At 43.2% G+C, this 576,716-nt stretch overlaps 8 protein-coding genes and 1 non-coding gene across 17 annotated transcripts; 4 read left to right on the top strand and 5 right to left on the bottom strand.

The window, feature by feature from the left end:
* Positions 1-10,679: 10,679 nt before the first annotated feature.
* ZMYM1 (zinc finger MYM-type containing 1) lies at positions 10,680-35,456 on the top strand. Of its 2 annotated transcripts, XM_056123431.1 has the most exons (9): positions 10,680-10,779; positions 14,627-14,792; positions 17,438-17,510; positions 17,898-18,147; positions 25,734-25,905; positions 29,296-29,449; positions 30,469-30,606; positions 30,763-30,803; positions 32,695-35,456. In XM_056123431.1, exons 2-9 carry the CDS (start codon positions 14,700-14,702, stop codon positions 34,996-34,998), a joined length of 3,225 nt encoding a protein of 1,074 aa, XP_055979406.1. In that variant the 5' UTR covers positions 10,680-10,779; positions 14,627-14,699; the 3' UTR covers positions 34,999-35,456. The 2 variants fall into 2 exon arrangements, with proteins under 2 accessions (XP_055979406.1, XP_055979405.1); XM_056123430.1 differs by lacking the exon at positions 10,680-10,779 and having other exon boundaries at positions 14,325-14,792.
* An 11,965-nt stretch (positions 35,457-47,421) lies between these two features.
* On the bottom strand, positions 47,422-63,529 carry SFPQ (splicing factor proline and glutamine rich). 2 transcript variants are annotated; one of them, XM_056123645.1, is made up of 12 exons: positions 62,606-63,529; positions 61,845-62,033; positions 61,256-61,557; positions 61,069-61,164; positions 60,192-60,388; positions 59,971-60,055; positions 59,621-59,738; positions 58,769-58,817; positions 58,566-58,687; positions 49,858-49,903; positions 49,669-49,752; positions 47,422-47,513 (listed from the first exon to the last, which is right to left on the bottom strand). In XM_056123645.1, exons 1-10 carry the CDS (start codon positions 63,422-63,424, stop codon positions 49,880-49,882), a joined length of 2,001 nt encoding a protein of 666 aa, XP_055979620.1. In that variant the 5' UTR covers positions 63,425-63,529; the 3' UTR covers positions 47,422-47,513; positions 49,669-49,752; positions 49,858-49,879. The 2 variants fall into 2 exon arrangements, with proteins under 2 accessions (XP_055979620.1, XP_055979619.1); XM_056123644.1 differs by lacking the exons at positions 47,422-47,513; positions 49,669-49,752; positions 49,858-49,903 and adding an exon at positions 55,184-56,185 and having other exon boundaries at positions 62,606-63,528.
* Positions 63,530-118,063: 54,534 nt separating this feature from the next.
* LOC130031931 (small integral membrane protein 8-like) lies at positions 118,064-118,411 on the bottom strand. Its single transcript, XM_056123492.1, has one exon. It carries the CDS (start codon positions 118,358-118,360, stop codon positions 118,064-118,066), a length of 297 nt encoding a protein of 98 aa, XP_055979467.1. The 5' UTR covers positions 118,361-118,411.
* Positions 118,412-136,195: 17,784 nt separating this feature from the next.
* On the bottom strand, positions 136,196-136,302 carry LOC130032283 (U6 spliceosomal RNA). The gene has a single exon (XR_008793820.1). It is a non-coding gene; the product is annotated as a U6 spliceosomal RNA (small nuclear RNA).
* Positions 136,303-179,421: 43,119 nt separating this feature from the next.
* ZMYM4 (zinc finger MYM-type containing 4) lies at positions 179,422-281,014 on the top strand. Of its 4 annotated transcripts, XM_056123031.1 has the most exons (29): positions 179,422-179,467; positions 212,380-212,901; positions 214,713-214,774; positions 215,129-215,299; positions 222,741-222,825; positions 223,058-223,313; positions 226,836-227,010; positions 227,121-227,333; positions 231,407-231,557; positions 232,067-232,182; positions 232,589-232,864; positions 233,007-233,157; positions 233,352-233,524; positions 235,620-235,770; positions 236,964-237,104; positions 237,432-237,469; positions 238,815-238,959; positions 245,097-245,215; positions 246,560-246,731; positions 251,400-251,453; positions 253,316-253,495; positions 259,071-259,165; positions 262,047-262,218; positions 262,400-262,495; positions 266,554-266,705; positions 271,230-271,341; positions 273,627-273,875; positions 277,151-277,280; positions 278,474-281,014. In XM_056123031.1, the coding sequence occupies exons 2-29, from the start codon at positions 212,391-212,393 to the stop codon at positions 278,679-278,681; spliced, it is 4,554 nt and encodes a 1,517-aa protein (XP_055979006.1). In that variant the 5' UTR covers positions 179,422-179,467; positions 212,380-212,390; the 3' UTR covers positions 278,682-281,014. The 4 variants fall into 4 exon arrangements, with proteins under 4 accessions (XP_055979006.1, XP_055979007.1, XP_055979008.1 ...); XM_056123032.1 differs by lacking the exon at positions 215,129-215,299; XM_056123033.1 differs by lacking the exons at positions 179,422-179,467; positions 212,380-212,901; positions 214,713-214,774; positions 215,129-215,299 and adding an exon at positions 219,514-219,739.
* A 20,223-nt stretch (positions 281,015-301,237) lies between these two features.
* Positions 301,238-421,432, bottom strand: KIAA0319L (KIAA0319 like). 3 transcript variants are annotated; one of them, XM_056123035.1, is made up of 21 exons: positions 421,300-421,432; positions 416,585-416,754; positions 374,664-375,190; positions 347,964-348,198; positions 341,100-341,201; positions 336,579-336,676; positions 334,140-334,227; positions 331,751-331,843; positions 329,226-329,358; positions 324,465-324,693; positions 320,003-320,126; positions 319,160-319,292; positions 316,681-316,829; positions 315,115-315,266; positions 314,648-314,786; positions 312,417-312,576; positions 306,797-306,939; positions 306,056-306,178; positions 305,317-305,407; positions 303,249-303,340; positions 301,238-302,419 (listed from the first exon to the last, which is right to left on the bottom strand). In XM_056123035.1, exons 1-21 carry the CDS (start codon positions 421,323-421,325, stop codon positions 302,232-302,234), a joined length of 3,195 nt encoding a protein of 1,064 aa, XP_055979010.1. In that variant the 5' UTR covers positions 421,326-421,432; the 3' UTR covers positions 301,238-302,231. The 3 variants fall into 3 exon arrangements, with proteins under 3 accessions (XP_055979010.1, XP_055979011.1, XP_055979012.1); XM_056123036.1 differs by lacking the exon at positions 421,300-421,432 and adding an exon at positions 421,051-421,268; XM_056123037.1 differs by lacking the exons at positions 336,579-336,676; positions 374,664-375,190; positions 416,585-416,754; positions 421,300-421,432 and having other exon boundaries at positions 347,964-348,100.
* A 146-nt stretch (positions 421,433-421,578) lies between these two features.
* On the top strand, positions 421,579-430,238 carry NCDN (neurochondrin). Of its 2 annotated transcripts, none has more exons than XM_056123040.1 (7): positions 421,579-421,720; positions 423,005-423,145; positions 424,255-425,223; positions 426,388-426,629; positions 427,159-427,383; positions 427,688-427,830; positions 428,762-430,238. In XM_056123040.1, exons 2-7 carry the CDS (start codon positions 423,023-423,025, stop codon positions 429,196-429,198), a joined length of 2,139 nt encoding a protein of 712 aa, XP_055979015.1. In that variant the 5' UTR covers positions 421,579-421,720; positions 423,005-423,022; the 3' UTR covers positions 429,199-430,238. The 2 variants fall into 2 exon arrangements, with proteins under 2 accessions (XP_055979015.1, XP_055979014.1); XM_056123039.1 differs by having other exon boundaries at positions 421,681-422,058.
* A 12,099-nt stretch (positions 430,239-442,337) lies between these two features.
* TFAP2E (transcription factor AP-2 epsilon) lies at positions 442,338-462,777 on the top strand. The gene is made up of 7 exons (XM_056123041.1): positions 442,338-442,390; positions 442,696-443,181; positions 443,659-443,710; positions 457,279-457,501; positions 459,048-459,166; positions 459,734-459,875; positions 462,377-462,777. Exons 1-7 carry the CDS (start codon positions 442,364-442,366, stop codon positions 462,657-462,659), a joined length of 1,332 nt encoding a protein of 443 aa, XP_055979016.1. The 5' UTR covers positions 442,338-442,363; the 3' UTR covers positions 462,660-462,777.
* A 3,333-nt stretch (positions 462,778-466,110) lies between these two features.
* On the bottom strand, positions 466,111-512,107 carry PSMB2 (proteasome 20S subunit beta 2). Its single transcript, XM_056123042.1, has 6 exons — positions 511,875-512,107; positions 505,615-505,737; positions 502,750-502,820; positions 470,712-470,874; positions 469,029-469,078; positions 466,111-466,346 (listed from the first exon to the last, which is right to left on the bottom strand). Exons 1-6 carry the CDS (start codon positions 511,963-511,965, stop codon positions 466,239-466,241), a joined length of 606 nt encoding a protein of 201 aa, XP_055979017.1. The 5' UTR covers positions 511,966-512,107; the 3' UTR covers positions 466,111-466,238.
* Positions 512,108-576,716: the final 64,609 nt, after the last annotated feature.

A 576,716-nucleotide genomic window follows, 5' to 3' on the forward strand; every position in this document is an offset into this window, starting at 1 on the left:
GTGGTTGACCTAGTTCTAATCCTGGGGCAGTAACTTTAAATACAGTGATTAAGAAAAGGAAGAGGGGCACCCTAGAGTCACTTTTGTGAATGGGGGTGAGAATATAAGAGGGAGGATGGGAAGATGCTCTCGTGCACAGCCAGAACCTCTTGAAGGCAAAATGTGGAACTTGGCAGTAGGTAACTCTATTGAAATTTGTACTAATAGAGCCTAGAGAGTCCTTCTAAAGCAGCGGTAGGGAATCAAGCACTTCAAGAGCCTCAGACCATTTTACCAACAAAGTATCTTCTGACTTCAACTTTTTGTTGTTGTTGTTGCTCTTTTGGGGGCCACACCTTGTGGTGCTCAGGGCTTAATCATGGTTTGGCACTTGGGGTCATTCCTGGCATGGCTTGGGGACCGTATGGAGTACAGGGGATTGAATCCAGGTCAGTCATGTCCACGGCAAATACCTTCCCACTTTATTACCTCTCAGTCCCCAATTCCTACTCTGAAGCTTGTAAAAGGACAAGAAGAAGATCCCAGAGATGTACATCATTAAAGTTAAGGTCAAGGGTGCCGAAAGATCACATAGGATAAAGTCACAGATTTATTAACCCTCCATTCCTTCTACTTATTCCTTTTACAATTATATTCACAATAACTTAAATTATATACAACTTATACAGACACCTGCCTGAATATATAGGATGCCTTCAAAGTCCTTGCATTCTTCACAGGCATATCTATGCTAAGCATCAATCAACACTTACTGGCCCAAGTGTTTACTTACTTCACTCTAACTGAAATAATTTTGTCTATTGCTTTCAGACCCAGGTAGGTTTTGGAACTCCTACCTGTGATTGGTTAGTCAGTTCTGTGAGTCCAGAGAGATGGAAAAGTCGTGACTGGCTTGTGATGGATGGGATTAATATACTGAGACAGAGAAACAAAATCACTAAATTCTTTATCAGCCCCCCAAGTCAGTCCAGGGAAACAGAGCTGAGTTTGTATATTGAGACCCAGAACAATAAATTAGAGTCAGGTGTGGTAGCACTGTTAGGGACAAAAGGGAAATAGGCAGGGAAAGATTAGGAATATGGTCCTTAGAAAGGAATTGTTGGCATCACAGACCCCAGAGCCACAGGGACTGTGCTTAGTGATTGGATTGGTACTGAGAGTCAAGAGCACAGCCTTATAGCACAGCCTTATACTTACTAACAGGTGCTCTAAGCCAGAATTCCTGAATTGTTGGGTGCTGGAGCAAGAGTACAGTGGGAAGAGTGTTTGCCTTGCATGTGGCCTACTTGGGTTCAGTCCCTGACATCCCTCCCTCCCCCCATGTGGTTGACCTAGTTCTAATCCTGGGGCCACATATGGTATTCCCAAGCACAAGTGATCCTTACCAGAGAGTAAGGAGCAAGCCCTGAATACCTCTGGGTGTGATCCCCCCTAAAAAAATAAACGCAACTTTAATTATTCCTCCTTAGGCACAAAGGAAATAAAATAATCTATCAAAATATTGATTTATAGGTCACAAAGTACATAATGAGCTTTTACTATCCTTTAGGAAAAAGGAAAAGTAATAACTAGGGGGCGATGATAAATTGTTTGAAAACAATGTGGAAAACTGTGACACTTAGACTTTCTGAGAACAGACAACCAAATAGATAGTGTACATTGTGATTAGTGCAGAAGGAATGCTCTGGGAGCACAGAGAAAAGAAAAATCAACCCAACCTGTGTGCCTGTCAGATAGGAAGTAGGTTGCTGTGTAATTGACGAGATGTCTGTAGTCAAGTATGATGGAAATCTCACATTCATTGCAATTCCAAAGATTTTTCACAATCTAGAGGAACAAGATGATGATCACCCTTCTCAGATATATCCACCAGTTTTTACTAAAATACCTAACATATTAACATTACCTGGAATTTCTTTAATATAGTGTCATACAAAACTGGAAAGAGATTTGTTGACTCTTTTCATTATGCATATCAAGAAGTCCACACTGTATCACTGTATCACTGTCATCCTGTTGTTCATCGATTGCCTCGAGTAGGCACCAGTAACGTCTCCTTTGTCCTAGCCCTGAGATTTTAGAAAGTGCCACATTCGAGGCTCTTTCAGGATCAGGAGAATGAGACCCATCATTGTTACTGGGTTTTGGCATATTGAATATGCCATGGGGAGTTTGCCAGACTCTGCTGTGTGGGCAGGATACTTTTGGTAGCCTGCCAGGTTCTCCGGAGTGAGAACTAGCTAATAAGATGTCTCCTGCCTCCGCGCCTGGCTGTCCTCACTGTCCCTTGAAGGAGGGTGGGTTCAGTTTCCCTCCCCACCCCGAGCAGAGCCCCGGCAGCTGAAGACCGCTGGTTCCAGCCACAGCCATTCTCCACACATCCTGATGAGCCTCACGTTTGAAGGAACGAGCAGAGGAACCCAGGTGTGCGGGACTCGGGGAATAGATCTCCAAGCCTGCTCGGATTGGCACTGCGCCTCCTCCACACAGATCCCCCTCCCCATCTTCCAGTATGTAGGTGTTACACCCACCAACTGCCCCCGGCGCCTTGTAATCCAATCAACGGCCAAGACCCAGAGACTATAAAACCCAGCTCCCGGAAGAGAACGGTTCAGAGTCTCCTGCCTCTGCGCCTGGCTGTCCTCACCGGGGCCCCTTGGAGGAGGGTGGGTTGAGTTTCCCTCCCCACCCCTTGCAGAGCTCCAGCAGCAGAAGACCTCCGGTTCCAGCCACAACCGTGCTTAAAACCACTCTCCACACATTCGGACAAGTCTCACGCATGAAGGTACGGGCAGAGGAACACAGGTGTGTGGGACCCAGGGCATAGATCTCCAAGCCTGTTCGAATTGGGACTGGGCCTCCTCCACTCAGATCCCCCCGCCCCCATCTTCCAGTATGTAGGCATTACACCCACCAACTGCCCCCGCTGTGTAATCCCATCAATGGCCAAGTCCACTCTACTGGGGATAAAGCTAAGGAGATGCTGATTACAAACAGTTTAGGGGGTTCATAGAGTAATTAAGCAACTTACCAAGTTCTGTCAGGTTGTAAGTGACAGAATTTGGGTCCAGATTTTCTCTAGATCCAGTTTTTCAGCTTCTCATTTCATGTTCCTCTATGCTGTCCTGAATGTTGTTTGCTTCTAGTGATAACTACTTGTAGCTCTCTCAAGGAAAAATGTATAGTCTCCTACTTGCTTTAATATCCGATAGCACAGCGGGTAGGGCGTTCGCCTTACACGCGGCCAACATGGCCGACCCGAGTTCGATTCCTCCGCCCCTCTCGGAGAGCCCGGCAAGCTACCGAGAGTATTCGATATGCCAGACACAGTAACAACAAAGTCTCCAATGGAGACGTTACTGGGCCCGCTCGAGCAAATCGACGATCAACGGGAGGGCCTTTACTTACTTTACTTTACTATTATCTAAAATCTGCCTGTGGCAGGCAGGCTTGAACAGTGGTGGGGAAATTTGAAATAATGGTGTTGGGAAGGTGTAATAGTGGTGATAAGATGTAATCATGGTGGGGTTGGTGTTGATATATTGAATATAATCAATGTGAACAACCTTTTTATAAAATAAATTTTTTAAAAAAGATCTGAATTGATGTCTTTATTCCCCTCTGCTCCTCTTGGTTGCTCTTATGTAAAAATCCCACGTGGGGCTGGAGCTATAGTACAGTGTACCCACTGGACATTTGCCTTGCACGCAGCTGACCCAGGTTCAATTCCCAGCATCCCATATGGTCCCCTGAGCACCGCCATGAGTAATTCCTGAGTGCAAAGCCAGAAGTAACCCTTGTTGCATCGCCAGTTGTGACCCAATAAGCTGAAAAATAAATAAATAAATAAAATCCCATGTTCTGTTAACAATTATACCATCAAACATTTATTTTTCACTTTTTGGCTTTTGGGCCTTGGTTTTGAGCCATCAGAGCCCTCAGAGATGCTCAGAGTTTACTCATGAATCTGTGCTCTGGGAATCATAGTGTCAGGGACTGAACTAGGGTTTGCTGTGTGAAAGATAAGCACCTTAATCCTGTACTATCTCTCTAGCATCATCAGACATTTTTATATTCTAATCCTTCATATTACTGGTATTTATTTGTTTCCTAGTCATTTTATAATATTCAATGGATAATTTAGTGATTAACTCATCATTTGGGGGAGGGGGGAGGGGAGAACTTCCATAGCTCCTGGGCATTTCCTGGCCATAATCTGTCTGGTGCTATTCGGGTCCAGCAGTGCCTGGGCTTCCAAGACCATCCTGATGGTGCTTAGATGACCATGTGGTGCTGAGATTGAATCTGGGGTCCTGTGCATGCCAATCATGCTCTCCACTCCTTTACGCTATCTTCTTAGCTCTGGTAACTCACTTTTTTCTCATTATTTGCCTCCTAATATTTTAATTTTTGTTTATATTGCTTCTCACTTTAAATTGTTTTCTTATTTCATTTGTGCTTTCCCCATTCCAAGTTTGAATTCCAGCTTGAATCCTTTTATCACCTAAAATTATTCCACCACTCAAATAATATAATCAGATATCCCACTCTTATTATAGCCTCCTATCTTTTGGGGGTTGCAGATGGAGTTGGGTGTTTGTGCCACATCCAGCTGTGCTCAGAGCTTACTCCTGGTTCTGAGTTCAGGCATCACTCCTGGAGGTGCTCAACAATCATACACAGTGCCAAGAATCAAACTCAGGTTGGCGGTGTGTGAAGCAAGCACCTTATTCCTTATACTATCTCTCAGGGCCCTAAAGCTAAACTTTATAAACTAATTTTATAAACTAATTTATAAACTTTTATAAACGAATTTATAAAGACCTCTGGTTCCTCGATTAATTAGTTAATTCTTATATCCTATGCATTAACCTTGTGCTCTTTTATCTTGTTTATATATTAGATTGGGCTGGAGCAATAGCACAGCGGGTAGGGCATTTGCCTTGCATGCAGCCAACATGGCCAACCCGAGTTTGATTCCTTCGCCCCTCTCGGAGAGCCCGGCAAGCTACCAAGAGTATCTCGCCCGCACAGCAAAGCCTGGCAAGCTACCCGTGACGTATTCGATATGCCAAACACAGTAACAACAAAGTCTCAAAAAATGGAGACATTACTGGGCCTGCTCGAGAAAATCGATGAACAATGGGAGGACAGTGACAGTGACAATATATTAGATTATAGGCCATGTTGCACCATTTCTATTGGTCCTTGCCAATATCTCAACTCTCCTATGTACCTTCTGTTGTACCACCCTGAGAATCATGGTTATGGTCCTGCTTCTCCATTCTCATCCCTCTACTGGTTACTATTGGTGGAAAACATACAGCCTCCTAACTGGCACAAATTCAAGATCCTCAATGTCAGCTGGATTTGTCCAGAACACCTCTCTTTTCTCTTTTTGCCAGTTCTCTACTCCTTTCTTCACAATCACTGAGTTTCTCCTTTCTCTTAAATCTCTGAAAATGACCTGACCCTTTATTTCACAAAGACACATTGTTGAAACCATTAAAGACTAGAGAGATAGTACAGTAGTTAAAGCATTTGGCAGCCAACTCATATTCACTCCCCAGCAACCCATATGGTTTCCTAAACCCTGCCAGCAATGTTCCCTGAGCATAGAGCCAGGAGTAAGCTGAGCACTGCTGGATGGAGACCAAAACAAACAAACAATAACAATAAAAAAAAAAACTATGATGCAGATGGAAGCTACCAACATTAGATCTTCAACCCTTTATCTTTTCTGAAATCTTTTCTTTCTTGGTTTTCTCTATGGCAGTTTTCTGATTACACACACACACACACACACACACACACACACACACACACTCAGTACTTTAACCTTTTCAGTCAGATTGTATCTTTCAAAACATTAAATACAACTTTTAATTTCCAATAGCTTGTGCTTTTAGTCCTACTCAAATCCCAGAAACAAGGCAATGCAAGGGAAGGAAAGAACACAACAAACAATAATTACTAATAGCTCAAAAATAAGAGATGGATGAGGCTATGGCTCAGTGGTAGAATACATGCCTCACATACCTGAGTCCCCAGTATCACACACACAATTTAGATAATTGCCCAGGAACAAGCATTTGTGTACCCCAATGGAAATTCTCACCTGGGAAACCTGATTAAATCTTTTTGGGGAGATTGGGGAATTAAAGCCATAATCAGCAGTGCTCAGGGCTTATTCCCAGCTCTATGCTCAGAAATCACTTCTGGCGGTGCATAGGGTATCAATATGAGATGCCGGGGACCTAACAAGGGGCAACAGTACCACAGGCAAGGCAAATGACTTACCTCCTTAATATCTTTGCTGCCCAAATATTACATTGCATTTCCACCCTCATTCCTGTTATCAGAAGCAAGGAAATACACAAAGTAATCCAGTTTCACTAAATTTGTTGCACGAAAGCTAGTATTTATCTCTTATTGACTTTTTTGTTTGATTTTTTGAGCCACATTCAATGATGCTTCGGGGTTACTCCTGTCTCTGTACTCAGGAATCACTCCTGGCAGTACTCAGGGACCATATGGGATGCCGGGAAACAAACTTGAGGAGTTAGCTGCATGCATGGCTAGAGCCTTACCCACTATACTATTGCACCAGCCCTTCTTGTTGACTTTTTTTTTTTTTTTTTGCAAGCCACACATTAGAAACTGGAATAATCTTTTTGTTGTTGTTTTTATTTATGGGCCATACCTGGTGGTACTCAAACCTCACTTCTGACTCTGCACTCAGGGATCATTCCTGGTGGGGGTCAAGGGACCATATTAGGTACCAGGGATTGATCCCAGGTGAGTGACCTTACTCTCTCCTGCCCCTGGAACATCTTCTGATTGGTTCAATTGGTGCTAGGGAATCATGCAGTATCATGAATTGAACCTGGACCTCTTTTTTTTTCTGTTTGGGTCACACCCAGCAATGCTCAGGAGTTACTCCTGGTTCTGCACTCAGGAATTACTCCTGGCGGTGCTCGGGAGACCACATGCGATGCTGGGAATTGAACCCGGGTCAGCCGCATGCAAGGCAAACACCCTACCTGCTGTGCTATCACTCCAGCCCCCTGGACCTCTTGAGTACAAAGCATACACTCAGTCCATTGAAGTTTCTCTCCAACGACTTGACTGCTTAATTTATTAACCTAAAAACTAATTCATATTTATTTTCAGGCATTTCTCAGGACTACTTTTTTAAAATAGGACTCTTGGCTGCAAATGACAGAAAACCACATCAAAGCAGGTTAAGTGTAACAATTAATTACTTAATCTGAAAGTTTCAGATTTGTACTTGAAACAAATACCTGGATTGGGGAGGGGAGAGACATCAAAACTGTCATTCTAACAGCTTTGCAAAGGTCTGTCTCACAGAGATTCAATAAAAAATAAATTTTTTAATTGTCACTCAATGCCACTGGTGTTTGCCATTGATCAGAAACCACAAAAATATTTTATTTCACTGAAGAAAAATATGTAAACATCAAAAGCTTAAATATTATGAAAAATTGCAAAGTATAAATTAAAATAGGAAAGGAAACTTTGAACAGTATGCACTGAGCAGATGTTAGGTCTAGCAAACTGCTAGGCCTAGATTATTTATGATTTTAAAACAATAAAAATCAAAAATAGTAAAATATAAAAACAAACTAACGTTTTACATACTCTAGGAAAAAGAATTTTCAGCAAAGTACAAAAAATTTAAGCATTTCTTTTGTTAAGGTCTACAATTCGAACACAAGGCACCCGTGAGGAGTTCAAAGATTTTATTAAAGAGAGTTGTTGCAGACTCACCGGCCAGGGCCGCAACCCCCAAAAAATACAGAAAGGGTACAACTCCCACCAACTGGGAAGGGTTTAAAACCTAAAACCACGTTGTTCTTTATTCCACCTGTGAGCTGATGGTTGTGCCACCTGTAGGTGCCACTTTGTTCTATGCTTTCCATGCCTGACAGAGCTCTAGATTCCCTCTTTCTACTGATTGGCCTGCACTATCTGCAAGCATTGCACATTTTGTTTGTTCCCTTCCATTTCCCAAAATGTGATCTCGGGTTCATGCCCAGTTCAGCTGTCAGTTACATAACCATACAGAATAGCAAAATGGCTACTAACAACTAAAATGGCTATACTTTGGTTCTACCACTTCCTTTAATTTTGTAAATCTATACTGTGGAATAGTTCAGAATGTCAGTTCTGTTTCAAATAACAGAATTGGTTACTGATCAAGAAAACGTAATTTGTATTATAAAATTCTTTAATAAAAATTCCTTAAGCAGTACAAAAAAATTGTACATAAGGTAGATTGGTATCTGAGTACTCCAACTCCTTGTACCATAATTAATGATGATTATTCGATGACATCAGTGCCTTACTAGGATTACTTCATCAAAAAAAAAAAAAGCTTAAGAAAATCATTGTGCTGGAGTGATAGCACAGCGGTAGGGCGTTTGCCTGGCACGCAGCCAACATGGCCGACCTGAGTTCGATTCCTCCGCCCCTCTCGGAGAGCCTGGCAAGCTACCGAGAGGATCTCGCCCACACGGTAGAACCTGGTAAGCTCCCCGTGACGTATTCGATATGCCAAACACAGTAACAACAAAGTCTCCGATGGAGATGTTACTGGGCCCGCTCGAGCAAATCGATGATCAACGGGAGGGCCTTTACTTTACTTTTACTTTTTAAGAAAATCACTAACATTGGGTCCAGAGAGATAGTACAGGGGTAGGATGCTTGCCTTGTGTGTGGCTGACCTGGGTTTGATCCCTGGCCTCCCTTATGGTTCTCTGAGCCTGCTGGGAGTGATCCCTGAGCACATGGCCAGAAGTAACACAGAGAACTGCTAGTTATGGTCAAAAACAAAAAAAAGAAAAAATGAAAATATAAAACTAGTGGTCAGAGAGGTAGTACAGCAGATAGGGCACTTGTCTTACACTGAGTCAACACAGATTTGATCCCATCATCACAAACGGTCTCTGCAGTTAATGTGAAAACCTGACACTTTGGTTCACTCAGGCTCAGACATTACATTTCAAAGGGCCTCATATCTCATATTTTAAAACACTTGTTAAGTGGAGTTCATGCCCAATTCAACCAGCCTAATCAGTGGCTGAATAATTAGCAATACTTCTACATTAAAATAAATACATAAATCACTGTCACTGTCCTCCTGTTGTTCATCGATTTGCTCCAGCGGGCCCAGTAACGTCTCCATTGGGCGACTTGTTTTTACTGTGTTTGGCATATCGAATATGTGAGGGGTAGCTTGCCAGGCTTTGTCCTGCCGGGCGCGATACTCTCGGTAGGTTGCCAGGCTCTCCAAGAGGGGCAAACGAATTGAACCCGCCTTTGCCGGGCCAGCTGGGTGCAAGGCAAACACCCCACCACTGTGCTATCGCTCCGCCCAAATACATAAATAAGTAAAATTTAAAAGGCCCTCCCGTTGATCATCGATTTGCTCGAGCGGGCCCAGTAACGTCTCCATTGGAGACTTTGTTGTTACTGTGTCTGGCATATCGAATACGTCACGGGGAGCTTGCCAGGCTCTGCCGTGCGGGCGAGATACTCTCGGTAGCTTGCCGGGCTCTCCAAGAGGGGCGGAGGAATCGAACTCGGGTCAGCCATGTTGGCTGCGTGCAAGGCAAACGCCCTACCACTGTGCTATCGCTCCAGCCCTGAGTAAAATTTAAAAAATAAAAAACTTGTTAAATTTTTCAAAGAACTGTAAGTGGCTGGCATCTTAGTAAACGGGTAGGGTGTTTGCCTTGCACATGGCCAACCCCGGGTTAGATCACCGGCACCAGTTTGGTCCCCAGAGTCCCAACAGGAATGATCCTTAAGTGCAGAGCCAGGAGTCAGCCCTGAGCACACTGGGTAGACACTAATCCCACGCCCCAATAAAATACAATACACCGTAGTGGTTTCTTTGCCACAAACGTTTTTGTCACGTTTTGTTGTTGTTTTTGTTGTTGGGCCACATCCAACAGTGCTCCGGGCTGACTTCTGGCTCTGCGCTCCGGTATCACTCCTGACAAGGATCTGGATACCTCACTAGAGAGTGAACCCATGCCTACCGCGTGCAAGGCAAACCCTCTACCACTGTACTCTCTCCAGCTCCATATTTTGGAAACTCAGTTAGGGCCTCCGCAAAATGGAAGAAGTCTGAATCCTATATTTGCACATAATACCATTTACTGAGAAACTGCTCTTTCCCAGCACTTTACACATTGCATTTCTCATCATTTCAAGCCTATGTCGTAGGCAGCAGACAGTAATTATATTCCCATTTCAAGGATAGAGAAAGTAGCCAACAGAGCCAATTCCAGAGTCCAGGCACCCCAAAGGCCCTCCACTTCTCTAGCCTTTAGGACCCAATCTGGTACCCAACAGGCAGACCTCCAGAAGGTAGGACTCGCAGCATCCTGAAAGGCTCACGTGCAGAAGAGGAAAGGGGGCGGGGCCAGCCGCGCCGGCTCTCTGCGCGTGCTCGGGCGCGAAGCACGCCGGGAAAAGGGCGGCGCCAGCGGGGCCGTTTCGCCTGGAACTTCCGTCGTGCGAGCTCGCTCCGCTAGCGTCCGTGAGAGAAAGTAGTAAGACTCCGTAAGCGGCGCTGGTTTCGGGCTTTCCCCCGGGGCCCCTGTTCCATTTTTACCGGAGAGTGGCGGAGTTTCGTCTGTCCTCGAGAGGAAGAAGGGTCCGGTTGTGCCTGGCGTCTCCAGCCGGGGCGCTCTGCTTGCGGATTCCGCCCTGTTGAGGGGTCGGGAATCTAGCGTCTGGCCCCCCCGGGTTGGTGTCCGTTGCGTCCGTGACCTTTTCCCAGGAGTGGGGAGTGGGAAGGGAGGGCGTTCAGTGCCCCTCTTTCCCCGAGTTTCCTTCCTCCTGCCCGCCCCCGGCCGCGGTCTCTTGCGCTCCCTCAGTTTCCGAAACGTGGTTCTCCTAATGTGGTGGAAGGAGGGTTAAAAAAAAAAAAAAAAGGTTACTGGCTTGGTGCAAGTAGAACTGGGCACGGGATTCTCACCCGACAGATCACATGCTTCCAGAAAGTTGGTGTTTTTGTGCTCGGGCCGCATCCGGCGGCGCGGCGTGCGGAGCCGGGAACTCCCTGGGCTTGGCGCGGGTCCTGGGAGCGCCGCCTCCCGCCCGGAGTTTGATGGCTTGAAATTGGGAGGCAGTGGGAGCGCAGCCTTTCAAGCTTTTACAAAGTGCAGCCTTTACATTTTGAAATGTAAAACTCCTGAGTCCAGTTTTATTTGATTTCGCGCGCAGGATTGAGAATATCTTGGTTTGCCAGGAGGGCTGGCGTTTGCCGAGGGTTCAGGTGTTGGAGCTTTTTCAGATGTGCCACTCCAAAAAAAGTTTAGGCCTTGCAAAGCAGCCTGAACCCAGAGCTCTGAAATGATCTTGTTTGTTTCTGGGCCACACTCGGCCGTGCCCAGGTTACTCCTGGCGCTGCCGGCCGGACTGTAAGGGTTGCCGGGGATCGAACCCGGGTCGGCTGTGTACAAGGCAAAAACCCACCGTATGATCGCTCCAGCCCAGTTATCCTTTTTTGAGATAGCTCTAATGTAGCTCGACAACTGGTGTTTCTCCTCGATTATATGTTCTTAAAATGTGTAAGAAGAACAGTTACATGTAGCCCTGACTCGAGACTTAACTCATTTGTACTTTGCGAACATTAGTGATGTGAGTCGTAAAACTGGTCCTAGGTTTTTCTGTGAGTGAAAACCGTTAAAACCCGAAATAGGTGCGGCAATTCAATCAGCTTATCAGTGGCTGAATAAATAGCAGTACTCCTACATTAAAAATAGGTGCGGGTCCCAGACGATAGTACAGCAAGGTAGAGCCTTGCACATGGCCGGCGCGGGTTCGATCTCCGGCATCCCATATGGCCCCTGCAAGCCCACCAGGAATAATTCCTGAATGCAGAGCCAGGAGTAACCCCTTAGCATCCCCGGGTGACCCCGTCAGAAAAAAATTCGAACTTAACATGGGCAGCCAGATGGCAGAAAAGCTATTTTCTGAAATTCTTTGTCTTGTACAAATTAAAGGTTCAAAAAAAAATACTATTTGATATATAACACATCTAGTTGTCTTATGATTTTACAAACTTATTTAAAGCTATCTACACAATATACAAGTATGTGCTAAGTCCCTAAAAGCTGCTGATTTACATGATGAATTCAAGATGTTTAGCTTTCTAGACCTTCCAACCATTATGCTTATCTGCTTTTCCAATTTCCTCCCCTCCCACTTCACTGTCACTGTCTCTCTCCTCCTGTTCATCGATTTGCTGGAGCGGGCCCAGTAACGTCTCCATTGGAGACTTTTTTTGTTGTTACTGTGTTTGGCATATCGAATACATCATGGGCAGCTTGGCAGGCTCTGCCAGGCGAGATACTCTCAGTAGCTTGCTGGGCTCTCTGAGAGGGGCGGAGGAATCGAACTCGGGTCGGCCATGTTGGCTGCGTGCAAGGCAAACGCCCTACCGCTGTGCTATCGCTCCTCCCACTTCATTGTTTCATAATAACTTAAAATAGCACTGTAGCACTGTCCTCCCAATCCCAGGATTAGTAACGGCTCCATTGTGAGACTTGTTACCGTTTTTTGGCATATCGAATATGCCACGGGGAGCTTGCCAGGCTCTGCCGTGCTGGTGGAATACTCTCTGTAACTTGCCAAGCTCTCTGAGAGGGATGAAGGAATCGAACCTGGGTTGGCTGCATGCAAGGCAAACGCCCCACCCGCTGTGCAATATCACCCAAAATATATGCTTTTTGCTTATGCTCTTCCTCTATCTGGATTTTCTCCTGTCTGTTGTATATAAATCTCCATAAAACCTAATATGAATTTCACTTTCTAGGAGGTTACTTTGGCCATCTTCCCTAATTTATGCTTTGTTTGCAGTTACCTTACTATGTTGAGCAGAATTTTCTAAGTGCAAGAACATCCTACTCTGTAACAGTAATACCCAGACATCTCATAAGAAATTGTGAAAATGTAATGGGGCAGGCTGGATAGTCAAGTGGATAGGGCACTTGCCTTACACGTGCCCGGGTTCCATCCCAGGCATTCCATTTTATTCCCCCTGAGCAGTACCAGCGTGATCCCTGAACACCTGTGAGAGTGGCCCCAAAAAAATCTATTTTCAGAGGGGGCTGGAGCGATAGCACAGCGGGTAGGGCGTTTGCCTTGCACGCAGCCAACATGGCCGACCCGAGTTCGATTCCTCTGCCCCTCTCGGAGAGCCCGGCAAGCTACCGAGAGTATTCGATATGCCAGACACAGTAACAACAAAGTCTCCAGTGGAGACGTTACTGGGCCCACTCGAGCAAATCGATGATCAACGGGAGGGCCTTGAAAATAGAAATCAAGAATTTCTTGATGGGACCTTTGGAATATCCAAGTGGAGATACTTACTTAGTAGGCAATCAGGTAGTAAATAGACGAGCTGAAGATTGTAACCTAGAAGTGATAATTAAATTTGAGGTAATGCACAAGTGAGAAGCGTTCCAGGAAATTGTGTTTTGGAGTAATATATTTTAAAAGCAGGTAAAATATGTGAGAAGACTGAAAAAGAGGTAGATGAGAAATAGGTCTTAGAGTCATTCCAAGAAAATTATCAAGGAGGGAGACAACAGAAAAAAATAGCTTTAGGTGCTGGAGCAATAGCGTAGCGGGTAGGGCATTTGCCTTGCACGCGGCCAACCCGGGTTCAATTCCCAGCATCCCATATGGTCCCCTGAGCACCACCAGAAGTGATTCCTGAGTGCCGAGGCAAGAGTAACCCCTATGCATCGCTGGGTGTGACCCAAAAAGAAAAAAAAAAGCTTTATAATGTATTTTAGGGGCTGAACAGCTATTAAAGTGTATGGGGGCGTTTGCCTTGCATGTGCCTGACCTGGGTTCAATCTCTGGCTTCCCACTGGTCCCCCGAGCACTTCCAGGAGTAATTCCTGAGTGCAAAGCCAGAAGTAACCCTTGAGCATTGCCAGGTGTGGATACCCCAGGACCCAAAATAAAGTTTTTTGTGTTTTTGGTTTGATTTTTGAGATACATCCCACAGTGCTCAAAGCTTGCTCCTAGCTCTGTGATCAGAGATCATTCTAGGCAGTGCTCAGGGGATTGTTTGTGGTACTAGGGATTGAACTAGGGATGGCCATATGCAAGGTAAGCACCTTAACCTCTATTATTTCTCCAGTCCTCTTTTAATATTTATGTGAGAAGCCAAAAGAAGAGCAGTTGAATTATATAGATGATAACTTGTTCTATATGAGGGCAGTATGGCTAGTGAGTATTGCGAACTACATAAGCAGTGTTCACTTCAGATACATTTACACTGCTGATATTTGTAAGTTAAAATTTTATGGGTTTGGTGGTTTTATACTATAGTCAGGCCTGGGAAAATAGAAATAAAGGCTAATACCATAAGAAATCATACAGTTGTATGTACCAAAGTCAAGCAAACTATATTGAGGAATAATGGTTAAATGGAAGAAAACCAGTGTTTGCCAAGCTACCTAAAGTCTTTTGTGCTATTTACCTTACAACAAATTTCCACCAGCAGTAAATTGCCTTATTTATATAGATACAGTTTTTACATCATACTCTTTACTAATCCATATTTTATTTTAAGAATCTGCAAGTGTTTTCCGAGAAAAAAAGGCATTCATTTGGAACTGGAGAACAAGTTAGCATAAGATACTAAAATGAAAGAATCAATAGCTGGTGAATGTGATAAGGCAGTTGCACCACATCTAGAACACCTGAAAGAAATTAAGATGGAACCTGACAATACTCAGGTAAAACTCTACCTTGTTTTCTATTGTTTTCCTTTTCTTTCTTTCTTTTTTCTTTTTTATTGAATCACAGTGATATACACAGTTACAAAGTTGTTCATGTTTGGAGTTCAGTCATATTATGTTCCAACACTCATCCCTTTACCAGTGTACTTTTCCCACCACCGGTGGTCCCAGTTTGTATACCTCCACCCACCACCTGCCACTATAGCAGGCACTTCTCTCTCCCTCCTCCCTCTCCCACTCTCTTCCCACCCACCCTCACTTCCTCTCTCCTTTTGGGCTTTATGGTTTGCAATGCAGATAATGAACGGTTATTACGTATCAGGTATATCCCTTTACCTGCTTTCAACACTCAGTTCCTGTCCCAAAATGAGCATTTCTAACTATTTTGTCACGTTGGTCCTTTATCCTAACTGCCCTTCAACCCCCACATACTCTTACGTCAAGTTTCCAACCATTCACCGGTCCTCCTTGCTCCTGTTTACCCTGTCCTTGAGTATTAGTCTCATACTACATGTTTTGTTTTGTTTTTTAATCCCACAAATGAATGTAGTCATTCTATACCAGTCCCTCTCCTTCTGACTTGTTTCACTCAGCATGATACTCTCCATGTCCATCCAAGCAAATTTCATGACTTCATTTTTCCTGGTGGCTGTGTAGTATTCAGTTGTGTAGATGTATCATAGTTTCTTTATCCAGTCGTCTGTTCTCTGGCACACAGGTTGTTTCCAGATTCTGACTATTGTGAATAGTGCCACAATGAACATTGAAATGCAGATGGCTTTTCTCAGTGTTTTTTTGATCCTCAGGGTATATTCCCAGAAGTGGTATTGCTGGGAAGTTCAATTTCAATTCCTCAAGTTCTTTGAGGAATGTCCGTATTGTTTTCAAAAAGGTTGGGCCAGTCTGCATTCCCACCAACAATGAAGGAAAGTCCCTTCCACATACACACACCCCATCATCCACATTTGCACCAGCACTAGTTGGTCTTTTTCTTTTGGATGTATGCCAGTCTCTGTGGTTTGAGTTGATAATCTCATTTTGATTTGCATCACCCTGATGATTAGTGGCGTGAAGCATTTTTTCATGTGCCTTTTGGCCATTTGAATTTCTTCTTTGAGTAAGTTTCTGTTCATTTCCTCTCTTCATTTTGTAATTTGGTTGGATTTTTTTTTTAAAGTTTAACAGTGTCTTATGTAGCTTTGGTATTAACCATTTATCAGATGGATATTGAACACATAATTTTTTCCATTTCGTGGGCTGTCTTTGTATCTTAGACACCGTTTCTTTTGAAGCTTCTTAGTTTCATGTAGTACTATTTGCTTATCTGTGCTTCCGCTTGCTTGTTCAGTGAAGTTTCATCTTTGAAGATGCCTTTAACTTCAATGTCGTGGAGGGTTTTGCCTACTTTTTCTTACATGTATCTTATGGATTCAGGTCTGATATTGAGATCTTTTAATCTATTTTGATCTAACTTTTGTGCATAGAGTTAAAAAGAGGTCTAAATTTTTTTTTTTTTTTTTACATGTAGCTGCCTAGTTTTCACAGCACTACTTTTTGAAGAGGCTTTCCTTTTTTTTTTTTACAACTGGCATTGCTCAGGGCTTATTTCTGGCTCTGTTCTCAGGGATCACTCCTGGTGGACATTAGGGACCATATTAGGGTACTGGGGATTGAACTGGGTTGACTACATGCAAGTGTACCTGCTGTACTGTCACTCTGGCCCCCTCAATTCAGTTTTAATTTTCTTCTAGTATTCTTTTTTATTTTTATTTTAATGTAGTATTGCTATCTATTCAGCCATTGATTAGGCTGATTGAATTGGGCATGAACTCCACTCTAGTATTCTGTTTAGAAATCACCTAAAATTGGGGACATTCAAACACATAAATCAAGTTCAGATAGATTGCCTGCCACTCTTAAAAAAAAAATCTTCCTATGTAAGATTCATTTAGCCTATGTAACAATTTTTTGTGTGTTAAAGTTTTTATGAAGATTCACCATTAATGATTAGAACAAGGAAGGAAGGAGGGCCAACAAAATAATAGGGATTAGCATGCATCCAACCCTAGTTTAATCCCCAGCACCACATCCCTGGCTTCCCCCCAGCATTGCTGAGTATAGCTGGAAGTCCCTAGGCACTCACAGATATGACCCGGTTGATGCTCTGCACCAAAGGGCCTTAGCAGTGCCTTATCCTTGTGCCCTCAACAGTGATTGGGCACATGATTGGCCAAGAATCCCTGGGAGTGGCCCCTAGACCCCCCTGAGCATCGCTTAGGAAGCCCCCAATTAGATGATAGATAGATAGATAGATAGATAGATAGATAGATAGATAGATAGAAAGATAGAAAGAACAAAGGAAGGATATTAGATGCCATCATTATGTTACTTGTTAGTAGGGCAACTAAATGACTATGGTAACAGAAATGTCTGGAATCATATCTAGGTCAATAGAAAAGGCAGTGCTTGATGTTACTAGCCAAACCAGGACTAAAAGGGGAATTTTTACCCGTATACCATGGCCTGATTCTATTATATAACTTATTTAACAGACTTTTAGCATAACTTATCATTTTTTTGTTGGTCATCATAAATACATTATATTTATTCTTTTCTTTCTTTTTTCTTCCTTTTTTTTTAAGGAGTATTGTCAAGCCCAGCAATCCAAAATTCAGGAGAATGAACTGAAAATAAACACTACATTTTCAAATGATGGTAATAGAATAATTTTGATTATTTATTCTGACATGATAGTTAATGTAGTCTTTTTTAGAATATCTTTGGGGTTTTTATTGAGTTTGTTTTGGGTTTTTTGAGGGGGTTCTGGAGGATCATACCAACTTCGTGCTTGAGGATTGCTCCTGGAGGTGCTGTGGGGACCATGCAGTGCTGGGGCAGAAGACAAATTCAAGACTCCCTTACACAAAACATGCTCTCCAGCCCTTTGAGCCATTATCATGGCTCCTAGAAGTCCTTTAGATTATTGCATTGTTTGTTTGTATTTTAAGATAGGGAGAAGTAACTTTGAAATTAGTTGAAAGAATGCATATTTGATTTCATGTAGATTCTAATTTTTCTCTGTCCTGTTTTTTGTGTTTATAGCCTCACAATTGACGGCAGGCATTCAGCTTTCTCTGGCATCATCAGGCATGAGTAAAATGCTCCCTTCAGATTCATCCACAGCTATTCAGGTTTCCTGTTCTGGTTGTAAAAAAATTCTTCAGAAGGGGCAAACTGCTTATCAGAGGAAAGGATCTACTCAGCTTTTCTGCTCCACTCCATGTATCACTGAATACATTTCATCTACCAGTTCACCAGCTCTTCCCAAGAGAACTTGTTCAAACTGCTCAAAGTATATAATTCTAAATATTCCTCTTCTTATTTCCAGCACAGATGTAGGATGGAGGCCTGGTTTAAGTTTTCAACATTGTCACTTTTTTCCTAAAGTTGTACTGTCTTAAGAAAGTATCAGGGATGGAGCAGTAGTAGGTAGAGTGCTTGTCTTGCGCTGGCCAACCTCATACGGTCCCACCTCATATGGTCCCATGCACCCACCCAGAATGCATAGACATTAAAATGTTTTTAAAAAATACATTAAGGGGCTGGACCGATAGCACAGCGGGTAGGGCGTTTGCCTTGCACGCAGCCAACATGACCGACACAGGTTCGATTCCCAGCACCCCATATGGTCCCCCGAGCACCGCCAGGAGCAATTCCTGAGTGCATGAGCCAAGAGTAACCCCTGAGCATCGCTGGGTGTGACTCAAAAACCAAAAAAAAAAAAAAAAAAAAAAAAATTAAAATACTAGAAATACATTAAAATACTAGAAAAAAATTAAAACTGAGTTGAGGGGACCAGAGTGACAGTACAGCAGGTATAGCTTGCATGTAGTCAACCCAGTTCAATCCCAGTACCCTAATATGATCCCTAGTGTCCACCAGGAGTGATCCCTGAGAACAGAGCCAGAAGTCCTGAGCACCACTAGATGTGGTCCAAAAATGAACAAAAAGTATAATTCTGGTCTAGTGAAAACAAACCACTTTTGCTTGAATTTCTCTTGTAGATTTTCAAAACTAGGTTTATTAAGAGATTTGTGTGTAAACACACAAAAAACGGCAGGCAAAAGAGCATAGAAGTAGTTACAGACAAACAAAGTAATGGGAGTGACTCGGGAGCACTGTGATAGCTGCAGCCTGATAAACCTAAGCTCCTTGTACTCCCAACAGATTTGCAAAATTAAGATATAAGGAATTCTAATTCTCTTTAGCTTCAAATTACTTCCAAAACTTTCTTACTTTTGTAAGTATCATTAAAAACCCATTCTATATTTGGAGAAGTAGAGGGGGTAATGTGCTAACCTTGTACACGTCTGTCCCAGCTTCAGTTCCCAGTACTGCTGGTGGTGACCTCTTAACACAGAACCAGGAGTAATCTCTGAGTAAACCTAGGTTTGGTGCACACACCAAAAAATCTTTTTAAAACCTTAGGGGCCAGAGAGTATAGTCGGTAAGGTGCTTGCCTTACAGATGCCTGCCCCAAGTTTGATCCCTGGCATCCCCAGTTGATTCCCCATCCCCCACCAAAGTGATCCCTGAATGCAGAGCCAAATATAGTCCAACCCTAGCCCCATGTCCCCTCAGAAAAATATTCTATTGTAAAATTGTGTAGGAAGCAACCTACTAAATATCAGTCATTATGTTTTTGGATTTTCTAAAGTGTAACTTATCTAACATTTTTCTTGTAATGGTAAAAGTTAATTTTCTGAAAAGTTGAGTATCCATCAAATATTTATAATGTTTAATCTTCAAGATTTTTATAAGCTGTTAAATGGAACTTACATAGATATATGGAAAGAATTTTAAAATAGAATAGCAAAAAATGTGCAGAACTTGGAGATTTGTTACGGATTAATGCTTTGAGAATCCTTTATCATATATAATACTGTTTCCTTAGCTATTCTTAAATGCTAATGCTGTTTTAAATATCTTTGTTTTAGAACAAGAAAATAGATCACTAATTTGTTTCTGAATTAATGAATTTCCTTGTTATAATGTCTTATTTGGGGATCAGATTACCATTATTTGAATCTTGCTTGTGTCCGTTTACAGTTAACATTTTACTATTCAAAACGTGTTCTTTAACATTATTGATATACATACTTTGGAAACTTGTTAGAAATGCAGAACCTCAGGTCTTATTCAGAACTACTGAATTAGATCTGCATTTATCACCAGATGATTTATATTCATGGAAAAGTTTGAAAAGTATTGAAAAAGTGTTTTTTAATATTCCTGTTTGTTTTACTAGATGCACGTAAGATGTATGGGTTTGAATATAAGATAAGTAATCAGAATAATACTGGCATATATAGTAAGAACCCAGTAAATGTAAACTACACTGTTACTACTCTGAGCAAACTCACAAATTCTTACTGGTTGCTTCAGCTCCTTATTTGGCTGCTGCTTTGAGTGTTATTTGTTGCTTCAAGTCTTCTCAGAACTCTACTTACCTTTCTTATGTTTTTTTTCAACTCTTCAATGCTTTTATTTATTTTTCTTTTTTGCTATGGGCTGTTTGGTTCTTTCTGTGTCCTGCCTTCTTTCTCTACAGAATCATAAAACTGGAAGGGACCTTAGAAATCATCCAGTCCATTTTCTTTTGCTTTTGAGGAAACTGAGGCCCTGAGACTTTAAGGTACCATGTTGCTGTATTTGGAGTTTACCCATTTTACATCTTCAGCAGATCTCTCACATATTGAAAGAGTTTTGAAACACACTGGAGCAAGGCTGGATAGAACTCAAGTAGTATAACATGTCTTAACATATACAAACCCTGGGTTCTATCCATGGCCCACCCCAGCATTGCCTGGTGTGACTGGTACACAGGTAACTGTTGGATTCAGTAATTAAAATTTGTAAAAGGTTGAAGTAGGAAAAATTATTGTGACAGTTGGTTTCTAAGGCAAAGAATTCATATCTGAGCAAAACTATGACACAAGTTTTACTTCTTTCAGAATAAAAAGTTTTAGGGAGCCAGATAGTACAAAGCTTCAGGTATTTGCAATGTAACTGTGACAGTAGTTTGAATTTTGGCATCACATATGATCCCCAGAGCACTGCCTGGTGTGACTGCTGACCACAGAGCCAGGAGTGGCCCTTAAGCACAGAGCTGTATGTGGCCTCAAAACAAATATTTGAGTTCAATCCCCAGCATTAGTCCCCAAGCACCATCAGGAGTAACCCCTGAGTATCATCAGATTGCCCCAAAACCCAAAAGAAAAAAACAAATTGGTGCAGAAGAGTATTTTATTTGTTGGTGGAAAGGTGATAATAACATTAATTGGATGAAATCATCCCATTGTTCAGTATAGTAATCTCTTCCTTTATCGAACCTTCTTTTAAAATTCCACATTGGCTAGTCTCAATGTAGTCTCAGGACTTTCGCTAATTATCGGCTATTGATGTAGTTTGGGATGGTCCACACCTGGCTATAATAAAAGGTGCTTGGGACTTAGCCCTGATTTTGTTCTCAGGGGTCACTCTGCCAGGGTTTAGGGAACCATATAAGGATTGATGAGAAAGGCAAGCAAGCTCCTTTAATAAACCTCTATAGCCCAGCAAAATTTATTTTTTGTTTATAAGGTTTTAGTAGAGTAGGAGCCAGCTGATACCAGGAAGTATTACACTAATATATTACTTGGGTAGTATGCTGGTAACAGGAAGGAAAAACAAAATATTATCAGACTTTCCTGCTTCTCCTGTTGCAGTTTTCTCCTGCCTACTTCTCATCCAGCTAATTTGTCTTCCTCAAGCTTTACCTCTTGGCTATTTTCATATCATTCCTTTATCCCTTCTTACACCATCTTCCTTTTAGCCAGGTAATTGTTCCATCCATCGTTTTTGTCTTCATAATTTTCATAATTCCCAAAACATTGATCATAAATTTTTGGTTTTGGGCCATACAGGGCAATGCTCAGGGATTAGTCCTGCTTGGGGAATACATTACATATGGGATGTCAGCTGCGTGCAAGGTGAACAAGTGCCCTACTCACTGTACTATATCTCTCTGGACCTGATCATAGAATTGATACTTTTCCTTGTTAGATTATGAACCTGGGCAGTAGGAACTATAGTAAATTATATCGCCAAGGCATTAACTGCCTAGAACCACAGTATGTCTGGTAAAGTACCAGGATTACGTATACATTCAGACATTGAGTATATAGTGTTGAGAGCTCTATTTCACACAAGGAAAGTGATTGATGTTATGTTAAGGAACCTGTTATTTCTGGTGCCATCTGTTTAAAAAGGCAGATCAGGGCCAGAGAGTAAGGAGATTAAGGTGCTTGCCTTGTATGTGGCTGACCTTGGGGTCCCTTGAACATCACCAGGAGTGATCTCTGAGCACAAAGCCAGGAGTAAACCCTGAAAATATCTGGATGTGGCTCAAATCCACTTACCCCACTCACAAAACAGATCATAACACATAAAATATTTTTAATCTTCTGGGGGGCCCACATCCAGTGATGTTCAGGTGTCACTCCTAGTTCTGCACTCAGAAATTACTCCTGGCAGTGCTTGGGGAACCATATGGGATGCCAAGAATCAACCCAGATCGGCTGTGTGCAATGCAAACACCCTATCCACTGTACTGTCTCTCCAGCCCCAATATTTTTAATTTTTAAAGAGTTAAAGATGTGTTGGTTTAAGATTTTTTCATCTGGAAAACTTTCTTATCCTTTTTTAATTGAATCATTTTGAGATATAGTTACAAAGTTTTAAAGTTGTTTATTTTGTATTTGGATTTCAGTCATACGATGTTCCAACACCCAGCCCTTCACCAGTGTACATTTCCCCTACCAGTGTACCTTATTTCATTCCTGACACATCTCCCTCATGTGGAAAACTATTCTCTTAAAAACTGATATCCTGGGGGTACTATATTACCAGTTACTTTAGTGTTTCTCTAGCAAAGCTCTCAAATATTTTGTTCTCCTGAACTTTTTTACTCTTGTGAAAAACTAGGTAAACTCAAAGAATTATACTTTGGGTTGTATCTTTAAATATATGCTATTAGAAATTAAAGCTAATGTTTTTTTAAAAATTTTCTCTCATTTAAAACTAGTGAACTCAGTGCATGGGGGGTAGTTTTGTTTTAGTTTTTTTGGTTTTTGTTTGCTTGGGTTTTGGACCATACGCAGCAGAGCCCGGGCCTTAATCTTGGCTCTGCACTCAGGAATCACTTGTGGTGGGACTCAGGGGACGATATGAGGTGCCATGGATCTCACCTGGCTTGGCAGTGTGCAAGGAAAATACCCTACCCACTGGCTATCAAGGGCAACTCCCAGCTTGGCATTCCAGGAGCCAGACCCAGCAATTTTTGGCCAGTCAGACTGTGGTTGAATGTTAGGGCCAAAGGAAGTGGTGCTGCTTGGGCCCTGCAGTGTTTGAAATTATCTTGGCCACCAGGCTCAGGGGACTCCAGGGCTGTTCAAAGAACCATGTGTACCAGTAATCAAACCAGGGTCCATCACATACAAGGTTTGTGTCTTAATCCCTATAGTTCTCTGACCCTAAGAGGAATAATTTTTACAACAAATGCACAGCAGTGTATAACGAATTATAGTACTTTTCTGTTTTTACTGCCTTGATAAATGTTAAAGCTTTACATTTTTTAAATTTTTATTCATTGATTTTGTGGATATTTCTTTTGTTATTTTCTGGTGATAGCACAGTGCGTAATGTGTTTGCCTTGCATGCAGCCGACCCAGTTGGACCAGGTTCGATTCCTCTGCCCCTCTTGGAGAGCCTGGCTAGCTACCGAGAGTATCTCGCCCGCATGGCAAAACCTGGCAAGCTACCCATGACACAAAGCCTGGCAAGCTACCTGTGACATACTCGATATGCCAAACACAGTAACAACTCACACAATGGAGACGTTACTGGGCGCACTCGCGCAAATCAATGAACAACGGGAGGACGGTGCTATATTGGTTTTTGAGCTACACCACATAGTGCTCAGGCTCCTCACTAATCAGTGAACACTCCTGGAGGTGTTCAGGGGAGCATATGCAGTGCCAGGATCAAACCCAGGTTGACCACATGCAAGGCAAATTCCTTAACTCTGTAGTATCTCTCCAGCTGAGCTTTGACAGTTTTACCCTTCATTCCATCTCCACCTTTGCCTCTTTTTCGGGGGGGGGGGGGCGGGGTTATGGGGGAAAGCGGTGCCACACCCTACTGTGCTCAGAATTTTTCCTGGCTCTGTGCTCAGGCATCACTCCTGATGGTACAGGGATTGAACTCAGGTCATCTTCATGCAATGCAAGAACCTTGCCCTTTCCATCCATTCCTGTCTCTCTTTTTTTTCCAATTTAATGATGTAAAATTCATATAGCAAAAACAATTGTTCATTCAAAATAATGTGCAGCAACTTCTATTTTCAAAACATTCCTATCCTATATCACTCTAAAGCAAAAGCTTTATCCATTAAGACAGTATCTGTCATTTCCTGTTTCTTTTCTTTACTCTTGACAACCATCATTAGTACTCTTACTAGAAATACCAGACAATGTCTCTGACTTCTTTTCCTTAGCTTATTTTTTTTTTTCTTTTTGGGTCACACCTGGCGATGCACAGGGGTTACTCCTGGCTCATGCTACTCAGGAATTACTCCTGATGGTGCTCGGGGGACCATATGGGATGCTGGGAATTGAACCCAGGTCAGCCGCGTGCAAGGCCCTACCCGCTGGGCTATCGCTCCAGCCCCTAGTTAATATTTTTTAAGTTCATGTTATAGCTTGTTTATCAGTACTTACTTTTTTGACAAATATTTCACTGTTTGGGATGTTTCCTCTTAGCTGTTGTGAATAGTGCTATTATGAACATGCATATATATGTACTTTTTGGAGTACCTTTTCTCAATTCTTTAAGGCATTGGGCTTAGCAGTAGTGCAGTAGGCTGAGTGTTTGCCTTCCACATGGATGGCCCGGGTTCAATCTCCAGGATCATTTATGGTCCCCCCAGCACCACCAGGAGTAATTCCTGAGCACAGAGCCAGGAGTAACCCCTGAGCATCACCAGGTGTGGCCCTAAAACAAAAAAGGTGTATGCCAAAGAATTGAACTGTAGGATTGGTCCGTTGCTTTGCACTATGAGTTCAAATAACACACACACACACACACACACACACACACACAATAATATCCTAAAATTATGAAAGGGGTCTGAGCAGTAGTACAGTAGGTAGGATGTTTGCCTTGCATGCATCTGATCCAGGTTTGACCCCCGGCATCCTATATGGTCTCCCGAGCACCACGGAGTATCACTCCCCCCAAAAAAAAATTATTATGAAAGTACTGATCTCATGAATTAACACATGCACACATTCGAATATACCTGAGAGAATGCCCCAGGAATTTTGGAATCTTATTTCAAAGTTGTTCAGGTAGGAATATGTTATTTTTTCCAGGTGAGGGGGCAACACCTGGTGATGCTCAGGGGTTTTTCTTGGCTGTGCACTCAGGAGTTAGTCCTGGTGGGGCTTGAAAGACCACATGGATTGCTGGGGATCATACCTACCCATTGTACTATCTCTCTGGCCCCTGAATATGTGATTTCTCATCATTCTGTTGTCACTAGGCTAAGTAATCCTCAAAACAATACTTAAGTATTTTATAATCCCAACTCTGTAGATGAGGAAACAGTATTTAGAGAACATAAATGACCAACCTATAGTTACTTAATGTTAAATGATAGAACCACCCAAATTCAGATTTTGTCATTTGTCAGTGATTTCAAAATCACTGTTGGTATTACTATTACAAAGTTCTTCATAATACGTGAAGCAGTAACAGTTGTGAAATTATAATGAGTACTTACTGATGCCTTCATTAATTTGTTTTTAGGGATATTTTATTTTATTTTTATTGTTTTAGGGATATTTTAAATCTAAAGGATGTAATCAGAATCCAGCCGGAAGATACCTCAAGCAAAAATTTTTGCAGCCAAGCTTGTCTTTCATCTTATGAAGAAAAAAGAAAACCTTTTGTTGCTCTATGTAACAATAACATTTTAACCAAATGCAGCATGTGTCAGAAGACTACTATTGTAAGTTGCTATTCTTCTTTAAAACTGTTAGCAAGGGACTGGAGTACAGCAGGTAGTGTGTTTGCCTTACCTGAGGCCGACCTGGGTTCAAGCCCTGACAACCCCTTATGATCCCCCAAGCACTGCTGGGTATGGCCCAAACTCAAATATTTTTTTTTTTAATTCCTGGCATCCTTATGGTCCACAAGCCCTGCCAGGAGCAGTCACTGAGCACTGCCACAGTTGTCCACCCCCCCCCAAAAAAAAAAAAATTAAAGACTCTACCAAAGAAACAGTACAGTGGACAGGGTGTTTGCCTAGCATGCAGCTCATCTGATTTTGATCCGTGGCATCCCATATCGTCCCCCAGCACTGCCAAGAATAATTCCTGAATCAAGACTAACCGCTGAGCGGGTATAGGACAGACGGAGGACACACACTCGTGCTCTCTCTCTTTCAAAAGTATTTTGTTTTTTCATTGAATTTCTTTTGAATTCTAGATTGAGTTTGAAGTAAAATACCAGAATATGAAACATAAACTTTGCAGTAATATATCTGCTTTTTCTTTTTTTTTTCTTTTTTTTTGGCTTTTTGGGTCATACTCGGGTTATTTCTGGCTCTGAACTCAGGAATTACTCCTGGTGAGCTTGGGGAACGATATGGTATGCAGGGGATTAAACCCAGGTTTGCTGTGTGCAAGGCTACCCACTGTACTATTGTTCCAACCACCTATACTTTTCAAAGTTTCACTAAGCTAACAGTCTCTTCGTGAACTATTTTGAGAACTGTGGAGCTTTCTGTTATACTAGTTCGAGTCTGTTCTGTATACTTCCGGTAAAAGGACAGTTTCATTACTTTAGTAGTTCAAAGAATATTTCCGTATATATGCAAGTAGGAATAAAGATCTGTTCTGTAAAGTGAGGACCGTTAAGTTTAAATTTAACTGCCAAAAAACGTTGTCCTGTGAGTGATCCTTTTGTTCTTTAATGTGGGGATTTCTTTTGTGGTGAGTGATCCTTTTGTTCTTTAATGTGGGGATTTCTTTTGTGGTGAGTGATCCTTTTGTTCTTTAATGTGGGGATTTCTTTTGGGGTGGGGTAACACCCAACAATGCTCGGGTTACTCCTGACTCTGCACTCAGGAATTACTCCTGGTGGTGCTTGGGGGACCACATGGGATGCCAGGAATTTAACCTGGGTTGGCCACATGCAAGGCAAACACCCTACCTGCTGTACTATTCCTCCAACCCCAAATGTTAGGGTTTCTTTTTTTTCTTTTTTTTGCCCTTGGGGTCATACCCAAATATGCACAGGGGTTACTCCTGGCTCATGCACACAGGAATTACTCCTGGCGGTGCTCGGGGACCATATGGGATGCTGAGAATCAAACCCAGGTCGGCCGCATACAAGGCAAACGCCCTACCTGATGTGCTGTCGCTCCAGCTCCCAAATGTTGGGGTTTCTTAAAGTAGAATTGGGAAGAAATTCAATAATTAAGATGGTGGCAAAGCTCTCAGTTTCTTGCAGGACAGTTTATGATGAGTGTAGTATGGAGGTTTTCCTAAAGAATTTTATGGTTAGTGACCGTGAAACAGTGACAACTCAGCATATGGAATGGGAATGCCAGGGTTTGATCCCAGGCATCCCAAATGGTCCCCTGAGCACCACCTGGGTAATTCCTGAGTGCAGTCAGGAGTAACTTTTGAGTATCACTAGGTATGGGCTCCCCTCAAGCCCCCAAAAAACCCAAGGAACACAAGCCAGATATTAGCTTGTTTATAAATGACAAATATGGTAGCAAACATAATCTACTCATCAGCAAAAAACATACTCTTAATTCCATGTACAGAATTGATTGGTTTTTGTGCTACCACTCAGTGCTCAGTCTACTCACAGTTTGATGCTTTTGGATCAGTCAGGTAACTATTGGTGCTAGAGATTGAATTTGGGCCTTCCTCATGCAAAGCACGTACTCCACCCCATTGAGTCATCCCTCTGAAATATGTATAAGTTTTAAGAATCCTTAAACTTATGCAAAGTTAAGATGAATCAAGAATGTCACGTGTTTTTTTTTTTCATAATCATAGAAGTAAAGTCATAAAAGTAAAAAAACCATGAGGGAGAATCCTCTATAGGTTTTTTTTTTTTCTTTTTTTCTTTCGATTTTGGGCTACAGCTGGTGGAGCTCAGAGTTTACTCCTGGCTCTGAGCTCAGAGATCACACCTGACGGGCTCAGGGGACCATATGGGATGCGAGGATCAAACCAGGGTTGGCCATTGTAAGGCAAATGCCCTGCCCACTGTACTATCACTCTGGCCCTAAGGGCTTTTTATTTTTTTATGTTTTTTGTTGTTGCATAATTATTTGAAGTAATTATTTAGGTGATATCTTAAATTTAGTATTTTTAGTATTTTAAGTATTAGCTTTTCTATATGAATAGTAAACTAAATGATACCACTTTTATTGCTTAATATTGTTGAATTATTTCTCAATTTAAAATTTTGTACTGATAATAGATAGAAATAGAAATTTTTGAATTTATGCCTTTATTTTCATTATTCCTTAGCCAATATCCTTTTCTTTGCAGAAGAAAATTATACTGTCTTTCATTATTGTACTGTGTCCCCAAAAGCAATTCTGTTGCTTTATTGTCATCATTGTTTGCTTCTTATATCCAGAAATTCTTATACTTTTTCACTTAAAAAAAGTTATTTTTATATTTTAGTCTTTTCTTTTACCCACTGTAAATGAACCATATTCCTATGTACTGTCATGCTTTCTTGCAAAATCCTGCAATTACCTTATATAACTTGCTGTTACCACATCTTTTTAAGTACACTTCTCTGTCTCCTTTGTGCTGGTAGATTTTCCTGAATTAATGCCCAGTAGATATGGAGGAATGACTGTTACTTGTTTGTGGGGGATGGAGGGGGGTGGGGGTAGTTGGGGAGCACAACTGCAGTGCTCAGGGATTACTCCTGGTTCTGCACTCAGGGATTTCTCCTGGTGTTGCTCGGGTATCATATGGGATGCCGGGTATCGAACCCAGGCTGGGTACTTCAAGGCAAGTGCCCTACCCACTGTACTATTACTCAGACCCAAGGAAAGACTTTACTTGTTTTAATAAAACTTATTTATCTAGTTGATTTTATTGAGATGATGAGTATCTATGATCACTTTCTTCATTTCTTGCATTTGTATCATTATTGCTAGTGATATATCCCCCAAATAATACAAGTAGTTCCCTATTAAATCAGTTCCTTTTAGTCATTGCCATCTAGTCTTTTTTCTGTTCGTTTTTTTTCCTAGATAAAATAATTTTTAAAAATGTAAAAGTGACTTGTTATTGTTTTTGATTAATAATATGCATCATGTATCAGGAATATAAACATTACTCTGTTCTCTTAACAGAAGCCAGCCAAAACACTTCCATCTGGTCTTTGCAAATCATTGAGACCCTCAGATGAAATAGTTGAGATAACCAATGAATTGGGGAAGACAGAACTTTTCTGCTCTATTAATTGTTTCTCTGCTCACAGTAAAGCTAAAGTGGAATCTTCTACAGGTAATGTTTGTTTGGCAATTGTCAAAGGTTTAGTAACTCTTAAAGTTAATTTATAACTTGGTTCATTTCCAAATTAACTTAAAAGTCAAAGCAATGTAAAACTTGCTGCAATGAAAATTTTTCCAGTATTTTTGTATATGAAGAGGATTACTTCACCACCGGATAAAAAATACTTATTTTTACAGATTGTTGCATTTGAATATATATATAACATGTCTACTTAACTCTGCTTTATAAAAACAAGTTGTCACAGGATGTAGAGGTAGTTGAAAACACTATTACAAAAAGTTCACTAATAAGTTGTTCAGGATCAAATATGTATTTGATCAGAGCAACATATAGAATAGTGCCATTTATGTATATAGTAAAATGAATGCTAATGGGGCTCATGCATACAGACTTTATATAGAGATCTTTGCATACTAGCTTAGACACCAACTTAGTTCCATTTATGTTGAAGTTTTGAATCTGGAAGAGTTAGAAATGATACTTATTTGGCAATTCTATAAGAATCTCTTCTGGTTTTTTTTTTTCTTTTTTCCCTTTTTGGTTCGGACCCGGCGATGCACAGGGTCACTCCTGGCTCTGCACTCAGGAATTGCTCCTGGCCATGCTCAGGGGACCACATGAGATGCTGGGAATCAAACTCAGGTTGACTGCATGCAAGGCAAATGCCCTATCCGCTATGCTATGGCTCCAGCCCCGAATCTCTTCTGTTCTTGATCAGTGAAAATTTGCTCAACATTTCAAGCAAATAATAGAAAAGGACTGAAAAATTGTGTGCAAAAGTAGAAGTTGGAAAACAAAAATTATGTTATGTTCTCCTACAGAACCTGGCTATCCTTCAGTGATAAGAAAAATCACTCCAAAAAAAAGAAAGAAAAAAAACACTCCAGTATCCAGCAACACCTAAAGCTATTGGCTATTGTATTGTTCAGTGAAGTTCTTATTAAACCGTGCCTTCTGATTGATTGGTTCTGCCTAGATTTTAAGAAACCTTTCTTGTTTATTTTTATCAGTAAATGTTCCCATGGTGCACAGTGCTTCAGTGGAGCTCCCTTCTCCAAAGAAAGATACAACTCCAGTTATAAGCAATATAGTATCATTGGCAGACACTCAGGTTGCCGTGCCCATCATGAACTCTGGTATCTTACAAGGTAAAACTGATAGGAAGATATTTGCCATAATAATACTTTTGCCATATATAATCTATCTGTATTCTGTTCTCAAAGGAAACGAGTTAATAGTTTAGGATGCTGTTTTATAGAAATTATTTTCAAATCTTGATTGTATGCTCTAATTTATTTTAACAGACCCAGTTCATTCAGAAAGAGCCCACAGTGACGTGACAGATGTAAGTTTTATTATGTGAGAGAGAGAGAGGGAGAGGGAGAGAGAGAGAGTGCATTGGGGAATTGAACAAAGAGCCTTTTGTATGTGAACCATGACTTCTATTAATTTGATCCTAGAACTCAAAAAAAAGGGCAACAAATACCACGAGGTTCACATTCAATTTCTTTTTTCTAATTTTAATCTATTTTTATAAAGTTGTTCACAATACTGTTTTACATTTAATATTCCAACACCAGTCCCACTACCATTACACCTTCCCACCACCATTTTTCAAATGTTTCCACTGTGTGACCCCTAGAGCCTGCCCCCAAAGCAGGACCTAAATAATTTATTTTGTATTGCTTATTAAGAATAATATACTAAAAATGATCCAGAAAGTTTTCCTTAGGGGAAAGCGTGTGAAGATTATTGTATTTCACTCTGGAGCCATTAAACTCTTGTCTTACTTATAGGTGGGAGTATGGGATGTCATGCGGCCACAAATGTAGCACAGAGTCCAGGAATTCTAAAATTTTTATTAAGGTTATCACTGTCACTCTTCTATTGTTCATCGATTTGCTCAAACGGGCCAAGTAACATCTCCATTGTGAGACTTGTTGTTACTGTGTTTGGCATATCGAATACATCACGGGTAGCATGCCAGGCTCTCCGAGAGAGGCAGAGGAATCAAACCTGGGTTGCCCGGGTCGGCCTCATGCAAGGCAAACGCCATACCCACTGTGCTACCACTCCAGTCCAGTAAGGTAATATAACTGGTTAATTTTTTTTTACCCTCCTAAACTGGATGTGACTTCAGGTTCCAGAGCCATCTCTGTGGCATGTTGCTTGTGTTGCTCTCTTCCAAGAGACTTATTTCTGAGCCTCTGGACCATGGCCATTAATGAGCTTATATGGCACCAGAGGCAATTCATAGGCATGACTGCCAGGCTACCAGAAGCACAGGAAAATGGGGGTGGGGGGTTCGCACATTCCTGACTCCATGCGAGCCTGGATCTGTCACAACTTGGGTTTTTCAACAGATTCACTCATGGATGAGACACATCCAAGCCTGTGGAAGTTGGCAGTTGACTTCTGGAGGTTTTCAGTTGTGGGGCTCTACTGGGGCAGGTGGGGGTACTCATCCGTCCCCCTCTGGATTGCCCCAGATGAAAAAGCTGTTAATTCACATTCAGTTTCTTAAATCTCAAATTTCACGATGTTAATAGACCTCTTATTGTCTAGTTCTCCCTCTTGGAGAACCTAACAAGCTACCAAGTATATCCTGCCCGCACGACAGTGTCTGGCAAGTTCCCCGTGGCGTATTCGATATGCCAGAACCCAGTAACAATGATGGATCTCGTTCCCCTGACTCTGAAGGAGCCTCCAATGTGGCACTTGCTAAAATCTCAGGACTAGGACGAATGGAGACATTACTGTTGCCTGCTCTTGCCTGCTTGAGGAGGAAATCGATGAACAAAAGGATGACAGTGATAGAATCCATAAGCATCCTTAGTTTTTCCTCCCGGTTATTTTTTGTTTCTGTTTTTAGGCCACATCCAGTGGTACAGGGGTTACTTCTTACTCTACACTCGGGGATCACTCCTGACAAGCTCAGGGGACAAATGGGGTGCCAGGATTGTATAAATAAGTAAATTATACATACCTGTTGGGCTTGAGAAACAAATTGAGGTGCTTGACTTGCATGTGGCCTGATCCAAATACAATCCAAGGATGCCAGAAGGGAACCTTGAGCACCACTGGGTATAGCCAGAAAAAATGTAGTTTAAATAATCGTGGTTTTTTTTCCTAGTGCTTCTGTAGCACATTCATTTTATTGTTGCTTTAGAAGAGATGTGTTTGAATGTTATTTAAAAACTAGTAAAACAAATGTATCATATCATTTTTTTCTAAAGATTCCTAAGAGTTCACCCTGTGAATCAAGTACTGATGTTACTAATAGTACTGTGGAGCAACCAAGCCTTTCACCATCTTCATCAGTACCCAGTCAGCATACAGTTGACTCTAGTATAGAAGTACAAGAAGATCAAGGATCAAACCAAAATCCTACATGCAGTATGAAATCTGTGAAAATAACTGATGGACTCTGTCACCCAAAATTTACATCCAAATTACGAAAAGGTAAATTACGAAGCATTAAAAAATGTTGCTGTTCTAGATTTCATCATTTGGGAAACAGTATTAAAAAGGACATGACATTCTGTTACTCATGCCAGTTGTTCTGCCAAAAAAATTTCAGTTATCGAGGAGAATCATTCACACTCCAAGAAATTTCTAATTGGAAAAAAACCCTGGAAAAATTTAGAAAGCATGAAAAAAGTGAAATGCATTTGAAGTCGTTGCAGTTTTGGAGGGAATACCAGTTTTGTGGTGGAACAGCCAGTAATAATATACCTATTAGTTCTAAACAGGTAGAAGAAAATAAAAAGTACCTAAAACTTGTCATTGAAAATATTTTATTTTTGGGGAAGCAGTGTTTACCCCTGAGAGGAGGTGAAAAGTCTGTTTCATCTATTAATAAAGGCAATTTTTTAGAATTGTTAGAAATCAGAGCAAAAGATAAAGGAGAAGAAATATTCCAACTTATGACTTCCCAAATTGACTTTTATAATAGTACACAAATTCAGAATGATATTATCGAAGTAATCAAGACTGAAATGTTGGAAGATATTGTAAATGAGATCAATGTCTCCTCAGCTTTTTCAATAATATGTGATGAAATAAGTGATAAAGGTATTAAGAATCAGATTTCAATTTGTGTAAGATACCCACATAAAACATCAAAGGCTATCTTAATTAAAGAAAGATTCTTGGGTTTTATAGATATTGAAGAGATGACTGGGAGCAACTTACATAGGACTATCAGAACTTACCTTCAGCAAATTGGAGTTGATTTGAGTAAAATACGTGGCCAGGCCTATAACAGTGCTACTAATTTGAGGGGAAAATTTAATGAAAGTGCAGAAGAATTCAAGAAGGAAGAGCCACGAGCATTATATACACATTGTCATGCACATTTTTTGGATTTGGAAGTGATTAGGTATTGTAAAGAAATAAAAGAACTCCGAAGTGCTCTAACTACTCTCACTTCTTTGTTTAACATTATTCATATGTCTGGGGAAATGTCAGCAAAATTTCAAAACATTTGTAAATTAAGTAAAAACAAAATATGCAAGAAACATGTATCACAGACATGTTGGACAGTCCATGATCAAATATTGTTATCTGTGATTGAGGGTCTCCCAGAAATTATTGAAACACTAGAAGTTGCATCAAGTCATTCTTCGGACACAAGTTTAGGTGATGAATTGAATGATTTATTGACATTAGTTTCTAAATTTGAATTTATCTTTTGTTTGAAATTTCTTTATCGAGTACTAAGTGTTACAGGAATTCTTTCTAAAGAACTTCAAAGTGAAACCTTAGATATTTTTTCTTTGTCTTCAAAAATAAAAGCAATTTTGGAATGTCTATCAACTGAAAGAAATGATGTGGATTTCAAAACGCTGTGGGATGAAACAGAGGAAATATGTCAAAAAATAACCTGTAAAGGTTTTGAAGTTGAAAGCCCCTCTTTTCAGAAAAGAAGAAAAATTCAGAAAACAGAACATGGTGGTTTAAATAGCATGTTTTCTCCAATCTCAACCGAAGAACAATATAAAATTAATATTTATTACCAAGGATTAGATAGTATATTACTGAATTTAAAATTACGTTTTTCAGAGTTTGATTATTTAAAAATTAAGCAAGTTTCAGAACTATTACTAAAATGGAATGAACCATTAAGTGAATCAACAGCCAAACATATCCAAGAATTTTATAAGCTTGATGCAGACATCATCCCAGAACTTCGATTTTATCGACAATATGCAAAGCTTAACTTTGTCACAGATTACACTCATATTAATTTCATCAATCTTGGCTATTTATTTATTCAGCATGGTCTTCACAGTAATATTCCTTGTATATCAAAGTTATTATATACTGCATTGTCTTGGCCAGTTTCTTCGGCAAGTGCTGAAAACTCATTTTCTACACTGTTTCGTCTTAAAACATATTTATGTCATACCATAGGACAAGAGAAGCTTAGTGGCCTGGGTCTAATGGTTGTTGAGCAAGAATTGGTAAATAAACTGATGGAACCTGAAAGACTGAATAGAATTGTGGAAAAGTTTCTCCATCAGATGAAAGAAATATAATACTTTCCAATTTGAACATACCTGAAAGAATTTTTGTTAGAATATTGCAGGTTTTACTTCAACTTTTTTGTTTCGTTTGGAGCCAAACCTAGCAGTACTCAGGGCTTAATCCTGGCTCTGCATTCAGGGATCATGCCTGGTGGGCCTCGAGGGACCATATTGGATGTCAGGGATTGAAGATGAGTCAGTGCCCTACCCACTATACTATTGCGCTGGACCTTTCAAATTTCTGTCTTTTAAGGAAAAAACCTTGAAAGTTTTATGAAAAAAAAAAACTTGAAGAAAGCCTACAACATGCATTTGGCTCAAATTTCAGAAGACACCAAATGCTAAAATGTTTTCCTTTTCTCGTATCTGGTTCCCCTTCCCTTAAGTGTTAACTGTTTCCAGAGATTGACAATATGTAACTGAATACAATAGATTTTATATTCCTGTTTTAAAAATAAAGACTTTGGATATCTGAACTTTTGTTACTTTTCTGTGAACCTTCACTTTTAGATACTATAATAAGCATTGCATAATGCTGCATATTTTTATGCTTTTTTTTAAAAAAATAAAAGTAAAACAAGTTCATTTGGTAAATAAAGGAAGGGAAGAAAAAGGTAAACATATGTGCTCAAAAAAGAACATGGATTTCTTCAAAATTGAAAAACCAAGTACATATCCCTAGCACACACGTGTGGGCCAGAAAGTGAAAATGTGCCCTAAAGTACAAAAGTCCACATCTCAGGCAGATGTGAGCTACAGAGGAGAGGCAAGCAAGGCTAAGAAAGCACACATCTCAAAAGGATATACAGAGCCAAGTATGAAGTGTTACATTTGTTTTTGAGCCACATCTTGTGGTGCTCAGGGTTTCATTCTGTGTTTAGAATCACACCTGGCAGAATCAGGACCATACGGGGTGCCTGAGCTGGGACCTGGGTTGGTTGCATACAAGGCAAGTGCCCTACCCACTAGACTATAGCTCTAATTTTGTAACTATAAATACAACCCCAGACCTGAAAATGGCTCAGCTAGTAGAATGCCTTGTAAACATGCAGCTGAGTTGCTCAGCATTGCTTCGCAGGCCAAATGTGACCCATGTAGGTGTAGCACTGCCACATGGTAGCACTGTAGCACCTCCCATTGTTCATCGATTAACATCTCCATTGTGAGACTTGTTACTGTATTTGGCATATGAATGCATCACAGGTAGCTTTCCAGGCTTTGCCGTGTGGGCAAGATACTCTTGGTAGCTTGCCAAGCTCTCCAAGAGGGAGCTGAAGAATCAAACCTGGGTTGGCCGGGCCGGCCGCATGCAAGGCAAACACTTTACCCACTGTGCTATCACTCCAGCCACCACATGCTATCCCTAGCTATATACAATAAAAAAAATTTTAAAAATATACAATCTCCCTAGTACTACTACAACCAAGTACATGACAATGTGACTAGTGTACCCAAGTACTACAATTAAAATTGAAAGTATACGGGCAAGACGATGGTGAAACGGTAAGGTGCTTGCACACAGCAGACCCAGGTTTATACCTAGCATTCTATATGGCCCCTGAGCCATTAACTGGGCATGGCCCCAAAACAAAAATTTGAATTTAATTCAGTGACGTTATTTACTTTTTTAAGTTTTCTGTTTTGTTTTTTGCTTTTTGGGTCACACCCAGCGGTGCTCAGGTGTTATTCCTGGCTCTGCACTCAGATACTACTACTGGCAGTGCTTGGGGGACCATATGGGATGCCGGGGATTGAACTCAGGTTGGCTACATGCAAGGCAAATGCCCTACCCGCTGTACTATCACTCCAGCCCCTAATTTTTTTAAATACATTTTATTTACTTTTCAATCAGTTTAAATCCTTGAGGGCTTCAGCATTATGTAGATTCTGTGTCCAGTGGTATAAGCAGGAAGGTTATTTTGGAATGTGGCTTGAACTCCAAGTAGGCACAAGAAACGTGTCCCCAAATAACTGTTTTGTTAGGTTTGCCACCAGGAGTCACTTGGGTTCTTTGTTTTGTATATATAAACACTCCTTTTGTCTTTGGATCACGCCTGGCTCTAAACTCAATAAGCGTTCCTGGCAGTGTTCAGGGGATCATATGGGGTGCCAGGGATTGAACCTGGGTTGGCTGTAAGGCAAGCACCATACCTGCTGGACTATCTCTTGACCAGACAATTCAGTTTCATTTAAAGCATAAATACCTTCCATTTTAGAAGAGCTGTGTGCTCCTTCAGGTTAAGAACCCCACAAGCCACTGCAAAAATGGCTTTGGACTAGAGCCTTCAAGCTGTACCTGTTCATTAGAATTCCAGCCCTCCATAGGCTCCAAGATGGTAGAAAGATAAGTTTATTTTATTCAGAAAATTCTATTCTGCTTTTTATTTCATTTCCAGGTATTTGAATTTTTCCATTTGTGATTTCCATTTTCAAAACATTAGATAATACAATTTCTGTCTTGAGTCAGTGAAAAAAAATTTCAGGGTGGGCTCAGTTGATCTTGGGCCAACAGGGAACAAGCTACCCCCAACTTCTCCCGAGTCAACATTACCTCAGGTTACTATGTATCCAAAGAAGAAACCATAGATGTGTTTTAAAAGTATCTTCTTAGGTGTATATTTTTTTAAATGGAGATCAGAGCAATAGTACAGCGGATACAATGCCTGCCTTGCATGCGGCCAACCCCAGTTTGATCTCTGGCACCCCACAGGGTCCCCCAAGTCCCACCAAGAATGGTCCCCGAGGGCAGAGTCAGGAGTAAACTCTAAGAAAGAAAGGGTCTGAAGCACAATCGCATGTGGAAGTCCCAAGTTCCATCCCTGATGCCACACGTTCCTCCAACTAGCAGTACTGCATCTAATAGCATAGGCACTCCCGTCAGGCCCGTAGTGAGTCTGAGGATAATCAGAGTGACGCCAGGGCTCCCTGAACAGTTTACAGCACTCGCACACGCACGCATGCGCACACGCACACACACACCAATTTAAATAGTAGCTAAGATTTCAATTGTGAGCTAGAAAATTCAGATCATCACTCCACTGAGCACAACTAAAAAGACTAAATATATTTTGACATTTTGGGTTTTGGTGTATGGACCACACCCAGCTATGCTCAGGGTTTATAGTTCTGTCTGTGCTTAGTCCTGGCAGACTCAGGGTATTATTCATCCAGGACCTTGGGGATAGGGATGAACCATATGTAACCCAAGTCTTGCATTGGAAGCCAAGCATCAAGTCAAACCTTGAATCTTGACTGAGTAATAAATACCAGGGGCAGAGCGATAGTACAGCAGGGTAGAGTGTTTGCTTTGCATACAGTCCACCTGGGTTTGATTCTAGCAAGCCATATGGTCTGAGCACAGCCAGTGATTCCTGAGTGCTGAGCAAGGAGAAAGCCCCGAGTACTGCCTGGTGTGGCCTGAAAACAAAACTTGGTGCCTAGCAAAAGCTAAAATTTCAGGGTTTGGACAGATAATACAGGGATTAAGGTGTTTGCACACAGCTGACCCTAGTTCAATTCCAGGCACCTGATACAGTCCCCTAGCACTACTAGGAGTGCTCCCTGAACCCCTCCAGGTATCGCTGAAATAGTTTTTAAAAAAATTCTGCTTAAGAAAGATTGTTGAGGTGGGGTGATAGCACAGCAGGTAGGGCGTTTGCCTCACATGCGGCGCCGACCCGAGTTCTATTTCCAGCATCCCATATGGTCCCCCGAGCACTGCCAGGAGTAACCCCTGTGCATCGCCGGGTGTGACCCAAAAAGAAAAAAAATGTCTAAAAAACAATTTGTTTTGTTTTGGGGGGGGGTCACACGCAGCTATATTCAGTACTCCTGACTACTGAGCGATCACTCCTGGTGGGGCTAAGACCATCTGCTGTGTCAGATTGAAGCTATGACTTGCATGAGTCAAGTGCATATAAGGCAGACACCTAATCTGCCCTACTATCTTTTGACCCCTAATTTATTTTTCAAAAATTTTTAAAAACAATTTTTAGCATACTAGGATTCTAGGCACAAAAATACATCACAGGTGACCAGAGAGATATGTATAGGCATTTTCGTCTTCCATCCTGCCAACTCGGTTCAATCCCTAGAACCACATATGTTTCCCCAAGCACTCAAGCACATACCCAGAAACAGCCCTGGAACACTGATGGGTGTGGCACAAAAAATTAGCTACACAAAAATGATGTAGAATACTGTAAAACCCTATCTAGAAATATTAGACTGAAAGAGGATGTTAGCATCATAAAAGTGGCAGACTCCTGCCAAGAACTCTAACAAAAAAATAATTGTGAGGCTGGAGCCATAGTGCAGCAGGTAGGGTGTTTGCCTTGCACAAGGCTAACCTGGGTTCGATTCCCAGCATTCCATGTGGTTCCCCCAGGGTCCTGTATGAGCTCACATTTACCCTGCCAGTCCCATAAGATGACTGGTCACACTTTGGTCACTTGATTCTGTTTGGTTTCTGCACTCAGGAATTATTCCTGGTGGTGCTCAGGGGACCGTATGAAGTGCTGGGGATTGAACAGGGTCTGCTACATGCTACATGCAAGACAAGTGTCTTACCCTCTGCACTACTGCTCTGGCACCTGCATGAATTCTGAATCAAACTTTGATATCCTGAACTTCAGGGTAGCCAAGGAACCTAGGCTGGGATAATATTTAACTATGGGGGGGGGGGGGGGCAAGGAGATAGCTCAGAGAACTGGAACACGCACTCTGCATATGGGAGCCCTGATTCCGTCTATGGCACCACATGGTCCCCCAAGCAGAGTTGAATGTGTCCTCCCCATCCCACCCCCCAAAAAACATTTTATGGGGCTGGAGTGATAGTACAGCACGTAGGGTGCTCGGCTTATACATAGCTGACCCAGGTTCAGCCCCCACAAATCCCTATAGTTCCGAGCACTGCCAGAAGTAACCCCTAAGAATTTCAGGGAGGGGTTGGAGCAATAGCGCAACAGGTAGGGCATTTGCCTTCATGCAGCCAACCCAGGTTCTAATCCCAGCATCGCATATGGTCCCCTGAGCACTGCCAGGATTAATTCCTGAGTGCAGAGCTAGGAGTAACCCCTGAGCATCGCCAGGTGTGACCCAAAAAGCCAAAAAAATAATAATTTCTGGGTGCGGCCCCAAAACAAAAAGCAAAATATTACGTCCCAAAAAAATATTTGAGTAGCCTGCACCCAAATACTACATTTTCATCATAAAAATAAAGACAAAACAGTAGGTAAAAGCAGAAAGATTTATTAAAATAAAAGCCCAGAAGGCGGTTAACTGAGACAGATGAGCACACATGGAGAGTAGCATCTGGGTGGTATGACTTGGGCATTACTAAAGCTGCACCTGGGTACAGGTTTTATCTACTTGTTCATCTGATAGTGTCATTAGCATCTCATTACGCAGCTAAGAGGTATGTGAGTTAATATGTACTTAGGGCTTAATGTGGAGAAAAATTAAAAAAAATGCTGGGGTTTCTTTCCCTGAGCAAGGCTTGAACTGGGTTTTCAAGGCCCTCTCTGGATCAGGTTGAATGGCTCAGGGTCTCAAGGGTTTTGTCGCCACATAAGTGAACCCTTTCTATGTTTCAGAGCACCTCTACCTCATAACTACAGCCCTCCCAGTTTGAACCAGTAGTTTCTCTTCCTGAGCAAGTATGTAAATGTTGGAGGAAGATGAAGAGGGCCTTTTCTTAAAAGCAGGCAAAGTAACTTCAATTTGCTTGAGAGTGAATATTCAGTCCTCCAAGAAAACTGTAAAGCAGGTTTGTCTTTCACCGTCCTTTGTTTCATTCTAATCCCTTTAAGGATAAAAATATTAAAGGGTGGAGGGAGACAGGGGGCATAACCCAGTTGTGCTCAGGGATTACTCCCGGATCAGGGATCACTCCTGATGGCTCAGGGAACCATATGGGGTTCCAGGGATCAAACCTTGGTCAGTCATGTGCAAGGCAAGTGCCTGACCTGCTATACCAGGCTGCGCAGGCTTGATGGTGCTCAAAAACTTGACTCACCAGGATTCACGCTTGTTGCCTTAGGGTGTTCAAGCACCTTCTGGTTTTACTGCTCGCGTAGTAGGGTCTCTGTGATGCTCACTCAGAGCACATTCACACCAACGTGCTTGCACACACATCTTTAACTGAATTGGTCAATGGCAGCTGGCTGAGAGCCAGAGATTACACCCTGGTAGAGCCCAAGGGTCCTAGACAGTAGATCACTGGGAAATTTGGCAAATGTGGGCCACAACAGAAATCAAACACAGCCTGTGATTGCAAAATAGGAACTTGGTAGGGTGGGGAGGAGAGGGCACAGTATCCTGGGGACCACTCCTGGAAATGATTGAGGTACCATGTAGCATGATAAATAAAATCTGGGTTACCAGGGACCAGAGATAATACAGAAGGTAAGACGCTTACCTGGCATGCAGCTGACCAGGGTTCAATCCATGGTACCACATATGGTCCTTCTAACCCCATCAGGAGTGATCCCTGAGCACAGAGCCCAGGAGTAGCCCTGAGCACAGCCAGATGTGGAAAAAAAATTGGAGACTCCAGTATGCATAACATTTGTTCCAGTCCTTTAAACTATCCAGATCCAAGGCAGCTGCTTTTTTGACCACTAAGCTAAACCCTTGGCTCCTGATTTCTTGTTGCTTTTAATAGGGGCAACACCCACTGATTCTTGGTCTTGTATTACAGAATTGGGGGCCAGTAGTGCTAGAAACCACCAAAGATATACCTGGTGGTACTCAGGGGACCATGCAATGTCAAGGGTCCAACCCAGGGACTATCACATGCTGGCCATGTGACCTACCACATCCAGCCCTGGGTCCTTGTTTTTAAATCTTTTGAATAGATTGTCTCCATCTGTCTTCATTATTCTTGTATTGCCAGGAGCTGGGGGGAGAATGGAATGGGAAGTTAGTGGGGTTTTGTGGGATTTGTTTTGTAGTACAAAAGGTCAAGGCCTCTCACTGAGCTGCATTTCCAACCCCTTGTCTGCTAATGCTGGGCTGGAGTGATAGCACAGCGGTAGGGCATTTGCCTTGCACGCAGCCAACATGGCTGAACCGAGTTCAATTCCTCCGCCCCTCTGGGAGAGCCCGGCAAGCTTCTGAGAGTATCTCGCCCGCATGGCAAAGCCTAGCAAGCTACCCGTGATGTATTCGATATGCCCAACACAGTAACAAGTTTCACGATGGAGACGTTACTGGGCCCGCTCGAGAAAATCGATGAACAACGGGAGGACTGTGACTGTCTGCTAATGCTAACATCTGTATCAGTTTAGAATTATTTTTGTTTGAAGGCCAAAACCAATGGTGCTCAGGGCTTACTCCTGGCTCCATGTTCAGGAATCACTCCGAGCAGTGCTCAGGGGACTGAAGAGGATGCCAGGGATGCATGCAAGGCGAATACTCTATCTGCTATACTATTGCTCCGGCCCCTATAATTAGTTTTAATTAACTTTTTTCAACATGAGTCGTCATTTCTTCCTTCACATACCTAATCATTAATCGAATGGTAAAAATTATGAACTTTACTTTCTCAATACTGGATAATTTTTGTTTAGTTTGATTTGGGGGCCACACACACTGTACTCAGGGCTTACCTCTTCTGGCTCTGTGCTCAGGGATCGTGGGGCTCAAAGGACCATCTGTGGTGCCAGGGAGCAAATCCAGATTGGCTACATGCAAGGCAAGCACCTTATCCATTTACCATCTCTCCAACCCTTATGAAACTTCTTGGGCTTTGTTTGCTGAATCAGTTAAGTTACTTGGACGTACTTTGATTTTGTTTTCATAATTTGGCATGTTAGTGCTCACTCTAAAACTATTTAGATTGAGGTAGGACCCTAAACCCACTGGGAATCATCCCTGAACATAATCCCCGAGTGCAGAGCCAGGAGTAAACCCTGAGTACTGCAGGGTGTGGCCAAAAAACAAACAAAAAAACTTGGCTGAGTTATCTCTCACTGCCTAGTGAATAATCAGGGTTTTCTACTCTGGCCACTGTCTACAAGTTCTACTCCCAGCTCAGCTCTGATCTATTCCCAGCACTATTTTATCCCTGCTCCAGATTTTATCTTGGCCTCAGGGAGTTTCCTAATTCAAGGGCTGATCAGTCAGTTGGAAAGACAGACATCAACAGGCATCCAGGGTTTTCAGTCTGATGTTCTCACAAGCAGAGGCTGAGCTAAGAGGAAAGCAGCAACTCCTCTTACGTCTTCCCAGAAATTTCAGGTCACAGGGCAAACTTCCAAAACAGAATAGGAGAGGTCACTACAGGAAATCAATTTTGTTCTGGGGTCAAACCTCACAGTGCTCGAGGCTTACTCCTGGAAGGGCTGGGGAACCATAACAAATGCTGGGGACTGAACAAAGGTCAGACACCTGCAACGCAATGCCCTACCCATTGTACAATCTCCTGGGCCCCAGGGCTTACTCCTGGCTGTGATCAGGGTCACTCCTGGTGGAGCAGAGGAGACAAGTTTCAGAGTTAGAAACCCCAGGGACCACTGACCCATGTGGGCAGGGCCCACACTTCCATCTTGACTTCAGAATTCTTACTAGGCTCTCACAGTTGTGGCTTAGAGAAAAAAAAAACTTTCTGGGAAAGCATCTATTTAAATTTTAAAATATTGGTGCCACACACCTGATGATGCACAGTCCTTGCTCCTGGTTGTGTTCAGGTATCACTCCTGAAAAGGCTCCAGGGACCATACGGTGCCAGAGAGATTGAACATGGATTACTGGGTACAAGGTTAAGTACCTTATCAGCTACACTTCTTTCCTCCAGCCTAAGACTTTTTTTTTAGGCCATATCCAGCGATTACTCCTGGTAGCACTCAGGGATCATATGGGATGCTACGGATTGAGCCCAACTTGGCTTTGTGCAGTCTGGCCCCCAAGAGACCTTTTTTAAATATCTAAAGATCATTCCTTTTTTCCTTATAATGCCTGCCCTCCACGGAAGTCATTTTACCTGCGTTTTAAGCATACAGGGAAATTTTGTAGCCACATGTCCGGCTGTGCTCATCCCCAACAGTACTCCTGGTGTACTAATTAACCTGGTCCAGGTGTACTCAAGGCAAGTGCTCTAACCACTGCACTCACAGGCCCAGAGCACAGAAATCCTTAACTCAAACTTAAGAGACACTGGGAACTATTTCCTCCCCCATAGCCTATCACCACCCCAGCTGGGCTCCTATATGACAATGGAGTTTTACAGCAAAAGGACCAAAGTCTCAAAGCCAATTTAAAGAGTCTCCAGGGATAGCCAGCACAACAGTGAGCTAAAATGAGGCCACTAGAGGGACTTTTAAAGCTTCTGACACCAAAGAAAGTAAACAGAGAGGAGAGCCTCATTCACCCAGGAACACGTAGATTACCACTTTACTATATCCAGGATCTGGAATTCTCGTCGTGTGCTTTACCAGGATAGATGCTCAGCTCATCTCCACTCAGAACCCGCTGAACTGGGCTGGCTCCCTCCCCTTCCTCGTAAAACTCTCCACATGGTGCACTGGGACAGAGAGGTTCCTTGTGTTCCAGCATATATTTATTTTGCCTGTTTTGCTGGTTACTCATTTGTAATTTTTAAAAGTACTTTTGGTTTTGAGGCTACACCTGGCTGTAAGTACTTACTCCTGGCTCCACATTCCCGAATCACTTCTGGCAGTGCTCAGAGGACCATGAAGTGCATTACTTGTTTCAGCAAAGGGTTAAATCGAATTCCTGTTACTCCACCTTGGGCAAACAAGGCAGCTTTCACTGTTGTTGCTGTTGCTTTGTTTTTTTTGGGGGGGCATCCCCACACAGTACTTAGGTGCTTTTCCCTGCCCAATATTCACAGACCACTCAGCAGTGCTCAGGAGACGAGATGCTGGAGAGCAAACCCAGGTCCCTCACAAAGCATGCACTCCAGACTCCAGCCACCACTATTTATTTTTGTGGCAAGTTTCCCCTGAATTATCCAGGGACTCAAGGTGTATCCCAGACGTAGTTAGGCCGGGTGTGTAGGTCTCATAGTTCAGTGTGTCTGGTGATGTGGTACTAGTCAGGTCCAGCAATCCTAGAGGCGACCAGTCACCCCAGTATTCCAGGGACACCAAAATACTGGTGCTGTACAGGGTAGAAAGTTGTGGCTTTATAAAAGCAAGACATAATCTGGTCCACTGAGCTATCTTCCTGGCCCCTATTTTGCTACTGGAAATAGACACTTCCGGAAGCTTTTCAACCTATTTAATGGTAGAAAGCAGTGTTCTTTTCTCAAGTACCATGAGGACAATCTGCCCCAACAAAAAATTATTCTAAAACATGACTCTTTGTTGATCTTCCTTCTGGTTTTGTACCCTTCAACTGCATTTCATTTCAGTATAATTTACGGTTAACAAGTTTAACAAGTTTAATGTTAACAAGTTAACAAGGTTAACTCTAACAGGTCCACTAGAATGAGGTATAGTGGCTCAATAACAGTTCATGCCTAGCAGGTCTGAGATTCATCTGGGAGGGATCAACGCGGTGGGAAAAGCAAAATCTGGCCACTGGCTCAAATTGTTTTATGTATTTTATTTAGAGGGTGGGTGCTACACCCAGCAGAGCTTAGGACCAAACCCTGGCATTGGTCACCTACTGCACCTCTCCACCACTTTCTGTTTAGGGATCACATCTGGCAATGCTCAGGGGGACTAAACGTGGTGCAGAGAACCAAACCGGCATCTGCCACATTTAAGGCCAAGTGCCTTAATTTGGAGAAGGCATGCAAAATAATGATTAGGCAAGCTTCTGTAAGAGAATGTTACCCTAGAAACTAGGGTCAAAGTGAATAGAGCAGGTAGGGTGCTTGTCTTGCACACAGCGAACCATGGTTCAATCCTTAGCATCCGTATGGTCCCTCAAGCAGGGCCAGATTTCTTCTAAATGTAGTCAGGAGTAACAACCCTGAGCATCACAAAGGTAAGGCCCCAAAATAAGACTATTCTAGAAGAGAATTAAAAATAAAAATCTTAACATGCCACGCTCACCTTTTACACTAAAGGAAAAAGTTCATTGTAACTGGAAATTTGTCAGCTAGGCAAAACTGCTTAACTCCCAAGTTGTAAGATGGATAACCAGTAATACTGCACATTTTGTACTGATAGTAAATAGATTAGAACAAAACACCCTAAGAGTTTTGAGTTTGGGACTTGGGATAAGTCATTTTTATCTCCAGATTTGAATTTGAGACAAGTAATCACTTTGGGGGAAAAAATGACCATTAACAAAGGAAAATGGGAAAACAGTAACTTGGTGTTTTCATCCATGGTGTTAAAACAGCTTCAAGGCAACTTTCATAAAACTTCCCACTACTGGGGCTGGAGCCATAGCACAGCGGGTAAGGTGTTTGCCTTGCACGAGGCCGACCCCGGTTCGATTCCCAGCATCCCCCATGGTCCCCTAGGCACTGCCAGGAGTAATTCCTGACTGCAGAGCCAGGAGTGCATTGCCAGGTGTGACCCAAAAAATAAAACTTCCCACTATTCCTGTCAAATTACCTACCTCCAGTAAACTGTGAATGTCTCATTACCTTTTCTGCTTGATCACACAGCCAAGTTGGTCTGACAGAACTTGTGCCAACTTCAAAGGAGTTATCTGCCTGTTCCTTAGAGTCTAACAATTTAGAGAGGTTGGAGATAGTAGCTAAGGAACTTGCCTTGCACAGCTGGGTCTGATTTGATCTTGAGCAGCACATGCCCTCCAAAAGAACAGAAATCACTGATGAAGGAGATTGCCCAGTCACCTACTTGACAAGCATGAGCCAGAATCAAACCATTGCAGAACCCAGTCGGAGTATCTCTGCTGTCAAAAATGGTTTTGCTTATGTTCAGGGGTTACTCCTGAACTCAGAAATTACTCCTGGTAGTGCTCAGGGTAACATATGGGATGCTGGGAATTGAACCCGGATTTGCTGCGTGCAAGGTAAACATCCTACCCACTGTACTAGCATCACTCCAGCCCCAAGAATATGTTTTTGACTTTAGGCTACACCCGGCAATACTCAAGGGCTTACGCCTGGCTCTGCACTCCAGAATCATTCCTGGCAACATTAAGGGACCAGCTGGTAATGCCACGGATAAACCTGGGTAGGCCATGTGCAAGGGGAGTGTCGTACTCGCTATTCTTTAACTCTGCCCCCTCTTGTCAAGAAATTTCCTACCATCCTGTATATAGGCAGTGAGACTACATTCAGAAAGTGTACCTCCTAGTTAGTTTGTGTGAATTACCAGTGATCCCCAGTGAGCATTACAACAAATGTTAAGAGCACCAAAATGGCTGCACAAGCATCTCACAGCCGCCTGCTCTGTCACCTAAAACAGGATTGTGGGGGCATACAGAGAAAAATTTCTATGTAATTATGGATTCCTACATAGAAGTAAAACCAAAACAAAATATCCATCTGGTTTTAAAATGTCTTTATTAAAGACAAATAAGTTGTTCATTCCTCTTTATCCTCTTCCTCACTGGTTTGCTGGAGAGTTGACCTTATCCTGCCAATTAAAAGACATAATTACTCCAAAAACAGAAAACTTGAATCATATTCTGTTTTCAAACAACATCAATCAGGGGCAGAGAACCCAAAGAGCTGGAGGCACATGCTTTTTATGCACGAAGTACAAATTTAATCCCTAATCCCTAGTGAAGGTGCTCAAGAACGACTCTAGGCTGCACATCAAGGCCATTGAGCTTTCTCACTAGCCCAACATTTTTATTTACCAAATAAGTTATAGTTGAATAGCTATGTAGTCATTGGTAATAGTAGATTGTTAAGTGCATGCAAGGAAATAAAACTGGAGTACTAGATCTCTTATAAGAAATAATATAGGAAAAACAAAACTAAATGCTGGAACCAGAGAGAGTACAGCAGATAAGACACTTTGCTTGTAGGCAGCGGACCTGTTCAATCCCTGACACCTAAATGGTTCCCTGAACCTGCCTGGCCACAAATCCAGAGCACAACCAGATATGGCCAAATTAATCAAAAACCCCCAACTCCACAAAATGGTGATACCTTCCTAAACTAATTTAATTAGCACCAAACTTATGCCCAAAAATGCACCTTTTGTTAACTTTACAGATGTTTTTATTGAGACAGAGACTGTCAAAAGTACAACAAGTAGGACACCTGTCATACAAACAAGTCAACCTGTCCACTGAGCCACATCCCTGGCCCTAAAAACATTATACTGAGCTCAGTTACAAAGCCAAGACAGTTGCGGCTGATTGCATACTGATCCCCAGATTCCAGCAATGCATATATTGGCTTCCACTTAAACACTGCCAGGAGGTAACCCCTGGACACAAAGTCAGGAGTAAGTCCCGAGCACAACTGAACGTGACTCAAAAAAAGAAAAAAAATTATGAAGGTAAATATTTTCAAGTAATCAGCATCAAGATGTTTAACAAAATACTCCAGGAGCAAAGGAGACACCCAGTGTTGATTCTATTCCTGGCAACTGCTCAATTTCTGCAGAACAGTGCCAGAAGTAGCTGTACAAGAACTTCCACTTGTACCCGAACATGAAATAGAAAACTAGCACTTTCTCCTTAAATATAAGCTAGTCCTATTGTGTACTATTCCTATTTTGTTTTTAAGAATGATTTTCTCTCAGAGGATGTAATTTAAATCATGAGAATAATACCAGGTAAGACTACTCGGTGACCAAGGAATGCTCAGAACTAGAACTCCTTGCCTGACTCAAAGCACATGTTCCATCCTTTAACCAACGCTGGCCCTTACAAGTTTCACTGGAACTCAACTACATTCCGACAAAAATAGCAGCTGAACTGTCTCTTAAAATGGCCAAAACAGGGTAAAGAGATAGGCTGTATAAGACTAGAGTGTATTACCTTCCATGTAAAAGGCTGAGTTGGACCTACATTTCAACATGTAGGTATGTTACCTTCCAAACCACAGGACCGAGCAATACCCAATCATGAGCCCAAGGACTAAACTACTTGGCCCACACAGCTAAATATTTCAGAAGCGGTACCTAAGGCCACTGAGCCTGCTGAGAACTGTCAAACTATTTTACATACAAACTTTAAGTTAGGATCAGAGATGTAGCTTAGCCAGAGAAACATTAAGGGCTCACTGGCAAAAAAAGGGGGGGGAAGGGGAAATGCCAATCCTTCACATAGATGATTTATATATTTTTAAAGCTACTTTTAATGACTCCACCATTCAACAGAAAACTTTGAAATGGCTGGACCAAATGAACAATGTCCGAGTGCTGGACCAGAGAGAGAATACAGCAGGTCAAGCACTTGGCTTTGCACGTGGCTGACTCAAGGCACCCCATATGGTCCAAGTCCTGCCAGGAGTGATCCATGAGCACAGAAGCAGGAGTTAAACCCTAAGCCTTGCCAAGTGTGGCCCCGAAACAGACTATGAAAAGCCCCGTTTCCTGTATCAGAAAAAACTGGGGCTAGAACCACAGCACATCAGGTAGGGCGCTTGCCTTTCCTGCTGCCAGGTTCACCGGAGGCTGCCAGTAATAAACCCTGAGTACAGCTGGGTGGGCCGCTCCAAAAACCTTTTAAGTAACAAAATAAAAATTATCTTAGATAGTCTCATAAGTAGTTGTTTTTGTAGTACCCAAGAATCCTCTGAAGGAAGTTAACAGACTAAATCACTTTACTTACCTAGACACTCCCATAATCTAACAAGTTGTGGCTTTCATTCTTGGTTGGCTCACGCTGTATGATGTCTTGAGAATAGATATCCACCTATCATTGAAAACCAGAAGATAGTTAAGGCCTTTGGCACTGCATATGGCTCCTGAGACAGGAGTGATACCCCTCCTCACCAAAACATCACTGAAGGGAACTTACTTCAAGTGAAATGAGTACTCCATCAGCCAACATCAATTATTCTCACCTAAAGAATAATAAGAAAAAGTTAATATAAAAGACAAGGGCATGAAGGTTTGAAAATGCTAATTACAAAACTTAAAAGAGTAAAGCCCCAGAGACAAGATTAGGGGCAAGTTACAGCATTAAAAAAAAAAAAAAAAAAAGAAGAAACTTCATGGGGAGGTGGGTGCGGGGAGAATCTAAAATTACACTTGCATAAGACACCTGAATTAAAATGAAGCTTTTTAGATACAAAAGCCTAACTGATATTTGCACCAGTCTGAGCACAATAAAAGTTTGACTGCAATCCAAAATATACTATCCCTTATGTGAAGGTATGTGACAACGTTCACCTCCCCCGGTGAGTTTTAACATAGCTTCTTTTCATGTAAAAGCACATACCCTGCTCCCCATTCAAGTATATATATCTTCCATTCCAGGCAGACTGACCATCTTTTGTAGGAGTCCTCCAAGAGTGCCCTCCCCACTCCACAGTACACAACACTGCAGTTGTTATTATCCTATTTGTCTCATTCACTCCCTCCTAAGTTTTTTAATTAGGGCAGAGAAGCTATGCCTTATCAGGAACAGCAAGGAAGCCAAGTTTTTCTGAGGGAGAAAACATCCACCTTCACTATTTTATGCCTGGCAGGGCCACAGTGCACAAACACAAAAAGATCAAGTACTCTTCCCTAAGTATGAGTTAGTGCCAAGGGTGTATGCTTAGTGTTTCCTGTTGCACGTGTACCATCCATAAGGGATACTATATCGTTTTGCATTCTTCACCCATCCTCCAGATTATCCTAAACTGTATCCAATCCCACTTTTGCCCTCCTAAGGAAATCTTTTCAGCACTGGTGTTCAAAAGCAACATTTTCATGATTGATGATTTACCAACAACTGTGGGATTCCACAGTTGAATCTTTAAAATTGCCAATCATTATCTAGCAGCAATGACAGATGATAGCAGCAGTCAAATCCTCTGAATTCTATTAGGCAGCCGTTTGAGAACTGCCAGAGCTTAAAGATCACTGAAACATTATCAGCTAAAGCCAAAACCAAGTAAAGGCCCAGAACAAACATCTCAGCTTTCTAATACCTGTCTAAAATCATGGGAAGGCAATATATGCAGGACTGTGGATCTTGTCACTGCAGCTGACAATGATTAACAATAGGAGACATGCAACCCCCATTAAGGTAAAAAGTCCAAAACTAGTCACACACATCTCTGTTGGGGAAGTGAGACTATCACGCATTCTTGTAGATTTGCAGCATTATTTTGAATAGCACCCATTGCATTCATCTTTCAGAAAGCACCGGTGGTATCTGTTCCCAAGGGCCTAACAGTACGAAAATGCATTCTGGCATCACATCTCTGAACCTCAGACAAGTCTCTTTAAAAAAGAGTAAGTGGGCTTTTAAGTGCAAAGACTATGAAATACAATGCAAGCACCTCAGTATAGTGTTACTACTGAAACCCATTTTTTCCCAGCTTTTTGACTGAATGCTTTAAAAGAAAAACCCTTCACTAATATCAGAAATTGTAGCTATATACAAATTAAAACTAGTAGGAACTGACTTACGTCACAGGCTTCTCATTTGAAAGTGCAAATGTCTACTCATCTTGAAGCAGAATAAAGCAAAATTACCCCCACCCCAATGATGTCCCTGAAGTCCGTATTTTGAGAAGATGCTCAAAATTATTGCCCAAAGACATTAACCTGAATTTTTATTTCTAAGCACATCAATAAATTACGGAAGCACAGCTGGCCACCGATTTAATAAATTATGCACAGGAAAAACCCATCAGGGTTAAAGGTCATATGCCAATTTAGTGACACTCATGTCACCAAGAATTGTTTCATTTTCATCATGTTAAGAACCTAAACTAGTAACCAATTGCTCTTTCACTATTCAGAAGAATAAGACTTGCTAAAATGGACTATATCTTTAAATATGAATCTGTCCCCAACACTTCTGAGAACTGCTTGCCAAAGAACAAGCTATGTGTTTTGATGCAATGAAGAAAATTCTCAGTCATGAAGCATTTTCACCGGCATTTATGCAAAGTAAACCAAAATTTCCAGTTATAGAGCAGAGGGGATTCATACATGAAAGCTGTTCATGCATGCTAGCTACAATTCAGTTCAGAGACAAAGTTAGCTTGAATTGGGGTCTGGAACAACAGTTGATGCAAAGCTTTAAGTCCTTAGCAACAAAAGGTGCTGTAGAAGACCTACACATGTCTTAGAAATTAAGTCATATCCCTGAAGCTAATGTAACTAATACCAAAAGGCTACTCTGAACATCTGTAATTATCTTTTAAAAAAAAAAAAAGAAAGAAAAAGAAAAAAAGTGGAAAAAAAACCCAAAACGACGAAGTCTTATGATTGGGAAATTGATTCCCAATATATACGGTCAGGAAATTAAGACTCCCAATAGACTCCCAATACGTACGGTTGGGAAGTTGACTCCCAATACCTAGTCAGCTGTAGGCAAGGTAAACATGCCACACTACTTTCCCCAGGTTTAGAATATAGACATATTGAGACAAATCACAGAACTTGAACTACTCACATTAGATTCCCACCTAAGCCCAAGGTAGTAAACAAAGGTGTTCCCATGGAGTCCATTTTTTAAACCACATTACCAAAAACTTGCACTTTAGTCACTCAACCTACAGGGAAGAAAAATTACAACATTTGCATTCTGAAATTACTGATAAATTGCTGACCTGTGCGCAGATCAGTTTGCTGCAAGAGACTAATTATCGCATGCTATACAGTCCAGTGTCAAAGACACTAAAAGCACTGATTCCAATTATGGTTTGGTTCCCTCCCCCCACACCACTGGTATGTTCCATGTTATCTGCCATTATAATACAACTACTGAAAACCACACAACTGAGTCAAATATACCAAAGAATCAAGTTTGCACTTTTTAGCTGAGAACTGCAACAGTACTGAATTCTGCCTGACAAATTACAGGTCTAAACCCAAACCCACACAGTTCTGATAAGCTAACTTTACCATAGAAGTGTTAGGTGCTGCACTGTAATTTCATTGTCAGAAGTGTGATGTCAGAATGCCCACGGAATAAAAGTACATAGCAAGTCACCAAGTTAGATTATATTGCTTGTTACCTACCTGTATGCAGTCGGCAATGAGAATCTTGGAGCAAGCAGGAATACTACATCCGGGTCCTAATGTCCATTGCCATTTGCGGTACTACGTTCCTCACAGTTACGCACTGCAGAAATGCTGGCTAAACGCAGTTATGTAGCAGGCCACTACTTTTTATAGTGCATAATTGCAGTCCACGAACACCAGAAAATATTCTGCCACAAATCAGTGGCTTGCCCAAGAAAAGCCAAGTATATCTGAATTTTATCTGCCATTATATGCCACTTATTAAAATTGCACAGGCGTAACATTACAATTTCCCAATTCTGTTTATATTAGTGGTATACAACATCTAAAGAGTGGTGGGTTTGTATATACTTGTATGAGTTTAATGTACTAAGCAGAGGATTATGGTTTTCACTAAATACTGTGAGCCATGGAGTTAAGAGCTTGTAAGATACATCATTAAATACAGTGGGGTCTCCTAAGAGAAGGCAATTTTAAAAGATTAGGAGGAATACATTTTAAAACATCTGCTTTCCTCTTAAATTTATGAGAGAAAGTGAAGAGGGAGGAAATGGGGTCAGGTGGTTTCTTTCAATGAGAAAAATGACTGAAATGCTTCAAAGGTATTACCTTCCCCTTCCCACCCAAAGTTCCTTAGCAGCTTCAGGAAACTACTTTTAAAGATGATTTCAATTCACAATAGACTGAAACTATCATGTACATTCCAAGACTTATTGAAAGTCTATTTAAGCTTACAAATCCTCAATGCATTGCTGGTTTTCAGTAAGTCAAAAATTAGTTAAAACTAACCATTATGTTTGCTAAACATACATTTAGCAGTTCTACAGCCCACAGAGAAGGCTATCAAAAAGCCACAACTTTCAGAAAATTATCCATTAAAATCCTTCACCACTCTTCAATGGTACATTACTACCAAAAGCTCATTTTAGGGGCCTGTGCCAGCATCCCTTACATAGAAAGGCATGTAATCTGAAAAATAAACTGAAACATTAATTTTATAGGCAGATTTCCCCATTTCCCCACCAGCCCCCCCACCCACACATTCACATTCACCCTCTGTGGGTGTCCCATGAACACCCTTTACTGTTTGTGGAGTCCCTACCATACAATTCAAATTGCAATGGACTCCCTTTTATAAAGACCCTTGTTTCCATGAAGAAAACCTCGTATCACCAATTAGGACCAAACTTCCTCATAGATATATTATGGTAGAACTACCCCGTATTTCCAAGTGTCTTGGTTAAGAGAAATTATGAATATTTTCTAAATAGATTCTCTCCCCCTTAATCAGCACACCATGTACCTGTCACACCACCAAAAGTTTGGTGACATGCCATATGCTCCACTCCACTAGTATTTTACTTATTGTATTACTCAGTCTGCTATGCAGTAAGTGCTCAATTGTCTTCCACAATAGGTCTCCCTTTTTACTCAGGCACCAAACTAAAACTTCAGCATTTTAGCAAAGATTTGAAATTTGCTTTTGCCAATTGGCACCAAGAATAGCGGTGAAAAGAGGAAAGACACATTCCTTATATGCACAAATTTGGAGATCTACCTAAGAACAAAGCCAAGCCATTCGCTTTACTTATTTTTAAGGAATTTGTTCCTCCGCTAGCATATTTACACTAGGAAAGCAAGTTCCCACTCTGTACTCAGACGACAAGTAACAATCTTCTTAAGTCAAAATGTCTCATTCTAATGGAGATTCAATGACATTGACAAACTGACAACACCATTTGGTGTGGGAAAACAGGATACTTGTACTGTGTATCATCAAAATACTCCAAATCTTGATGGTGGGTACAATGGGGAGAACAGAATACTTGTACTGTGTACACAGTACAAGCGTAATCTCTTCTTAGATTAACTCCTCAAGATTTAGTAGTGCTACATCAAAGTGTAGCTGTGGAAAATGATCTTACCAAATTTCTATCAAAAATGGTTATGTAGTAACCATATTTGTTGTAATTACTAGCTCCTAGCAAAGTAGGTTTCTGTAGTCCTACAAACTTATCTAATATAACAGTACAAGGCAACATAAAAATTACTAAGTGCAATTGTTACACTTAATGCTAATCTATTTTAAGTTTACTAATCTTTTACTTTCAGACTGAACTCTATAACAAATCACTAGAAGTAATACATGAAAAGACTTCATGTTTAACAATCTTTAATTCAAATGTGAAAGTTCAATACAAGCCATTGGTAGGGCTTGGAGACTTGTTCTTTAAAAAAATAATAAAACAAAAGAAAACAACGGAGGAATGCAACAAAATCTTTCCATTTTTTTCTTCAAAAACTTCCAAGAAAAGGACAGATTGTAGTAGTGCCATCAAAGATTCATTTAGTCATACCCACTCTCTCCCCCTACCAAATAGTCTTACAGCCAATTCCATCATCTTAATACACATTCCTAAATGAAGAGTTACAGTTCAGCTTTGCTTACATAACCATTTAAAAATAGCACCAGCTTGCTTCCTAAATGCCAAACAAATCAAATCAAACTACTTCAATATGCGTTGCTTCTTTTTAAAACAAGGGCTACTTATTTGTAGAAAGCAATACTTAGCCTACAAATACATTTCCCGGAAATGGCAAATGCCATTTAAAGGCCTAGACACTCTCATGCTTTCAAGTGAAATACCTATAGCCTAATGTGCATAGAAGCATGAATGGCAAAGTTGAAGATCAATATTATAACTATTTTTCTATTTATTTGAAGCACAGTAAAAAAAAATCGGTACACTTTGGAAATTCGGTGGCACAAGGTACACTGCCATAACTTGAGGGACATTATACAGTTTAAAAAAAAAAAGGAAATAAAAAGGAAAAAATTCCTGTTTCAAACACTGCATTACATAATTTTACCTGCCCAAACAGACCATTTACAAATATTAGGTCGATAAACTAACATCCATAAAAAGGTAGCTTTCTTACTAAAATGCAAGAATTTAAAAGATTGGTATCTAAACAAGAAAAGACAAAAACAAACTGGAATGAAAGCCTAGGCATCACATCTAAAATCGGGGTTTTTTGTTTGGGCCTTCATACTCTTCTCTCCCTCTACCATATCCTGCTGGAGTTCCAGGCCCCATTCCTCTAGGACCCTGTCCACCCACAGGTCCCGCACCTCCCTGCCCAAAGCGCTCAGTACGCTATTGGAACAGTAATTTAACAGTTCATTATATGTAGTTGATGTCCATGTGTGTTAAGTAAATATTTTAGAAGGTTCCGTAGTCAACGTTCGTCGATACAATCACCAATGAGTCGATCCACAGGTACCGGGAACATAGAAAGGAAAAAAGGGTAATTTGAAAATTAGTTTACGATAATACATGCCTTGTGGTATGTTCCCACTTGAGCCATTCTCATACACCTGTTTCAAAGAACAGATCTTCCCTGTAGTGCTAGAAAATTTAAGAATTAGTACAGATGTGAAAACCCATTCCAAAATGAGTTTTAAGAAATTTCACATCAGATTAACCCACTGAAAGGCTTAGAATCTTCTCACTTTCAAGGACTGAACAGGAAATTAATTTCCAAGTAAGCCTAACAAGCCCAACCGACAGATCCAATTCACTCAATGAAGTGACAAAGACCTACTCACCAGTTAGTGGCATGTGCTGCATAAGAAACCTTGTGCTTTTCAAGATCATAAGACACATCTGCTAAAGTTGCAGAAATCTTAAAAGGGTCAAAGTTTTAATAAAATGCTACCAAACTACAAAAAGAAAAAGCGTAAGACTAACACATTTAGTCACTTAACCGGCACAGTAACTCATTTAAAGTGTTGCCACATTCTCACATGTACCACCTTCAAAGCCACCACTATATAACCAGAGACAGTTCACAGTACTAGTCTGTGTTCTAACTGAATATACAACCCACCCAAGAAACAGTCCAACTCTCCCCCCACCTCACTCCCCAATAAGGTCTTTGAAAAGTTCACTTAACTAGGACTCGGTTTTGGGTCTTTCCCAAACAACATTACACCACGCCTAAGTTACTGCAATAAAGCAGTGACTTCATTATTTCACCTAGTTTTTGGTAATCCTAATCTGAGCAATCTATTCAAAACAGAAGGCCCCTCTGTAAGAAGATATGCAAGCACAGCAGCCTCAACTATCAAATTCCATATAAAGAGAAGTTACTAAATTACTCCAAAAAAATTAAAATAAAAAAATGGCATCAGGATTTAAATGTTCCTATATACAATTTATCACGTGTTCTACAAAATACGAGATTCCAAAGACTAAACTCTCAAGCCTTTATAAACTCGTTTCCTAAATCCTAAAAATTTTTAGTAGTGTTGAGTGCACTGGTTCTTTATGTCATCTCAAAAAGCTCAAAAGGGGAAATTTATGAATTTCACAACCCTGTATCATCTTAGAATCCAGGAACTACCTATTATATGAAATACATACTCTCTACTGTGGGAACATCTGTCAAGTTATGAGTTTATAAATCTGCTCAAATGCCTAAAATGTTGCGTCTTAAACCAAACCAAAATGTTTCCCACATATTTTTAAAATCAACTTTGAAGAAATCTATAAACCCCAGCTATTTTAATTCTCAATAGATTCAAATAGATTTTAAGTAGGTGAGGCCCCATACACTAAGTCCTTCTATTTGTAAAAATGAACCTACTGAACCCACTACAGCTTTCCTCTTGCCGAAAGACTGCATTAAGGGTGTACCAATCAATTTCAATTCAGTTGTGACATTGTACCATTCTCTAAACCCACCTCAAACCATTAACATTCCATTCTCCTAAGGATTTTTAAAGTCCTAAGAGTAACTTAGACCAATCTCTTAATTGTTCTAAAGCATTCTGGCAGATTATATAGCTAAAACGTGATAGCATCAAGAAGATTCAGATCAAATGCACACAAAGGGTATGCTTAAAATTGATTCTTGCTACCCTGTAGCAAAAATAGATGTCAGTTTACTTTATAAAGTATACCTATAGATAGGCCCAACAGATGGAAACAGGCCCAACAGATGTGGGAAACGACGAGTCAAAAGACTAAACAATTCCTTTTGTGTATAGTCACACCAAATATTTATATACACATCACTAGAACATGCCTAAAACTAAGAACTACATACAAGTTTGATTCTGACTTATGGCAACTACCAGATTAAAGATTTGAGTTTGCCATTTGATTACTCTACCTTGATGTAGAATAATGAGATTCATTATGTCTACATTATCTAGTATTTGGATTGCCATGCACTAGAGTGGAAAAGTACACAAGCAATATAATGAAAGCAGCACCTAAATCTACTTATTGCCAAGGAAAACTCCACATACCGCTAAAGCATTAACATTGACTTCTCAGTGGCAACCGCATCTTTTAGGTTACCACGGAGTTCTTCTATGTTGCCAAAGTATTTCTCAATATTACAATTTACATGATGGGGAACTAAAAGAAGTCCAGTCACCTCCTTTGAAAAACAAAACAAAACAAAAACACACACACAAGTGGTGAAAGTAAGAATTTCCTTTGTACTAGGTCCCATAGGATACATTACCATGTCACTTCCCATCATGGAACCACTCATTGTTGCTGGTGGAACGCCAGGATTAGCTTCATAACCTATGCCACCACCACCACCTAGAGGTGGAAATTTCTGGCCTCCTGAACCATAAGGATCTAGGAAATAAAAATGCTCATTACAACACAGTCACAACACTGTTTTCTAATGGTATTGCTAACGTAAATGTTCATGCTTACCTCCCATGTTCATTGCTCCTCCACCACCCATTCTCATGTCTCTCTCTCTCTGCAAGAAATATATGTCTTTAATGCACCTGTACCAAGTCCATACCAGGTGTTTTTCAGGGGAAAGGGGGACTTTGGCTTTTAGGCCACATCTGGCTGTGGCTAGGCACTTACTGCTGCCTGTGTTTGGGAGACCCGATCAGCTGCATGTGAGAAAAGCGCGCCTAAGGCACAAACTTCCCAGAAACAAACGTGTAGACATACACACACACCTGGCCCTAAAGGGCTGGAGCAATAGTACAACTGGTAGGGCACTTACTTGCCTTGCATGCAGCTGACCCAGATTCAATTCCCAACATCTCATAAGGTCGTGGTGTCTCCCCCCCGCCACCCCCCCAGCTCTGCCACATAGTAATTCCTGATTGATAAACTAGAAATAAGCCCTTAACATCACAGGAGGTGGCCCCCAAACAGCAACAAAAGCCCCAATGGGAAACCGAAATAGCAGAATAGTTAAGGTGCTGGGCCTTGAATTTGACCAACCCAAGTAACATTATATTAAGATCCCTTTGCTGAGGATTCAGTGCCAAGACTGTACTGCCTGTTGTGGCCCAAATTCCTCTCCCCCATTAAAATAACAGCCTGGGGAATGTAGGTCAATGGGCAGAAAGTCTTAAGAGATATAGCTTAGCAGTAAGCCATTTGCTCCACATAGTGAGAGGCCCTAGGTTCAAGCCCTACCACTGACACCTCTTCTGAAATATGGACCTTGCACTGTACCAAAACAAGGCTAAAGGAACTGAAATTTCATTTTTATGTACCTTCAAGTTTTGTAATTCAAACTAGATTTCAAAGCTTACTTACTGGATCCATGTAGCCCATACGGCTGTAACTTTCCTCTCTTTGGCGTCTCATTTGTTCTTCCATCTCACGTTGTCGTATCATCATTTCCTCTTCTCTTCTACGCCGTTCCTCTTCTTGCCTGGAAACGTTAAAATATGTAAAACAAAGTCCTTCACAAGAAAACCTGGTGATTTCAGCACCTAAACATAAAGGTCTAGAAAATGAAGCATAAGAGGATGACCATATGAGCCACTGTCAAAAGTAAAACCCTCAGTATTAATTTCAACTTCTCTGTACTTCATCTTGCTAGACTAAATGAAACTGCATCCGTTCAATGTCAGTGTAAATACAAAGGCTTAACAGAATATTACCTCAATTGCATTTCTTTACGCTTCTGCATTTCTTGATTGTGAAGCTCCTCCATGCGTCTTAATTCTTCCTGGCGTCTCATCAGATCTGTATATGGGAAATTCATATTGCATTCAGTACCACTAGGCATTCCTCCCTCCAATTATTTAAAACAAAAGAACTCACAAGTCTCCAAGTTTGAAACAGCTCAATCCTAACAGAAAAACGCAGAACGCCTTTTTACCTTGCCGCAGAAGATTTGCTTGATGCTCATGGTAAGCATCTTCCATTTCACTTTCCAATTTATCTTTTGCATCCTTCATGTTTTTTTCAACTTGCTCCCTTTGCTGCTTTTCCATTTCATCCAAGGACTTCCACCGCTGTGAATATTCGTACTCAAATGTGCCATGCTGGGCGAAACGAGGTGGTGTTTCTCTCTCCCTGACAATAAACATAAACCAATTTGTGGATGCACAAAAAACCCTAGTTATACTCTATTTCCTGGTTAACACTTGGAGGTAATAAAAGAAAAAGCACAACCACGCTGGTTTTTATGTAATTATCTTATGTTAACTATTTTAAGTCAGACCACTAGTTTAGCAAGGTGGGGCATTTGTCTTGCACACGAACAACCCACCTTTGATGCCAGCATCCCATAGAGTCCCCCAAGCATCCTCAGGAGCAATTGCCAAGCACAGAGCCAGCAGTAACCCAGGGCACCAGTGGGTATAGCCCAAGTCGAAAAAAGTTAACTAATCTTTATTACAATCTATTTGTTTCCTACAGTCAAATTCTTATTCAGGGAACAAGTTTTCCATTAGAAAATTTGCTTCCATGTGGTAAAAAAAGTAAAGAGTAACCACTGGGTGTGCACCCCTCCCCAAAATGAACAAAATAAAATGATTCCCACCCATCATGCAGCTATTATAAGCAAACAACTATATAATGAAACAGAACTATTTCAGAAACAAACTTTAGAACTTGAGTAAAGGTTTTACATCCTGAGTCTTAATGTTTTTTCTGGCATAATATTTGCAAAAAATTTACAATAGTCACACTCTATCACAACAAATTTTCATTTACACTATAATTAGAAGCTGCCAAAGCATACTCAATCTTACTTTTGATACATTGGATTCTTCTGTGCAAGTTTTTCAGGAAGACCGTCTTCATCATCTAATTGTTCAAGAGGTTCCACGATAACTGGCCGAGGAGTTCTATTAACAAAAAATGGTTCCAGTTGAACTCTGACCCAATTTTATTCTCCTTGAGCTAACAAAACTCATTAAAATAAAGGCCAAAACTTACGTGGTCAGTAAGAAAACCCCTTCACTGCATCTTTCAAAAGCTTTTCTTGCTGCCGGTTTAGAAGCAAATTCCACAATGCCTTTGCCGGTAGATCTTCCGCGATCATCCACAATTACAACTGCCCTTTCAATGGGACCAAACTGGCTAAAGGCTTCTTCCAACAGTTCATTGGAAACATAGGGTGATAGATTTCGAACAGAAAGGGCGGCAGCATGTGTGGCAAAACGAACTCGTAGCTGTCTACCTCGCATGGGGGTATCATCCAGTTCAGCTTTAGCGATTTCAGCTAAAGCTCTGGATTCCTGAAACCAGACACAAGCAATGTTTCATAATCTCAAAATCGGCTCACGTCCATCTGAAATTGCAAGCCTACTCCCCCTGTTACTCCCTACCGAGTTCCAGCACCTTCTCCCTGACACCATTCAAGACAGGTAATTAACCCCCCTCACCCCCCCTTTCCTCTATACCAACAATTAAAAGCACTCTGCACTTCTGGCCTTGTTCAAAAGGGGGAAAGAGACCAATTTTTCTGTTTTTTAAAAAAATAGAAAGAAACATAACTTTAAGTAAAACCCAGACGGCAACTCACAAGCTTAATAAATCCGAAGCCTTTGCCTTTGTTGATAAAAACTTCTCCGGGTTCTCCGTATTTAGCGAATAGTCTTTTGAATTCATCCTCTGTGATATCAGCCGGTAGATTGCCAACAAACAACCGGCAACGCTGCGTGTAAGTTTTTTCTCCAGGCCTCCGCAAGAGGGACAAGTTGGCTTTGAACCCCTAGATGGGAGGAAAAAGTCGTTTTCAAAGACGAGGCGAGGCGGAAGCCCACCGGCACTACGCTTCCCCCACGCGTGGCCGTTACGGACCCTGGGCTGCTCCTCCGCCACGCTCGCAGCCAAGAACCGCCTCTGGCACTCGCCAAGGTTCCCACAGCACCGCCAGCCGAACCGGGCAGCCCCGAGAGCACAATACTCGGGGGGCGGGCGTGCGGGCACTCCAGAACCGGCCGTCACTCACGGCGCCCCACCCCCGGCACCGCGTGCCCCCCCGAAACAAAGCGGAACGTGCCCCGGAAACGCGAGCAAACGACCCGCCCCCACCGCCGGGCCGTTGAACGCCCCGCGGCTGCCCCGCGGCTCCCCGCGGCTGCCCCGCGGCCGGCTGGCGCGAAGCCGGGGTGCCCGGGCCGCTTCCGCTCCCCCGCCAGCCCCGGCCCCCCGCCCCGCCCCGCCCGCGCGCAGGCGCCCTTTCCGGCCTCCGACAAAATGGACGCCCCGGAGGGGGAGGGGGCGGGAGAGGGGGCCGCCGCCATCTTAGGGAAACGGATGCGCCGCGGCGGGCGCGCTCACCTCGGAATCCGAGATCTTCTCCTCGCTGCGGCCGCCCGGGCCCCCGGGCGGGGGCCCCTGGTGGTGCTGCTGGTGGTAGGGCGGGTGGTGCTGCCGGCCCCCGCGTGGCTCGCCGCCGCCACGGTGCGGAGGCTTCGGGTGGCCGCCCGGCCCGCCCAGGCCCGGGCCGCCGCCGGGCTTCGGCCCACCCGGCATCTTGCCGCCTTTGGGGCCGCCGGGGCCCGGGCCCTGCTTAGGCCCGGGCCCGGGCCCGGGGCCCCCCGCGGGCGGAGGCGGCGGGCCCGCGGTCTGCGGGGGAGTGGTGGGGACCCCGCCGCTGGGAGGCGCCGGCGGGGGCGCCCCCGGGGGCGCCGCGGAGACGGCGGGCGGTGGGGTCGGGGTGGGGCCAGGCCCAGTCGGGGCCCCCGACGTCGGCGGGGTGGCGGGGGGCGCCGATCCCGAGGCCGGTGGGGCGCTGCCGACTCCGGGCGCCGAGCCGGGTCCCGGCGGGACGACGGGCTTGGATGAGTCCTGGGGCGGCGGCGGCGGCTGCGGGTGCGGCGGCTGCTGGTGCGGCGGCGGCTGGAGTGGCGGCGGCTGCTGCGGCGGCGGCTGCTGCGGCGGTGGTTGCTGCTGCTGCTGGTGTGGCGGCGGCGGCGGGATCGGGGGCTTGGGGCCGCCTCCGACCGGCCCGGGGCCCATGGGTCCACGGTTCTGATTGAGGCCCATGCCGGGAGGCGGGGAGCGGAAGTCGTGGAGACCTCCGCGGCCGCCGCCGCCTCCTCGCCGGTGGAAGCCGCCACCGCCACCGCCGCGGCTCCGGAACCGATCCCGAGACATGTCTGTGGTCAAGGGGCGGTCAAGGCAGAAGCGGAGAAGTCGCTCGGGGAACGTGGAGGCCACCTTGCTTCGCACAAGATGGCGGATGACACAGGCGGTCCGCCGCCTTTGTCCTCCCCTTATATAGGCCTGCCGGGGTGGCTCCGCCTACTTTTCGATCGGTAGCTCCAAGAGCCAATTGCAAGTGCCGTACTTGATGACGCTAAATTACGAAGAATTGGCCATTCCTATTGGTGCTCGGTGAGAGGCGGGAGGCTTAGTGGGTGACGTTTCTTTCGGACCAATGACTGTAAAGGAAGTTGGCTGTAAGCCACTGTGATTGGCTAGGAGATATTTGAATGGGTACGCCAGTACAATTTTCCCTTGGAAGCCGATAGCCAAGGTCCTATCAGCTGCCGGGGAGAGCAGTTAGAGGGCCTTCTTTTTAAATTTCCTCTATGGTCAGTATGCTGGTATTCTTTACTGAAAAGAACAGATTGCCTTTTATCTACCATGCCAGAGCCTATGAAATTAAAGGAAATCTTAGTCAAACACACACCATCATCGCTTTGGAAAATCATAGAAGTATGGATTTGTTCAAGTAGTATAAACTCAGCAAGCTTATATGTATTAACCCCCTGAAAAGTGCCTCGTTCTGCGGTCTGTTCAGAAAGAAAAGATGTCTTGGACTTGGTGGGGGTGAGCGGGAGAAGAAAAGATGTCTTTGTCTTTTTTCGTGTGAGTAGACTACTAATTCGTAGACGCAAATCACAGCTGAAATAAAATTCTTAATTCCACTACCACTCAATATTTTTGTTTGTTTTTTGTTTGGGGACCACACCCTACTGTACTCAGGATTTACTCCTGTCTTTGTGCCCAGGGATCACTCATGGTAGGGCTCCAAATGGGGTGCCCAGGATCAAACCCAGGTTGCCTCTGTGCAAGGCAAACGGCCTACCCATTGTATCAATCGATCCTTCTGGTCCTTCAACCATTTATTTAATGAACAGATTAAGAGAGTGTTACTGTTTTCTGGGTTTTTTTTCCCCCCAGGGGGTAGTGGGAATCTAATCTTAGCTCAGTGCTGGGTGACCACATGGTGCCTAGGATCAACCCAAAGTCTTAACAAATGCAAAGCAAATGCTTAACAATTTAGGCACATCCCTCTACCCTAAAAGGGCCGGCCTGAGAGATAGCTAAACTAGCTAAAATGCATGCTTTTTTTTTTTAATGCATGAGGCCCAGGTTCAAAGGACAGTGGCACACCCCCCCCCAAACTGTGTCTGATGCCCAAACAAATAAAAATAATCCTCTTGATTACTTTTATTTATAGACCTTTAGTAGTCATTAACATTAGCTCATGGGGGCCTGGAAAGATAATACAGCAGGTAGGGCACTTGCCCTGCACAATCAGAAGTAAGCCTTGAGTACCTCCAAGTGTGGTCCAAAAACCGTGTGTGTGTGCGCCCGCGCACGCTCCTCGGAGCTGTAGAGATACGCAGAGGTACCTCGGGATTGAACTGGATCCAACGCATGCAGAGCAAACACCTTATCTGCTGTACTATCTCCAACCCCTGCGTTTTCATTTTCTTTTCCACTGTTAATTTTTTTTCAATCCCATATTGGATGATCACCCAGTAGCCTGTCAAATTTTGTGGGGTGCCCACACCCAGTAATGTTCAGGGGTTACTCCTGACTCTGCACTCTGGGATCAGTCTTGGCTGGCTCAAAGTACCATATGAGGTGCCGGGAATTAAACCCAGGCAAACCTACCGGCAAACCATCTACCCATTATATTTTCTGGCCTGTTGTTTGATTAAGTTTTTTGGTTTTGGTTTTGATGCCACACCTGGTTCAGGAATCACTCCAGGTGGTGCTCAGGGAACCACATAAGATGCTGGAGATCAAACCTGGGTCGACCACACGCAATGCAAACACCCTATGTGCGGTACTATTGCTCCAGCTCTGGTTTTGTTTTCCTTCATCATTATACTCACCTGATAAAATCCCAGCTGTAGTTAACCCTATCAATTTACCTTTAATGAGGACTAAGACTTTCACTTAAAGTCTTTTCTTTCTTTCTTCTTTTTGGGCCACACCTGATTGTGCTCAGGGCTTACACCTGACTCTTTGCTCAGAAGTCACTCCTGGGGCTGGAGAGATAGCACAGCGGGTAGGGCGTTTGCCTTGCACGCGGCCGACCAGGGTTCGATTCCCAGCATCCCATATAGTCCCCTGAGCACCGCCAGGAATAACTCCTGAGTGCAGAGCCAGGAGTAATCCCCGTGCATCGCCAGGTGTGACCCAAAAAGCAAAAAAAAAAGAAATCACTCCTGGCAGTCCTTAGGGGACCAAATGGGATGCCAGGGATCAAACTGTACTAGTGCTCCGCTTCCCCACCCCTTTTTTAGCCCCACCCAGCAATGCTCAGGGGTTTCTCCTGACTCTGCTCACGGGGATTACTCTTGGCAGTGCTTGGGGAACCACATGGGATGCTGGAGATTGAACCTGGGTCAGCGGCGTACAAAGCAAATGCTCCAGGCCCTCTCCCTTCTTTCTTTCTTTTCTTTTTATTATCACTTAAAATTGTTTTGTTTTGTCACACCCAGTGGTGCTCAGGGCTTATTCCTGACCTGTGCTCAGGAATCACTCTTGGCAGGCTCAGGGGATATCACTTTAAAGTTCTCGGGCTGGAGCAATAGCACAGCGGGTAGGGCGTCTGCCTTGCACGCGGCCAACCCGGATTCGATTCCCCGCATCCCATATGGTCCCCTGAGCACCGCCAGGGATAATTCCTGAGTGCAGAGCCAGGAGTAACCCCTGCGCATCGCCAGGTGTGACCCAAAAAGCAAAAAATAAATAAAGTTCTTTACCTTAAGTTTTAAAATGATAGACTTTCTCTGGTAGGCTTAGTTCAAGTTAATTTTTTCACTTTCAGAGGTATTGTATTTTATGCTTTCTCTGTTTTAATTTCGACAGTTTCTCATCCACCATAATTCTAATTATATTTTCAGAACATTTTTTTAAAAAATTATTAAAGAGGAAAAGTCTAATCCAAATGGAAAGTCACAAACCTACTTGCACTTATACTGTCTTCTTTATCTTCATTCCAGACACCATGAAAGATGAGCCTTTGCCCCTATCACTCTGTCAAAGCAAGTCCTCTGTTAATTCTTTGGGAGTTCTATACTGCCTTCTCAATAATTTTTTTCTTTGCTGTACCACCAATTATATATGCTGCATCATTATCATCTTAAAATCAGGTAAAACAAATGGGCTGGAATGATAGTACAGCAGGTAGGGTATTTGCCTTGCATACAGCCAATGGGATTCTCTCCCTGGCACTAACGTATGGTCCCGAGTACTGCCGGGAGGCTCCTTGAGAACAGAGCCAGGAGTAAGTCCTATCTCTCGCCAGTTGTGCACCCCCCAAAAAAGTGAAACTAGGTAAAACCATCGCTTTCTCCTAGCAACCTATTTCTTCACTTTGTGACAAAGCTAAAACAAGGAATGGCCAAGAAATAGTTCCAAGGGTTAAGGTACCTTACGTGGGTGACCCCAGCACTACATACAGTCCCCCTAAGCATCACCAGTAGTGACCACTGAACACAGAGCCAAAAATAAACCCTTGCACAGTTGGATGTGGCCTCCCCCCTTAAAAAAAAAAAACCTAAAAACTAAAACTCATTCTTTTTTTTTTTTTATTTTTATTAGTGAAACACCATGAGGTACAGTTACAGACTTACAAATTTTTGTGCTTGGGCTTCAGTTATACAATGATCAAGTACCCATCCCTCCACCAGTGCCCATTTTCCACCACCACGGGTCCCAGTATCCCTCCCACCCCCCATCCCCCCATCTCACCCTGCCTCTGTGGCAGGGCATTCCCTTTTGTGAAACTCGTTCTTAACACTTGAAGTTTACATTTTCTCACCTCTATTTCTTCTTCAATTTACCCCAATATGTCCACTCTTGTGCTCTTAAACTAGACAAGAGCTCTTTGGTCTTTGAAGTTAAACTGTGTGAGAAAATGGTGGTGTGAGGGTGCAAGTCTCTGTGGACAAGATGCCCCAGCTTAACCTTCCCTTTGAGGAACCCCAATCTTTTTTCCTCTCTTTTGGTTTTTTTGTTTGTTTGTTTGTTTGTTTGGGGGGACCACACTCAACAATGCTCAGGACTTACTCCTGACTCTGCATTCAGGGATCATTCCTAGTAGTGCTCAGGGGACCATATGGGATGCTGTGGACTGAGTCTGGTCAAGGCAGATGCCCTACCCGTTTTACCCTGGCCCCAAGAACCCCAATTTTCTGACAGGGCCAGCTGGAAGACAACATGCCTGGAAGAAAGTATCTAGAGTCCTTTTTGTACAAAAGCAATGACAACTTCTAGGTTGATGAACTGTGCTCACGTTTAAAAAGATCATAAACCAGAGAGTTCAGCTGACTGAGCACACGCTTTTCATGCAGGAGACCCAGGTTTGATCCCAGACACCGAATGGTCACATGAGTACCCCCAGGAGTGATACCTCCTCCCTCAAGCACAGGGTCACTAGAAGTAGTCCTTGAGTATTGCCCATTATTGCCCAAAGACAAATAAAAAAAAGGGGGCATATATTTTGCCTTTGCATTGCAAAGTTGAATTCAGAAATAAAAACATCTCACGTCTAATCTTTTCAAGATTTTAGACCCGATCTAAATGTAAATTATCTTAAAATTTGTGTTTCCAGGGTAGATATCTCCTCTGAGATTCCAGCTCAAATATCTAACAACTTATTATCTATCTCCTCTGGTATAATAGATTTAATATGTCCAAGATAGAATTCTTGATTTTATATGCCTAAATAGTTCCTGTCTCCAATCGTATAGGTCACGGTCACGGTCACAGTCCTCCCGTTGTTCATCGATTTGCTCGAGCGGGCCCAGTAACGTCTCCATTGGAGACTTTCTTGTTACTGTGTTTGGCATATCGAATACATCACAGGTAGCTTGCCGGGCTCTCCGAGAGGGGCAGAGGAATCGAACTCGGGTCGGCCATGTTGGCTGCGTGCAAGGCAAACGCCCTACCGCTGAGCTATCACATAGATATTAAAAAAAATTTTTTTTGCTTCTCTTTGGTTTCGGGGCTGCACCCAGCAGTGTTTATGGCCTATTTCTACCTCTGAACTCAAGGATCACTCCTGGTGAGGCTCAGGAGACCATGTAGGGTGCTGGGGGTTGAATTCGGGTTGGCCTTGTGTAAGGCAAACCTCCTATAAAGTATATTGTATTTTAATTTGCGGTCACACCCAGCAGTGTGCAGGACAAACTTCTGTCTCTGCATTCAGGGATCACTTCTGGCAGGGCTGGGGGTACCATTTGGGATGCCAGAGATCGAACCCAGTTCACTGTGTGTAAGGCAAGCGCCTTACCTGGGGCACTATCACTCTAGGGCCCAAAGTATATTTTAAACTTTCCCCCCCTATCTCTCACTTAAATTACTGCAACCACTTTTTTTTTTCTTAACAAACTCTAATCTCTTTGCAGGCCAAAGGGTGACTCAATGGATTGAGTGCAGGCTTTCCAGGCACTAGGCCCAGATTCACTCCCTGTTACTGCATGGTCCCCCAAGCCTCGAACTGGGAATAGTTCCTGTAGGATAACGCTGTTTTGACCTTCCTCAGGTAGCTTACGTTTATCGGGTCACACCCATCCCAGGGCACTGAACTTGTATTATAAGTTAATATTGCCTATCTCTTCTCTTTATGTCTTTTGAGTAGTTTACCTTAAAGCAATGTCCTTTCTGTATGGACACAGGAAGACAGTTAATATTATGCTTTGTAACTTGGGAGTTGATTGACTCCAAATAATATTTACTCCTGGGCATCTGCTTTCTTGACTCAGTTGCCCTTAGTTCCTAACACCCCAAAAGCAGGGTCCCGACGAGGGACTGAATGGATCCAGGGCAAGCTGTGAGCTACCCTGGCATCGAAATGGGCCAGGCCAAAGCACCATAATACTCAACTATAAGTTGAAGGCATGATCATGGACAAATGCTGTCATGATCCAAAAGTAATGGCGAGACTGCTGGGGCTAGGAAGACTAACCTGGCCTGAGGACTGCAGAATGTACAGTGAGATGTTTGTATCTCTCACTGTGCTCACACAGAATGACATTGCTTTCTTGACTCAGTTGCCCTTAGTTCCTAGCACCCCAAAAGCAGGGTCCCAACGAGGGACCGAATGGACATATTAGAAGTAGATTTACTACAACTATTTAAGTAGATTACTAGCTGAGGAAAGAACACACCCTTGTTAGGATCCCACCCTTGAGTGGATCTCCTAGTAATCTGGAGTAATCTCTTTAGATGGGATTTTATCCTTGAGTTAATCTCCTGGAGGAGTGGTCTTACCTCTCTTTGTTGATTTGTTAATGTTCAACCCACCTTTGTGTCACCACCCTATGTGATTGCTATATAAACTAAGAATGTTAACTCAGAGAGAGGAGAGTGAGAAGTGAGAGGGCTGAGGCTCCAGAGATCCAGAGTCAGAGCGAGAGGGGCTCAAGCTTGAGAGAGAGAACAGCCGTCCTGATCCAGGCCACACACAGTGGCTCAAGAGCACAGAACACGGGTGGTGAGACAGAGCTGTTCAGAAAGCACGTGAACACACAACCTTCAGCGTGCTAAGATTTTACAGTTCCTCAGCATCAAGTATGTCTCCAAAGGAAAAAATACTATGATAATTTTTCTCCCTTCCCTTTTCTTTTGCATTATCGTTGCCTTGTTTGTCGGTCACACACTTGGTTGTAGAGCAGGGACTAGCAATAACAGTAAAAGGCCCTCCCTTGATCATCGATTTGCTCGAGCGGGCCCAGTAACGTCTCCATTGGAGACTTTGTTGTTACTGTGTCAACTGGGATCAAAACTCAAGACCGGGGCTGGAACTTTAACACAGTGAGTAGGACTTTTGCCTGGTTTCAATCCCCAGCATTACATATGGTCCCCTGAGCACCGTCAGGAGTGATTCCTGAGTGCATGAGCCAGGAGTAACCCCTGTGGATCGCCGGGTGTGACCCAAAAAGCAAAAAAACAAAAACAAAAACAAACCAACCTCATGGCCTCAGGCATGCATGCTAGGCTTTCTACCACTGAGTACCATCCTCTACCCCCACTTTCACCCAACCCATAACCACTTTTTTTTTTTTTTTGGTGAGGGGGAGACACTGGGTCATCTCCTGCCATTGGTGTTTTGACTATAACTGGCTCTCTGCTCAGAAGTCATTTCTGGCAGTGCTCAGGAGACCATATATAGTGCCCTGACTGGAACCAAGATTGGCCACAGGCAAGACAAACCTTACCAACCTGTATTATCTTCCTGGCCCTTATTTACTTAGTTTTGGACGCCACCCCAGGGTCTGCTCTGAACCTTCTCCTCAGCCCTGATTATGACCCCTACCTGGTTTCTCCAGTTTTTTCTTATTCCCTGACTCCATCCCTAGGAATTCCCTCTATGTTCTAAAGATTCATGACATGACCATTTGCATATGTTTCACCCGGAGGTGTTTGGACATGCTGTATTTCATTCCAAAGTGCTACTCCCCCTGGGGCTAGAGTAATAGTGCAGCAAGTAGGGTGCTTGTGTTTCATGTGGCTGATCCAAGTTCAATCCCTGGCACTTCATATGGTCTGCAGAGCCCACCATATGAAGTGCAGAACCAAGAGTAAGCCCTCAGTACCACCCGTTCCTCCAGACAGCAGAATGTCTGAGCAGAATGCCTTGGGAGCTATCTCCCGGACTAACTTTCACCTGATTTTGTCTGTTTGGAGAGGGCTGAAACATACCCAGCAGTGATCAGTGCCTATTCCTGGTTCTTTACTCTTAGAGGTGCTCTGGGGCCTAACTGCAGTGCTGGGGATCCAACCAGGGTCCACCACATTCACAGCAAGTGCTTTAACCCCTCTGCTATCTCTCCAGTCCTTTTCCTATTTTTTTGAGGGGGGGGGGGTTGTTGTTTTGTTTTTGTTTTTTGTTTTTTGTTTTTGTTTGGGAATCACACATGGCTGTACTCAGGGCTTATTTCTGGTTCTGTGCCTAGAGATCACACTTGGTAGTAGGGCTCAAGAAACCACACAGGGTTCCAGGGCTCAAACCTGATAGGGGGTTGCTTCTGTCAGTGTTCAGTATGTGGTGCCAAGATTCAAACCAAGGCAAGCACCCAACTACTGTCCTATCTCTACAGTTCCACTGCTCTTTTGTTTGTATGTTTTTGTTTTTTGATCCATACTCAGCAGCACTCAGAGCTCACTTTAGTCTCTGCACTCAGGAATTACTTCTGGTGGTGTGCAGGGCACCAGGGATTGAGCTTGCCTCTTCGGCATGCAAGGAAGTGCCCTACACTCTATACTATCTCTCCAGTTCTTCCACTGCTTTTTGTAAAAATTTGATTTATTTTTGGTTTCAGGCCACTCCTGAGAGTACTCAAGGATCTCTTCGGGTGGGACCAGGAATCAGACCAGGGTCGGGTGCACGTAATGCAAGTAACTTACTCCTGGATAACCTTTCTGACTCCTAAAAATTTCATTTATTTTTTTCACTTTTTTAATTGTCTCTCCTCTGTAAGACTAGGATTCTGTCTGAGTTACTTAAGGGCTGTATTACTATCACCTAATATATGTGAGCACAGAGCTTAATAAATCCGTGTTGAAGAAATAAATAATGAAAGAAAAAAGAAAAAGAAGAAATACAGGTTGGTAAGGTTTGTCTTGCCTGTGGCCAATCTTGGTCCAGCCAGGGCACGGTATATGGTCTCCTGAGCACTGCCAGAAATGATTCCTGGTCCAAAGACAGGTTCTAATTCTGTCTCAAGCCTTTATCCCAAGACCCTTCACTTTTTTTTACTTACACCCTAAGGGTACAACTACTTAGGGAATTGTTAGGACTAATTAAAGTACTTAGCACCTTCTAAATGCTCAGTAAATTTAGCTGTTGTTATTTTAAAAAACAAAGCTCTCTAAATACACTGGAGTATAACAAATTGAAATCTGTAATAAAAATCCATTTAGTGTATTCTTAAGAGACATGAAAGTTAGTAATGCATTTTAGAAGAAAGTTTAGAATTGCATAGTATATTGAAAGAATGACCCATCACAAAGAAAGATTTTTCTTAGGAATACTGGGATGTCACGATCAAAGAGGTAGTAAGGTGGGAAAGGAGTCATCTTGCTCCTGATTTGGCTCCTGATGTAGCCAAATCAGATTTGATCCCTGGAACCACATTTGGTTCCCTGATTACCCCCAGGAGTGATCCCAGAATGTAGTCAAAAGTAAACCAGAATACTGGGATCCGTGGTGGTGGGAAATGGGCACTGGTGGAGGGATGGGTATTTGATCATTGTATAATTGAAACCCAGCCACAAAATTTTGTAAGTCTACAACTGTACCTCATGGTGTCTCACTAATAAAAATTAAAAATAAGAAGTAAACCAGAAGTGGGGCTGGAGCACAGTGGGTAAGGTGTTTGCCTTGCATGCCGCCAACCCGGGTTCGATTCCCAGCATCCTATATGGTCCCCCGAGCACCGCCAGGGGTAGTTCCTGAGTGCAGAGCCCGAAGGAACCCCTGAGCATTGTCGAGTGTGACCCAAAAAAACGCAAAAAAAAAACCCAAAAACTTTGGAATGGTTCATTCCCAGGTTTCTGCACCAAAAAGAAAAAAAAAACTACTTTGTGGGGGGTTGGCGGAGTGATAGTACAGCGAGGAGGGCGTTTACTGTGCACGCAGCAGACGCAGGTTCCTTTCCTGCCATCCCATTTCATCCTCCGAGAACCATCAGGAGTAATTCCAGAGTGCAGAGCCAGGAATAATCCCTGAACATTCCTGGGTATGACCAAAAAAAGCCAATTAAAAAAAAGAAAAAAGAATCTTTAAGGGCTGAAAAGATAGGTAGGGTGTTTTCCTTGCACGAGGACACTCCAGGTTCAATCTCTGGCATCCAATATGGCGCCCTAGTGCGTGATAGTTCAATCACCCAGGAGTGATCAATGAGCACAGAATCACAAGTAAGCTGTGAGCACAAAAGGGTGTGGCCCTCAAACAAAAATTATTGTATTTATAGAGGGTTCGGCACTTGCCTTGCATACTGCCAACCTGGGTTGGATCTCCAGCATATGGTCCCCTAAGCCCTGCCAGGAGAGATCCCTTAGCACAGAGACAGGAGTAAGCCCTGAACACAATCAGGTGTGGCCCCCAAACCACATAGATATATATTGTGTTTGTGAAAAATGTTGAGATTTTTCTGGCAATGGAAAATGTTTATTTCCTCCTTTCTACACAATGGAAATAACTCCCACATTGTGACCATTTACTTTGTACCAGACATCCAGTACCTCATTTGATTTTCACAACATTGTTATGAGCAGGACACTGTGGATTTTCCCATTTTACAGATGTGGAAACTAGGACATACGAAAGTGAAATTAATTTCCTGGGACTGTCACAGAACTAGTGAATGACAGATCTGGAACCTGAAACGATATCTGACTCAACATTTCAAACTCGAAGCCCTTCTAGCTCTTTTATTGTCACTTATCACTTGTCATCCTGTGGATTTGCTCGAGCGGGCTCCAGTAATGACTTCATTCGTACCAATGTTAGCTTAGCCCAAATGCGTATAGGGGGCTCTTTCAGGGTCAGGGGAGTGAGGCCTGTTGTTGTTACTCTTTTTGGCGTATTGAATATGCCACGGATAGCTTGCCAGGCTCTGCCTTGTGGGAAGGATACCCTCGGTAGCTTGCCAGGCTCTCTGAGAGGGACGGAGGCTTTTGAGGCGGCCTCTAATCGCTTTTACAGGTGTTGCTCTCTTCAGGGAGTTTTGTTTTATAGACTCTGGATTTTGGCCATTGATGAGATTACGTGATGTGGGGGCAGTTTGTGGGTGTGACTGCCAATCTACTGGAAAACTGGGGATCTGGGTGGAAGAGGCCCAGTCCCAATCCGAGCAGGCTTGGAGATCTCATCCACGGGTCCCACATACCTGGGTTCCTCTGTCAGTTCCTTCATGCAGATGAGGCTCGTCCAAGCGTGTGGAGAGTGGCCTTGAGTATGGCTGCGGCTGGGTTCTGGAGGTTTTCGGCTGCTGGGGCTCTGCTTGGGGCAGGGAGGGAAACTCAAACCACCCCCCTCCGAGGGGGCCCCGGTGATGACAGCCTGGCATGGGGGCAGGAGATTCTGCCACCTCTTTTATTAGGAGTGTCAATAATAGGATTCGTTACTGGTTTAGTCATTCAGGTTTAAATATTACACAAATAGTACGTGAACTGCATGTTAACTATAAAAGATTTTATGACAAAGTTTTTTTTTTTTAAAGTTGAATCCTCCTTTCACTCACTCCCTCTGCTATCTTTAAAAGTTTGACATGGGGCCAGAGCAATAGTACAGCAGGTAGGGCGTTTTCCTTGCATGTGGCTGACCCAGATTTGATCGTTGGCATCCCTTTATAGTCCCCATCAGGAGTAATTCCTGAGCGCAGAGCCAGGAGTAACCCCTGAGCATTAGTTAGTGTGACCCAAAAAGCCAAAAAAAAAAATTTGATATGTGGCCAGAGAGATAGTAAGGTGGGTACTTGCCTTGCTCTTACCAACCTGGGATTCTTTTCCTGGCACCACATATATTCTCTGACCCCTGCCAACTGCTAGGTATGGCCCCAAAAAACAAAAACCAAACCAAAACAACAGAAAAACCAAAAGAAAAATTTTAAATAACTCTCTCGAATAACAGCGTAACACAACAATACTTTATCATTTCCCATTTATCTTTACTTTATCATTTCCCATATACTTGACACTGTGCTAACTACTTAATGTTGAATTCTCTTTACAGCTCAGGTTATCATTGTTTTTCCCACTTAATAGATTAAAAAAAAAACCAACACTATTTGTAACACCTTACATGATAGTATCATTTAGTAGAGGAGGGGATAGGGGAAGGGGGTGAGGGCTTAGGTCACACCCAGCGATACTCAGGAGTTACTCCTGGCTTTGTACTCAGAATCGATCCTAGCAATGTATGGGGGACCATAATGGGATGCCAGGGATTAAATCCAGGTTGACTGCATGTAACGCAAATGCCCTTCCCAAACAACATGATTTCTTACCTGAATTTCTGCAATAGATTCCTAAGTGGTGTCATAATTGTCCTCCACCCATAGAAAGCTTGCTCCTGGGGGTTGGGAGCAGGGAATGAGGAAAAGGAACTTTAGGATATTGGTGGAGGGGAAAAGTTCCACTACAGAGGCAGACTGGGGCGGGATGGAGACATTGGTGGAGGGTCGTGGACACTGGTGTCAAAAGATAGGTGTTGGAACACTGTACACCTGATACTCAGTCATAACTCAATCTTTGTAACTTAGTAATCTACAGTGATTCAATAAATTTTTCTTTTAAATTGTCCTTCCTTCTGTTTTCCTTGCAGAAACAAAAATTGCCCTTTCAGGGGTGGGGTCACACTTTGTGATCAGGAGCTGTTCCCAGCTCTGTGCTCCAGAGACGTATGTGGTGACAGGACTATTGAACCAGGACTATTGCCATAACAACCACACACAAGGCAGGCACACTTTTTCTCCTGCACCCAATTTATCTCTAGAAACCCATTTTTTTTAAAAGAAAAAAGATAATAAGACTGAGGGAGATAACACAGTGGGTAGGGTGCTTGCCTTGCTGCTGACCAGGGTTCAATCTCCAGAACCCTATATGGTCTCCTTGAGACCCACCAGAAAAGATCCCTGAGCATCACTGAGAGTGGCCCAACAAACAAAGAAACAAACAAAAAGCAGCTCTGATATTACTTATTCTTCACTTTATTTATTTTGGAGGGCCTCCCAAACATTGCTCAGGGAACAAACCGTGGCCATGTACCTATCCCTACCTCTATGTTCCTTTCCCCTTGCTGCCCACTTCAGAAACCCTCATTAGGCTGGAGAGAGAGTACTGCAGATAAGGCGCTTGCCTTGCACGAGTCTGACCTAGGTTCTATTCCTAGCACTACATACAGCCCCTTGAGAACTGCTAGGAATGATCCCTGAGCACAGAGCCAGTAGTAAGTCCTGAGTTGAGCTAGGTATGACCCAAACTGCCCCCCCTCCAATAAATAATTAAATAAATATCCTTATCGGAGGATATGGCTCAATGGAGCACACATCTGTCTCACATGCACAAGGCCTTGAGATCACATGGGCACTCATGATACCTAGAACCTGCAGAGCCCCCATAAGAACACCACTGGGTGAGACTCTGATAACCCCAGGACTGGGTGTAGCCCCTATAGAATAAAACAACTCTGATTGTGTTGTCCTTCACAGATCACAGATCACAGATCATCCTGTTTTTCGTCGATTGCCTCGAGCAGGCCCCAGTAACGTCTCCTTCATCCTAGCCCTGAGATTATATTCAAGGCTCTTTAGGAGAATGAGACCCATCATTGTTACTGGTATTTGGCATATTACGAATACTTTTCCCGGCTTCTGCCGCATCTACCAGTACTTCTGCTCTTCTCTCTTTGAGGTCTTCCTTGATCGCATCTCTGCACTGCTTTGCAAGCTCGGACGTTAGCTTGCGGTTGCCTGAGGCATGCGCCAAACCTCGCTGGCGAATTAGCTCAAGAGTTTTCGAAGATAGGCGACTTTTTGTGGCTATCTCTCTCTTGGCGTTCCTCGCACATTCATGGAGGTGCTGAACCAGTCGATCGTATTCCTCGTCAATGTTGTCAACAATGGCATCTTCCCATGTTGCCGCAATAGTACCAAAGAGTTCCCAGTTGGTGGTCGTTCTGGGAGTTCTCTTTTTGAACTTTGCAGCCCTTTCTCCCCGCTCTGTGAAGTAGAATTTTGCACGAAGGAGACGGTGGTCCGATCCCGTTCGAAATTTTGGGACAACAGCGACATCAGTCAGGCAAAACCGTCGATTGAATATGATGTGGTCTATTTCGTTGTGGAATCGTCCACCGGGAGACTCCCATGTCCATCGTTTAGATTCTGCCTTCTGGAACTGTGAGTTACCATGAATGGTCTTGGTCGACATGATGAACTCAGACAGTCTCTCACCCTGTTCGTTCCATTCTAGGCCATGGGTTCCGATGTGAAGTTCTTCAGCTGATCTTCTCGGTCCTATCTTGGCATTAAAATCACCCACAATGATCTTGTAGAAGGTGTGGTCTTCTTTATAGAACTTCTCTAGCTCCATGTAGAACTTCTCGATTTCTCTTTCATCATAATGAGATGTTGGTGCGTAGACAACGAAGATAGAAACTGCAGGCAGTGAGCCACATCTATTCAAATGTAAACGTCCGATTCGGGTTGTTAGGCATTCGAATGAATCAATGCTCTTGGCCAAGTTTGTGTTGATAAGGACACCGACGCCTCCAACACCTCTTTTATCGCATGTTCCGAGGAACAATTCTTCTCCAGTGTCGAAAACGGCATGGTGAGATTCATGTCTTCTTGTCTCGGTCAGACCAATGATGTCGTACTTGATCATTCGCGCTTGTACCATCAGGTCCTCGATGGATGCATCTGATGCTAGCGTACGTGCATTGAAAGTACAGACGATCATTTTTGTCTTCCTTCGTTGTGGCAGCCTAGGTCGGCCTTGAGATTTTGTCGGCCTCTCCTTTCTCATCCTTCTCAGTGCTACCATGTCGGTGAAGCCTTCAGGGTCAGGTGAATGAGACCAGTTGTAGTTACTGGTTTTGGCATATCGAATACACAGCGGATAGCTTGCCAGGCTCTTCCGTGCGGGCGGAATACTCTCGGTAGCTTGCCAGTCTTTCCGAGAGGTATAGAGGCTTTTGGGGTGACCTCTAATCACCCTTGTAGGTGTTACCATATTTGAACCCTATCAAATATGGTACAACAATTCCAGAGGACGGGTATTTAGTGTGTTATGATGTGTCGCGCGGCTGCTTGCGGCCGCGCGGGTCCGGAAAGCGTCCTGGAGTGTGGCGACGGCTGGGTAGTGGAAGTAGTGTCGAGAGTAGAAGTCTGCCAGTGGGGTATTTATCTGGGTAGGGTGGGTCTCCTGTGCACAATTCGATCCCTGGGTGGTTGATGGAAGCAGACAGGGCAGGGTAGGGTGGGGCTCCTGATTAGAATCCCTTTGTCACCTGTGGTGGTGGGAGCAAGCAGAGAAGCTCTGTCCCTGGGTCCGCCGAGCCTGGAGTCCAAGGTCTCAGAGAGTTCCGCTTACCTTGTTCTGTGGGTCTTCAGTTGTGCGTGGGTCTCGGCCGGAGATGCCGCGCGGGTCCGGAAAGCGTCCTGGAGTGTGGCGACGGCTGGGTAGTGGAAGTAGTGTCCCGCCTGTCCTTCGCCAACTATAAGACCAAGATGACTGCCCTCCGACGTCCTGATGGATCCATCACATCCTCCAGAACGGCAATGGAGAAGATTATCCATGACTTCTACTCAAATCTCTTCGATAGCCATGTCCACTTGCCGACATACCAAATTCCACAGGATGGGTATGTCGTTCCCAACGTTCTCCCTTCCGAAATCCGACACGCCATTTCCTTGGTAAAGAAGCAAACAGCACCCGGCCCAGACAAGGTCAGACCTGAACACCTGAAGAACCTGCCGTCAGTACTCATCAATACATTGGCTCGGCTCTTCACTCGCTACCTGTCTGAATGCAAGGTTCCATCTCAATGGAAAACCAGCAGGACCGTACTACTGTTCAAGAAGGGAGACATCCATGACATTGGCAACTATCGCCCGATCTGCCTATTGTCTGTCATCTACAAGTTGTTCACTCGAGTCATCCTGAATAGGATTGGCAGAACACTAGATGAAGGACAACCATGTGAGCAAGCAGGGTTCCGCAAAGGATTCAGCACCATCGACCATATCCACACGATAACCAAACTCATTGAGGTTTCTCGGGAGTTCAAGATGCCGCTCTGTTTAACGTTCATTGATTTAAAGAAGGCCTTTGATTCTGTTGAGACGGAAGCGGTCATTGAAGCCCTAGCCAATCAGGGCATTCAAGCCCAATACATCAGGATCCTCCGTGAGCTGTATTGCGGATTCACTACCAGGATCTCACCATTCTACAAAGAAGTGATCGTTGATGTCAAGAGAGGGGTGCGGCAGGGTGATACCATTTCACCAAAACTCTTCAGTGCCACCCTCGAGAACATCATGCGACGACTGGAATGGGAAGGAATGGGAGTGAAGATAGATGGTCGGCAACTACACCACCTCCGCTTTGCTGATGACATTGTTTTAATAACACCAAACATCAGCCAAGCGGCACAAATGCTGGCCGACTTTGACCGTGAGTGTGGAAAGGTAGGACTACAGCTGAATCTTACGAAGACAATGTTTATGAGAAACAGCCTTGTTCCTGACGCCCCATTCGCTCTCAATGGAACGACCCTCTCCGAATGCAACAGCTATGTGTACCTAGGTCGAGAGGTCAACATGACAAATGACCTGGCACCCGAGCTGCGCAGGAGGAAGAGAGCGGCTTGGAACGCCTTCAAGAACGTCGAAGAAATAGCTAAGAGGACGAAGAACCTCCGGCTCCGGGCACATCTCTTTGATTCCACTGTTCTTCCTGCATTAACATATGCCTCAGAGACCTGGGCCCTACGCAAACAAGATGAGAACGCTATTCAGGTCTCCCAAAGAAGAATAGAAAGAGCTATGCTTGGAATATCACGTTTCACTCAAATGAGAGAACGAATCCGGAGTTCTGACATCCGTCGACGATCAAGGATCAGGGACGCTGTCTCATTTGCCAAGTTGTCAAAAATCAGATGGGCTGGTCACGTAATGAGATTTAAAGACGACCGTTGGACTAGAGCTGTTACTGATTGGATTCCACGGGATGTCAAGAGACCGCGTGGCCGCCCACCTACCAGATGGTCAGACTTCTTTGTCAAGGTCATGAACGATCGGTTTGAGGCCCTCCATGTTCCCGGAGCGAAGAGATGCCATTGGGCTACACTAGCACGCGACAGGGACAAATGGAGACGTTACTGGCGCCCGCTCGAGCAAATCGACGACTAACGGGAAGTTAAGTGATTAAGTGATTAAGTGATTTGGCATATTGGGTACGCCACGGGGAGTTTGCCAGACTCTGCCGTGTGGGCAGGCTACATTCGGTAGCCTGCCAGTTTGTCAAAGTAGGAATGAGGTGTCATAATAAGATGTCGTGTTGTCCTTAGAAGAAAAATAACAACTTATCAGATCCTAGCTTGGTCTCCTATTTCCCAGACATCTCAGTTTGCTTTTAATCTCTCCCTATCGCGTTTTATGCCTTGATCACACTGGCTGCCTTTTAGTGCTCTGAACTTGGCTCTCACCTGAAATAATTTCTCCCTAGCTGACTGCTATCTACCTTTGAGTTATCTTTCAGAACTTGATTTACACTTGTTCTTCTCTACAGACTTTCTGTGACGTCAAAAACTGAGTTGCTACATTTGAGTGCTACCCTGTACTTTTTGTTTTGTTTTGTTTTGTTTATGAGTCACTCCCGGTGGTGCTCAGAACTTATCGCTGGTTCTACACTCAGAAATCACTCCTGGCAGGATACAGGGGATGGTATGGGACCAGGGATCAAGCTCAAGTTGGCTGAAGGCAAGGCAAGCACCTTATTGCGCTTTCTCTTCAGCTCTGTTGTTTCATTTACAACAGTCATCCCATGTTATTGTAGAGACTTTCTAAATTGTATCCTCTAAACAGTAAGATCATGAGAACAATAACAAAGTCTCTATAACCAAATTATTTTTTGTGGGTTTTTTTTTGGGGGGGGGGCGTGGTCACACCTGGCGGTGCTCAGGGCTTACTCCTGCTCTACACTCAGGGATCACTTCTGAATGATTGAAGAACAGTCCTTCCTTGAGAACACTCTAGGTAGGACAACTTGGAAAAACCCCTCTGAGATCAGCTTTGAAACATACCTTGTCGGGGCCAGAGCAATAGTACAGTGAGTGGGTAGGGTGTTTGCACTGCATGCGGCCAACTGAGGTTCAATTCCTGGCATCCCATACAGTGCTCGCTGCCACGAGTAATTCCTGAGTGCAGAGCCAGGAGTAACCCCTGAGCATCGCTGGGTGTGACACAAAAAGAAAAAAAATAAACACACCTTGTCTCCTTAATGCGTAATTTGTGCACTTTGGGTGTGCAGCTTCTTCCCTTTAACTTGACGGTGCCCATCCCTAACTCTGGGAATCATCTGGACCCCAACTTGGGGTACGTGATTTCTTTACCTTATGCTGAGCTCTTCTCTTACTCTGGAGAAACCCATGCTCACTCTGGAACATGTTCCCTCCTTTCTTTCTCCTCCCTCATATTTCCTATATAAAATTTCCTTGCTTCAGGGACTAGAAAGATAGCCGATAAGGGGCTCACCTTGCATGTGGTGAAACTGAGTGCAGAGCCAGGAGTAAACCTAGGTATGACCCCCCCTCAAGCCCCAAAATAAATAAATAAATGCGTGGTAAATGATGCTGGATAGCATGTCAAACAATCTCAGCCTTTGTAATCTTCTGAATATGGGTGACCTTATAATACAAACAGTATAAGTAAGTAAGTAGAAATTGTGACTAGCTTTTTAATTTGAGTTTTTGTGAGACCTAAAACATAGAAGATGAGAATGATTTGCTTGATGAAAAACACACTGTTCCATAATAAATAATAATTAAATGAACTAAATTTACATTTTAGCTCTATCTCAAAGCCTGAGAAACCATTGTTAGGCAACAAAATTTGTGTTCATTTAACTCCATAATTCCAACTTTGCAGAGGCAAACTTTTTGAATCTATCAGCACTGTAACTTCAGGCTTGCCACTACAATCTCAAATTGGTTTGTTGGGGTACAAAAATGGTTCCAAGATGGGCCCGGCTGGCAAACGCTAAAGATGCAGTAAAGATCCTCACCACTAGGGGTCTCAGTGTCAATGTCACTGCCAACATCCAGTCCCTGTGCAGATAACCACACACACACACACACACACACACACACACACACACACACACACTCCATTATTCTGTTGTTTTTGAGCCTCCAAGCAAATAACCTTGATGAAGGATTGATTTCAACACCTGAGTAAAAGTTCCAGTATATTATATTATGGTCAGCATTGCCTTGCTCAAAAACAGAAGCGTTAAACTAAATTTATGCACTGTTACTCTTCTTTCTTGTGTATAGGGAAAACACACTGTTTGTAATGGATTTATTTATTTCTCTGTTTCTGGGGAAGGAGTCTTTCCCAAAAGTGATTATGTTGTGTATCTGGCCTTGGTTACCTCTCACCCACACAGTAAACTGAATGTGTTTCCAGGCTTTCTCAATGTAGGTACTAGAATATTGAGGCATTCATCATCACCTTTAGACTCATGAAATTGGGGCTGGAGCAATAGCACAGCGGGTAGGGCATTTGCCTTGCACGCGGCTGACCCGGGTTCGATTCCCAGCATCCCATGTGGTCCCCCGAGCACCGCCAGGAGTGATTCCTGAGTGCAAAGCCAGGAGTAACCCCTGAGCATCGCTGGGTGTGACCCAAAAAGCAAAAAAAAAAGAAAGAAAGAAAGATAGACTCATGAAATTCATGATTATGAAGATACAAAAACCAGAAGTAATACCTGAGCATCATTGGTTGTGTCCCCCAAAACAAAAACAAACAAAAAAATCAAGGGTGCCCGAGAGACAGTACTGTGGATAGGGCACTTGCCTTGCATGTGGTCAGCACAAATTCATTACCTGGTTCTTCTTATGGTCCCCCAAGCCCCACCAAAAGTGATACTGGAGCAGAGAGCCAAGAGTTAGCTGTGTGCACTGCTAGGCATGCCTGGAGACAAAAAAACAAAACCCCTGGAGTTGGATATGTGTTTTAGTGCTGGACTACACAACTCACATGTATGAAACCCTGGGTTTAATCCCAGGGAAGGGAAGGGAAGGAAGGGAGGGAGGGAGGAAAGGGGAGGGTGAAAAGAGAGGGAGAAGGAGGAGGAGGAGGGAAGGGGGGAGGGTGGAGTTGGGATCAAACCTGGGTCAGCTGTGCACAAGGCAAGGGCCCTAGTCACTGTACTATATGTTGACCCCAAATTTCTGATGGGAAGGCCTAGATTTGATCCCAGCACCACACACACACACACACACACACTAATTTTTTTTGGTGGTGGGGTGGGGAAGTACACCTAGCGGTGCTCAGGTCTTACTCCTGGCAAGGCTTGGAGGGCTGACAATATGTGGTACCCAAGATCAATCCCAGGTTGACTGAGTGCAAGGCCGATGCCCTACCAACTGTATCACTCCAGACCATTTTTTTTTCTTTTTGGGTCACACCCGGCGATGCACAAGGATTACTCCTGGCTTTGCACTCAGGGATTACTCTTGGTGGTGCTCAGGGGACCATATGGGATACTGGGAATCAAACCCAGGTTGGCTGCATGCAAGGCAAATGCCCTAACCGCTGTATTATCGCTCCAGCCCCTCCAGACTAATTTTTTTTTCTTTTTGGGTCACACCTGACAAGGTTCAGGGGTTACTCCTGGCTTTGCACTCAAGGAATTACTCCTGGCGGTGCTCAGGAGACTATATGGGATGCTGGGAATCGAACCCGGGTCGGCCACATGCAAGGCAAACACCCTACCCGCTGTGCTATCACTCAAGCCCCCTCCAGACCAAATTTTAAAAATTAATTTCCCACATGAAAATTATTACCCAACAAAAAGGACAATAATAGAAAATTGCATTAACAGTGTTGGTGGGATGTGTTGAAAAAGAAACTCCGATTCAAAGTTGGTTGGATTATATTGTTCAGTAAACAGTATAGCACTGCACTCTAGCACTGTCCTCCTGTTGTTCATCGATTTGCTCGAGCGGGCCCAGTAATGTTTTCATTGTGAGACTTGTTACTGTGTTAGGCATCTCGAATACGTCACAGGTAGCTTGCCAGGTTTTGCCGTGTGGGCGAGATACTCTCACTAGCTTGCCAGGCTCTATGAGAAGGGTGGGGGAATCAAACCTGGGTCAGCCAGGTCGGCCGCATGTAAGGCAAACGCCCTACCCACTGTGCTATCGCTTCAGCCCAAACAGTACAGAGATTTCTCAATTTGAAAAGATACATACATCCCTATGTTCACAGCAGCACTTATCACAATAGCCAGGACATGGAAGAAATCCAAATGGCAAGAACTGCATCTTCCTCTGTGAATCCATATATCAAGTGCTTAATGGATGTTTCATTATTGTTAAACTATGTTGGGAAAAGTGTTCATTTTAGAATATTTATAGGCCTAGCTTAGGATCCTAACCTTACAGAACTGTGAGTCTCTAAGTTATTTTACTCAGTAAAAATCATTTTGTAACTGAGTGTTTCAGTTTCCTTGCCTAAACTAAACTCTAACATAATTGGGAAAACTAAACAGGAAAATGCAGAAAAAAGAAGTACACAGGGTTTTGGCCAATAATTTTTTTTTTATTTAATCATTGTGAAATACACAGTTACAAGGTTGTCCATGATTAAGTTTTAGTCAGATAATGTTCCAACACCCATCCCTTCACCAGAGTACATTTCCCATCACCAATGTCCCGTTTCCTCCCCACCCCCAAGCCTACCTCTATGGCAGACACTTTTCTTCTCTCTCTTTTTTTCTATTCTCTTTTTCCTTTTTGGCACTGTGGTTTGTAATACCATTACTGAAAAGGTATCATGCATATCACTCTTCCTCCTTTCAGCACCCAGTTCTTTTCCAGAGTGATCATTTCCAACTCTCATTGTCATGGTAGTCCCTTCTCTGTCCTAAATGCACTTCTCCCCACCCCGCTTGTGGCAAGCTTCCTACTATGGACCAAACCCCCTGGCCCTCATTTCTATTGTCTTTGGACATTATTCTCATGCTCTGTTTTTTATTATCCCGCAAATGAGTGCGATCACTCTATGTTTGTCTCTTTCCCTCTGACTGATTTCACACAGCATGATACTCTCCATGTCCATCCATGTATAAGCAAATTTCATGACTTCATTTTTCCTAAAAGCTGCGTAGTAATCGATTGTGTCGATGTACTATTGTTTCTTTCTCCACTCATCTGTTCTCAGGCCCTTGGGCTGGTTATCGTGAATAATCCTGCAATGAACGTAGAAGTGCTGTTTCCATTTCTGTATTGTTATGAGGCCTCTAATATATATTCCCAGAAGCAGAATTGCTGGGTTGTATGAAGTTCAATTTCTAGCTTTTTGAGGAATGTCCACGTTGTTTTCCAAAAATGCTGGACCAGTCAACATTCCCACCAGCAGTGAATGAGAGTTCCTTTCTTCCTGCATTTAATTCAACCTTTCTTCCAGCACTGGTTATTCTAGTTCTTTTTGATATGCACCAGTCTCTGTGATATGAAATGATATCTCATTGTTGTTTCAACTTGCATCTCCCTGATGATTAGTGATGCAGATCATTTTTGTATGTGCCTTTTGGCTATTTGTATTTCTTCTTTGAGGAAGTTTCTATTCATCTTCTCCCCATTTTTTGATGGAGTTGAATTTTTTTTTTTCCCTTGTAAAATTCTACCAGTGTCTTATGTCTTGAGTATTAACTCCTTATCAAATGAGCTCGAGCTCGAGCGGGCTGGAGCAATAGCACAGCGGGTAGGGCATTCGCCTTACAAGCGGCCAACATGGCCGACCCGAGTTCGATTTCTCCGCCCCTCTCGGAGAGCCCGGCAAGCTACCGAGAGTATTCGATATGCCAGACACAGTAACAACAAAGTCTCCAATGGAGACGTTACTGGGCCCGCTCGAGCAAATCGACGATCAACGGGAGGGCCTTTACCTTTTTTACCTTTAATCAAATGAGCATTGGGTAAGTAATTTCTCCCATTCTGTGGGCTGTCTTTGTTTCCTGGTCATTGTTTCCTTTGAGGTGCAGAAGCTTCTTAGTTTAATGTAGTTCCATTTGTTTAACTTCCAACTTACCTCCTCAGTGGTATCTCATTGAAGATACCTTTAGCTTCAATGCCATGGAGAGTTTGGCCTGTTTTTCTTTATGGACTCTCTGGATTCAGATTTGATTTCAAGGTCTTTAATCCATTTTGATTGTACTTTTGTGCACGGTGATAGAAGGAGGTCTGAGTTCATTTTTGTGCATGTAGTTCACCAGTTTTCCTAGCACCACTTGTTGATGTCGGGCCTTTCTCCAGCTCATATTTCTTTGCTTATTTATCGAAGATTTACGGCCAACATGGCCGACCCGAGTTCGATTCCTCCGCCCCTCTCGGAGAGCCCGGCAAGCTACCGAGAGTATTCGATATGCCAGACACAGTAACAACAAAGTCTCCAATGGAGACGTTACTGGGCCCGCTCGAGCAAATCGACGATCAACGGGAGGGCCTTTACTGATCATATACCTGAAGGTCTGTCTAGGGATATTCAACTCTATCCACTGACCTGGGGGTCTGCCTTTATTGCAATACCATGCTGTTTTAATCACTGCTGTTTTGTAGTGATTAAGTTGTAGCTTGAAGTTGGGGAAGGTGATGCCTCCCATCTTCTTTTTCCCAAGGATTGCTTTAGCTTTTTGCCAATAATTTTAGGTGCTTCCTCTAGAAGATTATGCTAATAATGAAAATAAAGTCATGAGTTTCCTAAAATGTAAGTTTTCTTCATTTGTAAAATTCCCATAAAACAAGAATGCATGAGGGGGCTGGAGTGATAGCATTTCAAGTAAGGCACGTGCAGTCAATCCTTCAATCCCTGGCACCCCATATAGTTCCCCAAACCTACCAGGAGTGATTCTAGAATGCAGAGCCAGGAGTATGCCATGAGCTTCACTGGGTGTGCCCCCCCTAAAGATAACAAGCAAACAAAAACCCATTAGATAAATGAAAACTTATTGGTGTCTTTTGCTACACAATAACTATTTGCTTAAGAAAAAGTCTAATGCACTACTACTGGACTTATTTCGGTTCTCTTTGATATGTTACCCTAAAGGATGAAAATAAATCCTCCCGAAGGCTAATTCAAGGTACAGGCTCAAGGGAGGGAAAGTCTGGGATAGGAGTCATCAGGGCAGCGGACTCCAACCTAACCTCAGGCAACAACATTTCTTCTCAGCCCTTTCACAGAGACTAATAGACTCCTAAGTGCCTCCTCCTCCTCCCCTGGGGCTTCTTTGTGAATCATGCAGACCAGATCTAGGTTGGAAACAGGATTCAGGATTCAGCAGGCCTGAATGGCTGAGTCTGACAAAAGGGATTGGATTTTAAATACACACAAATCTGGCCAAAGATGATGACAAGGGGAGGCGAACCAAAGGGGAAGGGGGAGAAGGTCTCCTTAAAAATACTCATGTAACAAGATTTTGAGGTTCCACAAGGGCTCCTCCTCCTGATGCTGAACTGAGCACCTCCCCCACCCCCGCACCCTCCTCCCCCACTTCCTGGGTCCTGCATTGCTGAATTTAGCCTCAGAACCACGTGTGTGCCTCTCCCCAGCCCTCCCAGGGATGAGATTCTAAAGCTTCTCCAGCAGCTGGGGTGATCCAACACACTCAGTGCTCCTTTTGTTTCCCCACAGTTGGCCCCAGTGATTGGGAAGGAAAAGATGCAGTTGCAAAGAGAGATGACGCTGGGAGTCAATGGCCTCAAATTCTGAAGCGCATATTCACAAACCTGGATAGAATCCATGACTTCCAGCCAGCCCGATGCAGTCTCAGCTCTCTTTCCTCAGCCCCTTGCTTCCTCTCCCCCTGCTGCTGCCACTTAGTGAAGAAGGACCTTGCCTGCTCCCCATCGTCCCTGAGTTAGACTTTTTTTTCAAAAAAAAAAATTACAAGACTTTGCAAGTCTGAAGTCATAAATTTGTAAAGCAACCCCCACCCCACCCCCAGTCCTTAATTTTATAGCATGAGGGCCTCTGCAGTGTCTTTGGGGGGAATATGTTTCTCAACTGCATAAAAAAGTTGTGCTGAGACTGGAAAAATAGTACAGGGGTCAGCATTGTATATGGTCCCCTGAGAACCACCAGGAGTGATCCCCACGAAAGTTGCCCCCAAATCACCCCCTGTGAAAATCCCTCTGTGTTGTACTTGTCAAAATTCTCCAGGAACTGTGTAAGACCGAGATGTTTTTGCTTTTTTCCCTTCATTTCGGGGCTTCACACAGCCACGCTTGCACACTGCCTTTGAGCTTCATCCTCAGACTGAAAGTAGAAAGAGCATATGTGTGTTTCAGTGCTGGGGATTGAGTCCAGGGCTACTGAACTGCATTCCCAGGTCCTACATGTTTTAATCAAACAGCCTGCAATGCTCGGGGCTTACTCCTGGCTCTGTGCTCAGGAATAACTTCTGATGGGATTTGGGTAACCATTTGTGATGCTGAGGGTTGGACACAGTTTGCTGTTCTATGTCTCTGGCTCCATGGATGTCTTATTTTTAATTATAATCAATTTTTAAAATCTATTTATTTAGGTTTTCTTGGGCCATACCCAGCAGTGCTGAGAGATTTCTCCTGGCTTCATACTCAGGAATCACTTCTGGAGGAGCTCAGGCAACCATATGGGATGTCGATGATCGAACCCAGGTGAGCTGTGTACAAGGTAAGCACCCGACATGCTATACTATCTTTCTGGCACCTAATTATTATTATTTTTGTTTTTGTTTTTGGGCTCACATCATCAGAGCCCAGGAGTTATTTCTGACTCTGCACTCAGGAGTTACTCCTGGCAGTGCTTGGGATGCCAGATTGGAAAAATAGTACAGGGGTCAGCACTATATATGGTCCCCTGTATATGGGATGCCGGAAATGGAACCTGGGTCAGCCACATGCAAGGCATAAGTCCTACCTACTGTGCTATTGCTCTGGCCCTTGGAAGTGTTATTTTTTGTTTTTTTTTTCTTTTTTAAAATTTTATTTTCATAAGGTTGTTCACATTAATTGATTACATTTAATATTTCAACACCAATCCCACCACCATTACACCTTCCCACCACCACTATTTCAAATTTTCCCACCACCATTCAAGCCTGCCTGCCAGGGGCAGATTCCAGATCATTTATGTTCTATTGCTTATTATGAATATCATGAGAGATCGAGCGGCCACAAAAGCAGCTGCCTGCTTCTGTAATTCTAAAATTGTAAAATGGTTAGGGTTGAGAGACATTTCTGTAGGGATCTAATCCATTTTGAGATTCATCTCGGAGTCTCTGGATCAAGGCCGTTGATGCGTTGAGATGGTGCCCGGAGGCAGATAGTGGGTGTGACAGTCAAGACACAAGCAGGTGGGGAGATAGGAAGGGATGGCCCGTCTCCACTGCCACCATGTTGCCTGGAGTCTTAGTCCTGGAACCTGAGAACTTGGGTTTTGCTTCTGGAAGCTCATGGCCATGGGGGTGTCTTCCGGAGTGGGCAGAGAGAGTACACCAGCTCCATCTGAGGTGCCCCGGTGGAACTGGCTTGGCACAGGGTCCGAGAGATCTCTGACGAGCTGCTGTCTTCTGGGATTCATTGCTGTATCTCTGGATCAAGGTCGTTGATACGCCGAGATCTATGTTTTTCTTTGGCTTTTTGGGCCAACCTGGTCATGCTCAGGGCTTATTCCTGGCTCTGCACTCAGGAATCACTCCTGGCAGTGCCCAGCAAACCACATGGGATGCCGGGGATCAAATTCCGTCAGTCACTCCAGAGCCATGGAAGTCTTGTTTATTTATTATTTATTTTTTTGGAAGTCTTGTTTTTTAAAAGAATCTTAAAAAACATATAGGTTTTGGGATGGGGGTGGGGATGGCGGGAGGGATACTGGGAACATTGGTGGTGGAGAATGAGCACTGGTGGAGGGATGAGTACTCTATGATTTTATGACTGAAATGTAATCACAAAAGTTTGTAAATCTGTAACTGTATCTCATGGTGATTCGTTAAAAAAATTACAGTCACGGTTCTTCCGTTGTTTATCAATTTGTTCGAGTGGGCCCAGTAACATCTCCATCGTGAGACTTGTTGTTACTGTGTTTGGCATATTGAATACGTCACGGGTAGCTTCCCAGGCTTTGCCACAGGGACGAGATACTCTCGGTAGCTTGCTGGGCTCTCTGAAAGGGGCGGAGGAATCGAACCTGGCTCTTCCGAGCCGGCTGCATGAAAGGCAAATGCCCTACTGCTGTGCTATCACTCCAGCCCAAGAGGTTGCTCCTGTCAGTGCTTGGGCGAATGTACAGCAGTGCCAGCGAATGAAGCTGGGGCTCCCACAAGCAGAGCATATTTCCCAGCGTTTTATATATATATATATATATATATATATATATATATTTGCTTTTTGGGTCACACCTGGCGATGCTCAGGGGTTACTCCTGGCTTATGCACTCAGGAATTGCTCCTGGCGGTGCTCAGGGGACCATATGGGGTGCTGGGAATCGAACCTGTGTCAGTCATGTTGGCTGTGTGCAAGGCAAACGCCCTACCCGCTGTGCTGTCGCTCCAGCCCCTCTCCAGCGTTTTGAGTGACCTCGCTGGCCCCTGAATTTCTGTTCTTCTTTTCTCCCCTGATTTTAGGGCCACACCCTGCAAAGCTCAGGAGTACTCCTGTTTCTCCCAAAGGTACTTCGTTAATTATGTGGTACTGGGAATGGAACCCAGGACTCTTGTATGCAAAACATGCGCTCGGCTCATTGAGCAATTTCCCCAGCCCCTGAATGTCTATTCTTTTGTTGTCATTGTTGTCGTTGGGGCCATACCCAGCTGTGCTCAGAGCTTACTTTTGGCTCTGCATTCAGGGATCACTCCCTGGTGCACCAACCTGGGTTTGTTCTCCGGCATCCCATATGGTCCCTTGAGCCCACCAGGTTGAGTGCAGAACCAGGAGTAATCCCTGAGTACCGCCAGGTGTGGCCCAGAAACCACTGTAGCACTGTAGCATTGTCCTCCCATTGTTCATCGATTTGTTCGAATAGACACCAGTAATGTCTCACAGCAAATTGTTAGACTTGTTGTTACTGTTTTTGGCATATCGAATAAGTCACAGGGAGCCTGACAGGGTTTGCAGTGCGGGCGAGATACTCTTGGTAGCTTGCTGGGCTCTCTGAGAGGGGTGGAGGAATCGAATCTGGATCGGCCGCGTGCAAAGCAAACGCCTTACCTGCTGTGCTATCGTATCGCTCTAGCCCAGCCCAGAAACCAAAAAGAAAAATAATTGTGTTTGTTAGCAGTGCTCGGGAGTCATGTGGTGTGTGGGAATCAAGCTCTTGGCCTCCAGCATGCAAAGGCATTCTCACCCTTTGTGCTGTCTCCCTTCTTAGGTCACTTAATCACTTAATCACTTAACTTCCCGTTAGTCGTTGATTTGCTCAAGCGGGCGCCAGTAACATCTCCATTTGCCCCTGTTGCGTGCTAGTGTAGCCCAATGGCATCTGTTCGCTCTGGGAACATGAAGAGCCTCAAACCGATCATTCATGATCTTGATGAAAAAGTCTGACCATCTGGTAGGTGGGCGGCCACGCGGTCTTTTGACATCCCTAAACAGGGTCAGGTGAATGAGACCCATGGTAGTTACTGGTTTTGGCATATCGAATACACAACGGATAGCTTGCCAGGCTCTTCCGTGCGGGCGGAATACTCTCGGTAGCTTGCCAGTCTTTCCGAGGGGGATAGAGGCTTTTGGGGCGACCTCTAATCGCCCTCGTAGGTGTTACCATATTTGAACCCTATCAAATATGGTACGGCAATTCCGGAAGATGGGTATTTATGTCTTATGATGTGTCGCGCGGGGGTCCGGAACGCGTCCTGGAGTGTGGTGGCGGCTGGGTAGTGGAGGTAGTGTCAGTAGTGGAGGTCTGCCAGTGGGGTATTTATCTGGTCCCGGTAGGGGTAAAGGTAAAGTAAAGTAAAGGCCCTCCAGTTGATCATCGATTTGCTCGAGCGGGCCCAGTAACTTCTCCATTGGAGACTTTGTTGTTACTGTGTCTGGCATATCAAATACGTCACGGGGAGCTTGCCAGGCTCTGCTGTGTGGGCAAGATACTCTCGGTAGCTTGCCGGGCTCTCCGAGAGGGGTGGAGGAATCGAACTCGGGTCGGCCATGTTGGCTGCGTGCATGTCAAATGCCCTACGGTGGCGCAATGGATAACGCATCTGACTACGGATCAGAAGATTCTAGGTTCAACTCCTGGCTGGCTCGTTAAGACACCCGGTAGGGGTAGGGTGGGTCTTCTGGGTCTCTGGTGGTTGGTGGAAGCAGACAGGCAGGGTAGGATGGGGCTCCTGATTAGAATCCCTTTGTCACCTGTGGTTGGTGGGAGCAAGCAGAGAATCTCTTCTTAGGTCAATGAAAAATAATTATGACCGTTTTTTCTTTTAAGGTGCTGGGAATTGAACCCAGGACCTCACACATACAATGTATGCTCTCTGTCACTGAGCCTCATCCCCAATGAACTATGCTTTTTACAGTTCTACTTAAGTACAAATGTAACACATTTTCTGCATTTTTTAATAGTTTAGCTTGTGATGTACATATGACTGCTATAGCAAAATTAATAATATTTGGGCTGGGGTTTGGAGAAATGTTACATTGGATAAAGTAGTTGCTTTATTGGAGTGACCAAGGTTTGATCTCTAGTACTACATATGGTCCCCCAAGCCCTGTAAGGGGTGATTTCTGAGCATAGAGCCAAAAGTAACTCCTGAGCACAGTCACCAAACTGTGGCCCCAAACGAAACACTGCATTTGGTCGCAAGAGCATCACCTGGAGTGGTCCCTGAATTCAGAGTCATGAGTAAGCCCTGAGCCCTGACACCTTTGGCACTAAAATCAAACAAATGGAGAAAAACTTTTCTGGGACTGATTGATAGTGTAACAGATAGGGTGCTCACCTTGCATGAACCTACCAGGGTTTGATCCCTGGCATTCCATATGATCCTCGTAATTCTTGAGTGCGGAGCCAGTAATAACAACTGAGCACCATCAGTTGTGAACCAAAGACCAAAAATAAATAAAATAAAAACTTTATTTTGGGGGGGGCTGGAGCAATAGCACAGCAGGTAGGGTGTTTGCCTTGCATGCAGCCGACCTGGGTTCGATTCCCAGCATCCCATATGGTCCCCTGAGCACGCCAGGGGTGATTCCTGAGCGCAGAACCAGGAGTAACCCCTGTGCATCACCAGGTGTGACCCAAAAAGCAAAAAAAAAAAAAAAACACTTTTATTTTTAAGGCTGGAGATATAGTACAGCAGGAAGGGTGTTTGCCTTGCTCATGGACACCAAGATGCAATTCTCAGCAGCCCTTAAGGTCCCTTGAGCACCACCAGGAGTGATTCCTGAGTGCAGATCCAAGAGTAACCCCTCAGCATTGCGGAGTATGGCCCAAAAAACATTTTCCTAAACGGCTAGACATTGTATGTCCTAGGCATTTTATACAATACTTAATGTCAGTCACTGAATTTAATCTTCACAATAATTATAAGTGGCATTAATAGCCTAATTTTTTTGGGGGGGTGGCTTTTGGGCCACACCCGGCTATGCTCAGGGCTCACTCTTGGAGGGGTTCAAAGGACCATATGGATGCCAGGGATTGGTCACATACAAGTAAGTACTTATCTGCTATACTATCTCTCCAGCCCCAATATCTAAATCTTTTCCTTAATTTCAGTCCAAGGAAACAATATTTTATTTACTTTCTTTGAGTGGGGAGGTTGTCTCCCAAGCAGAGGGGGCCTGTAGATGGGTCAAAGGGCAGAGTGCATTCTTTGAATGCAGGAGTCCTGGGTTTAATCTCTAATACTGCACTGTCTCCACCCCCTTCCCCCGCCCTGCTCCTGAGCACCTGAAAAAAAATAAATAAATAAACAAACCAAGTGATGTTTAAGAAGGTGAGGGGCTACTCTTAGCAATATTCGGCTAACCTGGCTGGTGATTCAATGTTAGGCTGAGGATGCGATGCTGCCTATAGTGTTGGGGAAACACCAGAGCCCAGAGGCTCCAGGGCTACATCTGGGGATGCTCGGACTATGTGGTACTGGAAATAAAACTGGGGTTGGGGGGCCAGAGAGATAGTTCAGTAGGTAGGTAGGGCACTAGCCTTGCACGCCCAGGTGTGATTCCTGACATTTCGTATAGTTCCCCAAGCACCGTGAGAAGTGATTCTTTCCTTTTTTTTTTTTTCTTTTTGGATCACACCCAGCAATGCTCAGGGGTTATTCCTGACTCTGCTCTCAGGAATTACTCCTGGCAGTGCTTGGGGGACCATATGGGACGCCGGGGATCGAACCCAGGTCGGCCGTGTGCAAGGCAAACGCCCTACCCGCTGTGCTATTGCTCCAGCCCCGAGAAGTGATTCTTGAATGCAGAGTCAGGAGTAACCCCTGAGTATTGCAAGTATGGCCTGAGAACTGAAAAACAAAACAAAAACAACAAAGAATAACCCAAAAAACTTCTTGGGGCACATGGAAGCTGTGGTCCCTATAACCTATACTATCTCCCTATCCTAAATCTGCATTAAATCAATCAATCAATCAATCAATTAATTTGGGGGGCCCATATCTGGTGATGCTCAGTGGTTATTCCTGGCTCTGCACTTCTGGCCGTGCTCGGGAGACCTTCTGGGGTGCTGGAGATCCAACTTAGGTCTGCCGCATGCAAGGCAAGCGCCCTATCCACTATCCCATCTTCCAGCCCATAAGCAATGAATAGTTTGGAGGTCATGCCCTGTGGTGCTCAGGGGCTACTCTTGGCTTGGTATTCAGCAGTCACACTTCTGGCAGTGCTCTAGGAATTGAACTAGAGCGTCCTATATGCAAAGCACACACCCCTAGAGCTATCTTTTGGCCCTGACAATTGCATCTTGAATACTTTATTTTAAAGATTCCCCAAAGGACACTCAGTTTGCAAGTTACTGGTTTAATAAACAGACAGAAAGAAGGAGGAGCTCTTTCCTACGATTACCCATATTTTTGTAATTTTCTAGCTTGTTAGCACTCTTGTCAGATGGGGACCAGACAGGCTAGGATTCAGCCATCTAAATTATTTACTTAACAATTATTTATTGCATGCCTTCAAATGTACCAGGCATAAGAAAGTAAACATACTGACTTGAAATTTATCAGAAGGGAAAGGGAAAACTAGTTTGAAGGTAATGTCATAAGAATTATATGAAGAGGGGCTGGACCAATAGCACAGTGGGTAGGGTGTTTGCCTTGCACACGGCCGACCTGGGTTCAATTCTCAGCATCCCATATGGTCCCTTGAGCACCGCCAGGGGTAATTCCTGAGCACAGAGCTAGGAGTAGCCCCTGTGCATCGCAGGGTGTGACCCAAAAAGCAAAAAAAAAAATTATATGAAGAATTATGTAAATGGTCCACAATCATTCACTCTGGACCCCGAGCAGTGGAAGTAAAAATCTTGAATAAAACATGAGTTGGTTACCTATGTGCGTGTATGTTATGAAATTGAAGTTGCCAATCAGATTTGCTGGTCAAATATAGGGACACAGAGAATCATTTCTTGCCCATTACCAGTGGAAGGGCTGGAGCGATAGCACAGCGGGTAGGGCGTTCGCCTTACAAGCGGCCAACATGGCCGACCCGAGTTCGATTCCTCCGCCCCTCTCGGAGAGCCCGGCAAGCTGCCAAGAGTATTGGATATGCCAGACACAGTAACAACAAAGTCTCCAATGGAGACGTTACTGGGCCCGCTCGAGCAAATCGACGATCAACGGGAGGGCCTTTACCTTTTACCTTTTACCAGTGGAAAAGTCACATAACTAGCTTTTTTTTCTTTTAAGTACCCAGACTCCTCACATTTATTTATTTATTTTGACTTTTTGGGTCACACCTGGCGATGCTCAGGGGTAACTCCTGTCTGCACTCGGGAATTACTCCTGGAGGTGCTCTGAATGCCAGGGATCAAACCCAGGTTGGCTGTGTGCAAGGCAGATGCCTTACCTGCTGTCTTAATCGCTCTAGCCCCACATCACCAGCTTTTATCCTGCTAGGCAGGGATGCATTTCTAAATATCTAGAAAATGCAGGTTTTGTAGGATCCTGGTTTTGAGCTTTTGCAATTCTGGAGAACTCTTTTAAAAAGAACACAAAGTTAGGGACACAGAGAGAAAGTAAAGCACTTACCTTTAATGAATCGATCCCAGTTGATCATATCACAGATGATACTCTGAATAGCACCAGGAGTGATCCCTCGGCACAGAGCCAGAAGTAAGCCCTGAGCACTGCTGGGTATATAAAAAAACAAAGAAAGCAACTATAACAAAAAATACCCACCAAACTTATAAGTAAATATCTGGGGTGATAGCTCAAAGGATTTGAGCACATGTCTTGTGGATGGAGGTCCCAACACCATCTGCCCTGCACAGATATCCCTGGCAGTGTGGCCCTTAATCAAGACAGATTAAGGCCTGGAATTCAAAGCCCTCTTTTCTGAGATCTTTTATTCCAGAAATGCTTACACAAAAATGTTTGCTCTCAGGTTGTAACTTCCACCTCTAACTGGGACCACAGCGAGAGGCCCTGAAACTTAAGTGTCATTAGATCACTTGATCACTTGACTTCCCGTTAATAGTCGATTTGCTCGAGCAGGCGCCAGTAACATCTCCATTTGTCCCTGTCACGTGCTAGTATAGCCCCATGGCGACCGCTGGACTAGAGCTGTCACTGAATGGATTCCATGGGATGTCAAAAGACCACTTGGCTGCCCACCTACCAGATGGTCAGACTTCTTCATCAAGATCATGAACGATCGGTTTGAGGCTCTTCATGTTCCTAGAGCGAACAGACGCCATTGGGCTACACTAGCATGTGACAGGGACAAATGGAGACGTTACTGGCGCCCGCTCAAGCAAATCGACTATTAACGGGAAGTCAAATGATCAAGTGATTTACCTCTCCTACTTCCTCTTTTTGCAATCAGTAATTTATTATTATTTTTTGGGGGGGGAGGAGCGGGTCCCGGGGCTGAGATCTCCAAGCCTACTCGGGTCGGGGCTGAGCATCCTCCACCCAGATCCTCCGAATTCCAGTAGGCGGGGGTCACACCCACCAACTGGCCCCCTGGCGCCGTGTAATCCCATCAACGGCCAAGACTCAGAGACTATAAAAACCAGCTCCTGGAACCTTTTATGACACCTTTTTTTATTATACTGGAATCTTTTTATGACATCTTATTGTCTCATTCCTACTTTGGACAAACTGGCAGGCTACCGAATGTAACCTGCCCACACGGCAGAGTCTGGCAAACTTCCCGTGGCGTACCCAATATGCCAAATACCAGTAACAATGATGGGTCTCATTCTCCTAAAGAGCCTCGAATATGGCACTTTCTTAAAAATCTCAGGGCTAGGATGAAGGAGACGTTACTGGGGTCTGCTCGAGGCAATCGACAAATAACAGGATGGTCGTGATTCATGATTCGTGGGGGGAGAGCTACACTTGTTTCTGTGTTCAGGTCCCATGCATGGAGGTACTGAAGGAACCATATGTGATGCTGGGATTTTGAACCATTGTCACAGCCACAGGGGGATGAAAGGCAAGTGTCTTAACCTCTATACCCAGTTATTTGGTATCTCTGGCCCAGTATTTCTTTTTTCTTTATTTTTATTATTATTATTATTATTATTATTTTTGCTTTTTGGGTCACACCCAGCGATGCACAGGGGTTGCTCCTGGCTCATGCACTCAGAAATTACTCCTGGCAGTGCTTGGGGGACCATATGGGATGCTGGGAATTGAACCAGGCTTGGCCGCGTGCAAAGCAAACACCCTACCCGCTGTGCTATGGCTCCAGCCCCTCTGGCCCAGTTTTTGCAGTATTAGTATTCCAAATGTATTTATCATAAGCATAGGCTCCAGACCTTTGAGTCATCTCCCCAGACTGAAAAATCTCCTTTATCTTTAAATTAAATTTAAAGTTGATTTATTTTGTGGGCTAGAGTGATAGCACAGCAGAAGGGCGTTTGCCTTGCACGCAGCCAACATGGCCGACCCAAGTTCGATTCCTCCGCCCCTCTCGGAGAGCCTAGCAAGCTACCGAGAGTATCTTGCCCGCACTGCAGAGCCTGGCAAGCTCCCCGTGACGTATTCGATATGCCAAACACAGTAACAACAAAATCTCCAATGGAGACATTACTGGGCCCGCTCGAGCAAATCGATGATCAAAGGGAGGGCCTTATTTTGTGGGGTGCTTTGGACCACTGCTAGTGGTTCTCAGGGGCTACTTACTCAAACCTTTGTGCTAGGGGACCATGTAGTGCCAGGGATTGAACCTGGGTGTTGTGATGGTTGCATATTGGTTGTGGAACTCTCAAACACTTGGCTGTAGGGCACAGAGACAGCACACTTCCTGTGGCCTGGGTATCAGTGAGTGCCCTGGGTATGTGGGCAGTGCTGGTGATTGCACTCACGGCCTCATATATTTAAAACAAGCACGCAAGGGAGCCGGAGAAATAGTACAGCAGGTAGGGCATTTGCCTTGCATGGGTTCGATCCCCAGAATCTATATGGTCCACCAATCACTGCCAGGAGTAATTCCTGAGTGCAAAGCCAGGAGTAACCCCTGAGCATCGCTGGGTGTGACCCAAAAAAGAAAATAAATAAATAAATAAAATGAGGACTCAAGGGCTGGAGAGATAGCACAGTAGATAGGTCGCTTGCCTTGCACACTGCCTAACTAGGTTTGCTCCCTGGCACCCGTGTGGTCCCCTGAGCATTGCTAGGAATGAATGACTGAGCACAGAGCCAGAAACAAGCCCTGAGCACAGTCAGGGGTGCCTCCCCTCTAAATGGGCATTCTAGCACTGAACTCTATCCCCAAGCCTTTGGAAATTTATCTTAGTAAGTGTAAACTCAAAAGAAGACAGCAGCAGCAGCAGCAGTAGCTCTATCTCGCCCGCTGCCTGCCTTCAGTGGTCTCACGCTGCTTCCCCCACCCGGGGAGGTCGATGGCAATGGGCCGGGGAAGGAAGGAATGAGGGCCAGGCTGGCTGGTCTTAGTTGCAGTTTATTCCAATCCTTTCTCCATTCATTCCTGTCTCTCTCCTCTACCTCCCCCTCCCCCATGCTACTTTCTCCTTCTCCGTCCCCCTTCATCCTCCTTCTGACTCTGGAATCTGGATACTGATCCCCTTTCTTCTCCTCTGGAGTCTCGATTCTGATCCCCCAGCCCTCTCTTACAGTACAGTTAAATCCCAAAGCATGAGGGGTAGGGGTAACAATTACACATAGGTATGGTCACAACCAATAGGGGTAAAGTTCTTTCCCTTGGGAAAAGCCACTTCTCAGACAGATACTCTCTCAGCAGGACGACCCACCCTAGAGGGGAATCCCCTGGGTATGTTTCTCCTCTCCTTGTCCAACAAACATATAAACATACATAATATAAATCATTTTGTATGGATACAGTAAGAAATACCTTAAACGTATAGAATTGCTCTCCTAGGGTCATCTCAATCTCAGACTATAGTGCTCAGGCCAGATAGTCTTTTCTATCCCTAGCAGGGTCCTAGTCTTGTCATTACCTTTGGATCATGACAGCATTTGTCTATGATCAAACTCTTAATTTATAGTTAAGAATCATGGCACTTTGTCCTGGCCCATTTCGATGCCAGGGTAGCTCACCGCTTGCCCTGGGTCCATTCAGTCCCTCGTCGGGACCCTGCTTTTGGGGTGCTAGGAACCAAGAGAAACTGAAGCTTACGTCGAGAAAGCAGATGCCCGAGAGTGAATAATATTCAGAGCCAATTAAATCCTATGTTACAAAGCATAATGTTAACGGTCTTCTTGTATCTATACAAAAGGGGCATTGCTTTAATGTAAACTATTCATAAGACATAAGGAGAGGAGAAAGGCAATATTAACTTACAATACAATTTCAGTATCCTAGAAGGATCTGACCTTACAAATTAACAGAGTCTGATTAGGGGGAAAAGCTGATAAACCGGTTGGGGAAGAGAGTGTAGAGAAGTGGTTACAGATAAACGAAGGAATGGGAGTGACTCAGGAGCACTGTGATGGGTGTAACCTGATAAACCTAAGCTCCTCTGGCAAGGGAGAAAGGACAAAGCAATGTTATCTTACAAATAAGCTTGAATTGATACAAGTTTTGCCTTATTTTTAAAGTTTTGAATAAGATCATTTTCATATTTTGCTAATGTCTTTCTTTTCCTTTTTTTCTTCCTTCCTTCTTTCCTTCCTTTCTCCCTTCCCTTCCTTCCTTCCTTCCTTCCTTCCTTCCTTCCTTCCTTCCTTCTTCCTTCTCTCCCTCCCCTACTTCTCTCTCTCTCTCTCTCTCTCTCTCTCTCTCTCTCTCTCTCTCTTTCTTTCTTTTGGGTAACTTCTGCCTGGGTCCCTGTCTTTGTTTTCGGGCCACACCTGGCAGAACTCAGGGCTTACTCCTGGCTCTGCTGTTAGGAATCACTCCTGGAGGGCTCAGATGAACGCATACCAGGAATCAAATCAGGTAGACCTGTGCAAGGCAAGTGCCTTACACACTGCACTATTGTTCTGGCTCCACACTACATTCATTCATTTTTGTTTTGTTTTGGACCCACATCCAGAGGTGCTCAGGGGCTACTCCTGTCTCAGTGCTCATTTTTCATTTCCTGTCAATACCCAGGGGAACATGCATGCAAAACAGGTGTTCCAAGTCTTTGAGCTATCTCTTTGTTCCTTCATTGCATTCTCTTTCTTTTTGGAGGAGGTTGGCAGCATATCTGACAGTGCTCAGGGCTTACTCCTGGCTCTGTTTTCAGGAATCATTCCTGGTGGGGCTTGGGGTGCCAGGGATTGGCTATGAGCAAGGCAAGCGCCTACTCACTGTGCTATCATTCCAGCCCCCTTCATTGCATTCTTTTTTTGTCTGGTTTGTTTTGTTTTAGAGCCACAGCCAGCAATTCTCAGGGATTTCTCCTGGCTCTGCACTCAGGATGGTACTCAGGGGACCATATGGGGTGTTGAGGATTGAACTTGGGTTGGCTGTGTGTAAAGCAAGCACTCGACCTATTTATCTCTCCAGCCTCTCATTGTATTTTATACCATCGCACAAACACATAATATAAATGTTTTTGACGAAGCAATAAAAATTATTAAGTCTAATTTTGTTAAATATCAGTTGAGTAAATATCTTCTTAATATCCTATGTGACAAAGTTGGATGACGGCACGAAGGACAGCCACTGCATATCAATGTGTGAAATTTATTTCCAGGAAATGTACTTGGATTGTTTGAATTGGGAACAGATCTAGTTCTTTATTTCCGTGGAACACCAGTTTTGCATGAAAGAATGATTGACAGACTGTGGTTATTGAAACTTGGTTATTTGGCAAATCATATATCAAAATTGTTTAAAATAAAGCTATAACTTCATGGAATACACTTGGCAGTATATGATGCCAATAATAAAATTCAAGCTTCCACATACAGTTAGAATTTTAGAAAACTTATGCTTGCAGTCATGACCTTGAGAGCTTTGCAATTCTTGAAGACTTTTCTGATTAGAGTGGTGGTGACATTAATGTATTAGATTTTTGATATTTATTTATTTATTTATTTGTTGGCTTTTTGGGGTCACACCCGGCAATACTCAGGGCTGACTCCTGCCTCTGCACTCAGGAATCACTCCTGGTGGTGCTCGGGGAACCATATGGGATGTTGGGAATCGAACCTGGGTCGGCTGCATGCAAGGCAAACACCCTATCCACTGTACTATTGCTCCAGCTCCGATTTTTGATAATTTTTAACAAATTGTTTCAGAATTTGAAAGATCAGCATAATACAGTGAGTCAGTAATTTCTAAAGGATTAATGTATGGTATAAAATTATTCATGGTAGAACAGTTATTTAAGATACAGGAATCAATAGTTCAACAGTTTTTTTTTAAATAACAGAATACAGAGTTCATTGATATTTTTTCAGCTTCCACATTAAAACCAATCTTTATGGGTCTTCAGAGAGAGTATAAGCGGTAAAGAGCTTGCCTTGCGTGGCGTCAATGCTGATTCAAACCTCTAGGATTGTATATGGTCCCTTGAGCACTGCCAGTTGTTACTCCTGAGCACAGAGACAGGGACAATCCCTGAGCACCATGGGGTGTGCCCCCCCCCGCCAAAAAAAAGAAAATACACACAAAAAAACCTAAGGGCTGGAGATTTAGCTCAGTAGTTTGATTCCTGGCACTAAAACAATAAAAACACAAACAAATCTTCAAGAAATAACAGTCCATAATTATTGGTGTAATACCAAAAAGGAATAGCCACATCCAAAAAGGCTTTTTAAATCCTTCTCCCTTTTCCAAGAATATATCAGCGTGATGCCAGATTTTCTTCTTAGGTTTCAACCAAGTATTCCACACACTACAATAGATGAAATGTGGACGCTATGAAAATCCAGCTGTTTTCAATTAAGTCAGACATGAAAAAGGCTTGAAAAATGTAAAACATTCCACTTTTCTCAGAAATTTGTGTAGGGGGAAGGCAGTGCCGGGAATTGAACCCATGGTCTCACACATGTGAGCTATGTTACCAGTCAACTACATTCCTGACCCCATTATAGATTCCTGAATTTTTGTTTTTGTTTTTGAATCACACCTCACAGTGCTCAGTGCTCAAAAGCAACTCCCAGTACTGTGCTCAGAAATTGTTCCCTGTACTAAAGGTGCCATATTCAGTGGTGGGGACTGGACCTAGGACTTAAGCACTGAACCTATTGGGTTATCTCTCCAGCCTGTAATATTTTTGCTTAATATCTGTCAATATTTATTTATTTTGTTTTGTTCTTGTGTTTTTGATCATACCCAGTGTTGATCAGGGTTTATTCCTGACTCTGCACTCAGGAATTACTCCTGGAGGTGCTTGGGAATCATATGGGATGCTGGAGATCAAACCTGGTTCAGCCGTGTGCAAGAAAAATGCCCTACTGGTTATAATATGCTCCAATCTCTTAATATTTATCAATATTTAATACACACATACATTACCTGGAAATTTCACTTATGTGAACTATATGACGAATATAAGTACATTTAGTTTGGGGACCATACTTGGCAGTGCTCAGGAACTGTTCCCGGCTCTCTGCTTAGGAGTGACCCCTGACAGTGCTCAGAGGACCAGGTGTGGTGGCACATATTCGAACCAGGGTCAGCTGAAAGTAATGCAAGTTCCTTATCTGCTGTACTGTCCCTTTGGTCCCATACCTTTCAAAAAACAATAGTAATTGTGGGTATGGTCAATTGTACCTGTGGAGCAAGTGCATCAGCAGCCTGATGGTGCCTTCAGGCTTCCTGACACCCCAAAATTGCCGCTGTGCCTTTGGCCATACCCCAAAACTTGGGACCAAGTTTACATTAAACAGCCAAAAGTTAGTTAAGTGGGAGCCACGCCCACAAACCACCTCTGACTCATTTATTGGCCTTATTTCAGAGACCCATAGATAAATCTCAAAAGAAATTAAAAAAACACAGTTCATCTCGGACCCACGCATGGCTGAACAGACTGGGGTAAACCAGAATAGGGCAGGTTGGCCTATGCCTGCAAAAGCAGAGCCCCCAGCAGCCGCTTGCTTCCGCAATCCAAAATCGCCGCCATACCCCCAGCCTGACTCCACTGTCTCAAGACGAACCTCACCAAGGTATAATCTGCTGAAAATTCGGGTATGCGGGTTTTATGACTGAAATCTCCAGGCTTTCATGGAGCTGAGGTGGGCTACCTCCTCCCACTTCCCAATACACATGGAAGCATTGGCAGTCACCCTCACAAAACAACTCCAGCACCACCCTGTAAACTCTTATTACTGGCCTTGCTTCACAGACGCATAAATAAATCTCAAAAGAGATCAAAAGTCAGAGACACAGCGAGTCCCAGAAGATACCACAGAGCCGGAGATCTCTCTGGGCCCCATACCGAGCCAATTTCACCAGGGCACCCCAGATGGAGCAGGTTCACTCTCCCTGCTTACTCCAGATGGAAACCAGGTGACCAAGAGCTTCCATAAGCAAGGATCCACAAGCACAGTATGCGGGTTCCAGGACTAAATTTCCACGCTGCATGGCGGCCGAGGTTCCAGGTTGTCCCTCCCTGGTTCCCTGCCCACTCATTGTCCTGGCTGTCACACTCACAATGTGCCTCCAGGCGCCATCTTAGCACACCAACAGCCCTGATCCAGAGACACACGATTGAATCCCCAAATGGATTAGTGCCCTACAGAAATGTCTCTGGAACTCAACGATCTATAATCTAGGATTCCAGAAGCACACGGCCAAGGCACCCATGATATTCAAAATGAGCAAGGGACAATAAATGATCTAGTATCTGCCCCTGGCAGGCAGGCTTGACGATGGTGCGAAAATTTGAGCAAAACATAATGCCCAAAAGTAGAGAGAGAATATTGGGGAAATTGTCTGCCATGAAGGCAGGGTGAGGACTGTGATGGGAGCGGAATATACTGGGGACACTGGTGGTGGAAACTGTGCACTGGTGGAGGGTTAGATGTTTGATCATTGTACAGCTGAATGTCGAACATGAAAGCTTTGTAACTGTATTTCATGATGATTCATTCAAAAAAAAAAGTAATGTGGAGTTTATGCCCAATTCAATCAGCTTAATCAATCGCTGTCACCGTCATTTTGTTGTTCATCGATTTCCTCGAGCAGGCACCAGTAACGTCTCCTTCGTCCTAGCCCTGAGATTTTAGAAAGTGCCACATTCGAGGCTCTTTCAGGGTCAGAAGAATGAGACCCATCATTGTTACTGGTTTTTGGCATATTGAATACACCACAGGGAGTTTGCCAGATTCTGCCATGTGGGAAGGATACTTTTGGTAGTCTGCCAGGTTCTCCAGAGTAAGAACTAGATAATAAGATGTTGCCTGGCGTGAATGCAGCCACAGGCTTCTGGAAAGTGGGTTTTATAGTCTCTGGTTCTTGGCCATTGATTGGATTACAAGGCGCCAGGGGCAGTTGGCGGGTGTAACACCTACCTACTGGAAGATAGGAGATCTGGGTGGAGGAGGCCCTAGTCCCAATCCGAGGAGGTTTGGAGATCTGCGCCCCAGGTTGTGCACACTTGGGTTCCTCTGCCGGTTCCTTCATGCGTGAGGCTCACTCAACCCAACCTCCTCCCAGGGGCCCACCCACCTACCGGAAGAGAACAGCACAGAGCCTCCTGCCTCAGTGCCTGGCTGTCCTCACTGAGGCCCCTTGGAGGAGGATGGGTTGAGTTTCCCTCCCCACCCCGAGCAGAGCCCCAGCAGCTGAAGACCTCCAGTTCCAGCCACAGCCATGCTTAAGACCACTCTCCACACGTTCAGACGAGCCTCACGCATGAAGGAACCGGCAGAGGAACCCAGGTGTGCGGGACCCAGGGTGTAGATCTCCACGCCTGCTCGAATTGGGATTGGGCCTCCTCCACCCAGATCCTCCATCTTCCAATAGGTAGGTGTTACACCCACCAAATGCCCCCGGCATCCGTGTAATCCCATCAACAGTCAAGACCCAGAGACTATAACACCCAATGTCTGAATAAATAGCAGTACTTCTACATTTAAAAAAAAATAATAAGGGGCTGGAATGACAGCACAGCGGGTAGGGCGTTTGCCTTGCACGCGGCCGACCCAGGTTCGATCCCCAGTATCCCATATGGTCCCCTGGGCACCACCAGGAGTCATTCCTGAGTGCACAGCCAGGAGTAACCCCTGAGCATCACCAGGTGTGACCCAAAAAGCAAATAATAATAATAATAATAGTAATGCTCTAGGCTCAATGGTAAAACTCTTGATTAGTGTATATGAGGACCATTTCTGCCTGCAGAATTGCTGGGTATAACCCTGGTGACCCCCACTATCTTCACCCCACCATCTCAAGACTAATTCCAGACAGAACCATCAGGTCGGCATTGCCTGACAAAGTATTGTTGAGAGTGGGCCTCAAGTGTGAAAACACTGAGGAGGTCCTTGTGAAGAAAAATAATAGTGCTGGGACTGCAGAGATAGTAAAGTGATAAGGCACTTTCCTTGCATACTATCAACCTGGGTTTGATCTCCAGCACTGCTTATGGTCCCTTGAGCACTGCCAGGAGTGATCCCTGAGCATAGTAGATCCAGGAGTAATCCCTGAGAAAAGCTGGTTCTGGCATATAAACCAAAGGAAATGAACAAACAAAAAATGAAAAGGAGACTTACTTTTCCACTCTATAACCCTTCATATCTCTTAAATTTTTCATGTCTTTTACTTTTACTCCACGAGCTAATCATGAATAAATAATAAATAGCTAACAAGAATAAAATAATAAATAAATAATAAATAGTTGGAAAAATAGCTCCAACAAGAGTTGATGAGGGTTTTACTTATGGCCGATAAAGACAAATGCAATTGTCAGGACCAGAACCACAGTACATTGGGTCTGGCATTAGCCTTGCATATGATTGACCTGGGTCCAATTCCCAGCACCCCAGGTAGTTCCCCAAGCTCAGGAGTGATCTCTGAGCTCGGTGCCAGGAGTAAGTCCTGAGCAATGCTAGTGTAGACCCAAAACAAAAGAACAAAATAAAAAGCCAGAGACAGATAGGATAAACATTGCAATAGTGTAATTGGTTGGCTTTGATATTTGACTTGGGTTTTGAAAGTGTGGGTGGTAATGGAACGAAAGGGAAAGACAAAGAGAAATTAAAGATGATTTGATTTCCTGCACAGAGTGGCTAACAGTTCCAAAACCCTGAAAGAAACAAAACGAGGAACAGTTTTTGGGTGGTGAAGGAGAGAAATGAGCACTTATGGGTTCAGAGATATTAATGCTCTGATCATTAATGGCAGATGCTACATAGTTAGATGCTAATCTCTTTATAGAAAACAAAACCAAAACTAGAACCATACGAATCACGAATCACGATCACAATCACGCCCATCCTGTTATTCGTCAATTGCCTCGAGCAGGCCCCAGTAACATCTCTTTCATCCTAGCCCTGAGATTTTTAAGAAAGTGCCATATTCGAGGCTCTTTAGGAGAATGAGACCCATCATTGTTACTGGTATTTGGCATATTGGGTATGCCATGGGAAGTTTGCCAGACTCTGCTGTGTGGGCAGGTTACATTCGGTAGCTTGACAGTTTGTCCAAAGTAGGAATGAGATAATAAGATGTCATAATAAGATGTCAAATGCGGCTGTGCGGTTCCAGTCGCTGGTTTTTATTGTCTCTGAGTCTTGGCCGTTGATGGGATTACAGGCGCCAGGGGGCCAGTTGGTGGGTGTGACCCCCGCCTACTAGAATTCGGAGGATCTGGGTGGAGGATGCTCAGCCCTGATCCGAGTAGGCTTGGAGATCTCAGCCCTGGGAACCTGCTTGCCTTCGTTCCTCTGCCAGTACCTTCATGTGTGCGGAGAGTGGTCTCAGCATGGTGGTGGCTGGTCCTGGAGGTCTTTGGCTGCCAGAGCCCTGGTCGGGGTAGGGAGGAAAGTTCATACAGGTAGGAATTATTTGACAGGTGAGGGACTGGGATTCAAATCAGGATGGGTTTCTCTCCTTCCTCTGACAAGGTCTGCACTCATCTCCTGAGTTACCGCTTTTCCCCCTTTTAATAAAATTTCTTTATTTCAAAAAAGAAAACGGTTTAAAAGTTGTTAAGAATCTTTTTTTTTTCCTGATTTTTGGGTCACACCCAGTGATACTCAGGGGTTACTCCTGGCTCTGCACTCAGGAATTACTCCTGGCGGTGCTTGGGGGCCCAAAAAGTTGTCAAGAATCTTGCATAATAATATTGTCAAGATGACAGTCTTGCCCAAAGTACTATACAGATTCAATGAAGTCCCTATAAAAACCATGACATTTTGGGGGCTGGAGCAATAGCACAGCAGGTAGAGCATTTGCCTTGTATGCTGCCGACCCAGGTTCGATTCTAGCATCCCATATGGTCCCCTGAGCACCGCCATGGGTAATTCCTGAGTGCAGAGCCAGGAGTAAACCCTGTGCATTGCTGGGTATGACAAAAAAAAAAAAGACTTTTTTAAAGACAGATGAAATGCTGTTGAATTTTATATGGAGTAATAAAAGCTCCAGAATAGCCAAAGCAATTCTAGGGGAAAAGAAGATGGGAAGCTTCTCCTTCCCCAATTAAATTAAAACATAAAATTATAATAGTCAAAACAGTGTGGTACTAGAATAAGAGCAGACTCTCAAATCAATGGGATAGAACTGAGAGTTCAGATCCTCAGCTATATAATCAGCTAATATTTGACAAAGGAGCTAAAAATATTAAGGAAATACTTAGCAAATGGTATTGGGAAAACTGGTCAATCACATGTTAAAAAATGAACACAGACCCCTTTTTAATACCATGCTCAAAGTCAAATCAAAATTAATTACACGGCAAGCTACCGAGAGTATTCGATATGCCAGACACAGTAACAACAAAGTCTCCAATGGAGACGTTACTGGGCCCGCTCGAGCAAATCGACGATCAACGGGAGGGCCTTTTTACCTTTAGAGAGATAGTACAATAGCTGAAGTGCTAATCTTGCATGTGTCTCAATCCCTGGCAGCACATATGATACCCCAAGCCCTCCAGGAGTGATCCCTGAGTACAGAGCCAGGAATAAAACCTGAACCTGCCAGATGTGGCCAAAAACAAACAACAGCAACACAAAGTATAATAAAGACCTCGACATCAGACCTGAATCCATAAATTATACTGAGGAAAACATGGGTACAACACTTCTTTTTTTTTTTTGCTTTTTGGGTCACACCCGGCGGTGCTCAGGGGTTACTCCTGGCTCATGCACTCAGGAATTACTCCTGGTGGTGCTCGGGGGACCACATGGGATGCTGGGAATCGAACCTGGGTCAGCCATGTTAGTTGCGTGCAAGACAAACCCCCTACCTGCTGTGCTATCGCTCCAGCCCCAAGGTACAACACTTCTTGACATGAATCTAGAAGCTTTGTTTTGTTTTGTTTTATTTTATGGATCACATTCAGCGAAGCTCAGGGTTACTCCTGGTGGTGCTTGGGGGACCATATGGGTGCTGGGGGATTGAACTCGGGTCGGCCGCATGCAAAGAAAACACCCTACCCTCTGTACTATCACTCTGGCCCAAATCTAGAGGCTTTTTCAGTGATGCACTGTTATTGGCCAAGCAAATGGCAGCAAAGACAAACAAAAGGGACTACATCAAACTAAGAAGCTTCTGCTCTGCAAAAGAAACAGATCAGAATTTAAAAAAAAAACCCACCCCACACACTGGGAGAAAATATTTGCCCACCACTCATCTGACAAAGGGTTAGTATCTAAGACATGAAAAGTTTACAGGAAAAAAAAAAGCCAAGCAAACAGCTATCCAAAAATGAGGGGAAAAGATGAACAGAAACCAGAAACTTTCCCAAAGAAGACACATAGATGGCCAAAAAAGTATGTTTCAAATGCTCTACATCATTTATCACCAGGGAAATGCAAATCAAAACAACAATGAGATATCATCTCAAACGAGTGATATTGGCACACATCACAAAGAACAAAAACAACCAATGTTGGTGTGTATGTGGGAAACCCTCATCTCTGCTGATGATCCCTGGTTTAATCTTTTCAGAAAACAATATGGATGGACACTTCCCCAAAACTAGGAACTGAGCTTCCATAGGACCCATCAATTCCCTTGGGCATCACCCCAAGGGCCCAAGAGCTCTATTCAGAAAAGACATTTGCATTCCTACTAAAGACTGAGAACTGGTCTTTGGTCAGAAGCATACCACTGAAGGGTTTGGGGGAATTGATGGCAGGGGTCAAAACTGGGACAGTGGTGGAGGAGAGCTGACACTCTGGTGGAGGTTGTAGTTTGAAATTTTTCTAGGCATAAAATCCTGCTATTTTGAATACTGTAAATCACAGTGCCTAAAAACAAACAAAAAGTATCTTGCTTAAGGATGAACAATTCTTAGGTAACAGAAGTGAAACTTGAATGAAAGCTACAAAGAACTCTCCCCTTTGCTCTATTTATACCAGGTGCCCGCTTATACCCAATGCCCACAGGCAGAATAGGCTGCAGCACTGCACTGTGGCACTGTCCTCCCGTTCATCGATTTACTCGAGCGGGCCCAGTAACATCTCCATTGTGAGACTTGCTACTGTGTTTGACAAATGCCCTACCCGCTGTGCTATTGTTCCAGCCCGGGCAGAATAGACTAAGAAAGGAAAAGGATTCGGATTTATTTATTTGGTTTTTGGGCCACACCTAGTGGTGTTCTGGAGACTTCCTGGCTCTGTGCTTATGGGGGTTGCTCTTGTGGTGCTGGGTGTGATACTGTCCGGCAGTATCCCGTGACTGGATACACAGAGCCAATTCTGATGCAGTCTGTGACCGATGGTGGAGGACTATACCCTGATGGCGCTGTGGACAATTTTATTCAGGATCGAAAGTGATTAGATAAGGGCAAACAGAATGTAATACATGCAGGACGAGGATAGGTGGTAAGTGGGAAATGAAAGGTTAGATCAATGATTACATGGGGAAGTTTGGTATAAACAGAAAAAAATTTACTTATCTACATTCCATCACTATTGCCAATCAATTATTTGTCTAGATTCCATTACTACCAATCAACTATTTGTCCAGATTCCATAGGTGTCAACATCCCACGTTTCAAACCTGGCCACCCATGATTTCTAATCATTAATCTAGCTGGGAAATGTCAGCCTCCCACCCCCACCCCCACCCCCACCCCAAACCCCCAACTTCACTCTATCACCCCTGTCTGTGTTCTGGAAGCATTCCTGCATCCAGTTGGTTTCAGAGCTTTGCTAGCAGGAACTCCAGCACTGGGGGACCATGAGAGGCTTGTGATGAAACCAAGTCTCCTAACTACAAATCACTCTCCAGCCCTAGGATTTGGATCTGACTTGGATTCAAATGCTACCTCTGTTGTATGACTGACATTGAGCAGTTACTTCACCTTTTTATAAATCTTACTTTCATCCTCAGTATCCAGTAAAAAGATTTATTTTTATTTTGTTTTGTTGTGGGGGGGTCCACTCATGGTTGTGCTCCTGACTTACTCTGGGCAGGGCTCAGAAGACCCATATGGGGTGTGGGGAATTGAACCCAGTTCAGCTGCTTGCAAGGTAAGCGCCATATACCCTGTACTAGCCTTCCAGCCCCACCAGTAATAAGATTTAAATTAGATGATGCATCCAAAGTCTTTGGAAGACATACACAATTAGAAATAACAGCTCAATGTTCATATTGACTAAACATGATATGAGTGAATTCTGTAGCACTGTAGCACTGTCCTCCCATTGTTCATTGACTTGCTCAAGCAGGCGCAGTAACGTCTCCATTGTGAGACTTGTTACTGTGTTTGGCATATCGAATACGTCACGGGGAGCTTGCCAGGATTTGCGGTGCGGGCAAGATACCCTCGGTAGCTTGCCGGGCTCTCTGAGAGGGGCGGAGGAATCAAGAACCTGGGTCGGCCAGGTTGGCTGTGTGCAAGGCAAACGTCCTACCGCTATGCTATCGCTCCAGCACTCCAGTCAGGTGTGTGCCTTACCCTATACTCCTCTTCAGCCAGTATTTTGTTTTGGAACCACACCAGGCTATGCTCAGAGCTCACTTTTTCTGACTCTGCTCAGGGATCACTCCTGGCTGACTGGGGGCTATCTGGGATGCTGGGGATTGAACCGGGTCAGCTGCATGTGAGTGAATTCAGTAAACTGACAATATGAACTTAATATCTGAAGTTAAAGAAATACAGATTTACCTCACACGATGATTAACATGTCTTATCATGATGGTTTCTGAATAAACTATTTCACTTTCAGCCAATGACTAATTCTTCCCTTAACAACATGTTAAATGTGGGTTCAACAGCCAGAGAAATAGTACAGTGAGTAAGGCCTCGCAAAACCATGACCCTGGTTCAACCGCTGCACGTTTCCTGGAGTTCTACCAGGAGTAAATCCAGAACAACCACTGTTGTAGCCCCAAAATGCAAAAAAAAAAAAAAAAGAAGTGGTAGAGGACTCACCTTAAATGTGAGAGATGCTGGGTTACAATCCCAGGCACCATACACACAAAATTCTAAAAATGTATAATTTTATTGTATTATTTTGTTTTATTTATTAGGGGTTTTAGAAACTTCTTTCTTTTTTCTTTTTTTCTTCCTTCCTTCCTTCCTTTCTTTCTTTCTTTCTTTCTTCTTTTTGGGCAACATCTGGCTTGCTCAGGGGTTACTCAAGAATAACTACGGGCAGAATCAGGAGAATATACAGGATGCTGTGTATCGAATCTGGGTCAGTCACATGCAAGGCAAACGCCCTACCTGCTGTGCTGCCCCTTCAACCCTGTTGTACTATTTTAATACCATGGGTTTAGCCAAAGACACACTCCATTTTTCTTAGTATGACAATTTAGTCAGGAAAATAATACATAGAAGCTTACACTGTTTTTGAGATATTTTATTTTGCCAATGTATGCAAAATGAAAAAAATGATGAGTCCTTTCTGCCCTTCAGTTAGTTGTATGTCAGTTATATGTGTTTCTTTTCCATGATTTCCCTTCCTTTCCCATGATGGTGGTATTTGCCACCTGGCCTTGGTGCTTACAGAGGGAGAATCACACTCTTGATCTTGATGCTAGCAAACCTTCTTCATACCTCTTGGGGTGCTCCAGAGGTGGTACGTTCTGTTATGGTACTGGAGGGTCCCAAAGACAGGACCTTGTCACAAACTGTCTCTGGGGTTTTTTATTTCTGTTTTCCAAAGCATATTTTGTTTTGGGCTGGAGCGATAGCACAGCGGGTAGGGCGTTCGCCTTACAAGCGGCCAACATGGCCGACCCGAGTTCGATTCCTCCGCCCCTCTCGGAGAGCCCGGCAAGCTACCGAGAGTATTCGATATGCCAGACACAGTAACAACAAAGTCTCCAATGGAGACGTTACTGGGCCCGCTCGAGCAAATCGACGATCAACGGGAGGGCCTTTACCTTTACCTTTACCTTATTTTGTTTTGGGCATGCTTTTTTTTTTTTTTTTTAAGGTCCACACCTCGTGGTGCTCAGGAGTATTCAGAGCTTACTCCTGGCTCTGTGTCAGGAATAACTACTGGTAGATTTTGCTTTTTTTTTTTTGTCATATCTGGTGATGCTCAGGGGTTACTTCTGGCTCTGCACTCAGGAATCACTACTAGCAGTGCATGGGTAGAGCATATGGGATGCCAGGGATCGAACCCGGGTCGACCACATACAAGGCAAAAGCCCTACCCACTGTGCTATCACTCTGGCCTCTCCTGGTAGACTTTGGAGACCATATGGGGGTGCCAAGGGTTGAACCTGAGTTGGCTATGTTCAAGGCAAGCACCCTACCCACGGCTGTATTATCTCTCTGGTATCTCCAAAGTGTATCACTTGAGGGGCTGGAGCAATAGCACAGCAGATAGGGCGTTTGCCTTGCATGCAGCGGACCCAGGTTTGATTCCTAGCATCCCATATGGTCCCCAGAGAACTGCCAGGAGTAATTCCTGAGTGCATGAGCCAGGAGTAACCCTGTGCATCACCAGGTGTGACCCAAAAAGAAAAAAATGTGTATCACTTCATCACGTGACATCCCGTTACTCATCAAGTTGCTCGAGTGGGCGCCAGTAATGTCTCCAGTAACGTCCCTGTCGCGTGCTAGTGTAGTGCTAGTCTGCTCATTCTAGGAACACGAAGAGCCTCAAACCGATCATTCAGGCCCTTGACGAAGAAGTCTGAAGATCTCGTAGATGGGCAACCATGCAGTCTTTTGGAATCTAGTCAGTAATAGTTCTAGTCCAGCAGTCATCTCCAAATCTCATTACGTGCCAAGCCGTGGCAAACGAGACAGCGTTTCTGATTCTTGACCATCGACGGAGGTCGGAACTTCAGATTCTTTCTCTCATTTGAGTGAAGCATGATACTCCAAGCATAGCTCTTTTGATTCCTCTTTGGGAGACCCGAATAGCGTTCTCATCCTGTTTTCGTAGGTCCCAGGTCTCTGAGGCATATGTTAATGCAGGAAAAACTGTGGAATCGAAGAGATGTGCCCAGCGCCGGAGGTTCTTCGTCCTCTTAGCTATTTCTTGAAGGCGTTCTTGAAGGCATTCCAAGCCACTCTCTTCCTCCTGCGCAACTCAGGTGCCAGGTCATTCGTCATGTTGACTTCTCGACCTAGGTACACATAACTGTTGCATTTGGAAATGTTCATTTCGTTGAGAGTGAATGGAACGTCAGGAACGAGACCGTTTCTCATAAACATTGTCTTCGTGAGATTCAGCTGTAGTCTGACCTTTCCACACTCATGGTCAAAGTCGGCCAGCATTTGTGCTGCTTGGCTAATGTTTGATGTTATTAGAACAATGTCATCAGCAAAGCGGAGGTGCTGTAGTTGCCAACCATCTATCTTCACTCCCATTCCTTCCCATTCCAGTCGTTGCATGACGTTCTCGAGGGTGGCACTGAAGAGTTTTGGTGAAATGGTATCACCCTGCTGAACCCCTCTCTTGACATGGATGATCACTTCTTTGTTGAATGGTGAGATCCTGGTAGTGAATCCGTAATACAGCTCACGGAGGATCCTGATGTATTGACTTTGAACGCCCTGATTGGCTAGGGCTTCGATGACTGCTTCGGTCTCAACAGAATCAAAGGCCTTCTTTAAATCAATGAGTGTTAGGCAGAGCGACATCTTGAATTCCCAAGAAACCTCAATGAACTTGGTTATCGAGTGGATATGGTTGATCGTGCTGAATCCTTTGCGGAACCCGGCTTGCTTGCTTGGTTGTCCTTCATCTAGTATTCTGCCAATCCTGTTCAGAATGACTCGAGTGAACAGCTTGTAGATGACAGACAATAGGCAGATCGCACGATACTTGCCAATGTCATGGATGTCTCCCTTTTTGTACAGTAGTACAGTCCTGCTGGTTTTCCACTGGGTTGGAACCTTGGATTTAGACAGGTAACGTGTGAAGAGCCAGCCAGCATATTGATGAGTACTGATGGTAGATTCTTCAGGTGTTCAGGTCTGACCTTGTCTGGGCCGGGTGCTGTTCGCTTCTTTACCAACAAAATGGCGTGTCGGATTTTGGAAGGTAAAATGTTGGGAACAACATATCCATCCTGCGGAATTTGGTATGAGGGCAAGTAGAGGTTGCTATCAAAGAGATCCGAGTAGAAGACATGGATAATCTTCTCCATTGCCCTTCTGGAAGATGTGATAGATCCATCAGGATGTCAGAGGGCAGTAATCTTGGTCTTGTAATTGGCGAAGGACAGGCGGACGTTGCGAATCTTTTCTCGGCTTCTGCCGCATCTACCAGCACTGCTGCTCTTCTCTCTTTGAGGTCTTCCTTTATCACTTCTCTGCATTGCTTTGCGAGCTCAGATGTTGGCTTGCGGTTGCCTGAGGCTTGCGCCAAGCCATGTTGGTGAATAAGCTCAAGAGTTTTCGAAGACAGGTGTTTTTTTGTGGCTATCTCTCTCTTGGCATCCCTCGCACAATCATGGAGGTGCTGAACCAGTCAATTGTATTCCTCGTCAATGTTGTCAACAATGGCATCTTCTCATGTTGCCGCAATAGTGCCAAAGAGCTCCCAGCTGGTGGTCATTCTGGGAGTTCTCTTCTTAAACTTTGCAGCACTTTCTCCCCGCTCTGTGAAGTAGAATTTTGCATGAAGGAGACGATGCTCCGATCCCGTTTGAAATTTTGGGACAATGGCGACATCAGTCAGGCAAAACTGTTGATTGAATATGATGTGGTCAATTTCATTGTGGAACCGTCCACCGGGAGACTCCCATGTCCAACGTTTAGATTCAGCCTTCTGGAACTGTGAGTTACCATGGATGGTCTTGGTCAATATGATGAACAGTCTCTCACCCTGTTCATTCTATTCTAGGCCATGGATCCCGATGTGGAGTTCTTCAGCTGATCTTCTCGGTCCCATCTTGGCATTAAAATCACCAACAATGATCTTGTGGAAGGTGTGGTCTTCTTTATAGAACTTCTCCAGCTCCATGTAGAACTTCTCAATTTCTCCCTCCTCATAATTGGATGTTGGTGTGTAGACAACGAAGATAGAAACTGCCAGCAGTGAGCCACATCTATTCAAACTGTATATGTATTAATTTTTCTCTGGAGGCGCTATTATGTGATAAATGTATGTATGTATGTATGTATATGTGCATTTATTGTATGGTACATGCAAAACATTTGCGATTCCATGATTGACAGTTTTAACCTCCAATACATTCAGTATTACAGTTTATTTACAGAAATTATAAGGCTCCAAAATTCGACTGAAGGACAAGAGAGACAATACAAGGGTAAAGGCACTTACCTTGCATCCTGGCAACCATGGCTGGAATCCACCCTGTTTAGCTCCCTGAGCACCACCAGGGGCCACTCCTGAGCACACAGCTGGGAATAGCTCCTGAACACCTCCAGGTGGGGCATGCCTCCCTTCCAGTCACAGTCACAGTCCTCCCATTGTTCATCGATTTGCTCGAGCGGGCACAGTAACGTCTCCATCATGATACTTGTTGTTACTGTGTTTGGCATATCGAATACGTCACGGGTAGCTTGCCAGGCTCTGCCGTGCGGGCAAGATACTCTCGGTAGCTTGCCGGGCTCTCTGAGAGGGGCGGAGGAATCGAACTCGGGTCGGCCATGTTGGCCGCTTGTAAGGCAAACGCCCTACCGCTGTGCTATCGCTCCAGCCCGCCTCCCTTCCAATGATTAAAAAAAATAAATGAATAAATAAAGTTAAGTTGAAAATTGAAGTAAACCCTGAGCACAACTGGGTGTTGCCCCCTATCCCCACTAAAAAAAGAAAAAAAAAAGAAAATTGGTGAAAATAGCCAGTAAAAGAATGCAATTCCTTCCATGTAAAGAACAACTCCTTTGCACGTCTTCCACCAACAACCTTCCTAAAACAAATATTCACCATTTATGAGTTTAATAAACCTAATTAGATCATATTTTATGTTCAAATATATTTAATATTTTAATATGATTGCTCTTTTGTTTTTGTTTATGGGACCACACCTGGTGGTGCTCAGGAACTATTCCTGGCTCTGTGCTCAGAGATCACTCCTAGCAGGGATGGGGGGACCATATGAAATACCAGGGACTGGACACTGACTGACTGTGTGCAAGGCAACTCCAGTCCGAAATAAATCAATTTTAATTGCTTGATTTTCATTGTATGCTTATTAGATGTGGGTTCTTTTTTTGTTCACTAGGTTGGTTTTAGAGCTGCATCCAGAGATGCTAGGGGGTTATTCCTGGATCAGTGCTCAGGAGTCATTCATGGAGTGCTCAATCATGCAGAGCACAGAGACCAACTTGAGTCTCCTGCGTGTAAAGCAAGTTACTCCAACCAATGGAGCTAGATCCCTAGCTTCCTAAGTGTATTTTTTTTACGCTCTAAACTTTTATCATAAAGAACTTACTAATTAACAACCAAAAAAAGATCCATTCACCTGACACTCTTACAAGAGAATCTCACAGAAAATAAATATCGAGGAGCTCTTTCAGTGGGAAAAGAACAAGAGCATTGCTGCAGCTATGAAAGGGACAAAATTCAGTGCAGAGGCCTAGATGCAGCAATTTCCTTTTTCCCTTCCCTCGGCAAGACTTTCCAGAACCAGAAACACGCCACTGCACTCTTGGGAAGGCAGAGATTCCAGAGCTCTTCATCAAGTTCCATCTGCAGCAAGCAACACTATTGATCCCAGTTAGATGTTCTCCTCCTCATAGAACTGTTCCCCTTGCTATCAATATCTTCATAGAGGTCCTTTTTATTCTCTTGTGTTGCATGCAGATAGCCAATATAAGCCACACAGAGTGAGAGAGTTATCAATCCGAAAGCCATTACAGGTTTGTTAGGCTTAATGAAGAGCTCTGGATTCACAGCTCGAAACAAAGTGGTTGTGTGGACTCCTCTGAGGCCTGGGTTTGGAAAGTCTTTCTCTTTGGGTGGTTCCTTTTTAAAGGGTGGTGGTTCCGGTACTGAAGACATCTTGTTGTTTAATGATTTATTACCTGATGCCAGGTCACCTCCGCCTGGTACCGGACCCACTTGGTACCCCTAAGTGTATTTCTTAAATTTTTGTTTTCCTTGATTTACAAGATTGTTAAAGATAGGGCTTTTGATAGATGATGGACTGTTGATAGACACAACATTCTGACACCACACCTTCCACTCCTGAGTTTTTCTCAACCACTGTCTCAGGTCCCCCTCTTTAAATCACACTCTCACCATCTCCCTGCCATGGTAAGACCAGCTCTCAGATTCTGCTGATGTTGGCCATTGATTTTTCCCTTATTTTTATTGCTTCTTCATATTGTTTCTTCATATTACGCATAAGATGCATGATACTCTCCAGTTTGTCTTATATGGCAAATATGAGGATGTTGTGGGGATTTAATAAGATCTCTCTGGTGGTTGGAGTGATAGTACAGAGGATGGGGTGCCTGTTTTGCGAGTGACTGACCCAGGTTCCATCCCCAGCACCCCATAAGGGTCCCAGAGCCCACCAGGAGTAATCCCACAGAGCAGAGCCAGGAGTAAGTTCTTTGCACCACCAGGTATGTCCCTCCCACCCCCCAAAAAAAGGTTTCCCTGGTAGTTTGGGTTTTTTTTTTTTTCAGATGTTGGGTACCAAACCCAGACCTCATGCATGCAAGGTATGCACAGCCAATGAACCATATCCTGGGCTACTTTAGTCAGTTTCAGGAAATTAAAGAAACAATCTTGGATGAGTCTAAGCTAATCAGCTGGACTTGTTAAAAAAAAAAAAGTCTTGGAGATCAGAAACCAGAGAAATTGGAGATCTGAAGCACTAGATATACTAATCTGTTGATCCTGAAGAAGCAAACAGCAAGTTTTGGAAGGACACCTGTTCAGGAAGTGGTAGATAACTTCTCAGAGCTGAGTCTCAGTCATATGACTGGATGGAATTGTGTTTAGCTAATAGTGAGCTTGGAAGAGGCCCCGGAGCCTCTGATGAGATCAAAGTTATCGCTGATTCGAAGGAGCACATGCTTTCCGTGCTGGAGCACCAGGTTCTTTTCCTGGCACCACTGGTCCTCTGAACATGGCCTGGAGTTTTCTACAGCATCAAGTGTGGCACCATAGTACCCCCCCCTCAAAGTTCTGGATGATGTCTTCATTCCAGCTTGATAAGAACTAGGATACAGCTAATCCATGTCCAGTTTTCTACTCACGGAAACTATGAGATAATACAATTGTGTTGTTTTAATTCATTACAGTTCTGATAATTTGTTATGCAGCCACAAAAGTTCTATATAACAAACCATCTCCCAAACTCAGTAATTCAGAGGAATCAACTTTTTTTTTGTTTGCTTTTTGGGTCACACCTGGCAATGCACAGGGGTTATTCCTGGCTCATGCACTCAGGAATTACTCCTGGTAGTGCTCAGGGGACCATATGGGATGCTGGGAATCGAACCTGAGTCGGCCGCATGCAAGGCAAACCACCTACCCGCTGTGTGCTGTGCTATTGCTCCAGCCCCGGAATCAAGTTTTGTTGTTGTTTTTGTTGTTTGTTTTTAGGTCACACCTGGAACTGCTCAGGGGTTACTCCTGGCTCTACACTCAGGAATCACTCCTGGCAGTCTCAGGTGACCACATAGGTTGCTGGGGATTGAAGTTGGGTCAGTCGCCTACAAGGCAAGCACCTTACCTGCTGTACTATCTCTCCATCCCCTATTTTTTTTTAATCCGCTACTTTTTGTTTGTTTGTTTTTGGGCAATGTCTGTTGGTATGGCCACATGCAAGGCAAATCCTACCCCGTACCATCTCTCTGGTGCCTCCTTAAAAAAAAGAAATCTGGTCATTACTTCAAGAGCACCTGGGCAATTTTATTCACCTGGGCAGGGCTAATTTAATTTATTTGAACTTCATAAATCTGTTCTTCATGAACTCATGAACCTGTAAAGTTGGCTAGGGATTGACTACTTCAGAACTGGCTAGCAGATGTTACGTGTATCCATTCCACCTGTAGTCTCCTGTTTTTTTTTTCTTTCTTTTGTTTTCTTTTTGTTTTTCTTTCTTTCCTTTGGTGTTTGGTTTTTAGTCCACACCCACTGTGCTGAGGAGTTACTTCTGGCGTTGAGCTCAGGGATCACTCCTGGCAGTGCTAAGGAGGCCATGTGGGGTGCTGGAATCAAAAGCAGGTCAGCCTCATTCAAAGCAAGTACCATGCCTACCGTTCTACCTTCTGACTCTTGGAGACTGACTTTCTAGCCAGCTGGTATGTATTGTTCTCATGGTAGTGACAAGATTAAACAAGGGAGAAAACATATCATTGTTTTTTCAGTTGTTGCATCAAATTTACTACTATCTCATTTAAGCAAGTCAAATGGGAATGGAAATCAAAATATAGGTCCATATAAAAATTAGACTTAAATATTTATAGCAGCTTTAGAAATAAGAGCTAACAAGTACAAACAGTCCAAATACATGGGTCTGGAGAGTACAATGGGTAGGGTGCCAACCTGAGTTTGATCCCTGGTGCCACATATGTTCTGAGCCCCATCAGGAGCACAGAGCCAGGAGTAAGTTCTGTGCATTGCAGGATGTGACAAAATCCCCAACCCCTAAACAAAAACAAAAACAAAATATCTATCAATAAAAGAAAGAATAAGCAAACTGGGGGTCGGAGAGATAGTACAGGGATTAAGGCACTTACCTGTACATAGCCAACACAGTTCAAAACTCAGTTACACATATCCCCAGCACTGTCAGGAGTTAATCCTGATCACCATCAGGTGTGGCCCCCGATAATGATCCCCCCCACTCCACCCCCCCCAACAAAAAAAACTCCAAATATAAAAAAACTGTGTAATACACATGCAAGAAAAAGAAAAAGAAAGAATTACAAACAACTATTTATATCACTGTATCACTGTATCGCTGTCATCCTGTTGATCGTGGAATTACTCGAGCGGTTGCCAGTAACGTCTCTATTTCTCCCAGCACTGAGATTTTAGCAGCCGCTCCTTACTCGTCTTTTCCCAATGATTGGAGGCTCTTTCAGGGTCAGGGGAATGAGATCTGTTGTTGCTACTGTATTTGGCATATCAAATATGCCATGGGGAGCTTGCCAGGCTCTGCCCGTGGGGGTGGGATACTCTCAGTAGCTTGCCAGGCTCTCTGAGAGGCACATATTTATATATTTATTTCTATGATTTGTTGCCTACTGTCTGAACCCCGTCAGATATGGTATCGTAATTGTGGAAAATGGGTAGGAAATGTCTTATAAAGTGTCACGCAGCTGCAAAGTGGCCGCTGGTCCAGAAAGCAGCCTAGAGCGTGACGGTGGTAGGATAGTGGAGATCGACTGCTGGGGCTGGGTCCCCTGGGGTGGGGAGGGCTCTCACCCACCCCACAGCCTGGCGTGGAGTCCAACTATTTATATAAAGGTAAAGGTAAAGGCCCTCCCGTTGATCGTCGATTTGCTCGAGCGGGCCCAGTAACGTCTCCATTGGAGACTTTGTTGTTACTGTGTCTGGCATATCGAATACTCTCGGTAGCTTGCCCGGCTCTCCGAGAGGGGCGGAGGAATCGAACTCGGGTCGGCCATGTTGGCCGCGTGTAAGGCGAATGCCCTACCGCTGTGCTATTTATATGACTATCTAAAATATTACACTGAGCCAAAAAGGTCAGACAAAAATGTACATATGAATGAATTCATTGAGATGAAGTTGAAAACCAGGTAAAAAAAAAACTAATCTATGGTAACAGAAATCAAAGGGTATTGACTGGAAAAGGGTAAAAGGGTACTCTCCTAGTTCATAGAAACATATGCTAGCTTAGTGGGGTGATAAACACCCACCCGTAGGTTTGTATATTTATTAAAACTCATTAAATTGTGCAGTTTAGACAAATGCATTTCAAAATCACTACATTTTATCGTAAAAAAAATAAGGTTGGAGAGATAAATGGGAGGGTAGGCACTTGCCTTGCATGTGATCAAGCTGATTTAATCCTTGGCAACATATATGTGGTCTCTTACTACTACAAGTGACCCAAGAGCACAGGGCCAGGAATGACTCCTAAACACTGGTGGGTGTAGCCCAGCACCTGCCCTCTAAAGTACAGTGATGGGAGCCAGATAGTACAGAAGGTAGGGTACTTGCCTTGAAACTGACCCATGTGTGATCCCCAGCATCCATTTGTTCCCCAAGCACTGCCAGGATGCCAGGAGTGATCACTGAGTGCAGAGCAGAAGTAAGCCCTGTGCATCACGAGGTGACCCAAAACTTAAAAAAAAAAATACACTGATGTAGAGAAAGAACTGATGTGTTGGCATTTAAAACATCTTGCTTGAGGGCCAGAAGATAATGCAGAGGGTAGGGCACTTGCCTTGCACACAGCAGACTTGGGTTCGATACCCAGCATCTTATATGGTCCCCTGAGCATCACCAGGGATTATTTCTGAGTGCAGAAATAACCCATGATGTGACCCCAAAACCAAAAATAAGTAAATAATTGTTTACTTATTTATTTATTAAAAAAAGCATCTTGTTCGAGAAACCAGGGGTGCAGGGGTAGGATGTCAGGAGTCATCCCTGAGTGCAGAGCCAGGAGTAAGCCTTGAGAATAGCTGGTTGCTGCTCCAGAACAAACCAAACCAAACAGCAAATTAAAAAAATTATTTTGGGGTATTCCCAAGCTGCTGTGCTCAGGGAGCTAGGGAGTGGGTCACTTCTGATAATACAATTGGTTACTTTCGGCCAGCCTTGCCAGACAGTTAAATGTGAGAGTCAGAGGACTTGGTTCTGTTCATGCCCTGCTGTACAGGGAACCACCAGGGTCACACCTGGTGGTGCTTGGGGCCTCCAGAATTATACCCAGTGGTGCCAGGAATTAAAATAGACCCACACACTCCCCATTGTGGATACCGTCTATAAATGGAATCATACACATTTGTCCTTTTGTGATTGGTTTAATTAAGGCTCGTCTATGATTTATTGTCAAAATTTTCTTTCTCTTAAAGGATGAATAGTAGTCTATCATATGATATCTTACATCTTATCCATTACCTTATCCATTCTGCTATCAATGAGCTCTTGAGTCACTTCCAGCTTTTGGCAATTATGAATAATGCTGCTATGAATTAGGTAGACAGATAACTGTTCAAGTAACTGATTTTCTACTTTCACAGATATAACCCAAAGTAGACATGGTAGGTCACATAACTATTCAATTTTTAGAGAAATTTTCATACCTTTTTCTGCAATAATTATGTCATTTTCATTCTTACCAGTAATGCACATGAGTTCTGATTTCTTCAAACCCATACCAACAATTACTATTTTTTTGTGTTTTTTTTTGTTTTGTTTTACTTTTTTTGGGTCACATCCCGCGATGCACAGGGATTACTCCTATCTCTGTATTCAGGAATTACTCCTGCGGTTCTCAGGGATGCTGGGAATCAAACCCAGGTTGGCCATGTGCAAGACAAACCCCTACCTGCTGTGCTATTGCTCCAGCCCCCAACTACTATTTTTTAACAGCAGATACTGTAATGTATGTAAAATGGCATTTTGGTGGCTTTTAAGGGCTGGAGTGATAGCACAGCGGGTAGGGCATTTGCCTTGCACGCGGTCGACCTGGCCGACCCGAGTTTGATTCCTCCGCCCCTCTCAGAGAGTCTGGCAACCTTCTGAGAGTATCTCGCCCACACGTCAAAGCCTGGCAAGCTACTCATGACATATACGATATTCCAAACACAGTGACAAGTCTCACAATGAAGACATTACTGGGTCTGCTAGAGCAAATGGATGAACAATGGGAGGACAGGGCTACAGTGCTTAAAAAGTAATCTATTTGTTAATAATTTTAGTATTAAAAATAAGTATTTGGGTTTGGAGCCATACCCAGCAATGTTAGGGCTTAGTTCTAGTAGTGACATGGAGACTGTGGCACTGGGGATTGAACCAGGGTTGGCCATGTGCAAAGCAAGGCTTTAACCTTTGTCATATTTCTCTGTACAAATATATTTTCCCCCTAAAATTGGTTGCCTTCTACTTTAAACCCCATCAAATGTGCTATGCTTCTCTTGGAATATTAGTGGTGTAAAGTATAAGATGTCCAGGAATAGATTCACTCAGGGTGAAGTTCAGCCCTCTTCTGAGAGATTGAGTCTCTGGATCATGGGTGTTAATAACATATGGCACCAGCAGTTGCTTGTTGGTGTGACTGCTAAGCTACCAAAAATAGGGGGAAATGGGGGAGGCTACCCATTCCTGGTTCTATTGAACCTAGAGTTTTCAGTCACAGGTCCTGTATCTGGGTTTTTCTGCAGATTCAGTTATGAGTGAGGCTCCTCCAAGCATGTGGAGAGTGGCTGTGAGCATTGCAGCGGTAGAGTTCTGGGGGTTTTTGGCTGCTGGGGCTGGCTCCATTCGGGCGGGGAGGTGCTTCACCTGCCTCCCTCTGGGTCTCCCCCCCCAATTTTTTAATTGATTATATATTTGGGCTGGGGGGAGTGATGATACAGTAAGTAGATTGCTTGTCTTGCATGTGGTGGACCTGGGTTTGATCCGGGGCACCACAGAGCCCCACCAGGAGTGATCCCTGGGCACAGAGCCAGGAGTATGCCCTGAGCATGTCTTACTCCTGACTCAAAAAAAATTTTTTTTTGATCACATGTTGAAATGATAACATTTTAGCCCACTATGTTATAGGGCTCCTTCTTGAAGAGTTCAGGACTGGGCCTCCTCCATCCAGATCCCCCATCTTCCAGTAGCTAGACAGTTACACCCACCAACTGCCGTGTAACCCCATCAATGGCCAAGATGATAAAATCAAGCTCCCAGAAGTGTGCGGCCACAAATGCGGCCACACGACCTCTTATTGTCTAGTTCTCACTCTCAGAGAACCCAGCAGGCTACCAAGAGTCTCCTACCCACATATATGCCTAACTGGGAACACCTGTAAAGGTGATTAGAGTCTGCCCCAAAAGCCTCTATTGCTCTCTGAGAGCCCAGCAAGCTACCGAAAGTATCCTGCCCACACGGCAGAGCCTGGCAAGCTACCTGTGGCATACTCAATATGCCAAAAACAGTAACAATGATGATCCTCATTCCCTGACCCTGAAAGAGCCCCCAACATGCCATCGGGCTATACTAGCACGTGACAGGGATGAATGGAGACATTACTGGTGCCCGCTTGAGCAAATCTATAAACGGGGACAACGGGGGTAATAGTGATAGTGATAGTAATATTATAGGTGGGTGCTTTTATTTTTTGGTAGTGGGGGTGCTTTAATTTTTTGGTAGTGGGGGTGCACTTAGGCAAAACCCAGCAGTGCTCAGGGGCTCCTCCTTGCTCTGTGGTCAGAAGTCATTCTTTGAGATTCTCAAAAGGCCATATGTAGTGCCCAGTTGACTGGATGTAAGATAAGCACCACAATCCTTATACTGTCTCTACATCTCCATGGCCTCTTCAAATTTAGCACCACACCCAGCTGTGCTCAGGAGTGATTTCTAGCTCTGAGATCAGAGACCAATCCTGATTGGTTCAGAGGACCACACTTAGTGCCACGGATTGAACCTGGGTTGGCTGCATACAAGGTAAGCACCCTACCAATTGTGCTATCACTCTGGCCTTCCAAGTCATGTTTTAAAGAGCTCAGCTTTAAATAAATAAAATAATTGAAGTGAGCAGTAAGAAGTTATTTTGTCCAACAGACTTTTTTAGCAATAAAACTCAGCTAGAAGTCAGTCCTTATGTGGGGCTTTATAATCTATAAGGAAATACTCATGGGTCTTCAGGAGGTAGGCAATGTACTATTTACTGGCCTGGGAAGTGGTTTGAGGCTTTAAAAACTGACTGTGGGGGGATGGGGGTGGGAGGGATACTGGGACCCGTGGTGGTGGAAAATGAGCACTGGTGGAGGGATAGGTGTTTTATCATTGTACAATTGAAACCCAAGCACAAAAAGTTGTAAATCTACAATTGTACCTCATGGTGTTTCACTAACAAAAAATTTTTTAAAACATGTAAATGATGGAGAATGGGCACTAGTGGAGGGATGGGTACTGGATCATTGTATAACTGAAACCCAAGCACAAAATTTGTAAGTCTACAACTGTACCTCATGGTGTTTCACTAATAAAAATTTTTAAAAAATGACTGAACAATGTGGTGTTATCATTTGCTAAGTAAAGAGTTTGTTTGGGGGGGCAGAACATTAGTACAGCCAGCAGGACATTTTCCTTTCATGCAGCCATCCCGCGGTTAGATCCTCAGCATTTCATATGGTCCCCCGAGCCTTCCAGGAGTAAACTCTAATGATCAATCACCAGGTGTGGCCCAAAACTTCCACCCCCAATATTTTTTGTTTGTTTTAGTAAGTTCCTTTGAACCATCAACCTGGATATATATTTATGTGTATATATGTATAAAGGTAAAGGTAAAGGCCCTCCCGTTGATTGTCGATTTGCTCGAGCGGGCCCAGTAACGTCTCCATTGGAGACTTTGTTGTTACTGTGTCTGGCATATCGAATACTCTCGGTAGCTTGCCGGGCTCTCCGAGAGGGGCGGAGGAGTCGAACTCGGGTCGGCCATGTTGGCCGCTTGTAAGGCGAACGCCCTACCGCTGTGCTATCGCTCCGGCCCAAAGGTAAAGGCCCTCCCGTTGTTTGTCGATTTGCTCGAGCGGGGCCCAGTAACGTCTCCATTGGAGACTTTGTTGTTACTGTGTCTGGCATATCGAATACGTCACGGGGAGCTTGCCAGGCTCTGCCCTGCGGGCGAGATACTCTCGGTAGCTTGCCGGGCTCTCCGAGAGGGGCGGAGGAATCGAACTCGGGTCGGCCATGTGGACTGCGTGCAAGGCAAACACCCTACCCGCTGTATATATGTATATATATGTATATATGTATATATATCAACCTGGATATATATATATAGATATATATGTATATATATATATCAACCTGGATATATATATATATATATATGTTTTAGTAAGTCCCTTTGAACCATCGAACTCGGGTCGGCCATGTTGGCTGCATGCAAGGCAAACGCCCTACCGCTGTGCTATCGCTCCATTGAGGGATGGAGCGATAGCACAGCGGTAGGGCGTTTGCCTCACACGCAGCCAACATGGCTGACCCGAGTTTGATTCCTCTGCCCCTCTCGGAGAGCCCGGCAAGCTACCGAGAGTATTTGATATGCCAAACACAGTAACAACAAAGTCTCCAATGGAGATGTTACTGGGCCCGCTCAAGCAAATCGATGATCAACGGGAGGGCCTTTACCTTTTACCTTTGAACCATCAACCTGGATATATATATATAGATTATACCTAGTGAGATATATATATTATATATATTATATATAATATATATTATACCTAGTGAGACGGTTAGTGAAAATGTAAGCTGATATCTTTCTGGAAAATTATATGGCATTATGTATCAAAAATCTTTTTCAGGGGCTAGAGCGATAGCACAGCGGGTAGGGTGTTTGCCTTGCACGCAGTCCACATGGCCGACCTGAGTTCGATTCCTCCGCCCCTCTCGGAGAGCCCGGCAAGCTACCGAGAGTATCTCGCCCGCACGGCAGAGCCTGGCAAGCTCCCCGTGACGTATTCGATATGCCAGACACAGTAACAACAAAGTCTCCAATGGAGACGTTACTGGGCCCGCTCGAGCAAATCGACGAACAACGGGAGGGCCTTTACCTTTTTATATAAAGGTAAAGGTAAAGGCCCTCCCGTTGATCGTCGATTTGCTCGAGCGGGCCCAGTAACGTCTCCATTGGAGACTTTGTTGTTACTGTGTCTGGCATATCGAATACTCTCGGTAGCTTGCCGGGCTCTCATATTATATATAATATATATATTATACCTAGTGAGACGGTTAGTGAAAATGTAAGCTGATATCTTTCTGGAAAACTATATGGCATCATGTATCAAAAATCTTTTTCAGGGGCTGGAGAGAGAGCACAGCGGGTAGGGCGTTTGCCTTGCACACGGTTGACCGGGTTCGATTCCCAGCATCCCATATCCCATATACCCCTGAGCACTGCCAGGAGTAACTTCTGAGCACAGAGCCAGGAGTAACCCTTGTGCATCTCCAGGTGTGACCCAAAAAGCAAAAAAAAAAAATCTTTTTCAACAATTTTACATCTAAGAATTTAATCTAAGGAAATATTTAAGATGTTTGCAAAGATGTGTGTACAAGGACAGTTACTGTAATATTGCTTATAATAGCTAGAACTGGAAATCACCTAAATGTCCCATAAAAGGGGCCTGGTTGAAAAACATGGAATACAGCATAGAGGACCAAAGAGAAAGTACAGCAGTTGGTTGCAATCAGCCAACCCAGATCCCCTAAGCACAGTCAGGAATGATTCCTGAGTATTGAGTCAGGACTAAGTCCTGAACACCACTAGGTATGCTCCCTCCCCACCCCCATACATCCACCCTCCTACTCTTTCTCTCTCTCTCTCTCTCTCTCTCTCTCTCTCTCTCACACACACACACACACACACACACACAGAGCATAATCAATACCATGGAATATATAAAATAAATAAGTCAAAAAACAATGAGAGAGGTTGGAGTGATAGCACAATGGGTAGGGCATTTGTCTTGCACACAGCTGACCCAGGTTCAATCCCTGGCATCTCCTATAGTCCCCCTGAGCACTGCCAGGAGTAATTTATGAATGTAGAGCCAGAAGATCTCTGAGCATCGCAGGGTGTGACCCAAAAAATCAAAACCCCCAAACCAAAACACAAGAAGATGCAGAAAATTAATATGGCCTGTTCTTCCTTTGGACAATCATCACTGGCTACTTGTTACTTGTATTATTGAGGTTCTTGAGGGAGAGAGGCAGAGAGCCAGAGCCAGGAAAAAAGTGAGACAGATAGATTTTAAGGAATTGGCTCCCACAATTTTGGAGACTAGCAAATCCCAAATCTGCAGGCTGGGTTGGCCAAATACAAACCCAAGGCACAGCCAATTTCAGTTTAAGTACTAAGAAGTTGTTGTTGACTGTCAGAATTCCTTCTTTCTTGGATAGTGTCAGTCTTTTCCCACTAATTGAATGAAGCCCACATTTTGGAGCGCAATCTGCTTACTCATAGTCCACTGATTTAAGTGTTACTCTCATCCAAAAGAAACCACAAATTATCCAGCACAGGAGCAGGAGTGATAGCAGGGCTTTTGTTATGCATGCGGCTGACCTGGGTTCGAGCCCTAGCATCCCATATGGTCCCCAGAGCACTGCCAGGAGTGATTCCTCAGTGCAGAGCCAGGAGTAACCCCTGAATATGTGACCCAAAAAGCCAAAAAAAAAAAAAATCCAGTACAGTATTTGGACAAACATTTGGGTATCATGGTGAAGACAAGTTCACACAAATAATATTATCTCATGACATCGAGAACTTGACTGTAAGGGGGCTGGAGAACTGGTACAGAGGGTAGGGTGTTTGCCTTGCATGCGGCTGACCCGGGTCAATTCCCAGCATCCCATTTGGTCTCCCAAGCACCACCAGGAGTAATTCCTGAGTGCAGAGTCAGGAGTAACTCCTGTGCATTGCCAAGTGTGACCCAAAAAGAAAAAAAAAAAAAGAACTTGACTATAGGGACCTGGTAACAGTGGCAAAAAAAGACAGAAGAATCAATTTTATGGACCAATTGAGTGTTTCTGGATGACATAGATTTCCCTTGTGGAAGCCAATATGCCCATAAAATTTTTAATCTGCTTTGTTAAGACTTTGTTATGTTTTTTTGAACAAACTATACAAAATTTGACTATTTACTTTGTTCCTAAAAGCACCAATTTTAGATTTATCACACACGCAGATAACCAAGATCAGAGCAATAGAAAATGAAGAGGATGTGGACTGGAGAGATAGTACAGGGGTAGGGAACTTGCCTTCCACGGGACCGGCCTGATTTCAATGCCCATATTGATTTCAATATGGTTTCCTGAGCACTACCAGGAATGTCATGAGCACAAAGCCAGGAATACGCCCAGAGCAGTGTCAAGTGCAGCCCATAAACCAAAAAAGGAAAAGAGGAAAATGAAGAAGATAACCAACAAATGTCTAGCAGAAAATATGAGGTTCCAAATTTTGGGGCCACCCCGCCTACTGTGCTCAGGAATCACTCCTAGAGGTACTAGGAATCAAATCTGGGTTTGCTGTGTGCAAGATAAGCATTTTAACCCGTATATCTCTCTACCTGGATTCTTTTCATTTTTTAATTTTTTAAAAATTCATTATGTTTGCATTTCGAACCACACCCAGAGATGCTCACGGGTTAATTTTGACTCAGCACTCTGGAATCACTCCTGGCAAAGATCAGGGAACCAAATGGGATGCCTGGAATTGAATCGGGGTTGATAGTGTGAGAGGCAAACAAGGTCCTACCAGGTGTATTATCTTTTTAATCCCAGGAGTTCTCGGGAGGGTGCCTGCTGTGTCTTCAGACTGCTTCGCTATTCAGGTCAGGATACAAAAGGAGTGTTTTGACTTGTCAGGTCTGTGACTCTCATTGTTCTCAATGTTTTTCTCTCTGCCAAAGTTTGCCTGCATGACTTACCTCCTTGATGTTATTCTTCTCTGCAATTCTGTTAACTAATATCTATTTGAAGTTTATGGAGAAATAATAAATTGGGGGTTTTGCAAATGTTTACTGTTCAGTTTATGTGGAAAGTGTAACATTATTTGATTTAACTCAAAGCAGTAAGAATATAGCTATCTCCTGGTATATTGATGCAAAAGAAAATTATTCAGTCATAAAAAGTAATGAAACGGGGCCAGAGAGATAGTACAGCCAGTAGGGTGCTTGTCTTTCACTTCCCCACCATCCCATATGGTTCCCCAAACATTGCCAGGAGTGATTCTTGAGTGCAGAACCAGGAGTAACCCCTAAGACTCAACAGGTGTGACCCAAAAAAACACCAAAAACTAATGAAGTATTGATCCAAGTTATAATGAGGTTGAACCTGAAATGAGTATGGTAAGTGAAGGAAGACATTCACATAGAACACATTGTATGATTACAATGATGTGAAATTTCAAGAATTGGGAAATCTAGAAAGATAGAAATTTGAGGGGCTGGAGCAATAGCACAGAAGGTAGGGGGTTTGCCTTGGATGTGGCCAACCTGAGTTCGATTCCCAGCATGCCATACTGTCCCCTAAACACAGCCAGTAATTCCTGAGTGCAGAGCCAGGAGTAACCCCTGAGCATCACTGGGTGTGACCCAAAAAGCAAAAAAAAAAAAAAAAATTGATTAGTGGTTGCTTAAGGCTGAGGTCCGGACTGATAGGAGAATGATAGTTAATGTTCTAAAAATATGAAACAAATGTTCTAAAAATGAATATATTGGTTATACATATCTATGTCACTGTAACTGTCCTCCCGTTGTTCATCGATTTGCTCAAGCGGGCCCAGTAACGTCTCCATTGGAGACTTTGGAGACTTTGTTGTTACTGTGTTTGGCATATCGAATACATCACGGGTAGCTTGCCAGGCTCTGCCGTGCGGGCGAGATACTCTCGGTAGCTGGCCTGGTTTTCCGAGAGGGGCGGAGGAATCGAACTGGGGTTGGCCATGTTGGCTGCGTTCAAGGCAAATGCCCTACCGCTGTGCTATCGCTCCAGCCCCATATCCATGTAAATAGTAAAAAACATTGAATAGCATACTATACTTGGGGATTTGGGGCCACAACCTGCAGTGCTTATATCTTACTCCTGAGCTGTGCTACTCATAATGTAGGAGGAACAATGAGGTATAAGAGACCAAATCTGGGTCAGCTGCAATCAAGACAAGCACCAGAACTCTTGTACTATCTCTCCAGTCTCTTGAAGACATTATGCTGAGTAAAAATGAACCAGTCACAAAAGTATAAACATAATCAGTTCACTTTATAAGGCATCTAACATAATCAGTGGTAGAGAAGTGTGAATGCCAGGGAGGAAGAAAAGCAGAACTATTGTTTAAAGAGCTAGCTACAACTTTGCATATGAAAAGTTCTGGAGATTGCTTTCCAGTAAAGGTTCAAGTATTTAACACCACCAAACTGGAAGCTAACCAGTTCAGATCTGCCTGAGGGAGGGCTCTGTAGGCTGGGTGCCTGCTTTGCATTTCCTGACTAGGTCTTGCCCACCAAGCACTGCAGGGAATGACTCCTGAGCACAGAACCAGGTGTATTCCCTGAGTATTATGGTGTAATGCTCAGGGTCACGGTAGTAATATTTTGTTATGTGCATTTTACCACAATTTTAAAATTTAAACTTGATCCACTTCACTCAAAAATGTACTTTCCGGGCTGAAGAGAGTAGAGCGGGTAGGATATTTGCCTTGTAGGCAACCAGCCGGGGTTCAATTCCCTCCATCACATATACTCAGGAGCAACTCCAGAGGAGCTGAGTCAGGAGTAAAGCCTGAATATGGCTGAGTGTGACTCTAAAAGCAAAAACAAACAAAAACCAAACCCCAAACCAAAACCTTTCTCGGTTACTTTAGACAACAAAATGCACGAAATCAGTCATTAAAAGGTTCTTAGGTTCCTCCTTTTATTAGCAATAGGACCTTAGGCTGATCACTTATATTCCAAGAGTGCTGCCAATGTTATTTTGTTTCGTTTTTCGTCCACACCCTGAGTCAGGCTGTGCTCAAATTTACTCCTGGCCCTGCGGGAGACCACAGGTGTTGTTTGGGGATCCAATCCAGTACTCTTTGTTCCTGCTCTCTTTAAAACACTGTAGCATTTCCTTCCGTCTAGTCAGTTTCAGTCAGTTTCAGTCAGTTGCAGCCTCCACCTGGGGGTTTTCTGAAAAGGTGCAATTCTATGGCTGCAGGGTTCAATGAACTGGGGCTGCTGCAGTGATGATACAATCTATGAGGATCACCATAAAGAAGCCAAAAGTGGCTTCCCAAAGACCCATCTGTAAGGACAGGATCTTTCTCTTTAGGAGAGCTGGGACCTGACCCTGAGGGTACAGATCTTGCCCAAGGAACGGTGGACAAAATATACCAGGAAGATAAATTTTACCTTGAGCCATATCTAAAGAGGTTAGATGGGAAAGAGAAGAGAGAGAAGAATCAGAAAAGAATCATAGATTTGAAATGGATGCAGCTGTCCTCCAAAATATTTTTACAAGGTTGGTTAATATTGAAATGAACAATTTTGAATGTATTTGAGCTGCAAACATTTTATTTAAATATATATCTATTGCAACCGAGAATTTAAAAAACCACTAATGTGGACAAATATTCTCTAAAATATTTAAAGATAAATGAGTGACAGTATCTTGTTTATTGGGAAAGTATGATAATTATTATTCTAAATCTATTGCTTAACTGTTGAATTGTTTGTTTTGTTTTCTTTATCATAACATTGTCTCATTTGTTCCATTTTCTTATTAGAATTCTAAGGAAGTTTAAAATTATATAATTTAAAAATAATAGAGCTGGACACACGTGGCTGGCCCCTGTTAGAATCCCTGGCAGCACATATGGTCTCTGAGTACTACCAGTGGTCAGTCCTGAGCACAGAGTCAAGAGTAGGTCCTGAGAACTGCAGGGAGTCAACCCCCAAAACAAACAAACATGTAAGAGGGAACTAGAGTGATTGACACACACTGTGGGATAACAATTGATTTGTCCTTTCTCCCTTGCCACAAGGAGCTTAGGTTTATCAGGTTACACCCCCACCCATCACAGTGCTCCTGAGTCACTCCCATTCCTTTGTTTATCTGTAACCACTTCTCTATACTCTCTTTCCCAATCAGTTAATCAGCTTTTCCTCCTAATCAGACTCTGTTAATTTGTATGGTCAGATCCTTCTAGGACACTGAACTTGTATCCTAAGCTAATATTACCTTTCTCCTCTCCTTATATCTTTTGAATATTTTACTTTAAAGCATTGTCCTTTTTGTATAGAGACAGGAAGACAGTTATGCTTTTGTAACTTAGGATTTAATTGACTTTGAATATCATTCACTCCCGGGCATCTGCTTTCTTGACTTAAGTCTCAGTTGCCCTTAGTTCCTAGCACCCCAAAAGCAGGGTCCCCACGAGGGACTGAATGGACCCAGGGCAAGCTATGAACTACCCTGGCATCAAAATGGGCCAGGCCAAAGCGCCACGATTCTTAACTATAAGTTAAGAGCTTGATCATGGACAGATGCTATCATGATCCAAAAGTAACTACAAGACTAGGACCCTGCTAGCGATAGGAAAAACTAAATCTGGCCTGAGCACTGTAGTCTGAGATTGAGATGACCCCAGGAGAGCAATTCTATAAGCTTAATGTATCTCATACTGTGTCCATATAAAATGATTAATATTATGAATACTTATATGTTTGTTGGACAAGGAAAAGAGAAACACACCAATGGGATTACGCTCTAGGGTGGCTTGACTTGCTAAATGAGAATCTGTCCTAGAAGCGGCTTTCTCCAAGGGAAAGAACTTTAACCCTATTGATTGTGACCATACCTATGTGTAAACCCCAACCCCCTCATGGTTTTGGGATTTAACTAGACTGTAAGAGTGGGCTGGGGGATCCAGATTCCAGAGCCAGAAGGAGAATGAAGGGGGATCGAGGAGGAGAATGAAGTAGCATGGGGAAGGAAGAAGCAGGAGGAGAATCAGAGGAGAATGGAGAGAGGAATAAACTGCAACTGACACCAACCAACTTGGCCTCTGATCCTTCCTTCCCTTGCCCGTCCGTCATGGGTGGGGGAAGCGGCCCAAGAATACCGAACGCGGGTGGCGGGAGAGATAGAGTGCTCTTGCCCCCTTTTTTGTGTTTACATGCACACACACACACACACGGAGATGCTCAGGGGTTACTCCTGGTTCTGCTCTTGGGACTCACTCCTGGTAGTGCCAAGGAGATGGGCAGGAACCATATGGGATGCTGGAGATTCAAACCGGGTCAGCTGTGTGCAAGGCAAGGTCTTACCTGCTGTACTATCTCTCCGACCCCTTGATTTGAGTTTTGGGCCACACCAGCTGCTATCAGAGGTTATGTTTGATGATGCACGACCCACCATATATTTCTCCAGCCCCTCTACTTAGTTTTTATTTTATTTTTTAAAATTTATTTTAAAATTAGTCTCCATGGATTATAAAGTTATTCATGACTGGGTTTCAGGCATTCCAGTATCTTCACCGAGTCCACTTCTCTCCACTCATGTCCCCAAGTTTTTTACTTGTTTTTTGAGATCTCACTCTCTTCTGGTTTCTCTATTACTTTACTGGTCCTCTTAACTTATAAATGTTAAATTACCTCAGGACTCAGTTTAATTTATATTCTTTAGATAATCCTATTAGTATTGTGGATTTTAATGATGTCACCCACATTTCTCTCACCAGTTCTGTTGTGTGTCAAGTGCTTCAAATTTGGAAGTCTAACTGCTCATCTGATATTTCCACCTGGATGTCAAAGAGACATTTTTATGTCCAAAATAATGTTTTTGTCTTCTTTGCTTTATTATGTATGTTTCATTGCTATCCATCTGAAAGTACATCACCATTACTTTAATTGTTCAGACTAAAAGCTACAAGTCACCTTCATTTTATCTACTTATTTATTTTTATGTAAGAGTACTGCTATTTATTCAGCCACCGATTAGCTGATTGAATTGGGCAAGAACTCCACCTTACTTTTTTTTTTCCATAATTTTATTTATTTTTTCTTCTTATATTTATTTATCAGAGCCTGGCAAGCTACCCGTGACGTATTCAATATGCCAAACACAGTAACAACAAGTCTCACGATGGAGATGTTACTGGGCCTGCTCGAGCAAATCGATGAACAATGGGAGGACTGTATATTTATTTATAAAAATATGGAACGCTTCATGAATTTGCGTGTCATCCTTGTGCAGGAGCCATGCTAATCTTCTCTGTATCGTTCCAATTTTAGTATATGTGCTGCCAAAGTGAGCACTACAAATCAGCTTTTTTTTTTTCCTGGGGGCCACATATGACAGTGCTCAGGGGTTACTCATGGCTTTGCGCTTAGGGATCTTTCTTGGTGGGACTTGAGGGACTATATAGGTCCCCTGGATCAAACCCTAGTTGACTGCGTGCAAGGTGAGTACCTATCCGCTGAACTATTATTCAGGCCTCAGTTTATTATTTTTCTTTTAAGTTGTCAACCTGTTTTTTTTTTAATCTATAGAATAAAATTTAAAAAATCCCTTACCATGACCTCTACTTCTGGATCTCATTTCCTCTATCATTGACTCTCTCTGTCTCTGTCTCTGTCTCTGTCTCTGTCTCTCTCATTGGCACCTTGCTATTCTTGAACTCTTCAGGTTTCTTCCTGCTGAGGGGCTTTATATTTGCTAATCCGATAGCTAGGAGTGCTTTGCCAGGCATTTGCACACAGCTGGCTCTTCCTTATTATTAAGTCTTAGCTCAAATGTCACCTCCTCAAAAGAATACTCTGATTACAATAATAAAAGTAGCTCTACTGTCTTGCCATTGTAGCCTAGCTTCCTATCTTAATTCTTTACATTCTCATAATTTATTATCTCTAAATGTCCAGATTTAATGAAAGCATATTTGAATCTACTGATCAGAATTCCTTTATCTGATAGTCCCTAAAGGGAGCAAGAAAGAAACTCTAAATTTTTTTTCTTCTCCCCGTTTTTTGGACCACACCTGGTGGTGCTCAGGGGTTATTTCTGGTCTTAAACTCAGGAATCAGACCTTATGGGTTCTAGAGACCATGTGGGATGCCAGATATAGAACGAGGTGGTCTGCATGCAAGGCAAGTGCACCACCCAATGTACTTGAAAACTTGAAAACTCCCTGACTTGAAACTCTCTGACTTGAAAACTCCCAAGTCTTTTGGGTAACTACTCCCACCCCATCTAAGATGTGGTTTGTCTATAAGGCATTATGATATTGGCAAAGCTTGAGTGAGACTTTGGGTCTATTTATTGTTGTTGTTATTGGGAGGTCAGTGCTCTGGGTTTAATCCTGGCTCTGTCCTCAAGGAGCACTCATGCTGGAGTTTAGGTAAGCATACATGGTGCCAGGGATTGAGCTCCAGTCGGGTATATGCAAGGCAAACTCCTTAACCTAAATCTCTGGCCCCGTTTGGTGTTCTTGTTTTAGTTTTCTGACCTCTCTGGATGTTCAATAACCTATTGATCAGCCAGTGGTATATCATGAGGCTTGACCTAAGTCCGTTAAGAACTAGGAAGTAAACTAAAGCCTTTCCTGAAGTCCAGCTGTTACTACTCTTTGTTCCCTGCCCAGTGAGGTCTACAAAGCTGCCACTGTGTGTGCCAGGAGATATTTGTGTTTCACAGGGTACTTGTGGTATTATACAAGACCTTAAAGGCCACTTACTTATATTTTAAGACCCTATATCCAAGTCTATACTTATAATTTTCTTTTTCTTTAGAAAGCTCTTTCCAGCCTCCATCACATAAATTTCAAGACCCTCAAAATCTGGATTTACTCCTGGCTAAAAGACACTCTAAGATACTGCATACATATTTTTATTTTCATTACCTTTACCAATTTATCGCTGGAGCGATAGCACAGCGGGTAGGGCGTCTGCCTTGCACGCAGCCAACATGGCTGACCCGAGTTCGATTCCTCCGCCCCTCTCGGAGAGCCCGGCAAGCTCCCGAGAGTATTCGATATGCCAGACACAGTAACAACAAAGTCTCCAATGGAGACGTTACTGGGCCCGCTCGAGCAAATCGATGATCAACGGGAGGGTCTTTACTTTACTTTACTTACCAATTTATGACTGTTGACTGGTATGGGCACACACTGTAGGGCATAGGTACTTGGAATGCCAAATAGAATTAAAGCAAGAATGCTTTCCAGTTTAAAGAGCTGGGGTGGAAATGTTAAGTGCATGTGTCTTTCAATTGGTGTCTTTCTTATCACTCTCTTATTTATGAGTCAGACTTATCTTTTATTTTGCATGTCATAGCCTCGTTCCAATCCCCATCCTGCTCCCCAATGGCAATACAGTACAGAATAATACCAACAATGGTTTGCACAATCAGACACTGAAAATGAGTCAGAGCTCCGGCAGCCGAAGACCTCTAGAACCAGCCACAACCATGCTGAGACCACTCTCCAGACACATGAAGGTACCGGCAGAGGAACAAAGGCATGCGGGTCCCGGGGCTGAGATCTCCAAGCCTGCTCGGAATGGGGCTGAGCATCCTTCACCCAGATCATCCATCTTCCAGTAAGCAGGGGTCACACCCACCAATTGGCCCTCTGGTGCCATGTAATCCCATTAACCGCCAAGACCCAGAGATTATAAAACCCAGTTGCCAGAAGACATCTTATTATCTCATTCTTACTTTGGACAATCTGGCAGGCTACCAAATGTAACCTGCCCACATGGCAGAGTCTGGCAAACTCCCCGTGGCATACCCAATATGCCAAATACCAGTAACAATGATGGGTCTCATTCTCCTAACCCTGAAAGAGCCTTGAATATGGCACTTTTTAAAATCTCAGGGCTAGGACAAAGGAGACGTTACTGGAGCCTGCTCGAGGCAATCGACGAACAACAGGATGATCGTGATTGTGATCGTCATAGCCTCATGGCTTAGCTGTTTAAGATGGAAGGAGGATCTACTCTGGGTGGTGGGAACTCCTTGTAGGATTATTTTTTTTCTTTTTGGGGGGTGGGGTATGTGGGACACACCTGACAATACTCAGATCTCACTCCTGGAGAGGCTTGGGGGACTTAAGTGCCAGGGTTTGAATCTGGGATGACAAGTGCCCTATCTATTTCACTATCTTTCCAGCCCCTGTAGGGGATTTTTACTAAGTGCTGACTTCATCAATTAAAATTAACTTAGAAAATTTGTGGCTGGAGACAATGTTCAGAAGATAGGGCACTTGTCTTGCACGCAGCAGACCCAGGTTCCATCCCTGGGACCCAACATGGTCTGACCTTCCTAGGAGTGATCCTTGAGTACAGAACCAGAATAAGCTGGATCCCCCCCATAAATTAGTAGGGGTTTAGGGTGTGTGTGCAATAGCATAGGGGTCATAAGCACATACTTTGCATATTCCAGGACCAGAGTTCAATCCCTAGTAGTGAATGGGCACTGAGAACTACTAGATGCGGCCCTAGAGGCCCCCAATACCACTGGACCTAAGCAGCACCACAAAACTTGGACCAAGAATTGAACCATCCCATTGACTGAGCATCACTGGGAGTGTACCCTGAGCTCCGCTTGGCAGCCCCTCTCTCCAATGAAGCCCAAAAGAAAATTTAGCAAGTTTTTTTTTTTTTTTTACGTAGGAGTACTGCTATTTATTCAGCCACCGATTAGCTGATTGAATTGGGCATGAACACCACCTTACTTTTTTTTTTAATAATTTTATTTATTTTTCTTCTTATATTTATTTATTGAATGACTGTATCACTGTGTGTAAGGGGGCTGGAGCGATAGCACAGCGGTAGGGCGTTCGCCTTACAAGCGGCCAACATGGCCGACCCGAGTTCGATTCCTCCGCCCCTCTCGGAGAGCCCGGCAAGCTACCGAGAGTATTCGATATGCCAAACACAGTAACAACAAAGTCTCCAATGGAGACGTTACTGGGCCCGCTCGAGCAAATCGACGATCAACGGGAGGGCCTTTACCTTTACCTTACTGTATCACTGTGAGGAAAGTTACTAAGCTTTCAGGTTTAAGTCTCGGTCATACAATGATCAAACACCTCTCCCTTCACCAGTACTCATTTTTCACCACCAAGAACTCCAATATACCCCCCTCCCACCCCTCCCAATGCCCATGAAGCAGATGATTTCCACTTAACTCTTCTCTGCATTGATTACATTCATTGTTTCGACAAAAGATGCACCATTATTGTTTAGAATTTTGCCCCCAACAATCAGAATTGCTGAAAAGGTATTATGAAATACTTTGTTTTCTATAGCTGGTTATGAGAATCATATAATGTCATCATATAATGATTTTGGATTTCTGCAAAGAGCCAGATAATTATGAGATTGGTTTCTGTGCATCTGGTGTTATGGCTGTGCTGGAGAGCCGCTCGTGGGGGGCAGCTCGTGACCTCGGTAGGTTGTGAAGGACTAGCTGATACCGCCCCCCTTCCAAAGAGACTGCAGTTGCTTCGTCACCGCCAGCTCATACCTGGCTTTCCTATAAACTCTGAAGTGGAGCAAGTTCTTTTTCTCTCCGTGAAAGCTATTCCATTCTGTTCCAATATGGGAAATAAATCTTAGAGATTGCTATATTTTAGGCAAGAATCTACAAAGGAAAATGCTTTTATTATTATTTTTTGACCGCATTCAATGATGCTCAGGCATTACTCCTGCTGGTAGTTTGGCGGACCACAAGGGATGCCAGGGATCAAACCTCACTTGGCCACATGCGTGACAAATGCCCTGCTCTCTGTATTATTGCTCCAGCCTCAGGAACGTGCTTTTAAAAAAATTAAATAGACGATGTTTGATATTTGTAAAATATTACCCCACTATATTGTAATGCTTTTAAAGAAGTCAGAAATTGCCAGAGCTATAGTACAGTGGGTAGGGCATTTGCCTTGCAAATATCCAGCTTGGGTTAGATCCCTAACATCCCATATGATCCCCTAAATACTATCAGGAATAATACTTGAGTGCAGAGCCAGGAATAACCCCTGTGCATTGCCAGGGGTGGCCTCCAAACAAAAACAAACAAAAAAGTAATTTAGAAATTGAATATGAATGAGGAGTGTCCCATTTAAAGTCATCTTTAAATATAAAAATATATTAAAATATAGATTATATATTTTATAAACATAGTATATACATAATTCAGAAGATATGTCTACATGTGATTACAGAGTAGCACTAGGAACCAAAAATGTTGTAAAAGAGAAAGATATCATCTAATTCATCTAATGGGAAAACTGAAGCACTAGAGTAACTTGATGAAGAACACATAGCAATATATGGTGCAAACCAATATGCTTGCAGGAAATATTTGTCTACCAGGCCACCAATTTGCAATCTCCATTTTAATGATACAGTTAACTGTGTGAGGAAGGAAAAGCCCTTTGAGATTACAATATCATTAAACATCGGCACTGCAATTTGTGTTAATTAAATTACATTTAAAGTGTGAGCCACCGGTGGTATGCGCAGGTGCCAATGTATTAAACTTGCAATGCTCAATATAATTTTCTCTTTTCTCCTTCCCTCATATTAGATGATTATCCTGAATGAACATTCATGGTATCCTAGTATATTATTTAAAATGCACTCCTGCCTGTTCAAGACCTGATCTTTCTAACACCTCTGGAAACAATCTTATATAGGTGATAAATTAGGCCGGGGGTCAGAATGCCTACTCTACTCCAGTTCTGATCCTATTACCTTTCCTTTGTGTACTTTCCTGTAAATCTCTCTAGGCCTCTATGATTAGCTTTATTTATTTATTATTTTTGGCTTTTTGGGTCACACCTGGCGATGCACAGAGGTTACTCCTGGCTCTGCACTCAGGAATTAACCCTGGTGGTGCTTCGGGGACCATATGGGATGCTGGGAATCGAACCCGGTTGGCCGCGAGCAAGGCAAACGCCCTACCCGCTGTGCTATTGCTCCAGCCCCTATGATTAGCTTTAAAATGTGGAGTTGGACTGCTTTTAAACTGTATAAGCTTTCACTGTGCTTGGAGACATGCAACCTCTTTTTTCTAATGGAGGGAATGGGTATGCAAATGTAATGGTGAAGTTGGTTGAGAAAGCTCAGGGGTTTCCTATATCCACTTTAAATTTAACAACTTTTTTTTTTCCTTTTGGGTCACACCTGGTGATGCTCAGTGGCTACTCCAGGCTTTGCACTCAGGAATCACTCCTGGCGGAGCTCGGGGGACCATATGGGATGCTAGAAATCGTACCCAGGTCAGCCACGTGCAAGGCAAAAGCCCTACCTGCTGTGCTGTTGCTCCAGCCCCTAACAACTGTGTTTTAAACTATGGATTTTATTAGAAGAGATAAATAGTACATCAATAAATAAGATGGAAACTGCAGACATTGCTATATCCAAATTCCCTGGGGATTTCTTCTTTCCCTGCATAGTTCTTCTTGCCTTCTCCATGTTTTCTTTTTAAAAACATGAAACAGAGGTCTAAAATGTTTAAATTTTTGCCTGTAATATAAATTTTTTTACCCGTAAGTCATAGTTAAATAGGTCTAAACAAGGACTGACATGGAAACCTCCAGCAACTTCACAGATAGTTTTCAGCAATAAATATACGGTAGGAAAAATTATTTCAAAACAGCTACCAAGTGGTACACAAAAGTTAAGTGTCACACAGAAGTAATCTCTTTATACTGTGATTTTATTTTTATCTTATTATTATCATTTTAGCTTTTTGGGTCACCCCCAGCGTTGTTCAGGGGTTACTCCAGGCTCTGCGCTCAGGAATTCTCCTGGCAATGCATGGGGGACCATGTGGGGTGCCGGAGATTTAACTCTGGTCAGCAGCGTGCAAGGCAAACGCCCTACCCACTGTACTATCACTATGGCCCCTATACTGTGATTCTAGGTGCTGCTCATTTCCATTCAAATGTGTCTTGTCATAGGGAACGCCCTTCAGGAGATAACTATTTTGTACTTCTCATTATGTCTTATGTAATTATCATAATTACCATTATGAACATCATTAGGGCAATTTTTGGGGCAATTTTTTTCCATTACTCGAGGGTGAGGGACTATGATGAACCAAACCTCCATTTTCTTTGTCATCCTCGGGTTAGGTTTTAGGGAGAGACCTACATTTACTTTGTAATTTCCTCCTTAGAGGTTAAGGTGCTCAGCTTTTCAACCAGATCCACCCAGCTCGTTCAATGAAGGTGAATTAGCACATATATCGGCAAATCATCATGTCGTCAGATTTACAGGATGACAGTATCTTTGAAATATCATGAAAAATTCGTTTTTACTTCTCTGGAGCAAATCGAGTTTCTCTCATTTTGAAGATCGACACAAATTGTAGACCAGCCTCTAGGCGCCTTTGGGCAAATGAGGTCCCTTGGCTAGGGTGCAATTTTGCCACTGGGAATGCTGGAGTTGATAGTTGTGAGTTCTCATAGTCTAAAGACATGTCCCTATCAAGGAAATTCTCTTCAGCTGTTGGTTCAGTCTTGGAAGTCACCAAAGGATGTGCAAAGAGGTTGGTTAGGCTAGTGGAGATAGTTCTTAATCGTCTACTGCCCTTAGCTTCAGATTGGGCTGTCTGGAGGCAGGAAAACCGTCTTCTTGAGTTGATGGGCACGGTTGCCATTCTAAGTCCACTGGGAACTTCAGCTCCCCATCATGTTCTCTTAACAGAGGTCTCTCTGGAGCCAGGTGTCAGATGATGGTCTAGACCCCCTGGCTGATGTTTGACCCAGGGCCCCAGGTGACCATTTCACCCATCTCTTTCTTTTCTCCTTCATCACTGCCTCATGGTCCCTTTAAGGCAGCGGCCATAGTTGAGTGGTGGGAGCAGCTGCTGGCAGCAAAGAGACTTGCAGGATTTGGCCTACCCCGGGCCACTCACCGCGCACGCTCACGACCGGGGGCTTGGTGGGAAAGGGAGGAGGGGCTTCGGGCGCGCCTGCGCGTCAGGGGCGCGCGCAAGGGGCTGGTTTGGTGATCCCTTTAAGAAACCGCAGGCGGAGGAATTTCTCTGAGAGAAAATAATCCTACTCACGGGGCCCCTCGGAGGCCATTAACCCCCCGAGTCCCGGTCCCCCCCTCCGCGTCTGGCCCGGCCGGCCCCGCCGCCCACGCAGGCACCCGTGGGATCGCCAGCTCGTCAGCCGGGCGCGCGGCATCCGCGCCGGGCCCGGCCGCGTTCGGGGCAGCTGCCGCAAGGCGGCCGTGTCTGCAGTGTGGGCGGGGGCCGGGGGCCCGAGCGGGTCCGCCGCTCCAGCGCCGGCCGGGAGCCGCAGCGGTTCCGAGTGGGGCCCAACATGGCGGAGAGAGAGGTGGAGTCCGGCCCCCGAAAGAGGGTAGGTGAGGTGAGGCCGAAGTCGGGCGGCGGGCGGCGGGCGGCGGGGGGCGGGGCGGGCACCGCGTCCTGGCGCCGGGAGCGGGCCGCGCGCGGCGGCTCGTGGCGGGGTCGCCGAGGCCCGGCGGGGGCGAGGCTGCGGGCGCGAGCCGGGGTAACCTTGGGTCCGGCGCGCGCCGGCGCGGGGGTCCGTGGGCAGGTGGGACAAAGATTGGCGCGGGGCCGGGAGGGGGAGGGGCGGGGGCTGTTGTTCACCGCTGCAGTTGCGCCAGCACCTGGGGGTGTGTTAATCGGGCGGGGGGAGGGAAGGTGTCAGGCTTTGCCGCGCGCCTTTGGGAAACCCGAGCCTGGAAGTTGAACTGGGGAGAGGTCAGGTGGCGGTGGCGGGAATGAGTCGAGGCGGGGGAGACGGACCCGGAGGCTTCTCCCGAGGAGCAGCGGTGCGAATTCCCATTCCTGCCTGCCCGCCCTCCCCCCGTAACCGTTATCGAGCCCGCGAGGGAGGTGGTGCGCGTACCTGCGGCGGAGCGGGGGTCGCCGGCCTGCCCCGACGGAGGAGATTTTGGCCCACGTGAGTTGTCAGGTACCAGCCGAGCCTCTCCCCCGGCGGTTCCGAGCGTGCGTGCGAGAGAGTGGCAAGTTTTGTCACGGCGAGGTTTTTTTCACTCCGCTTACCTGCAGAGATTCACGCAGCCCCGCATCGCGGGTGGTTGTCTGTTCAGAGAGTTTGGCGTGAAACTTTTCTCGATTCGGCATGGATTTTTCTCATGTTTTTTTTTTTTTTTCCAGCCGAGCGCAATATTTTTTTTTTTCAGACTGTCGCCCCCGCCCCCTTCAACGTGGTGAGCGGTGAGTTTTTTTGATCAGGAATCTTTCTGTTGGGAATGGTGCCAAAATGATCACCGTGGTGTTAACCGCACAAAAATGACTGCTCAGTCTTTATTGAGAGGAGTTTCCGATCGAGCGTAAATCTAGCAATCTCAGTTGGTACTACGGCTAACGTTTTGAGCGCTTGAGTGTGTGCCTGGCACTAAGCTTTTAAAGGAAGAATGGGGTCACATGGTGACGACGAAGTCCATTTTGCATGTGGGGAAATGTAGGTGTGCGGGATAGGTGGACAGAGATGAAGTAATCTCCGTTAAAAGCTTTATTCAGGGGAAATAGTGAATTGTTAGGATAGGGCTCATTTTAAAGTTTTATTTATTTTTAAGGGTGGGGGGCATCTCTGCCTCCCATAACCACCTTGTAATAGGCATTCAAATGACATAGTGACTATCCAGTGAATATTGTGCTGGCATTCGATTCAATCCTTGTTCCAACTAGAGTGCTTGTGTTTAGAACCGACAAAGGAGTTCAGGTTTCTTTTCCTTAAAATCTTTAAGTTAGCCAAAGAAGTGTCAGATAGCTTCGACCCTCCCTCCCGCCTCCAACAATTAAATTTTTTTTTCAGTCTGCTCAGTGAAATGGAAAAAAAACCACATCCAGAGTGTGCTTATGCCCACTTCATAGATTTTACCATTAACTCTGTAAGCTTTTGTTTTTATCACTCACCTGTTAATCGATCTAACCTTTTATCCATTTATCAAATATCTTTACTCCATTTCATTATATTTTGAGCAATTAAAATTCATGTTCACAGTTTCCAGTTTATAAAATTTTAGATCCTTCTCTTGTAATTTGTCTTTATTGTAAAACAAACTCTAGGATAGTTCAAATAGATAATCTCATATGCATATTGGATATAGATTGCGTGTGTTTTGAAATTTTAAATTATTTTTTATTCTCTAAATTAGTTTGCACTAGATTTTCATGTTTTTGTAAAGGCATATGACTTGTCCACCAACTGAAATGTATAGGTTTAATTACTTTAGATATCTAATACTCATTCAAAAAGATCTTTTTTGTTTGTTTTTTGGGCCACACCTAGTGATCTGCAGGGGTTAGTCAGGAATAAACTCCTAGTGATGCTGGAGACCAAACCCAGCTGGCAGCCACTTGTGAGTCAAGCTTGCTTCTCTCTCTTTTTTTTTTTTTTTTTGTTGTTTTTGGGTCACATCCAGGGATGCTCAGGGGTTACTCCTGCCTCTGCATTGAGAAATCACTTCTGGTGGTGTTAGGGGGACTATATGGGATGCCAGGGATCAAGCCTGGGTGGACTGTATGCAAGGCAAATGCCCTACCCGTTGGACTATCTCTCCAGCCCCACTTTCTCTGGTTTTATCTGTACTGTCTATACTATCTCTCTGGTCCCTGAATACAGTTATTCTAATGTTATTCAGCTTTAAAAAATATTCTAGAAAACAGTGAAGTTTGGTAACATTCATTTTGATATTAAATATTTCTTCTAATATAATTAAAGATGCTAAATTGATAGCGTCTTTGAATATTAATGTAAATTTAATATTGCTTTCTATTAAAAGTAATTTATTTTTGTTTTTTGGACCACACATGATAATGCCCAGGGGTCACTTCTGGGGGTTTTCTGGAGACCATATGGGCTGCCAATATACGTATCTGGTAGGCCATGAGCAAGGCAAACATCCTACCTGCTGTACTATTGCTCTGGCCCCTAATTTGTCTTTTAATTGCATGTAGTACTGGTATAGGTTTTCCATGATTACATTCAACATCTTTTTGACTACTTAATATTGTTTTTATGTTTGGATAAATATGTTAACTAGTGTTGTTTTAAATGATAAAGTACGCTGTGTGTGTTTGCATGTGTGTATTTTGATACTTGGTTAGTAAGTCCAGTAGGGTTGTTCTAAATTGTACACGAAGTTCTTTGCTTTCTCTCTCTTGTGTCTCTGTGTGTGTGTGTGTGTGTGTGTGTATGGTGCCTGTCCTGTCTTGCATGTGTGAGCTGTTGGTTTTGATGGAGGCGTGTATGTGTCCTGCTTTGCATGTATGAAGCCCTGGGTTCAATCTCCAATCACTTGAAAAACAAAGAACTGACTTTGGGCTGCAGAGGATTCAACAGGCTGGAACACATGCTTTGCATGCAGGAAGCCCTTTCAAAAAGTTGTTGAGGGACTTGGATACCACCCCGCCGTGCTCACAGAGCTATTCTGGCTCTGTGCTCAGTAGTGATGTCTGGCAATGTGTGGGGGGCCTTATGTCATCCAAGATAAATGCATTAATCTCTGTATTGTCTCTCCATCCCAGGGACATGGATTTTATTCCTGGCACCACATGGTTGTAGGTCCCCCCTCCCCCCACCCAGCCCCCCCAGGCTTACTTCTGGCTTTTTGTTTCGGAATCACTTTTTTTTTTCCCCTTTATTTTATTTTATTTTTTTTAAAGTTGTAGATTTACAATTTTTTGTGCTTTGGTTTCAATTATACAATGATCAGATACCCATCCCTCCACCAGTGCCCATTTTCCACCACCATAGATAATATCCCTCCCACCCCCATCCCCCCATCCCCCCATCCCCCCTGTCTCTGTGGCAGGGCAATCCCCTGTGTTCTCTCTCTCCTTTTGGGTGTTGTGGTCTGCAAAAGAGGCATTGAGTGGCAAACATGTTCAGTCCATAGTCTACTTTCGACATGCATCTCCCCTCCTGGGAGGATCCTAGGAATCACTCTTGGCTGTCTTTGGGGGAATCATACAGAGTGCCCGGAATTGAACTAAGTTTTAGGGTTAGCTGCTTTGTAAGGCAAGCCCCTAGTTTCTGTCCTATCTTTAAAGCCCATAAAATGTCTTTTAAAATAATTCAGTTTCCTTGAGGCTTTTCAGCTACCAAGGCCTAGACAATAACCGTAGGTCATTTAATTGAAAATTATGCCTGTGACATGGTATTGTAAATTTGATGTTTAGTTCCTTTGACCTTTATAATTAGAAGTTAAATTAAGTTGAGACCTTAGGCTAGTTGATGAGCTATATGGTAGACATTGTGCTATTGTAACGAGGATGATTTAGATTAAATCATGACTTGCTAAACTGGGAACTCCCTTAAGAAAAGGCATATTTAATTCAATTTTATTTGCTTTTTGGGTCACACCTAGCGATGGTTAGGGGTTACTCCTGGCTCATGCACTCAGGAATTACTTCTGGCAGTCCTCGGGGGACCATATGGGATGCTGGGAATTGAAGCCAGGTGGGCCGCGTGCAAGGCAAACGCCTTACCCGCTGTACTATCACTCCAGCCCTGAAAGGGCACGTTTTAACCTCTTTTTGCATCTCTAGTACCTATGACCTCTACTGAATAGGTACTCAAAAACTTTATATTGTTTTTTTGTAAGAAAAATTTACCTATGCAGTGGAGAGCATATCTGTTGCTTGGGTCACTAATGATCTGCTTTGTAATTTTGGGAGTTTTTGTAAATAATAATACTCCTTTATACCTCAGATTTTCTCCTATAGATCCAGATTTAGTTCCATCTGATTGCTCTGACTAATGTTTAAATGGGAGTATATTTTAGGTGAATTATTGTTTTTTTTCTTTTGGACCACAATCAGCTCTCTATTCAGGAGTTACTCCTGGAGGTGCTTGGAGACCATATGGGATGCTGGGGATCTAACCTGGGTCAGCCATGTATAAGACAAACACCCTGTCCTCTGTGCTATTGCTCTGGCCTTTTTACAGTTTTATTTATTTTGATGAGCAGGCGGCCATGTGCAAGGCAAGTGCCTTGACCTCTGTACTATCCTGCCCCAAAAGTGTATTTTAAAAACACCGAGTTATTTATGTAGTTCTGTCTGTGTCTTTTTGTGCTTTGTGAGCAATTAGAATAGGTAATAATTGACAAGATTGATTTGATTATTGTCAGGCTATGTCTGAGTCAATCTCAGTTTATGAACTTAGGGAAACTGAGTTTGGTGGTATCAGCACTCTTATGTCCATCTCTCATCTTTCTCCTAGAGAAAGAGCCAAGTTCATGTGACAACCAGAATTTCACATACACACATTTCTTCCCCATTCACTCACACATACTCTGTTTAGTTGAAATATATTTGTTTTTCAAATACATTTCTATATATAGTGATGTATACATATATTGTTTGGGGGCACACCTGGTGTTGCTCAGGGCTTACCCCTGGCTCTATTTTCAGAGATTACTCCTGGCAGGGGTTGGAGGCTTAGTGCCAGGGATCAAACCTGGACTGGCCATCTGCAAAGCAAGCATCCTGATGCTCCAGCCCAGAGTTGTGATATTTTCAAGAAACGATAAAAAAATTTTTGGGGTTTTGACCTCTCCCAGTGATGCTCAGGTCTTACTCCTGACTGTTCAGAGATACTCATGCAAGGGCTTGGGGACCATGTGTGGTGCCATGGAGGACTGACCATGCTCAAGGGAAATGTCTTACTGTATTATATCTCTGGCTCCTACTTATAAATATTTTTAGAACAAAAAAATTTTTATGAAATGTACTTATCTCGGCTATTCTTGAGTATTAATCTCCTATTTTGTTACTTTATGCCTCCCAGATGAATGCAATCTTTTTATGTCTGCCCCTCTCTTACTGACTCATTTCTCTTAGCATGATACTTTCCATGTAGTACCACTTGTATGTAAATTTCATGACTTCATCTTTTCTAACAGCTACATAGTACTCCATTGTGTTGATGTACCTAAGTTTCTTTACCCAGTCATCTGTTCTAAGGCACTCAGGTTTTTTCTAGAATCTGGCTATTGTAAAGAGTGCTGCAATGAACAAACAAGTGCAGATGTCACCTCGACTATACTTTTTGCCTCTCTGGGATATATTGGGTCAAATGGGAGCTCAATTTCTAATTTTTGAGAATCGTCCATACTGTTTTCTAAAAGCTGAACCAGTTGGCATTCCCACCAGCAGTGAAGGAGGGTCCCCTTCTCGGTACATCTGCGCCAACACCGGTTGCTTTTGTTCTTTTGGATGTGGACCAGTCTCTGTGGTGTGAGATTATATCTCATTGTTTTGATCTGCATCTCCCTGATAATTAATGGTGTAGAGCATTTTCTCATGTGCCTTTTTGCCATTCGGATTTCTTCTTTGAGAACATTTCTGTTCATTTCGTCTCCCCGTTTTTTGATGGGGTTGGATGTTTTCTTCTTGTGGAGTTCAACCAGTACTTTGTATATCCTTGATACCAATCCCTTGTCGGATGAGTATTGGGCGAATATCCTTTTCCATTCTGTAGACTGTCTTTGTATTTTGGTCACTTTCTTTTGAGGTACAGAAGCTTCTTGGTTTAAGATAGTCCCATTTGTCTATCTCTGTTTTCACTTGGACAGTGGCGTGATATCTTTGAAGATACTGTTAGCTTCAGTGTTGTGGAGGGTTTTGCCAATCTCGTCTCCAATGTACCTTATGGATTCCAGTCTGATGTTGAGATCTTTAATCCATTTTGATCTTACTTTTGTACATGGTGTTAGGCAGAGATCTGAGCCCATTTTTTTGCATGTAGCTGCCCAGTTTTGCCAGCACAATTTGTTGAAGAGGCTTTCCTTGCTCCACTTCACATTTCTTGCTACCTTTTCAAAGATTAGATGCTCATATGTTTGTGGGGGAGATGTCAGTATATTTAACCCCGTTCTGCCTCTTTTTCCAGTACCATGCTGTTTTAATTATTACTGCTTTGTAGTAGAGTTTGAAGTTAGGGAGGTTGATTCCTCCCATTTTCTTTTTCCCAAGAATTGCTTGAGCTATTTGTGGGGGCTTATCGTTCATATGAATTTCAGGAGTGTTTGCTTCATTTCTTTGAAGAATGTCATGCGTATCGTTATAGGGATCACATTGAATTTGTACAATGAATGCTTTGGGAAATATTGCCTTTTTGACAATGTTAATTCTCCTGATCCATGAGCAGGGGATATCTTTCCATTTTCTCATGTCTTCTTTTGTTTCCTGAAGTAGCGTTTTGTAGTTTTCTTTGTAGAGGTCTTGTCTTTTACTTCTTTAGTTAAGCTGATTCCTAGGTACTTGATTTTCTGCAGCACAATTGTGAACTGTATTGTTTTTTTCATGTCATTTTCTTCTCTCTCACTATTTGCGTATAGGAAAGCCAGGGACTTTTGGGTATTGATTTTATAGCCTGCAACTTTACTATAGAAGTCTGTTGTTTCTAGGAATTTCTTGGTAGAGGTTTTAGGGTTCTCTAAGTATAGTATCATATCATCTGCGAATAGTGAGAGCTTGATTTCTTCCTTTTCTACCTGAATGACCTTAATATCTTTTTCTTGCCTAACAGCTATTGCAAATACTTCTAGTACTATAATTGAACAGCAGTGGAGAGAGTGGGCATCCTTGTCTTGTCCCTAATCTTAGAGGGAAGGCTCTCAGCTTTTCCCCATTGAGGATGATGCTTGCTGTAGGCTTATGGTAGATGGCTTTAACTATATTGAGGAAAGTCCCCTCTATACCCATCTTGGCGAAGGTTTTCATCATAAACGGGTGCAGGATTTTATCAAATGCTTTCTCTGCATCTATTGATATGATCATGTGGTTTTCATCTTTTCTTTTGTTGATATGATGGATTATGTTGATTGGTTTCCAAATGTTAAACCGTCCTTGCATCTCCGGGATGAATCCCGCTTGGTCATCGTGTATGATCTTTTTGATGAGTTGTTGAATTCTATTTGCTAGTATTTTGTTGAGAATCTTCGCATCCATGTTCCACAGGGATATCGGCATGTAGTTTTCTTGTGGTGTCTTTGTTTCCTTTGGTATTAGGGAGATAGGGCTTCATAGACACTGTTTGGGAGAGTTTCTGTTTTTTCAATTTCCTGGAAAAGCTTGAGAAGGACTGGCAATAGGTCCTCTTTAAATGGTTTGAAAAATTTGCTAGTGAAGCCATCTGAAACTGGGCTTTTGTTTTTGGGAAGACTTTTGATTACAGTTTCAATTTCCTTGATATTAATAAGTCTATTCAGGTACTCTAGATCGTCTTGATTGAGCCTTAGGAGATGATAGGAATCCAGGAATTTATCCATTTCTTCTAGGTTCCCTTGTTTCATGGCATACAGACTTTCAAAGTAGTCTCTGATGATCTTTTGAATTTTTTTGGTTTCTGATGTGATAGCCCCCCTCTCATTTCTGATTCAGTTTATTAGGGTTCTCTCTCTCTCTTTGTGAGTCTTGCTAGTGGTTTATCTATCTTGTTTATTTTCTCAAAGAACCAGCTCTTGGTTTCATGGATCTTTCATTTTTTTTTTTTTTTTTGGTTTTCATGTCGTTAATTTCTGCTCTAAGTTTTATGATCTCTTTCCTTCTGCCTGTTTTGGGCTCCTTTTGTTGATCCTTTTCTAAGATCTTGAGCTGTGAAGTTGTTTATGTGGGCCTTTTCTTCCTTCCTGAGAAATGCTTGCAGAGATATAAATTTTCCCCTTAACACGGCTTTAGCTGCATCCCATAGTTTCTGGTAGCTCGCGTCTTCATTCTTATTTGTTTCCAGGTATCTTTTGATTTCGTCCTTGACTTCCTTCCTGACCCACTTGTTCAACATTGAATTGTTGAATTTCCAGGTGTTTGATTTGGTTCTCTGTGTCAGTGTGTGATTTACTTCTATTCTCAGTGCCTCGTGGTCTGAAAAGATTGTTGATACTATTTCTCTCTTCCTGAGATTCTATTGAGGTATGTTTTGTGGCCTAGCACATGGTTTATTTTGGAAAATGTTCCGTGTGCATTGGAGAAGAATGTGTATTCTTTCTTTTGGGGGTGTAAAGCCCTGTATAGGTGTATAAGCCCTCTCCTGTTTCTTCCTTCAAAGCCAATGTTTCCTTGCTGAGTTTTGTTGATCTATCCAGAGGTGATAAGGCCATGTTGAAGTCTCCAGCTACTATTGTGTTGCTATCAATGTCCTCCTTAAAATCTGTTAGCAGTTGTTTAAAATATTTAGCTGTTCCCTCATTAGGTGTGTATACATTTAAGAGTGTGATTTTTCCTGTTGCAGGTATCCCTTGATGAATAGAAAATGGCCTCCGCTGTCCCTTCTAATCTTTTTCAACCTGAAATTTACGTTGTCGGATGCCACCCCAGCTTTTTTGAGGGAGCTGTTTGCTTGCAGGATTGTTTTCCATCCTTTCACTTTGAGTCTGTGTTTGCTTTGACTGTTGAGATGAGTTTCTTGTAGGCAGCAGAATGTTGGGTTTTGTCTCTGAATCCACTCTGTCTCTTAATTGGTGAATTTAGACCATTGACGTTGAGAGAGATTATTGTTATGGGGTTTTATGTCATCTTTCTGTAAGGGTCTGTTGTGCTTGTAGGGTTTGTCTTTTATTATAGATCCCCTTTAGCCCTTCTTTTAGGTTTGGTTTTGAGTCTATGAAGTTCCTGAGCTGCTGTTTATCCACAAAATAGTTTGAGAGTTTGGCTGGATAGAGAATTCTTGGTGAAATGTTCATTTCACCAAGTGAGTTTTTTCACTATATCCCACCATTGCCTTCGGGCTTGGAGGGTTTCCTCTGATAGGTCTGATGTGAATCTAAGGAGTGTTCTTTTGTATGTGATTTCCTTTTTTGACCTTGCTGCTTGCAGTATTGTGTCTCTATCTTCGGCATCCATCTTCTTACTATGCTATGTCTTGGAGTGTTTTTATTAGGGTCTTTTTAGCTGGCACCCTTCGGGCTCCTGGAATCTAAATGGCTGCATTGTCCAGCTCTGGGAATTTTTCAGCAATGATTTGCTTAATTGTGCTTTTTCAATGAGATTGTTTCTCTGACCTTCTGGTACTCCAATGATTCTAATGTTGTTCCTCTTGGAATCATCTCCTAGGACTCTGATTCGCTCTAGAGCTATTTTGAGGTCTCTTGCCATTGTTGTTGTTGCCTGTTGACTTCGCGCAGTTAATCTTCCAGCTCACTGATTCTGTCTTCAGCTATGGCCATTCTACTGTTGCGGGCACAGACTGAGTTTCTTATTTCATCTACGGAATCTTTTATTCGTGACATTTCTGTGCATAGCTTTCCAATTTCTGCTCTCATTTCTTCCCATAATTTCTCAGTTGTTTCTTTCATGTCCTTTAATTTTACTGGATATCTGTTTCACTGTTTCATTGAGTTCATCAAACATCTTCATTACTTCATATCTGAATTCTTTCTCAGAGAGGTCCCTTAGGTGAGTAGCACCTACTGAGGCTTCTGGGCTCATTTCATCGTCCTCCCCACGTGGTGGGGATTTGTGTTGTGTCTTCATGTTGGTGTGGAGGTAGGAGACTGAGATGTTACTTGAGTTTGCTGGGTCTGAGTGAATTACCTGCAGCCGCATGGGCATTGCCGGCCTAAAATTAGGCCATGCCCACTCCTGCGGAAGCCACGCCCACTTCAGAAGAGGCCACACCCCTGGTGTGTGTGTGTGGGGTTCAACCTGGGGGAGGAAGAAGACCGGGCAGTTTGGGTACGAACAGGAAGAGGTTCAGGGATGGTGAGCGTCCAAGGGTCCTAGAGGACGCCTGGGGCGTGTGCGAGGAGAAAGCCAAGTCCCGGGTTTGAATACTGACGGACTGACTGACCTGGGGGAGGAAGAAGACCGGCACAGTGTTCCTCTTAGGTGTATTATTAAGAAAATATGCACATTTTTTTTACTGCTGTTGCTTAAAAAATAAAGGTTGTGCTTCCTTTGAAAATAGAATTCTTACTAAAGATAATACAAGATCATAGGACTGGAGCAATAGTACAGTTGGTAGGGTGCTTGTGTTGCATGTGGCTGACCTGGATTTGTAGTATTACTACAAATCCCCTGTATCTCATATGGCCCCCTGAGCATCTTCAGGAGTGATCCCCTGAGTGCAGAGCCAGGACTGTACCCTGAACACCGGGTATGGCTCTAAACCTCATAACAAAAATAAATGGAAATAAAAATATAACGTGCTTCACTGGGTCTAGTATCACCCAGCACTGCTAGAGAAGGGTTCCTCATAAAAAAATGTATGAGGGGCTGGAGCAATAGCACAGCGGGTAGGCCGTTTGCCTTGCATGTAGCCAACCCGGGTTCGAGTCCCAGCATCCCATATGGTCCCCTGAGCACCGACAGGAGTAATTCCTGAGTGCACAGCCTAACCCCTGTGCATCGCCAGGTGTGGCCCAAAAATTTAAAAAAAAAAATGAGAAGATAAATGTAAAATTGCAGCCATTGGATAATTATAAGATACTTGAATACTATAATAGATTAGCTACCATTTAAACAAGACTGACATTTCCTTTAAATATTCAATGATTTTATTATGAGCTTATTAAATGTAATTATTTTAGCCAAGGAAATAGAAAAGAATGCATTTTAGGAATAATTTTATATTATATTAAACCATATAAAATTGATATTTGACCATTTGGCCTACTAAAATGTGATTTTCGTAAGATTGAACTAACAGCATGGACTTTTCAAGCTTAATATTGTACAATCTTTGGTATTTAGCAATATTGGGGCAGTAACACATCTTTCTTTTAGGAAATACTTTCAGTGTTATTTTAATACCATTTTAGTAATCTTCTGTTCTCCCAGAAACTTGAACTAATTATTTTTCTGCATTTGACCAAGGATAATACCTACCCAAACTTTTTTTTTCAACACTCATGCTTTTTTGCCAGGGAGAGGGCTATTGCCCATACTTGGCTCTGCTGGAAAGGTATTCCTGTCTCTGTTCAGAAGGGTCTCCTGGTGGTACTTGGGCAACCATGTGCAGTGCTGAAAATTGAACTGGGTTACTTGCATGCAAGGGAAGTGACTGCCTTATGTCCTATACTATTTCTCTGGTTCCCAGAATGCAAATTTTTAACCCCTCCCAACTTTGCTATTGATGGTCTTGTGGTGACTTGGGGCCACACGCTCCTGGCTTTGATGCCTGCCCATTTTTTCCTTTTGGGTCACACCATTAACTTCTGGCTCTGCACTCAAGAATCACTCCTGGTGTGCTTGGAAAACCATATAGGATGCCAGGGATCGAGCCCTGACTGCTGTGCAAGGCAAACACCTTACTTGTGTCGCTCTGATCCCCAGGTTTACTTTTTTTTTTTTTTTGTGGTGCTTAAACATGCCAGGATGTGATGTGACAGAGGTCTCTTATAATGCTTGGGCTCACAGACAGAGCTGCTGTGCTCCAAAAGTAGAGCCACAGTGCACTTGGTGCATGTGGCTTGGGACTGAACTCATGACCTTATGATTACAAGGTAGGTGTTCGAAGCCACCAAGATGTTCCTTTAACGCCCTTGAACAAACATTTTCTCTTTAGCATATAGAATACTCTAGCATATAGAATACATGCTCTTTCAAGTTCTAGATGTGCGTTCATCTTTATTTATCCCAACCTTTAGTTTTACAATGTTAAATGCAGTAGTACGGTAGCACGGTCCTCCCGTTGTTCATCAGTTCGCTTGAGTGGACCCAGTAATGTCTCCATTGTGAGACTTGTTACTGTGTTTAGCATATCGAATATGTCACAGGTAGCTTGCCAGGCTTTGCTGTGCGTGTGAGATACTCTCATAGCTTGCTGGGCTGTTGGAGAGGGGGCGAAGGAATCAAACCTGGGTCGGCCAAGTTGCCTGCATGCAAGGCAGTATATATACTTAAATGCATACCAAAATTAAAACTAATATATTTCATTATTTTTTCTTTTTGAAATAATTTCATTATTTACTTTTTGTTTGGGTTGGAGCTATAGCATAGTGGGTAGGACATTGCCTTGCACGTGGCTGACCTGGGTTCTATTTGTCGGTCCCTCTTAGAGAGCCTGGCAAGCTACTAAGAGTATCTCGCCTGCACGACAGAGCCTGGCAAGCTCCCCGTGATGTATTCAATATGCCAAAACCAGTAACAACAAGTCTCACAATGGAAATGTTACTGGTGCCTGCTTGAGCAAGTTGACGAACAATGGGAAGACAGTGCTACAGTGCTTGCCTTTTGCTTACTTTGTTTTGTTTTGTTTTTGGACCACACCTGGTAGTGCTTAGAGTTTACTCAGACATCACTCCCTGTTGCACTTGGAGTACTATGCAGTTGGGATGAAATCTTGAGTTATGCTATGTGAAAAACACCTTAACCACAGTAATTTCTCCTTGGCCTGTAATTCCTGATTGGTGTTGCTATATTAAATTAAATCTGTGGTACCATGAAATTTGATGTTCCTATCACCTATATTTGGTAACTAAACAGTTACCAGCATTTTGCCCTTACTGTCTAACTCCCTCCATTCCTCCCTTCCTCTCTTTCTTTTGATTTTCTTTCTTTTTTCCTTTTTTTGGGGGCTGACACACACACCAGCGCTCAGAGCCTTACGCTCTTTACTCTGCTCAGTGATCACTTCTGGCAAGGCTTAGAGGACTACATAGGGCACCAGGGATTGAGCCTTGGTTATGCTAAACACAGTAACAAGTCTCACAATGGAGACGTTACTGGGTCCACTCAAGCGAACTGATGAACAACGGGAGGACCGTGCTACCGTACTACTGCATTTAACATTGTAAAACTATAGGTTGGGATAAATAAAGATGAACGCACATCTAGAACCTGAAAGAGCAATGCATTCTATATGCTAGAGTATTCTATATGCTAAAGAGAAAATGTTTGTTCAAGGGCGTTAAAGGAACATCTTGGTGGCTTCGAACACCTAACTTGTAATCATAAGGTCATGAGTTCAGTCCCAAGCCACATGCACCAAGTGCACTGTGGCTCTACTTTTGGAGCACAGTCTTGGTTAGCCATGTACTATCTTTCTAGCTCTCTTTTGATTTTTTTTTTAAGTAAAACTAGTTTTATTTGGAGGTTTTTAGCAAGGAGAAGGAAGGAGAGAAAGTGAGAATTAACGCGCTCGAGAGAGAACCCAGGCTTCTCCAAGGATGGAGGGAGCCCCTATACACATCCCAGCGTTAGATAGGAAAGTATGAAAGTACACATCTCAGGAGAGATGTGGGTGACCATGTGCTTGGGTGCCACATGTACTCGGCCATGTGAGCACAAGCTGCACATGGGCTTGGGCAGCATATGCGCCTCTTATGATTTTTTTCTTTTTGAAATAATTTCAAAGAAAACTCAGACATAGTATCACCTCTCTATAAAATCTACATGTATAAATGTATGTGGTGAGGAGTCATTTCTGGGGAGAGAACTGGTGTCAGCCACATTCCAGGCAGGTGCTTTAACCAACTGAACTGTCGTCCCAATCTTTCTTTATTTAATTTATATTTTTGCTTTTTGGGCCACACCCGGCAGTGTTCAGGAATTAATCTTGGTGATATTTGGAGGACCATATGGGATGCCAAGGATCCAACTTGGGTTAGCCATGTGCAAGGCAAATGCTCTACCTGCTGAACCCTCTCCAGCCCTGAACTCTATATAATTTTTTTTAAAGCAGAATTCATAGATTTTTTTGATTCTTTAAGTGTCCTTAGATGATTAAAAAATACATAAATTTACTATTGCATGTTAAATATGTCCTAAGTTTCTCTTAACCTATCCCATTTCTTTATACTATGCCAGTCTGCATTTTTCTATGTTATTTGTCAGGAAACTAGGTCATCTAGGAGTATTTTTCACATACTAAATTTGGTTGGTGAAATCTTTACGGTTTTTTACATGGCTGGAGCGATAGCACAGCGGTAGGGCATTCGCCTTACAAGCGGCCAACATGGCCGACCCGAGTTCGATTCTTCCGCCCCTCTCGGAGAGCCCGGCAAGCTACCGAGAGTATTCGATATGCCAGACACAGTAACAACAAAGTCTCCAATGGAGACGTTACTGGGCCCGCTCGAGCAAATCGACGATCAACGGGAGGGCCTTTACCTTACCTTTACCTATATTTCCCACCACCCCTTCATTGTATTTTTCTACATGAAAGTTTCAAGTCAGTTGCTGCCCTGTCACATGTTTTTGTTAAGAGTTGAAATTTTGGGGAGGAATAATTGAGTAATAAATTTCAATTGGTATTTTAAATTAGTAGAATTTGAGATTTGGTTCAGTTTGTGTGAAAAGGGAAATTAGTAGTGTGTAATTTACTTTTTTTTGTTTGCTTTTTGGGTCACACTTGGGCGATGCACAGGGGTTACTCCTGGCTCTGCACTCAGGAGTTACTCCTGGCGGTGGTGCTTAGGGGACCATATGGGATGTTGGGAATTGAACCCGGGTTGGCTGCGTGCAAGGTAAACGCCCTACCCGCTGTGCTATCTCTCCAGCCCTTTTTCTTTTTAATTTTTTAATTTTTGGGTCACATCTGGCTGTGCTCAGCGCGTACTCCTGGCTTTGTGCTTAGGGATCACTCCTCTTAGGTATTGGGGGACTATATGTAGTGTGTAATCTGTGTTGGCTGCATGCAAAGCAAGTGCCTTATAGACTATCTTTCTCACCTTGTGTATAATTAACTTCCATTAAGTTTTGATCATTTAAAAATATTTTTATTGAATCACCATGAATTACAAAGTTGTACAAATATTTGTGATTCATTTTAGATGTATAGTGTTCTGACATAAATCCCTTTACTAGAGTTCAATACCCTCCACCAGTCTTCTAAGTTTACCTCCTACCCCGTAATCTGCCTCTGTGGCAGGCACATTAACCCTCTGCGATTATTCTAGTGTTCCCTTCCTTAAGATATTCCACCCCCCGCCCCCCAAGCTTCCTACTGAATACTAGTTCTCTTGTGCTCATTTCTATTATCTTTGGGCATTTGATATTCCTCTAGGAAGTTTCTTTATATCCCACATATGAGAGATCATTTTGAGTCTGTTCCTCTCTAACAGATTGCACTTAACATAATGCTCTCTAGGTCCAAGTAGCAACAATTGCATGATTTTTTTTCTTAAGGCCAAGAATATTTCATTGTGTATGTGTTGGTGATAGTTTTAAGAATGAAAGTGGATGCTATTTACTCACTAATAGTAATTTGGAAACCATAAATTATTAATGTCTTGTACAAATTAAATGGTGGTGCAAAATTTTTTTTTTTTTTTTTTTTTTGCGGAGGGTTCGGGGGGAGTCATACCCAACTTTGCTCTGTGCTAATTCCTGGATCTGGTTTCAGGGATCACTCCTGGTCGGACTTGGGGAACCATACATGGTACTAGGGATTGAACCCGGGACAGCTGTGTGCAAGGCAAGCACCTTATCTGGTGTACTGTTGCTTTGATCCCCAGCATATCTGGTCCTCTGAGCATCTGATTCTCTAAGCATCATTAGGAATGATACTTGAGCTGAGAGCCAGGCGTTAGCTCTGAGCACCACATCCCCAAACTTGTCCCCCTTCAAAAGATTCCTTCATCACTTCTTTGGTCTGTTGTACTACAATTTGTACATAAAAGAGGCAAACGTGCTTATTTATTTTCTTAGCTTATTTTCAGAAGAGTGCCTCAACAAATCCTCAAGATGAGGCTCGGGAAGAGATATTATAAATTCATTGATTTGAATTTCAGTTTATTGCAAGTATTCTGTAGTTTTTCTTTATTCAAACACTGATTTACAGAGTTATTCAGGCATTCAGTGTTCCAGCACCAATCCCACTACCAATCAACCTTCTTTCCACCAGTGTCCCCAGATTCCTACATACCCACATACCCTCAAGCTTGCTTCCTTACTAGGCTTCCTTACTAGGCATAAATTTACTTCATATTATTTGTTTGAACACTCTAATTTTTCAAAGTGCTGGAGGGGCTGGAGCGATAGCACAGCGGTAGGGCGTTTGCCGTGCACGCAGCCAACATGGCCGACCCGAGTTCGATTCCTCTGCCCCTCTCGGAGAGCCCGGCAAGCTACCGAGAGTATTCGATATGCCAGACACAGTAACAACAAAGTCTCCAATGGAGACGTTACTGGGCCCGCTCGAGCAAATCGCTGAACAACGGGAGGGCCTTTACCTTACCTTTACCTTATTATTTGTTTGACCAAAATGGCAAATGGAAAATAAATCAGTAGAAGTCAGTTTGTGACAATTGTCATATCTCACGTTGGTGTAACTAAAGTCATTGTCAGAGCATTTACTGAGCCAGTTGGTAAATGCTAGTTGAGCCTTTAGTGTTAACTGTTTTTGCTCTGAGAGCTTGGTGGGTTTCTGTGCAACTTTCCCTTCATATTTGTTGTACTCCTACAAAGATGTTAGTACTGTGAAATTTGGAGGAGGTGTTGCATGGCCTTGTATCCAGAAGCTGTGGAGGTGGGCCACTTATTGTCGGATCTTGGGTGTGGCAGCTGCTGGGCCTATTCCACCACATAGGATAGGAAGGGAGGGAATCTGCCCACCTCCATTCCGAGAAGGTCATAGAGTTCAGCCCGGAGAATTGGGATGATTTGGTGGCCTGGTGTATTGCAAATAATCTTTTTTTTATATTTGGCATAATTTATTTAAAATAGAAAGTAGAAATGCATCATTGGTATGTTACTGGATGAAGTTACTGAAGTTCTAAGGGCAAGACTGAAATTAAAGGAGAATATTATCTAAAGTACTTATTTTGGTGAAGGAAAAGGGTGTAAGAACATAAAGGCAAAAATAGGGGAGAAAACATACACACAGAAATAATTGAGGGACTAACTATTGGGCCTTTCCCAAAATTAATAGATTTAATCAAGAGACTGACATTGAATTACAGCAAAGTTTTTAAGTTAAATATTGAAGCGTAAGAGAAATAAGAAAATTACCATTTATTCTGAAATGTTTAAACCTGACTATTATAATCTTAAAAATTGCAATTGAATTGTTTTTTCCTTGCGGTAGTGAATCATATGAAATTCCAAAGGTTTTCAGGACCAGTGACAAAGATAAACAATATAATTCAAAGCAACAAAGAAGTTATCATCCTACTTGTTTGTGAATTATATATAATCTGATAGCTGGTATGACTTTGGAAATCATCCTTCACAACTCCTTTACCTTACAGATAAGAAAACTGTCACAGTGATCAATAATAAAGAGCAGAAAAAAACAACACTGACACATGGGAATTTCATCAGCTTCTGCAATCACTCTGTTAATAAAGGCCAAAGCTCTTCTTAAATATGAGTCATTAAATATAATTACATCTACAGAAATTTTTTAGTGATTGTTTTCACATAAAGGAAGTACGGTAATTTGTCTACTTGTATATGCATATCTCTAGGTATATTGGGTATTGTGTAGCAAAGGATCTAAATGAACAGAAATCTTTTATCATGGATCATGGATCATAGTCCTCCCGTTGTTCATCGATTTGCTCGAGCGGGCCCAGTAACGTCTCCATTGGAGACTTTGTTGTTACTGTGTCTGGCATATCGAATACTCTCGGTAGCTTGCCGGGCTCTCCGAGAGGGGCGAAGGAATCGAACTCGGGTCGGCCATGTTGGCCGCTTGTAAGCGAAACGCCCTACCGCTGTGCTATCGCTTATTCTTAAGTTCGTAAAATTTTTAATTGAATCACCACAAATTATAAAGTTACAAAGATACTATTATTTAGTTTCAGGTGTACATTTTAAATTAAAAGTGTCCTTTTAAATTAAAAGGGTGGAAGGGAAAGAAACTGGGGATATTGGTGGTAGGAAATGTACACTGCTGAAGGGATGGGTGTTGGAATATTATGTGACTGAAACCTAATCATGAACAACTTTGTAACTCTCTTAATGTGATTCAACTAAAAAATAAATAAATGAAATAAACAAATGTACCGGTCTGGAGATATACTACTGAGGTGTGCTTGTCCTGCGTGCTGGTGAGCTTGGATCAGTCCTTGGCATCTCATAAAGTTTCTGAGCACTGCCAGGAGGAATCCTGGAAAGTAGAGACAGGCAAGTAATCAATCTTTTTTTGTGTTTATATATGCCCTTTTTGTTTGTTTTGATAGGCCACACCTAGCAATGCTTAGGGGTTCCTCCTTTTGGTGCTTGGGGCACCTTTTGGGATTCCAGAGATGAACCCAGGTTGATCAATGTGCCAAGAGAATGCCCTATCTGCTATACTATCACTCTGGCCCCTTGTCACTGTGTTTTTTTTGATAGTTTATTTTTGTTTATTACTTATTTATTCATTTTTTATATTTTTATTTATTGAAAGGTAAAGGCCCTCCCGTTGATCATCGATTTGCTCGAGCGGGCCCAGTAACGTCTCCAATGGAGACTTTGTTGTTACTGTGTCTGGCATATCGAATACTCTCGGTAGCTTGCCGGGCTCTCCGAGAGGGGCGGAGGAATCGAACTCGGGTGAAAGCAGTTACAAAGCTTAGGGTTTGTCTCGGTTGTACAGTGAAACATCTGTACTTCACCAGTGCCCATTCTCCACCACCGAAAACCCCAGTATGCCCCCATCCCACACCCTCCCCCTACCTGTGGGGCAGATGATTTCGACATTACTCTCTACTTTGATTACATTCAATACATTCTTTTTAAATCAATGCCAATCTATTTCTTAAAGCTACCATTGATAAATTATTACGGACTTGATGGCTTGAAATGACAATTTATGGGCCCGAATGGTAACTTAATTGTAGAGCACTTAGATTGCAAGTGTGGGGCGCTGTTCTAGATTACCACCATTGCATGGTTCCTTGAACACTGCTGGCAGCTGCCTCTGAGCAGTGAGTCTGGAGTAGCCATGAACATTGCTTGCTGTGGCACATTAAACAGATAAATTTATTTTCTCAGAGTTCTGGAGACTAGGCACTGAAGAACAAGATGCTTGCAAGTCTGTGATGTTTCAAAGGGTATAGGGAAGAATCTCTACTTACCTCTTTTCAGCTAATGGTATATTGATATGTGTTCCTTGATTTGTGGCCATATGATTCCAGTCCCTCCTCTATTTTCACTTCACCTTTGTTTTTTCTGTCTTAGCTAAGGAAACTCTTCATTGTAGGTAGAGCCTGTTGTAATCCACGAAGTTTTGGGTGGGGGAACCACATGTGGTGCTGGATATACAAACCAAGTTGACCCTAACTGCTGTACCCCTTTAACTTATTTATATTCAAATAATTGTTCTTGTTCTCACCTCTTTAAATTATTTTTACTTAAAATTCTCCATTGGTATTGCTTCCAGCTATGCCAAAAAGTTTTTTTGTTTTATGGCACATAGACCCTTGGGAACTTTTTGCTAGGGAATGAACTCAGGACTCTTGCATCTAAAGTATTTGCTCTGGTCTTTTGAGCTACATCCCAGTTTTGTCTTGGTAAAATTTTTTTCTTGTTTTTGGGTCATCCTGGCAGTACTCAGGGGTTACTCCTGGTTCTGCACTCAGGAATCACTCCTGGTGAGCTCAGGGGACTATTTGGGATGCTGGGGATTAAAACCGGGTAGACTGTATGCAAATTAAACACCTTATCCACTGTATTGTCTCTGGCTCCCTATCCTTGGTTATTCGTCGATTGCCTCGAGCAGGCCCCAGTAACGTCTCTTTCATCCTAGCCCTGAGATTATATTTAAGGCTCTTTAGGAGAATGAGACCCATCATTGTTACTGGTATTTGGCATATTTGGTACGCCACGGGGAGTTTGCCAGACTCTGCCCTGTGGGCAGGCTACATTCGATAGTCTGCAAGTTTGTCCAAAGTAGGAATGAGATAATAAGATGTCATAAAAAGATGTCCTGATAAGATGTCATGCGGCCGCAAATGTAGCCGCGCGGTTCCAGGAGCTGAATCCGGGAGCTGAATCCTTGGTAAATTTTATTTTATTTTTTCATTTAAATTTAATTCTTACTAAAAGCACTCATTTACAAAGTTCTTCATTATACATTTCAAATATTTAGTGTTCCAGCATTACCGATGTTGTTGGTAAATTTTAAACTACTTTTTGTCTCAAAGAATTTTACATAGAAATTATATAATATTTGTCCTTGGTTTTTGCCTTTTTCTTTAAATTAAAAAAAATATATATATTTCACTGTTCACTGTCATTGTTCTCCCGTTGTTCATCGATTTGCTCGAGCGGGCCCAATAATGTCTCCATTGGAGATTTTGTTGTTACTGTGTTTGGCATATCGAATACATCACGGGTAGCTTGCCAGGCTCTGCCGTGCGGGCGAGATACTCTTGGTAGCTTGCCGGGCTCTCTGAGAGGGGTGGAGGAATCGAACTCGGGTCAGCCACGTTAGCTGCGTGCAAGGCAAACGCCCTACCGCTGTGCTATCGCTCCGGGCATATATATATATAGTTATACCTGATAATGTTCAGGGCTTATTCCAGACTCTGCACTCAGAGAAATTAATCGTGGCTTAGGGGACCACATGGGCTGCCAGATAGAACCTTGGTTGTCTGCGTGCAAGGCCTTCCATGGTGTACCATTGCTCCGGATCCTCAACTAACATTTTCAAGGTTCATTCATACTGTGGTTTTATCAGAATTTAAGTTCTTTAAAAATGGCTCATGGGGCTAAAGTAATAGTACAGTTAACCACTGAGCATTGCCAGGTATGGCCTCCAAACACAAGCTGGCTCAATTTTAGCATTGGAGAGGTAATACAGATTATGGTTCTTACCTCGCTTTCTCACTCACTTTCTTGATCCCCACACTGCATATGGTTCCCTAGCCTTGCCAGATCAGATTCTGTGATCCTTTGGTATCACCAGTGTGGGCCCTTCTCCAAAAATCTCATTATTATTCCATTGTGTATATATAACACAGTTAACACATTATCCAGTTAATATATTGGAGGCTGTTTCTTCCTTTAGAAAAATTACTGCTATAAATACTGCAATATCTGTTTAGTTTTTGATTTTATTGTTTTGTTTTTGGGCCACAACTGGCAGTGCCTGGGCTTAACTTCTGACTCTACTTCTGAGGGCTCTGGGAGCCATATTGGATACAGGGAATTGAACTTGGGTTGGGCATGTGAAAGGCAAGTGCCTTACCCACTCTACTATTGCTTGGAGCCTCTTCAACTTTTATTTTATTTTTTGGACCATACTTGCAAAGCTCAAGCTCAAGGGCTATTTTTTTTTTTTGAAGAAATTTAATTGAAAGAGTAGGTGCATTTTAACAACATTTTATTTGTTTTGTTTTTTTCTTTTTTGGTCACACCCGGCGATGCACAGGGGTTACTCCTGGCTCTGCACTCAGGAATTACCCCTGGCAGTGCTCAGGGGACCATATGGGATGCTGGGAATCGAACCCGGGTTGGCCACGTGCAAGGGAAATGCCCTACCTTCTGTGCTATGGCTCCAGCCCCTCAAGGACTATTCTTGACCTGGTGCTTGGGGGTCACTCTTGGCATTGCTTGGGGGAACATATAATGATGGGGATCTAAATGAAGCCTTTTTATGTTTTATTTTTATTACACTTGGCTCTGAGTTCCTGGATCCCTCCTGGTGGTGCTTGGGAGATGCAGGAAATGAACCCAGATTGGCCATGTGCAAGACGGTTGCCCTATCTGCTGTACTATTGCTTTGACTCCAGATGGGTTTTTTTTTACTTGCACAGCATGTGTTTCAGCCTTTTGAGCTATATTTTTGGCCCTCTTCACATACTTTTAAATTTTGGGGTGGAGGGGCACATCTCGCAGTGCTCAGGGGCTATTCCTGGCTCTGTGCTTAGGAGTGACCTCTGCTGGTGCACAGTTAGACATATGTGGTACCAGGATTTGAAGCAGGGTCAGCAAGTATATTTTGGATTTTATGAGGAGAATTCAGATTTTTTTTTTAATGTAGGAGTATTGCTATTTATTTAGCCATTGATTAGGATGATTAAATTGGGCATTAACCCCACCTTTTCCGCCCCCTTTTTTTATAATTTTATTTATTAAATCACCGTGAGAGCAGTTACAAAGCTTTTGGATTGAAGTCTTGGACATACAATGAAACACCCGTACCTTCACCTGTTCCCATTTTATACCACCAAAAACCCCAGTATAACCCCCATCACACACCATCCTCCTACCTCTGGTGCAGATGATTTCCACATTACTCTCAATCTGCTTGGATTACATTCAATATTTTGACACCAGACCCACTATTATTTGGGATTTTACCCCAACATTCAGCTCTGCCGAAAAGGCAACAGTAGAGAATTTGTTTTATATTGCTGATTATGAATAACATATGATGTTGTGCAAATGCAGTAGTGGTCATGTGATTTTGGAATTTCGAAATTTTAACAATTAAATCTGGAGGGATTTCTGCCAAAAGCTGCTGGGTTCTGAGATTTATTTCTGAGTTTCTTGGATCATGGCTGTTAAGCAGCTTGATCAGGATTCAGAGAGGCCGTTCGCGGGTGGCGACTCGGGGTCTCGTTGGGGCAGAGAGGGAAGGGCCGGCTCCACCCCCATGCTGTGAGGCGCCGCATATCTGATCATGCAGGCCCAAACTTGACTGTCCAGTGGCTCTGGAGATGGCAGCCACCGAGCTGCCAAAGGGGAGCAGGCAGAGGGACAGCACCCTTTTTCCCCCTGGGGTGTCCTGGCGACAGTAACCTACTGTGGGGTCAGGATAAATTTCTCCCAAAAGCCACTGGGTTTCAGGATTTGTTTCTGAGTTTCTGGGATCATGGCCGTTAAGCAGCTTGATCATGAGCCAGAGAGGCCTTTCGTGGGGGCGACTTGGGGTCTCATTGGGGTGGGGAGGAACGGTCTGGCTCCACCCCTATCCCGTGAGGCTCCATCTGTCTTGTTACTGAGGGCCCAAACCTGACTGTCCAGTGGCCTCTGGAGGATGACAGCTACCAGGCCACAGGTAGGGGGAACAGGCTAAGGCACGAAACTTATTCCCACCTGGGGTCGACTGGTGTCGGTAACCTACTGCAGGGACTGGACACATTTCTTCCAGAAGCCGCTGGGTTCCAAGATTTGTTTCTGAATCTCTGGGATCATGGTCATTAAGCAGTTCTATCAGGAACCAGAGAGGCCATGCCTCCAATTATATAGCTGAGCCAGAGGTGATTTGTGGGTGTGTCTCCCACATACCTAACTTTTGGCCGTTTACTTTCTTGGTAAACTTTGCTCCAAGTTATTGGGGTCTGGCCAAAGCACAGTAGCAATTTTGGGGTATCTGAAAGTCTGAAGGCTCCATGAGGTTGTTGATGCGCTTGCCTCACAGGTACAGATTGACCATATTCCCTGTTTGTTCTTGAAATTGACTTGATAATTTATGATGATAGGACTTGATGCAGGTCATTGGATGAAAAAAAAATGGGTATTCTTTGTTTCTTGTACATCTATGGTTTGTTCTTTATTTAGGTTTGAGATGGTCCCAGCTATTATGTCTTGGAACATCATTTTTGCCTTCTCCTCTTCACTGTATTGCATTTCCATGACTCTTGTGTTTACCCTTCTAACCTTGTCTTACTACGTTAGACTCTAGTTTTTCTAAGTCTTGCTTTTCCTTCTCAGTTTGAATCATTACTGTGATTTTATTTTCAATTTCTGGTATTCTTTCCTCTGTGAGACTGTTTCTTTTTGCTTTCTGCATTAAATTGAATTTTCTTCAGAGTGCTCTTCACAGCATTTCTGTTTGCGGGGGAGAGGGGTGGCACACTGGCAGTGCTGGGGCTTACTCCTGGCTTTGTGCACAGTGAGCACTCCTGACAATATTTGGTGTTAGTAGTCGACCTGGGGTCATTTGCATGCAAGCCAAGTGCCTTAACCTTTGTAGTATCGCCTACCCTAAGATGATTATTTTTTTTCAATACTGGGGGTTTAACTCAGGGTCTTATGCATGCAGGGTATGAGCTCTACCACTCAGTCAGTCTACGAGGGAGCTTTAGGGAAAAAGTATTTAATTCTCTTCTTCCTTAAAAAAGTAACATCTAAGAAAGAAGAAACTCAATTTTTGCTTTTGACTTTTGCTTCTTGGGCCACGCCTGGCAGTTTTCAGTGATCACTCCTGGTTCTGCACTCTTGGATAATTCCTGTGGTGGTGTTTGGGAGGCCATATGGGATTCCAGGAATCAAACCCTGGTGAGGTTTGTGCAAGGTATGTGCTCTGCTGTATGGTTTCTTCAACCCCAGAAAGAAGTAACTCGATATGTATGTTGCTTGAGCTAAAAGGTATAGGAAAGCAATGCATATTAAATTTCTAAGAAAAATGAATCAATATATGTTTCGAAATGCTTCTAGAAGTTAAATTTACAAAGTATGTGAGTTTATGTGATTTTACTATATCAATTGCATTTCAATATTTTTTTTTGTTTTTGTTTTTGGGTCACACCTGGCGATGCACAGAGGTTACTCCTGGTTCATGCACTCAGGACTTACTCCTGGCGGTGCTCAGGGGACCATATGGGATGCTGGGAATTGAACCCAGGTTGGTCGCGTGCAAGGCAAATGCCCTACCCGCTGAGCTGTCACTCCAGCCCCTCAAAAATTTTTTTTTTACTGAAACATTTTTAATGTATATACAAATTGTGGAAGTTCAAAATAGTGTTTCTGCTTATCAGAGTGATGGAAAAGTATTAAAATTTATATTATGGAACTGGGGCTGGAGTGATAGCACAGCGGGTAGGGCATTTGCCTTGCACACGGCTGACCCGGGTTCGATTCCTCTGTCTCTCTCAGAGACCCCGGCAAGCTACCGAGAGTATATCGCCTGCATGGCAGAGCCTGGCAAACTTCCCGTGGTGTATTAAGTATGCCAAAAACAGTAAAAAGAAGTCTCACAATGGAGACAAAGTTTAATTGAGTACAACATCATTGGTCTGACCAAGACAAGAAGGCGTCAATCACATCATGCTCTTTTTGACACTGGAGAAGAATTGTTCCTCAGAATATGCGACAAAAGAGGTGTCGGAGGTGTCCAGTGTCCTTGTCAATACGATCTTGGCCATGAGCGTTGATTGATTAGAATGCCTAACACCCGAATTGGACGTTTGCACTTGAATAAATGTGGCTTACTGCCAGCAGTTTCTATCTTCATTGTGTACACACCATCATCTAATTACGATGAAGGAGAAATTGAGAATTTCTACATGGAGCTGGAGAAGTTCTATAAAGAAGACCACATCTTCTACAAGATCATTGTTGGTGATTTTAATGCCAAGATAGGACTGAGAAGATCAGCCGAAGAACTCCACATCGGGACCCATGGCCTAGAATGGAACGAACATGATGAGAGACTGTCTGAATTCATCATGTTGACCAAAACCATCCATGGTAATTCACAGTTCCAGAAGGCCGAATCTAAACATTGGACATGGGAGTCTCCTGGTGGACGGTTCTATAATGAAATTGACCACAGCATATTCAATCGACAGTTTTGCCTGACTGATGTCGCTGTTGCCCCAAAATTCCAAACAAGATCGGACCACTGTCTCTTTCATGCAAAATTCTACTTCATGGAGTAGGGAGAAAAAGTTGCAAAGTTTAAGAAGAGAACTCCCAGAACGACCACCAACTGGGAGCTCTTTGGCACTATTTCTGCAACATGGGAAGATGCGGTCGTTGACAGCATTGTCGAGGAATGTGATCGACTGGTTCAGCATCTCCATGATTGTGCAGGGGACGCTAAGAGAGAGATGGCCACAAAAAAACGCCTGTCTTCAAAAACTCTTGAGTTTATTCGCCAAAGTGGCTTGGCGCAAGCCTCAGGCAACCACAAGCAAACATCGAGCTTGCAAAGCAGTGCAGAGAAGTAATAAAGGAAGACCTCAAAGAGAGAAGATCAACAGTGCTGGTAGATGCGGCAGAAGCCGGGAAAAGCATTTGCAATGCCTCCCTATCCTTCGCCAACTACAAGACCAAGATTACTGCCCTCTGACATCCTGATGGATCTATCACGTCTTCCAGAAGGGCAGTGGAGAAGATTATTCATGGCTCTACTCAAATCTCTTCGATAGCAACCTCCACTTGCCCACATACCAAATTCCGCAGGATGGATATGTCGTTCCCAACATTTATCCCTTCCAAAATCCGACACGCCATTTTGTCGGTAAAGAAGCGAATAGCACCTGGCCCAGACAAGGTCAGACCCCAACACCTGAAGAATTTGCAGTCGGTACACATCAATACACTGGCTCGGCTCTTCACACGCTACCTGTCTGAATGCAAGGTCCCATCCCAAAGGAAAACCAGCAGGAATGTACTGCTGTACAAGAAGAGAGACATCTACGATATTGACAAGTATCGCCCAATCTGCCTATTGTCTGTCATCTACGAGCTGTTCACTCGAGTCATCCTGAATAGGATTGGCAGAATACTAGATGAAGGATAACCATGCGAGCAAGCTGGGTTCTGCAAAGGATTCAGCACGATCAACCATATCCATACAATAACCAAGCTTATTGAGGTTTCTCGGGATTTCAAGATGCCACTCTGTCTAGGAAGCAGTCATTGAAGCCCTAGCCAATCAGGGAGTTCAAACTCAGTACATCAGGATCCTCTGTGAGCTGTATTATGGATTCACTACCAGGATCTTACCATTCGACAAAGAAGTGATCATCCATGTCAAGAGAGGGGGTCGGCAGGGTGATACCATTTCACCGAAAGTCTTCAGTGCCTCCTTCGAGAATGTCATGTGACGACTGGAATGGGAAGGAATGGCAGTGAAGATAGACAGTTGGCACTGCACCACCTCTTCTTTGCTGGTGACATTGTTCTAATAACACCAAACATTAGCCAAGTGGCACAAATGGTGGCTGACTTTGATCGTGAGTGTGGAAAGGTTGGACTGGAGCTGAATCTCACAAAGACAATGTTTATGAGAAACAGTCTCGTTCCTGACATTCCATTCGCTCTCAACAGAACGACAGGCTCCGAATGCAACAGTTATGTATACCTAGGTAGAGAAGTCAACATGATGAATGACCTGGCACCTGAGTTGCGCAGGAGGAAGAGAGTGGCTTGGAACGCCTTCAAGAACATTGAAGAAATAGCTAAGAGGACGAAGAACCTCCAGCTCCGGGCACATCTCTTCGATTCCACCGTTCTGCATTAGCATACGTCTCAGACACCTGGGCCCTACGAAAACAGGATGAGAACGCTATTCTGGTCTTCCAAAGAGGAATTGAAATAGCTATGCTTGGAGCATCATGCTTCACTCAAATGAGAGAAAGAATCCAGAGTTCTCACCTCTGTCAACGGTCAGGTGTCGAAAATCAGATGGGCTGGACACGTAATGAGAATTGGAGACGACTGCTGGACTAGACACGTTACTGACTGGATTCTCTGGGACGTCAAATATTGTATGGCCGCCCCCCATGACATGGTCTGAGTTGTTCGTCAATTTGAGGCTCTTCTAGTTCCTAGAACGAGTAGACGCCTTTGGGCTACACTCGCAAGTGACAGTGACGAATGGAGATGTTACTTGTGCCCGCTTGAGCAAATTGATGAGCAACGGGATTTTAAGTGATCAAGTGATCACAGTCGAGATGTTACTTCTGCCCACTTGAGCAAATCAATGAGCAATTGGAGGACAGTGCTGCAGTGCTATTATGGAATTTTTGTGTATCATATAAATTTTGTATTATATACAACCAGTCGTTATGTTTCAAGTCAGAGATCTCAATGTGTTGAGCTTATCCCTTTTCCTAAAGGAGGCCTGATTCGTTCCGTGGCACTGTCATGATCCCCTGAGCACTGATCTGGGAGCAAACCTTGAGCACCAAGTCAGGAATAGCCTGTGAACACTGCTCTTGGTGGCCTCCTTCCCCCAATCAAAAAAAAAGTGTATTTCAGTTTTCATGTTATATAACATGCTTATAGCTAACTCTGTGTAGCTAATACGCCTTTTTGGGGATAGAGGGCCACACCCATCAGTCCTTAGGGATTATTTTTAGTCTTTGCCTAGTGGTGCTTTGGGGTCTGATTACTGGGATTGAATCTGAGTCTCATGAATGCAAAAGCATGCACTAAGCTCTTTATTAAAATTTATTTTGAACTTTTTTAGAACTTTTCTTTGTTTTTGTTTTTGGTTTTTGGGTCACACCTGGTGATGCACAGGGGTTACTCCTGGCTCTGCACCCAGGAATCTCTCCTGGCGGTGCTCAGGGGACCATATGGGATGCTGGGAATCGAACCTGGGTCGGCCATGTTAGTTGCGTGCAAGGCAAACGCCCTACCTGCTGTGCTATCGCTCCAGCCCCAGAAAAAATTTTTAAATGCTTTTTTTTTTTGAGGCCACACCTGTCAGGGTTACTTTTGAGGTTACTCTAGGGGTAACTCAGGAATTAATCCTAGTAGTTCACTGGGAACCATATGGGATGCTGGGGATCTAACCCAGATCCGCCACATGCAAGGCAAGTACCCTGCCCGCTGTAGTATCAATCCAGCCCACACTTAAGCACTTTAGCACCTAGATATGTCGATTTTACTTAGAGAAAAATAAAGTCTGTATGCAGTCATTTCAGTTTCATTCAAAAAGGTATAACTTGGGCCAGGATGTGGTTCAGTGGTAGAGAACCTGTCTTCAACGTGTGAATCCTTGAGTTCAATTCCTGACATCTCAAAAACAAAAAGCAAGAAGATAAGTCATTCTTCTGTAAGGGTATTACAGAAAAGTTTAGTTTTCATTCTTGTTCCGTATCTTTTTTATTTTGGTTCTAGGTGTTACTTGTCAGTGTTCAGGGCCCACTGCTGCCTCTGCCTTGAGGGATTACTCCTGGTCATGTTCATGAGACCACATGGAGTGCTAGGCAAGTGCCTTATCCACCTTATGTGCTGGTGCTATCTTTCTGACTCCTTGTTAATGTCTTGACTAATTCCCTCTTTGTTGATTTGTTACGTTATGTCATTAATGTAATATGCTATAACCTTTAAAACTAAGAGCTATTAAATTTTCGTTGCATTTACTTACTGTTCCCTCCTCTCTTTGCCTTCTCTGCATTATTTTGAGGACAGGAGGCTGGCAAACCCTTGCTTGTGGTATTCTCTGGGGGTTGCATTTCTTTTAGTTGTGTGTGTTCAAGTGCTTGTGGTGGGGGTGGGATAACACTTTTTAGTTGAAGCATGCCAGTTATGCTTGTAAACGCTCACCAGAAGTTGCTACAGTGCTCACGCTCTTGACCACCTATGGTTGGACTTCCTGCTATGACTCTTGCATCTCCCTTCAGTTGTGATGATTTCTAGGACCTCTTCCCTTTCTCTTTGTACTTACATTTTGCTGCATAACAGCTGTAAGTTGCTGGAATGCTTGGCAGTATAGACAGTAAAGCTGTTTGGCTCAATCAGCACTGCTGCCAGGATTGCACTGTACAGATGTGACAACATTGGGCATTTGAACTTTGATCATATGATTGCAAGGCAGGTGTTTGGTGAGGGCCAAGGGTTCAGGCTAGAGCAAGGAATTGCTCTTTGCAGGAAAAAGTCAGTCCTAATCACAGCACATGAGTTTTAGGACTGCTGTCTTCCCTTGTAGAAAAGAACTTTCAGAAGGTGAGATAAAGAAGTAAAACAGGCTTCTTTTTTTTTGTTTTTGTTTTTGTTTTTGGACCAGCGTTGCTCAAGACTTACACATGGCTCCGCACTCAGGGAACATTCCTGGTGGGCTGGTGGGTGGGGGGAACCATATGGGGTGCTAGGGAACAAATCTAAGCCAGCCACATGCAAGGCAAATACCCTATCCTCTGCACTTTTGCTTAAGTCCCAGTTTTATTTAAAGAAATTTACTTAGAGAAAAGGGTGTAGCGAGAAAGAGAGATGCATGTTTGAGAGAGAATATGAGCATCTCTAGAGGGAGCGGTGGATGGCTTTTGGGAGAATGTTATGTATAAATCTTCAAATTATCTTGGCCTGGAGTTGTCCACATACATATAAGTTAATTTGGGTGTTGTCACAGGGCAGAATGCCTTGGACTCTCTGATGGAACTTTCATTCTCTTTTTTTTTTCCTTAATTTTGTTTTTACCATTTTCATTGAAGTACTGGTATTTATAATACTGTTAATTATATGTTTTATGCACACTGTATTCTAACACCAGATCCATCAGTAGAGAGCACACTTCCCCCCATCTGTGTCTTAAGGGGCCCACCAGACTATGCCAGCCCTCATCCTCAAGTTCTGTAGACAAAATTTCTAGTTTGATAACTTTGCCAATTTGTTGTTTTCTTACTATGTGTCTTTATGGCTCACTTCTGAGTGAGATTTCAAAAAATAATTTATTGTGGAGAAGCCGGAGTGATAGTACAGGTAGGGCATCTGCGTTGCACGTGGCTGACCCAGGTTTGATTTCCGGCATCCTATTATTATTTCTTTTTGGTTTTGGTTTGTTTTGGGGCCACACCTGGCGATACTCAGGGTTTACTCCTGGCACTGCACTCAGGTGGTGCTCACGGAACCATATGGGATGCTGGGGTGCTATCCTTGGTTGGCTGCATGCAAGGCAACTGTCCTACCCACTGTGCTATCTCTCCAACTTCTTCTGCATCTATTCTTGTAGCACCTTGATTTTTCTGGTGCTCAGACTGTGTATTATTATTTTATATTATTTACCGTATTTATTTCTGACACTTCTGATTGATGTTTCTCTCATAGTTCTTGTGCTTTGTTTACTACTTAAAACAATGCCATTGTTTTGAAATCACAAAACATCTTCAACATGGAACCATCACTGAAGTCATTCTCTGAGGGTTTCCGAAGCTAGTTGATACCGTTGATATTATTTCTCTCTCTGAGTTTGATGGGCTTGCCCTTTGTGTTTATTGTGCTCCCACTATGAATGTTTGTAGTTAGCACTCCCTCCCCCCAACTTTCTGAGAGATGTAGACTGGATGCCTGTCTTTTCCTTCCTTGTCTTCACCCTTGTGACAGGAGGTATGTGCGAGCAGAGTATATTGTGATGAGTATGCATAGCTTCATGGTTCAGGAGCTGGACCTACTGAAATAGTGAAGGGCAATGCGAAGACTGTCAGGACCCAGCTTGAAGGGAATTGAATCTGCTTCCAAAGGAATGTCAGTCTGAAGGTTGCCTGGAAGATTGAAGGGAGCAAGAAAATGAGCGGATCTTAGTGTATATGTGGGCTGGAGCACAGTACGTAGGGCGTTTGCCTTGCACGCAGCTAACATGGCCGACCCGAGTTCGATTCCTCCGCCCCTCTCGGAGAGCCCGGCAAGCTACCGAGAGTATCTCGCCCGCACGGCAGAGCCTGGCAAGCTCCCTGTGACGTATTCGATATGCCAGACACAATAACAACAAGTCTCAAAAAATGGAGATGTTACTGGGCCCACTCCAGCAAATCGATGAACAACAGGAGGACTGTGACTGTGAGTGTGTATGTGCTCAAGCTCAGTGTTTTTTTTTTTGGGGGGGGGGCTTGGGGGTGTCACACCTGGCTATATTAGAGCATATATTTTTTTTTCCTTAAATTTTTATTATTCCCACCAGCAGTGAAGGAGGGTCCCTTTCTCGCCACATCCGCACCAACACCGGTTGCTTCGCACCAACACCGGTTGATTTTGGTCTTTTGGATGTGGGCCAGTCTCTGTGGTGTGAAATGATATCACATTGCTGTTTTGATCTGCATCTCCCTGATGATTAATGATGTAGAGCATTTTCTCATGTGCCTTTTAGCCATTCAGATTTCTTCTTTGACAAAATTTTTGTTCATTTCGTCGCTCCATTTTTTGATGGGGTTGTTTTCTTCTTGTGGACTTCAACCAGTTTTGTATATCCTTGATATCAACCCCTTGTCATTTGTCTATTGGGCGAATATCCTTTTCCATTCTGTAGACTGTCTTTGTATTTTGGTCAGTGTTTCTTTTGAGGTGCAGAAGTTTCTTAGTTTAAGATAGTCCCATTTGTCTATCTCTGTTTCCACTTGCTTGGCCAGTGGTGTGACATCTTTGAAGATACCATTAGCTTCAGTGTCACGGAGGGTTTTGCCGATTCTGTCTTCAATGTACCTTATGGATCCAGTCTGATGTTGAGGTCTTTAATCCATTTCAATCTTACTTTTGTACTTGGTGTTAGGGACAGATCTGAGCCCGCTTTTTTGCATGTAGCTGTCCAGTTTTGCAGCACAATTTGTTAAAAAGGCTTTCCTTGCTCCACTTCACATTTCTTGCTCCCTTATCAAAGATTAGATGATCATGTGCTTGGGGGGAGATGTCAGTATATTCGACCCTGTTCCATTGGTATGCAGCTCTGCCTTTGTTCCAGTACCAAGTAGAGCATATTTTTGACTCTGCTCAGGGATCACTCACTCTTTACTTGGGGACCATACATGTATGCCGGGGATTGAACTTGGATTTCCTGCAAGGCAGATTTCTTACTTGCTGTACTATATCTCAATCTTCTTTTTATCCTTCTTTTTATCATAACCTTTAGATTGTAGGGTGTTTGCCTTGCACGCAGCCAACATGGCCGACCCGAGTTCGATTCCTCCGCCCCTCTCTGAGAGCCCGGCAAGCTACTGAGAGTATTCGATATGCCAGACACAGTAACAACAAAGTCTCCAATGGAGACGTTACTGGGCCCGCTCGAGCAAATCGACGAACAACGGGAGGGCCTTTACCTACCTTTACCTTTACCTTTACCTTTCTCTTTTTCTGAGGGGTCTACCCTTCTTTGGGTTTTGCTTCAGTTTGTGTCTTGTGGTGCCTCAGTTTCTCCAAAGAGCTAAATATTTGCATCCTAAAGGGGTATGATCTTCATGCCTTTGTAGTTTTAGTCTTTTCTTTTTTTTTTGTTGGGGGGAGGTTGGGTCACACCAAGTGATGCTCAGGGTTCACCCCTGGCTCTGCACTCAGGGATCACTCCTGGCAGTACTTGGGGAACCGTATGGAATGCAAGGGATTGAACCTGGGTCTGATGTGTGTGATAAGACAACCTTATCCTCCTTACTATATGCTACCTCTTTGGTCTTGTTTTAGTTTTGATTAGTAAATATATTTTGTTACAGATACACATGATTCTCTATTAAGGAAGAATGATATTTAAGATACATGCATATTTTGGGAATCAGAGCGATAGTACAGGGGTTAAGACACTTACCTTAGCAGGTGGCCCATCCTTGTTTAATCAGCGGCACCACATATGGTGCTGAGCACTGCCGAGAGTGATCCCTGAGCATGGTAAGCCAATAGTGAGCCTAGAACCAGTAATAAATATGTGTATATTTAAAAATTTGTGAAAACTAATTTTTTGCTTTTGGTCTGCCATTTTTGGTGAAAAAAACTTGATCATTTAAATTTTATCTTATACATTTTTGGCAATGTTTCTTTTTTAGTATTTGAAACTTCATCTAAATGATTTACAAAGTGATTTACAAAGTTTACAGTCGTTTCAGGTATTCAGTGTTTCAACATCAATCCCATCACCAGTGTCAACTTCGAACAATGTCCCCAGTTACCTGCCTCCCCTACTTTTCCCCTTATCAGGAACAAAGTAATTCACTTCATATCACTTGTTAAAAATATATGTCACGATGGTAATACTAAAGTAATTATCAGAGAATTTAGTGAGTAACATGTTAGGTACTAGTTGAGCTTTCTGTGCTATTGTTTTTCTTTTGAGGTTTGTGGGATGCTGTGAAAATTTCTCATCTAATTTTCTGTACTCCTACTGGGCTATCAGTAATGTGAAGTTTGGAGGTGGTGACCTATGGGCCTCGTGTGTCTGCTTGCTACAAGAGCTGGAACGAGGATGTTTCAGCTAAATGGTGTCTCAGCTGGGCTGTTCATATTCAGGGGAAAATCTGGTGTGGGTGGAGTGCTGGGTCTTCCAAAAGAGTGGGAACTTAGTCTTTCCGTATGCTGAGAAAGTTCTAGAGATCTGGGCTCGGAGTCTGGGCCTGCTTGGGTTGACTCAGTCTCTCCTTGGCATTGTTCCTGATTATTTTTAAACTTTGGGTAGTAAAAATATAGCATTTTGGGGTCAGGGAGAGAGCACAGTAGGCACTTGCTTTGCAAGCAGCTGGATTGGGGTAGATCTCTGGTACTACATATGGTCCCCTAAACACCACCACAAGTGATCCCTGAGCACAGAGACAGGAGTAAATCTGGAGCACTGCCAGGTTGGTCCCAGAATAAAACAAAACAAACAGCGGCAGCAACAAAAATGTAGAGCATTTTATGGCTCTTGGGGAAATGGGGTGACTATCAAGAGTATTGTAGAGGAGGCTGAAGAGATAATACAGAACGTAGGGGGTTTGTTTGCCTTGCGTGGAACCACTCTAGGTCAATTTCCTGCACCATGTATGTTCCCCTGATATGTTCGTTATCAGGAATGAACCCTGAGGTCAGAGCCACAAGTAATTCCTGAGCATCACCAGGTGTTGCCCCCAAACATACAAGAGTATGATAAAAAATTATGAAATTAATACTTATATTCACTTAAATTTTTCTTTTTTCAGTTTGAACAGAAAGCCGGTGCGGTGTTTGATGAAATAGTAGAGAACTGTAAGTACCATTTAAGAAGAAAATTGTCATGTCTTTGTTGATAATAAAGTCTAATAGAACATTCATAATGTGATGTTTAATTAATACTAATCAATGTCCTGGTCAAGTTTGAGTTAATTTAGATCTTGTTATATTTTGTTAACATTTTTTGCAAGTTTATCTGAACTGCAATAATTTCTTTAAAAAATTAATTTGTGGGCCGGAGCAATAGTATAGTGGGTAAGGTGTTTGCCTTGCATGCGGCCAACCCGGCTTCAATTCTCGGAATCCCATATGGTCCCCCAAGTGCCGCCAGGAATAATTCCTGAGTACAGAGTCAGGAATAATCCCTGAGCATGACTGGGTGTGACCCAAAAAAAGTGAAGGAAAAAAAGTTATTTTATTCCGAGAATTATATTGAGATATAGCATAGCTTGTGTTTGTATGAATCTTAGTGAAGTTTGTACTGACCAGTTGATAAGAATTTTGTATATAGGATCTCGTAATTTTATATTATTTTTATTTCTTACAATTATAAAAGTAATACATTCTGCTTTGTAGTACGGAAGTAAATAAAGTAGGAAATAAAAGACCATGCCTTTATTGTTCTCCAATAATACCCAGTCTTAAAAGTTTCTGTATCTTTCCAGACTTTTTTTTCTCTGAATAACGTATCTCCATGTGGTGGTGGTGATCTTGTATGAGTGAAGATTCCGTACGAGTATTATGCTTTTTTCACTCAACTGCTTATATCTGTATTTGTGTAGGCCTATTATATCCCTTCTAATGGCTACTCTTTATTTTATTGGATGGTTTTACTATATTTTAAACAAGTTGTTTCATATATGTATAAATTATTTTCAGCTTTTAATTGTGTGAGCAATATTGAGTATATGTCTCATATTTGATGAATTGTTAAAGTGTTTCAGAAATTTTAATAATAGAATTGGTGTTTCATCATAGGATGTTTGTGTATTTATCAAAGATGTATTTTGTCATCTAGAATTCCTGAGTAAAAATACATTTATTTTTATTTTTAATTTTAGCTTCCATTGATTGGAACTGTCAGTACTACCTTTCTTTTTGGAATTAGTTTATTAATATTTGAGAGGAGTTATCCTATCGAGAGGTTATTGCAAGCAATAAAAATTGCTTGTCCGTAACAAACTTTAGAAGGTGGCTCTACAGTAAAGTGCATGCCTTGTATAAATACACCTGCGTTTGATCCCTGGCACCAATAAGAAAAATGTCTCAAGAAATTCTTGGAAGTATTTTGGGATATTTTACAGTTTTCTGGAAAAAGAATACATTTACATTAGTATACTGTTGCCAAAAAACAGTTATGTTCAATGACTTTAAATTTTTCAGTGTAATCCACCTTAAATTGAATTTTTCTAGAAAATTTTTGTTTTGGTCATCTTCTGTCTGATGTTTTATCTTTGATCCAATTATTGGTGGTCAGGCAAAATAGGATGAGACAGTCAAACATGGCTACTGAACATGTTCTTCAGCTGCTGCTTTCCAGTTTCATCAAATAATATTTCTATTATCATGCTCCTTTTTTACTATTATATGCCTTCGTTCAAGAATGTATACTGGTAATAGAAATAATGAAATAGCTTTCCAGTGAAGGTTTTACTATGGTAATTTATTTGTGAAAGATACTGCAATAACAATGACCTTAATGCAGTAGTAGGAACGGTAAAGTAGTACCCAACTTTTTCTTCTTTATCAAAAAGTGAGGTTTACATTTCTGGTGTCTGATTCTTGTCTGCTCCATAGCTTCAGATATTTTTCAGATTGTGAGTTTACAAATAGCTGATTTTAGAATAGATGTTGAATACCAAAGGTGTGTAATACAGAATACTCTTCTTTCTCTTTCTTTTAATTTATCAATGAGTGATAATTGTAGGCTCTGGAGGTAGACTAGTAGACTGAAAGAGTAGACCGATTTTATTCTTGAAGTGAAGAATCTAATATCTAACTGGGAGAGCAACAAGGGCTTTCTGATTCTAATTTGTATTTATAGGATCCCTCCCTCCCTCCCTCTCTCCCTCCATCCCTGTGAGATAGACCCTACAAAGCATGATTAGGTTTTAGTCATCAACTCCAGTTCTAATACCCATCCCTCCACCTGTGTCCCAGAATCTGTGTGTCGTCCCCCCCCCCCCCCCCCCCCCCCCCGCCTACTTGCCTCTATGGCAGGTGCCTCCCTCTCTCCCCTTCCCTCCCTCCCTCCCTCTCTCCCCTTCTCTCTCTCCCTCCCCTCCCCTACTTTCAGATTTTCTATCCCCCAAGTGAGCTTGGCCTTTGATACTTGCCAGTTTTAAGTTATGCAAATAAAGGAGGTTCACTATCTTTGGCAAGTAAATGAAATCTCTACTGCTAGATTTAAGCTGTGTGCATTGCCCAAGGCCACTAGGGTATGGGACTACAAATGTTTTTTTTTTTATAAATGAAATTCCATTCCCTTAGGCTATAGCCTTACTGACAATTTAAGCAGATATCTGCTATTTTGTGGCTTGTATATAAACTTAAAATCTAATCCCATCTTTGAGAAATTTGGGAAATTTGATTTAAAGGTGAGTTGACTTTCCAGATTGACTTAAGTGAAAGGATTTAAAAGAAAAAATGATCTAACATTCTACGCAAGAAAAAGTAGGGTTGTTCAAACGTCTAATTTATATTTTATCTTTTGTCAGTGGGTCGGCATGGGTTGGCACTATAAACTTTGTAAGTTAAATGGTTATAAAGAGTGATATTCGATTGTTTTAAGTTCACTGTATCACTGTCATCCCGTTGTTCATCTGTTTACTCAAGTGGGTGCCAGTAACGTCTCCATTCGTCCCAGCCCAGAGATTTTAGCAGCCTCTCCTAACTCGTCTTTCCCAGTGCTGCCATATTGGAGGCTCTTTCAGGGTCAGGGGAATGAGATCGATTATTGCTACTGTTTTTGGCATATCGAATATGACACAGGTAGCTTGGGGTAGCTTGCCAGGCTCTGCCTTGCTGTTTTAAGTTATGTTCCATTATTTTTGACTTTCTGAGTCACACCCTGAAGTGGTCAGGGTTTACTTCTGGCTCTACACACAGAAATTACTCCTGGGACTGGAGCTATAGTACAACGGGAGGGGGTTTGCCTTGGATGCGGCTCACCCGGGTTTGATTCTTGGCATTCATTGATTGTGGTCCCCCGAGCACTGTCAGGAGTAATTCCTGTGTGTAGAACCCAGAGTAAGCCCTGAGCATCGCCTGGTGTTAAAAAGCCAAAAAAACCCCCAAAAAACAACAACAAAATTACTCCTGGTGGTGATTGGGGGGAAGGGAGTGGGGAAGGGGAAAGGGCAGGGGAAGGATGACAGGACCAGATTTGGGACTTGGGATTGGGATTTGGGATTCGAACTTGGGTCAGCTCTGTGCAAAGCTCTATGCCCTACCCTCTGTACTATTGCTCTGGCGTTTAAGTTATGTTCCTTTAAAGATTATCAGCTTATATTAAGTCCTGCCTCCTCCCAGCACTACTAGGTGTAAGTAGATTTTTATTTAAAGTGTTCACATATGTAATTCCTTAACAATAACTTACATTGAACATAAATTTAATGACTTCAAAAGAAAAGTAAGATTTGTTCATGAAATATTGATTTGAATGAAAAAATACATTATTTTGATTATTTGCAGTATACCAGTTCTGAAAAATGTTACAGAATGACCTTTTCAGTTGCTCTGATAGTATTACCTAGACAAGATTCAACTATGTATGTATAGTGTAAGTTATATTTAGAATTAAGTTTTTATCTAGAAACTTAGATGATGAAGATCACTTAGATTATTAAAAATTCAGGGACCAAGTTTGTTGTTTTTGGACCATTCCTGGCAGTTCTCCAGGATTACTCCTTGCTTTGTGCTCAGGGGAACCGTATGGAGATGCTGGGGATTGAACTGGCCTGTTCTATCTCTCTGTTCTGGACTTCTGCCTTTTTTGTCATAGCTTTAGCACTTAGTCACCCCTTGAGCTCTAAGGTGACTACAGTGTTCAGTCTACAGTGGGGCAGAAAGGAAGGGAATAAAAACCATAGAATTAGACCTGTAAAAGTTTTACCTTATGTTCATTGGATTATCTCTTCTTGGACACCTTGACTTAAAAAAAATTGGGAATTGTAGTCCTTCAACTGAGCCAATTGTTCTCAGCAATATATTTGAGGTTGTCTCAGAAACCAGAGGGAGAATGGTTAATAAGTTTTCAGACTATTGTTAATGGTTTGTTAATAGTTTTCTAGCCTAAGATACTATGACTGTTTTACTAAGGAGAAAGTTGGGGTTTCTTGATACCATCATTTAGCTTAAGTGATCAATACTTGATGCAGGGTTACCTCCTAACTTCAAAGGTTTTTCTTGTAAATTTTCTGTTTCACATTTCTACACTGCCCACAGTTCACTGGAATCAAAGTTTTTAAGGATTCCAGTTTGGGAGAAGCAAAATTGTTGTCCTTTTAAAATAAAAAACATGAATGCTTAACTGTAGCAATTCAAAGCCTTTTAATATTCTTCCTTCGCCACTGTGTATGTATGTGCAGACATCAAGTCATCATCTGTCTCCCCCACCCTTGCGCCTCACTCAGCTGTTCCCCCTCCCCACCCCGCCATCACCTCTCTGACTTGGACATCTTACCTCCTGTACTATCTCTCTGGCCCCACGAATATACATTTTTATTTATTTTTTTAATCGAATCGTTGTGAGATAGAACATCACAAAGCTGTTCATGATCAGGTTTCAGTCATACAATGTTCCAACACCAATTTCTTCTCTCTCTCCTTTTGTGCATTATGGCTTGCAATACAGGTACTAAGAGGTCCTTATGTTTGTTCAGGATGTTCAGTATTTTTACGAAGAAGGCAAAGCTGGACTAGTTTTTTTCCACTGGATGGTGACTTTGGGGTGTAGACATGATTGCTGTCGCTTCCGGAGAAACTGGGAGGTATTGGGGAGGTAACCTATCCCGACTCCAAGAAAGCCTGGTGGTTTCAGTCACAAAACTTGCATAACCTGAATCTTCAGCGGATTAATATCTCCATGAGGTCTGTCCAGAGATGGTAGAGTCTGGCTGGGAATATGGCAGGAATTTTGGATTGTGGAGCAAGCAGCTTCAGGGGGCTCTGTTTGGGCAGGCCATGGACTCACCCGCCCCTCTGACTTACCCTGGTCTGTTCAACCTTGTATGGTCCGAGCTTAACTGTGACTCTTCATCTTTTGATATTTATTTATGTTTTTCTGAAGCAAGGCAGATAAATGAGCTTGTATGGCTGAGATGGTTTGTGGGTGTGGCTCCCACATATCTAACTTTTGGCAGTTTAATTTGTTGGGAAACTTGGTCCTGAGTTTTGGAATCTGGCCAGAGGCACAGTGGCGATTTTGGGGTATCAGGAAACCTGAAGGCACCATCAGGCTGCTCATGCACTCAGGCCGCTGGTGGAGGTAAAACATCGGGGCCCAATGGTGGGAACCTGGGGTGTGTCCTCAACTCCTTTACACCTGCTCTGTGGTCTGCCGGGCTGGACCCAAAGAACCCTAGTTAGACACTGCTGCTGCCCGTAGCACCGAGAGCTCTATTAGCTCTTCTCGCTGGCAAGCTTCGCAGCTGCCACACTCAAGAGGCGCACTTGGGGCTGGTGCTCTGCGGCGGACGACTGGCCGGTTCCCTTTAATGGCGCTCTCCCTGAGACAAAATATTAAAGGGACACCCACATTTACTCACGCAGAAATTTTGTAACCTCATCGGCTGTTCAGAGAACTGAGAGCTGCTGTCCTTCTGCCAGCTCTGGTGCTTGCTGCTGTGCTGCTGCCATCTTCAACATAAATTTTTTTATATTAAGCACAAACAAATGAAGCTTCATAAACTAAAGTATTTGAGAAATTATTAGCCATGTTTATGCTTTAAGATAAAGTATTTTTCAGTTATAGGTAGTTAAATGTATTCAGAAGAGGGAAAAGTACTGATGACTGGGATTAGAGTACAATAGTTAAGGAGCATGACTTGCATGCTGTCAACCTCCGTTCCATCCCCAGTACTACATGGTCCCACGTAAACTCCTGAGCAGTGCAGGCTTGCATTTCTGGAGACCCTGAGACATAGAACCCTCCATACCACAGCATACTTCCCCCTAAAAAGAAAATACTGATGATAATGCAGCAGTCTTTGTTACCAGTTTTAATTCACCTAAATTGGTAGGAGAGAACGTTGAATCATTCTTCCAATATGAATTTACATCATTAAGTAATGATGATGGTGTGGAATAATCTCTTTTCTTGACCTACAATAAAGATTTGGTTGTGGAGAATGTGGAAACAGCTCAACTAAAACTAAATCTTAGTACCAAGTATGCAATGGACCTATTGCAATAAAAGAAAAAAAAAATGACAATAGACCTACTGCAATAGACCAAAGAAATATTTGACTGATTTTTATAATCTTCAAATAAAAAAATTTGTGAAATTCATTACTATAATGAAAAGTATTTACTTGCATTTTGCAAAACTTAGTTGCATAACCTAAAAAGCCATATGCAATAGCGAAATATGTTGTGAAACATTCTGCTATTAAAGTGTCAGAAATAATTTATGGGAAATGTTTGGGGATGAAATCTCCAAACTTCCTTTATTAAATGAGACAAGTTCCCAAAAGAATTTCTGAAGTTAGTTAATGACCAATTCTAGCAATAAGGGGCACCACACGAAGTTTGCCATTCACTTGGATGGAACAACTGATATTTCTAACATGTCACCATTTTTTATATAAGATGTGCTTATGAATGAAGACTCGTACATGAACATATATGTGAAGACTTGTATGGGAACATATATGGGAAGACTTGGGATGATATACATGAAGACTTAGTTTCATTAAAAGTCATGCCCTTGGGGCTGGAGTGATAGCACAGTTTGCCTTGGACTCGCAGAGTTCGATCCCCAGCATCCCATACGGTCCCCCGAGCACCGCCTGGAGTGATTCCTGAGTGCATGAGCCAGGAGTAACTCCAAAATGCAAAAAAAAATAAATAAAAGTCATGCCCTTAGTGTTTGCTTTCACTTATTAGCAAAGGCTTCTCTTATAGATCATCTTACCCTATTTTCTGTACTACAGACCTCAGGCCAGTCTGTTTTAGTTTGCTTAACTCCAGAATATTTTACTTTATTTTTGAGAAGGCTCACACTGGCAGTGAACTCAGGGTTCACTTCTTGCTCTGCATTCAGGGATCACTCTTGATGGGACTGGGGGTCCTTACAGGGTGTCAGGAGTCCAGGATTGAACCTTGGGTCTACTGCATGCAAGGCAAGTGACTTATCCTTGCCTATTGCTTCTGCCCTTAATTCTAGAATTTTTTGGAGGAAACTAGAGCATACTTTTGAAATGTTAGGCTCTTGGATGTCTTAGCTACAGTGGCTTAACAATCTGCTTGTGATCCTTCTAGGCCGATGGTGGGACTCATTCGAGTATTAAGTGGTAGGACAGTTTTAGTGCAGTTGAGGGGCTAATATGGGCCTAATTTCAGCTAATAAAACAAATGCCTAAATGTTCTTGTTCTCGCCCCCAACTCCCCCACCCCCACCCCACCCTATATCTGGTGTTACTCAGGGACTATTCCTAACCCTTTACTCAGGACAACCCCTGTTAGCGTTTAGAGGAGTATACATGGTGCTGGTGGTAGAACCAGAAATCAACTTCATACAATGCTCTTTAGCTCCTGTACTATTCGTTGGTCCCTGCACAAATCAAAACAATAAGAAAACATTACCATCAGAATTCACTTGCAGCACTTGTATTTGGGGTTAGTTGCTCTCTCCTTGAGGGTCCACAGATTACAAGGAGTTTCTGAATCATGCTAGTTGACTGAAACCTTTTAAATTACATAAAAATTTTAATAGCACTTGATCCATGTCTTTAAAAAATGTGTGTACTCAATGTCTCTTTTGCAAACCACAACACCCAAAAGGAGAGAGAGAACAGAGGGGAATGCCCTGCCACAGAGACAGGGTAGGATGGGGGGGATGGGGGGTGGGAGGGATACTGGGATCCATGGTGGTGGGAAATGGGCACTGGTGGAGGGATGGGTGTTTGATCATTGTGTAATTGAAACCCAAGCACAAAAATGTGTAAGTCTGCAACTGTACCTCATGATGTCTCACTATTAAAAAAATTTAATAAAAAAACCCATGTATTTTACAACCCCTCTCTCTATATCTCAAGATACAATATAATCTTAGATGATAGAATGCGAGCTATATAAATGAAGAATACTGAATAAATTTATGTGGTTTTTATGCATAAAAATGTGTGTATTTTATGGAGACTGCATCGATTCATGTAAAATTTAGGGCAAGATTGTCATTTTGAGGCTATTAATCTGACCAATTCACAAATAGGGCATGTGTTTCCATTTCCTTGTGCCCTCTTTCTTTTAGCAGTGTTTTATAGTTTTCTTTGTATGTCTTTCACCTTTTTGTTGTTGTTTGTTTGTTTTTGGGCCACAGTGGTGGAGTTTCTCCTGTCTTTGCACTCAGGAATTATTCCTGACAGTGCTTGAGGGATATTATGGGAGGCTGAGGATTTAACTGTCAGCTGTGCACAAAGCAAGTGCCCCCTTCCCCTCTCCCTCCCTCCCTCCCTCCCTCCCTCCCTCCCTCCCTCCCTCCCTCCTTTCATCTTTTTTTTTTTTTTCTTTTTTTGGTGAAGCAAGGTAGTTTGCTCAGAAAGATGTCATGGGAGAGAGAGTAAGGGAGAAATACGTACTTGAGACAGAACATAGACTACCAGAGTGGAAAAAAGCAAAGAAAGAGACAAGCAATAAGATACGCATTCAAGGGAGAACATGGGCTTTAAGAGCCACTGATACTTGATTTTTCTGAGACACAATTATGAATTGTATTTTTTCCTTAAATTTCTTTCTCTGCTATTTCAGTGTTTGTATATAGAAAAGCCATGAATTTCTGAGCATCAGTTTCTGTAGCTTGCCATTTTAATGAACAACTCTAGTTTTCAGGAGCTTTTTTGTGGTGTCATAGGATTTTCTGAGTATAGTATGCCATCTGCATATAATGTGAGTTTAATTTTTTTTTCGATACAGATGCCCTTAGTATACTTTCTGGCCTCATTGCTGTGGCAAAGACTTCCAGTACTATGTAGTAAATAATAGTTGTGAGACTGGACAACCTTATTGTGCTCCTGATTATAAAAAGAAGGTTTATAGTTTTTTCACAATTGAGTATGGTATTTGCTGTGGATTTGTAAATATATTTTTAATTTTTAAGAATTTTTTATTTTTTGGTTTTGGCATTTCAAATACGCCACGGGTAGCTTGCCAGGCTCTGCTGTGCGGGCGGAATACTCTGGATAGCTTGCCGGGCTCTTAGAGAGGGACGGAGGCTTTTTGGGCAGCCTCTAAAAGCCCTTACAGGTGCTCCCAGTCTACCTAATGCAAGCTTTTGGTTGACTGGCATGTTGTAACGAACTGCAGCACCTGTTGATTCACTCCTCGCAGGTCGGCACTGTTAACGCCCCCTGCCATGATGAAGCGGTGAACCATATGACTCACACCATAGTTGAATCCCATCAAATATGGTGTGGTAATTATGGAAAATGGATAGGAAGTGTTGGGGAAGACAGCCTTGAGTGTGGCTACAGTTTAGGTGGTGGAGGTTGGCCGATAGATTATCTGCCGCCAGCAGGGAGTGGCTTATGGATGTGACCCCTGGTCGCTGGAGATTGGGGGAAGCAGGAAGAGGATCTCTGCTCCCAGGTTTCATAGAGCCCAGAGTCCAAGGTCGCAAAGTTCCGCATTACCTGGGTTCCATGGGACTTCGCTCATGCGTGAACCTCCACCCAAGCGTCTGGAAAGCGGCCTTGAGCGTGGTGTATTTGAAATGCCCAAACCAGTAACAATAATGAGCCTCTTTCTCCTGACCCTGAAATACAGCAGTGTCAAGAAGAACGAGCAAGGAGAGGCTGATAAAATCTCAGGGCTGAACTAGGCTGCCAAAATGAAGAGGGACTAAAATGACTGTATTTTCAATGCACGTATGCTGGCTACGGAAGCATTCATTGAGGACCTGATGTTTCAAGTGCAGAAGATCAAGTATGACGTCATTGGTCTGACTGAGACAAGGAGGCATCAATCACATCACGCCATTTTTGACACTGGAGAAGAACTGTTCCTCGGAACATGCGACAGCAGAGGTATCGGTGTCCTCATCAACACGAACTTGGCCACAAGCATTGATTCGTTTGAATGCTTAACAACCCAAATCGGACATTACACTTGAATAGATGTGGTCATTGCCGGAAGTTTCTATCTTCGTTGTTTGTGCACCAATATCCAACTACAATGAAGAAGAAATTGAGAAGTCCTACGTGGAACTGGAGAAGTTCTATAAAGAAGACCACATCTTCTACAAGATCATTGTTGGTGATTTTTTTTTTTTGCTTTTTAGGTCACACCCAGCGATGCACAGAGGTTATTCCTGGCTCTGCATTCAGGAATCACCCCTGGCTGTGCTCAGGGGACCATATGGGATGCTGGGAATCGAACCCAGGTTGACTGCATGCAAGGCAAATGCCCTCCCCGCTGTGCTATTGCTCCAGCCCCTGTTGTTGGTGATTTTAATGCCAAGATCGGACCGAGAAGATCAGCCGAAGAACTGCACATCGGGACCCGTGGCCTAGAATGGAATGAGCAGGGTGAGACACTGTTCATTATGTCAACCAAGACCATCCATGGTCACTCAGTTCCAGAAAGCTGAATCTAAACATTGGACATGGGAGTCTCCATGGACAATTCCACAGCAAAATTGACCACATCATATTCAGTTGACAGCTTTGCCTGACTGATGTCACTGTTGTCCCAAACGAGATCGTACCACTGTCTCCTTCATGCAAAATTCTACTTCACGGAGTGGGGAGAAGGGGTCGCAAAGTTTAAGAAAACTCCCAGAACGACCACCAGTTGGGAGCTCTTTGGCACTATTGCAGCAATATGGAAAGATGCCCCCATTGATAACATCAACAAAGAATATGATTGACTGGTTCAGCACCTCCATGACTGTGCTAGGAATACTGAGAGTGGGAAAGCCACAAACAGACGCCTGTCTTCGGAAACTCTCGAGCTCATTCACCAACGTGGTTTGGTGCGAACCTCAGGCAATCACAAAGTAACTTCCGAGCTCATAAAGTTGTGCAGAGAAGTGATGAAGGAAAACTTCAAAGAGAGAAGAGCAGCAGTGTTAGCTGATGTGACAGAAGCGGGGAAAAGTATTCATAGCGCTTGCCTGTCCTTCGCCAACTACAAGATCAAGATGACTGCCCTCCAACGTCCTGATGAATCTGTCGCATCTTCCAGAAGGGCAGTGGAGAAGATTATCCAAGACTTAACTCAGATCTCTTCGATAGCCATGTCCACCTGCCCACATACCAAATTCTGCAGGATGGATATGTTGTTCCCAACATTCTCCCTTCCGAAATCTGGCACGCCATTTCGTTGGTAAAGAAGTGTACAACACCCAGTCCAGACAAGGTTAGACCTGAATACCTGAAGAATCTGCAGTTGGTACTCATCAAATCACTGGCTTGGCTCTTCACATGCTACCTGTCTGATTGTATGGTTCCATCCCAGTGGAAAACCAGCAGGACTGTACTACTGTACAAGAAGGGAGACATCCACGACATTGGCAACTATTGCCCGATCTACCTATTGTCTGTCATCTACAAGCGTGAGTCATCCTGAATAGGATTGGCAGAACACTAGACGAATGACAATTACGCAAGTAAGCATTTTAGGGGTTCCTAAAATGATTCAGCTCGATCGACCATATCAACATGGTGATCAAGCTCATTGAGATTTTGCAAGAGTTCAAGATACTGCTCTGTCTAACGTTCATTGATTTAAAGAAGGCCTTTGATTCTGTTGAGACTGAAGTGGTCATTGAAGCCCTAGCCAAACAGGATATTCAAAGTACATCAGGATCCTCTGTGAGCTGTATTACAGATTTACCACCAGGATCTCACCATTCTACAAAGAAGTGATCATCCATGTTAAGAGAGGGGTTCGGCAGGATGATGCCATTTCACTGAAACTCTTCAGTGCCATCCTCGAGGACGTTGTGACGACTAGAATGGGAAGAAATGGGAGTTGAAGATAGATGGTCGGCAACTACACCACCTCCGCAACAGGGATGAACGGAGCCATTACTGGCGCCCACTTGAGCAAATATTGAACAACGGCATGATAAGTGATTACAAGTGATTTTTATTTCTTTATTAATTCATCGTGAATATCCCACCCACATGGCAGAGCCTGGCAAGCTATCTGTGGTATATTTTGTATGCCAAATCCAGTAAAAAAATAAAATGAATCTCATTTCCTGATCCTGAATAGGGCAGAGTCGAGAAGGATGTAGAAGGAGAGGCTGATAAAATCTTAAGGCTGAACTAGGCTGCCAAAGTGAAGAAAGACAAAAATGATTGTCTGTACTTTCAATGCACGTACACTGGCATCTGATGCATCCATCGAGGACCTGATGGTACAAGCGCTAATGATCAAGTACGACATCATTGGTCTGACCGAAACGAGAAGACATCAATCACATCACGCCGTTTTCGACACTGGAGAAGAACTGTTTCTTGGAACATGTGACAAAAGAGGCGTTGGTGTCAGTATCCTTGTCAACACGAACTTAGCCATGAGCATTGATTCATTCGAATGCCTAACAACCCGAATCGGACGATTACACTTGAGTAGATATGGCTCACTGCCGGCAGTTTCTATCTTTGTTGTCTATGCACCAACATCCAATTGTGGTGAAGGAGAAATTGAGAAGTTCTACATGGAGCCGGAAAAGTTCTATAATGAAGACCACACCTTCTACAAGATCATTGTTGGTGATTTTAATGCCAAGATAGGACCAAGAAGATCAGCCGATGAACTTGACATCAGGACCCATGGCCTAGAATGGAACGAACAAGGTGACAGACTGTCTGAGTTCATCATGTCTACCAAGACCATCTATGGTAACTCACAGTTCCAAAAGGCTGAATCTAAACGTTGGACATGGGAGTCTCCTGGTGGATGGTTCCACAATGAAATAGACCACATTATGTTCAATTGGCGGTTTTGCCTAACCGATGTTGCTGTTGTCCCAAAATTCCAAACGGGATCAGACCACCGTCTCTGCAAAATTCTACCTCACAGAATGGGGAGAAAAGAATGCAAAGTTTAAGAAGAGAACTCCAAGAATGACCACCAACTGGGAGCTCTTTGACTCTTTTGCAGCAACATGGGAAGATGCTGTCATTGACAACATTGATGAGGAATACGATCGAATGATTCAACACCTCCATGATTGTGCAAGGAATGTCAAGAGAGAGATAACCACAAAAAAAACGCCTTTCTTCGAACCCTCTTGAACTTACTTGCCAACGTGGCTTTGCACATGCCTCAGGCAACCGCAAGCGAATGTCCGAGCTGGCAAAACAGTGCAGAAAAGTGATCAAGGATGACCTCAAAGACAGGAGAGCAGCAGTGCTGGTAGATGCGGCAGAAGCCTGGAAAAGCATTTGTAATGCCCGCCTGTCCTTCAACTACAAGACCAAGATGACTGCCCTTCAATATCCTGATGGATCTATCACATCTTCCAGAAGGGCAATGGAGAAGATTATTCATGACTTCTACTCAGATCTCTTTAATAGCTGTGTCCACTTGCCCTCATACCAAATTTCACAGGATGGATATGTCGTTCCCAATGTTCTCCCTTCCGAAATCCAACACGCCATCTCGTTGGTAAAGAAACAAAGAGCACCTGGCCCAGACAAGGTCAGACCTGAACACCTGAAGAACTTACCATCAGTACTCATCAATATATTGGCTCGGCTCTTCACATGCTACCTGTCTGAATGCAAGGTTCCATCCCAGTGGAAAACCAGCAAGACTGTACTACTATATAAGAAGGGAGACATCCAGGACATTGGCAACTATCGCCCAATCTGCTTTTTGTCTGTCATCTACAAGTTGTTCACTCGAGTTATCCTGAATAGGATTGGCAGCACACTAGATGAAGGACAACCATGTGAACAAGCCGGGTTCCGAAAAGGGTTCGGCACCATCGACCATATCCACACGATAACCAAGCTCATTGAGGTTTCTCAGGGGTTCAAGATGCTGCTCTGTCTAACGTTGATTGGTTTAAAGAAGGCCTTTGATTCTGTTGACAGAAGCAGTCATCGAAGCCCTAGCCAATCAGGGCTTAGAAACTCAATACATCAGGATCCTTCGTGAACTCTGTTACGAATTCACTACCAGGATCTCACCATTCTACAAAGAAGTAATCATTGATGTCAAGAGAGGGGTTCGGCAGGGTGATACCATTTCACCAAAACTCTTCAGTGCCACTCTCGAGAACATCATGTGACGACTGGAACGTGAAGGATTGGGAGTGAAGATAGATGGTCGGCAAGTACATCACCTCCGCTTTGCTGATGACATTGTTCTAATAACACTCAAACATAGCCAAGTGGCACAGATGCTAACCGGCTTTGACCGTGAGTGTGGAAAGGTCGGATTACAGCTGAATCTCACACAGACAATGTTCATGAGAAACAGTCTTGTTCCTGATATTCCATTCACTCTCAACGGAACCACCATCTCCGAATGCAACAGTTATATATACCTAGGTCAAAAAATCAACATGATGTATTACCTGGCACCTGAGTTATGCAGGAAGAAGAGAGCGGCTTGGAATGCCTTCAAGAGTGTTGGAGAAATAACTAAGAGGACAAAGAAGCTCCAGCTCCGAGCACATCTCTTCGATTCCACTGTCCTTCCTGCATTACCATATGCCTCAGAGACCTGGGCTCTACGAAAACAGGATGAGAACGCTATTTGGGTCTCTCAAAGAGGAATCGAAAGAGCTATGCTTGGAGTATCACGCTTCACTCAAATGAGAGATAGAATCCGGAGTTCCAATCTCTGTCAATGCTCAAGAATCAGGGACGCTGTCTCATTTGCCAAGGCATCAAAAATCAGATGGGCTAGACACGTAATGAGGTTTAAAAGACGACAGCTGTACTAGAGCCATTACTGGCTGGATTCCATGGGACGTCAAAAGATCGCATGGACGCCCACATACAAGATGGTCAGACTTCTTCGTCAAGACCCTGAATGATTGGTTTGAGGCACTGCATGTTCCTAGAACGAGCAGATGCCATTGGGCTACGCTAGCATGCAACAGGGATGAATGGAGACATTACTGGCACCCGCTTGAGTAAATCGATAAGTAATGGGGTATCAAGTAATCAATGATTAATTCATCGTGAGGTACAATAACAAAAATTTTATGTTTGAACTTCAATCATATGGTCATCAGACACGCATCTCTTCACCAGTGCACATTTTCTACCACCAAAATCCCCAGTATTCCCCCCATCCCTTTATTCCAAACCTCTCCCTGCCTGTGTGGCAGACAATTTGCAAAATATTCTTTCTTTACTTTAGTTACCTTCGATACATTTTTTTAAGTTTTTTAAATTTTTGGGTCTCACCTGGCAGTGTATAGGGGTTACTCCTGACTCTGCAATAATTAATTACTCCTGGCGGTGCTCAGGGAACCATATGGGATCCTGGGAATGGATCCCGGGTCAGCCACGTGCTAGGCAATGCCCTACCCACTGTGCTGTTGCTCCAGCCCCACCTTCAATATTTTAAAGACTAGTCCTACCACCCCTCATACCTGCCTAAAATGCAATTTCTAGACAATGTGTTTTAAATTGCTTGTAATGTATATAATATTATGCGGTTGTGAGAGAGGCCACGTGCTGTAAGAATTCTAAGATTTTAATAATTAGGGTCTGAAGAAATTGCTGCCCCAAGTTGCTCGGGTCTGAGATTCGTTTGTGTGTCTCTCGATCTTGGCTATGTGGGAGCTTAAGTAGATGATGGGCGGATGTGGCATCATCTCTGCGTCCCATTGAGGTGGGGGGAAGGAGGACCCATTCCTCCCCTGTCCTGCGAGACTCGAGATTTACCGTTACCGTGACTTGTACCTGGTGCTTCTTGCTAGCTTCTAGAGAATGGCGACTGCTTGAGCTCTTAAAGGGCAGTTGGAGGGTCAACACTTGCCCCCGTCTGGAGGAGCCCAGTGGAAAAGACCTGTTGCAAAGTCCTGGGCCATCTCTGCTGAAAGTTGCTTGGGTCTGAGATTTGTTTTTCTTTGTCTCTGGATCGTGGCCACGTGGGAGCTTTAAGTATATTTTTTGATGAAAGTTTCTGTAACCTGAATCTTATTGAGCACTTTTTATCATGAGTAGTTGTTGGATCTTGTCAAATGCTTTTTCTGTATTTACTGATGCATGAATTTTACCTTTTCTTGTATTCATATAATACATTATGTTGATTGACTTGCATATGTTAAAACCATCCTTATATCTCAGGTAAATCCTAAGATTAATTTTTTTTGTTTCGTTTGCTTCAGTTTTTGTGCTACATCTGGTTGACTCTTGGCTCTATGCTCAGGAATCACTCCTAACAGACTCAGGAGACCATATGGGATACCAGGAATTGAATGTGGAAGGGCTCCATGAAAGTCAGTTTCCTTGCCTGCTGTGAGCTCTAGGTTCCTAATCTTAATTTCTAAAGTTGTATAGTCAAGGGGCCAGAGTGATAGTCCTCATGGGTAGGTCACTTGCCTTGCACAAGGTCAACCAGGTTTTATCTTTGGCATCCTGTCTGGTCTCCTGAGCTCTCTAGGAGTGATGATTCCTGAGCACAGAGCCAGGAATAACCCCTGAACATTGCCAGGTATTACCCGCAAAACATCACTTAATCACTTAACTTCCCGTTAGTCGTCGATTTGCTCGAGGGGGCGCCAGTTACGTCTCCATTTGTCCCTGTCGCGTGCTAGTGTAGCCCAATGGCATCTCTTCGCTCCGGGAACATGGAGGGCCTCAAACCGATCGTTCATGACCTTGACAAAGAAGTCTGACCATCTGGTAGGTGGGCGGCCACGCGGTCTCTTGACATCCCGTGGAATCCAATCAGTAACAGCTCTAGTCCAACGGTCGTCTTTAAATCTCATTACGTGACCAGCCCATCTGATTTTCGACACCTTGGCAAATGAGACAGCGTCCCTGATCCTTGATCGTCGACGGATGTCAGAACTCCGGATTCTTTCTCTCATTTGAGTGAAACGTGATATTCCAAGCATAGCTCTTTCTATTCTTCTTTGGGAGACCTGAATGGCGTTCTCATCTTGTTTGCATAGGGCCCAGGTCTCTGAGGCATATGTTAATGCAGGAAGAACAGTGGAATCAAAGAGATGTGCCCGGAGCCGGAGGTTCTTCGTCCTCTTAGCTATTTCTTCGACGTTCTTGAAGGCGTTCCAAGCCGCTCTCTTCCTCCTGCGCAGCTCGGGTGCCAGGTCATTTGTCATGTTGACCTCTCGACCTAGGTACACATAGCTGTTGCATTCGGAGATGGTCGTTCCATTGAGAGCGAATGGGGCGTCAGGAACAAGGCTGTTTCTCATAAACATTGTCTTCGTAAGATTCAGCTGTAGTCCTACCTTTCCACACTCACGGTCAAAGTCGGCCAGCATTTGTGCCGCTTGGCTGATGTTTGGTGTTATTAAAACAATGTCATCAGCAAAGCGGAGGTGTTGTAGTTGCCGACCATCTATCTTCACTCCCATTCCTTCCCATTCCAGTCGTCGCATGATGTTCTCGAGGGTGGCACTGAAGAGTTTTGGTGAAATGGTATCACCCTGCCGCACCCCTCTCTTGACATCAACGATCACTTCTTTGTAGAATGGTGAGATCCTGGTAGTGAATCCGCAATACAGCTCACGGAGGATCCTGATGTATTGGGCTTGAATGTCCTGATTGGCTAGGGCTTCAATGACCGCTTCCGTCTCAACAGAATCAAAGGCCTTCTTTAAATCAATGAACGTTAAGCAGAGCGGCATCTTGAACTCCCGAGAAACCTCAATGAGTTTGGTTATCGTGTGGATATGGTCGATGGTGCTGAATCCTTTGCGGAACCCTGCTTGCTCACATGGTTGTCCTTCATCTAGTGTTCTGCCAATCCTATTCAGGATGACTCGAGTGAACAACTTGTAGATGACAGACAATAGGCAGATCGGGCGATAGTTGCCAATGTCATGGATGTCTCCCTTCTTGAACAGTAGTACGGTCCTGCTGGTTTTCCATTGAGATGGAACCTTGCATTCAGACAGGTAGCGAGTGAAGAGCCGAGCCAGTGTATTGATGAGTACTGACGGCAGGTTCTTCAGGTATTCAGGTCTGACCTTGTCTGGGCCGGGTGCTGTTTGCTTCTTTACTGACGAAATGGCGTGTCAGATTTCGGAAGGGAGAACGTTGGGAACGACATACCCATCCTGTGGAATTTGGTATGTCGGCAAGTGGACATGGCTATCGAAGAGATTTGAGTAGAAGTCATGGATAATCTTCTCCATTGCCGTTCTGGAGGATGTGATGGATCCATCAGGACGTCGGAGGGCAGTCACCTTGGTCTTATAGTTGGCGAAGGACAGGCGGGCCTTACGAATACTTTTCCCGGCTTCTGCCGCATCTACCAGTACTTCTGCTCTTCTCTCTTTGAGGTCTTCCTTGATCGCATCTCTGCACTGCTTTGCAAGCTCGGACGTTAGCTTGCGGTTGCCTGAGGCATGCGCCAAACCACGCTGGCGAATTAGCTCAAGAGTTTTCGAAGATAGGCGATTTTTTGTGGCTATCTCTCTCTTGGCGTTCCTCGCACATTCATGGAGGTGCTGAACCAGTCGATCGTATTCCTCGTCAATGTTGTCTACAATGGCATCTTCCCATGTTCCCGCAATAGTACCAAAGAGTTCCCAGTTGGTGGTCGTTCTGGGAGTTCTCTTTTTGAACTTTGCAGCCCTTTCTCCCCGCTCTGTGAAGTAGAATTTTGCACGAAGGAGACGGTGGTCCGATCCCGTTCGAAATTTTGGGACAACAGCGACATCAGTCAGGCAAAACCGTCGATTGAATATGATGTGGTCTATTTCGTTGTGGAATCGTCCACCGGGAGACTCCCATGTCCATCGTTTAGATTCTGCCTTCTGGAACTGTGAGTTACCATGAATGGTCTTGGTCGACATGATGAACTCAGACAGTCTCTCACCCTGTTCGTTCCATTCTAGGCCATGGGTTCCGATGTGAAGTTCTTCAGCTGATCTTCTCGGTCCTATCTTGGCATTAAAATCACCCACAATGATCTTGTAGAAGGTGTGGTCTTCTTTATAGAACTTCTCTAGCTCCATGTAGAACTTCTCGATTTCTCTTTCATCATAATGAGATGTTGGTGCGTAGACAACGAAGATAGAAACTGCAGGCAGTGAGCCACATCTATTCAAATGTAAACGTCCGATTCGGGTTGTTAGGCATTCGAATGAATCAATGCTCTTGGCCAAGTTTGTGTTGACAAGGACACCGACGCCTCCAACACCTCTTTTATCGCATGTTCCGAGGAACAATTCTTCTCCAGTGTCGAAAACGGCATGGTGAGATTCATGTCTTCTTGTCTCGGTCAGACCAATGATGTCGTACTTGATCATTCGCGCTTGTACCATCAGGTCCTCGATGGATGCATCTGATGCTAGCGTACGTGCATTGAAAGTACAGACGATCATTTTTGTCTTCCTTCGTTGTGGCAGTCTAGGTCGGCCTTGAGATTTTGTCGGCCTCTCCTTTCTCATCCTTCTCAGTGCTGCCATGTCGGTGAAGCCTTCAGGGTCAGGTGAATGAGACCAGTTGTAGTTACTGGTTTTGGCATATCGAATACACAGCGGATAGCTTGCCAGGCTCTTCCGTGCGGGCGGAATACTCTCGGTAGCTTGCCAGTCTTTCCGAGAGGTATAGAGGCTTTTGGGGTGACCTCTAATCACCCTTGTAGGTGTTACCATATTTGAACCCTATCAAATATGGTACGACAATTCCAGAAGACGGGTATTTAGTGTCTTATGATGTGTCTTGCGGCCGCGCGGGTCCGGAAAGCGTCCTGGAGTGTGGCGACGGCTGGGTAGTGGAAGTAGTGTCGAGAGTGGAAGTCTGCCAGTGGGGTATTTATCTGGGTAGGGTGGGTCTCCTGTGCACAATTCGATCCCTGGGTGGTTGATGGAAGCAGACAGGGCAGGGTAGGGTGGGGCTCCTGATTAGAATCCCTTTGTCACCTGTGGTGGTGGGAGCAAGCAGAGAAGCTCTGTCCCTGGGTCCGCCGAGCCTGGAGTCCAAGGTCTCAGAGAGTTCCGCTTACCTTGTTCTGTGGGTCTTCAGTTGTGCGTGGGTCTCGGCCGGAGCTGCCGCGCGGGTCCGGAAAGCGTCCTGGAGTGTGGCGACGGCTGGGTAGTGGAAGTCGTGAATAGGATTGGCAGAACACTAGATGAAGGACAACCATGCGAGCAAGCAGGGTTCCGCAAAGGATTCAGCACCATCGACCATATCCACACGGTTTTGGGTTTTGAGAAACCCAAAAATGAGAAAAAGAATCATCAGATTATGGTTGACCTGCTTGCTGCTCCACCATCCCAGGTGAGGCTTGCCTCTGGCTGGTTTCAGTGGGCCTATTCCAAACCAGAGCAGAGCTCTAAGGGGAGATAGAAGCCCTTCCTCCCAGATGGGGCCCAGAGCCTCCACACCTGATTTGTGCCATATTAAGGGCCCACATTGACTTTTGTGATTTATTTTCTAAATATAAATGATAATAATGAAATGATAATTTTATTTGCCATTTCATTAATTTTTGTTGGAGCAAGCAATGTGAAATAAATTTGTTAGGTGACTGCTAAGGGGCAGGCTGGGGGATACTTGTTGGGGGACATTGGTGTTGGGATTGATGATGGAGGAAAAAGAGAAGAATCAGATTGCAGATCAGACAGATAAAAAGAAGCATGAAGATTATACAGGAAAAACTGAAGGGTAGTGCTTTAACAAATAGAATGGAATAAGACATATGAAATAGAAATCAGATTCTGAGAGTCCACATATGTTAGATAAAAGGAATTACTTTCTGGGAGTGTTAGTTTTGTCTGGAAATAGTTCAAATTATATTGGCTGTCTTGGAGACACTGTAATCTGTGCAGTGTATAATAAACTAAGTAACATTTATGCTATCCAAAGTTACTGAAGTGTACAGAAATGTTGATAGATTTCGGAGGGATATCAAGACTTAGAAGAGAAAGTATATAATCTGCTTTCCTTTTGCTTTTTTTCATCTGAGGACATAGTGTATGTATTCAGTACTAATAGTGACAGGCTAGGGAGATGGCCCAGTGAGCTCTGTACATGATTTGAATGTGGGAAGTTCAGGTTTGATTGCCTGTACCACAATGGTCCTTTCTTTGAGCTCTACTAGAAGAGACCTCTGAATTGGGAGTAGCCCTCAAGCACCATGTGTGTGGTCCCAAAACAAACAAGTTGCATTCTAACACTGTCCTCCAGTTGTTCATGGATTTCCTTGAGCAGGCACCAGTAACATCTCCATTGTGAGACTTGTTACTGTTTTTTGGCATACCAAATACACCACGGGGAGCTTGCCAGGCTCTGCCATGCGGGCGGGATACTCTCGGTAGCTTGCCAGGCTCTCCGAGAGGGATAGAGGAATCGAACCTGGGTCGGCCGCATGCAAGGCAGATGCCCTACCCGCTCTGCTGCCGCTCCAGCCCCATACAAACAAATATATAGAGTTAATCATATTTAAGAAAATTAAAAACAATCTGACATCTTGGGAATGGGAGATTGACAGGAGTTACAGGTTCAGTCCCTGGCAGTGCATGGGTCCCTAACCATTACATGTGGTGATACTGAACTGTCACTGTCATCCTGTTCATCAATTTCCTCGAGCAGGCACTAGTATAATCTCCATTCGTCTTAGCCCTGTGGTTTTAGCAAGTGCCACATTGGAGGCTCCTTCAGGGGCCAGGGGAATGAGACCCATCATTGTTACTGGGCTTTGGCGTATCAAATACACCACGGGGAGCTTGCCAGACTGCCACGCAGGCAGAATACACTTGGTCGCCTGTCGGGTTCTCCAAGAGTGAGGACTAGACAATAAGAGGTCGTGGGGCTGCATTAGCAGCCACGCACTTCTGGGAGCTGGGTCGTTGTCCCTGAGTCTTGGCCGTTGATGGGATAACACGGCGCTCGGGGCAGTTGGTGGTTGTAACGCAGCTGAAGACCTCTGGAACCAGCCACAGCCATGCTTAAAACCACTCTCCACACGTTCAGACGAGGCTCATGCATGAAGGAACCGGCAAAGGAATCCAGGGGCAAAGGAAAGGAATCCAGGGGCTGAGATCTCCAAGCCTGCTCAGATTGGGACTGGGCCTCCTCCACCCAGATCCCCCATCTTCCATCTTCCAGTAGATACTGAATTAATTTTTTTTAGTTTTTTTGTTTGTTTTTTGCTTTTCGGGTCACACCTGGTGATGCACAGGGTTACTCCTGGCTCATGCACTCAGGAATTAACTCCTGGTGGTGCTCAGGAGACCATATGGGATGCTGGGAATCGAACCCGGGTCAGCTGAGGCCTTAGTTTTATTGAGAAAAGGGAGAAATAATTTTATTGAGAAAAGGATAGTCAAGACTTCTGGTCAGACTGGTATTTGTGTGTGTGTGTGTGCTTTGGGGGGCCGGGGGGGGGGGTGAGATGCAAGGCCTGGGCCATACCTGGTGATACTCAGAGCTTGCTTCTGGCTCAGCCCTCAGGCATTGCTCCGGAGGGGCTCAGGAGACCATTATAGGATGCTGGGGATCAAATCACGTAAGACACCTATCTTTACATGTGCTATTTTGATAGTTATTATATAGTTCATTATTTTCTTTAGGATATATCCAGCTTTGATTGGTCAGTTGCATAGACCTCATTTATATACGGGGTAACCAAGGGGGTTATGCAGGGGGGTATGCAATGCAAAGGGGGTATGCAAACTATACTGTGGGGTATTTGGGGCTTCTGGGATTTTTTCAGTTTAGAGTCTTCTAGCATATTTTACTGGGCTTCTGGGGAGGGAGGGAGGGAGGGAGAGAGAGAGGTGTGTGGAGAATTGTGTGATTGTTGAGGCTACTGTCTGCCATGCAGATATTGCTGTTAGTGCTGCTACATGAGTTATAAAGAACGCTGACACTAAAGACCTCTGGTGGTTGGCCTGCTCCTCTTGTTATTCAGAGAACTCTCAAGTGAATCAGCATCAGCTGTAATATATTTGAACTCCCTTGATAGGCTGGCAACAGTTCTATGCTAAGCTACCTCTTCAGCAACATTAAAATACCGAGAATTTAAGGTAACTATTACAATTGAAAATTAAATGCTTTTGGAAAGCTAGGAATCAAAGATAGTGGGAATAGTATAAAAATTTTGTTTATCCTTTCAGCATCAATATTGCAAGCCACAGTGCCCGGGGCAGTGGGGACGTGAGAGGCAGGGGGAGGGAGAGTAGGGGTGCGCCAGCACTTGCCATAGAGTTAGGCAGGGGCAAGGGGTGGGGGGATGATTGAAGGGAACCAGGGGACATTGGTGCTGGGAAATGTACCCAGATATAAACTGGTGGAGGGATGGGTGTTGGAATACTGTATGGTTATTCCAGTCATGAACATCCGCCCAATCACGAACTGAAATCTAACCATGAACATCTTAGTAATGGTCTGTCTCAGTGATTCAATAAAAAAGGTCAAAAATACTTTGTTTATAAGCTGTTGAATATCTTATTGGCTCTTAAATTATGCATGCACCGGTTGGAGTCAAAATGTCTGAGGGAAGTCCCAGAGTGATAGTAGGTGGGTAGGGAACTTGCCCTGCATGTGGCAGGACCTGATTTGATCGCTAGTTCCCCATATGGTCCCTGAAGCCTGCCAGGAGTGAGTCCTGAGTGTGGAGTCAGGAATAAGCCCTGAGCACTGCTGGGTTTGCTCTCACCTCCACCTGCCATTTTCCTCCCTGCTTCCCCCCAAATCCTGAGCTGCTGCGTAGGAGACAGCAGTGTGAGTTCAGCTAAGTTAAAATCTGAAAATAAAGAAAAACCTTTGTAGAAGAATAAAATAAAATTCAGAGACTCAGAATAAAATATATAAACTATCTGGAATAGTCCAGAAATATTGAACGAATGAGTTGCTTTGTGACCCTGTCACCAACAAAAGGAGAATCATTATAGACATCCTAATTTGAGTCAAATGCTCAGTTGAGCAATATATCAAACTGTTTTTATAACTTCAGTAATGGAATAGAAAATATGCTTATAAGTGAGTATCTATAAAATGCTAATAGAGAAATAAGATCTATAGCAAAAAGTAACCTGGGAGTAAAGAGTTGTAGTGCATACATGCTGGAGGGATAGCACAATGGGTAGGGTTTTCTTGCATGTGCCTGACCCAGGTTTGATTCCTCCTCTCCTCTCGGAGAGCCTGGCAAGTTACTGAGAGTATCCTGCCTGCCTGGAAGAGCCTGGCAAGCTCTCCATGGAGTATTCGATATGCCAAAAACAGTAACAACAAGTCTCACAATGGAGACGTTACTGGTGCCTGCTCGAGCAAATCGATGAACAATGGGAGGACAGTGCTACAGTGCGTACTTTGCATTCTAGAGCTATGACTTTGATCCTCAGCATTGCATCTTGACCACTGTTTGGAGCTAATCCTGATGAATGAGTAGCCCCAGGGTACTGCCAGGTGTGGCACCAAAACAAAACAACTGTAGCACTGTCCTCCCTTGTTCATTGATTTGTTCCAGCAGACACCATTAACATCTCACAACAAATGGTGAGACTTGTTAATGTTTTTGGCATATTGAATATGCCACGGGGAGCTTGCCAGGCTTTGCCGTGTGGACGAGATAACTCTTGGTAGCTTGCCGGGCTCTCCTAGAGAGACAGAGGAATTGAACCCGGGTCAGCCATGTCATCTGCATGAAAGTCAGACATATTACCCGCTGTGCTATTGCTCCAGCCCTGTGACATTCTTTTCTTTTTTGGGGGGGGCGGGTCACACCTGGCGATGCACAGGGGTTACTCCTGGCTCATGCACTTAGGGAATACTCCTGGTGGTGCTCGGGGCACCATATGGGGTGCTAGGAATCGAACCGGAAGGCAGACACCCTACTCACTGTGCTATCGCTCCAGCCCCAAAACAAAACAACACACTACATAAATTTAAAAAAAAAGTGAAAAAGAAGAAAAGTATTTTAAAGATCCAACTAATAGTACAGAGGTTAAAACACGTGCTTTTCTTGTCACAGTTCTCAGTTCGCTCTGTGGCACCACATGATTCCTTAAATATAATACGATGCTGCCCTGGAATGCCACGTGAGTACTACCAGTTGAGCCAGGAGGCCCCAAGTACTTCCTGGGGCGGCTGGATAATCTTGCAGTACTGCATCCTTGGACCCTTGCATTGAACCACTCACACCACTCACCCTTTTAGCCTGAAATTGCTGGAATGGATACCTAGTTCTCCTTCCTGAGCATCACTTTGGAGCCCACAAAATGAATAAATAAAAATAACCAAGTGAGGGGCTGGAGTGGTAGCATAGCGCATAGGGCGTTTGCCTTGCCTGCAGCCAACCCGGGTTTGATTCCCAGCAAGCATATGGTCCCCAGAGCACTGCCAGGAGTAATTCCTGAGTGCAGAGCCAGGAGTAACCCCTGTGCATCGCTGGGTGTGACCCAAAAAGAAAAAAAAATAGCCAAGTGAAAAATTGTTACTGAAAAATACAGGATCTTAAATTCAAAATTCTCTCAGCACAACTGACTGAGTTTAATAAATTAAATTTGAAAATAGTTGTCACTACTACACTCTTATCACACACTTAATATTTTTTAGGTATTTGCTACACAGGGATTTATAAAACTTTTTTATGAAGGATTGATTTAGTAGTGTGAAATTTCTATAACAGTAAAGGTAAAGGTAAAGGCCCTCCCGTTGATCGTCGATTTTGCTCGAGCGGGCCCAGTAACGTCTCCATTGGAGACTATTGTTGTTACTGTGTCTGGCATATGAATACTCTCGGTAGCTTGCCGGGCTCTCCGAGAGGGGCGGAGGAATCGAACTTGGGTCGGCCATGTTGGCCGCTTGTAAGGCGAACGCCCTACCCGCTGTGCTATCGCTCCAGCCCTGACAAACCACTGTTCTATAACAGTGGTTTGTCAAAATATTCTTTATTTCTCCTTGAAATGGTGAGTGCTAGCCAGGGTAGGTAGAGTATTTTGACTGGGCATCTTACCCATTCAGCATATGTCCCTCTTATTTATTCTATTTAGTTTTTTTCCTTTTTTTGGTGTTACTGGGATTCCAAGTTGGTCTCAGGCATATAAGGCATGCACTTCACCTCTTAGCCACATCCTCATTCCCTTGACATGGAGAATTTGTTGAGAAATCTGCTGATAGTCTTGTGGCACTTTTCTTGTTTATAAGATTTATAAGCCAAAGATTACTTATCTTTGGCTTTTGCTGTCTTAATTACTATGTATACATATATATTATATTGTTTTGGAGTAATTACCACTAGTGTGTAGGAACTACTCCCAGCTCTGTGCTTGAGGGTTGCTCCCAAAAGTGCTCTGGTGTCTAACTGGACCTGGGGATGGAGCTATTCCTCAGAGAGCATATGCTTTTCGTACAGAAGGAGCTGATTCTATACTTCCGGTCTCCTGAACACCACCAGGAGTAACTCCTGGGAAAAAAGTCAAGTGTTGCTCCTTAGCTCTGCTCTGGGTATCACAAACCAACCCAAAAGAAATGGGTAACAAACCCTGGTCATCTGAGCATAGAAAGCATGTGCTCCGTACACAGAGCCATTTTCCCTGCCCTACAATATGTTTTGTTCTGCATCTGATTAGTTTATTTTGTTTGGAGCTCTTTATGTTTTCTGGATCTTTCTTAACATGGGGAATTTCTTGGCTCTCTTAACCCCCCTTTTTTAAATTAAAGAACTGTCAATCTCACCCCTGGTATCAACTTCCTCCACCAGTGTTCCATATTCCCACATCTTACCTTCCCCTGTCCCCCTCCAGCCCCCCCAAATTTGACAGGCACATTACAGAATTTCAGTGGTTGCAGCTTTGATTTCATGTTTTCAGTTTGGTTGAGTATGTGTTTTTCATATATTGGTAGGTCACCCAGTGTAACTGAAGTATGACTAAATCCCTGATGGCTGTTCACATATTACTTCTGTTCTTGCCTCCCCGCCCCCTGTGTTGCTTTCCTTTTCTGTCCTCTCCTTTAAATGTGGGGGTCAAGTGTGATCTAGGCATGATCTAGCAGGTCCGTGCTGTGACTAGGAACATCGCTATAGTACGTTTCCTCATTCATCCAGTATTTATATACCACGGATACGTGAGATCATTCTTTGTCTGTTTCTCTCTCTTCTTCTGGCTTCCAACCATGTTGCAGCAGATCACATGATTCTTGACTGTTTCTTCAAATATAAAATTTGTGTTTTGTTTAGGGGCCACACCTGGCGCTGCTCAGGGGTTACTCCTGGTTCTACACTGTGGAATCACTCCTGGTGGTGCTCAGGAGAACCAGGTGGGATGCCGAGGATAGACCCTGGACCTGTGCGCAAGGAATGCCTTACCTACTTGTACGATCCCTCTGTCCCCAATTGAAATATAAATTTGGCCCTTTTTGCTTTCTTGTCTTTCTCGAATTTTTTTTTCTTTCACAGACAGTTTTTCTGTTAATCACTTTTAATCTTTAATCTTCATTTTTGATCACTTTTAATCTTTATTTTTGCTGGTCTTTTTTTTTTTTTTTAGTTTCTATTATTATTCATTCTGGCTCATTGATCTTGAAGTTTCTCCCAATCTGTGTTGACACTCTCTCATATAATTTTTGTTGTTCTGTTTTTGGGCCACACCTGATGGTTTTCAGGCTTACTCCTAGCTCTGCACTCAGGAATCACTCTTGGTGTTGCTCAGTGGATCCTAAGGGGTGCTGGGGATTGAATCTAGGTCAGTCATGTACAAGACAAGTACCCTATCCTCTGTGCTATTGCTCTGGCTCCACTCTCATACTTTATTGAAGTAGTTTTCAATTGATGATATAACTTCAGTGAGCTTTATTAGTACTGTTGTATTGATGTCGTTTTTAGATTGCTTTCATCATTCCTTGTAGGTTTTGTCTTAAATCTTTGGTGCAGGTGAGTTCCTTCATATTTTCGTAGAGATGTGGTGAGGAACTTGGGAATTTGCTATCACAGGTGTGCTTAATTCTGGTTGTGACACCTAGTTTTAGCAGGTCCAGGCTGTGACTAGGGATTCAGAAAAGTAACCAGGATCACATTTGCACTAAATTTGAGAAAGACTAGGTATTGATCAGGAGTTGTAGTTGATTAGTATTCAACTATTCCTAGGCTGCATTCTTTTATGCACACATGTGGAGCTATAGCACCCTTACTGGATGAGTTTACAGGGAAGTTTAAGTTCCATATCTGGACACGCACAGTAGTCTTGGGGCCTTCTTGCTGACTGTACTTTAGAGATCTGCTTGCTACTTTATATCTGTAGGTGTACATCTTGCTTGCTTAACTATAGGATGCGACTTTATAGCGTCTAGATCTTTATGCCTGCAAGGAGTCACAGTCACGGTCCTCCCGTTGTTCATTGATTTGCTCGGGCGGGCCCAGTAACGTCTCCATTGGAGACTTTGTTGTTACTGTGTTTGGCATATCGAATACATCATGGGTAGCTTGCCAGGCTCTGCCGTGCGGGCAAGATACTCTTGGTAGCTTGCCGGGCTCTCCCAAGAGGGGTGGAGGAATCGAACTTGGGTCGGCCATGTTGGCTGTGTGCAAGGCAAACGCCCTACCGCTGTGCTATCGCTCCAGCTTGCAAGTAGTAAACACTATTATTTTTCAGCTCCCAAATAGTTTAGCTATTTACTAGGAGTGGATCTAAGGATTTGTTTTTAGGGTTTGATAACTGTGGACAGTGAGGTCCAGTATGGTGTCTTAGCAGTAAGGTTGTGAGAGGTTGTCAAGATAGCTTTGTCCTAGAACCCTGATCCCTCCTTTCTCAGCATTGTAAGCAGAGGATTGTGAAATTGGGTTAACTAGCATCTAGTGCAAAACTCCTGTTGCCTTTGCTTCCCAGTACTACACTTTAGAGATACCTTTTCAGTTATAGGTTATTGCCCTGTGGTGGTGTTTTTTTCTTCCTTATGATATCTACCTCTTATTCTTTTGGGTAAAGTTCTTTTGTCTCTTAGAATCTTTGTTCATTGGGATTTGAGATATCAGTTTTTTTGGATTGATTAGTCCAAGTTTTGGTATAGATTTGCTGAGATCATGGAGTTAAACACAGATTCTATGTAATTGTAGACTATGGTTCCACTCTCAGTGTTCGAATGGTGTCAGATGGTCACTTGAACTTAGGAACTAAGCCTTCCCAAAGAGGTTAATAGATTATTTTGGAGGTCAGGGAGGTACCTCAGGGGTCAAGGGTGCATTTTTTGCATATGCATGAATCCAAGTTTGGTCTTTGAGGCTGTATAGATCCTTAAGTATCACCAACTGTGCTCCCTGGGACCTCTTGAGTATATTTTGGGAGCTGTCCCCCAAGCCCCCAATAATATAGTGCTTCTCCCATCTGTGTCCATATTTTATAGGCATTCTGACAGGTGCCATACCAACTTCATAGAACTCAGAATAAGTAGGAAGGCAGTAGTCTCGAAGGCTGGATTTGAAAATAAAGGGACAATGTGAAATTTCATTTTCCCCCTCTATGAAGTATTATGCGAGTGGACTCTGATAAAGACCCTGTAGAAAGCTGCCTCTGTCGCTTCTTCCAGGATTCCATTTGCAGGAAATTAGTGAAGTTTAACATATGTTTGGGTTAACTTGTCTACCAGAATCAGGCAGTGCTTTCTATTAATTTCACATTTAGATTTCCTTAGTTAAAGAAATTGCTGGTAGTAGCCTAATAGAAGGTTTTCAAATACTTCGGACCTTTGAGAGGCTCTACATGGGAGTGTTTATTAGGCTACTAATGTGGGTTGGGATGGGGCAGGTAGTTTTTTTTAATATGTATTTTTGCTGTTGTACCGCTCGGCAATGCTCAGGGCTTACTCTAACTCTGTGCTCAGGGATCATTCCTGGTGGGCTTGGGGAACCATATGGGGTGCCAGGAATCAAACCCAGGTAGTCCACGTGTAAAGCAAACCCCTTATGTGCTGTGTCATTCCTCCAGCCCCTTTTCTTCTTCTTTGTACACCCATCAGTTGATTAGGGATTGACCCTCGTGGTGCTCAGGGGACCATGCAGTGCCAGGGGTTAAATGTATGCCTTTTATTTGCAAAGTGTGTACTGCAAAGTGTGTACCTTGAGGTGTGTCTCATTCTACAGTATATTGTTAGTTTGTATTATTCTCTATGAAACCTTCATGTGGTCTTTCTATTCCTGATATAGGTAAATCATGTCTTTCCTCTTTGTCTCTCTTCTCTAGATTAAGTTACTTTTCTTTTTTCCTTTTTTCTTTTTTCTTTTGGGGCCATAACTCAGTGGTGCTCAGGGCTTACTCATAAGCAGGAATCACACCTGGTGGTATTTAAGGGACTATATGGGATGTTGGAGACTGAACCTGGCTTTGCCAGGTGCAGAGCAAGTGCTCTACTTGCTGTACTATCTCTCTGACTCATATTTACTATTACTTAAAATGGTTGCAAAAGTATTATAACTTAAGTATATGTACATATGTTACTGCATCCTCACTACCACCAAAGTTCATACGACCCTTACCATTGTCCTTATGTAACTTCCAGTCCACCTCTTTCTTCTTCCACACTTCTCTCTTCCCCTCAGTTCAGTAGTCTTGGTTTTGTGATCCAGGGTCAATATTTTGTCATCATCCCGTGCTGTCTGTACCCTTATTTTACCTTTGTGTACTATAGATAAGTGAGATCATCTGATATTTATTCTCCAGATATAACATGATGCCTTCCTTTTTCATCCAAGTTGCAGTACACAGCAAGAGTTCATCCTTTCTTATAGATGCATACTACTCCTGTGTGTGTGTGTGTGTGTGTGTACCACAGCTTCTTGATTCAGCCATCTGTTACTGGGTATTAGTGTTGTTTCCATATTCTGGATATTACTTGAAAACAGGCGTGTATATTATATCTATCTTTTGGTCAGCCGGCCCAGCCGAGCAGGTTCAATTCCTGCGCCCCTCTCGGAGAGCCTGGCAAGCTACCGAGAATATCTCGCCTGCATGGCAAAGCCTAGCAAGCTACTCGTGACATATTCAGTATGCCAAACACAGTAACAACAAGTCTCATGATGGAGACGTTACTGGGCCCGCTCGAGCAAATCGTTGAACAACAGGAGGACTGTGACCGTGATCTTTTTGTATTAATGTTCTTTGTCTTGGGAATGAATGCCAAGAAGTAGAATTGGGGTGGAACAGTAGTATAGTGTGTAGGGGGCTTGCATTGTACATAACTGACTAGGGTTTGATTCCTGGCACTGCATGTGGTCACCTTGGCACACTAGGAGTGATCCCTGTGCATAGAGCTAGAAGTAATCCCTGAACAGTGCTGGGTGCAGCCCCCAAACAGACAACATTGATAACATCTGTAATAATTACAGTATTTCTTTTTGTGTATTGTATTAGTAAGCCCTTATAACAATATCACTAATCCTCACCATAAATTAATTTCTTAGGTGAGTATTAATGGCTTTTTATAAAGAATCTTGAGCTTCTTATGACCACATAAATTTTCCTTTTTTAAATTTTATTTACAAATTACAACCATCCTGTTATTTGTCGATTGCCTCGAGCAGGCACCAGTAGTGTCTCCTTCATCCTACCCCTGAGATTATATTCAAGGCTCTTTAGGAGAATGAGACCCATCATTGTTACTGGTATTTGACATATTGGGTATGCCACGGGGAGTTTGCCAGACTCTGCCGGGTGGGCAGGCTACATTTGGTAGCCTGCCAGTTTGTCCAAATTTAATTTAATTTAGTTTTTTTATTTATGATGCCAGTTTCTGAAGTTTATTCTTATCATTGCTTAGGGATCATTTAATGTGCCACAAGATTATACCATTATTTGGGGAATAAAAAGGAAAAATAATGCATTTTATGGCCTTATTTTTGTGTCCTTAAGTGATATATGATTTAGTATATGCCAAACAAAATATTCCATGGAACTATGTGAACTGGCTTAAATGAAATTCTTTCATCTGATTAATATTAAACAATGATATTAAATATTAATATTATACTATATTTCCTCTAAAAAAGGACCACATAAATTTTCAGCGATCTTTTTTCTTTTTTAATTTATTTTATTCAATACGCTTAGAATCAAATAGATACTGTCTCTATCCTCACGTTGTTCATTGATTTGCTCGAGTGGGCCCAGTAACGTCTCCATTGTGACACTTGTTACTGTGTTTGGCATATTGAGTACATCATGTGTAGCTTGCCAGGCTTTGCCGTGAGGGCAAGATACTCATTAGTTTGCCAGGCTCTCTTGAGAGGAATGGAGGTATCGAACCTGGGTAGGCCAGGTCGGCTGCAAGCAAGGCAAATGCCTTACCTGCTGTGCTATCGCTCCAACCTCAAGGATCTTTTTATCATCAGAACACAGATACAACCAGTTTTGAGGTTTGTAGTTTGTCTAGTTTGTCGTTTTTAAATTTCCATATCACATTTTCTTATTTTCTAATTTCATAGTTTCTCAGATTTTAGGTCCCTGTTTTTTCGATCAGGATAATCATGTCTGTCACACCAATATTAGTGTTAATATGCTAATATTAACTATATTTTGTTTTAGAGAAAAATACATATGTTTGGTTAGATACCAGACGGACCTTATGAATGTGCTCATCTTTAGCACTATCGTTTGTCTAAACAGTATTTTACTTTTTAAGGTGGTGGTATCATGGATACAGAAATGTCTGAAGATATAGACCACAACTTAACTCCTACCCTTGACAGCATGTCTTATGGAATGACGAATCAAACAGGATCTGAAAATTCATTGCTGGATGAAGATGATTATTTTTTGAACTCTGGGGATCTTGCAGGAATTCCAGTCGTTGGTAGTGACAATGAGGATGAACAGAATTTTAGTTCAAAGGACAATCTTGTTTCTTCAATTCATACTGATGATAGCTTGGAAGTAGAGAGAAGAGTCACACAGCATGAATCAGACAATGAAACTGAAATACAAATTCAAAGTAAATTAAAAAAAGACTTTCCTAAACAGTTTGATCAGGTTTCTGTCTTTAAATCAATACGGAAAGATTTTAGTCTAGTAAGAGAAAACAGCAAAGAGACATTTTCTGGAAAGGAGAAAAATAGAGACCTAACTTATGAACGTGAAAAACGGTTGGATAAATCCCATAAAGAATTGGATTCAAGGTTGAAAAGCAGTTTTTTTGATAAAGCAGGTAATATTTGTTATAATAGAGACACAATAAATAATAAAATATTTCTTTTTTTCTGTCAATACAGCTTTTATTCTGCTATGTCAAGTATAAACAAATTTCATTTTAAGTTTGTCATTTTTCTTTTATCCTTGTTCTTTGCAGACTGACTGAATTACTCCCAGTAACTTTTGGTAATGGTATAAATGGTTGAAAAATAGCTCTAAACCTCATTTCTCCCTTCCTTGATTGCAATATTTTATTGAGAAGCCAAGATACTTGAGTCACCCGTTCATTTTCTTTGGTTGAATATTGGAGCCTGAAGTTGGATTTAGCTTCTTTGTGCTATAAGCACAAATTCAACACAAATTCAACCTGCTGTCCCACCTATTAGTCCAAATTAGGGAAGTTTTTATTTATAGATATATATATATATTTTTTTTAATTTTATACAAAATTCTTGAGACTTCTCTTGGATCCTTTTTCAGGGTAGTCTATAATTTCAGTTTTACTTTTGAGTGTGCTATATGTTCTATGCCTTCTTTTTCTCTTGTTTCATTGCCTGCATGTCATTTTCTCTTTTTTTCTAAAACCTGTAAAGTAGTTCTTATAAAACAATGTCTGACTCAAAAACCTCTTCTATTCTGTAGTCATTCCTAAACTTTCTGCATTGAAAATAAATTGTCGTCTTATCTATATTTCTATAACGTTTGTTCATGCTTCATTATTTGTAGTACTTGAGCCCCACAGTTTTATAGTTTTGTTTTAATTGCTTAGATAGGAGTTAATTATTGAGGGCCATATTGTATATTAATCAACTTTGTATTTTTGTTGGTCAAAGCTGGTGCAGTAAAATAGGCATGTTTTGATAAATGTTCAGTAGATGTGAAGGAAAGCAAGGTCATACTGTACAAGTCTTCCAACGTCTTAAGAAAAAATATGGTAGAACATCAGTATTGTTAAATGTATAAATTAGTATCCATATGTTCAAGCCTGTACACTGTAGAAGTATATGTCAAATACTTATTTTCAATATTTATTTATGGGATATTGAGCTAAAGGAGCATAATAGTTCTCCTTTTGAAACACAGTGCTTAGTAATGGACAATACAACATAAGCAGTTGTATAACAAGATAGAATTTTAGGGCTCCTGAGATAGTACAGGGGACGGGACCTTGCTTTTTCATGTAGCTGACCCGTTCGATCCCCATTACCATATATGGTCCCCTGAATACCTCTAGGAATGAATCTTGAGGACAGAGCCAAGAATAAGTCCTTAACACTACTGTGTGCCCCAAAACTCCCCACCTCCTCCCCACTTCGCACCCCAAAATTAAAAGATTTGAATTTCAGTTAAAGATGATGGTCAAAGAAGAGTAAGGCAATGCCTGAAGAGTTCTTTCACAGAACAAAACCTGTATATTAAGGATTCTTAGAAAAGACAATTTTCAGTTCTGTTCTGGTTTTATAGAGGAGAGGTATGAATTTTGAATTGAGTCTTGAGTACTGTATAAACATTATAAGAGAGAGTGTGCTTGGAATGATTTAAACAGAAAGGGGGAAGAACAAATAAGTCATTTCTAAACGTGCAGTGAAGTAATGAGTCAAATTTGAGCAAGGAACAGGAGTTTGTTAAGGGTCAAATTTAGATGGGGCTTCATATATTTGTTTTGAGTGAAACTACCTTTTGGTTATTTTTTGAATCCAGTTCACTCTAAGGAACATTCTTGTTGGAAAAGAGAAGTCATTACCAAATGATAGCTTTTTAGGTCACTCTTTATAAAATTTGTTATTCATATACATGTATTTGTTTTGTTTTTTTTTCTTTCAATAGCTAATCAAGTTGAAGAAACATTACATACCCATTTACCACAAACCCCAGAAACAAACTTTAGGGTAAGTTTTCAGTGTGTATGTAGATTGCTGTAACTGTGGCAAGTGTCAAAGTTTTCTTTATGTCACTTTCTAAACTGTGTATGTGTTAGGTGCTGATTCCCTCACCTCCCTCAACTTAATTTGTTATATAATTTGGGTAAGGACATCTCTGGAGTGATCTCATGAGCCTCAGTTCTTAGAGTCTCTATTTGTATTTGATATTTAGACATATATCACATTTGCTTTTAGGCATAGGGATTCTGATTAATGTACATACAGTTCTTCATTTCCAATTAGCTTTTCTTTGGGTGCTAAACCTGAAGAGGAATAATTTTAAAATCTGAATATTTATTAATCCTTTATATTGTGTTTTAGGACTCCAGCTATCCATTTGCCAATAAAGAATCCATTGGTTCGGAACTGGGGAATTCCTTTGCATCAAATATTAGAATTAAAGAAGAACCTTTGGATGATGAGTATGACAAAGCAATGGCACCACAGCAGGGACTACTAGACAAAATAAAAGATGAACCTGACAATGCTCAAGTAAACATTTCACCTTTTTTTTTTCCCTTTTCTTTTTGTTTCACACATAAATTATTCATTTAAGAGAGGACCTTTTTGGTTATGAAGCGAAGTAGTTTGACAGGGTGAGATGAGATGCTTAATGAAGTGGAGGCACTTTGAATTGTCTTGTAAGAAGAATGCTGAGGAATGAACAAGAATTATATGAAGCTTCCTGAGTAGTAAATAAGGATTTTAATTTACTTTTTCTTAATACCATTATTTTGTGAGTTTTTTATTTTTTGTTTTTTGTTTTTTTTAAAACAACGTGTTTTTGTTTGGGATTAGAGAAAGCGTGAGTCTCCAAGGATCTTAGATTGATAGAGAAAGCAAGACAAAGGTTTATGGTGGTCTATAAGTTTATGATATGACTATTTTATAACAAAGTAATAAATCTTTTTCATCGTTTCTTCTGATGAGATTTAGGGTATGTTACATGTTTTCAAGAGGGATTAGTAGAAGTTATCTGTGGAGAAGGGTTAGCTGATTGATGAATTAGTTCATTGGTCAGGTGATAGAAAGCAAAAGAAGCTTTGATTGGAATATGAGATTCTACAACTAAGATACGTATATAATTATGGTAAGGGTTGAGTATTGCTATTTCAGGGTTTCTCTGGAAATAAAGTAATAGAGATTCTGTAACTTCAGTCCTAGAGTTAGTGATGTTATCTATTTGTTAACAGCATTGTAATAGTTGGGATGAACGAAAGTAATTTTGTCAGCTACAGTGATTCTGTAATATAGAAAAAGGGGAGCGAGGAATGGATTCACCATAGCAGCAGTTGTTTGAGGGTGGTCTGTGTTTTATATAGATAGCATGAATTCAGGGCCTGAGAAGTAAAGATAGCATGAGTTATTTCTTTGAAATGACGTTTGTTCTAGAGAAAGATGACCTTTTTCATATCTTTTTATTATATTAAAGGGATTGACTAAGACATTGATAGAATGAGGTTTTTAATTTAGAGCTTTTACTTAGAGCAGTATTTCTCCACTTTGGTACTGACATTTTGACATTTCAAGCAGATATTTTCTGTTATGGGGACGGGGTTTGTTCTTTGTATTGTAGGAAGTTTATGCCTACTAGATTCACCCAGTTTCTCCAGATAATGTTAGTATTTGGGGGTGAAATAGCCAGCTGTTGAGAACTACTGTTTAGAGTAAAATGAAAGAATAATAGGTGATTCGGATGTTGACAGTTGATGATGAGAATTTCATGCTAATTGGTGGAAAGTGAGCTGTAGAAGATAGTGATGATAGTTTTTTAAAGAGTTGGATGGAGATCAGTGTGTTGGTTAAATATAAGAAGATGGTTGAAAAAGGGAATGTGAAAATATTTGAATAGGTGGTAGATACAAATCTTGTTAATAGAAACAATAGAAAGTTCTCTTTTACACAAACCCAGGCAAAGGTTATATAGTAGTTCGGTGTACTACAACTATGTCTGTATGGAGGTGATCTTGTCTCTGTATATGCTCATTAGGGTGGACATAGAAATTTCCTCACTGGAAAATAAGAAGTTATAATGCTGGCAAGATACTAAGGCATTTCAATATCTTGATAAATGATCAGTGATATTTTCCTTCGTACTATAAGAAAATATAGTATGAAAAGGTACTATAAGACTAGTACATTCCAGGAGGGAGGGTATCAAGAAGGGTTGTTGATATTACTGTTTTGAAAACAGTAGAGGTTGTAGTAGCTGGAGAAAATGAAATAGGGTGGAGCGTTAGGGCACAGAAAAACTGAAATTTTCACACACTGTTCAAAGTATAGTAATATGTTGTAAAACAGTGAATATGATTTTTCATCATGATTATGGGACTTTCCCAAGAGACCACCTTTATTCAGTTTTTGAGAAGCAAGCAGTGGAATATTTGTAGGTTTTGGGCATAAGGTCCAGGAATATTCTTTATCCTGATCACCAGTGTGACGGTTTTGACATATAAATGGATAGAATAGATTTTTTTTCCCTGTCAATTAGCTACTCTTATATCTGTGGGATCAGACTTTTGGTAATGAGTCTGAAATTCCCCAGGAAAACATAGTTAAACTATAGACTGCTGATTCTTCCTTTTCTTTTTCCTCTCCTCCTTTTCCCTCCCTCTCTCCTTCATCTTCTTTCCTCCTAACCCAAAATCTTCCTCCTTTCCTTCTGCTTCTTCATTGTCATGTTCTTTTAGGTATTTCTCCCACATGACTATTGGATATCTATATTCCTTGCTGTTCAATATTGCATAATGCTTTATCACTCATCCATTTCCCATGGACTGAGGAAAAGAAACTTCAGTGTAGTGTTTTCTAATTTCTAAAATAACTATCAATTTAATTCATTAAATACTGATAAATTTAACACCTGTGGTCAGCTTTTACTTTTGACCATCAATTATTAGCTGTAAATTTTCTCTAGGTTTAGTAACACAACTTTAGATCATGGCATAACACTTGGTCAAAAGTTGCTTTGGTTTTTCTCTTTGCATAACTTGTAATTTTGCTTTCAGCCCTCTTCCGACACAACTCATTTGTTTAACTTTCCCACGTAAAACCACTGTGGCAGTGAACTGCATGTGTGTGTGTGTGTGTGTGTGTGTGTGTGTGTGTGTGTGTGTGAACACAAAACTATTTCTACCAATTTGTTCCTAATTATTAAATCGCCATTTTTTGGATTTGTCAGTTACCAACTTTTTGTCTTGGTTACTGGCATACTGTTACTTGGTTTCCCTCATTTCAATTCATCATTGTAATCCCTTTGCATGTTACTGTAACATTTTCTACAGTATCCTTCTATTTACAGATGCTTTTATATTTGCTGTGTATGTTGTTTTAATTTCCTTTGTAAGACCTCATGGACAGTAACATTACTTACAGATAATGGAATTGAGGGTCTTGGAAGTTAATTTAGCAATTCACATTTCTTTGTCTGGGGAAGAGATAATCTGCGGTTATAATAATTTGTCTACTAGTGTTTCTGTAAATAAAAGATTTTTAGGAGTGGGAGATGTGACTCAGTGATAAGTGTACTTGCCTTGCATGTGTGAGTTTAATTTCTGACACTACATCCCCTGCGCAACCCCCAAGTGCCACACTAGGAGTAGCCCCCAAATGTAGCAAGGTGGACCAGAAGACAAACAGAAATGTTAATTGATTTAGAAATTTCCTAGAGATGTTTTACATCTTAAAAGGCCTCTTTTCTATAGGTTTCTAAAGGTGGCTACTATTCAGTGAATGGTGCATTAAAATCATATTCCCCCCTCCCTTGTCCCTCATAATAATACAAACGCTATTCTTTGTTTTGTTTTGTTGCCACACCCGGGACTCCTGGCTCTGTGCTCAGGGTTCACTCCTGTTTCCCGGGGACCACACAGATGCCAGGAATTGAATCTGGGTCAGCTGCAAACAAGGCAAATGCGCTACTCACTGTACTATCACTCCTGCCCCAGAAGACCTAATTTGTAATTTCTCATTGAGATAAATGGATTACAGTGGAAAAGCAAATTTTCATAGTAGTAATTAATGCAATATCGGATTGTGTAGTGAGCTAATTAAATGTTACTACTTTTTCCCCCTCCATGTCATGTTAATTTGACTATATGAACTGGGTTTTTCATTTCTAGAATACTATCTTAGAATACAGCTATGGGTCTTTCTGTGTGCTAAACAATGGGAAGGTAAAGGTACTGGTATCGTTCTATTTTTATAACTTTGTTTTTCTGCTTTGAGAACTTTTGGATCATGAGATCTTTTTTCACATCTTGATTGATTTATTAAGATCTGTTATTTAATATTGGTAACATTAATCATTTTCAGAGGGATACTAATAGAAACATGGTTCTGCCTTGAAGATGTTGTGGAGTATATAAGCATATACTGAAGATACATAGATAACTATTTCATTAATAAAATCTATTTGAGGCTTAAGTAATGTATCAGTGTGACCATAATTTTCAATGTTCAGAATGAGACAGAACTTAGTGGGACTGTTTATACTATACCAGTGGGTATTTTTATCCTGGAGTTCTCTGAACTAGGGTTTATATATTTTTGGGGGGGAGTGTCATAATACACTATTATAAGGTTTTCAGGATGAATTAATATTAGAGAAAAATTTAATACATATATTTCATCAACAGGTCAAATAAAGACTATAGATGTAGATGCCAAAAAAAAAAATCTCATGTAATTCACTATGCATTTCTTACAATAGATTCTCTCTTGATTATGGTAAGGAAATATCTACTTCAGATCAATAACAGTCATTGAATTTAAAAGTAAATGATGGAAATCTTCTGTTAATAATTACTAAAAGAACACACATTACTGATGTCAGCATTATTAGATTTTGTTGGATTTTCGACCCAATGCGTGTTAAAGAAATTAGAAGAAAAAATAATGGAAAAGGGGAGACAAAATTATCATCATTTGCTGGTAAGGATCTTTATCAGAAAATTAATGGAATTCATCAAAGTTTAGTGGGGTAGCTAGTTGAATTTTAGTTATGCAAGAGATAGTGCTATGTTTATAAATCCATTGTTTCCCAGTTGCAAAATATGATGAGAAACGCATATTGTTCCCTTAAGAAGCAAAGTACTGTGTTAGATAAAAAAATGAATGAATGGAATGTCTTCTTTTTAATGTAAGATACCGGATATTCATAACTTAAGACATAGTTCTGAGGTTGGGGGGGCGCTACCAAGCAGTGCTCAGGGTCTAGGGGCTACTCCTTACTAAACTTGGCCAATCGGACTGAGTTTCTCAGTGCTTCGGCCCAGCAATACCAAGAATCAACAGGGCCATTTCAGCAGTGCTTGATGACTACATGGTGCCAGGGATTAAACATGAGGTCTTTGATCCATAACTATCTTGCTGGTCTCCCCACCTCTATTTTTCTGATAGTCTGAATGGAAATATCTGTGGGCTCTTTAAATTTAAAGAAGAAGAAACAGTCAAGCCCATATTTAGTACACATACATTGTATAGATTATAGAGGTTGATTGTATCAAACTTAATTAAGTTAAATATTCCATAATTATCTTAATTAGGATAGTATGGTGTAAGTTTCAACTGATATTGCTACAGAATAAATTGTTTCTTAGTATTTTATTGTGAAAGTGACATTTAGGAGCTGGAATCAGTTAAGCAAATAAGGCACTTGGCTTGTATGCATGACTGGGGTTCAATCCCCAGCATCCCATATAGTCCTGCAAGCATTGTCTAGAATGATCCCTGAGCACAGTTAGAAGTCTAAACACAAGTGGGTGTGACCCCAAAACAAAATTAAAGACATTTAAAAAAAGAACTTGAGGGCTGGAGATATAGTACAACAGGTAAGGCACTTACTTGCCTTGCATGTAGCTGACCCGGGTTCAGTCCCTGGAACCCCATTTAGTCCCCTGAGCACTGCTAGGTACGGCCCAAAACAATAAAGGAATTTTCTATTTTGTTGAAGAATGGAAGAAATTCAATAGCTAATAATGTCCATTTTACATAAAAATAAATTACACATGAATTAAAACAGAAATTGGCAAATTAGCTGGTCAAATCCAGTTTGTCCTGGTTTTCTCTTGTATTTAAAAAATTTTGTACACTTTTATATCTGAAGTTTTATTGCAACATCACTACATTAATTTATTTTCATATTGTATGTGGGTGCTTTTAACTCAAGCAGAGCACAGTGTTGTAATAGTATGGTATGCAAAGTAAGACTTTTTAGTATTTACAGCTGGACCTGTGAATAGTTTGCAGATTGTTGATCTCTTGTAAAGAGAGTTACAAACAACAGACTGTTTTCTTAGTATTTTATTATGAAAGTAAAACTTTGTAAGAGAAGAAATGACAAATTTCTAATATTAAAATGTCAATATGTAAAAAATAAATAAAGTATATTTTGAGGAATTGTTAATGGAAGATTAAATTGTTAAATTATTAGGATTTTAAGAAATCCTAATAATGGTAGAAAAAATAGAAACAGTACTTGGTAAAGAGTTTCAACTGACTTTCATTTTGCTTTAAGTTTTATTTCTTTGGTACTGGGGATCATACTCAGGTCTCATGCATGCAAGGCATGTGCTTTACCTCTGAGCCACAGCTTCTGCCATAGAATATAATTTTTTAAAAAAACCATGTGTTATTGTGTTTGGAGAACCTTTTCTGTGTATCTTTTTTTACTCAGTAATTCCTCTTTAAGGATCCTTTCTTTCGGAGTTATGAGAGTAAGTATTTAGAGGAAGATACTCATCAAATACTGTTTATACCAAATCTGTGGAAAAGAGTGGACCCATATCGGCTTGTGTGTATATTCTCACTGCCCTGTCAGTGCTATTAAGTTGAAGCCTGAGGCTAAAGGAAAAATCAGTAATTCTGATACTGTGTTTTTTTTTTGTATTTTGTTCATGATGAATTTTTGCAGTTTAACTTTTAGAAATAATGCATTAAAATGTTACTTATCTTGATTACTAATATCTTCGGTGCCTTAATTTTTGTGCCTGATTCTAGTTAATTGAAAAAGGCAAATACCTCACTCGCCTCACCCCATTCATTGTTGTGTAATCTCCTATGTTTATTAAGTAATATTCTTTTTATCAGAACTTATAAACTTAAGCAGATACTTCTCTCACAAATAAAGGACTTTGTGGAGATGTCCAAGAATAGGATATCTTGTGAGATTTTCCAGATTTCATTATGATAAGAGTGAATTAAAACTGAAAAAAAATTATCAGGTGTTTAAATGCAACAACATATTTGTAAGAGCAAACAACCCTGAAAACTTGTGTGACAATTACATAATTGTTATTTATGATTTAATATATTTACATTCATTAATAATCTTTTGAAGTAAAAAAATGACTTAAATGAATACTCTTTTGGAATTTTCAGACTCTCTAGAGTACATCTGTAGGCCTCAGGAATTCTGGATGTCAAATTTTAAAAACTGATGTTTAGCCACTAGAAGTGATTTTGGAATAATATGTAATAATATGGAAATGTTAAATCAAGTGATCAAAAAAATAAGAATGGTATGTTCAGTATAATTGCAACTATGTAAATAAATAAAACTGAATACAGAAGGAAAAGACTGGAAAGAAACATATCAAAAGAATAACTGTGGTGGTTTTTGAATGATGGAAATTTTTCTTATTTTTACTTGTATGATTTTTGTACAGTGAGTGTGTATTACTTTTATAATAAACAACAATTTAAAATACTGCTTAATAAGGATTTTGAAAAGTAATTTGCAAATATCAGATATTGTTATACACTAGAAGACTTCATATTTTGCCTCTTACTCTCAGTGCATATAATCTTATCTTTATTATACTTTGCTTGTTACTAGTTTTTATAGCAATAGTAAAATTTCATCAATATCTGGATTTCTTTAGGTACATTTATATTTATTCCTTTTTCTGTGTATTTATTTTCTTTTTTAAAGGAGTATAGTCATGGCCAACAGCAAAAAACTCAAGAGGGGGAACTGAAAATTAGTGCTGTGTTTTCAGTCAGTGGCAGTCCTCTTGGTAAGAAACAGAACTGAATAAATGAATCTTGCTTGTTCATTCTTAATAGTGTGAGTGAAAGGAAGTGTATCTGTTTGTAAGTAGACAGTTCTTTGTCCATTGAGAATGCCATTAATTGTATGTTGCATAATTAGTGTTGGATCTCATGACCAGCTATGAAGAGAAAGAATACATACATAAAATTTATGGTAAAATGTAAAATACTTTTTCTTCCTCTTTTTTTTTTTTTAAGCTCCACAGTTGACTACTGGCTTTCAGCCTTCACTGGCATCATCTGGCATGAATAAAATGCTTCCTTCAGTTCCAGCCACAGCTGTTCGAGTTTCCTGTTCTGGCTGTAAAAAAATTCTTCAAAAGGGGCAAACTGCTTATCAGAGGAAAGGGTCTACTCAGCTTTTCTGCTCCACACTGTGCCTCACTGGATATACAGTTCCACCTGCCCGCCCACTGCCTCCTCCCACCAAGAAAACTTGTTCAAGCTGCTCAAAGTATAGCAGAATTCTCAGTTACTATTTTCTTTCCTTTCTTTTTAGATTAATTTTATTCTTAACTGTGTATTGTTTTATTTTATACATTTAATTTTTTTTTAAAAAAAGCTATATTAGTGCCAATATAATTTTTATAGTTTTTGAGTGTCATGAGCTCAGCCTTTTATTTTAGCTCTTAATTAACTTGCCTTTAGTATATTGAAATTTTTTGGGGGGGGTCACACCCGGCGATGCACAAGGGTACTCCTGGCTCTGCACTCAGGAATTACTCCTGGTGGTGCTTAGGGGACCATATGGGATGTTGGGAATTGAACCTGGGTCGTCTGTGTGTAAGGCAAATGCCCTACCCACCGTACTATCACTCTAGCCCCTGCAATATGTTTTTTTAAGCCAGCCTTTCATCCTTGTTGGTTGAGTTGCTTTATAAAACACAAACCACACCATTTAAAGTTATTATATGACCAAATTTTTTATGTTGTACTTAATTAATACTGGTTGTTTCCTATTATGTAACTGGAACTTAATATGCTAAATGTTTAGAGATTCCAATGTGTATAATATCTTTAAACCATCTCAGAGGTTTCATTTCAGTGCATAACAACAAAAAGTGTAATTGTAGACCACTATTAGGTCACCCTGAAATATTTTAGAAATATAAAATAATTTTGGCTAACTTTGTAAGGTGGTGGTTAGAAACTTATTTATTATTTGCTCGAGCGGGCCAGTAACATTGTGAGACTTGTTACTGTGTTTGGCATATCGAATACGTCATTATTCTTTTTTTTTGGGGGGCCACATCCAGCAATGCTCAGGAGTTCATCCTGCCTCTGCGCTCCGAAATTACTCTTGATAGTGCTTAGGGAGCAATATAGCCTGCCAGGAATTGAACGCAGCCAGGTTGACCACATGCAAAGCAAACACCCAACCTGCTGTACTACTATTACTGTGGCCAAGAAATTTCAGTTTAGATAAAGATTAATAATGGTCTTTAACAAAGCATTTACATCTCTGTTAAACTGCTCATTCAATGACTTAATGGTTTATACATTTGTGTTCATAATTTCTCACAGGAATGCTGCCCTTTCCGTCTGAAAAATCTCCCTTTTCTGGTTCAGTTGGAAAAAACATAGTTTAGGTAGCACTGTCCTCCCATTATTTATCAATTTGCTTGAGCGGGCCCAGTAACGTCTCCATTGTGAGACTTGTTACTGTGTTTGGCATATGGAATACGGTCACGGGTAGCTTCCCAGGCTTTGCTGTGTGGGCGAGATACTCTCTGTAGCTTGCCCGGCTCTCTGAGAGGGGCGGAGGAATCAAACCCAGGTTGGCCGGTCCAGCCAGGTACAAGGCAAATGCCCTACTGTTGTGCTATCGTTCCAGCCCAGTTTAGGTAGATTTTTTTTTATAAGAAATTTAGATATGTTAGAAGTTTCCTGGAAGTTAGTTATGTTGCATTTTTTAAAATGTGCTTTTTCATTTGCACTGTTTTTATTATGAAATGTGCTTAAAAAAATGGGCATATACCTCTAATGGGTATATATGTCTAATTTTAGCACAGTGGTAGGGCGTTTGCCTTGCGCGCAGCCAGCTTGGCCGAGCCAGGTTCGATTCCTCCACCCCTCTCGGACAGCCTGGTAAGCTACCGAGAGTATTCAGTATGCCAAACACAGTAACAAGAAGTCTCATAATGGAGACGTTACTGGGCCTGCTCGAGCAAATCGATGAACAACGGGAGGACATATAATATATTCATCCAATTGTTAGAGCCCGTCAATTTTACGATTTAAAAAATTTTTTAAAAAAATTTTATTTTGGGGGGGGGGCCAGGGAAGTGCTCAGGACTCACACCTGACAGTGCTCAGGGGACCCTGTGTAGTGTTGGGTGTTTAACCCGACCAAGTCCAGTGCATACAAGGCCTTATTCTCTGTGGACTGAATATTATAATTCTCTTTTTTAATATTACAGTTCTTTTAATATTATCTCAGAAGCACAGTAGTTTGCCTTGCAAGCGGCCGACCCAATTTCGATTATTGCGTCCCTCTCAGAGAGCCCGGCAAGTTACCAAGAGTATCCCACCCGCACGGCAGAGCCTGGCAAGCTCCCCATGGCATATTCAAAATGCCAAAAACAGTCAGTAAGTCTCACAATGGAGACATTACTGTTGCCCACTTGAGCAAATCAGTGAACAACGGGATAACAGTGCTACAGTGCATTATAATTCTTAATATAATTCTTTTCTTGTTTTCTATTTTGTCATGAAATAAATGATCTTTTACTTCTTCAGTGATCAGCATATAGGTAAAGATAAAGGCCCTCCCATTGATCGTCGATTTGCTCGAGCGGGCCCAGTAACGTCTCCACTGGAGACTTTGTTGTTACTGTGTCTGGCATATCGAATACTCTCGGTAGCTTGCCGGGCTCTCCGAGAGGGGCGGAGGAATCGAACTCGGGTCGGCCATGTTGGCTGCTTGTAAGGCGAACGCCCTACCCGCTGTGCTATCGCTCAGCATATAGAGTTCTAGTCATATTCCTTTTATAATAGAATCTTTTTTCAAAAATTGTCAGTTAATTTTTGAGCTGCAGAAAACACGTAAAATACACAGTTGTTGATTTGTGTTTTTTTGTTTACACATTTTTTTAAAGTTTATTATATTCTTTTGGTCTCTGGTGTTTGCCTATTACCAGGTAATTTGAAATCGTGTCATGGGCTAGGGCGGCAGCTCAAAAATTGAAGTTTTTGTTTTGCATGTGGAATTCCCAGTTTTAAAACCTCTAGCGCCACATGATCTCCAAGTATCAGTACTCTGAGTAAGGAGCTATGAGTACTGCTAGGTGTGGTCCAAACTTCCAGCAAAAAATCCCCCCAAAACAAAAAAAGACCAATAAAGAACTTGTTATGGACTGTTTTGATCTTAAGTAATTCAGTGAATTATTCTTTAAGACTTTTCTTATGTTTGATCTCATCCTCAAATTTCCTGTTTATCACCCTCTGATGCCTAAATTGTTTATCTCTTTTATTTTTTTTTATCCTTTGTTCTTTTTCATTCACCACTTTCTGTATTGCTTGATACTTCTTACTGCCTAGCCTTTCTGTTTGAGTTTACATTTTTTTATCCTACCCTTCTCATTTTATTTTCTCACTTACTTTTTTCATACTGATTAATTTTTTCTTCTTTTTTTTTGTCGAGGGCAGTGCTGGTTTTTGGGCCACACCCAGCTGTGCTCAGTCTTGTGCATGGTTCTGCACTGAGGGCTCACTCCCTGCATATATAATATGTATCACCTTTTATTCTTAAAAATGTAATGCTGTACTATCATCATTGTACTAATAGTCATGAACTATTTTGAAGTAGAAGTAGGTTATATATTCCAATTTGTGAAAATTAGGGGTCAAATCAGCTTACCATTTCATACAAGAAAACTTAAATGTCACTGCCCTTTGTTTTATAAATGTATTTGTTCTTTCTGTTTTAGTTTACAATAAAGGAAAACAATTGTGACTTTTTTCTTATCAATTTTAGAGACATTTTAAATCCAAAGGATGTGATCAGTGCCCAGTTTGAAAATGCTACTACTAGTAAAGATTTTTGCAGTCAGTCATGTTTGTCAACTTACGAACTGAAAAGAAAACCTGTTGTTACCATCAATACGAATAGCATTTCAACCAAATGTAGTATGTGTCAGAAGAATGCTGTTGTGAGTTATCTTTTTATTCTATGGGGATTTAGGAGTCTGATGCTTCTTAAAGAATTACTTAGATGGTCTTTGCTTAATTATATATGTATATATTTTTTTCCACCTCCTAGATTCGACATGAAGTCAATTATCAGAATGTTGTACATAAACTTTGCAGTGATGCCTGCTTCTCTAAGTTTCGCTCTGCTAACAACCTTACCATGAATTGTTGTGAGAACTGTGGGGGTTACTGTTACAGTGGCTCTGGACAGTGCCACATGCTTCAGATAGAGGGACAGTGGAAGAAATTTTGTAGTTCAGCATGTGTCACAGCATACAAGCAGGTACATGGCCATAGTTAATCCTGATTACTTTGTTTACTTCTGGGGAATTTAAATTTTGGGGGTGAAATCATCAAATTATCGTCACAAAATCTTATTCTTTGTTTAATGAGTACTTTTTGCATATGCACAGTTTTCAAGTGTACGTTAAGTTTTTCAAGTAGTCTGTTTCTGTTTATATGCCTTACCAACTATACTATCTCTCCTGACCCCCAGACCCTGTCTTGCTGGGGTTACTTTACAGCAATACTGTTAGAATTTTCTTAGTGCTTGCAAGAGGCACTTGGGTTTGAGTTTGTAGCCTCATGCTTGCTGGGTAAGTTCTTGAAACCATCTTTCAAGACCACCTCACCAAGACCTGTCACTAGTAGTGGGACTATCTTAATAGCCTCATTGTATATGATGGTACTAGACTTTGAACTTCTGACCTTGCAGTTGCCATTTTGAGCCATCTTCTGGAATCACTATGCTTTTTAAAGGTATATTTTATTGAACAAGTTTGCTTCTCAAGAGTGGAAATAAGCAAAGAAACTTAGAGACAAACAAGGGCTTGACGAGTGTCTTCCAGAATTATTGAATTAAATTTTTGTTAGTGTTCAAGGTCTTGAAGAGTATCTTCCAGAATTATCAAATTATCTTTTTATTAATGCAGAAAAGCATAAATAAGGACAAGAGTGTATCTCCTGGAGATAACCACTACTCTCCGTTAATCTTAAGTACTTTTTTTGGGTGGGGGGGGGAGTCTTTGTCGGGGTAGGGTGGAAATACATCCAGTCTTACTCAGGGCTTCTCCGCACTCTGTGCTTCCAGTTTGCTCCTGGTGATCCTCTTGTCATTCTGTAGTGCCAGGAATTGAACCAAGGCTTCCTGCGTACCGAACATGTGCTGAGGTGCTGGAGAGATAGCACAGCAGTGAAAGCACTCGCCTTTTATCCACCCGTGGCGTCTGTGACCCTTTGACTTGCCTATTATCCACCCGTGGTTTAGTCATTGGTGTCATCAACAGTCCCCTGAGCACTGCTGGTGGGCTCCCCAAAATTACAGTATAAATTAAAATACTAAGTCTAAAGGCATAGACTTAGCCTGTGGTGTTCTGTGTCTCTGAAGTACATTTTTATTTGCATGTATATATTTATTTTTAACAAAATAATGACCAACTTAACCATTCTTATTCTTGAAATTGGATCCATGTGGCTGAAATTGCATTCCAGAAAATAAAAGTTTTAGTATTCATTGTTTGAAAGATTCTTACCTTCCATTAATCCTTTTTTGCTTGTATTGGGGTTGGAAGCTTCCCCTCTCATTTTTTGGAAAGAGCTTTTCCAGTATGTACTACATTTTTGATATTATTATACTTTGATACTATTTTTTCTTAGATAAGTTAATTTTGATAGTCTTCCAAAACTTGAATTTTTAATGTTGATTAGGAAATTGTTTCAAATTTGAATTTTCAGTTACTTAAAAATATTCTAAATATTACAGTTTTCCGTTTAGTTTTTGGTTTTGAGACCTACCTGCCAGTTCTCAAGAGTGTTATTCCTTGTGCTCAGGAAAGGCCCTTGGCTGTGATCGGTTAACCACACACAGTGCTGGGTATCTTAACAGGGCCACCTACATGCAAATCATGTGTTCCAGTCTATTGAGTTATTTCTTTGGCTCCTGGAGTGTTTTTACTTATTTTCTCTTACTGAAAGACATCTTATGCTGGCTTATATTTACTGTTGACTTTTTTTTTTAAGAAAACCATTTGCCCTAACAAGAAGGAAAAAAAAAGAATTTCAATCTCAGTGTTCTTATTCCTTATTGTGTTGGTTGTTTCAAGCCAGAGAGATAGCTCAGTGAGCTTAAGCTCATGCTTTGCATCTTTTTGTGCAGGAAGCCCTCCTTAGATCCCTGGCATTGTTCTCCCAGAACCACTCTGAGAAACCTTAAAGCAGAGTTGGGATTCCCCAAGTGCCACCAGGTTTGGCATCAGAAGAACAAAACAAAACCTTACCTGGATTTGTTACCTTCCACAAGAGGGGAGAAATAGTTTTAAGCATCTCAAATTATAATTTTAATTTAGTCCAAATCTATTTGCTTTCTCACATTAATATGTTGTTGGTGATGGAAATATGTGGATTTAGAAGTAAAGAGATCTTGGTTTGATTCTCAACTTTCTATTTAAAAAGAATTTTAGGGGTTGGAGCAATAGTCTAGCAGGTATCCCGTATAGTTCTACGACGACCAGTAGGTGTAATTTCTGAGCATCCCGAAAAGGACACAAACACAAAATACTAACTTGTTGAAAGCAGATAAACTCTTATTCAAACATTGGTATAAACCATCATGTCACTGGGATATTTTTAGCATTATATCAAGAAAAATGAGCGGGGGTGGTGGCAGGAGGAAACCTGGGTCATTGGTGGTGGGAAATCAACACCGGCGGAGGGATGGGTGTTCGATCATTTTATGACTGACACCTGATCATGAAAGCTTTGTAACTATCTCACAGTGACTCAATTAAAATTTAAAGTAAATAAAAATGGTAAAGTACCTATTTTATACCTCCTGACACCTTAGTCATTTTTTTTGCTACTTTTAATTTTTAAAACAGTTTTATCTATTCCCAATGGAGACGTTACTGGGCCCGCTCGAGCAAATCGATGATCAACAGGAGGGTCTTTACTTTACTTTATCTATTTGTTTATTTTTATTAAATCACTCTGAATTACTCAGTTACAAAGTCTTCATCATTGGGTTTCAGTCATACAATGTTCCAACATGCATCTCTTAACCAGTATACATTTCCCACCACCAAATGTCCCCAGTTTCCCTCCTTCTAGCCCCCCAATTCCAGTCTGCAGGCATTTTTCCTCCCTCTCTCCCTTTCTTCCCCCCTTTCTTTCTCCTCCTCCCCCCCATTACAGCTCCTTCCCCCTTTGGGGCATTATAGTTTGCAATATAGGTACTCAAAGCTTATCATGTATATCCTTTCACCTACTTTAACCACTCAGTTCTTATCCAGAGTGATCCCTTCTTTATCCTTACTGCACCCCTCCCCCCCAAACACACACACACACACACACACACACACACACACACACACACGCGCGCGCGCGCGCGCAGTACACTTGTGGTAAGTTTTCACATGGAAAGCAAATGCCTATTCTCCTATACTCTTTCTCCAGCCTCTTAATTACCTACTTAAAGCAAATCATAATAAATTTATCCTTAGAGTAAGAGGAAACAGCAATCTTTAAATACTGTAGTGGGTACTAGGTATACTTTGCCGTTTTCCTGATTGATATATTCATAGCATTTAGTATTATTCGCTGTTGGATCCCTGATTGAGGGGGAAACCTTAAGTAACTGACTATATGGTTCTTTATATTTGATTGCTTGTGATATCCAGTCTTTGCTTATACTTTATTGCTGTAATCCACAGTGTGCTTTGTTATTAGTAGCAATATTTGACAGTTAATAGTTAAGAGAATGCATCGGTAAGTGCAATATTTACATGCCTGAGGTCCCAATTCTAACCCTGCCAGTGCATAGTTCTCTCAGTACCACCAAGAACAACCTCAGAGCTCAGTGGGGAACAACTCCCAAACACAGCCAGTTAAGGCCCAAAACACAAAACCGAGAAATTGTTAGTTTTCTAATAAGTTCAGTAACTTTCTTGGATTTTATTATTGTTCGTATCATTGAGATGTGTGGGTGTTTTGAGTAAACAAAGGCAGAAGCTCCTCTAATGATTTTTTTCTGTTTTAGTCATAATAATTTAATAAATAAAAGCAATGAATGAATATTAAAATTGTTAGGTTGCCTCAGTATTGTATTCTGAAATTAAATTGTAAATGTGTGTGACATGTTTACATGATACATATTTTTATGAAAAATTTTAAATTCTATATAGATAATATACAAATATAAAACTGTATTTTCAGTAGTTTTCTAAAATCACTGAAGATTCTAATTATGAACATTTGAAAATCACTAAACCAATTTATGTGTTAAGTGTAAACATTTCAAAGAAATAAATGATTTTACTTGTAAATTTTGTAAAAATAAATGTTCTTTTATTTTCTTAATAGAAATCAGCCAAAATTACACCATGTACGCTTTGCAAATCATTGAGATCCTCAGCAGAAATGATTGAGAATACCAATAGCTTGGGAAAGACAGAGCTTTTCTGTTCTGTTAACTGCTTATCTGCTTACAGAGTTAAAATGGTTACTTCTGCAGGTAATACTGGTTTAATAAATTATATAAATTTAGTAAGCATTATAGTTACTTTTTCATACTACATGTATTTGTCCGAATTTAGTTTATTTTTAAGAGAAGTTAAAAATCTTTTGAGATGAGTTGTAAAATACTACTTTGCTTATTTTATGTTTATTTACCTGCTTTCCTATGTGCATTCCTCTTTCAGTAAAGAATTCCATATGGTTTCTTTAATATATTTTCTTCATCCACACTTTATTTCAAGATTCATTTATTTTGTAGTTTTAGCAATAGACTAGTAGATTTAAATTAAAATAAAAATTTTTTAATGTTTTTTTTTAAAAAAAAACGTGATGTATTTGAGGCTAGTTTCAGTTCCTACAACTCTTGGCCCTTGAATTAGAATTAATTCAAGTATTGTTATAGTTACAGCTAATAGTAATAAGTATTTTATAATACTTACTTATTTTCTCATACATATGTGTACATTTGTATGTATTACTCATTAGTTTTTATTTTGATTTGCTAAGGTGTACAAGTTCAATGTAACAGTTGTAAAACCTCAGCAATCCCTCAGTATCACCTAGCCATGTCAGATGGAAGTATACGCAACTTCTGCAGCTACAGTTGTGTGGTAGCTTTCCAGGTATGGCTTCAGGAATCTTCATATTCTCTAGTCAGTGAGTCACCTACTTCAGTAATTATGAACTTTCTAGTTCTGTGCTAGTTGTAGGGTTGCCCAACTTTCTAAATCTAGTTCATCATATATTTGGAGGCATACCAGTTTTAATTGCCTCTATACAATTAAATGATGCTGTTACCCAGATTATCTGTTGGGAGGATACTATTTTTTAAGGTTATTTGTTAAATTATTTTTTGATATAAATGACTCCTGTTCCCCATCCAGTTAAAAGTTGCCTGAAAGCAAGAATTTTTACCTGTTGTCAAAATCATCTTAAGTGCCTAGGTCTGTGCATGGCATATTAGACACTGAGTTCTGATATGTTTGAGTAAATAGATTTATTTATTGTTCTGTTTTTTGTTTGTTTCAGAATTTGTTCAACAAACCAACAGGAATGAATTCATCGGTAGTGCCCTTGTCTCAGGGCCAAGTAATTGTAAGCGTCCCCACAGGTTCAACAGTTTCAGCAGGTGGAGGTAACACTTCAGCTGTTTCTCCCACCTCCATCAGTAGTTCTGCTGCAGCTGGTCTCCAGCGTCTTGCTGCTCAATCCCAACATGTTGGGTTTACCCGAAGTGTTGTAAAACTCAAGTGTCAGCACTGTAACCGCCTCTTTGCTACAAAACCAGAACTTCTTGACTATAAGGTAACTTACAATATCATGATAAAAGTATTTCAGTATCTAAAATTAACTTTTCATCTTGGAATGACACTTGGTTTGTAAGAGGGATTTAGATTCCATAAGAAAAAATACACAGTATTAATTTAAACAATGTTATTTTTTGCAGGGTAAAATGTTTCAGTTCTGTGGCAAGAATTGTTCTGATGAATATAAAAAAATAAATAATGTGATGGCAATGTGTGAATATTGTAAAATTGAGAAAATTGTAAAGGAGACAGTGCGATTCTCAGGTGCTGATAAGTCATTCTGTAGTGAAGGTAAAGACAGAAGATTTTCGTACTATCCAACATCTTGGTTTTTGTTATTGCTAATTTTAGTTTTTGTTTTTAGTTTTACATCTCGATGTAATAATTGGTGTGAGACCTTAAGTTAAAGCTTTGTCACAGAGACTTTAAAGATGTAGATACTTAACTCTCCTTAATGTTGATTTTTATCTTTCCTCTTTCTTTAGGTTGCAAATTGCTTTATAAACATGACTTAGCAAAACGCTGGGGAAATCACTGTAAATTGTGCAGTTACTGTTTACAGACATCTCCTAAATTGGTACAGAATAATTTTGGGGGGAAGGTAGAAGAGTTCTGTTGTGAAGATTGCATGTCCAAGTACACAGTTTTGTTCTATCAGGTAAGTGTTATATACATTCCTGGTTTGCTTTAGTTAACGTCCCCTTTATTTCTCTTTTTTCTTTCATGTGATTTGAAGAAAAATTAATAATTTAAAACTTTTTCACTGTAAAGGGACCGTGGGATAATTTTGTCGTAACATCACTACACATGCTGAGTGTGATCCCATCACTGCACATGCTATTTGGAATCTCCAAAGTGTGCAGTGTTGAGCATGCTGCACTCCACTGTGTAAGACTAAATTGTACAATTTCTGGTCTGCACAACTAAGTGTGTAAGCCACATGACTTAAGTGTGTAACCCCTGCTCATTACAGCAATGACAGTAGTAAAAAGGAAGAGAAAAGGCAAAAATAAATCATTAATGAAATAAAGGATTTTAAAAAAAAAGTTATATAAAAAGACTAAACTTTGAAGTATTAAATATATTAAATTCTCTTACAACATTAAATTTTGTTACTGATGTTATATTTCTTGTGCTATTTTTCTATAGAAGACTTAATTAGTCTTATGACATTAAAATATTTAAAGATTACGTATTTTTTTATTTTCTTTTTGGGTGCAACCACAATTGTCTGTGCTTATGATTTCCTTCTGGCTCTGTTCTGAGTAATCACTCGTAGCAGGGCTTGGGGGACCACAATTGGTGCTGGCGATTGAACCTGGGTTGGCTCTATGCAAGGCAAGCACCCTACCCTTTGTACTGTCTGTCCACCCCCCGAATTATGCCTTTTTTTCATATTTTACTCTTGGTTTTTGGGTCACTCTTGGCAGTGCTCAGCAACCACTGGAGGTTGAATTGGGGTTTGCTGTGTGGCAGGCAAGCCCCTTAGCCCCAGTACTATCTCTCTCTGGCCCTTCCTTCAATTTTCATATAAGTAAAATTAGTTTTGGGCTGGAGTGATAGCACAGTGGGCAGGGCGTTTGCCTTGCACGACCCGGGTTCGATTCCTCCGCCCCTCTCAGAGGGCCTCGCAAGCTACCAAGAGGATTTCGCCCACACGACAGTCTGGGAAGCTTGCCGTGGCATATTCGATATGCCAAAAACAGTAACAAGTCTCACAATTTGTTGTGAGATGTTACTGGTGCCTGCTCAAGCAAATCGATGAACAATGGGAGGACAGTGCAGTGCTAAAGTTAGTTTTGAAATTTTCAAAAAAAGAAAACATTTTTATTACATGATGGTTTTGACTACTATTTATTAGCATTTCTATAATACGACTTTTTGTTGCTGATTGTTCAACTCATACATTTAAAAGAATGTGCTTTACCATGAAATTATCACATAATTAAAATTTTTAATTTTTATTTTTTAAATTTTTTTATTTATTGAATCACTGTGGGAAAAGTTACCAAGCTTTCAGGTTTAAGTCTCGGTCATGCAATCATCAAACACATTTCCCTTCACCAGTACTTAATTTTTACCACCAAGAACCCCAATATACCCCCCCCCCAGCCCTCCCAATGCCTGTGAGGCAGATGCATTCTAATTAACACTCTTATCTACTTTGATTAGATTCATTGTTTCGACAAAAGATGCACCATTATTATTTAGAGTTTACACCCCCAAATCAGACCTGCTGAAAAGGCATTATGAAATAATTGTTTTCTATAGCTGGTTACAAGAACCAAATGCTGTCACGTGGCCGCATTTTACTTATTAAGCCTGGAAGTATTTATGCTGAGAGTTAGATAATTATGAGATTGGTGTCTGTGGCTCTGGAGCCTTGGCTGTGCAGGAGAGCCGCTCATGGGGGGCAACTCGTGACCTCGGTAGGGCGTGAAGGACGAGCTGGGAATGCCCCCCTTCCCGTGAGGTTTCAGTTGCCCTATCACGACCAGCTCATACTTGACTTTCCATAAAGCTCGCAGGCAGCCGCCATCTTGCTGTCCAGAGGTAAAAAGGCGGAAGGGTTAAAAGTTTTTTGTATAAAGGTATTGATAAGTAAATAATTATTTATCATTTTATGGCTGTGACACATTTGTTTTTGTGATCTGAATCCTAAGTTAATTTTAACTAAATATTAGTTTTCCTTTTATTCAGTCAGATCACAGATAATTTATTTTCATTTCTTTACTGTTCTCTTTTATTTTCAGATGGCCAAATGTGATGGTTGTAAGCGACAGGGTAAACTTAGCGAGGCCTTGAAATGGCGAGGAGAAATGAAACACTTCTGTAATCTGCTTTGTATCTTGATGTTCTGTAATCAGCAAAGTTTGTGTGACCCTCCTTCACAAAACAGTACAGGTAAAATGAAACTTAGGTCTCCAATCAGTGCCAAGAGCCACTTTTCTTCTATAGATTGGCAGTTTGTAATTTCCTAGATTAATCTAATTAATTAATGAGCCTTAAGGCTCATTCATTCATTCAGTATTGGACATATCCAGTAGTATTGGTGGAGGTGGGGATAAGCACTGCTGTGCATTAAATTCAGGGCCTGGATCATGCTTTACCACTTGAGCATCTCCCTTGAGCTATCTCCCTTGCCTCTATATAGTGAATCAAACTCTCAAACTATGGGAAAGAATGGCAGGTTTACGTTTTGTATTTGAATACTTACACATCTTCCTTTTTAAAAAGAAGATCTAAGTTGGAGAGATAGTACAGCGTTAAGTAATCTGTATATACAGATTTTACTATATACAGCTGACCAGCTGACCTGGGTTTGATACACCAGACATAGTCCTCTGCGCAAACCAGGTGTGTTCCCACCCTGTCCCTCTTCCCCTACAAAAAAGGATGTGAGGGGCCATTGGATGCAACTGACTCTAGCTATCATCTCACATGATTCCCAGAGCATCCCCAGGAGGAGCATTGTAGGCCCAGAGTACTGCCAAGTATTACTCTGGAGGCTCCTCTGATTGGGTGGCCTGGGTAATCGCTGTCCCCACAGGGCCCAAGTAATTCCACGTCTTCAAACGCTTGCATTGAACTACTGGTCCAGTTCACTGAAAATCACCAGTGGAACTCCTGGACCTTTTGAGCACTGCTTCGAATGCCGTCTGGCCCCTGAAAAAGGATGTAAGAGTATGCAAAGAACATAGAATCTAACTCACACGGCCTTTAAACATATGCATAGTTATGCAAGGTAATGAGCAGAGTTTTTAAGTTTTACAATGTAAAAATAGGGGAAACTCCATTTGATCTGGAGATATACTTCACTTTGCTCCAATAGAAAAAGCTGTAGGTTGCCCAGAGTGATAGTACAGCAGGTAGGGCCTTGCATGCAGCTGACCTGTGTTCAATCCCTGGAATTTCATAGGCTCCCCTGGGTACCACTAGGAATAATTCCTGAGTGGAGAGCCATGCAGGGTGTGGCCACAAGAAAGAGAAAAGCTGTAACCTATAAAAACATTGTTATTTTTAGGAGTTTTTAAAAAAAATTTGTTTACGTGTGTGCATATAGGTTACATGAAGTTTCTTCTCTTTTGTTTAAACAGCGAGTGTTTCCATGGTGTCAGCAGCTTCAGCTGGGCCCCCCTCTCTAAGAAAAGATTCAACTCCAGTTATAGCTAACGTAGTATCATTGGCAAGTGCTCCTGCTGCTCAACCCACTGTAAATTCTAACAGCGTTTTACAAGGTATGGCTTGGTTTGAAAGCATTTTGTTCTTTCTTTGGAGGTGAATTTAGTGGTTTTCTTACCTTTTTTCTATCAATGGTCAATTTCCTGTGTTTATTATTTGTATTAGAAACCATGGCTCACTGTAGATTGCTAGGGCATTAAATAGTATTTTCATAATTTCCATATTTTTTTTACATATTCTACTTTAGAACAACTGCTAGTCTTCCCCTGAATTAAGATAATACATACTCATTATGAGACTTGGTGTTTATTAACCAATACTCAGTTTTTAATGCTAATGTTTAATTATGTAAGATCCTGAATATATGTTTCAATTTATATCAGGTGCAGTTCCAACAGTAACAGCGAAAATCATTGGGGATGTAAGTTTCATTATTTTTATTAGTATTGCCACTGTTTATTTTCCATTCTTACTCAGTTTGAATGTCTAAACCAATTTACCCTCCTTTATTCTTTATATTATATAATGATTTTATTATGTTAAATTTCCTCATATAGAATAAATTTCATGAGCTTGTTTTATCTTTGTTCAGGAATAGAATTTTTCTATTTAATTACAGATCTTTTGCATCCTCTTTTGCATGCTTGCAATCTTTATGTAGTTAGGATTTTTAAAAATTTTCAGAATTACTAAAAATTAGTCAAAATTCAGGCATAAAAGATTTTTCGTTTTGTAAGTATAGTCAGATTGTAAATGTGTATTAAAGTTTTTTTCTTGTCTAGTACAAATCACACAAATACTTCCTTTTACTAAATACTTTTTTTGTCTTTCAAAAGAAGAAAAATAAAATTTTGACTGTAACAGTGGCATTTCTAAAGTTTTCTGAGATGACTTTTTCATCTTTTTTTTTCAAGTTAAGTGATTGTTATTTCTATTAATCTTCGAGTTATGTATCTTGTAATACTTAAAACCATTTAGAAAGTAATTTGTCCTCTTTTTAAAATAAGTACTATTAAGTTGAAATTTTAGTTCAAAACATACTCATAAAGATAAGATGTAGAAACATTAAGGAAATTTTTCTGGATTTTAGAGAAAATAGAAGTATGTTTAGCTTAGTTTTATGAGATTTAATATCAATATTTATGTAACACGCTAAGAAGTAGGGGGTGGAGAGTTAGTACACCAGGAAAGGTGCAGTACCCCTGCTAAAGCTAACTTGTATGCCGCCAACCCAGGTTCATTTCTCAGCACTATGTTTGGCATAGAGAGAAAGAGAAACCACAGAAAAGAAAAATCCTTGGTTAGTATAGATAGGTGACATAATATCAAAATTATACCTAAAATAAAACAAGTATATAAATCATAGTAAAAATAATGACATAGCCAGTCTGGAGACTATAATAGTACATGATGATTGACAGGCCATTTCAGGCAAATTTGCATGATAAAAACAGGTGAAAAACAGTTTAATTTACTCAAGCAATATAATTGAAAGAATACAATTACAGTCTTTCAAAATTTTTTTAAAAATCAGTTATTTTTTAAACTTGTGTAGTAATGTTACTGATAAGCAGTCATATTTTTCAGTAGGAGTAACATTTAGAATTAATGTAGAGTTATCAAAATACTGTATTGTTGATATTTCAGGACTTTTGTACTTACATATTTAAATACTTACGTTTTTTATCTTTTATGTAATTCTTACGGTATTTTTTGAAAATAACTTTTTTATTAATATATTTTGAAATTTTTTATTTTTAAACTAGGCAAGTACACAGACAGATGCCCTCAAACTGCCGCCTTCCCAGCCTCCAAGACTTTTGAAGAATAAAGCTTTATTATGCAAACCCATCACACAGACTAAAGCCACCTCTTGCAAACCACATAACCAAAACAAAGAATGCCAGACTGGTATGGTCCTTAAATTTTTTATTTTAGGCTTTCTTGGGGGGAAATGAATGTAGAATTTGCATAAATCACTTTTGAAATTTTGCTTTTCTCTAGATGAGCATCTCTTCTTTTCTTTCATTTTGGTTAGGGTCTCCCAAGCAGTGGTCAGGAGGCCCATGGTTGGTTGCTCCAGCAAGTCTCAGCTGGGGTACAGCTTCTCTTGATAATATTAAGTGCTGCTCAGGCCTGTGCTTGTGGGTCTCCAGTGCTGCACCTGGCCATGATTGGTGGTTCATGTAGTGCTGGTTGTTGAAGGGGGTTGACTCATGCAAGGTCTTACCTCTCTGTCTAGCCTACTTCATTGCCCAACTTAATTCTCACAGTCTTGATTTCTTTTTGAGTTATGTATTTTTATTTTCTAAATCTTAATAGGATAATTCAAAGAGAATGTAGCTGTAATACCATCCTGGAATTGCATCTTTTAATTTCTTTTTTTAATGGATTATAACATTCTCTTTTGTGGGAGAAGGGGATGATATCCAGCAATATTCAGAGACGACTCCTGGCTCTATGTTAAGGGTCAGTCTTGGCAGTTCTCAGGGACTATATGTGGTGCCAGGACTCAGATCAAGGTCAGATGCATGCAAGGCAAGCAAGTGCCTTATCCCCAGTACCATTTCTCTGTCCCCTAATTTATTAATGATCATGTCATAAGCTTAGATACTGGTTATATGAAGTGTTTCTTAAGAGAAACTATTGTTCCCCCTAGCTCCCCCCTGCCAAAAAGGTGGGGTTCAGAGAGATAGCAAGGTAGGGACACTTGCCTTGCACACAGCTGATCTTGGTCTGATTGGCACCACATATGGTCCCCTGAGCATCTACAGGAGGATTTTTAAGTGCATAGTGAGGAGTAATCCCTGACAACAGCTGGTTGTGGTCAAAAACCAAAATTAAAAAAAAAACCAACTTGTTTTTCATATTGAGTTTTTATGTATGCAGTTTGAAATGTAACTAATTTCATAGAGGGAACTTCAAAATTTCTTTTTTGGGGGTCAGGAAGGGAACCTTTCACTTTAGGTATCAGGTAGTGTAAAAGTTCCTCTTGGTGAAGTACCAGGCTCAGCAGTTAACTCAGTTGATTCAGTATGCGGGACTGAGGATGCAGGGCACCTTGGTATTTGAGGGCCGCCCTAGCATTGCTTAGGGATCTCTAGGGCTTAAACCAGATGATAACTTGCATAGGACTTATTACGTGCCTCCCCACCTCTACCCCCACACAAAATCCTGGAGCTACTTTTCTGCATATCTGGCAAAGTAGTGACCGCTTGAAAAAGTGGTGACTTCTTTTCTAGCAGGCCAGTTTGTGGGTGGACACTGGGTGGAGGAAAGGAGACCTTGGATTCTCTCAGTCACAGTTTCACCAGTAAATTTATCCTCTTCAACTTGAAGCATATGAGGATGAGGAATGATGGTGGCCTGCCTGCCTGCCTGCCCACCTGCCCTGGTAGACCTTGTTTGGGAATGGTTAAAAATGGAAACAAATTCTTCTGCCCCCAGTTGCCCCAAAATGTGGCTTCTTGGGCTGAAATGATAGTACAACAGGTAGGGCACTTGCCTTGTACATGATCTACCCTGGAGCTGCAGCATCCCATACAGTCCCCCAAGCACTGCCAGGAATTTCCAGAGCCAGGGCTTACCCCTGAGTATCACCAGGTATGGCCCCCAAACAAAAGCAAACCAAATGGGGCTTCTATCATATGAAGCTGGCTGAAGTGGAGTATTGTACAGGTAGTGGCTCATATATCACAGACTTCGACTTTTCTTCCTACAATTAAAGATTTTGTTCAAAAAAATTCTGGGCCAAAGTGATAGTGCAGTGGGTAGGGCATTTGCCTTTCATATGTCCAACCCAGGTCCTATTCCAAATATTTAGTGTGATTCCCTGAGCCCACTAGGAGTGATCCTTACACACAGTAAAGTAAGTAAAGTAAAGGCCCTCCCGTTGATCATCGATTTGCTCGAGCAGGCCCAGTAACGTCTCCATTGGAGACTTTGTTGTTACTGTGTCTGGCATATTGAATACGTCACGGGGAGCTTGCCAGGCTCTGCCGTGCGGGCGAGATACTCTCGGTAGCTTGCCGGGCTCTCCGAGAGGGGTGGAGGAATCGAACTCAGGTCTGCCATGTTGGCTGCGTGCAAGGCAAACGCCCTACCGCTGTGCTCTCGCTCCAGCCCCCTTACACACAGAGCCAAGAGTAAGCCCTGAGCACCTCTGGGAGTGGGCCAAAAAATAAAAGAGGAAGAATCAAATCCTAGGTTCTTCATCTGGAATGTTACTCTGTAGACTAGTATTTTTCAGACATTAGTATGTATGTGAATTATTTAGGAAGCCTACTAACTAATAATACAGTGAAGCATATAATACTAATAAACTCTGGATAAAATCAGTACTTCTAGTCCAGGGACTACATTGACTAGTAGGTGCAGAAGGTATAATCGTACTTCTCTCTCTCCCTTTTTTTAAATTTTTTAATTTTTATTTATTTTTTTTTTGTAGGAGTACTGCTATTTATTCAGTACTCCTGATTAGCTGATTGAATTGTGCATGAACTCCACCTTACTTTTTTTTTTCCCATTTTTTATAATTTTATTTATTGAATCACCGTGAGAGCAGTTACAAAGCTTTTGGGTCTAAGTCTCAGTCATACAATGAAACACCCATACCTTCACCAGTGCTCATTCTCCACCACCAAAAATCCCAGTATACCCCCAACCCACACCCTCCCCTTGCCTGTGGGGCAGATAATTTCCACATTACTCTCTCTCTACTTTGATTACATTCACTATTTTGACACCAGACCCACCATTATTTGAGATTTTACCCCAACACTCAGATCTGCTGAAAAGGCAACAATAGACAATTTGTGTTCTGTTGCTGGTTATGAATAACATATGATGTCGTGTGGCTGCAGTAGGGCCATGTGGTTTTGAAATTCCGAAATTTTAACACTTAAATCTGGAGGGATTTCTGCCAAAAGCCACTGGGTTTAGAGATCTGCTCCTGAGTCTCTGGGATCATGGCTGTTGAGCAGCTTGATGAGGAGCCAGAGAGGCTGCTCGTGGGCGATGACTTGGGGTCTCATTGGGGTGGGGAGGACAGGCCCGGCTCCACCCCCCCCCCAACCCCCCCATCCCGTGAGGCCCAACAAGTTTCGTCACTGTGGGCCCAAGCCTGACTGTCCAATGGCCTCTGGAGGATGACAGCCACCAAGTCGCCAAGAGGGAGCAGGCGGAGGGACAACACCCTTTCCTCCTTGGGGTGGCCCGGCGACAGTAACGTACTGTGGATCCCGGATGCATTTCTGCCAAAAGCCACTGGGTTTTGAGATTTGTTTGAGTCCCTGGGATCATGGCTGTTAAGCAGCTTGATCAGGAGCCAGAGAGGCCATTCGTGGGCAATGACTTGGGGCCTCGTTGGGGTGGGGAGGACAAGCCCGGCTCCACCCTCATCCAGTGAGGCCCTGTGTGTCTCGTCACTGGGGGCCCAAATGTGACTATCCAGTGGCCTCAGACGGATGGCGGCCATTGGGCCGCCAGGGGGAACAGGCCAAGGCACGAAACCTATTCCCACCTGGGTTGGCCCAGCACCAGTAGCCTACTGCAGAGACTGGACGCATTTCTACCTAAAGCCGCTGGGTTCCGAGATTCGTTTCTGAGTCTCTGGGATCATGGCCATTAAGCAGTTCAATCAGGAACCAAAGAGGCCTTGCCTCCAATTATATAGCTGAGCCGGAGGTGGTTTGTGGGTGTGTTTCCCACATACCTAACTTTTGGCCGTTTACTTTCTTTGTAAACTTTGCCCCAAGTTTTTGAGGTCTGGCCAAAGGCACAGCAGCAATTTTGGGGTATCTGGAAGTCAGAGGGCGCCATGAGGCTGCTGATGCATTCGCCTCACAGGTACAGATTGACGTGCTGGCGGCACCATACCCCCTCCCTTTTTTTAAAAAAGTTAGTAGTGAATTATTTAATATAATGTAGGTTGGGTACCAGCCATTTTATCATCAGATATTTCTATCTTTTTATGATACCATATTATGGTAAAACTAATATATTTTAGTTGCTGCGCTAATCCTAAATCAGATTATTAGCTTTTCAATTACCACTAGCATTATTGTTCTCTTATGTGAATAATTTTAAAGTTAATTAGTGTTTCCTTTTTTGAGGAATGATAAAGTCAATGGTGCTCAGGGCTTATTCCTATCTCTGAGCTCAGGGATCCCTCCTGGCGGGCTCAGAAAACCATATGAGTCCTGCGGATTGAACACAGGTCAAACGTGCAAGGCACATACCCTACTGCTGTACTATAGCTTTGGCCCTTATTGAGTATTATTTTCATGGCACACAGGAAAGACTAATATTTGTTAAATAATTGAATCGGTCTTCCATTCTCTTCCCATCACTATTCTCCTTTTCCTGAATTCTTTTTCTTTTGTAGGGGGGAGTCTTGGGGCCACACCCAGTGATGCCAAGGGGTTACTCCTGACTCTTTGTTCAGCAATTGGTCCAGGCGCGCTCCAGGGTCATATGGGGTGTCAAGGAGCCCTCCCTACTGTACTCTGCCTCTGGGTCCCTCTCTTTTCATGATCAATTCCTGTTCAATTTCATTTTTTTAATACCTTTAAACATGTTATTTGTTTTTCATTTTTGTTTTGTTTTGGTTTTTGGACCATACTCCACATTGCTTATCGTATACACCTCGCTGTGTGCTCGGGGATCACCCCTAGCGGTTCTGGGGAACCATACAGAGTGCCAAAGCTCAAACCCAGGTTGACATATAAGGCAAGTGCCCTGCCTTCTGTACTAGCCCTTGGTATTCGTGGTTTTTTTGGGGGGCGCGGGGGGAGATTGGGGGTGTCTATATCAGGCCTTACTCTTGGGTCTGTGTTCAGGGATCACTTCTGGGGCTAGGGGGACCATACACAGTGCTAGGATCAAATCCCGTTTGGCCATATGCAAGGAAACCATCGTACCCATTATACTATCACTCCGGTTTCTGTCACTGTATTTGTTTTGTAGGTATAATAAGTACTTGAGTACCTGAGAACTTGTCATCTTTGTTCCATGTATTGTAGTTGCTTTCTGATTCACAAATTACATACTTTTTAATCCATGCTAACACAGCAACGGCATTATTCTTTTTTTTCCTGAGATATAGTTGATATGTATATAATATGAAGTATACTAATTTCAGTTGTGCAATGTAATGATTCAGTGTTTATATTTAATTGGAAATGATAAGTTAAATGTAGTTAGTATCTAATCATATAGAACTACAAATATTTTTATGATGAGAAATTTTAAGATTTTTATATTAGGAACTTTCAGATGTGCATTTTGGTGTTTGTAACTATACTCCAGATTCTTTATCTCCTTTTGACTTGCTTGTTTTTTAATGTTGTTTTTTTGTACATACCCCATGGTGCTCACGGGTTCTCTCAGCTTTTTTGTTTATGGAGGTCACTCCTGACAGTGCTCGGGGTTTTGGGGGGGGGGGAGTGAGATCTTGTGGTGCCAGAGATAGAACCTGGGCCTCCCACATGCAGAGCATATGCTCAGCCCATTGAATTCTCTGGACTACTTAAATCATTTTTTAGTGCAGTTCCACATCACTTCCTTTTCAACAATCTGTAGTAGTTCCCCTCTATTAAAAATGATGCAAAAATGTACATTGTTACTTCATAAAAACTAGCCATTCTACAAGTTCATATTTCTCTCTCATACTATTCTACTTATTTTTATACTTTTCCATGTTTCTTTTCTAAAATCACTATTCCACGTCTATTTATCTGTCCAAGTTATACTCCACATTTATTTTATTCTTCGATACTGTTATTTTGTGTTCCCCACTTTTTTTTTCTTTTTGGGCCACACCCAGCGATGCTCAGGGGTTACTCCTGGCATGGGATTCTGGGAATCGAACCCGAGTCGGCCGCGTGCAAGGCAAGCGCCCTACCCTCTGTGCTATCCCTCCAGCCCCTGTGTTCCCCACTTTTGATGTACTTCTTTTTTTCTATGAACTCCTAGTGTCATGTTGTTATTAATCTCTGTGCTTAAAATTCAAGGTGTTTTTAACCCTTTCTTATTAATTTCTTTGTTAGAAGACACTCCGAGTCAGCCCCAGATCATTGTGGTGCCCATTCCTGTTCCAGTGTTCGTGCCATTACCTCTTCATCTTTATACTCAGTATGCGCCTGTCCCGTTTGGCATTCCAGTTCCAGTGAGTAGTTACTTAGAAGTTAAATAATTTAGCATACTTTTTTCAATTGAAAATACACAGTTCCAGCAAGTGATAGGATGTAAATTTGTTTGTGCATGCTAAGGGAAATTGGGGAAACTGGGGACATTGGTGGAAGGAAGGTCACACTGGTGGTAATTTGTTGGAGCATTGAATGCCTGATACAGCTGTATTCTGAACACGTTTGTAAGTCAGTGTTTTTTAAAAATATATTTATAGGTCCAACACAAAATACTTAACTCCATGAAAACTATTTTAATGGTTGCTGGGGGACCAAAAGAGGGGAGAAGGGAAACAAGAAATGGAGGGAGTCGTTGGTGGTGGGATGACACTGGAACATTGATAGTGCCTGCAGTGGTGACAGTTGTACACATTCAGAGGGATGATGCTAATTCTATGAATTTCCATGATACTGGAAACCAGTGATAAGTAAATAATTTTTTGGGTGATGGGATTGCCAAACCCAGCAGTTCTCTGGGAGTATTCCCATCTCAGTGTCTGTGATCATGTATTTCCAGGGATAGAACCTAGAGCTCCTGCATGCAAATACACTAGCACTCAAGTTCTTTGAGCCATTTCCTTGGCCCAAAAGTTGGGGGTGAGGGTAGGGTTTTTTCCCCCTTTCTTTCAGCACTGTGATGTATAGTCCAATTAGTAGTGGGTACTGTGTTGTAACACCACATCCACCACTTAAATTGGCAGATTACCCCCACCAGAGTCTGCAGGCCCTTTCCTATTTCCCTACCCCTTGGCAAATTTAGTTCTGTAGTCTGTTTCAGAGGCTGATACCATCGACTATTTATAATTCCCTTACAATGTACTTTTATATTCCACATACCTGAGCAGTCATAATTCTTATTTACTTTAGCATTTACAGCTTAAGAAAACTTGTTCGTAAATTGTATCAAACTCTGTTTGACTATTATCATATATATTAATACAGCATGTCAGGGACCACTTTGGTCTATACTTTGATTTTGGTTTTGTTGAGGAAAAAGGATTTTGGGCCACACCTTGAGGTTCATATCAGAATGAAAATATGTATTTCAGCAGTGGGAATGGTCACTTTAATATTTTGTAGGTTTTTGTTGTTGTTGTTACGGGGTCACACCTGGGTGTACTCAGGGCTTACTCCTGACACTGTGCTCTGGGATCATTCCTGGCGTGCTTTGGGGAACTATATGGAGTGTTGGGATTGAACCTGGGTCACTGCGTGCAAGGCAAATGCCCTACCGGCTGTACTATCTCTCTGGCCCCAAACAATTTCTTGTTTTGACAACACACCCTTTACCCAAGAAACACTTTAGTCTATCTTTGGTCTTCCAGATGCCTGTCCCTATGGTTATTCCATCCTCAATGGATAATGAAGATAAAGTACCTGAGAGTATTGAAGACATTAAGGAAAAGCTTCCCTCACATCCATTTGAAGCTGATCTCCTTGAGATGGCAGAAATGATTGCAGAAGATGAAGAAAAGGAGAAGACTCTATCTCAGGGAGGTTGGTATCATTTTAAAGTAAAGAAAGAAAAAACACACCTTCAAATTTTCAGGTAACAAGTAATTTTAAGTATCAGCCAGTCAAGATGTTACTAAAAATTTTATTATGTTTAAACACTGAATCTGTTACTGTTAAACTTGTTGAAACATTTGAAATTTTTCTTTTTGGTGCTAGGGAGGTTTTGACAACACCTGCTGCTTCAGTGAGTACCCCTGGCTCTATGTTCAGGGGTAACTTCTGCTAAGCACCGTAATCCCTGTATTATCTCTCTCCAGTCCATTATATCTAAGGATTATATCATTTTTATAAAGCATTTCTATTCAGTACAGTTTTCAGTTGTTAATGTTTTCGGGGGTGGAGGATTTGTAAATCTTAAGCTTACTGATCATTTTCAGTCCTGTGTTCAAAGCCACAGTCTCCATACAAATTCGTGTTGTATAGCAACTGTATAGACGGTAAGTGAAACTTAGGGGTGAAAAGTATAGGTGAATTGTGTTCTCTTAGTGTAGAATAGTGGTAGTAATAGTAATTAACCTATCTTTGTGTTACTGTATTAGGTATTATCTTCAAATACATTATGTATATCACTTCTTCTAACTTTGTAACAACCATTTGTGTTCGGAAGGGAGGGTGTAATCTGTTTACTGCAGATTCCTCAAAATGGTTAGTCAAGAAGTGATGGAGTGAGATCTTGAATTCCATTTTCTCTGACACCCAAATGTGTCATTATCCATATATCAGTAATGAATATTCACAAGTTTTTACTATTAGTACCACCTTTAAAATTTCTACAGCAGAGATAATCATAATGAGATAGAATAGCATTTAAGATAATTAAAATATATGTGAATTTTTATAGAAATAAGTTTTATCTGTCACTGATAAACCTAGAAGATAATCTTTCCTCAATGTTTTCTTTACTTCAGTCACAGATTTAGGTTATGATTTCACATAATAAATGCTAAATGAATTTTGAACATCACAGCATTTAAAAAAATACCATTAAATTTGCTTTTTTGTTGCCAGGATATTTTTTAATACTATATATTTTGAGAAATGGATAAAAGTTTACTCCTTACTATTCCAGTGTTTCTGATCTCCTTTTGCTACTTATAATTCCAAAATTCTACTTCACTTATATGTGGATTTGGGAAGGGGAGTTGTTTCTGTGTGTATGTGTATTTGTGAGTGTGTGTGTGTCTATGTATTTAAGATATTAATAGCCTGATGTATTAAAGTACATGTATTTGTAATAAGTGTGTATATATTTAATATCTTAGGCTGTCACTCCTATCTATAAATGTAGAATTTTGTAACTTCTGATACTATATTTGTGTATATATATGTAGTTTGGAATCTTAGCTAGTTCTTAGTGATAGTTCTCATTTTAAAATAGTTCAGTTCTCAAATCAGCACTGCAGCACTGTCCTCCCGTTGTTCATCGATTTGCTCGAGTGGGCCCAGTAACGTCTCCATCGTGGGACTTACTGTTACTGTGTTTGGCATATCGAATATGTCACGGGTAGCTTGCCAGGCTTTGCCATGCGGGCGAGATACTCTCAGTAGCTTGCCGGTCTCTCCTAGAGGGGCAGAGGAATCGAACTCTGGTCGGCAGCATGAGCTGCATGTAAGGCAAATGCCCTACCTGCTGTGCTATTGCTCCAGCCCCAGTTCTCAAATCAATAGCTAGCATTTTGTAGGTGCTTCAAAGTGGATAGTTCTAATTACAGTAGATGAAATCAGATGGTTTAGAAACACGAAGGAGAGGAAAGATTTTCAGTTAGGTGAGAACTAGCTCATTTATAATAGAAGAACTTTGTCTGAGTTTAAAACAGAGCGCTTTGGGGGGCTTGACTCTTGAAAGTCCTTGTTCTTCTTAGAACAAATATTTCTGCGTTTTTATGCTTGCTTGCTGGTTTACTCCCTCGAGCCCATGTTCTCCCTTGAATACATATTTACTCTCTCCTCACCTCTTTCGAAGTAAATTTCTTCCAATAAAAACTGTCAAGTGGGACTAGAGCAACAGTACCGAAAGTAGAGATTGCCTTGCATGTGGCTGACCCAGGTTTGACCACTGGCATTTTATATGGTTCTCCAAGCATTGCCAGGAATGCAAAACCAGGTGTAACCCCAAAGTATCCCCAGGTATGGCCCCCAAATAAAAACAAACCGCCAAAAAGTATTGAAAATAGTCACGGTCCTCTTGTTGTTCATCGATTTGCTCGAGCAGGCCCAGTAACATCTCCATCATGAGACTTGTTGTTACTGTGTCTGGCATATCGAATAACGTCATGGGGAGCTTGCCAGGCCCTGCCGTGCGGGCGAGATACTCTGGGTAGCTTGCCGGGCTCTCTGAGAGGGGTGGAGGAATCAAACTCAGGTTGGCCATATTGGCCGCCTGCAAGGCAAATGCCTTACCCACTGTGCTCCAGCCCATTGAAAATAGTATCTTTATTAAAATAAAGCCTTTAACAAATCACTTTCAGTTATTTTATTGAATCATTGTGCGATAGATCATTATAAAGCTGTTTATGATTGAGTTTCAGTCATGCAGTATTCCAACACCCATCCCTCCACCAGTGTACATTTCCCAGCACCAGTGTTCCCAGGTTGCCTGCCATCAGACCCACCTCCTTCCTGCATAACCTCAGGTAGTTTAGGTTTATTGGGTTGCTCCTATCACAGTACTCCCATTCTTCTGTTTTTATCTGTAGCTTCTTTCTTTGTGCTCTGTTGACTTGTGAATATTGTTTTTCTCTTCTCCCTAAGTCCTTTGCTTAGTTTATTCAGAGCAGTGTCCTTTTTGTATGGACACAAAAAAACAGTATATGCTATGCTTTTTTAATGTGACTCTCAGTAATATTTTCCTCCTATGCTTCTGTTCTCTCATCTAAGCCTCAGCTGCCCTTACTACTTCCTAGCACCCCCCAAAAGCAGGGTCTTGATGAGGGACTGGATGGAACCAGGGCAAGCAGTAAGGTGTGTGCTACCCTGGCATCGAGATGGGCCTGGCCAAAGTGCCATAGTGCTTAACTATAGGTTAAGAGCTTGATCATGGACCAATACTGTCATGATCCAAAAAATAATAACTAGATTCAGACCCAGCTAGGGTTAGGAATGATTAGTCTGGCCTGAGTGCTGAGTCTGAGTCTGTGGCAAGATATCCCCAGGAGAGCTGCCCTACAAGCCTCAATGTTATCTCTTACTGTGTCCATACAAAAATAAGTAGTATTAAAGGTTGATAGTTGTTATTGGACTGAGGAAAGGAGAAAAACACCTTAAGAGGTATTTTGTCCTTGGGCAGTCAGGAAGGGCTTTGGAATACCTTGGGTAGTGTTTCCTCTGAACCTGGTGGGTGCAGGAAAGGCTGGGTGCAGTGTCAGCCCAGAGTTCTGAGGAGTTGGAGAGACTAGAGGGTTGGAGAATGAGAGAGCAGGGTGGCAAGATGGACCGCGCTGAGGCTAGCAAGGGGGACAGAGAAGAATGTAGAAGAAAAATACAGGAGCAGGCACGTGGAGAGAAAGAGCCCAGGCTGCGAGATGGAGCTGAGAGATGAGTGGGAGAGACAGAAGGAGACAGGAGTAAGGTGAGTGTGAGACTAGAATGGGAGGCCCAGAGAGACTGGGGCAGGCGTGTGGGGAGAATGGAATAAATGGCAATAGGCCTGGCCCTCCTTTCTTACACCTTTGGGGCCTCCCCCGGTCGTGCCCCCCCCCCCACACACACATGTTTTATGCATAAAGTGTTTTTATTTCGCTGTCTCTGTCTCCATCCTCCTCTCCCTCCCTCCCTTCCCCTCCCCTTTTTGGGCATTAACACTTCTAATTTTTTTAATACTTTGAATTTTTCTTTTGTTTCTCAAATTTTAGTTTTTATGCCTACCCAACAATGCTCAGGCTAGTTTATATCACACCTGCTAATACCTGGGGACAGTATATGGTGCTATGAATTTCAGCCAGGGTCTGCTTCGTGTGACAACAAGCATCTTATCCTTATAATATCTTTTAGACCCAATGCTTTCAATTCTTTAAATTTTACTATTTTGTTGGCTTGTTTGGCATTTTTTTGGGGGGCCACTCTCAGGGATTGTTTCTGACTCTGTGTCAGAGATCACCCTTGGTAGGTCTCAGTGGACCAAATGGAATGGTGGGAATTAAACTCTTGTTAGCCACGTGGAAGGCAAGTGCCTTACTTACTGTACTATCACTCTAGCCGAAAACTATATTCTGTTTAGTTCCATGTGTTCGTTGCTCCATATAAATTGTTTTAAGTCTTTTAGTCATCTTTTGCTGTGATACAGCATATTACATATTTAGGAGGGAGAAATAGTAATTAAATGCAAATTTATCAATGGGAGGAAACGTTAGGGAAAAAGGGTTTCAAATGCATAAGAGATAAAATCAAAAGTAAAGGTTTTTCTTACCTATGACTTCTTTCATACCACTACGTAGAAATATAACCAGTTGCCAGTGACAATTTGTCTACCTGAAACTTGTTTACTTTTCTACCAGTGTCTAATTCTGTAATGAATTTTTTTCTGCGCATGAAACTAGAATTCCCTAGAATTCCCTAATATATTTCTTGTATATAATATAATCATTTCATTTGAGATGCAATTTCATTTTTCATATATGAATTGTCTTTTGTTTTTTTTAACCTTTTCTTTAGGATCGCAAACTTCTGAACAGGAACTCTTTCTAGACACCAAGATATTTGAGAAAGGTTTGTAATTGTAAATTTGTTTTTTTCCCTGGAGTGGGGATACTGGACCTCACTGAATAGTGCTAGCTGACCATGTGATGCCAGGAGTCAAACTGGGTCTTCTACTTGCAAATCATGCCCTCACTTTATTTCCCTGGTCCTATATATCTGTTTTGGTTCTTAAACATATTATCATCTGTTCACAATAAAGACCCAGGAGGGCCAGAGATGTAGTTCAGTGAATAGGGCATCTGCCTTGCATGTGGCTTACCCAGGTTTAATCCCTGACTTTCCACGTAGTCTCTCAAAACCGCCAGGTATGCTTCCTTAGTGGAGCTCTGAGCACTACAAGGTATGACTCCCAAACAAATGAAAAACAAGGACCCAGAGGCCAAAGGGATGTACATTTGGTAGAGTGATTACCTTGGATGAAGTTGACCCCGTTTTGATTCCCATGTGGTCACCTGAGCAGGGTTAGGAGTAAATCCTGAGCATCTCTGGGTGTGACCTTAGAGTCAAATAGTAGTAGTAGTCGTCCTAGTAGTCGTAGTCGAAGAAGAAGAAGAAGAAGAGGAGATGGTTGGCAACCACATCATCTCTGCTTTACTAATGACATTGTTCTAATAACACCAAACATTAGTGAAGCGGCACAAATGCTGGTCAACTTTTGACTGTGAGTGTGGAAAGGTCGGACTGGAACTGAATCTCACAAAGACAATGTTTATGAGAAAGGGTCTCTTTCCTGATGTTCCATTAAGTCAACATGACAAATGACCTGGCACCTGAGTTGTGCAGGAGGAAGAGAGCGGCATGGAATGCCTTCAAGAGAAATAGTTAAGAGGACAAAGAACCTTCCGCTCTGGGCATATCTCCTTGACTCCACAGTTCTTCCTGCATTAACATACGCCTCAGAGACCTGGGCCCTACGAAAACAGGATGAGAACACCATTCGGGTCTCAAAGAGGAATTGAAAGAGCTATGCTTAGAGTATCACACTTCACTCAATTGAGAGAAGGAATCCAGAGTTCCGACCTCCATCGACAATGGAGAATCAGGGGCACTGTCTTGTTTGCCAAGGCATCGAAAATCAGATGGGCTGGACATGCAATGCAATTTGTAGATGACCACTGTTACGGATTGGATTTTATGGGACGTCAAAAGATCATGTGGTCGCCCTCCTACAAGTTGGTCAAACTTCTTCGTCAAGACCCTGGATGATCGATTTGAGGCTCTTTGTGTTCCTGGAGCGAGCACACGCCATTGGGCTACACTAGCACTTGACAGGGATGAATGGAGATGTTATTGGCACCTGCTCGAGCAAATCGATGAGTAACGGGATGTCAAGCGATCAAGTGATCAAGTGAATAGTAGTATTAATACAACAAACCCATAAAGCATTCACATCATTGGATTTAGTTTGTAATTCCAGCAACTTTTTAGGGGATATCAAGTATCAAGTGCCCATTTGCAGTAAAAATAATGAAAGCTATCCGAAATACTGGTTTTAAGGATTAATTTGAGATAATGCTTTAAAATATGTACCAAGGTTATGAATATAATTCTGTGAGATTGGTCTAGCAGTCATGTCAGTTTTCCATATCAAGCATTTAGGAATTTCCTGAGCATATCAAGAGTCTTATCTTGGGATCGAGGGATTGTACAGTGGATAGAGTGCTTATCTTTGCATGTGACCAACCCGGATTTGATCCTTGGCCTCCCATAAGGTTCCTGAGCACTGGGCCTCCTCCTGTCCTCAACCCACCCAAACTCTCACTCTCTCTCCCCACCTCTGCTCCAGTGTGGTCCAAAAGGAAGAGGGGAACAGTATCATCTTGTATTTGATACGCTTCGCTAATGACTTATTTGTTTTATGTGTATTTCAGACCAAGGAAGTACTTATAGTGGTGATCTTGAATCAGAGGCAGTATCTACTCCACATAGCTGGGAGGAAGAGTTGAATCATTATGCCTTAAAGTCAAATGCTGCACAAGAGGCTGATTCAGAATTGAAGCAGTTCTCAAAAGGGGAAACAGAACAGGATCTGGAAGCAGATTTTCCATCAGGTTTGTACAGTGGTATAATCTGTCTCTCACCAACCCCCTGTTTTAGAAGGTTGATGCAACTCTGACTTGACATTTTTAAGTTTCAAAAAAAAATTTTTTTTGTTTTGTTTTTGGGTCACACCCGTGCATGCACAGGGGTTACTCCTGGCTCATGCACTCAGGAATTACTTCTGGCGGTGCTTGGAGGACCATATGGGATGCTGGGAATCGAACCCAGGCTGGCTGCATGCAAGACAAATGCCTTACCCGCCGTGGTATTACTCTAGCCCCTGGTTAAAAAAATCTTTATAATCCCTGTTGCCTTCAAAGGTGTTGTTTTTATAAGTGATCTTTCCTTTTTTTTTTCCTCAAAAATTTTTATTGGAGTTTTTAATTTTTTTTTTTAAAATAAAAACGGGTTTTACTTGGAAATTCGGAGGTGGGGGGCATCATGAGAGAGAGAATGAGCTCAAGAAAGAATGCAGGCTTCTCCACAGTGGGGGAGAGACCCCCAAAACAGATTCCAGCATTAAAGTATGAAGGTATGGAAGTACACGTCTCAGGATGGGATGTATGGATGACACATGCTCAGATACCACATGCACTAAGTTGCAACACATGTGATTGGGCAGCATATGCATGTAAGGGTTTTCTTTTCTTTTTTTTTTTTGATTGGTCATATATGTTTTATTTATTTTTTTAATCACCGTTGTGCTCTCGGGCCACTTCCCCTACCCTGGGGAGGTTGATGGTGATGGGCAGGTGAAGGAAGGAAACAAGGGTCAGGCTGGTTTTTGTCAGTTGCAGTTTATTCCATTCCCATCTCCTTTCTCCTCTTGATTCTCCTCCTGCCTCTTTCTCCCCCATACTATTTCATTCCCCTTCTAGATCCCACTTTAATCTCCTTCCTGCTCTGGAATCCCTTTCTCCTTCTTGTTCTAGAATCCCCTTCTCTTCCTTTACAGTCTAATTAAATCCCCCTAGTTAAAGCATTAGTGGTTGGGGCTTACACACAGGTGTGGTCACAGTCAATAGGTTTAAAGTTCTTTCCCTTAGGGAAAACTGCTTCTAGGACAGATTCTCATCCAGCAAGATGGCTCCCCAAGACTGAAATTCCAACTATGGGTGTGTTTCTCCTTAGTCTATCAAACATACAAACATTCATAATATTAATCATTTTGTATGGACATAGTAAGAGATACATTAAGCTTATAGAACTGCTCTCCTGGGGTCATCTCGATCTCAGACTACAGTGCTCAGGCCAGATTAGTCTTTCCTCTCCCTAGTCTTTCCTATTCTAATCTCGGCATCCTTATTTTTGTATCATGACAGCATTTGTCCATGGTCAAGTCTTAACATACAGTTAAGAATCGTGGCGCTTTGGCCTGGCCCATTTCGATTCCAGGGTAGCTCACAGCTTGCCCTGGGTCCATTCAGTCCCTCATCGGGACCCTGCTTTTGGGGTGCTAGGAACTAAGGGCAACTGAGGCTTAAGTTGAGAAAGCAGATGCCTGGGAGTGAATAATATTCAAAGCAAATTCTAAGTTACAAAAGCATAATATTAATTGTCTTCCTGTGTCTCACGGCAGAGCCTCTCAAGCTATCCGTTGTGTATTCAATATGCCAAAACCATTAATTACAATGGGTTTCATTCCCCTGACCCTGAAGGTGTCACCAATATGACAGCATTGAGAAGGATGAAAAAGGAGAGGCCAATAAAATCTCAAGGCCGAACTAGGCTGCCACAACGAAGGAAGACAAAAATGATCGTCTGTACTTTCAATGCATATATGCTAGCATCAGATGCATCCATCGAGGACCTGATGGTACAAGCGTGAATGATCAAGTACGACATCATTGGTCTGACCAAAACGAGAAGGCACCAATCTCATCACGCCGTTTTCGACACTGGAGAAGAATTATTCCTGGGAACATGTGATAAAAGAAGTGTTGGAGGGGTCAGTGTCCTTTTCAACTTGAACTTGGCCATGAGCATTGATTCATTCAAATGCTTAAGAATCGGACGTTTACATTTGAATAGATGTGGCTCACTGCCAGCAGTTTCTATCTTTGTTGTCTACCCACCAACATCCATTATGATGAAGGAGAAATTGAGAAGTTCTACATGGAGCTGGAGAAGTTCTATAAAGAAGACCACACCTTCTACAAGATCATTGTGGGTGATTTTAATTCCAAGATAGGACCGAGAAGATCAGCCGAAGAACTTCACATAGGGACCCATGGGCTAGAATGGAACAAACAGGGTTAGAGACTGTCTGAGTTCATCATGTCAACCAAGACCATCCATGGTAACTCAAGATTCCAGAAGGCAGAATCTAAACGTTGGACATGGGAGTCTCCCGGTGGACGATTCCACAATGAAATAGAGCACATCATATTCAATCGATGGTTTTGCCTGACCGATGTCGCTGTTGTCCCAAAATTCCAAATGGGATCAGACCACCATCTCCTTTGTGCAAAATTCTACTTCACAGAGCTGGGAGAAAGGGCTGCAAAGTTTAAGAAAAGAACTCCCAGAACGACCACCAACTGGGAGCTCTTTGGCACTATTGCGGCAACATGGGAAGATGCCATTGTTGACAACATTGATGAGGAATACGATCGACTGGTTCAGCACCTCCATGATTGTGCGAGGAACGCCAAGAGAGAGATAGGCACAAAAAAACACCTGTCTTCAAAAACTCTTGAGCTTATTCACCAACGTGGTTTGGCGCATGCCTCAGGCAACCACAAGCAAACGTCCAAGCTCGCAAAGCAGTGCAGAGATGCGATCAAGGTAGACCTCATAGAGAGAAGAGCAGCAGTGCTGGTAGATGCGGCAGAAGCCGGGAAAAGTATTCGTAATGCCCGCCTGTCCTTTGCCAACTACAAGACCAAGATGACTGCCCTCCGATCACATCTTCCAGAAGGGCAATGGAGAAGATTATCTATGACTTCTACTCAAATCTCTTCGATAGCCATGTCCACCTGCCAACATACCAAATTCCACAGGATGGATATGTCGTTCCCAACGTTCTCCCTTCCGAAATCCGACACGCCATTTTGTCAGTAAAGAAACGAACAGCACCCGGCCCAGACAAGGTCAGACCTGAACACCTGAAGAACCTGCTGACAGTACTCATCAATACGCTGGTTTGGCTCTTTACATGCTACCTGTCTGAATGCAAGGTTCCGTTCCAATGGAAAACCAGCAGGACTGTACTACTGTACAAGAAGGGAGACATCCACGACATTGGCAACTATCACCCAGTCTGCCTATGGTCTGTCATCTACAAGTTGTTCACTGGAGTCATCCTGAATAGGCTTGGCAGAACACTAGGTGAAGGACAACCATGCGAACAAGCTGGTTTCCGCAAAGGATTCAGCACCATCGACCATATCCGCACGATAACCAAGCTCATTGAGGTTTCTCAAGAGTTCAAGATGCCGCTCTGTCTAACGTTCATTGATTTAAAGAACGCCTTTGATTCCATTGAGATGGAAGCGGTCATTGAAGCCCTAGCCAATCAGGGAATTCAAACTCAACACATCGGGATGCTCCATGAGCTGTATTACGGATTCACTACCAGGATCTCACCATTCTACAAAGAAGTAATTATCGATGTTAAGAGAGGGGTTCGGCAGGGTGATATCATTTCATCAAAACTCTTCAGTGCCACCCTCAAGAACATCATGCGATGACTGGAATGGGAATGAATGGGAGTGAAGATAGATGGTCGGCAACTACACCACCTCTGCTTTGCTGATTACATTGTTTTAATAACACCCAATATTAGCCAAGTGGCACAAATGCTGGCCGACTTCGACTGTGAGTGTGGAATGGCCGGAGTACAGCTGAATCCTGCGAAGACAATGTTTATGAGAAACAGCCTCGTTCCTGACGCCCCATTCGCTCTCAACGGAAATGAACATCTCTGAATGCAACAGCTATGTGTACCTAGGTCGTGAAGTCAACATGACAAATGACCTGGTACCCGAGCTGTGCAGGAGGAAGAGAGCGGCCTGGAACGTCTTCAAGAGTGTCGAAGAAATAGCTAAGAGAACGAAGAACCTCCGGCGCTGGGCACATCTCTTCGATTCCACTGTTCTTCCTGCATTGACATACGCCTCAGAGACCTGGGCCCTACGCAAACACGATGAGAATGCTATTCAGGTCCCCCAAAGAGGAATCGAAAGAGCTATGCTTGGAATATCACATTTTACTCAAATGAGTGAAAGAATCCGGAGTTCCGACCTCAGTCAACGATCAAGAATCAGGGTTGCTGTCTCGTTTGCCAAGGCGTCAGAAATCAGATGGGCTGGTCACGTAATGAGATTTACAGATGACCGCTGGAATTGAGGTGTTACCGACTGGATTCCACGGGATGTCAAAAGACGGCGTGGCCGCCCACCTACCAGATGGTCAGACTTCTTCGTCAAGACCATGAATGATCGATCATTTTGAGGCTCTTCGTGTTCCTAGAACGAACAGACGCCATTGGGCTACACTAGCACGCAGCAGCAACAAATGGAGGCGTTACTGCCGCCCGCTTAACGGGAAGTCAAGTGATCAAGTAACCTGTGTCTCTACAAAAATGACATTGCTTTGAAATAAACTATTCAAAAGACATAAGGAGAGGAGAAAGGCAATATATCACTCACACATATAAAATTATAGGTTTCTGAAGAATCTGACCTTACAAGTCAACAGGGTTTGATTAGGGGTAAAAGCTGATTAACTAGTTGGGGAGGAGAGCATAGAGAAGAGTTTACAGATAAACACCATGGAATGGAAGTGCCTCAGGTGCACTGTGATAAACCTGAGCCCCTTGTGGCAAGGGAAATAGGACATACCAGTGTTCTCCTACACACCGTGCGCTACACTTACCAAGCTTTCATGTTAGAGTTTCCATCATACAATGATGGAACACCCATGCCTCCCCCTGTCTCTATGGCAGACAATTTCTCTCTTACTCTATACTTACGGGCATAATGGTTTGCAAAACAAATAATGAGAGGCCATCAGGTTTGGTCCTTTCTCTACTGTCAGCACACATTTTCCACTTCAAACGATCTCTCCAGCCACCATTGACTTAGTGACCCCTTCTCTATCCCAGCTGCCTTCTCCCCCAACTCATACCACAGGCTTCCTACTGTGAAGCAATTTTCCTGGCCCTGTCTTTACTCTCCTCGGGTGTTGACATATTAAAATATTTTATATTCCACAAATGAGTTAACTGCTATATTCTTTTCCATTTATTTATTTATTTTTGCATCACACCCAGCGATGCACGGGGTTACTCCTGGCTCTGCACTCAGGAATTACTCCTGGCAGTGCTCAGGGGATCATAAGGGATGCTGGAAACAGAACCCGAGTTGGCTGTGTGCAAAGCAAATGCCCTACCAGCTGTGCTATCGCTCCAGCCCCCAGCTGCTGTATTCTTAAACATTTATTTTTAAAGTACAGAAGTAAAAATTTTATCACAGAATTATGAGTATATTGTTGGCTACCTGATACTTCCTTCTTCTAATCTATAATCGGTATTTAAGTCTGTGGGTTATTTTTCTCACATTGTGCTTTCTGTTGTCATTTTAGAATCCTTTGACCCACTTAATAAAGGACAGGGGATCCAGGCACGTTCTCGAACAAGAAGACGACACAGGGATGGCTTCCCACAGCCCAGACGAAGAGTAAGCAGCACCTTGATTTTTCTAGAATTTTCTTTTCTTCTATTTATGTGAGTTTTTTTTAGTATCTGTTGTTTACAAAACTACAGCAACCAGGGTCAAGAATTTTATACCTTTATATATATGCATATTTTTATATATATGTACATTTTGCCCTTTGGAATCAAGAGCTTTATATGTTTTGTTTCATTGTTTTGTTGGGGGGTACACCCTACTGTGCTCAGGGCTTATTCCTGTTTCTATGCTCAGGGATCACTCCTAGTAGTGCTTATTCCATTTGTGGTCCCAGGAATCAAACCCTGGTCTACTGAGTCAATGCAAGCACCCTATCCACTATACTATATATCTCTGGCTTCAAGAAGCTTATTATTTTATTTTTTGTTATTAATTTTTTTTATATACAAAAGAGAAACTGATCTCTTGTTGACTTTGTTATCAGAGAGTGGTAACGTCATGAAGTGACTTCTGTTTTTTTTTTTTTTTTTTCTGCTTTTTGGGTTACACCCGGCGATCACAGGGGTTACTCCTGGCTCTGAACTCAGGCGTTACTCCTGGCGGTGCCCTACCCACTATACTATGTCTGGCCCCTTGTCTGTGTCTTAACAAGTTAATTTGTTTTATCTCAGTTGCATATGTATAGTGCATTATGTCTTTTTAACATCTGGAGAATCAGATATTGGTATTTTGGTATCCTCTTTACTCCAAAAAGATTTTAAAATAATCTTTTAGAAGAGTCTTATTTTGGGATTGGAGAGCTAGTATTGCTAGGACATTTGCCTTGCGTAGGGCCGACCTGGGGTCATCATTTAGAGCACCATATAGTCAGTCCCCTGATGTCTGCCAGAAGTGATCCCTGAATGCAGAGCTAGGAGTAAGGCCTGAGCACTGCTAAGGGTAGCCCAAACAACCCCTAATAATAATAATAATAAAGCCATATTTTTCTCAAATAAAAGAAGATACATTAATCATTTTTAACAAATGGCTTTTAATTTGTTTTAGTGATTTTAGATAGAAATTTTATATTACTGTTTTTATTTTTTAAGAAACTTCTTAGCAACATTTTAATACCTCAGATATCAATGTAAGCATTGCTTTGGTCTGTTAGAAAATCTGATAGGCTGTTTCTCATTGTATTTTAAATTATTTTATTAGTATTGTAGCTTAAGATTTTATTTCATCATAACACAGGCTGACACTAAAAAACAGATTCAGAAGCTCAAACTATACCAAGATAGGGAAGATACAATATCTTACTGATACCTTACCTTGCATTCTGTGTCCAGGGCATGAGCCACGCAAGAGCACAGACCAAAAGTGAGGCTTGTGCTCCGTCAGGTAACACCTGGCAGTGCCAGGAGTCACAGAACTCAGGCCTCACACTTGCTGAGCATGTGTTCACCCCTTCAAACACTATATCTGGCTTCTGTGGTTTCTTCTTCTTTTTTTAAATTATTTATTTTCTATTTTGAATACCCATCCCCCCACCAGTGTCCATTTCCCACCACCACGGATCCCAGTATCCCTCCCTATCCCCATATCCCCCATCTCACCCTACCTCTGTGGCAGGGCATTCCCATCTGTTCTCTCTCTCCTTTTGAGTGTTGTGGTTTGCGCCTGATTTTCAGGGAGACACGTTGGATGATTTACTTTCCATTGATCACTTTGTATATATAAGGAGATGTCGCACGGCCGCATAAGTGGCGTGTGGTTTGGAAAAAATGTCCTGGTTCCCACGTGCCCTCCAGCGGTGTTCTTTGTTGTTGTCTTTGTTGATGTGTGCTGTAAAGATGGTGCTGGGGGCGGGTTGTGGGCGTGACTTCCAGAATCAGAGGTTGCCTGGGAGCCTGGCAGGCCCCATTGCAGTTTGGAGGAAATGTCCTGGTTCCCACTGCCTGAGCTATGTGCTTGTAGAGACTCATGGTCACCTGGGTTCCATCTGGAGAAGGCGGGATGCACCACCTACCCCATCTGGGACCTCCCTGTGAGATCGGCTCTGTTTGGGACTTGGAGCATTCTCCGGGTTCTTTTTTGTTTTGACTGGTAGTTATTTACAAATATGTAATTTATTTTCCAGTGTTGAGAATTTTCTTTACATTGTTTCATTATTTATTTTTTTAAGTAATTTAATGGAGCCTGATTTGTTGCAGATGAAGCAGTTTATATGTAGTCCTGAGTGGCTGGTAATAACATGACTCATGCTTCATTGGGTAGATCCAGTGTCTCGAACATTGTACTCAAGTATTGATAATTGTACACTGTGATCTCCTATATTACAACTTTTGCTTTTTAAAACATAGATTATGAACCTAAAGAGATAGTGCAGAGGTTAAGTTAAGGCCCTTGGTTTGTATGTACCTGATACCATTTTGATCTTCGACACCTCACATTATACCCCAGGCACTACCCGATGTGATCCCTGGGCACAGAGCCAGGAGAAATTCTGAACATCATTGAGTGTGACCCCTAAAACAAAAAATTTAGATTTTTAGAATTAAATTATTTCTGAAGCTCCTCAGTTTTTTTTTTTTTTAAAAAAAGACCTTTAGGATATGAAATTAAATACTTTGTATCTGTTATTGGGGGGGGATGTTGGTTGGAGGGTTTCTTTTAGTGCGGTCACATCTGGTGATGCTCAGGGGTTTTTCACTCAATAATTATTCTTAGTGGTGCTCAAAAGACCCATATGGGATGCCAGGGATTGAACCTGGATCATTCTTGTGTGCAAAGCAAGCTCAAGCTCCCTACCTGCCTGCTGTCCTATCAGCCCTAAGATCCCTACTCTTAAGTATTGATACTAAGCCTGGAGAGCTACCCGTGATGTATTCGTATGTCAAACACAGTAACAACAAGTTTTATAGTCTGTAAAATTTCTAAATTTTTACAGGGACGAAAGAAGTCTATAGTGGCTGTGGAGTCCAGGAGTCTTATTCAAGGAGCCTTCCAAGGGTGCTCAGTGTCTGGGATGACGTTGAAATACATGTATGGTGTAAATGCGTGGAAGAACTGGGTTCAGTGGAAAAATGCAAAGGAAGAGCAGGGTGATCTGAAATGTGGCGGTAAATATCCAGCATGAATTTGTGTCTGGATGTGGGTTGGAGAGGCATGGAGAATAGATATAAAAATTTCAAACCTACTTATTAGGGTGTAAATACTGGTGAAAAATCCCACAATGTATTTGGTTTGGTTTTATTTAAGTTTTTCCATCTGTACTTACAGTTCTCATCTTTTTTCTATCAGGAGTTGAACATGCCTCATCAAGCCCGTGTTCTGAGCCCTTAGGAAACGCTCAAGATCACACCCATACTCAAGAATCCTCAGAGCCAGGCTGTAGAGGTAGAACTTATTTCTCTCTCTATGACTTAATTATTTTATTATATCCTTTTATATTGTTATCTATTTCAATGTATAACTGGAATTTTTTTTGTGTGTGGATATTTTGTGAGCATGTGAGTTTGTTTCGGTGCTGGTAATAGAAACCCAGAATTTTGGAGCCTATTCTGGTTCCACTGAGCTATATTCCTGGCACCCTGAAATTGGAGATTTGAGGAGCAGGAGTGTTTGGGCCACATCTGGTGTGCTCAGGGCTTATTCTAATTGCTTAGGTATCACTTCTGTGGTGCTCTTAGGATCATATATTGCGTGGGGAATTAAACCAGGGTAAGATGGGATGCAGGCCTTGGCCTCTATATGTTCTTTCCAAAAATGTGAAGTCGTCAGGTTATAAAATGAATGGGGGTTGCTCCCAGTTCAGTGAGGAGCATGAATGCTAACAGTTGAACCCAGGACTCTCCAGTTTGGGTTTTCTCCCTGTCAAGATTAAAGTTTCAACATTAGGGAATGGAGTGATAGTTGGGAGGGTGGACAGTGGGAACCTGCACTCGCCTGACCCATGTTTGGTCCCTGGCATCCCAGTTGAATCTTCACACCACTAAGACTGATTTCTGAGTGCAGAGCCAAGGGTAACCCCAGGATACCACTGGGTGTGACCCCAAAAGCAAAAAAAGAAGGTAAAGAAAAAAATCCTCCTCCTAATTTTAAAGAGCTACTATGAAGTTTGGGCTGGAGCAGTAGCACAGTGGGTAGGGCGTTTGCCTTGCACGCGGCCGACACGGCCAACTCAAGTTTGATTCTTCCTCCCCTCTTGGAGAGCCCGGCAAGCTACCGAAAGTATCTCGCCCGCACAGCAAAGCCTGGCAAGCTACCTGTGATGTATTCAATATGCCAAACACAGTAACAACAAGTCTCAAAATGGAGATGTTTCTGGGCCCGCTCGAGCAAATCGATGAACAATGGGAGGACAGTGACAGTGACTATGAAGTTTGTATTTTGAGTTTCTTATGCATGTAAAAGGAATTTATTTCTTTTTCTAACACTGTCAAAGGTGTTCAAATATGGGTGCTCAAAATTTTTTTGAGCCCTTTATGTCTTGTATCTGCTTACACTTAAGTATATAGATACCCATATAAAAATCAGTGTAGCGCCTATAATACTTTTGCTCAAGGATCTCTCCTGGCTGACTGGGGGCTATCTGAGATGCTGGAGATTGAACTGGGTCACCTGCATGTGAGGCAGCACGTTACCCTGTACTCTGGCCAGACTTTTTTTGAGAAAAATACCTGGAAAAGCCTTGCTGCTTCTATAGGAAGAAGCTTTCCCTGAGAAGCTCTTTGCCATGTTTTAGAATTTGGAATCAAACAAGCCATTTAAATAGAGGAGCTGAATATAATTGTGTTTTTTAATCTGTTGCTTACTTTGGTTTCTGGACCACAGCTGATGATGCTCAGGGCTTACCCCTGACTCTGCACTCAGGAGTTATTCCTGGTGGTGCTCAGGGGACCATATGTGATGCTGAAGATCAAACCTGGGTTGGTCAGATTCAAGGCAAGTGCCCTATCCACTGTACTGTCTCTCCAGCTCTGAATATAGTTTTAGAACTCACATTGGTTTTGACTTCCTATTGTAAATTATTGTTTTCAATTTATATTTTGGCTGTGGTGATCGGGCTGACTCCAGACTTCGTGGGGACCAGTATGATGCCAGGGATCAACCCTGATACAGTTGCAGTAGGGCAAGTTCCTTGACCATGCACTATCTCTTCGCCCCTGTATTTTGCTTCTAATAGTCTGTGTCATAGATTAGATAACTTAAATATTCATGAGTCCATAGGTAAGGTAAGGTAAAGGCCCTCACGTTGATCATCGATTTGCTCGAGCGGGCCCAGTAACGTCTCCATTGGAGACTTTGTTGTTACTGTGTCTGGCATATCGAATACGTCACGGGGAGCTTGCCAGGCTCTGCCGTGCGGGCGAGATACTCTCGGTAGCTTGCCGGGCTCTCCGAGAGGGGCGGAGGAATCGAACTCGGGTCGATCATGTTGGCTGTGTGCAAGGCAAACGCCCTACCGCTGTGCTGTATGTGGCAGAAAAGATTCAATATGTCATCAGTAAATTTACCACCTTTCAGTTATATCTCTTAATACCAAAATGCCTGCATGCTCTCTGGACTTTATTCTACCTGCTGTTTGGGGGATACATGTGTCCTTCCTGATTAAAGCAGTGGGTCCTTGCTGTACTTTTTTGATGGACCACTGGTTTCTTGCTGATCAAGTGTAATCTAACTGCTCTATAATTACATAAACATTTCCCTTATTATGCCCTTTATTTCCCTCTCACAGAGTGAACTACAGCACTCTCATTTAAACTGTTAGTGAGAATGGAGATGGCTGTGCCTGAATTCAGTAGCCATAGAGTATGGCTACTTCTGCTTCTCATTTACCCAGCAAATACTTAGTAAACATCTGTCATGGATCAGTCATTTTTCTAAGAATATAGTGAAAAGGTCACACATGATCTTTGCTGTTATATATATCACTAATAAACTTTTGCAAATGTAGTTTAGGAAAGATTGGCTTGTGTCTTTCCTGAAGGCAGAAGAGTAGTCACTCTAAAAGTATTTCGGTTAATTCTGATCCCATGGTTTGAGTCAACCAGTTACAGTATGTTCTTTTTGTTTGTTATTGTTTGTGGACTATACCCAGTGATGCTCAGGGGTTACTCTTAGCTCTACACTTAGGAATTACTCCTGACGGTTAAGGGGGACCATCTGGGGTGCAAGGAATTGAACCCAGGTCAGCCACGTTCAAGGCAAATGCCCTACCCATTTTACTATCTCTCCAGTCCCGCAATATGATCTTCTATACTTCAAATTGGGTAACTCTTTTGCCTTTTCAAAATTTATTCAGTTCATTGATGTGAGGCTTACCATGATCAGCCCCTCGCCCTTAAAGTTTTTTTTTTCTGTTCTAGCCCTCTGAACCCTTGGGCTTGTGTGGCTAAACATGTGTTGTATTCCAGCATTTCCAAGAGTATGAAGATATTACATTATTTGAAGTGTTCATTACTCAGATACATTTGAATCTAAGAAGACTATTCTTGGGAATGGAGAGGTAATACAGTGGGTAAAGCACTTGCCTTGCACATAGCTGACCTAAATTTAACCCCCAGTATCAAATATGGTCTTTTGGGACCCACTTGGGGTGATCCCTAAGTACAGAACAAGAACAAGGACAGGTGTGGTTGAAGTTCCAAACACACACTCAAAGCCACTTGGCATTCTTTTTTCCAATATCTTCAGAACATTGAGTAAATCGTAGTGATTTATTTTTATTGTTGCTGCTTTTTGGTTTTGGGCCACACTTGGTGCTCAGGGCTGACTTCTGTTTCTGCGCTCAGGGATCACTCTTAGCAGAGCTTGGGGGACCTATGGGGTGCTGGGAATCAAACCTAGGTTGGCCAAGGGCAAGGCAAGTGCCTCACCTTCAGTATCTCTCTGACTCTGAATTTTATTTTTCAAATTGGTCCTCCTACTGGTCCTCAGGAGGCCCAGAGTCTGCTGGTTCAGTGTAAGGGTCTGAGGATCTGTGCCACTCAGGTCTCCAGGATTGTATACAATAATGCTCAGATGGGCCAACCCTCACTGTGAATTCTTTAAATGTATGCTGATGTTTTCCAGATTCATCAGATATTAGAAACTCAGTTCTCTCCAGCTCTCACATAATATTTTGTGAAATAGACTTTAATATTTTTATAGCCAATTCTTTTCTTGTCCTCTCATCTTAAAAGATCTAGAGTTAATGTTATATCTTCTGGAATGTAACTTGACCTTTATATAATATTTCTTCTGCTTTTATATCATCCTGTCTAGATAAAGCTCTCATACATGCATTAATGTCTTTATTAACTCAATAGGCCTTAGGTCACCTTCTATCTTGATCTGTTCTCCAGTCTACGTCACATGGGCTAGACACAGATGAGATCAGTGTTTTTTCAGTAAACCAGGTAATGTGTTTGTATTTTGAATTAATGTTTCAGATGTCTTCTATCTTTTCACAGTTCGCTCTATCAAATTGAAGGAAGATATTCTGTCCTGCACTTTTGCTGAATTGAGTTTGGGCTTATGCCAGTTTATCCAAGAGGTGCGGAGACCAAATGGTGAAAAATACGATCCAGACAGTATCTTGTACTTGTGCCTTGGAATTCAGCAGGTATTAGATTAAATATTTGTTATCGTATCTTTTGCATTTTAAATTATCGTTGTTGGCATGGAGTTCTATACGAGGGGATTTCTCTTAGCTCTTAGTGATGGTTAGTATATTCTTTGGAAGCACTTTGAACATACATTTTAGGTATTTCGTTGTTCTTTTTCAGGGCACTAGTCCAGTGTGGTGCTCCATGATTTCTTCCACTGTTCTCAGGGAACCACACAGTGGCAGGGATCAGTCACTGGTCTCTCTCACATAAAGCCTAAGGACCATCTCTTGAGGCATCTCATTCAACCATCTCTCTAGACTCTCAGAAATATTTCTAATGTTTTATTATTAAAAAGTGATTTACTTTTCAATACATGGAATAGGTATCATTCCATGAAATTAGAAATAAACATAATGTCCACCAAATTGGACATGGCAAAGTAAATTTTTTTTTTAACTTTTTGTGTCACACCTGGCGATGCACAGGGGTTACTCCTGGCTCTGCACTCAGGAATTACTCCTGGCGGTGCTCAGGGGACCATATAGGATGCTGGGAATCGAACCTGCATCAGCCGTGTGCAAAGCAAACGCCCTACCCGCTGTGCTATCGCTCCAGCCCCGGCAAAGTAAATTTTTTAGTATATATTTATTATGTTAGTCAATAGATACTATTTATAATGTGGCTTCTAGTTAACAAAAAAGTACAGGACGGAGTTGGGGTACTTTCCTTTATGAGGCCAACTTAATTTTAAATGGCTCAATCCTTAGCACCACATATGGTACCCCAAGTGTCATCAGGAATCATTCTTGATCATTGAGCTTAGAAATAGCCCCTGAAGCACTACTAGGTTCAACCCAAATCCCCTTAGTCCCCCATCCTGACCCATCGAGAGATAAATAGAGGGGGTGGGGAGAGAGCGGGGGGGGGGGGGGGGGAGGGAGGGAGGGAGGGAGGGAGGGGATAGAGGAGAGAGAATAAAATGTAAGAAGACATTGGTGGGGGAGTGGATTTGAAACATGCCTGAAATGCTGTTGTCAACGACCATACATAGACTGAAAAACTTAAGTAAAACACAGGTTCTAAGTTAGTTTATAGTACTTTAAAAATCAGTAAAATAAATACATGATAAGATAAAATGTGTAATAAAAACATAACATGTTACAGTGAACATCAGGTCTGGGTGCTAGAGTTCTGTATGTTGAGATACTGAATTAAGTATCTTGCCCAAGATCCTAGAGGTAGGTAGCATTGGCACCAGGAGGTCCTACTTCAGAGTGTGCTTATGATCACTGTGGTGAACTGTTTCTGGTATTCACAGCAGTTCTCTGTAAGCAGGAAATATTTTCCCTATCAGCTGGATTAAAATATTGAAGATTGTGAGGTTTCATAGTACAAAATACTTAGGACAATACATGCCTTGTTCTTAGAGGTCTTATTAGAGGACAAGTTCATTGTGGCCATTGAATCTTTAAATACAAACAAATTCTTCATTCTAGTGAATCCATTTGTATAGAATAATACAAATATATGGGCTGGAGCGATAGCACAGCGGGTAGGGCGTTCGCCTTACAAGCGGCCAACATGGCCGACCCGAGTTCGATTCCTCCGCCCCTCTCGGAGAGCCCGGCAAGCTACCGAGAGTATTCGATATGCCAGACACAGTAACAACAAAGTCTCCAATGGAGGCGTTACTGGGCCCGCTCGAGCAAATCGACGATCAACGGGAGGGCCTTTACCTTTTACCTTTTAATACAAATATACTTGCACATATTTATGGCAAAATGCCTATAATCTATCATTTTTTAAGTATTCAGTTCAGTGTAAGTACATTCATAATGTTATGCAACTATCACTGCTGTCCAGTTGCAGAATATCTTCTGGGTGGAAAGCCCTGGCTCTTTAAGCAATGCGCCATATTACTTACAGTTCCCACTTGGTGTAGTCCTGAATAACAACCACAAATCTACTTTGTATCTCTAAAGATTTGTTTATTCTGGTATTTCATATAAGTTGAATTGTATGTGCCTTTTTGTGTCTCTGTCTTCTTTTAGTTGTTTTCAGGGTTCATCATTGTTGTAGTATGAATCACCCTACTCCCCCTGGCACCCCCTACTGCCCCACGCACACTTTTTTCTTTTGGTTTGGTTATTTTGGCCCCACCCGGTGGTGCTCAAGGCTTATTCCTGGCTATGCTTTCAGGATTTGCTCCGAACTCTGCCTTTGGGGGACCGTATGGGGTGCCAGGGTTCAAGACCGAGCCAACCATGTGCAAGACACATGCAAGGCCTAACTCCTATACACTCCAGCCCTGAGTCATTTCACTTTATGTTCAGATAATATTCCATTGTTTGTGGCAGTCAGTTTATTCATCCACCTAAATCATTTCTACCTTTTGGGACTCTTGGAATTATGAAAAAATATATATATATATATACAAGGTCATTGTTAGGTACATGTGTATGAGCAGTCAAAAAAAATGCTATCTCATTGTCTAGTTCTCACTCTCAGATAACCCAGCAGGCTACTGAGAGTGTCCTGCCCGCATATATGCCTGACTGGGAACATCTGTAAAGGTGATTAGAGGCTGCCCCAAAAGCCTCCATCCCTCTCGGAGAGTCTGGCAAGCTACCGAGAGTATCCTGCCTGCATGGCAGAGCCTGGCAAGCTACCCGTGGTGTTCTCGATATGCTAAAAACAGTAACAATGATGGTCCTCATTCCCCTGACCCTGAAAGAGCCCCCAATATGCCATTGGGCTACACTAGCACGTGACAGGGATGAATGGAGATGTTACTGGTGCCCACTCGAGCAAATTGATGAACAGTGGGGTGATAGTGATAGGAATAGTGTAGGAGCAGAACTGCAGTCTAATGTTTTGTGATTAACACCAAACAATTTTCTATATATATGTCCCATATTATGGTCCCAGAAGCAGTGTTTGAGGGTTTTATTGTTTCCACAGCCTTTCCAATTCTGATAATTTTTAATAACCATTCATTAGGTATAAAGTAATATTGTGTTGTGGTTTTGATTGACATTTCCTTAATAAGTAGTGAAATTGGGCATATTTTCCTATGTTCTTTTGGCTACATATTTATCCTTGGAGAAATATCTGAGTTTCTTTGCCCATTTTTAAATTTAATTCTTTGTCATTGAATTATGTCACTGAATTATTATTGTTATAGTTCATATTCTGGATATAATTCTCAGATACTTAAAAATGTTGTCTACAGTTTTCTGGATTTTTCTCTTTGCTTTCAGTGACATTCTTACATGCACCTAGGTTTTTTGATGAAGCTTAATTTTGTTCTTGCTTATTATTCTTTTGTGCTATATATGAGAATCTAATGCCTAATTCAAGGTCATCTAAATTTACCCATCTGTTACTTAGAGTAGCTCGTCTATTTAGGTCGTTGATCTATTTTTGATATTTGGGGTAGGGGTTGGGAGTTCTCCCATGCATTGCTCAGGGGTTTCAGTCATTATCTTCCCTTTATCCAGCCAAGCAGTGCTGTTGGCCACAAGAGCAACTGTGGTGGTGCTTGGGGTGGTGGTGGGGGAAGTGACAAGCTGAGTGGTGCCAGGAATTGGGTCAGAACCTCTGTGTCCTAGGAATTGGAATTCTTTCCCCCTTTGGGCTATTTTCCTAGCCCTCCAGTTGTTTTTTTTTTAAACAATATTTTACACAACTGCTGTTTCTTTCCTGTGATGTGAGTCTTGATAGTTATGATTAATATTATTTTACATCCTATAATTAGGCTTAAACATTTGGGCTTGGGGGAAATCACACCAGGTTGTGCTCAGGGCTCACTCCTGGCTGTGTTCAGGGATCTTCCTGAGGGACTTGGGTGACCTTATGTGGTATCAGGGATTAAACCAAGGTTGCTCTCATGCCAGACAAGCACCCTGCTTGGTGCACTGTCTCTCCAGCACAGATTTAAACTTTTGAAGCCTACATTGTGTGACAGAATTGAGTGCTGTGGTAGAAAAGCTCTTAAAATTTGGGTGTCATCAGTTTACTTGACAGTAATTGAATTATTCAAGGAAATATTTTGTAATTAGTCTGAAAAACTAAGATCATGCCTACAGATAAATACTGTGAATTACAAAAAGTGATTTGAGAAATATGCATTAGAAGCAGTTTTTATTAGATTTCTTAAAATTGAAATTTTAGGTTTTTGTTTCATTTTGTTGGTGCTAGAACTTGAACCCAGGGCCTTACACATGCAAGCTTGGCAAGTGCTCCGTCACTGACCCTCTATGTGAATGGGTTCTTAAATTATTTTACTATAATTCTTTTGTACAAGCTGTGCTTTCAAAAGAAAACAAATTCTTTGTAAGATCAATGTTTGAAATGCTGTGAATTCATTTGGAAGCAATCTTTATCTTGAATCCTGATACTTGAACATATATCTGTAAAATACTTAGTATTGAAGTGGTTCCAGTGTTGTATGGGGAAAAAATTAAGAGTAAACTATATTCCTTAAAACAAACATTTTCTTTATACCAACATGTATGTTTCATTTTTTTCTCTTATAGTACCTGTTTGAAAATGGTAGGATAGATAACATTTTTACTGAGCCCTATTCCAGATTTATGATCGAACTTACCAAACTCTTGAAAATATGGGAACCAACAATACTTCCTAATGGTAGGATGACTACTTTTATTTTGATTCTTTTCATTAATGCTTTCTGTATTGCTTGTTTATAATTATCTTTTTATTTATAAATTGTTTATTTTATATTTCTGTCCTGATTTATAACATCTGGACTTCGAGAGAAAACTGTTTTTTTTAAATTGTTTTAATGGACTATAACTTCTGTACAGTGCATGTACATGTATTAATTGTTGTATACAAAAAATAACTTGAGACCAAGTTGACTTTTTAGGAAGTTTTTTTGATCTAGTAGTCTTAGTAAAGTTGTACACTGTATGAGTTCCATTTCTAGTCTACTTTTAGCAGTGTACAACTTTTCCAATAGCTTACCAAAAAGTACACTTAACTGATTGTTATAACAGTTAAGTCTTGGGACCAGGCACATAGTGCAAAGGGGTTGACAATTTGAGCATATGCCTTGCATGTATGAGCCCCAAGTTCAATCTTCAGCACTGCTGGGTGTGGCCCTCTTTTACCTTGAGCAGTGCTGGTTGGCTCTGGCTCTGCACCACTGGTCCAAGCAAAAAATGGTTTAGTCTGATTGACCGAGAACCACTGGGAGTGGTCCCTACGCCTCTGAGCACTGGGAGCCACCCACCCCTAAGAAAAGAGTTAAGGTTTCTCCCAAGAATTGTTTCTGACTGTATGGCACTAAACAAGTTGATTCCCACTCTGTTTCTCTACAATGAATGGAGAGTTTGAAGATGGTGTTGAGGAATTTGTTTTGTTTTTCGTTAGGCTCCAGAGTGCCTGTGAAACATTTTGAGTGGCAGATCACTTGATGGTCTTAGCATTTTAAAAGGGTGCTAGAGACATCAAGTTGGAAGGGATTAATTCATAATTTTAGAGGGTTTTCCAAGAGTAGGATGGAAGTGTAGTAGCAAAGGAAACAGAAGTACAAGGAGAACAATAGAAAAGACCTATATTTAATGAACATCATGAAAGAACTTGGTGAAAGGTTTACTCATTTTCACTCAATGCAAGTCCTTGGGTTTTCAAAAATTATGTTATAATGAGTTGGAAGTGATGACAATGTATCATTAAGAGCTAAGAGGAAGAAGGAGGTTCCTATCTTTAGATGTCACAGCCAGGTAAAAGGAACCAGTCAGCAGTAACTGTAATGATCTCAAACAGGAGTATCTTAACCATGGTCCTGGACTAGATCTGACCTGCTTGTTTCTCTACTGCTCATGCGTTAAAAAGGGTTTGTTCTTTTAAAAAAGTAAACCACCTTCCCTCTGTTGACAGTGTTGTTACGGATGGAGGTTGCATGCACAGGCTCTTTTCCTGCCATGGTACTCACAGGTGCACATTAGGTTTGCGGTACTTGCACAGTGGACTGTGGTGCTATTCTGGGTTTCTGCTCCTTTAGTTGTGATGTGATGTTTACACTTGTGTCTAGTGGGGCACACTCACGGCATGCAAGTTGTGACTGCGGTGCTCTCCAGCATTTTGTGGTGTTTTAAAAGGACAAAGTTGGTGGTGGCACAGCCAGAAATTGTAGACAGTGACTGTGATGGCAGACAGTGTCCAGGACTGTACCTGGCACATGTGGAACACTGGGAACTGGAACTCATGACTGTTACCTGTAGGCTGGTGATCCGAGCCCCTGTGCTATTGCTCCACACCTGCTTCTTAACCTTTTTAAGTCATTGAGGGAAATGAAAAGTACTTGGTATATGAAAGTAAATTTAAAAAAAACTCAATTTCATATCTATAAATATAATTTATTGGTCTATGCAAACACCTATTTGTTTATATATTATTCATAGCTCCTTATCTTTTTAATAGCAGAATTCTTCAGAGCCTTCATGGACCTCAATGCTGAAAATACTTTTGTTTTTTCTCGTTTTGGGACCACACCCAACGATACTTAGGGGTTACTCCTGACTCTGCACTCAGGAATTACTCCTGGTGGTATACAGGGGACTGTACAGAATCCTGGGGACTGTACAGAATCCTGGGGATTAAACCTGGGTTGGCTACATGCAAAGTAAGCACCCTCCCCACTGTACCATTGCTCTAGTCCCAGCAAGTATTTTTCATCTGGACCTTTATCATCCTTGTTCTAAAGTAACAATAAGTTTAAAGAATTTTCACGATATCTACTTCAGTGGAATCATCTGCTCTTTTCTTTGTGGTGCCTTTTCTGTTTCTCTGTTAGAAAGTTAGAAAGGAATGATTGATCTTCTTTTTCTTCGTGTTCTGAGAATCTGAGGGATGACTTAATCTTTACTTAGACTAAGTACTATTTCTTTTCTCCTCCTTTTGTCCAGGTTACATGTTCTCTCGCATTGAAGAAGAGCATTTGTGGGAGTGCAAACAGTTGGGTGCTTATTCACCAATTGTCCTCTTGAACACCCTCCTTTTCTTCAATACCAAATACTTTCAGCTGAAGAATGTTACTGAGCACTTGAAGCTTTCATTTGCTCATGTGATGAGACGGACCAGGACTCTGAAGTACAGCACCAAGATGACATACCTGAGATTCTTCCCACCTTTACAGAAGCAAGAATCAGAACCAGGTAAGGATGGAGCCTCTTTTAGTGTTAAACTACAGACTTACTGGGCCTGAGAGATGGTGTGGAGGTAAGGCTCTTGCCCTGTATGTGGCTGGGCCCAGTTTGATCCCTTAACAGAGCTAGAAATAAGCCCTGAACACTACTGGGTGTGATTTTAAAAAAAAAAATTCTAAATGGACAAAAAAGTAAATATACATAAATCAAAGGGAAATTATAAATTCTGGACGTGAAAGAACTTTATCAACTCTTTTTTTAAAAAGTTGCTTAAGGGGCTGGAGCAATAGCACAGCGGGTAGGCATTTGCCTTGCACATGGCCGATCTGGAATGGATTCCCAGCATCCCATATGGCTCCCCGAGCACCACCAGGAGTAATTCCTGAGTGCAGAGCCAGAAATACCCTGTGCATCACTGGGTGTGACTGAAAAAGCAAAAAAAAAAAAAAAGTTGTGTAAGATTTTTTTTTTTAATTGTCAGGGCTAGGTTAAAGGTTTCAAAGTGAAGAATCACTTGTTTGAGTATGCTTTTTTTAAATAGGTCTTTTTTTTTTTAATTCTCAGTTTTAGTTGTTTGTGGCAGAGCCAAAATAATAGCCATTTTTCATATATATATATATATATATATATATATATATATATATATAGCCGGAGTGATAGTACAGCGGGGAGGGTGTTTGCCTTCCATATGGCCAACCCAGGTTCAATATCCAGCATCCCATATAATCCCCCAAGTACCGCGAGGAGTAATTCCTGAGTATCGCTGGGTGTGACCCTAAAAGCAAATATATACACACACATATACATACAGAGAGAGAGAGAGAAAGAGATTTTTAAACTTCCCAGTGAATTTAATATACAACAAGATTGAGAATCAATGATTTAGAGAGGCATCATATGAATCCTTTGTTAAAAGGAACCGTCTTGCGGCTGGAACTTGAATGTAGTGGGTAGGGAGTTTGCCTCACCATAGCCAAACCATATTTGATCAACAGTGCTTCATATAGATTTCTGCCAGGACTGATCCCCAAGTGCAGAACCAGGAGTAAGCCCTGAGCACTGCCCTCTGTGGCCCCAAAACAAATAGGAACCCTCCTAACTTTTGAATGGATTGTTTCTAAATCTTTTGCCCAAAGAACCTCTTACCGGTATTTAGTCAACATTGTAAAACTCTGAATTCACCTTGTTAAATTCTAAAATCTATGGTAGGGTTTATTCCTGAGTATACTTGGGGATCACTTTTACCAGTGCTCAGGAGACCCTATGAGGTGCTGGGGATTGAACTGTGGTGGGTTGTGTGCAAAGAAGTGCCCTACCTGTACTATCACTCCAGCCTCTAGGGCATATTGTTTTTATTAGCAGTGAGAATTGTAATAGGTTTATCAAACAATTTCTTTAGGCTTTTGGGTTTGGGACCACACTTGGCTGTGCTTAGTGCTTACTTCTGGTTCTAAAATTTGCCCAAATCACACTTTTAGTTCCTTGAGATGAATAAAATATTGTAGGTTTAGAATTTTTAATTTCAAAGATTAAAATCTTTGGCGGGGGGTGGGCTGGAGTAATAGCACTATGGGTAGGGCATTTGCTTTGCACACGGCCAACCTGGGTTTGATTCCACTGGGAGTAATTCCCGAGTGCATGAATCAGGAGTAATCCCTGTACATTGCTGGGTATGACCCAAACAACAACAACAACAGCAAATCTTTTGGGGGAGGTTTTTTTTAAAAAATATTTATTGTATTTATTTATTTTTTTTGCTATTTGGGTCATACCCGGTGATGCACAGGGGTTACTCCTGGCTCTGCACACAGGAATTACTTCCAGCGGTGCTCAGGGGACCTTATGGGATGCTGGGAATCGCACCTGTGTCGGCCGCATGCAAGGCAAATGCCCTACCCACTGTACTGTTGCTCCAGCCCCAGGAGGGAGGTTTTGAGCCACACCTCATTATAGTTCTCAGAACTATTGCAATCTGGGCTTAGTGATCATTCCTAGTGGTTCTCAGAAGTTACATGTGCTGCCAGGGATTGGATTAGAGTTAACCTCATGCAAGGGAACGTGCCTTAACCTATGTACTTTCTAGCCCACAGAAATGAAAATCTGTAAGAATCATTTGAGGTTCACTTTGTGTTATCTTTTTTCGTATTTGTTCCTTTATTTTAGAAAATATGAAGGTGCATTTTCTACCACAAGTTGATGCTTTTTGTTTTGGTAACATACTTCCTTGTCTAGCTAATTTTGTTAAGATCAGCTGCTTTTTTGGTCATGATTTGCTAGCAAAAATCTTTCTATTTAATAGGTAGTCTATAAATAGAAAACTGGAGTCAATTTTTAAAAATACCTAATGCATGTATGGCTCAATTCCTTATTCCTTTCCCCAAAAGAAAAAAAAATGTTGAGTAGCTATAAGAAGAAAGAACCCTTTTCCTTAGATTCTCAGGTTCATCTTGTATCAAAGTAACCCTTGGCATCTGCAAAATTCTGTGGATTAAAATGGGTGCTTTTTTTTTTTAATTGATCAACTTACAATTTTTTTCTCATCCAAGATTCCATTCTTCATAACACTATAATAAATTAAACTTGTCCAAAGTGACAGTAATGTAGGTAGGTACTTGCTTTGCATGCAGCCAAACTAGAGTCCATCTTGGGTGTCTCATATTAAAATTCTGAGCGTAGAGCTAGGAGTCACCTCCCCATCTATTCCCTCCCTTCCCCTCCTCCCGCCACCCCCGGTCCAAAGATAAACTTAAACACATGCCTATTAGACTGCTGTGACCCACAACAGAAAATCTTTTTTCTTTCCTTTTTTTGATACCACACATAGCAGTGCTCAGGGCTTATTTCTGGTTCTGTGCTCAAGAATCCATTTGGTGGGGCTTGGGATAACATATGAGGTGCCATGGATCAAACCTGGATTGACTGCAAGGCAATGAGTCCTACATGCTGTACTATCTCTCCAACACCCCACAATTATTGAATGTTACATGCAGAGGCAACTTCTATCCCAGTCTCTACTCTAGCAATAGAAATTTTTTCTCTTTAACTTGCTGTGGCTTAAAACCATCTGCATGTGGAACCCTGGGTTTGATCGTGCTACCCTCTAGTACCATCAAATGTGCACTACACGCATATACACACACTATCTTACACTTACATCAGTGCTTTGTAAGTATATATTGAATAGATAAGTGAAAGGAAGGAGGATAGTTGTATCCAGAAGCAAAGCTCATTGGGTATCTTGAATCCTAAACAAAAGACTTGAAATCTTATTATTATTTCCCAAGATAAGCCAACTGTTGGCAAGAGGAAACGAAATGAAGATGAAGAAGTTCCAATGGGTGTGGAGATGGCAGAAAATACTGATAACCCTCTAAGATGTCCAGTTCGACTTTATGAGTTTTACCTGTCAAAATGGTAAGTGATCTTTCTCTGTGAAGTAGAAGATACAATACATTCCAAAAGAAGCTAATTACTTTGGATTTCAGATGCTTGAATATCAAAAATGTTGCAGATTCTGATTTTAGACAAATATTTACAGTTACTCCATTTTAGCCCCATTCTTTTATCTGCCTGGATTTCAAATCAAGATACTTTTTATAACTTCACAAAACAGAAATCAGTGCCATTATTTGAGCTTTGCAAGTATTGCTCAACATTTTTGTGAGAACTAAACTTGCATAATTTCAATAAGAATAGCAACTTAGGGACTGGAGAGATACCCAGCAGCCTGAGCACGGGCTTTGCACATAGGAGACCCAGGTTCTATCTTGGTATCACACGATCCCCCTGAACATAGAGATGGGTGTGGTCCCTGAGCATCAATGGTGGAGCCCTAAAATCAGAAAGAAAAAAAGGGCAATTTGGAGGAAAGGTTATAGTGCTAAACCTATAAATGGAATTCCTTAATTCTTGAGGAATTAAACTATTTTAGTGGTTCTTTTCTTCAGAAACATTTTGACTTGGGATCATAAGATACATGCTAAATCAGTTTTTGTGCCGCACCCGGTGATGTGGATTTGCTCCTGGCTCTGCACTCAGGAATCACTTCTGTCTGTGCTCCAGGAACCATATGGGATGCCAGGGCTCAAACCTGAGTTTGGATTGGCCACGTATAAGACAAGCACCAAACCTGCTGAGCTATCTCTCTAGCCCCAGTTAAGCAGTTTTTTCTCAAAGAAATATAGTAACTGGGCTTGCCCATTGATAATTTTTATTGAGTGCTTTTGGGGTTCATTCCAGGATATTGGGCGCTTTAAGATATGTGGTTCTCAGCCACACTGTCACATGTGAGTTTATATTTTTTTGTTTCTAATAATGTTTTAAGTACTAAAGTTTGTAAAGGATTTATACTTTTGTCTTCTATTAACATTATACTCACTTCCAAACCAGTGTGACTTCTTGAATGTGGGAGAAAAGTGCAGATTGCTTGGATGGTGGGGGTGTGGTGGGGAGAGTTAGAGATCTGAGCTTACCTATCTTTGTAGATAGGTAAGCTTCTTTTAGCAGGGAAAAGTTAAAAAGCCATTTTATTAAATGTAATTACATTATTTCCTCTGTTTTCTGATTCCCGATTTTGTTTTTTCTCTCTCTTTTCCCACCATGGATAGTTCTGAGAGTGTGAAGCAGAGGAATGATGTGTTTTACCTTCAGCCTGAGCGCTCCTGTGTTCCGAACAGCCCCATGTGGTACTCCACATTTCCCATAGACCCTGGGACCCTGGACACCATGTTAACACGTATTCTTATGGTCAGGGAGGTACATGAAGAACTTGCCAAAGCTAAATCTGAAGACTCTGATGCTGAGTTATCAGATTAGAGCAGAAATAGGGTTCCTATTTTCATACACATTGGTATGCACCAAACTGTGAATTGCATCCAGCTTTGGAAAACGATGTATAAACCCAAGTCCTGTTGACTTGATTATAAATATTGGAAGACTCGTGAACCACAGTGTGGATGTACAAATGAAAACTGAAGGAAAGAATTTGAACTGAAGAATGTTCTTCTTTGGCAGTGCTGTAGTTCTTAGACATGTTCAGAATGACTAACCAGTTTCTCTGAGTGGTGCATAATCTTATTTTGTTTGGGAATAACAAATTGTGGAATATTTTTAAGGAAAACTGTTGTATAAAACTCTACCATAGTAACCTTAGACCTTAGAGAGGTAGTTTTGGAGTGAAACCTTGGCTGCAGTAGGCTACTTAAGCAAGTCCTGTGTAAAAGTTAGGGGAGAAACCAGAACTGAATTAAGAATGACATCAGATAAGTACTGTTGGACCTGGACTTGAAGACCCAATAAGAATATGCAGCTTGTGTTTTTGTTTGTTTTGTTTTTTGTTTTTTTCTTTTTTAAGATAGAGTGAAATGGTTTTGCTGTTGATTTCCACTGCCAAGCCAATTCTGTGAAGACCAGAAGCCCCTGGTGTTTTTGCCTTTGGCCCTTCTCATCAGGGAAAAGCCTTCTCTGCTCTTCACAAGTTGTGTTCCTCTGACTATATGGGTCTTGATTTTGCAGCCATGGGTCTGGATGTGGGTAAAGTAAGGAAAAGGGTCCGATATTCTGCAAATTGGTTATGTACACAGGAAATCTGTGAAGCCCATTGGATCCCAGCTCTCTTGAAATGTGTGTTGAAAGCCCACTAAATACCTACTTCTGGGTCTTGGCCTTTATTGCTGCTGTCTCATAGCATGGGCTGTGGTACAGAGAAATGGGGTTCTCCTTTTGTTTTCATTTTATCCCCAAAGGGCAGCTTTCCTCCCATTGTTTTATCTTCTTTCTTCCCAAATAATCCCAGTTATTTTCTGTTTTCCCAATTATTTTGTTATTTTCCCAGTTTCTGGAGGCCCTTGTCATTTCAAAACAGAATAGTCTCTTCTTATTCTGGCAACCCTGTGGGGGAATTCCACAAAGATACAGTATTACTTAGCTGTCAAACATGGTAGAAAGGTCCTAGTATGTTCCTATATAAAGCATTTGGAAAAATGACTTTGTTGCCCTATGAAACTTGAAAGTAGGAATTCTGGGGTTAGGATACAAAGGCATTGATTGTCTTGCATATCCACAAGCAGATCATCTTATTATAGCATTTATTTCAAACTTTAGCTGTTTTCGTAGTTCTATGAGGATTGCAAGTCATAGGTGTGTTTGGCATATCAATCCATGTCCCTCAACTTCATTCTCAGTTTCATTCCTGACAAATTGTGATTCAGAGCTTTTATGATGTTGACCAACACAGAACTTCCTCCTTTGACCCCTGTAATAGAAATGAGAATAATCCAAAAAGCATCCTAGAATTTTAACCTTGAAAGGCTTTTACAATATGTGCCCCTCCCCTTTTTAAAGTGGGGTTGACAGGTGTATTTTTTTTAAATAAATAAAAGTCATTTACTTACAATAAAAATTTTAAAGTAGGCCTTTTGACATTGTGTACTTGATGGTTCTCTCCCTCTCTCTTCTGCTTGTAACAAATTTTGTTTCGTTATCAAGAACTGTATGAAAGAAGTAAATCTGCCCTGATTCTGTATGATTAATTCCATCTGTGTTTGTCATTGCTGACTGGAAAACTTCTTTCTTCCAGACTGTTTTATATGGAGGAAAAACAATTGGATTGTCTGCTAAGTCTGCAAATAAACTATCCAGAAATATCAGGTGTAGTAGTCCCCACTGTACAAATTTTATGGTTTATATGAGCACTAACATTTTTCCCTTCTGTAAGTTGTATTAAAAAAAAAAAACCAAAAAACAAATGCTGTTGGCATAGTAGATAAATTGTTATAAAACACCAGAAAGAAAAATTCTGTTTCTTTTAACTGAAAACAGCCAGTACCCTGATAAATGACTATATCAAGTTTTCACTTGCATGTTAGTCCACTGAGTTGTCCAGATCCTAAATTCACCCAGAAAATAGCGATTCATTATTGGTCGTCATCATAAGTGTAGCTGTTTATGTGTATTGAGGTTATTGTTTTATGAAAATGATGTAAATTTGCATTTTCCTCCCAGGGGAGAAAAAAACAGAACATCAAACAAAATAAGCATCTAAATTATCCCTTTTTTTGTTTTGTTTTGTTTTTTTATAAACCACATTTGGGTTTTCCCCTTACAAAAACCACAGGAAACGTCCCTTAGAATAAAGCAGTATATTTGTATTTGATGGGTGAGTTATTCTTTTTATGTCTTAAAAGTATTCTTAATATTTTATTTCCTCTTTGACCCTATTGGTGTAATCCAGCAGATGGTAACATTACAAAGAAAGGTAGTAGTTTTAGAAAATAAATTATTTGGGGTTTATCCAGTCCAATAAACATTATGCAGGATCTTTCATTTCTATCAAAAAAAATTGTTCCCAGTTTTAATTTATTAACTCTAGTCAGAAATCCTGTGCTAAGAATATTATCATTTATACATTTGGTTTCAGGAAAACTTTTAAAAAAACATTCACAAAGCTTCCATCAGTTCAAATCAAACACCTTTGAAATTGTGCTATGAAATAAAGAATATGGGGGCTGGATAGAGAGCATAGTCATGGTGCTTGCCAATCCCCTGAGCACTGCCGGATATGGTCCCCCACCCACCAAAGAAAAAAATTACTATAAGTATAAATGCCTATTAGAAAATATGAGCATAAATGTGAGGAATTTTTTGTCATGTGCAAATATTTGTTCAAATTCAGTGTTTCTACCTGTGGCATTCTTAATTTTATAAAATTAGTATTCAAAAAAGTCTGAAGGAAAGTCAGTCTCTGAAAATGAATTCTGGCTGTCAATTCAAATGTTAATTTTCTACATTAATAAAAAGATTTGCTATGTAACAGATTTGAAATTTTAGTAAAGAGTTACATAACATCCCTTATTCCTCAACTAGTACTAGTCTGTTGTTATACTTTTCAACTATTGTGGGAAAATAATATTTGAAAGGTGTCATTATAAATCAGGAAGCTCCAATGCTTTTGGTATACTAATTGTATAGCTTTAGGTAAATTTCTTAACCTCTCTGTGCCTTCGTTTTCTCATAAGGTCAATAACTGACTTCTTTGTTACTGAGTCTGGGACCGATAAGCACATTTTAGTTGGTATGTATTTTTAAAAACATACCAGTTGTTAGGTATGCAGTAAGAACTTATATGAATATTAATTACCCTAAAGCAACCTGAATTCACAAATTTGCGTGCCTTTCATTCTACAAGCAATACTAAATGATCAGTTATACATATATGGGTTAGGTATTTAGAATAATGTTATTTCAGTTGTGCTGCTTGTTAGTAGTAAACAGTATAAAAATGCAATTGTATATAATCTCGAAAAGGGAAGAAATACATGATATATTTATAGATAAAACACTGCTGCAGTTCTTTCAGTTTAATTAGAGCAGAAACTCAAATCTATGAGACATCTTTTACATGGTAGTGGTTAGATGCCCTCATGTAGGAACATGACACCTGTAAACTGTATAACCCCTGAACTTGTGCATGCTCGAGCATGCACAATACATGTTTCATTAGATGAACCATTTTCTATAATTTATTCATTTTGGATGAGGTCCCACAGCCTGTCTTACTTGGGGCACAAGGCAGTGCCCAGAATTGAACTTGGAGTTCCTACAGTATGCAAAGCATGTGCTCCAGCCCTTTGAACTGTCCTGGGCCAGGTAACTAAGCAGTCTCCTGTAATATATTACAGGGTACCTTGCAACTGGTACCTTACATGGTAACATACTGCCTATTTTTTTGGGGGGGGGTCCCACCCAATGATGCTCAGGGATTACTCCTGGCTATGCATTCAAGAATTACTCCTGGTGGTGCTTGGGGGACTGTATGGAATTCTGGGGATCATATCTGGGTCAGCCACGTGGAAGGCAAATGCCCTACCCACTGTGCTATTGCTCTGGCCACCGTACTGCTAAATTTTGACCAGTTGAGTGGATACAGATACAAGGTTATTACTGTGGGTTTTTATTAAAAGGAAGTGGTTTGGTGCTAGAGAGATTGTACAGGGGTTAAGGCTCGTCTTCCAGAGGTCTGTTCGATCCCCAACACCATGACTACCTAAGGACAGCCACTAGTCACCCCTAACAATTGTGTGAAAGGAAAGAATTTGCTTTCCTCTTCTAATTTACCTTTTCCTACTAAAGGCCAGATTAGGAAATTTCTGCCAGTGCCGTCAGGGTGATCCAGTTTGTTCTGTGTGGGGAAAGGGCCAAATATTCGAGCCTGTTCATCTCATGTTCACCTCCTGGATTTCCTACGAGTTTAGAAAGAATCTGACTTGCTTGCATATGTGAGGTTCCTAATTCCATCCCTGGCTCTGGAGAAACAAAGGAAAGAAATACCCCATTTTTGGGAGGAGGTTCTCAAGTAGTACTTCGGGACCTGGGGAACCATCCTCAGAATAATACTTGGCCTGCACAGTGGTAGAGCCTTGTGATTTGGGTTTGCTTGAAATCTCTATCTCAATTAAGCCTCTTATTTTAAAACTGTTTCCTAATATCTACTCTTTGCTCGAGCACCGTAGCACTGTCATCCTGTTATTCATCGATTTGCTCGAGTGGGCACCAGTAACGTCTCCATTGTGAGACGTGTTACTGTTTTTGGCATATCGAATACGCCATGGGGAGCTTGTCATGCGGGTGGGATACTCTCTGTAGCTTGCTGGGCTTTCTGAGGACATAGAAATCGAACCCGGGTTGGCCTTGGGCAAGGCAAATGCCCTACCCACTGTGCTATTGCTCCAGTCCAATGTGCTATTTAATATAGAACTGGAAGTTCTGATCCAGACTATAAGAGTATTGGATGTGACTGATCTGCATTAGATATTTGGCATCCCATATGGTCCCCTGAACACCACCAGAGTGATTCTTGAGAAACCCCTGAGCATCTCTGGATGTGACCGAGTATGACCCCCTCCAAAAAAAAAAAGTTGCCTTTGGTGATGCTGGAGCCCAGCATATCAAATTTACCGTACATCAAACCTAGGACTTTTCTTTTCTTTTCTTTCTTTTTTTTTTTTTTTTGCATCACACCTGGTGATACACAGGGGTAACTCCTGGCTCTGCACTCAGGAGTTACTCCTGGTGGTGCTCGGGGGAACATATGGGATGCTGTGAATCAAACCTGGGTCGGCTGCATGCAAGGCAAATGCCCTACCTGCTGTGCTATCGCTCCAGCCCCCAAACCTAGGACATTTCCTTCTCTGAGTCCTTTGAGATGTTTCCCAGATCCAGGTCTTTTTTTTTCTTTAGTGCTATTGTTACATCCTCAGACAGGTCAAAATTAAAACAGTGATTTGGGGGACAATTAATTTAGTGACAATGTAAGGATATTCTTAAAACCTTTTTAAAGGAACCTTTGTGATTGTACTGCAGGTAGGGTGCTTGCCTTGCACATGACGTGGCTGACCTATACTGGTTTCCTGGCATCCCTTCCGGACCGCTGAGCACTGCCAGGAGTGATTGCAGAGTTCAGAGCCGGGAATAACCCCTGAGCTTTGCTGGGTGTGGTAAAAGGTAAAGGTAAAGGCCCTCCCGTTGATCGTCGATTTGCTCGAGCGGGCCCAGTAACGTCTCCATTGGAGACTTTGTTGTTACTGTGTCTGGCATATCGAATACTCTCGGTAGCTTTCCGGGCTCTCCGAGAGGGGCGGAGGAATCGAACTCGGGTCGGCCATGTTGGCCGCGTGTAAGGCGAACGCCATAAGGTCCTGGGGCCAGAGTGATAGAACAGTGGGTAGGGCTCTTGCCTTGCACGTCACTATCCTGGTTTGATTCCCAGGTTCTCATATGGTCCCAGGAGTACTTCCAAGAGTAATTCCTAAGTGTGGAGCCAGAGGACCTTTGAGTACTACAAGTGGGACCCCAAAAGAAAAGCCCACACGCATGCAGTAGTAAATGTGAAACCATATTTATCCTGGAGAGCAATCAAATAGCGAGTTAAAGAAGTTAAATTGTTTTAATTAAAAACCTAGGGATTGGTGTTAGAATATTTGAATACAATTATTGTGAACAATCATAAAAAGTTAAAAATAAAACAAATAAAAACTTCACCTACATTAGCATACTACTATCAAATTCTTTTGTTCTTTTTGCCTTTGAGTCACACCCAATATCCCTGTCTTATTCCTGGCTCTGCTCACATTTTTGGCAGTGTGCAGGGGACCATATGGGGTGCTGGGGATCCAACCTGAGTCAGCCATGTGCAAGGAAAACACCCTTACCCATTATACTGTTACTATTGTTCCAGCCCCCAATGCTTTCTGTTTTGTTTTGTTTAAGAGGCCAGCACTGATAGTGTTCAGTGGGTAGCACATTAGCCAGTTGATTCTCTCCAGCCCCCTGGTGTTTTGTTTTGGATTTTGGTGTTTGGGCCATACCCGGTAGTGTTGAGGGCTTCCTCTGCCTCTCACCGCAAGGGTCACTCGGGGCTCAATGCACCAGGTGGTTTAAACTTAGGTCGGGCTTGTGCAAGGTGAACGCTCTACTCCTATAGGGAATGCTATTTACAGTTCATATGCTCTCTTTTTTTAACCTTCCTAATCTAGTAATTTCAATCTTTATATTGATGGCTTTTTCATCCTTAATTTTTGCATTCTTGAAACCCCATTGATTATGACTAGCACCCATCCTTTCACCGTGTGCATTTCCCGCCACCAGTATCATTTCTCCCCCACCATCCCCCAACACCCCAGGCGCTTGTCCCAAGCCTCCCTCCATGTGAGGCATTTTCCTTCTTGCTCTCTCTCTTCCTTTTGTGTAATATGTTTTGCAATATAGGTACTAAGGGGTAACGGTGTTTGTTCAGGGCTTTCAGTATTTTTATCGGGATGGTAAAGATGGAGTAGCTTTTTAACAGGATGGCAGCTTTGGAATGTGAATATGATTACCAAGGGTTCTGGGTCCGCTCGAGCAAATCGACGATCAACGGGAGGGCCTTTACCTTTCCTAGGTAGCCCATCCTGACCCTGAGAAAGCCTGGAGATTTCAATAACAAAATACGCATAACAGAATTTTCGGCATATTATGTCTTGGTGAGGTCTGGCCTGAGATGGTGGAGACAGGCCAGGGGTATGGCAGTGATTTTGGATTGTGAAAGCAAGCACTGACCAGGCTCAGCTTGGGCTGGCACCAGTCTGATTTGCCCCCGTCCAATTTGCCTTGGTCTGTTCAGCCATTTATGGGTCCGAGATTAACTTCGGCTTTTGATCTCTTTCTTTTTTCTTTTTTTTCTTAAATTTTTATTAGTGAAACTCCATGAGGTACAGTTGTAGACTTACAAATTTTTGTGCTTGGGTTTCAGTTATATAGTGATCGAATACCCATCCCTCCACCAGTGCCCATTCTCCACCACCACCAGTCCCAGTGTCCCTCCCACCCCTCTCCTCCCCATCCCAACTTACCTCTGTGGCAGGGCATTACCTTTTGTTATCTCTCTCTTGAGTGCTGTGGTTTGCAAAAGAGACATTGAGTGGCAGTCTTGTTCGGTCTATAGTCTACTCACGCATTTCCCATCCTGAGAGGAACCTCCCAACACCCTTTATTTGGTGCTCCCTTCTCTGTCTGAGCTGCCTTTTCCCCTAGCATGTGCGGCTGTCCTCAAAGCCATGGAGTAATCCTCCTGGTAGTTATCTCGGCTATTCTTGGGTGTTGGTCTCCTACTTTGTTACTTTATGTTCCCCAGATGAATGCAATCGTTCTATGTCTGTTCCTCTCTTTCTGACTCATTTCGCTTAGCGTGATGCTTTCCATGTAGTACCAGTTATATGTAAATTTCATGACTTCATCCTTTCTGACAGCTACATAGTATTCCATTGTGTAGATGTACCAAAGCTTCTTTAACCAGTCATCTGTTCGCGGGCACTCAGGTTTTTTCCAGATTATAGCTATTGTAAACAGTGCTACAATGAACAGACAACTGCAGATGTTGCTTCGACTATACTTTTTTGCCTCTCCGGGGTATACTCCCAGAAGAGGAATTGCTGGGTCAAATGGAGCTCAATTTCTAGATTTTTGAGAATTGTCCATACTGTTTTCCAGAAGGGCTGAACCAGTTGACTTTCCCACCAGCAGTGAAGGAGGGTCCCTTTCTTGCCACATCCGTGCCAGCACAGGTTGCTTTTGTTCTTTTGGATGTGGGCCAGTTCCTGTGGTGTGAAATGATATCTCATTGTTGTTTTGATCTGCATCTCCCTGATGATTAATGATGTAGAGCATTTTCTCAAGTGTCTTTTAGCCATTCAGATTTCATCTTTGAGGAAGTTTCTGTTCATTTTGTTGCCCCATTTTCTGATAGGGTTGGATGTTTTCTTCTTGTGGAGTTCAACCAGTACTTTGTATATCCTTGATATCAACCCCTTGTCGGATGTGTAAGGTAAAGGTAAAGGCCCTCCCGTTGATCATCGATTTGCTCAAGCGGGCCCAGTAACGTCTCCATTGGAGACTTTGTTGTTACTGTGTCTGGCATATCGAATACTCTCGGTAGCTTGCCGGGCTCTCCGAGAGGGGCGGAGGAATCAAACTTGGGTCGGTCATGTTGGCTGCATGCAAGGCAAACGCCCTACCCGGTGAATATCCTTTCCCATTCTGTGGACTGTCACTGTTTCTTTTGAGGTGCAGAAGCTTCTTAGTTTAAGATAGTCCCATTTGTCTATCTCCGTTTTCCCTTGCTCGGCCAGTGGCGTGACATCTTTGAAGACACCATTAGCTTCAATATCATGGAGAGTTTTGCCAACTTTGTCTTCAATGTACCTTATGGATTCCGGTCTGATGTTGAGGTCTTTAATCCATTTTGATCTTACTTTTGTACATGGTGTTAGGCAGAGATCTGAGCCCATTTTTTTGCATGTAGCCATCCAGTTTTGCCAGCACCATTTGTTAAAAGGGCTTTCCTTACTCCACTTCACATTTCTTACTCCTTTATCAAAGATTAGGTGATCATATGTTTGGGGGGAGATGTCAGTATATTCAACTCTGTTCCATTGGTCTGCTGTTCTGCTTTTGTTCCAGTACCATGCTGTTTTAATTATTACTGCTCTGCAGTAGAGTTTGAAGTTAGGGAGGTTGATTCCTCCTATTTTCTTTTTCCCAAGAACTGCTTTAGCTATTCGTGGGGCCTTTTTGTTCCATATAAATTTCAGGAGTGTTTGCTCCAGTTCTTTGAAGAATGTCATGGGTATCCTAATAAGGATCGTGTTGAATTTGTACAGTGCTTTGGGAAGTATTGCCATTTTGACAATGTTAATTCTCCCGATCCATGAACAGGGGATATTTTTCCATTTCCTTGTGTCCTCTTTTATTTCCTGAAGCAGTGTTTTGTAGTTTTCTTTGTACAGGTCCTTTACTTCTTTAGTTAAGCTAATTCCTAGGTAGTTGAATTTCTGGGGCACCGTTGTGAACAGGATTGTTTTCTTCATGTCGTTTTCTTCTCTCTCACTATTTGCATTTAGGAAAGCCATGGACTTTTCCTTTTTGGGTCACACCCAGCGTGCACAAGGTTACTCCTGGCTCTGCACTCAGGAATCAGTCCTGGCATTGCTCAGGGGACCATATGGGATGCTGGGAATTGAACCTGCGTCAGCCGCGTGCAAAGCAAATGCTCTACCCACTGTGCTATCGCTCCAGCTCCAGGAAAGCGATGGACTTTTGGTTATTGATTTTATAGCCTGCAACTTTACTATACAGATCTATTGTTTCTAGGAGTTTCTTGGTAGAGGTTTTAGTATTCTCTAAGTATAGTATCATATCATCTGTGAATAGTGAGAGCTTGATTTCTTCCTTTCCTACTTGGATGCCCTTAATAACTTTTTTTTTTTTTTTTGTCTAATTGCTATTGCAAGTACTTCCAGTACTACATTGAACAGTAGTGGAAAGAGTGGGCATCCTTGTCTCGTCCCTGGTCTTAAGAAGACTCTTAGTTTTTCCCCATTGAGGATGATGCTTGCTGTAGGCTTGTGATAGATGGCTCTAACTATATTGAGGAAAATCCCCTCTATCCCCAATTTGGCGAGGGTTTTCATCATAAACGGGTGCTGGATCTTGTCAGATGCTTTCTCTGCATCTGTTGATATGATCATATGATTTTTGTCTTTTCTTTTGTTGATATGATGGATTATGTTGATTGATTTCCAAGTGTTAAACCATCCTTGCATCCCCAGGATGAATCCCACTTGGTGATGGTGTATGATCTTTTTGATGAGTTGTTGAATTCTGTTTGCTAGTATTTTGTTGAGAATCTTTGCATCCATGTTCATCAGGGATATAGGCCTGTAGTTTTCTTTTTTTGTAGTGTCTTTGTTTCCTTTTGGTATTAGGGAGATATGGGCTTCATAGAAACTGGGAGGATTTCTGTTTTTTCAGTTTCCTGGAAAAGCTTGAGAAGAACTGGCAATAGGTCTTCTTTAAATGTTTGGAAAAATTCGCTATCGAATCCATCTGGACCTGGGCTTTTGTTTTTGCGAAGACTTTTGATTACAGTTTCAATTTCCTTGATGTTAATAGGTCTGTCAGGTACTCTATATCTTCTTGATTCAGCTTCGGGAGATGATAGGAATCCAGAAATTTATCCATTTCGTCTAGGTTCTCTTGTTTCGTGGCATACAGACTTTCAAAGTAGCCTCTGATGATCTTTTGAATTTCTTTGGTTTCTGTTGTGATATCCCCATTCTCATTTCTTATTCGGTTTATTAGGGTTCTCTCTCTCTTTCTTTGTGAGTGTTGCTATCTTATTTATTTTCTCGAAGAACCAACTCTAAATTTCATTGATCTTTTGAATTGTTTCTTTGGTTTCCATGTCGTTGATTTCTGCTCTAAGTTTTATAAATCTCTCCTTCTGCCTACTTTGGGCTCCTTCTGTTGATCCTTTTCTAAGATCTTGAGCTGTGAAGTCAAGTTGTTTATGTGCATCCTTTCTTCCATCTTGAGATATGCTTGCAGAGCTATAAATTTTCCCCTTAATATGGCTTTTGCTGCATCCCATAAGTTCTGGTAGCTCATGTCTTCATTCTCATTTGTTTCCAGGTATCTTTTGATTTCATCCTTGACTTCCTTCCTGATCCATTCGTTGCTCAGCATTGAGATGTTCAGTTTCCAGGTGTTTGATTTGGTTCTTCATGTCTGTGTGTGATTCATTTCTATTCTTAGTGTATCGTGGTCTGGAAAGATTGTTGGTAATATTTCTATCTTCCTGATTCTACTGAGTTATGTTTTTGGCCTAGCTCATGGTCTATTTTGGAAAATGTTCATGCACGCTGGGGAAGAATGTTTATTCTTTCTTTTTGGGGTGTAAAGCCCTGTACAGGTCTATAAGTCCTTTTTCTATTTCTTCTTTCAAAGCCAATGTTTCTTTGCTGAGTTTTGTTCTTGTTAGTCTATCCAGAGGTGATAGGCGATGTTGAAGTCTCCAGCTACTATTGTGTTGCTAGCAATGTTCTCCTTAAAATCTGTTAGCAGTTGTTTTAAGTATTTAGCTGTTCCCTCATTAGGTGCGTATACATTTAAGAGCGTGATTTCTTCCTGTTGTACGTATCCCTTGATGAATAGAAAATGGCCTTTCCTGTCCCTTCTAATCTTTTTCAACCTGAAATTTATGTTGTCAGATATTAGTATTGCCACTCCAGCTTTTTTGAGGGAGCTCTTTGCTTGCAGGATTGTTTTCCATCCTTTCACTTTGAGTCTGTGTTTGCTCTGACTGTTGAGATGAGTTTCTTGTAGACAGCAGAAAGTTGGTTTCTGTTTCTGGATCCATTTTGCCACTCTGTGTCTCTTGATTGGTGCATTTAGGCCGTTGACATTAAGAGAGATTATTGTCATGGGATTTTGTGCCATGTTTCTATAGGGGTTGGTTGTGTTTCTAAGTGTTTTCCTTATCCTACAGGAGCCCCTTTAACCCTTATTTTACTTTTGGTTTTGAGTCTATGAAGTTCCTGAGCTGTTATCTACAAAATGGTGTATAGTTCCATCGAGTTTGAGTGAGAGTTTAGCTGAATAAAGTATTCTTGGTGAGGCGTTCATTTCATTGAGTTTTTTCACTATATCCCACCATTACCTTCGGGCTTGTAGGGTTTCCTCTGATAAGTCTGCTATAAATCTAAGGGGTGCTCCTTTGAATGTGATTTCCTTCTTTGTCCTTGCTGCTTGTAGTATTGTGTCTCTGTCCACAGCATCCATCGTCTGACTATGATATAGTCAGATATTGGAGAGTTTTTACTAGGGTCTCTTTTTGCTGGCACCTTTCTGGCTCCTTGGATCTGTATGTCTGCATTCTTTAACTCTGGGAACTTTTCAGCAATGATTTGACTGTGGCTTTTTCGTTGGGGTTGCCTCCCTGCCCTTCTGGTACTCCAATGATTCTAATGTTGTTCCTCTTGGCATCATCCCCTAGGTCTCTGATTCTCCTAAGAGCTACTTTGAGATCTTTTGCCATTGCTTGTTTTTCCCTATGGGATTTCTCTTGCTCATCTTCAAGCTCACTGATCCTCTCTTCAGCTGCACTTACTATTGCTAAGGGCACTTACTGAGTTTTTAATTACATCTACCGAGTACTTTAACTGTGAAACTTCTTTCTGTAGCTTTTTTGTTTCTGCTCTCATTTCTTCCTGTATCTTCTTGACTAACCTTTCTATTATTTCTTTTATTTCTTCTTTTAGTTTTCTGGATATCTCTTCCATTGATTCTTTGAATAGGTCCTTGAATATCCTCTGCATTTCGTCCTGGAGTTCTTTATCGGAGAGAGCATATTTGTAGGTGACCCCGGTTGAGGGTTCGGGAATCTTTTCTTCGTCTTCACCTTGTAGTAGAGATTTACGTTGTTTCTTCATGTTGTTTTGTCTAGTGGTAAAACCCTGAAATTCACTAGCACTGTTCACTCTTATTGTGGGAAAGGATTCTGGATAGGGCCAGTCGATGGTGGACACCCTTCTCTCTTTCTAGGGTCTGAGCATCTTTTCTGGCATTTTTTCTCTGGCTTATGACGGACATCTAGTGAAGGTTTGTAGGTGTTGTTCTTTTAATATTGGGTTTATACAGCTTCTATTGCGTATTGGTCTTTTGTTAGAATTGGAGTAGGCCAGTGGATTATTATTGTATTGTAGTGTAGGTGGCCGAAATTTTTCCCCACAGAGTTAGATGACAAAGGGTGGGGTAAGGGTCCAGAGTGCTGGGGGTGGGAAATATAACTATGGCTGCCTGCTCCGGAGGCCACGCCCACGTCATGGAGACCACGCCCCTACAGTAATGACCACGCCTCCAGCCAGCCCAGATGCTAGTCCACAGACCTGTTGGAGGGGAGGGGCAGTGATTACATGGACTGGTGCTCCCTGCGGAAGTGGCTGGAGCGGCTGGAGGGGCCCCTCCCCGGGGGCCTGGCGGTGGCAGCTGGGTTTCTGGGTCCCGAGTTGAGTTGGGGTGGGGAGCCCACTGTACCCGTTCGGCTTTTGATCTCTTTCAAGATTTATTCTGTGAAGCGAGGCTGATATGGTGGCACTGGAGTTGATTAGTGTGGGTAACTGCCAGTGCTTCAAGGAGTATTGGGAAGTGGGGCGAGGTAGCCCATCCCAACTCCAAGAAAGCCTGGAGATTTCGGTCACAAAACCTGCATCCCCAAATTTTCAGATCATATCTTGGTGAGGTCTGTCCTAAGGCACTGGAGTCAGGTCCAGGGTATGGTGGTGATTTTGGATTGTGGAAGCAAGCAGCTGCAGGGGGCTCTGCTTGTGGGTGGGCACCAAACTAACTGCCCCCCTCCAATTTACCCCGGTCTGTTCAAACATGCATGGGTCCGAGATTAACTATGGGTTTTTTTTTTATCTCTTTTGAGATTTATTTATGAATCTCTGAAAGAAGGCAGATAAATGAGCTTGTATAGCTGAGCCCAGAGGTGGTTTGTGGGCATGGGTCCCACATACCTAACTTTTTTTTCTTCTATTTTGTGTCACATCCGGCGATGCACAGGGGTTACTCCTGGCTCTGCACTTGGGAATTATTCCTGGCGGTGCTCAGGGGACCATATGGGATGCTGGAAATCGAACCCTGGTCGGCCGCATGCAAGGCAAATGCCCTACCTGCTGTGCTATTGCTCCAGCCCCACTTACATACCTAACTTTTGGCTGTTTAATTTCTTAGAAAACTTGGTTCCAAGTTGTTGAGGTCCGGCCAAAGGCACAGTGGTAATTTTGGGATATCAGGAAGCCTTAAGGCACCATCAGGCTGCTGATGCACTTGCCTCACACGTACAGGTTGACCTGCTGGTGACACCATACCCCCTGCCCTAAGCTTTTTGCTATCTCTTTGCAGCTCCTTATTATGTATTTTGGGAGTCACATCCAGTGCTGCTCAAGAATCACCCTTGACAGTGCCCCAGAAACTATATGCAGTGCCAGGGTTGAATCTGGGTTGTTTGATATGCAGTGCAAGAGCCCTACCTGCTGTTGTCTGGCCCAGTTAGCTTGTTTTTAGAGGGTGGGATGCGAGGGATTGAATCCAGAACTCCAGCATACAAAGCTTGAATTCTATCCCTTTGAGCTATCACCCTGGCCCCTATTTTAATGTTTTTTTTTGTTCCTTGTTTAATCTGTATGCCTCGTACTTTAGTTCTTTCTAGAACAGAGCTGTGTAAACACAAAAAAGGACAGGCAAGGGGGTGGCAGCAGCCTATCTCTCCCGCCACCCGCGTTCGATAGTCGCAGGCCGTTTCCCACTCCAGGGAGGTCGATGGCGATGGTCAGGCGGAGGAAGGAAACAAGGGCCAGGCTGGTTGGTCTTAGTAGCAATTTATTACATGGAAGAGATGTATGTCATGGAGGCCCCAGGATCTCTCAAGCACATGCTCCTTTGTTCTCTCAGCTTCTGTCCTCAGCCCCATCTTCCCAGGATCTCTGATGCATGTGTCCCCAGAGAGCCCTGAAATCTCCCTTATATAGATCATAGTATCTTTAAAGGGCGCAATATAGTGATGTCATCAAAAGGAGTTACAGAAAGAACATTGAAGAGGCAAACCATACATTGTTTCTTTACATCCACATTGTTTCTTTACATCTGCAGGCCAGTAATCCTGGCCTCACCTTTTACAAACTACAAGCACTTGAATTAGCACATCAGTGACCAGTCTGTTAGAGCTTGGAATCCACATCTCAAAGATCAGCCTGCCTGGAGCCAGGCATCTACATCCCCAGGATCAGAACTGGCTTAGCACCTGGGATCCGCATACCTAAGACCAGCTAGGTTCCTGTGAGATAAGGGAAACTGTCTCAATATACTGAAATCATTTACTGAAGGCAGTTTGAAGGGGAGAAAGTTCAGTCTCATCCAAGCTAGTCAGGACACACAGGAAAACTACTTCTAGGACAGATTCTCATTTAGCAGATCAACTCACACTAGAACAGAATTCCCTTGGTGTGTTTCTCCTCTCCTTGTCCGACCAACATATAAGCATACATAATATAAATAATTTTGTATGGACACAGTAAGAAATACTTTGAGCTTATAGAATTGCTCTCCTAGGGCCATCTCAATCTCAGACTGCAGTGCTTAGGCCAGATATCTTTCCTATTCCAAGCAGCAGGGTCCTAGTCTCGTCATTACTTTTGGATCGTCATTACTTTTGGATCATGACAGCATTTGCCTATGATCAAACTCTTAAACTATAGTTAAGAATCGTGGCACCTTGGCCTGGCCCATCGTGATGCCAGGGTAGCACATAACTTACTGGCTTGCCCTGGTTCCATCCAGTCCCACATCAGGACCATGCCCTTGGGGTGCTAGGAAGTGAGGGGAACTGAGGCTTAAGTTGAGAAAGCAGATGCCTGGAGTGAATAATATTCAAAGACAATCAACTCCTAAGTTACAAAGCATAATATTGTCTTCCTGTATCTATACAAAAAGGACATTGCATTAAAGTAAACCATTCAAAAGACATAAGGAGAGGAGAAAGGCAATATTAACTTACAGTACAGCTTCAGTGTCTAAGAAGGATGAGACCTTACAAATTGGTTGGGGAAGAGAGCACAAAGAAATAGTTACAGACAAGTAATGGGAATGACTCGGGAGCACTGTGATGGGTGCAACCTGATAAGCCTAAACTCCTTGTACTACAACACAGAGCTTCATGGCATTCTTATTTATGACATGGTAAATTTTCAAGTCAATTTCATTGTGCCTTATGGGATAGCCAATTGATTTTTTTTTCTTTTGGGGTCACACTCAGTGATAATCGGGTTATTCCTGGCTCTGCATGCAGGAATTACTCCTGGTGGTGCTTGGGGCCATATGGGATGCCAGGGATTGAACCCTGGTCAGCTGTGTGCGAGGCAAATGCCCTACCTGCTATACTATTGCTCCAGCCCAAGCCAATTGTTTTTTTTTTTAATTTTTATTAGTGAAACACTATGAGGTACGTTGTAGACTTACAAATTTTTGTACTTGGATTTCAGTTATACAATGATCGAGTACCCATCCCTCTCCCAGTGCCCATTCTCCACCACCACTAATCCCAGTATCCCTCCTACCCTCCCATCCCCCAATACCACCCTGCCTCTGTGGCAGGGCATTCCCTTTTGTTCTTCCTCTCCTTTTGGGTGCTGTGTTTTGCAAAAGAGGCATTGAGTGGCAATCATGTTCAGTCTATAGTCTACTTTCAGCATGCATCTCCCATCCTGGGCGGATCTTCCCAACACCCTTTATTTGGTGCTCCCTTCTCTAACTGAGCTGCCTTTACCCCTAGAGTGTGCGCCAAGCCAATTGATTTTTAACACACCAGTCCTCCATCATATATGTTATAATTCATTTAATTCTTTTTTAATTTGGAGTTTTTAACTTTTTGCCAGCTGTGCTTAGCAGTTGCTCCTGGCTCTGCTCAGGGGACCATGAGGTGTCACGGATCAAACCATGGTCAGCTTTATATGCAAAATAAGTGTTCTAACCCCCTATCTCTTCAACCTCTTTTCAGTATTTTCCTTCTGTCTTTTTACTTACCACCTAAAGTAGCACTAACTGAACTTACTTGGAGCATTTACTCCATTCAGCTGTAACTAGGTCTGTCATTTTCTTCCTCTTCAACTGGTGTTCTGAGAAGCCACCTCTCCCGTATTCCTAGGCTGAGTCAGTCTACTGTAGGTTCTGTATTCAGGCTTACTTTTTTGCTCAGGAATCCCTCCTGGCAGTTCTTAGATCACTGTGTCATACCAGGGAGAGTGTACCCCCCTCTCTGGCCCCATAAGCACACTTGAAAGTGTCTCAGCCACTGTTGTGTGACTAGGGATATGGTGAATTAAAAGACATTAGTGTTTGGACGATGCTCAAAGTGCTGATGCTTTTTAAAAATAGTGGGGACAGGAAGATAAAGATCCAGGCTTTGTTTGCAGGAGGCCCATGTTCCATCCCCAGCACCACTTGATTCCCAGGGTACCATGAGGGGTGACCCTAGCATTGAACTGGGAGTAGCCATTGTGTGTAGCCCTCCTCTCAAAACAGAACATGGGTTTGGGGAGGTAACTCAAGAGGCTAGGGGTGGCATGTGCCAAGTCCTGAATTCAGTCACTGGCACTGCATGGCCCTGCCTGCTGCAGCCGTTGTGGCCCTGGTACCACACTACCACATCTGAGCATGAAATTGTCAGGCCCACGCCAACAGGTATTGTCTGGAGTGGCCTGGGACTTCTGAGCACTACTGGGCATGGCTTTGTAAAAGTGATGCTGTGTTTAATTCCTAAAATAAGCCATGTTTAAAAATGTTCCATGCTTTTGAGGGAGTAGCTTAGGGGTTTTTGTTTTGTTTTTGTGCTGGAGGTTGAATCCAGGGCCTCATACTTGTCAGACAAGTGCTCTAATCCTGAACCACATCCTGGCCCCTAGCATAGGGTTTTTGAGATAAAGTAGTGTGTTTAGGCACTCTTTAAGACACCCATCGTAATGACTCAATTAGTGGCCGTTGTTGGGATTAATCATTGATAGGCATATAGGGGTTAAGGGACGGTATGGATGGCATAACAGAAGCCCTTTGTGCTAGAGACATGAGCTTCGTGCTTTGTTTCCACGTACAGAATTTGAGACATTTTTAGGTTTCTGGCTACTCTAGGTCATTCTGCTCTCACATATTTTAGTATCTGTGTTTTTTCAGGTGTGAGTGTTGTAAGACAATATGGCTCCAGCCTTAGGAATTTGCTGTAGAATCAACTGAGGAAAAAAGCTGAGAAGTACGCAGAGTTAAAGGTACAGGAGTCATTTGTAGCCTCAAATATATTAGCTATTTGTGCTCGAATGTACTCAGGAGACTGGAAGGCATTACCTGGGGATAAGGTTAAACTACTATAGTTGTATGCCACTTACTTTCTTTAGCCAACTAATATATGCCAAGAAATATCATGTCACTACCAGTGACATGGTAGTGAAAAATCATGTCACTCCACAGTTCCAACTGGGAGCCCAAGTCTGACTATGTTTTGATACTGTTTCCAGAAGGGCATTGGGCACCTCCTCCATCACTTCTGGGGTGATTTACCTGCAGATGACAAAAATAATCTTTGTATATCCATATTTACAATTGAATACTGAAAGCAGTAGATTTTGTTGTGATTCTTTAAACAAGATCACAGAAATCAGTATTTGGAAGGATGTTAGTTCTATAAGACAGAGCATAAGCTTTTTCCACCCAAGAAATGTAATATTAGACCAGCATTGCCAGAAAACCATGGATTCGGTGTACAGCTGATTTTTGAATTCTGTTTGGTTGTTGGGCATTGAATTCTTTACTGTGGTGGATTTTTCATGGCCCCAAATTCAGTGACCCTGTATTGCATCATGACTCACAGTTTAAGAAGCAAGACCCTAGGGTCCAAGATAGAACAGCAGTTGAGACACTTGCTCTTGACAGGTGACAGTGCCTCCACCTATTGTGCCTCCCCATTCAGCAGGGGACTGAATTCAGAAGTTAAACTGCAGATTGCTCTTGCCTGTTAATTACTCTCCAAGTCCTTAAAGCACGTAATACAGATAAAAATGCCGCCCCCAACATTGAATACCTAACATGTTGCTTTTATATGTGTGTTTAGATCACTCATGGCAATGCTCAGGGGACTGTATGTGGTGCTGGTATCAAACCTGAGCTGGCTGTAGGACAAGTGCCTTACCCACTTTACTGTATCTCTTGGTCACAAGCATGTAACTCTCAAGGGAAGATCAGAGTTATCTTTGTCAGCCCTTTAGAACACTTACATGACAACGTGATTTAGAAACTGAATGGCCAACGCTAGTGAACTTTCCCCACACCACGGAGGCTGGGATAGGGGTGTGGGGGTTATAGGCCCTCACATAGAAGAGTGCCTGCACCCACACGTGCTTTGTTTTTTGGGCCACACCTGGCTGTGCTCAGGTCTTACTCCTGTCTCCGTGCTCAGAATGGCTGGTGGGGGTGGGGACCCATACGTGGTGCTGGGGATCAGCTACATGTAAGGCCTCTTAGTCCTTGTACTATCTCTGGCCCCCTGGGCCCATGATTTAGCTATAACTATTAAAGAGGAAACTGCACTGGCTAGCACAATAAATCTTTTTTCTCGTAACAACTGAGTGACCATTCTGCTGGACAGCTCTCAACCAGTTGGTACAGGAACTAATTTCCCTCCTTGTTTCTCCACAGAGGTCCCCCAAGTGCTCCTCTGTATCTTGAGGAAGAAAGCAGGGTGAATAGAGTCGAGGCTCAAGAAAGACCACCTCTCTTTCGTCCATAACATACAGATGGCTGAAAATGTAGACTTGAGCACAAAAGAGGAACTCTAGTTTGGTGAAGAGTTGTTACACCCAACTTCAAGAATCTTTACCTAAGATGATTAAGTGTAATGGGTGTCTCTTAGCTGCCAACAGAGATTAAATTTTGGAGCTGAGCTTCTGAGGGCTGTCCCCCCACCCCCCTTGTTGAGGGCATGATGTGGCTGCACAAATTGTTCAAGAAATTAGAAAAACTTAAAAAAACATAGGGGCCGGAGTGATAGTACAGCAGGGAGGACACTTGTCTTGCACTTGGCTGACCCAGGTTTGATCTCCAGCATCTCATACAGTCCTCCCAGTACTGCCAGGAATGATTGAGTGCAGAGCCAGGAGTGACCCCTGCATTGCTGGGTGTGACCCCCCTCCCCCCCCAAAAAAAAAACCCAAAGAAAAATCAGTGAAAAAATAACCACTGGAGGTTATGGGTTCCAAGAGACGATATAGTTAAAAATTGTATAGGGGCCAGAGTGATAGTACAAAGGGTAAGGCACTTGCATGGGGCTGACCCAGGTTCTAGACCCAACACCCTAAGTGGTTACCAGGAGTGACCCCTGAGCACAAAATCAGAAATAAATCTTAAGCACCAGTAGGTGTGACCCCTTACCCCCCGGGGGGCGGGGGGGAAAGTCCAGGTAATTCTAGTGAGTATCCAGGATGACAGCAACCAATGCTAGTGCACAGGATGTGGAATAAGAAATGGGGAGTAAGGCAAGTCTCATGTAGCCCTGAAGATCTGACAGGGCACAGCAAGCCTATATCAAGCACTTGTACCTGAGAATTGGACGGGAAGCTGATAAGGCCTGTCCATCCCATACGCCATCACTCGCTCTGTTCCTTAAGACAGCTGAATATGCTCAGTACCCACCAGCTTCACACCTTAGCACTTAGAGCACCCCTCCAAGGGGAAGGGAAGCTTTACCTGTTTGGGTAGTGCTTGTCTAGGCCCCATGGGGAGCCATAGGAGTAGGTAGCCCCAGCGCAGAAATCCTGCCTAGATTAGGTAGCCGCTGCCTTCACCAAGTCTAGTTACATAGGTGTCTCCCGGTGCCCAGGCGTGACCAGAGAATATCTGAGGGCTCTCAAACAAGTTCCACACAAGCAGCAAGGCCTGTCTTGTCCGGTGGACTGTTCACACTTTTCATGCATTTTTGCAGTGTGCTTCAGTAACTTACACCTTTCAGATGAGCCAAAGAAGGCAGAAGAGCCAGGAAGGAATCAGTCGTCTTTTTCCCTCAGCATAGAAGTGCTGAGCCAACCTCAGCTCTAGGGAGTCTTCAGGTGGAAGTTCCTGGTTCCACCTAGTGAGGAAAACTTCCTAGACCACAGCACCTAGTGAGCTATGAGAGAGATGCAAGGATGCCCTCTGCTGGCCGTTCTGGTCATTCTAGGCTGAGAAACCTTCGGTAACGGTGGAGGAGTGTTTTAGCTGTGCTAAGTTTATTCAAGGAAGGGATTCCCAGGCCCTTGGGATCTGCTGTTACTTCAGAAGAGTTCTTGGGAACGAAAAATGGATATGGTGGTATAAGGGCTCTCTCATATGGCAGGATCAAGTCTTCAGAATGCAACTACACCTCGAAAGCAGCATCAGGTTCTGGGTTTGTCTCTTGGTGGGAGGAATGGGGAATGAAAAAATTCATCTCAAACTGGAGTAAGAATGAATTGAGCTGTGGCTGAGATAAAATGTAAATAGAAATGAGCTCCAGAGAATACAAGGAAAACCTTCAAAGCCAATGAGTAATCAAGTCCAGTAGCTTCTCCAGCATCCTCTAGAGCTATTCCAATATGCCAACCTAAGCCCTGCCTATGGGCCTTAGGCCCTTTCTGTGGTCTGCGTGTCCCTGGCTGGGTGGTTCTCCCTTCTCTCAAGTTCCTCCACTCTCAGGATAGGGTAGTAGCTGCCTCCTAATCACACTGGAAAGGCACTTCTAAACCAGCAGATTAGCATCACCTGGGAACCTGTTAGGAAGAAATCCTACCCAGACTTACTCAATTAGAAACTCGGTGGTGGAGCCCAGCAATTTGATGTTCAGGTCCTCTGGGTTTTTCTGATTGAGCCCAGAAGAGCCTGTTCTTGATCTCAGTCTAATTCTGCCACAATCTATGTGGACTGAGTTACTCACACACCTGGGTTTGTTTTGCTGTCAATAAAGCCATATCCCTTGCCACCACAGCTAATTATGTGACATATACCATTGGGTAGAGTGTGGGCTCCAGGCTTTCCTCTCTTTTCTAAGCAAGGCAGGCACTGAGCACCAGCGTCCTGCTTATCCCAGAGCCCTAGCTAGTGTCTCCATCGATGTGCGGTTAACAGATCTGGGTCAGGGGTTTCCTGCTGTTGAAACCCCAAAAGGAGGAGTAGGTAGAAAAGTTTGAAAGGCCCTATCAGAGGTGTTAAGACACTTCTTAGTACCCACAAGGACCATAAAAGTGTTAGTAATTTTTGTGTTAAAACTGAGAGCCCATGAAAAGCATCTGCCCAGAGTGGAGAGCCGGACGGCAGCTCAGCGGGTCAAAGCAGGCCCTTGGCACCTTTGGCCTCGTACTGATGTGAGGCTCAACTTCCTCACAAGGCCAGGGTGCCACTGGGCAAACAGCAACGCAGCACAGCGATGACAGCAGGCACACACACACACATACAATTAAATAGCATGTTTAATCATCCCACAATAGACAGAAGTGCAGTAGTATAAACTAAGTTTCTGTTTAAAAAGTCTCTACCCCATGTTCCCATTCCTCAACACCCAGATACCACGGCCGAGGAACCAGTGACAGGGCCAGAGGGATGAAGTCAGTCTCTGTTCCAAGGAGTTGAAAGTCTTTCTGAGTCAAGTATGCCTTGTGAGCAGCTGAGAGCCCTATGAGGAGTTATTTGCACGCACACACTCAGTAACACACATGCAGGGGACACAAAAAGGGGACAGACAAACCACAGTGGGACAGTCATACACACACACACACACACACTCTTGTGCCTTGACATTCCAGTTCATTTGTGGCCGCCTCCGCTGCGCAGCAGGTGTGGGCCGGACCCTGAGGCAGCCAAGGCCAGTGAGAAAGAGGAAGGGCACTGTCCAGCCCAGCAGCTCTGGCGACAGGGCAGCAGGCAGAAGGCTTCCATCCTCCACTCTGAGCAGACAGTCCTCCCATGATGGTGAGCTCGACACCTTTCTATACTACCCGCTGGACATCAGCAGTGAGGAGAGGAGGTGACACCTCCCCCTCAGCCCAGAGAAGAGAGCCAAGAACATAACAGCCTGCAGGCAGGCTCTTGGAGCCCAACGCTAGAGGTGTTGCTTCTGGACTCAGGAGAGGGGGACGCAGCCAGGACTTTTGGGAAGGAGGCAATATCTGCAAATAAGGAGGCCCTGAGGTGAGGGTGTTTTGAGGGCAGGGTGGGGGGGGCCCTACCAGACAGGTTTAAAGAGGAAGTCTCTTCATTCACAGCTTCTTTCAGGGTTCCTGGAGAACATCTCTAGAATCAAGTACCTGCAGTTCTGGTTGGGCGTGGTAGGGTGGAGTGACCAGCAAATGCTGAGACAACAGTTGCCCAAGGCCTGGGAGGTGCTGGGCCTGGCGATGAGCGGTGCCCTGACACTGCCACCCCTACCCGGAGAAACAGACCAGGCGGCTACAAGATCTCCTCCCGTGGGCTCCTGGCCTTCAGTGGAGTCTGCCCATTGGGCACAGAGCCATTCTGTCCATGCAGGAGTTTGCCCTTCTCTCGGTCTGGCCATGTGAAGATGGCATCGTCACTGTCCAGCTCAGACTCAGAATGCATCAGGCTGCTGCTCAGCACTGGGCCTTTCTGCTTGATTCCTGTGGAGGAGACGGGGTTTAGTCCTGGCTCTGTGCTCAGGGATCACTCCTGGCAGGACACTGGGGACCATATGGGCGCAGGATCAACCCAGCTCAACTGCATGCAACAAAAATGCCCTCCCCGCTGTATTATACTCGGGCCCAGTGCCTGTTTTTCTGGCTCATCTCACCTTTCTTGGCAACATGGCTCACTCAGTTCACTCTTCTTTAAGCCTAACTTCTTGAGTTCCCTACCTTACAGCATCCAACACAGAATCCCATCTCCTCATCCTACTGCTGCCTCGGCTCTGGGCACACTGCTAACCTGAAGGGCCCAGATTAAGAGCCACCAGAGCCCAGGGTCTCACATAATCCCACCAGAGAAAGGCCTGCTGGCCCTCACCCAGTCTCATCTTGATGCACCTGCCGCCCTGTGGCTTCCCACTTGCCATCTTCCCGTTCACTGGAAGCCGCTATTCTGCCAGCAACAGGCTCCCTTGTCACTTGGCCTCTTCAACCTGGAACTCCTTGTACCTGTACTCCTTCCCTCACTCCTAGAAGAGACATTCTAACCCATTTTATCCTCACTCCTTTCTCTCTGCAGGAAACTTACCCCTTCAGCTTCTCATTTGCTCATGAACTTCTATCCAATCTTTGTTGCCTTTTTATTCCATTCTACTTCTCCACTTTCCATTGTTCAACTTCTAAAAGGGCTTTTAGCTTAGCTGGAGAACTGTAGACTTTCTGACAGAAGGGACTAGAGTGCCACAGTTGGGGCAGAATGAGTCTTAATGGCCTTTTCCCAAGGATACAGTACAAATCTAGAAACCTCCACACCCAGGGCAATTACCTGCTCGAGAGGTTGGCTTTAGCTCCAGGCTCTCCTGATCAGTGGCATCCAGGATCTTGTACTTGCTTCTCCTCTTAGGTTTTCCTTTTTGCCTAAAAAAGCACAAAGGCCCCACCAATCTGCTCAGGAAATAGGGTATTCAGGCATTACCAGAGGATAAATGGGGCCGTTTTGCTGGAGCGATAGCACAGTGGGTAGGGCGTTCGCCTTACAAGCGGCCAACATGGCCGACCCGAGTTCGATTCCTCCGCCCCTCTCGGAGAGCCCGGCAAGCTACCGAGAGTATTCAATATGCCAGACACAGTAACAACAAAGTCTCCAATGGAGACGTTACTGGGCCCGCTCGAGCAAATCGACGATCAACGGGAGGGCCTTTACTTTACTTTACTTTACTTTCAGAGGGAGCAGCTGCTGCTCCTTCTCAGTCAGGCAAGATGACAACTACGATTTGTTCTTCATATAGTCCTTACTGATTCTGGGAAAAGGCAAGGGAAACATGCCACTCTAGCTTGGACTCGCCCTCCACAGCAGCAACAACAAAAAGATTGGTTTAAAATAGCAAGGGGGTTAAGGTGCTTGCCAGGCACGCAGCTGAGCCTGGTGCGATCCCTAGCACCAAATTTGGTCCCCTCATCACAGCCCTATGTGGTCCCAGCCATATGAGCTGGAAAGCTAGCACAGGGGTTGAAGCACTTGCCTGGCAAGTTCAATCCCTGGTATCAAACATGGTCTCCTTCGTACTGCCAGGTTTGATCCCTAAGCACAGAGCTAGGAGTAAGCCCTAAGAACATCTGAATGTGAATGACCTACGCCCAAGCTCCACTCCCAAATTTGGTCCCCAGTCCCCCATGCCCCCTGCAAATAAAAAACAAACAAGGGGCCAGAGAGACAGAACAGGATTTAAGGCTCTTGCCTTGTAGCCTGATGACCTCTATTCAAATTCCTAGTACCACATATGGTCTCCCAAGCATCACTAGGGGTCACTCCTGAGCACAGCCAGAAATAGCTCCTGAAAACAGCTGGATATGAGCCACACACTATCCCTTCACCCCAAATAGGTAAAAATTTAAAAGACAGAATAATAAAGAGGGTCAGGGAGATAGCTCAAATGTCTGTAACACACTCTGCACGCAAGAGCCCCAAATTCAATTCTCCTCATAGGGATGGCTTCCAGTGTTGTCTGGGGAACCTGAGTACTCAGCTTGGATTAGCCCCTAAGAACTACTGGGTGTACCCTTAAAAGCAGCAACAGCAAAAAAAAAATCAATACAGTGGCACTGTGAGTTTGTTCTTCAAGCCCCTGTTCTCATTGTACTTCCTCTCTCTCCTCACATCTTTCTAAGTAAGTTTCTTTAAAAACAACGACGAAACTATCTCGCTTCTTATTAAATTATTAAGGTAAAGGTAAAGGCCCTCCCGTTGATCGTCGATTTGCTCGAGCGGGCCCAGTAACGTCTCCATTGGAGACTTTGTTGTTACTGTGTTTGGCATATCGAATACTCTCGGTAGCTTGCCGGGCTCTCCGAGAGGGGCGGAGGAATCGAACTCGGGTCGGCCATGTTGGCCGCTTGTAAGGCGAACGCCCTACCGCTGTGCTATTGCTCCAGCCCTATTAAATTATTAATATAGTAAAACAGGTGCTAAACACCATTAAGTCCTAAAACTAGATAGAAAGACTCAAAAATCTCAAAATACTGGTAACTAAGTTCAAATTACATGAAAACATGCATCTATGGGAATCCCACCTCTGAAGAACTCATGCTCAGATGGAAAGGCTGAGGCCGAGTGGCCCAGGACATCCATGGAGACGTGCTGAAGGTACCAGGTCTTCTGCTGCTGAGTCCCCACCCCAGGCCACACCCCCCACACTGCACACATGGTAGTACAGCACCTTAACTGAGTGTGCTTCTGCTCTAAGGAGCGTGAGAGTGGGAGGAACGCCTTGCTCAAGTGTCTGGCTGAACATAGCCACCCTGAGAGTGACAGAGGAAGAAAGGAAGCCTTCTAGTGACTGGCTGCCTCTCCAGCAACTACCTGATGGGACATCCAAATGACGAACCCATCTTACCGCTTACAACAGCAGATCACAGTCCAGGACAGGATTCCCAAGGCAACGACAATGACAAAGGAAGCAATAATAACATACAAGACACTCCACTCTGCCAAGAAAAACAAAATGGTGAGGACTCTAGAAAGAGGCGCAAGGGAAGACCTGGGATCCCCTGCCTGAGGTAGGAGGTGGCTTTACTCTGTAGATAGGACTGTCCCTGTGGGCCAGAGAGATAGTTAATGGGCTATGCATGTGCTTTGCATACATAAACCCTGGATTCAATTTCTGGCACTGCATGGTTCCCCCACCCCCCCCAAACAGTACCAGAGTCCTCAATGAAAGTGTGATCTTAGAGGTGAAGGTAGCTGATGCTTTACAGCGTTCAAATTGTCCCTGCCCTGACATTCTGGAGGCACTGAGGGAGGCGATCTGTAAACAGAGGGCAAACCTAACGGCTTCCACCAGGCTTCCCGATACAGACTGTCCTCTCCCAAAGATAGAGAGCCTCCCAACTGGCTTGATTTATGCTGCAGTTTACAGCTGATCTGGTTTAAGCTGGTTACAAGACTGCTTCAGAGATTTCCTCTAACCTTGAACAAGTGTGGAGGATGGAAATAAAAACCCTCTGCAAACAAAAAATACACAAAGTTCTTCTCCTTGCCTGCTCATCTGCTTGGAAGCACCAACAACCACCCACTCAACTTAGAACCACATTCAGTGCCAAATCAGCTGGCACAGTGCCAAGATGAAAACTCACCACAGTTGCTGTCTCCATCCTTCAGCTGCACCTTAATGAAATTCTCCATCCAAAAAGGGTCACAGATACAGCGTTTGGTGAATGAATCACAGTGGCCATGGTCAGAACAATTCAGCTGGCATGCTGAAAGTAGCAGGAAATGAAAAATGTCAATGGAAATGAGAGATGAGGGACAGTGAGCCTCCAGGGCCTGTGAAGATTCTCAGGCATCTGCCTGCTCACTGGCCCATGGGGCAACTTTTTGAGACCCACCCCGAGATTGCTGCCAGCTTGGGCACACTGTCTGTCACTATTGTTATGAACGACTGGGGGTGAACTTTAGCAACAGAACTCTTGTCTTGCATGTGTAAAATCCTGGGTTCAGTCCCTGGCACCGAACAATAAATAAAAATTAAAGAATTAAAGACCAGAGAGATAGTACAGTGGGTAGGGCATTTACATTGCCTGTACCTGACCTGGATTTGATCCCCAATATCCCATCCCTGAGCACAGACAGGAGTTACCTGAGCACAGAGCCAGAAATAAGCCTTAAGCAACACCGATGTGGCCCAAAAAACAAAAACAAAAAGTTCTTCCAACTGAGCTGAGACTCACTGATGATAACAGAAGTAGAGGAAAAGGAATATCTTCTTGTCCCCAGAGAAAAAAGATGAAACCTAAGGACAGGTTAGTAGGACTAACAGAAGAGCGGTCAGCACTGGGTACAATAGGTTCTTGACCCCAACTTCCAAAATTACTCACTGACAGTATTGATCTCCAGCGCTCCAAATATCAGGAAGTCTGCCTTTTGCTTCCGCAGTTCACTCTTAAGCATTGCTGCTACCTCATGACCTTTGAAGATCTGGTGGGGAGGCTCATTTTGAACAAAAAATACCATCTTGGTGCTGCAGAGACATACAACAAAAGGAATGAGCCAAAGTTGCAAACAGCAATAGCAGTAGCTATTACTTATTAATACCTGATGTTTGTGCCAGACACTAAGTACTGTATGTATCCTCTGACAGCAAGCCTGGGAGACTGGCATTATCAGCGTCATCTCCAGAGGAAAACACTGTGTCTCAGAAGGATTAAGTAACTTGCCCAAAGTCATACAGTAATTATGGCAGAGCCAGATCTCAACCCTGATACATCTCACTACAATGCCTTTGATTTTAGAAATGCCCCAGCTAATAAGAGGACCCATTCTAAATGGTAACTGGAAGTCAGGAAAATGGGGATTTGGTTACATTCCTACTTTTTGCTTCTGGCTTTTGGGCCATACCCTGTGGTGATCAAGGCTTACTCCTGGCTCTCTTCTCAGGAATCATTCCTGGCATCATTTGGGGGAACATATATGGTGCCGAGACTGAACCTGAGCTGGCTGCTTGCAAGATAGCACTGCACTGTCACTACAGCACTATCCTCCCATTGTTCATCAATTTGCTCAAGTGGGCACCAGTAACGTCTCCATTGTGAGATGTGTTGTTACTGTCTTCGGCATATCGAATACGGCACGGGGAGCTTGCCAGGCTCTGCCTTGCGGGAGGGATACTCTCGGTAGCTTGCCGGTCTCTCCGAGAGGGACGGAGGAATTGAACCCGGGTTGGCTGGGTGCAAGGCAAATGCCCTATCCACTGTGCTATCGCTTGCAAGGTAAGTGCCTTAACCTCTGTATTATCTCGCCAGTCCTCCTGTTGTGGCGTAAACGGCTGAGATTGTGACGCTGGTGGGTTTTTTGTGCCAGGGTTACTTCAAAACAAACCTTGTAAAGTGTAAGCAGTTGGATAGGAACAGAGCATAATCCAGGTGTCAAAGCACAGTCATAATTGTTACAATTATTATTACAATGGCAGGAACAAGAAAGTCCCTATATAAATAAAAGTTGGGTAGAGTAGATTACATTGCTTCATGTTCAAAGTCTGTTTGCTTTCTGATTGTCAAGTTAGTCCAAAGCAGATCATATCTGAACTATAGTTAGGGGGCCGGAGCAATAGTACAGTGGGTAGGGTACTAGCCTTGCACGAATCTGACCTGACTTCAATCCCCAGCATTGCATATGGCACCTCAAGTACTGCCAGGAGTAGTTCCTGAGTGCAGAGCCAGGAGTAATCCCTGAACATCGCTGGGTGTGACCAAAAAATAAAAGCCTAAATAAATAAATAAATGGTGAACTATGTTTGGGTGGCACCAGTACTATTCCCTACATCTTAGCCATCATGTGGGGAGACTGCTTCTTGAGCTCCATGTCAGTGTCGCAAATCAAACCTTTCCATCACTGGGAAGGTTTATAGGTGTTCTCAAGATATTGATCTTCAGTATTCGGAGTGATTGCTGGAGTGATAGTACAGCCAGTAGGGCACTTGCCTTGTTCATGGCCCACGCGGGTTTGATCCCCAGCATTTCATGTTACCCCCTGAGCACTGCCAGGAGTGATTCCTGAGTGCAGAGCCAGGAGTAACCCCTGAATGTTGCTGAGTGTGATCAAAAAATTAAAAAAAACAACATACTGGTTCTGTTAGGCACGCACACAGCCTGGTAGATCTGGGTACTCTAACATTCTGGATCAGTTAGTTTTCAATACAAATGCCTTTGTTTACCACAAAGTAAGGTATAGACAACATCACTTTTTAAGCTGGATATGACATAAAGTTTGGGAACTTCATCTGAGGCTTTATAAAAGTCTGCTGCACAGTGAGGCTAACAATGCAGTACTATAAATCCCCAAATCAGAAATCTTACACATAAAGTATTTGTGGTCCATTTTTCATTATCTGTTTGATCTACAATCTCCTGCTTTTTCCCACTGTAACAGAGGAACCACCTCCCTCCAGTCCTTGCCTCCAGTATTTCCCAACTACATCAATCCAGGGCCAACCAGAAACCTAGGGACAACATGATGCTTCTTTCTTCCTCATGCTCAAGATACAGTGGGAACAGAGTGCAAGTCTCTGCACTGCTCTTAGAAGCACTCTTGCTACTGTCTTTCCACTGCTTCCTTCCAGCCAACTCCACCAGCTAGATCTATCTCAGCTGCCCATTTCCCTATTTCTAATCTTTTTATTTTTACACTACCAAGAACTTTTTTTTCTTTCCCTATTTCTATTCTTAAGCTGCTGAGAGAACACTAAAAAAAAATTTTCTAGGGCTCGTGAAAGAGTGCAGTGGGCAAGGCACTTGCCTTGCATGAGGTCAACCTGAGTTTGATACCTGCACTATGTGTGATGCCCTGAGCACTGCCAGAAGTGATCCCTGAGCACAAAGCCAGGAATCGCTCCTAAGCACAGTGGGGTGTGGCCCAAAACCCTAACATTTAGCTGGGGCGCTCTTAGATTTTAGGTGCCCTGACCTCTCCCAAGACCCCCTGACCCCTAATCTCTGGGGAAGGGGGGAGGCTTAGGTAACAGTATGTCATAAAAGCTCAGAGGAGTGATCTATTAGATGGTCTATTATGGCACTGGCGTTGGGACCCACAGCTCTCCTCTTGTCTCTAGCCTGGGATGAGACCCACTATTGCTCAAAGTCAGCTTTTCTGCAGCTGCATTCTTGGCCTTTCCCATGCTCCTTGTCTGCCCACCTCACTCCTACCCTCTTAAAACTGACAGCCTTGCCTTCAGTTCCTGAGACAAAACATAAGACCATAGGTATCAATGCTCTCAAATTTTATCCTCTTCACCCGAAATTCACTCATCATTGCATTGCTTTCTTTCATCTCCCAGAAAGCACGTATGTCTCTGCACTGCTGACAATCAGTTCACTAGGCCAACTTCCATCTATAATTCATCCCCCCAGTCCCTGCCATTTAGTTCTCTTTTGCACCTTTCAGACTAAAAATACCAAAGGAATTCTTCTCATTGGAAGGTGTTCTTTCAATCTTATTTCCCTTACTAATTTTCAACACTCACTTCTCCAAAGAGGGATCACACTTACCATCTATGTTTCTTCAAATCAAACCAAGAAATTGTCCTCTGCCTCCAATATCTAGTCACATGCTTAGGACAGTCCTGACCATGTGCTGACCACAAACCCAAGGGCTGTTTTGCATCTGAATCCCACGGCAGCCCCTGCTGCTGTCTTCCCTTACCTTCAGTTTGCACCTGGGTTTCCTCCCACCTCTCTGGTTTCTTACTTGCAGGCTTTTTCTCTCTTTGGCTCCTTCTTAAATATTGGCGTTTTCCAGACTTTTTTCCTCAGCTTTCTTGACACTCCCCTAATTGTGATTCGTCTGTCCCCTGGGCCTATAAGCTGGAACTTCCCGTATGTGGCTTTTCCGTACACTTAAATTTTGGCTTTTACTTGCTTTTATCTAAAGAAATATCCCACCAGTAAGCCATGATACACTGATAGTCCAACTTGAACTCATTATCTTTCCTCTAAAGCTGGTTCCTTCTCTCTATCCCTGATCTTAGTAACAGCATTCACTATCTAGCCAGAGATCTAAACAAGAGCCTCTCTGATGTGGCACAAACTTTCCTTCCCAAAACATCATCAATGGGGCCGGAGCAATAGTACTGGGTAGGGTGATTGCCTTGCATGCAGCAAACCCTGATTAGATCCCTGTCATCTCATATGATCCCCAGAGCACTGCCAGGAGTAAGTAGTGCAGAGCCAGGAATTACCCCTGAGCACCACTGGGTGTGGCAAAAAAAAAAAAAAAAGCCAGAATGTTGTCAAGTTCTACCAATTTACTACTAAATTTTTCATAATTTCTTTTCCTCTTCTGCTATTTTTAATCACTACTCCCTCAATTCAGTTCACTTTTCTACTGTTCTAGTCCAAAATCTTCCAACTGGTCTCTTGGATCACTCCACTCTTTGATTCACTTTGATTTAGTCTCCACATGATGGATCTCCATTTACTTTATTAAAAAAAAAAGATAATTTATTATTTCCTTGTTTTAAAAACAAAGGAGACTGGAGTGTTACATCAGCAGAGAGGGTGTTTGCTTTACATGCAGCCAACCTGGGTTCAATCCCTGGCACCCATATGGTTCCTTCTGAACCCACCAGGAGTGATTCCTGAGCTCAGAGCCAGGAGGAAACCCTGAACACAGCCAGATGTGGTCCAAAGGACAAAAAACCAAAAATGAATAAAAACAAACAAGGTCCATGGATGTAGCTCAGTGGTACAGTGATTTCCTTGTATGTGTGAGGCCCAGGGTTTCATCCCTGGCACCTCCTTGAATGAATACAAAAACAAATAAAAAAAATGTACACACATTGGGGGCTGAGAGATAATACAGTGGAAAAGGCACTTGCTTTGCATGTTACTGATTTGGGTTCGATCCCCAGCATTCCATATGGTTCTTTAAGCCCACCATGGTTGATCACTAAGTACAGAGCCAGGAGTAACCCCTGAATACTGTCAGATGTGGCCTCCAAAAAAAAAAACAACCCCAAACAAAACAAAAATCTTTACACACATAAAATAAGCTAATTTGAAATTTCTTCTGCCTAAACTATAAAAACTATACTCCTTACCTTGCTCTTAACATGCATAGTCAATCTTATCTTTAACAGTGTCCGAGTGCCTAGTAAACTCTGAGCCAAATGACTCAGAGCTGGGAAAATAGCTCAAAGGGCTAAAGCACAGCTTTGCATGAGGGAGACCCTGAGTTTCAATCTCTGCTCTGCATGGTCTCCAGAGCAACTTGCCAGAGTAGCTCCTGAAGACTGTTGGGTATGCACCCCTCCAAAAAAAATAAATAAATAAAAATAAAACAAATTACTTTTATTTAAAATAGGGGTCACACCCAGTGATGGTGGGGTGGGACACTCCAAATGAAGAGGGCTTGGTGGGGTGGGTTTGAGAATTCCGTGCTTAGGCCCTGCAGGGCTCAGGGCCAGGCTGTAGCAGGGACTGAACCAGGGATCTACGCATGCTAAGCACGTGCTTCATCACTGAGCTACATGATATTTTCCAAAGGAAAACCCCTTACTTTCATACCATAAGATGGCTATTCATGCTGGTTCCCTCTTTGGAACTTACAAAAAAAAGAAAAATGCAGTTTTTTTACTTCTGGAAAATCCTTGGGCTATCCCTTGCCCAATTCTTGTATAATAATTATCACTGCGTCTGTTTTCAATGTTGCAAACATTCTGTCCAATATACTATACTGATGTTAAATGTGTTCTTGATTATCTCCCCTGGTACACTAATACCTTCAAAAACAGTTGTCCTCTGCCCTGGGTCCACTACCCTGGCTACAGTGTTTAGAGCAGAGCACATTACCTATGCTAGAAAAGTTCATCAAGGAAATGATACATGAGTGGTTCCGAGTGAGAGAGCCCACCCACTATCTACCCACATTATTTCTCAGCTAAATAGAGAAGCCTAAGAGGCCTGTTGGTCTTTCCTTTACTCCCCCCATTCATTGCCCAGCTACCTCTGCTCCGTGTACGGCTGAATCTTTTGCACAATGATGTCGGAATCCAGCACCCCCAGAAGGACCCCAATCTGGCGGATGAACATCCCCTTCAGCCTCTCAGTTAGCTGGCTGACGCTGACATCCAAGATGATCTCCACCAGGTTGTTTTTCCTGGGATCTGGAAAGCATGTGTATCAGTCATGGCTTTAGAAGTAGGAGAGTTACACACCTGCCGCTGTTTACTTTGGCACAGGAGAGTAAGGAATGAGAGCATTCAGAAATGCACTGACTCCTTTCAAAAGGAAAGGGACAATACTTAACTCCTACTAATGCAATATGGAAATGGCTTGAATGCACTGGGTTTCAGTAACAACCTGAAAATTACCACACATGTTCTGGGGATTGGGTTGAAGTGGGGAAACAAGATGAATTAGGAGAAGCGAGCAGAAATGAGAAATTTCAAGGATAACTTTAAAAGCTTCTGTCTAGGTTCAACTGAGAGGAGCCTTAAAAGGCATCTAGTTATTTCACAGTCTCATGCTTCAGTCCCCTCCACTGTATCCCTGCCACATTTCTGAGACGTGGGTAACATTGGGTTGGTCAACAGCAAGAGGATAGGAACCTGAGAGATATCAGAATGTCTGCAGAGTTCCCACAGCTGCAGAGAGACCAGCATGTCAGTCTCACCTCCTGGGGCTGAGAAAAAGGAAAAAAAAAAAAGATTCTGCCTAGGAGGTCAGGGAGATAGCTCTGCAAAGCTAGTGCAGAGGCTTTGCAGATGGCAGGGCAGGCTCAAGGTGTTTTGAGTGTTGTTGTTTGATTTTTGGGCCACATACCTGGCAATGCTCAGGATTACTCCTGGCTCTGCAATCAGGAATCATTCTTGGCAGTCTTCAGGGGACCATATGGGATGCTGGGGATCCAACCTGGGTTGGCCCATGCAAAGCAAGTGCCCTGCCCGCTGTACCATCTCAGGAGGTCCAGGTATGATTCTGGCCCTGCACAGTTCCCTAAGCACTACTAGAGGACCTCTACCTCTGACCTCCAAACCATGCACTGGGAGTAGCCTCTGAACACCAATGAGTACGGTGCCCCCGCAAAAAGAAGTCTCTGTCCAACTGGATTTGTGAATGATCCAGGTCAGCTATCTGAGCCATATCTGATTTTCAACAATTTGCTATACAATAATAGGAGAGAAAATGTCTCTCTCAACAATCTTAGCAATATTAGGCACGTATCTGCCTTACAGATTTGAAAACAGTAAACATAAAAGAAAACCAGGCAGCCAGGAAACAAGGATTTCCTTAGAGCAACATCACAGCTGCATAATTACAACACTAACTCTGAGACCACTGCTTTACTTTTGAATATATCTTTCCCACACTTGAAAATTAAAAGTGATTATTCAGAATATCTAATCCACACACTTGAATGCACCATTCTCCTGGTCTGATGTATAATTTACATAATTAGCAGACTATCTGTGATCTGATTTTAAACACAGAAGAGGTTGTGGAGTGTCTTGGCTGTCGTCCTTCATAGAAGTAGGACAAGGACTGGAAGAACTGCCAAGATCTCTTCCCATCTAAGATATCCATAGGTAAGTTAGATAATAAAGAGTGGCTTAAAGTTAATTAGATGCTTAAGAATTTATAAAGATTCACCCCATACGCATACCCTTCCTCCCTAATACCAAATTAGCCTCAAAGAAAAATAAAAACAGTGCTAAATCAGAAGGAAATTTTACTTATGCAAACCTAAAAAATGTAAAGGACACCAGTTAATTTACTTTCCCTAGATTTTCAGATAAAGCCTGAGGCTCAACATATAAAAAGAAAGTGTTTGCATCTGGGTGCTGATGAGACAATGACTCAAGTTAATCCAGTGCTCAGATTCCCAAAGCACTCTTAGTCTGTCTCATTAGTCACATGGAGCAGAGAAAGTGCTGGACTAGGGCCACAAAGTCCTGGCTCTGACACAAGTGCTGTGTGACGCTGATCAAGCCTTGCCCTCAAAGCCTGCTTCTCCTTATGAAATGACCGGGGGTCTCTATTCCAGTGGGGACAGGACACGCACTGTTAAGAACAGACAGTCTCAAAGGACTTTTCAGCATAGGGTTTCGAGATTGTGTTTTAAAACTGAACATGCCATTTGGCTCTGTCTATGTGGAAGGGAAGGGAGCTGAGCACTGAGGCCCTTGCTTAGCTGCTTCAGTAATTCCTCTCAGGCTCATGCATAAATGAACTCACCAGGCTTCACCTCCACCGTGGTCCGGTCTGTGTCACTCTCACCCTTTGCATCAGTCACCTTCAGGTGAAATGTGTAGGTTCCCTCCACCAGGTTTGAAAGGAAGAGGATAGGGTGGTGATCAGAGTGATTCAGCACTTCCTGTGGGATTGAACAACATGGCTGTCGATGCTGCAGAAACAAACCACACTCCTTCCACAGTTAGTTGCTTCTTCCGTCACACTTCTGCCCCCTCTGGCTGGACAGCCTCATCTCTGGGCAGTTTGGCTGTGAAAAGTCACAGCTGCTAGGATTAGAAGAAACACTGGATTGCAGAGTGTCCTTAGCAAGACACTGAACTCATCTGAATTTTAGAGAGTAATCCAGGATACGGAACCACGAATAGAAAACAGAGTGGAATTTCTGGCTCCCCAACCAGTTCCCATCTAATCACTCTGTGTTGACTCTGTACAGCTCCTGGCACACTCACCCCTGCTGCTGGGCTCCCTTCATCTCGAGTCCAGAGGTAGCTGATGATTCCCTTGTCATCTGAGGACTTGGAGCCATCCAGTTCTGCTGTGTCCGTAGGCAAGGTAATCACCACATTCCCCGTTATCTTGGCTACAGGTGGCTTGTTTATTTCTATCCAAAGAGAAATCATTTAAATAAGGTAACATTCTGGAAAAGAAATGTTTCTTCATGACGCTTATGGGGAAATTAAATGTCAAAATCACTGTAGGGGCCATGGATGTGGCTCAGTTATGGGGTACATGCCTGGTATATGTGAATCCCTAGAGCCTGACACCATCTCCCCCACCATAAAAAAAAAAGGAGAAGAGAGTTTTAAGTGCCTATCCACACCAGCAGCTAAAAGTGCAGTGCATAGGTTCAAAGCTACTCTGTGCAGGTCCTGAGGATATGTTCTCCTGACACAATGTACAATAGAGGGAGAAGTTTTGTTTCCTTCTCTATATTCACAGCAACCTCCCAAAAGGAATCCATTTCTCTGCTTTGGAAGCATATATGATTGCAAACAAAAGCCCTAATTATATAATTGTGGAATTATAATTGTAAAATATACATATTTCAACATTTTTTGATATCCAGTATCATATACATGATATATACAAAGATGGGTAGATTTGATAGACACAAAGGTTTTCAAAACTGAAGTGTCTAAAATTTTAGCATTGGCTTCATTCATTTGATATCACAAATTCACTTTAAATATAAATTTAGGGGTCTGGGATATAACTCTGGAGCCAGAAGCATCTTGCATGTGTAAAGACTGAAGTTCAAGCCCCACCACTGCATGATCCCCAGCATAACTGGGTATTGCCCTGAATATCACAGAGAAACACCAGGTGGCGACTGGTGGCCAGTGAAACACTTAGTGGCCCCCAACCACCATTTGGCCTGAATAGCACCACATCATCAGGTCTTGGAACTGAACTATCTGGCTCAGTTATCCAAGGATTGCCAGCAATGGTTTCTGAATTCCCTGAGCACTGTCTGGAAGGCACCTCCTATTAATTAAAAAATTAGTTAACTTATTATCTGAATGACTTTTTTTTCTTCTTTACTACTTTAATAGAGAAGAGGAAGGGACCCTCTTTCATCCTGTTTACTCAGCTGTGCACCCAGAATTTACTGAATGTATGATATGTATTTGTCATCTGCAGAGTAGATGGTTTTTCCTACTATAAGGTCTCTTTCAAGTTCACACTGATCACCATGCCTACAAACCGGAGCAATGCCAATCATTTCTTGCTTCAAGTTGGCCTAGTTTGCAAGCTCTGAAGTGTAGGAAGCTATAGGCAGGACCGTCACTCTAAAATCTGGCAGCAGGTGTCGCTGTAGCTAGTGATAGAATCACAGAAACCCCAAGTCTTGGCAGTACAGAGGCAAAACTAAAATAACAACTGCCTTCAACCCCAACCTTTTCACCACCCTCGGTCTCCAATTCATTTCTGAAGCCAAAGGAGGGGTGTTCATTTCTCAGTAATCTGACCCAAACCGGCTGCTGCACCCACCCATAGCAGAAAGCCACTGGTACCTTCTTTAACAATGACATTCACAGAGCTCTGACTTTGCAGATTCCTCTCATCTCTGACAGTCAAGGTGAACACGTAGGTTCCCACTTGCAGCCCAGTCACGGTGGCAACACTGCTATTAGCATTCTTGAGTTGCACCCCATCGGGTCCTCTGGACAAAGAGAGAAACCAGAGGGTGGAGTTGTACCTGTCTGCTGCTCTCCCATCCCTGACTCAGCAGGAGAAGCAATAATTGCCTGTGCTAAGAACTATTGTTTCCCAGACCTTGAGAGGACATGTTTAAAAATATTTCGTTTATACAGTGTCATTTGGCCCGAAAATACAGGCTACCTGCTGATCAGAAAATTCCATTCACCAGCTTTCAAAAACATCTAGCCTTATCCTTTATATGAGCTTCTAGAACATTTGAACTCGTTACTGTTCCAGCTTTAAAAGGAAGCAAGTACTCGAGCAGGTCACTGATAAAAAGAGTGATTCAAGAGAGAAACTTCTGAAAAGCATTTCTGGCCCAGTAGTTGGCTCTGCTCTTGCCAACAAAGAAGAAAAATGCGGTTCTTAATCATATGCCAAAATCCTCCTGATACAAAAAAAATCAAGAAAAGGAAATAGGCCAAGTCTGCTCTCGGGATAAAACCACATGCTTCTTAGTGGTTCTAGACGCAAAATTCCCTCTTGCTTCTAAACAGGGGCCACAGAAGACCCAGGACACCTTATACTTTTGTTTATCTCCTGGGCCCCAGACAGCAGGGGAGGGACCTCTTGCACAGGCTGAACATGGGAGAGAGCCTGCTACTCCCTTAAATATACAGGATAACCAGAAAAACTGGCAAACTCCTGGGCTTTGCTTTGTTTTGTGGGTTAATCATAGTCTGAGCCTTGTAACCCTCCTTAAACAGATTCTCCTCCATAAAGCTATACGAAGCATTCATTCTGCTCTGAACATTAATAATTTTTTTTTTTTACATTTTGGGTCACACCTAGCGATGCACAGGGGTTACTCCTGGCTCATACACTCAGAAATTATTTCTGGTGGTGCTCAGGGGACCATAGGGGATGCTGGGAATTGAATCTGGGTTGACCGCATGCAAGACAAATGCCCTACCTGCTGTGCTATCACTCCAGCCCCAATATTAATAAATCTTAACCAAAATGTTTATTAGCTGTATTGTCAATCAACAGTTGTAATTAACAGACACCAAGCCAAGGAATAATGGTTCTCCAAAAGAAAGAAACAAGAACTGAAGTAAACAATGTCTAGAATCCAACTAACCAACTGTTAGTCAACGTGTTATTTATTTATTTATTTATTTATTTATTTATTTATTTATTGCTTTTTGGATCATACCCGGCAATGCACAGGGGTTACTCCTGGCTCAGGAATTACCCCTGGCGGTGCTCATATGGGATGCTGGGAATCAAACCCGGGTTGGCTGCGTGCAAGGCAAATGCCCTACACGCTGTGCTATAGCTCCAGCCACTCAAGGTGTTTTTTTAAATTCAAATTATTATCTTTCCCAACTGTCACTAATGTCTTAGTAAAGGTAAAGGTAAAGGCCCTCCTGTTGATCGTCGATTTGCTCGAGCGGGCCCAGTAACGTCTCCATTGGAGACTTTGTTGTTACTGTGTTTGGCATATCGAATACTCTCGGTAGCTTGCCGGGCTCTCCGAGAGGGGCGGAGGAATCGAACTCGGGTCGGCCATGTTGGCCGCTTGTAAGGCGAATGCCCTATCGCTGTGCTATCGCTCCAGCCCCAATGTCTTAGTAAGAAAATCAAAACCAAAACCCGCAATCTGTCATATAGCTACTACCTTAAAAGAGAGAAAAGTTTTTAACTCTTCCTTGGAATTCTTTGCTTCCTATAATATCCTGCATATAACTTAAGATCCATTTCCTATTATTTAAGGGAGCTGAAAGAAACTGTGACGACCAAGAGTGGTTTGATTAGGTAATTCCAGTTTAATCAGAGTTAACATTTCTGGTTACTACCTTTAGCCTCTGGCTAATCTAATTGGTAAATAATATCTTCAAGGACACAGTAACAGAGTAATGCTTTCATTTTGTAGATGAATTTTCAGCTCTCCTTAATAGCTGTTCTTCCCCATCCTCCCTGCCAGCTATATCCAGTTAAATTTGAGCAAAAGTATTTTTCTGCTCCATTACCCCTTCCATCTTGCCTCTCAAGTGTAATTAAACTATGCATTTTAGCGGATGGATTGTACCTATAAAAGCACCAGAACCACAAAGTACTATCTGGGGATTAGCTGATAGTGAGCATTCTTTATTCCGTACAAAATAATTATTTTATATTATTTTTTTTTGAGAGGAAGTTCGGGATTACAAATATTTCTTTCTTGGTCAATCCCTTCCCCCTGCCTTAAATAAGCCCACACAAATGAGTAAACTCTAAAAAAGCAAGTAAAACCTTGCTCGTCAAAGATCTGAGCCTTTGTATATGCGAAGGTTTTGTTTCAATACTCACTGTGTTTTTTCCCAAAGATATGAGGAAATTTTCTGATCATCTGTGCTTTTGCTGCCATCCAGGGTTGTACTGTCCACAGGAAGGGTCAGCTCCTTATCTGGCCCTGCATCTGCCTGAGGAGGCTTGTTGTTTTCTAGAAGACAGAGACTTGGAAATCAGAAGCAGGCACTTCAGATGGGAGAGGAGAGGAGTCAACTGAAACACATCTTCTAGAAACCATGAAGATTCTGCCTCTCTACACATAGAAACATCAGATGCTGTGGGAAATATGAGTATGGTGAAAAGGAACACAATGAAGAAAACAAGACTGAAACATATTAAATAATTATGCAGGGGCATGGCAGAATATACAGAGGCTATGCCATGCTAAATTTCAAATACAAAGCTACAGAAGTTCAAATGAAGGGGTTGAGTGATAAGGTAGACCTTTCCTGTGGAAGTAGACTTCAAGCTGTACTTGGGAAGGCAGGGTCCTCCTAAAGGTACAATAACTAAGCCAGAGAGATTGTACAGGAGTTAAGGAGCTGGCCTTGCAGGTGACCAGCCTGGGTTTAATCCCAAGAGTAAGCCCCCTGCACCACTAGGTTCGGTCTGAACGCCCAAAATAAATAGTAAATAAATAAATGTACGATAACTAGCCAAGGTTGAGGGCACAAATTGAAGTCCTGTCTGTATGAGAAAAGCAGGAGCACATGAACGAGAGAAATTGCCAGGATAACAGAAGCTGCCTTGGGCACCAAGGCTGGTGCCTCCTGCTCTACTCTCACACAGCTCAGAACTCAAGAGCTCACACTTTCTTCTTCAAGTGAATAAGAGAGCCAGCGCCACAAGGTTGGAACTCACCAGGCTGCACGATCACAGTCACCTGGGCGGTGTCCTGCTGTCCGATTGTGTCAGTCACTGTGAGCTGGTAAGTGTAGTCTCCTTCTTGCATGGCAGAGAGCTGTAGGGTTGGTGTCCGAACACCCTGAATATCAAAATGCAGAAAAAATGGAAAAGCAGAATCACATGGCACAACAAGTCCTATTACTGAGACCATTACCTCTCAGTTTCATAACAGCAGCAAATGCTAAATCAAACGCTGTAGAACAGCTTCACCTTCAAGGAAACAGCCCTCCTAGATAGGAGGATACACTGGTGATGGGTGTGCCATTGGGACTATATGCATGGTAAACAATCATGAACAATATTGTAAATCAGAGAACGTCAATAAAAATTTAAAAAATAAATAAGTAAGGAGGAAAACAGCCCTCATTTACACAGGAGCAGTTTCAAATAAAGTTTCTTATAAGTTTCAAATAAAGTCTCTTATAAGGGAGTGGAATATAAGAGATTCAACATCATGATGTAATCAACATTAGTATCTAAGACCCAAACCAGAAAGAGTATTAACATGTAATAATTTAATTTTTTTTTTTTTGCTTTTTGGGTCACACCTAGCGTGCTCAAGGGTTATTCCTGGCTCTGCACTCAGGAATTATTTCTGGCGGTGCTTGGGAGACCATACGGGATGCCGGGGATTGAACCCAGGTCAGCCGCAAGCAAGACAAACATGCCCTATCCGCTGTGCTATCACTACAGCCCAATAATTTAATTTTTAAAACACTGTCCTTCCTAGTAAGGTCACAAAGTGATCCTAACCAAGCCACGTGAATAAAATAGGGGAACAGTTTTATGTAACACTATGCATGCTGCTCATTTGAATAGTTTGTATGTTCTGCAACAGTAGAAAGAATGTCATGCAATACTTAAAGTGAGGTGAACGTTTGCTTTAAGTCATGCTTCCAATCTGTAAATATAGGGCTGGAGCAGCAAGTAGGGCACTTGCACATGGCCTACCCAGGTTCAATCCCTGGCACCCCAAATGGTTCCTAAGCACCACCATGATCCCTGAGTACAGTGCGAGGAGTAAGCCCTGAGCACTGCAGGTGTGTCCCCCTTCCAAAAACAAATCTGTAAATATATACTTGAGTGTCAGAAGGAATATCACAAATGAATTAGGGCAAACTTGCATTGCAGGAACTTTCCTTCGCAGAGAGGGTAAAAACTGGGAGCCTGGGTGAGGGATGTGGTTCAGTGATAGAGCATTTGCCTATGTGTGAGTGTGAGTCACTATGTGTGTGTCACTATGAGTCTATTTGTGAGTCACTAGGTTCAATTCCTGACACTGAGAGGTCCTGGATCATCAAGCCGAAAGTAGCTCCTGAGCATGGCTGGGTATACTCCCAAACAAACCACATCAAAACAGAACCAAAAACTTGGTAGTCTGTGGGCTCAACTCAGTTTGCAGATACTTTGCCAAGTAGTGCCTTAACTGAATATTGCACGTAAAGACTGGGCTATTTGTCTTCTCTTGGAAAGCTGTAAGATTTCTAGCTTTCTGGAACCATGTTGTAAGAAGTAGCTCACCTGGAGAGCAGCACTGGTCAAGACTTGAGTTCTCTAGTGTGCCACGGCCCTATTGGTTTTCTTTATTGACATATTTCATGTGCTTGGTGAAAGATCTTCTCAAATATAAGATGCTCATAGTCTACTCCAAATTGCAACTTGTAACAGCACTCACGGAAATTTGCACCATGTCCTTTTTTCTTTTTTTTTTTACTTTTTGGATCACACCTGGAGATACTCAGGTGTACTCTTGGCTCTGCACTCAGAAATTACTCCTGAAGTGCACAGGGGACCATATGGGATGCTGGGGATCGAAACTACATCGGCCGCATGAGAGGCAAATACTCTACCCACTGTACTATTTCTCCAGGCCCTGCACCATGTCTTTTGAACAGTTTGACTGTGGAATCATCTGAAATAGCTACAGTTTCTCATCTATTGCTCTCCTCCACAATAAACATTTTTATTTATTGATTGATTGATTTTTGGGTCACACCCAGCAATGCACAGAGGTTACTCCTGGCTCTGCACTCAGGAATTACTCCTGGCGGTGCTCAGGGGATCATACAGGATGATGGGAATTGAACCTGGGTCAGCCGTGTGCAAGGCAAAACCCTACCTGCTGTGCTGTCACTCTAGTCCCCACAATAAACATTTTAGATGAAAGTTTTTGCTAGTGTATTAGAGGTCCCTTAAGTTTCTATACTTTGAAAGTAAAAGTTCTATGCATAAATCTGACTTAGGTAATTAACAAAAGAAAGTCCTAAACAGACACTTTGAAGAGGAAGACATACAATTGAAAATGAAAAAAAAATGCTCAACGTTGCTTTATAACTAAGACTATGAAAATCAAAACCACAATAAGGAGCCAGAGAGTACAGAGGACAGGACACTTGCCTTGCATGCAGCCAACCCTGAGTTCAGTCCCCAGCACACTTAAGTCTCCTAAGCTCCACCAGGAGTGATCCCTGAGAGGAGGGGGAAAGCCCTGAGCATTACCAAGTATGTGGCCAAAAAACAAACAAACAAAACCCAGAATAAATACGGCATTGCCTTTATATTGGTGAGAACAGCCTATGTCAAAAAGATTACAAACATGTTTTTGCAAGATGTAGAGAAAAAAACTTGTTTCTAACCTTTGCTGAAAATATAAATTTGTGCAGTTTCTATGGAAAATGGATTGTATATTCTTTTTGTTGTTTGTTTTTTGGGCCATACCCAGAGGTGGTCAGGGCTTATTCCTGGCTCTGTGTCCAGGGATCATTCCTGGCAGGGTTCCAGGTACATATGAAGTACCAGGGATTGAATCCATGTTGGCAGCATGTAAGGCAAATACCCTATCTGCTGTACTATCTCTCCTGCCCCACATGGATATTCTTTTTAAACAATAATAATGGAAATTCCATGATTCAATTATATAACCTCTATGCATTTATATAAAGGACATGAAAATACTAATTTCAAAGGATATTTGTATCTGCTTGAACACAGTAACACTCTTCAGAATAGCCCAAATGAGTAATCAACCTAATCACTCATCAACAGATGAATGAATGAATAGAGGTTCTGATATGCAGATTCAATGAAATACTACTCTGCCACTAAAACAGATGAAATGATGCCTTTTGGGACAAAATAAACAGATCGTGAGGTGTTAAGTAAAATAAAGTAGTGAAAGACAATTACCAGATAGTTTCACTCATATGTAAAATATGATTTAAGTAGAAGCCAGAGCAATAGTACAATGGGTAAGGCATGTGGCCAATCTGGGTTAATCCCTGGTATAACACCTATAGTCCCCTGAGCCCAAGCAAGAGTGATCCCTGAGTGCAGAACCATGAGTAAGCTCTGACCACTGGGTGTGATCCAAAAACTTAAAAAATAAATAAAATTAAAATATATATAATGAATTAATTAAAGCAAACAAACTGTTGAAAAATAAAAGCAACTACTAGATTCATAAAAACAGAAAAAAAAACTATGAAGTAGGAGGAATAAATAGAGAAGTCAGGAATTTTGTTTTGTTTGTCTTTGTTCTCTTTATCTCTGTTACAATGAATGGGGTTGTATATACTTGTCAGTGTTCATACAGGTTCCAGTACTCATCAGAGATGACACTCTTGCTTGCAGTGCTCACAAACACTTGGCTACAGTGCAGTGGAGATTGTACATTTCGCAGGGAGAGGGGGTGCTCAAGGATTACTCTTGGGTCTGCTTAGGAATCACTCTTGGGGACTTGAAGAACCCATCTGGGATGCTAGGGATCGAACCTGGGTTACGGCATGCAAGGCCTTACCTGCTGCACTATCACTCCAGCCCTAAGAGACTGAACACTTTTGTTGCAGTACCAGGGAACCAATGGTAGTGCCACCATAATCAGTCTCAGCAGACAATGAACCATCCCCAGCCTACTGCTTTGCCAAGAGTTTTTGGTGGTGACACAGCCCTGGAACATGGGCAGTGTGGAGGTGTGATGCTAAACTGACATCCCACAATACTGTAAACCACTGGTAAGGCATTTTTAAAAATTAAAGTGGAAAAAAAAAAACGGCCTTCGATATGAGGTCAGATCCAGCAGCTCTAACTCCCTGGGCAATAAAGGGCAGAAACTATTCCCTCCAGTGACCAGAAGATGGCTTTGTGGCTTAATGTGCTTGTCCATTAGGTGCATGAATTCAAACCCCAGAGCTGTCCATGAACATGGAGGGGAACCCTCAAAGCTCTGCATTTGGGGGTCCCCAGTGAGAAAGGGCCCTGAAGATGGTTCAGTGGTTTAGAAAGAGTCAAATGTGAGGCCATGAGCTTGATCCTCAGTGCCAAAACTGTACAGAGGTGATTCTGGTCTGCCCACAGTCCAGTGTCCATGGTGAGGGGAAAAAAAAATTTACAAAGATAAAAGGAAACTATTCCCTCCTACCTGCATTTCCACCACTTTCCCTTTGCTGCTTGGGCTGAGTGACCACTCATAGCTGCTGATGCCATGATCATCAGTGCTCTGGTTCCCATAGAGGGTGATAGAGTTTTGGGGCAGAGTGATAACTTGAATGGGGCCAGCATTGGCCACAGGAGGGTAATCCACAGCTTTGTTCACTGTCAGGTTTGCAGTGGTGGAGTTGGTAGCTCCATTAGAGTCTGTAACAGTCAAGCTGTCAAAACAGAAGAAAGCATACAATCAGGGATGGGCTTCAGGAAAGGAATAAACATGTAACAACTGAAAATCAAGACTAAGATGAAGTACCAAGGTGGCTGGGTTACTTGGTATTACCTATTCTTCCTTTAATACTCGAAGACAACACTAAGGAGATGTTCCAAGTACTTTATATATAAATTCTCACAACGGCTATCTAAAGCACTACCCTCATTTTACTCTTTACATGTATTAGGAGATGGAGGCAGAGAGGGGGTATGAAGCCTGAACTACTTTACTCCCCCCCCCCTTTTTAACCCAATTTTTATTAAGGATGAAAGTAGTGTTGTCAGAAGGGATCTGTACTCAGCATTTTACCTCCTACAATAGTTGCTCTGCTGCCTGCTGGTAGCTATATATTAAAACCTTTACAAAAGTTGTCTGATATAGTCTTCAGAACAATCACAGAGCAGGTATCATCGATCTGCCCTTACAGGAGGCTTTGAGAGACTAAGTGGCCTGCTTGTAGCTAGAGAGTGAGACCACCTGCAAGTCTAGCTCTCTGACTCCAAAGCTCAGAAACCAACTCTTAAAAATAGATAATCTCTGGCCCCTACTCCTGGAGGGTTCAAAGATGCTGCAGTAAATAGAGCACTCTGCCTGCAGGAGGCTCTACCATGATTGTGACTCGGCTGGGCTCAGATCACACAAATGGACATCCTGGGCAGACAGCCTCTCAGATGGACAAGGAGGGCTGGCTCCAGGAAGACGAGTCTGCAATGCAAGTGAATTCTCCTACGCAACAGTTCCACAGTTTGTGCCAGTATGAAATGGGATTTGCAAAAAGGAAAAAATTGTTCATTTATAATAGCACATTTTTACCTAAATTATGCCTTCTAGCTAAACAGCCCAAAGCTTCTCTTGCCACCTCAAAATGTGAGCATAAGCAAGCAAGCTGGTTTGGGCTCCTTCCATTTTTCTGACAAGGGAAAAGCATTGAAAAGACAAGGAGTTTGTTTAAATCTCACCACAGAGCCAGGTGATCTGTGAGGTATTATCCTACAATTTTTCTTTTTTTTTTTTTTCTTTTTGGGTCACACACAGCGATGCACAGGAGTTACTCCGGGCTCTGCATTCAGGAATTACGCCCGGCGGTGCTCAGGGGGACCATATGGGATGCTGGGAATCGAACCTGGGACAGCCGCGTGCAAGGCAAATGCCCTCCCCACTGTGCTATCGCTCCAGCCTCCAATTTTGCTTTTTTACTGATGACATTTAAGGGATTTGGTTATTAGTCTTTAGAAGAACACAGAAACATCAGATATGCAGACTGCAAATAAGCAAACATTTGACAAAAGAGCAACCCACAGTACTTTCCCCTCCTTTTTTCCAGTTCCCTGTTTTCACAGGCTTTTTTTTTTTTTTTTGGTAAAACGTTTTTTGTTTGTTTGCGTTTTGTTTTTAGGCCATACCTGGTAGTGCTCAGGCCTTATTTCTGTCTCTGTACTCAGAGATAACTCCTTATCAGGTTTTGGGGATCATACAGGATGCTGGGAATCAAATCTGGGTTGGCTACATGCAAGGCAAGCACTCTACCCACTGCAGTACAACTCTGGCCCATTTTGTGGTATATTTTAATCTAGACCCTCCCTTTTCTATGTTGCTGCAATGTGGGGTGTGATGCTCTTGGGTGTTACACACCTGGTTACAATGCCTGCACATGAACTTGTCAGGGTAAGTACTCTGGTAGTTGGGCTTTGTATATTTCTGGCTGCAGAGCTCATGGGAAGTCACACACATGGCTTGCATATGCTCCTGCCAGGGATAGCATAACTGGCCACAGTGCTTACACACTTCAGTTGTAGTGCTTGCTGGAGTTACATACTTGGTTGTGGTACATGGAAATGAAACACTGTTGTGGCTATAGGGATTCCAAAAAACTTCCAGGGTCATGTGACATATGAAGCAGCAACAGAATCAAGTGCTGTAGCTCTTGAATAGCAGGGAGCTGATCCAGGGTCCCTGGTCTTTCATCATCATCATCATCATCATTATTATTTGATTTGGGGGCTATACCTGGCTATGTGGGTTTACTCTTGGCTCTGCACTCAGAGATCACTCCACGTGGTGCTCAGATAACCATAGCAGTGCCAGGGATTGAACCAGGGTTGGTGACGTGCAAGGTCAAAGCCTTAACCCCTGTACTATCTCTCCAATCTCTATTTTTGTATTTTAACGTATCCTACATGTCTCCTATTTCAGAATAAAACCAAGATCTAGAGAGAAGGTAAAAAGACAATTTTCCCATTACTCTATCATCTCAAACCATTACTGGCTTCCGGAACTAAACACAACCAACCTCACAAGGCTGGGAAAAGAGGCTACAATCACTCAAAAAACAGAAGGAATTATGAACAATTTTGTAAGTCACAGTATCTCAAGTTTTTTAAATATAGAGAGAAAAAGATGAGTGACATCACACCAGATTGGACCTCAGTGTTAATCAACCCAACCCGATTCCATCATTTTGAGGGACAGAGACTTTTAAAAAAATTGCTCACAATGCCTCCACCTACCTAAAGTACTGTAGAATAACACTAGTTAGAAATTCATACTCTGGAGTCAGACATTCTATTGACTTTGAGCAAATTATTTACCCTCTCTGTGCTTAAATTTTCTAATCTGTAAAAAAAAGAATAATAATAAGAGTAATAATAATAATTGTTATATGAGACATACATGCAATATATACATGAGGTACCACTTGCAAAGAATTTACAATAGCACTAAATACATAATAAATGTTTGAAAATAGTTACTGGGGCTGGAGAGAGAGAGTGGTTAAGGCATCTGCCTTGCCTGTGCTGACCCCAGTCTGATTTCTGGCACCCCATACAGTATCCTGAACACAGTGCAGGAGCAACTCCTGAGGACTGAGGAGGTGTGACCCACGCCCCTCCACTCAAAAATCAGCAATAAGAATTGTTTTCCTTTTTGTTTTCTGGGCCATACCTGGCAGTGCATCAATTTTCCAAAAAGGGCCCAACAGAGAAAGATCCTACAAGTTACTTTCAAATAAGTTACTAGTTAAAAGTAGAAGATTATGAGGTGTCATAAGATAAAAAAGCGTTTTCCAAAGGGAGAAAACAAAATGAGACTAGGCTCCTCTAGATTTTGAAGGATTCCCAGAAGGGCAAAGGAAATGATCCTTTCTCTTAATGACAGAAATCCTAAAATAAAACTTTTTGGAGATGTGCAAGGCAAGACTTGAGAAGAATAAACTGCTATAAACCATGATCTATCATGCAAGAACCTATGCTCTAAAATGTCATTGTTGTAATAATCACAATCACCATCAGGTCAGAGGACCAAGTGATCCAAAAGCTGTATTATGAATTGACTCAAGAGTAAATCTGACTATCTGTTAGAGTCATTCCAATGAGAATGTAAAACCAGGACTGGAGGGCTGGAGTGATAGTCCAGTGGGTAGAGTGCCTGCCTTGCATGCAGCTGACTCGGATTTGATCCCAGCTTGCCATATGATCCCCTGAGTACCATCAGGAATGATGCCTGACTGCAGAGCCAGGAGTAACCCCCAAACAAAACAAAAACAAAAACAAAACAACAGAAAAGACACTGGTATGGAAGAGATAAGTTCAATGGGCTGGAGCACATGCTTTGCATGTGGGAGGCCTGGGTTCAATCTGTGGCACCACACGGCTCCTAACACCACCAGAAATGACCTCTGAGCATCATAACAGAAGTGGCTCCTAAACACCAACGAGTTTCACCCAAAAGTCCATACAACTACCCGCCTCCCCGCGTCTAAAATAATGTAGATGTGGGGCTGGAGTGATAGCACAGTGGGTAGGGCGTTTGCCTTGCACGCGGCCGACCCGGGTTCGATTCCCAGCATCCCATATAAATAAATAAATAAATAAATAAATAAATAATGTAGGTGTAAGAGTTGGGGGAATGGCCTATGGCATATTTGTTTTTTCAGGGTTTTTTTTTTTCTTTTTGGGTCACGCCCAAAAAACGATGCACAGGGGTTACTCCTGGCTCATGAACTCAGGAATTACTCCTGGCATGCTCAGGGTACCATATGGGATGCTGGGAATCGAACCCAGGTCGGCTGCCTGCAAGACAAACGCCCTACCTGCTGTGCTATCACTCCAGCCCTTGCTGAGGGGTTACTCTTGGCTCTGCACTCAGGAATTACTCCTGATGGTACTTGGCGGACCATATGGGATGCTGGATATTGAACCCGGGTCAGCCGCATGCAATGCAAATGCTCTCCCCACTGGACTATTGCCCTGGCTCCTTTAGAGGTTTCTTTGTTTTGGTGTGTTTTGTTTTAGGGCCACACCTGGCTGTACTAAGGGCTTACTCCTGGCTCTGAGTTCAGGGATTAGTCTTCCAAGTGCCAGGAACTATGGAGGGTGCCGGGGATTGAACCTGGGTTAGCAACATGGAAGGCAAACGCCTTAACCTCTATACTATCTCTCTGGCCCTGGCCTATAGCATATAGGAAATTGGATCCTAATTTACCTGAAAGTGTAGTTCCCAGGGACGAGCTTACTCAATTTTAATATGGGTGTATCTCCAGAAATCTTCTCTTCTCTCAGAGGTCCCTTAAGTTCTTCCCAATGATACTGGACGATTTTATCATCATCGGTGCTTTCTTGACCATAAAGAAATAATAGTTAGAACACGAGATTGTTGGGTCTCAGTACATAGCCAGTTTATACAAACCAGGGCAACTATTCAAAGATTTGAGTTAGGAAAATTTCATGAAATTATACACTATTTCCCAAGAGTATTTCTTCCCTAGAAATATTGGGTTATTCTGCCTGAGAACAGACCCCTGTGTAGTTTTTCAAGGATTCTAACAAACAACCTCTGGTTAAATTGCTACTGTATAAAATGAGAAAAATTAAAAAAAAAATTGTTTGGTGGCCAAACCTGGAGGTGCTCAGGTCTCACTCCTGGCTCTATGCATAGGGATAACTCCTGGAAGTGTTCAGGGGGATGAAACCAGAATTGGCCAAGTGTAAGGCAAGAACCTTAACCTCTACTCACTCTCTGGCCCTGAGACACCATTTTTTAAACATGTTAAATGGGTTTGAGGAATTAATATGTCAAAATTTCATAACACATAATAGAGGTAAAGATATAGAAAGGGGCAAGAGTGATAATACAACAAGTAGGGCACTTGTCTTAAGTGAGGCCAATCTGGGTTCAATTCCTGGCATCTCATTTGGTCCCCCAAGTCCTACCAGGAGTGAACCCTGAATGTAGTGCCAGGAGAAAGCCCTGAGCACCACTGGGTATGACTCCAAAAACAAACAAATAAATAAATAAAGATGTAAGAAAGATGTCTTCTCAAAATTCATCCTTGGAAGCATAAACTGATATCATCTCCATAAAGAAAAACTTGCCAGAAATTTACCTTTGCACCTGCAACTTTACTTCTGGGAATTTATCTAGAGATAGACACATGTTAAATGGCATGCTTAGAAAATATGGTAGCCATTGTTTGTAATACCAAAAGGCCTCAAATAATGTAAGTGGTCATTAATATATACTAAGTAAAACATGTATGCATACAATGAAATTATGCCTCCATACAATAGAAGGATATGTATTAAATAAAAAAAAACCTATTTCATGCACTGACTCAGAAAAATTATCCAACATATAGAAGTCTCCAATAAAATAGTGTGCATAATGTGCTATCGTTTGTATAAACAAGGGGAATAAAAATTATGTGTTTCCGGGGCTGGAGAGATAGCATAGCAGGTAGGGCGCTTGCCTTGCACGCGGCCAACCTGGGTTCGATTCCCAGCATCCCATATGGTCCCCGGAGCACCACCAGGAGTAACTCCTGAGTGCAGAGCCAGGAGTAATCCCTGTGCATCGCCTGGTGTGACCCAAAGCAAAAAAAAAGATAAAAAGGTAAAGGCCCTCCCGTTGATCGTCGATTTGCTCGAGCGGGCCCAGTAACGTCTCCATTGGAGACTTTGTTGTTACTGTGTCTGGCATATTGAATACTCTTGGTAGCTTGCCGGGCTCTCCGAGAAAAAAAAAAAAATTATGTGTTTCCTTATATATCCACAAAATATCTCTGAAAAAATACTACTGGTAATCTAGAGGAAAAGTGGATAGTTGGGGGAAAAGAATAATAGTGCTTCATTTCACTATACACTTGTATATAGTATTTAATTTTAACCTATTCAAAAATATAAGATAAAATTGAACTATGTACTATAAAGTAAAATAGTACCTTTCTACCAGTCTCACAAGTGCTTCTTCCTGTTCTCTTACCATTCTACTGCTATTCTTCTAGCCTCCTCTTCATATTAGAACCATCTACAAGAAGTGCTTAACTCTGGTAGAGATTCCTTTGCTAAAGCAGTGATTGCCAAAACCCATTATTTGGTGCCAAGACTATCAATTGGGCTTTAATTGGTCTCAAAAGAAACCATACAAATACTTTTAGAAGAATAAGCCTGAACCTTCTGTTCTTCTGTAGCAGGATCAATGGTAGAGACCCTAAAATCTACTCAGGTCACCTATTGGTGCCACTACCCTGAGGGTAATGTGTTAAGAGCCCAGGCAGGGGTGTAGAGTGCATTCTGTAGTTCTCTCCAGGAGAAGGCTAACAAAATCTTGTTCGAGAACAATGGCTGGTAAGAGCTGCATGATCAAATTGCTCAGTTATTAATCTTGCCAAGATAGGCAAAAGCTTTACTTCCACAACTAAGCACTACAACTTCATCTAGGAAAATCTGACAACTAACAAGTTAAACTAAAATAATGCTAAATATATGCATAATCCAATTTAACGTTTCAGAGATGATGTATTACTTCAACAAGCCACATGGGGGATTTTAACAAGAGCCTATCAGGTTTTTTACTTTTAGTCATTTACTTCAGATAACTGGTCTTCTGATGTAACATGGTCAAGAAAATTGGCCTGAAGAGAATGTCCACACAGCTGCCTAAACCATCAGAGTTTTCTAACAGTAACAGTCGATGTTTTTCCACAATATAATGCCTTGACATGTACTCACGGCTGCCGTCAATGACTGTAGACGTGATTGGCAGAGCAATCTCCTGGAACTGTGGGGACACAATGGCTACAGGAGGCCTATTTTTACGGGGCTCTACAAGATAAAAACCCAAAAGAAATTAGAAGAAGGAATTTGTAAATTATAGGAGGAACAGGGCATATCTGTGAATTATAAATCAGTTTCCATCACATAATCTAAGGTTGGAGCATTACCACATGAGGAAGTCACAAGACAAGGTAGTCATTCTAATATAAGACATTAGTGAAAAGGCCTCTTCTAACCCATCCCTGTTCAATCTCTCAACACGTATGTGCTAGCAAGTTCATTGAAAAAACTATAGCAGCTAGTTGACTAAACACAGACATAAGATTGTAAAATAAGATTTCTTAAATCTTGCCTTGTCAAGCAAGTTGTCCCTTGGTATAAACTGTGTTAAAAAGCTAACTGTGATTTCTCAAGCATCCTGATCTGTGAGAGATGACTAGGCCTGAATGATGGAAAGTTCACAAATCACTCTGGTTCACCTGAATGACTGTGCACTCCAACCCAGGGTCTTTTCTTTGAGAAAGTCTTTAAGCTGAGCACACTTTAAGGTGAAAGGATTACCCAAAGTACAAAATTAAATGGAAGAGAAAAAAAAACCTATCAACAAAGACAAAAAACAACATTAAGAAACTGTGACAATGTATGCTAATTATCAACTCCCTCCAGTTTTCTGAATATGTACAACAAGATACTGTGCTATTTTCAATGTCATCTGCCAATGGTGGATCACTTGAAAGAAAAGTAGGACTCAAGATGAATGAGAACTCACAGGGTTTAAATGAACTCTGTGCAAAGACACGCATTTTACTAAAATAGAAAAGGCGCGTCACTTGGCTTATTTGCCTGCGTACTCTTAGTCTCCTGGCCTTCTGTCCCTTAATTACAACACTGGATTCTCTCTCTCAGCATGACCCACTTGGAATTAAGTAATTCTCAGGGGCATAATCTATTGCTAAGACCATAACATGATATGGGCCATGATATTTCCCTGCTGAGCCAAGTGTTCCAACCAAGACCAAAGTATATACTTTGCCACCTTTATCTTTCACAACACAGAACTAGTAGAGAAGGGGCTGGAGTGATAGCACAGCGCGTAGGGTGTTTGCCTTGCACATGGCCGACCCGGGTTCGATTCCCAGCATCCCATATGGTCCCCTGAGCACCGCCAGGGGCAATTCCTGAGTGCAGAGCCAGGAGTAACCCCTGTGCATCGCCGGGTATGACCCAAAAGGGAAAAAAAAAAAGAAAAAAAACTAGTAGAGAAACTAGTAGATATATTAATAATACATTAGTAAATACATTTTTTAAATGAGAATTTTATTTTGGCTTTTGGGTTTTTTTTTTTGGGGAGGGGGGCACATCCAACAGTGCTCTCAGCTCTGTGCTTGAGGATCACTCCCATTGCAGCTTAGGACACTATGTGGTGCTGTGATCCAGACTCCTGTATGTAAAGCATGTGCTCCAGTCTGTTGAGCTCTCTCTGGCCCAAAAATGGAATTTAAAAATTTATCATCTTATTATTATTTTCATTTTGGGCCACACCAGAAGTACTTAGGGCTAACTTCTGGCACTATACACAGGGGTCATTCCTGGTAGGGCTCTGGGAACCACATGTAATGCCAGAGACTGAACCCAGTCAGCTGTGTACAAGGGAAGCACCTTATCCCTGTACTGTCTCTCCACTTTTAAATTATTTAAATTTTTTTGTTTTGGGGACACGCCTGGTGATGCTCAGGACCTATACCTGATTATGGATTATGTGAATGGGGGTTGCTCTTGGTAGTGCTTGGAAACCACCTGGTGCCAGGGATTGAACCAGAGCCTCCTACATGCAATACATGTGCTCAAACTGTTGAACTAGAGGGGCTGGAGCAATAATAAGCAGGTAAGTTGTTTGCTTTGCATGTGGATGACCTGAGTTCCATCCCTGGGACCCCTTCTGGTCCCCTGAGTCTGCCAGGAGTGATCCCTGAGCACAGAGCCCGGAGTAAGCACAGAGCCCTCCTGGATATGGCTCTGAAACAAACTAACAGAAAATTCCCTTTCTGGGCCAGAGGTTCAACAGGTTTTTGTTTTGTTTTTTAGGCCATACCTAGTGATGTTCAGAGCTTACTCCTGACTCTGCAATCAGGGATCACTCCTGGTAGCCTTGGGGGGACCACATGGAATGCCAGGGCTCAAACTCAGGTCAGCCAAGTGCAAGGCAAACACTCTACCTGCTGTATCTACTATCTCTCTGGCCTGCAGAAAGGGAATTTTAAAACCCTAAAGTTACAGCTCCATCTCCCTGGGAATTTCACACAGAGAGAAATGGGAGACAAAGCTAGTTGGTGGAAATACATACCTGGTTTGACTGTTACATTTACAAAGCCCTCCCCATGGGCATTTTGACCATTTACAATCACTTTGAATTCATACAGTCCTGGAGTGAGCTGCAGAAATGAGAGAGGATGTTTTAGACAACCACAAAGATCAAACAATTATATTAAAAATAACATATCCCTGAACTTTCCTACATTGAGTCTTGTACTGACTGAAGCTTATTCTGTTTGCTAAATGGAAAAAGGTAAACTAGCAGAAGAGATGAAATAATGAAGTATACATTAAATATGTATGTGCATATAAATATAGATCTATATACATATATAGTTTTTAATGTGAATCTTATTACTGACTCCAGAACAACAGAGAGAATTTCAATCTCTCTGTACTCCCATTTTCCTTTCAGAAGAACATTAAGGCCCCAACTATCCTACTTTACAGAACATGAAATTAAAACAATCATCTCTGCAAAGAAAAACATTTTGTAAAATACCAAACAGTTCCCAAATATCTGTATATTTTTCCCTCCTGATTTCCACTAACTGTATGAACATAATATAAAAAATAATCACCCACAATGCCACTACTTAATATATCAATTAATCATATTTTTCTTATTTCTTCCAATCCTTGATAACATACCAACAATCATTTTAAACCATTCTTTTTGTTCAACAGACATTTACTGAGAAAAATCATGTACAAGTAATTGTGCTAAGATTCAACTTTAAAGATAAAGGTACTCCCTACCTTCATGGAATACCTATTTCTTCATTTTTGAGTGGGAGATGGGTGTTCTACAGATAGAATCCAGAGTCTCATACATGCAAAACATGCATCCTCATTAAGCTACAGCCCTAGTTCCAAAGAGCTCAGCTTTCAATGGTTTTCCAATTCTAGCTGAAAACAATGACTATTTCAAACTTTTCATTGTTCTGTTGATTTGCCATGAACATTTCTTCATTACAATACCTTTTTTTGGGGGGAGGGGGCACACCTGGCAGTGCTTAGGGCTTACTCCTGGCTCTTTGCTCTGAGATCACTCCTGATGGTGCTTGGGGGACTCATATGAGATGCAGAGAATCAAACCCAGGTTGGTCACCTGCAAAGTAAGTGCCCTACCCTCTGTAGTAATGCTCCAGTCCACACAATACTCTTTTTGAAAGTTATTTTTAGCAGCTGCAAAACACTATATGAACAAAAGTGCATGATTCACCTAAATATTCCACATATCAATAGGTATTATGGTTGAATTTTCCCCCCTCAGTTTTTGTGCCACAATGGGCAGTGCTTGGGTGTTTCTTCCATCAATGCTTATGGACCAAGAAGTACCAGGGTTTGAAATCCATAGCTCTGGTATGCAAACCAGGCAGTCCAGTCCTTTGAATTATCTTCCTGACATTGTCTCCAAAATTTTAATGTTCCAACTCATACTATGATGAAAAATTTTTACAGGAAAATGGTTTTATTTTGCTTGTGTGGTTTTTAATTTTCTTTTTTGAAAATGTTTTTTTAAATGGTAACTGACCACGTATAATGTTTTGCTTTGTTTTTTTGGGCCACACTTGGTGATGTTCAGGGATATTCATGGCTGTATTCAGGAATTATTTCTGGCAGTGCTTCAGGGACCATACAGGATGCCGGGTATACAAACACAGGTGGGCTGAGTGCAAGGCAAGTGTCCTACCGGATGTACTTATCTGTACAGCCTCAAACCACCTGTACTTTTTTTCTTTTTGTGTCTTTTTGGGTCACACCCAGCTATGCTCAGGCGTTACTCCTGGCTCTGCACTCAGGAATTTCTCTTGCCAGTGCTGGGGGACCATATGGGATGTTGAGGATCAAACCCGGATCGGATGTGTGCAAGGCAAACACCCTACCTTCACTCTATCACTCTGGTCCTGCCACATGTATTATTTTTTAAATATTTTTTTAATTGAGGTACTGTAATTTACAAAGTTATTCATAGTGCCCAACTTTACAATCAGCCATGATCAAATTCCATGTGTATGGTTTACCCGACCTCAGATCTCAACCCCATCACACCAGGTCTCCCGCCTGGGCTCTGAGGCCATATGGGGTGCCAGGGACCGAATCCAGATCAGCCGCATTGCTCAGCTGCATTGCAAGGCAAACGCTGTAACCGCTGTCCTATCACTCTGGCTCTGCCACATGTAGTATTTCTAACCATCAGTTCCTGCTTGCTGTTCTTTCTCTACCTTTTACTTCTCTGTTCACTCCATATTTCTCTTCCCTTCATATCTTTAATTACTATATTATCCAGAATTCCAATTACAAATCATTTATTTCTTCACTCTATACACACTGCTTGGAATATCAGATGTGTTTATTACTATGGCTTCAACTGACTGCAGCTCAGTTCCACATGGGATGCTGGGGATATACATTTTAGAAAATGATCAACATCTCTATACCAACCCCGGAAATTACAGAAATTCACCTTGGATAGTTTGAGGAACTGGGTATATTTCCCTTCCATTTCTCCACTGTAGTCTTTAGGATGCGTAATCAGCTGCCAGTTGTAGGTGTAGTTTTCTCCTATAGAAGGGCAGTTACAAAAATCATGAAAATACACACCTACACATAATGAGGGCAGCCACACAATCTACCATAACAAATATATTCTAAATCCTGACAAAGCCTTAGATTTAGTTTTATTGTGTTTTGTTTTGTACTGAGGATCGAGCTCAGGATCTGATGTATGCAAGGCATTCAGTCTTTATGATTTCATGAGAGAGAGAGAAAGAGAGAGAAAGAAAGAGAGAGAGAGAGAGGATCGAGAGGGGGAGAGTGAGGGGAGAGAGAGAGAGATGAGGGGAGGGGGGGAGAGAGAGAGAGAGAGAGAGAGAGAGAGAGAGAGAGAGAGAGAGAGATTTTTACCTCAAAGCCTAAAGGGAAAAACATTCTGTTCAAAGGATGGATTCTGTTTACTCAGTTACAGTTGGGGCTTCTTCAATTCTCTTTCAGAAATGTTCATTCCTACTCCACACACACCTACACATAATGAGGGCAGTCACAATCTACCATAACAAGTATATTCTAAATCTTGACAAAGCCTTAGATTTAGTTTTGTTGTGTTTTGTTTTGTTCTTGGGATCAAGCTCAGGATCTGATGCATGCAAGGCATTTAGTCTTTTTTTTTTTTTAAATGAATCACTGTGAGACACAGTTACAGACTTACAAATTTTCATGATTATGTTTCAGTCACACAATGATCGAGTACCCATCCCTCACCAGTGCTTATTCTCTACCACCAATGTTCCCAGTATCCCTCCCGCCACCCCACCCCATCCCCCGCACTGCCTCTGTGGCAGGCACATTCCTTTTATTCTCTCTCTCCTTTTGGGTGTTATGGTTTGCAATACAGTTAGTAAGTTGCCTTCAATCCTTAAGATTTCATCTCAACACACACACACACACACACACACACACACACACACACACACACAGACACACACATGAGATTTTTACCTCAAAGCCTAAAGGAAAAAACATTCTGTTCAAAGGATGGATTTTGTTTACTCAGCTACAGTACAGTGGGGGCTTTTTCAACTCTCTTCCAGAAATGCTCATCCCTACTCCATACACACCTTCCGCCCCGCAGGCCTCCCCCAGAAATACCTAATAGTACATTATGTGGTATCCCAGTGAAAAGTACATGCCTCACTAACCCTATAGATGAACTCATGGGGAACAAAGGGCATTTTTCTTGCAAAACTTCTTTTGCAACAAAGAACAGCAATGACTTCTAAATAACATGGTTCAAAAATAGCTTTTTAGAGAGTGCTAACAATGCTAGTTTCACTGAGGTCATCACACCCTGGTGAGTTAAAAGAGCTACTTCATTCCTGCTGAGCTAAATAACACATTGCAGAAGATGGTGGGGACGGTCCATTTAAAACAGGCCCCACTGAAATTAACTAAGATCAAATGAAGCATTTAAATGGTCTGCATTTGTAGTTCAGACTATATGACTGTATATGGCAAGTATAAAAACCCTCCTAGGTAAACGTGATCTTAAATTTGGGGATAGGGGGAATGAAAAATGTGTTTCTATGTAGAAAAAGGTTGGATCTGGTTGAAAAGCTTAGTTTAAGTTACCAATTCAAAGTCAATAGCTAAAAGGGGGAAACACCGGAAATCTCAAATATTTAGCAGAGAAAAAAAAATGGTCATCTTTTATTTCATCAGTTCTCAGCAGGTTGAGTGCATGCTTTGCATAAGGAGGCCCAGACTCCATCCTCAGCAATGTATGAGGAGGATGAAGAGCAGACAGAGCTGGTTCATATCATCCCAAGCCTTTGCAAGTTTGAAACCAACCCTCTCATGCATCTGATAAAGGGTAAAGAACTTGAGGAGACCTGAAAAGAATCTTTTTTCTGAACTGATACTGTTTGAAAAACTGATCTATAAGATGGTATTAACTCATACAGAAATGGATACATAAATATGGTTTCCTTCAAAAAATATAGTGCAATCCAGCATACTTTCACAAAAATATGAAAGTAATGGCAAATCAAAGGGCAGTTTTTTTTTTCACCTCAATCTTCAAAGGCCTCTAAATCCAGTCACCTTAACAACAGAGAAGGGGAAAAAAAAACTCCTCCAGAAAAATGTGTATAGTTGACAAAGTTTGATAAAGACACTTCAATTTCAGGGCAAAAATAAATAATGGGGGGGTGGGCATTGCATATTTCTTTCTATAGAAGTTCTTTTTGTGTGTGCGTGTGTGTCTGTGTGTGTGTGTGTGTAGTGTGTAGTGTTGTAAGTGAAGCCAGGGTCTCACCATGCAAAGCAAGTACTATAAGGTCGATCTCACTCCAACTCAAGCTAATATTTTATACATACTCCACTTGGGGGCTTGAGAAGCAGTAAAGGCGGTAGGGCACTTGCCTTGCACATGACTTGGGTTTGATCCCCTGAACTCCATACAGTTCCCTGAGCCCCACCAGGACTGATCCCTTAGTGCAGAGCCAGGAATACACCCCGAGCATCAATGGATATGGCCCAAAACAAACAAAAAATTATACTACCTGGTATCAGGTCCATTAATTACGAATATTTTTATTGGAAATGTATGTGCCCAAACGGGAAGAACCCCATCCTAAATAGAATATAGCATTCCATTTTACTAGCCTTATAATGAGAGTAACATAAACCAAATATTTTCCATCAGAGCATCCTTCATGACATAACTAGTTGTAAAAGAAAATATATGCATTTATAAGTAAAAATTTCTACAGTAACACATTCAAAGGTGAAAGGGATGCTCATATTAGAGAAGTCTTAAGTAATGAATTAATCATCAAATAATTTATAGATGGGCTGGAGCGATAGCACAGCGGTAGGGCATTTGCCATGCATGTGACCTGCCTGGCCGAGCCGGTTTGATTCCTCCGCCCCCCTCGGAGAGCCCAGCAAGCTACCGAGAGTATCTTGCCCTCACAGCAAAGCCTGGCAAGCTCCCCGTGACATACTCGATATGCCAAACACAGTATCAACAAATCTCACAGTAGAGACGTTACTGGGCCCGCTCGAACAAATCGATGAACAACAGGAGGACAGTGCTACAGTCCTACAATTTATAGATTAAAATTTTGTGTAATCTGGCTCTACACTCAGGAATTACCCCTGGCGGTGCCCAGGGGACCATACTGGACTTGTATTTTTTCTATTTTGGTTGTTTAGACCACACCTGGTGATGCTCAGGGCTTATTTCTGGCTCTGTACCAAGGGATCACTCTTGGAAGGACACAGAGGGCCATATTTGATGTGCCCAAGATAAAACACTGGTTGGCTGTAAAAAGGTAAAGGTAAAGGCCCTCCTGTTGTTCATTGATTTGCTCGAGCGGGCCCAGTAACGTCTCCATTGGAGACTTTGTTGTTACTGTGTCTGGCATATCGAATACGTCACGGGGAACTTGCCAGGCTCTGCCGTGCGGGGTGGAGGAATCGAACTCGGGTCAGCTATGTTGGCTGCATGCAAGGCAAACGCCCTACCACTGTGCTATCGCTTGTTGGCTGTATGCAAGGCAAATGCCCTAACTGCTATACTATCACTCTGGCCCCAGGCCTGTCTTTTTTTAATAAGTGACAAATATATTTGGGAGTAGTCTTTAGAAACTTCTCTCCAAGGTCTCCATCTGCTATTTAGCAATTGGTCAAAACCTGAATTACAGTTTCATCTACTTTTAAATGGGTATAATATAACTTCCATTTAATAAACATCAACTGTATCAAAGACAGTGAGGGGCTGGAGTGATAGCACAGCAGGTAGGGCGTTTGCATTGCATGCAGCTGACCCAGGTTCTATTCCCAGCATCCCATATGATTCCCTGAGCACCGCCAGGGGTAATTCCTGAGTGCAGAGCCTGGAGTAACCCCTGTGCATCGCCAGGTGTGACCCCAAAAAGCAAAAAAAAAAAAAGAAAAGAAAAAAGACAGTGAAATTATAAGGCATTTTTACATTGCTTCTCAAGTAACCATTAAGGGTAAGTAGGAATTATTATTCTCATTTTACTGGGAAAAGGAAACTCGATGATGTTAAGTAATCTGCTTTAAATTATATAACTAGGGGCTGGAGCAATAGTATAGCAGTCACGGTACTTGTCTTGCATGCAACCAACCTGTATGATTCCCATATGATCCTCACAGCCCCACCAAAACTGATCCCTGAGCACAGAACCAGGAATAACCACTGACCACCACTGGCTATGGCCCCAAAACAACAACAGTAACAATAATAACAACAGCAACAACAAATCAAGCAGTTAATGACTGACTGAACTGTGATTTGAACCTGACCTTGCATCAAACATTATTGGTAGTTCTCCTATCACACAAATAATTGTATGAAATAGTCCTATTTCGCAGGATTATTAGATCAAGTAAATGAACTACGGTTTGTACATGTTATTATAAATGAAAATATTATTCAAATATAACTGCTTTTTTTTTTTACCTTTAAGTGGTTCTTGGAGAACATATGCATTTAGTTGAACTTCATTCTTAGGCAGAGTAATCTGGACACTATCTCCAGCAGATACTATCAATTTCTTTATAACTGGTAACAAAAAAATATACAAGAGACAAGAAATTAAATTTAGAATATCTCATTTTTCTCCTTAAAACAAAATTGTGACCAAATTTCTTATATAAACAATATTTAGCTACTATCTTTTCTCGTTATTTTTTTACGCTCCCTGAAGTTTGATTCTGTTGCCACTTCTCCAATGAAAAGAACCCCCTCCCCTTTTCTTTTAAAGTCATAGAGTTTTACTTATTAGTTTGCATGCATAACAGAAAGAAGCAAAGGCTCCTGCAGAATCTATAAGCAGGAAGGGCCTTCGCTACTGATGTCACAGGATCCAGAATACACTTCAAAAAAGAACAGGTGACTAGACATGGTCCACGGAGGTAAGGAAAGCAGCACCCCTATCTTGGTCCTCATAACTTTTGCTTGGGAGATGTCTGTGACTCACTGAGCTTCTTCCCAGGTTTATCCTGCAGTTTTTGTGGTCCAGAGACTATTCACCAGCATTCTCTCCTGATTCACCATTTAAGACAGCCTGCACCCCCATTCCCTCTACTGTGAGCTTCATAGAGGGGGCCTGAACTATCACCTACTGCTGAAGGAAGACCTGTTGCCCAACTCCTAGAAGTCAGGTTACCCCACACCAGGATAATCGATTTGAAGGGTCCGAGCCCTTCTGGACAGATACAAATACCTGGCAAACTTGATGCAAATTCAGTTCACCCCATCCCCAAGGCTAAATCCCTAAGAACAGATTCCCAGCAATGACCATCAGGCCTTTGAACTCACTGGCTGGAGCTCAGACCCTGAAAAGAATCTTTTGAGAGCATCAACAAACTACTTTTAACAAACTGCTTTAGGTGAGAGTGATATTGCAACAGTAGTGTACTTGCCTTGCATGCAGCCAACTCAGGTTCAATCCCCAGCACTATTATTGGTCCCCCAAACTCCACATGGAATAACTCCTGAGCGCTGAGCCAGGAGTAAACCTGAACACCTCTGGGAGTAGCCCCAAAACAAACAAAAATATCAACAAACTGCTTGCAGGCAAATCTAATAGCTGTTTCTCAATCCTCACTCTTTACCTCTGTGTAAAATACTGTGAGCTGTATCAAATACTCTAAGGTGTCTCTCTCTTCCAGGTCATTTATCACAGTTATTATTTTACTTTCTTTCTCTCTGATTTTTCCCCATTGTATTTAACAATAACCTTTCTCTAAGTCCTCTCCATACAGCATTTTTCACAGATACTTTTAATAGTTTCTAGAATCAACTTCATGTTGGTAACTTGTCTTGGGGGACAAAAATGTGATACCAGGGATCAAATCCAGGGCCTCAAATTTGCAAAGCATGTATTCTACCACCGAGCTATATCCACCAGCACTAATGTAGCTATTTTTCTAAAATAACACATACATGAATTCCCAGGAAATTCACAAAAGGCAAGTTACATGCTGGTCAGCCTTAATTTCTTTCCATTTCAATCTATAATCAAAAACTTATTTTGTAGGGTCTTTAAAAATATTTTTTAATTATTTTGTTGAAGTATCATGGTTTATAATAGCACTGAGATCATTTTATTTTTTATTATTATTATTTTTTGCTTTTGGGGTCACACCTAGCAATGCATAGGGGTTACTCCTGGCTCTGCACTCAGGAATTACTCCTGGCAGTGCTCAGGGGAGCATATGGGATGCTGGGAATCGAACCCAGGTCAGCCGCGTGCAAGGCGCTATGCTATCACTCCAGCCCCCCCCCTTTTTTTTTGCTTGAAATCATTTTATAGTTTCAGAGCTGCTACAGCAATTACAACGCACTGTAGCACTGTCCTCCCATTGTTCATCGATTTGCTCAAGCAGGCACCAGTAACGTCTCCATTGTGAGACTTGTTACTGTTTTTGGCATATTGAATACACCACGGGGAGCTTGCCAGGCTCTGCTGTGTGAGTGGGATACTCTTGGTAGCTTGCCGGGCTCTCTGAGAGGGATGGAGCAATCAAACCCGGGTGGGCTGCATGAAATTTTAAATTACCCAATAAATCTTTTATGGGGGAAAAGCAATGTTCAGGGGTACATGCCAAGGGCCACTCCTGGGATACTCAGTCAACTGGGTCGGCAGTTCAGTGCTAGGGTCCAAGGATGTGGTGCTGCATACATCCTGCAAAGGCAGATAGCACTAAAGCCACCCAGACACTCAGGGGCCTCCAGAGCTTACACCTAGGTTGAGTACATCCACCCTAATTCCTGTATCCCTCCCTGGCTCTATTCCATTAATTTTTTTGTTTTTGTCTTGGGACCATACCCAGAGATGATCAGAATCACTCCTGGTAGTGCCCAGGGGATCATATGAAATGCTGGGGTTCAAACCCTGACCAGCTACTTGCAAGGCATGCACCTTACCTGCGATGCTATCTATCCAGCCCTCCTATTCCATGAATCCTGATTGATCATGCTGCCAAAGCCATGGTCTACTTGGAAAATTCTTTTTTTGTTTTTTGTTTTTGTTTGTTTTTTTGGACCACAGTTGGTGGTACTCAGGGCTTACTTCTGGTTCTGAACTCAGGTATCATTCCTGGTGCGTTCAGGGGACCACGTAGTGCTGGGAATCAAACAAAGGTTAGCTGCATGCAAGTCAAGCACCTTAACTCCTGTACTATCTCTCCAAGTCTGGAACACAATATTATTATTATTATTATTATTATTATTATTATTATTATTATTTGCTCGAGTGGGCCCAGTAACGTCTCCATTGGAGACTTTGTTGTTACTGTGTCTGGCATATCGAATACTCTCGGTAGCTTGCCGGGCTCTCCGAGAGGGGCGGAGGAATCGAACTCGGGTCGGCCATGTTGGCCGCTCGTAAGGCGAACGTGGAGCGATAGCACAGCGGGTAGGGTGTTCGCCTTACACGCGGCCAACATGGCCGACCCGAGTTCGATTCCTCCGCCCCTCTCGGAGAGCCCGGCAAGCTACCGAGAGTATTCGATATGCCAAACACAGTAACAACAAAGTCTCCAATGGAGACGTTACTGGGCCCGCTCGAGCAAATCGACGATCAACGGGAGGGCCTTATTATTATTATTATTATTATGAGGTGGGTGGGTCGAAATTGTTATGTGCACTGTAATCTATTTAGCAGTATCTCTGTCTCTACCAAATAGATGTCAGTGGCAATACTTCTCCATAGCTTCAACCAAAAATGTTTGTAGTTTCTTAAGATCCACTGATTATATAAATCTTATTTCTCTGACAATAACTGTTCATTTCATATGAGACTTAGGGAGTAGGAGAGCTTAAAGCTAACTGTGAGTTACTCTAGCCATTTTTCAAGACTGGATGGTGAAGAGAGCTTCCTAAACAAATATGAAATTCGAGATTTATCTGTCTGCTTGGAAACACTGCACTGAGGGAGAAATTAAACCATCCTTTATGGAAACTTCAGCAAGATAACCCAAGAGATAGAGAATAAGAATTCTCTAAAGTGACTTTTTTCTTTTTTTTTTTTCCCCTTTATTTTATTTTATTTTTTTTAAAGTTGTAGATTTACAATTTTTTGTGCTTTGGTTTCAATTATACAATGATCAGATACCCATCCCTCCACCAGTGCCCATTTTCCACCACCATGGATAATATCCCTCCCACCCCCATCCCCCCATCCCCCCGTCTCTGTGGCAGGGCAATCCCCTGTGTTCTCTCTCTCCTTTTGGGTGTTGTGGTCTGCAAAAGAGGCATTGAGTGGCAAACATGTTCAGTCCATAGTCTACTTTCGACATGCATCTCCCCTCCTGGGAGGATCCTCCAAACATCCTTTATTTGGTGCTCCCTTCTCTATCTGAATAGCCCTTTCCTCTAGGATACCCGGCTGGCCTCTAAGTTATGGAGTAATCCTCCTGGTGCTGATCTCAGCTATTCTTGGGTATTAATCTCATACTTTGTTATAAAGTGACTTTTTTTAAAAAAAAAAAAAAGAAGGAACAAACCACTATACTTAAAAGAGTACAGTGGACACATAGTGCAAGTAATACAAACCCCTCACAATCACACCATAAACTACAAGTAATTTTGCTTGACTACAAAAATTACTTTACCACCAAAAGAGACCATAGGAAATTTTAAAAAAATTGACAAAAATTTTTTTCACTGATTTTGCTTCACTTTGTTGAACTTCAGGAGTTGAAAATCAGTTTTATTTCCCTAATTAACTTCCTAATGTCTTACAATTGCACTCATGAAGTACATATTTGTTATGACAATAGTATGTAGGGGCTGGAGAAATAGTGCAGTGGATAATGTACTTGTCTTGCATGCAGTTGACCAGGGTTCGATCCCTGGAACAACATATGGTTCTCCAAGCACCACCACACCACCAGCAGTGATCCTTGAATGCAGAACCAGGAATAAGCCCTGAGTACTTTTAGACCTAGTGTGTTCCAAAACAAAAAACCAAAACAAGAACAAAAACAAATCTCACACAAGATGGAGAGGGTCAGAGAGATGGTACAGAGGGTAATACACTTGACTTGTATGTGCTGTGACCTGATTAGATCCTCACCACCACATATGATGGCCAGGAGTGTTTTCTTGAGAACACTGCACTCTCACAATATAAGCTCTTCTACTGACCTTGCTTCACAGACCCATAAATAAATCTCAAAAGAGATCAAGTCACAGTCAATCTCAAACCCACGCAAGGCTAAACAGACCAGGGTAAATCTAAGAGGGGTGGGTCAGCCTGGGGCCCACTCAAGCAGAGCGCCTGGCAGCCATTTCAGGGTCGGGATGGGCTACACCTCCCTGTATTTCCCCCTGAACACCCCAAAGCTGCCACCCACTTAAAAAGCTACTCCAGCCTTATCATCCTGATAAAGATACTGAATGCCCTGAACAAACACCATGACCTAAGCTTAGCACTTGTACTGCAAACCATAATGAACAAAAGCAAAAGAAGGAAAATGCCTCCCATAGAAGGAGGCTGGGGATAGAGGGTGGGGTGTTAGGGGATGGTGGGAGGGAAACGGGACATTGGTGATTGGAAATGTACACTGGTAGAGGGATGGGTGCTGGATCATTGTATGACTAAAACCCAATTATGAACAGCTTTGTAATGGTCTATTTCATGAATATTCAATTAAAAAAACTTAAAAAAAATAATGTGGAGTTCATGCCTGCTCCAGTCAGTTTAGTCAGTCGCAAAATAAATAGCAGTACTCATACATTAAAAAAAAAAACAACCTGAACATAGCTGGTATGACCCCCCAAATATACAACAAACATTTTTTAAATTTTTAAATAAACATAAAGGCTGGAGAAATAGTCCAATGGACTGAGCATGTGTTTTATATACAGGAGGTCTAGGTTCAATTACCAGCACTGAGATGATTGGGGAACCCCCAGAACATGACTGTGGCCCCAAAATTTACCAAAAAATTAAGATGAAAAAGTAAAGATGCTGGGCTAGGAAACAACTACGAATGTTGGGAGTGCATGCTTTTTATGCTACAGCAGTGGGTTAGATCCTCAGCAAAGCATCCAAGAAAGTACCACCAGGAGCAACCCCAAGCACCAAGCCAGGAGTTGTTCCCAAGTACCTTTGGTGTGGCCCCCAAACAAAAATAATAATAAATATGCTGAGACTGGGAATACAGCTCAGCAGTGAAGCACATGTCTTACACTATGAGACCTTGGGTTAAATACCCAGCACCACAAAAACATCCAATAAATAGATTAAAAAACAAAAAAGCAGAAAGCAAAGATGCTAGACCAGGGAGATGGCTCAAAGGTTTGGAACTCATGTAGGAGTCCTGGGTTGAATCCCTGGTACCATATGTTCCCCTGACCACCACCTGAAGCAACTCTCAAGCTGTGGTTAGTACCTGTGCACCATCAGGTGTGGTTATAAATTTTTTAAAATTTTTTTAAAAATAGTAAGGTTTAAGGGCTGGAGCAATAGTACAGCAGGTAGGGTGCTTTCCTTGCATGCAGCCAACCCGGGTTTGATTCCTGGTGTCCCAAAAGGTCACCCAAGCACCACCAGGAGTGATTCCTGAGTGGAGATTCAGGGTAAGCCCTAAACATTGCCGGGTGTGGCCCAAAACAAAAACAAAACAAACAAAACAAACCCAGAAATATTTACTGGAAAGTAGAAGAGAAAGAAAAGGAAACTCCCCAACCAAGGAAAAATTAAGTAACCTGTGTATAGAACTAAGTTAGAAGTGAAATTTTAATTTATTTTCATTAAATAAACATGCTGTCTAAACGAGAGAAATAAGTATCTGACCAACAGTCAACCTCGTAGAAGGTAACAGAGAGATACAACTCTTTCATTTTTGTGTGTTTTCGTTTTAAGGTCATACCCAGTGGAGCTCACAGCTTACTCCTAGTTCTGAGCTCAGGAATCACTCCTGGTAGATTATATTGGGTTTCATGAATCAAAGCTGGGTTAGCCATGTGCAGGGCAAATATCTGACCCACTGTATTATTGCTCCAGCCCCAGAAATATAACTCTTCCTTCTCAGGGAATCTCTGCTTGCTAGATTTCTTGAACACAACTGAATCTTGTCACTTTAAGTGCCAGGAACAGTGGAAGATTCCACTGTGGGAAAGGGAGTCTGATAATTCCCATAAGTTGGGGTATTTTGCGAAACAGATAGAGCTTTTAAGTACTAAAGCTTATAGGGATTTTGAGAGGCGGTAGTTGTTTCTAACTTCTAGTTTCAATTCATGCCTACCTAAACTTTTGATCAAGTGCTCTACTTTGCAACTATCTACAAAGGCAGAAGCAAAGAGCCTCACCTGGTGCTGAGGTGCTCTGGAAAGAAGTTTCGGGAGCGGAGGTAGCATAACTGTAGGAGGGAGCCATTGGTAGAGAAGTAGTGTTGTTCCTGGGGTTCCTCATTTGCTGAGTGCTGGGTACAGCACCAGGATCCTCTGATATGACAGGTTGGAGTGATACATTCTTTAACCAAACAGAAGTTTCTGCAGGCAGTAGTGTAGTGAAGGAACTAGAAACTGTAACTGCCTTGTGAACCTAAAAAATGTAATGTGCAAGTTCATTTGAGTAAGCAAAAGTTATAGTTTTTTTAAATTGTATATCTCATGAAATAATCACACATTGATTTTTTGAAACATGCAAAACTATCAGAAATACATATTTCACCACCCAAAACTGGAATTAAAATGTTGATATAAATCTTCCTAGTCTTTTTTCCTATGCAAAAGAACTTCACTTTAACAAAGCAGTAACAGGGGCTGGAGGAATAGCACAGCGGGTAGGGCGTCTGCCTTGCACGTGGCCGACCCGGGTTCGATTCCCAGCATCCCATATGGTCCCCTGAGCACCGCCAGGAATAATTCCTGAGTGCATGAACCAGGAGTAACTCCTGTGCATCACCAGGTGTGACCCAAAAAGCAATAAATAAATAAATAAATAAATAAATAAATGAAAAGCAGTAACAGGGACAGAGTGGATAGGATGCTTGCTTTGCACTCAGTGATCCTGGAACCCCATATGGTCCCCCTGGCACTGCCAGGAGTGATCCCTCAGTGAATATCCAGGAGTAAGCCCTGAACACAAAAAACCTAAAAAGCAGTAACAAGGGCCAGAGAGACAGAAGAGTAGGCAGAGCACTTGCCTTGCACACAGCCAACTGGGGTTTGATCCCCAGCACACTGTATGGTCTCCTGAACCCCATCAGGAGTGATCTCTGAGTATAGAGCAAGAAGTAAATCCTAAGCACTTCCAGGTGTGGCCCAAAACACAAATAAAAAACTATATGCAGAAAAAAATGAAAAGTTTGGTTTTCCAGGTGATTCTGGTTTGTTTTTAAGTTTTGGGGCTACACCTGGCAGTATGCAGAGATCACTGTGGTGTTAGAGACTGAACCCAGGACTCCCACACGCAAAGCATGTGCTCCAGCCCTTTGAGCCATCTCCCAGGCTCAGTTTTCTGTTCTAAATAGATCAGTTTATGTGCTGTGTAGTGTATGGGTTGAAGAAATAAGACAACGAGAATAGTAGTTAGGAAGATACTGCATTTTCCAAATGACAAATAATGAATTATCAAACAAGGATAGAGGAATAAATGTTTTTAAAGAATCAACTCAAAAGGTACAGTATAAACTGCATACGTTTTAAGAGTGAAGTAAAAGGACTTTTTACAAGTATATATACCATAAGGAGAGCGGAGGGAAGAACATTTCAAATATTATGCCTATTTATTATAAACTTCTGCTTCTACTTCAAGCTAGAGCAACAAATGATTTTTTTTTTTTGGTCACCACTAGTTTCAGGTTTTTTTGTATTTCATATAAAATGAATCTATTTTTTCTAAATGTTTTCATTCAACATACTTTTTGAGATTCATTAATACTATTTTTATATCAATAGTACATTTCTCTCTGCAACCAAATAGCATACCATTAAAGATAAAGAAAATTCATTATCCATTCATTGTATTGACAGAGATTTAAGTTGTTTTCAATTCTGGTTTTTATAAGTAATGAGTATCAACATGTGAATGTTTCTATAAATATGTTTTACCTTTTCTTTGGTAAACAGAAGTATAATTTCTGGTTATATATATTAGTTTAAGAAAAAATTGTAAAATTATATTATCTAACATGATTGCACCATTTTTATTCCAACCAGCAATGTATGGAAGTCACAGCTCCTCCACAATTTACCAACACTTGGTGTCCCTTGGTATTTTTACTTCTTGTCATTATAATAGTATCCCACCATGATTAAGTTTTCACTGTTTATTGGCCACACATATATACTTGGGAAATATGTATGCAAAGCAAATGTCTGAATCCCTATACTGTCTTTCTGGCCCCAAGAAATATAATTCTGTGTGTGTGTGTGTGTGTGTGTGTGTGTAATATATACCCTAAAAACATATGTTTTTAGGCAATACCCAACAGTGCTCAGGTTTACTGGCTCTGTGTTCAGGGATGATTCCTTATATGGCTCTGGGGACCATATGCAGTGCCAGGGATTAAATTCAGTCAACTGCATGCAAGTGCTTCTCCAGCCTTATAAGAAGTCTTTTAAATTTAGCTATGATAAGATATCTCATTGAGACATTAATTTCCCATTTTCCTAACAACGATGAGTACCTTTTTATGTACTTATTGTACATCTATAAAATCCAGCTCCCGGACGAGAACAGTGCAGTCTCCTGCCCCCGCGCCTGGCTGTTCCTCGCCAGGGCCCCTTGGAGGGGGGCGGGTTGAGCTTTCCTCCCCGCCCCGACCAGGGCTCCGGCAGCCGAAGACCTCCAGGACCAGCCACCACCATGCTGAGACCACTCTCCGCACACATGAAGGTACTGGCAGAGGGACAAATCCACGCGGGTTCCGGGGCCGAGATCTCCAAGCCTACTCGGATTGGAGTCGAGCATCCTCCACCCAGATCCTCCAAATTCCAGTAGGCGGGGGTCACACCCACCACCTGGCCCCCTGGCGCCATGTAATCCCATCAATGGCCAAGACTCAGAGACTATAAAATCCAGCTCCCGGAACCGCACGGCCGCATTTGCGGCCGCGCGACATCTTATCAGGGCATCTTTTTATGACATCTTATTATCTCATTCCTACTTTGGACAAACTTGCAGGCTATCGAATCTAGCCTTCCCACAGCGCAGAGTCTGGCAAACTCCCCGTGGCATACCAAATATGCCAAATACCAGTAACAATGATGGGTCTCATTCTCCTAAAGAGCCTTGAATATAATCTCAGGGCTAGGATGAAAGAGACGTTACTGGGGCCTGCTCGAGGCAATCGACGATTAACAGGATGATGAATGAATGAATGAATGAATGAATGAATGAATTGTACATCTGTATAACTTCATTGGTCCAATCCTCTGTTATTAGTTTTCTAATTTGGTTTTTGTGGGAGGGGGGTAGGTTTTGGGCCACAGCCATAGGTGCTGGGAGCTAATCTGGACTCTGTGATTAGGGAGGTTCCTGCTCTTGGCAGTGCTCAGGAATCATGTGGGATCAAAACAAAGTCAGTCACATGCAAGCATAAAGCAAACACTTTAAATCCTGTACTATCTCACCAGCTCCTAGTGGCTTTTTTCTTTTGGGGCCATAGCTGGGAGTGCTCAGGGCTTACTCCTGGCTCTGCACTCAAGAATTATTCCTGGTGATGCACAGGGGACCATATGGGATGCTGGGGATTGACTCAGATTGGCCACATGCAAGGCAAATACTCTACCCACTGTTGCACTGTACTATCGCTCTCTGGTCACCCAAGGGCATTTCTGAAATATGGTAATATAACTTCTATCTCCCATCTTCACATTATTTTCTTCTGTGTTTCTGGGTCCAAATCTTTCTCTCTCTCTCTCTCACACACACACACACACACTCTCTCTCTCCTCTCTCACTCTCTCTTTCTCTTTTTCTCCCCCCCTTCTCACATACACACCCCTCTCTTTTTTTTTTTTTATTAGTGAAACACCATGAGGTACAGTTGTAGATTTACAATTTTTTGTGCTTGGGTTTGATTATACAATGATCAGATACCCATCCCTCCACCAGTGCCCATTTTCCACCACCATGGATAATATCCCCCCCACCCTCATCCCCCCATCCCCCCCGCCTCTGTGGCAGGGCAATCCCCTGTGTTCTCTCTCTCCTTTTGGGTGTTGTGGTCTGCAAAAGAGGCATTGAGTGGCAAACATGTTCAGTCCATAGTCCACTTTCGACATGCATCTCCCCTCCTGGGAGGGTCCTCCAAACACCCTTTATTTGGTGTTCCCTTCTCTATCTGAGCTGCCCTTTCCTCTAGAATGCCCAACTGGCCACTAAGCTATGGAGTAATCCTCCTGGTGCTGATCTCAGCTATTCTTGGGTATTAATCTCATATTTTGTTACTTTATATCCCCCAGATGAATGCAATCTTTCTATGTCTATCCCTCTCTTTCTGACTCATTTCGCTTAGCATGATACTTTCCATGTTGTACCACTTGTATGTAAATTTCATGACTTCATCTTTTCTAAGAGCTACATAGTACTCCATTGTGTAGATGTACCAAAGTTTCTTTAACCAGTCATCTGTTCTTGGGCATTCAGGTTTCTTCCAGTTTCTGGCTATTGTAAAGAGTGCTGCAATGAACAAACAAGTGCAGATGTCACTTCGACTATACATTTTTGCCTCTCTGGGATATATTCCCAGGAGTGGCACTGCTGGGTCAAATGGGAGCTCAATTTCTAATTTTTTGAGAATCGTCCATACTGTTTTCCAGAAGGGCTGAACCAGTGGACATTCCCACCAACAGTGAAGGAGTGTCCCTTTCTTCGCCACATCCACGCCAGCATCGGTTGCTTTTGTTCTTTTGAATGTGGGCCAGTCTCTGAGGTGTGAGATGGTATCTCATTGTGGTTTTGATCTGCATCTCCCTGATGATTAATGATGTAGAGCATTTTCTCATGTGCTTTTTTGCCATTCGGATTTCTTCTTTGAGAAAGTTTCTGTTCATTTCATTGCCCCATTTTTGGATGGGGTTGGATGTTTTCTTCTTGTGGAGTTTAACCAGTATTTTGTATATCCTGGATATCAACCCCTTGTCAGATGTGTATTCGGCGAATATCCTTTCCCATTCTGTAGACTGTCTTTGTATTCTGGTCACTGTTTCTTTGGAGGTGCAGAAGCTTCTTAGTTTAAGATAGTCCCATTTATCTATCTCTGTTTTCACTTGCTCAGACAGTGGCGTGGCATCTTTGAAGATACCATTAGCTTCAATGTCATGGAGGGTTTTGCCAACTTTGTCTTCAATGTACCTTATGGTTTCTGGTCTGATGTTGAGGTCTTTAATCCATTTTGATCTTACTTTTGTACATGGTGTTAGGCAGAGTTCTGAGCCCATTTTTTTTGCATGTAGCCGTCCACACACCCCTCTCTTTACCCTCCTCTGCAAACTCCTGACGGTGACTCAGGGAATCATGGATTGAACTAGGCCTCCTACATGGAAAACATGCACTCAGCCCTTTGAAGTATTTCCCTGACCTCCTTCTCCTTCCTCTTATAAAGACACCATTTGGGGTCAGAGACAGAGCTCAATAGACTGGGAGTATGCTTTACACACAGGTCCCAAGGGGTACCACTAGGAGAAACTTCTGACAACTCCCTAATCTAATAATAATAATAATAGTAATAAACAATGACACCAGTTATTGGCATTAGGACCCAGTCCTAACAGGATGACACAGGTGATTTAACCTTAAGATCCTCAATTATATCTGCAAAGAGTCTATTCCCAAATGTGGTCATATCCTGATATTCTATGTATAAATTATTTGGGGAGACACTGTTTTACCTCTCATGATACTGTTTAAGTTTTGTCAAGTTTTTGTTTTATTTTTTGAACACCACACCCAGGGGTTCACAGGGCTTATTCCTGGCTCTGTGCCAAGAGGTCACTTTGGTGGGACTTGAGGGACCATATGGGTGATGGGAATTGAACCTGGGGGTTAGCCTTGTGTGCAAGCTAAGTGCCTTGCCTGCTGTACTATCTCTCTAGTCCAACAGTCCACTTATTCGTGACATTTTCCTTTAATATCCTTTAGCTCTCTGAACATACTGTTTAAGTATTCTACTAGTTTTGACATTTGAGACAGCCTGGAGTATATGTCTATCACTACTGTTTGTTTAGTTGCATATCTATATAATTCCTGCAGATGATTTATTTATTTGGGGATTTGGGGCTATACCTAGTGGTGCTCAGGGCTTACTACTGGCTTTGTGCTCAGGGATCACTCCTGGTGGGCTTAGGGGACTAAATGGGGTATCAAGAAATGAACCCAAATTGGCCACGTGCAAGACAAAAGCCCTAACAACTGTACTGTCACTCTGCCCAAAGTTCATGTGTGCAGCATCTGCATTTGTTTTAACCTGGTCCCTTCAAGTCTGCTGATTAAATCTCATGACTGGCCATGGTCTGACCAGTGAGCATTACTCATATTTAGGGTCCGCTCTTTATGTGCTTCCTTTGCTGCTGCTTTTTTTTTTTTTTTTGGCTTTTTGAGTCACACCTGGTGATGCACAGGGGTTACTCCTGGCTCTGCACTCAGGAATTACTCCTGACGTTGCTCAGGGGACCATATAGGATGCTGGGAATCGAACCCGGGTTGGCCGCGTACAAGGCAAGCTATCACTCCAGGCCCTCTTGGCTTCTTAAGATTACTCCTGGGACTGGAGAGAGAGAGTATAGTGGGTAAGGCTCCTGCCTGCACACCGTCCACCGGGGGTCAATCCTGAGCCCCATTACGAGAGATCTCTCTAGCACAGAGTAAAGTGTAAGTTCTGAGCACAGAACTGGGGGAGGCCTAGAATAAAAACAAAACAAGGATTACTCTCCAAAATTGCAGTCTTAGATTCTAACCTCTTTTACCTCAATAGAACTTCAAATTTCTGCTACACATGGTGGGGGAATGGGGTGGAGGGGGTTTCACTCCCTTAAAAAGCAGAAAATTCAAGTGGCTGACCATAAAAATCAATATACCAAAATCTGTTGTATTTCTACATCACAAAATGGAAGGAGCTTGAAGGAACTAAAAATGTCAGAAAGAAAAGGCTAAGTATTGGATGATTTCATCTATGTATGCAATGTGGGAATATAAAATTAGGGCCTAAAGAACAAGTACAGCGGGCAGGACATTTTCCTTGCACAGGGCCAACCTTGGTTCAATTCCTGGTACTCCATATGGTCCCTTCTAGTCCTCCAGAAGTGATCCCTGTGCAGAGCCAGAAGTAAGCCTGGAGTACTGCCAGACATACATATATAGGGTCTGCTCTTGATCACTTGACTTCACATTAATCATGGATTTGCTTGAGCGGGCGCCAGTAATGTCTCCATTTGTCTCCGTCGCATGCTAGTGGAGCACAATGGCATTTGTTCGTGCTAGGAACGCAAAGAGCCTCAAACCGATTGTTCAGAGTCTTGACGAAGAAGTCTGACCATCTGGTAGGTGGGCGGCCACGCAGTCTTTTAACGTCCTGTGGAATCCAGTCAGTAACAGCTATAGTCCAGCGGTCGTCTCCAAATCTCATTACATGTCCAGCCCATCTGATTTTCGACGCCTTGGCAAACGAGACAGCATCCCTGATTCTTGATAGTCGACGGAGGTTGGAACTCTGGATTCTTTCTCTCATTTGAGTGAAACATGATACTCCACGCACAGCTCTTTCAATTCCTCTTTGGGAGACCCGAATAGCGTTCTCATCCTGTTTGCATAGGGCCCAGGTCTCTGAGGCATATGTTAATGCAGGAAGAACAGTGGAATCTAAGAGATGTGCCTGGAGCTGGAGGCTCTTCATCCTCTTAGCTATTTCTTCCACGCTCTGGAAAACGTTCCAAGCTGCTCTCTTCCTCTTGCTCAACTCAGGTGCAAGGTCATTCATCATGTTGACTTCGGGACCTAACTGTTGCATTCGGAGATGGTCCTTTCATTGAGAGTGAATGAAACTAAGTTACGAGACCGTTTCTCATAAACATTATCTTTGTTTCATTGAGAGTGAATGAAACTAAGTTACGAGACTGTTTCTCATAAACATTGTCTTTGTGAGATTCAGCTGTAGTCCCACCTTTCCACACTCATGGTCAAAGTCAGCCAGCATTTGTGCCCCTTGGCCAATGTTTGGTATTATCAGAACAATGTCATCAGCAATGCGGAGGTGGTGTAGTTGCTGTCTATCTTCACTCTCATTCCTTCCCATTCCAGTCGTTGCATGACATTCTCGAGGGTGGCCCTGGAGAGTTTCGGTGAAATGGTATCACCCCGATGAACCCCTCTCTCGACCTGGATGATCACTGCTTTGTCGAATGGTGAGATACTGGTAGTGAATTCGTAATACAGCTCACGGTGGATCCTGATGTACTGAGTCTGAATACTCTGATTGGCTAGGGCTTCAATGACTGCCTCTGTCTCAACAGAACTGCTTCTGTCTCATCTGCTCTTGATGTGCTTGATATATATACATATGTTGGCCTCCTGCAAGGCAAGGACCCTAAATGCTGTACTTCCTCTCCAGCACACCTCTTATATTTACAAAAAATTGGTTGTTGTTTTGGGTAGTGTTAGGGCTTACTCCTAACTCAAGGCTCAGGAATAACTCCTGGCAGGGACCATATGAGATGCCAGAGATACAACCTGGGTTGAATATGTGCAAGACAAGTTCCTTACCCGCCGTACTATCTCTCTAGCTCCAACAGATAATTTTTTTATCCTGAATTCTGCTCTTGCTGCTTTATTCTTTTGCTTTGGTGGATGCTCTCGGGTCAAAAAAATTTTTTTAAGCTACAAACTCACATTTCTTACCACTTCCAGTTGCAGTTTTGCATAAACTCTCTTGTACCTTCTGTCTGCTTTGGATCCCTTCCAGTATCTTTAAGTACATTTTTACATTTTTTTTTTTTTACTTATTATCTGTAGGAATATTCAGGAGTCCACTTTATTTGGCCAGTCTTACTGGAAATTTTCCCTGGTACATGGATTTAAAAACATTAAGAATATTTATGAAACCAAAAAGATCTAGGGCTTAGGGAAAAGAATATAAGAAAGCCCCCGTGCTTCTAGTTTGAATGAGGGATTACTGTGGTGGCGATAAAACTAAGGAAGATTACAAAAGAGCAGCTTGAAGGAAATAAGAGGCAAATTATGTTTTAGGCATATTAAATCTGAATTTCTTCTGGATAATTAGAAAAAAGACCCAGTTTGGAATCAAGTTCCCAAATATAGTAGCTGAAGTCATGGGAGTAGATGAATTTACCCAAGAAAAGCATGTAAGTCAAGGAAGCAGAAGCTCCAAAATAGAATACTGGGGCTTGGGCTTAGTGGGGGGGAAAAAAAACAGAATTATTAGTATTTCAGATGTGAACAGATAAAATAAAACAGTCAGAGGGAATGAAAAGAAACAGGAAAAGTAACAAGGAAGAAATGATTACTGCTGGGGTTGAAAAGTACAGCAGATAGGACACTTGTTTTGCAAATGGCTGAACTAGTTCAATACCTGGCACACACATGGTCCCTTAAGCCAAGTACTGAACACTACAGTGTGTGGCCCCAAAACAAAAAACAAATCAAAAACAAACAAAACAGGATTTATTGCAACCAGTATGAAATAATGCAGAGAGCTTTTATCACGTAAGGATTTGACAAGAGCAGCTTACTCACCAAACTCACCAGGCAGATAAGTACAAGTAAATAAAAGAAAATATAGACTATCCTTTCATTGAAAAGAACAACTAGATATGTGAGGGCTCAAGAATAAAGGATACTTTTTGAGAGCTGCATTTGAATGGCAAATACCATATTCTCGGTCTAAAAAGACAATGACAGAGTTTAAACTTCTACACAAATATTTAGGAGAGCATCTGGGCCCAAAAGGGGGCAGTAAACATGAGAGAAGACTTCCTAGAAGGGGGAAAACCTAGGGTGGGTCTTGATAAACAGATCTAAAGTTCTGGGGTTGGATCTGCTTCCAATCAGAACGTGGTAGGACAACAGATTTAGCATCCCAACTGAAACAATTTAAAAACCAGCATAAGGGGCTGCATAACTCAGTGGGTAGGGTACTTGCCTTGCATGTGACCAAACTGGGTTTGATCTCTGACATCCTATATGATCTCCAAAGTCCCACCAAAAGTAATCACTGAGCACAGAGCCAGGAGTAGCCCTGAGCACTGCCAGGTATGGCCACCAAGCCCCCCCCCCCAAAACAAACAAACAAAGGAAAAACCAAAAACCCAGCATAAATTTGGATGTATATTTGAAATTATGAAATTTATTGAATAAAGCATAAGCAAACACTCCATGGTATTGGTGTCAGTGGTACTGATACAGTGGGAGTGGAAGGGTGGAGTGCCAGATGAGCTAGTTAATTTAGCTTGCCATTTTAAAGTTTAAATCTTGCCCCTTGAAAAGGTATTCAACCAAAATAGTTAACGGTGTGGCTGGTGGGGTGGGGGGATAACAGCACATAAAAGGAAGTTCCCAGCCAGCCTTGCCCTCGCCCATCATGCTCACCCTCACCTACTGCCCTTGCCAATCGCCCCCATCCTCTCTCTCTTCAAACACTCACCTATACCCTGACTGCAGAATCAGGAGGGAAAGAAGGAGAGAGAGAGGAGGAGGGGGAGGGGGATTGTTGGAATATAGCTCTAAACATTTTAGGCTTAGCATTGCTTTGTCCTTTCTCCCTTACCACAGGGAGCTTAGGTTTATCGGGTTACACCCATCACAGTGCTCCGATTCCTTTGCTTATCTGTAACCTCTTTGTGTTCTGCTTCCCCAACCAGTCTATCACTTGTATCCCCTAATCAGACTCTGTTAACTTGCAAGGTCAAATTCTTCTAGGTTAAATATTGCCTTTCTCCTCTCCTATGTCTTTTGCACAGTTACTTGAGAATAATGTCCTTTTCATATAGACACAGGAAGACAGTTAATATTATGCTTTTGTAACTTGGGAGTTAACTGACACCGAATAATATTCACTCCTGGGCATCTACTTTCTCGACTTAAGCCTCAGTTGCTCTTAGTTCCTAGCATCCCCAAAGCAGGGTACAGATGAGGGACTGGATGGACACAGGGCAAGCTGTGAGCTACCCTGGCATCAAAATTGGCCAGGTCAAAGTGCAACAATACTTAACTATAAGTTAAGAGCATGGTCATGGACAAATTCTGTCAAGATCCAAAAAGTAATGACTGAATTAGGACCCTGCTAGGGTTAGGAAAGACTAATCTGGCTTGAGCACTGTAGTCTGAGATCTATAGTGAGATGGTCCCAGGAGAGCAATCCTATGAGCTTAATGTTTCTCTTACTGTGTCCATACAAAATGACTAATATTCACCATCACCATTATCACAGTCCTCCCGTTGTTCATCAATTTGCTCGAGCAGGCCCAGTAATGTCTCCATCATGAGACTTGTTGTTACTGTGTTTGGCATATCGAGTACGTCACGGGTAGCTTGCCAGGCTCTGCTGCGCGGGCAAGATACTCTCAGTAGCTTGCCGGGCTCTCCAAGATGGGCGGAGGAATCGAACTGGAGTCGGCCATGTTGGCTGCGTGCAAGGCCTTACCCACTGTGCTAACGCTAGGACTAATATTATGAATGTTTATATGTTTGTTGGATTAAGGAAAGGAGAAACACACCTATAGGTGGAATTTCACTCTGTGTGGGTCATCTTATTGAATGAAAATTTGTCCTAGAAGCAGCTTCCCCTGAGGGAAGGACTTTACCTGTTGATTGTATGACCACACCTACATGTAATTATTACCCCAACCCCTCCTGCTTTGGGGATTTAACTAAAGCTGGAAAGTGGGCTGGGGGAGGCAGAAGCAGAAGGTAAACAAGAGGAGAATGGACATGAGATTGGAATAAACTGCAATTGATGCCAACCAGCCTGGCCCTCATTCCTTCCGTTGGCCACCCATCGTCATTGGCAAGAGACAGCCGCAGCAGGCTCATATTTATTTTTTGGATACACAGGAAAGAAGAAGGGAAATAAGACCAGTTACATTTTACATCATAGGCAAGAGGAGAGGTCTGAACACTGGGGAGGGATCTGGGCCCACCTATTTGAACTGTAATAAACGTTAACTTCCTAAGCATCTGAGGTGTTTTTTTTTTTTTTTTGAACACACTCAGCAATGCTCAGGGATTAATTCTGGCTCTGTGCTCAGGAATTATACTCCTGGAAGGCTCAGGGAATCCTAAGGGACTGGGGACTGACCCTAGGTCGGCCAGGTTCAGGGCAAGTGCCCTACCACTATACTAGGCTCTGGCCTGAAGCATCTGAGTTTTGTATTCAAATCTTTCAAATAATTCTCAAGAACCAATAGCAAGTAAAAAAACCACTTTTGCAGTAACAGTCTGTTAAGAAATTCTGCTTCACTGGCATGGAAAACAAAAGCAAAAATAAACAAATTGGGATCACCCCAATCTAAAAAAAAGCTTCACAGCAAAAGAAACTGTCTTTAAAGACATTCTACTAAATGACTGGGAGAAAATTTCCAGACATAAGATTTAATATTCATGACATATAGAAAACTCACAAAACTAAACAACAAAATTAAGAACCTTATGAAAAACAGGGGTAAGAGCTGAACAAAGGGGCCTGTAGTCATAGGGATAGTGATACAGTGGGTAGGAAGCTTGACATGTATATGGTCAGCCTAGGTTCAATACACAGCATGTCCCCCAGTCTGCCAGGAGTGATCCCTGAGTGCAGAGCCAAAAGTATGACCTAAGCACTGCCAAGTGTAGCCCCAAAACAAAATAAAATAAAACAAAGATGAACAGACATTTCACCAGAGAAGACATACAAACCGAATAGCAAGCACACGGGAAAAAAAAAAAAAAGCTCACTATCAGGGAACTGCAAATCAAAATAACAAATCTCACAACTGTCAGAATGACTTTATCAAAAAGGCAAGAAACGAATGTAAAGAAAAAAAGAATCCTCATTCACACTTAAAAAACGTGAATTGGTCCAACCCCTACAGAAAATAGTAGAGCTGATTCTCAAAACTCTACCACGTGATCCAGATTCTACCCCTGGATATCTACCCAAAGAACATAAATGAACTGATTAAAAAAGATATGAAAGATGCACAGGACAAGGGAGATAGCTCACAGGGCTGAAGCACATACTTTGCATGAGGTAATCTGGGCACCGCTCTGTCTCCTTAAACTCTGCCCTCCCCAAAAGGGGCAGACAGACTGTAGTTCTAGAAGCAGAGCACACACCTTGCCTGTTCAAGGCTCTGTGTTCAATCCCTAGCACTGTGCACACGGACATTTAGCATGTACATTTAGCAGCCATGGGAGTGGCTCCAAAGTACCGCTAGGTGTGCCTCCCACAACAATTAAAATAAAACAAAACAAAACTACAGTTATACAAAAATACCCAGTAGCCAACTTGGGAAAATTTACAATGTGTAGCATCGTAGCTCCCCCCACACCACATGACCTCTCTAGAATAGCCAGGTGTAGTCCTGATGGCAATAGCACAACTGGAGAGGCCAAACACAAACCAAAACAGAACAAAACCCAAGCCAAAACAAAAACCAAAAAAAGAGAAAGCTACACTAAACAGTAACCATCAAACTGCTTAAAATCGTGACAAAGAGAAAAATCGTGAGTAGTCAAAGAAAAAGGGTGCATTATATATAAAGGAACAAATAAAAATTACAACAGATTTCTCCATGGAAACAAAAAGCTAGAAGACAATGCCACAATATATATTTGAGTGCCAGGAACTAAACACAAAATGTTTAAAGTAGTTAAAGAAAAAACAAACACAATCCTGCCAGCTTAGATTTATTTAACTATTGAAAATGTTTTTTCAAAGATAAAGACTTCATATGCATGAAATTTGAAAGAATTCATCATCCCTAAACTCTAAGAAATGATAGCCCCTCAAGAGGATGAGTAAGCTAGATGAAATTAGAGCCTACACAAATTAATGAAGAACATTGAAAATAGTAACTAATTGGGTAATATTGGGATGTAGAGAAGGCTCACACCTAGTGGTGTACTGGGGGCCATCCAGTGTTGGATATCAAATCTGGGGCTATCTCTCAGGAGAGAGAGAGGGGAGAGAAGAGAGTGAGAGAGAGAAGCAAGAGAGGAGAGAGAGAGAGAGAACATATGTATTACATACACATGTTTTATTTTTGGGGAGGCACAGGAAGGGATGTCTGGGTCATACCCAGTGATGTTCATGGTTTACTCTTGTATCTATATTCAGGGATAACTCCTCAGGTGAAACCCAATATAGTGCCTGAATCAAAACAGGGCCAGCCATGTGCAAGGCAAGAGCCTTAATCTATGTACTCTTTCTCTAGCCCCTGATATCTGAATGTTTAAATCTATTAAAAGTTAACTGACTACTTAAAGCAAAAGTAACAATATATTGTAGGATTTATAATATGTAAAAGTAAAGTATGTGACAAGAGTAGCAGGAAGGCTGAGAAAAGAAAACAACAGCATACTGTTTTAATATCATTCACTACATATGAATTATTATGTCATATGAATGAGTCCTTTATAAGCTAGAGGTTATACTCTCGGGGCCCAGAGATGATTCAGTGGTAAATCACAAGCCTTTGTGGCAAATAACTGAATTTGATCTCCAGCATCATCCAACACACCCAGTGCACACTGCAACTGTGATTCTTAGTACTGCAACAGGCAGTGTGCCCAGGTGTGAGCACTGCAACCAAACATGCAACTATCAATGAGAACCGCAACAAATGCAAACACCATAACCAAGTATGAGACCCCTGACAAGCACCAAACCAAGTGTGCATAACAACCACAGCAACAATCACAACAAAAGGGGAGTAAATATAACACACGCGCGCACACACACACACACACACACACACACACACACACCTTTTTGTATTTAAGGATAATAAGGGTTGGGGCCAGCGTAATAGTACAGCAGGTAGGGCACTTGCATTTCACGCAGCCAACCTGGGTTGGACCCCTGGCACCCCATAGATCACCCAAGCCTGCCAAGAATGATCCCTGAGCACAAAGCCAGAAGTAATTCCTGAGCATTGCTGAGCGCAAAACCCAAAAATAAATAAATGAAAATAGAGGACAGTAGAGGAGATAGCTCAAATGGCACAGTTCATTCCTAGAATGCACATGGCTCAAGTTTGATCCCACACATCCCATGGCCCCCTAAACACAACCAGTTGTGGCCTTGGTAGTCCTTGAGCACTGCTGGGCCCAAGCACTATTCTGGGGTTGGCCTGTTTTTCAAAAATAAAATTTTCAGGGCTGGAGCGATAGAGTGGGTAGGGCATTTGCCTTGATGTGGCCAACCCAGGTTTGATTCCCAGAAAACCATATGGCCCCCTGAGCACCACCAGGAGTAATTCCTGACTGCAAAGCCAGGAGTAACCCGTGCATCGCTGGGTGTGACCCAAAAAGCCAAATAATAATAATAATAATAATAAAATAATCAAAATTTTTAAATATTGGCATCAGAAACACTACAGAAGTCAAACTACATTACAAAAAATTATCATTACTCAGTAATTTTGTTACTGTAAAAAATTTTTCACACACTTAGCAGTTATACTGCTAAATGTACAGAGTATGTGTTAATGACCTTCAGTGTAATAGAATAGGCTTCATGTAATAGAAAAATGAGTAATCTCCCCCGCATACACACACAATAGCACAAAACTGAATTACGAAGAACAGCATCATGTCTCAGTTCATTAGACTTTTCTTCAGTGTTAAAACTTTGATAAAGTTGGTTTTTCATAAAGTTTCTTTATAATCTGGGATATCAGGGGTCTTTTTTTTAAGTTTTTATTAGTGAAATACCATGAGGTACAGTTGTAGACTTACAAATTTTTGTGCTTGGGTTTCAATTATACAATGTTCAAGTACCCATCCCTCCACCAGTGCCCATTTTCCACCATCACTGATCCCAGTATCCCTCCCACCCCCCATCACCCCTATCCCACCCTGCCTCTGTGGCGGGGCATTCTCTTTTGTTCTATCTCTCCTTTTGGATGCTGTGGTTTGCAAAAGAGGCATTGAGTGGAAACTATGTTCAGTCTATAGTCTACTTTCAGCATGCATCTCCCATCCTGGGAGGATCCTTCCAACACCCTTTATTTGGTGCTCTCTTCTCTATCTGAGCTGCCTTTTCCCCTAGCATGTGCGGCTGACCTCCAAGCCATGGAGTGAACCTCCTGGTACTTATCTTGGCTATTCTTGGGTATTAGTCTTCTATTTTGTCACTTTATGTTCCCCAGATGAATGCAATCTTTCTATGTCTGTCCCTCTCTTTCTGACTCATTTCACTTAGCATGATACTTTCCATGTAATACCACTTGTATGTAAATTTCATGACTTCATCTTTTCTAAGAGCTACATAGTACTCCATTGTGTAGATGTACCAAAGTTTCTTTAACCAGTCATCTGTTCTTGGGCACTCAAGTTTTTTCCAGATTCTGGCTATTGTAAACAATGCTGCAATGAACAAACAAGTGCAGATGTCACTTCAACAATAAATTTTTGCCTCTCTGGAATATATTCCCAGGACTGGTATTGCTGGGTCAAATGGGAGCTCAATTTCTAATTTTTTGAGAATCATCCATACTGCTTCCCAAAAGGCCTGAACCAGTCAGCATTCCCACCAGCAGTGGAGGAGGGTTCCTTTCTCGCCACATCCGTGCCAACACAGGTTGCTTTTGATCTTTTGGATGTGGGCCAGTCTCTGTGGTGTGAGATGATATCTCATTGTTGTTTTAATCTGCATCTCCCTGATGATTGATGATGTAGAGCATTTTCTCATGTGCCTTTTTGCCATTCGGATTTCTTCTTTGAGAAAGTTTCTGTTTGTTTCGTCGCCTCATTTTTTGATGGGGTTGGATGTTTTCTTCTTGTGGAGTTCAACCAGTACTTTGTATATCCTTGATATCAATCCCTTGTCGGATGTGTATTGGGCGAATATCCTTTCCCATTCTGTTGACTGTGTTTGTATTTTGGTCACTGTTTCTTTTGAGGTGCAGAAGCTTCTTAGTTTAAGATAGTCCCATTTGTCTATCTCTGTTTTCACTTGCTTCGCCAGTGGCATGACATCTTTGAAGATACTATTAGCTTCAATGTCATGTAGGGTTTTGCCAACTTTGTCTTCAATGTACCTTATGGATTCCATCTGATGTTGAGGTCTTTAATCCATTTTGATCTTACTTTTGTACATGGTGTTAGGTAGAGATCTGAGCCCCCCCCTTTTTTTTCATGTAGCCGTCCAGTTTTGCCAGCACAATTTGTTAAAGAGGCTTTCTTTGCTCCACTTCACATTTCTTGCTTCCTTGTCAAAGATTAGATGCTCATATGTTTGGGGGGAGATGTCAGTATATTCAACCCTGTTCCATTGGTCTGCAACTCTGCTTTTGTTCTAGTACCATGCTGTTTTAATTATTACTGCTTTGCAGTAGAGTTTGAAGTTAGGGAGGTTGATTCCTCCCATTTTCTTTTTCCTAAGAATTGCGTTAGCTATTTGTGGGGGCTTATTGTTCCATATGAATTTCAGGAGTGCTTGCTCCATTTCTTTGAAGAATGTCATGGGTATCGTTATAGAGATCGCATTGAATTTGTACAATGCTTTGGGAAGTACTGCCATTTTTAAAATGTTAATTCTCCTGATCCATGAGCAGGGAATATCTTTTCATTTACTCATGTCCTCTTTTATTTCATCAGAGATCTTTTTAAAAAATATTTTCATTTTGTATATAAAGGTTGGGCTTAAATATTATTCTTGAAATGCTTGAGTTGATATTAACTGATCATTTTTGTTTAATTACATATCATCTATGATAATTAGTAAATGATAAAGGTCACAGGTACCCTTCTGGACAGTTTCACCATTTTTCCTAACATTTTGTTCTTTAGAGGAGTTTGTCAAATAGAGGATTTAGCCCAGCCGGAGCGATAGCATAGCAGGTAGGGTGTTTGCCTTGCACGTGGCCGACCCGGGTTCAATTTCTCCGCCCTCTCGGAGAGCCCGGCAAACTACCAAGAGTATTCTGCCCACATGACAAAGCCTAGCAAGCTATTCTGAGGTATTTGATATGCCAAAAACAGTAACAAGTCTCACAATGGAGATGTTACTGGTGCCCACTCGAGCAAATCGATCAACAACGGGAAGACAGTGCTACAGACAGTGCTACAGTGCTAGCAGTTCAAACCATGCAAATTTATTTATTTATTTAGGTTTGGGGGCCTTACCTCACAACTCAGGGCTTACTCCTGGCTCTGCATCAAGGGATCACTTCTGGCAGGCTTGGGAACCATTTGGGGTGCTGGGTATAGAACTAGGGTTAGCCATGTACAAGGCAAGTGCCCTACCTGCCGCACTATTGCTGTGGCATCACAAATTTATTGTCTTACAGTTATGTAGAACAGAAATGCAATACATAGGCCAGACAGTAGAGAAGGTAGGGCTTGCCTTGCATACAGTTGACCTGGGTGTGATCCCTGAGCACAGAGCCAGGAATAAACCCCAATCACTGCCAGTATAAATATGATTTTTTTTTTTAAAAAAGGAGGAAAATACAATACAAATCTCACTGGGTTAAAATCAAGGAGCACTGGGGCTTGAGCGATAGCACTTCGGGTAGGGCGTTTGTCGTGCACGCAGCCAACATGGCTGACCCGGGTTCGATTCCCAGCATCCCATATGGTCCCCCGAGCACTGCTAGAAGTAATTCCTGAGTGCATGAGCCAGGAGTAACCCCTGAGCATCGCTGGGTGTGACCCAAAAAGCAAAAAAAAAAAAAAATTCAAGGAGCACTGTGGGGGTCACCAGATATTGGCAGAACTTTGTTCCCTTTGGAAGAGAATCAATTTCCTGAGATTTCCAGTTTCTAGAGACCACCCACCTCCCTAGGCTCACTGGTACCCCCCTCCCTGCCCTTTCTCTATTTTTATGTGTCAATGTTATGTATTTTTGTCTCTTTCTTCCAAGGTTACATCTTCATCTTCCACTTGAAATGACTCCTATGATTATATCTGGGTTTACCCAGATAATGCAGGATAATCTATTCTAAAGTCAGTCAATTCCATCTACAACCCTGATTACCCTGTACCATGTAATATATTTATAAATTCCTGGGATTAGGAATCATCACCATACCCAGAAGAGATGACCTTATTCTGCTTACCACACGTAATAAGTCAACAAAATAAAGGAAAAGGAAATTAAAAAGTGTTCAATTAATTGGAAGGAAAGCTTAAAATAAGGATAAAATTGGGGTTGGAGAGATAGTACAGCAAGCAGGGTGCTTGCCTTGCACGTGGTTAACCGGGGTTCAATCCCCGGCATCCTTTGTGGTCCCCTAAGCAACCAGGAGTAATTTTTGAGAGAGGACTGCCAGGTGTGGCCCAGAAACAAAAACAAAAAAGGTGGGGGGGGCAGGGGGGCAATAAAATTAGCTAAGGTTGTAGAGATAGTGAGATAGCTCAGTTGGGGTTAGAGCGTACTTTACAGGCAGAAGCCAAAGTTCAATCTCCAGCACCATCTGGTCCCCTAAGTGCTGCTGAGAGTAACTCTGATATGAAAGTAGCCCCCAGACTCTGCAAACTGTGGTCCAAAACCCCAAATACACCATGTTCCTTCCGAAACAAACAACAAATACCAAAAACAGGAGCAGGGGAGATAGTATAGCAGCTGACTAGGGTTTGATCCCCATAACCCCCTACGGTTTCCTAAGCACCACCAGGAGTGATCGCTGAGTAAAAAGCCAGGAGTAAGCCCTAAGCACCACAAAACAAGCAAATGCAAGCCCACATGTATTCCTGTTTGAGGACTGCCTGTATCTCAACTTGGGATGTATAATTCCTTTCTTTTAATTTGTCTTCTTCCTCTCTGAAAAAGACTGCATCTCTCTTGAATGTTTTTTTCTCTCCTCTCATATTTTCTAAGTAAAACTATTCTACTTCACTACTGTCTCCTCCTGAAACTCTTTTCTGCAATGGTAAGAAATTCTAACCTGAGGCCTCAGTTACCCAGTTGACAGCTGCCTTATGAGGCTGGTGGGACAATAGCATCCTTACCACGCAGGTGCTGTGGCTACAGAGATGGGTTAAGCAAAAGGTAGTAGCACTCTGGTTCCCCATACCATTTGGAAAACCGTCTTGGAAAGAGACATCATTTTCCAAGTCATCAGTGGGATCATTAGCAGCCAATTACATAATTATATCTTCTCAAAATCTCTTTGGAGATATGAAGGCCATTTATGAAGGGAGAAAGGTGAGATGACTAGAGTATTAAGAGATGGCTGGTTTTGAGATTTTTTCCCCCTCAATGGCTCACATTCTACACATGAACTAGAAAATCTGGCCATGAATTCACACCAAAACCCTCATTATCACTTTCTCCAGTAGCAAACAAACACATTTTCAAGATTCATTTCACATAGTAAAAACCAGAAGCCAGAGAGACTGCTTGCCTTTGCCTTGCATACTGCCAACCATGGTTCAGTCCTGGCATTGCATATGGTCCCCCAAGCACTGAGCCAGGATTAGCCTTGAGCACTGCTGGGTTTGACCTAACTCCACAACCCACCTCCTTACCCCCCAAAAAATAGCAACTAAAAGCACATACACAAAGATAGATGAAAGTTTCAGGGTAAAAATAAGGAAAAGATACTGTAATTCAGACAGCAAATACTTTTGAAAAGGGGGAAGTACCACTGCAGGAATTTCTTCACAATCACACACAAGGAAACAGGCTATTCAGTTTTTCCTCTACACAATAAGCCATTCATTTAAGATTAGAAGTGGGGGGTGAGATATGAATTGGGGGAGCACTTAGTGATTTATGCATACAGACATTTCCTGAAGGGCCTAAATCAGGAAAGGTTGAGAAACTTACACAAATTGCCTGCTCCAAAGACCTGGAATGGGGCCTAGGGCCAAAAAATCTTGATGGTTAGCAACCTGTCTGTTGCTCAGTTAACTAAGGAGAAACTAGGCCTAGAGGGAAATCCACATCTGCTGGGAAATAATAGCCAGAAGAATAAATGAACCCCTGGCAGAAATTTCACAAGTCTACAAAGGATTAAAGAAAAGATTTTAAAACAAAAGTCAAAAGAAAACGACCAAACAAAACACCACCTAAAACAGAAAGAAAAAAGAAACAGGACTGCTAGGGTTTCTGTCCTTGATTATGCAAGGCAGTTTTTTGCTGCCCACACCTAATGCTTGTCTTCTGTTAAGAGGCAGGCTCTGTCCTTATACAAAATCAACATAAGAGTTTCTTTCTGGGTGAAAAAGGAAGCAGATAGATATCTTAGGACTTAAGTTCCTTATCTTCTCTGTCCTTTGTCCCAGAGAAAGTCACTGGCTTACAGATGTTGAAATGCTAACACTAATGACTGGAAATGAGGAAAGGGTGAACTGAGAAGAGTACTTCAGTCTCTCTAAAGTGAAAGCTTACACAGAGGAATACCTAATTGCACCTTAATTTCCTGGGATCAAAGAGAACACTCCTCCTCCAAATACAAAGCAGAACTGGCAGCAATTAATTGCCAATGGCAGAACTGTTTGTACTGTGAATGTTCCAGTACCCAATCAACAAACCTTCAAGTTCCTCCTGCCAACAACTTAGCGGTTCATGGTATAGAAAGGATGCAGTATTTAAAACAAGGAGTACAAGTTTCTCCATCTTTTAACTTAAGAAAGGGCGAATAAATTGGTGATATGCCTGTCTACTTTCGAATTGCTTCTGGCTATTAGGCATGTCTGTTCCCCAAAGAATAAAATTGCAACTGACAGCCCAAAGCCTTTGCGGCTCTGCAGGCATTTCATTCGGTTAAGACAAGAGCAATTTATGGTATAACTTCTTGTCGCTTTAGATGCAGAGTTGCTTGACTTAGCTTAATGAAAACAGTACAAACTAGAAACTAGTGCTGTTGGCCAGCCATTACTAATTAGGAGATCTGCAGAATACACACTTCTTTTTCTTTCCCTGGTTCTTAAAGCAGATTGAACTACAAATCCTCATCTGAAAGATTTGCCTACTAATAACTATTCATTATGCAGAAGAATCTTATCACCCATAGTCTTAAGGATAAGAATCAAGCTCCTATGCATGGAAAATGGTCATGATCCTCCCGTTGTTCGTCGATTTGCTCGAGCGGGCCCAGTAACGTCTCCATCATGAAACTTGTTGTTACTGTGTCTGGCATATTGAGTACGTCACGGGTAGCTTGCCAGGCTCTGCCGAGCGGGCGAGATACTCTCGGTAGCTTGCCGGGCTCTCCAAGAGGGGCGGAGGAATCGAGCTGGAGTCGGCCATGTTGGCTGCGTGCAAGGCAAACACCCTACCGCTGTGCTATCGCTCCTGGTGAAATATAGCTTGTCTGAATCTAAAGACTACACTTTGCCCCATTTTTTAGCAACACCTACATATGTTGCCAAACTATACACAGCCTCTATAACAAGGCTTCTTTAAGTTTTTCCACTTGCAATTGCTTTTTATCTAAAAAACTGTACGCAAGCCTAGTAAATAGGCACAATGGGGGTATACAAATAAAACATTTACTGATAATAAATGCTAAAGAAATTATATTTTTAAGTGTTTTCATGATACCCCACATTCAGTTATATGAACCAAAATAAGGTCATGATATAGTTTAAGAATTTCGGGCCATCTTTTGCAAACCACAACACCCAAAAGGAGAGAGAGAACAAAAGGGAATACCCTGCCACAGAGGCAGGGTGGAATGGTGGGATGGGGGGTGGGAGGGATACTGGGACTCGTGGTGGTAGAAAATGGGCACTGGTGGAGGGATGGGTGTTTGATCATTGTACCCAAGCACAAAAATTTGTAAATCTACAACTACCTCATGGTGTTTCACTAACAAAAATTAAAAAAAAAAAAAGTAAATGATAGAGAATGGGCACTGGTGGAGGGATGGGTACTGGATCATTGTATAACTGAAACCCAAGCACAAAAATTTGTAAGTCTACAACTATATCTCCTGGTGTTTCACTAAAAATTAAAAAAGAAAGAAAGAAAGAAAGAAAGAAAGCCTGTATGACTGTATCTCACGGTGACTCAATTTAAAAAAATGATAAAATTAAAAAAAAAAAAAAGAATTTCAGGCCAGAGATAATACAGTGGGTAAAGCACTTGTCTTGCATGAAGTCAGCCTGGGTTTGATCCCTAGCACCACATATGGTCTCCAGAGCCTATTCAGGATGTCCCCTGAGCACAGAGCCAGGAGTAAGCCAGGAGTACAGTCAGGTGTGGCCCCAAACTAAAACAACAAAAAGACTCATTCCCATTCTTGGGGTTCAAAATAGTTTTCAAAGGGCATTGGGAAGGGAAGCCAATAAAATAGTAAACCCACAATGGTCCTTGAACCCCAAGAATGGGAATGGGTTACTATTCCATGACCATGGTGGATTACTATTTTATTGGCTTCCCTTCCCAATGCCCTTTGCAAACTATTTTGTATTCTTTATAAAAAAAACTCTTTTGGGGGACTAAGGAGTGTACAGCTTACATGCACAGGAACTGGAGTTCAATCTCTGGCACCCACATGGGCCTCTGAACACCACCAGCAGCTATAGCCCTGGAGGGCGTATGAAAACCAGTAGGTATGATTCCCAAAAGTCCCCAAGAGCATCCAGGTTTACCCCTGCTAGCCCGAAGCACTACTAGGCACAAATACTGAAACATCCACCTAATTGGCAGAATATCACCAGAAACTGCCTCTAGTCCCCTGTCACAGTATTTCGTTGCAAAATAGGATTGAGATAGGCTGTTTCCTCACCTTTATTTCTAGGTTTGTTTTAGGTTTTGTTTTTTTGGGTCACACTCCATGATGCTCAGGACTTATTCTGGGCTCTGTGCTCAGGAATCACTCCTGGTGGTGCTCGAGATGTGTATGGGATGCCAGGGATTGAACCCTCTTCAATTACATGCAAGGGAAGAGCCCTACCCACTATGCTATCATTCTGGCCCATGTTCCTTCACTTGTTTATTTCTGGGATTTTTCATTTATAAAAGTGATGGTAACAGTACATCATAGGATTTGGTGTATGAATTAAGAGTTCAGGATGATACCTAAGCACAGAGTAAGGGATCACCTGGCAAACATTAGTGACTGCTATCTTATCATCATTATTAAAGTCTATCTCTACACAGACAACTCCACTGGACATGTTCTTGGAGCTTCATGGAGTTCTTTTGACACCTTACCTTCAATAATCTCTTCTCTACTCCACCCTAGCAACACTCTTCCACAGCTATACCCTAAAATTCTGTAACAGACTTCTCTACTTCCAAAATCTTATCTTCAAATGTCAAAAAACTATTCTGGTTTTTATTTGGGGGCCACACCCAGCTGTGCTCAGGGGCTACTCCAGGCTTGGTGCTAGAGAGGTTGCTCGTGGCAGTGCTTGGGGAACCATGCAACGCTAATGATGGAACTTGGCACTCTAACCCTCCATCTATAACCTGGCCCCTGAACATCCTATACTCTGGCTACTAGCTCCCATTATTGCAAGACTCATTTACTTTTTTCTCCTACATCTTTCTCTAAATGCCAAACACCGGGCTGGGGATGTAACTCAGTGGCAGAGCACTTGCCTCAAATATGTGAGGTGCTAGGTTTAATCCCAGAAACTCCACAAATAAATGCAGAACTCCTCTATATCTGGTCTTCTAGACCTCCTTTTCTTTGACTCTTTTCCTATATATACTTATATTCTACTATCTTCTTTTGGTACTAGTGGTGAAGCAGGGGGGGGGGGGGGGTGAGGGGAATACATGGGGGATGATTCCCAAACAGTGCTCTAAAGGCCAAGGTTCTTCTCTAGATAAATTCTAACTGGACTGGGAATTCAATGTGAGGGTTGAAGGATGCAGTGCTGCCCAGATCCTGCAGTGCAGAGGACATATAAGGCCAAGATCACAGGCTGTTCAGGCCACACCCAGTGGTCCTGGGGAGCCTTCAGAACTACACCGTCCACAATGTTCAGAGAACCCTGTAGCACCAGGGGGTCAAAGTGGAGTTAGCAGCATGCAAAGCACGAGCCTTTATTGGAAACCACTACACTAACTTAACAGCCCTCATCCACTCTCTTAAGAACCATAATTTCTATGGGCCAGAGTGATAGTACAACAGGCAGGCCATTTATCTTGCATGAGGCTGACCCAGGTTCAATCTACAGCACCCTATATGGTCCCCTGAGCACTGCCAGTAATGATTCCTGAGTACAGAGCTGGGGTAAGCCCTGAGTATTACCGGGAGTGGCCCAACACCCTCCCCCTGAAAAAGAACCATAGTTTCCAGGCCCAAATTTCCTTCTATTCTATACAAAATTGGCAAAGGTCTGAACTTTAGATAAATCAAACTACCAGTCTTTTCTCAACATGGTTGGGGAGAGCTACTGATAGAATCATACAAACTATAATGGTAAGTTTTCCTCATAAATCATGGTCTCAATCTTCAATGCTACCCAGTGTCTCTATTTCTTTATCCATCTCCTACCTTTCAAAATGGCTATAGCAGACATTTATCACTCTTTCACTCTGTGATTTTACTGCCTACTATCAACCTAAGCCCACAAAACTTACTTCTTTTTCTATCTTGAATAAGTTATATGGTCCACTTCAGAAGGAAAAAAAAAAAACAACAAAAATGAAATTAGATCTGTCACAATTTACTTCTAAGGAATCTAAAAACCCAGCAGAAGTGCACCTATATCCAACATTTCTGCCTTCCTGTCACAACAAAAGAGATGTCTTTTCTGCTGTTTCAGGCTGATCTTGTGCTCTGTGCTCTGAATTCTAACCTCATCTGCCCTATAAGGCAGTGGTTCTCAGACCGGCAGCATCAGCATTCTTCAGAAACTTATAGATGTCAATTCTCAGGCCTGAGTCTAGACCTACTGGATCTGAAATGCTGGAGCTGGAAGTGAAACAAACTGATTTTTTTGTTGACTGGTTGGGTGGGCCGGTGAGTGGGTAATTATGGATCAGACCTGGTGAAGCTCAGGGCTTACTCAGGGGTCAGACATATCTATATCTGGGTTCCCATTTGGGTTTCTGGGCCATACCCATAGATATTTAGGGTTTACTCCTGGTTCTGTGCTCAGGGGCACGGCTTCTGGTGGAACTTGGGGAACCATAAGTGGTGCTGGGGATTGAACCTGGCTCAGCTGCACACAAGACAAACACAATTTTTTTAAATAAGAAAATTAGATAAAATGATATAATACAATAATTAGCACACACACAAAGCCTGGAATGTAGTAGATTCCCCACTCTGGATTCAACTTAATAGAAACAACTAGAACAAAACAAATATAAAAATAAGGCAAAGTAATCAAAGGAGACTGAGCAAAGAATGAGTCATTCCTTTTAACCATTTGCTTATGAAAAACAACAATGAAGAAACATAATAACCAGAAAAAACTCAAGTGGTGTTATCTCTCAATATAAAAAATGTGGTGAGAATTTATGTCAGAGGTCAGGCCTTAAATCTGTGGTGCCAGGTATGGCTACTTCAGTCTGGAATTGAAACTATCTCATAAGGAATATGACTATAGTCAGATGAGGGGGGGAGAGCTTGGCTGCAGCTACATCATTCAAGTGTTTTGCAATCTGGCACAAAACACTGCAGAAACTGTTGGTGGAGCCCACCTACACAACTACACTTACCTGTAGCCAAGAATCAGCTTAGACTAGATAATGAGCAGCTTTCTGCCTTTACCAAAACAATGGTCAGACCAGCAAGACATGAACATTTCTAATGTGAAATAATTTCCCTTGTACATTGGGGGCAGCACCAAGACATCACCCCCCGCAACTTGATACAAGCATTCCTCAGCCAATGAGTGATGCCCATAGCACCAGCTTCATTGCTCATAGTTCAGATGTACCAAGTACAAACACATATTTAAGTTTCTCTTCTTATTTATAATGTGCTTACCTCTGCAGAGCCACTGGTGTTCAGTGGTTCTAATTCCTTGGAATTGTTCATTTCCGACTGCAGTGTAACTGTAGGTAAAACTACTCTCCTGGAACTCTCTCTCTTCCGAAGCTTCCTGATAAACCTCTGTTGGTCTCTCAAAGATACTGCAGGTTTGAGTGGAGCTTTGGGTGAGTCCTGTCTCCTCCAAGGTGCCCTGCTCCAATCTAGCCCCAGAATATGTGGTATATCATCTCCAGGTGGAAAGTCCAAATAGTCCGCAGTCTGGACTTTTTTAAAAAATACCAGCAGGGAATTAGAAGAGGCTGTCCTAAAAGCCTGGCAGCTCTGGGGCCTACTGCAGTCTGCCTGAATGCATATCCCTTCTAACCACCAAAAGACATGGCAGGCAGAGTTCTGGCAGCAGGCAGTCCAACACGACTGCAGAGAGGAGGTTCCTTCAAAAAGCTGGAGGTGATTTTCTCCCCCAGATCTCAGGCCAACTCCAAATTGTGTCTTCGCCTGCTGGCACCTGCTCTCACTGGCATCTAAAAACAAGAATAAAAATATTTTAAGATGAAATAAAAACAGCGACTACTGCACTGTAAAGAGCCCTGAACATCAACATCTGAGGCTATTTTGAAGACTGGTTTTTAAGAGGGTGGGAAAGCTGTCTCATAAGTGGAATAGAAGAAGCAAAAGAGTATGATTTTGGCTCAGATATTTTAGCTCATGGATGTACTACTTTACATGCATCCCTTTTCAATGAGTCCCTTCCACAAAGACGTTTACGTAGGACTCCAGTTCACAAAACTGAAAACAAAACAAAACAGAAACCAAAAAAAGTGATTCTGATGAAATTGTTTAGACCAGTGTTTCTCAGCCTTTTTTTTTTAATCACTGTAGCCCCCCTTTTAACCTTGTTTCTTTTTTATGGTTCCCCCTGTCCTACTGGCTGACCCCTAGTTCAGTGCCATTACCATACATACACTGATTCAATTTTCACTGTGCCCCTTGGAATATCCTGGGAGCCCAAAGAGGTTATATATTCCCCATTTGAGAAACACTAGTCTAGAGGGAGAGCTGAGTTCTACCATATATCCCCTCACTTAGCTCCTAGTTATTTCTAAGAAGCGATGTAAGGGCTATGGGATTTGCATATCAGATGCATATCAGTCTGAAATATTTTCCCCCACTAACTTGGAAGCAACACAAACAACTGATCTCAGGATCAGTACACTGGTCTTCTTGTAGAGTGTAGTTTGATCCATTTACTATCTGCCAAAGTGGAATGGTTTTGCTTATCACCGTATCAGCCAAAGCTGTGGTCAAGCTTATCAGAAATTTTCACAATGATGGGTCAGAAAGATAATCCAGTGGATAAGGTGCTTGCCTCGCACATAGCTGACCCAAATTCAATCTCTGGCACCCCTGTGGTCCCCAGAGCCCAGCCAATAGTGATCCCTGAGCACAAAGCCAGGAGTTAGCTCTGAGCACTGCCAGGTATAGTTCAAAAACAAAAAATTTTTCATCTTGAGATGGACTGCTAGAATAAACTTCCTAATGACAAGCTATGTCATGAAAGAAAGAAAGAAAGAAAGAAAGAAAGAAAGAAAGAAAGAAAGAAAGAAAGAAAGAAGGAAGGAAGGAAGACCGGGAAGTTATCTCAAAAGGCTGGAGCACATGCTTTGCATGTACAAGGAATCTAGAACTAAACCTCTGGCACTGAATGGTCCCTTGAGCACTGCCTGGAGCATCCCTGAAACACAGAGCACAAATTTCTGAGAAAATTTCTGAGCACAATAGGAAATAAACAGAAGTACAACAGTGACCTACTATGGTTAGCTTACATAATATTTTGTCTAAACTTATGGATAAACTTCTGGGTTTCCTTTAGGCATGGCACTGATTTTCCTGAAATATTAATTCACTTCCATTTTCACAGATAAAGTCAAAGCATTTTTAAATGAAAGTTGTAGGCCAAATAGTACAGGGGTTACAGTGTTTGCCAGCACATTGTTAACCCTATTTCAATCCCCAGTACCACATAGTCCCTCAAGTACTGCCTACAGAGGTTTGTGTACATGATAAGAAGTAGCCCTTAAGCACCACTAGGTATGGCAACCAAAAAAAAAAAAACCCGAAAAATAAAAGTTGTTTATAGAGTTCATTTGGCATGGTGGAGGTGGCGTGGGGGTAGGGGGAAGCATAGCAGGTTGTGCTCAGGGAACAAAATGTGGCCCTAGGGATCAACTTTACTAATATCTTGATTTTGACCTTCCATTCTCCAAAACTACTGTCTTACTCAAGATTCTGTCTCTGCCTAGGAAAACAGTTCAAGAAAGGGTGACTCCAAGACTACAATGGGCCTAGGTCTAGGATTAACTAACATTTGGGAATGTGACTGAGGTCTTTGCTCAGACTGGAGAGAGGCATTTGGATAACACTGAATGATATGCACAACAGTGAACCTGGAAATGTACAGGAATCTGATATTTTTGGGATTTCTCTTAACCAAATCAAAATTATTCACACAACTAGAGCAATGGACAGAGAGACCTAGCGGGAAGTGCTAGGAGATCCACTTCTATGAAGACTGACTGACTGGCTTTAAAAAGATGTCAGCTGGGGGCTGGAGCAATAGCACAGCGGGTAGGGTGTTTGCCTTGCATGCAGCTGACGTGGGTTTGATTCCCAGCATCCCATATGGTCCCCTGAGCACACCAGGGGTGATTCCTGAGTGCAGAACCAGGAGTAACCCCTGTGCATCGCCAGGTGTGAAAAAGCAAAAATAAAAAAATAAAAAGATGTCAACTGTAAAGTGAAATTCAGAGTTTTTTACAAGAGTAAATAAAAAGTGCCATGACTGATACAAATCTAGGTGGAAGGAAATAAGCTTCAAAGAGAAGGAGCACTACAATGTGGGAAAATCCTCAAATATAAATCCCCCTTTATGTATTATTTTTATTTTTTGAGTCATACCTTGCAGTACTCAGGGACCACTACTAGAAAAGCTCAGAGACCAGCTCAGGGTGCTGAGGACTGAACCAAGGCTGGCCACATGCAACGCAAGTGCCTACCTACTGTACTATTGCTCCAGCACCAAACCTTCCTTAATTATATACCATAGAAATTATACTAGTGAAAAAAATCATGTTTTTCATAAAAGTATAGGATAAACTTTATGAACATATCTGTTTTAAATCATCATAAAATTCACATAAACAAGTAACCATACAGATATATCATGTCTCACAATCATTAAATTATTAATCATCAATGAATTTACTCTAGAGATAACCCCTATAATGAATGTAAATTATTTTTAATTTTAAAATTCTTTAATTTTAAAATTCTATTCTTTCAAATAATCAGAAAAAGTCTACAAATATCAAAGATTATAGGAAAAGTCTTTGTTCAGAAGGCTGCTCTCACTTATCAGTAAGAATACATGGATGAAGAAAAATCTTTCTAAAAGTAATAAATGTGAGGCTAGAAAAATAGTACAGCAGGTAGGGCACTTTGCATATTGACAATCAGAGTTTGGTCCCTGGAACCCCGGACAGTTTCCCCCAAGTCCCATCAGGTATGATCCCTGAGCTCAGCGTCAGGAGCAAGCCTTGAGGATAGCCAGGGATGGTCCAAAACCCAAAAAATAAAATAAATGTAATGAATGTGATGAAGCTTTCAAGGATAACTCAACTGTGTGAGAACATCAGTATACTCAGACTGGTAAGAAACCTTTATATTGGTATAATGTATGTGGAAAATAATTGAGATCAATTCTTACTAATCATTAAAAAATGCATATAGGATATAACTGCTATCACCAAAGGAAATTTGGAAAATCTTTCGAAAGGTAAACATCCTCTGCTGGACATAAGAAAACTCACAGTGTAAAAAACCCACATCAATAGAATGCATGGAAGACTTTATGAAGAAATCAGTTCTATTGGGCATAAGAGAATACATAGTAAATAATAAAAAACTCTATCACTGTAAGAAATGTGGCAAGTGGGAAAGCTTTCAGGCATAGTGCAAGCCTTGTCAAACATTAGGAAATCCACACTGAATAGGCTGGAGAAATAGTACTGTGAATAAGGTGCTTGCCTTGTATGCAGCTGACGAGAGTTCAATCCATGGAATCACATATGGTTCCCTAAGTACCGTACCAAGCATGATCCCTGAGCACAAAGTCAAGAGTAAGTCCTGACTGCTACCAGCAAAACCAAAATGAAAAATCACAAAAAAGAGCCACTAGGTTGGAGCGATAGTCTAGCAGGGAGGGCATTTGCTTTCCACACCACTGACCAAGGTTTGATTCCCGGCATCCCATATGGTCCCCCGTGCACCACCAGGAGTGATTCCTGAGTGTAGAACCAGGAGTAACCCCTGAACATTGCCGGGTGTGATCCAAAAAGCCCCCCCCCAAAAAAAGAGCCACTATATGTACTATGACAGATTATACAAAAGTATTTTAGTCTTGGGGCCATACGCAGGTTCAAACCCCAGTATCCCAAATGGTTCTCTGAGCTCATCAGGACTGATCTCTGAGTGTAGAGACAGATGCCCTGAGTACTTCCATGGGTAATCCCCTCCAAAAATTGTTTAGTCCTTCTGAGCATCAAAGAAGAGGCATATTTTCTTTGAATAAGCACACTAACTCTAAGCCATATGCCTACCCAATAAATGATATTTTGTGATATTCTGGAGAACTTCTCAACTGTAAGAATTTCATATGGTAGTCTGCACTAGTGAAATATTTGAGGAACCTAAATATCTGTCTATATAGAAGGTAATTATAATACACTATGTTTCAAATGAAAACAGTGAGGCTTAGTGCTATAAAAACCACAGAAATATTCCTATGGTAAGTTAAAAAAGAAAGCTGTGGTGGGCTGGAGTGATAGTTCAGTGGGAAGGGCATTTGCCTTGCACGCAGCTGACCCCACCATCCCATATGGTCCTCCAAGTTCCACCAGGACTAATTCCTGAGTGCAGAGCCAGGCTTAGCATTGCTGGGTGTGACCCAAAAAGTAAAAAAAAAAAAAAAAAAAAAAAGAAAGAAAGCTGTGAACATTCTGCTGTGCAGAATGTTTTAGGCATGAAACTCTACCAATAACAGTTTTGTAAACCACCTACATAAAATAAAAATTAAATAAAAAATTAAAAAAGATGTAGGGATGGGGTCAGAGCGACCCCAGTGGGTACAGTGGGTAGGGCATTTGCCTTGCATGAGGCTGACCTGGGTTCGATCTCCAGTATCCCATCTGGTCTTTCAAGCACTGCCAGAAGTGATTCCTGAGTGCAGAGCCAGGAGTAACCCCTAAGCATTTTCGAGTGTGACCCAAAAAGCCAAAAAAAAAAAAAAAAGATGTATGTTCAGGAAGATAGCTCAGAAGGCATGGTCAAAGGCACATGCACAAGGCTCCAAATTCAATCCATGCACTGTATGGATGCTTTACCCCAAGTGCTACTGGGTAAAGATCTGCTCTAAAGGCCCCAGAGCACCACAGCACTGGCCCTCTGGCGCCGTGTAATCCCATCAAGGGCCAAGACTCAGAGACTATAAAACCCAGTTCCCAGAAGCGTGCGGCCATCTTATTATCTTATTCCTACTTTGGACAAACTGGCAGGCTACCAAATGTAACCTGCCCACATGGCAGAGTCTGGCAAACTCCCCGTGGCGTACCCAATATGCCAAATACCAGTAACAATGTGGGTCTCATTCTCCTAACTCTGAAAGAGCCTTGAATATGACACTTTTTTAAAATAAATCTCAGGACTAGGATGAAGGAGAGTTACTGGGGCCTGCTCGAGGCAATCGACGAATAACAGGATGGTCGTGATCTTCGTGAAATAACGAAAAAGTAAACAAGTCAGAAAAATCACCAAAACCAAAATCTATCTGAAAGATCAATTAAAATGTATAAGCAGTTTACAAAGCAAGGCAGATAACAAAAAGAAATCAGTGCCAGGGGCCGGAGTGACAGTACAGCGGGAAGGGCATTTGTCTTGCATGTGGCTGACCCAGGTTTAATCCCTGGCCACGTGGCCCCCAAAGCACTGCCTGTAATTCCTGAGCACAGAGTCAGGAGTAACTCCTGAACACCACTGAGTATGATTCCCCCCCAAGGAAAGGAGGGACCAGTGCCAAAGTAACGATAATCAGGAATGAAAGGGGGATGGCAGGAAAGGTACTGTTGGACATTAACCCCAAGTGTTTCAGGCTTCATCAGCGAATTGCCCTTTTTTCCTCCTCCCAGAGAAGCTTACAGTGCTCTTATGAGCACTCTTAATCCCCCAAGTTTATCTATAACCTCTCCTTTTTGCTTTACTTCTCATTCTGTTAGCTACTAAATTCCCTAAATCATTACTTATAAAGTCAAACCTTCCAGTGACTCTGGATTTTTCTATCTGTAATGAATTATTTGCTTTTCTCTTTTTCCTAAAACCTTTTTAGATTTTACTATAGAACAATGTTATTTTCTTAAACACAAAAAGACTGTTAATGCTATGCTCCTAATATTTGGGAGTTAATTAACTCTGAAATATATTTACTCTTGGGCATCTGTCATAATTACTTGACTCAGGTTTCTGCTGCCATTGTTCCTAATACCCCAGAAAGCTAGGTCCCACTAAGGGATCTCTGATTAGACCAGAGGCAAGCAGGCAAAGCTACCCTGGCATTCTAGAAACCATAAAGCACAGTCCTGATATAAGCCATAATGAACTAAAAGACAGGACACCATGTGGCAGGAAAAGCTAAACCAGTCTGAGGACTTAATCTGGGATTTACGGTAAAAGCCCTGCAGGCTTTTAACCTTAGCCCACAACCACCTCCATACCCACCCCCACCCCAGCCCAGAAAACTAATTTTTGGAATCTTTCTTACTGTGTTGAAGTAAACTTAATTTTTAAATTAAGTTTAGTACTTTAATGTACTAGCAGCAAGGGAAAGAAAAAAGAAATACAGATGGCATATCGCCCTGGACCTGTTTTCTCAGTATAGCCTCTAGACAGAGCATCTCCTTGAGTTAATCCCCTCAAAAGAATTGCCTCTGTCCAAACGCTTTACCTCTGTAAATGATAAATCACACTTATGTAAGGCTCTGTACCTCAGACCCCCTCTGATTCTCTATAATAACGCTGTTCAGTTCTGAAATAAATGGGCCATTGACCAAGAAGAGTCCATTGTCCCTGTCTCTCTGTCCCTTTGCCAGGGAGGCGGTTCACAAAACACATTGTACCAAAGGGGACACACACACAACACACACACACACACACACACACACACACACACACACTCATTTTCTTTCTTTCTTTTTTTTAATTTCCTTTTTACACACTCATTTTCTTAACAAGGTAAGGCACTTGCCTTACATGTTGCTAACAAGGGGTTCAATCCTTGGCCTCCCAAATGGTCCTGAGCCCCCACCAGGAGTGAACCATGTGCAGAGTCAGGAGTAAGCCCCTTGCACAGCTGGATGTGGTCTAACCAAAAAAAAAAAAAAAAAAAGAAAGAAAGAAGGGGGTCAGGAATATGGCTCAAAGTGTTGCACCTTTTCAGAAAGATTTGGATGCAGGATACTTAGAAATTAGATTCCCCATATCACACAGTTCCCCAACATCTAGAAATGGCCCTCAAACAAAAGAATGAAAGAAGGACAATCACTACTGGTTCAGTAAATCAGGAGCAGCAAACTCCAAGGGCCAACTTCAACTGCTGCCTATTCCTGTATATAAAGTTTTATTGGTCACTGTCACTGTCCTCCCGTTGTTCCTCGATTTGCTGGAGCGTCTCCCTTGTGACAATTGTTACTGTGTTTGGTATATTGAATACGTCACGGGTAGCTTGCCAGGCTTTGCCGTGAGGGCGAGATACTCTCGGTAGCTTGCCAGGCTCTCGGAGAGGAGAGGAGGAATCGAACTCGGGTTGGCCATGTTGGCCGCTTGCAAGGCAGATGCCCTACCTGCTGTGCTATCGCTCCAGCCCAGTTTTATCGGTATACGATAAATATTCATGTATTGTCTAAGTTTTGTATTACAATGGCATAGTTACATAGCTTCAAGAGTTGGTTTTGGGCTGGAACAATAGCACAATGGGTAGGGCGTCTGCCTTGCACGTGGTAGACCAGGGTTTGATTCCCAGCATCCCATATGATTCCCTAAGCACTGCCAGGAGTAATTCCTGAGTGCAGAACCAGGAGTAATCCCTGTGCATCGCTAGGTGTGACCCCAAAAAGCAAAAAAAAAAGTTGGTTCATTTGGTGTGGGAGGGAGGTGGGCTGGAGCAGTAGTATAGCCAGTAGGGCACTTGCCTTGCAAGCAACCAACCAGGTTTCGATTTCCTGGTACACAATCTGGTTCCCTGAATACTGCCAGGAGTGATTCCTGAGCATAGAGCCAAAAGTGATCACTGAGCACTGCCAGGTATAACCCCGCCAAACAAAACAAAACAAAACAAAACAAAACAAAAAACACCCACAATTCAGGGTAAAGAAAACGGCTCAAAAAGCGAGTACACGTGCTTTCTTGTGGGAGATCAGAGCTCTACCCTAGCACCACATGGCCCCCCATATCACTGGAAATGACACCTCCAAGGGAGTAGTCCCCAAGCATACCTGGATATGGCCTACAACCAAAAAGTTTCATTAAACTTGAGTATGGGGGCTAGTGGAATACTCTCGGTAGCTTGCCAGTCTTTCCGAGAGGGAATCCGGAGTTCCGACATCTGTTGACGATCAAGAATCAGGGACGCTGTCTCGTTTGCCAAGGTGTCAAAAATCAGATGGGCTGGTCACGTAATGAGATTTAGAGATGACCGCTGGACTAGAGCTGTTACCGACTAGATCCCACGGGATGTCAAAAGACTGCGTGGCCGCCCACCTACCAGATGGTCAGACTTCTTCATCAAGATCATGAACGATCAGTTTGAGGCTCTTCATGTTCCCAGAGTGAACAGATGCCATTGGGCTACACTAGCACGCAACAGGGACAAATGGAGACGTTACTGGGGCCCGCTCGAGCAAATTGACGATTAACGGGAAGTTAAGTGATTAAGTGATGGGGGCTAGAGTGATAGTGTGATAGTACAGAGGGTAGAGCACTGCCCTTTCCACATGGCTGATTCTGGTTTGATCCCTAGCATCCAGGGCTGGAGCGATAGCACAGCGGGTAGGGCGTCTGCCTTGCACGCAGCCAACATGGCTGACCCGAGTTCGATTCCTCCGCCCCTCTCAGAGAGCCCGGCAAGCTACCGAGAGTATTTGATATGCCAGACACAGTAACAACAAAGTCTCCAATGGAGACGTTACTGGGCCCGCTCGAGCAAATCGATGATCAACGGGAGGGCCTTTACCTTTACCTTTACCCTAGCATCCCATATGTTTCCTCGAGTCTACCGGACTAATCCCTGAATGCAGAGCCAAAGTAGTAAGGCCTGAGCACCAGGAGGTAACACAGCCTCTCCAAAACATAAACAAAAACTTAAATTCCTGAGTGCAGAGCAGAGCCAGGAGTATAAGACCTGTGCAGCACCGGGTGTGGCCCCAAAACCAAAAAAACAAAAACAAAATAAATAAATAAACTGAGTACAGGGCCAGGAACGTAGCTCAGTGGGGGAAAAATAGTTTCAATAAAACCAAATTAATATGGAACTGGAAAGATGACTCAAGTGGCTAAGCACTTGTTTTACTTGCAGGAGGTCTGGGTTTAATCCCAGCACTGCATGATCTCCCAACACCTCCATAGTTACCTCTCCCCACCCCCCAGAACCACGGTATGGCCACAATACAATAAAATAAAATATAATAAAATATAGGAGCTTCCCCCCTCCCCAATTCAATTTCATCTATGCAAATTTCATGTACATCCCTGATCCCATATGACCCTCAATTACTACCTACTCTACCACTATTCTCAAATGCAGATTCCTAACAGCAGCTTAGAAAGATTCTCTTTTTCTTTTTTTTTTTTTTTTTTTTGCTTTTTTGGTCACACCCAGCGATGCACAGGGGTTACCCCTGGCTCATGCACTCAGGAATTACTCCTGGCGGTGCTCGGGGGACCATATGAGATGCTGGGAAACGAAGCTGGGTCGGCGTGTGCAAAGCAAATGCCCTACCTGCTGTGCTATCGCTCCAGCCCCAGAAAACTTCTCTTATAGGCTTTTATTGACAAAACAAAAAATGAGGGGCTGGAGAGGCATAGGAGGTAGGGCGCTTGCCTTGCATGCAGCCGACCCAAGTTCAATCTATAGCATCCATATGGTCCCTCAAGCATCACCAGGAGTAATTCCTTAAGCATCATTTGGTATGGCCCCAAAACAAACCAAAACAAAACAAAAACCAAAAAAGGATAGTTCTATACCTCTCTGTTATATAAAATAAAACTAAATGTAAAATCAATTGAACAGAGTAGATCTTTGATTGAGTGGTTTTTGGGTGACCTTGAATCTAATGCAACAAAAGTCTGTGTGGCATGACCTGAATTTCTATCTTTACTCTGCAGATTTTGATCTATATGCTCAAATCATACTGACCTTCTTGCAGCTTTTGAAAAGAATTTTCTCTTCTCTCCAAAGAGAATAAAACTAAAGCCAAAAAACGGATGAGGTAATTCAGGAAGAGGGAGAGAAAAGAAGTATTTAGGATTCATCTTTCTGTCTTTTCGTATCCAGCCTAGATTTTATGAAACATCATTTCAGCATCTTCAGTACTGATATTAGCTCCAGTGTGTGTAGGAAAACAGCAGTCATGGATATATCTAACTGACCTAAGAACAAATGGAAAACAATTCCACAACTACACAGATTAGTAATGCCATAAATAAATTCTCCATTCACATCAGCATTGGGTTTCCTGACTATCCTATGAATTCCACCTCCATTTTCTCTTTCCCACTTCCCATAACTCAATCTTCTTAAAATTCAGATGCCCTTACCTTCCACCTAGCTATTAACCTTATTTCCGTATTCATTCATCCACTTTACAAATAATACCAGCACCTGTTTTTTTCTAGGCATTGCCTTAATGGATCTTATAATTTAGACAGAGGAGACAGATTAAAGACACAATTGGGACCTAGAGAGAGCTTACTGGCAAAATGCCTGCGTTGCAAGTCTGAAAATTCAGTCCCAGCACTACCCCACATGTCCTGAGCACAATCCCTGTGACGCTGTCATTTCAGATCTCTGGTGCAACAACACAGGTGATCATTTGGTCAATGTCTTCTCTCCACCACACTGAAAGTTCCAGGATAATGGGGGCATATCTAAGTTTTTATACTCGCTACTATGTCTCCAATTCTAATATAAGGAAATGTGACATTTAATTATAGGTGCTCAACAATTTTTTTGTTTTTGGACCACACCCAACAGTGCTCAGGGCTATTCCAGCTTGTTGCTTGGGTGTCACTCCTGGTGATACTCGAGTTCATGTAATGCCAGGGATGAAATCTAGGATTCTGATATGGAAAGCACATGTTCAGTTCTTTTAATTATCTCCTGGACCCCAACAACTCCCTTCACATATATGAGTACGTGGTGGAGTGGAGTATTAATAGAATGAAGAATAAATGAACTATCAAGTAGTAAAAAAAAAAAAAGAGTCCAAGTAGTTGGGGGCTGAAGTGATAGCACAGTGGGTAAGACATTTGCCTTGTATGCGGCCAACGGCCAACGTGGGTTTGATTCCCAGCATCTCATATGGTCCCCTGAGCGCTGCCAGGAATAATTCCTGAGTGTACAGCCAGGAGTAACCCCTGTGCATCGCCAGGTGTGACCTAAAATGCAAAAAAAGAAAAAAAGAAAAAGAAACCAAGTAGATTGGGGGGTTGGAGCGATAGTACATCGGGTAGGGCGTTTGTCTTGCACACGGCCAACCCAGGTTCAATTCCCAGCATCATATAGGTCCCCTGAACACCGCCAGGAGTAATTTCTGAGTGCAAAGCCAGGAGTAACCCCTGAGCATCACTGGGTGTAACCCAAAAAGCCAAAAAAAAAAAAAAAGAAACCAAGTAGTCTTGTATCAGGTGGATCATTCTGAAGACACGCAGGCTGATGACAGCAATTCAAGAAGACATGAGGCCCGTATGTCACATTAAATTATGAACAGAGTGTGCGAATGATTAATTGACAGATGAGTAATGATAAAAGGTAGGAAGTGGTACAATCCTGAAAAGGCTTAAGTATTTTACATGAAGGTGAAGAATAAATGTACAAGAAATGACAATAAAGAGTGCTAAGGACAGCAGCACCATCTCCAAGGTTTAAAGTATATGGGATATGGACAAATGAGTAGCCACTGCCTCCAGGTTAGTAGGAAAATACTATTTTCTCCAAAATATTATATTATTTTAACAAGTGTGAATACTCTCGGAGAGCCCGGCAAGCTACCGAGAGTATTCGATATGCCAGACACAGTAACAACAAAGATAGATTAACAATTAAGTAGAGGGGTTAGAGATATGGCTCTATGGGCTGAGATTTGATCCTAGGCACTGAATGTTTCCCTGAGCACCACCAGGAGCAATTCCCAAGCACTGAGATGAGAGTAGCCATCTGGATCTGGCCCCCAAACAAAGGAAGCAATCCATAACTCAGAAGATTCTTTTTACACTTGAAAAGTTGAGAAGAGGGGTCAAGAAGATAACTAAAAGGGCTGGAACACATGGCTTGCATGCTTGAGCACCAGGTTTAAACACCAGCACTGCAGTATCACCCAAGCACTGCTAAGAGTGACCTTAGCACTGACTCAGGAAAGCAACCTGGAACACACTGGGTATGGATCAAAAAGGAAAAGAAGAGTTAAGAAGAGATAGGTGTTAAGTGGAGTGAATATTTAAAAATGGAAGACAAAATGAAAAAAATAAGAGGTATAATACTTGATATAAAATGTCCAAAGCTTTAAGTCAAATCACAGAGAATTATCTTATAAACAGAATTTGGGAGAAACAGATTTAAAGTCAGGGAAAAAGATCAAGGGAATCTGGAAGGAATCACAAGATTGAAGGGAATGTAGAAAAAAAATTTTTTTAATTCTCCAATGCCCTGGCCATTGCTAGCAGTTCTGGTTAAATACAGATCTTAAAAGGAGAAATAAAAAAGGAAGAAACTCTATAAAACCAGTTTGCCCTACAAAGGTCTTCTTTTGCTTCCTTGACTCCTGAATAATGTCATGTAAGCGATACAACTATTTGGTAGTATGAAAGAGAAATGTTTCATAACCCAAACACTCTCTGTACTTTTTTTTTTCATTCCCCGTCCTTTGTGAGGTGACCTGAAAACCTCTGGTTCTATTACTCTGAACTAGAGAGAATATATTCAATGAGGGAAGAAAATAAGAAACAACCTAGAGATTCAGACAGGATATTTCAGTTCTTCCTACTTGATCGCTATTTTTTGCTTTTTTTTTTCTTTGCGGTGGGAGGAACCATACTTCATGGTACTCAAGGTCACTCATAGACGTGCTTGGAGGACCATGCAGTGCTCAGAATTGAACATACCTCCCACATGCAAAGCACCTGCTCCACTCCTTTGAGTCATCTCCCAGTCCTTAATTACTATGTTCTTAAGGGTCTGGAGAGATAGCACAGAGGGTAGGGTGTTTGCCTTGACGCAGTCGACCCGGGTTCGTTTCCCAGCATCCCAGCATATGGTCCCCTGAGCACTGCCAGGAGTAACTCCTGAGTGCAGAGCCAGGAGTAACCCCTGTGCATCACCTGGTGTGACCCAAAAAGCTAAAACAAAACAAAACAAAACAAAAAAACTATATTGGAGGGTCAGAGTGAAACAGATAGGTAGGTCTCTAGTTTTGAATGAGGCTGACCTGGCTTCACTCGCCTGCACCACATATGGTACTGAACACTACCAGAAATGATCCCTAAGCACAGAGCCAGAAGTAAACCTTGAGTACACCTGAATAACTAGTCTTGCATGAGGCGGACGGGGCTTTATTTATTTTTTGTTTTTTTTGGTCACACTGGCGTTGCACAGGGGTTACTCCTGGCTCATGCACTCAGGAATTACTCCCTGTGGTGCTTGGGGGACCATATGGGATGCTGCGAATCAAATCCAGGTTGGCCACATGCAAGGCAAATGCCCTACCCACTGTACTCCAGCCCCTGATGGGGCTTTAATCCCCAGCACCACACATGGTACTGAGCATCACCAGGAGTGATCCCTGAGCACAGAGCCAGAAGTAAACCTGTGTGTGGCCCAATATAAGTTTTTTAAAAAAACAAACTATGCTGGGTGGCTGGAGCAATAGCACAGCGGGTAGGGCACTTGCCTTACACTCAGACAACCTGGGTTCAATTCCCAGCATCCCATATGGTCCCCTTGAGTACTGCCAGGAGTAATTCCTGAGTGCAAAGCCAGGAGTAACCCCTGTGCATCTCCTGGTGTGACCCCCCCAAAAAATATATATATATAAAAAAAACCCAAAAAAACATATACTGAAGAGCTGAATAGCTCAAAAGGATGGAGCACACACTTTGCATACAGGAGCCTCAGGTTTGATGCCCAGCACTGCATGGTCACACCTACCAAGCTCTGAGTCCAGAGAAGCCACTGGGTACTGACAGGTGCTGCCCAAAAGCAAATAAATAAAAATACTATTACAGAAGTTTAATAATGGATGATATCTCTGACGCATGTCAATCTTTTTGTCAGTGATCAAGAATAAAAGAAATATGAAGTGTTAAGTTGATTAGCGTTCCAAAAAAATTAATAGATATCAATAAGGGGAAGAGGTATTCTGGTAACAATTCACATGTTTAGTTAGTGAGATTCTAAGTTTATTTATTAACTTATTTATTGGTGCTCCATTATGTGTTCAATAATAAGAACATGGAGGGGCAATTATTTTTCATCCAATCATTATATATCATAGTTAAAAGATAAATAACTATCTTAAATGGTTAAGAGATGTGGGATCTAGTTTCAGCTCAAGGTTCATCACTTACTGTAATTTAACCTTTGAAAAATAATTAACCTCTCTAAGATTTTCATTGTTGCTACTCAAGAAAAAAAGAGTTCATCGGAGGAGGAAGCAGGGAAGCAATGGTAGAGTCAATATTGGGTTCTAGAAGTAACTAGGATAAAAGGTAAGATGAAAATAAGCTCCAATTTTAGATCAGTTCCTCTCCCTGCCCACGCCACCATAGCCTGGCTCTGATCCCAGGTCCTAAGCAAAAGCAATATTAAATCCTTACAAAAAAGGGCTTACAGTTGGAAAAACCTTAGGTTCAGAAAAACCCTTTGGGGAAGTCTGGAACCCAATGTGGGTAGGAGCATATAGGAAGCTTACCTAGGATGGGAACAGGGGAGCAGAGACAATTCCTATTTTTCTAAAGTCACAGCAATGCAGACAAAACAGGGCTCCCATATGCATTACGTGAAGAATCCCCCAAATCGAAGGTTCTGAAACTAAGCAATGCTTACTTAATCGTTACCAATTTCCAAAAGACAAAATTATAATAAATCTGGCACAAATGTAAACCAAGTTTCATAATCCAAGCAGAGACTAAGAAAGTCTATGGAACATAAGAATTACTGCTAGAGGAAATTCATCAAATACGTTTAGGAAACTGAACAACTCAGTGAGACAGTGCTACTGCCTCTGGCATTCTCCTATCTCAGGTAACAAGCTTGACTTCTCCAGCTAACTTAAAAACTACATTGGCTGGCAACCAAGAGGAAAGCAGAGACAGAATGCCCACTACCCTAGCAACCGTAAGTTAAAGTGAAAGGAATTCATACTCAGCTAAATTGCAGCAAAAAGTGCCCCAATAGAAAAAGACGACAGGAATAGGAGAATATGTTCTACCAGGATGATTTTTTTTTTTTTGCTTTTTGGGTCACACTCAGTGATACTCAGGGGTACTCCTGGCTCTGCACTTAGGAATTACTCCTGATGGTGCTCAGGGGACCACATGGGATGCCAGGAATGGAACCTGTGTCAGTCACATGCAAGGCAAATACCCTACCTGCTGTACTAATGCTTCGGCTCAATCATTTTTTTAAAGAGCAACTGGGCTAGCAGACAACTGTAGAGGTGAACATGCTTACCAATGTGCAAGGCCCTGAGTTCAATCTGAGGCACTTCTTAGCCCCCACTTCCAGTACCAATGGATGCAGACATCACTATCACTGTCCCTGTCCTCCCGTTGTTCATCAATTTGCTCAAGCGGGCCCAGTAATGCCTCTATTGTGACACTTGTTACTGTGTTAGGCATATCGAATATGTTATGGGTAGCTTGCCAGGCTCTCTGAGAGGGGCGGAGAAATCGAACCTGGGTCGGCCGGGTTGGCCTCGTGCAAGGCAAACGCCCTACCTGCTGTGCTATTGCTCCAGCCCGATGCAGACATGGTTGTCCCCAAATATATCCAGGCCAAGAACCACAAGGATTGGCCTCCATGCCCCTTCAAGCATTACAGGGGTTGCACCTTTAAAATTAAAAAAAAAAATTGTTTGTTTTGTTTTGAAGCCATACCCAGAAATGCACAGGGCTTACTCCTGCCTCTGGGTTCAAGGAACACTCCTAGTGGTTCTCAGGGACCATCGGCAATTCCAGGATCAAACCAGGGTCAGCCACATGTAAGGCAAGCAGCACCTTAATCCCTGTACTATCTCTCCAGCCCTAAAGACAAATTTTTAACAGAATTTTTACTTTCTAACATTGAGGCTAAAATTCCTTCTTGAAATATTACTGTTCTACAATATAGTCAAGAATCCATTTAAAGCCTTCCTTTGATAATTATACCAGGAATGAACTATACTCAAGCAGTACAGCAGAAGCATTAAGTTTGGTAGCATGTTATCAATCCCAAAAACAACTCAGGAACTGTTCAAAAACAAACCACCACAGGGGGCACCTTCCAACCTTCCTATTACCTGTCAGCATGTTTGTCACCTCCACACCCACTAATAAACAAATATAAAAATGGTTCCACATTACTCTCCACACCAGTTCTCTCCTGAGAAGGGGTAGCATATTCAAAAAGTAAGGCAGAGGAGGTAACTAAATCCTTTGAGAGGCACAATCAGGTATTATGAAGTTTGGAAAAGACTAGGGTAATAACACTGCCCTCTCATTTTTCAAAAGAACCAACATTTTCTTCCTCAGTCACACAAAGGTTAGATTGAAAGGTGGCAGCAACTTCACAAAGCAGTCCTTAGAAAAGAAAATAATTACTATTCATTGCCTTTGGTGTGTGCCTAGCACAGTTGGTTAAATGTTATGTGGCAGGTCATTTACTAAAATTGAGTGAACTGCTAAACCAGAATCAAGAGTTCATATTCTGACTCTACCTTGGCCATAATGTTACCATCTTTCTCAAAGACCCTTCTGGTAAAAAACAAAACTGTGAGGGAAGGAGCTGACCAACAAGTAACTCTCAATCACTAGTAACATTAACTCTGCGTCTTTTGCTAAATTCCACCAACTTTATGACAAAACCCTACACCACTTTTCATAGTACTTCACTAATTATGAATAATCAAGAGTAAATTATCTCCTGTAAGACTGTCACTAAAGAAGCCTGTCACACAAAGGTTTTGAATTGTGGCAAAGTGTGTATAACAAAACAGTGCCATAACACAAAGGTAGATTCAGTTCAGATAGAACTTGCAAAAAAATGAGTTAAAAAATGTGTTTACAGGGAGATTAGAGAGATAGTACAACAGGTAGGGTACTTGCCTTGCACACAGCTGACCCAGGTTTGATCCTTAGCATCCTATAAGGTTCCCTGAGTACCATCAGGAGTGATTTCTAAGTACAGAACCAGGAGTAAGTCCTGAGCACCACTGGAGGTGCCCCCAAACCAATAAATAAATAAATAAATAAATAAGTGTTTACAAAAGAAAAACATCTCACTACGACTTCATAACCCAAGTCTGATTAAGACTTTGTTCCTGTAAGGGGAGGGGAAGTACAGTTAGGACAGAGAAGGGACTGCTCCAACAATGATAGTTGGAAATGATTACTATGGACAAGCACTGGGTATTGAAAGGAGGTAAAGTGATACACAAGGCAGCATCCCTGATCTTCAATCGTTGATGGAGGTCAGAACTCTGGATTTCTTCTCTTGCTTGAATGAAGTGTGATATTCCAAGCATAGCTCTTTTGGGTGATCCAAATAGTGTTCTCATCCTGTTTTCATAGAGCCCAGGTCTCTGAGGTGTTTGCCAAGGTGTCGAAAATCAGATGGGCCGGACACGTAATGCGATTTAGAGATGACTGCTGGACTAGTACTGTTACTGACTGGATTCCATGGGACATCAAAAGGACGCATGGCGGCCCACCTACGAGATGGTCAGACTTCTTCGTCAAAACCCTGAACAAACGGTTTGAGGCTCTTCGTGTTCCTGGAGTGAGCAGATGCAATAGGCTACTCTAGCACATGACAGGGACGAATGGAGACGTTACTGGTCCCGCTGAAGCAAATAGATGATCAACAGGATGACAAGTGACATGTGACAAAGTGATACACATGATACCCTTTCAGTAACAGTATTGCAAACCACAATGCCTAAAAAGGAAAAAGGGAGGAGGAAAGGGAGAGAGGGAGAGAGGGAAAAGGAGAGAGAGGAGAGAGAGGGAGTAAGAGAGGGGGGAGGTGTCTGCTATAGAGGCAGGTGGGAGGGAAGGAAACGAGATTATTGGTGGAGGTAAATGTACTCTAGTGAAGGGATGGGAAACTCGATCATGAACAACTTTATAACTGTGTATCTCAAGGTGATTTGATTAAAAAAAATTTTAAAGACTTTGGCCCCTGCAATAAATCTGAGTTTTACTTTCAATCTAGTCAATTTATATTGTCACTGTCACTGTCCTCCCGTTGTTCATCGATTTGCTGGAGCAGGCCCAGTAACGTCTCCATTGTGACAATTGTTACTGTGTTTGGCATATTGAATACGTCATGGGTACCTTGCCAGGCTTTGCCGTGTGGGCAAGATATTCTCGGTAGCTTGCCAGGCTCTCTGAGGGGGTGGAGGAATCGAACTCAGGTCGGACATACTGGCCGCTTGCAAGGCAAACGCCCTGCCCGCTGTGCTATTGCTCCAGCCCCAACTTATGTTATCTTGAATAAAATGTTCTTAGTTTTCTCAAAAAATATATAGTAATGGGGCTGGAGCGATAGCACAGTGGGTAGGGCATTTGCCTTGCACGCAGCCGACCCAGGTTCGATTCCCAGCATCCCATATGGTCCCCTGAACACCGCCAAGAGTGATTCCTCAGTGCAAAGCCAGGAGTAACCACTGAGCATCACTGGGTGTGACCCAAAAGGCAGAAATAGATAGATAGATAGATAGATAGATAGATAGATAGATAAAAGTAAAAGTAGAAAAGATGATAACAGTACCTAACATATAGGATTACAGATATTATGAGATAAGCTATGCAAAAGACTTAACACAGCATGCAGTAAAGTCTAGTGAAGATTAGCTGCCATTCTTTTTTGGTGTGTGTGTGTGTGCGTGTGTGGGTGGGTGGGTGGGTGTGTGTGTGTGGAGGAGGGGGGTTTGGGGCCAGACCCAGTAATGCTCAGGAGCTACTTCTGGCTCTGCAGTAAAGTATCACTCCTGGAGGGGCTTAGGGGACCATATGGGAATGCTAGGGATTGAATCTGGGTCAGTGACAAGTAAGGCAAGCGCACTATCCACTATATTATCACTCCAGTTCCTTAGCTGCCATTCTTTTATTGTATTATACTTGAGCTTAGAAACCATTTCTTAAAGAAAATCTTCATTCAATATTCCTCTGTGTATCCTAAAAATACTCTATTATAGTATTTCTCTCACGTGACCACATACTTATCTACCTTACACTCATCCTACTTAAGTGTTAGGAAGGTATTTTTGTATTTCTCTATTTGTAGGCCTAGAAAAATGCTGGGCGCGTAGAAGCAGCAAAATACATCAAACTCAAATTATAGCATAGAATTACTTGAAAAAAATGGGGTGGGGTGGGGTGGGGGCATACTCAGCAGTGTACAGAGGCCACTCCTCACTCAGTGCTTTGAGAACCATATGTGGTACCAGTAACTCAAATCTGGTTCACAGCCACAGTTGAATGCAAAGCAAGTACCTTAACCTCTGTATTATTCCCACTGGAATTACTTGAATTTTAGTCATCTGAGTTAGGTCCTTAATGTTAATTAACTTCCTAGGCTAAAAGAAGGGAAGGCGCAAAAAGAAAATTCCGGGCCAGAGAGATACTATAATAAGTAAGGCTCTTGCCTTACATGTAAGGAGGACCCCAGAGTCAGAGTATATGTAGAGCCAGGGGTTACCCTTGAGCACCGGTAGAAGTGACCCAAACACAAAAGCAAAAACAAAATGAAAACAAAGAAAGAAAAGTAATTCCCTGTTCACTAAGAAATTTAAAAGGCTCTTCATGTTAAATTGGGAAGAACACTAAAAGGGAAGTATGATGAAAGAGAAATCAATGAAACAAATTTAAGAAATTCCAAATGGATGCAGACAAAACCAAATTTACAAGGTAACCAGCTAGGGAAAAAGCCTTTCCTGCCTAGCCACTCAAGTGAAAATCCTTCCAAAGCACAAAGTAATCTTTCATCATAAAAGGACCCACCATAGTTCAGTTCCCTGAGCTATCTATTTCAGACCACTCCACTTCGCTCAAAGGCAAGACAGGTTTTTTTACCATGGAACTTTCTGAATAAACCAACAGTACAGAATACTTACCAAATCACCTAGGCAAATGGCCTTCCATCACCAATTACATCTAAATTCATTCAGTTTTCCTTTTCCTAAGTATCAATGAGAAGGAAATGCTGGGTGGTAGGTGAGCCTCAAAATTCTAATTACTTGGGCGAAATAATGAAGGCAGTTGTTAAAATTCTGACATCATTAGCTTTCAATTATCAATAAATTAAAAGTTTTTATTTATTTGAACAGAGTTACTATTAGATTTCCAAAAACCTTTACACAACCAAATTTTAGTGAGGCTATCCATTGAAATTGCTATGATTAAAAATAGCTTTCCTACCATAAAGTTATCTGTTCAGAAAAGATCCAGTCATCAAGAACTTTATAATATTAAAAGCAGATTGAAATAAAATGATTAAACCATGCACTTAAAAAAAAACTGTAACTAGGGAGTTACTTTGCTGCGTATGATATACTCAGAATCTCCTGCTTCACTTTTTCTCCCACCACCTTATGACTAAAAGACTCTGAAGAACATTGTCAGCAAAGAGAGCACGCCTCCAAGCCGCAGTGAGAAGGAGCCCACACCTTTCTATGAAATGCATGTCTTCAAAAAGTACAGGTATCAAATGAAAAAGATGATGAAAAGATAAACTTCATTCTGTACATATAAGTAGTTTTAAAGAAAAAACATTTTTTTGCTACAGAGAAAAGCATCTAGATATGTTATCTAGCAATTCCCTGTGCAGCCACTTGAGATGCTATTGTTAAGAACTTGTAGTTGACTGCTGTCTCTGTCTGCAGGGCGGATAAATTATTTGTATTCACCATAATCATACCAATCTTCTTTCAAAACCCACACAATAAACTTTGAATCAGCACACTACTTTATTTTTTGGGAAGAATTTTTTTGTATATTGGTTGGCTGGGTTTTTTTGTTTTGTTTTGTTTTGTTTTTTTTTTTTTGGTAGCTCGTTTTGTTGTTTCTAAAGAGCAAGCCAATTAGAGGGCTGCAGCAGAGAGATGTAAATTAGATTTAAAAAAAAAAGTGAGGTTGGAAGAAAATAACACAGCAAGTCATGAAGTGTTATTTCAACAGATATGGCCAATAGAGGGAACGTTTATGATAATTTGCCCATTAAAAATCTCTCTTTGGGGAGTATTATGTAAGTGTCATTAAAAAAACAACCCTGCAGTGGGCTGAACTGAGACATGTGAGGACTCAATACAACCAAGCTTCAGATACTTAAATATCTCAAACCACTTTTTGCTTATAGCAAATAAAATGCAAAGTTACAGATGCTTTCTCATCTGTGTGTAAATGAAAATGAAACTGTGAGTAGTTCGTATTCTCAGAGTTTTTGAGAGCCAATTTATTTAAATTAAATCAAAGTCAATCTGTATCTGCACAGAAATAATTTTTCTGAAGACTTTTATTCTCTAGACTTTATAAAGCTATGAATACTCTTCCTTCTACCTCTCTCTCCAAGATAAGAAAGTGGAAGGAGCTCTGTAGGTTAAAAACTACTTCAAGGTGGGGCTAGAGTGATAGCACAGAGGGTAGGGCGTTTGCCTTGCACACAGCCGACCTGGGTTTGATTCCCAGCATCCCATATGGTCCCCGGAGCACCGCCAGGAGTAATTCCTGAGTGCAGATGGGTGTGACCTAAAAAGCAAAAAAAAAAAAACCAAAAAACCAAAAAATCCTACTTCAAGGAGAGGGACAGATAGGGACTGCTTCTCTCTCATATGTGAGATATAAAGAAACAAGGAAAAAGTAAATGCCTAAAGGCAACAGAACTTGAGAACTAGTCTACAGAACTAAGCTTGGGGTGAGGGTAGGAGGTGAAGGATAGGAGGAAGGAGCTGGGACCACATTGGGGGAAAGGAAGTGGGGGGCACTCTGGTGGAGGGTGTGGTGTTGAACCTTTGTACCCATAAAATCCTGTCAGTAAAAGTATGGTAAATCACAGGAAAAAGAAGTTTAAAGGGATTACAACACCACTTTTAGCACTGGCCTGCGATATAATAGCCCTTCCCATCTTTATTCTTTGTGGTCCCACAGCACATTGAAAATATTCTCATGTTTCTTTAAAATGTCTAATAGGTATCTCTGCCTCCAGAGTATGAACTGTTTGATGACAGAAAATGGGTTTTATTTAGTCGATAGCAATGTAAACAGCACCCTGATATTAATTATCACCAGTAATTTGAATAACACATCCCAGAGAAGGTACTAAAATGCTGTAGTGGGGCTGGAAAGATAGCCAGAGATTAAAAAGCTAGTCTTGCAATGCAGCAGAGACCCTGGTTTGATCTCCAGCACCAGGCATGGTCCCCCAAGAACCTCCAGGAAGTGGTGCCTGAGTATAGAGCCAGGGGTGATTCAAAAACAAACCAAAAAAAAAACACTATAAGCATATTTTAAGCTTTGAATGTAAGAAATACATATAAAGAACTGGGATCACAAATCTCAGAAAAGTATAATCTAACATATGACATTCAGATCATTGGTATTATTTTGTTCAGTTAATGCAGATATTAGGCTTTTTAATAGACTTCATTTATATGCATGTAATTTTTTGTATCTTTTTCTTATACCTTCATTTTCAAGTTAATTGAAACTCACATTCTATTAATAAAAATTTGGGCAAAGTGATCAATACTCCTATCAAATTACCTAGTATGTAGTCTTTCAAACCATGGAGAACTCTGCTTTCTTTAACCTCATCTGCAACATGGCAATATTTCTGAGCTACTCCAGAAGTGACCTTAATTCTAGGCAGGGCAATAAGGATATCCAAATGTCAATCTCCATATCTCTCTCCCTTTTTCTTTTTCTTTCTCCTCCTCCCTTCCTTCCTTGTCTCCTCCTCTTTTGTGCCCCCCAATACGAACACAGGAAAATCACTGAAAACACATTAATACACAGAGGGCCTTCACACTACCTCTTCCTCCCCACTGACAAAGAGGCAGACATGCTGCTAAGGCAGCAACCCCCACATGAAATATAAAAGAGTGGAGGCGAAACAGCTCAATCAAAACAGCTTGGGAAAGGAAAGAAGGATGTGCTTGTCAGTGAAAGTCTCCATAGAAAGGCCAGAAAACTTCTGCTTCTGCCTTGACCATCCTGGGCAGGATGGTTATCCTTGATAGGCCTGCTCAAAGTTTTATTTATTTGAAATTAGAGCCTAAGTCTCCCTTTGACCTTGTAGATGCAGAAATATGAAAATTTCTCTCATTAATGGAGAAAGAACATTATAAGAAATGTTAGAATAGAATTGATAAACATAATCCATGGGGGGAGCCCACTGGAGCAATAGCACAGCAGATAGGGCATTTGCCTTGCACACGGCTGACCCGGGTTCGATTCCCAGAATCCCATATGGTTCCCCGAGAACCACCAGGAGTAATTCCTGAGTGCATGAGCCAGGAGTAACCCCTGTGCATTGCTGAGTGTGACCCAAAAAGCAGAAAAAAACCACCATTATCCATAGGGCTAAAGGAATAGTGTAGTAGGTTAAAGCACCTGCATTGCAATCATATCGTCATGAGTTCAAATCCCCAATGTTCTACATGTGCCAAGCATGTAGCTTTGCAATTTATGTTTTTGGTTCTTGATTTTTGGGCCACACCAGTGGTGTTCAGGGTTTGCTCTTGGCTCTATGTTCAGGAATCACTCCTGGCAGGCTTGGGGGACCATATGTGGTATCAGGGATAGAACGCAGGTCAGCCATGTGCAAGGCAAGCGCTCCACCCACTGTACTCACTCGGCCCCCAGCTCTGCATTTTAGCCTAGTATATCTAAGTCTGTCATCCTTTCTAGGCACCACCAGCAATTTCCAGGGTGTGACAGTCAAGTGAATGTAAGCATCACATATAGAAGTGTGACTCTCAGTGAGCATCACTACTTAAAAAAAAAAATCATGTGGCATGGTCAAAAAATATGATCCAGCAAGCACTCCTGAGCAGCACAGAAATCCTCAACAAGTTCCACAACCATAAACCGTGTGCATCATTTAGGAGTATGATGCTCATCAAGCGTGCAAGCACCATAACCAAAGAAGTGCAAACTTTCGTGAGGACCACATCTGAGTATACAAACACTGCAACCCAGAGAGACCATCACAGCCAAAAATGTGCAAACACCATTGTGAGGAACGAATTCAACTTAATTCCTCCTAACTCCCTCCCCAATCATAACAACAACAAAGGGAAGTGGGAGGGAATATAAAAAAAATTAAAAAGCATCCTCTAGAGAGCATAGCTGAGAGCTGAAAACCAAGTACAGACTGATGAAGTTGACTGCATAAGTAGACATGAAGTTTGGCACTCTCGGCACTTCAGAGCTTGTTCTGTTACAGGCCAAAAGTCACAGACTGACCCAGCTGGATGCAGATTACTCAGCACTCTGAAATGGAGTCTGGTTCTTGAGCTTCTCTCCAAAAGGTTACTTCATTTGTTCTGAATAAGACTCTCTCATTCTACCAGACCACTTCACTAAGTCTCCTGTTGACTTAGGTCACCCTCATTTAAGGATAATAAACAATGGAGGTGGGAAAGAGAGAGAGAGGGGAACGAGCTGAGATGTGAAATGTGGCTCAAGCAGCAGAACATTTGCCTTGTATATATAAAACCCCAGCACCAATGGTACTCTAAACATTGCTAGATATGACCTATTAATTAAAACAAACATAAAGCAGAGTTATTTATTTTAAAAAATGGCAGAAATCTGAAATTAGAAGACAGAAGTAAAACCAAATCAATATAAACTCCCCATGTCCCAGTTCTAGTAATCCCAGTCATTCTCCTTATTACCTAAAAGTGCTTAAAGAATCCATGAGCACATTTTACTTCAATCTCAAATGTGTTGCTGGATTAGAATCAAAGCAGAATGTTAAGCCATTTGGAAGAAAGAAAGCGTTCCTCAAAATCCTGTCATTTGTGAGGAGAACTGAAAAAGGGGAACTGGGGTGAGTGAGACTAGGCTCCCATCATTAGGGACATAGTCTACAGCTGGTGGAGTCTCAGGCCTTGGCCAGCATTCCTCTTTGCTTTTGTTTCTCCTAGGACAACATCTGTGATGGTTAACTCACCATTCAGTAACATTTATGATTCCTTCTTATCTTAGGGTATTTTAAAAGTTCTTTTTGTGACTGACCAGAGATGCTCAGGATTTATAGAAGTTAGTGCTTATATTGAATCCTAAACATTGGACCTGCTTACCTAAGAATCTGAGTAACTAACCTGTTGCCAAATAGGTGGGTGCACCCTCATGCAGAAAAGATCTTCAAGAGCTAACTAGCTTAATACCCATGAACTCACCAGGAAGAAAATTTTTCCACACTGGGGGCAAAGGAAATTTTTCCACACTGGGGGCTGGAATATTCCTCCCCAAATCTCCAGATCTCTCTCACTACTTATTCAGGGATGTGGGTTATTAGTAATGGCGGGGAATGGGCTGAATTGAAAGGAACACCAGAGGGTCAGAGCGATAGTACAATGGGAGGGCATTTGCCTTGCACATGACCAACCCAGGTTCAATCCCTGACATCCCATATGGTCCCCACACACTGCCAGGAGTAATTCCTAAGTGCAGAGCCAGGAGTAACCCCCTAAGCATCAATGGGTATGACCCAAAAAGCTTCACTGTCACTGTCCTCCCATTGTTCATCAATTTGCTCGAGCGGGCCCAGTAACATTGTGAGACTTGCTGTTACTGTTTTTGGCATACTGAATACATCACAGGCAGCTTGCCATGCTTTGCCGTGCAGGCAAGATACTCATGCAAAGTGCCCACCTTGAGGTCATTGCTCTATAGCTGCAGAGGAATACCTGTCCTGCATATCAGTCAACAAACCAGCAGTTATAACCAAAGCAGACTAGTGGTTTTCAACCTTTCTACACTTGCAAATCAAAAGGTGGGTGAAAAATGCTGTTCTACCTCTTTCAGCCATCTCCCCAGCCCTGCATAATGTTTCCAAAGGGTAAAAAGAACCCTACTTTTCCAAGATTGAAGGACCTATGAGAATTATCTCTCATGAAGATTATTTAGACAAGATAATTATTTAGTATCACTAGAAGAGAAGTTAACTTTAGAGGATTCTGACTGGTTTTACTTAGGTCAACTAAATTGTGGCACAAGATCCCATAAACTTGATCCATGCCAGCAGAATTTTAGAATCAAAAATCCTGTAACACCTAGAAAACTGTACCTTCCCCCAGCTGCCACATACTCATGTCATTATCCCACAATCTGAGAAGACAGATTTAGGATTAATAATTTATTACCTTCCTGTCTTGCAATGTAGTTAAGAATATAGGTCAGTTTGGTAAGGGAAAGTTTCTGCTTAAGGCTCATTGCTCTGAGATATATTCCATTAGTCATCCATCTTAAATTAGGTGCCCAGCAAATATAAGAGCAGAAATATAACATCACCTAAAAAGCCTCCTGAAAATGCTTTTCTCCTGAAGACAGGAGTCATGAATATTCAAAATATATTATTCTCCTAACTGTAAAAGATAACACTTGGACTGACTGATGTAGCAGGGACCACAGTCCTCAAATTACAAGGAAACATTCCGAGCAAAGAAGGAAAGTGATTTTAATGCCTTCAGTCTGCCAGGAGCACACACAAGCAGTTATGAAAACAGGGGGAAAAAATGGCAACTAGCAAGAGTAAGACCTACTGCTAAACCAGAACCTGACCCGGTTCTAGCTGCAGTCTTTATGGGGGGTGAAGGTGATCATTAATCTCTCCTACCTAGAGTTTAATTAAATATTAAAATGTGCAAGTATGCGGTAGATGGAGATCAAAATAGCAACTTTTGTTTGTTTGTTTTTGTTTTGGGGGCCACAACTGGCTGGGGGGGCGGGGGTGTACATCTGATAAACCTGAGTGCAAAGTCAGAGCACTGCCTGGCTTACTCCTCCTAGTGGGATGCCCGGGTTCAAATCAGAGTCAGCCATGTGCAAGGCAACCACCCTACCCACTATATATCACTCCAGTCCCTAAAATACCAACTTTATAGTAAGTAATAGGGCTGGAGCGATAGCCCAGCAGTAGGGCATTTGCCTTGCACGCGGCCGGCCCGGCCAACCCAGGTTCAATTCCTTTGCCCCTCTCAGAGAGCCCGGCAAGCTACCGAGAGTATCTCGCCTGCACAGCAAAGCCTGACAAGCTCCCCGTGAGTATTCAGTATGCCAAACACAGTAACAACAAGTCTCATAACGGAGATGTTACTGGGCCCACTCGAGCAAATCGATGAACAATGGGAGGATAGTGCTACAGCGCTACATAGTAAGTAATAAGGTGTCAGGAACATAGTTCAGCTAAAAGATCACAAATTTGCTTTCTAATACTTTCTTTGTTTTTGGGCACACCCAGTGTTACTCCTGCTCTGCACTCAGGAATCACTCCTGATGGGTTCAGAGGACCTTATGGGATGCTGGGAATTGAACCCAGGTTAGCCACAGGGAAGGCAAGCGCCCTAGCTGCTATACTATCTCTTCAGCCTCTCCAATACTTTCTTTTTTTTTTCTCTCATTTATTTTTCTTTTTGGGTCACACCCGGCGATGCACAGGGATTACTCCTGGCTCTGCACTCAGGAATTAACTCTTGGCGGTGTTCAGGGGACTGTATGGGATGCTGGGAATCGAACCCACCATGTGTAAGGCAAACGCCCTACCCACTGTGCTATCGCTCCAGCCCCTCCAATACTTTCTTAAACTGAATAAAACTTATTCCTTCAGACTAATGCGAGCTGTCCTGGCATGGGTCAGTTAAGAGCTGGTCAGAGAAAGAATACATACAAATCTTGATGACTGGCTATTCCCAACACACAGCAGCAATCCTTTCCAATACCACCTGTTTGAAAAATCACTCTTTGGTTGGAGTAAAATCCCACATAATAACAGTGGATCTGATGTCAAAATACTGAATGTAATGAAAGTATAGAGTAATGTGGAAATCATCTGCCCCACAGGTAGGGGGAGGGTGTAGGATGAGGGGTATACTAGGGTTTTTGGTGGTGGAAAGTGGGCACTGGTGAAGGGACAGGTGTTTCATCATTGTATGACCGAGATTTAAACCTGAAGGCTTTGTGACTGCTCTCATGGTGATTCAATAAATAAATTTATAAAATGGGGGGGAAAAAGTAAGGTGGAGTTCATGCCAATTCAATTAGCCTAAACAATGGCTGAATAAATAGCAATACTCATATTAAAAAAAGAAAAAAAATCACTCTTTGTTCAAGCAGAGTCAGAGAAAAGGTGAGAAAAGGGCAAAAATCATCTTCCAAATATTGTTCCCTCCTGGGCAGTGAAGTATGCACATACTAGGCCGAGACTGAAAAATATAGTAGGTTGTCTAGTTTGTGTGAGAGAAGGACCTGGGGGGGAGGGGGGGGAAGAAGAAGAACAAAAACAGAGTAGGAAAGAATGATTTCTCCTTAACAAACATATTCCAAGGCGATTCTACTTTCAACATTATCTTCAGGTTACTCCCACAAATTTACTATGGGCTAAATGCTAGGTATGTAACTGAGTAATATAGTTCTGTAAAGCAGACACATAATCACACTAGACTTCTGCTTTCAGCCATGAAGAAACTAATATAATCTATCTTGGAAATAGATTCACTATCTACCATAAATAACTATTAAATTGGTAGGAATATATTTAAGAGGCAAGAGGCAGTGCCATTCTGCCTTAGTGAGAAGATGAACATTTAGAAGACAACCCCACAGCTGTATAGTTTTCTGTTAAGGGACATCTTGACCATAAAAATCAGGGATCCAAACACAACAGTGGAATCTCACTGGACCCAACAAGAATAGTTTGGAGAGAATTTAGTAGTAAAGACACTGAAAAAGAAAAAGCTATATAAAGGGGTGGGGGTGGGGGGCTCCAGTAGTCCAAGGGAGGCTCCCCTGCCAATCTTTGGTTAAGACCTGGGATAAATGGGCCTATGAGATAATACAGCAGGTAGAGCACTTGCCTTGCACACAGCTGACCTGGGTACCATCCTCAGCACCTGCATATGGTACCCCCAGGACCACCAGAAGTGATCCCTGAGAGCATAGCCAGAAATAAGCTCTAAATATTGCTGGTGTGACTCAAAAACAAAAACAAGTTATGCAACCCCACACTGAGTGGTGAGCCACAGTTAGGTTCTAGAGCAAGAATAAGACTTACGCTGAATCTTTCTCCTCACAAAAACCACATATAGTACAGAATGATATAATAACAGATATACATGTATACAATATATACATATACAGAGAAAGACACTATGAGAACATTGAAGAGCAGGCTCAAAACAGTTATCCCCTGAGAAAGCAACAAGAACTTACATTTATCTGAATCAGAATACATCCGGCTGAATAAACTCAGCATATGCAAAAGGATTTTATGTGGAAATATGAAATAGCATTCTATAATACTCATCTAAATGTGGAATACAAGGGAAGTAGCTTAGTGGTAAGATAGTTGTATCTAGAGAGTGGTATCAAGCACATACCTTGTATGTGTGAGACCCTGGGTTCAATCCCTGAAAAAAAATTAATAAATGTGGAGGAGAAAAGGAAATCAAGAATGATACAGGAATTTCCACCTCAGAATACAAGTGAATCAAAAGAGAAAGAAGGGTAAAGGATGATAAATTCATTTTTAATAGATTAAGTTAGTGGCAGCAAGGCTGGAAAGATAGTACTACAGTAGGACACTTGTCTTATACATGGTATGCTGATTGGATTCACAGCATCCCATATGGCCCTGGTGCACTGCAAGGAGTAATTCCTAAGTGAAGAGCCAGGAGTAACCCCTGAGCATCACTGGGTGTGACCCATAAATAAACAGAAGTTAGCAATAGCTGTGTGACATCCAGTGAAAGACATGTAACAAATAGGTAGCCATGTGGTCAGAAGTGCAGAAGAGAATAGAATGAACACCTGTAGATTTAGGAGCTGGGAACATACAGATTACAATTAGGGGAATGAATAAGACTACTCAGGGAGAGCACAAAAGACTGAAATAAAAAAAGGGATTAAACAGAACCACGAAGAACAACATTTATGGGAATGAAGAAAAAAAATTAGAAAGTATTATGCATCCATCTACTAAAAAGAAAGAAATGTATGATGTAATTTAAGGCAACTAAGGAAAGGATCTTAAGAAGCATTAAGTCATTGTATGGCTTAATCTCAAACATGAAAGTTTTGTAATTCTATCTCATGGTGATACAATTAAAAACAAAAGGTAATGTGGAGTTCATGCCCAATTCAATCAGCTTAATCAATGGCTGAACAAATAACAGTACTCCTACATTATTTAAAGAAAAAGAAGCAGTATTCAAAGGAGTGAAATGAAGCAGAGACATTAAAATAAAAGTAAAGATGCCCAACTAAGAAGATCTCTGGTCACCTTAGCAAAAGTCAAGATTTAGGCAGAATGAAGATCTCACAGAATTCAGACTTGGACAGATGTGGCAGAAAAAAGACTGAGAAATGGTCTGCTCTTTCAGAAATCCTCAGTGATTGGGAGGATCAGGTCAAGGACCAGGCTAGAAATCCCTCATGAAGAACAACGTCTGTGGCTGGAGTAATAGCATAGCAGGTAGGGCTGCTGTACTTGCACAGGCCTATTTGATCTCTGGCATCTCCCAATTCCAGAAGAAGTGATCCCTGAGCACAGAGCCAGGAGCAAGCCCTGAGAACTGCTGGGTGTGGCCCAAATACAAACAAAACAAAACAAAAACAAAGAATAATGCCTAGCTCAATAAATAATTGTTGAGGGCCAAAAAGATAGCTAGACAGACTGGCATGCATGCTTTACATGTAGAAAGCTCAGGTTCAATCCATCATTGACACAACTCTCAAGCACAGAGCCAGAAACAATGCCCCCAATTCACATATGTAATTATACATATATTAATTTAATGCATTTTACAAAAAATTGAACAAATGAATTATTTATACCCATCTGATATTTCATTTATCCTTGTTTTTTAGTGTATCAGTCTGTCTATCTGAGAACTGAGTACGTATTAGGACATTGCCAATTTCCATTTCTTCTATTAAGCACTCCTCAATTTTTCTAACATTCAATAACCTCTTCTATCTGATCAATAAAACATATAACAACAAGTGCTGGCAAGGACATAGAGACACTGTAATTCATATATTGCTGGTGCAAAAATGAAATGGCACAGCTACTTTGGAAAACAAAATGTTAAAAAAAAAGGCTACCATAAAATCTGGATTCCACCCCTAAATATATATTTTTAAATATGGCAGAGCCCTATAGTATAATTCAGCCACAAGAAAGGAATGCTATAGATCAATGCTACAACATAAATGAAACTTGAAAGCATGTTAAGTGAAAAAGACAGAAAAAGACACGAAACTGGTAATACAGCAGGTAAGGCCTTGTTGTGTGGCAGATACAGGTGCTATTCTCAGCACCACATAAGGTTCCTTGAGCAGAGTTACTGCTGAATACAAGGCAGAAGTAAGCCCTGAGTATAGTGGGTAAGGCCCAAAAATCAATCAACAACACAAAAAGCCTTATACTGGGGCTGGAGAGAGAATACAAAAAATAGGATGCTTGCCTTACACACAATTGAAACACAATCTTAAACTCCCCTTATTGTCCCCTGAGCCCCACCAAGAGTAAGCCCTGGGCACTGCTGGGTGTGATTGAACAAACAACAAAAAAAAAGCTATATAATGCATGAATCTATTTATATAAAATGTCCAGAACAGGCAAATTCTAAGTTCAAAAGTAAATTACTGGTATCAAGAACTAATGTGAGGGACACATAGGAAATAAATGTTAATAGGTGTGTACTTCTTTTGGGAGTGAGGAAAATGTTCTGGAATTAAATACTAGTATTATATTAGCTTGTTATGTATTTGTTTTCAGGCCACATCTGGCAATGCTCAGGGTTTACTACTGGCTTAGTGGTCAGGGGTTAGTTCCTGGTGTGCTCAGGGGACCATGCAGTGCCAGGGACTGAACCTCAGTATCCTGCATGCAAAACCCTTTGAGACAGTCTCCTTAAGCCCCTAATAGATACTAGAACCTCTAAGTCCCTCCCTAACCATATTTCTTCCATCCTAAACATAATCATTTTATTTTTTTTTAATTTTTTATTAGTGAGACATCATGAGGTTCAGTTGTAGACTTACAAATTTTTGTGCTTGGGTTTCAATTATACAATGATCAAATACCCATCCCTCCACCAGTGCCCCCACCACCATGGATCCCAGTATCCCTCCCACCCCTCCATCTCCCCCCATCCTACCCTGCCTCTGTGGCAGGGCATTCCCTTCTGTTCTCTCTCTCTTATTGGGTTTTGTCGTTTGCAAAAGAGGCAATGGGTAATAATCACTAAACATAATCATTTTAAATTCCAGCAAAAATTATCTGAAAATTTACCAGTGTCACTCTTCTGCTTAAAATCTTCAACAGCTCCCACTTCTCTAAGGTAATGTATAAAAACTAGTGTTTGTTTACTGGAACAGACACAACAGTGGGTAGAACATTTTCACTTAAACACAGCAGACCCTGGTTCAATCCCTGGCATCCTGTATGGTGCCCCAAGCAACATCAAGAGTGATTCCAGGATGGGAGAAGCACGCTGAAAGTAGACTATAGACCAAACATGATTGTCACCCATTGCCTCTTTTGCAAACCACAACACCCAATAAGAGAGAGAGAACAAAAGGGAATGCCCTGCCACAGAGGCAGGGTGGGATGGGGGGGATGGGGGTGGGAGAGATACTGGGATCTGTGGTGGTGGGAAATGGGCACTGGTGGAGGGATGGGTATTTGATCACTGTATAATTGAAACCCAAGCACAAAAATTTGTAAGTCTACAACTGTACCTCATGATGTCTCACTAATAAAAAATAAAGTGATTCCTAAATACAGGAATAAGCCCTGAGAAGAGCTGATGTAGCAAAAAACAAACAAAACAAAACCATACACACAAAAAAATAGTGTTTCCTTACAAGAAGTGCATAATACAAATCACTGGATATGAAAGGAAATTCATATAATTATGCTTTTATCTTATTTTTGTTGATCTCTTTAAAGTTTTGTTTCTGGCATCTCACCCACATAAAATGTAACAATAAAACTTGTTATAATGTGTATAAAAAATACACTAGGGGACTGGAGAGATAGTACAGGGGTATGTGCCTTGCACAGAGATCCCAGTTCAATCCCCAGCACCACATATGGTTCCCTAATCACTGCCAGGAGTGATCCTTGAGCACAGAGTTAGGAGTAAGCCATAAACACCATAGAATGTAGCTCCAAAGCAAAAACTAAAATAGAACAACAGCAGCAGCAGCATAAACTGGTTCAAATCCCTGGAACTGCATATGGTCCTCCAAGAAGCACCAGGAGTGATCCCTTAACACAAGAATAGTTCTGAGCAATACTGGGTGTGTCCCAAAAAACAAAACCCAACAAACAAAAATTCTATTCAGAAGCTAAGAGATAGTATAGCAGGTAGGGTATTTTGTTTTACTTGCCGCTAACCTGGGTTCAATCCCCAGCATCCCATATGGTCCCCTGAACCCTGTCAGGAGTGATCCCTGAGTGCAGAGCCAGGAGTTTGCCCTGAGCACTACCAGGTGTAACAAAAACAAAAATAATCTGTTTAGACATCAGCTTCTTTGGAGAGAATTTCTGGATTCTGTCCCTTTACCTGCAAGCTAGATGTTCTCTGATCCCAAAACCACTCTAGGAATCATATTCCTCTCCCTTTTCTCTTACCACAGCATATTATTAAATCTCCCTCATTAAACTGGGAGTTCTTCCAGGGAAGGAATTATGTTGTACTCATCTTTACTGCCCTATAGTGCCTAGCCTAGGAATTAGAGTAAACTTTTAAAAATTATTCTGAATTAAATACTTTTTCTCTGCATTACAAAATACAAGTGGGAGTGGGGTGAAAACAGAGTACAGTGGGCAAGGCACTTAACTTGCATGATGCTAACCCAGGTTCGATCCCCAGCATCCCATATAGGCATAGTCCTCCCAGCACTACCAGGAGTGACTCCTGAGTGTGGAACCAGGAGTAACCCTTGAACATCACGAGGTGTGGCCCAAATACAAAGCAAAACAAACCAAATTTTAAAAAATAGACATACACGGGGGTAGGGAGGGAGATCTTTCAGTGCTCAGGTGACCAGGCAGTGCCAAGAATCAACCAAGTCTGACTGATTGAAGAGCAAGCACTGTAGTCTATTAAGATATATCCACAGCCCTTAAAAGATTTATCTGTATATGTAGAAGCAAGGGAATGTCAGTAAAGTTCATAACCAATTAGCTTTAGGTCTAACTAATAGCCTCAGATAACTCTCACTGCAGGTTTACAAGGCTCCTTAGGTCCTCTCATCTCCTGCCACCCACAATTCTCCAGATGCAGACATTCTTTCTTTACATATGTTAATATATTTGTCAAATTAGGGCAGGGGTTTGACTGGGCTACACCTGGCAGTGTTCAGGGATTACTATTTGCTCTGTGTTCAGGGATCACTCCTGGCAATTCACAGGAGCCTATATACTATACTGGGGATCCAACTGAAATCAGCCGTGTGCAAGTGACTTAGTGTACTATCTCTCAGACCCCATATTTGTTTGTATTTTAACAAATATCTGGGACAGGGATATGCTCAAAGGGCTTCTTTTTGCATGTTCTGCATGCAGGAGACACAGGTTCAATCTTGACCTCCAGGCCCTAAATCATCTCTTAAGCACTGCCAACAGTGATGCCCCACCTAGCACTGAACAGGGAGTAGCAGCCCCTGAGTACTTCTAGGTGTGGGCCAAAACCAAAAAGAAAAACATAGTATATACACACACTACTGTAAATCAGATCTTGTTGGTCTCAAAGGCATTGTAACTTTTGTTTTTACTTTCTTTGGAAGAGGCCTCCTGAGTAGTGATCAGGAACCTTGGGCTACTGTACTCCACCAATACTAGAACAACCTGGCCAGTTGGTTCAATGCTACTGTCTGGCTCAGGTCCAACAATGATGGGGCCACAAGAGTTACCCTGCTGGTGCTTAGGGACCTCTAGATCCTACTCCCAGTTCTGTGCTTAGAGATGATTCTCAGCATTGCTCAGGGGATCATGCAGAGCCAAGTGCAGGGTATGGAACCTGGACATGATATGGAACCTGGATACAAAGCATGCAATTAGCCTGCTGAGCTATCTCTTCATGCAGCCCTCCCCGCCATGTGGTTTGATTTTTTTTGGTGGAAGTGAAGGATTGGGCCACACCTGGAAGTGCTCAGGGCTTACTCTTGGCTCTGCACTCAGGAATCAGTCTTAACAGGTTTAAGATACCATACGGTGTATGGATTGAACCCGGGGGCTGCATGCCACACAACTGCCCTACCTGCTGTACTATCACTCCGGTCCCCACAACTCATGTCTTATTAAGATTTCATCTCATGTCTCTCCTTTGACGATATTCATTTTAAACTTTAACTATCAAATGCTGGATGTATTAGCCTGATTTTTTTTTTGGGGGGGGTTGGGTGTTCACTCATATAATGTTCCAACACCCATCCCTTCACCAGTGTACATTTCCCACCACCAATGTCCCCTGTTTCCCTCTCCCACCTTCCCCTACCTCTATACCAGGATTTTCTTTCCTCTCTCTCCCCTTCTCTCTCTCTCTCTTTCTCTCTCTCTCTCTCTCTCCCCCCCCTTTCCCTCTCTCCCTGCATTCTTCCCTCCCTTCCTCTCCCCCCGCCCATTATGGTATGAAATACATACACCAAAAGGTTATCAGGTATATCCCTTTACCTACTTTCAATACTCAGTTCCTGTCCACAGTGATCATTTACAACCATTGTCATACTAGTCCCTTCTCTATGGTATTAGCTTTAAAGTTTAATTCTCAAAGGACAATTCCCTTATTGCTAATTTACTAATCTATTTAGTCAACAAATGCTTGTATCTCTGATGTGCAATCCTCTGGTATTGATTAGGAATACCTAGTACTATATTGGCAAAATTTCTGTTCTCAGGAAGCAGACAATCCATTGCAGGAATTTTCAAGTTCTTAGCATTATCTCACTGTGTACAGATAGTGATAATCCCAGGTCTAAAATGCACTTGTCAAGCAATTTAACAATAACATTAGAAGAATAAAAAAGATTTAATGGCCTACAAAAAGAGCACTTTTTAATCAGATAGATTATAATCATTGTTTTCTGAAATGCGCTATAGCAATGAGTCCAAGAAGAGAAATTTCAAAAGAAGCTCACAGGACTGGAGAGATAGTGCACTTGCCTTGCACATGACTGGCCTGGGTCTGCTCTCCAGCACCACATATGGCCCTCTGAGCACCATCAGGAATAAGCCCTGAGTATCACCAGGTGTGGCCAAAAACAAAACTTAAAAGAGAAGTTCACAGGGCCAGAGATAGTACAGGGTTAAGGCACTTTCCTTATATGCAGCTGAAACATACTTGATTCCCAGCACCACATGGTCCTTGAGCACAGAGCAGGAAGCAGGCCCTAAATATTGTCTGAAGTGGCCCAAATCCTCCCAACCAGAATTTCTTTTTAAAGTTCACTATGTTTAAGTCACTGGATACCTGGGCCTCTGTCAGAGCTGGGATAGACACTAAATGGTCAGTAGGAACGGGGGACAACTGGAGGCTTGTATTATCTGGGCTTGTTTTTAGAAATAATTCATCTAATCATGAATTAAATGATAAAAGCCAACAGCCAGGAATGAATCTTATCAGGGAAAATTATCAGTGTTCAAGAACAAACTGAACAAATTCACAAGTAGATAAACACTGAGTCAGACTAGGAACAATAGGTTTTTGCTGCTACTGCTTTGTGGTTGCTTTTTCAGGTAGGTATTTTTTTTCTCTACATGTACATTGCAAAAAAAAATCTCAAAAAGGTAAGTATAAAGAGATAATAATTTTACTATTCAAAAATACACAAAAACATTTAGCTATTTATTTGTTCCAGGCTGTTCTCTATTATATAAAAGTATTTTCTTCTTTTCACAAAATTGGCACCATAGTGAATATGTGCTTCTGCATTCTGATTCTATTACTTAACATAGGCACATTTTTCCATATACTTATTCTTCCAAAATATGAATTTTGAGGTTGAATAATAGTCCATCATGTGGATATGCCATAATTTTACCACCATTCTATATTGGCAGGTTATAGCAATGTTTTGTAACAGAGAATAAATGTTATAAATGCATTCAAACACAAATATCTAAACATTTTCAACGCTTAGTTTTTTTGGCCATGATTGGGCATAATCCTGAATCTGTGCTCAAGAGTGATCCTTAGAGGTTTACAGTGCAGGCAGTTTGAACCAGTACTGGCAGCACTGTAGGGCAAGTACCATACCTCCTGTACTAGCCCCCTGGAGTCTAACTGTGACTTTTCATTATTTTATTTTATTTATTTTTGTTTTGAGGTCACACATGGCAGTGTTCCGGGCTTACTCCTGGCTCTGCAGTCAAGGATCACTCCTGGAAGACTCGGGGGACCATATGAAATGTCTGGGATTGAACCTAGGTCTGCTGCTTACAAGGCAAACGCCCTACCCACTGTACTATCACTCTGACTCCATATTTTATTTTTTGGTTTTGGGGAAACACCTAGAATTCCTCAAAGCTCAGTCCTGGTTTTGTGCTGAAGAATCACTCCTGGCAGGGTCCAGGGAACCATATGTGGTGCTGGTAATTGATTCCTCCATGTGTGCAGTATGCAAAACAAGTTCCTTACCCACTATACTTATCCCTCAAGTCCCACTGAGTGTGCTCTTGAGGCAAACTTCTATAAGGAAGTTTAAGGTTAAAGAATATGAACTTTTTGTTTTTGTCTATTTTGTTTGCTTAGGAGTCATTCTCAGTAGTGCTAGTGGACCACGTCATGTTGGAGATCAAACTCAGGGCTGTAACATATAGAGCGTATGCATGTGCTCTAGTTCTTTAACTAGGGATCACTGCCAGCTGTGTTAAGGAACAGGAGGGGGCCTGGGTCAGTCCCAGTGATGTGTTTGTCCAAGCAATGCTGGGGACTTCCAGGGCCACGCCAGTGGTGCTCAGGGGCCAATAAAGCCACATCTGGCCATGTCAGGATCTATCTCACGGCCTTGCACATGTTAGGGATGTACTCCCTGAGTTAACTCCCCGGCTCCAGGATTTTCTCATTTTAACCTTTAGTTTTTTTATTAGTAATAAGAATGAATATTTTAAAAAATTATAAAACATTTAAAATTTTTATTTTTGGTACTTTTGTCACATCATTCATTAGTGGTTTTAGGTGCTGGAGAGATGGTACAACAGTCTCCAGTTTAGGTGCTGGAGAGATGGTACAAAGCGCTTGCCTTGCATGCAATCCACCCAAATTCTATCACTGGCACTCCACGTGGTACACTGAGCACCTCAGGTGTCGCCCCAAACAAACAAAATGTTATGGTCTGGGTGACAGAGATGGCTTAAAGGGCAGAAGCAAGAGGGATAGAAACAGAATAATCTCTCTCATATGAGAAATATTAAAAAAAAACTAAGTAGGGAAATAACAAATGCTCAACGGTAACAGAAACAGAACTTATCTTCAGTACGAAGGTTACTATAGGGGAAGGTAGGGAAGGACAGGAGGAGAAACCAGGACAATGGAGGGAGGAGGACACTCATGGGGGGATGAAACCCTGTATCACTAACAGCATTACAAACCACAGTACCTAAAATAAAATTTGTTTTTAAATCTAAGGACCAGGATAATCTAGGTATCTCCCCTTTTATACCCTGCAGTCCCTTGTCCTGTTATCCACATATAACAGTTAAGTGAGAATAAAAAAATGGAGGCAGGAGCACCTGGTCTGCACATGGAAAATACAAGTTCAATCCCTAGCACCTTATAGTCCCCTTAGCAACAATGGGAGCAACCACCAAGCACCAGGCTAGGAGTTTCCCTGAGCACTACGGAGTGTGATAACCCCCACAAAATTGCTGTTTTTCTCTAATTGACATGGGAAAGCTCTAATAAACTAAAATAAGTAACACAGCTATCTGCCATTTGCTATATACATGCTTACTCAGTTTGAATACATACAGTTCTTGGTTCTTTCATGGTAAAAGTTCTAAACTCTTTTGAAAGACACTGGTGCAATCTCATCCTCACAATAACAACCCTGACAATATCACCTTCACACCGTCATATTTAATTTGTTCACTGGGGTGCTATTCTTAAATAATAAACTCAAGGGATATTAAATATTAGTTCAATAAGTCCACAATATTAACCAAGAGCTAGGTGAAAAATATGGAAACACTCAGAAATGTTTTTTTCTCACCTGTATTTAGAATATATCAAATAATAAGTGCTAATTATGGCCCAGGGTGAAAACCCTTCTTGGGTCCTCCAAAAGATCACTGGAAGGCATAGCAACAATAACAAAAAAGAACACATATTCTCAAGTAGGCAAACCTTGAGGAAGAATCCTCAATCTTATTCTTACTAGTGTGAGTGTAATCAAAACATCTTCTACCTTTTCTTACATATAAAATGAAATATAATGACATGTTTGAGGGTTTGAGTGAGGATTAAATAACATATGCAATGTTGGGCTGGGGAGAATGCTCAAAGGGCTCGTATTCATGTTTCCATGCTGGAAGCCCAGATGCAATTGCTCGCACAACGAGACCCCCTGAGTACCACCACTAGTGAGCCCTAGGTGCTGAGCCACAAGTACCCCTGAGCACTGCCAGGTGTGGCCCAAGCCTGCTCCCCTCCAAAAAAAATGTAGTGTTTATGAGTTTATAACCAGCAGCCTGGTAATGCAGAAATGCTCTTCAAGAATGTGAATTTCCTGCTCTCACAGTGTAACAACAGTTATTTAATTCAAATAATCTTACATAAAATGTTAGCTTGAAATAGTGAGCTGTCCCAGCAAAGCATCATCTGGGTAAAAATCATTTAGGTCAGCTTTCTGTTAACTACAATTTTCACTGTTATAATTATGCAATCTACAACCACCACTGCAAAACAATAAAAACTCCAAAGTTGATGTTACTGAAATTGCTAAATACAGTAATTGCTTGATTCTCAAAACCATGACCACCAATTCATTTAGGAAAGCAAAGGAAAACTTTAGAATTATAGTATCAAAAGGCTGATTAGTTATCCTAAACAGTGAGATAAGCCTTTTGGTCACTGCCCAGAATGGCATCATACTCAGAAGTCTTTCTCAAATTGCTGTTTTCTCACATACCATACTCTAAAAGAAACTATGTCAACAAAAACCACTGAAAGAAAGAAAAAAAAAAGCAGGCATTTTTTGACATTTATCCTACCTAGCTGATTCCTTACCAGTAATCTACAGGAGAAAAGTATATCTTATGAAATCAGTCCAAATTAATCCTCACCTTTCTTCTATGAAAAAAAAAAAAAAACAAGGAAACCATACTCCGTAAGAAAAGAAAGGAAAAGGAAAAGGAAAGTGAAGGGAATATGGTACCTCAACATCACGAGGAATGATGCTTGAGCACAGAGCAGGAATAAGCCTTATGCATCACTGGGTGTGATGGAAACAAAAATGGAAACAAAGTACTATTTACTAAGCACCTATGTTAAGAGTGTTGGACTACACAGGTCTGAGAGGTAATACAGCAGGTAGGGTGTTTGCCTTACATGTACCCAACCTGGGTTTGATCTCCAGCACCCAGATGGTCTCCTAAGCCCTGCTGGGAGTGACCTTGAACACAGAGCCAAGAGTAAGCTGTGAACACAGCAGATGTGGACCCAAAACAGAAACAAACAGACAAAAAAAGATGTATTGAGTGAAAACATCCAAGTCAAGGACAGCCTATCCAACTTTGAAACCTTTTCATTATATCTTCAAAAAGTATCAAAATGATGGTGCCAATTCTCCCGTATGAGAAAAAAATTAGATTTTGTTTTCCAAACAAAATAGACACATTAGCCCAAGGAACTAAAGGTTGACCAAGAGGATGACCTTTTCTGTTAATTATCAGATTGCTTTTCTATCTCCTACTAGTCTTTTAAATGAGCTGAAGAATTCAGAGTGCACCTCTTTTTTGAAAAATCTTGGGCTTTATTCCATACTGGAGATGCCCATTCTCTCTCTTGAACACGCATTTCCTCTTTTTCTCTTCCCTTATTTTTTTCTAAGATTTGGTTAATAAAAACTATCTCACTTCAAAAATAAATACATCTTAAAGAAAATGGTACCTGTTGACAACCACAGCACACTGAAGCAGAAGCAAGTATAAAACAGGTATAGGCCTCCCAAAGACTTCGTGAATGCCTGCCAACAAACTCCTGATAAAATCCAGGACGGAGGGGTTGGCTTAACTCCCAGCCTCTTCTCCATGATCTTCCAGATAGGCAGAACTAATACACTAGAAAGACAGAAAAAAAAATTATACAAAATAATTGATTCCTGGAAATGGGCAATGCTAGAGAATGTGACAAATTAGAGGGAAGAGATTTTTAAAGTTTTTCTTTCACTGCTTATCCCTGCCATAAGTTTTAAACCTGAGCTTTGACATAGTCTATAATTAACAGGATAAAAATACAGCAAGGGGAACGGAGAGATGGTACTGGGGTTAACTGCCAGCACTGCATATGGCCTCCCAAAACCCACCAGGAGAGGAGGCTCAAGAGATAGTATAATGGGTAGGGCCCTTGCCTAACAGACTGGAGTTCAATCCCCACACCCATTCCTCCAGGAGTGACCCTGAGCTTAGAGCCAGGAATAAGCCCTGAGACTGCTGGCTGTGCCTCCCATCCCCTCCCCCCACCCCCCACCCGCCACCCCCCACATACACACACGCACAAATCACCAGGAGTGATATCTGAGCACAGAGCCAGCAATAAGCACTCAGCACTGCTGGGTTTAGCCTCCAAACTCCAAAATTAAAAATCAAAGAACATAGCAAGAAAATTCATAGATAGCTTAGTGGTAGAGCACCTGCCTTGCAGGTATGAGGTCATAAATTTAACCCCCAACATTTCTCCATATGCTCAGTTTAATCCCAATAAAGGTCCAATCTTACAGACAAAAGAAAGTGCTGGGGCCAAAGTCACAAAGCTGTTAGTGGCAGAACTAGAATTAAAACTCAGATCTTTTTTTTTCCCAGATCGTATCTTCAAAGGTACTCCGAGGCGTGTGTGTGTGTGTGTGTGTGTGTGTGTGTGTGTGTGTAAATATATAAAGTCAGGGCTTACTCCTGGCTCTGTGCTCAGGAGTCACCACTAGTGGTACTCAGGGGACCATATGCAGTGCTGGGGATGAAACTCAGGATGGACATGTGCAAGCATCCTACCTGCTGTATTATCAGGCTCCAATATTTTTTAAGCCCCATTATTTAAAAAATTTTAGTGTGACTATCTTTAGGCAGAAAATGCACTCCCCAGTGTGCTGCTAACCCACCACTATTATGTTAAGTAAGTAAAGTAAAGTTTACTTACTATTATGTTAATACAGGCAAATTTACACTTTTCATTTTGAGATTTGGGCCTCATCCAGTAGTGCTCAGAAGACCATGCAGAGCTGGAGATCTCATCCAGAACTCTCACATGCAAAGCATGTACTCCAGTCCTTTGAGTTATTTCCCTACTCCCTAGGCTCCTAACTTATACTTTATGGGGTTTTGGTGTTTTTTGGTTTTTGGGTTTTTTTTTTTTTTTGGTTTTTGGGGTTACAACGCTCAAGACTTACTCCTGACTTTCACTCCTGGAAAGCTCTGGGGATCGTATAGGGTTCCAGGGATCAAATCCAAATTGGCCAGATGCAAGGCAAGTGCCCTGTTTGCTATACTATTGCTCCACTCCCACAAGTTGACATTTTAATGTCAACTCCCTGATCCCTAGAGTCAACTGCAATTCCAGGCTTGAATTCTGCACACCAACAAATATTTACACAGTTTCTAGCAAGGTATCATGATGGCTCCTCTGGAATCAAAGAGCTAGAGGATTTAGAACTCTTGAAAAAAGGGGGGAGCTGGAGCAATAGCACAGTGGGTAGGGCATTTGCCTTGCACGGGGCCAACATGGGTTCAATTCCCAACATCCCATATGGTCCCCTGAGCACCGCCAGGGGTAATTCCTCAGTGCAGAGCCAGGAGTAACGTAACCCAAAAAGCCAAAAAAAAAAAGAAAAAAGAAAGGGTAGGAGGGTAGATTTCCAGGCCAGAGACAGTATAAAAATTAAGGCACTTGCCTTGCATGTGGCTGACTCCCGTTCCATTCCCAACACCACAAGATCCCTTTAGCACCTCCAGAAAGGATCCCCAAGCACAAAACCAGCAGTAGCTCTCGAGCACTGCCAGGTGCCATTTGTGGTCTAAATCCAACCTCCCTGAACTTCAAGTGACTTGTAATCAGTTTCTTCTCTCTTACACAACTTTCCTATATTCTGTATATTTATATTCTATAATTATATAAACTTAGCAACATTTTTATGCTCTTGAGTTCCGAAGAAATGCAGAGTTGAGTTCCGAAGCAATGCAAAAATCTTCTGCCCTAAATGTGCACCTATAATCCCCATCCATCAATTAGCACAGGTTGACAGCTAGTACCCTCAGTCAGCACACAGGGAGATGGATTAGATCTCCAGCTCTGCATGGTCTTCTGAGCACTGCTGGATGAAGCTCAAATCTCAAAATGAAAAGTGTAAATTTGCCTGTATTAACATATTGCACAGGTTCAGTATCAATGCTAGCAAGAAACACACACACCTAGAGAACTGCAAAAATGAGGTATAGGCCACATAAAAGAATGCTCTTGATATTTTTCATGCAGGAAGACTGGATTCAATTCCTGGCACTGTATAACTGCTGAGCACCAAGGTGTGAGTTGCAGTTGCACTGAGCCACTTGCAATTCCCAAGCAGTAAGCTAGGAGTAGCCTCTGAACACCTCTGGGTGTGGACAAAAAAAAAAAAAAAACAACAAAGAAAAGGCTTTCACTGAGCCTTAGGTATCTGAAGGACATCTTTCTTTTACTTCCATCTATTCCTATTTCTAGTTGTTTTGAAGTTGCCTATGAGGGAGCAGGGGACAGAAAGGAGGTGTGTGGGCCAGTGACATGTTTAGGAGATTGTGAAATGGAGCCTAAGTTAGAAAGTATATCCAGCAACTGTTCTAGCCTGCCAAGATGGAATGGGTGAGTGTGCATGTGTATGTGTGTGTGTATGGATCTTACCCAATACATTTCTGCCTACCACAAAAGGATTTTAAACGCAAGGTGACTCAACAGCTGTCATCAATAGCATGACAGGTGGGCGAGAGAAGCATAAAAGAATGAATAGGTTTTGAAAACGGGAGTAATAAACACCATTGGATTAGCAAGTTGATTAGAAGTGCAAAAAAGTCTTACAAACCAAGCCTGAGAGAGGGAAAGTTAATTTCATGAACTCTCCCCACGTGTTATTCCTCTGAAACTTGCAGTTGCCTCAGGCACAAATCCCTGTTAGGGTCCAGGCAAAGGCTGGCTGACCAAAGGCAGGAACACAACACCAAGACCTAATAGGATTGTTACAGAATCAAAGGGTAACAACTCAGAAGAGAACACACACCCCCACAATACTTGACAAATGAAAATCTAGAAAAGCTCGCAATAGTTCTGGCATTTAGGGCGTTACAAGTACACCCGAAATAAAAGCACGCTCTGTTGCAGCAGCTGTTCAGACAGAGCAGGGGGTAATGTTTACTTAATACTTCAGGTTGATGGGGGATGTATCATAGTTCAGTCTGTCAGCTACATACGTAGAACTCCATTTATGTACAAAGCGATAAGATATGTTTGAACAACGAGAGAGCACGCCTGAAACAGTCTATTCAGCTGGTATGAGTAATCAAGAATAAAGCTCTTAAGGGGGGGGGGGGGGAACGGCTCAGATATTTGGGAAAGTTACAGAACAGACTGCCATGAATAGCTTTGCTTATATTTGCAGACTTTGTTTTCCAAATAGCTGGAAAAATGAACAGATTGTTCTGAGAGGTCGTCTTTCCAATTTGTCCCTAGCTTCAGTCTGTTAATCACACGAAGTTAAAGCGCTCCCGCTCTTTGCCTAACTCCATCTTTTGTGAGCCGGGAACCACCACCAAGCTTGGAGACCAGGCAAAAGCCATCCTGGAATCCCGCCGGCGGCTTTCTCCTTGGGCTTCCTTCGCGTCCCCGCAGTGCTCCCCGCTGTCACCGCGGGCTGCACTAGCCCGAGGTGGGGCACAATCTGCCCAGTCCCGAGCCGGGCTGGTTCCTCAGCCGAATTGACGCCGCCGACTCGGCCCCGCCCCCTCAATCTGCAGCCACTTTCCCTTCGGGTGTGGAAGACCCGAGGCCGGCGACAGACACGCGACGGGCGAAGCTGCGGAAGGCAAAGAAACTGGAAAAAAAAGCGCCCTGAGCCGGGTCCAGTCAGTCTGAGCGTCAGGGGTGGGAGGGAGCTGCACCGTCAGGCCCGAACCCCGAAAGAAGAGGCGGGAGGCGGGTGTTCAGTCAGAGACTCGGCTCTGCTTTTGCAGAGCCCGAAGCAGCTGGCTGCCCGAGCTCGGTCAGGAGCGCCACCGCTGGGTCCCGACACCCGGACAGCCGCCACCCCCCGGCCCCCCGCCCCCAAAGAGCCCATCCGCTCGCCCCTCCCCTGAGCTCAGGGTCCTCGGCCTGCCAGACAGCTGCCCCCGGCCACCTACCGGGGCTCAAGGCCACACAGCGGGACCCCGGCTCTCGGCGGCCTCCGCCTCCTCCCGGTCCATGGGGTCGGGGCCCCAACCTTCGCTCCCCTCACCCGGGGGAGGAAGAAGAAGGTAGTGCGGGGTCCCCACCCGGCCAGCTCCCTCTCGCCTCAGCCTCCCTGGACAGCGACGGCGACCGGAAACACCGCCTCCTCCCGCCTCACCGTCTCGACCCGGAAACACACGCCCCATGCTGGCCAAGCCCACCTTCCCCCGCCCCCCGGAAGCTCCATTCCAGCCGCGCGCCCGAGGGGGAGGCGGGCAGTGCTGCGGCGGAGAACGACGCACGAGCGCGAGATTCCGGACGCCCGGGCGGTCGCCCCTTGCTCTCCAGAGGCGCTCGGCTCCTTCGCGCGCCCCGCGGAAGCCCCCGGGCCCAGACTCGGGCGGTGCCCACAAGCAAGATGGCCGCAGCGGCGACACCCCCTACGGCTTAGCGCCCAGCCGTGCCATTGGCCAAGGCCCGGAGTGAAGCCGCCGCGGATTGGCCGAGAGCTCTGCGGGGGTGGGGGTGGAGCTGCAGCAGCCTGGAGCCCGGAGTGGGCAACGCGGCGTGAGCAGCGAGCGGCCCCAGGCTCCCGGAGCAACGAGCTTTGGAGAAGACTTCACCGCTCGGGGCCGCAGCCTGGTGAGCTCAGCCCCCTCAGGTCTCCCCTACTTCCCAGCCGGGGCCTCTCCGAGACGGTGCCGATCGATGCCGACAAACCTGGGGGACCCTATCGCGACTCCTTCGCGCCATATCGCGACATCACCGTGCCCTGTCGAGACTCCATTTTGTCACAGCCCTTTGCAATATTTATACCTATATATCTATATTTTTGCCCTGTCATCTTTGGGGGCTGTCCCATGTCGTGATCTTGCCGTGATCTCTCCGTGACATCACCGCGCCATCGTGAAGTGTGATCTCATCGCCGCCCTGTCGTGACTTCATCAATGTCGTGTTGTGACCTGGCTGCGGCGGGACAGGTGGTGACCGCCAGAAACCCTCCTCCCCTTCTCATCTCCCCATCTCAACAGCCCTGCTTCGATTATCCGGCTTTTGGATTCTCCGTTGTCCCGGGAGCTTCCCAGGACCGCTTCTTGCTTCTCCTGCCCCTGCTGGCATCCACGGGCTGACGGTGGGGTGGAGAGGGCGAGAGGAGAAAGAGTACAAGGGGTTAATTCTGCCGCCGCCGCCGCCGCCGCCGCCGCTTATGCTGCTGCTGCTGCTGTAGCTGCTGTAGCTGTGGCTGTGGCTGTAGCTGCTGCTGCTGCCGCCGCCGCCGCCGCCGCCGCCGCCGCCGCTGCTGCAGCTGCTGCCTGAGGGAGGGGAAGAAGGGAGACGAGGAGCCTGTGGGGGCGACTGAGAGCCCTGGCTAGAGGGGTGGGCTACCCAGGGGTCTCTTAGCCTTCCCTGGTCAGGCCCTTCACCCTCACTTCTGCTGAAGCTCGAGTCCTCCCAGAAGGGAGGGGAACAGAAACCTAGGATGCCCCCGTCCCTCGTGTCAGCCTGGGTCCGGATAATCGAACTTCCCTTTGCATGTCTCGGCTCCTCTGTCTGTCCTGCCTCCCTGTGTGCCTCTGTGGAAGAAGATAACCCTCCCCCCTTCCTCTGGTCCCTGGGGATCGCTGAACAGTGGGGCCAGTCCCCTCCCACCCCCAGAATCGGTTAGGAGAGCTGTCCAGCCGAGCAGCAGGATGCATGGTCCTTCCCCACTTTCTGGAGGTGACCTTGGACCAGGCTCCCTTCTTTATCCCTGAGGACTTGAGGGGCCAGCCCCTTAAAGGGGCTCTCCCGAGGGAGGCCAGTCCAGAGGTACCCCTCCCCCCATCCTCCCTGCCCTCTGCTAATCCCTCCCTCCCATCCTCCGCCTCCGCCCCCGCCCCCTCTCCTCCTCTGCAGAGGGGTGCTCAGTCACTCTTGTGTTCACAGTTGGGCAAGGCGGGCACCATGGCCTCGGATTGTGAGCCAGCTCTGAACTCATCAGAGAGCCGAAACCCCACCCTGGAGCGCTACCTTGGAGCCCTCCGTGATGCCAAGAATGACAGCGAGCAGTTTGCAGCCCTGCTGCTAGTAAGGAATTAATTGAAAATTGGGAGTTGGGAGGATTGGGTGTTGGGTGTTTCTCCTAAGAATGGGGTCAGCCAGTCCCCAGGGGGATATAGGTGTTTCTGGCAACCCTAGAGGCACCAAAGAAGCCCCTCTATGACTACCTTCAGACTCTGGCTTATTCCCTTGAGGCTCGGGACAAAGCAGAAAATGGGGGTGAATATGGCTTGTGGCCCCAAGAGCCTTGGAGGAAACTGCCTGGGTCTGCTCTCTGGGGCGTCCCGGAGCAGATGGGAGCTGACTCATATGTAACAGCAGCAGGTAGTAACTAGTGCAGAGTACTTGAGGCCTGGGGACGGTTGTTCTGGGGGTGGAAGGAGTAGCAGGACTGCAAGTAACTGCAAAAGGGTCCTGGGGAATGACTGGGAAGGCAGTAGGCAGGTGGAGGGTTAAAGGAGTTGATTTGGGGCTTTGCCCTGTTGGTGGAACCTGAGCTGGGGACAGCAGAGCAGGAGCTGCAGTGCTTGGGGGGGGGGGGGGGGGAGGTTGGTGTGTGGGGGGTGAAGGGAGGAGGGAGCAGAGCCGATGCTTGTTTGCCATGGCAACAGGGAGAAGGCTCCAGAGTCAAGGGCTCACACTGCAGAAGAGGAGGTGTTTAGGTGAAATGTAAGGGGAAATGTTTTGACAGGCAAAGCGGCGAGACACAGGAGCCATTTCCCTTGAGAAGGTGGCGGGAATGGATCAGAGACTTCTCTGGAGGGATCAGCTAGGAAGGGACCCTAAATCCTTGGAGGATTTTAAGCACTGAGTCCTAAGCCACTTCCAGCTGAGGTTGTGGGAATCTTAATTAGATGCCAGGAAGCACTTCCCAACTGACCAGGTAATGAAACAGCAGAACACAGTAGTTGAGGGGGACTAGATCTCCCATGGGGCTCATGGGAGGTGAAGCCCAGGGGTGCAAGGGTGGAGAGGGGAGTTCACCTCTCTCCTGGGAAAAGGAAAGAGCTAGTTAAGTTGACCTACGGGAGGTTTGCTGTGAGCCCCGTTATATAACCTGGCCCTGCTAATAGTGAACATTCTAAGGTTTTGCCACCTCTTCCTGCTGTCCTGCTGATAACCGATACCCCCCTTAGGTGACCAAGGCTGTCAAAGCAGGTGACATCGATGCCAAAACTCGACGGCGGATCTTTGATGCTGTTGGTTTCACCTTCCCCAATCGTCTCCTGACAACTAAGGAGGCGCCGGATGGCTGCCCTGACCATGTCCTCCGGGCCCTGGGCGTCGCCTTGCTCGCCTGCTTCTGCAGTGACCCCGAACTGGCTGCCCATACCCAGGTCCTGAACAAGATTCCCATCCTTTGCACCTTCCTCACAGCCCGGGGAGACCCCGATGATGCTGCCCGCCGTTCTATGATCGATGACACCTACCAGTGCCTGACAGCTGTGGCAGGCACACCCCGTGGCCCCCGGCACCTCATTGCTGGTGGCACTGTGTCTGCCCTGTGCCAGGCATACCTGGGGCATGGTTATGGCTTTGATCAGGCCCTGGCACTCCTGGTGGGGCTGCTGGCTGCTGCGGAGACACAGTGCTGGAAGGAGGCAGAGCCTGACCTGTTGGCAGTGTTACGTGGCCTCAGTGAAGATTTCCAGAAAGCCGAGGATGCCAGCAAGTTTGAGCTCTGCCAGCTGCTGCCCATCTTCTTGCCCCCGACTACCGTGCCCTCTGAATGCCTCCGGGATCTGCAGGCTGGGCTGGCACGCATCCTGGGCAGCAAGCTGAGCTCCTGGCAGCGCAACCCCGCTCTGAAGTTGGCAGCCCGCCTGGCGCACGCCTGTGGCTCCGACTGGATCCCAGCGGGCAACTCTGGGAGCAAGTTCCTGGCCCTCCTGGTGAATCTGGCCTGCGTGGAGGTCCGGCTGGCACTGGAGGAGACCGGCACTGAGGTGAAAGAGGATGTGGTAACCGCCTGCTATGCCCTCATGGAGCTGGGCATCCAGGAGTGCACCCGTTGTGAGCAGTCTCTGCTGAAGGAGCCCCAGAAGGTGCAGCTCGTGAGCATCATGAAGGAGGCCATTGGGGCTGTCATCCACTACCTGCTGCAGGTGAGGGCTCAGGCCCCTCCCCCCACCCCCAGGAGCCAGTGTGGGGGCAGCCCGAAGGCAAGGTAAAGGGGGCAGGACAGTTGATAAAAGCTGGTCCTGCAGCACGGCAGGGAGTAGTGTATGGCCGAGCCTCCCTCTCTCCCCCTCCCCGAGCCTCCACACAAGCACCATACCACACACCATATGTGCACTCACAGCACAGCACACACACAACACAGTAACCTCCCACTTACAACCCTCCCCCAGTACACACACACACACACACACACACACATACACACACACAGTCGGAGCAGTCTGTTCTGCTAATCTGAAGCATTGTTTTACACAGACAGAGGATCAGAACTGGTATTTCCTGGATCCCAGGTCCTGGGCTCTGGGTCCGTGGGTCCTGGGTCTCTGGGTTCTGGGTTCTGGGTCTCTAGGTCCTGGGTTTCTGCATCCTCAGTCCTGGGTCTCTGGATCTCTTGAGTCCTGGGTCCTGGGTTTCTGGGTTCTAGGTCTCTGGGTCTTTTAGTCCTGATCTCTGGATCTCTGAGTCCTGTGTCTCTGGTTCTGGATCTCTGGTTCCTGGGTCCTGGGTCTCTGGGTCCTGGGTCCTGGGCTCCCATGAGGCTATTCATGACACGTGGCTGCTTTCCCCCACATCCCCCCTCCCAATGTGAGTTAGTGTCCTGCCTGCCCCACAAGGGTTCACACACAATTCTGTTCTTTTTAGTGACCCGCCGCAGCCACTGAACTCACCCATGCATATCCCAAGCACTATGCCAGTTATGCCAAGTTCCTCATCTTTCTGAGAAGCTTGGGTCCCAAGGGGAGGGGACCATCACTCCCACTGATTGGACTATTGACATGGTAGCCAGTGAGTTATCCTCTTCTTCCTGGAAACAGCTGCTTCCTAGGTTACTTAGCTTTGGGGCTTCCTTCTTTGAGATACTCTAGAGTTTGGGAACAGAAGGATCTGGCTTGAGTCTCTGAGCTGGACTCCAGTGGGTGTGTCCCCACCTCAGACTGGATATTGGATTCACAGGGCAAAAGGAGGAGAGGCACCTGCCTTTGAAAGGCTGGTAGGCCAGGGTTGGTGTCATTGTATCATTCCTAGGCCAGGCAGAGGAGGACCTCTGGTCCTGCTCCATCTCAGGGCGAGGGTTCCTGTGATAACAGGTGGGGCAGGAGAAGCAGAAGGAGCCCTTCGTGTTTGCTTCGGTGCGGATCCTGGGCGCCTGGCTGGCGGAGGAGACCTCGTCCCTGCGTAAGGAGGTCTGCCAGCTGCTGCCCTTCCTGGTGCGCTATGCCAAGACTCTCTATGAGGAGGCTGAGGAGGCCAACGATCTCTCCCAGCAAGTGGCCACCCTTGCCATCTCCCCCACCACCCCAGGACCCTCCTGGCCGGGGGATGCTCTTCGGTGAGTTGTTGCAGCTTGTCCTGCCAGACGGTTCTAAAAAAAAAAAGTGGAAGACAGGGGCATCTCACCCTCCAGACTGGTCTGTGCCAGGAGCCTGAATGGTGTAGAGGATTGCCTTTGAGAATATTTCTTGGAGGGGGCGGAGGGGGCGAGGACTTGTTTCTACTTGCCAAACCCAGACTTTTCTATAAAAAGAACACTAGCCGAACTACCTGCCAGGCAATCCCCTTCACCAAAACAGTCTCTTTCGGTCCACCCAGCACATCTGTGACTTAAGTCTCAACCAGGTTATGGGGAGGGGGTAAGTGGGGAGCAGGGAGGTTTCAGGATCCTGTTCCCCGTCATCTCATGCCTCAGAGACCCAGATGGAGATCTGTGCAAACCAAAGCTTGTGCATTTTCTGCACTGCCTCCAGGCTGTGTCTTTCTCTCCAGCTTCTGTTTTTCTTATACGGGTTCCCCCAAGAAGGGAACCTTAGTGCCCTTGTCTTGTCCTGCCTTTCACCATTTGGTCCCTTTCACATCCCCAGACTCCTTCTACCCGGCTGGTGCCACCTGACAGTTGAGGATGGGCCCCGGGAGATCCTGATCAAGGAGGGGGCGCCCTCCCTTCTGTGCAAGTATTTCCTGCAGCAGTGGGAGCTCACGTCACCTGGCCACGACACCTCAGTGCTGCCCGACAGCGTGGAGATCGGCCTGCAAACCTGCTGCCACATCTTCCTCAACCTCGTGGTCACCGCTCCAGGGCTGATCAAGTGAGGCCGGGAAGGAGGGCCGGAGGAGCCCGGGGCCACTGCTCCCAAGTCACTATTCTGCTTCCCCGTGGCCCTGGGTTTCCATTAGTGTTAGGAGGAAAGGGTCTCACCGCAGCCCCCGCGGGAGGGTTTGGCCCACCCAGAGTGCTCCCCACCTGCCATGCATGGGCCTTACCCTGAGTTTTCATTTCTTGCCACACCCTGGTCTGGTGAAGCTGGGAGCTCCTGAGCTGTGTGTCCCAGGCTCAGAGCGGGTGGCTCTGCTCAGCACCCCGTTCCTCCTCTCTCCCCGCTGTCTCCCCAGGCGTGATGCCTGCTTCACGTCGCTCATGAACACACTGATGACGTCACTGCCCGCGCTGGTGCAGCAGCAGGGGCGGCTGCTGCTGGCCGCCAACGTGGCCACCCTGGGCCTCCTCATGGCCCGTCTCCTCAGCACCTCTCCAGGTAAGCCGGGCGGGCAGCCCTGGTGCAGGCAGTGCATCTGAATGGGTTTTCACGGTACCCTGGGCCTCGGTCTCCCCCTCGCAGAAAATGGCTTTTTTGCAGGATTTTCCAGTCAAGAGGAAGTCTCTGAAGTAGGTCTCCTTCCCTCACCCCACCCCACCCCACCCCACCTCCTTCCCAAAATGATAACATTCTCTTCCTTCTCGAGACTTTTAAGGCAAGGTGTGGTGGGTGTAAGCGCAGGCCTGCTGGAGGCACCGCGCAGGCACCTGGGGTCCCCTGCAGCCCGGAGACTGAAGCCCGGTTGTCAGGTGGGGCCGCCCCCAGCGCCCTGAGTCAGAAGCCTGACTCCCTCCATTGAGGTTTTTCCCTCCTGCCAGACCTCAGAGTGGGGCTCCTGGCATCTACCTGGTCCCCGCCCCTGCCCCACGCCAGCGGGGTGCGGGGGAGGGGCGCCCTTGCCAGCCCTCTGTGTCTCCCACTTTGGCCGTGGGTGTCTGCTTGGGTCCCTCTGTCCCCGCCTGTTCCCTGTGCCCCATCTGTCAGGTTGGAGGAGCTGAGCAGATGCCCGGGAACAGGGTGTAATGAGCCCGTACCCTCAACTGCCTCCGTGTTCCCTGTGTGGGGATCCCATCAGGGGACCCAGTCTGAGAAGGGGAGGTGTCCCAGTGGACCGTGAGTCCCGCCTTGCCCCCCAGCACTCAAGCCTTCCGGTAGAGCGCCAGCCGCGAGGGCACCCTCAGAGGTTAGACTTAACCAGCTTAGACTCTGCTGGCCTCCCCGAGAGTGCTTGCAGTGGGCAGTGGGGGCAACCCTCTGCCCTTCTCCCCGCCACTCCCACCCTGGCCGGCATCGGGGAAGAGGGCAGGGTTGGGTGCAGCAGCTGCCCCCCCAGGCTCAGGCCCCCTACTGCACCCCCCTTCCCTTGCAGCTCTCCAGGGAACACCTGCCTCCCGGGGCTTCTTCGCGGCTGCCATCCTCTTCCTGTCGCAGTCCCACGTGGCCCGGGCCACACCTGGCTCAGACCAGGCGGTGCTGGCCCTGTCCCCCGACTACGAGGGCATCTGGGCCGACCTGCAGGAGCTCTGGTTCCTGGGCATGCAGGCCTTCACGGGCTGCGTGCCGCTGCTGCCCTGGCTGGCCCCGGCCGCCCTGCGCTCCCGCTGGCCGCAGGAGCTGCTGCAGCTGCTAGGCACGGTCAGCCCCAACTCCGTCAAGCCTGAGATGGTCGCCGCCTATCAGGGTGTCCTGGTGGAGCTGGCCCGGGCCAACCGGCTGTGCCGGGAGGCCATGCGGCTGCAGGCAGGTGAGGAGACGGCCAGCCACTACCGCATGGCTGCCCTGGAGCAGTGCCTCTCTGAGCCCTGAGGGGTGACCACTGGGGACATACCTGGGGGCAGGCAGCTAGGGAAGGAGGGAGGAGGCATCTTCCCTGAAGCCCCCAAACTGGACCCCCCCTCCCTAAACTTTCCCTCCCGAAACACCCCAGCTTTCTGGCTTTTTCGAGGGCAAGGGCACAGTTGCCTACCCCTCACGTGTAAGGAACCGCGTCCCGCCCCCTGGGTCCCCACACAGGGGCAGGGATCGGCTTGGAAATCCACGTGGCTGTCCCCGGCCAGGCCAGGGGAAGGTTGGAGTAGCCCCCAGGGAGAGGGGTGCAAGGTGTTAATTGTGCCTGATGTCTGAGGCCCCAGGGGGGGACAGGGCTGGCAGGAGCTGGCTGCCTTGGCCCATGTGCCCTGCCGGCCAGGGCGTGGGCTCCCCTAGGTTGTGGTGCCCCCTCTGGCCTCATGTCCTTTAATTGGCCCCCTGGGCAGAGAGTAGGCTCAGGGCGTTGACATTGCAGTTCTTCCTGTCAGCTTCAGTAACCCAAGGTCTGAGCTGCCCCGCTTTCCAGGGAAATGGGCAGCAGGCCTAGTGGGCGTGGGGAGACCTTCCACCCGAGCTTCCCGAGGGGACCCAGGAGTCCGTGCACCCTGGTCTTGAAGCTTTTGTGTCGTGTTGCAGCAGAGTGACGCTGGGGGTTGGGGGGATATTTATTTTGCCTGTCCTTATCCCTGCTTGGACACCTGAGCATCTGATCCCTGTTCCCCTGGTTGCCACCTGGCCAGGCTGGAGCCAGGAAGTGGAGGGACACTTCCCCCAGAATCCGCATGTTTCCCTAGTGACTGCACCCCACTGCCATCGTGGTGCCTGGCTTTAATTCCACCCCTGCTTATGACTCCTGCAGAGAGACGCGACTGGCGGCTCCAGCAGGGACGCTACCTTTCTTATGAACCCCAGGGGACACCCCCCTTACCTGATCCCTTGCTTTCCTCCCCCCTTCCCTCCCCCAGTGCGTTCTGTGATCGCCAAGTTCAAAGCTGTGCACATGTGGACACTCAATAAACGTTCTACTGGTGACAAAATGGCTCCCATGTAGTCATTTCTCCCGTTGTGGCAGCAGCTAGTATATCCCAGAGCCAGGACTCCACACTGAGCACCGGACTTTTGGGCCCATTCCTCCATTGCTCGAGCAGGTTTGCTAACGCAGAGGTTGATGTACCAGGCTGGGAGCTGAGGGGAGAGAGAATATTCCTCTGTGCCAGCAAGCAGTTGCAAAAAAGTATGACCACATCCTCCCCATTTAAAAAAAAAAAAAGTCAGAATCTTCTTTTTGGGGCGGTTGAGAGGTGGATAGGGATTTTGTTTTTATTGTTCGTGAGTTCGTTCCCAATGGTATTCAGAGAACCAGGTATGAAACTTGGCCTGGGCTTGGCTACAGGCAAGGCAAATGCCTTACCCCTGTACTATCTGGCCCCGGCTGTCAAATTTTTTTGTTTGGTTTTGGCTTTGGGGCCACACCCAACAATGCTCAGGGGTTAGTTACTCGTGGCTCTGCACTCAGGGATCACTCCTAGTGGGCTCAGGGGGACATTATAAGATGCCAGGGATCGAAGCCCAGTCTGCTGCGTGCAAGGTAAGTACCTTATCCGCTGTACTATCTCTCTGGCTCCTCTGTCAATTATTTTAAATTAAATCATTACTATCTCAAATATCTATAGGCCAAATGTGGCTTTTGGGCATCCAGCTGTTCACTTCTGTTAGCACAGCGGTAGGGCATTTGCCTTGCACGCAGCCAACATGGCCGACCCGAGTTCGATTCCTCCGCCCCTCTCAGAGAGCCCGGCAAGCTACCGAGAGTATCTCGCCCGCACGGCAGAGCCTGGCAAGCTCCCCGTGACGTATTCGATATGCCAAACACAGTAACAACAAAGTCTCCGATGGAGACGTTACTGGGCCCGCTCGAGCAAATCGACGATCAACGGGAGGGCCTTTACCTTTACCTTTACCAAGTACAAAGGGGCTGAGAATTTGAGAATTGGGACCCAAGAATTCACTGCCCCACCTGAGCCAAAGCTGTCAGATCGGAACTCTTGCCCACACTCCCTGAAACCCTTTTCCATGATGTTTCCTAGATCCATGTTTCCCAAAGTAAGGAATACTGCTCCCCAGGGAAAGACTGGGATATCCAAGGCAGTAGTAACTTCAAAGTTTGTTCACTCCTGGAAGGGCGACACTGAGCGGTTTTGTTCTGTTTTTCTGAGAAGAGACTTTCAGGCCAAACAGGTCTGGAAGCCTGTGATCTAGGTCCTCAAACCTCCAAGTGTTCACTGAGTTCAGGTCCATATGGTTATGTGTCAAGAGGAAGATTCATTGGATGGTCTTAGCATAGATTACCTGGGGTAATTACGTGCCCTCAAGCAGCTTAAAATCTAGAGAGGAAACACAAGGCAAAAAACAGATCCTAGAGGTGCAAGCAGTCAGCTCTCTGGGCGTCTGTACGAAAGTGGGGCTGGAGATATAGTACAGAGCACTTGCCTGTGAGCAACTGACTGGAGTTTTCTTCCTCGGCACAATATACAGTCCCCTAAGGCCCACCAGGCGTGATCTCAGCACAGAGCCAAGAGGAAACCCTGAGCACTGCAGGTGTGGCCCAAAAGCCAAGCAAAAGTGGCTGGAGCATGAGAGCCCCTCATCTGGCTGAATGGTCCAGGAAAACCCAGAGGAAGTATTTACTCTGACACCTGAGGGTGAGGACTTGCCAGACGGGCAAGGAGGGGAAGAGCTGGGGCGAGAGGATTCCGACTTGGGACTGGACAGTATCTCAGGATCCTGAGGTGGGATGGGGAGATGCGGATATTGGGCTCAGGGGCAGCCACCAGGTCTCCAGTCACACTGTGCCGAGATGTGGGATCACACTGAGACTCAGATTTTCAGTGAGCTGACTTCAGCTGCGGGAGGGATAACTAGGCAAAGAGTCCAGAGGAAGTAAGCCATCAGAACTGAGCCAATAGGAGTGAAGGTGAAGAGAGAATCATCATAATAGGGCTCAGCACGAACTGGAAGTGAAGAGGGGTTGAAGGCCCCAGCATTCCTGATGTGGGCCACTGAGCACATATTGTGGCTTTTCACTTCACCACTGGTTTGGGCAGGTGGGATGCAGGACCAACACCAGGAAATGTAGGCTTATTTTGGTCAATGGTGAGTTTATGCTCCCCATTTTGGAATAACCAGGAGCAGTTGCTTTCTGCATTAGGGAGCTTGGAGAGAACTCTGTGTGAATGACAGATTTAGGAGTTGTCAGTAGGGAGGATCCTTAAAAGTTGACAGATCAACTGTCCAGTGGAAAAAAGGGAAGGAAGGGCCCTAAAGCAAGTTCTAACCACCCGTTGTCCTACTTCCACGTGGTGGAGAGGCTGAACCCTGAAGAAAACCTCTTTATACAAGGGAGGAATGGGCAGGATTCTGAGCTACAGAATAGGGCTTGAGGGAATTTGCATTAGATGGAGCATGCTCCTGGTAATAAAGCTGCCAGGGATGAAGGGCCTGAGCTGCAGTAATGGGACATGTCCACAAGGTGGCACCTCAGCATCTTGTGACTGATTTTCCTGCCCTGCAAAGTTAATGGCTGGAGAACAGAGTGACTGTCAGCAATGAAAGAAGTAGGCCGGCAGGCCAGTGCTTGTTTGTTTGTTTGTTTTCTTGTCCTAAGGTTTTTTCTTTCTTCACGGAAAGTTCATATGCAAAGGCCAGAGTGAGAACGCAATGGTCGAATACTATATTTTGCATCACAGCAGGGCAATTCAATTCCTGCCACTTCATGAACCCCCAGAGCACTACTGGGAGCAACCCCTGAGCACAGATTTGGGAGTCACCCCTGAGCAACACCAGCTGTGTCCCACAACAAACAGTAAAAATCCGAATCATTTTTTTAAAGAGAAGGGAAATTCTGAGCACAGGAGACAAGCGATTGACAAGTGCATCAAATGGAAATCTATGTATGTTTGAACGTATATGCCTATGTGTCGATATATGTTCTGTGTTCCATGTATATGCATCTTTCCCATGAGAGTCTCTGTTGTGTGCTCCATGAGTCTGCATATATACCCCTGAGTACATTCCAGGCCTCCATGTGAATGCATGTGCCCAGACAGTAGATAACCAGTCATACACAGCCACCTCTGTGCTTTAGAAAGTAAAAAGGTCCCCTGAAGGAGAAGGAAAATAGAGTTAATAGCCATGGGGTCTTAAGTTTTTCAGAGCCCCCAAACAGTAGCAGATTATGGGGGCGATTGATTCTTCTCCCCAGTAAGTATAAGAAAAACAGCTCATTTATCAGATGAGCTCCTTGAATCCATAAACCAAGATTCTATGTCTAGATTCTCAGAGCCTTTCTTGTTCACATGGAGCCCTTCTGCATCAGAGGTTTCCAAACTTATTTTGCCTAGCACAGTGGGTAGGGCATTTGCCTTGCACATGGCCGACCCAGGCAACCCGGGTTCGATTTCTCCGTCCCTCTCGGAGAGCCCAGCAAACTGCCGAGAGTTTCTCGCCTGCACGGCAAAGCCTGGCAAGCTACCCATGACGTATTCAATATGCCAAACACAGTAACAAGTCCCACAATGGAGACACTACTGGGCCCGCTCTAGCAAATCGATGAACACCAGGAGGACAGTGCTACAGTGCTACCCCCTCCTTTATAGAAAAAATTCAGTGTCCTCCCCCCCCCCACTAGAAATCTTTGTTTTTTAAAGTGAGCAATCAGCACCCACACATACACCAAATTGTACCTGGGGCTACTATCAGGACCTCCTTATATGGTTCCAGTGCCCCACCCCCGGGGAAGTATCTTTATTTCTGGGAAACACGGCAAGGATCCTTCAGTAGAGGGATTCACCAGCTTGTCGTCCATACACTTGTCATTTATTTAATAAGCCGTCACTCAACACTTGCTAGGCACCAAGCCCCACTTGAGTCACAGGCTCTGCTTCTTCCTTATCTCCTTGTGCTCTTGTATGTTCATGAAGCAGGGGAGGAAAGTTAGTGGCAGCTGCAAAGAGCATGAATGTTGGCTAAGAGGTTTTCCACCTGGGAGGTCAGTCAGATAGTACAGTGGGTAGGATAGTACAGTTTGCCTTGCATATAGCCGACATGGTTTCATTCCCCAGCATCCCATATGGTTCCCCCAAGCATGCCAGGAGTGATCCCTGAGCACATAGCCAGGAATAAGCCTTGAGCATCAGCGGGTGTGGCCCCAAGACAAAAACAAAGAGATTTTCCTCCTCAAGATGAGCCCTAATGAGCCCTAAGAGTCTTTAGATACCTGTCAGAGGATCTAGTTATTCTTGTTGCCATATGGAAGTGGATTTGGGTCGAAAGATGAGTAAAGGGGGTGGGAGGGATACTGGGATCCGTGGTGGTGGGAAATGGGTATTTGATCATTGTATAATTGAAACCCAAGCACGAAAATTTGTAAGTCTACAACTGTACCTCATGGTGTCTCACTAATAAAAATTAAAAATAAATAAATAAATAAAAAAGAAGATGAGTAAAGACAAATGACCAGGTAAGAGGTTGTTGCAATCACACAATGCTTCTCAAACTTGAGGGCCCTTCGGAGTCCCTTTCTAAGCTCATTATCACAGAGTTGCCCAACTAATCCAGTTAGGTCTGGGATGGAGTCCTAGAATTGGAACGTTTAGCAGGTTCACAAATATTGTAGGTAAAGCTGGTCCAGAAATCACACTTTAAGAACTACCAATGTATAAGAGTGTGGTAGTAGGGCTGGATAGCACAGCGGGTAGGATTCTTGCCTTGCATGTGGGTTTGACCAAAGTGGGTTTAATACACAGGACCAGATGTGGTGTGGCCCGATCAAAAAAAAAAAAAAAGAAAAAGAAAAAGGAGTGTAGTAGCTTAAGGTGCTCACAGAGTGGGGGAGATGGCTATTTAAGAATTAGAAATGGTGGGGCTGGAGTGATAGTACAGCGGGTAAGGTGTTTGCCTTGTACGTGTTCGACCCGGGTTCAATCTCTGGTTAACCCATATTCCCATATGGTTCCCCCAAGCAGCACCAGGAGCAATTCCTGAGCGCAGAGCCAGGAATAACTCCTGAGCATCGCTGGGTGTGACCCAAAAAGCAAAAAAAAAAAAAATAGGAAGAAATGGGGGTCAGAGTGACAGCATCGTGGGTAGGGCATTTGCCTTGCATGCAGCTGACCCTAGTTCAATTCCTATCATCCTATATTGTCCCCTGTGCACCTCCAGGAGTAATTCCTGAGTGCAAAATCAGGAGTAACCCCTAAGCATTGTCAGGTATGACCCAAAAAGTAAAAAAAAAAAAATAGAAATGACAACACTCCATGAAAATTAGTTCAAGAGGATAAGGGAAAGATCGGGCTGGAAACTGGGTTTTAGATATATGTATAGGGACTGGAGCAATAGCATAGCAATAGCCTTGCACGCTGCCAACCCGGGTTTGATTCCCAGCATCCCATATGCTCCCCTGAGCACCGCCAGGGGTAACTCCTGAGTGCAGAGCCAGGAGTAACCCCTGTGCATCGCCAGGTGTGGCCCAAAAAGCAAATAAATATATAGACATATGTGCTATATGTGTCATATATATATACATATATATATATATATATATGTTTTGGGGGGAGGACCATATCTGATAGTGCTCAGGGTTACTCCTGGCTGTGGCTCAGGGATTACTCCTAGTGGTGCTCAGGGGATCATACGCAGTGCCGGAAATCAAACCAGAGTCAGCCACATGCTCATTACTTGGGGTGCTCATTCACATTTAGTTGAGGTGCTCATTCACATTTTGGTTGCAGTACATGCCAGGGTCGCACATTTTAGGGGATGCCTCTCTCTCTCACTGGAGAGGTGGTAGCACTATTTATGCAGCTACAGAACACAGGAGGAGAAGCAGGTTGAGGTTGGTGGTGGGGGTGGAGGAGATGCTGAGTTCAGTTTTGGACTTGGGAAGTTTCAGATGGCTGTAACAAGATGCCTGGAGAAATATCCAGCTGGCACTCACATGTAGGGGTCTGGGTTTCTGGTGGGAGCTACAGTCTAGAGTTAGTAAGGTGGGAGAAGACAGCGAACAGGCAGTCATTAAAATCTTTAAAGAATACCAGAGAAGTCAGCAAAATGAAGTGAGCATATGCTTTGCATACAGTAAGCCGAATTTGTTCCCTGGCACCTCATAGTCCCCCAGGCATCACAGAGAGTAACTTCTGGTCACCTCTGGGTGTGGCCACCCTCCCCCACCCCCCAAATGATGAAGTCTTGAAAAAACATTAACTCACTTAGGAAAAGTACAGATAAGAAGAAAAGGGCAGAAGTTTTCATTCTGCGCTTGTTTGATTTTGTGAACCACATCCAGTAGTGCTCAGAGCTACTCCCGGTGGTGCTTGGGGACCTTGCAGTGCCAAGATGGAAGCTAGGCTCCGTTGAGCCATCCCTCTGGCCCTGAGTCTAATAACTGACATGAAGGATGTGGAGAGAAAGCTGTCATCAGCACATTGACTCACCCTGATTTACTGATTCACGACTAAATCCCCAAGGAGATGCATGCCAAGCATCTAAAATTCGTGGACACACCAATCTCCAAGGATGAAAACTCTAGGACGCCCTTGGGAGGCGGGAAGGCCGAGTACCTCCCCTGCTGAGGCCCCTGGCAGCCGCACCCACACCCCACCACTGCAGCCATGCCAACAGCTCAACTCCACCACTTCACAAATGTTCTCTGCAGAGACGCCAAACTGCACATAATTTCAGGTACCACGATGCCTGGACTGAGAACTCTGGGGTCTTCTCAGAATGGGGACAGACAGTCTCCCCACATGCTGGTACTTCAGGAAGCGCTGGCAGTCAACCCACCTCCCACAGCTACCACCATGTCAATTCATTGGCCCAGACCATAGACCCTTAAGTCTCTGGACCACATGGCCATGTATGCAGCTGTATGGCATCACCAAATCCCTCAACCTGAAATCCAGTAGGAGCACACCAAATTAGATGGGAAAGTCACATAGAAGTCGACTGAACTCAAAAAAACGAAGGCAATGAAGGCTCAACTAGCAACAAACAGCTTAATAAATCCACAAACAAGGACATAACAACCCCATGGTGAGATATAAGAATTTTCACATTTAAAAATTTTTTTAAATATTGGTTACATTTATTTGTTTTTGGGGGGGCACATCCAGTGAGGCACGGTGTTACTGCTGACTCTGCATTCAGGAATTATTCCTGGCATTGATCAGGAGAACATGTAGGATGCTGGGAATCGAACCTGGGTTGGCAGTGTGCAAGGCAAATGCCCTGCCCACTGTACAATTGCTCTGGCCCTTAAACTTATTGACTTTAATACTGAAACTTTTGTTATTTAATCAATTTTAACTCTACAATTGTATCAAGAGTTCTGGCTTTTGTCTACATTGAAGGAATATCTCTGTGCTTTTCTTCAAAAAAAGAAAGAAGAAAGAAGAAAGAAGGAAGAAGGAAGAAGAGGAGGAGGAGGGAGAAGGAGGAGGAGGATGAGGAGGAGGAGGAGGAGAAGAAGAAGAAGAAGAAGAAGAAGAAGAAGAAGAAGAAGAAGAAGAAGAAGAAGAAGAAGAAGAAGAAGAAAAGGTGGAGGAGGTGAAGGAGAAGAAGAAGGTGGAGGAGGTGAAGGAGAAGGAGAAGGTAGAGGAAGTGAAGGAGGAGAAGAAGGAGGGGGGAGAAGGAAGAGAAGAAGAGAAGAAGAAAAGATACTCACGCTGCAGAGATAGCACAGCAGGTAAGGTGCTTTTGCTGTGCACACAGCTGATTTGGATTCAATCCTCAGCACACTATAAGGTCCCCCGAGTACTGCCAAGAGTGATCCTTGAGTGCAGAGTCAGGAGTAAACCCAGAGTACTGCCAGATGTGGCCCAAGAAAACAAACAAACAAAAGCATGTTGTTTTTAATTTAAAAAAAAAGAAAAAAGAAAAGAGGCGATCTGGCTGGAAAGAGTACAGCGGGTAAGGCACTAACTTGCATGCAGCCAATCTGGGTTCAATCCCTGGCATTCCATGTGATCCCCTGTGCCCCACCCAGAAGTGATCCCTGAGCAGAGCCAGGAATCAGCCATGAGGACAGTCAGGTAGGGTCCAAAACAAACAAACAAACAAACAAACAATTTTTTTAAAGACAAAAGAAAAGAGCTGGGGCCAAAGAAGTGAGCAGCCCAGAAAGGATGGCTTTGAGGCAAGGGGCTGGATCTAGCTTCAGGGAAGTAAACTGAGGACCATGATGAAGTCACCAGACAGGTAGCCAGCCCTGTTCTACTCCTCCTCCCATGCCTGCTGGAGATAGCCAGAATGCCCAGAGCTGGCTGAACTCCTCCACCAATCTGCCTGCTAAGCCCTGACACTATACAATTGAGGCAAAGCTTCACTTTTTTTTTTTTTTGGTTTTTGTTTTTAGGCCTTACCTGTGATGCTCAGGAGTTACTCCTGGCTCTGCACTCAGAAATCACTCCTAGAAGTGCTCAAGGGGACCCTATGGGATGCTGGGGGTTGAAATCGGGCCTGCTGCCTGCAAGGCAAGCTCCTTACCCACAGAACAATCTCTCTGCCCTGAAAGCTTCATTTTCGATGTCCTATGGCTGAAGTGGGGGTGGGGTGGGGGGAGAGGGGTCTTGCCACTGATTCACACCTACATAAATAAACACACATAGTAACATTCCCAACTCAGACCCATCCTGGGCACTAAAGCTGCCCTATTCTGCATCATCCACCATCCTATCCAGTGGTTCCAGCCTCCAGAAATTTCTTAGTGATGAATCCTTGAATGTTGTAACTTCCTCTCCCATATGCCCCAAGTTGAAATGACCTAGACCGGAGCCTTCTGAGAGACCCTCCCACTCTCTTCCACAGACCCTTTATGAATTAATGCTGCCCTTTCCATCTTCCAATACTTTTACTTCCTTCGTCACTAGAAAGGGAACTAAGAAAACATCTGGGACCAGTGAGGTGGCTTTAAGGGTTGGAGCAAATGCTTTGCATGCAGCATTTCTGGGCTTGATTCCAGGCAGCGCATGATTCCCTGAGCACCACTGATTTGAGCCCTAAGCATCAAATACATCTAGTTCTCTCTGCCTTTCCCCTAACTGCCATTGAATTTTCAGAAATGGGTGTCAGAAGGAAAAGGGGACTTACCCAGAGTTACAGGTCAATGGCAAGCAGGACTAAAAGGCAATATGGAACAGGAATCCTGAGAAAAGACAGGGCTAGACTCAGACTTCCTGGCTCTGCCACTTAACTAGCTACAAGATATCTCTGCCACATTTCCCTTCCCTCTCCAGAGAAGAAGAATTCATGGTTCTATCTCTTAGGGCTGCTGCAAGGGTTAAACAACTCAATATTCACCAAGTGCTAAGCACAGAATCGGGCATAATCTATACCAAGTGTTTGCAGTGATTATTTCTATTCTTCCTGAGTCTGGGCATCTTCTTTTTTTTTTCTTTTTGGGTCACACCTGGTGATGCTCAGGGGTTCTCCTGGCTCTGCACTCAGGAATTACTCCTGGTAGTACTTGGGGGAACCACACAAGAGGCCAGGAATCAAACATGGGTTGGCTGCATGCAAGGCAAGCACCCTACCCATTATGCTATCACTCCGACCCCAGCATCTTCTGGTTCATGTTTTGTTGTTGTTGGTTTTTGGACCACTCTCAGCAACGCATGATACAATCTGCTTCATGGTTGGGAGCCACTTCCAGCAGTGTTCAGGGATCCATGCAGTGCTGGGGAAAGAACCTGGATCTCCCACGCACAAAGCATGAACTCTAATCCTCTCAACTGTCTATTCAGCAACCCTCTCACCCCATTTTTCTTTTCTTTTCTTTCTTTCTTTTCTTTTTTCTTTTCTTTCTTCTTTCTTTCTCTTGTTTTTGAGACATACTGGCAGTGCTCAGTGCATACTCCTGGCTCTGGACTCAGGGATCACTCTTGGCGGGCTCAGGGGACCATGTGGGAGGCCAGGGACCAAACCAGAGTTGGCCACATGCAAGGTAAGTACTACTGGTTGTGCTATTGCTCAGGTTCCTCCTTCCCTCCCTTCTTCTTCCCTCCCTCCCTTCCATCTTTCCTTCCCTTCCTTTTGGTTTTGAGCCACACCCAATCATGCTCAGACTTACTCCTGGCTCTGCATTCAACCAGAAGTCACTCCTGGTGGGCTCGGGGAACCATATAGGGTGCCAGGTCTGCTGTGTGCAAGGCAGTTGCCCTACCCACTGTACTATCTCTTGGGTCATCTTTCCTCCGTTCTTATTTTCTTCATCTGCAGTGCTAGGGCTGGAACCCAATCACAATCAATCACAAATCATCCTGTTATTCGTCGATTGCCTCGAGCAGGCCCCAGTAACGTCTCCTTCATCCTTTCATTTCATTTTTTTCATTTCATCATCCTGTTATTCGTCGATTGCCTCGAGCAGGCCCCAGTAAGGTCTCTTTCATCCTAGCCCTGAGATTATATTCAAGGCTCTTTAGGAGAATGAGACCCATCATTGTTACTGGTATTTGGCATATTTGGTACGCCACGGGGAGTTTGCCAGACTCTGCCCTGTGGGCAGGCTACATTCGATAGCCTGCAAGTTTGTCCAAAGTAGGAATGAGGCAATAAGATGTCATAAAAAAAAAAGTTCTGCGGCCGCGCGGTTCCAGGATCTGGATTTTATAGTCTCTGAGTCTTGGCCACTGATGGGATTACACGGCACCAGGGGGCCAGGTGGTGGGTGTGACCCCCGCCTACTGGAATTTGGAGGATCTGGGTGGAAGATGCTCGACTCCAATCCGAGTAGGCTTGGAGGTATCGGCCCTGGAACCCGCGTGGCTTTGTCCCTCTGCCAGTACCTTCATGTGTGCGGAGAGTGGTCTCAGCATGGTGGTGGCTGGTCCTGGAGGTCTTCGGCTGCCGGAGCCCTGGTTGGGGTCCTTCATCCTAGCCCTGAGATTATTGTACCCAATATGCCAAATACCAGTAACAATGATGGGTCTCATTCTCCTAAAGAGCCTTGAATATAATTTCAGGGCTAGGGCTGGAACCCAGGGCCTCATATATGCAAGCTGTGTGCCCCACCCGGTCTCATCCACAGGTTTGCTTCAGCGCTGCTCTTCACTCTTCGCTTGCACTGTCCTAGCATTGCTCTCACTTTCCCCTGCTTCTCAGGGGGAAGGTAGCGTTTGGGAAGAAAGAGGCTGTGAGTTGGGTGGAAGCGCAGAGAGCCAGCGAGTGAGTGCCAAGGGAACGCGCGCCACGCCTGTGCTAATTAGTATGTTTGTCCACCGAGGCTGACCCACCATTCGCTGCAGTCACCGGTGCCAAGGGCCACGCTCTTTCAGCCCAGGCTCTCCCCGCTTCAGAAACATCTGAGTGACTCTCGGGTGGAGCTCAAGCCCACCCGAGCATCAGGCAACTCTCTCTGGGGGCCAGTCCTTGCCTCCGACTTACTCAGACCCTGTCCTGGCTTTGGGATTTTTTTAAAGCCTGAGTGAAATGGTACCTTCGGAGGGACTCTGATACAGAAACATTCGGGAAAGGAGTCGTCCCACCCTACCCCCCAGAGTGCACTGGGCAGGTGGGCTCGAGTCTGTTGATCACACACATCCCTCATCCTCCTCATGCAAAGTCCGACGGGGTGCTCGGAGAAATGCCCGTTTGCCTGATACCCCCTTGACAGACGAGAATCCCCAGTGCGTACAGCGCGGCGCTTTGCTAATATCCAGTGGACGATGTGCCAGCCTCGAATCCTCGGCGTCGCCGCCGCAGGGAGCCTGCAAGGCGGCTCGGACCAGCAGTGCCAGCGGTCCCCGGGGGTCGCGCCGAAGCCACGCCTCCCCCGGAGCGCTCGCCGCGTGTCTCTTTAATGCGCGCCCCCGGAGCCCCGGCGCGCCCCCGCCACTATAACAGGAGCGCATGGAGCAGGCTGCGCTCAGAGCCGGGGCGTGCGAGCGCCGGGCACCCGCCGGCCCGACTTTTCCAAGTGCGACCGAGCGCTCGTCCTGCGCTCATGGACCCTCCCGGGGGCGCCAGCAGCTGAGCCCTGAACGCACCCGCGGGGCTCCGGGCGGCGTCGTAGCGTGACCCCCGCGGGCGGGCGCTGCGGGCTCGGCGCGTCTCTCCCCGCCGCGCGCGCCGTCGGGCGAGGGGCTTCGGCCGCCGCCACGCCTCGCGCCCCATGCTGGTGCACACGTACTCGGCCATGGTGAGTGGTCGCGAGGGGCATCGGGGCACGCCGGGCCGGCCCGGAGCTCCGGGCGCCGGGAGCCTGGACGTTCCCAGCCTCCCGCACCTCCTCCAACGAAATCTCCGAGGGAGGGGGCCGCAGGGACACGGCCGGCGTTCAGCGGGGCGCGCACGGGACACGGCCGTGCCCAGCGCGCGGTCACTCGGGTTTAGAGCCCGGACCTCGCGAAGCCCGGAGGACAGCGGCTGGCCCCGCCGGGGACGGGCGGGGGGTGCCCTCCTCGCGGCCGCGGGGTCGCCTGACGCGCCCCTCTGCTTTCCCAGGAGCGCCCCGACGGGCTGGGCGCCGCGGCCGGCGGGGCCCGCCTGTCGTCGCTGCCCCAGGCGGCCTACGGGCCGGCGCCGCCGCTCTGCCACACTCCGGCCGCCGCCGCCGCCGCCGACTTCCAGCCGCCCTACTTCCCGCCGCCCTACCCGCAGCCACCGCTGCCCTACGGCCAGGCGCCCGACGCCGCGGCCGCCGCCTTCCCGCACCTGGCCGGGGACCCGTACGGGGGCCTGGCGCCCCTGGCGCAGCCGCAGCCGCCGCAGGCCGCCTGGGCCGCGCCCCGCGCCGCCGCCCGCGCCCACGACGAGCCGCCCGGCCTGCTGGCGCCGCCCGCCCGCGCCCTGAGCCTCGACCCGCGCCGCGACTACGCCGCCGCCGTGCCCCGGCTGCTGCACGGCCTGGCCGACGGCGCGCACGGGCTCGCGGACGCGCCCCTCGGCCTCCCGGGGCTGGCCGCGCCGCCCGGCCTGGAGGACCTGCAGGTGAGCCGCGAGGGTCCGGGACCGACGGCCACGGCGATGTAGGACTCGGGCTGGTGGCAGAGTGAGCGGCGCGGGAACGCTTACCCACCCCCACCCCCACCCCGTCTGCCTTTGCTCTCACTCGGGTGCCGGGGCTGGGGTTCGACGGAACCGGGTCCTCTCCGAGGTCTGGCGCTGCATGCGCGCGGTGCCTTAGAGGCGGGAACCCTGGGCGGAGTAAGTGGGCAGAGGCCGAAGCACTTTCGTGCCTCGCGCTGGGCGTTCGGGGCATCTGTGCCCGCTGCCCGTGGGCCGGGGAAGCCCCGGCTTGGGTGAGGAAGGAGGGGACCGTCTAAGTTTCAGAATTTCCTTCTTGCACGGCGAGGTGAGGCGGATCTCGGTCTCGCCACCGATGGCGAACAGCAGGAGCAGATCAGAGTGACCCGCAGGGGCCCGGGGAGCGACTGGAGACCTTATGCCGCCCTCTCCTAATTGCAGGCCATGGATGAGCCAGGAATGAGCCTCCTGGACCAGTCCGTTATCAAGAAAGGTAAGAATGGTGTGTTTCTGCCAGGGCAGAACCGGGCGAGACGGTGCAGGTCCCGGGCACACAGACCCTTTTTCTTCCCGCTGGTGCGTGTCTCTTGTGTGTGTCGAGGGCACGGGCCCGTGGTCCTGGGGCTCTGGACAGGGCCATCAGAAGCTGGGAACCCTGCCAGAGCAAGGACAGTTGCGCCAATCGGTGAGTTGGGCCCTTGATGGAGCATTCAGCCACGAGCCCCTCCGTGCACGGGCAGAGGAGGACCTGGCCTCTCTCTGCCGCAGGGAGGGTGCTGAGTCTGGAGTTAATTTGCAGAACGAGTTAAACCACTTCCCTGTTTCTTAAGAGATGGGAATGAGGGTGCTGTTCCCACGGATTTCTTTAAATGATATTCATTTCCATACCCTTACTGTTTCCTAACCTGGAACGGACTTTCTGCCCCTTCCTTCCTGCAGGAAGGTAGTCCCCCGGTTACCCAGAGAAATTTTTCTCTCCAAACGGGAAGGACTAGGAGACTTGTTTCGCAGTTTGCTTAGGAGTGCTGGTCTCTGTGTTTGGTCGAATACAGGGACTGTCAGGGTCTATTCCCCCCCCCTCCCCCCCCCCCCCCCCCCCCGTTGGGGTCTGTGTGAGGGGGTCCTTTCAATACTCTCCTGGGGCTGTTGCTGTGTCTGTGATGTGTACATTTCTGCACATTTGGGGATCTCTGTTTCTGGGTCAGGGTCTCTGTTGCGTCCTAGAATTTGTTTTTTGGTACAGAGGATTTCTACCCAGGTGAGGGTCACTTCCTGTGGTTTTCCCTGGGGTGTTTGTATCTCTGCGCTGAGGTGGAAAACCCTCCCCTGGGTAGATTTTCAGGCCTGAGGTTCATCCTGGGGAAAGATAAAACACAGAAACGAAGAGGGGCGGGGGGGCGTTGGGTCTAGGCATTGGGAAGGCTTCTTAGCTCTGGGGCGGGTACCTGGGAGGAATTTAGAGGTTCAGACAAGCCCGGTGCTCCTAGCAGCGCCACTCCCTCAGGATTTGGGCTGAATTGTTTTTCAAAGGAGTGACCAGGCTCGGTTTTACCCTGCCAGTGTTGATGGGGAGGAGGCTGGAGCTGGGAACTGGGGAGTCGGGGGCTATGCTGGACTTCCAGAAACTGGGGCTAATTTACTTGTAGCTGGGTGTTGGCTGGATTGGGGAGGGGCAGATACAGGGGCCAGACCATTCTGCCAACCTTAGAGATGTGAGATGCAGATCCAGTTTTTGCTGGAAAGCATCTCCTTGGGGTTGTAGACTTTGGAGGTTATTTGTGAGTGCCAGAATAGAACCTGGACCTTGTGCTTTTCAAGCATACACTCTATCATTGAGCAGCATTCCTGACCCTTTAGAAGACTCTTTTGTTTTGTCTTTGGGCCACAGCCGCTGGTGTTCGGGTTTTACTCCTGGCTCTGCGTTCAGGTATCACTACTGGTGGGGTTTGGGGAACTAGGGATGGAACCCTGGTCGGCTATGTGCAAAGCTACCCCTATCTGGTGTGTTATTGTCACTGAGATCTTAGTGGACTCTATTGAACTGTGCTGGTCTGATGTTGGCAGAGCCAGCAGCTGAACTGAGTCCACCTGAAACAGGACAGTGAGATGGGTCTCCAGATACTGTCTCTACAAGGGTGACACGGTGCCAACATCTTGGGGGAGGCTAGTCCCTGCATCCTGGGAAGGAACATGGGGACCGCAGTCTTGCTGAAGAGTGCAAGGTTGGGATGGCGCTCTAGGTGAGTGCCCTTAAGTCTCATTCCCAGACAAGAGAGGGACTGGACACTAAATGGAAGAGGGACCAGAGTCCTGCTCGGTCGGATTGTCGCGGGGCAGCTATGTTAAAGCTTGCCCTAGTCAGGCGCCGCTTGAATTCCTAAAGCCACTTCCCTAATCCCAAGGGATGAGGGTCGGGGTCCTTATGTCCAGGTTGCACACTTACAGAATCATGTCAACACTTCAGTGGCTGAGTGGAGGGCCGAAGACCTTACCCCTCACCTCCCAATCCCAACTGGACATTGAGTTGGAGCGCTGCCGCTAAGCAGGGCAGGCTAGTGAGAGCCAGGCACTGGCACTCCCCACAAAAGGAAGCACTGGGTCCCCAAGCCCAGCAGCAAGCTGGCGTGTATGGGCCTTTGAGGAGGAGCGCCCGGTGCTGTTGTGCAAATGCCCAAATTTATCCGGGCTCCCCAAGGTCCAGGTGGAAGGGGATGAATGGGTAGGCAACGGAGAGAACAGCCCTCCATAAATGAAGGCTCAGACATGGAGGGGTGGGCCCTCCAGGGGCCCAGCAGGTGCCCTAACCAGCGGGTGCCGCCCCAGAGTCTCACAGATCAAAGTCCCCTTCTGACACCCTGCAGTCACTGCGGCTCTAGGCTGCTGCGCCAGTCCTGGGAGGCTGTAGCTGAGTGGCGCTCTGGGCCTTCTGACTGCACTGTGGATGCAGGATGCAGGAGCCCTAGTTTTGTCCACAGGGGATAGGGGTAGAGAGGTGGTGGGCTTTGCATTCTAGCGAGTTGCCTTGGCTAGCAGAGGCATCGAATTCCTTCCACTGTTCTGGCTCTGCATGAGGGGCAGCTGTGTCACTCAAGGGGAAGGAGAAAGGACCCAGCCTCACCCAGAAACCTGCCTTCCTATGAGCCTTCACTTTTTGGGAGCCTAGAAGCTCTCAGGGCCCATTGTTGTAAAATGGTTGTTATTCTGGCACTTGTCCCAGGGGAGCAGAGGCCATGCCTTGGCCCCACCATGTATTTGTAAGGTCATCCCTTGCAGTTCTGAGATGGCCCAGGGGGCCAACCCCCCTCAAGGAAAAGTTGGGAGCTTCTCCTTATTCTTCCCATATTATCACCTCTCCTTGGTTGTTTGTTGTTCTTGCTGTTATTTCCTTTATTTTTCATTTTATTTTATTATTTGGGCAGAGCGATAGCATAGCAGGTAGGGCATTTGCCTTGCATGCGGCCGACCAGGGTTCTATGCCTTCACCCCTCTCAGACAGCCCAGCAAGCTACCAAGAGTATCCAGCCTGCAGGACAGAGCCTGGCAAGCTCCCCGTGACATATTCGATTGCCAAAAACAATAAAAACAAGTCTCACAATGGAGACGTTACTGGTGACCGCTCAAGCAAATCAGTGAACAACGGGAGGACAGTGGACAGTAGATTTTATCATTTATTTATTGATTTATTGTCTTTGGGCCATTCCCAAAGTGGTGCTCAGGGCTTCCTCCTAACTTTGCATATAGGAATCAACTTCTGGCAGGACTCAGGGGACCATATAGGATGCTGGGGATCAAACCCAGGTTGGCAAGTGCCTTTCCCACTGTATTCTCTCTCTAGCAACCACTTCCCCACTGCCTCCACTGCTTTTTGTGGTGGTAGTGGGTGCTTTCAAACTGTTCATAGGGCCCTGTGGCCACCCTCTGCACCACTGGGCTGGTGTTCAGTGCTCCGGTCCAGTGATACTGGAGAGGCATGCACTGCCAGCTGTCATCATGGGGTCTTGAACATGGAGGACACATGCCCCTGGCCCCTCTAGGTTTTAGACCTGTCACAGGAATTCTGACCGAGGGTCTGGGTAGGCCTCAACAAACAGTGAGTGCCAGAGGTGAGGGATTTTCTAGAGGAGAGATATTGTCTGATGGGGCTCACTAGGGTGCAGGGAACAAGTGATGGATTTGGAGTCTGAGCATGTGACGTGGGGGTGGAGAAATGGCCACATTTGACTCTGGGCTTCAACAGGCACAGCATGTGCAAATACTCTGGCCTGGGACATTGCCTGACTATTAAGAAGGTTCAGTGTCTGGGTTTCAGGTCATATCTGCAGGGAGTGATTTGGGCATGAGGACTGAGGGTTCTCCTTCCCTCCCAGGAATGGGTGATTGCTGTGCACGCGCGCGTGCGTGTGTGTGTGTGTGTGTGTGTGTGTGTGTGTGTGTCTGCTGGTTCTGTTACCAGATCTTAGCAGGAGTTTCAGGTCTGTTGCTGGTGTAAATATTCACCATCTTCTCTACTCTCCTGGACTCCTGAGAAGAACTGGGGATAAGGGGAACTCTGGGCATGTTCACTCAATCAGAGGTGAGTTGAAGTACCTCTGAGGTAACACCTAAGAGGGTGCCAGAAAACATTTCACAACCAAGATTAATAATATGGTAGGGCAATATTTTATTCTTTAGTTTGTTTTTGTTTTGAGGCCATATCTAGCCACGCTGGGGACTGCTCCTGGCTCAGTGCTTTGGGATGGCTGCCAGCTCTCCAGAGAGGATCAGGTGATGCTTGAGACTTTTGAGTGATCTCCCCAGCCCCAGTGCAATATTAAAAGATTTTTAACAAATCAAAAAATCAGAGCCTGAGAGATATTACAGAGGTAAGGCGCTTACCTTGCGTGCAGCTGATCCTGGTCCAAACTCCATTACCACATACAGACCCCAGGCACCACTAGGAGTGACCCCTGAGCATAGAACAAGGTGTAAATCCTTAAGTACTGCCAGGTATGGCCCCAGGCTCCCTCCACCAAATAAAAATAAACCTTAAAAAAAAAGCAAAAAAAAAATCCATGATTAAAAAATAAAACCCAGAAATTTCCAGTTGACCCTAAATTTCCACATTTCAACCTTCCTTGTCTCCTAGACCACTGTCTGACCACCATACCCAGCATGAGTGAAAACAGTCCCACTGCAGCTAGAATGTGGGTACAGAGTAAGAACAGGGTAGTGAAGAATAGGAACCATATTGGTGGGAAGCCCCTCTGGGGGAACCACGAGCCGCAAGTAGGAGGCAAGGAGGGTCACACCACTGCCTGTCTGCCTTGCTCCTGTTGCCCCCCCACACCTAGGCTCTGGGCTAGTGGTCCCCTAGTATAATTCAAGGATCCACATTCGTGTCCCCTGGGGGTGCTGATTTAGAAATGCAGGTTTCTGGCCACTACCCCAAGTGTACTGAATGAGAACCCCTCAACATATTCATTTTTTAGCTGATTCATTAATTCTGTTTTGGGGTCAGAATGACAGTGCTTGGAGGCTACCCAGCTCAGTGCTTGGGGGTTGTGCCCAGTAGTGGTTAGAGGGGCCATGTGGTGCTGGACCTCAAATCTAGGGCTCCTGCCTGCTAAACAAGAGGTCCAGCCACTGAGCTATCCCTTACCCCTACAACTTTTCACAACTTTTTAAAGGTATGCACCTAAAATCCATCAACGGTAAGAATAGTTTGGTGATTTCTTATAAATTTATCAAGTTGTGTCACTATTACCATCCATTAATAAGACAGTTACCAGACAGTTCAGTCACACTTCACCCACCCCAGTTCCTTCGTAGCATTTCTAGTTGATGCCCATTCCCACCCCAAACCTTAGGCAGCCACTAACCTGCGTTCGTCTCTAAATAGGCATATTCTGGGGTTGTTGCATATGCAGAATGTTTGAATAGAACGTTGCTTTTGCTTGCTGCTTTTGTTTAGCTTAATGTTTTTGAAGTTCAGGGAGTCGCCATGGATCACTGACTTGTTTTGTTTTGGGGGCGTCATGTGCAGCAGTGTTCAGGGCTACTCCTGGCTCAGTGCTCAGGGGACCCTGTGTCAGGCCTCCTGTGTGCAAAACCTTGTGCTTAGCCCATTGAGCTGAGCACAGCTCTAAGGTAGGTTCTTCAGAGTGAAATTGCTGTTATGTTAACATAAATTTATGTTAAGTTTATATTAACTTTTGGGGGGTTATGCCCAGCTGTGCTCAGAGATTCCTACTGGCTCTTGAGCTCAGGGATCATTCCTGGCAGGGCTCAAGGAACTATATAAATTGCCAGGGATTGAGTCTAGGTCAGATGCACGTGAGGCAAGTGTCTTACCTGCTGTACTATCTCTCTGATCCTTGTATTTTTTTTGTTTATTTATTTTGCTTTTGAATTTGGTCACACTCAATGGTACTCAGGTCTTACATCTGGCTCTGTGCTCAGAGCTCACTCCTGATAGGCTTGGGGGACCATATGGGGAGCTGGGAACCAAACCCAGGTAGGCCGTGTGCAAGGCAAATGTCCTACCCGCTGTACTATTGCTCCAGCCCCTGTATTTAATTAAAAAAAAGTCAAATTGTTTTCTGAAATAACTATATTTACTATTTTATATTCCCACTAGCAATATGTGAGATTCCAATTTCTCCACATCCTCATTTACAGTTCATATTTGTCTTTTTTATTATAGCCACTGTAGTGTTATCTTAGACTATTTTAAATTGTTCTAACAACTAATGATTTTGAACATTTTTTCTTTTATTTTTTGGGTGTGTGTGTATGTGTCATGCTCGGCAGTACTCAGGGGCTAATTCCTAGCTTTATGCTCAGGAATGACCCCTGGCAGTGCTTGGGGAACCATATGAGGTTCTAGGAACTGAACTGGAGACTGGCATATGCAAGGCAAGTGCTTTACTTTTTCTATTGGGGCCATACCTAGCAGTCCTCAAGGTGTACTCCTGACTATGCCTGGGGACCTCTATAAGGCACCAGGGATGGAACCTGTGTTGACCCTGTGCAAGGCAAGTGCCTTTCCCTCTGTACTATCTCTGGTCCTGTTGAGCACTTTTTTGTGTGTTTGTTAGCTGTTCACTTATAATCCTAGAGGGCTCAGGCCACTCCTGGCCATACTTGACTGCACTAACATGACAGTTAAGTGCTTGGGCCGAGGGTTGCTGGGTCCACAAGGGTCACCTGGGTGATACTTGACAGGCTACCAGGGCTACACTTAGTGTTGCTCAGGGTAGGTTTGAGTGAAATGTCTACTCATATATTTTGACTATTTTCTGACTGGAGTGATTTATAAGGATTCTGAACTCACTAGTTACACATCCTTGATGAGATGTATGATTTACAAATACATTCTTCAAACCTATGGTTTGTCTTTTAATTTTCTTTTGTTTCTCTTTCAGGGGGTGTTTAGGCTACACCTGGCAATGCTCAGGGCTTACTCCTGGCAATGCGCTCAGAGGTCACTCCTGGCACTGCTCAGAAGACCATATGGGTGCTGGGTATTGAACCCAGGTCAGCTAATTGTCAGGCAGTGCCTTAACCCCTGTACTATATCTCTAGCCCTTCATTTCGTTTTCTTTCTTTTTTCTTTTAAGTTTTTGAACCACATCCAGTGGTGCTTAGAACTGACTCCTGACTCTGCATTTAGGATCACTCCTGGTGGGACTGAGGGAACCATATGTGGTGCTGGGGATCAGATGTTGGTGGGCCACCTGCAAGAGAAGTGCCCTATCCACTGTACTATTTCTCCAGTCCCATTTTATTTTCTTTCTTTTTAAGCAATTTTTAAATTTTATTTATTTATTTTTTATTGAATAAGATAGTTACAATGCTTTCATGATCGAATTTTAGTCATACAATGATTGAACGCCCATCCCTCCACCAGTGCGCATTTTTCACCACCAATGTCCTCAGCATCCCTCCCACCAACCCCACCCCATCCCACCCCCTGCCTCTGTGGCAGGCACCTTCCTTCTTACTTTCTCTCTACTTTGGGCATCATGGTTTGCAGTATAGATACTGAGAGGCCATCATTTTTGGTCCTTAGTCTACTTTCAGCACACATCTCCCATCCTGAGCGATCCCTCCAACCATTATTGATTTAGTGATCCCTTCTCCATCCCAACTGCCTTTTTCCCCAGCACTGAGGCAGGCTTCCAACCGTGAAGCAATCCTCCAGGCCCTTGTCTCTACTGTCCTTGGGTGTTAATCTCATACTATGTTATTTTATATTCCACAGATGAGTGCAATCATTCTATGTCTGTCCCTTTCTTTCTGACTCATTTCACTTAGCATGATACTTTCTGTGTCTATCCACTTACAAGCAAATTTCATGATTTCATCTTTTCTAACATCTGCATAGTAATCCACTGTGTAGATGTACCATGATTTCTTTAACCAGTCGTCTGTTCTCGGGCACTTGGGTTGTTTCCAGATTTTGCCCATTGTGAACAGTGCTGCAATAAACATTAAGTGCAGATGTCATTTCTGCTGTGCTCCCATTTCATTTTCTTAATGGTATTGTTTTGAGGCCACCTGATGGTACTTAGAGGCCACTCCTGGCTCAGGAGTCAATCCTGGTGGTGCCATGCAATCCCTTGTGCACATGCTCTAGCCCGTTGAGCTTTCTGTGGCCCACTAGAGTCTTTTGTGTTGTAAAATAAAAAAATTAGGACCAGAGAGATAGTACAGTGAGTAGGGTACTTGCCTTGCACAGAGCTGACCTGGGTTTGATCCCCAGCATCCTATATGGTCTTTCAAGTACAGCCAGGAGTAATTCCTGAGTATAGAACCAGAAGTAACCCCTGAGCATCACCGGTTGTTGCCCAGAAACCAATTTATATGTACATATATGTACGTATATTTTTAAATTAAGATATACATATATATATATAGCTTTTTGGGTCACACCCAGCGATGCACAGGGGTTACTCCTGGCTCTGCACTCAGAAATTACTCCTGGTGGTGCTCGGGGGACCATATGGGATGCTGGGAATCTAACCCAGTTCGGCTGCATGCAAGGCAAACACCCTACCTGCTGTGCTATTGCTCCAGCTCCCAGTTTATCATTTTGTATGGGTTATGATTTTCGTGTTTATGGTTGGGCAAAAGAACTCTTTGCCCAGACCAAGATCATAAAGATTTTCTCCTATATTTTCTTCTAGAAGGAACTGCAATTTTAACCAGGCATGCTGGAACAGTTGTGGGACACTCTTCAGATTCAGTGGTTGGAAACATATCTATCATTTGTGAATAGTGTATAGACTATCTATTAGAGAATCTTTTTTTTTGTATCACACCTGGCAATGCACCGGGGTTACTCCTGACTCATGCACTCAGGAATTACTCCTGGCCGTGCTTGGGGGACCAAATGGGATGTTGCGAATCGAACCTGGGTCAGCCTCATGCAAGGCAAATACCCTACCCACTGTGCTATCGCTCCAGACCTGTGTGAGAGAATTACCCGTGTGATAGGCCGAACAATTCAGAGCTCTTCCGTCTGTGGAAATCTGAGATCCACATCTTCCCATTTTTGAGACGAGAGATGCTGAGGAAAACGGGACACCATGGGGCAAGAGCATAGTCTATATATGCATATGTGTCCATATCACTCACATATACCTACCCACACATGTCTGGGTATGTTTTCATAAGCTATGTTTTCATAAGTCCAGCATACACTGTGTAAAGAGGTCAGCAGGAACAGAAGCACTTGCCGTTCTCTGGTGGCAGGCTTCCATATTCCTGCGACACTTGCGTTGGGTAGAGACTCTAGTATGAGTGAACTGGAGCTGAGTCTTCGCTGAGCAAGTTGGTGTCACCCGCACAATCTCAACCTCACTGCTCCGTGACAGTGCCGAATTTACACCATGCGGACACTTCTGTAACACTTGCTTGCTCACGTATGTCCCTCTTGCACATGCACAAATGGGCTTCCAGACTTTAATCTCTTTGCCTTTTCAGGAAGTCTGGGCTCCAGGGTCCTCAGTTTGGGTTTTGGTTCTCGGATTGCACCCAGTGGTGCTCAGAGGCTCCTTCTGGCTCTTTGTCTAGGTGCTACTCCTGGTTCTGTGCTCGGGTCTATGCGGTGCTGGGCATCACCCCTGATCTCCTGCCTGCAAAGCCTGCACTTAGCCCTTTGAGCTGTCTCCTTGCCCTGGGGGTCCTAAGTTTTAATAGAAGTTGGATGGAGGAGGCTTACCAAAGAGAGGAAAATATTCTGTTCTCTGACCACTCCCCCTCAGCGAGGGTTGGAGATGATGAGTGAGGCACCGTGGTGCCAGAACAGGGTCAGAACCAGTTGATAATTAAAAATGTTTTATCACTGGGGCTGGAGACAGAACACCTAGCATGTACCAGGCCTAGGTTCGATTGTGGGTCCCACAAGCATTGCTGGGTGCAGCCTAGGAGGCCCCGGGTACTTCCAAGTGTGGCCCCGGAGGCTCCCAGTGCTGCCAGTAGCACAGGACCCGAGCAGCACCACATCCTCAGGCCCTTGCATTGAACAACATGCCTGCATGCCCATGAATTGCCAGTGGCACCCCACAGCCTCATAAGCATTGCTTGGGAACCTCGCACCCCAAATTTGATATTACACCTTATAAAGAAATATCAGAAGAAGATCTTCAGAAGGAAAAATACAAATGTCAGAAATTCCTATCTAAGTAAAGGAATACATTAGAGAAGAAATAAAATTAGAACAAAAACATTTGATATCACAAACTGGAGAGTTGGCTCAGAGGGCTAGAATAGCATATGCTTTCATAGACAGGTGCTGGAGCGATAGCACAGCAGTAGGGCGTTCGCCTTACAAGCGGCCAACATGGCCGACCCGAGTTCGATTCCTCTGCCCCTCTCGGAGAGCCCGGCAAGCTACCGAGAGTATTGGATATGCCAGACACAGTAACAACAAAGTCTCCAATGGAGACGTTACTGGGCCCGCTCGAGCAAATCGACGATCAACGGGAGGGCCTTTACCTTACCTTACCTCTTCATAGACAGAAGACCCAGGTACAATCCCTGGTGCCACATAGTCCTCAGAGGACCCCCAGTGTGGTCCCAAACAAAAACCAGACACATTGTTGATATCTCATTACTATAGATTATGTTTACATTACTGTATTTATTTTTGTGGTACTAGAGATAGAACCCAGAGCCTCATACACACAAAGCAAGAACTCTATTATTTCTGTTCTGTTTTGTTTTGGGGTCACACCCAGCAGTGCTCAGGGCTTACTCCTCATTCTAAGCTCAGGGATCAGTCCTGGCAGGCTCAGGGTGCCAGGTTGGCTGTGTGCAAGGCAAGCACTCTACCAGCTGCACTATTTCTCCTGAGTCTCTGTGATTGAACCACCTTCCTGGCCTTCTCCAAATTTTGGCCCAGCTCTGGAGGCGGGGCATTTGCCAATAGGATGACTGCACTGTTCATTCTCTGCACAGCTCCTTTCCCCTTCTTTCTCTCACACCCACCCACGACCTTTGGTTGCCTCCCAAGGTAGGATGGGAGGCAGGGAGAAAGAGGCCTTCTCTTACCACTTGCGGACAAAGACATGAAGCTCCCTCCCACCTGGCTCCTGAGTCTGGGCTGTGGGCCATCACTCTTCTCCCCATTTCAGATTTCACAGGACTTTGCTTCACTCCTTTACCTCACAGTCACTGATACCTGGTGATGCCAAGACTGCCACAGGGTATTCCTAGTTGGTGGGGAAGACAGGGAGAGGCAGACATGAAGGTTCAATGTGACATTGGCAGGGAGAGAAGCTGAGAGGGAGCCAGTCTGGGGTTCCCATCTTGCAGACCTTTGCACATGACACAGTGGCCAAGCAAAGACTTGGGTTTAATCTTTGTTTGAGGGACATACTCCCCGGTGTTGGGAGCTACCACCAGCTTTGTCCATGGGGGTTGATCCTGTCAGTGCCGGAGGCACTGTGTAGTACTGGGGATTCGATCCAGGTCTTCTGCATGCAGACCATGCACTCAGTGCATTGAGCTCCCTCTGGCCACCCAAACAGAGGCTTGGGAAGGAGGGGGCCCTGCCTACGAGAATGAACAAGATCCCTGAAACAGTTCCGGGGAGCTCGAGAACTCACACACTGATGGTCCCCTTTCCCTGGTGTTGCATCATATGTCCTGTTTGCCTGTACTTTAAAACTTCTTTTTAAAGTAATTTCTAATGTTTAATATTCCTAAGATTTGAGCTGGAGAGATAGTACAGGGGTTACGGCACTTGTCTTGCATGCGGCTGATCTGGGTTTGATCCTTGGCATCGCCTATGGTCTCCTGAGCCCCACTGGAGTGATCCCTGGACAAACAGCAAGAAGTAAGCTCTGAGAATTGCTGGGTATGCCCCCCACCAAAAAACTATTCCCGATATTTCAGGACAAGAGACATAGCTCAATATGCTTTGTGTGTGGGAGGTCTGGGTTTGATTCCCCAGCACTGCCAAGAGTGAGCACCAAGCAGGGAATAGCCCCCAGGTGCTGTTGGGTGTGACCCAAAACAAAATAAATCCAGAGATTTCACTTAGAAGAGCAGACCCCTGGACTCACCAGCAAAATAAACCAGCCTGGAGTTCTGGCAATGCTGGTGTCCTGCTTGGTCATTCTCAACCAGGGAGTGGCTCTCTCAGTGCCCAGAGAAGACTGACTTTTGTCCCTCTCTGAAGGGGGAGCTACAAGCCTCGTGGCACTACTCAGCACCTTGAAAGGTGGTAGTCCAAATTACAGTAGGCACTGGATTTTCTTTTGGCATTTTGGCTGTGCACAAACAGTGTGCTTGTGTTTGTGACTGTAAGTGGGTACCAGGGATTGAACCAGGGTTGGTCACATGCAAGACAAACTCCTTAACCCCTGTACTATCTTGGGCCCATGCACTGCATTTTGAAGATTAAGTCAAGGAATGTAAGCTAGTGCATTAATAATCTTGAAAATAGGGGCCAGAGCAATAGTATAGTGGGTAGAGCATTTACCTTGCATGTGGTCAACTCTGGTTCAATCCCAGTACCCCAAATGCCCCTCCCCACTTCCCCAAGACCTGCCACGAGTGATTCCTGAGCACAGAGCCAGGAGTAAGCACCAGTGGATGTTGCCCAGAATAATAATAATAGTTTTGAAAATACTGATTATACATTTTAGTGACAGCCTACCTTCTCACCAGTCTTAACATTGCTGAAAGAACAGAAGGCCAAGGGCACAGAAGTGCCTCAGCTATTCTCTCTGCCCCTGAAGGCAAGCAGAGTTAGACCTTGGGGAGAACTTTTCTTTTAAAGCCAAGAGTGTCCGAGTGGGTTTGAGAAAATTAACTTTTCAGAATTCCTGCTGGCCTTTCTGAGTAGCAGATGGAGAGCACTGGGAGGAGGGCTGATAGGTGTGTGTCTTTATTCCAGGGCTGGAGGCCTAATGGGGCCATAACTTCCCTGACCCCAGGATGTGGGATTCAAAGCTCTTAGGTCCCCTCATTGATATTGGGGGGTGTCAGCAAAATATGGGTGCTGTACAGATGGGGCTGCAGTGACCTAGGAATCCTGCCTGCAGGGCAGCCTCCGCTTCCCTACTCCCTGCTCCCTCTGACTGCACACCCCCAAGACTCTGCTGAAGCAGGCTGAATTTGTTTGGGAATTTTCAGGGAGCCATGGGGCCGGGCATTGAACCTGGGCCTCCTGCACCCAGGCGTGTCCTTAGTGGGCTCCCGGGCCCTGTAGTTGTTTGAGTTTGTACAGGGAGTCAGTCTGACTTGGTGAAAAGGAACACGGGTCCGAGAGCCAGACAGTGCTCAGTTCCATTTCCACCATAGCTGAAAGGAGAATCACGTCAATCTCACTGGGCCTCAGTTTCTCTGATGCTACAGTGCAGGCTGTGGCATAGTCCTGGAAGGGTGCTGGGATCTGTGTGTGAGTGGCACCTGGTAGAGTGGCCAGCATGCAGAGGTGCTCAGGGGAAGTGCTCACCTGCCCCCAGAGGGCGTTCCCTGTGCCCCCTGCTCAGTGTTCAGTGCTCTCTCTCTCTCTTTCTCTCTCTCTCTCCTTCTCTCCCCACACCCGTTCTTGTTTCTGCTCCACAGTCCCCCTCCCCTCGAAAGCCAGCAGCCTCTCCGCCCTCTCACTGGCCAAAGACAGCCTGGTCGGTGGCATCACGAACCCCAGTGAGGTCTTCTGCTCCGTGCCAGGCCGCCTCTCACTGCTCAGCTCGACATCCAAGTACAAGGTGACCGTGGGGGAGGTCCAGCGGCGACTCTCGCCTCCTGAGTGCCTCAATGCCTCCCTCCTGGGGGGCGTTCTTCGCAGGTAGGAGGACAAGCCCACACCTCTCCGGCCAGTACCTCTCTGGTCCGGTTATCTCAGACCTTTTTCAGGGGACTCAAGGGGCCAGCCCTACCCCCAGGTCACAGGGTCATCTCCTCCTCACCATCCCTGGGACGGTAGACACTGGGGGGAGCTCCAAGTCCTGAGCAGTTCTTGATGGCCTGGGGAGAAGGGTAGAGAAAGAAGCATGGGCACAGAAAAGGGACAGGAGAGTCACCGGATTTCCAGAGTCAACAGTCTGGATGGGTCTGGGCAGGAGGAGCACCACATGTATCCCCCGCCCCAGGATAGAGTGCGGGACATGCCCCCTCCCAGGGAGGGGGCCACTGAGGGCCTCAATGTATGTGACAGAGGTGGTGGGCATACACCATGGTTGTCTTCAGAGTGTGTGTCTGTCCCTGTGCATAGTCTTGGGCCTCCAGGGGGATCTCTGTGCCAGGGTCAGGCTGTGGTGTGTGTATATGAGTGCATGTGTGTGTACATGCATGTGTATTTGTGAGAGTGTGTGAAAGTGCATGTGTGTGTGTATGCATGTGTATGCATGTGAGTATGCACATGTGAGTGCATGTGTGAGTGCACGTATGTGCATGTGTGAGTGCATTGTGTGTGAGAGCCTGCATGTGTGCAGGTAGGACAGGGTCTGCATGGTGTTTCTCCATGAGTGTGAGCCTGTGTTGCTTTTAGTGGGGTATATTGACTACAGTGTGTCCTACTCTGTATGTGCGGACAGGTGACATCTGTGACTAGACATACAACATGCCTGTAGCTCTGGGGGCACTGCACTGATGCAGGTGTGGTGACAGCTCTTCATTCCAGGTCTCTTTAAGCTTGTGGGAGTCTGTGTCTGTATTTATGTCCTTCAAATCCTGACTGAACCTGAGTCCCTGTATCTCAGTCTCTGTATGTCTCCATGGGGGTAGGTCTCTCTCTCTCTCTCTCTTTTTTTTTTGTCGTTTATTCTTGGACCACACCTGGCTGTGCTCAGGGATCACTCCTAGCTGGCTCAGGGGAGACCAGATAGGGTGCCAGTGATCAACCCAGGTCAGCCACGTGCAAGACAAGTGCCCTACCTGCTGTGTTCTCTCTGGTCCCTGTGTCTTGATCCTCAGTTTATGCCCATCTCTCTGTATACCTGTGTCCCCACATAGCCCTCTGTGTCACCACATGGAGGTCCAAGTGTCTCTGGAGAGCTTTGAATATCTTAGCTGGTACGCTGAGATGGTAAGAAAAGAAAAGACCCCAAGAGGCTGACCGACCTGCTCGAGCCTGGGCTGTACCTGCAGTTGAGAATGAGTCTTATGGAGAATGAGAGGCTCCTGGAGTTTGGGTTCTGGTCACCATCACCCACCATCTGGCTGCAACGCCAGTGAGGTTAGCAATCAGCTTCAGTCAGGCTTAAAGCAGCCCAGAGCATCCCGAAAGCCAGTCCCGAGCCTTAGGAGTTGCTGGGGGAGACAGCAGAATCCTATTGGGGTCATTTGGCTACATCTTTTCTCTTGTTTTCATATCTGCCTTTCTGCACGCCAAGGGCCAAGTCCAAGAATGGGGGCCGGTGTCTAAGGGAACGGCTGGAGAAAATTGGGCTCAACTTGCCTGCTGGCCGTCGCAAGGCTGCCAATGTGACCCTGCTGACTTCACTGGTGGAGGGTGAGTCCTGATGGCCGGCATGAGTATGGGCAGGTGCATCTGCAGTGGCGGGTGAACAAGGCTGTGCATTAGGGGCGTAATCCACGGGTCGAGGGTAGGCCGGGCCTGCCAGCACCCATGAGCGTGCATATCCAGGGAGGCTTTTACTGTGGTTGTTTCTAATACAGGAACATGTTTGATCATGTGTCATCCACTGCGGGTGTCATGTATCAGGGGTGTATATGGGACATGTGGGCATCATCTGTGTACCTAGGTGCACGCTGGCGTTCATATTCCAGGAAGTAAAGTATGTGCACATGTTTATGTGTACACGGGGGGGAAGAGCTGAGTGGGGGGGGCAGTGAGAGGCTTGTGTTTGGATGTGGAAAGGCATATGGGGAGGGGGGATGTGGATCCTTTCTCTAGAGGTGGTGACTCAGCTCAGTCATCTCAACCTCAGGCTGTGGGACACATGATGGGCTCAGTCTCAGGCCCAGAGCTCATCTCTGTGAGCCCCACAGGAAGGCAGTGGGATTGGGAGGGAGCTGGGACGCCTGGTGACAGTGCCCCTCTCTGCTCTGCCCCCAGGAGAGGCGGTGCACCTGGCCCGAGACTTCGGCTATGTGTGTGAGACGGAGTTCCCAGCCAAGGCAGCTGCTGAGTATCTGTGCCGACAGCACGCTGATCCCGGGGAACTGCACAGCCGCAAGAGCATGCTGCTGGCTGCCAAGTGAGCAAGGGTGCCGTCTGTGGGTGATCCTTTGCAGGTGCCGCACACAAGCACAGGCCAGTGCAACAAACATCAGTACTGTACTTGGGTACAACGGATGCCATGGGGTTCTAGGTGTGGCACCAGACACAGACGTACCTAGGATCCACACTGTATATGACACAGGGGCACAACTCAGGACGTGCGGACACAGCAGAGTTGTTTTGTGGGTACAGGGTGGTGGGTGAAATCTGGTGGTGCTGGGAACTGCTTCTGACTCTGTGTTGAAGGTTGCTTATAGCGATGCTTGGGGGGCCATGAGGAGCCTGGGATTGAATGGGAAAGTGCCTTACTCCCGCACTCTTGAGCACACTGCCAGGGATGGCCCCCAAAACCCAAATTAAAGTTTTTTAATATTAAAAAAGAGTGTAAAAAGTAACTGAAAACTACATATCTGTAGGGTAAAATCTAGAGTCCTTTGAAAACCAATTTGGGCACAAGCGTCACCCCTTCCAGCGGATTTGATTGCTCTCTCCTAACCTCATGTCCCTGGGCTTGCCCTCTTCCTGCTTAGAATAGCATCCAGTCCCCTTACCCCAGCTGACTCCTTCAACTCACAACTTCACCTTAGGGCTGAGCAGTAGTACAGTGGGTAGGACACTTAACCTGGGTTCAATCCCTGGCATCCCATGAGATTCTCCTTGCCCCACCAGAGTGATTCCTGAGTACAGAGCAAGGAATAAGCCCTGAGCAACTCTGGTGGGGCCTCCAACACAAATAAAACTTTATTTTCTCTGAGGCTTTTCTCAAGTCTTTGAGACAGAAGTGGAATCATAGCTCAAGGGATTGCCATGACTAGGGGAACTTTGAGGCTACTCATCGTTGTAGCTGCAGAAACAGTTGGAGGGTTGGGCTCACTTTACTAACTCATCTAACTCATCAGTTGCTTCCTGGGCCCACCAATGTGTAAGTTGGCTGACTTGCTCCCAAGATTTTACAATGAGACAGGAGTGACTGAATCTCCAGTCTGAGGCACACACAAAAAAATGAAAGGTTGCAGACTGGACCTAGATGGAGACAAACCCCAGCTTAGTCACTCAGGCACATCATCTAATCCAAACCGGTTTCACATCCTTGTGATAGGATGATAGTAACAGCACACATCTGTTATGGATTAAGTGAGATGATGCATAATTTATATTCACTATTATTTCAGTTACTCAGAGCAGATCCTGAATTGTTCAGTAGTAATTTCAAAGACAAAGATCTGTGAACAGTAGTTGAAAAGGAGTTGAGAGGGGAATGAAGGCAAATTTCCTGGATCAAGTAGGAGTTGAGCTCAATGAGATATCACCTCACACACACCACAGAGACTGGCCCACATCCAAAAGAAAAGGGGCAACTGGAGTTGGCGCAGATGTGGCGAGAAAGGGACTCTCCTTCACTGCTGGTGGGAATGCCGACTGGTCCAGTTCTTTTGGAAAACAGTATGGACAATTCTCAAAAAATTAGAAATTGAGCTCCCATTTGATCCAGCAATATCACTCCTGGGAATATATCCTGGAGAGGCAAAAAAGTATAGCCGAAGTGATATCTGCACTTCTATGTTCATTGCTGCACTGTTCACAATAGCCAAAATTTGGAAAAAACCCGAGTGCCGGAGAACAGAGGACTGGTTAAAGAAACTTTGGTACGTCTATGCAATGGAGTACTATGTAGCTGTTAGAAAAGACGAAGTCATGAAATTTACATACAAATGGTACTATGTGGAAAATATCATGCTAAGTGAAATGAGTCAGAAAGAGAGGAACAGACATAGAAAGATTGCATTCATCTGGGGAATATAAAATAGCAAAATAGGAGACCAACATCCTAGAGTAGTTGAGATAAGCTACAGGAGGTTTACTTCATGGCTTGAAGGCCAGCGGCACATGCTGTGGGAAAGGGCAGCTCAAACAGAGAAGGGAACACCAAGCAAAGGGTGTTGGGAGGATTCTCCTAGGATGGGAGACGCATGCTGAAAGTAGACTATAGACCGAACATGTTTGCCACTCAATACCTCTTGCAAACCTTAGCAACCAAAAGCAGAGAAAGAACAAAAAGAATGCCCTGCCACAGAGACAGGATGGGATGGGGGTATGGGAGGGGTAGGAGGATTACTGGGACCATTGGTGGTGGAGAAAGGGCACTGGTGGAGGGATGGTTACTCGATCATTGTAAGACCAAAACCCAAGTACAAAAACTTATAAGATAAAAAAAAATAATAAAATAAAAACAAGTAGGAGTTGAGCTGAATGTGGGTAGGATAGACACAGGAGAGACAGTGGGGTCTTGACACATAAACTTACTCTTTGTGTGGTCTCCGAACGCTAGGTTTCATTTCCTATGAAACAGGTATGATCCTTTGCAGACTATTGGGAGGGTCAGTGATCATATATCTAAGTGCCTTTCCTGTGCTATGTCCTGCTTCACTGGGCTCAGACCTTTGTCCTTCAAACCTCTGACCCTCCTTCTCCCACCAGGCAGATCTGTAAGGAGTTCGCAGACCTGATGGCTCAGGACCGCTCACCGCTGGGCAACAGCCGCCCAGCACTCATCCTGGAACCTGGGGTGCAGAGTTGCCTGACACATTTTAGCCTCATCACCCATGGCTTTGGCGGCCCTGCCATCTGTGCCGCTCTCACAGCCTTCCAGAATTACTTGCTGGAATCACTCAAGGGGCTGGATAAGATGTTCCTAAGCAGTGCAAGCAGTGGGCATGGTGATACAAAGGCTTCAGAGAAGGATGCCAAACATCGGAAGTAACTTTCTCCAGCTCCAAGCCCAAGGGGCACCCAAGGCTTAAAGTGAGGTCTGAGCTCCTGAGGCGGGCCTGAAAAGATGAAAACATGTGACTGGAGTCAGGCTGAAAAAAAAAAAAAAAAGAGAACATTCATCCAGGAACCCTAGAGTCAGGCTCTGGGTTGGAGTGTGGGGAGAGATATCTCCGTGGTGGTTTAGAGGGGGCAGGGTCTGCCATGCGTACGATTTCTGACCCTTGATTTCAGAGAAGAGCGTGAGCATGGAATTGGCTCTTGGTGCACAATCCTGCCCATTGAGGTGCCTGAGCAGCAGTCAGCATTTTTAAGGCCAAGGTTCTGATGTTTTCAGTCAGGAGAAAAATGGTTCTACTAGTCAGAGGTGTTACTGGGGATTAGTACCTTCATTCCAGAATCTTCTAGTCCCAAAAAAGGAATACTGGCAGGAGGCCCCAGTGGGCTCTTTGGACCCTTCCAATATTGGAAAGAAATGAGCAGGAGAGGCCCTCAAGGAACAAAGAAGATAAAGCACAAATTGCAGAACTTGAATCCAGGCTGTACTTCAGTCTTGTCCGTCCTATTTATTTATGTATGTTGTAATTAAAGTTTAAAAATGTCCAGTGCGACTTACTTATCCCAGTGAGTTCTGGGATCAAGAAGGAAGAGACTTTCACTGTTTTTTGTTCATGCACTGAGATGTCCCGCTGACCAGTATAGAAGGGGGAGGGGGGTTGCTCACAAAGGACTGGGAGGGAGAGGGAAGGAAAGTATCCAAAACCCTGAGGTTGTCATTGGGATTTTGTATTTGCTGTTGTTAATCTCTTGCCTCTGCAGTCAGTGTACCTCCCCGACTCTCAGACTGCTTCTCATTCTCTTAATAAAATCTTTTCACTGGACATGAAGCCCTCCTGTCCTTTCTTGAAAAAATATAGTTTTATTAAGGAATATGGAGTGGGTGCAGGGGGTCGGGTGGAAGAGAGACAGAGACAAAGCGTAATCGAGAATATGGGTTTCTCCAGAGGGGAAGAGTCAGATTGAGATGTGGGTCAAGCTCCAAGGTGAATAATACACCCTCCCTTTCCTTTTTCATCCAAGGCCTAGACTTGCCTCCAAAAAGGGCAAGGTAGGGGCCAGAGCAATAGCATAATAGGCAGGGCACTTGCCTTGCACACAGCCAACCCGAGTTCAAACCTCGGAGCCCACCAGGCATTGATTCCTGAGAGAAGAGCCAGGAGTAACCCCGCCCCAGCATCACCAGGTGTAGTCTAAAAAACCAAAAAGGCAAGATAACTAGGTCCTGGTGAGGTCCAGGAATTGGAGGAAAGGCTTTTTATTTATCTATATATTTTTTTATTAGTGAAACACCTACATGAAGTGTAGTTGTAGACTTAGAGGAAAGGCTTTTATAGCTAGAAAGGGCCTCTGAGGAAGAAACCTACGAAGAAGCTCTGAGCACCTCTGTGTGAAAGAGAAGGGAGGCCAAGTCATCATGATCCGCGGTTATGGTTCTGCTTGGGGTGAATGTGGGGAGGCTCGTGATGTGTATTATTGAGACTCTGTGAGTCTGTGCAGATGTGTCATTTTGACTGGGTCAATGTAATGTGCTACTATGACCATTTATAGTGGACTGTATGTGTTCACATGAGTGCTTGTTGCTCTGCATGTGTGCATATCCCAAGCGAATCCAGCTCTTAGATGGAGCATTTCATTCTTGTTTTCTGGGCCACAGTGGGTGATGCTCAGGGCTTATACCTGGCTCTGTGCTCAGGGATCACTCCTGCCAGTGCTTGGGGACTGTATGGGATGCCGGGGATCAAAAGTGGATCAGCCACAAACAAGGTAAGCAACCCTACCCACTGTACTATCTCTCTAGCCCTAGATTTCACTCCTTATACCCTCTTGTCATTTTGGGGTCACTCCCAGGATTATTAGAGGGACCACGTGGTGCCAGTGATTGAACCCAGGACTTTAGTCAAAGAACCAAGACCAGGAAACAGGGAAAGGAAGCCGAACTTCAGGCGGAGCAGGCTGGGGAACAGTAGCTCAGCTGGCAGCACTGAGCTGCTCCCACTATTCCAACACCTTTTCTCATCTCTCTTGGAGGTTCCTCGTCAGCTTCACTTTAGGGCTGAGTTTCCTTATCCTAAGGCAAAACAGATGCTCTCTTCTCCAACCTACCCCCAGCCCCCCAGAAAGGAATAAATTGCTTTTCTATGTATTAAACACCTTAAAGCAGATGGGAACCAATTTTAACATTCTGAGTGATGTTGGTCAGGGATATAAAATAGTTGGTGGATTTTAAGTGTTTTGCAAACTTCAGAAAATTTAAGAGCACAATGGCATAAAGAAAATTAAGTTAGCAGGGGATATGGGGAAAAAAGAAAAAAAATCTAGGGGTTGAAAGATAGTACAGTGGGTAGGGTGCTTGCCCTGCACATGGCCAACATGGATTTGAATAATCTCCAGCATCTGAGGATGGTTCCCTGGGTCCTGCAAGGAGTAACCCCTGAGCACAGAAGACACCTATAGTTTGCATCCCCAGAAAGGCAGACTAGAAAGTAAAACATCTAGTTAGGACCTGGAGCAATAGCACAGCGGGTAGGGTGTTTGCCTTGTACACGACAGACCCGGGTTCGATTCCCAGCATACCATACGGTCCCCCAAGCACCATCAGGAGTAATTTGTGAGCACATGAGCCAGGAGTAACCCCTGTGCATCGCCGGGTGTGACCCAAAAAGCAAAAACAAAACAAAACAAAACAAAAAAACATCTAGTTAACTACTACCTTAAAGAAGTAGTGTGCAGATCAATAACCGGGCAGCTATATATTAACTGATATAAAACAATATCCACTGTAGTATTAAATAAAACAATCATATGTAGAATTTCTAATTTGGTGGGGTGGGCAAGCCACCAGGACATTCTTGGTGAGCTTGGGCTAGTGGTTCAATACTAAGTTGCTTGGGCATTAGTATTAGGTGCCAAGAACTATCAGGGTCACCCCAATGGAGCTTGGGTCTAGAAATATTTTTGAAAGGGATTATCTATGTTATGCACATACAGATGCTTTATATAAGAATGATGTCACTCTTAAAAGGATAGATAAGAAATTAACAGATGATGTTTCCTCTAAAAAGTTAAACAGATGATCAAATTACAGGAAGAAACATTTGTTACTACTTGTCTTTGCACTGCTTGCATTTTTTATTAAGTGCATGTATTACCTATTCTAATTAATTTAGATTTACACTTAAAGGCAAAAGTACTACTAGGGTGAATGAGAAATAAGCAAACAAAATATTGAAGACCGAGATGGAAAGGAAGCTGAGCCACGAAGCAGCTGCTACAGGGCAACAACTGTACCACAAAGGGAAAGCGGCCGGGAAAGGCTCACCCTCCCCTCCATAGCTTCCCCGAGATGATGATAGGCAAACTAGGACTCAATTTAACTGGAAAGCTCGATTTAATCATATTCAGATTTATTCTTAATTTACCTTTTATCAAGAGTACATGTCAAAAGAGTAGAAAAAAAATAAAGGAGCCCATCAAAAATAGTTCCCTAGCAAGTGGGAGGAAGGGCTTGACGTTAGGAAGCCTGTTTAGTGAAAGAAATGTTGTCCAGGTCATGGATGCCATTTTTGTCAATGATTCGAACACTGAAGGTTGGCAGATTCAGGATGAAGCGTTTTTGGAGCTGCAGAAAGACATGAAGGAAATTGGTTAACAAACAGTTGCTGAGCACTCCCTATGCACAGGGTACAAAAGTAGGCAAAAAGCTCTGGCTATTGCAGCACCTGGTCTTTCAAAAGGAGGTAGTTCAGGACCAAGAAATAAAGGAAATCCCAAAATGCAGCTGGGAGCTTGTCTCTGCTCTGCGAGCTGATGAAAGAATGCAACAACCTACTGCCCTAGTCCCCGAAGTCTACTACCCATCAGCTTGTTAAACACTTCCTTTTGTAAAGGTTGGAGGTAATAAGCCAATAAAGGAAGCGAATCTCCTAGGACTACACTTTGAGTCAAAGCGATGTACACCGAGGGCTCAACAGTTAGCTCTAGTCACGTGACAGGGACTGTTGTTGTGAGTGAAGAGTGTGAGTGTATGTATGAGCAGCTGTACGGGTGGGGAGAAGGAAGTCAGCAGAACTGCTTTTGGACCCAGCCCTGCTCTACCTCTTCCAAGTCAAGGTGACCTGTCATTAGAATAAGAGTTCCACACTCTCAGGGCTGGGGATGCTCAGTGGCAGCGTGCATGCTTTGCATTTATGAGGTCCTGGGTTTGATACCACAAAGCATAAAAACCCAAAACCAAACAAACCATGAGATTCCCTGCTGAGAGATTCCAAGTGATATGTGGTCTACGTTCATGGTTGGAAGCGTCTACTAACCCAGCTAAAGGTAACTAAGGAACACAGCTCCTAGAAGTCTTTGCTTTTATGGCTCTCTTTCACAGACACTTTACTTAGTTTCTAGAAAGAAGGCATGATGATCTCTACCTGCTTTTCATTGCGGGGTGGGGATGGAGGGAAAGACAGGAGCCTGGGGGTGACATCCAGCAATGCTATAGGGATTATATGATACAGGGTATTGAACCAGGATTGGATGCACACCATCAAGAATCATACCTCCTGCAGTACCCTACCTGCTCTCTAGGAGCATGTCCTGGAAATATCTACTCCCCAGGCTTAAGCCCACACTCTTCTTGGTATTTTCCGTCACAGCTAATGACTATTTTGTTTTTGTCCCACACCCAGTGGTGCTCAAGACTTACTTTTGACTCTGCACTCAGAGATCACTACTGGCAGTGCTCAGGAGACTATATGGGGTGTGGGGATCAAACCTGGGTCAGCTGCATACCAGATAAAGGCACTATCTACTATACTATCTCTCTAGTTCCCTTACAGCTAAGGATTAAGTGCACCAAAATATTCCATTTCCAGGGTCCTCTCTGACTGATGATTCTAGGTCAAGAAATTAGCTCCAAAAGAAAACCTGGTTTCTAAAATAGTTATACTAAGGATCACTGGGAAATAAAGTTTCAACTTGATATTCTATGTCTTCTTGGTGGTGCTTTTCTTTTGCATGAGGGATTAGGAGCTCCTAAGCAGTGCAGTACTGGGGATACAGGCTAATGGTTCAGTGCTCCAGCACAGTGATGTGAGGTGAGGGGTCACCAGGACTATGTGCAGCAGTGCTCAGGGCCACTTGGTGCCAGAAACTGAAACTTGGCTGCTTGTACTAGGCATGCACTCCAATTCTTTGTCTCTTCCTGGCAGTTTTTGTAACACTTTGGGCTGCAAGACTAACGGTCTCGCATCCTGAATGGTTAAGAAAAGCACATGAACTTATTCTCAGCTTCAGTTCTGGAAAGGGGATTTATAAACAAGAGGGGGCACTGTAGATGGAAAACGACAGGCTCATATAAAAGGCAAACTGTTAATATTTCCAGTATTCCCACCCACTCTTCTACATATTCTCTCACTAAACCATACACTCAAGTTCAGTCTTAAGTCACAAGAACAATAAAGGAATAAAAAAGCCTAAGGGAGTTGCTTTCTTCCTCATTCACACCCCAAAGTCTTAGACTCTTAGTAGGATGGAATCGGTTGGGTCAGTGTTTCTGGCTTCATAAATGGAAGGTTTACTCTTCCACTCAGCCCAAAGTTCTCAATGGCTTTCTATGACCTTCTTATTCTCAGGAGAGGCTTTCTCTTCAGAGTTCATACCTATTAAGTAGACAGTGGGTAGGGTGCTTGCCTTGCAAATGGACAACCCGGGTCAATCCTGGGCATCCCATATGGTTCTGCGAGTTGTGCTAAGAGTGATCCCTAAGTTCAGAGCCAGGAGTAACTCCTGAGCACTGCTGGGTGTAGCCCCCAAACGAACAAAAATAAAGCAGTTTGAATAACACCTAATTCTTCAAGTATGACTCTAATTTGTCACCTGATACAGTAAAATCATCTGAAACTTTAAAAATATTCCTAGGCTCCACACTAGAATAACCTATTCAGAATCAGGGCTGGACGTGAGGAGTGGGGACAGGGACACTAATTTTTATATATTTTTTTTAAACAAACAAATCCTCAGACGTTTTTTAGATATACTAAAATTTAAGAGCCAGTAGTCTGAGAAACAAAAAATAAAAGTAATTAAATTGTAAAACTGACATCAACAAGGCAGTGACCAATGAGAAGAAAAAAACAAGCTTGTTAACCACCAAACTTTATGCCTGGTAGCAACTTCATATATGGTTAAAGATTATTTATTACACCTCTGGAAAGGATCAGAAGAAAAAGAAAATGCAACCAAGAAACTGTAATAATACTGACTGGCAAACAGAGACAAACATTTATTTCAGGATCCCACAGGGGCCACTTACCTCCTCTAGACATTTCCTAAGAAGGCCCACTGCATTCTCTCGTGTGATAGCTGAAAGAGAAGAGGTCAAAAAATGAAGGTGTTACCTTTAAGTCCAACTCCCAGCCATAACTTTTAATCAGGCTTCAGACCCCTTCAGGTCATCATCCTACACAAACACTTGGAAAAACAAACAAAAAACAAGCTGACTGGTCTTATAGCCTGCAACAAACTTAATCCACATGCAGCTGAGGATGCCCCAGACCCAATGCTCCAGCAGCCACTAGCCACTGCAAATTGATTTGCTACAGGGAAGGGTAATTAGCATGACGGAATTCGGCCTCCCACAGCCAGGGCCAGTCTCTGGAGAAGTCCAGCAGCCTGCCTCTTTTTTTAGAGCCCATCCCCCCAACTTTAGACCATGGCTTAAGTCAGTTCAGTCTGCCTGAGCCAGCTGCAAATCAGGGAAAGGGAGGGGAGGCCAGAGTTGAGCTTCACGATCCCAGCTGGGTCTCAGTGTCTAACAATCAGAGAGGATTCACAGACTACAGCTGAGACTCACAGCAAAGGGACTGTCCACAAGCATGGCAAACCGGGATGACATATTATGGATGAAGGTTGCAGGAGTGGTTGGTGGTTATTTTGGCGAGCATATCAACTGTATTACCAACAGACGTCAAAATAAAGAGTCACTAGGAGGCCAGGATAATTCTTTTCAGGATATGGCCTGGAGCATTTGGTGTGGTTGAGGTTGAGCAAGAGGGCAGCACCAAAAAAGGAATAAAAACATCAGTTTCTCACTATACTGGCAGGAAAGAATGGAATGTAAGAAGAGAAGCAGTTATCTGTGCTGCATCTATAGCCCGTAATTGTAACAGTTAAAAATTCCAAGTGTCTATTACTCATAGTGGCTAAAGCTGAGACTGGGTCTGAGGTCAGAATACAGTAAATGGCACAAAAATCATCCCTTCGTTTGAATCTCTGCTAAGCTGAGTTTCTGAAAACAGAGACAGCACTTCCCTACAGGAGAGAACAGCCATTAGGTAATAAGAACCAAGGGATCGACCAAGATTTCAGGCCTCAAAAAGCTCTGATGTATAAACTAAGAAATTTTCAGGTGTCATGCTAGTGACTTGTTCATCCTCACAAAGTCAAAACAAACATACAAGCCATTTGGTTTACTTGCTCATTCTCTGCAGCAAAGATGCTAACAAGCATCTAAGCAGGGCAAGAATGAGTTAAAAGGCTGAACTTCTGCAATGGAATTACAAAACAAAAAGCAGCTCTGGACATAGGATGTCTCTCATTATGTCTGGTAAAGTCTTTCAACAACCCTGCTGACAAAGAGAGCAGCTTCCACAGTGTATCTCTAAGGATCCGTCTCTTTTATTTTTAAAATTTAAAAAAATTGAATCACAGTGAGATACACAGTTAAAAATCTTGTTCATGATTGGGTTTCAGTCATATAATGTTCCAACACCCATCCTTCCATCAGTGTACATTTCCCACCACCAATGTCCTGAATTTTCCTTCCAGCCCCCCCCCCACCCCCCGTTTCTCATTTTCTCCCTCCCCTGCCCCTTTTGGGCATTAGATACATCCTCTTATAGTCAAGTCCTGGTCAACCAACCCCAAGGAGAAGTTCACAAAAATGAAGGCTAAGGACGAGGCTCTGCTGCTACTACTCCCTACCAAGAGAACTCACTTGGTGTATAGTACCGGTCCAGGATACTGAGAGTCAGAAAGGCACCATAGCCATGGGCTGCAAAAGGGGCCTTGGCCAAGGCTGCCAGGTAGTCCATATAGTAGAGTGCAGGGCCCTCGTGCTCATCGTAGCCAGCCAGGAGGAGGTTGACATGATATGGGGTCTGCAAAGAAAAGATATGGCAAAGTAATGGTCAAAGCAGAAATGCTGACACCTCTTTCATGATAAGCACTGTAGCACTGTCCTCCCATTGTTCATCGATTTGTTTGAGTGGGAACCAATAACGTCTCCATCGTGAGACTTGTTACTGTTTCTGGCATATCGAATACGCCAGGGGGAGCTTGCCAGGCTCTGCCGTGCGGGTGGGATACTCTTGGTAGCTTGCCGGGCTCTCTCAGAGGGACTAAGGAATTGAACCCGGGTCAGACGTGTGCAAGGCAAACACCCTACCTGCTATAGCTGCAGTCCTTTTCATGTTAAATGGGAGTAAACTTCTGAAGACTAAGAAAATAGTGGGGGCCAGGGAGATAACTCAGTGGTAGAGCACAATGTCAAGTATGTGCAAGGATGAATTTAATTCCCCCACACTGCTTGGCCCTGGTGGCCTGAGCCCTACATCAAACTGACTGAACTGCCAGGCCTGCACCACAGGGCCAGGCATGGCTGGGTGTAGCCTCTATGAAAACAGCCTGCAACACTGTAATCCAGTGTGTGTGAACACTACTACCAATACCACTCCGGACACTCCAATAAAGGAAGGGAATGGGGGAAGTACAAAAGAAAAAACAAGATTTAGGGAACTTGAAATCAACTTGTTTGCTCTGAACAGATGAGCATCTGGTGCTTTAAGGTATATGGAAGCACTTTCTTCTTGGACTGGGGAGAATTTAGGAATACATGTTTTGTATGTACCAAAGCCCCATAATCCCAGGCATCATATGGCCTCTAAATAGTACCATATCCGCAGGCCCTCATATTCACTGTACAGCTCAGTTGGCACAAGAAAGGCTCCCAAACTACCCCCAACCCCCCGCCCCCTGTCAAAAAAAGTTGCTTTCTTCTCAACGTTTATGAATCTGAATGTGTTGCAAAAGCATTTCAAGGGCCAGAGAGTTGATAACTGAGGTTAAGGCACTTGTCTTGCATGTGGCTGACTGGGATTGATCCCCCAGCACCACATATGGATCCCTGAGCACCACCAGGAAGGATCCCTGAGCAATACCAGGATTAAGCCCACACAACACTGGTTGTTATTCTCCAAACCAAAACCAAAAAGGCATTCCAAACTCAAAGCAGAGTACTCTTGTGTCTTTTCTAATTGCTGAACCCAACAATTCTCAGAGTAAGATCACAATTTAAAGAAAGCAGCAGTTCCAACACCAGGGCCAAGAATAAACAGGCTCCGTCTAGGCCTGTTTATTCTACACCAAAACCTCAAATGGTAAACTCTATGCTTCATTAGTAAAGAAACAAGTTTTGGGATAGGGAATCTCACACATTTAAGTCAAATCATTTTTTAATAGAAACAGCAATTATCCAGACCATAAAGAAATGTAGTAATCCTCTAACTGTAGACTTAGTAAAAAGCTGTATATTTTCCTAATATAAGACTCCCAATAAGATAACTAATTTTTAATGAGGATTTATAGTTCTCCATTGTATTATCAGCAAGTCTGAAAAAAGCAAGTTTCTACAGAGAACCTTAACCAGTCAGCCTCACTTATCATCTCCTAATGGATGACTGTAGGATAACAATGGGTTTGTCCTTTCAGCCTTGCCGCAGGGAACTTAATTTACCTTAAAGCTATGTCCTTTCTGTATGGACACAAGAAGACAGTTAATATTATGCTTTGTAACCTGGGACTCCAATAATATTTACTCCTGGGCATCTGCTCTCAACTCAGTTGCCCTTAGTTCCTAGCACCCCAAAAGCAGGGTCCCAACGAAGGACTGAATGGACCCCGGGCAAGCTGTGAACTACCCTGGCATAGAAATGGGTCAGGCCAAAGCGCCACAACACTCAACTATAAATTGAGAGCATGATCACAGACAAATGCTGTCATGATCCAAAAGTAACGATGAGACTAGGACCCCGCTGGGGTTAGGAAGACTAACCTGGCCTGAGGACTGTGGTAAGACATCCTCAGGAAAAAACAAACTTTATATATATCTCTTATATTTATCACAGTAATCTTACCGTGCTCTTACCGTGCTCACACAGAATGACGTTGCTAGAAATATTAGAAGTAGATTTACTATGACTATTTAGTGGATTGCTGGCTGAGGAAAGGAGAAAGTGACACACCCTGAATGGGATCCCACCCTTGAGCAGATCTAACAATCCAGAGTAATCTCTTTGGATGAGATTTTATCCTTGAGTTAATCTCCTGGAGGAGTGGTCTTACCTTTCTTTGTTGACTTGTTAATGTTCAACCCACCTCTGTGGCACCACCTTATGTGATTGCTATATAAACTAAGACTGTAAGAGCGGAGAGGGCCAGAGTCAGAATGCAGGGGCAGAGTCAGAATCCACAAGGAGCGCTCCAGAGAGAGATCGGAAGAGACCAGAGGAGAGACTACAGAGACAGTCAGAAATAGAGAGACAGACAGAAGACAGCACAGCAGCATGCACAGAAGCAAAGCACAAAGAAGGAGCCACCCCAAACCGGTCCGTACACAGCGGCTCAAGAGCACTGAACGCGGAAGAGGAGAGAGAGCTGCCCCGAGAGCCCGCCAACAACAAATCATCATCTTCGCATCCCTCCCCCACGCACGCACATAAGATATATTCTTTACGGAAGATTATTCTTTTTTTCTTTTTGGGTCACATCCGGTGATGCACAGAGGTTACTCCTGGTTCATGCACTAAGGAATTACTTCTGGGGGTGCTTGGGAGATCATATGGGATGCTGGGAATCGAACCCGGTTGACTGTGTGCAAGGCAAGCGCCCTACCCACTGTGCTATTGCTCCAGCCCCTGGATTATTCTTTTCTGAACCATTCACCATGCTAACTTCAGTCTATGTCCCCAGGCTTCTGTGCTGAGATTCCTATTTTACATGCCTTCCTTTATATCTGCAAAATGTTTTTTCCTCTATTTGCTTTTGTGGGTAGTGAGTGGTCCAGTCCTTATAGGATATGTACCCATATTAAAACCTATGCACTAAATTAAATAAACATCAAAACTGAATGTACCATATCATGAAACATAAGGTATCTTAAACTGGTGGGCTTCCCAGGCAGAGACCAGAGGGTCACAGGGTCACTCCTGGTGATACTCAGCTTGGCACTGCTCAGGTTCAGCAGAGCCAGAGGCCTCCAAGGCCACTTAGCAGTGCTCAGGAGGCCATGTTCCATGCTGTGCCAGAAATCAAAATAGGGGCCTCTACACCTCCACATGCCAAGCACATGCTCAAACTCTATCAGCTCACCTTTACTTTTTCTTTTTTTTTTAATTTTTGGGTCACACCTGGTGATACTCAGGGTTTACTGGCTCTGTGCTCAGGGATCATATGGGATGCCAGGGACTGAACCCGGGTCACCCAAGTGTAAGGCAAACACCTTACCCACTGTACTATCTCTCTGATCCCCCACCTTAGAGTTTTTAAAAGCACTGATTAACACAGGTACTTGGCAGTCTAAAGAAACTATCAGAACATATGAAAATATCATATACTTAACCTAGAAATCCAAACTAGCAGAACTAAAGCATGAAAGATACAATCTTTAAGATAATACAGTAGTCTTAATTTGCAAACAAATTTCTGCCTTGGGGGTAAAATGGCAAATAGAGAAACAAAAACTGACCAGCAGCAGTCAAGATATCTGAAAAAATAATTACCCGATTATCACATTTCCCAGTGGGTAGTGTGCACAACACTCTCCCAGGGTCTGGAATTCTCGACCACATTCTGTGACAACATTCTTAATATGTCTTACTTTAGGCAAGACACTTAACCCTTATGAACTTCTGTTTCCATAATCTTTTCAACTTCTACCTTCTAGGGAATGTGGTGAGGAAAAAAAAAATAGAAGTGAGGCATTCCAAACTTCAGAAGATGTTACCTAATTTCTTGTGTTATTAGTCACACACCTACTTGCTTTTTATAGCATGTCACTTTAAAAACAAAAATACTGGAGTTGGAGCAATAGTACAGCATGTAAAGCACTTGCCTTACACCTGGTTAACCCAGGTTTAAACCCCAGCACCACATACCATCCCCTGAGGTCCAGAAGTGAGGAGTAAAGACTGAGAACTACCAGATGTGGTCCCCCGAACCAACCAACCACCAACCAAGCCTTTAATATTAGCTAAAGATACATAAAGGCATTTTGGGGAATCACTCCTGGAAGTGCTTGGGGAAACATGCAGTGCTGGGGACAAAGCCCGGGGCTCTTACACGCAAATCATATGCTCCAGCCCTTTAAGTCACCCGTCCTCACCCCAATCCCACTATAGCATTTTTTAAAAAGTGTTAAAACAATACTGCAAAATCAGGCAAACAAAGAATACCTTTGTGTTTTTATTTTAAAAATAGAACAGAAAAAAGGGGAAAAAGAAGAGAAATATAATAAGAAAATTCTTCCGGTTTCCCTCCCCAAGATAAAACAATACAGACTGAAAACAGTCTCAAAACAAGTCCATCTTTTTACTAAGAGGATAACTCTACCATTCATTCTTTGACCAGAATACTTACTGTCTGGTTACTCAAAACAATCTTTTCAAGTCTGAATAGTATACTAAGATATTAAAGAGGTCTTAACCAGCAGAACCCAAATGTGTCCTGCCTCTAACCCAAATTAGATCCTGTCCATCTAATGAGAATGTTTTAAAAAACAATCATTGTGATTTAAATCGTCATTACTAAAAGATTTTACATGAAATTGTTTTGCAGAATTCCAGAAGCAAACTGTACTTTAATTGGTCTATAAAATTTATTTATACTAAGCATCTGACACACACTCATGAAAGTTGGTATTCAGAAGTTATAACACGTGGTATAAAAGATAACTCACAAATTATTGTGTGACTTTGAATTACCAACTTTTGCATGTGTGAGATGCTTAAGCATAAATAAATGGTGTTATCTAGACTAATTAAATCAATACATCTGTGTAACAACTTGCAGTTTCTGAAATTCTGACAATGCTGCATCAAAGATCTCTGATTCACACTAGTTTTTTAAAATTTCAGTCTTGTGTACTGTCATTCTCTTGCTCCCCTAAAAAAACAGGGGGCTGGAGTGATAGCACAGTGGGTAGGGCATTTGCCTTGCATGCGGCCCAACCCAGGTTCAATCCCCAGCATCCCATATGGTTCCCCTGAGCACGGCCAGGAGTAATTCCTGAGTGCATGAACCAGGAGCAACCCCTGTGCGTTGCTGGGTGTCACACACACACACACACACACACACACACACACACACACACACACGCACTGTATTCAAAGTGACAAAACCACAGTTACAGGCTTATTGACTGCAATATTCCCTCATTTTTAATTCATTAGTGTTAAAATTAAATGGAACAAATTGCAAGTCACTTAATTTTGTGCTATTCTTACAGTATGTGCACATGACTGCTTGCGGAATATTTAGGGAAATACTTAATATGTCTAAGATACAAACTCACCTATGCAAACATTTACATCCATTACAAGTTCTGTGAAGACAGGACTATGTTTTTTTCAGTTATATACAAGCATATGCTCAATACAGCATATGCTTAATAAACACTTGATGAATGAATAACTATCACACCTGAAGTCATTATCTATGCTTTATCACATATCACTAATGCCTAATATCATAAAAAAGACTACTAAATGTTAGTAAAAATTAGGTTGTACTTCTAAAAACTGGTTTTAATTTTCAGTCAATTGCTAGAACCTCTCGAATACACAAGTAGTTTTGTGTTTTGCTAGGTTCCTAGTTCTTTTTCTTTATCACCCTTCTGCCACAGGTTACTAAAGTAAAGCAGGGCACAGGACAGGCACTTTGAATTGAATGAAGAGAACAACAAACTGTAAGTAAGCATCTCAGGAATAGACAGGTAGGCTACATTAAAAAATTAGACCTGAGTTTGAAATCCGACTCTGTTAACATATATGTGGCTTAGAATAGTTATTCCAGCATCTAGTGTTCTCACTGAAAACCTGGTATATTGGCTTGGATAGATAGTTTAAGAGGCAAAACACAAGTTTTACCTCTCTTTCTCCCTCCCCCTCCCCACGAGCTCTCCCTCCCTCTCTCCTAAAACACTGTGAGAACACAAAGTTTTTCATGATGGGGTTTTAGTCATATAATGTTCCAACATCCATCCCTTCACTAGTGTACATTTCCCACCACTAATGTCCCCCCCATTCTTCTGTTTATCTGTAAACTCTTCTGTGCTCTCCTCCCCAGTCAGCTAATCACCTTTTCCCCCTAGTCAGATTCTGTTAACCTGTAAGATGGGATCCTTCTAAGGACACTTAACTTGTAAGTTATGTCTATTGCATAGTTTACCTTAAAGCAATGTCCTTTCTGTATTAACACAGGAAGACAGTTAATATTATGCTTTGTAACTTGGGAGTTAATTGACTCCAAATAATATTTATTCCTGGGCATCTGCTTTCTTGACTCAGTTGCCCTTAGTTCCTAGCACCCCAAAAGCAGGGTCCCAACGAGGGACTGAATGGACCAAGGGTAAGCTGTGAGCTACCAGGCATAGAAATGGGCCAGGCCAAAGCGCCACAATACTCAACTATAAGTTGAGGGCATGATCATGGACAAATGCTGTCATGAGCCAAAAGTCACGACTAGACTAGGACCCTGCTGGGGTTAGGAAGACTAACCTGGCCTAAGGACTGCGGTTTGGAATATATAGTGAGATGTCCTCAGGAAGAACCAAACCATAAGTTTCTCTCTCTTACTGCGCTCATACAGAATGATAATGCTAGAAATATTAGAAGTAGATTTACTACAACTATTTAAGTGGATTACTAGCTGAGGAAAGAAGAAAGCAACACTGTTCTTCCTTGGGATCCCACCCTTGAGTGGATCTTCTTGAGTAATGTCCTTAGATGAGATTTTGTCCTTGAGTTAATCTCCTGGAGGAGTGGTTTTACCTCTCTTTGTTGATTTGTTAATGTTCAACCCACCTTTGTATCACCACCCTTTGTGACTGCTATATAAACTAAGACTGTAAGGGGAGGGGGAAGCAAGAAGGAGAATGAAAGGGGCTCGAGGGAGAGAGAGAGAAGAAGGGGAATTGGAGGAGTCTGGAGATGGGAATGGAATAAACTGCAATTGATACCAACCAGCCTGGCCCTTGTTCCTTCCTTTGCCTACCCATCGCCATCAGCCTCCCTTGGGTAGGTGAAGTGGAGACCACCAAATGCAAGCAGCTGGAGAGACAGAACACTGTGGCCTTTAGAAACTACACAAAATGCTTCATACATGTCTTTGTGATGGTATGAAAACTAAAAACAAACAAAAAAGATGGCCAGATCTGACATATGGCAGAAAAGTTTGCGGGACCATGCAGGGCCATGTGGTATTGGGGATTAACCTGGGCTCACATTTGCCACCATGTGTTCCAGCCCTTCAACCTACCTCCTTGAACTCTTGACAGAGGCCCTAAGGTGATAGTGTTCATTATCATGAACACTCATAAGCAGTAACACTTTGAGCAGGTGTGCTTCATTGTAAACCTATCCTAACCTGAGCTATCTTGGATTGGCAAATCATGGAGAAACAGACATTTCTTAAGCACCTTCATGCAGTTTTTGCCATTATAGATATTTCTATCATGTTGATTTTAAGCCTCCATTTTCTAGCTTTCCCATCAATTCTCTACTTTCCCATAAGCAACACATGTAAGAATTTGTCAACTGTCCTGAATAGGAACACTAATCAATCCTGACAGAATTGACAAGAAAATTCTTACTTACGAAGTAATTTTTATTCTGTGAAACAATCTATTCTGTGGTTTTCAATCTTTGTAAACCCAATTATCAACAATGGTCTGAGAATCAGAGACAGACAACCACTCCCAGTAAGTGTTTTATAACTTTTCTACAGATGGGTTGATGTCCAAAGGCTATCCTTGAAGATCATCAATGGGTTACAGTGCAAATAGCAACATGCTTAGTTTCAAAGTTGTAATGTCACTTACTTCATAAAAATGAAGGCTATACCACCAAGTCTGCATAGGTCTACACTTACTCCAGGCAGTGCATGTGGGACTAACCAGGACAAGAAATCTATTCCAGAATCTAACACATGCAGTGTGGGTGCTCCACTACTTGAGCCACGGTCCCAGGCCAGGAAATAATTGAGGGAGAAGTTTTGGCCACACCAGGTGGGGTTCAGGGGCTATATGTGGTGTCAGGGGTTGAACTGGGGTAAGCTGCAAGAAAGGCAAGCACCTTCACCCTGTAATCTCTCTCCAGCATTTTTGTTTTGGGGGGGGGGGGCGTATACCCAGTGGTGCTCATGGCTGAGTTCTGCCTCTATGCTCAGGGATCACTCCTAGTGAGGATTAGGGGACCATATGTGGTGCCAGGAATAGAATCGGGGTCAGCTATGTGCAAGGAAAGCCGCTTACCTGGTGTAATATCTCTCCAGTCCAAACATTTATTTTTGGCATATACTTTTTGTTTTTTTTTTTTGTTTGTTTGTTTGGGCGCCACAACTGGAGGTGCTCAAGGCTTACTCCTATGAGTGCTTGAGGGACCAGAGACAGAATCTGGGTCAGCTACATGCAAGGCAAGTACTTTAAATCTGCATTGTATCTCCAGCTCCCTCCAAAAAATGCTCACAATCACGATCACGATCATCCTGTTGTTCGTTGATTGCCTCGAGCAGGCACCAGTAATGTCTCTTTCATCCTAGCCCTGAGATTTTAAAAAGTGCCAAAATCAAGGCTCTTTTAGGTTTAGGAGAATGCTAAATGAAACATTCTGGGATCTCAAAATAAATTTCACTTCTAAAACAAGGAGCCACCTAAATTTTGCCTCTTGTTACAAAGAGAAAATAGATAAAAAGTGGTACTATCTTTTCCTTCTTTAACAAGTACATTATGGGCTGGAGTGATAGCACTTAGGGCATTTGCCTTGCACGTGGCTGACCCGGGTTCAATTCCCAGCATCCAATATGGTCCCCTGAGCACCGCCAGGAGTAATTCCTGAATGCATGAACCCTGTGCATCGCTGGGTGTGACCAAAAAAGAAAAAAAAAACACAAACAAAAACAAACAAAAAAAACACCCCCACAAAAAACAAAAACTGGTACATTTTCCCCTAGGGACCTAAGCAGTGCTTAGGAGACCTGAGGATCACTCTCAAAAACATTTAATCAACATGTTATGCAGTCACTAGGCCAACACTTAGAAGTACCCAGGCATCACGTAGTGACAGGGACAGAACTTGGTGCCTCCATATATCAGGCATATACTCAAGTCTTTTGAGCTATCTCCCCAATCCCAATCATTTATATTTTCAAAGTGGAGAGTATTAAGTTATTTGAAACTTCTTTATTTATACAGATTTTAATAAATATAAAGTACGCAATATAATGTCTATTATACAATAACAAATTAGCTATTATCATCATTACTAAACCATCATTTTTAGGACCTTTTAAATGGATTATCAAGATGCATCACTGAGACCCAATACATTATCCACTTTTTGTTGTTGTTAAAGGGACAAAATTCAAGCCAGTGGAAATAGTCAATAAGCACATCTAATATATACTTATCACTGGAATTTAAAGAAACTTAATATGCACCTCGAAGTTCTGCAGAGTTTAGCTAGTTCCTCTTTGAAAATTTGAACTTGGTTCCCTTACATGTTTGGGAATGGAACACACACATGCAAAGCTCTAAGAGAGTTATTTCCCTCCCTCCAACTCTTGTGCATACAACTTCTCAAATATATTCCTGCTCATGAAAGAGGAATACTGTAGTGATTAAGAAGAGTGTGAAATTCCATAAATTTTACAGCTTAAGGGAACAGTTGTGATAAATACACTGAAACAACAAAATCAGTGACGAGAGTCTGGGCGGTGACAAGCAGCGGTGTGACATCTGGCGGAAGCCAAAGTCACAGCAAGGGGGAGAGAGGTGGGCGTGAGGAAGCATCCTGCCGAGCGTGGACACAGAAAAAAAGAGGAATTGACAGTCTTCCTTTGGAGCCAGGCCAGCCTTTGCCACCTCTAATTGAATAGGACGATGTTGCTACGAGTGAGGTGCCTTAGAAAAGGGTGCAATTTCTCTTGCAGTACACTGAATGCACCTTGGAATTTTAAGCAGTCTCTAAAGCATACATCCATTCCTGGTGGGTCAGTCATTTGTACAAAGATGTATAAGCACCAATGGGACAAAGGACTCTTCCATGATGACAAAGTTTTAATAATAACTCTAAATGCACTAGAGACTGTGCTTTGAAAATAATCATGCTTTAATAAGCATATTTCATTTATTCCAGTTGTCAAGCTGCCTAAAATTCCATCTTTAGCACTGAAAGTATTTCACCCCCACCCCCTTAAAGAAAAAGCAACTAGAAGAGTTAAGATTATAACTAAGAGCTCAGCTAGTTTATCCAATATCCCATTTAAAAACGTGGGGATCAAATTCAAAGAAGAGGCAATGACCTATGTTATACTACACAGCTACTTAGCATCAGTTATGATCAGAATTTAGGCTTCCAAAATCTTAAATGTGTATGCTTTTTCTAGAAAATGATGTTTCCACAAAGCGTGAATTAGTGTGAAAACAATTCAAATGTCATTTTCACACTCAAATATTTCATAAAATACTACTTTGCATACCAGCATGTACTGTTTCGTTTTCATGTATCACATCTTATACATGTTCTATGTTTTATATTTTTTGGATTTTAAATGTAGAGGCCACACCCAATGGTGTTCCAGCCAGGCAATGCTTTGGACTACCATGTGGTACTGGGGATTGAATTCAGGGTCTCACACATTCTAAGGATAAGCTTGATCACTTAAGCCATATCTTCAGCTCCCTTAAAAAAAAGCAGGCTTAATGCCAAACCATTTGATTAACTTCTCTAAATAGTTTGAAACTATATAAGAAAGTAACAGGTACTCAGTTAAATATCTGTGATAAATAGATAGCACCTTAGCTGTTTTGGCAATGCATGTTTTTATCAACTCAATACAATGGATCAATTATTTTCTTACACTAATGCTCTAAATAGAGCCTGGAGCATATTTCACTAATAAAAATTATTATCTGCTTAGGATGAGCTTGGGGGGGTATAATGTTAAATTTTCAATATGAATTTTATCATTTTAATTCAAGAAGGAATCTGTACACAGACTGAAACTGCAATGTTCCACTATTTCAATCACAGGGGGTGGCGAGGGTGGGGGGCACAAAACTTTCTATGATTTTAGCAACTTCCAACTACCCTTGTGATCTAAATACCTTTTCCAGATATGAAATATTATGATTTTATGGGTAAGGGTGGGACTAGGAAAGAAACACCTAACCCTAATATTTACACAAAATGCAACCATTTTTATCCTGTCTCTCCCCTCCTTCCTTCCCTTTTGTTGTTAGTGCAATGAGTGGGTGGTACACATTTGGCTGGTGCTAACTAGGGATTGTACAATGGCATGTAGTGCTTGCCTAAGATCACACACATTAGCTGCCAGTAAGACTGCACTCAGGCATGTAGTGTGGTGCAAGGGACTGACATGCAAACCTATCAGTTTCATATAAGGCAGGGAAGGTATGCTACTACCCTGGTCCGTATACCTTGACTTTAACACTTGTTGACATAGCACTCACTCTATCAATCAAAAGATTAGAGGTCTGGGACCCCACCCGTGATTCTTGGCCAACTGGGTCATTACTTCAAAGCAGGGGTTCTAGGATGCACTGTTGTTGGGACCCTGTAGTTCCGGGGATACCCAGGCCCTCACTGGTGGTGCTTGGAAACTTCCAGGGCTTCACTCACCAATGCTTGGGAGATCAGGAATCAAACCCAGGTTGAACACATGCAACGCATGCAACTTACCCACTGTATATCTCCCAAGTCCTGGCAAAGTCTTTTAATGAAAACCAATAGATCTCTAATCAAAACAGTGACTATGCCTGAAGTATAAAGGTACACAGCTTCTAGTAGAATTATCTTTTCTTTGCTTTTATGCCACACGTAACAATGCTTGGGGACCATGCAGTGCCAGGGACTGAACCTGGGGCATCCACATGTAAAGTATGTGCTCCAGATTTATAAGCCACCTCTCCCATCTATATAATACAGGATAATTATGAAACAAGAAGATGCCTAACCAACTTCGTTTTGTATTTGGAATGTGAATATATTATTAAGTTAATAAATAGGGGTCAAAGAATAGTACAGCAGATAGGGAGTTTGCAAGCAGCCCAACCAGGTTCAATCCCTGACATCCCCTATGGTCCTTCAAGTATCACCAGGAGTAATTCCTGAGAGCAGAGCCAGATGGAACCCCTGAGCACTGCCAAGTGTGCCTGTAAACACAAAAAATTAAAAATAAAGTTAACAAATATTACTTAATTTGAGCATTTGCCATTTGAGAAGTGTTGTGCCAGGTTATAAAGATGTGTAAGCCTGGATCTAAGGGAACTCCCAAGATAGAGAAGGGCAGAAAGGACTGCAGATAGAGCAAAGAGTGTATAAGTGAAGACAAATATAAATTGTTTCATTATTGGTGAATATAGGACATGCATACTTAGCAAGTTAGGTGATTTCAAAGGAAGGAAGGTAGTGGAATCACAGAAATGGAGACACACTGTCATACACGTCTTATTCTAAAGAATATGAACTTTAGTACAGAAACTATGGAGGAGTTAGTGAAAACTACTCACAATCTCAGATGACCCAATCTTTTTTTCTGAACTTAGACCACCACCAAACAGTAGAAATGGAGGGGAAACTAGGTCTGAAAAGCATTCTGAAGGTAGATCTGATGAGACTTATAATTACTTATAATTCTTATTTGGAGAAAAAGAAGAAAATTAAAGGGAAAATGACCAACAAAGCAGTCGAGTAGGCAGAAGACATAAAAGAACACCATGGATCAAATATGGCTTCACCAGTTGGGAATTGGTGTGTGTGTGTGTGTGTGTGTGTGTACACATGTGCCACTGGAAGTGCTCAGGGCTTAAGCCTGGCTCTGAGCTCAGAGAGGAACCATTTGGGGTGCTGGGGGTTGAATCCAGGTCAGTTGTATGCAAGTGCCCTACCTGCTGTACTATGCCCTGTCCGCTATACTATCTCTGGGCCCAGTAATTGGTACTTGTGCATTAAGTGCCCAGTTCTAATGTGAAAAATCATACTACTTCCTTGAGAATATGAGAAAGAACAAGTGTTCTTCTGTGTTAAAGTACCTGGAAGATTAAATGCTAATAAATAGCATTTAATCTAATAAATGTTAATTAAATCAGAATTTTAGGAGGAAAAAAATATTATGTATAAAAAATATTTACATATAACTCATTTTCTAACAAATGTAGTTTGGAATTCCCCCTCAATAACCTCCAAATTCCATTCTTTTGGTGGGTAATTGGGAGAATGAGGTCACACCCAGCAGTGCCTGGGATTGAACCAGGGTTGGCTGTGCACAGGGCGAGCACCTTCATCCCTGTACTATCTCTCCAAATTCCTGAATTTCTATAAATTTTACTTTGCCAATGCCATTACTAATCCCAAGTTTAAATGGTTCTCCTACTGAAGTTGCAATTTTATCGTAATTAGAAGTTTAGAAATTTAATGAGTTGAAATGCAACATGGCACAGATGCCTTATTATACCAACTAGTTAACACAGTATTTGTTTTCTACATTAATTTTACTTGCTAATCAAAAATACTGCTTTCTTCCAAATAACATCAAAATAAAATTGCTGATTGTGCAATGGTAAAACCAACAACACCATGTCTGCAACAAGGCTACCTGAATTCTATTTTTTATGGGCTGGCAGTTTTCAGCGAAAATTTAAGACTCCATTTATTTTAAATCAACTACTGAAAAATCCAAGTACACAAGCGATGCTTTACACACAAGACATATATTAAGTTATACATACTAAACATGCCCATTAATATCTAGGAAAGCAGAGTATCAAGGCAATTCATTTCCCTAAAATATAAGATGGTCTGATGGAAAAGAGTATTTAGCGCTCCATTGGATTGCATATGTTTTAGGATATCTACAACAAGAATACAAAGGAAATGGGGAAAAAAGACGACTTAGGGGCTGGAGTGATAGCACAGTGGATAGGGCGTTTCATCTTGCACACGGCCAACCCGGGTTTAATTCCTCAAGAGCCTCTGCAAGATACCTGTGACATATTTGATATGCCAGAAACAGTAACAAGTCTCACAATGGAGATGTTACTGGTGCCTGCTCAAGCGAACTGATGAACAACGGGAGGACAGTGCTACAGTGCTACAGGAGACCTTCTATTAGAATACTGTTTCGTATTAAAGCCAAGGTTCCACACAAGTTCCTTCTACATCCCTTTAATGAATCTGGAAGCTCTGTTTAGGGGGCCACACCCTGTCATGCTCAAGGGTTACTCTTGGCTCTACACACAGGAATCGGAATCATACCTGGCAGCGTTCAGGAAACCATAAGGGATGCTAGGGATTGAACCGATTATAGCCTTGTACAAAGCAAGAGCCTTACCCACTGTTCAATCTTTCCAGCCCATGGAAGCACTTCTTTGGTTTTCCTAATTCTTTTTTCTTTCCCCAAATGCTTGACACAGAAGAACCAATGGTCTAACCAAATCTCATTTTACTGTGCTAAGCTGTTCGTAGCCAACAAGCTTTAACAGAGCTTCACTGCTTTTAGCCAAGAGTGTTTTCATCAAAGTCTTCATAGCACAGATTCCTTTAGCTTCACTCTCTTACCATTTGTCTACAAGTTAAGTAGTATTTAACAAACTAGTATAGGAGTCAGAGAGATAGTGAAGCAGAGAGCTTGTCTTGCATGTAGCTGACTCAGGTTTGATTCCTGGTGCTCCATACAGTCCCCCAAGCCCCAGCAGAAGCGATACATGAGCACAGAGCCAGGAATAAGCTTTGAGCACCAATGGTATGGCCCCCCCAAAACAAACACTTTAGATTATCAGATTTTATACTTCTGTCACTGTCACTGTCCTCCCCAATGTTCATCAATTTGCTGGAAAGGGCACAGTAACATTGTGAAACTTTTTGTTACTATGTTTGGCATATCGTAACACCGTGAAACTTGTTGTTACTATGTTTGGCATATCAAATACTCACCAGCAGTTTGCCAGGCTTTGCTGTGCTGACAAGATACTCTCAGTAGCTTGCCGGACTCTCCGAGAGGGGCGGAGGACTCGAACTCTGGTTGGCCAGGTCGGCTGCATGCAAGGCAAACGCCCTACCCGCTGTGCTATTGCTCCAACCCAGATTTTATAAATAGTATAAGAAAAATTTTACAGATATTTATGTTTCTCAATCATTAGAATCCTGATTTGTATATATTACCCCATTATTTAAAACAAGTTTATTTTTATTTTGATTTCTGGGTTACAGATGGCAGTGCTCAGACCTTACTCCTGGCTCATTTTCACAGATCACTCCTGGAGGTGCTTATTGGACCAGATGGGGTCTGGGGATGGAACCCAGGTTGGCCATGTAGCACTGCATTGCACTGTCCTCCCGTTGTTCATAGATTTGCTTGAGCGGGCCCAGTAACGTCTCCATTGTGAGACTTTGTTGTTACTGTTTGGCATATTGAATATGTCACGGGTAGCTTGCTAGGCTTTGCCATGTGGGCAAGATACTCTCAGTAGCTTTCCGGGCTCTCTGAGAGGGGTGGAGGAATCAAACTCTGGGTTGGCCAGGTCAGCCACATGCAAGGCAAACGCCCTACCCGCTGTGCTATTGCTCCAGCCCATTGGACATGTGCAACTTAAAATTGACTAAGGGTAAAAAACTAAGTCTCTGTCCCAAGCATCACTAGAAAAGTGTGCTTAATCAAATACACTCTCTTGCACAGCTCCTTGGTATGCATGAATCCCAGTTTTTCTTTTTGTTTCATCTTTGCTTTCCTGAGAACTGGTCCTTTAAATCTCAGGTTAGGATCTGTTTCTAGAATACCTCAGTCTATGGCTATTGGGCAGCTGTCACTTTGGTACAAGTGACCATTTTTCTCTTTCCACATCATCTAAAAGAACACTAATATTTATCCTCAATTTGAAGAATACACTCTGTAGATTTGCTGAATAATTATTACCAACTAGATAATTTGTTGGCTATAAGAAACCAGATACTAAGGGCTACTAGGAAGGTGAATATGGAATTCTGCCAAGTTCCTTCAGTTAATAAAAGATCCAAAAATCTTAAATTCCTCTTCCTTCTCCTTTTCTAACCTATTCCCTGCACTCAAAAAGTAATGGTAGGTAAGTTCATTCACCGGCCATGATTCCAGACTCATAAATAAATCTAGAACGAGACCAACAAGTTGCAGAGATTCTTCCACATCCCACACAAGGCTGAGTTGTCCAGTGCCTCCCTCCCCTCCCGGGGGGCAGGTGAGCCTAGCATATGCCCAGAGCCCTGGCAGCCAAAAATCACACTCGTGGCCAGACTTCGATGCTCGGGATGAGCCTCATCCAGAAATTAATCTGTTGAAGAACTCAGGTATGCAGATTTTGTGTCTCCAGGCTTTCATGGAGACGGGGATGGGCTATCTCCCATCTTCCTGTACTTTCGGAAGCTCTGGCAGTCACGCACAAACCCAAATCTGCCACCAGTTAAAAATTTAACTCCAATAACTGAAACCCAAGCACAAAAATTTGTAAGTCTACAACTGTACCTCATGGTGTTTCACTAATAAAAATTTAAAAAAAAATTTTAACTCCAGCTGTATCACCCCATTTAAAAATTTTGGACTTCTTGGAGCAACACCTCAAACTCTGCAACACTGATAAAGCTGTAGTGGCACACCAGATTGGATGGGATGTAATGTAGAAGGAAACCAATCTCGATTAACAAAATATCGATACAGAAGGCTTAACTAGTAACAACATCTTAGTAAACTCTTATACGAGGGCTTTAATGGCTCTATGGTGATACACAACAATTTTCACTAACTTTCTTCTAAGGAAACATTTCTTGATCACTCTTTTAGTAAATCATAACAAGCAATATAAAATAAAATACTGAGGACTACTATGGGGCAGGCTTAAGGAGTGATCGGGGGAAGTGGAGATAATGGTGGTGGAAAGGTGCAATGGTGATGGGATTGGTGTTGGTATACTGAATGTTAACAAACCATCATGAACAACTTTGTAAGCCAGTGTTTATAAAGTATAAGGTAAAGGTAAAGGCCCTCCCGTTGATCGTCGATTTGCTCGAGTGGGCCCAGTAACGTCTCCATTGGAGACTTTTGTTGTTACTGTGTTTGGCATATCAAATACTCTCAGTAGCTTGCCAGGCTCTCCGAAAGGGGCGGAGGAATCGAACTCAGGCCGGCCATGTTGGCCACTTGTAAGGCGAACGCCCTTACCGCTGTGCTATCGCTCCATATATAAAGTATAAAGGGAAATAAAAAGTTTTCAAAGTAATGGTAACTCAATCTATCATTTTTCAATTAAAAAATATGCTACATTTTTCTCCCCCTTTTACCTTCCCTTTTTTACTTTCTTAAACCTTTTCTGTAAAATAACACACACCTAAGAGTGCACAAAATATTTTGGTGAGCTAAATAATTTTACTAAAATAACTTTACTAAATAGAGTAAAAACACGTGAAACCCCACCACAGGCCAAGAAATAAATAATAGAAAAAACAAAATTCTTTCTCCCTCTAAAGACATCTGTCTTATTTTGTGAGTAAGAATAACGAAAATCTAAGAGTTTAGGGAATCAGTTTCTGAATTAATATCCTTGCATAATCTGGGTCTAGAAAAGGTAATGACACCAAGATGCCAGGGTTATTCTCCTTCTCATTCTCTCTGTGTGTGTATATGTGTGTGTCTGTGTGTGCGTTGGTGAGTATGTGTGAGGGCAAGCCCACAGAGACCATACCACTCATCTGAAGCAATTTTTAAAGGCAGGGCAAATGTGTTTTTGGAATGGCAAATATTTTCAAAATAAAAGCAAGTCTTAGTGCCAGAGAGAAAGTTCTAGGAGTTAAGTGCATGCTTTACAAGCAGAAAGTCCAGGCTCAATCCCTGGCACCAAGTGCATGGTGCTCCAAGCACTATCAGGTGTGAGCTCCAAGCAGAGCCAGGAATAGCCGCTGAGCACTGCTACGTGTGGGCAAAACAAACAAACAAACAACAAAAAAAAGCATGTGTTATTACTAAGATACTATGATGCTTTCAGATCAAACCAAACATTAATAGGAAATCACATACGTTTCAAGATACAGCTTTCAAAACAACACAAATTTAGCCCAATTAGAAAAGATGCTTTAAGTGAAAAGTTGGCATTATATGGTTGTACAATCTCAGCCACCCAATAGGTTCATTCCATTAAACCAGAAGAGGGGTTCTCTCTGCTCACAGCAGGCATCCAACAGGATAGCACATATATGCTCTCTGAGTGAGAAAGCAACACCTTCTCACATACAACCCCCTGGAGAGAGATGGGGAGGGGGGGGGGGTAACTTTACACCTGCAAACTCCTAACTCTATCAGCACTAGGGTTGGGAAAAACAGCACATATTTTTTAAAAAGAAAAAAAAAAAAGGTTTCTTGATGAAGACAGTAACTTTCAAAAGACAGTAAGTCATTTTTTCTTGGCAAATTCGTATAGTAATTATTCAATATCCCAGTCTTCCTAGTGGACTTTAGTCTAGCCCCAATGACAGCATGATGCTGAAATGGGCAGCTGTCAGAACTATCTCTTTCAAAGAGAACAACATTATCGACTGTTGTCATATTAATTAAGGCATTTCATCTTCAAGACACATGAATGCTGGGCCTTTCAAAATCAAAATGGCCACTAAAATAGAACAGCAGTATCTCCCGTGGCGCAGACACAAGCCACTACCAATCCTAAGAGGCTTTCATGAGACGTGTCAACTGGGATGCACAAGTGTTTTATAATAAATAGCACACTGAATTTAATATATAGTCATATTATATTTCATTTTTAATCAATGCCCTATTAAAAATAGAAGAACAAACTAAGTATCAGACATGTAACTCCTGCCCTACAGTGAAAATTCAGCTACCTTACATGTCCACCAAGATTTGGTGTGGGGAAGAAAACACCTCTAAAAAGGATTGCTACTTGGACTGAAACTCCATGAGTGTCACATTGAACATCTTGTTTTTTTTCTTCCCAATTTCCCTACCACCGAAAGCAAGCCAGCTCTGTCTGTCAAGAGGCCCAGCCTGTGCGGCAGCAGTGTCAAAGGCTGCCATTTGCTTCAAGGCATTGCCATCTGCAGCAGCACAACATTTTGTCTCCGGAAAATAAACACATCTGCCTGTGCCAGTGTCCTCCCACTGTGCCGCCCATCTGGAGCAGGTGAGCTAGAAGGCAAGCCTGGGCATGGGGGAGATGGGGGCGAGCAGGGGAGACAAGGCCTCAAGGGAGATGGCACATGGAGGAAGAAGGCAGTGCTGTGTCATGTCACATCCTGCTAACCACATTTGCCAAAAAGCATGTGAAATTGCCCTTGTTAGTGATATTTTAATCACATTTAACAAATGGGTGGTCATGTTTAGAAGATAAGACCTGCAAAGTCAAGGTTTCACCTGAGCCATCTGTTCACAAAGTCACATGATCTCATTGATAGAGAAACAGATGAAGTCATTGTGCCAGCCAATCAAATTCACTGATTCAGTAACTGGTGGTGTTGGAATAGAAGGCATATCCAACAGGATTTTTCTAAGGCTGGAGCATGATATATGTGCCTATTACCCCCAAATACTCAAATTCAGGTCAGAGCACTACTGGGACAACTTCCGTTAAACATACCTGAAATCTTTCCAACATTTTTCCCTATAACTAACAAAATAAATTTAGGTCTGTTTATGGTCCTCACATCAGATCTTTAAATTATGCTACCTGGAGACTGGAAGAAGTCATGAAAATTATTCAAATTCTTTCTCCTAAGATTTTTCTAACTAGCTAATGGGCAAGTTAGCACCAAACTTTCTGAATAGGGCCCTTTCAACTACATCACTTGATTTCAGACTTTGGTGGGACAAGTTAAGTCACTTTTTCAAGTTAAATTTCTCCTGGAACCTCAAAATATATTAGAGATGAAAGTTATGCTGCTCTATATGAGCCAAAACTAGTATTTACTATGAAGGTCCTCAGTGCTAAACTTCCTAAGTTATTTTCATGGATTGAAATCTGAAAACCACTACAACAAACTGGAAGGTGTTTTCAACTGTTTTATTGTTTACTTGTTAAAGCATTTTCAGCATCATCTTAAAAACTAAAAATGACTAATGAAGCACTTCAGAAAAGGCTCGAAAGCACCAGAGAGAGAGAGAGAGAGAGAGAGAGAGAGAGAGAGAGAGAGTGTACAGGGCTTTTAAAGAACTTACCTTGTATGCAATCTACCATAGTCGTATTTTGTTTTTTATTTGGAGGGTGGATTGGGGAGGCATGCAAAAACAGGTAAGCTCAGGGCTTACTCCTGGCTCAAGGATCACTCCTGGCACAGTTTGGGGGACCTTACATGTGCCAGGGATTGAACACGGGTAAGTCATGCCCAAGTAAAGTGCCCTACTCACTGCACTATCGCTCCTACCCTCAACCCTGGTTCTATCCCTAGCACTGCATATGGTCCCCAGAGTTTCACCAGTAGTGATCCCAAAAACAACAAAAAACTAGAAAAATTCTATGAAACCATTTTGGTTAGGATGTAGCACTGCACTGTAGCACTGTTGTTCCATTGTCCATTGATTTGCTTGAGTGGGCACCAGTAACATCTCCATTAGTCTCTGTCTACTCTCTCCAGGAACACAAAGAGACTGTTTTTGGCATATCAAATATGCCACGAGTAGCTTGCAAGGGTCTACTGTGCGGGCGGGATACTCTTGGTAGCTTGCCAGGCTCTCTGAGAGGGACAGAGAAATCGAACCCAGGTCGGCTGTGTGCAAGGCAAACAACCCTACCGGCTGTGCTATTGCTCCAGCCTGGTTAGGATGTAGTAGTGATAAAGCTCTGAACATTACAGACCATGGAAGCCTGTATTTTACTCTAAGCTTTGTCTCAAACTCATTCCCCACAGCTTATCAAATGTTGCTAATCCACATATATGAAACAAAGATCTTAATGGACATAAATTTTGCATTCAGAAAGGCCTCACCAAGCAACCGATACTGGCGTGGATGTGGCGAGAAAGGGACACTCCTTCACTGTTGGTGGGAATGTCCACTGGTTCAGCCCTTCTGGAAAACAGTATGGACGATTCTCAAAAAATTAGAAATTGAGCTCCCATTTGACCCAGCAATACCACTCCTGGGAATATATCCCAGAGAGGCAAAAATGTATAGTCGAAGTGACATCTGCACTTGTTTGTTCATTGCAGCACTCTTTACAATAGCCAGAAACTGGAAGAAACCTGAATGCCCAAGAACAGATGACTGGTTAAAGAAACTTTGGTACATCTACACAATGGAGTACTATGTAGCTGTTAGAAAAGATGAAGTCATGAAATTTACATACAAGTGGTACAATATGGAAAGTATCATGCTAAGCGAAATGAGTCAGAAAGAGAGGGATAGACATAGAAAGATTGCATTCATCTGGGGGATATAAAGTAACAAAGTATGAGATTAATACCCAAGAATAGCTGAGATCAGCACCAGGAGGATTACTCCATAACTTAGAGGCCAGCCGGGTATCCTAGAGGAAAGGGCAGTTCAGATAGAGAAGGGAGCACCAAATAAAGGATGTTTGGAGGATCCTCCCAGGAGGGGAGATGCATGTCGAAAGTAGACTATGGACTGAACATGTTTGCCACTCAATGCGTCTTTTGCAGACCACAACACCCAAAAGGAGAGAGAGAACGAACACAGGGGATTGCCCTGCCACAGAGACATGGGGGTGGGAGGGATATTATCCATGGTGGTGGAAAATGGGCACTGGTGGAGGGATGGGTATCTGATCATTGTATAATTGAAACCAAAGCACAAAAAATTGTAAATCTACAACTGTAAAAATAAAATAAAATAAAATAAAGGGAAAAAAAAAAAAGAAAGGCCTCACCAAATGTGCCAATAATTCATCACAAACAATAGCACCATTACTGACTCTTCCGTTTCTACAGCCCATTAATCAAATTACATGCCTATAAATTACAAAATTTTCAATATAATCCTAATTAAAAAAAAAACCCCAAAAGCAGTTCTTTAATGATGGAGTAATGAAATACACAGGATAGTATGACAGTATAACGGGCAAGGTGCTTGCCTTGCACACTGCAAATCTGGATTGGATCCCTTGGCATCCTATATGGTCCCCAGAGCCCCGCCAAGAGTGATCTCAGTGCAGAGCCAGGCATGAGCCCTGAGTATAAATGGGTATGGCCCACAAACAAAAAATAACTGTACAGCGTATAAATTATATAAATTGCTATACATGCATATCAGTGATAAACTTTTACTTGCAAATTAGCAGTAATGAAATAGAATATTTTCTTTTTTGGGCTAGGGGTTGGTGCCCAGGGGCTATTCCTGGGTCTATGCTCTTGAGTCACTCCTGGTGGTACGTGGGGAACCATGTGCAGTGCCAGAAATTGAAATCAACTAGGGTCAGTTGCATACAAGGCACCTTAACTCCTGTACTATCTCCCCAGACCCTAAACGGAACAATTCTAATAATATGCTACAATGAAAATTACACAAAGTAAAAAAAAAAACAAAAAACACCCATTTCTAGAACCTAGATATAACATCTGTGGTATGTATCATATAGATTTGTGTATATATATATATGTGTGTGCGTGGTATGTATGTATAGATATACATATACATACATATATAAATTTTCAGTAGAAAAATAAAGTGTCAATGAAAAAGATTAAAAAAATTACACAAAGTGTATTGTATCTCTCTCAAAATATCTTATTGTACATGATGATTTTTGGAGGAACAGTATTTTTCTTAGGCAGGTGACCATGGTATACAAAACACAGATTCAAAATATACTAAACCTATTAAACCAATGGCTAATTCTAATTCTCATAATCTGCCACATTTGGTCACTCCTATCATAAGTGAGAAGCAAACGGAGACTCAGCAAACATAAATAACAATCAAGGTTACACAAACATAGCAAAGAAGAAAATGAAGTACCTAACTCCATAAACCATGCTAACAGAAACCATATATATATACACATATGTATACACACACACACATACACATATATGTGTGTGTGTATATATATATATATATATATACATATATATATTTTCCCACCCCCACCCAAATTGGGAGTCAAGTCAACAGCAAAAGCCAAATAAATCTCTCTTGTCCAGGGTCTATTCAGAAATGAACCAACTTTAAAGGACACAAGCATTTATTTTTTTCTTTAATTAATGTAGGAGTACTGCTATTTGTTCAGCCATTAATTAAGCTGAAGGACACAAGCATTTAAAAATCAAAATGAAGGCTCTTGATTCCACCCATCTCCCTTTGTCTTTCTTCATCTTCTGCTGATCTCAGTTTTTTTTTTTTTTTTTTTTTTTTTTTGCTTTTTGGGTCACACTCAATGTTGCTCAGGGGTTACTCTTGGCTCTGCACTCAGGAATTACTCCTGGCAGTACTCAAGGGATCATATGAGATGCCGGGGATTGAACCCAGATCAGTTGCGTGCAAGGCAAAAACCCTATCTGCTGTGCTATGACTCTGGCCCTCAGTTTTACTTCTTACATGGAGAAATAACAACCATTTAGTAAAATCCTTTTAATAAAAAATCTCCACCAGTGTATAAACGGACACCCGATCGGTATAAACGGAAACCAACATGTTTAGTAATTCAAGTGAATCAAACTGGAAGACTTTTATTTTATTCTGCAAATTCTTGTTTTGGGGGCACACCTGGGGGGCCTGAGGGCTTACTCCCCACTCTACACTCAGGCATCAATCATGGCAGTGCACAGACGAAATGGGGTGACAGGGAAATCAAACTTGGGCTGGACAAGTGAAAGGCACACACCCTCCCACTGTACTATCAATCTGGCCCCTATTCAGCAAAATTGTGCTGAACATCTATAACGAGCATATATTTACACCTTATCCATATAATCGTACGTGAAAATCATTTTTCTTTACTCACCACCTTACCCTCTGCCTCCACAACCCATTTGTCTCAGATGTGTACTCTTTTCTTAAGTAACCTTATCTCTGTTGACAATAGTCACTCTTGGTTCTATCTCCTCATCGATTTCATATTGTATGCATGAATAAGTGAAGTCATCCAATATTTGTCTTTTTTTCTTCAGATTTATTTTGCTTCACATAGTCCCCTCAAACACCTTTCATTTTGCCATGAATGGCAAAAAATTTCTTTCTTTTTTTTTTTTGGTATTGGGGCCACACCTGGTGGTGCTCAGGGCTCACTCCTGCCTCAGTGCTCAGTGAGCACTACTGGTGAGGCTGGGGAGAACCATAAGCAGTGCTGGGATAGAACCTGTGTCAGCTACATGCAAGGCAAGTATCTTACTGCTGTCCTATCTCTCCAGTCTTCATCCTTTTTATTTTAAGCAAAATAGTCTTTCATTGTACAAATGGACCATATCTTTATTCAATCATCTATTGATGCACACATCAGTTCCCTTTTGAAATTTAGCTATTGTAAATAACATTTTAATAAACATTGGGTAGGTAAGAACTTTGGGTGCTGATGTTCTCAGTCTTTCAACAAATACTCAAAAATGGGACTGCTGGATCATACCAAATGTATGATGTATAATTATCTTCTTCCACTCAATAAGCTTTTTCTTTGCATTGTCTTTTAGAGCATAAAAACTTTCAATTTATTGTAGTCACAAGTGTTTCTCTTAGACAAGTATTTACTTTTATTTCCCTCACTACTGAGCTGATGTTAAGTAGTTTCACTTGATATCATCTTTGTGCTCGATGGTTTAGGGTCTTTAAGTGCTTCAATCCATTTTGAATTTATGTATATATATAAAGAGTTAGTGGTCCAGTTTCACTCCTGCATGTGACTATCCAGTTTTTCCCAACATACTGCTAACGACTCTCCTTTCTTAACTGTGTCAACTTAAGACTTGTTGTCATAAATTGAATGTGGATAAATGTGTGGACTTATTTCTGGGCTTTCAATTATATTGCACTGATCTGATTATTTTTATTCTAATATCAGTTTCAATTACTGTTTTGTTCTGTAGCACAGCTTGAAGTCAGGTAACATAATGTTAACATTTTTTCCTTCCTTCTAACTATACAAGGTTTTTTATTTATTGAATCATTGAGATAGACCATTACAAAGCTGTTCATGATTGAGTTCCAGTCACACACATTCCAATAGCCATCCCTCCACCTATGTACATTTCCCATCAACAATGACCCCAGTATCTCTCCCAACACCCCCCAATACAAGGTTTTTTATGATTCCATATAAACCTCCACATTTTTCCAATTTACTTAAGAAATATAATTGGAATTCTGTTTGGAATTAACATTAGATTTATATATTGCTTTTGGTAAAACATTCTGACTATAAAATCCTCCCCATACATGAAATGTATCTTCATCTCTTAATGTTTTGTCCCTAAATGGATATACTAATATTTTAATAAAACAATAATCCATATTTCCTGAAAAGTAAAACAAATCTGTAAATTAGCCAGTAACTAAAAGACAACAAGAAAAAGTATGATATTTGAAATTAGAATCTTAGTTCAGTTGCTCATAGAGTATACACGTGTGTCTCTGGTATACATGGAAACATTAAAAAGAACCCATCCACTTCACTTCTCTATTAACCACTCTTTGCATCCTTCTAAATAAAATGGGGGTAGTACTCATTTTTTAGTGTCCTAAGCATTAAATAAAGCATCATATAAGCATCTAAAATAGCAATATCCGGGGGTATGGTGCCACCAGCAGGTCAATCTGTACCTGTGAGGCGTACAGCCTCATGGCGCCTTCAGACTTCTAGATAAACCCAAAATTGCTGCTGTGCCTTTGGCCAGACCCCAAAAACTTGGGGCAAAGTTTACCAAGAAAGTAAACAGCCAAAAGTTAGGTATGTGGGAAACACACCCACAAACCACCTCTGGCTCAGCTATATAAATGGAGGCAAGGCCTCTTTGGTTCCTGATTGAACTGCTTAATGGACATGATCCCAGAGACTCAGAAACGAATCTCAGAACCCAGTGGCTTTATATAGAAATGCGTCTGGTCTCTGCAGTAGGCTACCAGTGCTGGGCCAACGCAGGTGGGAATAGGTTTCGTGCCTTGGCCTACTCCCCCTGGCGGCCCAGTGGCTGGCTGCCATCCGTCTGAGGCCACTGGATAGTCACATTTGGGCCCCCAGTGACGAGACACACAAGGCCTCACGGGATGGGGGTGGAGCCGGGTCTGTCCTCCCCACCCCAACGAGACCCCAAGTCATTGCCCACGAACGGCCTCTCTGGCTCCTCATCAAGCTGCTCAACGGCCTTGATCCCAGAGACTCAGAAACAAATCTCAAAACCCAGCGGCTTTTGGCAGAAATGTGTCCGGACCCCGCAGTAGGTTACTGTCGCCGGGCCACCTCAGGGGGGGAATGGGTGCTGTCCCTCTGCCTGCTCCTTCTTGGCGACTTGGTGGCTGTCATCCTCCAGAGGCCATTGGACAGTCAGGTTTGGGCCTGCAGTGACGAAGCTTGTTGGGCCTCACGGGATGGGGGCGGGGGGGGGGGGGGGGAGCCGGGCCTGTCCTTCCTACCCCAACGAGACCCCAAGTCATCGCCCACGAACGGCCTCACTGGCTCATCAAGCTGCTCAACGGCCATGATCCCAGAGACTCAGGAGCAGATCTCTAAACTCAGTGGCTTTTGGCAGAAATCCCTCCAGATTTAAGTGTTAAAATTTTGGAATTTCAAAACCACATGGCCCTACTGCAGCCACACGACATCACATGTTATTCATAACCAGCAATAGAACACAAATTGTCTATTGTTGCCTTTTCAGCAGATCTGAGTGTTGGGGTAAAATCTCAAATAATGGTGGGTCTGGTGTCGAAATAGTGAATGTGATCAAAGTAGAGAGTAATATGGAAATCATCTGCCCCACAGGCAGGGGGAGGGTGTGGGATGGGGGTATACTGGGATTTTTGGTGGTGGAGAATGGGCACTGGTGAAGGTACGGGTGTTTCATTGTATGACTGAGACTTAGACCCAAAAGCTTTGTAACTGCTCTCACGGTGATTCAATAAATAAAATTATAAAAAATGGAAAAAAAAAAGTAAGGTGGAGTTCATGCACAATTCAATCAGCTAATCAGTGGCTGAATAAATAGCAGTACTCCTACAAAAAAAAAATAGCAATGTCCAAGAGAACTTTTTTACTTTGGTTTTGGGCTAAACCAAGAAGCATGCAGGTTATTCCTAGTTCTGTATTTAGAAGTGAATATGGACTCCTGGCAGTGCATTAGGGACTACATGTGGTGCCAGGGATTCGAACCAGGGTCAGCCAGATGAAAGACACACACCATAACCTCTGTACTATCCCTCTCCAATTCCTGTGTTTTTTTTAAATTGTTTCGTTTCCAAGAGAACCTTTGACGATGTTGTGAATGTTCTACATTTGAAATGTCTAAATATAATACAACATTTGCCATATGAAGTTATCGAATATTTGAAATGCAGCGAATATAAATGAAGAATCAACTCCTTTTAGCATCCAATGCTTGCACACAGTCCACTGAGCTCTCTCTAGCACTAGTTATTAACAAGCTTATTTTTTATCTAGAAATAATTTCACATTTTAATTTTCATAATTTTAAATGTAAATAGCCACACTGGTTGTAGAACATACTGAACTGTGTCAATCTAGCATAAACACAAAACAGCTTATGAATGTTAGTTTTTCCTACCAGTATCAGTCATTGTCTATATTCCCATTTTAGCAATAGGTCAATTCAACTAAAACATAGGAGACTAACATACAGCTATTACTTCTTTAATCAAGCTGCATAAGCAACATAAAACAAAAATGACTAATGTGTGTCATTACTGTGATCACAACTTCACATGATTACCTCATTCAAAAAAATTTTTAAATTCTTTCTGGTTTCTGGGCCACACCTGGCAGTGCTTAGAGCTCAGAGCTTAACTCTCGGCTCTGCATTCCATGGTCAGGCTCAAGGGAGCATGGAAGGAACCATAACTGGTGCTGGGGATCAAACCCGGCTGGCTGCATACAAAGCAAGTGCTTTACTGTGGTACTTTCTCTCCAGCACCTCATTTAATCTTTATAATTCTATGAAGTACTATTATTCTGCCAGAAGAGAAATTAAGCTTAATATTTGTTCAAAGACAGCAAATCAGTAAGCAAATATTTAAACCCAAGCAGTCTAATTCCAGAGACTGCATAACAGTAATGATTGCATCTTAAAGACCCGTTTATCTTACCCATAAATCTTAGCCATTTATGTAAGATTCATAAACTCTATATATGCTGCAATAAAAATTCTCCCAAATACTTACAGAATCAAACACATACACAGAGAGCAAACTGGAAAGCAAACACTTAACTATAGACACAAAATTATGCACAGTCAATGTCTGACCCAAAATATGCCTTAGGTGCCAACTGGCGTGGTTATATGAATATACTAAAATCTAATGCTTTTGTACTTAACTCGGAAGACTAAAAACTATCATTATCTTTCTTCCCAGAATAAAATGACTAAAATAAAATTTCAGATTACAGAACTAACAACTGCAGACAGGAAAGTAGGGGAGGTAGTTACTGAACCTAGAAGCGCAAGACAGAGGTCGTCAATATTTACTAGAGCTCCATGTCACTACAAGAGATATTTATTAAGATAACAAACACTTCTGCTACATATTAAGTAGATTTTCTGCATATGCATGAAGACTACCTCCAATCTTTTTTTTTCTACCTCCAATCTTAATTCTAAAAGAAGCTTAATTCACTTACTGTTGACAGCACACATGGCAAAATGTTTATTGTGCCTCAAGCAGGAATTCCCATTCATGATTCACCTGACGAGTCAAAATAAATTTCAGGAACATCTCAGTACCAGAAAAAATTAGTATTGTTTTGTTTTGGGACCACACCTGACAGTGCTCTGAGGCTATTTTCCAGTTTAGGAATCCTCCAGGCGGTGCTCAAGGGACTCAAGAGTTGGGATTAAGCAACCAAACCCAGGGTCTAGAATGATAGCCTTGCATGCACCCAACACAAGTTTGATCCCCAGCATCCCATATGGTCCCCTGAGCACTGCTAGGAGTCATTGCTGAGTGAAGAACCAGAATAACTTCTGAGCATCACCAGATATGGCCACTAAACAAAAACAAACAAAAACAAAATGAAAGCAAACTCAGGGCTTCTGCAAGCAACACATTTGTTCCAGTTCTTGGAGCTATCACACCAGCTCCAGAAAGGTAATATTTGATCTACTTTTGTCTCTCACAAAAACAAGTCACTGACTGACCTTTCACCCAAATCTATGTATGTGAATATTTCTAATTTCAAGACACTGCATATTGCATAAATCCTTACTTCAAAACAAACATTAAGAAAAAGAAATTCAGGGTCAGAGTAAAGGTGCATGGGTTAGGGCCCTTCTCTTGCATGCAGCTAACCCAGGTTCTATCCCTAGTACTACATATGGTCCCCTGAGCACCATGAGTGACGCCAAAGCACAAGCAGGAGTAGCCTCCCTGCTGGGGCCCCAAAACCAAAAGAAAAAAAGAAATGAAAAAGAATAAAAAAGAAAAAGAAATTCAAAGGAGTGGAGTGCATGACTGCTCTGTAACCCCACTTGCCCTGGGGACCCCTGTACACTGAGGTTGTAGCTCTGGTAGTCTACAAACCACAGGCCAAGTAGCGATCCTTCAGAAATCAGCAGGGCCACCTGATGGTCTGAGTATTGTCAGGAATGGCACCTGGACTCTCAAGCATCACTGGGGAGGTCCCTATTTGAAATAAATAAAAAGGATTCAGAGGATGGGTATTAGCTAAAATATCAGAGCATACACAGTGCTACTGTGATGCAGACACTGTAAGCACCTCCAATTCCTGCCTACCACCCTCAGGCTCACCTCATCACCACCACTGCGTGTGGTTCCCACAATTAGTTTTTAAAGAAAAAGAGTTCTACGTAGTGAGAAGTTCTCAGTCAAGTACTTTTACCTACTAGAAAACAAAATTGTTTTGAAGATTTATATAAATTAAAAAACCTCTCACTGCAAAAAAAAAAAGTAACCTGTTTCAATTTACTGTAATTCATCATAAGTACAAATTAAACTAGTATCATCGTAAAAACTGAACAGCACCAATGTTCTAGAAGTGCTACTGGAAAACCAAGGAGGTAACATACGGCAGAACAGTCAAGTGATTATGGTGCCATAGTGAAGCTCTGATCTGCTGTGTGACCGGGAGCTAGTCCCTTTGCACTTTATGCCTTTCACTCCATATTAGTGGAAGAGAATTAACTACTTTATGTCTCAGTAGAAGAGTGAGTAGATTAAATTATTAAGCAAAATGCTTTGGGCAAAAGTCCTATGAATGTTAAATATTATGATTTACAAGCATTCATTTTCCTAGCACTCCTGTGGGGTTAGGAAGTTATCTTGATTTCACAGATGAGTAAACAGGCACAGGGGGTAAGGTCACATGGCAAAGCTCCATTACAAAGTCCCCACGGGAGGGGAATAATATACATATACCTTTAGCAATCATATGAACTTTCTTAGTACATCCTGCACAATCCTTTATACATTTAATCCTTAACCTGATGTTGTATACTTTATCATAATAGTTAATGAATCAAAATGGCAAAAGAGCCAGAATAAGTTATGAGGAATTAATTTTGTGTGCTTTGGCATGAACAGTCAAAAAGATAACAGAAAACTAATCTCAGTCTGAATTCTAGACTATATGTTCAAAGTTGTGCTTGTATTTTTATATAGGGATCTTTTATCATGTAATTAAGAAATACAGCTTCTTATAATGAAAGAAAAATTTAGGGGACTGGACCGACAGTACAGAGGGTAGAGCGTTTGCCTTGCATGCGGCTGACCTGGGTTCGATTCCCAGCACCCCATATGGCACCCCCGAGCACTGCCAGGAGTGTTTCCTGAGTGCAAAGCCAGGAGTTACCCCTGCGCATCGGCGGGTGTGACCCAAAAAGCCAAAAAACAAAAAAGTTTAAAGGTCATAGGTTCTCTTTATTTTGCTTTTTTGTTTTGTTTTGTTTCTGGACAACACTGTACTCTGGGTTGTACTCAGGGTTTACTCCTGACTCTGCACTCAGGGATCCCTTATGCTGGGGTTTGGGGATCATATGGGATGCCAGGGATTGAATCCAAGTTGGCTGTGTGCAAAGCAAGCGCCCTACCTGCTGTACTATCACTCTGGCCCCCAAAGGTTGTTTATGTCTTTACATTGGTGTATTCAATCCAAATTTCCTGGAAATAAACATTTTCCCTCTAGGCTTTAATTAAAAACACACAGTAGTAAAGAAAAATCAATCCCAAAGAGATTGAAGAATGATTAAGCAACAATAGAAAGGGTTAGAAGGGGGGTAGGGAGGCAAAAATATTACACTGCAAAAGGAAAAGAGGCTATTTTTCTGTTCTTTTTTCCTCCTATTGATCTCCCAAGCATTGCTCAGGAGGTCCTGGAGTTTCTTTTGGAGACACTTGACATGGCTGTGCATGGTGATACAATGATGCAGTACTAAGTCACTCTAGAACTTAGGGAGCATGCAATGCCAGGGACCAAACTCACGGACTCCACATGCTAGGCATGCGCCCTAGTACCATAGCCACTTCCAGAATTCAAACTTTCTTTGTTGTTATCTAAAGCTACCTGCGATATTACTTACCCGACTCCGAAGACAGTCAGCTAAGTTTCGACGCGTAAAATTAGCTGCTGCTGTGGGCGACAACTCATAACCTAGCATAAGAGAGACAAACATTTTAAGTAAAGCAGAAGAAATAACAGAATCCAATTATTCCACTACTCCAGTTCTTGAAGTCTATCCATTCTTTGTGCACTAAGTATATAAAGCACAGAGAACAGAAAACTCATTTCTGGGCTAGAGAGACAGTAGGTAAGCAGGTAATGCTGGTCTGATCTCTGATACGGTAAATAGCCCCACAAGCACTATCAAGAATGATCTCTCAGCACAGAGCCAGGGAGTAAGCCCTGAATACTGCTGAGTGTAAGATAAATCCCTCACCCTCCCACTCCACACCCTGCAAGAAGGGGCACATTTCTTTTTCTTCTGCCTTTTGAGTCACACCTGGCAGTGCTTGGGGGACCATATGGGGTACAGGGAAATTGAAAAAGGGTAGCCACACGCAAGACAAACACTCTACCTACTGTTTTATCACTCCAGCCCAAAGAGGCACATTTCTATCTCTCTTTCCCCATTTAATACCTGTGATACAGCAAACTAACACTGAGAGTAATTCCTTGCCACAAAACAGATTCAAAGGCAATACGCAGTGATGTTTGAGGGGGTCACTCCTAGTGGTTTCTCGGTAGCCATGTAGTGCCAGAGATTAAACCAGAGTCAGCTGATTGCAAGGCAAGCACCTTAACCCCTGCAAGGTCTCTCCAGCCTTTCTACAAATTCTGTCTTGCTTAATCAATTCATTAACAGCTTGTGGTTTTCCACAAAAAAGAAAAGGGTAAAAATAAAACAGGTTTTTAAAAATAAGATCTTCTAGATGACTATTCTTCAGTTTATTTTGAAAATAACATTGCAAGGAGAGGTTAGAAATTAGGACGGCCTCATAAACTTACTTTATAAGGTAATTCTTTTAAAAATGGTAACAAGATTGAGGTGGAATGATAGTATGGCACTAGGGCACTTGCCTTGCACACAGCCGACCATAAGGACCCCAAGCTCTGTCAGGAATGATCCCTGAGTACAGAGTCATAAGTAATCTCTGAGAACTGCCAAATGTGGCCCCAAAACCAAAACCAAAAAATCAAAAAATAAAAAGAAAACAAAATGCAAAGATAACATTATTAAGAAATAAAATATGATTTCAAAGACAAACCACAGGAAAAAAATGTTTCCACTACTAACCAAACATTTGAAAAAATAATGAGTATTTTCAGAGAATAGACTGATAGTAAACAGAGGCAGCACTGCAGCACTGTCCTCCCGTTGTTCATTGATTTGCTCGAGCGGGCCCAGTAACGTCTCCATTGTGAGACTTGTTGTTACTGTTTTTTGGCATATCGAATACATCATGGGGAGCAGTCCCAAAATACCACTGGTGTGGCAAAAAAGAAAGACAAAAGCAAAAGAAAAAAAGTATAATTAGGCCTGGAGAGTACACAAAACCGGCAGGCTACCGAATGTAACCTGCGCACACAGCAGAGTCTGGCAAACTCCCTGTGGCGTACCCAATATGCCAAATACCAGTAACAATGATGGGTTTCATTCTCCTAACCCTGAAAGAGCCTTGAATATGGCACTTTTTAAAAATCTCAGGGCTAGGATGAAGGAGACGTTACTGGGGCCTGCTCGAGGCAATCGACGAACAACAGGATGATCGTGACTGTGAATACACAAAATATCTCACAAAAATTCTATCTACAGAGTCTGGAGAAATACTATAGTGGGTAAAGCACTTGACTTGAAAACAACTGACATGGTCTGATCCCTGATATCAAATATGATTCACAAGATCACCACCCTGAGCACAGAGAAGGAGTAAGCCCTGAGCACAGCTAGGTACAGCCCCCAAACAAACAAAAACAAAAAAAAAAACTGAAAAAAAAAAGAAAAAAGGAAGAAAGAAAAGGAAATAATCTAACTACCACCCTAGAAAAGATCCAGAGATAGGGCAGAAGCCTTTATGACACAGTAAATTTGCTATAATTACATGGCATCAAGCTTAAAAAGCATCAGTCTGTAAGTATTATTCATTACCATTCAATCTCATTTTGAAGATAAGGGAAATAAGGACCTCAAAAAGGTTATTATAGCCTTGAGAATTGCTGGGTGTGGCCCCAAAACAAAAACAAGCAAAAAAACCCCTAAAATGGTGATAGTGGCTGGTCATATAAAGAAATAAAATATTGTTTTGTTTTTTTGGGGGGCCACAGCTAGCTGTACTCAGGGCTTACTCCTGGTTCAGTGCTCAGAGATCACTGCTGACAGTGCTTGGGCAACCACATGGGGTGCCAAAGATCAAACCAGGATTGGCCACATGAAAGGCAAGCACCTTACCTACTGTACTGTCTCTCTGTCCCCCAAAATAAAAATAAAATTTAACTTAGGTATTTTAGCAGATATTCAGAAATATCCAACACTCTGCGCACAGGAGCACCAGATTCAATCCCTGGCACTGCATAATCCCTCCTTCCCCCAGCACTGCTGGAATTATCTCCCAAGCACTGATCTGAGCACAGCCCCCAAGAACTACTAGGTGTGGATCAAAAACAAAGAACCAATAAAGTGTGACATCAGCATGCCCATTTCCAAGAAAAGCTAGCTTTACCTCCCAAGAATCAATGATAAAGTTTGGTTTTTTTCTTTTTCTGCTCTATAATTCTTGGAGAAAACGTTCAGAATCAGAAGGTCTAGATTGGTTTTCTAATAGGAAGATTCAAATAAAAACATGACCACACAAGTCTGCTTTTGTGTAGAAGTGCCAGCAGAGAGTGTTCCTTTTCTGTTTAAAACCAGAAGACACGTCATTAAGCATAGCTGTATTCTATTACCTACCATTTCTCATTTTATAAAGCTGCACATTTTTCTGAATATATTCTGCAAACTGTACAGTGTCTCCAGCCTCACCAACACACAGGAGTAAAATTTTCTCACTCATCTTAAACATCTTGTCATGATCTGCTCAAAGAGAAAACAGTGTTAGAAGCTATCTTATCCAAAACTTACAATTATATATGTTACATTCGAAATATTTTATTAATGCTAATATCATTAGAATATATATGGAAGCCATCAATTAAAAATAAGGGGGCCAGAGTGATAGTACAGCAGGTAAGGCACTAGCCTTACACATGGCTGACCCTAGTTCGATTCCCAGCACTCATTATAGACTTGAGTCCTGTCAGGAGTGATCCCTACACAAGAGCCAGGAGTAAGCACTGAGCACTGTTAGATATAGCCCCGAAACAAACAAACAAAAAAATAAAAAATAAATAAAAAGCAATTAAAAATATGTAAAGGCAACAGAATAGCAAAAAAATAAAAAGAAATTGAAGCAATGTACATTAACTTTGAGCTCAAGATCATCAATGTCTACATAGTATCTACAAATACATATGTTAGTTATTACTTTTATATACAAGCATACATATATGAAAATGCTTCAATTAAAATTAAGAAGTCTTCCCCAAGAAAGAAAAAAAAACCCATCTGAATATGAATCACCTTAAAAAGTAAACCAGGGGCTGGAGTGACAGTACAGTGGGTCTGGCCAGGAACTGGGTTGGATCCCTGGCATTTTTTTTTTTGGCCTTTTGGGTCACACCCAGCAATGCTCAGGCTCTGCACTCAGGAATTACTCCTGGCGGTACTGGGGAGACCATTTGGGATGCCAGGGATTGAACCCAGGTCGGCCGCATGCAAGCCAAACACCCTACCTGCTGTACCATCGCTCTGGCCCCAGATCCCTAGCATTTCATATGGTTCCCTAAGCACTGCCAAGAATAATTTCTGAGTGCATAGTTAGTTGTAACCTCTGAGCATCCCGGGGGGGGGGGGGGAATGCCGCCCCCCCAATCAAGAAAAAGTAAACCAACTCCATTTCCAAAGCAAAGAAAACATTTATACTACTGTCCAAGCAAAAAGTTTTAATATTTTTAAACTGGGGCCAGAGTAATACAATAATGGAAGGGATTAAGATGCTTTGCCTTGCATGCAGCTGATCCCAGACTGATTCCACTAGAAGTAATCCCTGAGCACAAAGCTAGGACTAAGCTATGAGCACTGCCAGGTGGGGCCCCCCCCAAAATTGTACTACTAACCAATCTAAATATCCCTCACACATCCCTCACAAGAGGCTGCTGATGAGGCTCAGTGGCAGACTGCATCACTCCTATCTGTAAGGCCCTAAATTTAACCCTGATCTTAGGCGGAGTAAAAAGTAGAATTTAATAAAGTTAAATTAAATTAAAATGCCTCACTCCCCCCCCCCAACATTCTAATCTTATCTAGCTGAAGCAGACTCATTCAGATTAGAAAGATAAATATATGGATAGCAATTACGGCCTAAGGAAAAAAAATCTATAATTAAACTGTCCCTTCACAATAAAGCCTAAATCTCCCTTTCACTCTCACTTTCACTTTTCATTTTTCAAATAGTGCTGAATAATCTTCCCTGGGAGAAACGTTTCCTATCTGAAAGCTACTGAATCGGCTAAATCCCTTAATAGGATTTAAAGAATAAAATGTTACTGTCAGATACTTTTCAAGTATTTGAGTTACTGATACCAGTAATATGGGTTCTTAAACATTTGGGGGAAAAAAACAAATATTCCTATAAATAATCTCAAAATCCCCTGAAACTCCTAAATAAATACAAACACACACTTTGCTATGCTATAGGCTACAGAAGATTTAGAACCTGTCAGTTTGCAAACTTGCTTATAAAAAGAAATCCACTTTATAAATTAGGCTAAAAAGAACCAAGAAGAGATTAGATGCCACAGTCATATATGGCAAGAGTACGAGGAATTATTATCTTATTCTTTTTGCTCATTGGTATTTCCTAAAACGTTAATACTTAGTACGAACTGTTTGTTCAAAATATTAATTTGCATTATTTTTTAAATGGAGTAGGGGAAGCTTATTGGAGGGAGAGAGCTTGTCAAAGAATCACATCACATTTAGAAGACAGTTTGAAAGTCTAGCTGTGTTACACTATTATACTGTGAACATAATAAAAAACATAGCTGAGCCAGAAAAATAGTACAGTGGGTAAGGCGTTGCACGCGGCTGGGCCAGGTTCAATCCCCAGGACTGCATGTGGACCCTCAGCACCTCGAGGAGTGATCCTTAAAAAACTGAGCCAGTGTGGCCCAAAAATTAAATAAATGAATGAAAGCAAAAGTTTTTTCTAAATAGTATCACTTTTTGTCCAGTGAGAATTGAAGGAGGATAAAAAATTGACAGTGACATGGGGCCAAAGCATTAATTAGTACAGCAGGGAGGGCACTTGCCTTGCATGCCACTGACCAGGGTTTGATCCCTGGTATCCAAATGGTCCCCCAAATCCTGCCAGAAGTGATCCCTGAGCACAGAGCCAGGAGTAACTCCTGAACATTGCTGGGTGTGGCCCCCAAACCAAACCAACCAAACAAAAGAACCTAAACTGAAGTGACAGATGCTAACAGCTCTGAGTTGTACAGGAAATAGGCTACATAGCTCTAAATAAATTTTTATTCTTGAAAAACACTTACAAGACCTAAAATAAACATTAGCGTATAACCCTGTGGAAAATCAACTGACTAGAACCCAACAGACACTGCTTATTATTTAGGTTTAGAATTCTGAATTTGGGCAAGTAATTTGCCTTCCCCAAGCTCCAATTTCAAAATGTGTAGAACAGAAATACTCTCAAAACTCATAGGTAGGAAAAGAAATACTACGTATAGTATTATTATGCAGTGTTAGATAATGTAATTCAGATTATACATGCTATAAGATTCAGAAAAAAGAGACCATTCTATGTGGACTGGAGTACTCCATAAGTTACAACCAATACTTTGGTGGGCCAAGCCTCCTCAGCAGTGCTCAGACAGGCTACCCCTAGTTGTGTTAGTTATGTGGTTCTAGGGGTCAAACTTGAACCTCATACATGCATATACTCCAGCTCTCTATTTCCCCAATTCCTTTTGTTGTGGTTTCTGAAGTGCTGATGACAATCACACCAACTAAAGTGGTTCTGGGATTGAACAGGGAAAGCCATGCCAACAGAGATTAAATCCAGGGCCATGCAAAACGCAGAGGATCTGTATATGAAACTATAACTCCAGCCCAAAGAGCAATTCTGTAAAAACCAAGAAATGAGAGACATAAAATGAATACATACCCAGAGGTTTATCATTGCTGGTTACTATCTATTCCTTTTTGTTTCTCTGCCACAGAACAGTGAGATCATCCTGTTTGTCCTTCTGCCTCTGACTTACTTAACAAGATACTGTCTTCATCTACATTGCAGCAATTTGCAAGATTTCATCTTATCTTACAGCTGCATAATATTCCTACATACAGTCTAACTTCTTTCCTATTATATAGCACAAGTTTTGTTTTGTTTTTTTCTCCCTACCATGTTCAGGGCTTATTAATGATTCAGGGTCACTCCTGATGCATCCTGGTAGAGGAGCTCAAGGAACTATATGCAGTGCTGGGGACTGAACATGGGTCAGCTGCATGCACAGTAAGTGTCTTACCCAGTTTTATCCACTGTACTATCTGACTCTGTATACTATTTTTTTATCTTCCTGTATTTATTACCTGGGGGACAGGGGGGACATCTGAGTCACACCTGTCAGGGCTCAGAGGCTACTTCTGGCTGTGATATTGTCTTTACCAGCAATGCTTGGTAGACCATGTGGTGCTGGGGATTAACAGGAATAGCTGCATGCAAGGGAAACACAGAGACCCCTATACTATCCTTCTGGTTTTGTTTTTGTTGCCCAGGGCTTACTTCTGGCTCTAGCCTAGTAATCAATCCTGGAGGGGCTCAGGGGACCATATGGGTTGCCAAGGATCAAACCCAGGTCAGCAGTGAGCAAAATAAACACCCTACCCACTTTATTATCACTCTGGCCCCTGTGCTATCTTTCTGGCCTCTACCTTCTCTCCCCTCTCCCCACCCCCCACATCCTGGATTTTTCCTGGCTGTGCTCAGGAGTGACTTCTGGCAGTGTGCAGGGAAATATGCTGCTGGAATTCAGCAAGTGTGGTGCTTGGGGTTGGAAGGGTACAAGGCAAATGCCTAAATCCCTATACCTCTCTAGTCCTACCTTCTTAAGGTCTTAGACTTCTCTGTGAATACCTTGTATGTGGCATCCAGAATACTGTGGACATATGGCTTCTCGGCCTTTTGGCTAAGATCAAGTGCAGAATACTGTGGACATAAGTAGGCTTAAAGCACATTCTATTTTCTTTTTAAGTGATTTAACATACATTATTGTGATGAAACAAAAGTCTGTAAAGGTAGTGACTTTGTGAATGGTTTACTTATATAGTACTTTATGCTAAAACCACATGCATGTCAAAGTCTTAAAAATAATGGATAATAACTTTCAGAACAAATGAGTTTCTTTGGAAAGCATGATTTGCAATCTGAACTTTAACAAACTAATAGGATTTCAGAAAAGCAATCTGATTTGAGGAACAATTTATATCACAGATATGTAACAAAACCAGTTTCATAATTTTCTTCTTCAGAAAAACAGACCCCAAGTAAAGACTCAGATTTTTTTTCATCTCCCCAAATAATGACAGAAACCAAAAGCATTAATGAAACAGTTTACCCTTTTTGTTTTGGGTCCTCACCCAGCAGTGCTCAGAGTGACTCCTGGCTCTATGCTCAGGGCTCACTCTGGCAGAACTAGGGGAAGATATGGGGTGCCCAGGATCAAATCCAGGTTGGTTATGCAAAAGGGAAGCACCCTAGGATCTGTATTATTGGGCCCCAAACCCCTTTATTCTTATATACCAGGAAATACCCAATTTAATAATCTTTCCTTCCTCAAACTCAAGGTGTACCCTGGAAGCTTTCCCTAATTCTATAATTAAAAACATTTTTCTTCTCAAATACTTAAAAAGTTTCTTACTCTCTGTACATCATGTGGAAAATTTCGTTGTACTTTTCATATGCAGCGTTGTTTTCTAGCTCTTGTTTTAAGTATTTGTACACATATCTGAGTCTCTTCTCACAATTTTTTTTTTTGGGAGGGTGGACTAGGCCACATTCCGCAATGCTCAGGAGTTACTCCTGGCTCTACACTCAGGGACTTCTGTCAGTACTGGGGGACCACCCAGGTCAGCAGCACTCAGGGCAAGTGCCCTACCCGCTGTACTGTTCCTCCAGTCCTCAGGTTAAGGTCTACATCACCCAATTTGCATTCCTTAAGCACCGAGCATTGTAAGAGGTATACATCGGTGTTCAAAACCTACTTGTCAAATGAACATTAGAACAATCAGACCAAAATATATACTTGTCGATGTTAACATGTCTGTGGTCTATTGCAAAAACACAATCTTGGATGCAAAAACACAATCCTGGAACAATCAAAATCTTTGAAAAATACATTTTTTGAGTACTGCCTCTAGGGAGACAGCACAGCGCTGTAGTCAGAGACCAAAGATGGGAAGTTAAAACACATCTGCGCCGAACTTTTTCATCCAAAAACTGCACGAGGCAGTTATTACTAATCTGGCCGGACAGATGCGGACATCTGCGCACTGCAAAATAACTTCTTCCAAGTTACACGATGGGGGGAGGGAGGGGAAGAAGAGAGAGGGGAAGGGGGGAAACCTCCGGTCAACTATCACTATTTAAAATACAAGGAAAATTTGGGGACCAGTAAAGGGGGTCGGCGCAATGATGGGAAGATACAGGCAGAGGAAAGGCCAGCTTGCTAGCTCCCTAGATGCTTTCCGGAAAGCAACTGCAATAGCCTCTTAGCAGCGATAAGAGGAATCGTGGCAGAGCTTGGGGCGGGGGCAGTAGGCGGGGGGAGGGGGGGGCAGGACACCCGGTGCCCGGCGGGCTCCAACATTTAAAAAGCTGCATTTCTTGAGCCCACTCTCGCCTCGACGTGCGCCGGGGCAGCAGGCAGCGTCGAGGCCTTAAACTGGCCCGCCTGTGGGGCCCCGGGCTTGGGGCCTGAGCCCGCTTCGGGCAGAGGGGGGCCCCTGCGGAACTCCCTGGTCCTCCCCACGCGCCCCAACTCCCTCCGGGCCGCCCCGCGCCTAGGCCCGGCCGGGCCTCCCCGGCTTCCTCTCACCGTCCTTCATCTGGACAATATTGCTCGCGGCCACCCGGTCGGAGGCGACAAGCACAAAGTCGAGGCCCTGGATGCCGATGAGGTACTCCATGGCGGCGGGAGGCCCGGAGCCTGCAAGTCGGAGGAAAAGCGAAACTGGCCGCGGCTTCTCGGCCGCACCGGTGAGACAGCACGGCGGAGCGACCGGGCGAGCGACGCAGGCCGCGCGACGCCCCGCGACGCCGGCGCGCTCGAATGACGCGCAACTGTCGCGAGAGGTCGGGAGTGGGCGTGGCGCCGGGCGTCGGGTAGCGCGGAGACTCCGCGAGCCATTTCCGGGTCTAGCGCCCGGCCTCTCGGATGTGAGACCGCGTGTGTCAAGCTCGCGCAAAGCTGACTCACGCGCTCTGTGCTAAAGGTGCCCAAAAGGCGTGTGTCTCTACGCGGCCATCGCCTTCGTTTTTCGGTTAAATAATGCCTCGGAACAGGATCCGAGGCGTTATTTAACGGAAGCCAGATAGTAGAAAAAGTCATTTCTAAGGACCTCTCATTAACGCGTTCCAACGGAGCAGAATGTGGTTTGCGTTAAAGACCCAAGCATGAAGACAAATGAATTGCAGAAGGAAACTTTAATATTTGAAAGAATCATGTATTTCTCAGAATGATAAGGAATCCAGAAATTACATAGGAAAAGACGAGCCAGCTCGGCTATGTGAAAGTGTGAATGCCCGAAGAGAAACATAAACAGAATTTTTTAATATGTGAAATAGTGAATATCGGTTACTTAAAAGGCATATCCACGAATCAAGAGACAACACCAAGGAGAGGGATATATCTCGATGGACTGGAGTTCATGCTTCCGTTGCAGGTGGCCCAGGTTCCATGCTAGAACACCAAGGTTCCCCACCCGGTGAGGCTCCCAAACCAAAACAAAGCAAGCAAAATTAGGCCAAATAATATTTTTAAACAGCAAGAGGGTAGTAACATACAATTCACAAAGCAGTACAAATAGCCAGTGAACACAAAGACATCTCCAACCTTGCTGGGACTTAGGGAAATGTGAAAAAGTAAAGAGCATAGTCTGGGTATATGACTCAGCGATATATACCTTGCACGTGTGAATTCCTGGATAGTCAGCAAGAAAAAAGAAATAAGAGAAAAAGAAAAAATCACAAATTTCTAGTAATGATAAGTTATGATTATTTCACAGAGGATAATTGTAAGGATTAAATGTCCTTGATTTTTTTAAGGTGCCCTAAGCAAATATATGTATATATATAAACACCCAAATATTTGTGTGTGAGTACAGTCTTTACAGACCAGCAATAACAAAAAACGGTGGGAGACCAACTGAATGTCCAAAGAAAATGAGATATACATTCACATTCATTAATGCCGTGCAATATTATTTAAAATAGAATAAAAATAAATCTAACTGAAAAATGTAAGTATACTTAATACTTCTTGTGGGAAAGATGTATTAAGTAAAAATTAAAATACATTCTTGTAATATGCCTTTAAAAAAAGTTTCTGGGGGCTGAAGTGATAGTACAGCAAGCAGGGTGCTTGTCTTTCACATGACTGACCGGGATTCAATCCCTAGCACTCGATATGGTACCCTAAGCCCCACAAGGAGTGGTTCCTGTGTAAACTCAGGAGTAATATCTGAGCATCAATAAATAAATGAAAAGGAATATCTGAATATGGAGGAAAGGCGATCTCTTTATAGATGTTCCAACCTCAATATGCAGCTACCACTATATGCAGCTACCACTTTGCTAAGAATGATTTGAAAGGAAAACTTTCACTTTTAAATTTACACACATCTCTATTGAAATGATTTACAATGCTCAATATCACTAAATTTTTTAGCAGAAAAAAGTATAACTACCCCCTTTATACCTTGTAATCTTTCAGGGAAAAGGCTGACATGCTGGGTCCAGATGACAGGACAGTGGTAAAGCAACTGTCTGCCTTGCAGGAATGAGATCCTTTCATCGCTGCAAATTCCATGCACTGAATTCTACCTTGGCTTCACTGACATTTGTGACCCACAGCACCTACAACTGAAGAGTGCAATTCCCATTGAACACAACAAAAAACTTGCCAACACCACAACTGAAATGTCAACAGCAACCAGAAGGAAAGAGAGGAAGATAAAAGGGGGACAAAAAAATAGCTGAACTAGTCCATGATTTGTGTCATACATCCACAATTCAGTGAAATAGAAAATAGTTGCAACTGTATCTTCAACACAACTCTGCAATTCACTTGCTTCTGCAGAAAATTTTAGTCCTAATTCCATTCTGAATGTTTCTTCCAGCTCTCTGCCCATGAAAGAACATAGACCCTGGGGAGTTTAGGGCAACCCATCTATCATGGATTGATGCCAGGGGCAAGTGAGGTCATTAAATCAACCATCCCACTATGTACACAGATGCATCCATCATCTGAGAAAACTCCTTTCCTTAAATGCCACTAGGGGAGAAGTCTCTCAGATCTGTGTGTGTGTGTGTGTGTGTGTGTGTGTGTATGTGTGTGTGTGTGTCTGACTGTCTGTTTCTGTCTCTGTCCTTCATCCTTTCCCTCTATTTCACCCACTTCTCTCTTCCTCTCTATCCCCTTCCCTTTTTCTCATTATCTCCCTGTCACTGTGTTTATCCCATGTGTTTTTTATGGCAAAAAGTACATAGTCACACTATAGATACACACACACACAAATAACACAGAAAAAAAACCTGAAGAGTTAAATATGTCTCCTCCTCCCACTAGCCCTAACTACCCACCAGATGTCCATATATTTCCAGACCTTTTTTTCCTTGTACATGCCCAAATTCATTCATTTCTTCATTCATTCACAAAGACTACAGAATTCTGAATCAGAAAATCCAGTTTTCTAAAAAAAGGATATAAGATCGTTGAAGCTGACTCTTCTCTTTTCCTCCTCAGGAAAAAAAAAAGTGTCTGTGGAGGTTCCAGAAAAAGTGTTATGAAGTCAACTTTTTCTGTAAGGGGCTGGATATTAAATATATTCTTTCTTTTTTAATTAAAAACTTTAAAGTGGTACTTGTGCCACTGCAGTGCAAAAGTAGTCATAGTCAGTTATAAATAAATCAATATGGTTATGTTCTGATAAAATTTTATTCAGGGAAAGGGGTGAAGGGAAGGTGACTTTGGCCTACAGGCCATAGTTTACCAACCCCTGCTGAAGTGGGAAGCTGAGAAATCAATATGCAAGTTTGGTTCCAGCTCTGCCACCTTCAATGTTAGTACAAGTCATATTGAATCTCAGTCTTCTCATTTATAAAAAAAAAAAAGTGCATTCAAAAAGGAGATTTGCTTTGTATTTCTTTTGAGTTGGGAGAGAGATTTAGGTTTGGTTGGTTACATGAATATAAGAACCTTATAGGTTCCTAAAACTATTGAGTTGCTGTAATAGCAATTTAGAGACCCAAACTTAAGTATTCAAGAATGGGGGCAAGAGAGATAGTATGATGGGAAGGAGCACCACGTATCTTGGAAGTAGCTGACTCAACTTTGATTCCTGGCACCACATTTAGTTCCCTAAGCCCTAACAGGAGTAACCCCTGAGTGCAGAGCCAGAAGTAAGCCCTGAACACCGCCAGGTGTGGCCCTCAAACACGACAACAAAAATAAATAAATAAATAAATAAATATTTTTAAATGTTCATGTATTAAATACCATTGGTGCCTTACCCATATTCCTTTTACATACCTGTGGTAGCTATATCCTACAGCTATCAATATTAATTGGTGATAATTACCATCTATCCCTCTCTCCAAATAATTCTATTCAGTCTTATTGGAGGTGCCCACTGTAACTGTCTATACGTGGGTATGTTGCACAAAAACCCCTTAACTTAAAGTCAGAGTTAGTCTACCTCCATTTTCCCTATGCATTATCCTGAAGCTAGTCTTCAACACAAGATCACATTTTTACTTAGTATTTCCCCTGCCCTGATTTATGTCACGCTCTTTATCCTGAGATCAATTTCTCAGTAAATGACTTGATAAGCATCCTCATTTCTGTTCTGCTTCTTTTTTTGTTTTGTTTTGTTTTTTGTTTTTTTGGGTCACACCCGGCAATGCACAGGGGTTTCTCCTGGCTCATGCACTCAGGAATTACTCCTGGCGGTGCTCAGGGGACCATATGGGATGCTGGGAATCAAACACGGGTCGGCTGTGTGCAAGGCAAATGCCCTACCCACTGTGCTATCGCTCCAGCCCTTCTGTTCTGCTTCTGAAGCACTCACTGTAAAATATTTGTGTCAAGAATGGTCCTAGACAGGGGGTATGTGTCGCCAGCAGGTCAATCTGTACCTGTAAGGCAAGTGCATCAGCAACCTGATGGCGCCTTCAGAATTCCAGATACCCCAAAATTGCTGTTGTGCCTTTGGCCAGACATCAAAATCTTGGGGCAAAGTTTACCAAAAAAGTAAATGAACAGAAGTTAGGTATGTGGGAAACACACCCACAAACCACCTCCGGCTCAGCTATATAATTGGAGGCATGACCTCTCTGGTTCCTGATTGAACTGCTTAATGGCCATGATCCCAGAGACTCAGAAACAAATCTCGAAACCCAGCGGCTTTTGGCAGAAACGCGTCCTGCTCCTGCAGTATGTTATCGGTGCTGGGATAAACCCAGGTGGGAATAGGTTTTGTGCCTTGGCCTTTTCCCCCTGGCAGCCCAGTGGCCGCCATCCTCCAGAGGCCATTGGACAGTCAGGCTTGGGCCCACAGTGACGAAACTTGTTGAGCCTCATGGGACGGGGGTGGAGCTGGTCCTGTCCTCCCCATCCCAACGAGACCCCAAGTCATCGCCCATGAACAGCTTCTCTGGCTCCTGATCAAGCTGCTTAATGGCCATGATCCCAGAGACTCAGAAGCAAATATCAAAACCCAGTGGTTTTTGGCAGAAATGTGTCGGACCCCGCAGTAGGTTACTGTCGCCGGGCCACCCCAGGGAGGAAAGGGTGCTGTTCCTTCGCCTGCTCCCCCTTGGCGGCTCGGTGGCCGCCATCTTCCAGAGGCCATTGGACAGTCAGGCTTAGGCCCGCAGTGACGAAACTTGTTGGGCCTCATGGGACGGGGGTGGAGCCGGTCCTGTCCTCCCCATCCCAAGGAGACCCCAAGTCATTGCCCACAAACGGCCTCTCTGGCTCCTGATCAAGCTGCTTAATGGCCATGATCCCAGAGACTCAGAAACAAATCTCGAAACCCAATGGCTTTTGGCAGAAATGCATCCGGACCCCGCAGTAGGTTACTGTCGCTGGTCCACCACAGGGGGGAAGGGTGTTGTCCCTCTAGCTGCTTCCCCTTGGCGGCTCGGTGGCCATCATCCTCCAGAGGCCATTGGACAGTCAGGTTTGGGCCCGCAGTGATGAGACATTTGGGGTCTCACGGGATGGGGGGTGGAGCCAGTCCTGTCCTTTCCACTCCAATGAGACCCCAAGTCATCACCCATAAAAGGCCTTTCTGGCTCCTGATCAAGCTGCTTAATGGCCATGATCCCAGAGACTCAGAAGCAAATCTCGGAACCCATCAGGTTTTGGCAGAAATCCCTCCAGATTTAAGTGTTAAAATTTCGGAATTTCAAAATCGCGCGGCCAATACTGCAGCCACGCAACATCATATGTTATTCATAACCAACAATAGAAAACAAATTGTCTACTGTTGCCTTTTCAGCAGATCTGAGTGTTGGGGTAAAATCTCAAATAATAATGGTGGGTCTGGTGTCAAATTATAGAATGAGATCAAAGTAGAGAGAGACTAATGTGTCAATCATCTGCCCCACAGGTAGGGCGAGGGTGTGGGGTGGGGGTATACTGGGGTTGTTGGGGGTGGAGAATGGGCACTGGTGAAGGTACGTGTGTTTCATTGTATGACCGAGACTGAGACCTGAAATCTTTGTAACTACTCTCACAGTGATTCAATAAATAAAATGATAAAAAATGAAAAAAAAAGTAAGGTGGAGTTCATGCACAATTCAATCAGCTAATCAAGTGGCTGAATAAATAGCAGTATTCCTACATAAAAGAAATTTTAAAAAAATGATCCTAAAAAGCAGCGTTGAAGGGATTCTAAAATGGGTCCCTCATTAACTAGAGGACAGTGAGGATCTATCACTGGTGACAGAGGCATGTTCACTGAATCCTGCTGCAACAGGTTGTTGAAAAAAAATCTTTTTGTTTCTTTGCTTGTTTGGGGGAACCCACAACCAGCAGTACTCAGTGTCAGTGTCTTTCTCTCTCTCTCTCTCTCTCTCTCATATTTTTAAAACATTTCATTGATTTACCATTGGTCTGTAATACAATAAAAATTTGGAATCATAGAAGGAGGCGTGTGAGAGCCCTCCCTGCCCCAAGGGACCCAGCCCCCTCAGCTGAAAACCTCCACAACCCAACCGCCGCCAGACTCAAGGCGTATCCCCACATGCTCGGGCCGAGCCTCAAGCATGAGTGAATGTATTCCTGGACCCTGCGGCCGGCCGAACCTCTTACGACACTCCCTACCCATTCTCCATATGTACCATGCCACATTTGATGAGGTGCAAATAGTAGGCAACAGATCATAATGGGAATTGTGTATATATCTGCATATATACATATTTTCAGATATATATATATATATATATACAAAAGTTCACATCACTCAACCTTTAACAGCATGTTAATGATATCCTAAAGAATATCTTAATGGCCCCTGCCAAATAGAGTAATCTTCACACTGTTTCCTCCATGGGTACTTTTTGGGAGCATTTTCAGTGTTTTTTTTTTTCATAATAGACAATACAAAATATATTATTTCTGTTTTGCTTGGGACAGAGATTTGGCTTGGGATGGAAACCTCCCAAATTTGGTGGTGGGAAGGTATAATTGTGGTGGTATTGTTGTTTGAATATTAAATGTAATAAAATATTGTGCATTATTTAATAAAAATTTTTATTTAAAAATAATAAAATAGGGCTGGAGCAATAGGACAGCTGGTAGGGCGTTTGCCTTGCACGCGGCCAATCCAGGTTCTATTTCCAGCATCCCATATGGTCCCCTGAGCACCGCCAAGGGTGATTCCTGAGTGCAGAGCCAGGAGTAAACCCTGTGCATCGCCAGGTGTGACCCAAAAAACAAATAATAATAATAATAATAAGTTTTTAAAACAAAATATTGTGAACTACCTTGTAAAATAAAAAAAAAATTTAAAAATTTGAGAATGCATCTTCACATCTCTTTACGTGTGTTTCAGTGAACTCACCTCCAAATTTTCAGTGCCACTGGCTTCCAAAATGAACCTTCCTACCCATTCCTCCCACCTCCTTCCCTTTTCCTCTGGTAACCACCATGTTTTTTCAGTGTGTACCATTTTTTGGTTTTTTTTTTTTTTTTTTTGGTTTGGGGACCATATCTGGCAATCTCAGTGGTTACTCCTAACTCTGCACTCAAGAATCACTCTTGAGCACCACTCAGTATGGCCCCAAAACAAGAGCAAAAATTCCATCCATGTATTGTGAAAGGCATGACTTCATCTTTTTAATTACTGAGTAGTTTACCACAACTACTTTATCTAGCTAGTGATGGACACTTAGATTAATTTCATGTTTTTTGTTTTTGTTTGGTTTTTATTTTGGGGCCACACCTGGCTGTGTTCACGCTTACTCCTGGCTCTGCACTCAGGGATCACTCCTGGCTCTGCACTCAGGGATCACTCCTGGCAGCTCTTGGGGGCCCATATGTGATACCAGGGATCGAAGACGTTGGCTGCGTCCTACCCACTGTGCTATCACTCAGGTTCAATTAATTCCATGTTTTCACTATTGTAAATAAAACTGTTAAAAACATAGGGGTATAAATTATTTTTAATTAGTGGTTTCACAGTCTTCAGATAAATGCCTAAGTATGATGTTGCTAGATCATATGATATTTCCATTTTTTTTGCTTTTATGTTTCATTTCATTTGTTTGGGGATCAAACTTACAATGCTTGAAGGCTACCCCTGGCTTGGTGCTCAGGATTTGCTCTTGGTGATCCTGTGGGACCATGTGGTGCTAGTGGTCAAACCCGAGAATCCTGCAGACAAATTCATTTCGTCCATTGAGTCTGGTTCATCCATTTTAGTTAGTTTTTTGTTTGTTTTTGGTCCACACCTGGCAGGGTTCAGTGACCGTGACTCTGCACTCAGGGGTCATTCCTGGAGGGCTGAGGGGACCGTATGTAGTGCAGGGAATTGAAACCCAATCAACCATGTGCAAGGCAAGCACACTACGCACTGTAGTATCACTCTGACACCTCCATTCCAATTTTTTATTAAAAAAAATCTCCATGCTGTTTTCTATACAGGCTGCATAAATTTACATTTCCATGAGTGAATGCAAGTTCATTTTCCTCCATGTCCTTGACAATGTTATTGTTTCCAGTCTTTTCTGGTGAACATCCCAGCAGTGTTGGGCGCTACAATAGCAACAGCATTGCCCTGGAGGCCATTCAGTGTCAGGGATGGAACCCCTGTGCCACGGGTACAACAGGCATGCACTGAAGCTTTTGAACTATTTTTCTGGCCCTGACGCTAGTATTTTTTGTTTGTTTTATACCACACTCAGTTGTACTCTTACTTGTTTTGGCATATCGAATACGCCACGGATAGCTTGCCAGGCTCTGCCGTGCAGGCGGGATATTCTCAGTAGCTTGCCAGGCTCTCCAAGAGGCTTTTAGGGTGGGTTTAATCACCCTTGCAGGTGTTCCCATGGTTCAAACCATATTTGAACCCTATCAAATATGGTGTGGCAATCCTGGAAGATGGGTATTAAGTGTCTTCTGATGTGTCCTGGAGAGTCCTGGAGCATGGTGGCAGCTGGGCAGTGGAGGTAGTGGAGGTAGTGGAGGTCTGCCAGTGAGGTACCGGTAGGGTGGGTCTTCTGTGTATAATCCCTTGGTCACGGAGGTTGGTGGAAGCAGACAGAGCAGGGTAGGGTGGAGCTCCTGGTTTTAATCCCTTGGTCGCCAGAGATTGGTGGGAACAGGCAGAGGATCTCTGTTCCTGGATCCGTTGAGCCTGGAGTCCAAGGTCAGAGTTCCGCTTACCTGGTTCTGGTTCTGTGGGATAGATATGTCGTTCCCAGCGTTCTGCCTTCCGAAATCCAACATGCCATTTTGTCAGTAAAGAAATGAACAGCACCTGGCCCAGTCAAGGTCAGACCGGAACACCTGAAGAACCTGCTGTCAGTACTCACCAATACACTGGCTCAGCACTTCACATGCTACCTGTCTGAATGCAAGATTCTGTCTCAGTGGAAAACCAGCAGGACTATACTACTGTACAAGAAGGGAGACATCCATGACATTGGCAACTTGTTAATCAATCTGCCAATCTGCCCAATTGTCCAGTCTGCCCATTGCCTGTCATCTACAAGCTGTTCACTCGAGTCATCCTGAATAGGATTGGCAGAACACTAGATAAAGGACAACCAAGCAAGCAAGCTGGGCTCCAAAAAGGATTCAGCACTATCAACCATATCCACATGATAACAAAGTTCATTGAGGTTCCTCGGGAGTTCAAGATGCCGCTCTGTCTAATGTTCATTGATTTAAAGATGGCCTTTGATTCTGCTGAGACTGAAGCAGTCATCGAAGCCGTAGGCAAACAGGGTGTTCAAACTCAATATATCAGGATCCTCCATGAGCTGTATTACGGATTCACTACCAGGCTCTCACCATTCGACAAAGAAGTGATCATCTATGTCAAGAGAGGGGTTCGGCAGGGTGATACCATTTCACCAAACCTCTTCAGTGCCACCCTCGAGAACGTCATGCAATGCCTGGAATGGGAAGGAATGGGAGTGAAGATAGACAGTCGGCAACTATACTACCTCCACTTCACTGATGACATTGTTCTAGTAACACCAAACATTAGCCAAACGGCACAAATCCTGGCCGACTTCGACCGTGAGTGTGGAAAGGTCAGACTACAGCTGAATGTCATGGAGACAATGTTTATGAGAAACAGTCTCATTTGCTCTCAACGGAACAAACATCTCCAAATGCAAGTTATGTGTATCTAGGTCGAGAAGTCAACATGATGAATGACCTGGCACCTGAGTTGCGCAGGAGGAGGAGAGCGGCTCAGAACACCTTCAAGAGCGTCAAAGAAATAGCTAAGAGGACAAAGAATCTCCGGCTCTGGGCATATCTCTTTGATTCCGCTGTTCTTCCTGCATTAACATATGCCTCAGAGAACATATGCCTCATATGCCTCTGGGCCCTACGAAAACAGGATGAGAACGCTATTCGGGTCTCCAAAAGAAGAATTGAAAGAGCTATGCTTGGAGTATCATGCTTCACTCAAATGAGAAAAAAAATCCAGAGTTCCGACCTCCATCAACGGTCAAGAATCAGGGATGCTATCTCATTTGCCAAGGCGTCGAAAATCAGATGGGCTGGACATGTAATGAGATTTGGAGACGACTGCTGGACTAGAGCCGTTACCGACTGGATTGCACGAAACATCAAAAGACCACGTGGCCACCCACCTACAAGATGGTCAGACTTCTTCGTCGAGACCCTGAATGATTGGCTCTTCGTGTTCCTAGAATGAGCAGACGCTATTGTGCTCCACTAGCACGTGACAGGGATGTTACTGGCGCCCACTCAAGCAAATCAATGACTAGACTAACGGGATGTCAAGTGATCAAGTGATCCGTTGTACTCAGGGATTACTGCTGGCTCTGCCTTTAGGGATCTTTTCTGGTGGGGCTTGGGGGATCATATAGGGTGCTGGGGATTGAACCTGGATAGGCTGCAAGGCCAGTGCCCTACCCACTGTATTATCTCTCTGGCCTTGATAGCAGTATTTTCAGTATTTTCTATATAGGTTTGTCTCTTGGATGTGAGGTTATATCATAACAATGGGAGGCTTTTAAACTACCCCATCCCTGCCCTCACTGTAGTTTTGATTTGCATTTTCATAATAAGGGTGAACATTTTTCTTTTTTTAAAATGTATTTTATTTTTACAAAGTTGTTCACAATATTTGATTACATTTAACACTCGAACACCAATCCCACCACCTTTATACCTTCCCAACACTGTATTTCCATCCTGAACCTCAAACTCTGTCCACAAAGCAGAATTGAAATAATTTATTGTATATTGCTTGTTATAAATAATCCACTAAAAATGATCCAAAAAGGTGTCTTAGAGGAAAGTGTGTGAAGATCGTTGTATTTCACCCAGGAGCCAATAAGCCCTTCTATAAGAGATTAGTAACATGTTTTTAAAGGTTGAGTCTGTGATGTAAAGTATGACATGTCTAGGAATAGATTCACTCATGGGTGAGGCTCCTCTGAGCATGTGGAGAGTGGCCGGGAGCATGGCGGCAGTTGAGTTCTGGAAGATTTTGGCTTCTGAAACTGGCTCTGTTTGGGCAGAAGGAGGGGCCTTACCTGACCCGCTCACGGGTGCCCCAAATGAAACAACCTGGCACAGTGTCTGGTGGCATGCCCATGGCATATCGTTCTGTTGAATATTTTTAATATACCTTTCCACCCTCGACTATTTGAATGATGCTATGGTTTTCTCATCACAACTTTGTTTAATTGACTGTTGTGTTGATTTGTATCTTCACTAGAGCAGAATGAAGCAACTGTTGGATATACTATCTGCAGTTATTGGTCCTTTCCTTATCATTCAAAAGGAAAAATTGCATCCACATGGAATAAACAGCACTCATACAATCATATCTGGGTTGTATTAATTCTCCTATACTAACTAAATTGGTATCTTGTAGAATTAAAATTTTAAGGGGGGGCTGGAGCGATAGCACAGCGGGTAGGGCGTTTGCCTTGCACACAGCCAACATGACCGACACAGGTTCGATTCCCAGCACCCCATATGGTCCCCTGAGCACCGCCAGGAGCAATTCCTGAGTGCATGAACCAGGAGTAACCCCTGAGCATCGCTGGGTGTTACCAAAAAAGCAAAAAAATAAAATAAAATAAAATAAAATTTTAAGGGGGCTTGGGAGACATATCTGTAATTTGGGGGGTATCTTTTTTTTCAGCAATGGTCAGGAGACCATGCAGTCCCGTCTGGGACTCCCACATGCAAATTGTGTTTTCCAGTACTTTCAGCTCTCTCCCTGACCTCTAGAATTCAAACTTTCTAATAAAAATCAAATCAATTCAAATGATTAAAATGTGGCCTTTCCTAGACACATCAAGTTACTAAAAATACAAGTTAATATATTCACTGAAAGCTAATATGCTTACCACCTTGATGCACACAAAGAAATTGCTGTCATGAAGGTAGGACTCCCACTGCTCCCCCCAAAAAAACATATACTCTTGAAGCTAAAGAAAATCCTTTAGCAGATATTCTTGCTAATAAACTTCTATGTCTAAGGTCTTTAGTCAAGAATTTCTTATAGAACAGCAAAAACAAATGCATGGAGATGTTCAAAGATTACACCAAGGTGCACAAAATCTAATTCCCTAACTTCCTATTTAATATCAAGTAACACAGGAAATAGGAAAAGTAAGTCAAATTTTAAAGAACACAACCTGGCTATCTAAGATAGATTCAAGGAGTTATTTCAAGATTTTTTGGGTCAAGTCTGAGACATCTGGGGTCACATTTCTAAGGTGATTTCCTGACTTATTTTATTGATTTTAGCTAAGTAAACATAAGAATAGAAAATACAATTTAAAAGTTTTTACAGTAGGGCCAGGCACTTGCTCATTGTCCTGCATGTGTAAGGCACTGGGCTCAATCCATGATACCACATACACACAAAAACGTTTTCATATGATTGTGAAATGCTTAAAGTTACCACATTATTATGAAAAGATAGACTGTTTCTTAACATCAAAGTATCAAGGAAGAATCTGTCTGAAACCTAATTAGTTGTGGATATAGCTTATTTGTGGTAGAGCACATATTTTGCCTTATGAAGTTCTGGGTTTGATGCCTGAATTTAGAAAAAAACCATAAAATTACATTTAATAAAACCAATTAATAATAAGCACTCATAGTTGAAAACTAACCATTCAGTGACAGCTTCTATTTCTAAAAGTCAGCCAGTAAAGATTCATGAACAAGGGCTGGAGAGATAGTACAACAGGTAGGGTGCTTATCTTGCACACGGCTGACCCATGTATGATCCCCAGCACCTCCTATGGGCCCTGAGCTGCATCAGGAGTGATTCCTGAAAGCAGAGCCAAGACTGAGTGCTGCGGGATATGACCAAAAAATTGACTTATTCAAATAAACATGATCTTTAAGTCCAACAAATAAACTCACGGGGCAAACAAAAGAGGAGGAAGATATAACATGGGTGATGGTAGAGGTCATCGTGGAGGGCTGATTATAGTTCATGGACCAAATGCAGCAACATCAGCTATTGTTCATTCCACTGTGGCTGCTCTTGAAAGTTTTCTCAGAAATGATGACCAACTGAGATCTTAGAGAAGCTAAGATGCCTATACAGGGAATTTACTGTGTGAAGTAAGTGGAGTTGATCGGTACAGAAGGTGAACTGAAGGGGAATCAAAGATGTACACACATCCACGTGTGCACAGCTGTGTTGATTGATAACAGCTATGCATTTATCTACCTTGACTCTCAGACTGATTACCATAGAGTGACTAAGGGAGACTATAAAATACAAGATCAAGTCACCAGTTCCTGGTGAGACTGACTTCAAGGCTTCTTCCACTTTCCTCAGCATGCTGTGCTATGGGAAGACAGAGAGCAGGAGTTCTTACCCTCATCTTAGAAGCCACCATGGGGGGCAGAAGCTACTTTAACTCTAATGACCTCCCCCAGGGTTAAGGCCTATGCAAATAAACTTTAGGGTCATTGAACTCTTAAACCTTAGAGAAATATTCTATGGGTTACCCACTTTTCTAGAGAAATGTCATCCTTCTCAAGCAGAAACGATAACCCACTTGAACTAATAAGTACCTAAAATAAGAATACAGAAGATGGGCTCTTTTGTCTCAATGAGGAGGCACTAACTCTGAGGTACAATGTGTATTCTAGAGTTTACTTGTAAATCAACTGAGATTACTTTCTTGACAGTTTCTCTCTATCTCTCTCCACCCTCACACCCTTCCTATATATGAACAAGTTTATACTTGTTCAAGTGATCTGAATTCCTACAGCTCACTTGAACAAGTTCAACTGTTTGAGAATCTGTTTTTATGGAACCAATTCAAAACTACAGCAAACTGTTGAGAATTTATTTTAGGATAAAGAGAGAGGAAGGTGGTAAGGTGCTTGCCTTGCATGCAGCTGGTCCCTGTTCCATCCCCTATTGTGTTATGGTCCCACACTACCACCAGGGATGAAGTTCTGAGTACAGATCCAATGAATAGACTCCAATGACCATCAAGGTGGTCCTAACCCATTTAATCCCTTCAAGTTTTTTTTGTCTCTTGTATTGTTTGCTTCTGCCAGTCGTAGCCCATTTCTGAGCTGCACAGATTTGGAACGGCTGTCTTGAAAGAAATAGCTTTCTGGCACACGGTGCGCTGAGATGGTGAAAGCAGAGTCTTTGAGAAAACGAGCAAGGACAGATAAGTACCTTCTCAAATATCACATTCCCTCTCCAGTTTTTCCATAACTAACCTGGGCAAAAGTCTGGCTTTTAATTCATAGTCTTGGGAATAGGGCCAGAACTAGAAGGGAGGTTAAATGGGAAATCAAAGAACTAAAGACTGGACAAACACAAACCCACTGTACTATCACTCTGCTTCACCCTCCTCAAACAGGGCCTAGCACTGCAAACTTTAACTGCTCCATCTGGAAAGGAAAAATTCTCTCAAGAAAAATTTTCTGTTCTCCCCTTCCACTACCCAGCCTACCCTGTGAATAATCTGTGGTGTGTGTGATTATCCTAAAACAGAAATACCAAGGCTAGCTGGTGCTTTCAGCAGCAGGTTTCTGAATCCCAAAGGCTCTCAGGCAAAGGTACCTTCCTCCTCCCGCACTACCACCAGGGACCAGAGTCCCATCTGCTGATGTCAAAACCACAGCTCTTTCTAGAAGTGCCATAGGAGCTGTATCACCCTGGGGGTTTCAAATAGTCCATATCAGTGACCTATTGTTCTGTCTTGTACTATTTAAACCTGACTATACTAAGCACATCACTGGCAGACAACTGTTATTTTTCATCTATAATTGTTTCAATTTCTTGTCTAGAAAAAACATATTTTATTTTTTAAATTGAGATATTATTTATAGTAGTATTAATATTTTATATTACAATATTAATTGTCCTCGCCGGGGCCCATTGGAGGGGAGCAGGTTGAGTTTCCCTCCCTGTCCTGACCAGGGCTCCGGCAGGTGAAAACCTCCAGAACCAGTCACCACCATGCTGAGACCACTCTCCGCACACATGAAGGTACCGGCAGAGGAACAAAGGCATGCGGGTCCCGGGACTGAGATCTCCAAGCCTACTCAGATCGAGGCTGAGCATCCTCCACCCAGATCCTCCAAATTCCAGTAGGCGGGGGTCACACCCACTAACTGGTCCCCTGTCGCCGTGTAATCCTATCAACGGCCAAGACTCAGAGACTATAAAACCCAGCTCCCGGAAGCATTCCCGCATTCACGGCCACGCGACATCTTATTATTTCATTCCTACTCTGAACAAACGGGCAGGCTACCGAATGTCACCTGCCCACACGGCAGAGTCTGGCAAACTCCCCGTGGTGTACCCAATATGCCAAATACCAGTAACAATAATGGGTCTCATTCTCCTAACTCTGAAAGAGCCTTGAATATGGCACTTTTTTAAAAATCTCAGGGCTAGGACAAAGGAGACATTACTGGGGCCTGCTCGAGGCATTCGACGAATAACAGGATGGTCGTGATCGTGATTGCAATATGGTTGTACCATACCTACCACTAGCATGTCAGTATCCCTCATCCACTGTACCCTAACAACTTTGTTTTGGGCCCACACTCAGCTGTGCTGGGGTGCTGACTCCTGGCTCTGCACTCAGAGATCACTCCTGGCAGGCTTGAGGGACCATATGAGGTGCTGGGGCTTAAACTCTAGTTAGCTGCATGCAAGGCAAAGACCTTACCCACTATACTATCACTCTGATTCACTCTCCTCAACCCAAAGCTTTTAAAAAGTTTCAGTGTCCAAGAAGCCTGTCACTACAGTGATTTGGGGGTCTTTTAGGATAATTCATAACCTCTCAGAGATGAGAATTAATGAAGACCAGGCTCAGGTCTCCTCAATAATTTTGAGGATTCTGCACAAGCATCAGAAGTATCAAGTGTGCTATCTGACTTTTGGTTTCCAAGATTATACAAAGCTGGCCTGATATGTCTCTTAGGGATTGGGACTGTAAAGCATTTCAATTCCATGTTAAACCCTGCCTTTATTTGGGAGGGTGAGTGTATGCTAGGTTGTGCTCAGAGCTAACCCCTGGTTCTGCACTCAGAGATCACTGCTGGTATGGCATAGAGACCATATAGGGTACTGGGATCAAACTCACATTGGCAGTGAGTAAGCAAGTGCCCTACCTGCTGTAATACCTTTATGGTCCTAAACTCTTTTCCCCCTGTACTTGTACCCCAAATCCAACTTCCACACAGAACCCACACTAACTACCCCCTCAACCTACTTGGTCTCTGATCCTGTGAAGGTTAATGAAAGCCTCTCTATTAGGGGCATGATAACCTTAAATGTGTCTTTAATCTGGTAGTTCCCACCCCATAGCCCATCCCCAACCATATTCCGCTTCCCTTATCTGTCTCAGGGTTTTGAACTGTGAAGACAGGATTGAGACACAAATGTGTGCCCGTCCCAGCCACTCAGAGCTGATGTTTGTATTCTGATTCTGGGCTGAAAGCCCATCTTGGGCCTGGTCTTTCTTACTGCTCATCCTCTGAGAGCATTTGATTCACGGATGCTTCTGCCATCAGGAAATGTGGCAGGCCAGCTTGCTGCTGGCACCTGCCATGCTGTAGCATAACGCCAACACTAATGGCAGAAATAATCACAGTGACATCAACGGCTTGGTCGACATGCAGAAGGTACTTGTCATCTCTCCAGGAGCCTCCTGGCCTGGGGCTCAACTGTGATGAAGTACCTGGCCCCTCGCCCACAGTGTTGTAGTCACACATCAGACTCTTCTGAATGGTTGATGTTGTCATTACTGTCATCACCATCCTTGATAATATTCATTTATTCTTGCAAAACATATATACTGAGGACAAATTGTATGCCAGGTACTATGTAATATTCTAAAGGGGTCACAAAGATGAACACTCTAAGGAGTCTACAGGGAGAGAGAGAGATCAACAAATAATTCCAGAGGTTAAGGAGACAGTACAGGGGTTAAGGTGTATGTCTTGCATGCTTCCAGGTAGGTTTGATTTGAGTCAAAGCAGCTGACTGTGAAATCTCTGGACAAGAAAGAACCAAGAGGGGCCAGAGAGATAGTACAGCAGGTAGGGTGTTTGCCTTGCATGCCGCTGACCTGGATTTGATCCCTGGCATGCCATATGGTTCCCCGAGCACTGCCAGGAGTAATTCTTGAATGCAGAGTCAGGTGTAACCCCTGAGCATCTCTGGGTATGGCCCAAAAAGCAGAAAAAGAAAAAGAATCAAGAGCATGGTCAGGAGACTCTTGTTTAGGGTTCGGGTCCCCCATTGCTGACCAAGCCAGACTCTCCCATGATATATAAGTATACTGGCAGGTCTAGGGGAGTTCAAATGGTGGTACAGAGCCAGAGCTGGAATGAACGATGAATAGGACTCCTTTCCAGTATTCTGGAGTCACGTTCTTTGCACTGCTCTGATTCCACAGGTGGCTGATGATGCTCTATATTGTCAGCTGTTGGTCAGTTATGTTCAGTTTCCTGAGCCTCACCTATGTAAAGTCTTATGCACACTGAAGGTTGTGTGTTCGTGGGCTCTCTGGACAGCTCTATCTCACAGCCCATGTTCGGTGCTCTTGAGCTGCTGTGTGTGGTCTGGATCGGGACAGCTGTTGGCCAAGGGCAGACGAAGGAAGAAACGAGGGCCAGGCTGGTCGGTATCAATTGTAGTTTATTCCAATCCTCTTCACTCCTGTCTCTCCTCTGCTTCCTTCTCTCCTGGGCCCCAATCTGGAACCTTTCTCCTGGCTCTGACTCTGGACCTCTGGAGCCCAAGCCCTCTCATTTCTGACTCTGCTCTCCCAAGCTTACATTCTTAGTTTATATAGCAATCACGTAGGGGGGGTGACACAAAGGTGGATTGAACATCTACAGATCAACAAAGAGAGGTAAGACCACTCCTCCAGGAGATTAACTCAAGGATAAAATCTCATCTAAAGAGATTGCTCCAGATCACTAGGAGATCTGATCAAGGGTAGGATCCTAACAAGGGTGTGTTCTTTCCTAGTAATCTACTTAAATAGTTGTAGTAAATCTACTTCTAATATTTCTAGCAATGTCATTCTGTGTGAGCACAGTAAGAGATATAAACATCTCATTATACATTCCGAAGTCCTCAGGCCAGGTTAGTCTTCCCAGCCTCAGCAGGGTCCTAGTCTCATCGTTACTTACTTTTGGATCATGACAGCATTTGTCCACGATCATGCCCTCAACTTATAGTTGAGTATCGTGGCACTTTGGCCTGTCCCATTTTGATGCCAGGGTAGCTCACAGCTTGCCCTGGGTCCCTTCAGTCCCTCGTTGGGACCCTGCTTTTGGGGTGCTAGGAACTAAGGGCAACTGAGTCAAGAAAGCAGATGCCCAGGAGCAAATATTATTCAAAGTCAATCAACTTCTAAGTTACAAAGCATAACATTAACTGTCTTCCTGTGTCCATACAGAAAGGACATTGCTTACAATACAAGTTCAGTGTTCTTAAGATGGGTGTGACCCGATAAACGTAAACTACCTGAGGAAGCACAAAACAGTGTTATCCTACACATCTGGAGAAACAAAACCAGATGGGAGTGGGGGAATTAATACAGATGTGTGTCTGACATAGGTTGTTTCCATTTACATAGAGAGGAAATATGATGAAATGGCCATGGGTGATGGTCTCAAGTAGACGGGTTTCAAATTCTACTTCTACTACTTAATAGCTGTGGAACTTTGGATAGGTAGCTTAACTTCTTTGTGCCTCAATTTTCTCAATTGTAAAACCAAAATATGAATAGTATCTCATCATAATGTTGTAAAAATTATGGGAATTAATATATGAAAAGAGAGTATAACAGCTCTAGGTCATATTAAAACCTGTGTATGTGTTTGATTGTTTGATCAATGTGTTTAAATGTGTTTCAATTATTTAGTGCTGTGATGATCTCTATTCTATATATGGAAAAAAAATAAGTGAGCCAAACAGAATGCAAGCATGGTAATTGCAGAGGGTTTGATTTGCTCCAGTTGTAGCCCTGGTATATAGCACAGTACCTGGAGCATAGTAGTTATTTGATCTGACTGGGTAGTTTTTGAATGAATGTGTGAAACTTGAGTAAGTGTAGTCTATAGGTGATAATTCAGAAATGCTTTGGAAAACCTGCTCTGTGGCCAAAGAGTTTTCAGTTCAGTGTTTGGCGATTGTCCCAATTACTGTCGCAATGCTAACACTAGTGGTTAAAAAAAAAACTTAAAGCAGCTGCACATTTGAGATCTGTTCCAGAAAGTGGATTGTGTGGCTAGAAGGAAGTGCAACATGCCGAGTCAATTTAGCAAGGGCTTGTTTGTACTGAGCCTCTCCCTGAAGCCCACTTGTGTAAGTACAGTAGACTGTAGACACGCTCTGGAACTAGAATTAGGCAGCACGTCCCCCTAGAGGCCTCATGATTTCTTGCTGCTTGATTTTTCTATGTGTTTGCTCCATTCTCGTTTAAGTGAACTGGTTTTCTGCTTCTACATGCACCTTCATTAACTGTCCCAAAACAAACCCATGAAGTTAGAAAAAATATGACCAGTTCATTTACCGTAAATATCTATTATTGTGTGGTCATCTATGACAGAGGATAGGATTGAGAGGTAAAAAGCACCCCTCCTTCTGGAAAGGAATGTGTATGGGAAGAATGAAGGATGTCTATAGATCCTGGTCCTATATTTTGAAGCCAGGTAAAAATGATGAGTACTGACAACACACATGTTAATGTAGGTAAGATTCCATTGTCTAGAAATTTACTGGGAGCCCTGGAAATACCTCTTCCATAGGAACTCCAACTGGCTCCACTAAATCTACTTCCTGCTGGGCAGGTTTTTGTAATATCTAAGTTCAATTTCCAGAACCCTGACACCCCTACCAAAAGGTGTAATCATGTCAGAGAAAAAGGACTCAGGAGCTGTATTGACTTTTTACAAAACCTGAGGAAGGAAAAAACCCACTTCTAGGTTCCAAGTGGTAAGACTTTTTAGGCCTTGGGAGGCAGTTCAGCTATAAAGCACTTACTCTCTTGTGTGAGGTACTGTTTAATTCCCAGCATCGAAGAGGGAGGGAAGGAAGGAAGGAAGGAAGGAAGGAAGGAAGGAAGGAAGGAAGGAAGGAAGGAAAATGGAAGGCAGAAAAGAAGGGAGGGAGGGAAGGAGGAAAGGAGGAAGGGAGGGAGGGAGGGAGGGAGGAGGAAGGGGGAGGGAGAGAGGGAAGAAGGGGGAAGAAGAAAGGGGAAGGGGAAAAAGCAAGAAGAAATAAAAAAAGGAAGGAAGGAAGGAAGGAAAGAAGGAAGGAAGGAAGGAAGGAAGGAAGGAAGGAAGGAAGGAAAAATGGTAGGCAGGAAAGAAGGGAGGGAGAGAGGGAGGGAGAGAGGGAGGGAGGGAGGGAGGGAGGGAGGAGAAGAAGAAAGGGGAAGGGGAAAAGCAAGAAGAAATAAAAAAGGAAGGAAGGAAGGAAGGAGGAAAGGAAGGAAGGAAGGAAGGAAGGAAGGAAGGAAGGAAGGAAGGAAGGAAGATTAAAAGAAAGAGATGGGCAGGAAGGCAGGCTTATAGGAAAGGGCAGAGGGCCGAGTTTGGCCTAGATATTCTAGGAATCTAGATATTCTACAAGCAGCAGTTTATGCTTTATTTTATCTCCTTTTGTAGTGTTTTCTGACTTTAACATTCACTTCGTGTAATTTTCTCAAAGAGTTTTCTTAAAGACTGTAGACCAGAGGTTCTGTCCCATTATCAATATTATAATTATTAGTATTATTATTAGAACCACTGGGTATCAAACTCAGGAGTTTCTATGTGCAAGGTATGGACCCTACCATTGAAACACCTCACCTGACAACAGAGATGAGATTCTTATTCCCATAACACAGCAGAGAAAACTGCGGTTAGAATAAAAATGATGTGTCCAAGGGCCCCATTCAGCTACTGATCTGAAATGGGAACCCAGCTCTGTGGGGTTCCCAGGCTAGACTTTCACTGCACTACTCTGCCTTGCAATGGTTTGAGAGTGAGAGTATAGCTGGGGAAGAGTACAGAGAAGGTCAAAGCATGAGTGTGGCCAGAGGTACAGAGAGCTAACCAGCTCTCAGACCCTCAAGGACGAGTGGTCTGATTAGGCTGGTTGGGGACTGCAGAGAATGAAGAATCGATCTGCCACTCCATGTGAAAATGGATTGTAGCCCCAGCCTGTGTGTGTCAATGGAGCTGATTAGCACTTGCGTGAGTCTGCAGCCATCGATTGGCAGGTGAGAATCGGTCTGGGAGCAGCAGGGAGCCTCTCCTCTCCCACTCTCCTCTCCCACTCCCTCTCTTCCCCAGCTTTCTTCCACAGAAGTTTCCTCTCCCTCCTTACTCCCAGAGGCCTCCAAACTTTCTTCAACTCCCAAGATTAATAGGTGCCCTGGGCACCTCTAGCCACTCCTGACCAAAGGTGAAGGGAATGACTGGCGCCTACCTCATTCAGTGGTGCAATGTGCAGCTGGTAAAGGGACAGAGAGTCTTTTCAGAAGCCACTGCTTGCTTGAAGAGTACCGTGAGAGCAAGTGGGTCCAAACTTGAGCTTGAAATCTATACTATACTTACATCTGCTATGGGTGAAGCAAGGGTTTAGTCACAAACTGATAAACAACCTTGAGGGACTCATTTGCCTCTCTGGGGCCCCAGTTCCCCAGTCTTGCTTGCTTGGGTTAATTGAGGAGTGGGGGTGGTTGGTGCTATACCTGGTGTTGCTCAAGGTATACTTCTGGCTCTGCACTCATGGGTCATTCCTGGCAGTACTCAGGGACCCATCTGTGGTTTCAGGGATTGAACCAGGGTCAGCCATGAGGAAGGAAAGTGCCTTATCCACTGTACTATTTTTCTGGTACCTATTTTGATTAAATTTGTGCCAAGTTGACTTGGCTAAGAGATTTCCAGAGACCTGTTCAAATATTATTTCTGAATGTGTCTGTTTCTGGATGACAAAAGAACTTGTAAAATGAATAAAAATATGCCTTTGGGCTGGAGAGAGAGTACAGGAGGTAAGGCACTTCCCTTGCATGCAGTCAACCTGGGTTTCAATCCCTGAGCATATGGTCCCCCTGAGCATTGCAGGAGTGATTCCTGAGCACAAAGTCAGGAGTTGACCCTAGCCCAATCCCCCTAAGAAGGAAAACAACTGGGCCACAAAAAATAGTATAAAAGGTAGGCGCTTGCCTTACACACAGCTGAGATGGGTGCAGCTGACCTGAGCATCACTAATGTCCAACCTCTCCCCACCCACAGAAAAAAAAGATCTGCCTTCACCAGTGTGGGTTAGCACCATCCAATTACTTGATGGGCACAAAGAGAACAAAGAGATGGAGGAAGGTCGGAGTCCCTCTTTATGGGCTGGAACATCTATTTTCTCTGTCAGATAATAGAACTCCAAGTTCTCAGTATTCAGACTTGTGCTGAATTATTCCAGCAGCTCTCCTGGTTCTTCAGCTTACAGTTGGGATATTTCAGGATTTCTCAGCCTCCATAACCACATGATCTAATTCCTATAATAAATATCCTTTTATACATGTCTATATATATCCTATTGGTTATGCTTTTCTGGAGAGCCCTGACTAATACAGGGATTAAAAATAACTTTCTCACTGGCTTGTTTGCATTAAACAAGGAGGTGTGTGTAAAATCACTTTGCCCTCTCTGGCACATAGTAGGAACTAAAACTGCTAGTTGGAAATCGACTCTCTATTCTTCTCAAGAGGCAACCACTCTGGGTAGCCTGCTCTGATGGATCCCAGTTCAAGTTTTTGTTTCACCACAAAATGTCATGTGCAAATTACAGCAAGAGCCTAAGTGTTTACCCTGGATTGGAGAAGTTCTACCTACAACAAAGCTGAACGGTGGATTGTTTTGGGGGGAGTAAACTATCAAGTTCCAGCAAGTAAACCAAATAGGTTCTGATTAATCAGACCTGTGAGATCCATCTTGACTGAGAGATTCTTGTCACATGGTCTTTTGAGGTACTTGGGCATTCTTGTACCTGTCAGGTTATGGTTTCCTCCATCATCCCCAATTATCCCTAACCTACATGGGAGGCTTGTTTAGTTTTTCCCCGTTATTCCAAGATTGTTACTCTGCCCTGTTAGTGGTGGCCTTAATTACCTCTGTTGATCATGCTTGACATCTCCTTAAAGGCCTGGAATTATCTCCTGTTGTCTGGCTTTCTGCCCCAAGTTATTTCGACCTTCTGTCACCAGAGGTTAGCCTCAGTCTTACCTAAGCTGGGTACTGCTACAACTAGAGGGAGAATCTTGTGGCGCCTCCAAATTTGGATAGTATGACTAAATCATAATCTATGATATCAGGCCCGGGGCTCGAATGACAAATGAGGGCTGTGGTCAGGGCCATGGATAGAAAACAGCACCAGGGGTTGAGGCTGTATTGGGGGAAGCAGAGAATAAGAGCACTTGCTCAGCACCATGGACAGATCCCAAGGCAGTATTCCAGCCTTTGAAATCCTCGGTTCCGGGCTGGAGGGACAGTACAGCATGTAGGATCTTACCTTGCACACAACCGCACAGGGTCAATCTCCAGCACCCCATATAGTCCAGCAAGCCTTGTCATAAATGACCCCTGAGCACAGAGACAAGAGTCTTGGCCTGGAACCTGAGAACAGCTGGGTGTGTCTCCCACCTCAAATAACGTGCATTAGTCAAGATTCATCTGATTACAAGACATGAAAACCTAGAATAAACTCTGGATAAGGTGATTGAGAAGCCGAGGTCTCTGGTTATACTAGAGACCCCAATAACAAGCATTGCCACACTCAGGAATTTCTCCTGGCAGTACTCGGGGGACCATATGGGATGTTGGGAATTGAACCCGGGTCAGCTGTGTGCAAGGCAAATGCCCTACCCACTGTGCTATTGCTCTAGTCCCAAGTTATCTTTTTTTCTTAAGTAATTCAAGGAAATTATAATTTTATCCAAGTTGTTGAATTTATTGATGTTGAATTCATTGATGAACACATAACATCTTCTTGTTATCCTTTTTTTCTTTCTTCCTTTCTTTCTTTTCCTGTATGAGCGTGGGTTGAGGCCACTGCAGCTGTGCTCAGGGCTTACTCCTGGTTCACTGTTTAGATTTCCCCTGGCAACCTCCTTTTTGTTATGGCATTTCTACTGTGTTATTATTTTTTTTTAAGAAAGTTGGTTTTCATTTTTTTCCTCAAGCAGTGCTCAGGGGGCTCAGGGAGCACTGTGATAATACTTGGCCACTCTCAGTGGGTGATTCAATGTTGAAGCCCCAGGATGCAGAGCTGCTTAGACTCTCAGGGCAGGGGAGCACCAGGGTCATCCTGGAGGTGCTTGGGGACCACCCTGGCAGGGCTGGAGCCTGGAGTTCAGCTGGTGTGGGTTGATGGCTTATTCCTGGGGCCCAGTGACACAATGCCATACCCAGCAATCCTGTGAGTTATCAGGTCCACATAAGGCAGTGCTCAGGGGTGTGGGGTTCGAGTTACTGAAGATTGAATTCAGGGCCTCAAATATACAAGGTGTGTTCACCCTTTTGAGCTATTTCTCTAGCCCCACCATCTCTATCCTGCTTTCCACTATGCACTATCTTCCTGGACAGGAAGCTTTCTAGCTCACTTCTTCACTTAATCACTTAATCACTTAACTTCCCGTTAGTCGTCGATTTGCTCGAGCGGGCGCCAGTAACGTCGCCATTTGTCCCTGTCGCGTGCTAGTGTAGCCCAATGGCATCTGTTCGCTCCGGGAACATGAAGGGCCTCAAACCGATCGTTCATGATCTTGACGAAGAAGTCTGACCATCTGGTAGGTGGGCGGCCACGCGGTCTTTTGACATCCCGTGGAATCCAATCAGTAACAGCTCTAGTCCAGCGGTCGTCTTTAAATCTCATTACGTGACCAGCCCATCTGATTTTCGACACCTTGGCAAATGAGACAGCGTCCCTGATCCTTGATCGTCGACGGATGTCAGAACTCCGGATTCGTTCTCTCATTTGAGTGAAACGTGATATTCCAAGCAGAGCTCTTTCTATTCTTCACTTCTTAAATTCTTTATTTTTAGGCCACCCATAGCTGTACTCAGGGTTTACTCCTGACTCTGTGCTCAGTGTTTACTCCTGGTGATGCTTGGGAGGTCATATGTGGTGCCAGGGATCAAACCAGGACCCACTAAATGCAAGGCAAATACCTTAGCCACTATATTGTCTCTCCAGCCCCCAGACCCAGTTCACTTTTAAAACAGAACAAAACCTCCAGTCCCTACTAGGGTATATAAGACATTCTCAGCTATCTGAGCGGTGGCAGAGTGTGTCGGGGGGTGCTGAAGCGGGGACCTGATTATTAGGCAGACTTTCAACCTCTTCCTGTGTTCTGAGTCCCATGTCTCACTCCCACCTTTTGCACTAACATTGCCTCTGATGTTTGTTCCTTCACCGGTCCTGGGCCTCCAGCTGGCTTATTTCCTCTTTGGCATCCTCTGCTGTAGCACTCGGTTTGCAGCTCTCCCAGCTCTGCCAACTCTTCCATCCACTTGCCATCTTCAAAAATGTGTTGACATCTGTGGTCCACCATTGCTTCTTTCATAGTCCTTTATTTTTATTTTAGTGAGGTTTGTTGAGAGACCAGAAATAAATGCATGCATTCCATCTGCCATATTTAGCCAGATATCCAAAGACTGCACTCTTAATCATTATACTAAATTGCCTCTCAAATGAGGTCATACCTCTGATGTCCAAGAGCCTTATGACTATACAACAGGTGAACATACCTGGTAAGCTCCAAAGAGCTGCGCGAATGGAAGGGTCTGTAGTGACTTCCTCTACCAAAGTATTCAAATTCTTTTTCTCTTCTCTCTAAGGGGCAGTCTAAGCTCTTCTTCTTGCGGCCTTCCTTGATCAGTCCAGCTAACCATGATACCCCTGAGCCCTGGTCATCACAACATTCTCTACCTTCCTCCTTTCGCTCTGAGCATGTGTTTTATTCTTCATTAGCACAGATCCTCCAATCAAGATGCATTGTGAAATACAAACGCTTGGGGCTGGAGCGAGAGCAAAGCGGGCAGGGCATTTGCCTTGCATGCGGCCGACCTGAGTTCGATTCCCAGCATCCCATATGGTCCCCTGAACACCGCCAGGAGTAATTCCTGAGTGCAGAGCCAGGAGTAACCCCTGTGCATTGCCGGGTGTGACCCAAAAAGCAAAAAAAAAAAAAAAAGAAAGAAATACAAATGCTTTAGTTACTGGGAGATAAATCAAAAGATTGAACACATTCTTTGCATGAGGGAGACCTGGGTTTTATTTCTTGCATCACAGGGAGCCACCCCAAAGCACTACTGTGTGACCCCAAACCAAACAAAAAAAATTCAGTGTTTCTCTCCTTTTCCCCAAAGGCAGGAAATGTAGACTTAGAGAAGCAAAGATGGTGCTTTGGGGAAGGGAAATGGGTTTTTTTGTTGTTGCTGTTTTGTCTCTCGGAGAGCCCGGCAAGCTACCGAGTTATCTCTCCCGCATGGCAAAGCCTGGCAAGCTATCTGTGACGTATTCGATATGCCAAACACAGTAGCAAGTCTCACAATGGAGACGTTACTGGGCCACTCGAGTAACAATGAACAATGGGGAGACAGTACTACAGTGTCTCTGAATTTAGGGACTGGAGTGACTTTTATTGCCCCAAAGCAACATCCTGAACTTGACCGTGGCACTCAAAGCCCACCTTCTACCCCCAGGACAGTGGGAGGAGCCAGAGGGCCACACCAAATCTGTACCACTGCTCCAGAGAATCTCTGATACCATCTCTCTAACTGGAGATTCAGTATGGGTTGTGAGAGATAAAATTACTATCCATAGATGATATGCTGGATAGTATAAGCAACTGCTAGATGATTGAATGGGTTGGCCTCTGGTTGGAAGCAGTTGATCTTTGCCTCAAAAAGATCTCGATTATCTATTATTCATAATAATTACAACGGGAAAGTCACCACGTGCCTACTGAGGGACAAATGGATGAGAAAAATGTGGTCTACACATGGTAGAATTCTAGTCAGTCTTAAAAAGGGAGGACCTTCTGACATACGCGACAACATAGGTGATCCTTCACATTATTTGAAGTGAAATGAGCTCATAATAAAAAGACAAATACCCTATGATTCCACTTATCCCAAAACTTAGTCACGTTCATAGAATAGAATAGTCTACAGAAAGAAAAGTGTTTGCCAGGGTTTATGGGCAGCAGGCAGAGGGAGTTATTGTCTCATGAGTAATTAAACAGTTTTACAGGATGTAAAAGTTTAGGAGATGGATAATAGTGATGGTGGCACAACAATAAAAGTGCACTTAATGCAATGTTACTGAAAAGATTTTTTTAATGATAAAGAAGGTTGAATGCTTGCTGTGTGTGTATTGTACAACAATCTTTTGAAAAGTGACAGGAATAAAGATCCTAATTTTTAAAGACAGCTTCCATCTGACAGTCTTTACAGAATATTTCACTAGAGTGAGATGTGCCATCTCTGGTAGGGGACTATTATTAAGATTTGATTATTATTGAGAAACCGGAGCTCTTCCTGAAAATAGCAGTGGTAGGGGTTGTGTGATCATGGGGCACAGACACATTCACAATCCCCAATGGCAGGGCACAGAGCTGTGTATGCACAAGGGCAGAAACATTCCTGGATTCTCCTCTGTCCACCCCACATCTTTCATCTTGAAGAATCTCTGCAAAATTTTATTGTAACCTGATTTGACTGGAAATAGCCAGCGTGAACATTGAGGGGGTAAGTAGCTGAGGAAAGATTCACAGATCTTGACATTCCGGTCTGTCACCACCCTTCTGTAGACTGTCCAGGGGTTAGTTTGCCAAACCTCACTTCTCTTTAGGTCTGGAGTTTGACATCCAAGCTGGGGACACTTATCACATGTGGATATTGAACGCTTGAATATGACTAGGCTGAACTGAGTTGTAAGTGTAAGAAACATCGCCAGAATTTAAAGGCTTTGTACATACGAGAAAGGTAAATCTATCATGAAAAAAGTTTCATATTTATTATATGATGTTGAAATTGTAGCCTTTTGGACATATTTGTATTGAACGAATTATAGCATTAAAATTAATACTCAATCAGTTTTTTCATCTATTCTATTAGTGGCTCACACTAATATATTTATTTTATTTTTATTTTTATTTTATGTTTATTGTATAGCACTGATCTAGAACCTGTCTTAATCCCACATCACTTGACTAGACCCTGATCTTCTACTTGGACATTGTCATTTATTTCTACAGAAAGAGTCACTTTGGGGGTTCCTGAATAGAGTAATGCTCTTTTCACACACACACCCCCCAGTATGGATTTCACCTTCTACCGAGACTCCTTTCCACCACTCCTTCTGGCTTGGAAGCTAGGGCATGCCCTTCCTCTGATGCTTTCTGTTTCATGTCCCATCATTTGCTGGGTCTCTGGGTTACACACAGACCCAGAGCCTCCAACAAGCCCCCTTTCAGCTGGGCACCTACAATCTGGCAGGGCAGGCCAGCTGGCCACAAATGCCATGTCCTTTTCTTATTTTTTTCTCCTACCCTTGCTTCCTCTCTCTCCCCCCACCCTGCTTCTCTTTTTTAAAAGTCTAATTCTGAGCAGCCGGCTCTGTTCAGCCTGACTGGTTTGTTATGGCTTATAATCTGCGCCAGGATTAATTAGCTAATTACTGACAAACGTCCGCTGGCAAGATTCTGCTCCAGCTTGTCAGCTTGAAGTGTTTAATTATTTTAATCATTTACTTTCATCTTTAAAATTTATGCTGCCAAGAGAGTTGCAGGGCATCTTTTAATTATGATTTGGGGTTTCTGCTGGGTTGTGTTCTGTTCCTGGGGATAGCAGACATTATTTTTCACTAGTCGTATACCACAAGCTAAAAACCCTTGGACTCCCAGAGCCCGACATCACTTGGCATAGACAGGAGGGGCGGAAGGAGGCCCCTCATCTCTCAGTAGCACCCCTTCTGTATCCCCAGAACATGTTGTACACAAGAATTTGGTGTAAATTTACATTTTAGGAGTACTTCTTACATAATGGGCATGGTGCTCGATGTTTATCGATATTATTTCACATTTGTGAGCATTTGTGAGCACAAAGTGTATGAAAACATCCCGAGAACTGAAGAGCACTTGATAGTGGTCAGAAGAAAAGCAAGGGGTGGGTGTATTTACTTGATTGTCTATGGTATCATTTAGTTATTGTGAGATCATCTTTAATATAAAGATGCATGGTATCACATAAATGTACACCTCCAGTAAGATAAACATTCTTTTGATCAACATTTTGACTGTAAAAAGAAATGATTTTGTAATATTAAATATTTCCTGATCAGATCTGGGTCCTGCTTAGAGATGCACCGTAAGTTGTTAGAGAGATTTTTCCCCAATGGTTGCTTTACTTACTAGTATTCTCCCTGAAAGTTTGGACAAGTGCTTTCTTCTCCATCTCCTTATTTCCTCTCCTCTTTCTCTTCTTCCTTCTCTTCCTCCTGGATACAGACATATTTATCACTGTGTCCTTTAAAGAACTTATTCTGAGCTTGATTTCACACCATTCTAGGTACAAAGACTTAGTCATTTTCTAAAGACACATGGTGTCTTTCAGAGGGAAGCAGGAAGGGAAAGCGAATGACCCCATGTTATGATCTGGAATCAAGCCTCCAAAGAAACACGTTGGAGTTATGCTAGAGACAACTTCATGTGGGCGCCTCCAGGGCCTCAGAACGTGATCTTTCCTGTAGGTAGAGGGGATGGAGGGGAATCAAGCTGTGTTTCACTTCGCAATCATCACAGATTTCATGCCAGATTTTTGTTTGCCAAAAAGTGGGGTGTGACCTTTATGGGAAGCTTTTATGAAAATTGTGCCAGTATTACTTAAAAGTCATTTATGACCAAAATGTCTATGATTACAAAATGAAAGGTTATAAACCAACTTTTGGATTAAAAAATAGCAGAATATGATGATTACACAGTGAAATATGGATATAATAAGGATGCATCCTAATTTAGTGTCTGGTGTCTTTATTAAAAAAAAAAAAGAAAAAAAAGAGAGGGCCTGAGCCATAGTACAGGAGGTAGGGCATTTGCCTTGCATGTGGTCAACTCAGTTTTGATCCACAGCATCCCATAGGGTCTCTGAGCACTGCCAGGAGTGTTTCCTGAGTGCAGAGCCAGGAGTAACCCCTGAGCATTGCCAGATGTCACCCAAAAAATCTGGGAAAAAAAGGGAAATTGAAGGTGGAGAGATAGGATAGGGGTTTTTTGTTAAATGTTTTTTAATTGAATCACAGTGAGATACTGTTATAAAGATTTCATGATTGGATTCCAGTCACACATTGTTTCAGCACCCATCACTCCACCAGTGTATATTTCCCACCACCTATATCTCCATATCCCTTCTGCCACCACTCCCCCTCCCCACAACCTGCCTCTATGGCAAGCACTTTTCCTCTCTCTCTCTCTCTCTCTCTCTCTCTCTCTCTCCTCTCTCTCTCTCTCTCTCTCCCCCCCCCTCTCTCTCCCTCCTTTTGGGCATTATGGTTTGCAATACAGATACTGAGAAGCCATCATGTTTTTGTCCTTTACCTACTTTCAGCACACATCTCACATCCAGAGCCATCCTTTCAACCATCATTGTCATAATGTCCCTTCTCTATCTCAACCGCCTTCTCCCCCAAGCCCCTGAGGCAGGCTTTCAACCATGGACCAATCCTCCTGGTCCTTGTTTCTACTGTCTTTGTGTGTTAATCTCATACTATGTCTTTTTATATCCCACAAATGAGTGCAGTCATTATATATCTGTCGCTCTCGTTCTGATTTACTTCACTCAACATGATACTCTCTATGTTATAGGACAGGGTTTAAGGTGTTTACCTTGCATGAGGTCAAACTCAGTCAATCCCTGAGCATATGATCCCTGAGCACACCCGGCTGTGGGTGCCCTCAAAAATTAAATTAAATTAAAGAAAACTTGAATATAGATAGACACATATGGAGGGAGAAGGCCATAGGAGGAGGAAGCAGAGATGGGGTAGTAATTCTACAGTCAAGGTAGTCAAAGACAGTAAGCAGGTCCACAGTAGCTAGGAGAGATGGATGCAAGCACAGCCTCAGAAGGACTCAGCCCTCTGGACACCTTGATGCTCCACCTCTAGTCTTCAGTATCTTAAAGCAATGAATTTCTGTTATTGAAGTCATTTAGTTTGTGATGCCTTGTTACATAGTCATAACGAACTATTCTATTCCTGAAGGAGCTCTGTTTGGTCTCTCTTTGTCTGTGTCATAAAAATCCATGGGAACCTCTGCAGGATTCTCTGAGTTAAAGCCATCAGGGGCTAACCCAGCCTCAGGCAGACGGTGATTGAGGGGACAGCTTAGAGCTGGAAGACTAAGGAGAGGAGAAAGATTAACTTAATTGGCTCAGCAATGCCATGAAGGAGGCACTAGGCGACATCTTCTGTGACAACCTACACAAGGGCAAGACAAGCCACAGGATGTCATGAGCCAAGTCATGGCAGGTTCTAATATGATGTGATTTGTCCTCTTGATGCTTTCCTTCCACAGGGCCTGGGATGGCAATGAGAGCAGACACAAGGCACACTGGCCCTGCAGCTCGAGTGGCTTGGGATGTCTCTCCCTTTCTCAGGACTTGGGGCATGACCTTGCACTGGCATTGCGTTTTCTAGAATGTAGTTCATACCTGAGCAACCATGGTAAACACGCCTGTACCTAATTGTGCCAGACTTGGCAAAGGCACTCAACTCTATATGTTTCCCCCTTTCCTTCCCGCCCACCTTTGAAGTTCTGTCTGGAACAGTTTGCTTCACAGGAATACAACTGAGCATTTTTCTAGCATGTCTGGCAAATGCACAGGGAACATCATGCCCAAATTCTACAAAACCTTCTTTCCCTGTTATTTCATGCTAGAAATCTGCCTCCTCCCACCAACTCTTCCTATCTCATCTCCTTCCAAGGATTCTGCCCCTAAAGTCAGGGACAGGTACCTTCTGCCAGAGACAAATATTCCGTCTAACAATCTCCATCCTTACCCACCATCAAGCACTTTCCCTCCTTGTCCTCTTTTGTCCATGGAGATTTGTGGAGCTGTTGTAGTCCCATAGCTAAATCTAGAATATAAGGATTTGTATGAGGTGAGGGACAGACCCTCCACATCAGTTTATTTGCTTTTATCTTTTGGGTAACACCTAGCAATGCTCAGAGGTTACTCTTGGTGGCTCTCTGGGGACCATATTTGGTGATGGGGATTGAACCTGGGTTGGGTACATGCAAGGCAAGCGATACTGCTGTACTATCTCTCCAGCCCCATGGGTTGTCAGAAAATTTCATTCACATGGGACCCTGTGGTCTTAAAATGAAGGAGTGAAGAGAGACAGGATGGAACCTGGGTTCTAGCTCTTGTTTTGACTTTAGGGCAAACTATTTACCTGTTAAATTTCCATTTCCTGAAAAAGGTATATGATAAACTCTACTACAGAGAATTATTGAGATTAAGCTCATAAAATATTAATTGCATGTGGTTTGTACAAACAATGAAATGTTAGTCACCATTAAGAAGGAAGGAAACTGAATTACAACATGAACAAACCTTAAAGACATTGTGCTAAGAGAAATAAATATCACATATATAAAAACTGTATGCATCCATCTATATAAAATACCTAGAATAATTAAATCCACTGATACAAGGTATAGAAATTGTTGTCAGAGACTTGGAAGAGAGAAAATGAAAAGCTATTATTTAATGAGTACAGAGGGTTGTTTTTATGTTTTGCAAGATGTTCTAGAGTTGAATGGTGGTGATAGTTACATGATGATATGAATGTAGTTCTGTGCACATATACAACATGTCCATGTGAGAAGGTGGTGGTGGTCCAAAAGGAACAGGATATTACTATCCAGATTGTAAGTGATACATCTGGGCTCGAGACAGAGACCGGTGAGCTGGAAAAACATAAACTGTGTATAGATGAGATTGAAAGATAAGCAATGGGTTTGTGTCTACCATAGTATTGAAGGGGTAGATGAAGAAAAAGAAGGACAGGGCCAAGAATGAGGTATATGAAGAAGGTAGTGTAGTGTTATTGAGCTCAGGGACTGACAAAAGCAACTCTATCTTTATTTCTCTCCTAGCCTGTCAGCAAGAAGGAAACCCTTCGACATTGTCAGGTGTGACCCATTAACTAGTACAGCCCATAAACACACTGTTCAGGGACTGGAGAGATAGTAGAGCAGGTGGGGCATTTGCCTTGTATGCAGCTGACCCAGGTTCAATCCCCAGCATCCTGTATGGTCCTCCCAAGTCTATGAGGAGTGATCTCTGAGTGCAGAGTCAGGAGTAAGCCCTGAGCACTGCCAGGTGTGACCTCAAAGCAAACAAACTAACTGTTAAGCTCCCAGAATCACACCCCACATCAGGATTGTTCCCAGAACTGCAAGCTATTTCTCCCAAAACTGCAAGTCCCCCATCATGACTGTCCCCAAACTATAAGTCAATTCTCCATGACCCTTGCCAGCTTAACTATTAATCAGTTTTTTTTTTGCTTCTGTAACTTGCTTTGCTGATCACAGCTCCTGCAGGTCCCATCAAGAGTTCTTTAAGACTCTAGTTCACTTGTAGTCACCAGCTTCTGTAATAAAGCTTCACTCTCAATCCATTCTCTCTGATTGGTATTCATTTGTGTCTCATGAAATTTCCTTAACAACACTATTGTAGATGCTAAGGGAGGAGGGGGGTTCAGGAGACAGGGTCTGCAGTATCAAATGGCTCAGGCATGTGGTGAGAATGGCACAGGATTAGCATAGGTATTAATTGGTAGCTCTACCAGGACTGGTGGGGAAGGAGCCAGACCCCAGTACTCTGAAGAGAGAATGGAAATTGAGGAAATGTATCCATTGACCAAACTAGCCTTCCAAAGATTTTGGTAGCAAAAGGAAGAAAGGAGTTTGAATGATAGCTTGAGAAGAGATAATGCTATTTTGGAATGGAAAAAAACCTAAGTGCACATATAGATTTTTTAAAAAAAGGAACCACGAATTAAGAGAAAGGTACAGGCTGAGGGTACAGGGGCCAGAGAATACAGCAGGGCAAGCACTTGCCTTGCACATTCAACCCGGATTTAATCCCCAGCACCACATTCTATCTCCTGAGCTGCAAAGAGTGATTACTGAGCACACAAGGAGTAAGCCCTGAGCACTGCCAGGCGTAGCCCCAAAACAAACAAAAAGATGAGAGTACAGAAGAGTGACGTTAACCAAGGGCTAGATTTGCCCAGACTGCCTTTGAACTTTCTTTTCATGGAGCCAGGGAGCCCAGATGAGCTGAAGGTCCTGCTGGACTGACAATGAGGGGCCCCTGTATCTTGAGATAGGAGCACCTGTGGTGTGAATGTGGTCTTCTCCTGTGTTCTGTCCATATTGCTCACAGTGGATTGGCCACATATGTCATCACTCTCATCCCCGAGCTCACACTTACCACTCCCAACCCACTGTCTGGTCCATAGTAAACTTCTTTACGCATATGGAATTTTTGTTGACTATTCCATCCTATGCTCTTCACCAGATTGGGAGTACTAGATAAAAAGTATATCCAAATGCCCTATAAAATCATTAAAGCTACATTATTGGTTATTGTTATTGCTACTAATTATTACTGACAAACAAACCCTTATGAATCTCATACAACAACCCTGCACACGGCATATATAGTTTGACTAGGACTCGGTACTTTACATGGGTCCAAGATCCACAAAGATGTCGCCTACTACCTGGTAGGTGTCCACAAATGCCTGTGGGATAATGTACACAGTCCACAGCACTGCCATTAACCTCACACTTGTCTCTGAAAATGAATAAACACGCTCCCATTACAGCTCGTATGAATGCAGGTACGTGGAGGGAGAGAGAGAAGTTGCAAGCATATGGTTGAGCTAAAATACACACACACACACCAAGCACTTCCTGGTATGTTTGAACCTGGCAGCTCTGCTGTCTGTGATTCCTTGTGCTGCAAGTGATTTTCTACCGTATGCAGACGTGTGTGTGTGTGTGTGTGTGTGTGTGTGTGTGTGTGTGTGTGTGTACGCAGCACTAAACGCATGTGACCCTGATAAGTACAGCCACTCATAAGATATTAAGACATGTTAGTATCATGGCCAGGAACTACAAATCTCAGTGAATGCTACAAGCCTAACTTGTGAACTTCAATAAAGGTATAACTCCGAGTGAGCATGTATGCAAGCATAGACCCTGAAGAAACGCCAACCTCAGTGAACTCTGCAGCTGGGTGTGTAAGCATTGTGACCTGCCTTGTCACAGATTGAAAATGGGTGCGCACCAGGCCAGGCATGTGTACAGCCCCTGGTCATCACAAACAATATCAATGAAGGGAAGGGGTGATAAGAACCATAGCAGCATATCAATTAAAAATAATAAGATGAAAAAAAAAGAAAAAAAATAATAAGATGGTGGAGCTGGAGAGATAGTACAGGGATTAAGATACTTGCCTTGCATGTGGGCTGACCAATGTTTGATCTCGATACCACATATGGTCCCCTGAGTAGTGCCAAGAGTGGTTCCTGAGTACAGAACTATTAATAGGCCCTGGCCATTGTTAGGTACAGCACCAACCCCAAAACACCCCATAAACCCCCCCCCAAATTTCCTCCCTTCTATTTCTTTCACTGTTTCAGTGTGGTGCCCTTCCTTCCTTCCTTCCTTCCTTCCTTCCTTCCTTCCTTCCTTCCTTCCTTCCTTCCTTCCTTCCCTACTTTCCCTCCTTCCTTCCTTTCTTCCTCCCCTTCCTTCTGTCTTTCTCTTTCTTTCTTTCTTCTTTCTTTCTTTCTTTCTTTCTTTCTTTCTTTCCTTCTTTCTCTCATTTATTTAATTTTGATGCCATACCCTGTATTTTTCAGGGATTATTTCTTGTTCTGTGCTCAGGGATCACTTCTGGTGGTGCTTGAAGACGATATGTGGTGCCAGGGATCAAACTGGGTTTAGACACTTGCAAGGCAAGTCAGCAAGTGCCTTAATTCTAGTTCCAACACAATTACCTCCCCCTTTTTGGACCACACTAGGCAGTACTCAGGAGTTACTTCTGCCTCTGAATTCAGAAGTCTCTCCTGGAAGACTGGGGAGACCATATGGGGTGCTGGGGATCAAACCCGGGTCAGTCCATGCAAGGTAAACACCCTAGCTATTGTACTCCAAACTTTAATTTTCACCTTAAGAAGAAAAATCTACTTTATTCATTACCCACGACATTCTTTATGACAAGGTTAAGTATAACTTTTCCAATTTTAGGGCTGAAGAAAACAAGACTCGCAAAAGCTAATTAGGGGCTGAAGCAATAGTACAGTGAATAGGGTGTTTGCCTTGCACAAGGCCAACCCGGGTTCAATCCCTGATATCCTATATGGTTCCCAAGCACCACCAGGAGTACTTCCTGAGTGCAGAGCCAGAAGTAACCCCTGAGCATTACCAGGTGTGACCACCCCCCCAAAAAAGCCAAGAAATAAAAAAGCTAATCAAATCCCCATCACAAACTACTTGTAAGCCAAAGTTCAGCTCTAAGTTTCCTTGAAGGTATTGGTCTTAGCATTCTTCTAACCTTCATGTCTACTCCTTCATGTCTACTGGAGTGGGTATTGAGGGAGGTTCAAATGCACCACGGAGATGGAGAGATGTCAGTAGACCCCACACTTAATGTCCCTATGGCACCCATCCTGTGTGTGCTGACAGTTTGACAACTTACACAGCAGCTGGTTTGCTCGGAGGAAATCTCTGTTAATTAAAACAGCACAGAGGGAGCACAGCACACAAACCGTATCACTGGGTAATTAATGCAAAGAGGGTCCAGGCACGTAGAATGCCCCAGACTCTACCTTCCAGAGCCTCTGTTTCACTCATTGCTTCCAAACTTACCACTTCCTCCTAGATATCAGCTGCCTGCCTACTTTTACGGAAGGGGTCAAGAGGACCTGTCCTCTGTTTGAGCCTGAGCCTGGCTACCTCCTCTAACTGGATTCGGGCCCCCCTCAACCTCCTCTGAATCATCAACAATTCTAGGAGATTCATCAGGAAAAGAGGACCCACCAAGAAACCACCTTGGGGGCAGGGCCGGGCTTTGGGGGCACCCCACCAAGGAAGCAGTTATCTCTGCTAGACCATGTCTGTGATGCAGTCGGCTGCCTTAGCTCCCAGGGCAAAGGGGAGATTTGCCCAACTCAGCAACCAGTATGTTGGGTCGAACTGAACCCAGTCCCTCTTCTGCCTCTGCCCAAGACTTGGACTTACTTCGCTGCTGAGTCCATGATCTGGGTCTGACTTCCTCTGTCCTGCTTGGATCTTGACCACCTTCCTGTCCCTTTTCTTTCACCACAGGCCCAGCAGGTACACTGCAAAGGATGTTTTTTCATTTCACAGATGAACAAACTGATGTTCACAGTGAGAAAAGAGCTTGTATAAGGGTATCCAGAAGCCATGCTCTTCTGGGGCACCAACTACCAGTTCATCTTTCCCTTGTTTCTCTCTGTCTGTCTGTCTGTCTGTCTGTCTCTCTCTCTCTTTTCTCTTTTGTTTCTGGGCTATATCTGGATACACTTAGGGTTTTGTCCTGGCTCTGTACTTAGAGATCACTCTTGGCAGTGCTCAGGTGACCATATGGGGTGGTGAGGATCAAATCTAGGTCAGCTGCATATAAGGAATGTGCCTTACCCTCCCTGTACTATATCTCCACTTTTCTGCTTTGAATAAATTTTTGTTTGCTTGGGGTCCACACCCAGCAATGTTAAGGGGTCACTTCTGGCTTGGTACTCAGGAGTCACTCCCAGCAGTGTTTGAGGCACACATGGTGCAGAGGATTTAAAACAAAACACATACAAAGCATGCACTCCAACCCTTTAAGCCATCTCCTGACCCTAGTTTTGATAAACAATTAATTTTGGAATTATTTTAGATTTTCAGTAATTTGGAGGCCACATTTGGTGGTGTTCAGGGTTTACTCCTAATTCTGTCCTCAGGGATCACTCCTGGCAGGCTTGTAGGACCATATGAGGTGCTGGGGATTGATTCCAGGTCAGCTGCATACAAGGCAAGCAGTCTACCCACTATACTATCACTCTGGCCCCAAGATTCCCATTTCATTCATTTCATTTCATCATCCTGTTAATCGTCGATTGCCTCGAGCAGGCCCCAGTAACGTCTCTTTCATCCTAGCCCTGAGATTATATTCACGGCTCTATAGGAGAATGAGAACCATCATTGTTACTGGTATTTGGCATATTTGGTACGCCACGGGGAGTTTGCCAGACTCTGCCCTGTGGGCAGGCTACATTCGATAGCCTGCAAGTTTGTCCAAAGTAGGAATGAGATAATAAGATGTCATTAAAAAAAAAAAGTTCTGATAAGATGTCGCGCGGCCGCAAATGCGGCCGCGCGATTCCAGGATCTGCAAGATTCCCAGTAAATTTTAAAAGGTGGAACAGACTTCCTATATGCCACTGGAATACAGGAATTCTCCCTATTGTTAGCATTTTGTGTTACTATGGCTTGTTTGTCAGAACTAAAAAATTGACACTAGGTACTAGCTTAATTGGGGCTGGAGCTATAGCACAGAGGGTAGGGCGTTTGCCTTGCACGCAGCCAACATGGCCAACCTAAGTTTGATTCCTCTGCCCCCCTTGGAGAGCCCGGAAAGCTACCAAGAGTTTCTCGCCCACATGGCAAAACCTGGCAAGCTCCCCGTGACGTATTCGATACGCCAAACACAGTAACATTTGTCACAATGGAGACGTTACTGGGCCCACTCGAGCAAATCGATGAACAACTGGAGGACAGTGACAGTGACTAGCTCAGTCAGGCACTTTGTCACCGTGGCAGATGTTAATTGATTAGTAAATGTTAGGCAATGATATTTTAAAAATTAAAGAGGGACTGTCAAGATAGTTTAGTGGGTTGGTCCCATGTTTGATTCGCTGCACTGCCTGGTCCCCAGAGCACTGCTAGGAGTGATCCTTAAGCATTGAGTTGGGAATAATTCCTGAGCATTGCCACATGTAGCTCCAAAACCAAACAAGAATAGAGACAGAATCTTTTGAGGTTTCTATTTATAAATAGTTGAAATTATTTATGCGAATGTGATTTCATGAGATGAGTAAAGTGAAAACAAGAGGGCAGAATTAAAGACAGCAGCAATAAAGGATAAGTAGCAAAGGAGAAGCCTGTTGAAGAGATGAGGAAAACACTGTTCTATTTAGAAATTCTTAAAGCAGTATTGTGGGGCTGGAGTGAGAGTACAGTGGGAAGGGTGCTTGCCTTGCATGTGACCAACCTGGGTTCAATCCCCGGCATCCCATATGGTCCTCCAAACTCTGCCAGGAGAAACCCTTGAGCATCACTGAGTGTACCTACCCTCCCAATCCCCCACAAAAACAACCCCAGTATTTCTTTCTTCTAGCAGCCACATTATCTGGAATAGATTTTTGTGTGCATTGAAGTATATCCTTTAGTAATTCTTTTAGTAAGACCTATCTCTGTATGTGGCTGAAATAGCTTTACTTTGCCCTCACGTCCTGTGATAGATTAGTCTGGGACAGAACTCTGACCAGAGTTACTTTCCCCTACATGATGACAAAGTTATTCCATCACCTTCTGGCACCTATTATTGATATAGAGAAATTTATTGTTGATCTGATTTCTTTTATATAAAATATATCATCTTTTATAAGATAGATTTCTATTTATACTTATACAAATCTCTATTTTTCCTTAATATTGTGTATTTTGCTGTGCTATTCTGGTTATAACTCTATTAATTTATCCTGTGTGTGACATCATCTTTATTTTCAATCTGAGAATTAATATCATTCATCAATTTTGGATAATTAGATATATTATCTATCTAATATTATTTTACTTTTATTCTCTATGTTCTTTTTGCTTTGTTTTAGTTTTTAGTGTTTTGTTTTGGGGGTCTCGAGTGGTCTGGGGGCCACCAGAACTACACCTGAGGCTATAGGTAGGTCATGTGATATAAGGAATCAAAGCTGGGGTCCTGGGCTTTATGACCTACCTTCCCTGCCCTCATTTTTAAATTTTTTCCAGAAATTTCTACTAGATATGGTTTTCCATTTACCATTCTAACATCTAAGTCTACTAAAATATTTCCCTAGGAGGAACCAGAGAGATATTATAGGCGGTAAGGCACTTACCTGGCATGTGACCATTCAGCCGATCTTAGTTCAGTCCCTGGTGCTGCAAAGAGTCCCTTGAGCACTGCCAGAGGTCACTCCCTAGCACAGAGACAGGAATGGCAACCCCTCTAGTCCCCTGAGCCCCTCCAAAAGTAAGCTCTAAGCAGGGAGCCAGGAGTAAGCCCTGAGCACTGCTGGGTATGGCCCCAAAGCAAACAACAACAACAGTTTCACCAGGACCAGGAATGTGATTCAAATGACAGAGCCCCTGCCTTGCACATTTCAGTCCCTGGGTTTGACCCCTGGTACTGCATTATCCCTAAGAGCACTGTCAGGGCTAGCACTGGTGTCCCTGTACACGGGATGGACCCCACATCAGTAAAAATCAGTAACATGTAAGGCAAAAATAAGATATGTATAAAATTAACAAGTGAATTTGAAATAAATTCTAAAAATAAAGGTTGCAGGGCTGGGGGAGGAGCCCAGTGGCAGCACACATGCTGGGGCCCCTTGGGTTCATTCCCAGCTTTCAAGGAGAGAAGGAATGGGGCCGGGGTTGTGGGCTGAAGGAAGGACACACAAGGAGCCAGAGCAATAGCTCAGCACCCACCCAATGGCTGGCATTACCCACAGTTCCTGAGTGCGTGGCGCCCGAGTGCAGAGTCAGGAGTGAAGCCCAAACGCCTCTGGTGTGACTCCAAACACAGAAACCAAATAAACTAGAGTGACAGACTGTTTTATCCTCCCTAAACTAGCTATCTCTATGCACGTTCTGAAGTCTTTGGGGGTGTAGTGTGGGGGCAAGGAGGGGAAGAGTTAGGGGCTGAAGGTGTATGTTCAGAGACGGGGAGCAGCACCAAGGTGGAGGAGCAGGCAGAAAAGGGGTCCCCGGGTATGGAAACTGCAGGGTCTGCTGAGACCTAGACTTAATGACCAACCCCAACTCCAACTGCACAGATAAACAGGCTGGAAGATGGTGGGATGATTGCAAAAGGGACACATCATTTTTCAGTAAACTTGTCTGTGTACACACACACACACACACACACACACACACACACACACACACACACACACACAATAAGGAGCCAGAAGCTTTCTCAGGTCTGGCTCTCACACCATTTCCACAAAAGATAACCTGGGAAAGAGCTTGAATTAGGGAATTAGGGATAAAGAGGGTCCTCAGGGAGTGGGGGGGCTTCCTCCTGAGTTTCGGCTGTCTACGCACCTTCTGGAGGAGACCCAGAAGTCACATCTCTGATGAGCTGGAGGTTTGGAGGACATGGGGGTGCCGAGGGAGCCAAGAACAAGTCAACGAATTCCAGCAGTACCCATCTCTGTGGCAAGCACTTAATCAAATCCCTGATCCTTGGGAGGCCACCTCAGCCCCTCCTAAGAGACATCACTACAGCCTGGGAGGGCTCTGCAGTGGCTTAGTCCCCCCAAACACTGTGTGCATGGTCCACAACCTGTGAGAGCATACTAAGCTCCCTGAGAGGCAGGTAGTGTATTAGAGGAACATGTAACTATTTCCCAGAATCTCCAGAAATGCCTGGGAAAGGAAAGGGCACCTGTGGTCACTGGAATGGGGGCTGGGATTACTGGTTTGGGGTTTGGGGTTTTTTGTTTGTTTGTCTGCCTTTTTAGTCTCTTGGGTCTGGCAGTGCTCAAGTGTTTCTCCTGGCTTTGCACTCAGGAATCACTCTTGGCAGGCCTCGGGAGACCATATAGGGTGCCAGGGATTGAACCTGGGTCAGCCTTAGCAAAGCAAGCACCTTACCCACTGTACCATTGCTCCAGCCTCTGGGATTACCATTATTTGAGCATAGTATCAAAGGCACCCCAAGTGACTCACCCACAAGAATAGAGCTTGTGGCGACCATTTTGTTGTTCATTTGTTTTGTGTGCGGTAAAATACATGTAATATCAAAATTTTTTTCCTCTGAAATGTTTTAGTTTGCATTGGGTCATACCCAGCTTGGTGTTTGCAGGAACAGTCAATCCCAGCAGTGCTTGGGGGACCTTGCAGTGTGTGGGGTTCAACCTGGGGCTCCTACATGCCAAGAATGTGCTCATGCCCTTTGAGCTTCCTCCCCAACCCCTCCTAACATTAATGTTTACAGTTCAATGGTATTAAGGTCATTGGTTACACTGGGGAATTTCAATTCATGTGTGGGCAGGTGTGTTCTTACTAGACACAAAGGCCACCTCCTCCTCACGAAGATGAGAGTAGAGGAAAGGGCTTTTCCGGTAGCGCCTTTCAGAGAAAGCTCAACAATCCCATAACCCTCTTTGTGCTTTCCCGTACTTGCCATTGGTGCTCAAGTTCACAGCCTCTAATTTCCCCCAAATAGGTGAAGCCTTTCAAAATCAGAACTTGAGCTCTCACTGGCGCACATCCAAAAGAACAAAAGCAACCGGTGTTGGTGTGGATGTGGTGAGAAAGGGACCCTCCTTCACTGCTGGTGGGAATGCCGACTGGTTCAGCCCTTTTGGGAAACAGTATGGTCTATTCTCAAAAAATTAGAAATTGAGCTCCCATTTGACCCAGCAATACCACTCCTGGGAATATTTCCCAGAGAGGCAAAAAAGTATAGTATAGTGATATCTGCACTTGTTTGTTCATTGCAGCACTCTTTACAATAGCCAGAATCTGGAAAAAAACCTGAGTGCCCAAGAACAGCTGACTGGTTAAAGAAACTTTAGTACATCTATACAATGGAGCACTATGTAGCTGTTAGAAAAGATGAAGTCATGAAATTTACATACAAGTGGTTCTACATGGAAAGTATCATGTTAAGCAAAATGAGTCAGAAAGAGAGGGATAGACATAGAAAGACTGCATTCATCTGGGGAAGAAAAAGTAACAAAATAGGAGACTAGCACCCAAGAATAGCTGAGATAAGTACAGGAGGTTCACTCCATGGCCAGCCGCACATACTAGGGGAAAAGGCAGCTCAGATAGAGAAGGGAGCACCAAATAAATGATCCTCCCAGGCTGGGAGATGCATGCTGAAAGTAGACTATAGACCAAACATGATTGCCACTCAATGCCTCTTTTGCAAACCACAGCACCCAAAAGGAGAGAGAGAAAAAAAGGGAATGCCTTGCCACAGAAACAGGGTGGAATAGGGAAGATGGGGGGGTGGGAGGGATACTAGGATCCGTGGTGGTGGAAAATGGGCACTGGTGGAGGGATGGGTACTCGATCATTGTATAATTGAAACCCGAGCACAAAAATTTGTAAGTCTACAACTCTACCTCATGGTATTTCACTAATAAAAATTAAAAAAAGAAAGAACTTGAGCTCTCCTGAAACACCTGGTTAAGCTATCGGTGCACATTCATTGTAGACATTTGTTTTGGCAGTGGGGTACAGCCAACTGTTCAGTTACCAGTACAATAAATTTATTTTTCAACTATAGCTTGTGAAGTGCGTGTTACCTGTTAGTTAGCTTCGATTCCAAAACCTAACGGCTAGTGTGAGGACAACTTGCATGTTGCTTCCCTATGGTTTGTGACACTGCTGCGTGTGGATTGCCTGAGCCACTCAGGTCTCATCCAGGCAACACTCAGTGATGGATGCACTAGAGTGGAACTTGTCACAATCCCTTTGTATGTTTGATTTTTGTGTGTGTGGTAAAATAATATGTAAGACTGGGTCAGGGATGGGCTGGAGCAATAGCATAGCGGTAGGGCATTTGCCTTGCCTGCAGCTGGCCTGGTCAAACCGGGTTCGATTCCTCCACCCCTCTCGGAGAGCCCAGCAAGCTACAGAGAGTATCTCGTCCATATGGCAAAGCCTGGCAAGCTACCCATGACACATTCAATATGCCAAACACAATAACAACAAGTCTCAAAATGGAGATGTTACTGGGCCCACTCGAGCAAATCGATGAACAATAGGAGGACAGTGTTTGTTTGGGTCAGGGATGTTGCTCAGTGCTAGAGCTTTTGCTAGGGATGAAACTTGGGGCCTGACACTTGCAAGGAATGCTCTCCAATCCTTTGAGCTCTTTCCCTGGCCCCTGTATTGATTCTCTTGAGCACTTACTGGAAGCAAAATTTCCAGACTAGAGCAGAAGATATAAATCAACAGATGAGCATACATGCCTTGTATGCAGGAGGCCTGGGTTTGATCCCTGACATGGAATGGTACCTGAGTACCACTAGAAGTAACCCTCAAGAATAGAACTGGAGGTAGCCCTAAGCACTGCCAGATGTGGCCCCAAACAAAAAATTATATATAATATACATATACATATATGTATATATATAATTTCTGGATTGTACAATACACGTCACACTAATTTTTTAGGAATTGTTGTGTGGTTTTCCATAGAAGCCACAGTGATTTTATATCCTCTTCCCCACCCCTCAGCAATGTACAGAGTTGTGATTTCTACTCATCCTCACATTAATTTTTTTTTTTGCTTTTTGGGTCACACTCGGCAATGCACAGGGGTACTCCTGGCTCATGCACTCAGGAATTACCCCTGGCGGTGCTCAGGAGACCATATGGGATGCTGGGAATTGAACCCGGGTCAACCGCATGCTAGGCAAATGCCCTACTTGCTGTGCTATCGCTTCAGCCCCTCAACCTCACATTAAATTTCTGCTTTTGTTTTCAAAATTAGTTTTGGGGGTGAGGGTGGAACCTAGAGATTTATTTATACATGTGAAGCATAGATGCTACAACTGAGCTGCATTCACTGCCTTGTTTTCCAAATTTACTGATTATGGGGTCTAATGTAGGAGATGGTGTATGTTTGTGTGTGTCTGTGTGTGTCTGTGTGTCTGTGTGTGTGTGTCTGTGTATGTGTGTGTGTCCAAAGAAGAGTTTTGACCCATGCCAAATTTTGTGATTTTAATTTAATTTACAATAAGATTATACATATATTTGGAGTATTTTAAAATAACTATTAAAAGAACTGATTGCGGGACTGGAGAGATAGCACAGCGGGTAGGGCGTTTGCCTTGCACGCGGCCAACCCAGGTTCGATTCCCACCATCCCATATGGTCCCCTGAGCACCGCCAGGAGTAATTCCTGAGTGCAGAGCCAGGAGGAAACCCCTGTGCATCGCCGGGTGTGACCCAAAAAGCAAAAAATAAAAAAGAACTGATTGGGCACCCCTGCCAGCAGAGAAACAGCACAGTGCCACATCTCCAAAAGAACATGATACCACGGAGCCTTCCCAGGTAGATGGTAGGAACTGAGAACTCTGGGGCCTACTCAGAATGGGGACAGGCAGATTCTCCTTTCTTCCTGAAGGCACAGGGGCCCATCCACACCTCACACCCTCCGACATAGGAACAGCCCTGCCCTATGCAGCAACCTGAGCTTGATTCCTCCAGAGCACAGGCAGAAGTGATCCCTGGGCACAGAGCCAGGAGGAGCCCTTGAGTACTGCTAGGTGTGGCCCCCAAACAAAACAAGACAGGTACCAGGGCAGCAGTACAGGGGTTAAAGTGCTTGCCTTATATGTAACCAAGCTGGGTTTGATCCCCAGCACCCCATAATGGTCACCTGAGCCCACCAGGAGTGATTCCTGAACCCAGAGCCAGGACTAAGCCCTGAGCAATGCCAGGTGTGGCCAAAAAAACAAATAAGAATAGAATTTATTAATAGAGTTATTTATACTACACCATAGTTAAAAACATACCATTTTAGTATTGGACATATTTTATGTGCCCTACACCCTCAAAAACAAACAAAAACAAACAAACAACCCCAGTCCAAGTTCTCCCTGTCTCTAAGAGACTCCGACTGTGCTCCTTCCTGAAAACACCTGTCCTGGCTCTCTGTACCCTCCTCTGCTCCCTTCTCTCTAGTCTTTCTTCCCCCACCCTGCAGCTGCTTCCCTAACATGCAGCCTCTCTTCCCAGGGCGCCAACTCCCTTCAACTCACCCATGGCCTTACCCTGCCATTCTTACTCTCACAAATCCCTTAGATCTCTATGTCTGGAACAATAGTCCAAGTCTAGATTTCCATTTCCAAGTGTCTGACACTGGTTCCCTGAGCAAACTCTGAAACACTCTGCAGGCAGGAGGTTTATCCAGGAGAGCCACTGACAGCAACATCAGTCAGAAGGGAAGGACATAGAACTGGGCCAATGAAGGGACCAAGCTGTGAAAACAAATGCTTTAACCAATCCCACAGTGAACTCTGGCATCAGGATGCTTTGTTGTTGCTCTTCCTTCACTACTATTTAAAAACAAAATTAAAATTAAAAAATCAGAACATTTATATATGATATAATTTGCTAATTATTTTTAGAATCTGGCAATATTATTATCACTACTTTTTAAAAAAATTTTTATTAGTGAAACACCATGAGGTACAGTTGTAGACTTACAAATTTTTGTGCTTGGATTTCAATTATACAATGATCAAATACCCATCCCTCCACCAGTGCCCATTTTCCACCACCACGGGTCCCAGTATCCCTCCCACCCCCCATCCCCTCCATCCCACCCAGCCTCTGTGGCAGGGCATTCCCTTCTCTCTCTCTCTCTCTCTCTCTCTCTCTCTCTCTCTCTCTCTCTCTCTCTCTCTCTCTCTCCTTTTGGGTGTTGTGGTTTGCAAAAGAGGCATTGGGTAGCTATCATGTTTGGTCTATAGTCTACTGCATGCTTCTCCCATTCTGGGAGGATCCTCCCAACAACCTTTATTTGGTGTTCACTTCTCTATCTGAGCTCCCATTTCCCCTAGCATGTGTGGCTGGCCTCCAAGCCATGGAGCAAACCTCCTGGTACTAATCTCAGCCACTCTTGGGTGTTAGTCTCCTATTTTGTTACTTTATGTTCCCCACATGAATGCAATCTTTCTATGTCTATCCCTTTCTTTCTGACTCATTTTGCTTGACATGATACTTTCCATGTAGAACCACTTGTATGTAAATTTTATGACTTCATCTTTTCTAACAGCTACATAGTACTCCATTGTGTAGATGTACCAAAGTTTCTTTAACCAGTCATCTGTTCGGGCACTCAGGTTTTTTCCAGGTTCTGGCTATTGTAAAGAGTGCTGCAATGAACAAACAAGTGCAGATGTCACTATGACTATACTTTTTTGCCTCTCTGGGAAATATTCCCGGGAGTGGTATTGCTGGGTCAAATGGGAGCTCAATTTCTAGTTTTTTGAGAATCATCTATACTGTTTTCCAAAAGGGCTGAACCAGTCAGCATTCCCACCGGCATATCACTACTTTTTTGTGGGGTGGGAGTGGGGGCTATTCCTGGGAGTTGAACCCTGGGCCATATATGTGTAAAGCAAGAGTGAACCATTGAACCACATCACCATATAATTAATTTTTTATAGAAAAACTTTCATTGTTGTGAGGGCCACACCTGTAAGTGCTCTGGTCCTGAAGGATTTGGAGGTCATGGAGTCATCGCTGAAAGGGCTGTAGTGCGTGCAGTGCCAGGTATCAAACCCAGGACCTTGTACAGGGATGACAGATGCTCTAAAAATTTGGGCTAAGTTAAAATCCCTGGAAAAAAATCTTTTTTTTAACATTCTCGAACATTTTATGGGTCCCAAAATAACCTATCAAATTCTATCAAATGCTTTCAAATACCAAGAGAGATTTATATCCATACTAATCAGTTATTGGATATTGGCAGCCTGGAAAAGTAAAGTGACCTGTGCTAAGAGTGACCAGGTAGCTCTTTTAGCTCGGGGCAGGTACAGAGACTCAGCTGAGAGCACTCAGCCTTTGATGCTTCCAGAAACGGAAAGAATATTTGACTTTTCTTTCTTTTTTTTTCTTTTTGGGTCACACCCAGCAATGCTTGGGGGTTACTCCTGGCCTTGCACTCAGGAATTACTCCTGGCAGTGCTCAGGGGACCATATGGGATGCCAGGGATCAAACCCGGGTCGGCCGCATGCAAGGCAAACGCCCTACCTGCTGTGCTATTACTACGGCCCCCAAGAATGTTTGACTTTTAAAGAGGGCTTTAGGGAAAGCAAAGCTTGATAGTGTAACGGGTAAGGCACTTACCATACAGTCCCCAGAGCACCACCAGGAGTGATCTCTAAGTACAGAATCCCTAAGAAAAAAATCCCTAAGCACAGGTGGATGTCGCCCAAAAACAAAAATGAAAAGAGAAGGAAAAGAAAGGACAGGACAGGAAAGGGAGAAGGATCTACCACTGCATTTATGACACCAGCCATCTCCTGGATATCCTTGGATTATTCAAATTTCATATGCCCCAGACTGAATCTGAGGCTATGACCAAATGCCTCAACTTAACAGTTTGGAGTTAGTTATCCTCTTTTATCCTGCACACAACCTATTCCTCATCCATAAAGAGTATTAGGTTCTGCCTAAAGTCTCTTGAATTCATCCTGATCTCATCTCCCACATACATGCGCACACTGACTTGTTTTAGGCTCTCAGAATCTTGTAATGCCGCTGAACATCAATTACCTTAAGTGGAAAGAGCCTCTCAGCACAGGATTAGTGTTACAAGGAAAGCTTATTGGAACACTTCAAAAACAAAGAGAGCAATTGAACCTCACTAGCTATCAGGAGGAAAAAAGGAAGAAAGAAAAAGAAATTACAACTATTTCCACAATATATATTGTTAACTGAAATATATAAAATATCACATAGTAAACTGTTATACATACAATTGAATCTAATAATAATAATTATTATTATTCTTTGTATACTTTGTCTGGCAAACTCCCTGTGGCGTACCCAATATGCCAAATACCAGTAACAATGATGGTTCTCATTCTCCTAAAGAGCCTTGAATATAATCTCAGGGCTAGGATGAAGGAGACGTTACTGGGGCCTGCTCAAGGCAATCGACGATTAACAGGATGATTTGTGATTTGTGATTCTTTGTATACTTGCTAAATTTGTGATAATGCATCTGTAAAATGACTTCCAAATATTTGTTGAGTCATAAAGACCTTTGATTCAGAATTTTCTCTTTAAGAATATACTGCAGAGGGGGCTGGAGCGATAGCACAGTGGGTAGGGCGTTTGCCTTGCACGCAGCCAACATGGCCGACACAGGTTTGATTCCCAGCATCCCATATGGTCCCCCGAGCACCGCCAGGAGCAATTCCTGAGTGCATGAGCCAGGAGTAACCCCTGAGCATCGCCGGGTGTGACCCAAAAAGCAAAAAAAAAAAAGAATATACTGCAGAGTTGGTACTGAAGCGATAGTATAACAGGTGTATAGCAGGTAGGGCGTTTGCCTTGCATGTGGCTGACCCAGATTCAATCTCCAGCATTCCATATGGTCTCCCAAGCATAGCCAGGAGTAATTCCTGAGTGCAGAGCCAGGAGTAACCCCTGAGTATTGCTGTGTGACCAAAAAAAGCAAAAATCAATCAATCAATAAATAAATAAATAAAATAAAGTAACTGTTCTTAAAAAAAAAAAGAATATACTGCAGAGTCACAGAGATAGTAGAGAAGGTAAGGCGCTTGCCTTGTACACAGCCTACCTGTTTTGATCCCTGACACTACATATAGTTTCCAAATGTCACAAGAGAGATTGCTAGCACAGAGATAGGAGTAAGCCCTGAGCACAGCTGGGTGAGGTCCCCCAATAAATCTATCACAAATAACTTGAAATATGAGGAAAGGATGGAGAGATAGTTCTGAGGGTTGAGTGGATGCTTTGCATGCAGGAGTCATGGTTCAATCTGCAACAGAGCTTGGCTCCCCTGCCCGTCCCCCCACCCCCCAATCCCCAGCACCCAAACACAAAAGGAACAAATCAAAACAAAAATAAAACCAAAACAATTTATATTAATCATGCTTATGCATTACATTTACAACTCTTTTTTAAAATGTGATTAGAGGGTGCTAGAGAGATAGTATAGCAGGTAGAGGTTAAGGCATTTGCCTTGCATGGTGGCTGACCTGGGTTTGATCTCCGACATCCCATATGGTCCCCAGAGCCCACCAGGAGTGATCCCTGAGCTCAGAGTCAGGAATAAGCCCTGAGTTTCACTGGAGTGTTTCCCCCTCTCCTTAAAAAAAGTGTGATTTGGGAAAGCAATTTGAAAGAAACTATACCTGACTAAGAATTCTTGTATCAGAGAAAACTTATTCCTATTATCTTCTACTCCACTCTCCCAACTATAATCTTCGTGTCATTCTTTTATATTAACATCATTTTTCTTAGAACCAACATGCTATGAAAATGCAACTTAAAGATCCACTCTTTTCTGATTGCTGTATAAGCCCCTTACATAATAATTATGGATCAACACCTGTCATTTATAATCCCACAATTCCATTTTCAAAGTTGTAGTTGGTGCCCTTATGACTTTTATGGCATAATATATGATATATTTTCTTTATCTTGGGGTCACACCTAGCAGCGCTGGGTTCTACTCCTCTCTCACTGCAGGAGGTTGTTCCCTGCGGTGCTCAGGGGACCATGTGATTCCAGGGATCAAACCCAGACCACCTGTATGCAAAGCATGTACTCTTACTGCCGACTTACTGCTGAACTATCTCTGGCCCCTTTATTCCATTTCAATGTTAATATTCCGTTGAGATCAGTCTATAAATTGTTGAATTGTTTCCACTTTGGATAATATGAATAATGCTGGTATCAGCATTCACGCACAAGTTTTTGTGTGAATATGTTTTCAATTCTCTTGGATATTTATTTATGTGCTGGGAATAAAATTTCCAGATTGTGGAATTATGGTAAAACTGCATTGTTTTACATTCCCATCATCAGAGCATAAGGGTTCTCATGTTTTCACTTCTTCACTGACACTGGTTATTACCCATTTCTTTGTTAGCGCCTTCCTTGTGGGTAGAAATGGTATTTCATTCTCGTTTAATTTGCATTTTCATCATTATTCATCTGTAATAAAAGGAATGGATAGAGGGTTTTTTGGGAGGAGGGGGGAGAAGTTTTTTTAGAGCCTCAGCTGGTGGTGCTGAGGGTAATGGAAGGGTGGGCAGAAGTCTACTCTGCAGTGCTGGAAAATCGTATGCAGTGCCCAGAATCAAATCCAGGGTCTCACACAGGCACGGCAAGTAAGTGCTCTGCCACTGAGCCACATTCCCAGCCCAGGTTTCTTTTTTTCTGAAACAAATCAAAAATGTTATTTCCATAATAAAGTAATTTATGCACATTATTAGATATTTTGGAAATATGACAAAATTAATTTCTCTTTCAAGCCTGTGTTCTCCCTTGAACACATATCTCTCTTTCTGCTTTTCCTCGCTGGAGAAGCCTGTGTTCTCTCCTGAATACATCTTCCTTTTTCTCTCCCCTCACGTTTTTTCTAAGTGAATTTCATTCAATAAAACTATCATGCTACGGGACTGGAGAGATAGTAAAGCAGGTAGGGCGCTTGCCTTGCATGCAGCTAACCTAGTTTTGACCCCTGGCATCTCGGTCCCCTAAGCACTGATAGGAGTGACCCCTGAGCATCATCCAGTGTGACCCAAAAACAAACAAAATAATAATAAAATAAAAGTAACCCCTGAACACTACCAGGTGTGTCCCCACCCCCCAAAAACAAAACAAATAAAACGTTTCTTGCTTTGCTAAAAGTAAAGTAAGTAAAGTAAAAAAGAAATATTTTGAAAACCTAAAAAAATTTAAATCATACCCAAATAGCACCATCTAGAGATAATTACTGTTAAGTATCTCAGTATATTTCCTTTTACTTTATTATTTTGACTTATACTTTATAAAATATGCTTAAATACGATGTCATTTTGCTTTTTTCATTTCCTGTTATAAAATGGAAAATTTCCCAAATTTTCCTAAACATTACTTGAATTTAGCAGTATCTTTTAGGGGATAGGGCTGGGGTTTGGGGGGGTCACACTCTACAGAGCTCCAGAGCACTGTGCTAAGGGGTCTCTTCTGGCAGTGCTCAGGGGAACATGTAATGATGGGGCTCAATCCACCGCATGCAAGATAAACCCCAGTACTATCTCTCTGAGCCTGGGATGTAGCAATTTCTTTAGCTATTCCCTTATTGATATACTCTTAGTTGTCTTCAGCTGTATTAAACATTGTAAATAATGCAATAACACATAGCTTTAATATCGCTCCTTTTTTTTAACTTGGGAACTGGACTCTTTCAACAACTCTTCCTTAGGATACATTAACACATTTTTAAGTGTTTTTACACCTAGCCATCCACAAGATATGATATCATACCTTGCAGTACACAGTGTATAAAGCATTTACAGAAGAATGTTAGCATAGCCCTGTGATGAGATGGGACAATAGTGGGTCTAATTTACAGATAATAATAAGACAGATAGTTTAGTAGATTTTCCTGGGTTTCTGATTCCCATGTGATTTTTTTTTCATGGTATTATAACTCTTAAAATTGAGGAGTGTGAAAAAAGTACTCCTACACAAGTACATTTCTCTAATAAACCTATCATAGCACCTGAAATTGTGCCTGCAAATTTGTTCATTCCTTTAAGTATTATATTCCCACATTAAAAAAAAACAACACAACAAAATCATAAGCATGAGATTTAGTTCTCGCATAGCTGGCTGCCTTCTCTAAGTGCTGCCAACAAGAAAATTCAAATTGCAGTAGTAAATCGCCTGAGGTCCCAACTAGATGCTGAAACATTAGTGAAAAGAAGGCCTTTGAAGACTGAGATACATGTATATGGCGCCTGTGATTTGTGTTCCATTTGTCCAGTAAGGCTGGGAACTTTGTCTCTTCGTCCCTTCCCACCCATCTACATCTACCAGAGAAGTGCCTGGCACAAAATCAACTTGCTGAGTTCTAATTACAGGCCAGGCACTGTTTTGATTCTTGACAATCCGTAATCAGCACACTTAATCCTCACAATTTCCCTTGACATAATAACATCATTATCATCCCAGTTTTATACACAAGGAAGGTGAGGTTTAGACATTTGTTTAAAATCATCAACCAGTAAGGGGGGACATGAGCAACAATACAGCAGAGTACAACGAACACTTACCTTGCAAGCGGCTCTATTCTTGCATGTGACTGACGTGGGGTTATATCCCTGGCACCCCCTAAAGTCCCCAAGCCCACCTTCCAGCGATCTCTGGAAGTCCTGAGCACTGCTGGGTGTGGTCCAAAAACAAACAAACTATCAACTGGTGAGGAGCAGACGTAGAACCTGAAGCCAGACAGCCTGGCTCCAGTCTACACTCCTATCCTAGGCCATAGGAAAGAGAATTGAAGACAATGTTCCCTCAGGAACATTTGGGATAGAGGTGGGTCCCTTGCCTGATATCTGGCACCCGAGATCCCTCCATGACTCGGGAAGGAGGGTCAGACAAAGATCTCTCTGTTGCAGAGACAGGCTCTAACTAGAAACAGGCACTTCTAACTCTCCCCAACCTTCTAACTCTCCTTTTAGCCCAGAGAACCCCAGATTGATCTTTCTCCTGGTCTGATTTGGTCTCTCTTCTGCTTACACTTTTCTAGTACAAAGCAGCAGAAAGTACCCACAGTCCATGCTAGAAGCCCCTCTCTCCCCTCCTTTCCTGTCCTCCTTCTGCACACTTCATGCCATGTTTCTTGTACGTGTTTATATAGTGCAATGGATCAAACCCAGGACTTTTACCCCTGACTACTATCAAAATTCCTAAAAATGAAGAAATTCTGTATCTGTAGGAGTCTGGTGGGAACTCTTTCCTGCTTCACCCTTGCTCATCCACCTTCGGCCCATTCTATGTCTCTGTCATTGCTGTTCTCCTTAAGAATGCCTACTCTCAACTACTCACCTGAATTGTGCTCACTTGTGTTTTGGTTTTTGTTTGGGGACCACATCTAGGGGGTGCTTCGGGATTTCTCCTGGCACAACTAGGGGGACCATGCAGTTTCAAGGAAAAAACCCAAGTCTTTCACATATAAAACATATACTCTGTCTGCGTTCTTTTCCTTTTTATGAAAAAATTTTTAATTTGAAAATTTAAAAATTAACAGAAAGGTTTCCAGGAGAATTTAATGGAAGTCTAAAGAGCTAAATTTTTCTCCAATTCATGACTTGTTAACATTTTGTGACATTTGAACTACATGAGACGGAGTAGAAAATAATATTTTTATTCCTAAACACTTACACATATGTTTTCCCAAACAAGGAAACTTTAAAACTATATGATTAACTTGTCATACTACAAGTTAATCATAACCAAGTTAATCATATCCTCAGACTTAGTAAAATACCCACAACACAATAGTCACATTTTGCCTTATGTCCCAATGTCCTTCAGAGAGTCTTTCCAATACAGTATTGTGCATTGCATTGAGTTTCTTGTCTCTTTGGCCCCTTTCATCTGGAACTCTGATTATTTCCCTTCAGGTCTGCTTTCCATTTGTTTCATTTGGGTGGGGGGGTTGCTGAGACCATGCAGTGTTGGGGATGGAATCAGTCAGCTGCATGCAAGGCATGTGCCTTACACCCGTGCTATCTCTCAGGCCCCTGGTCCCCATTCTGTATAACAATGCATCTTTGGCAGAAATGGCAGCAGGCCACTGGGTCCTCACATTGAGGGATGTCCAGTTGTCACTCTTGCTGACCAGAGGAGCTGCTCCTGCCCAGAGGCCTCCTATCCCTGTAAACAATTCACTTGACAAAAGACTACTAAATTCAATCAGCCAGTCCCTGAACGCCAACCAACTCTAGGTCTTCTTAAAAAAAGACCCCCAGCTAAACCAAGACTTCTCTGTATGATTTCTCCTTTGCTTAGAGAGAGGGAAAGTGTGTGAGGAACCCAGAGCTTTGTACTGAAGGGGCACCTACCCTACTACTAAACTATATCTGAACTATGCCCTTGAAGGCAGATTCTTTCTTGTTCTTTTCCTCTTCTTTTAAAAAAGTTTTTTAAAAAATTGGGGGTCTTGAGTCCACATATTTAGGGGCTAAAGGGTCTCTTCAAGTGATGCTCAAGGGACCCCATGCCAGAGATTGAATTGCATCTGATTGCATACAAGGCAAAACCCCTAATCCCTGAACTTTTTCTCTCCCTCTAGACACCAAAGGCAAGAAGCTTTTTATATTATAAAGAATAAAGAAGAGTTGGAGAGATAGTACAGCTGGTAGGGCTCTTGCCTTGCACATGGAGTACCCAGGTTCAAACCCCCATATCTCATATAGTCCTCTGAGCACTTGCAGGAGTGATCCCTGAGGCAACAATAAGCACTGAGCATAGCCAGGTGTGTCCTCCACACCAAATAATGAGAGAGAGAGAGAGAGAGAGAGAGAGAGAGAGAGGGGGGGGGGGAGAAGGGAGAGGGAGAGGGAAAAGGAGAGGGAGAGGGAGAGGGAGAGGGAGAAGGAGGGAGGGAGGGAGGAACAGGGTCAGAGATATTACACAGGTTAAAGCTAGTCTTGTTGAGGCTGATCCCAGGTTCGATCCCCATTGCCTACGGAGCCTCCATAGTCCCACTGAGTAGGGCCCCCAAAATGAAAAGAATTACAAAATTTCTTGCCTTTTGTTCCATTTCAAAGTTCTTAGAAGACTGTTTACCTTGCAAAGTACTTAAATTATTTATAACATGTAATCTTCAAGGTTTTTTTTTTAAAGAAGCTGTTTTGGGGCGACAGCGGTAGTGCGTTTGCCTTGTACATGGCTAACCTTGGTTCGATCCCTGGCATCCCATATGGTTCCCTGAGCACCGCCAGGAGTGATTCCTGAGTTCAGAGTCAGTAGTAATCTTTGAACATCACCAGGTATGACAGACACCACCCCCCAAGAAATTGTTTCATTTATTTATATTGGGTTTTGGTACTTTGGTCGACAGAGGTACTTAGGGGCTACTCCCCACCCAGTGCTCAGGAGTCGCTCCCAGTGATAATGCATGAGGTAGGGTTGGGGCACTGGCACACACAGCCTCCCAGGTACCCTTATTCTTGTTTCCCCAGGAAGAATTTTATGGTGAGTACCTAATAATTACAGCAAGCATTTTTTTTTTTAAGGGTAGAGGAAGCAATCTAGGGAGACTAGCAGCTGGCTGGGATCAAGTCAGTGTTTCAGGAAGAGAGAAAGGACATTCCAGCAAATGAGTGAGGGAAGCGGGGTCCAAGTGGGATATCAACGCTGGTTTTTATGTCAGGTCAGAGGTCTTGATCATACCTTGCCAAGGTCATGGGTTGCCACGGTATCAATGAGCCTGTCAGGGTACAGGTGGGTGTGGTTTTGATTTCTTCAAGTATTATAATGACTATAATAAGCCAGAGTTCCCTCAAGGGAACTGATCTACACATGGCTTGCTCCACTGGTTTCAACAAAGGGAGAGACTTTTCAAAACAGTGGAAGTCCTCAGGATCATTTATTGGGACGTGCCTAACTTGGGAGCCTCTCTGCCTAGCAGTCTACCTGAGTCTCCTGCAGGCAAAACATACATTCTGGGGCCAGAACCATAGTACAGTGGGTAGGGCACTTGCCTTGCATACAGCCAACCCAGTTTTATTTTTTTTTTTTTTTGCTTTTTGGGTCACACCCGGCGATGCTCAGGGGTTACTCCTGGCTCATGCACTCAGAAATCACTCCTGGCAGTGCTCGGGGGACCAGATGGGATGCTGGGAATCGAACCTGTGTCGGCCATGTTGGCTGCGTGCAAGGCAAACGCCCTACCCGCTGTGCTATGGCTCCAGCCCCTCCAACCCAGTTTCAATCCCTGGCATCCCATATGGGCTCCAGCAACCAATTCCAGGAGTGATTCCTGAGCACAGAGCCAGGAATAAGGCTCTGAACACTACTGGGTGTGGCCCAAAAATCAAACCCAAAAACCATATACTCCAGCCTGTTGGGCTCTCTGGGACTACAATTTTTTTTTTTTTTTGCTTTTTGGGTCACACCTGGCGGTGCACAGGGGTTACTCCTGGCTCTGTACTCAGGAGTTAATCCTGGCAGTGCTCAGGGGACCATATGGGATGCTGGGAATTGAATCCAGGTCGGCCATGTGCAAGGCAAACGCCCTACCTGCTGTGCTATCTCTCCAGTCCCTACAATCTTTTTTAATGTAAAATATTGGGCCAGGTGGGAGAAAGGGGCACAATGTGGAGAAATAGTACAGCAGGGAAGGCACTTGCTTTTGCACAGGGCTGACCTGGGTTCAATCCCCTGAACCCCATGTGGAGCCTGACAGAAATTATCCCTGAACAGAGAGCCAGGAGTACCTGAGCACCACTGGGTGAGACTCAAAAAAGAAATTAACGAATTAATTGATTTAAGTATCAGGCCAGGGAGATAGCTCAATGGACTGGGGAGCATGCTTTGCACATGGGAAATACCCCCCACCCCAACCCACACCCACCTCCTCCTGAATTCCCAGCACCCAGGGGCTCCTCAGCTACCTGAGGAGGTGACCCTGATCCTCCAATTACCCAAACCATAAATAAACAAACACATGTTAAGGTATCTGGATTGTTCCCCTATTGGACTATGAGTTTCAAGAGGGCAGAAGCCCAGTAAATGGACTCCACCGCTGTGTCCCCAAGGGTGGCAAGTGGAGAGGCATTACCAAGCCTTCTCTCCGCCCCCACCCCCACCCCCCTACCCGTCTTCCTGAGCATTTCACTCCCCCTCAAGAGCACTTCGGAAGGAGCGCACCCCCACCCTTCTGAAACCTGGTTTCAACAGAAGCAGAACTTCCCCCAAAGAAGGAAATCACATTAGCTGTCCGGAGCCTCGGGGCTGAGGAGGAGAGGTGGGAGGCCCTATTTGCATTTTTTCCATTAACGAGCTGGAGTTGAGCTCATTCGCCTAAGGAGATAATTTGAGAAGGAAATCTTTGCATATTTTATTTAAAAGCACGCTGCGTTAGGCGGGTAATAATGCGGAGTGTGGCGATTAGGGGAGGGCTGCAGGGGGCGGGGGTGGGGCTCCACTCCCTCGCACACCCACCTCACACCCCAGCACCCCCCTCAGTCCTGGGAACCAGCCTCCTTAAAGGAGCAACCTCCTTGGGCTTGAGAAGCTGGCGCAGGGCTCAAGCCTGAGATGCCTCTAGGAGGAAAGGACGCTGGTCGGGGCGTGGCGGGCGACAGACAAAGGGAGCGAGCACCCAAAGCTGAGCGCCGTGGATTTAGGTGGCTGCAGCAAGAGCCCTACGTGGGACTTTCTCCAACATGCAAGGGCGGTTTTGGTGGGCTGAAAAACTGAGTAGGCCGCACCAGCGGTATTTCCTACCCAGGGAACTGAGATGTAAACCCAGAGTCTGCACTAAGACAGTTACGGTTCCCCTGATGTTCTCCAAAAGCCCAGGTCCTTCAGCCAGGCATCGACCTTCCCGGCGAGCGGTTGAAAGGCTGCACGAACATTAGAAACTCCGTATCAGTCATAGTCCCACATTGTAACGATTTAATGTTAAGCAGGCAGATTGGACAGGATATCCGGGTTTATCTTTAACCGAGCTAACACAATCACTGGCATAAGTTCTGGGAAAGCAGAAGAATAAGTAAAGGTGCAGGACCATAAAAGGAAAAGCAGCAGGCTACAGCCTAAAAAAACGGGAAGGGAAGTCAAATTGGGTAATCCGAATTAGCAGGTGAGGGCAGCAAGGAAGGGATAAGCCAATCAAGAAAAAACACGACCCTAGGGTCCTGGGAGGGAGCCAATCCAAGGCAGGAAAGTCTAAACCCAAGTAAAGGTTGATAAAAGGGGACTCTTGCAGGGAGCCCCGGTGGCCCTCTGTGCAGGGAACCCTGGTAGACCGGCACGTGCACTTGGTGAGAATAAAGAACTTCTTTGTTCGCATTTCTGACTGTCTTGTTTCTCGGATCATGGACCCTAATACCTTTCTTTCCTGTCCTGCCCCAGGGGTCCTAGGGACTCACTGAGGGGTGAGGGGTGAATCACCCAGTGAGCAGCAGAGGCCACAACCTCTGGGAATCCCTTTCCTCTTCTTGTTTTGATTCCTTTTGTTTTGGGGCTGCACCCAACTATGCTCAAGGCTTGCTCCTGGCTCTTTTGCTCAGGGATCCCTCCTCTTGACAAGTTCTGAGGACCCTATGGGATGCCAGGAATCAAACCCTGGTCAGTCGCTTGCAAGGCTGTGCTCAAGCCTTTTTCCTCAACTACATCATGACCTGTCCATACCTGCCTCCAGGGTAGTAACCAGCACAGGATGAGGGAATTGGGGAACGGGTTCTCCAAACTGCAACACCCTGAGTTCACCTGAGGGGTGTGATCACAATAGGGAGCAGAGCTTATTAAGGAATGCCTATGGGCAATTATATCCTTCTCTGAGCAGGATTTCAAAGCTTTGGTGATCCAACCACAGTTCCTGGTTGTGGTGAGCGGCTCAAGTCACAAGACAAGTGCCGGCTCAAAGCCACCACACAGTTAAAAATTTAACTCCAACTCTATCACTCCTTTGAAAAATCTGGACTTGGAGGCTGGAGTGATACTTTAGTTTGTAGGGCATTTGCCTTGCATGCTGCAAGCCCAGATTCAACTCCCAGCATCCCATATGGTCCCCTGAGCACTGCGAGGAGTGATTCCTGAGTGCAGAGCCAGGAATAGACCTCTGAGAATCACCAGGTATGACCACCCTTCAAAAAAAAAAGTCTGCACTTCCTGGAGCTGACATCACATACTTTACAACACAGATAAATCAGTAGTGACACACCAGATTGGTTGGGATGTAAAGTAGAAGGCAACCAATTAATAATTAACAAAACATAAACACAGAAGGCTTAACCTGTAACATTTTAGTAATCTCTTATACGAGGACTAAACGATTCCATGGTGAGATACAACAATTTTCACTCACATTCTTCTAAGGAAACATTAAAAATTTTTTTTTAATTTTTTGGGTCACACCTGGTGATGTTCAGGGGTTACTCCTGGCTCTGCATTTAGGAATTACTACTGATGGTGCCCAGGTGGATCCTATGGGATGCCAGGGATCAAACCCAGATCAGCCACATGCAAGGCAAATGCCTTACCCACTGGACTATCATTCCGGCTCCAAGGAAATATTTTTTGATCATCCTGTTAGCAAACTATTGATAACAAGCAATATAAAATAAGTTATGGGGGCAGGTTTAAGGGGTGGTTGGGAAAACTGGAGACAACGGTGCAGAAAAGGTGTAATGGTGGTGGGATTGATGTTGGAATATTGAATGCCTATAACAAATCATCATGAACAACTTTTATATGAAGTGTAAGGGGGAAATTTACATATGTAGCCCTTACCTATTCCATACGAACTCCAAAAAAATTGCTTTAAAAGTGTTATTATTGATACTAACATGAGACATGATTATTACCATAATGAAATCCAAGTATAAAATGAATTTATGGGCCAGAGCGATAGTACAACGGGTAGAGTGTTTGCCTTGCACAAGGCCGACCCAGGTTTGAACTCCGGCATCCCATATGGTCCCCCAAGCACTTCCAGGAGTAATTCCTGAGTGCAGAGCCAGGAGCAACCCCTGAGCATTGCTGGGTGTGACCTCAAAACAAAAATAAATAAATAAATTTAATGTAATATACATTAGATACCAGAGTTGCAAACATGTATATATAAATGTAAATAAGAATAGACATTTTTATATTGTATCAAATGTTTTAATTTTCTTATTTACATAGGTCAAATTCCTATGGTAGTCACTGATTGGCCCTTAATGATTTATTTTCTGGTCATTCTATTAGCCAGTTCTTAAAATTTTGTTGGAATAAGCAATATACAGTAAGTTTGTTATGTTCCAAAGCAGGTAGGTTGGGCTTGGGAGAGAAACTGGGGATATTGGTGGAAAGAAGATCACACTGGTGTTGGCGTTAGAACACTAATGCTCAAAACAACTGTATGATGAACAACTTTGTACAACACAGTGTCTTTAATAAAAATCAGTTTTACCAAAAAAAGACAAGTGCAGGCCGTTGGACGGTCTCACTTTTCTGCTGAAAAGTGAAGTTTTATACCTGATCTCTAACCCAATACCAGACTAGATACGATTTTTTAAAAAATTCAAAATTTATCTTCAAATCAATTAAAAATCAAGGTAATTTTGTGTTATTTTGGTTTTTTTTTCTTTTTGGGTCCCACCCGGCGATGCACAGGGGTTACTCCTGGCTCTTCACTCAGGAATTACTCCTGGCGGTGCTCAGGGTACCATATGGGATGCTGGGAACCAAACCCAGGTCTGCCGCATGCAAGGCAAACACCCTACCTGCTGTGCTATGGCTCCAGTCCCATTGTGTTATTGTTTTTGTGTCACACCCAGCAGTGCTCAGGGTGTACTCCTGTCTCTGTGCTCAGAATCACTCGTGTAGGTGCTGGGAAATCTTATGGGGTGCTGGGGATGGAACAGTCAGCTGCATGTAAGCCTCTGTACTATGGCTCCAGAGCCTCAAAGAATCAAGGTGTTTTTTGTTCATTTTCTTTTCTTTCCTTTCTTTCTTTTTTTGGATTTTGGGCTATACCTAGCAGTACTCAGGGCTTTTTCCTGGCTCTGTGCTCAGGGATCACTCCCGGTGGACTCTGGGAATAATATGGGGTACCAGGGATTGAACCCAGGTCAGCCACAAAGCAAATACCTTACCCACTGTAGTATCGCTCTTGGACCCTCAACATGACTTTTAAAGCAAGAGACTAAGATTCTATAAGATGATTTTCCATTTCCAAAAAATCTCCCTCCTGTTCCTCCTTGCTTCCATATCAGCTGCTAGAGAGACTCGGAGACTCAGACACACTCTCAAACATGTGTGCACTCCCAGGCGCATACATTCACCAGTATACACACACATACACATAACCTAGAAGAAAATGTGAACTAATGGAAGGGCAAGAGAGATATTATAGTAAATAAGTTACTTGTTTTGCATGGAGCCAACCTGGTGGGTTCATCTCAACACCTCATGATCCCCTGAGCATCCCCAGGAACAAGCCACAAAAAGCCCTGAGCACAGCTGAGTATAGCTCCCAAACAAACAAAAATTAGGAGAGAGAACCAGGATGTCGCTCACACATAATGAGGCCCTGGGTTCAGTCCTTGATTTTCAGTGCTTAATCACTTAATCACTTAATCCCCGTTATTCATTGATTTACTCGAGCGGGTGCCAGTAACATCTCCATTCATCCCGGTTGCGTGCTAGCGTAGCCCAATGGTATCTGATCGTTCTAGGAACATGCAGAGCCTCAAACCGATCATTCAGGGTCTTGACGAAGAAGTCTGACCATCTTGTAGGTGGGCATCCACGTGATCTTTTGATGTCCCGTGGAATCCAATCAGTAATGGCTCTAGTCCAGCGGTTGTCTGTAAACCTCATTACGTGTCCAGCCCATTTGATTTTTGATGTCTTGGCAAATGAGACAGCGTCCCTGATTCTTGAGTGTTGACGAAGATCAGAACTCCGGATTCTCTCTCTCATTTGAGTGAATTGTGATATTCCAAGCATAGCTCTTTCGATTCCTCTTTGAGAGACCCAAATAGCGTTCTCATCCTGTTTTCGTAGGGTCCAGGTCTCTGAGGCATATGTTAATGCAGGAAGAACAGTGGAATCTGTCAGTAGCTAGACAGTTACACCCTCCAACTGCCGTGTAACCCCAACAATGGCCAGGATCCAGAGATTATCACAACAAGCTCCCGGGAGCGCGCGGCCGCATTTGCGGCCGCACGAATATTTATTTACTTTTCTCTAAGTTTTCAGGGTACCTTTAAATATCCCACCCGCACGGCAGAGCCTGGCAAGCTATCCGTGGTCTATGCCAAATAGACCAAATTGATATGCCAAATCCAGTAATAAATGGATCCAGTAATAAATGGATTTTCAGCGCTGCTAAAGAAAAATAGAGAGAATTCTGGGAGGGCTGAGATACAGTTTGAGTAATAAAGTATAATGCCCTGGGTTAGCTTTCCCCAGTACTGCAAGCCCCCTTGCACCCCAGCACCACCCAGTTTGGCACAAAAAAAAACCCATGATTTAAAAAACATTAATAAATAAGAAAGAATTAGAAGAGTATCTGAGTGTTTTGTATAAAAGAAATTTCATTATGGAGATTGAGGGAGTAATTATACCTGAGAAAATAGACTGTGATGGAGGGAAGAAATTATCTTAGAAGGTTCTTCTCCTAGGCCAGAGAGATAGTTCAGCGGATAGGTTGTTTGCCTTGTACATGGTTGACTAGGGTTCCATCCCTGGCACACCATATGTTCTTCCAAGCATCACCAGGAGTGATTCTTGAGTGCAGAGCCAGGAATAACCCTGTACGTCTTCCATGTTCTCCCCAGACCCCCCCCCCAAAAGAAAAAGATAAAAGAAGAGTCTGCTCCTACCTGGGCAGGTTTGGGGCAGACATAAATCTAAGGGTAGCGCTGGAGACTATTTCAGGCATGTGGTAGAGGATGTGGAAGAGATAGCACCTTCCTTACTCAATTTTCCGACAAGGAGAAACCTATAGACACAACCTGTAAAGTTTAACACGAGGCAGACATCCACCCCATACCCCTCCCCTTTCCATCCTTGGGCGCTCTTCCACCCTTCTCACTTGCTTCTGCACACGGACCAGCTGGATTAATAAGAATGCTCCCTAACTGAGGAAACCCTCTGCAAGTGCAGATAAACCTCCTTCTCAGGCAAGACCTCCATAACTTTTTTTCTTCCCAGGAGTGGCTGGAGTGTATCTGAGAGAAATAGAGAAGGGCCTATCCTGCAAGAAAGGGAATTCCTTGCCTAAAGAAACTCTGTCCTCCTGTAAAATACAATGCTAGTGAAACTGCCTCTAGAACTACCATGTGGATGGGTACTTGGGGAACCTGGATATGCTTAGGGATCACTCGGATGTGCTTAGGGACCACTCCTGGTGGGCTCAGGGGACCATGTGAGGTGCCAGGGAGTAAGCCTGGATCAGCTGTCTGCAAGGCAAGCACCTTATGTACTATCACTCCAGCCCCTTCCCTATGCCTTTATCTCTACCTTACTTCCACCTGCTTCTCGATTCCCACTCCCTTTTCCAACCCTATCCCAGTGAGACTCAGAGCATCTTCATTTTCAACTATCCACAGTGAGGAATGCTAGAGATAATCAGGGAAAAACCGAAAGCAAGGAACTTGGTGGCAAGGATTCTTATCCTTGTTAACGCAGAGAACTGTTCCTTTTATTTCTCCTCAATTATTAATAACCAAAACCCATAAATATGAACATTTTAATAGCCTTCTATAAAATTAGTTTCAAAACAGCACTGTTTAGAAAACAAATGGTCAATTACTTCAATAAAAGCATTTGCTTCTAGAAAGGGTGAACAAC

This window comes from Sorex fumeus, unplaced genomic scaffold (genome assembly GCF_029834395.1).
Source record: "Sorex fumeus unplaced genomic scaffold, SorFum_2.1 ptg000047l, whole genome shotgun sequence".
Lineage (NCBI taxonomy): Eukaryota > Metazoa > Chordata > Mammalia > Eulipotyphla > Soricidae > Sorex > Sorex fumeus.

What these genes read in the sequence shown, in the direction of transcription:
- ZMYM1 (XM_056123431.1), top strand. Translation starts at nt 14,700, where the DNA reads ATGAAAGAATCAATAGCTGGTGAATGTGATAAGGCAGTTGCACCACAT. An exon ending in TGGAACCTGACAATACTCAG is followed by an intron (nt 14,793 to 17,437) that starts GTAAAACTCTAC and finishes TTTTTTTTTAAG; the next exon opens with GAGTATTGTCAAGCCCAGCA. An exon ending in TGTGTCAGAAGACTACTATT is followed by an intron (nt 25,906 to 29,295) that starts GTAAGTTGCTAT and finishes TTCTCTTAACAG; the next exon opens with AAGCCAGCCAAAACACTTCC.
- SFPQ (XM_056123644.1), bottom strand. Translation starts at nt 63,424, where the DNA reads ATGTCTCGGGATCGGTTCCGGAGCCGCGGCGGTGGCGGTGGCGGCTTC. An exon ending in AGCAAATCTTCTGCGGCAAG is followed by an intron (nt 60,056 to 60,191) that starts GTAAAAAGGCGT and finishes TCCCATATACAG; the next exon opens with ATCTGATGAGACGCCAGGAA. An exon ending in CCATGATGGGAAGTGACATG is followed by an intron (nt 56,186 to 58,565) that starts GTAATGTATCCT and finishes CTGTTCCAATAG; the next exon opens with CGTACTGAGCGCTTTGGGCA.
- LOC130031931 (XM_056123492.1), bottom strand. Translation starts at nt 118,360, where the DNA reads ATGTCTTCAGTACCGGAACCACCACCCTTTAAAAAGGAACCACCCAAA.
- ZMYM4 (XM_056123031.1), top strand. Translation starts at nt 212,391, where the DNA reads ATGGATACAGAAATGTCTGAAGATATAGACCACAACTTAACTCCTACC. An exon ending in TGTGTCAGAAGAATGCTGTT is followed by an intron (nt 227,011 to 227,120) that starts GTGAGTTATCTT and finishes TCCACCTCCTAG; the next exon opens with ATTCGACATGAAGTCAATTA. An exon ending in CGTTTGGCATTCCAGTTCCA is followed by an intron (nt 245,216 to 246,559) that starts GTGAGTAGTTAC and finishes TTGGTCTTCCAG; the next exon opens with ATGCCTGTCCCTATGGTTAT.
- KIAA0319L (XM_056123035.1), bottom strand. Translation starts at nt 421,325, where the DNA reads ATGGAGCTTCCGGGGGGCGGGGGAAG. An exon ending in TCTCCAAGAACCACTTAAAG is followed by an intron (nt 336,677 to 341,099) that starts GTAAAAAAAAAA and finishes GCCCTTCTATAG; the next exon opens with GAGAAAACTACACCTACAAC. An exon ending in TACAGTCATTGACGGCAGCC is followed by an intron (nt 329,359 to 331,750) that starts GTGAGTACATGT and finishes TTTATGGTCAAG; the next exon opens with AAAGCACCGATGATGATAAA.
- NCDN (XM_056123039.1), top strand. Translation starts at nt 422,026, where the DNA reads ATGTCGTGTTGTGACCTGGCTGCGGCGGGACAG. An exon ending in TCATCCACTACCTGCTGCAG is followed by an intron (nt 425,224 to 426,387) that starts GTGAGGGCTCAG and finishes CTGTGATAACAG; the next exon opens with GTGGGGCAGGAGAAGCAGAA. An exon ending in TGGCCGGGGGATGCTCTTCG is followed by an intron (nt 426,630 to 427,158) that starts GTGAGTTGTTGC and finishes TCACATCCCCAG; the next exon opens with ACTCCTTCTACCCGGCTGGT.
- TFAP2E (XM_056123041.1), top strand. Translation starts at nt 442,364, where the DNA reads ATGCTGGTGCACACGTACTCGGCCATG. An exon ending in TGCACACGTACTCGGCCATG is followed by an intron (nt 442,391 to 442,695) that starts GTGAGTGGTCGC and finishes CTGCTTTCCCAG; the next exon opens with GAGCGCCCCGACGGGCTGGG. An exon ending in CCGGCCTGGAGGACCTGCAG is followed by an intron (nt 443,182 to 443,658) that starts GTGAGCCGCGAG and finishes TCCTAATTGCAG; the next exon opens with GCCATGGATGAGCCAGGAAT.
- PSMB2 (XM_056123042.1), bottom strand. Translation starts at nt 511,965, where the DNA reads ATGGAGTACCTCATCGGCATCCAGGGCCTCGACTTTGTGCTTGTCGCC. An exon ending in TATTGTCCAGATGAAGGACG is followed by an intron (nt 505,738 to 511,874) that starts GTGAGAGGAAGC and finishes CTCTTTGAGCAG; the next exon opens with ATCATGACAAGATGTTTAAG. An exon ending in GGACCGGTACTATACACCAA is followed by an intron (nt 469,079 to 470,711) that starts GTGAGTTCTCTT and finishes CTTCTCTTTCAG; the next exon opens with CTATCACACGAGAGAATGCA.